Raw genomic sequence first — 471,638 nt, 5'->3', positions numbered from 1 at the left:
ACAGAAGGTCCTGCCAAGATCGGGATGGGCAGGGCCTGGGTAGCAGCTAAGGGATTTGGCAAGGCCTGCCAGCCAGTTGCCAGGCGGGGGGTGGGGTGGGGTGGGGTGGGGGTGCGGTGTGAAATGCTCCTCCCTCCCCCTCCAGGTCTCTAGAATCATGATGGTCTTGCCATTTGTCCGTCTCTCCCCTCTGTGTTCTCCATCTTTCCAAGCCCTGCTGAGCTGCCAGCTGGGCTTCCTGCCACCCACAGCTGTTTCTTTACATCTGGAGCCAGGAGGGAGCGCTCGGACACCCCCCCCCCCCAGCCCCAGGGAATGGGGCTCACAGCTGTGTGCCTGGCTTTCTCGGAAAGAGTTGCAGCCTTGAGGCTTTGAGGCTGGGCTGGGAAAGGACAGATAGAACAGGGCAGAGATTGGGAGGATCAGGGGAAAGTGACACTTCTTGACAGGGTTGGCGTGGCCTGGGGAACACCCACGGAACGGTCCCGAGGACCCTGCAGCGGGTGGAACGTGGCAGAAAGACTTGCTAGCTGCTCTCCCTCCAGGGGAGAGGGGGGAGTTCGGAAAGCAAATAGGGCCCCGCATCTGCAGCCGCACAAGGGCTTTTGCTGGGGGGGGAGGGGGGCGGGGAGTGTGGAGCGTGTGGGGGGTGTCCTCTTGCTGAAGCCTGTGAGCACAGGGGCAGGGATCTCAGCCCTTCTTGTCCCCGATGCTTCCCCAGCTGCTTCTCACAAGGGGATGCAAAGGAGTATCGATTTCCCCATCCAGGGCCATTGAAAGTGTCTGTCAGCACATATGATCCAGCTGTCCTAGCCTGGGGTCACTGTCCGTCACTGAAACGCCTAAACTTCAGCCAGAATCCACTACATGGATGGTCCGACTCCCCAGATGCACCACACGTGTTTGCACGTGCACACACACACACACACACACGCACGCATGCCTATAGTCATGGGAGCATTTCACATTCTTGTTGGGTTATGCCTGTGAGGGCATACACATTCCTTCATGACTGCATACAGACAAGAGTGTGTGCGGGGATGGGGTGCCCACACCCAAAGCGTCCACTCTTCCCTCGGGGTGTGGGCTCAGCTTTCTCCCGGGTGCAGACTGAGGCAGCGCTGGCCACGAGTCGAGTCGGGGCTGAGCGCGGAGCTCTGATGTGGCCTGGTTGGGTGGGGTTCCTTGGTCCTGAGGAAGGGACTAGCCCAGCCATGTGTGATCTGCCTGCCAGCCTGCCTGGGACTGATTAAGCCGAGCGGGCAGGAAGGCAACAGGAGGGGCCAGCAGCCGAGTGCAAGTCCCCAGTCCGGGTTCCACACCCGCTCTCCACTTCGTTCCGTAGGGTCGAGCATTTCCCCGCCTCTAGGCTCCCAATTCCTACGTTTCTTGGACTCGGAGGGTGGGTCCAGCCAACGAGCACCACTTAACAGCAGTCTTATCTGGAGGCGCTTTAAGAATGCAGGTTTTTGGGTCTTCCCCAGGGCGCCGGGGCGCAGGAATCTGGGATTTTAATGAGCACTCAGAACCGCTGCTCTAGCAGTCTAGACTCCAGGATGACCTCATGCGTCTCTCGACTTCACCGTCTGCGAGCAAAGCCCATCCTAATCCCCTGCATCCTGGAGCGGCATTAACCAGGCGCGCGCGCAGGACGAGCAGCCGGCACAGCTGGCCCCGCCCCCAGGCGCGGAGGGGCGGCACGGGGCGGGCGCGCTGCCTGGTGGGCGCGGGCCGGCCAGTGGCCCTGGGAACCTGGCAGCGATGGTCACTGCCGAGCGAGGCCTCTGGGGCTCGGCCGGGGCGGAGCCTGCCCGGCAGCATGTCCGGTGGGGACCCCCCCCTGGGGGCCTGGGGGCCTGGGGACCAGACCTGGACTCGGGGAAGTGACAGAGACCTGCCGTCCAGTGTAGACCCCACAAGCCCTGCCCTGCACAGAGGCCTGGGAGGGGAAGGGACCCCCAGCTCAGCCAGAGCTCGGCGAGGAGCTGGGCTTTGACCCAGGGCACGAACGCATGGGAAGACTTTGTAATCACATCCAATGGTGTGCCTGCCTTTTGGACACTTCGGGTTTTTATTGACACTTTCTTCTTTTCTTTTTTTAAAATATATTTTTATTGATTTTTTTACAGAGAGGAAGAGAGAGGGATAGAGCGTTAGAAACATCGATGAGAGAGAAACCTCGATCAGCTGCCTCCTGCACACCTCCCACCGGGATGTGCCCGCAACCAAGGTACACGCCCTTGACCAGAATCGAGCCTGGGACCTTCCAGTCCGCAGGCTGATGCTGTATCCACTGAGCCAAACCGGTTAGGGCTTATTGACACTTTCTGAGGACATAAGTACACCCCCCCCCCCCCAGGCTGACTAGTCAAGGAAAAGGGTGAGCTTGGAGCAGGTCTGTGAGGCGGGAGAAGGTGGGATGCCCGCAACTGCTGCAGACGGTGGGATGCCACATGGGTGCGACTCCCCGCCGTCCTGTCATCAGCCCAGTGAGCCTCTGCCCCTCCAGCTGCCAGTGATGGCGCATGCGTGAGGTCTCAAGGGTCTAATGGGCACACTATGTAGACTGTGGAGTATGATATCAATAGTAGATTGGAAAGCTGCCTTGCATCATGGAAAATACCAGAAAGGGAACGGATCAGGTGAGGGACAGCTGGAGGGCCAACTAGTTGCCCGGTGCAGAGTAACCTTTTCTGCTGACCGAAAAGCCTTTGTCACCCACAAGCAAAGGAAGGGTAAGACACCCGCGAAATGACTCAAAGGCAGGCTTTGCATACCCAAACAATGAGCAGTGCGAGGTCAGACTGCTCTCTGGGAGTGATTTTCGGTGTTGAAGGCAGACGCCTTTCTTCGGGGTTTGGGGAGACGTCACCCATTTCGATGGCACGCGGCCTACATACCACACACAGGAGGTTCTGAAACGGAGGGTGAGGAGACGATCCCAGTCGGTTGGATGCCTAAACCTTCTGATCTTTTCTGACGTCTTAATCACAGCTTCAGAAAGCTCTGTGCTAGCTTTGAGCATTCCCATGATTCTGTATCAGACATGGTTCCAGGGAACGTCTTCCAACTTTGAAGTTTAAGGGAGGAGGGGCGTGTGTGTGTGTGTGTGTGTGTGTGTGTGTGTGTAGTTACAGCCTGTTTGCCATTCCAGTTCTTTCTCAACGAGTTTACCTCTCTTGTTAGAGGTCCTGGGGATTCTGCACCCAGGAAATGAGGAAATGAGACCCTTGAGTCTCAGATGTCAGATATGGGGGGAGCCCAAATGTATTGGAAGGCTCCGCTCCTTCACGTAAGGGGGTGCACAGGACTAGAATCGGGTGGGGGAGATCACGGTCCTGTCTGAGAGGGTGAGCACAGAGGATGTGACCAAAGTTTCTAGGGAAAAACGAACTTTGGAAGGCAGATTTCAGGTTCCCAGGGAAAATTAACATTTTCAAGGACACCCACCCCTCAACAGAGGCATGGCTTCCTCTCAGGAATCTTGCAAGACTGGGAGGGTGGGGCTGGGTGGAGGGAATGAGAGAAGGCTCAGATGTTGAAATCACACTAGGGGATTGAAGCTGGAATTACTGAACTAAGCTATTCCAGAACCATCTATTATTCCGAGGCTCCCTACAACACTGTTTACATAATCACCAATTTTAACGCTTAGAGGGTATCTTCTCCTGCTTGAAAATGTGTTTCTATCTTGAGGGGAAGAAATCACAAGAGTGGAAATTAGAGGCTAGTAGGGAGACTCTCGCTACGAAGGGTGAGGAGACAAACCCTCTGACCTTTCTGGATGTCTTAGCCGTAACTTCAGAAAGCGATCGTTCTCTGTGGGCTGTGTTCCACTGGTGTCGCCTGCGTGGCAGGAGAGCTAGAGCAACTTTCGGTGAAAAGCCAAATAGGGATTCTTATCTAAAGACTCTTCTATGGAAGCCCTGAATCCGTATGCATCTCACTTTCTGTCTACTGCCTTCTTTCCTCAGAATTTCTCCCAAGTTCATTACTGTCACAAATGTATTTTCTAGTCTGTGGGCATCAAGACCTGGATACTTTTCATTTTCTTACAAGGCAGGCAAAGGCGGTATCTTTAACGTCGTCCACCTGAACTTGACTTTGGAGTGACCTGAACCTGACTTTGAGGTGACCTTCAGGGGGAGACTCCCTGTATTCAGGTCCTATCCCAAGCAGCGCCTCTCGTCTCGCATCACTAGGAGCAGATGTCACAGGAGCTTCACTTTCTAAGACCCCAGTCCTCCCAAGTCCTGTTTCCTGAGACGTTGCCTACCTTGTCTTTGAATCCAGAACTTTAGATTCACCACAAGAAAGACAGCTCTCTAAAGGGCACTCTTGAGTCTTCTCATGGCAATCCGAGACTTTCCCCCGGGCCACGAGGTTAAGAAGCCGCCGAAGGAGATAGATGCCTTTGCATGGCTGACCTCCCCGGTCTGTGGGGGGTGGCCCAGGGGTTGAGGAGGCCCCAGCCCTGTGGGGAGGCTCAGTGGACTGTTCCAGAGGGGAGAGCTGGGAACATGGAGTGGCAGGCGGCTATCGGCACCAGGGATGTAGACCACAGTAAATGCGAACCGTGTGTGTTCACAAAAGGCCTTTGAAAGATGAGGGCTAAGCCCAGCTGGCGTGGCTCAGTGGTTGGTTGAGCGTCAACCTATGAACCCGGAGGTCACGGTTCGATTCCTGGTCAGGGCACATGCCCAGGTTGTGGGCTTGGCCCCTATTGGGGGTTGGGAGGGGGAGTGCAGAAGGCAGCCAATCAATGATTCTCTCTCATCATTGATGTTTCTCTCTCTCTCTCTCTCTCTCTCCCTTTTCCCTTCCTCTCTGAAATCAATAAAAATATATATTTTTTAAAAAAGACGAGGGCTAGGGCGGGAGTAAAATTGCAGGGCCCATGGTAATGAAAGATTTCTGTGAACGTCAGAGACCAGTCCTTAGAGGGGCGGGGAGAGGGAACCAGGAGGAATAGCAGTTAGTGGAAGAATGGACAATCCTCTCCTACAGCAACAATGGATTCACCGGGGAAAACAAGTCCTTATTTTTAGAAAGAAGGGTAGCTTGAAATTTCCTCAGTTCTTCCAGTTGATGACCTAGTTAGGAAGACTGAAGCAGAGCCGGTCAGGGAAAAGGCCTTGGGAGCCTTACTGGACGTGAGAAGCAAAGGTCAGGATGAGAGATCTCTATCAGCGATCGATTTCTCAAAGGTTGCTGGGAGTTTTGACATTTGCATAGCCAACGGCTGGTATGTGGTCACATCTGAAAACAACTTAGGTAAGAGGCTCCTAAAAGACTTTTTTCTCTAAGAGGAAGTCAAATTCAAGATTTGGTTGAGATGTCATAGGTTGACGTCTACGTGGTTTTGTTCCTTCAGGCAGGCACACCAAGTGGTATGTTCAACAAAAACCTATATGCAAATGAGGCTAGTTTTTATTTAAATCCTTATGCTTTTATTTTAATAAAGAGTTTCTCCGATAGGGAAACTTCCTAGAGAAGAAACCAATTGCAGGACGGCCTTGGTCTTCTTTTCTGGTGCCATCACACGCCACACACAGTACCTGGGAAGAGCTCCTTGAACTTGGGGCGTGTACCTTGGGATTTCCGTGCTGATTCCTTGATAGCAGACGCCATACACCAGCGGTTCTCAACCTGTGGGTCGCGACCCCTTTGGCGGTCGAACGACCCTTTCACAGGGGTCGCCTAAGACCATCCTGCATATCATATATTTACATGACGATTCATAACAGTAGCAACATGACAGTGATGAAGTAGCAATGAAAATAATTTTATGGTTGGGTCACAACATGAGGAACTGTATTTAAAGGGCCAGAAGGTTGAGAACCACTGCCATACATGGTGTGTACGCCTCCCCATACCGACAGGAAGAGAGAGAGGCGACCCCTGAGAAATCTTGTTGCCGTGTCCCCGGGTCCCTTCCTCTCCGGAAGCCCCGAGGCCTAGGCCTCCGCAGCACTTGTGTCCATAGGCTGGGCCAGGCCCGGATCCCATGCGGTCCTCAGCTCCTCCAGCGACAGCACTTCCTGTGCCGGGAAAGCTGAAGAGGTGGTGGAAACAACTCTGGCCTTTCCAGACTGATAGCGGGCCTGAGAATTAGAAACCGGGCTCCCGGCCAGGGACACGGAGCCAACAGTGAGTTTAAAAACTATCAGCAAACTGGACACTGGCCTTGGTCGGGGAGGGGGGACTTGATACACTGAATAGCTTTGTTTCCCGGGGAGCCGTGGTTTTTCCAGGTCATTCGGGGACTGGAGGTGGAGGATGCCAGCCCCGCCTTCCGCCCCGGCTCAGCCACCTCAGAGCGGGTGCAAGCAGATGGCCTTTACCACAGGCCGGTTCATCACAGTCTCTAGGATGAAAGTGGCCTTGGGTCAGGACTGTGGGGGTGGACACATTTTACAGAGGAAGTCAAGGGTGTTGAAATCTCCTGTGTGCCACCCACTCGCTCTGGGACCTAGGCCTAGGGCAAGTCTTTTGGGTCTTTCTAAACCTCATTCCCTTGCCGGTAAGATGGTAAGACTTGGTTGAATTGTGAGCATTCAGTAAGGTTACAAATGTAGACTCATTTCAGTTCATTTGAAATCGCCTACAGGGGAATTCAGGGTTACCCATGGCTTTAAAGTTTTCTGGGTTTTTTTTGTTTGTTTGTTTGTTTTTGTTTTGTTTACACCTTCCTTTACCAGCTTTTTTGCACCCTCGCTCCTGTGGGAGAAGTGAGTAGGACTGGAGACAATTGAGGGATGCACACAGTTTAGGCGAGGCTCTTCCGAATGCCTCACCATTCCAGAAGCCGGATGCGGCTAATGTTCCCCTGCTCTCGGACACACACACACACACACACACACACCCACACACACACCCAGCTTTGCTGTGTTTGTGCATTGGAGGAACTCAGGGCCTTGGGCACGGGCTGGCTGAGTCTGGACTGCTCAGCCCCATCAGGACTCCGTTCCCTTCTACGACAGTCCGCATGCTTTCTCGGGGAGTGCCCACAGTAGGACACGAGACCAGCTCCGTCTGTTCTACGGGAGAACAGCTTTCTTCCCTGTGCTTTGGGTGATTCTGAGTCATAACCTGGGGTTTCTGGAAAGAACGGACGCCTTCACCCCATTATGAACGCTGTGTATGGGCGTGTGTGTGTGTGTGTGTGTGTGTGTGGCAGAGGGCAAGGGGCAAGGAAGGCTGTGGTGGGGGTTAGGGGAAAGACTCCCCACCCAGGTCCCGGGCGGGGAAGATCAGACAAATGGGTGGGCAAACCCTCTGAAGTCACCCTTCCTTATTCTAGCACACCAAGGCATTTTGCATCTGGTCTTGGAATCTTGTTCCCTTTTGGCAAAGGCAACACATCCACGGAAAGGAGAAGTCCCGTCAAGATTAACCTAGAGTGCGCAGGGGCCAATACCCTGGCGTCTGGGCGGGGCCAGGATGGTCCGAAGAGCAGGATATGGGACTGGGGTGTATTCTACTTCTCGTCAGTTTCTGCTCCCTCGGGCTTGGGGGCTGCAGCGGAAGCCATCTGGGGCCCTGGGGGCTCTGCAGCGACAGGAAACACGGTGGAAACTGAACACCCTCCTGGGGGGAGGTGCTAAGAAGGCAGCCGGCAAACCTGTGGGTGGGGGCCATCCGAGGACTCAGTGTATGGAAAGAAACACAGACTTCTGTGGTGGAGGTTCCCACGATGGCGAGGACTGTGTGGGGAGCGGGAGAAGAAGGGTCTAAAACGTATGGGGAATGCCAGCCTTAGCGACCCTTTGGGTTCTCCCAAGGTCCATGTGACTCCTGCTCCCAGAACTAGCCCTCTACAACTTGCCTCTGGGTACCCATCCCTTCCCCTCTTCTGTCACGACAGCAAGCTTCCCACCCAAGCGAGGCCACCCTTGGGACGCGGTTCGAGTCCTAGAGGGTTGTGGTTTTTGATGCCATAGATTCTTTGAAGAGGGCCTCCTCCCCTGAACCCCCAAAGAAGGGCGCTTCCCTTGCACAATGTTGCGGAGAGACCTCCAGGGACCCGCCAGGGCCCAGCAGGGCCATGTCGCCTCTAGGCTGGACATGGCATGAGCCAGGTGGCTGGTGAGTCCTGCTGCTGCTCCCCTCCTGGTTGGGCACAGCCACCAGGAGAGCTATGGGCCGCCACCACAACCAGTGATACAGGCTGTCTTCATTGTCTGGGAAATCCAATCAAATGAGGGCAAAGAGCCGTGGGCCCCAGAACACTGGGTTCCTCCAGTGGCTTTGGGGGAACAAAAGGGGAGAACGAATGTGCTGGAGGAACAACCCTAACATTTATTCTCGGGTGCTGAGCAGGAGGGGGGAGGCGGCGACAGGCTTTCTCTCTTGCCCACGGAGTCTCCCTGAAGACAGGGCCACTGCTCCTGGTGTGGATCCAGGGCCCCGGAGTCTCATCAGCTGAGAAAGCCCGTCTTGCTATCTTAAAGCCCTGACCTCTAGTCCCCTCAAACCTACCTCTCGCAGGAAACACCGCCCCCCTGACCAAAGTACCACTCGCACCCCTTGTATTATTAACTCAGATGTGCCAGTGGAGGAGAGGGGACTATGCAAAGCAGGGTGGGTGGGAAGGCGTGAGGCTCACAGCCTGGGAGGGGGGCGTGTCCGGTGAGACGCTCCCCAGGTGAGGTGCTCACACACCCCCTCCTCCTCTCAGGACACCAGTCTCTCATCGGGCCAGTCCCACCTCAGAGTCCAGAAGCATCAGTCCAGAGACAGAACTGCAAGAGTATGGTCACGAGAAACACCGAACAAATTGGGGGCAGGCTGCCAGCCAGTGTGTGAGAGCTGGTCCTGTGGCCAGGCCGTTCCTGGCTCTGAGCAGCAGAGGGCGCTGCGGCGCTGGGGCAGCTCTGTGTGTTGGGGGAAGCCTTCCCCCCTCTTCTCGCTAGAGTTGCACAGGGGCACGGGCGCAGGGGTAGAGCTTTTGGGCAGCAAGGGGCAGAGCTCACGGGGAGACTGGAGAGTGATCGGCAGTTTCATGAAAGCCAAGTTCTAGCTGCCTCTAGTGCCTGTGGGAGGAGCGGTAGGGAGGGGCCTCCAGGAAAGGGCTGGGGACCAGCCAGGGTCCTGCAGGGAGCATGGCGCTCAGCTGCATCCTCCTGCCTCCTCTTCCTCCAGCACCCCCACCTCGCGCCTCTGCCTCGGCCGCTGGGGACCCAGATTTGTGCTTGATCAGGGTTTCGCAGGAGGGTGGTGGCAGGGGCACTCGGGCTGTCCTGGAGGCTGCCGGTTCTGGGGTCCTCTACACAGTCCCCATGCTAACTGGAGAGCCAGGATGTGCGGTGGCCCCCGTCCCCCCCCCCACCCCGCCTGCGCGGGCTGGACCGCGATCCTCAGACGTGAGTCTGCATCCTCCGCTGCAGGGGTCGGCTGGGGTCGGAGTTCTGCGAGGAGGACTGCGAGTGGTGGGAGGAGGAGGCGGAGGCCTTGCTGGCCTTGTCGAACTGCACGTAGCCGTCCTGCTTGCCGCTGCTGCTGACGCTGCTGTCGCACTGCGTGTCCAGGAAGGAGCTGCTGTCGCTGAGGGAGCCCCGCTGGAACTCGCGCTCGCAGAGCTCGATGGACGAGCTGCCCATGCCCAGCACGAACCTCTGGCTGTAGTCATAGAGGCGGGCCTGGCCGCTCAGGGTGCTGTAGATGTTGGTGAAGGACATGCCCGTGGGCACGCGCTGCTTGCCCGCAGGGCGCAGGTCCGGCTGGCAGCTGGACAGCGAGATGGTGGGGGTGGAGTGGTGCTCCTTGAAGGTGTTGACGCTGTAGTAGCCATTGGTGGGGTCCTGGGGATGGGGGGGGGGGTGGGAGGTCAGAGCATAGCAGCGTCAGGGCGGGGCGTGCGGGCTGCGCTGAGCTTCCTAGGCTGAGCGGGCCTTCCTTACAAGGGACGGGAGGTGGACAGACCGGAGGGGGAACAGCAGGGGAGAAAGGGGGGGAGGGGGTCTGGAAGGGTTATCCCGGGGAAGAGAGGGCTGCCAGGTGTTCGGGTGGCAGTGCAGAGGGAGGGCGCTGCAGGGAGGGTGCAGGGTAGCTTTAGTGATGTCAGCACAATGCCAGGTCCTTTGAGAACCAGACTTTCGTTTTTTTTGTTTTTGTCCAGAAGACAGATGCTTAGTATTCAAATGCATCTGTGAAAAGGCTGTGGGGGAGGAGAGCTGGGGACCTCCACCTGAACTCGGTTGCCTCCTTAGTGTGAGGCTGAGACAGCAGGTGCTCACAGCGGGATGGGGGAGGGGGTCCCACCTTAGGGAGAGGAGAGGCACCTGCCCCAAGGTGAGCTCTGGCCTTTCTCTTCTATTTGCTGCCATTGTCTGTCTGGACTGGGGCTTGGGCCCTCGGCGCTGAAGGCCAGGGGACACCCAGTTCTACATCTCGGGGCCACGCCTACCTTCAGGTTCTGAAACTCCTTCTCTTCTTCTTTGAGGACCTCAAGCTGCTTGAGGACGGAGTCTTGCTGGAATTCTCCCCGCTCCATCTGCAACCCAAAGATGGCTGCTCAGCGGGCCGGCGGTGGGCTAACCGTCCGCTTTCCCCAAGGAAGAGATGGAGAGGCCAACGCGAAAGAAGCCTGCATCTCTGCCTCCCACTGCCAGGCCCACAGGAGGGTGAAAGACTCAGGAGTGGGGGTGGGGGTGGGGGTTGGGAGGGGTGAGGGGCAGGTCTCTAAGACTGAGGTGACTTCCCTACAGAGCTCTCACTTGGCTGATTCAATTCAATTCAGATTGAGCATTTCCTCAATTTCAGGGCAAGCACTGTGCTAAGGGCCAGGTACACAGAGATCAAGATACAGCTGTTCTCATCAGGATGATGGATCTGTAGGTAAATAGTCACAGAACCTCGCCTGGCCAGCCAGTGTAGCTCAGCACCAACCCGTGAACCAGGAAGTCACTGGTTCAATTCCCAGTCAGGGCACATGCCCGAGTTGTGAGCTTGATCCCCAGTAGGGGTGTGCCGGAGGCAGCTGATCAATGATTCTCTCTCATCATTAATGTTTCTATCCCTCTATCCCTCTCCCTTCCTCTCTTTCTAAAAACATCAATAAAAACAATCATTACAGAACTTCAACCAGTGGGCCCAGGTTGGGCCCCAGCAGGGCAGTGTGTCATCAGTGCTGGGCTTAGGGAAGGCTTTCGGAAGGCGTCACCATGACTCACGGTGACCTTGGCCACACAGCAATGACGTAGATGTACTAAGTTTTCTTCCTTAACAGATACCACAATGCTGAAGAAAAAGGATCACTTCCTGTTTCTCATTCGGTCCTCAGCACACCTGGTACAGCACCTGCGGTATTGTGGTCATTGACTTAAATGCTTTTGGAATGGAATCAAGTGAATGCTTTTGATTAATTCCTTGATTTACCAGCGCCTAGTGCAGTGCCTGATCTACATAGAGTAGGGCTGTTACCAATGTTAGGTTTGTGTCGGATGAATGAATGCAGTGGCATTGCTTTAAATTTCTGAGAATTAAAATAATACTTACACTCAAGGTGAAAAATAAAGCATAGGCAGCACACAGTGGGTGTGTTAATTAATCTAAATAACCCCAGTAGCTGCTCCCCATGTGGCATTTCTGCACAAGCAGCTGACATCTTGAGAGCTGGCTGTGCTCCACAGGCTCTGGGGGTTTGCCATCTAGCCCTCAGCATGGCCCGTATACTCTTACTGTCATTCCCATTTCCCAGATGAGCAGACTAAGGCACAGCGCAGCCCATGATCTTTCCCCCTCCCGCGTACCACCACGAAGGTTTCCTAGCCGTGTTTCAGGTTTGTTTGCACAGTTGGGAGGAGGAACAGGTGTGGGCTGCTGGAGAAGTTATGATTTGCTTACGGTATGCAAGTCAGTTCCGGAAGAGGAACCTATGCCTCTTGCAGACTTTTTATTTTTATGTGGGGGGGAAGAGGGGGCAATTGAGACATGGGGTATATACTGAATATCTGTGATATCTGTGGGTGTAGGTGTGTAGAATGATAAGTTGTATGGCAACATCCTGTGGTTATTTATGCATGTCTTCTCTCCCTACCGAATGGCCAGGTTCTGTGAAAGCTGGGGCTGCCCTTTAGATGTTGTGGCGTCTCTAGAACCCCCAGCGCAGCAGAGCAGACAGGGTTATTCTCTGTGGGCCGAGAGCAGGCACCTGGCCTGTGATAGGGGGAAGGGCGCGTTGTGACGGATGTGCTGCTTCATGTAGCACCTCAGGCTCCTGGGTGGGGGGGGGGGGCTTGTCGTCCAGGACTTCGGGGCTCAGGGGGTGGGGTGGGGTGGGAGTAGGACAGCATTCTCACCATCAGCTGCTTGATGGTGGGGTGCTCCTCGCCCTCCCTGCCAGAGGCAGGCTCCTTGTGGACGATCTCCACGCGGATATCGTTCTTGGCCGACACAACACCTTTGAGATCTGGACGTAAAATAGGAACGTGGAGATGACAGGTTCCGGCTGCATCCGCAGGCATCAGGGCCCGAGATGGCCAGCCCCTCCCACACCCCCGTGGCCCCCGGAGTTTACCCTCCAGCCCCCGAACCCTGTGGCTTCACCACATCCCCCCTGCCAGCAGAACCCTGTCTAGATGAGCTGAGAGCTCTGGGGCTTAGAGCTCTGCCCCTGTGGGCTCCCGGTTGCATGCACCTCAGCCCATCACTGCAATTTCCGGGGCTTACGAGGCTGTCCTCATCCCTTTGTCCACCACACGGAGCGAGGCCCTTTCATGCTGCTAAAGTCTCCCCACTTCTGGGGGTCTTCTCTGACCCCCTGTAGCAGGCTCTGAGCTCCCCCTTCAGAGCATCACACACCTGACTGTTAGAAAGGACCTACTGGTCAACCTCCCGCCCGAAGCAGAGATATCCCTGCCGTGCAGTGGTCCAGCTCCTCAGTCAGTGCTTTCAGGATGGAGACGGGGCAAACTCTAGAGGAGGCAGCCGGTTTTCAGTTGGCAACTTGTTAGAAAATTCTGGCTAAAATCTGGGGCCCTGGCGTTTCCATGGAGAGAGTGGTGAGGGAGGTCCTGAGGCCACACCACCGAGGGGTCCAGGACTCTTAGCCTGGAGTGGAGGGGGATGTGAGGGGAGCACCCTGCTCTCTCCCATAGCGAAGGCTGCCACGTGGAGGAGGGGGCGAGCTTACTCTGATTATTCACGTCCGCCTTGTGCTCACAGCACCGTGTTAGGGCTGCGTGGGGTCACACAAGTCATGTCCCCCACCCCCCGACTGTTACAGATGGGGAAACTGAGGCTGGGGCAGCTGTGGCCCTGCCCAAGCTCCCATGTAGAAGAAGGGGGACCAGAGGACTGTGCCTGCGTGGTCTCCACCTCTGCGCTGCCGTCGCATTTGACACGTCTGCATGTGTCCGTCATATGGAACGTCAGCGCTGTGTCCGGGATGGGAACTCGAGACCCACACGATCTTCAAGAACGCGCGGACACCGAGATTTTATTGCCCGGGACGGAAGGAAGGCCTTTAAAAGTCTGCACAGCCTTAACCGGTTTGGCTCAGTGGATAGAGCGTCGGCCTGCGGACTGAAGGGCCCCAGGTTCGATTCCGGTCAAGGGCATGTGCCTTGGTTACGGGCACATCCCCAGTAGGAGGTGTGCAGGAGGCAGCTGATCGATGTTTCTCTCTCATCAATGTTTCTAACTCTCTATTTCTCTCCCTTTCTCTCTGTAAAAAAAATCAATAAAATATATTTTTTAAAAAAGTCTGCACAAAGAGATCCCTTGGATGGCTTTTTGTTTCTCGTGTGAGGGTGACCAGCTTTTCCGGTTGGACTTGCTGGCCCTGGAGGGCGGGATTTCCAGCATTCTCTCCGGCTGCACGTGCCCAATCCCCAGTGCTGGCTGACTGCCCTGTTGGGGAGGTTTAGTGCAGCCCAGCTCCCCCTCAGCGGAGTGCCCACTAAGTGCCCGACGCCCGCAAAGCACTGCTCGCACGGAGATGGGCACGGCCCATCCCTGCCCGCAGCTCCCAGCACCACCAGGGCATCTCCTGCTCACTTGCTCTGGGGGCGGCCTAAGCCTGGCTTTCTCTCTGTCCCCCTCCCCGAGATCCTGGGGCCCCTCCCGTACTTCTCTGGGAGCGGGCACAGCAGAAGGCCACGATGGTTGCCATGAGCACGAGGAAGGCCACGCCGGCTCCCACGGCCACCCCGATGATGACGGCCATCGGCACGGACTCTGTGGGAGAGAAGCAGGCACAGCTGACCAGGGATCCAGCAGCCCACGCTCCCCGGGGCCTCACCCAGTTCCCTGGGGAGCAGCCTCTGCCAAGCGGGGCTAGAGCCCTGCGCAGGGCCCTTCCGGGAAGTGCCTGTAGGGGGCGCTGGGCAGGCCCAGGCAGAGTCTAACAAGGGCAGCTCAGGTGGGACATGGGGACGGGGAGAGGGCAGGAGGAAGACAGGGGAGCAGTGGTGGTGGGAGAGGGAGGCAAGCAGACAAAGGAAGGGGCCGGGGAGGGGGCCGGGGAGGTGAGAGGCAAGGCTGGCACGTTAGATCTCCAGGGGGTTCAGCCAGTCCATCACACAGTGGCTGACGAATGTCCCCAAGTCCTGACTTGTCTTTGGAAAATGACTGTGGTCACTGTCCTTGCCCATTCGGGTTGCATTTTCCTTCTCGTCCCTTTCCCAGGTGCAAGAGGCTGGGCACAGACACACAACCTTTAGAATTAGTCCTCAGGTTGGAGCAGCGCCCCCTAGGGGCCTTCTGGGCATCTGCAGTTGTAGGTGTCAGGCCCATCTTCCGGGCCAGGAGAGCAGGATTCCAGCTCTCTCCTCTTTAAGGAGAAGTGCCCCTTTTCCTTGCCCGCTCCCCCCACACCCCCAGTCCTGCTCCTTCCTCTCCTAGGCCAGTCCTCTGGGCATCCTGGCAACCTTTCTCAAGGGGCCCAGGACTGCAGCTAGGCAAAGCCCTGCTCCCGACTGTGGTCTGTGCCTGCCCCAGCCCAGGAGAGATGAGGGTAGGGAGGGTGGTGTTGGGGCTGGGGTTTGGGGGGTGCTCTTCCAGATAGCCCTGGCCTTTCTGTGGCTGCATATGGGGCCTGAGCACATGATGTGGGTCCCGGAATAGTCCATGGGGAATAGAACTGGAGACTGCAGGGGCACCGAGACCTGAGGGCCCACTGAGTCCACATCTCTCACTTACAGATGGAAACACCGAGGCCCAGAGAAGTCAAGTGACTTGGTCAAGGACACTCAGCATCAGTGGGGCCAGGGCAAATCTGGGTCTCCTCTTACCCCTCCCCCCAGCACCCCCTCCGATCCTGCCCCGCTCCGTCCACTGTATCACACAGCAGCCGCCAAATCTCCCATGCTCCGTACAGCCCAGACGCCATTACTTCTGAGCAACTTAACCTCTCTTGTCTGTGAGGTGGGATGGTTACGCTGCCCAGGCAGGGCTGTGCTACGGGGTTTAGGTGAGGGAATGCAGCTAAAGGCCTCGGAACTGAGCCTGGCCCCCAGGCCCATTCAGCCTCCGGCCTGTTTCCATATGGGAAGGAGGACTGTCTCGGATCTAAATCATAAAGAGAGGAAATTTCCTCGTAGCGTTAGTGCTCCCTCCCTCCAGCCCACTCCACATTCTCAAGGTGGATGACTGGGACATCTAGTTGTTTGTCTTGGGCTGTGGGTTAGCCTCTCATTGTTAGTTTATTGAAAGAGAAGAAGAGTCGGGCTGGCGTGGCTCAGTGGTTGAGTGTTTACCTATGAACCAGGAGGTCACGGTTCGGTTCCCGGCCGGGATACATGCCCAGGCTGAGGACTTGATCTCCAGTGGGGGACATGCAGGAGGCAGCTGGTCAGTGATTCTCTCTCATCAGTGATGTTTCTCTCTCTCCTTCTCCCTTCCTCTCTGAAATCAATAAAAATATATTTTTTTTTAAAAAGGAGAAGAAAACTGCAACCCTGGCTGTTGGAGATGCTGCCTGGGGGAGGCGGTTGGTCCCTGCCTGGCCGGAGAAGGTGCGGATGGTTGGCGGCGGTGGTGGTAGTGGTGGTGGTGGTGGTGATTGCCGGTACAGCCTTCCAGCCCAAGACTCACACACCAGCTCCCTGTGACCTGCCTGCCAGTGGCCGGGGCCACTGTGGGAGAGGCCGGGAGGGTGGGGAGGAGGTGGGTGGGGCAAATGCTCAGGGATGGACAAGGCAGGTGCTTGGGGAGTTTCCACAGTCAGGAGCGAAGGACTTGACCTCGGTTGACCTTGCTCTGATACACGGAGGATTCTGTCTCCGGTTTTCATTCCGTCGGGAAAGGGAAACTGCTTGGGAAGCTCGTTTTCTCTGTGCTTTTGCATTTGATTGATTTGGGCTTGACCTGGGTTCTCCTAGGCCACCTAGCGAGTTTCCTTGGAATGACTTGGTCTTGTCTCAGCGGAGCTCAGAGCCCAGGGGTGACCATAGAAGGCTCCCGAACCTTCTGGGCCTCACCTGGGGTCTCGGCTGTGAAACCAGAGAACCAGGGAAGCCCATTCTGCCTCTGGCATCCTGTGAGCCACCTGTCCCTCAGCTGTTTGCAGCTGGACAGCACCATCTTTTCTGGAGAAGGAGGGCAGGGGCAGAGGAGGGCCTGACGGAGGCGAGGGGGTTTGGGCGGCGGGGGGGGGGGGGGGGGGCGGTTGGGTGGCATTCCTCTGTGGCCTTGCCTGGCCTCCTGAGGTCTGGCCTCTGCCCGCTGTGCTGGTGGTCCTTTCCTGGACACAGCACCCGTCCGATGTCCCCCGGAGAGAGAGGGACTGGGGGGAGGAGCTGCCCTCCATTCAGCCCCCTCTTCATCTGAGGAGGTGGAGTCCCAGCCAGGAGGGGGCAGGGACCTCTGGGTGAGGGTGGACAGACACATGTGGCACAGAAGCGGGTTGAAGGAACTGACCGGCCCCAGCTCCTTTCCGGGCCAGCGTGGTGGGGGAAACCAGGGCAGAGGACCCACACCCTCGGCATGTCCTTGGTCAGCCTGGGGGATCAGGTTTGCAAGGCCCTGATCCTCTTTGCTGGGTTTCTGCTTGGATGGGGCGGGGGGGGGGGGGCATTTCCTGTGGGGCCCAAGACAGAGCAGCTCAACCCAGCGATACTGACAGCCACTCTGGGGCCAGGTGCCTTGTGGTGGGACGGCGCCCTGGGGAATGGCAGGCGAATGGCAGGCGTGGGGAGCAGGCAGCCGCGAGCAAGCATGGATTAGCATGGATGGCGCAGGCCACAGCAGGCTGGAGGCCCTGGCCCCTGGAGGCCCCTGCTGAGCTGGTGATGATGTGAGAAGCAGGAAGGGCAGGAAGACCATGGAGATAGAGGGAGGCTGTCCCAGAGGGCAGGAGCCAGGGCTTTGAAGGGAAGGGACGGGAGGAACAGAGCAGGGGGAATAGGAGCCTGGTCCCTGCAGCAAGCAGCTCTGGGGGCGTCTGGGGTTCCTTGACCCGTGTGGCTGGGAACCCCTCTCCCTGCTGCTCTGATTACACTGACCCCTCGAGATGGGGGAGGGCGGAGAAGTTAGCGGCCTGCACAGGCCTCCCTACTCCCTTTGGGGTTCCCTCCCCCACTAGCCCTGAGGTCCGTTTCCCCCAGCCCAGGGAGTTCTCATGTCTCCTTCCATACCTGCTTCCAGCCCGGCTCCCGACTTCATTTCCGAACCTGTTTGGAAATAAAGCAAGCGTCCACCGCCAGGGCCTGTGGGGTGGGACTGGGGGGACCGCCACCTGCAGGGGTCTGGGGTGTGGGGGCTCCCTCCTCAATCATGTCTTCGGGACTCCCCAGTAGACCCAGGCCATCCCAACTGAACTCGGAGAGACTTAGAGACTCAGGGGGAAGGGGCCAGAGAGAGAAGTCAAGGCTGAGGGGGGGAGGGGGGGAGGGTTCTGGCAGGGGAGAGCATGGGGGGTGGGGGCACCAAGGGGAAGACATGGAGGGGAAGCAACAGGCACCGGAGGTTTGGGATGATGTGTGGATGATGTTATGCAAAGTATGTGCAAAGCATTATGCGCAGCAGCACCTATTAGGGGAGAGGGGTGGGGAGACGCTGTGACCCACAGGGTCCTGGAGGCCCGAGGGCCCAGCGGGGACCACCTGCTTGGCCCAGAGCCTTTGCCAGGGCCTGACAGCCTGTGGGGGGGCCTTCATCTTGGAGGGGTCAGAGAGTGCCAGGGCTGAGGCCCCCTGGAGGACCCTGGCAGAGGGGCAAGGTCTGCAGCCCATCTCAGGACCCAGTGTGCAGCGGCTGCCCCGAGCTCCCCTGGATCCCACTCCGTGCACCCCGCCCCATCCCACGTGAGACCTTTGAGCAGAGACTGGAGTTCATGACCAGGAGCTGGGCAGTCTGCACCCAGGGTCACAGTGAACCTACCCCCTCCCTCCTTCTCCTCCTTCTCACCTCCCCTGCCCCTCCCACTGAGCCCTTCTGCCCAGAACAGCTCCCCTGGCTGCCTCTTGCTCAGCCCCTTGGCCCAGGAGTCTCCCATGTCCCAGGGGAACTGCAGAGGGTCTGGGCTCCCCCACCCAGTGGTTAGGGCAGCTCAGTCGCCTCCCTTTAGCTCAGCTTGGGTGCCTCTGGGGGACTTCGGGGTGTCTGGACTGGCTTGTCGTGCTAACTGGCTAGGCCAGGTTCCCCAACACATCCACCCTGGGGTCTCCCTGTGTCCCGCCCAGGGTCGCGGGCTGCCCCTCAGCGGATCACACGGTCCTGAGGGCACCTTGGCGTCAGACCAGGTAAATGCTGAGCACAGGCAAGCGGGGCCTTTCGAAGGTGCTGGCGGCTCAGCATGGCCATGAACTTGGCTCGCTCTGGGGTCCCTTTCTCTGAAACCTCACCCTGACAGGCCACCTCCCTGAGGAGCTTCCTACCCCTCTGGCCTCCTGTGCAGGCTCCTCCCCGGGCTCAAGGCTGCGTGGCGGGTGAGCAGAACACTGCAGCCTGTCCTGGGTCCTGCCCGCTCGCAGCCTCATTAGGCCTCTGGGCACCCAGGGTCCGGGAGGCCTTGCCCGGCCCTGCCCGGGGCGGGAGGGTCCCCGTCCCACCTTGCTCCTTGAGCCGGATGATCTCGGTGTCGGAGCCGAAGCTGTTCCAGGCGGTGCAGTTGTAGATGGTCTGGAAGTCGGCCCGCACGATGTTGCTGATGGTCAGTGTGGAGATGACGCCCTCCTCCGTGCTGACCGTCTCCACCGTGTAGCGTCCCGAGGTCCCTGACTCCAGCACATTCTCCTTCCACGACCAGGCCTGCCCGGGGTGCCAGAGTCAGGAGGAGACCCCACCTGGCCACCCGCATGGGGACCACCGTGTCGCCTCGTGCTGCAGGGCTGGCACTGCCAGGCTCACATGCACGCCCGCTGTCACCAGCCCCGGCACACGTACACACAGGTACACGCACACCCCAACACGCCGCAAGTGTGCATGCACCACACATACATAACACATGCCATGGCACATGCACACAGCACCCCACCCCACACAGTGTCAACCTGTACACACACACACATACACACATACATGCACACATGCACATGCACACACGTATATGTGCACGCAGAGGCTGGGCACCTCGGGGGGCATGTCCTTCAAGGAGGGTCCTCAGGTGCATTGGCACTGGACACCTCTCCAGGCCAGTGAGAGAGTCCGGGCAGTGATGGGAGCCCCCCTGGGCTGGGACCCACTGGGCTGGCCTGTGCCAGTGTCTCCCGGATTCTCCCACCAGCCTGGTGCTGCCCCCTGGCTGCTGGAGGCAGAGGACCGACCCAGAGGGGCTGACTCTAGTTTTGTTACTTTTTTTTTTTAACCCTCACCCGAGGATATTTTTTTCTATTGATTTATTTTTAGAGAGAGTGGAAGGGAGGGAGAGGGAAACATTGATGTGAGAGAGACACATCGATCGGCTGCTTGGGCATGTGCGGGATTCAGCCTGCAACCAAGGTACGTGTCCTTGACTGGGAATCAAACACATGACCCTTCGGAGCGGGGCGGGGGGGGGGGGGGGATGAGATGGGAGGGGGGCCGATGCTCTAACCCAGTGGTTCTCAACCTTCTGGCCCTTTAAATACAGTTCCTCATGTTGTGACCCAACCATAAAATTATTTTCATTGCTACTTCATCACTGTCATGTTGCTACTGTTATGAATCGTCATGTAAATATCAGATATGCAGGATGGTCTTAGGAGACCCCTGTGAAAAGGTCCTTCGACCGCCAAAGGGGTCGCGACCCACAGGTTGAGAAACGCTGCCCTAACCTCTGAGAGGAACTGGCCAGGGCTCGTTTGTTACCTTTGTGTCATCTCTGGACACAACTATGTTCCGAGAGCTGTGATCACCATAATCTAGCTCGGTTTCTAGGGGTGAGCGCTGAATTCCCCCCTGAGCTGCTTCACCCGCACGGGGAGGCCCCTGCACGCCTGTTGGCTCCGGTTCCGAGAATGTGGTCCTGCAGGGGGGACCGCGCTCCGAGGGCCCCGCACTGTTGACCTTCTCGGGCGTGGGCTGTCCTGTGCCAGCAGCGGCCTCCAGTGTGACAACCCACGGGGTCTCCAGGCGACGCCTCGCACCCCCTGGGGCCGAAACCGCCCCGAGAGAACCCACCGCGGCTAGAGTTAGACACTGCGCAGAGGAAGACTGAGGATGTGCGAGAGTGAAGGGGATGGGCGACAATGGGCGTGTGTTGCGCTTATAATTAAAAAAACAATAATAAAAAGAGTGACGGGAACGGGGAGGTGTCGGTGTTCGTTCTCTGTGTGAATTCTTGCAATCTTTGTGCGAGTCTTTCAGTGAGTTAACGGAATGCCCGGGAGAGTGTGTTAGAATAATACCGCCCTAGTAATCCCTCCTGTACAGGATGGCACCTGAGTGGGTGCCGCCTCCACGCCCCAGCCGGGCATGCGCTCCCTGCCCCCCGCCTCCCTGGCACTGCCGGCCCATGAGAAGTAGAACTGCCCCTCGGAGATGGCCCGGAGGACCGACCTCGGCCTTGGGCTTCCTAATCACAACCCCTGCCTCGCTTCCCCCAGGGCTGCCCAGGGTTCACCCTCCTGGGTTTATGCCTGGGCTTCCACCAGCTTCAGGCGGGCTGGGCACAAGGCGCCCTGTCACCAACGCCAGTGCCTGGAGGGCTAGGCGTGGACTGGGGCTGCCCCAGCTGCACTGCGTGGAGATGCGGGTGCTGAGAAAGGGGGTGGTGAGGGGAACAAGGACACTATTAGAGAGAAAACTTGATGAATGAGGCAGCTTTCGTTCTCCATGACGGAGGCCGAGAGGGGGACTCTGGAGGCACGGAGAGGGGTTTGCCACTGTAACTGCACTCTGTGTAGGATTTGGCCAAGAACTTGAACCCAGGAGGGTGAGGAAATCGTGTATCTTTCTTTCCCCCCTGCTCCCCCACTTGCTTCCCTGCTCCCCCCTTTTGCTCTCTGCTCCCCCTACTTGCTCCTCTGCTCCCCCACTTGCTCTCTGCTCCCCCCACTTGCTCCCCTGCCGCCAGGATGCAGAATTCTGTTAGAATGACCAATGCCAGCGCCCAGCTCCAGGGTAGGGAGGCAGGAAACACACCTGCCTACGGACCCGGCAGGACAGCCTGCTCTGAAAGAGGAGACCGCCCGCCCCCGACTTTTGTCCTCAGGACGCCTCTCCCAGAGAGCCAGGGGGAGTGAGGGAGCTCAGGGGTGGCTGGCTCCCCGGGGGCCCACAGCTCTGGGCGGCTGCGATCCCCTCCCCGCCCTGAGCACTCACTATTCGGTCAGGCGGCGGCGTGCTCCGGATGAAGCACTTGATCTGGCCCTTCTCCCCATGGAGGGCGTGCTGGGTCTGGGTGCTGGAGATGATGGGGGGCCCTGTGGGGGAAACAGATCACATCAGCCATTCAGGAAGGGCAGGTCCCTGGCGGGGCCCCTCATGGAGGGGCTCAGTTTATTCATTTTGTCAGTCATTCAGCAGACACGTCCTGAAGGCTTGTGCGTACCAGGTGAAGTGCAAGGCGTCCGTCGCGGACCTTTTAAGGCAGTGATGGCGAACCTATGACACGCGTGTCAGAGGTTGATTTTTCTTTGTTAAGTGGCATTTAAATATATAAAATAAATATCAAAAAGATAAGTCTTTGTTTTACTATGGTTGCAAAGTTCAAAAAATTTCTATATGTGACACGGCCCCAGAGTTGAGTTAGGGTTTTTCAAAATGCTGACACGCCGAGCTCAAAAGGTTCGCCCTCACTGTCGTAAGGGGTCACGAGCGGGTGCCTCTGAGTCAGAAGGCCCAGAAGACATTGCAGGGGTTCAGAATGAGTCACCCCTACATGTGCTGCTGTGGAGTGTGGGCTCCAGAGAAACTCCCATCTCCCCTTAACTTCCTGTAGGAATTTAAACGAGGGGACTCCCCTGTAATGAGAGCGTCCCAGAGAGCATTCCTGACCTGTGTGCACAGCAGGGCAGACTGTGGGTGACTGAGCATCTGCTGCTCTCACCGTTCTGCTCTGGCCTCCCCCTGCAGCCCCAAGGTGCCCGCCTACCTTCTCCTTAGCTCGGGGTGCCATAGTCACCTCCTTTTAACTCCCTGTGCCCCTCTCACGCGTGTGGAGCTCCTGTAGGCACGCGTGTGGAGCTCCCGTAGGCACGCATGTAGTTAAATTAGGTGATTATCTCTTGTTAATCTGGCACAAATCGGTTCGATTACTCCACCAGCCAAAGCCACCAGAGGAGGGAGGGGGTCTCCCTTTCTCCACAGCAGAAATGGCTGTGGGAAAAGGGGGCGAGTGTTGGGACCCCAGGTGCATACGGATGAAGTGCCAGCGGCTCAGAGGAGAGAGGGTAGTTCTACCTGGCGGATAGGGAATGGGACGCTTTGTGAAGGAGGTGGTCCCCCTGAGAGGGGAGTGGGGGGCGGCCAGGGAGGAAGGGTATAGCAGTGCTAAGTGAGCGGGCACCTCCGCCTTAGCCAGCTGTTCCAGTCCAAGCCATTTTCTCAGGTCTCCAGTAGAGGGCGCGCTTGCCTAACAAACGGGGGGTGTCCTGGGCAAGGCTGAGCTTCGAGGGAGGCAGCAGAGAAATGGTGTGTGATGTTGAGGTGGCGCAGGGCGGAAAGAATCACCCCAAGAGGCATAATGCACTGGGCACTTCTTAGCTCTCTTCTCACACAGGTTTCAGGAGATCCCAGATGGCCCAGGTGAGAGCATGGCACCAAAGCTGACCCCTACACCTTCTCATCAAGCTTGTGCATATGTGTGTGTACACGTGGGTGTGCACGTGTGTGCGTATGCATGTATGTGTGCTTGTGTGTGACAAGGCACAGTTTGTGCACATACGTGTGTGCATGTATGTATGCTTGTGCGTATGTGACAAGGCACAGTTTGTGCATATGTATGTGTGCTTGTGCGCGCGTGACAAGGCACAGTTTGTGCATATGCATGTGTGTGCACGTGTGTGCGTGTGCATGCATGTATGTATGTATGTGCACATGTGACAAGGCATGGTCTTGGAGTACCTGTCTCCATGGCGGCATCCGACAGCCTAGCCAGTCTATCTGAATCCAGCAGTGCTTCTTGTCTAGTCTGCCTTTTATCTACCCCCAGTCTCCTGGCTGATGCCCGCCTGGCCTGGCCAATGGGCGAGCGGCTAGTCGGTCATTTCTGCAGCCAACTCCCTGGCTGGATGGGCAGTAGAAGCCAGGGGTAAGAGGGTGGAGGCTCCTGTGCCGTCTTCCCAATCCCTTGGGTAGAGGCCAGGGCTCAGGTGGCAGGAAGCGAGGGAGGCAGAGAAAGGGACCCCAGGACAGGTAATATTATGCTGGGAACAAAACAAAACCCGCTGCCAACGTAATTGCTGTTTATTAGCCGCCTTAATTAAGCCGGATTTGCATTTCTATGAGTAGCTCTCAGCCATGGGGGAAAAAAGCGACTGGGGAGACACACTCAGGTGACTTTTTGAGCTCAGGATGCAAATGGCTTGGAGCTGGGCAGGGCAGATGTGGGGGACCCTCCAGATGAGGGCTTCCACACTCAGCTGGCTTTACAAGTGGGCTGAGCCCTGGGCGCCAGGAAAAGGCAGGAGGGCCAGGCTTTGTTCCACGGCTGGGATGGAAGTGAAGAAACCAGAATTACCCCGCACACCCCCCCCCCCCCCCCAGGAGCTAGGCATCCCGGGGGACTCTCAGGCATCTGTTAAAGGGCTTCATAAAAGAAACCAGAACTCAGAATCGAGGTGGATGGGGCTGAGGGAGTCACCACGCAGCCGTCACACGGCTCATCTCCCCTTCCTGAGATCCGGGTGTGAGCAAAGCAGCCGACATCTGTGCCCGCCGACCCCCGGGGGGCAATGGCTGGAGGTCCCCAGCGGCTCGGATTTGTTCTGAAGAAAACCCCATCACTCTGGATCCCTTCAGAAGGCCAGATCCCCCCGCCCAGTTCAGGCACCGTCCCTCCACCTGGTCTGCAGGAGCCCAGGGGGCTGGCAGGCTCCCCTCCCTGGCCACTTACTCCACCCCTGCCTCAGGGCGAGATGCCCCTCTTCAGCAGCCACAAACAGCTTCCTTGCTGCACTCCCATCCCTGGGGCATTCTCTTCCTGGCCACTCAGGGGGGGCTCGTGCAGGATTGGAGGCAGGAACGGGAAGGGGGAGGGGGAGGGATAGAGAGCCAGACCCTGGAGGAAGCAGATTGACTCCTGGGCAGATGCCCAGGCCCAGCCTGGGGTGTCCGTGTCCCTCCAAGATGTGCGTTACCTCCCCAGGAAACCTCTTCAAACCTCGCTGGGAATCCCCGAATGTCTAAAGGGACAATGGGTTGTCAGTCCCTCCTTAGTCGCCCCGGTTACCCCAGAAACAAGGAGGCTCCTTTCAAAGCTTCAGGCATGGGGGCCCCGGAGGCCTCTGTGAGTCGGAGGGTCCCCAGACTGGCTGGTCCCGGGCGAGTCATGGGCCAGCACTGCCCAGTGCCCTCCCAGGGCTGGCATGGGTGGGGGGGAGCGTGAGATTTCACCAAGGCCTGGCGCCCAAGCTGAGTGTCAGACCCAGAGTGGCAGGAAAAGGCTGCTGCCTGTTGCCATGGATACACGGAGGCACCACCAGATGCTGTTATTTTTAGCCTGTGGTGCCCATTTGCTGGTGGCATCCTAGGGACACAGGAAAGGAAGGAAGGCCCCTGAGGCAGGGCTCTGCCCAGCACAGGTGGCCAGGGAGCACTCAGGGGTCTGGGTGGATAACCCCTCTCTGGGGCTGCCATAGCCCGTGGGGTCATGAAGAGGAAAGGAAACAGATGGAGGGGGGTGGTTAATGGGGACAGCGGGGGTGGGGGGTGGCTAAGGGGGCACTGAGCTGGTTAGTTTTCTAGCAAAGCGGGCACATCCATGCGGCTTCCTGGGTGGAGATGAAGCCACCTGGGACTCGGCTCAGCCCTGTCAGATGGGGGGGGGGGGGAGCAGATGGGGGGGGGCAGGCTTGCAAGGGGCCCGGGCATGACAGACACGAAGCAGGACACCAGGAACCCAGCGGTGGGGGAGTTTGGAGGAGGCAGAGGGACTGGCCTTCGTGTTTCTCACCCTCTCAAACCACTGTGGGTTCCAGACCGTGGCCCAGTCTACCTCACAGTGGGGACCCCGAATCTCTGTCCCAGTGCCAGCCAGGCCCGGTCTCAGCCCCGTCCCCTACACGCTGCATGTAGCAGTCATCCAGTGCCTCTGGCTGTGTCCTCGGGAGGCGTGCAAGCCCTCTCCTGCTGCAGTGGCTTTTATTATATGCAACAAGGCACCTCCCCACCCCTTAGCGGGACCCCCGCCCCCCAGAACTTGGTCTCATCCTGTTGGGTGGCTCTATTGCAATGGGAAGGGGCCAATCCAGAGTCCAGAGACGCGCCGTAAATTCCCGCCAGGGGCGAGGTCAAGTTAAAGGATGGGTATGGCTTTGGCTGCCCAGTGACCCCTGACCCTTCTTTCCTGGCCAGGATAAAACTCGTCGGCTACCACTTTCAGGGCTGAGACCCTTAGGAGATAAAGGAGGACAGAGGTGTCTGGGCTCCAGCCTAGACTCGTGCACCCATAGTCAGAGGTGATGGCCAGGCCCAGAACGGATGACAGTCCCGCGGCTCACTGCCTGCGACCCAGACACGTTGGGTCCCTCTCCTCTCCCTCCCCTCTGCCCCCCGCCCCGGCAGGAGTGGGGGGGTCTTACCATTGACAGTCAGGGTCACCTCTCGCTCCCCGGCCCCCACCCGGGGCACCACGGCTCGGCACACATACTTCCCAGCATCCTCCTGGCGGACAGCTTTGAGGGTCAGGGTCTTCTCATTGCTCAGGACCTAGGAGGATTGGGGAGCATCAGACACAAAGAGTGGGGGCGGGCGCTCTCTGTCTTTCAGGACCAGAGAGTCCTCCTCGGACAGGCCCGGTGAAAGCCCACATGTCCGGCATCTCAGTAAGAACAGGGCCGGGGCAGGGGGTGAGGGGGCAGGGAGGGGAGGGCGGAGATCGATGGTTACTGCATAGCACCTGCGTGTGGGGGAGCCACCACAGAGGGTGGGCTGCAGCCTTGGAGGTGGGGTGCAGAATGAGTGTGGAGAATGGGGACTCCCAGGCTGTGCCCCGAGGCAGTCTCATACCGGGAGGGGCTGCCCACCCACCGGCACCAGGCCGGCCCACGGAGCAATGACCCTACAGCTGACCTTCTTTGAAGGCCCCCAGACCTGCCTCTCCCAGTCATTCCCAGTATCGCCTTGGGATGTGGTTTGGGGGGACGAAAAGAAAGCACTGGCTGGCTCCGAGTGGGACTCCTGGCTTCTGCCTCCCCCAGCTCCCGCCCGGCTCTGGCCGGTCCTCCAGAGACAAGCGCCTTTGCACGCTGCGGCACAGAGAGAGCAACGCGAACCGAAAAGCTAACGGGTGACTTAACTCTGTGCCTCTCACTCCCAGTGTGGGGTGACCCCCAGCTGTTCCTCCCGGGGTCACGGCGGGAAACCCACAGTGGCTGCCGTGTGCAGGGCCGAGGAGGTGCCTGTGGGTCCCTGGGGTGCCCTCTTCTCTTTCTGGAGCCTCTTCCTGTAGCTCACTGGAGGCTGACACCCCGGTATAAGAGTGACGAGGCCCTGGCAGGCAGGGCACCCGGGACCGGGGCCCCCCAACCCAGGCAGAGGCCCCTGGGGTCTGAGCTGCGGACTCACCACACCGGAGCCCCGTTTCATCCAGACGATGGTCAGGGAGGGGTTCCCGGTCCAGGCGCAGCTGAAGACGGCCTCTGAGCCCAGGTCCACGAGCAGGGACTGGGGTTCCGATGTTATCCGGGGCCCGACTGTGACGGGTGAGGGACAGACAGGGCGCGGTGGGCTGGGGGCTCTGGGGGCCGCTTTGCGGCTGCCTCCCTTTCCCTCAGCGGGCGCCAGCCCAGGCCCTCACACTTCAGTCCTCTGCCCTTGGGCCTCGGGTCGGAGAGTAAGGGAAAGGCCCGCCCGCCTGGCCGGACAGCACCAGCCGAGGAAAAAGGCTCCGGCTCCCTTTGTGCCTGGATATGCCCCCAGGGCTCTCCCATCCCCTTCCCTCTGTCCTGGTCCCAGGAAGCCCCCATCCCAAGGTGCGGGCAGAGGGGCCCTCCTCCTTGGGCCTCAAGACCTTCATGTGTCTGCCCTCAAGTCAAGTGGCTGCTCCCGGAGCCTCCGGCCCCCTAGGGGCTCTGAGCTACGGAATGGAGTGGCCAGGCGGCTCCCTGGTGTCCCCACCTCTGCTCTCAGGCTGTCCTCTGTCCCAGCCCCTTCCAGCCTCTTGTTCGAGCCCACATGTTGCTACGTGGTGGGGTTAACGGAGGCTCCTCTCTGCACCCCCTTCCCCGAGCCTCCTGCAGACCAAGCCTGCCCCAGAGTGAGAACGATGGTGAACTCTTAGGCACCGGACAGAGGGTGTGCAGGGAGCGGCTTTCAGGGAGCGAAAGCGAAATCTGGGGTGGGGTCTGGAGCCTGGACGAGCCACCTGGTGTGGGAGGGAGCTGAGGCCGAGGGGGGAGGGGAGGGGCAGGTGTAGAGGAGTGTGGGAAAGGACTTTAATGCTGGAAAGGGCCGCAGAGGAGCAAATGGTTATGGCTGTGATGCACCCAGCTGCCCATTGGCTGGGAGGTCTCTGCCAGGCCCCCGGAGGAGGGGTACCTCGGGGAGCCCTGAACGGGATGGGCAGGCTGGGGGGCAGTGTTTTGCTCGGAGCTTGGTCTCAGGCCTCATCCTGCCGCCTCTGCACGGTGTGACCTTGGGCCTCCGTCCCCTCATCTGCCTCACGGGAACCAGACTGCCTCCCCGTGTTGTCATGAGGCCACCACGCGAGGAGGCTCTTTGCACAGGGCGCAGCTCCGTGAGCTGGCGAGGCCTGGCACGCTGTGTGCAGGGGCCAGCACCGGTCCCCGGGCCCTGAGCAGAGACCACCCGGGGCCCGCGCCCCCAGGGGGGCCCCAGGACGGGGCACTCACAGTAGACGTCCACGGTGCGGCTGATGTTGGTGCTGCCCAGGGCGTTGGTCACCTCGCAGGAGACGGGCTCCGAGAAGTACGTGTAGTCCACGGTGGTTCGGTACACCTCTCCCGACGCCTCCTTGATGATCTGGCCCCGCTTGGCCCACCTGCAACACAGGCCCCGAAGGCTGTGGTGGCCTCGGTGGCCAGGGCGCCCCTCCCGCCCGGGGGATGGATCTCTGGGAGCTGGGCGTGTCCAGTCCACAGAGAAGGAGCCGGGCCTGGGGCAGCCCCTGCGGATCCCTCCAGGGACCTCCAGGCAGGGCGGCTTCCAGGGCTGGGGAGCAGTTGGCAGTGCCGGTGGCCGGCTTCGGTCTGAGGGTCACCAGGCGGGCAGTGGCACTGGACAAGTGGGTTATTCTGGAGGGAGGAGGTCTGGCTGTTCGGTCGGTCAGCCATCTGGCCGGCTAGGCGATGGGTAATACACTGGCAGCCCCCAGACGGCGGGCCACCTGGCTCTGAGCCTGTCAGGGACCCTGTCCTGGCCACGTTGGAAAAGAAGGAGGCGAAGTCCGCAACCTCAGAGGCCAAGGTGTCATGGCATGTGCCCACACCTGCAGGCGTGCCCCCCCCCACCCCCACACACAGGAATGAGGCTCCAGGAAGTCGGGGTCACCGCAAGGTGAGAAGCTGAGGGAGAGGGGTTAGCTGGGCTCCCGACCGCCCCTCTCCTCGGCCAGGTCTCAGCTCTCTTGTCCCGGCTCCTGTCTCCAGAGTAGGTCCCCTCACGGTGCCCCTCTCTCCCTTCCACCCTCCCCCTCCCCCTCCCCAGGGATGACGCTTGCTCTTTTTTCTGTGCCGTTTCCACCCTCCCTCCCTTGTCTCGCTACTCAGAGGCCTGGCTCCATCTGTCCTGGTTTGTCCTGGAGGCAGAAGGCGGGCTGTGCTGACTTCTTTCATCAGCCAGTCGTCCGACCAATCAGAGCCAGCCGACGAGGGAGACTGAGAGCCTCGGGCCTGTCTGGGTGCTGGCCCTGGACCGCAGAGCACTGCGTGGGCCAGGGACCAGGCAGCCCCTGCCCCGGGGGCAGTGCTGGGGTACCCAGGGGGTGTGAGCGCGTGTACGCCGTGGGGCTCTCCTCACAGGTCTCCAAGGTGGACAAAACTCACTTTAAAATCACAAAGCTGCCCTGGCCGGTTTGGCTCAGGGGATAGAGCGCCAGCCCTCAGACTGAAGGGTCCCGGGTTCGATTCCGGTCAAGGGCACGTACCTCGGTTGCAGGCTCAGTCCCTGGCCCTGGTCAGGGTGTGTGTGGGAGGCAACCAATCGAGGTGTCTCTCCCACATCAATGTTTCTCTCTCTCTGTCTCTCCCCCACCCTTCTACTCTCTCTAAAAACCAATGGAAAAATATCCTCGGGTGAGGATGAACAACAACAAAAATAAATAAAAAAATCACAAAACTTCCAGCTCGCTCCTCCTGCAGTTCAAGCCCAGTGCTGATGGGCCCTTTGGCCCCCACCATTGTCACCCTGTGCCCACGGGTCCCTGTGACCACAGCTCCCCTGCCAGGCCTGCCTGCACCCCACTTCCTCTCACTCCCGGCTCCATCCTGGGACCGCGGAGGCCTGTCCCCTGCGCTTCGTTCCCAGCACCGGTCTCTTGCCCAGCCCGTCCCTCCAGCCGGGAGGCGGCCATCCCCCAGGCAGGCACCATGTGGTTCTTATTGCGAATTAATATCGGGTAATTATTAAGAACACGATTAATAAATAACAATTATCGTTTAACAACAGAGCAAACCATGCTCCCTGAGAGCTTAAGGAGCTTCCCAACAAACCATTATGAGTTATTCATGAATCACTTCAATTTCTAACTTTAATTTAATGACCCGACTTAATTGGCACAGCCCCTGCTTGAGGTGGATGCATTCGGGCGATGAATGGGGCGTGTGGTTGGGGATCTGTGTCCAACCCCTTACTCCTCCCACCTGCTGGAGCGGGGGGTCGGGGTGGGACCCAGGCCGCTGTGCGCTGGGGGGAGGCCTGGAGGAAGCCGGATCCACCCTGAAGCGTTCTCAGGGCCTTTGGCTGATCAGAAGTCCACAGGAAGGCGGCAGGCAAGGACAAGTGCCCACCTGCGGGGAGCCCACCGGCCCACCTGACAGCTCCCCCCGACTGTGACCCACAGGGTTGGATGGAGATGGGGCGGGATGCCCAGGGCCCACAGCCCAGGGCAACCTGCATGGTCTCTGCCTATATGCCTGCTTGTTTCTTTGTTAACTTTTTAGTGAAAAAAAAAAAAAAACACCTTTGAAATTATGGGGAAGTTGCAAGAAGAGTGCAATGAACCGCCTTTCCCCTTCACTGGACTCACCAGCGGTCACTCCCTTGCCACGTCCATGTCATGACCCCGTCTCCTGTGCACACTTACACCTGGTCACCATCGTCATCACCGGGGTTCTACTCTTTCCAGAGGGGTGACTGGGCCTCCGGAGTTTGCTCCAGACCTGCCCCTGGACCTCCTGGGCTGCGTGCCTCCAGGGGTCCCCTGCCCAGTGCACAGCTAAGCCAGACAGGACAGTTGGGTTTGCATCCGACTTAAAAATATCCTCGAGCCCTGGCCGGTGTTGCTAAGTGGTTAGAGTGCCAGACCGCGCACCAAAGGGTTGTGGGTTTGATTCCCGGTCAAGGGCATGTACCTGGATCGCAGCTTCTACCCCAGCCCTGGGGAGGGTGCATGTGGGAGGCAACCAATCAATCCATGTGTCTCTCTCATCCAATCAATCAACGATTCTCTCTCACCATTGATGTTTCTATCTCTCTCTCCCTTTCCCTTCCTCTCTGAAATCAATAAAAATATATTTTAAAAATAATAAAAATCGATGGGAAAATAGCCTCGGGTAAGGATTAAAAAAATTTTTTTTTTTTTTTTTTTTAAAATATCCTCAAAGGTACAGACTGTCTCCTGGTTTCTGGTCCCCATGTTGTTTCATTATTTGCACTGCAGGGGGCGCTGCCTCAAGTCCAGCCTGAACCTCCGGCTGCCTCTCCGGCCCATTACCTCGGATGCTGCCTCTGGGGCGGCACTGCCCGGCTGACATCCCTGTCCTCCCCCGACACTGGCCAGTATTTCCTCCTCTGAGGCCATTAGCCTCTCAGGCGCTGGCGGAGGCTGCAGCTTCATGACCCATTTCCACGGCAGAGGCCGCACTCTGGGAGCCTCCCTCAGCTCTGGGCTGGCGGGAAGGGCCGGGTGGGGTCAGGGCCACGGTGAGATCCACTGGGAGGGCAGGCGAGGCTGTCCTTGAGCACCTCTGAGGTCACCGTCTCTTGGCTGCCTCGTGCGGTGATGGTGCGCAGGCAGGCGGGGCCCCGAGGCGCGGCTCTGAGCATTTATCCCGTCCGTCAGCCCACGTTCCTGAGAACAGTACACGCCACACGCTGTGCTCCACGCTGAGCGCCATGTGCGACTCAGATTGCAGGGCTTGCCTCCGAGAAGCTCAGTCAAGGGGGGCAGACGGGCGTGGGAGCAGTAGCGATGCCTCATTGGTGTTGTGAGCCAGGGGTGCTCAGCACCATGGGTGTGAATGGTCCCAGGCGCCCGTGGGACGGGGAGCTGTCCCAGAGACCCCACCCTGCCCAGGTGCCCAGTGTGGGGACTCAAGACTAGAATCCAGATGCTGACCTTACTGGTTCCCCTGATGGTTTTTTTAAAAAAATATATTTTATTAATTTTTTACAGAGAGGAAGGGAGAGAGATAGAGAGTTAGAAACATCGATGAGAGAGAAACATTGATCAGCTGCCTCCTGCACACCCACTACTGGGGATGTGCCCGCAACCCAGGTACATGCCCTTGACCGGAATCGAACCTGGGACCTTTCAGTCCGCAGGCTGATGCTCTATCCACTGAGCCAAACCGGTTATGGCCCCCTGATGGTTTTAATGTTTTTTTCCTGAGCCTCTCTCCCTCTTTTCAGAAATAAGGGTTCAACGAGCTATTCACACAGAAGGGTGACACCTACCGTCTCCATCGGAATGGGAACGCATCTGTGCGTGAAGGAGAGGGACTCCACCGGCCAGGGTGGCGGGGAGAGGCAGGCGGGGAGGGGTCCTCACCTGGCCGGGGTGGGTGGGGTGGTGGGGCATGGAGAAGGAGAAGGGGCACCCACATGGAACCAGCAGGGTGCCGGGTGCCCAGGCCCACAGCGACAGCCCAGGTGACAGGCGAGGGTGGAGGGCCCGTGCCCAGGCCAGCCTGCTCAGCGTGGCCCTCACCTGTACTGCGTGACGGCCGGGTTGGCCTTGGCAGAGCAGTGGAAGGTGACGACATTGTCTTCCAGCACCGGCTGCGGCTCCACCGACAGGTTGACCAGCGGGGGGTCTGCAGGAAGAAGAGAGTCCCTTGTAGACCGGGGAGCTGTGGCCATGGTTTTGGGGAAGAATGAGGCAGGAAGACCCCCTCGGTGACCTGGAGGGTACAGGCCAGAGTTTCCGCCCCCATGATCCTGGGGACCTCAGAGCAGCCACCGCTCCAGGGGTCCCCAGAAAGCTGGGGGCTTCAGCAGGGGTGCCCCACTCCCTGGAGGTGCCTGCTTCAGGCAGTCCTGGGGGTGGCGGTAGGGCTCCCTCTGTAGGTCCAAAGCCTGGTGTTTCAATGAACAGCCAGCTAGGAAGCATGGCTGCCTGGCCTCAGGGTCATGCTGCCCACCGTCCAGCTTTCGGAGAGAACAAAAGGCTTCAGAAAGGAGAAGGGAGGAGGGGGTGCCATGGCACGAGGGGGAGTGTGGACACTGAGGCCATTGAAATCCAAACGGTCTGTCTTTGAAATGCCCCTGTCATATCTCTGTGCAGGGGCTCCGGTGCGTCCGTTCACTGGAACGTGGCTTTCACACCCTTTCATCAGCCTAATCATCTCCCCGGCGTCCTGACGGGCGGCCCCCAGCCCCCGGCTCCCCAGGCTGGGCTGGGCTCCCTCCTTCAACGTGATGAGAAGCTCACAGAGCTGAGTGGGGGGAGGTAGCGGAGAGGGGGAACTGAGAGAGGAGAGAGACAAGGAGGAGAGGGGGACAGAGATCGAGAAGTGCAGAGGAAGAATCAGGAAAAGAAGCAGAGAGCTTAGAGTCGAAAGCGTAGTTCAAATGGTCACAAAGGTATGTGTGTGGCAAGGAGTAGCCATGAGAGCTTGCCTCACAGGAGAGCTACGACCCCCAGGACTCGCAGCTGCACCCGGCTGCTGCCCATCAGATGAGTGCTGGCCCACGCAGCCCAGGACCGCCAGCGCCCAGGCCAGACTACGCAGGAGACCCAGCCCTCTATCCAGGCAGGGCTGGCCGGCTCAGATGGGCCCCCTGAGGCCGGCGGCGCCACCCAGGGACATGGAGACCCAGGGAGGAGCTTGCATCTCATGGGGGTTGGGGAAGCATGCTCTGTGGTATAGGCGTTGGAGAGCTGCCCTCTGGGTCTGAATGTGTGGCTGGCTCCCGTCCGTCCCCCATTCCGACATCAATATTGGGAGGCGAGTGGAGCGCCTCCATCCAACTCTTGCGGAGGAGGTGATGGCGCCCGCGTGACAGAGTCTAGAAACCCAACACAGAAACCGGGGGGCCGTTCCGGGAGGCCCACCCCACCTTGGTCAAATGATGGCTCTCAGGGAGCAGGGGCATGGAGCACATACCTATGGGGACCATTCTTGCTGCGTGGGCCCCTCGTTCATCCCCCACCTGCCATTCTCAGCTCATCCTTGGAACAGTCTCCCGCAGCTTCCCTACCTCTTTGCAACACTCTCAATGCCTGCCTTTCCTGCAGGACCTCGGAGAATGTGCCCCGGGAAGGATTGCACCTCCCCTGTGGCTGCACCTCCACCCTGGCCACAGCCCCTGCACTCCTCCTCCAGGCCCCTCCTCTCCTTGTGCAGGATATGAATTTGCAGGCGTCTACCAGGCTCCAGGGGCAGACATAGTTTATGTCACATCCAACCATTAAACATGATTTTAATCCTACGCGTGATGTCGGCTGCGAAACATGCAGAGGGCAGCTTTGATGTAGCTGGTGGAACCGAGATCACAGGGAACAGATGTTACAGCTGAGCCTGTTAGTGTTTCTATCAGCAACGCGTGCACGTGTGTGTGCGTATGTGTGCGTGTGTGTGCGTGTGTGTGTGTGCATGTGCGCACGCACTCAGGGGAAGTATTACAAGGGGGAGGTGGGAAAAGAGCGAAATTCCATGACTTAGTGGTTTTATAGCACATCCATTTGCAACTTGGCAGCTGGGTGCAGAGTCCAGATGTAGCGAGACTTTGGGGGTGTTCAGCTTTCTCTCCCATTACTCAATCTGGGAGCTTTGTCTTCCGTTGGGTAACATATAAAGACCGAGGGAAACAAACAACAAATGTGCTTTTGCTGAGTGCGGCTGCTTCCTGGTGGCGAGAAAACGAGCAGGCTTGCAAAGGCAGCTCCTCCAGCCCATGGCGTCCACAGCAAACACCTGGGTGCTTATTGAGGGAGCAAATGGAGCGATGGAGGAAGAGGAAGGGGGAGGCTGGGGGTGGAGAGAGCCTGATCTTTGCTGGGCACACACATGCAGACACTTTCGGGAGGGGATACATGGACGGAGACCGCTCCCCTGTCAGGGCTGTGGGGGCCCTGGGCTGTGGGGGGTACTGGGGGAGGGGTGGCCGCACACTGTGCGTGGTAAAAACAGCTGACAGGTGCAAAGTGCTCACCACGTGCCAGGCACTGTGCTAGACACAGCATCCGAATGACTGAATAGAACCTCACAGCAACCCTAAGAGGTAAGCATCGCTACCGCTGTATTTGGATGAGGAAACTGAGGCACCAAGAGGTTAACTAACCAGGTGCACCTTGACAGAACCATATTCAAACCAGGAAGAATGCTGTGGCCTTAACCACGGCCTGCACTTCCTTGGATGGGGCGGAGCCATGAGCAGGCACTTGGGTGCTGAGCCTCCACCTGACCTCTCCCTGAGGCCTCCCTCCTCACGTGGCTGAGATGTCTTTGGGAAGAAAGGCCGCCAGGGCCCAGGGACCTGGCAGGGCTGGCGTCCTCCACCGACGCAGACTGTCATCGCACGCCCTTATGGTGTAAATCGATCATCTCATTAGAGTGCATTTAGGGCAAAGCCTTTTAGGAGCTGGTGGGCCGATGTGTGGGGACAGCTTTCCTGCTGACGGGAGGCTCCCCGGTGTGATGCATGGCCTAGAGCACTGCTTCCCCGGTCTCCCTGACGGGCCCAGGCCGTGGCCCTGGGAGCCAAGCGGTGGAAGGGGGTTTCTTTGGTGCAGGATTTGCAGCTGGCACAGGCCTCCTGCCCGGGTTGAGGATCGGTGGGGAAGGAGGGAGTGGCTGTGCCATGGAGAGGTTAACTAGCCAGGTGAACCTTGACAGAACCATATTCAAACCAGGAAGAATGCTGTGGCAGCTCGGAGCATCGGAGACTTGGATGACTTGTGCCTCCCTCCCTCCTTCCTCCCAGGGGTGGCTTGTGTCTGGAGAGAGCTCTTATTCGTGGTCAATCCTAGGGCAAGAAGGGAGCTTGGGTGTCACTCGGTGCAATCAGACAAGGCACCGGAGTCCCTCCGTGGAGCACCCAGCTCAGACCCGCACTCCTGGGCGTGGAGCCGTCCTGGCCGCCGGACCAGCTGATGCCCACGGCTCCTTGCTTCCTCCCTGCGGCTGGGCCTGCTGCTCTACGCCACAGGTGCTGCGCAGAAGCAGGTGGGCATGGAGAGCCAGGCCCTGGGCGAGGGCCAGGGGCGGGAGGCACCCCTCTGAGGCTGACCCCCAAACTCACACGACCCTTAGAGCGAGCATCTTCCTCCCATCACCCTGCTGTTCTCGGCTCTCCCTGAGTGAGGGGTGAAAGGAAACCTCCCCTGCCTGGCGTGGAGCGGGGGGTCGGGGGATGGGGGTTGGAGGGGGCCAACAGCTGATGCAAACGGTGGAGATAAAGCTCCTCCGGAACTCAGCGCTGTGTCTGCTGTGACAGCCATTTCTTCTGCCCTCTGGAGTGTCACGGTGTCTGCAAGGACTCCAGACACTGAGTGGGAGTGTCTGCTCTTAGGCCCCAAGACGGGTTCGGGAAACCCTAGGCCCAGCCTGGGTGGCTCAGTGGTTGAGCATGGACCTATGAACCTGGAGGTCATGGTTCCATTCCCAGTCAGAGCACACGCTTGAGTTTGCAGGCTTGATCCCCCGGGCGGGGGGGCAGAGGGGGGGCGTGCAGGAGGCAGCCGATCAATGACTCTCTCTCATCGTTGATGTTTCTATCTCCCTCTCCCTCTCCCTTCCTCTCTGAAATCAATAAAATAAAAAAAAACAAAGAAAATCCTAGGACGCAGATCCTTGGAGTGCCACGTGGAACGGAATCCAGAAGCCTTAGACGAGCCAGGGCTGTTGGGAAGTGTTTTGACATGAACTTGAGTTAAAGCAAATAGCATGATGGGGAGGCAGAGAATGCCAGCCCATGACGAGGCACTCAGAGCCCCTGAGTTGATATTCGTTGTAGTAACTGACTCTCGCCGAGGCCCACCGTTCGGAAGCACAGGGAGGGTCACCAGCGCCGGTCTGCAGAGCCAGGCTGCCTGCGTATGAAACCTCTGTGGCCTTGGGCACGCTCATCAGACTTTGGGGGCCTCGGTGTCCCCAGATGGGGGCGATCGTCATACCTGCTCCAGATGAGCGTACAGACGGATGAGACAATACGTGCCAAGTGCAGACGGCCTTTTCTCCCTTCTCTGCCCTTGACCGGCCCTTCCATGACACCCTCTAGAGGGGCTGGTGCTGCTCACCGGGTGTGGGACCCCGAGGGACTGCGTGGGGCCCCCTGGGAGGCCGGCAGGGCCAGGGGTGACCAGGACATTGACTGATGTGGAAGCTCTACCTTAGGCAGGTGTGGAAACGTGGCTTAAACACGTCACTTGCCAAGGACCCTCTTCTGAGATGTTTTGCTTCAGTGACAGTAACGACGAGCGGGCCCTTTGGGTGTCCACACATTCAGACCCGGCCAGGCCACGGAGCTGCCTGACCCACTCCCCCCCCTCCCCCACTGAGGATGTCCCGCAGGGAGGAGCCTGAGGAGCTGGTTGTGCAGGCCGGTTCCTTCCCAAACCCGTGCCCAGGCCGGGTTGTGGGGTTCCTCCGTGCCCAGACCGGGATATGGGGGCTCCTCCTTGCCCAGGCTGGGGTGTGGGGGTTCCTCTGTGCCCAGGCCGGGGTGTGGGGGTTCCTCCATGCCCAGGCTGGGGTGTGGGGGTTCCTCCGTGCCCAGTCTGGGGTGTGGGGGTTCCTCTGTGCCCAGGCTGGGGTGTGGGGGTCCCTCCGTGCCCAGGCTGGGGTGTGGGGGCTCCTCTGTGCCCAGACCGGGATATGGGGGCTCCTCTGTGCCCAGGCTGGAGTGTGGGGGTTCCTCCGTGCCCAGGCCAGGGTGTGGGGGCTCCTCTGTGCCCAGACCGGGATATGGGGGCTCCTCCGTGCCTAGGCCGGGGTGTGGGGTTCCTCCGTGCCCAGGCCGGGGTGTGGGACTCCTCTGTGCCCAGGCCGGGGTGTGGGGCTCCTCTGTGCCCAGACTGGGATATGGGGGCTCCTCCGTGCCTAGGCCGGGGTGTGGGGTCCCTCCGTGCCCAGGCCGGGGTGTGGGACTCCTCCGTGCCCAGGCCGGGGTGTGGGACTCCTCCGTGCCCAGGCCAGGATATGGGGGTTCCTCCGTGCCCAGGCTGGGGTGTGGGACTCCTCCGTGCCCAGGCCGGGGTGTGGGGCTCCTCTGTGCCCAGGCTAGGACATGGGGGTTCCTCCGTGCCCAGGCTGGGGTGTGGAGCTCCTCTGTGCCCAGGCCAGGATATGGGGGTTCCTCCGTGCCCAGGCCAGGGTGTGGGGTTCCTCCGTGCCCAGGCCGGGGTGTGGGGACTCCTCCGTGCCCAGGCCGGGGTGTGGGGTTCCTCCATGCCCAGGCCGGGGTGTGGGACTCCTCTGTGCCCTGGCCGGGGTGTGGGGCTCCTCCGTGCCCAGGCCGGGGTGTGGGGGCTCCTCCGTGCCTAGGCCGGGGTGTGGGGCTCCTCTGTGCCCAGGCCAGGACATGGGGGTTCCTCCGTGCCCAGGCCGGGGTGTGGGGCTCCTCCGTGCCCAGGCCGGGGTGTGGGGCTCCTCTGTGCCCAGGCCAGGATATGGGGGTTCCTCCGTGCCCAGGCCGGGGTGTGGGGCTCCTCCGTGCCCAGGCTGGGGTGTGGAGCTCCTCTGTGCCCAGGCCAGGATATGGGGGTTCCTCCGTGCCCAGGCCAGGGTGTGGGGTTCCTCCGTGCCCAGGCCGGGGTGTGGGGACTCCTCCGTGCCCAGGCCGGGGTGTGGGGTTCCTCCGTGCCCAGGCCGGGGTGTGGGCCTCCTCTGTGCCCAGGCCGGGGTGTGGGGCTCCTCCGTGCCCAGGCCGGGGTGTGGGGGCTCCTCCGTGCCTAGGCCGGGGTGTGGGGCTCCTCAGTGCCCAGGCCAGGACATGGGGGTTCCTCCGTGCCCAGGCCGGGGTGTGGGGCTCCTCCGTGCCCAGGCCGGGGTGTGGGGGCTCCTCCGTGCCTAGGCCGGGGTGTGGGGGCTCCTCTGTGCCCAGGCCAGGACATGGGGGTTCCTCCGTGCCCAGGCTGGGGTGTGGGGACTCCTCTGTGCCCAGACCGGGGTGTGGGGGCTCCTCCGTGCCCAGGCCGGGGTATGGGGCTCCTCTGTGCCCAGACTTGGATATGGGGGCTCCTCCGTGCCTAGGCCGGGATGTGGGACTCCTCTGTGCCCAGACCGGGGTGTGGGGTTCCTCCGTGCCCAGGCTGGGTCAGTACTCACGCTGGATGTCGATGGTGACCGAGGTCTCCTTCCCCGCGGGGATGGCTTTGTTGGTGGCTCGGCACACGATGCTCTGCCCGTTCTCCACGTCTCCGGGGGAGATGAACAGGGTGCTCACGATGCTCTCGCGCTTGCCGTCACGGAGCAGGGTCTGGGGGGAGGGAGAGAAGGCCCATGTCACCCGGCGGGCATGGCCTGGCAGCTACAGGAAGAGGGAGCCCTGTGCTCGGAGGCAGGCAGCTCACGACCCCAGGGCGCCGTCTCTGCACAGAGCTGGGCTCACCTCGGCTCCCCGGCCTGGCTGAGTGCTGGGCTGCAGAAGAAAAAGGAACCAGAAAGCGTCCTATCTCGCGTGAAAATCAGCCTGGCCTGGCAGACCCCGGATGAGGAAGGAAGCCAGGCTGCAGGTCCTGTGCAGGAATTCCCACCGGTCTGCCTTTTGTGTCAGGGGAGGGAGCTCCGGGTCTGCAGGAAGCTCTGAGGCGTGTGCCCCAGGCAGAGCTGTTGTCCCGCCACAGGGACATGGTCTGTCGAAGGGGGTGTAGCTTGGGGCATGGGGGAACGGGCAGGCCTGGGTGGGGGCGTGGCAGAATCCATGGACACTGACTTATCTAAACACTTTCAACTTTTCAAGTCATTTACTTCCTCACCTCATTAGAGCCCTGACCAAGCTATAGGCAGAACGGATGCCATGTCTTCCACGTGACAGGTGAGAAAACAGGCGAGACCGAGAAACGTACACTTCAAGGTGGAGGCGACACAAGTAAGAGGCTCCTGCAGCGGGTTAAGTGGTGTCCCCCCCAGGGTTCATGTCCCCCTGGAACCTCAGAATGTGACCTTAATTGGAAGTAGGGTCTCCACAGATTAGCTAAGTAATTACCAATTAGTTGAGACTCTGGACTTAGAAGGGGCCCTAAATCCAATGACTGGTGTCCTGACAAGATGGAGAGGCAGAGAGGCAGAGAAACAGAGGAGACGGCCGTACGGAGAGGGAGGCAGAGACTGGAGTGATGCTGCCACAAGCCAAGGAGAACCGGCAGCCACCTGGTGCTAGAAGAGTCGAGGGAGGGCTCTCCCTGAAGCAGGGGTGGGGAACCTTCTTTCTCCCAAGGGCCATTTGGATGTTTATGATGTCATTCGAGGGCCACACAACATGATCAGCTTCAGAATTCGCCTGCTATCTGTGGTCAAACATTTAATTAACTCACCCCTCATGCCTTGGCAGGGCCAGACCAAAGGATTTCGCGGGCCTCACATGGCTCGAGGGCTGGGCCAGATGTTCCCCGCCCCTGCCCTAAAGCCTTCGGAGGGAGCGAGGGCCCCACCAGCACCCCGAGTGCCGACTCTGGGCCTCCAGCCTGTGAGACAATGAACGTCATCTGTTTTGAGCATCAGCTGTAGTCCCTTGTTAGGGCAGCCCTAGGAAACCAATACGAGTCCTGAGGCTTTTGGTCTCCCGTCTCCCATTAGCTTCCATGGGACCATGAGGCCATTCTGCAGCTGGGTCCGCCTCGCCCCTCCCCTGCACCCCCTTTCAGGGCCCTCCCCGTCAGTTTGGAGCCCTGGGAGGGGAGCCCACCGGGGACCCGCGAGGCGGTGCGTGCTGGGACGGTATGTGGGCAGGAGGGCCACTCCCAGCGGGACTGGCCAGTCCTCGGACTCTGCTGATTCTGGGCGGGAGCCAACTCCCTCCAGGAAAGGGGTGGCGGTGCAGTCTTGTTTCACCGTGATTAGAGCCAGGGGATAGAACAAGAGTCTCCACTTCCTCAAACCTCCTTTAAACTAACCGCGGCCTGGGCTCTAATCTCCCCAGAACCTGGGAGGAAGCTATCTCTGTTCAGCAGAAGCGAAGTGAGCCAGGAACTGGGTGGGCAGGGCTGGGCTTTGCCCTTGAGAATGACCCTGAGCCACGACCCTCCCTCCACCGCTAGAAGGAGGTGAGTGTGATCTCCACGTGAAGGTGGGAACAGTTAGGACCACTGTGCAGCCTCCGAGGTCACAGGGCCAAGGTCACGCAGGCTGCCGGAGCCGCTCTCTGGGTCTGCCGGTCAGCGTGGTTCCTGCTTAGCCGGGGCAAAGCCTGCGGCCTCCAGCACGGGGCCATGACCCGAGCCTCTGTCTAGGTCAGCTCATCCTGAGTAGACAAGGCCAGACTCTGAGATGCCGGAGAGATCCCTGGGGCGGGGCCGTCATCCGCACTGTCTCCTGGATGCTGGAAAACTGTCTGGGCCTCGGCAGGTGCTGGTGGCCTGAGGCCTTCCCTGGGCCGTCATGGGGTGGTGGCCTTAGCCCTGGGCAGAGGGCTTCCCGGAGAGGGGCTGGGGGACAGGGATGTGGTCAGTCCTAGCTAGCCATGGGGCAGTCCGGGCAGTGGGTGGGGAGCAGGCTGCAGGCCAGGAACTGGATGGGGGCCCACCGAGGCACCTGCACAGAGAAGGCACAGAGGGTTGGCTTCCAGCCCAACCCCAGCGGAGGGCGCTGCACCGCACCACAGCAGCCGGCTGGCTTGGGCTGGGCCGCAGACCTCCTGCGTCTATAAATATCCAAGCGATAATAAGAACAATTTCCTGGGTGGAAATAAGACCTGGGGTGGAGCGTGTCTGTGTACGTGTCTGTGTGCATGTCTGTGTGCGTGTGCACGTGTGCACGTGTGTGTGTGTGTGTGTGTGTGTGTGTATGTGTAGTGAAATGGGGAGGCTGTCCATACTATGCCCCCCCTTTTCTGTACCCCCCCATTGTGCTAACAAGGGGCATGGACATAAGCTGGACTCAGCTGGCCCCTCCACTGATCGGCTCTTTGCGGCTGAGGGGCCGGGCCAGCCGGTGCTGGTGGGAGGGAACCGGCGGCCCTCGCTCCTAATGAGGCCCCAGGACTGCCTCCCGCCGCCTCCCCCCCAGGGTGCTCCTCTGCCTCCGAATGATGATTAATGACATATTTACTGTGTCCGGGCGTGTGCTTTTCTGGGAAATAAAAATTCTGGTTCAAGCTGTTTGTTCCACCTAATTAGAGAAAAGGGAGATGTGTTCATTAAACCAGGGAGAGAGGGGAAGGCAGGCTTGCGGCTCCCATAGGAGGCTCACCCGGCTCCCAGCTCTCGGGGACCCCAGGCCCTGGACCCAGGGAAGGGCCAGGTCTGCAGGGATGTCCTGGGGGAGGAGGCTGAGAAAGGCCAGGGAGGCCTGGGAGCCCACAGGGCGGAAAGGTAGCTTGGGGGAGAGGGGGGATGGCCTGCCTGCTCTTGCCCAGCCTCCATCTCCCTCACCCTCCTTTGTCTCCTTCCCTCATTCCTTCCGAATCTCCTTATTCTCATCTTTCTTTTCCTTCGTTCCCCTCTGACAGCTCTCCCCTTTACTCAGATGCAAACGGACCCTCTGAGCTCTGAGGCCTTGAAGGTCCCAGCCAGGCCGAGCATTCTATCATTGGCTGATTCTTGTCCCAGCCCACGGGGACCTTCCCTCCCAGCTCCTTCTCTTCACTGAACTTGGCTCTGGGGACACGCCGGGGGCCCCAGCCCCCCACCTCCTATTTCAGAAACCTTCGTTAGTGTGCAGATCAGCTCATCCAGTGAATTATTAATGGCAAGTCTTCTGTTTCTGGGCCACCACTTCCAAGGCCTGGGGCAGGCAGCCCTCCCTCAGGCAGGGTGGCACGAGCATGCTGCCCCCCGTGACACTGATGGCAGCTCTTGCAGGTGCACTAGGACCAGCACAGCTGTCCGTGCAGGTGTGTGCTGGGGCGGGCGTGCACCTGACCCATGCACCGGGGTGAGTGCACCGAGCAGTAGCCTTCGTGGACGGGTTTCCAGCCCTCTCTGCCTCCAAGGCTCTGTCAGGTCTGGGGCTCATCTCTAAACCCTGCCTGCCCGGGCGCAGCTTCCTGTCTGTGCCCCATGCCCCACCCCTTGGCCTTCATTGGCAGTGGTCCTGGGGGCCGGGCTGGCCAGGGACAGATGCGCCCTGGGTGCGGGTGTCCAGTGCAGGCGGCAGCCAAAGCCCCCCGGGGCCTCCCCTGGGCAGTGGAGAGCCAGGTTGAGCCCGGCTGAGCCCGAGAGATGGGAGGCCAGGAGATGCCTGGGAGTGGGGGTGGGGGTGGGGGTGGGGGTGGAGGGGACCCCATGTGAGGATGATGGAGGTTTTCAGGGAATGCAGTGGGTGGGGACTCAACACCTGTGCTTAAAGGAGGCCTTGAGTGAGACCTAATTGCCTGGCAACCAGGCCTCCTCTCCTCTGCCTTTTTTTTTTTTTTTTAACATCTCTCTGATTCCCCTCTTTACAGCTGCCTGGGGAATCCACTAGGGCCGCTTGAACGGGGATGGAAGGGAAGGTGGAGGCCTGCACAGTGCATTTGTCCAGACCCTGCCTTCTCAGGGACCTCACGCTGTGCCCTGAGGCCAGGATGAGTGGTGGCTGCTGGGTAGAGACTCTAGGCCCTGATAGGCAGGTGGATGGAGGATGCTGGGGTGACAGGTGGGGAGAGAGTACACAGCGGAGAGGCTGGTGGAGGGAGCGGGGCCCAGTGTGGGGGTTGTTATTCCGCAAGTGCTCTTAGCCCAGTGAGGCCCGGGGTCCCGGCAGCAGGCAGAGGGAGCAGAGGTGGGGCCAGAGGGCGAGGGGCTTCGAGGTAGGGACATGCACGCCCTGCTAAGACCCAGCACCTCTCCAGGGTCCAGGCCTCGTCCCCACACCTGGCAGCAGCTTGTGAAGTAGCAGGTGGAGCAGGGCCCTGGCTCCCCGGGGAGATTTCTCTCTGGACTCAGCCCATAGTGTCTCCCCTCTTCCTCAGCCTGTCCTGCCCACCCCTGGTTTGTGTTGATTCTGGTGCCAGGCCCGAGCCCGGGTGTCCAGGAAGGGGACTCGGGGAGAGGCCTTGTGGTCACTCCAATGTTGCTGCAGCCAGAAGCTCACTGGGAGCCCAGGCGCTCACCCACACACCAGGCCAGGGGCTTGGAGGCAGTGGGGGTACACGAGGCGCCCCAGCCAGTGTGGGGGAGTCTCCTCCAAGAGACAGAACCCTCAGATGAACAGAGCCATAGGGTGAGAGAGAGAGTGATGTGCAGAGAGCAACAGAGACAGCAAGAGCTGCAGAGGTGGGGTGAGCTGGCCCCTCCCCAGGGAGCCCCCATCCCCCTCCCCTGCCCCCACCAGCCCTGCCCCCACCAGCGCCGCCCCCAGGCCTCACCTTGGAGTAGGTGGCCCCGTTGATGACCTCTCCCTTCCGCAGCCAGACGATGGTCGCGGCGGGCTTGGCGTTGTCTGCGTGGCAGGTGAGGTTGAGGGGGTCCCCTGCCCGCAGGCTGATCACGGGTCCCCCCAGGATGACGGGGTCATCGGGTGGCACTGTGGGCAGAGGAGGAGGGAGGTCAGGCTGAGGGCAGCCGCGGAGCTGGCGGGCTTTATGGAGCTGATGACAAACAGTAATTACCACACTTTAATAACCATTAATCCCCGAGTATTGTCACTGTAATAACAGCAGTAATCCCGCACACGCGCACGGCCTGTTTATTGGCAGAGGCTGTTCCCAGCAGCGTCGCATCCTCTGCTCGCGAGGAGCCTGCCAGGGGACAGGGCAGCCCTGAACCTGGTCGCAGAGCGAGGAGCAGAGCTCCGATGCCCAGACAGTATCTGTAGTCGCTTCCTATTTAACAACTTCTCCTCCTCCTTCTCCTCCTCCTCTTCCTCTTCCTCCATCTCCTCTTCCTCCTCCTCCTCCTTCTCTTCCTCCTCCTTCTCCTCCTCCTCCTCCTCCTTCTTCAAAAAAGCTATTTTTTAAATAAGTTTTTTTTTTTTGATTGCAGAGAGAGGAAGGGAGAGATAGAAACATCGATGACAGAGAACCATCATCCCTCCCCACACGCCCCCTACTGGGGACCGAGCCTGCAACCCGGGCATGTGCCCTGACTGGGAACTGGACCGTGACCTCCTGGTTCATGGGTCAACACTCAACCACTGAGCCACACCGGCCTGTCTTCTTTTTCTTTTTTAAACAAAGCACGGTCACATCTGTGGTCTGATTTCATCCGCACAACCATCTTGCTAGTAAACATGATTATGATCCCAACCGCATACGTGTCGAAAGGAGGCTCAGCTCAAGGGGTCAGGCTCAAGGTCACGCTGCCAGGGAGTGGCAGAGCCAGGGCTGGGAGCCGACCCCTGACACCTGGAGTACCGGGCGGCCCCTTCCTCTTGGGGGACAGGTGACAGGCAGCCTTTCAGGACCGAGACAGCGGCTCAGGGGCTGCGAAGCCCTGGCCTCTCCTTAGCGCTTTACCCTTCCAGCTCCCTCGCCTCAGTCAGAACGAACCTCTCCTGCTGGCTCTCCACTGGGGACCGGGGTGCCAGAGGAACCCACATCTCCCTCGGCGCCCTGCGCAGAGCCCTGTGCCTAGTGGGGTCCCATACACACTCGCTAAGGCCCATGGAGCCGCGCCTGTGACCCCATGATGACCTGGGAGGCAGGGCAGGCGCTTACGATGACGCGTGGCCAGCGTTTGGAGAACGGCCCAGAGACGCCAGGTCCACGTCACAGAGCCGCTTCTCACGTCAGCGCAGTGGACACTCCGGAGGGGTGGCCTCCGAGGCGCCTGCCTCTCCCAGGACAGTCCACAGAGGGTAGTTCTCCCCAGAGACGCCCTGGGATCCCTGCTCTTCCTTGCTGGAGGGGCTGGGACCTCTGTTCTGGGGGCTGGGAGGGGCTGACTGCAGTCTGCCAGGAAAAGATCCAGGGGTAGCTGGGGGACAAGCTAGGGCCCTAGAACAAGGACCCAGAGACCGAGAATGTCCATCGCCCCCCTCCGTCCCCCCACCAGGCCCTGTGCAAGCCTCCGCGCTGGGGGCTGGGGCAGGCGGTCTCAGAGCTCCAGGCACCCCCACCTCCCCTACAGGTGCTGCTTTCCCCTCCGCTCTCCCCCAGGGCGCGCCCCGCAACCTGCCTGGCTTCCTTCTCAGTCCCTGGAGCTCCTGCATCGGGGCTCCCCCAGGATCCCGGGCCCCCCGGGTCCCCTCCTGCTGTTCCCGGTTCCCTTCAGCCAGCGCTCTGCCCTCCCTTCCTGCCTCCAGGGCCTGGCTCAGGACCCAGCCCTGTGAGCACCAACCCCCCACCCCCCAGTTTCTATTCCTGAGAAAGAACAGACCCTCAGGGCATCCAGAAGTCCTCATCAGCCCCAGGACTCTGCCCGGATCCTGGCCCAGGGAGGAAGTCGGCCTCATCTAACCCTGCCCAGCCTCCCGGGGGGCCTGGGCACAGGCAGATGGTGGGTGTGGGCTGGACAATCATGACACCCTGTACCCCCTCATTACTGCCGGAGGCCACGTGGATGCGGGTGTGGCCCGGGAGCCCAGGGAGGCTAATGAGGGCTTTGCACAACTGGGGGTGGGCGTTCCCCTCGCCACAGAGGGAGCTTTGTCTCCACGGGCCGGGCCTTCCAGCAGGGAGGGCTGGGCTGGGCTCCTGCTCCCTCCCTGGCTGGGGGCAGCTTTCTCCCCAGGAGGGGTCCAGGGTGCAGGGGCTCCAGCTGAGCTTGCCCAGGGCCAGGAAGACGGAAAAGAACCACCGGCAGCTTTAGGAGTGGAATAAAGCAGCGCGTGGGTGCGGTAGGGTGGAGAGCGCCCTCGGACAGACGGCGAGGCCCGAAGGCAGCCCCTTCTGGTTTTATTTCCTCAGATCTGAAATGGGAGAGGTCGCCTGGCCGGCGTGGCTCAGTGGTTGAGTGTTGACCTATGAACCAGGAGGTCACGGTTCGATTCCCGGTCAGGGCACACGCCTGGGTTTCGGGCTCAGTCCTCAGTGTGGAGTGGGCATGCCGGAGGCAGCTAGCTGATCAGTGATTCTCTCTCATCATTGATGTGTCTCTCTCTCCCTCTCCCTTCCTCTCTGTTTAAAAAATAAATAAACGTGAGAGGTGGTCAGGGGATCTGGAACGTTCTCTCCAGCACGGACATTCGTGGGGTCTGACAGTGGGTTAAGCCAGGCCACAGCTTACAATCTTCCGGCAGAGGTTTTGAAAACCAAGGCCGTACACTGACCAGCTGGGCCGATTTCTGGAGCTGGACCCCAAGCAGTAGGGCTTTCGAGCTCCTGGCGGGTCCCGTGTGGCCAAGTTTAAGAACCGACTGTCTCTGGGCCTTTGTTCCTGCTCGTCATTCCTCTGGTCACAGTGCGGGGACTGAGCAGGCCTTTCCAAAAAATAAAGACCGCGCTGGGCAGAGCCCTCCCTCCCTGCTGTGCAGTGCGGCGCTGGGAATACTGGATGAGGGAGGGAGGGGAGCGGAGAGGGGCGTGGGTTGCAGGGTGGGTACACACGCACCCACACATCCACCCTCAGAATGGGTGCTGATTACATCTTCCCAAATAAGCGGTTATCACGCCGGTTATTCGTGGAGCTACGCATTATTGATTGGCCTTCGCCTGGCTGCACACCAGATGGGGTGTGTGGGGGGGTGCAGATGGGGCTGGGTGTGCGGGGCGGGTGGGGGAGGAGGGAGGAAGTTGGGGGGCCCACAGGCTGAATAGAAATCAACAGTTTCTGGCAGCTGCAGCTCCCCATGTATGGAAGGGAGACTCATTCCCTCTCTCTTCTTCGGAGGGACCAAGAGCTGAAGCGCTAGTGGGGGTGTGAGTGGAGAGAGGGGGGGGGGCCCTGGAGCAGCCTGAGCCTGGACATGCATTATTCATGAAGACCTCACAGGATTGGTTATTATCCTGAACCACTACAGAGTTTGGTCTCCTAATTTTTAATCACAGGGAAGGTGGAAACGTTAGCCTTTTGTGATTAATCTGGAGATAAAAATAGTTGGCTGTTTTGGTGTTGTGCTCCTTTCCCGTCAGGACAAAATGCATTCACTGTGGAGTGACTGAGGCCTGGGGATGACCGGAGCGGGTGCTGGGGCGGGGGGAACTGGCCCCCAGAGCTGGGAGCGGCCTGCGGAGCCCGGCTCTGCGCTGTCCAGAATGCTCTCTCCTGTGTCCTCGTCTTGCTGGCTTCGTCTCGTCTGTGAGGGCACAGCTTTCATTCACATCCTCAGCGAGGCCCATGCCATCGCCCCTCCCATGCTCTCCATCACATCACCTGCCCAATTTCCCCATCAGGGGCGTCATGTTGTCCGTCTCCGTTTACCAGAAAGGAGGCTCCCTAACGACAAAGGAAGACCCCGTCGTCTTGGTCCCCGAGGCACTGCCATGTCTAGATCAGTGCCTGACGCGTAGCAGTTGCTCAATAAACACTTGTTGAATGAATGAGTGAAGGATCCCTGGGCTGGGGTCTCTCCTGGCCTTCCCCTCTGAGGTCGGCACCTTTTATATTGTGCACGTGTGGTGGCTAGCGCTGGGGATGGATGAGTGAGTGGCGGGGAGGAGGGGTGGGCGGACGCGACAAAGAGGAAGAGGCCCCGGCCCTCACTGGGTCAGCTGCATAAGAACGCTCTGTGGTGTGACATTGGGGGATTGGCTGCTTCCTGCCGTTTCTGGCGGGAGAAGCCTGGGCCGGGGAGGCGTGGTGGTAATGGCGGGGTGCTCCTCAGCCTGTTTTCTTGGTAGCACCCATCTTTTTGGTCCAGGAGGGATCCCAGTCTGATTTGCCTGGATCACAGGCGGGGAAGAAGGCTGCAGGCTGAACAAGGTGACAGATGAGACACCCGGCTGCGGGGTAGGAGCAGGTTAGCTGCTGGCACTACTTCCCTTTGCTGTTCAGCATCAGCATTCAGCCCCAGGCCCTGGGGACTCGGGCAGGGGCACAGGGGCGGGGAGTGGGCTGAGTTCGGCTGGGACTGTGCGAGCTGACTGGACCGGAGGGAGGGCACCTGGGCCTCTGGCTCATCCTGATCAGCACCTCACCCTCCAGACTCTCCCTTCACCCTCCGTCTTGGCGGCCGTCCTGATGCCAGCCTTGCTCCCCCCTTCCTCCCTTTCTCCTTTCAGCTCCTCCATTCAGCCCCTTTCATGCCACCGTCTGAGCAGATCACGGCTGAGAAAACCAGACCGGCCTGCCTCCTGCAGACCTTCGCTCCCCGTGCGCCCGGACGGGCCTGCAGTGCCACCCCCCCCCGGAGCTTGTTACAGATGCAGCGGCTGCTGGGCCCCACCTCCGGGTCTCCCGCATCGGCCCCAGCGTGGAAAAGGATGCCGGGGGTTCTGTATTACATCAGTGCTTGAGGAGCCCTGCTCTGGAGGCCTCCGGGGAATGAGGACAGGCCGAAGAACACTTTGAAGGAAAGGCTCACCGGACGATGAGAGCACACACGGGGCCCTTCAGCCTCTCTTGGTGCCCTGCTCCCTCCTCAACTTAAAGAGAGGGCCTGGATGGCTCAGCAGACACTGGGCTTGCAGTTAGCGATCTTGTTTCATAACAGGTGCCTCCACATAGGGCATTTCTTTGCCTGGGATGCTGGAGACCTCTCCCCCCACCCCTTCTCTGGGGTCTCCCTTCCCCAGCCTTCAAGACGTAGCTAACAGGTTGCCCAGTTCCGGAGGTCTTTCTGGAACCTCCCAGGTGGACCACGTGATTTTGGCCCATGTCCCCATGGCATCCTGGGCGTCCTCTGCCTCGATAGCCAACCTGTTCTATGCAGTGACCTGCAGGTGTTTGCCTCTCTTCCTCTATCCCCATCACCTGGCTGGCACCTGCGTACAGGGGACACCCCGGGTGGCGTTTGCTGAGCCCCACCTGGCTGGAGTCCGTGACTTCACAGGCTGTAAGGACTGGGCAGGCTACATAACCTGAATCTGCAGCTCTTTCTGGATTCTCCTCTCCTTCATTTGCCTTGTTAATTAATCAACCTGGTAGATTCTCAAACATGTCTCTCCGTTTCCACCCCCAAAGGTCTCCCTGGCTCAGGCCCTCATCATTTCTTGCTTGGATGATACTGCTTCGCATGCTCTCCCTCATTCCCCGACACGGGCCCCAGTGATCTTCACAAAAGTCAGGCGATCCATCCATCCATCCATCCATCCATCCATCCATCCATCCATCCAAGCATCCATTTGTCCCCATTTGCCGAATGTGTGTAAAATCTTTCTGAGGCATTGCCATCTGGATAGAGTCTGAACTTCTTGGCTCCTGTCGCCCTCTCCAGTGTCATTTTTCATCTTTACCAACAACTCAAATTCTTCCTGCGGATAAGAATCACTTCCTTGGAATAAATCACTGCTCCCCAACTGTCCCTTCCCATTTGTTTAGTTCCCTTGACGGCTGGGCAGCTTGGGGCCAAAGCCTGGGTCCCACCTTGACCAGCGTGTGCCCTTGGGCAAGTTGCTTAGCCTCCCTGTGCCTCAGTTTCCTTGTGTGTAAAATAGGGGATATCATGAAATCAGATTCGCTGTTTAGTTGCTGGAGCCCAGCGGGATGCGATGTGGAGAAACACTGTCCATGGTCCGTATGGTGGGTTGCATGGTGGGTGCTCTGTCTCCTTGGGGAAGTAGAGGTGTCTCTCTCCTTCCCCTGCCCTGTGTTCACCGGGCTGCCCAGGGTGACCCCATGCTGCCCTGCCCAGCTTGGCTTCTCTTCCTCCAGCCCCCTCCCCCCATCCTGTGTCCACGAGAGGGAGGCCACACCACAGAGGCATGAGCCCAGCTGTCTTCCCGTGGAACAGAGATGAGCCTTCTGGGCTGAGCTCAGCCAATCGCTGACTCAGAATCATTCTGTTTGAGGTGGTTTATTATGCAGCAAAAAAAACCCACAAAAACCCAAGCCCCACAAACAAACAAACAAACAAAAAACCGTAAAAAAGAAAAAGCTAATTGGTATGTTCAATAGTACACTACTGTCTGGCGACCACCCACGTGCCTGGGCTCCTGAACTTGTCTCAGAACGGGGGCCACAGCGTGACCTCTCTGTCCATCCCACTTTGCCCCTTTCTCCCTCTAGCGCGGCCAGAGGCCATTCGGAAGCTCAGCCTCTGCTGCTGACAACGTTCACTGGCTCCCGCGGCTCCAGGCAAACTCCATTCCTCAGCTCGGAGGCCTCCCAGCTGGGCCTTCTCCCTCCAGCTCTTTCTCCTGTGTTTGCCAGGAGCTGGCACTGGTCTGCTCGGCTCCCTGCAGGGACAGCCTGCCCTTCTAGAACTACCCGCATGTGCGTGCACAGTTCCCCTGCTGGGGGTGTCCTGACCCGGAGTCCTAACGGGCTAGAGTCCCCTGGTCTCGCCAATCCGTTCAGAGGAAGACCTTCGCCTCGTTAACGCGTGGTCATTCTTTAGGCTCTGCACCTCTGCCAGGAAGCCCTCTCTCCATCTCAGCCCCGCCCCTCCCTTGTCTGGCCTCGGCTCTGCCCGAGCACCCGGTGCCACTTGCATGAGCTCACGCGGCCTTGATGCCAGTGCTGTTGGCTGCCCCGAGAGCAGGAGCGCCGAGGGCTGGTCCTTGCCAGGGTCTCTCTCCACCCCAGCATTTAGGAGGGTGTCTGCCCGCGGTGAGCATCTTCCCTGAACTGCCGAGTCGGAAGCCAAGCTCCCCAAGCTCCCCCAGCACCGCTCTGGGCCTTCTACCCGGCACTCAGCACAGGCCGAGCACATCCCCCTGAGGGCCCGTTTCAGGTTCCCTGCACCCGGAGCAGAGGCTCAGTCCTCTTTGCATTTCCCCCCGACCTGGCATAGGGCCCTGGATGTAATAACAACAACGGCGACACTAGTAGGAATAATAGCTCACACTGATACAGGGCCACCAAGACTTCCGGAACTTATGGCCCTCTAAAAACCACCCTCCAGTCCTCACAGCGACCCCATGGAAGGCAGACACAATGATCGTGCATATTTTGGAGATGAGGAAACTGAGGCACCAAGTGGTGAAGCTACTTGCCCAAATGAGCAGCCGATTGGCCGGGAAATCGCTTGTTTCAGCCCTTGTTCCCCGGCCCCGCCTCAGCCTCCCCGGCCAGCACCGGCCTCCTCGCAGCCCTGACGGAGCCTCCCAGTGATGAGGAGATGTCGCACGCAGGCAGGACGGCAGGGCCCTTCCAGGGCGGAGAGTCCCGGGCGGGACTGTGAGGGCAGGGGCAGCTGCTGTCAGGGGCAATGTCAAACAAAGCCGCTTGTTTCCCCGTCAAATTAGGCGGGGCATCCTGTTTATTCCAGATTCAACAGGGCCTGAGCCATCTTATCAGTGAGGAGCTGTCTGCGGGGAGAAGGACGTTTCATTAATGCTGAGCAGACGAGTAAATCACAGGATGTAGGCAGAGCCGGGGGGAGAGAGCCATGGCAGGGAGGGCCCCAGACTGGGGCTCCACGCACACAGCCGTGTGTGTGTGTGTGTGTGTGTATGTGTGTGTGTGTGTGTTTGTGTGCGGGAGCGCGCGCGCGCCTGTGTGTCCAGAGGAGTCCTGGCTTGGGTGCTGGTGGGTGGGGTGTGGAGGCACAGGTAGCCCCCCCTTTAGTGGGAAGGGGGACCTGTGAGAGCAATGGGGAAAGTGCCTGAGTGGCTGGTGGAGGAGGTGGGTCTGTTGAGTGTTGGGGGGTCAAGCACAGGGTGTGAGTGGCCCCCATGGCCACCTGGGAGGTGGTTGTGCAAACGGCCACAGGACAACATGAGAGCCCTGCTAAGGTGTGTCAGTAGGTGTAACTGGCAGACCCAGCCTTCGCCTCACAAAGCTCTTCAGCTCCTTCCGACCTTGACTTGACCTTGGGGTTCTGATTAGCATGGTTGGGCACAGGCTGCCATTTCCTTGTTTTCTCTTTTCTCTCTTTTAATTGAATTATAATTGACACACAATATTAAATTAGCTTCAGGTGTGCAGCGTAGTGATTCAATATTTTTATACGCTACAAAATGATCACCACGCTGAGCCTGGCTACCATCTGTCACTCCCCAAAGTTATTAAACAGTATTGACTATATTCCCCGGGCTGCACGGTACCTGGGGCGACTTATTTGCTTTTTAACTACACGATTGTACCTCTTAGTCCCCTTCACCTGTTCTGCCCACTTCGCTGGCTTGAACCTCACGGTAAACTCCTGCTGCAGGACCGTGTGGTGTCCTTATTTTACAGATGGGGAAACTGAGGCAGAGAACGGTCAACCCACTGGAGGCAAGCCACACGAGTCGCAGGTAGCGGAACCAGGCCCCTGACGCAGGCCCTGGTGAGCCCAGCAGCCCAAGGTAGCCATGGGAACGAGAACCGGTCCCCACGCCCTGGTGTGGCTCTCCCAGCTCTGAGGCCGCCGTCCTGACCCGGCAGGAGATTGGTGAGACAGGCGTCTGGCTGGGCCCAGGCATAGAAGACAGAACTTGATTTGCTTGGTTTGGCCATGACCTCTGGGGGGCACTGAGTGGCCTTCCCTAAGGAGGGGAAGGAGGCGGGGAAGGAACCTTCCCAACCAGTACCCGGAGCCTCAGCCGTCTGTGCAGAAACTGAGGGGTGTGGGCCAAGGGTCACCTCACTAAGGGGCTTAAAGGCAAACATAGGAAGTTCCAGTGATCGGCTCCTGAAGTGAGGTTGAGAGCACTTCTTTTTGCGTAGTAAACAATATATACCTTTATTGCTATCAGAGAGGAAGGGAGAGGGAGGGAGAAACATCAACGATGAGAGGGAATCATTGATTGGCTGCCCCCTGGATGGGGGACCAAGCCCACAACCTGGGCATGTGCCCTGACCGGGAATCAAACCATGACCTCCTGGTTCGTAGGCTGACGCCCAACCACTAGCCACACCGGGCAGGCTAACTTTTGCATTACAAAATGGTGCATCTGCTCAGGATGGTCGTTGGTGGAAGGAGAGAAGGGGAGAAGGGAGGAGACAGAGGGGTGACTGAGAGAAGTGCAGGGCAGCGGGTGGGCGGCGGGGCGGGGGGGCGCAGAGGGAGAGACAGGCCAAGAGCAGACAGAGCTGAGCGAGGGCCGCGCCACGGAACTCAGGGCGAAGATGCACGTGAGGAGGGACCAGGGTGTCCCCTGAGGGAGGACCAGACGCCGACGGCAGCGCTCCCCGCAGGGAGGGGGGGACGCAGGGCGCTGTCTCGGTCTCTGCCGCAAACATGCATGTCAGGGAATCGCAGGAGGCCACCAAAGGCGCCTTCTACTTGGTGCAAAACGTTCAAGTCTACGTTGTGCCAAATCCTAAGACAAAACATCAAATTCGTTTTCTGGTCTGAGCCATTGGGAAAAAGTACAAGTCTCTGAATTTTAAAAAGGGCAACGTGTTTGGAGTTCGTTATAAAAGGTGTCTGAATGCCCATCTGGAGTTGGGCATTACCGGTGATTCTGGAATCTTCTATCTTGTTTGTCGCCGAGACCACCTTTCTCCTCAGAAATCGGCGAGCACTGCCTTTCGTTTCGTTTTATCCAGACAGGGTACAATCCATGGTCTTCACGGTCTCCCGGGTGCTCTGTGCGACCACAGGGCATCGCTCGGAGAAATCGTGTCATGCCCAGCCCGTGGCAGGCTCAGGTAGGGGCTGTTGAAGGCTGGGGCCGTGCAAGCTGACTCTGAGCTAGAGATCTGAGAAAACTTAGTGTGTGTGTGTGTGTGTGTGGGGGGGGGGCTCTGAAGACACCCCTGATGGGATGAAGGAAGCAGATTGGCAGAGAAGCGAGCAGAGCCCTGGTGGCAGCGTGGGAAGGTCTCAGCAGATCCGCAGGGAGCGGGATCAGCCCAAGTCACGATTCCGGCTCTCGGCTCCGATCTGCATCACTGTCGCTGCGGGAACCGGGAGTGTGAGTGCTGCATAGATGGCTCCGAATGCAGAGGTGTCGCCGGGGCGCAGCCCATCGCTGCTCTGAGGAGCGGCGCGAGGTGCTCAGTGCTGGCTGGAGGGGAAATGTATTGGCTGTGTCTTAAAGTCACGATCAGGTCCCCGTGACAGGCACTCTGAGGCCCAGATAAGCCAAACCTGGTATAGAACTCAAAATATCATTTGCATTTGACTTTGGAGTGCACTGTGTGAGTGTGCGTGTGAGTATGTGTGTGTGTGTCTGTGCGTGTGCCAGCATGTATGTGTGTGTGTCTGTATGTATGTGTGTGACTGTGAGTGTGTGAGTGTGTCTGTGTGTGTGAGTGTGTATGTCTGTGTGTGAGTGTATGTCTGTGTGTGAGTGTGTATTTGTGTGTGAGTGTGTCCGTGTGAGTGTGTATTTGTGTGTGTGAATGTGTATTTGTGTGTGTGAATGTGTGTTTCTCTGTGTGTGAGTGTGTCTGTATGTGTGAGTGTGTATGTCTGTGTGTGAGTGTGTATTTGTGTGTGTGAGTGTGTGTGTGTGTGTCTCTGTGTGTATGAGAGTGTGAGTGTGTGTGTGAATGTGTGAGTGTTTCTCTGTGTGTGAGTGTGTATGTCTCTGTGTGAGTGTGTATTTGTGTGTGAGTGTGTCCGTGTGAGTGTGTATTTGTGTGTGTGAATGTGTATTTGTATGTGTGAATGTGTGAGTGTTTCTCTGTGTGTATGTCTGTGTGTGTGTATTTGTGTGTGTGAGAGTATGAATGTGCGAGTGTGTCTCTGTGAGTATGAGAGTGTTAGTGTGTGTGTGAATGTGTATTTGTATGTGTGAATGTGTGAGTGTTTCTCTGTGTGTATGTCTGTGTGTGTGTATTTGTGTGTGTGAGAGTGTGAATGTGCGAGTGTGTCTCTGTGTGTGAGTATGAGAGTGTTAGTGTGTGTGTGAATGTGAGTGTTTCTCTGTGTGAGTGTGTATGTCTGTGTGTGTGTATTTGTGTGTGAGTGTGCCTGTGTGAGTGTGTATTTGTGTGTGTGTGTGTATGTATTTGTGTGTGAGTGTGCCCGTGTGAGTGTGTATGTGTGAGTGTGTATTTGTGTGTGAGTGTGTATTTGTGTGTGTGTGTGAGTGTGTATTTGTGTGTGTGTATTTGTGTGTGTGTGAGTGTGTGTGAGTATGTATTTGTGTGTGAGTGTGTGAGTGTATATTTGTGTGTGTGTGAGTGTGTATTTGTGTGTGTGTGAGTATGTATTTGTGTGTGAGTGTGTGAGTGTGTGTGTGTGTGTGAGTATGTATTTGTGTGTGAGTGTGTGAGTGTATATTTGTGTGTGTGTGAGTGTGTATTTGTGTGTGTGTGAGTATGTATTTGTGTGTGAGTGTATATTTGTGTGTGTGTGAGTGTGTATTTGTGTGTGTGTGAGTGTGTATTTGTGTGTGAGTGTGTCCGTGTGAGTGTGTATTTGTGTGTGTGAATGTGTATTTGTGTGTGTGAATGTGTGTTTCTCTGTGTGTGAGTGTGTCTGTATGTGTGAGTGTGTATGTCTGTGTGTGAGTGTGTATTTGTGTGTGTGAGTGTGTGTGTGTGTCTCTGTGTGTATGAGAGTGTGAGTGTGTGTGTGAATGTGTGAGTGTTTCTCTGTGTGTGAGTGTGTATGTCTCTGTGTGAGTGTGTATTTGTGTGTGAGTGTGTCCGTGTGAGTGTGTATTTGTGTGTGTGAATGTGTATTTGTATGTGTGAATGTGTGAGTGTTTCTCTGTGTGTATGTCTGTGTGTGTGTATTTGTGTGTGTGAGAGTATGAATGTGCGAGTGTGTCTCTGTGAGTATGAGAGTGTTAGTGTGTGTGTGAATGTGTATTTGTATGTGTGAATGTGTGAGTGTTTCTCTGTGTGTATGTCTGTGTGTGTGTATTTGTGTGTGTGAGAGTGTGAATGTGCGAGTGTGTCTCTGTGTGTGAGTATGAGAGTGTTAGTGTGTGTGTGAATGTGAGTGTTTCTCTGTGTGAGTGTGTATGTCTGTGTGTGTGTATTTGTGTGTGAGTGTGCCTGTGTGAGTGTGTATTTGTGTGTGTGTGTGTATGTATTTGTGTGTGAGTGTGCCCGTGTGAGTGTGTATGTGTGAGTGTGTATTTGTGTGTGAGTGTGTATTTGTGTGTGTGTGTGAGTGTGTATTTGTGTGTGTGTATTTGTGTGTGTGTGAGTGTGTGTGAGTATGTATTTGTGTGTGAGTGTGTGAGTGTATATTGTGTGTGTGTGAGTGTGTATTTGTGTGTGTGTGAGTATGTATTTGTGTGTGAGTGTGTGAGTGTGTGTGTGTGTGTGAGTATGTATTTGTGTGTGAGTGTGTGAGTGTATATTTGTGTGTGTGTGAGTGTGTATTTGTGTGTGTGAGTGTGTATTTGTGTGTGTGTGAGTATGTATTTGTGTGTGAGTGTGTGAGTGTATATTTGTGTGTGTGTGAGTGTGTATTTGTGTGAGTGTGTGAGTGTGTATTTGTGTGTGAGTTGAGTGTGTGTCTGTGTGTGTGGGGAGGAAAGGCAGCGTTAGTTACTCTTCGGCATATTTATCTGAGATCCCGTCAGGTTGATCTGCACTCACTGGCCACAGCCCCCGGGAGAGGCCAGAGCTCGCTCAGCATGAAGCAGCCGGAGCTGGGGCTTGTGCCCGAGGCAGGTCATTGGAAACGTCCAGGCTGCGCCCCTCAGAGCTCCTTGGGGCTGAGGTGCTGCCTCGGGACCAGCCATTGGGCCTCCCAGTTCCCGGCTGCCTGACCCGGTGAGTGTGTCAGCTCTCGGAGCCGGTGTCTTCCTCACCAAGGGCAGGCCAGCAGGCGGATTATGCGAGGTGGCGTATGTAACGTCCCCGGAATTAGTTATTATTAGTCTAGTTATTAATGCCCAGCCCCTCCCTCCTCCCTCCTCCCTCCTTATCCCAGAGAACGGTTCTGCCTCCTGCATCTCTGGCCGGATGGTGGTCTGGGGATCCAGGAGGCCAAGCAAAGCTGGGAATAGTCCTCGGGCCAGATAGGGAAACCCCGCTCCTCCTCCTCCTGGGGCCCGGGGTTGGGCAGAGACGGCCATTCGCCCTTCAAGAAGCAGCGGGTGCACAGGCTGAGCGGGTCACAGCCCACCTGCCCGGGGAGGGACGGGTTTAGAGAGGAGACCATGGTGTCCCCATTGGCGAATAGGAGTGGGCTCTGTCTGTTCTGTGTCCACCCACTGGTGGAGGAGGGTCCTGAGTGGGGAGAAAGGAGGGCTTCAGATACTGCTGTTCCGAAGACAGGACCTGAGTCTGAGGGACACTGCTTTCCAGCTGAGTGAACTAGGGCCAGTCTCAGTGTTCACATCTGCAAAGTGGGCACAGCAGTAAACACTGCCAGCGTGTCATGGCGGCCAGGTGGGACCAGCGAGCGTCTAAGGCCGGAGCGCGGCACAGGTGCCAGCATGGAAGGCGAGGCTGCGGAGGGGGTGCAGGCTGGCGACGGGGGTGCTTTCCCACCCCTCTCATGGCTCCAAGAGGGAAAAGGAAGCACCTCGAGGCTGACCCAGCCCCAGGCACCTCCCTGCGAAGCCGAGCGACCTGCCCGAGGTGACACAGCATAGTTTCATCTTCTCAGGAGGCGTGTTTCAGAACCCGGACCTCCATTTTTCACTTGCCTCCAGTCAGCCACATGCCCCCTTCCTTGCCTGCCTCAGTTTCCCCGGGGCTTATTAAGTGCAAGGATGTATGCCCCTGCAGACATGCATTTGTGTCATTTACACATTCAGGTCTATAGGGGCATACATTTTCCTTCCTGCCCCAGGCTCTCGTGTGAATTGATGATGCTGTTTCTGACCCAGTCTTTATTTAATATTTTGACGTTTTGTACAAAAAATAATATTTTTTTGCATTCATTTTGATTTTAAAAAACACTGCATTAAATATTACGTATCTACATGACTGAGTTTTTGTTTTGTGATCCTCACCCCAGGATATGTTTCTCATTGATTCTAGAGAGAGAGAGGAAGGGAGAGGGAGAGACAGAGAGAGAAACATTGACGTGAGAGAGACATCAGTCGGTTGCCTCCCGTATGTGCCCCAACTGGGGGTCAGACCTGGGTATGTGTTCTGACTTAGGGATTGTACCCACAACCCTTTGGGGCACAGGCGACGTTCCAACCCACTGAGCAACACTGGCCCGGGCTGGATCACTGAGTTCCCTGATGCCCCTTAAATTTCGTGCCTCACCCAACCTCGGCCCTGCTCCAACTGTTTCCCCAGGGATGCTAGCTGCTCCTCTTCCCTGCCCCTGGTGAGGGCGCTTGGACCCCCTCTGGGCATGTTCAGACGTGGAAGATTCCCAGGGGTGGGAGCAGCTGCTGGGGAAGACGGATGAGCTCGGGAGGCTCACAGATTGAGATGTGCAGCGGCTCCCGGGCCATGCATCAAGACCCGGGGTGATGACACGCACCTTAATCAGGCCGGAGCCCCCTGGGTCTCAGGGCGCGGGAGGCAGGGGGAGCCCGGAGAACTGAGCGTCCTGCATGCTCTCAGCTGGTGCCCAGAAGGGCTGAGTAGCAGCCAGGTGGTCAGGCGGTGCGCTGACTGATTCCAGGGGGTGCTGAACTCCTAGCTGGTCCCCTCGGAGCCCCTGTTGTCCACGCAGGCCCCACCCTGCTGCCTGGACCCTGGGCTGGGGGCTGGGAGGGATTGCGGGAGGATAGGGGCGGAATGAAGCAGGTGGAGGGGCAGGTTAGGGGTGAGCCTGCAGACCTGCCCTGCTTTGCCTCCTCAGACAACTCCAGGGGCAAACCTCCCCATCTGCAAAAGGGAGTGTGAACCCTCAGCCTGGCTTCAAGGCCCTCTGTCAGCTGCCACCCTCTCTTGTGCCCTCTGACCTACCCAACGCCCCCCACATGAACCCCCTCTCTGCTCCAGGTCCATGTACCACCTCCTCCCTGAAGCCCTCCCTCCTGCCCCACTTCCCTCGCTGTCTCACTCCTCCTTGCAGCCCAGTTCCCACAGGGAGCCTCCCCTGCGTGCGCAAGCCGCCTCCCCACACAACGGAGTTCTCGGAGGGCCCGGGGGACTTATTCCTGGGGTTTCCTCCTCAGAGCCAGCACCAGGCTGCAGCCACGCCCCAGGAATGAGGCGACCCGAGGTGCTCTCTGGCCTGGGTCTCACTCCCCCAGTGTATGGAGGGCAAAGGTAGGGGGTGTCTGCCCGAGGGAGGGCCCTGTTGATGTCACAGTCAGAACTGCCGGGCAGGAGCGGAGCTCAGAACTCATTCCTCTGTAGTTCTGACATCTCAGCAAGATGCATCTCCATCCTACCAGCAGGTCAGGCCGGGCACCTTGGGGTGCCCTTGGCTTTGCCCTGTCTCTCACACCCCAATGGCCCCACCACTGACATATACACAGAGCTCCTCTCTCCTCCCACCGGCACTGCTGCTGCCCCAGCAGCCACTGCACCGAACACCTGACTCCACAGTGGCCTCCTGACCGGGGTCCTGCATTCCTCCTTGGCCCCCCATGACCTCTTCGCAAAGCAGCCAGGAGATCCTTTTCATAGCATGTCTCTCCTCTGCTCAAAGCCTCTGTGCTCTCCTCTCTCAAGTAGAGTAAGATCTGAAGTTCCTATGGTCTACAGGATCCTGCCAGATCTGCCCTGCCTCCCTCTGACGTCATCTCCGTCACTCTCTCCTTTTTCCTCTGTGCCAGCCACACAGGCCTCTGTGCTGTTCCAGGAAAATGACAAGAAGCCCCCTGCCCCAGGGCCTTTGCACTTGCTGCCCCCCCTCCCCCGAATGCTGTCTCCCAGGGGTTGCTTGGCTCGCTCCCTTTTCTTCTTCTTCTTCAGGGTTTTGGTATATGTTACTTACTCAAAGAGGCCTTCCCTGGAATCCACATAAAATAGCACCTCTGCCCCCCAGCCTCTGCCTCCTCACCCTGCTTCGCTTTGCTTTATGTCATTTGTGACACGACAGTGTTTGTTTGCTTATTGTCTGTCTCCTTCCACGGGTGGAAGTTCTGTGAGAACAGCAACTTTTTTCTGTGTTGTTCACTGTTGTAACTTTAGTGCCTAGAACAACAATGCACACAGTAGGTGCTTAATACGACTGGCTTAGCCCCTACTAGCTGCACGAGGTGGGCGAAGGTCTCCCATGTAAATAGGACTGGATGGACTTCCGCCCCATCCAGGCACGTCCAGCTCTCTGAACCCCAGGGTCCCCACTTGGCATTAATTAGCACCCCACACGTTTCACATACAGTCTCCTTCCTCCCCTTGGTAAGCCCTGGAGGCTCCCCGTGGTCAGTGAGACATCCCAGGCCACCTGCGCCTGAGGGGAGGAGCCTGGGTCGGAGCTCGGACCCCTGGGGCCCGGCCTTGCCGTTCCAGTCCTCCCCGGTGGCCCTGCGGCCTGATTCATCTGTGCTCCCCGGGGGCCCGGCCCAGGTCAGCCCCAGGAGGCTGCTGAGCAGTCCCTGTCTCTCGTCTGGGCACAGTGCCAGGCGTGCGTTGGCGCTCAGTCACTGCTCTTGCGTATTTTACGATGAAGGGTGGTTATAATAAAGGGCATTAATCATGGGACGACGGCTGGCCCGGGGGGTTTCCCAGCCAGTTTTGTTGAATAGAGGGTGCTTCCCTTCATTTCAAACAGCCTCCCAAGCAGCCGGGACAGAGAGGAATCCTTGTTCCTGTGTTAGCGTTAGAAAAGCAGCCCTGGCCGGTGTGGCTCAGTGGATAGAGCGCTGGCCCACGGACTGAAGGGTCTCGGGTTCGATTCCAGTCAAGGGCACATACTTCAGTTGCAGGCTCGATTCCCCAGCCCTGGTCGGGGCGCATGCAGGATGCAGCCAATCGTGTCTCTCTCACATCGATGTTTCTCTCTGTCTCCCCCCCGCTCCCTTCCACTCTCTCTAAAAATCAATGGAAAACAGGCGAGGATTAACCAAAGAAAAGAAAAGAAAAACAGGGCCTCAAAAACAACTACTTGCCTAAGGTCTCAGGGTCAGCAAGGGCAGGGACTGGGGCAACGGTGTGCTCCTCAACAAACTCTTCAGATATAAACAAAGCGCAGTACCAAACGGAACCCCAGCTGTGGTGCTGGGCAGTTTCTATGGGGCAAACCCTCCCATTATAGCTGGTGTCAGACTCCCTGCCCGCTGTCACCGGATACGGAGTGACAGATACGCTCTCCCGGCCGGTACAGCTGCCCCCGGACCCCACGGAGCCTGGCGACAGCGTCTAACTTCTCTCCGAGCTTCGCAGTCCACAGAGCACGCTCACAACACGTGGCGCTCGCCTGATGTTCACGGTGACCCTTTTAGAGAAGCAGCTATTGTGTCCATTTATCAGATGCGAACGCGGGGCTGTGTGGCCTTGCAGGGATGCTGGTCAGACCAGGGCCCGAGAAGTGGGGCAGGGAAGGAGCGGGGAGAACTCGTCGGTTCAGTCCCCACGTCGCTGGTCAGTAGCAGGGCCCGGGACGCAGACACGCTGCATGGCGGCTGCTGAGGGTCAGGCGGCCTCGGCTTGCAGGTGACCTTGGTGGCCATGCACCTGCCCACCAGACTTACTGAGTGCTGCCGTCTGTGGGGTCTGGCGAGGCACTGGGTGTGGAGGGCAAGGAGGCCTGGTCCCTGGCCCTGGGGCACACAGTCCAGGTCGGGGAGACCCCCACAGAGCACAGGACTGCCATGGGGACTTAGAGGGGGTCCTAAGCCAGACTGAGGAGGCCGGGAGACTGAGGCCTTGGGGGCCCGTGCAGCATGCTGGGGTATGTGTGTGTGTGTGTGTGTGGGGGTGGGGAGTGAAGAGAGAGAATCGTGCTCAAACACTTGAGAGATGACGAGCGAGGCGGGAGCGTGCAGGGGAGCTGAGGCTGGGGTGGGTGGGCCCTGAGTCGGACATTTCCTCCCGGGGCCTGTGTCTGCCTTGCCCGGCCCCAGCTCTGACTCCCTCAGCTCCATGACTCTGAGCCTGCTCCGTCCGGGAGTTTGCTACTGAGAATCTAGAGTGACACGAGGCGGGTGGCACAGGCAGGTGCCAGCCCGGCCAGCCAGCCAAAGCCACATTTGAATTCCAGACCTGGAAGACTGACCTCTTGTTTGCCAGGCTGCAGTCCCTGGCTCCCTGGAGCCCAGCAGGGGCAGCAAAGGTGTCTGCTGCCCGGGCCCGGCCCTGTCCTCCCCCAGGGGTGGGGTGGGGTGGGCAGGTGCCCACACATGGCTGCTGGCCATAGGACTCCAGGGCTGGTGGGAGCCAGCAGAGCAGGCTGAGTGTCAGGGAGAGAGGCAGGGCAGGGTTCCCACACACAGATGGCCGACGGAGGTGCCGGTGGCCAAGGACCCTCTCTCCCCCCTCCCCGCTATGGAGGCCCTAAGTGGCCGTGTAAGGCGTTCACTTCCCTGAAGCCCGTGCTAGAGAGATGCCCCCAGAGCCAGCCCAGCCCCTGATGTTCATGTTGTCCCAGCCCAGGCCCCAGACTTGAGAGCAAAGGACCCTGGTCCCTGCTGTACAGATGCCCCTCCCCCGGGCCTGTGGGTACCTGGGGCAGGTGTGGACCCAGAGGCACTTGTTCTCCCAGGTGGCAGACGAGGACTCAAGGCTTGGAGGGACCAGGGAACTTGCTCAGAGTCCGTTTGTCAGGCTCACTGCCTCCCTCGGGGCTGGAATTGGGCTGGGCTGGCAGTGGGGGCTGAATTGGCGGCCAAAACCCCTCAACAACTCCAGGTGGGAAAGGAGGGTCCCCCAAGGGGAGTTCGGCTCCTTCCCCGCAGATGATGCATCAGTTGAGACCAAAAGGAGACTGTTTGGGGGGAAATTCGAGTTCCCCTCATTAGTTACATCTAATTGGATCACAACAGTAAACAGCAGCCTGCCTTCAATAAGCTGGGCTCTGCCGAGACCCCGAGATGGTGTCCCTCACCGGCGGGTGTGCCAGGGAAGACGCTGCTAATTGTCGCGAGGCCACGTCCCATCCTGTGCCAGGTAAGGGATGGCGGCGAGAGATAATTATAATCAGATCTAATTAGCAATTAGAACAGATCCCAACTAGAAGCTGTTTGCAGTTAAATGTTCCCAGGGAGGCGCTCTGTCTCCAGGGCGCGCCGTGTGCCCCAGACAACGGAACGGGGTGGAGAGGAACGGCACCCTCACACCCCGTGACTTTCATCTAGCGCAGTGGTGCTCAACCTCGGCTGCACATTAGAATCACCTGGGAATCTTTTTAAAATCCTGATTTCTGGGCCTCATCCTCCGGAAATTCTGTTTCTTTGCACCCCATAACAAAGAAACAGAATTTCCGGAGGATGAGGCCCAGAAATCAGGATTTTAAAAAGATTCCCAGGTACAGTGGGGCCTTGACTTATGAGTGTCCCGACTAACGAGTTTTTTGAGATACCAGCTGTCTCTCTGCCGATTTCTTGCATTGAGGTGACAGAGTAATTTGAGTTAACGAGCTCCTTAACGAGCTCGGTCTTGGAACGAATTAAACTCGTAAGTCAAGGCCCCACTGTAATTCTAATGTGCAGCCAAGGTTGAGAACCACTGATCTAGCAAGTAAAGGGGACGCACAGAGAACTGGTGTCTCAGGGAGCAGGGGTGGCAGGACCCTGGACAGCTGGGCCCTGGGGCAGCGGGAAGGACATCGGGTTGCCTGGCTCCTATGGGCAGCACCTTCCCCACACGGGTTGAGGTCAAGGTCCCTCCCCGCCAGGGCTGCCTGCAGTGGGCCCCGGGCAAAGGCCACTTATTAAATGGCTCAGGACCCCGAGGCCTGGACACTCCTGGATCGTTCAAGAAACTGCAGGTGGCCTGGGCATCGGGGGACATTTGCTGCTAGAATCATTTGCTGCTAACGACACTGGGGGGTGTGACTCCACCCACTGTCGCCAACCCGCCCATGGGCCTAATGTTGCCAGATGTTTATAAGAGAAGCCAGGCGTCTGAATGTTTAATACTAAGGCTTCCAGAATCTTAAATGCAGGCAACAAATTAATGCCCCCTCCCCCCCAAAAAACCCCCCACAAAACTCTAAAGGAACTCTGGGAGCTGACCAGACCTGTCTGTGTGCCTGGTCTACCTGCCACTTGCCAGCTGCCACTGGAGAACCTGGGCTCAGTGGTTCCTGCGGCCTCTGCCCACTCTGGGGGTCTCTCATTCCTTGGCAGACCCCTGCCCAGCACAGCGCAGGCATTTGGCATGCCATGTGGGTCAACACATGCATTAGGGGAGGACCCAGCTCTAGATACCCCACCCCCATGTGCTCGAGGCCCAGTGGCCCATCCTGGGAGCTCTACCCCCAGGTCCCCAGATCCCCAGCCCCTGGGCACCTGCCTGGGAGGGCAATAAACTCACACAGCCCTGTTCACTGCGAGGGCTGCGGTCCTCCCTCGAGAGTCCCTTCCTGCTATGGATTTTGAAGGCCGGTGGCGGCAGAATCACTCCCTTTTTTTTCTTTCGGTGCCGTGTCTCTAGTCAATAACTAAGTGGAAACTAAAGGATGCGCGAGAAACTAGAATGCAGTCAAAAGGTAAATTGTGGGCTTAAAGGCCCCTGAGAGACGGGCTCAGACTTGGAAATGTTTCCGCGTGTGAAGCCGGTTTCTCCTCTCAGCCAGGCTCTCGGCTCTTCGATTTGCATCTCGGAAAGGCAATCTTGAAAACTGATTTCCCTCGGTTGCGTTTCACGGGTGTAGAGACCAAACAGGCTGTTGTATTACGGTAACGACATCAACATCTCACCTACCTTTGCCTTAATTATTTTTCTGTCTTGCCAGTGGAACCTGTTTAATAAGATTTATAGGTGGCGGGGAGGAGGGGCGAGCGGGTGTGCGGCTTAGATAATGGGCCGGCTGATTTCCCCTCACTGGCTGTCTCCGTAGAAAAACACGAACTAAAAGCTTTGCAGCACTTAAGTGATAATACAGTAATGCCAACATTTCACCTGCCTCCCCCTTAATTATTTTCCTCTCTCACTTTTGCCACCTGAACCTGTTTACTAGTCGATAAGATTCCCTGACAGATAAGAACCAAGGGCTCTCATTCTCTTAGGCAGATAAGCGTCTGCTGCGTGGGTTCTGTGTGAAAAGGGAGCTGTGAATGGCAGCGAGGCTTTCTCTCAGCTCTTCCCGGGGGAGGTTCATAGCCTGTGGGCCTGGGGCAGACCGAAGGCCATGGGAATGGAGGGCAGGTGACTGTGAAGGCAGACTTGGGTCCTGAGAGGGGCACCCTGGCCTGGGAGGCAGATGGGCACCAGAATCTGGACACAGGACAGGGGAAGGCCCTCTCTCTACACCTGCTCTCCCTCTCTCCTAGACAGGGGTGAGGGGATCTCATGGGATTGGGGAGAGGGTCTTGGTCACATGTATTATTAGGCCAGCCCTCAAAGGGAACCATCAAACATCTGAATACATGGGAAGACAGTCCATGTTCATGCATTGGAAGACCCAGTGTTGTTAAAATGGCGATTCTCCTCAACTGGCCTAGAGCTTTAACACAATTCCTATAAAAATTCCAGCACCCGCCGAAACCGGTTTGGCAGAGTGGCTAGAGCGTCGGCCTGTGGACTGAAGGGTCCCAGGTTTGATTCCGGTCAAGGGCATGTGCCTGGGTTGCGGGCACATCCCCCATGGGGGCGTGCAGGAGGCAGCTGATCGATGTTTCTCTCTCATCGATGTTTCTAACTCTCTATCTCTCTCCCTTCCTCTCTGTAAAAAATCAATAAAATATATTTAAAAAAAAAATTCCAGCACCCATTTTGCAGAAATTGACAAGTTGATCCTAAAAGTTATATGGCAATACAAGGGGGCCCCAACTTGCTAAAAGCATTTTGAAAAAGAACAAAATTGGAGGTTTTACTTTTTCTGAATTCAAAATTTGCTATTAAGTTATAGTATTTAAAATAATGCAGTACTAGCAAAAGAATAGACATATAGATCAATGCATCATAATTGAGAAGAGTCGTGTTTTTATTTATTTCTTTTTTTTTTTTTTAATAAATCCTTACCCGAGGATATTTTTTCCATTGATATTTAGATAGAGTGGAAGGGAGGGAGAGGCGGGGGGGGGGGGAGGAGGAGAGAGAGAGAGAGAGAGAGAGAGAGAGAGAGAGAAACATTTGACTGGTGCCTCCCACACTTGCCCTGACCTGGCTGGGGACTGAACCTACAACCCAGGTGTGTGCCCTTGACCGGGAATTGGACCCACCACTTTTCGACATGTGGGTTGAAGCTTCACCCACCTGAGCCACACAGGCCAGGGCAAGGATAGAGTTTTTCCAACACCAATGCTGGGACAGCTGGATGCAAAAATGATGAATTTAGTTTCTTATCTCACAAATTACCCAAACATTAACTTAAAAGGAACTATAGACTAAATGTTAGAGCTAAAACTGTAGAATGTGTGGAAGAAAACATAGGCGCAAACCCCTCTGTGACCTTGGGTTTTAGACACAACTTCAAAAGCTCAATCCATAAAAGAGCAAAAGAACGTCACTGGACTTGGCTAAAAGGAAAATCTTTTGTGCTTTGGAAGAGAGCGTTAAGGAGATACAGAGACAAGCCACAAGCTGAGAGAAGATATTTGCAAATTAAATACCTAAAAAAGACTGGTATCCAGAATATGTAAAGAGCTCTCACAACACAATAAAAAGACAAACGACCCAATTTAAAAGTGGGCAAAGGATTGGAACAGACATTTAACCAAAGGAGATAAAAAATGGATAATTATGACAACAAAAGATGCTCAGTTATCATTAGTCACCAGGGGAATGCAAATTAAGCCTACGGTGGAATATCACGTCCGACCCATTAGAATAGCCGCAACGGAAAAGGCCAACCATGACAAGTATTGATGAGATGGTGGAGACACTGGAACTCTCATTCGTGGCGGGAACGGAATATAATGATACAGCTGCTGTGGAAAGTAGTTTGTGGCACTTTCTTAAAAAGCTAAGCTTAAACTTTCCACAGGACCTCGCTACTCCACTCCTAGAAACCTACCCACGAAAAACGAAAACATATCCATACGCATTCACCTGTATGTGAATGTTCATAGCAGCATTATCCATAACAGCCCCACACCGGAAACATCCCGAGTGTCCACCAAGCGATGGAAGGATGGGCAGGATGTGGTCCGTCCATGCAATGGATGCTACTCGGCAATGAAGATAAAGGAACGATTGACACACACCACACGGATGAATCTCACAAACATTATGCTAAGTGAACAGAGCCCGACCCGAGGGGCCACATGTTGCACGATCCTATTTATAGACGTGTCCGGAAGAGGCAAATCCATAGAGGCAGAAAGCAGATCGTGGCGGCCTGGGACTGGGGTGGAAGTGGAAATTGACAAAGGATCGTCTTAGGGTGATGAAAATGGCCCAATGCTGGATAGTGGTGATGGCTGCACGGCTCTGTAAACTTACTAAAACTCATGGACGAATTGAATGGAATGTAATTCTATCTCCATAAAGTTGGTAAAAAAATACGAGGGGAAGATAAAAAAGGTCACCTCCTCTGTGGGGTCTGTCCTGACAGCTCAACCTGCTCTCTTCTCCGGGAAACTCAGTCCCTTCTATTCTTCTCTGATTTAAAAATATATATATATATATTTTTTATTGATTTTTTACAGAGAGGAAGGGAGAGGGATAGAGAGTTAGAAACATCGATGAGAGAGAAACATCAATCGGCTGCCTCCTGCACACCCCCTACTGGGGATGTGCCCACAACCCAGGTACATGCCCTTGACCGGAATCGAACCCGGGACCCTTCATTCCGTAGGCCGACGCTCTATCCACTGAGCCAAACCGGTTAGGGCTTCTCTGATTTTTTTGATGGCACTTCAACCCTTTTAATAAACGACAACAATTTCTTCATGTGTCTATTGTTATTGTCCAAGGATAGAGGTTCCATGAAGGCAAGCGGGTTCAATCTATTTTGACTATGGATGTGTACTAGCAATGCGTGGACCAGTGTCTGGGGCGTGGAAGGTGCACACATACATGTTGAAAAATGGAATGAATGGGGAATCCTTGACTGGCAGGCTCCTTCCAGCTCAAAAATTCTCTGTCAAGGTGAGATTTGGGGGAACTTTTCCAAGGTTAAGTTTGGGGCGTTAGTAGAACTGCTGCCCAGGCCAAGTTGGCGTTGGGGGCTGGGGCTGGAGGAAAGACTGGGCGGTCCCAAGTGACTGGTACTCAGAGCCCAACATCCTCAGTCTTGAAGAACCTGAGAGGACTGGTTCTCCCTTTCCTATGTGTCCTGCAGCCTCTGGTATCTTTTCGTTTCTTTCTGACCTCAGTTGACCCATCTGTAAAATGGGTTCTCTCCAGCATCCTAGGGACGGCGTGTGAGTGTGTGTCTCTTCGTAGACACAGAGAAAGCGCGTGGAGGGTGGGAGGGAGCAGTGTGTTTGGGGGCAGGGCAGTACCAGCTCTTGTGGGGATGGCTGTGTGGCCACCAGCTGGTCCCCCTTTCTCGCCTCCCACCACTAGGCTGCTGTGTGTTCCTGGCCCTGGCAAGGTGACTTCTCAGCAGCTAACACCTTTCTTGACATATTTACATGTGGGAAATCCTTCCTTTCTACAAACATTTACAAACACCTCGATGGGCGTGTGAACATGCGAACCCTGCTGGAAGCGCGCCTTCTGGGCTGTGGGGCTCAGCTATTTAGTTTTGTGAGCCGGAGGCAGCTGTGTGGGCTTCTCTGAACCTCCCACTAGGAAAACCGCCTCCACAGTGACAGGATAATTTAGTGACGGGGAGAGGACAGCGGGCAGCCCCCTGATAATGAGACTTAATGGGGTGGAAAATGGATGCTGTGGTCCAGGGCCTGGACTGTGCCCTGGGTGCATCTGGGAAGAGGGGTAGAGAAAGGGTTTTCTGAGGCCGGCGGTTCGTTTGGGGTCCCTGGGCCAGGGTGCGGGCTCAGACAGGGCTCCCGGAGTCCCTGGGGCTGGAAAGAGACCACATTGCAGTCCATCAGCAGGGAGGAGTCAGACAGCTGTGGGTCTGAGCAGAATTCTGGAGAAGAGCCGGCTTGGGTGAAAGGGCGAGGGTCTTGGGAGCAGAGAGAACCGAGTTCAGATTCTAACTCTTGGACCCTGGGCGAGCTAGAAGGCCTCTCTGTGCGTCATCTTTCTCATCTGGGAAAGGAGGGAGACGTGGGCCTGCCTGGCAGAGGGGGTGAGAAGTGCATGAGGCCCGTGTGAGGGTTACCCAGGCAGGTGGCACTGGGCCTGCAATGCCTCTCCCTGGCGGCATCTCCAACAGGTCCCAGCCCAGCACAGCGACAACGAACAGAGCTAGGGCCTGGCCCCACCTGAGGGAGCCATGCATCTTTCCTCTGCAGAGAGGTACCCGCTGCCGAGAGCCTGGGGCCTGGCTCTTGCTGTGGGCACTGCCTGCTCTGCCCTGCGGTGTCCTGCACTGGTGATACAGTGGGTGCTCCAGCCTCGGCCTTCTCTCCGGGCCGCCTGTGGTCTGGGCTTGGTGACTTCGGCTCTAAACTCCCCTGTAAGGCGACACCCCTCCCTGTCCATTGGCACTGAGGGAAGGCTTCCGTTTAGCTGCATTTTCCTTTCCCATTTCATGCTGTAATGGAGATTCATTGCGAGTTTTAAATCTGTAATTTGCCATGAAACCCTCGTCTCGGGCCCGGGCTGAGGTCAGAGCAGAGAAGTTGTGAGCCACTTTATCCTGGGAGGTCTCCCTGTGCAGCTGGGCCTCCCGGCCTCCCGGGCTGGCCTCAGCCCGCCAGCCAGAGACCTGGGTGTGACACGCACTGTGCCCAGGGGCCGGAGCCAGGAGAGGGGCGCCTCATCTGCGGGACTGGCCGGCCCTGACCTTCCCTCTCTGGTGGCCGCGACTCTGCCCTCCGCCTCACTGTTCATTAGGGGGATCCATAGAGTGGGGGGCCTGGTGCTGGGGGTAGCATGTGCACCTCCTCCAATCTTCTCTGGGCCTGGCAAGGGGGGAGGGGGTGCAGTGGCCAAAGAGAGGGGAGGAGGGGACCCGGCTTGTGGACCAGGGGACAAAGGGTGTGTGTGGCCAGTGTGGCAGGAGCCGGCAGCAGGGTGGTGTGGGGCGGGGGGAGGGCCCCAGCGCTGGGCACAGCTCCCACCTGGAACCTCAGGAGATAAGCCAGCTTAGCTGGCTCCCATCTCCCACCTCGGCTTGTTTGCTGCCCTATTTGGGGTAATGAATGTGGCAGGGAAAGGCACACAGCACAGGTGAGAAGGGCACCCCAGCCCGGCCGGGCCCAGGCAAAGCAGCCTAACGAGGAGATCGATTCCTCCCGTCTTCCCGGGCGCTGAGCGGGAGGGCTGCCGGGCATGTGCTGGATGGAACAGCTTCCCCAGGACCTGGAGCCTGACCCCAGAGAAGGAGGGGCCGCTCGTGGGTGTCCCTAACTCGGCAGGAATCACAGTGACGCCCACCACAGGTGCGATAACTGTCAACGCCGATATGCTGGCCGCGTGAAACGCGTTATGTATACTATTTCATGACACGCTCTGTAACCCTGAGCGGACAGGGCTATTCCCACTATGCCCCCATTTTATAGATGAGGAAACCGAGGCACAGAGGGGTTGCATAACTTGCCCAAGGTTATTTAATGGCTTCCAGAGTCTGGGCTCTTAACTGTGGCGCCGTGCCCCTCTCTAACCACGACACAACATACAAAGGACTCTCACCGTGTGAACACCCCATAGTGTGCCCCGATCCCTTTGACCACAGGGATCAGATGCACATGTACGCACTGAGCTCCTAGTAGGTGCGCACAGGCTGGGCTCGGCATGAGGATGCATGATGCCCTCCGAGAGACCGGGGAAGCCAGGCATGTGAACAGTTACTTTCCATATAACTGGGTTGAGTGTGGTGATGGAGGTGCGTGCAGAAGACTAAGGGAGCTCAGAGGGGGAGCGGTGAGGCCATGTGAGGTTCAGGAGGGCTTCCTGGAGGAGGTGATGTCTAAGATGAATCCTGACAGCTGAGCATGTTAGCCAAGGGAAGAACGGTGGGAAGGGCATTCTAGGCAAATACATACATTAACGAAGGAGCTAGAGGTGTAGGGGGTCGGGAGAGCCGCAAGCTGGTTGCTGTCCTCGGAGCAAGGGGGTGGCAGGGCGGGGGCTGGACAGGAAGCAGGGGGCAGGTCTCAGAGGGCCTTGTGTGCCCTTAAGACCCACTCAGACTGTCCCCTCCTGCAGGGCGACTGGCTGGGTTTCTCGCCACTGGTTTCTAGAACAGTTTTAGTAGCCAGTGGTCCTGGGTTCTGTGTCAGCCCACCTTCCCTGCTGCCTCTTTCTGCACCCAGCTCCCCAGGTGAGGGGGTTGGCAGTCAGGGGAGCTGCCCCTGTCCCGGACCCAGGAGGTCCCTGCCCACAGCTCCCGGGTGGAGGAGATGCAGAGGGAGCTCGAGGTTTGGGAAAGGCACCAGGTGAGGGCTCGGTTGGACCTTCTCTGCTGCCCTCCCAGGACCCGGGCCGGACATCAGTGTGAAGGCGCCTCTTTATCGGAATGGACTGACTCTCCATGTGAATAATTCATGCTGGTTTAGGAAGCTTTGTTTCTGATGGAGCGATGAGACAGCAGAGTTAATATTAGAACGGGCCAGGAAGGAGAGGGGAGGGGAAGGAAGGCTGGGAAAATACCTTTGTAAATAATTAATCTCACATCCACTACCCTACCCCGCTGCTCCCCGCCCCCCTCACCCTGCTCTCCTTCCCTCTCACTGTGTTTATTCCGGCTGACACACGACATAACGAGGCAGTTTACCTGTTTAACCTGTTTGCTATTTACGACTGCCTGTTTCCCTGCCAGAACGCAGGCCCCCCGCAGGGCAGAGGCTGGCTCTCGCGTGCTTATGGATGAATCTCAAAGCGCCTAGATGGGCGCCTGGCACATCATAGGTGCTCAGTAAATGTTTGCCAATCAAGTCCTGGCCACCCACTTCCTCCCAGCTCTGGGTCCCTCAACCCCTTCCCAAGTTTTCAGGCAAGATCCCCTTTCGGCTCTGGCCCTGGGGGAGTTTATTTTTTATTTATTTATTTTAAAATATATTTTTATTGATTTCAGAGAGGAAGGGAGAGGGATAGAGAGATAGAAACATCAATGATGAGAGAGAATCATTGACCGGCTGCCTCCTGCACGCCCCCTTTTGGGGATCAAGCCCGCAACCCAGGCATGTGCCCTTGGCCAGAATCGAACCTGGGACCCTTCAGTCCTCAGGCCGATGCTCTATCCAGTGAGCCAAACTGGCTGGGGCGCCCTGGGAGAGTTTAGATGTTTTCAACCCTGGGTTCCTGCAGGTGGGAGGAGCAGTCTGCATGTGTGTGTGTGTATACGTGCTTGTGTGTGTTAGTTTGATGTTCACAATAATTCTAGGCCAGTGATGGCGAACCTAGGACACGCGTGTCAGAGGTGACACGCGAACTCATTTTTTTGGTTGATTTTTCTTTGTTAAATGGCATTTAAATATATAAAATAAATATCAAAAATATAAGTCTTTGTTTTACTATGGTTGCAAAGATCAAAAAATTTCTATATGTGACACGGCACCAGAGTTAAGTTAGGGTTTTTCAAAATGCTGACATGCCGAGCTCAAAAGGTTCGCCATCACTGCTCTAGGAGCTTGGTAATTTTATTACCCCTGTTTTATAGTAAAAAGCAGAAACCTCGTTCATTCATGCATCCATTCATTCACTCATGTATGAAAAATCCTCAAATATTATCGAGTACCTATTCTGTACTAAGTGCTGGTTAAAGAGACTTGAACCGGAGGCCCAGTGCCAGCCCTGAGGAACTGCTCGGGGCCACATGGTGAGTGAGCTGCAGGCAGGCCTTCCTCTTCCCAGGCTCTTCCTCCCACACGCCAGCTCCGCACAGGAGTCTGGGGGTCCCCTGATGTTCAACTGAGCCGTGTATCTACAGAGATGGCTCAGGAGGCTGGAGGCTGGATCCAGAGGAGGCCTCTGGGTTCAGGTCTAGAGCCAGTCGCGGATCCCAGGGCTGGGCAGGATTTGCGAGGTCCCGTCTGCAGCCTGGCGGTGGAATGCCGTCCAAAACACCCTGAACAGTCAAGCACCTTCTTTGCCTCCGTCAGGCGTTTGGGGAGCTGGACAGTTCCTGCAGGTCGTCTGATTGATCACTGCCTTCCTTTTACAGATGAGGCAACTGGGACCCCGAGAGTTGAGTAGCAGGGCCGAGATCACACGGCCGCTTAAAGGCAGGACCCGGGCTGTTGCCTGTAAGTCTGCCGCTCTTTCCATGACACCATGATTTTCAGAGGTTCTGGGGGCGGGAAGACGCGTGTCTGGACCTGGCTTGAGTCAGAGCATGGTCCCTGCCTGGCTGGGTCGCAGAGGTAACGGCCTGCCTATTCACCGGGGCTGGCTCCCTGGTCTCTGCTTGGCTCAGCCTTCCCAGCACAGCCTCTGCCCCCATTTTCCTCCTGGTTCCCCAGCTCCCTCCCTCTCCCTGCCTCCCGGGGTAGCAAAGGCTCAGCTCCAAGTTGCTCCTCTCCTGATTGCATCTGAGAGCTGGAAACGCAAGGCTAATGAATCTGTCTGTGACTCTGGGCTTGGCCGCTGGGGCCCGAGTCCCCGAGCCCTCCCCGGAGCCGGGCAGGCTCTGTAGCTGGCCCTCCGACGTCTCCACGGGTGCGGCCGAAGCATATTTCCACCACGCACATCTGCTGGCTCTGTAGCCTCTCGCATTTGCCCTCCTCACTCGGTGCTTTGATGGGAAGACCCTGGGGGACCCCTCTGCTCCAGCCAAAGTGTTTGCTTTACAGCATTGCCAGAGCACCATCTGATTCTGCTCTCACGTCTTCCGCAGGTTCTAATCAGGCCCTTACTTTATTTAATTAAAAATCGATCTCAGGCAAATACAGACTGAATTAGGAAGCTCTCTCATTCCTGGAGCACGGGAAGGGCTGCCACCCCCCTAGCCTCCTTGGGGAGTCGGCTGGGACATTTTCCCAGGCTGAGATGTCACAGCCAAACAGATGGGGTCTTGGTTGGGAAGCTGGCTGGGCAGGGTAGAGACACCCCTCTCCCCCCTGCCGGAGCAGCTGCTCTGTCTGTCCGCCACCGTGAGCAGACCAGGGCTCCCTTTCCAGATAGCTGGCGAGCTTCTGCTTGTAGGGCCTCCCCCCAGGGCAGTAGGTGGGGCTATACACCGCAGAGAAACTCAGCCAGGCGGTAACTCAGGCAGAGCCCAGCAGGCCAGTCAGGGTGGGGCCAGGCAGGACCAGCTTAGGGCTCAGGGGTGGGGCCTGGCGTGGCCCTGAGGAGTCCGGAGGACTGTAGGCAGAGCCTGGGGGAGCTCTCTCATCCCCAGGGTTAGCTTGTTTTGGAGGAATTGTTTCAGTGGAGTGTGCATGAGAGGTCCCTGCTCAGGCCCCTTCCTGGCTCTCAGGAATTTTACCCAGAGCATCCTGCTGGGGCCCCGGCAACTCCCCCTTCTGCCTCTTCAACTGACCCCCATCTCTGTATATAAAAGGATAAGTGACCGTCCATCCATTCATCTGTCTGTCAACCGGCCGACTGGCCGGTACATATGACTCGCACTGGCAATTTAAAAATAAACGTTGACTCACACATGCATGATACATAAACACAGCCAGCTCTCACTGGCTCCAATCACACACGTGTGTTTTGATCTGTCAGGGCCCGAGGAAGCAGAAGGCGGATTCTTCCGAGCATGGGGCTGAGTAGCCTCTGAAGAGGGAGACCCTACAGCTCCACTTAGCACATCTGTCCTGGCATTTTGCAATCCCCTCCCCCCCAAACCAGGAAAGCTATTAGGCACCAAGTCCTCCTCTTCTCTTCTCTCCCCTCAGGCCCCATACCTGTTCCCGTCCCGGGAGAGATGGCGATGGCTGTCCCGCCCTTCCACGTCCCTGATCACATTCCGGAAGGCCCGTCCTGACCACACAGCCCCAGCCTTCTAACCCTGCCCACCCGCTGGCTTCCCTCCCTCCTTTCATGGTGGGCGGAGGAGACCAAAGGCGGCAGGAGGCTCTGGGCTTGGCCCCAGTTCCTCCCCCATCTCCAGCAGCCAGGCTCCGAGCCTGGTAAGCGGTCCTCCGGGGCCTGCCTGCTGGGCTTGGGCTAATCTGCCTGCACGCTGGCCGTGTAGATCTGAAGATAACCTGACACACTCGTAAATATTTCATCTCCGCGTGGCCATGCGCCTCATCTGCCGGGCGAGGAGGCAGCACCCCGGCGCTGACCCCGTTGTCAGAGCATCTCAGCAGCTGCCGAGAGGTGGGAGGGTAGAGCCGGGGTCAACCTCTTCTGGCTGCTGAGCACCAGGCGCCTGGCAGAGGCTCCCCGAGAAGGCAGTGAGGGGGTGCGCAGAGTCCGGCCGGCAGACCCTGGGCTGGGCCCTATGCTTCTTGGAGCCTCGGTTTCTCATTTGGGGCAACAATTCTGTCCCACAGACTTGCATCGAAAGAGTGAGGAAGGAGAAGTGGAAATGCTTTGAGAGTCGCTGTCAAGAGCTGCTATGACTTATGTCCCAGGCGGACGGTCCCCAGTAACATCTCGCAGAGGAAGGAGGTGACTCTTAAGAAAGCGGTTCTCAATCTGTGGGTCGCGACCCCTTTGGGGGTCGAACAACCCTTTCACAGGGGTCGCCTAAGACCATTGGAAAACACATATATAATTACATATTGTTTTTGTGATTCATCACTATGCTTTAATTATGTTCAATTTGTAACAATGAAAATACATCCTGCATATCAGATATTTACATGATGATTCATAATAGTAGCAAAATTACAGTTATGAAGTAGCAACGAAAATAACTTTATGATTGGGGGTCACCACAACATGAGGAACTGTATTAAAGGGTCGCGGCATCAGGAAGGTTGAGAACCACTGCTTAAGAGGTAGTGAGCCCATTCCCTGTCTCTAGGCAGGTCTACCCGAGGGTTGGGGGGGGCACCTGTTCAGGCAGGGTGTCCCAGGGACACTGGGCTCCTGGGAAGCTAGATGAAGAGAGACCCAGAACAAAGGTATGATTGGGACTAAGAGCCTGAAGTGAGTTTCCCAGGCAGCCCAGGGTTCCCAGGAGCAAGGAGGGGGAAGAAACGGGCAGTGGTGGTCCCTATGGATGCTGACATCACGGGGCCCGTCCAGCTCCAGGCGGATTCTGATGGGGAAGTGGCTACCTGGGCTGTTAGCACCCCGAGGGAGGTCAGTCCAGAAGGAAGTGACACAAAGATGTGTCCCAGACTTCTCTGTCGCCATCGCCTAGCCCAGGGCCCAGATGCTGCGGAAAATGTTCTCTGATTGAATATGTGAGCCTCTGGGAGCCCTATTTGCTTCCCGGCCGGATAAACACACTGGGGTTGGACAAAGTCACAGGCAGGTGGCAGTGGCCTTCTGATTTCCAGGGCCTGAGGTTACTGACACACTGCGGCCGAGGCCAGAGCCCTGGGGGACAATGCCTGGGGCTTTGCCCAGCAGGAGGCCCCTGAAGGAACCGTCTGGAACCGAGCGCCAGGTTGCCCATAGTGCCCTTGCCCCGCGCGCGCGCGGCCGGTTCTTACCCAGGACGGTGAGGCGCGCGGGGCGGGACCGGATGGCGGCCTGGATGGCCTGACACTCGTACACTGCATCATCTTGCAGCTCTGCCCGCAGGATCTTCAGGTGATGCTCTCCCGACAGGTGGTTGCCCACCACCAGGTACTGCGGGTAACCTGTGGACACAGCGGGCGTATCACGGGGGCTGGTCCAGGGGCGGAGGCGACATTCGCGATATGGGGGACAGACACAGCGGGCCTATTCCTCGGGAAAGTGGTGCACTCAGCAGCCGGGTTACCAAGCAGACGTGCATTTGGATAAGGACACACAGGGAGACAGCGAGACCCAGGCTGAGACCCACAGACAGACAGAAGGCAGAGTAAGAGAGAGAGAGGGGATAAAGCAGGAAACGATTGGGGAAAGGACTAAGAGTGACTTTGGGGCTCGGCCGGCGTGGCTCAGTAGTTGAGCATCGACCTATGAACCAGGAGGTCATGGTTCGATTCCGGGTCAGGGCACATGCCCCGGGTTGCGGCTCGATCCCCACTGTGGGGTGTGCAGGAGGCAGCCAATCAGTGATTCTCTCTCATCATTGATGTTTCTATCTCTCTCTCCCTCTTGCTTCCTCTTTGAATTCAATAAAATATATATTTTTAAGAAGAGTGACTTTGGGAAGAGCTTGTTTTGGGATGCAGGATCTAGCTCACCCTACCATGCCCAGGAGCCTCTGGTCGCTTTGAACCATTGTGGCCCTTTTCTCGTCACTCCTCCTCCCAACCCTGAACTCCAGGGTCTGACTAAGCACTTAGGAGGTGCTCAGGGCACTTAGGAATTTGGGGCTCCTTGTATCGCTGGAGATGGATAATTCTATATAATAAAAGCCTAATGTGCAAATCGACCGAATGGCAGAACTACCTCCCCCTGCTGCTGCTGCTTTCAGTGCTACCCACGCCGGCCCTCGGCCCAGCCCCTGGATCCCGCTGTCCTGCGATTAGTCCCAGCTCTCCCGCAGGCGGCTTGGCTGAGCTTGTGTTTTTGTTGTCTTGCAAGCAAGCGATCAGCCACGATTTCGCTCTCAGGAGCTGCTGAAAACATCAGTGATGGGTTTGTTTGTATTTGCCTAATTAGCCGGCAGAGCTGTGATGCCGTCCCAGGGCCTGGCAGCATCTTCAGAAAACATCAGCCCAGAAGCTGGGGGTGGGAGGACGTTCTAGGCCCCTACCCCCACCCCTCCAGCATCCTCGCTCTCTCTTGCTACCTCAGGGGAGAAAAATGACTGTGATGCCATAACCGGTGTGGCTCAGTGGATAGAGCATCGGCCTGCGGACTGAAAGGTCCCAGGTTGGATTCCGGTCAAGGGCATGTACCTTGGTTTCGGGCACATCCCCAGTAGGGGGTGTGCAGGAGGCAGCTGATCGACGTTTCTCTCTCATCGATGTTTCTAACTCTATTCCTCTCCCTTCCTCTCTGTAAAAATCAATAAAATATCTATATAAAAAAATGACTGCGAGTCTGGGGTCTGCAGTCAGGTTGCCTGGGTCAAATGTCAGCTCGGCCACTCCCTCCACGTGTTGTCTGTCTTGGGTTAGTTGCTTTTACTTCTTTGTGCTTCTGTTACCAGTAAAGTGGGAAATGCTGGTACCTCACAGAGTTCTGGGCACCATTACACAGGATAATCTATGTAAAGGGCCCGGCACATAGTAAATAGACTATCAATGCTGGTTGAAACGAAAGTGACCGGGAGGTGGGGCAGCAAAGAGGTCCCGTCTTTCTAAGTGAGAACTGACCGGGCGTCTGGGCCTTTTGGGGGTTGGGAGCCAGGCACTGGGCTTTGGTATAGGTTTGAATCAACTGCTTTCTCAGCGGTGACTCTGTTTCCCCGTCACATGAAGGAGAAAATCCTTCCTTTTCTCCCTGTGGATTGTTGGATATTGATGAGACGATATTTGAGCTTCTTAGAAGAAAAATGTTCTATTAACATGAGGGAGTGTATTTATAAATCTCTTCCTTTGACTGTTTTTTTTCCCCCCAGCTGTGGTGACCAGAGAGACAGTGAGGCCCTGCACGGACAGCTGGGGGTGCAGGGGAGGGTAAGGCAGGGGCGGGGTCCAGGCCCTCCTGGGAGGTCTGGGGGTACTCACTCGAGAGGTCCCTGCCCACGCCCAGAGCCAAGCCGTCCTTGATCCACAGAACGAAGCCGTCATATTCCGGGATGGCACAGAGCAGCGTCACCGGCTGCCCCGACACCACGGCCTGGTCCTGGGGCTGCTGGCTGAAGGAGTACACTTGGCCTGGGGAGGAGACAAGCAGAGCGGCCGGTTAGTGCAGGGAGCAGGGCCCAGGCTGGCCCAGGGGGCAGGTCCCCCCACCTCCTGGAGCACTTCCCGTCCTGTCTGGGGCCCAGCAGCGACCTCCTCACTGCTCCCCCCCACCCTGGGCCAATCCCCTGTTTCAGAGCTGAGTCCCCACTGGAGCCCCATCCATCCCTAACTTCCCTACACTCACACCTGGTCCAGCCATCCTCCCCGCCATAGGCAGTGCCTGCCACCCACTGCCCTTGGGACACGCCTCTCCCTTTCCATCTGGCTAACTCTTACGTGACACCCTTTGCTTGTACCCACTTCCACGCAGGACAGAGACCCCCCCGGCAGCATTCTGTGTGGGGTGTGCTTCAGGGCAGCGGGTGTGGGAGTGGTGAGCTGTGGTTAGACCTAAGAATCCAGGAAACAGTATTGTGCTAGTGGCTCAGGATGGGCCTCAGGCCGAGTTCACCAGGGGGAGCGGTGTGCAGTGTGGCGGGGGCTGTGCCACGAGGGAGCAGGCCTCACATCCACACATCAGCCTGTCCCTTTCCTTTCTGCAGCAGACCCTACCCCAGCCTCACTGTCACTGGGAGAAAGCCATGACTGTGACCCCGTACCCCCGCCCCCCCATATATCTCAGTGAGATGGCATTGAGCCATCGAAGCCAGCTAGTCCCTAGTTTATTAAACACAATGGCAGTGCGTACAACACACCAGGCTTGTGCTAGCACTTAAAATATTAGCTCATCAATGTTTTCATTCCCGTACCAACCAGATGAGGCACAAGGAGGTGCGAGGTAGTCACAGGGCCTGCGATTGTTACCGACAGACCAGGTGTCGACTGCACCTTCCCTGGAGTGGGGGCAACCCCCACAAGGGCCCTTATCACCCCATTTCACAGGGTTAAGAACCGGAGCCTCAGAGGCTATCTGAACTGCTCGATGTGTCCAGGGGCAGGACGAGGCTGCAGATACAAGCCTTTTTGGCTCCAAAAGCATGTTCTCATCTGCTGAGGTATGCTGCGTGCAGATCCCTGAGCCTGGTCCTGGAGGGGTTGCTGAAGAAGGGGGTGCTGTGGCCGCGTTCCCAGGAGGCCCCGCTGAATGGACAACAGAGCAATGACAGCTACTGAGCTCGCCCGCAGTCCAACCATGCCTCACCTGCCCGCCCTCCTGTGACTTAAGGAATTACATCACAGGGCGGAAATAGCCCCATGTTCCCGCAAAGACACCAGGATCAGAGAGGCAAAGTAACCTGCCTGAGGTCGCACAGCTGATGAGTGACGGAGCAGGGGTTTGAGCTGGGGTGCTCTGATTCCCAAGCACCCCTTCTTTCCCACACCCTGCTCTGCAGCTACTGACAGCCCAGGAGAGCTGGGCCTGGCTGGGCTGCTGCCCGGCCTCTCCTCCCCCTGGAAGGGTCAGGATAGCCCCGAGGTCTGAGACACAAGGGCTCAGGCTCAGGCCACAGAGAGGGCTAAGGGGCTGCTGGTGTGTCTCTCCAAGGGGAGCAGGCAGGTGGCAGCACGCGTGGCGGCGCCCCCTGGAGGAGACAGAGTCCACATGCTGTGACAGTCCGTGCCGTGGCAGGTAGCGGAGCCCACCACCTGATCAGATCTTGGCTGGTCTCCGAGGAGTCTCATTAGCAATCACATGGGCACTGAATTGTGGGAGAAGCACTTTTTATTCCGAGCCGAGCTTTCCCGATTAGATTTCACAGGACGTTTTAATCAGCGATGTGAGGTGGGGCTGTTTTCTCCCCTCTCTGTCTCTTCTGTTTCTCGGTTGTAATTAGATAGTTTCTGGCACCAAAACAAGAGCGAGAAGGAGGGAAGAGATGAGAGAGGAGGAAGGAGGTGGGAGAAAGAGCAGGAGGGCGAGGGGCCAGGTGAGGAGAGCAGGAGAAAAAGGGGCCTGGAGGGGAGGTAAGAGGAAGAGCAGCGAGAGGAGGAGGAGGGGGGAGCGGAAGGAGGAGAGGAAAGGGGAGGGAAAGGGGTGCAGAAGCCACATAGTGGGAGGGGGTCAGGGGAGGCTCTTCTCTGGGCTCTCATGATGATTCCTCAGCTCATTCTTTTATCCCAAAATCGTTCTCGCAAGAAGGGCAGCGTGCAGACAGCCGCAAGAGCTGCCGAAGAGTGTGCTATCAGAGAGAACGATCAAGCTGCCAGCAGGGAGCTGAGGGGTCAGACTGCGAAGGCCTTAACCAAATGGGGCTCAAGTCCTCAGAAATGTCCATTGATGGGGACCCCTGAAAGGGCAAGCATCCCATTGATCCCGCACCCCAGTCCTGCTTCCTCTTGCGGCTAGTGGGCACACCTAGAGAGCTGGGCGCAGGAAGCACCCCAAAGGGCTGGAGGGGCGGGGCTGGGTGAGTCCTGGATGGAGAGATACCCCAGCGTGACGGTGGTACCCTGAGGGAGAAGAGGACTGTTGCCATGGAAACAGGCTCTAGAGGAAGGCAGGCTGGGAGGAGCGCTGTGAGGAAGCAGGCCTTGGCAGTGAGTCTGAGGAGTCCCTGTTTCACTCTGGAGGGTGTCTCAGGGCCAGGAGTTGGAGCAGGCAGAGGAGCCCCCCCAGATTAGACCTGGGGCCTACAGACCGGAGCCCGAGGGGATGGGAGAACAGGAGTGGCCCGCCTGGGGGGCGGTCTCCAGGCCTCCCATCCCAGCATCTGCTGCTCACTCTCTGTGTGTTCGGGTCCCCCAGCTTTTCTCTTGAAAGGATGTTTCTGGGGGGCAGGGGTGGGGGGAGAAGGACACAAGGACAGTCTCAAAAAACCACCCAAAAGGCAGAATGTGCAAATTATTTTCGGACAGGGAATGGCTAGAGCTTTAACTGACGATTTTTTTAAAGTCTAATTTTAATTTTTACACATCCAATACAAGACACGAAAAGAAAAAAACAACACAAGACGCTAAAAAACCCTGTTTTTCTTTTAAATCAATGGGATGCTTTTTCAAACAGAATTGTGAGCCCGGTGTCACTCCCCAGAGAGAGATAGTTGAGGTGCTGTGGATGGAGAGGCGGGGAGGGGGGGCACTTCTCTTCACCCCGGGACAGACCCTGCGGCCTCTGCTTCCAGCTCAAGACCCCAGATGAGAGCCTTGGGGTAGGTCCTTGCCCAAAGCATGCCCTGACCTCCCCTCACTCCCGTTTCCAATCCCCATGTTTCCTACTCAGAACAAGTAACGTTTAAGTGAGCCTGGGACCATCTTCTATAACCTGCTGGGCATTGTGTTAAGCAGACAGGAAGCCCCTTGAGAACAGCTGTGTCTTTAACACACGTTCATCGAGACCTGCTATGAGGCAGATATTACAACGTCTGAGGCCAAGTGAGTCTGACCTGGCCCTTCCCTCTAGGAGCTTATGCCCGTATCCCCATCGCCTGGACCATCATGACCTGGGAACCGAGTATGTCCTGCTCTCAGCACACCTCGCACCCTCGGTCCCAGGTGTTCTGCCTCAGTTTCCCATTTTGTCCCATGACATTCTCCTGGGTGTGGAGCCTGGCCAGTCAGCGAGGCCTCCCTTTTCCTGCTTTATTTTTAATCAGTCCCATCACCAAGTCCTGCCCAACCTCTTTCTTCAGATCCACCCTTTCTTCTCCATTCCCACTGCCCAACCCCAAGTCCAGACCCTCATGGCCTCAACCTGGCTGCTCAAAACAGACCGTGACTACCTTCAGGTAACACCCTGGATTTTCTTTCAAAATTGCCGCCGTCCTCGTATCTCCCCTTCTTCAAGAGGTGGAACTCTGAGCCTTTCCACATCAGCAAGGCGGCACCTGACCCTCCGTCCTGGACTATGAACTTCTCCGAAATCTGCCCCTTCCTCCTGGTGCTCAGTAGCAACCCTGTGCTGCTGCCCAGAGGTGTGTCCTGGAGTCCTGGCTGTCCCACCATCTGGAGTGAGGGCCCCCCCACCCCAGGCCTCCCTCACCAGCCCGGCGTCCCTGTGGGGCTAGCTCTGCCCTGTCTTGATCTTTGCCTGCACCTCTAGGCACTGTCTGTCCCTGGGAGGGGGTCTCCATCTTCTCTTTTCCTCTCCTCCTCCTCTTTTCCCTCCTTCTCTTCTCCCTCACTGTCTTCAAAACTTTATTGAGCAGCTACTACATATATGTTAGATGCCAAAGAAACAAAAGTAAAGAAAAAATAGAGGGTAGACTCCTTGAGGGCGGAGCCAGGGCTGCTTTTCCATCCTGTTGCCTCAGTGCTGTGCCTGGGGGGGAGGAGCACTGATGGCTCTTTAATGGCCGGTGGTGCTTGTAGCTGACCCGCTCTGGTTTGCCTCCGGAAATCTGGTTACTGTAGGAAATTGTTTTTACACTGTACACGACAGAGTAGATGGACATTGTGCTGAGCACGCCACATGGAAGGCATGAAGTGGGAAGGAAAGGGGAGGGGCCAGAGTCTCACAGAGGGGGTGTTATAAGACAAAAATAGCTGAATTATTCATGAAAGCCTACTGTATGCCAGGCCTTTGAATGTAACTACCGTGCCAGTTAGCTGAGATTACCCAAGTTTACAGATGAACTGAGGCTGATAAATGAAGTGACATGACCAAGGACACACAGTGGGCCCAGGTGTAATTCAGGATCACACTGTTGGTCCAGGTATAATTCAAGGTCACACTGGGTCCAGGTGTAATTCAGGGCCAACAGTAGGTCCAGGTGTAATTCAAGGTCACACTGGGTCCAGGTGTAATTCAGGGTCACACAGTAGGTCCAGGTATAGTCCAAGGTCACACTGGGTCCAGGTGTAATTCAAGGTCACACTGGGTCCAGGTGTAATTCAGGGCCAACAGTAGGTCCAGGTGTAATTCAGGGTCACAGTAGGTCCAGGTATAATTCAAGGTCACACAGTAGGTCCAGGTGTAATTCAAGGTCACACTGGGTCCAGGTATAAGTCAAGGTTATACCGTGGACCCAGGTATAATTTAAGGTCACATAGTAAACGCAGGTATAATTCAAGGTCGCACTGGATCCAGGTGTAATTCAAGGTCACACAGTGGACCTATATGTAACTCAAGATTATGCAGTGGACCCAGCTGTGGCTTAAGGTCACATAGTGGGACCGGGTGCAATTCAAGGTCATGCAGTGGACCCAAGTGCAATTCAAGGTCGCATACTGGGCCTGGGTGTAATTCAAGGTGACAGAGTGGTCTCAGGTGTAGTTCAAGGTCAAACAGTGGACCCAGGTGTAATTCAACATCCTGGATAGGCCCATGTGTAATTCAAACCCAAGTATCTTTGGCTGCAAACCCTGTTTTCTTGCCATTATCCCATGTTAGCTATTGAATTAAGGGCCTGAAATCCAATTTTGCTTCTCAAACAAGTACTCACTCCACAAACCAGGCACCTAAAGAGAGGCAGAGAATCTTTGGAGTGAAAAGCAATTTTTCGGTTCTTCCCTACGTTTACACAGCCTCCTCCCTACAGCTCTGGTCAACACCACCGGTTAGGGCTCAGAGCAGAGCCCTGTACTGGCCACCATGGGGGGAGCATATGAAAGAAAGGAGGTATAATAACTACTGGTACTGTTTATTATATAATAACCATTATTTATATAATTATTACAGTATCATATGCACACTATATAACTAGGTAAATATTATAAATAATATTTTTATTGTTATAGAGCTAAAATTAGCCAACTTTCATTCAATATAAACATGTATTAAGAGCTTTATATGGTTATATGATTGAATTCTCTCCCCAGTCAGTCCTGTGCAATGGGGCCATATCAAACCCATGGGAAGATGAGGCTGTCCAGGGGCCCAGGGCACTGAATGATGGAGCCGGGACCTTTATTACAGTTCTGGGCCCTGGTAACCCACAGAACCTGCCCGAGACCTCCGGGCCAACCTTTGCCCTTGCCCAGAACTGAAAAGTATCGCAGGAGCTGCAAAGGAGCAGGAGGGGGTGGGGGGAGCGGGGATGCACGCGGAGCTCTCCCTCCTGGCGCCTCACCTTGGCCTCCTCCCGGGGACTCGGGGACACATTAGCATAGACAGAACCATCACCATTTGGCTCTGGGAGGTCCCCTCCGTCTTCCAGTAAAATATTTAAAATGTTAAAGACCCCACGATTCTCTGTGAATTCACAGTCTCCTGGCCCCTGATCTGAGGTCACCCCTCTCAATCTCTGTTATTTCCTGGGGAGGAAAGAAGCCTTTTGCTGGGGAAGACCGAGATTATAAGGGGCAGAGCGATTTTACGGCAGTGTTCCAAGGAACTGGCTGCCTGGTGTGTGTGTGTGTGTGTGTGTGTGTGTGTGTGTGTGTGTGTGTACAGTGTGTGTAACAGGTGGGAAGGGGGCTCGGGGTCCCCCATGCCAGGCTCAGAGGAGCCATGGCGCTCACCCAGCCCTGCCACCCATAACTGTCAGCCTCGAAGCTTCTGCGGACGCATTCTGGGACTCCAGTGTCCCGAGTCTCTTGCCGCTCCAATGGGCGTATGTGTTTGTGCCTCTCATGGTCAGGTCCCTGGGAAGCCTCTTCGTCCCCATAGGGACAGTTGTCAGTGCTTGCTGGGTGGCTTGTGAGAACAAAATAGGACGTTTTATGTAAAGTGCACAGCGCTTGTGTGCCCTCCACGGGGCAGCTCTCATGTCACTGTGAGGCTGGTGTAGGGCGTGTGTGGGGCCTGAGCGCATGGGATGCAAATCTAGGCAGTCGCGGTGGGTCTGACAGTGCTGGCCCTCGAATGCGTGCTCAGAAGTTGTCTCTGAATGAGACATCACCAAGGGCTTTGACCCACATGCTCAGATCTGAGTGTCAGAAGGATCGTGGTGGCCACCGTGAGGATGGGTGATGGAGGGCTCTCTGGAGGAGGAGGGCAAAGCGGGAAGGTTTCGCTGTCACAGGGCTCAGGCTCATGCTGCATCGGGGGAAGGAACATGAACTTAGGAGCCATTAGGGGTAGAATTGACAGCACTCGATGGGGGATGAGGAAGATGGAGCATAAAGGCTCCTTCCTCTGGCCCGCAGGACAGTGAGGGGGTGACTCGGGGGGCCCTTTTGTCTCAGGAGAAGTGTGGGGGGCAGTGAGTCTAGTTGTGAATATGTTGATGGAGAGGGGCCTCAGATCATTCCAGAGAAGGCGTCCTGGGTGCCGGCTGGTGGGGAAGGAAGCTGTGCCTTCCGCCTTCTCACATTCCTGGGCACTCGCTGGGGCTCAGGCAGGAGGAGTGTTTCAACAACGTGTCCCTTCATTTGGTGTTGGCTGGGAATTCACCTCCAAATGCCACAAGTTGCGGTCATTGATGACTATCTAAGAGGGACTTGGTTAAGCCAGGCTTGGGAGTATGGGGAGCCGCTGGCTTGGGTGGGGCAGTAACTCCTATCCAGGTTTGCACAGGCTCAGAGCCCTGTGGGACGGCAAGAAGGCATCTAACCTTCTCCTTTGGGCCAGGGCCGGAAATACAAACAGAGAAGCCAGACGGACAAGGCAGGCGTGGAAGAGGGGCCCTCTCTCCGCTGTCAGAGACATTGCGGGGGAGACACTTGGAAATGCTCCAACCCCAACGTGGCCTTCAGTAGCCATCGGCAGCTTGGTTCTGGCGCACAGGTGAGGAGAAGCTCGCCAGCATCAGGAACGTTCTGAAAGTGGCGCTGGCGTTTTGTTCGGCTCACAGAGCAGAGCCCAACTACCTCTCCTGCGTGACAGGCTGGTCGTGGGGCCCTTCTCGCCCACCCGGGTCCCTTGCCTGTGGCTCTCGTGGCCTCACACGTCCCTCCCCAGGACACACCATCCGCCAAGGTTGTCCCGGACAGCGTGGGTCCTTCAGGAAGAGCAATGGGGCTGGCCGAGGCACGGTGACTCCGAAGTCACTATCAATCCTTGGCCGGCTGACTATCAGCCTGTGGCCCCAGCCAGCGCCCGCATTGTGCTCATTAGTGACAGAGGTCGTCCTCCATCCATTCCGCCCGGTTCTGGGTGCCAAGGAGACGCTGATAAGTGCCGGCGGAAACACGGGCGCATCGGGCCTGGGACGGAGCCCATCCATCCTGCCTGCCTGCTGCTGCTGTCCTGGAGTCTGACCGAGACGGGAAGGGCAGAGCCGTGCGGGCTGCTGTGCTGATGTGGGAGGCGAGGGCGCCACATAGCGACTCAGGCCTGCTGCTGGCCAGCCATGGGCCAGGCTCCGTCCTTTCTTTCTTTGAATCTCTGGTTCTGGTGCTTATGATGTGCTCATGGAACCATTGTTGTGGGAGGGGATGGGCCACAGGAGAGAAAGTGGTGCTGAAGACAGCGATAGAACGACGGAACAGAGATGTCCTTAGCCCGAGAGGTGGCTTAGGCATCCGCTGTGGGCAGGCAGGGGCCTCTCAGAGAGCATCAGCTTGGGGATCACTGGGACAGGCTGGAGGTGGGGCTGTGGGCCGCTGGCCCCGTGATGTCTAGCATCTCTTGTTCTCTTTTATAAGAAACTAGAGGCCCAGTGCATGAAATTCATGCACGGGAGGTGGGGGAGGGTCCCTCAACCCGCATGCATCCCTCTCGCAATCCGGGACCACTGGCTCCTCACTGCTCACCTGCCTGCCTGCCTGATCACCCCTAATCACTCTGCCTGTCTGCCTCCTCACCCCTAACCACTCGCCTGCCTGCCTGATTGCCCCTAACTGCTCGCCTGCCTGCCTGGTCACCCCTAACCGCCTCTGCTTCAGCCCTTGCCACCGAGGCTTAGTCTAGAAGGACATCCAGAATGATGTCCGGAAGGTCGTTTGGCTGTCTGGTCTAATTAGCATATTATGCTTTTATTATTATAGATGCTGAAAGGACACAGGAAGCTGTCCTCACAGTGAGCACCAGGCCCAGAAGGTTGGATCTGGTGCTGCCTCTGCCTGTGGTCCTGGCTCATCCCTTCTCCATGACGCAGACTCTTCGTCTGTAAAGACCAGTAGGTAACCTGGCCTCCTTTCCAGCCCTAGCGATCTATGTTCTGATTCATCCAAAATCTTATTTTTTTTGGGGGGGGGGGCGGTGGGGAGCTAGGGCTGAAAGAATAAAAGCGAGGCACAAGGAAGTAAGAACAAATCTCCCACAGACGCCGGTCTGCTTGGGGAAGATCCATGTCCTAAACATCATTAAAAAAATCAACCTTTAAAAATAATCATGTATGCTGGTACAGTCCTTGCCAGTTGGAAACTGTTCTGAAACTTCCATGTGCAGAGAATCACCTGGGGAACTTGCTAAAAATACAGGTTCCTGGGCTCTAAGCTGGAAATTCCCAGACAGCCTCTGAGCCGGGCCAAGGAGTCTGCATTTCACCAGCTTCCAGAGCAGGAAGCACTAATGTTTGCAGCAGAGGGCTGGGGGGGGGGGGGGGCAGGGGGGCTCAGGGTGAGCAGCGAGAGCTCGGGGGGACAGGGGGCTCAGGGGAGCAGCAGAGGGCTCGGGGGGGGGCAGGGGGGCTCAGGGTGAGCAGCGAGAGCTCGAGGGGACAGGGGGCTTAGGGGAGCAGCGAAAACTTGGGGAGAGCAGCGAGAGCTCAGGGGGAGAAATGAGAGCACAGGGGGCAGGGGGCTCAGAGGGTGTAGGGGGGTTCAGGGGGAGCAGGGGGGGGGCTCAGGGGGCTCAAGGGGAGTAGGGGGATTCAGGGGGAGCATGGCGGCTCAGGGAGAGCAGGGGGGTTCAGGGGGAGCAGTGGGGGGCTCAGAGGGAGCAGGGAAGGTTCAGGAGAAGAGGGGGAGCATGGGGCTCAGGGAGAGCAGTGGGGGTTCAGGGGGAGCAGGGGGGGCTCAGGGGGAGCAACGGAGGTCTCAGGGGGCCCGGTTACACTAGTCTTGGCCCTGTCACTTGTCGCATTGGTCGAGCTGCTCTTTCTCTCCGGGTGCCTTGGCTTTCTGAACTGCACAGTGAAGGTGTTGGATGAGGTCCGTAGTTTTCACACTTTCCTTTTTTTTAGTGCATCCAACCCTTTGCCAATGGAACCTCACACGGAACCCCGATGTATAAGGTGGGTGGCGGCAGAGCTGGGGTGGAGTCAGAGGGGCCGAGTCCAGCCTTCTGGCCCCTCTGCAGGGGACGCCATGGTCCTCATGGGAATGCTCTGGAACCAGAAGGTCCCGTGCAGCTCGGACGGTCTCTGGGTGTCCGTGAAGGGCAACGTGGCTTTATCCCACTGATGGGCCCGCGGCAGGCCTGGCCCAGGGTGCCCTGCGCGGCTCAGGCAGGCTGGCCCTGAAGCACGAGGTACTTTTGTGTCACTCACTAACCCGGCCTCGGGACCGCCAGCTAGACCTGGTGCTCACAGAGGAACCTCCTGGCGGCTGGAGTCCCTCCCAATCGGAACTAGATCATCTCATCGCCGGGCCCCAAATTTGTCCCGTCTTGGAGCCCAAATACCATCCACTCAATTATCTCCGTTGATGGAGAGGAGCGAGGGTGTGAATAATCCGAGATGATGGACATTCTAAAATAATGAATAATTCTTAGTAACATTTATTTTCTACTTTGCAATGCATTTTGGCATTCATGCTTGAATATGGACGTGTTGATGTTCTGGGAATTTTTAATACTTACAGAAAAAGTGCCAGCCCGGCCCGCGTGGCTCAGTGGCTGAGTGTTGACCTAGGAACCAGGAAGTAATGGTTCAATTCCTGGTCAGGGCACATGCCCGGTTGTGGGCTCGATCCCCAGTATGATGTTTCTCTCTCTCTCTCTCTCTCTCTCTCTCTCTCTGAAATCAATAAATATATCTATATATATAAAAGAAGAAGTGTCAATGATGGAGCCTCCTTTTACGTCCAGCTCAGCCAGTGGGGACATCGTCGCTGGGACTGGCCCATAGCTGGGGTCAGGCCACCCTCCCCCGTCCCCAGCTCACTGTCTGTGGCTCGCACCTTCCCTAGGAGGGAACTCGGGACATCAGCTGATTTTGCCTTTAAAAGACTTCCATTCCCTTTGGGCCTCATGCAAATAAGAACCGACTAAGAAACTGTGAAATGTTAACAGAGGACTTCATTAAGCAATCTTGGCGATAGCATTTTCCAGGAATGGGGACAATTTGCCAACAGATAATTGAGAGCGGGCTATATATGTACTCTAATTAAAAAAGCGATTCTTCTCCCTGCCCTGGGGTTCTGCGCTCCGCCTTCTGCCTGCTTCGGGGTATTAACCACAACTAACTCTTGCGTGCGCTCTATACGTCACAAAGCAGTTTACACATGTTCTTTCGCTTCCTGCACCCTCACGACACCCAGTGGAAGGGCTGTCATTGGCCCTGACGGAGAGGCCTGAATGCCAAGGTCCTGCCGCAAGCGGGTGCCTTCCATCCCAGCCCCTTCTATGTCACCACCTCACAGGGGCCCTGGCGAGGGCTCAGATTATTTGCGTCAACCCCGAGAATGTGCAGCAAAGAAAGCAGAATAAAACGAACTTGTAAATGCTACCCTGGCCTTTGTTTTCATTTTTATTGATTTCAGAGAGGAAGAAAGAGAGAGAGATAGAAGCATCAATGATGAGAGAGAATCATGGATCATCTGCCTCCTGCATGACCCACACTGGGGATGGAGCCTGTAACCTGGGCATATGCCCTGACCCGAAATCGAACTGTGACCTCCTGGTTCCTAGGTTGATGCTCAACCACTGAGCCATACCTGCCGGGCATACCCCAGTCTTTGTTTTGATAATTAGAATTGGAAATGCTGGTAAAGAGGAGATTTTGTGCTGGAGGTGCCCAGGGAGGAAGGACTGCTGGAGGCCAGGACGGGCTGAGGGGTTTCCCTGATCCCAAGAGGCTGCAGCTGCGTCGCCGAGCCCTGGCACCACAGAGGACGAGGTGGTGGGAAGGAGAGAGCTGGCCGGCCCAGAGCTCCTGGAAGCAGAAGTTGCCCTGACTCTGGCCTAGCTATTTCTACATCGACGACCCCGAGAGGCAGAGAATCACTCCCATTTTATGGATCAGGAAATGCAAGCTCAGGTGGGCCATGTCACCCGTCCAAGGTCACAGTGTGTGCTGGAGGCGGGCGGCGAAGCATCCGTTCCCGGGTCTGGGCCGCCTTACTCGACAGTGCCGGGTAAGACGGAGGCTGGGTAAGCCCTGTGGGTCCCTCTTCAGAAAACAGAGGCTGACAATGCGTCCTCTGGTTGTCCCAGGCTGGGCTCCAGTAACAGAAGCTGACAGAGTAACTGCCCTGCAAACCACACTCAGCCAGAGAAAACGCCGGTCGTCCTGGCACCGGGGCTGAGATCAGCTCCAGGGACAACAATTCAGGGCAAACGTCACCCGGACGCAGTCAGAGGCACGGCCGTGTTCTGAACTCCACCTGCCTGCACCCCTGAATTGTTGACACTGTGGTGATGACACAAGCTCAGGCCCTTGGCAATGTGTCCTCAGCTCAGTCCTGGGCTGGGGAGTGGCTCCCATGGGCCTTTGCAGCAGCCACCTGGTGCTGAGCCTCTTGTCTGTGGTGGGATGACTTAGGGAGGACCTGCTGTGCCTGGCGAGGCCCTTCTGCTGGGCACAGGATCGGGGGCTGCAAATGGGAGTCTTTTTGGGGGGACGAGGCCCACTCCTGCCTGCCCCCAGGACGTGTCTGTTTTCCAGCAAGGACTGCCCCAGGCTGCACGACAGCTCCTCCGATGGGAGAGCTACTCCAGCCTCACCGGAGGGAGCAGAGCAGCTCCCCCCGCCTCCCCGAAAGGCAACAATATTCGGCAACACTCGGCGTCTTGGGGAGAGAATTCATGCCTGTAATTAGTTACTGTATATCACCGTGAGTACCCTGCTCAGGATTTACTGGGCAAATCCCGTTTAACTGCACAATAACTACAGGTCCTCGCTGCTTATTGGGTAATTTACTAAGGCTGGGAGAATGGGGCAGGAGGGACTCCACAGGAGGCATTGTAACCCCTTGAATCAAACTTTATGAGTTGGGGTTTTGGCAGGGAGGCGGCGGCTGGTAGCCAGCTCTCATCGCTTTGTGTTGCAGAGTTGGCGGGAAGACCGCTTCCTTCTCTTTATTTATTGCAGGAGGGGTCTGGGACCGGGGCTGGGGCTGGCCCGTAGCAGCCGGGGGCGACAGGGTCTTCTGGTACCGAGGGCCTTTGGCTGAACACAAAGCAACCTGGCAGGAACTGGCAGCGGGAACCCGGGCTTGGTGTCCTGGGGGCTCCAGCCAAGCCTGCTATTTATTCCCTCCACGGGTCTTCTTTGTTTCTGGGCCAGTGGGCGGAGCGCAGGGAACTGGCCTTGGCTGGCAGCATGGAGATCGTCCTAAACCCTTTCTTTTCTCGCAAGGGCCGCGATGGTTGGGAAGTAGCCATTCCCGGGCACTCGGCCGACATTCCCAGCCTTAATCTGCTTGAGCAAAGTCTGTCTTTGGCCGCGCACGGGCTAAACTCCTCTAACCTAGTTAGTCCAGGGAGGGGGGAAGAGACACAATAATGAAAAACGCAACGTGCAGCACTGCCTGACGCAATCTAATAAATTACTCGGAACCCGGCTGCCAGCTCAGACGAAGCCCAGTATTGCCTGCAGTAATTATTTGGATCAAATGCAGTTTATCTGCTTCATATTTGTGCTTCTGTGCTCAGCGGTAACTTATAAATGTCATTGTGGTGTTTATTTGTTATAATGAAACTTAATGGCACTGGAAAGCCGGGAGCGGAGTTGGTGGGGCGGCAGGTTTAAAACAATCTCTTCATCTCTGGAGAAGGAATGAGCCGAGATAACAGGGAGCTGCCCGTGGGGAAGAGGTCTGCAGAGAGGGCTGCGTGTCGTGCCGTGTGGTGGACGGAGGGTCCTGTCAGGAGGCAGGAAGACACGGCCGGGTTTAACCCCAGCACCGCCCCTGTCCTCTCTCCTCCCTCCAAGGGCGCCCTAAGGATGGGAGCGGTTCAGACTTCACACAACCCGACAGGCGGCCCAGATAACAGGTACGGCTTGTCAGGCTCTTGGGAGGCCACGGCCCTAATGGTTGGGGATGGAAATCCAAACCCCATGGTAACCGTGTCATGGAGAACAGACCATCAAGGAGGGTGGGAGAAGGGAGGGGGGATGGAAAACAAAGGGAGGGTCTCTGGGAGGGCCAAAGAGGGGAGGTGGTCTCCTTTGGTGAGGAAGGCGTGTGGTGTAGGGAGCACCAGGAATGAACAAAATAGGGAAGGGCTGGCGGTGGGAGGAGGCAGGGTGCCCCGCTGGCTCTGTGAGCAACCACGGACGAGCAGGGGCCATTTAGTGCAGAATGAAGGCTGGTGGCTCCAGGCAGCCCTGCACCCTGCCCTTTCCTCGCTGTATGGCTCTGGGCAAGCGATTCATCTTCCCCCAATGTCACGTCCTTATGTGGGACCCGGGAGTGAGAGCAGATACGTTCAGGACCTGTGGTGACGATTAAATGAGGTGACGTGGCCTGGCGGGCGTGGCTCAGTGGTTGAACATCGACCTATGAACCAGGAGGTCATGGTTTGGTTCCCGGTCAGGGCACATGCCTGGGTTGCGGGCTTGATCCCCAGTGGGGGGCGTGTAGGAGGCGGCTGACTGATATTTCTCTCCTATTGATATTTCTATCTCTCTACCCCTCTCCCTTCCTCTGTTTCTAAAATCAATAAAAACATATTTTTAAACCATGAGGTGATGTGTATGAAGGGGTGAATGGTGTTTGACGCACAGTGAATGATAAACAAACGGCTGTGGCAGTGATTGGCATGCAGTAGGTGTTCCATAAACATCTGTTGAGTGAAGAAATGAATACTACTTCCCGCCTGTGTGCATTACCAAGCCCTCTCCCAAACAGCTCAGCTCAGACTGAGACTTCACAGCTGTGCAGGGCTGACCGTCACCCCCACGTACAGTCACCCCAGGGTGGTTATAGGAACTTGCCCAAGGCTGCCCAGCTGGTGGGTGCAGTGGGCACTGGCTCTCCCGTCCCCCAGGGCAGGATTCCCTCCCCCAGTCATGCCGGGCAGCTCCCCATCTCCACTGGAGGCTGACCTCTTCCCTCTGGACCAGCTGCCCTGCTCCCTGGAGTCCAGTCCCAGAGCCGCGCTGACCTTCCAGCTGCGCCGGGAGGCAGAGCATCCAGGGGTCGTCCTGTCCACTCCAACGTAATAACACATTCAGTGTGCACTCATGCAACAGTCATTCTCTCCCTTCAGCGACATGCGCGTGCAAAGCTCCGCACATCATCAATAACAGATGAAAATTCTTGGTCACCGTTACTTCTCCCATAGCCGAGCCCCTCCCTCCACATACCTCCTCCCCAGATGTAGGCTGGACCCACTGCACTTAATATTGAATGAATTATCTGGAATTCACTGCCCTGAGGTTGCAGGAAGAAGAAGAGGCAGCCTGGGGAGGGGGCACGTTAGCCCTGATGGGCCTACAAGCAGGCTTTCTACCCTGTCCTCACCCTTCACGCTCTCCTGCTCCACCTGCTCCAAGCCCACTGCCTCAGGAAATACGCCGGAGGAGGGGCCGCGCACCCACATCTCCCTGGAGCAGCATTGCTGCGGCGTGTTAATAGGTTTTCCGTGAAATACAGGCTCCATGGTTAAATAAGGCGGCGAGAAGCTGGGTTAACCCTAATTAAACAAGTCTCTCCTACACAAATCCTCCGACTTTATATGCCAAGGGCATGCCGAGTCCCCAAAAGGGGGCTATGGTTCGAGGAGCTCCTCAAACTTATTTGACCACAAAACATTTTCCCTAGAGCACGAACTACGACCAGCGTTCCTTGGAGCCCTCTTTGGGAAGTCAAGTGTAAGGCTCACATCAGGCCACTAACTCATTACGTGAGCAGATGGGGGGTTTGTGGGCAGTGCTCACGTAATGAGTTAGTGGCCTGATGTGAGCCTTATCCATCTCCACGTCCCTCACAGCACCAGGCACACACTAAGAGGCCTGACACACCTCCCAGTCAGACAAACACAAGCCACAGAGCCCGGCGGGTGCGGCTCGGTGGCTGAGCGTTGACCTATGAACCAGGAGGTCAGGGTTCGGTTCTCAGTCAGGGCACATGCCTGGGTTGTGGGCTCGATTCCCAGTGTGGGGTGTGCAGCAGGCAGCCGATCCACGAGTCTCTCTCATCATTGAGGTTTCTATCTCTCTCTCCCTTCCTCTCTAAAATCAATAAAAAAAAAATATATTTTTAAAAAGCCATAGGAAGGACCACAAAGAGCGACTGTCCTACAGCAGCTAGCCCAGGGGGTAGGGCCCAAGGCAGCATGGCCGTGCTCCCCCCTCCCCTGGGAGGTCACACCAGCCGGGCTCTGTGGCTTGTTTTTGTCTGACCGGGGGGTGTGTCAGGCATCTTAGTGTGTGCCTGGTGCTGTGAGGGACGTGGAGGTGGATAACATACAAGGGTGCCCCCGTGTTGTCTCGGGTTCCCCCAGAGACCTAAGCAAGGCCTGGCGCGTAATGTCCACACGAGAGGCAGAGAGCTCTAGATGGGTGATAGGGAATTGACAAGGAAAAGGGAAGGCATCCAATGGGGGGGAGGGGTGGTGGTGGGAAGGGGGCAACCAGTGCCGTGGAACTCAGGCCACCCAGGGAGTGGCTCCTGGGAGGTCGCACCTGCCCCCTCTGGCAAACCTTGGCGGGTGCCGAGGGCTGGTGGCCCGGCCGGCGTCCCTCCTCCGCGAGAGGAGAGCAGTGAGAGCCTTGCGTGAGCGATGGTGGGGAAGTGCTGCTCTTTAAGATCAAGACTAGTGGTTACTGCCGGTGCCTTTGACTGGGAGGCGGGAGGATTCCGTCGCTCTATTTATCCCACACTCTGTATGCAGTTACTGAAACTGTCACCGTGTCCCATATTCCAGGGGCTATTATGTGTATTTCCAACCATTACATAAATGCACTTGATTTGGTGCTTCTGAATGTCATTAAACTCCTCCCCTCCCCGTCACAACACGGTTCCCATGGAAACGGACACGTGTGAGAAGGGAAGGCCTAGGGAAGAAAGCAGGTGGAGCAGGGAGAAAAGGTGTCGGCCCGGTGACAGCTTCCAGCCCGTGAGGGCAAGGTGAGGTGACATGGCCACTTTGTAGAGACGGGGCCAGCTCCTTCAGGATTTTATGGACTCTCTCTGATAAAAGCCCCAGATAATTCATCTCAGCCAGAACCTGCTCATTCCAGCGTACAGCTCTAAAAACTTGATGGCGCACAGGCCATTAAACTCCCTCATTTATGCCGACTCTTTCACCCTGGGAGGGGGGTGGAGGGAGGTCTCGGCAGGCAGTGATGGAGCCTCTGAGGCTAGCTGAGCTGGAGCGGTGGGGAGAGAAGAAAGGAGGCTTCCTCGAGGCACCGCTGGCATAGGGCGAGACCCCAGGATTTTGCCCATGGCTGCTCCCTCGGTCACCGGGTCCCACTGTCAGCTGTGCACTTTAGAATTACAAAGCTGTAGACACTTGAGGTGGAAGGGGTGTTCTATGTGAAAACCCTTATGAGGAGCTGCCCAGGGCCTTGGTAGGTAGTGAGCTTCCTGCCTTTGGAGGGATTCAAGCATAGGTTGCAATGGCCTCTTATAATATGACTAGGTGCCCAGTGCACAAAATTCATGCACTCAGGAGAGGGGTCCCTCAGCCCGGCCTTGGAGGATGTCCGACTGATGGCTTAGGCCCGTTCCCCGTGGGACATCCTTAGCACTGCTGCGGAGGTAAGAGAGGCTCCCACCACCATTGCTGCGCTCGACAGCCATGAGCCCGGCTTCTGGCTGAGTGGCACTCCCCCTTTAGGAGCACACTGACCACCATGGGGAAGCTCCTGTGTTGAGCATCTGCCCGCTGGTGCTCAGTGCATGTCATAGTGACCGAGTTTCGCCATTCAGTCGATTTGCATATTACCCTTTTATCATATAGGATTTTCTCTCAGTGCTCAGCTCTGATAGCACATTGTCCAGGAAGCTGTCTGGGCACTGCTCGCTTGGTGCACAGTTTGAATGGATTTCCTTCTCCGCTCCTTTATCTCCTGAACATTCCTAGCTGCAGGTACGATACTATACTGGGATTGCTTTGATGTCCTTGGGGCAGGCTCTGTCTTTACATGCTGAGGGCCCACCAGCCAGTGCAGGGCGCAGAGTAGGCGCTTGGTACGTGGTTGGTGAAGTAATGAGCACACAGCCCCGCAGTATTCAGGGATACTGAGCCATCAGAAGGAGGTGCGGACCAAATGACCATTGGTTCCTTCTGGCCTCAGGAATCTTGAATGATATGGTTCTAAATCCGAGTTGAATCTAGCTTTCCCCCAAGCCACAGTGCTTAATGATTAAGTACATTAACTACAATGCCAAACAGCAAACCAAAATGAAAACAGCTACAAAATCAACTTGGTATGAAATAAATCTGATCTCCCCGGATGGAGGGCAAAGTTGCTGGGGACAGAGCTACGCCCCGCCTTTCTGAAGCTCCTATGCCTGGCACAGTGCTGGGGTCCCAGGGGGCGTGGCTTTCCTTCATGTGTTTCATGTCTATATCAAAGAACCAACTTCCCTTCCTTTCCTCCAGGGGTCCTTGCTTCTGGTCTCTTCCAAACAGGGCTTCAAACCCATTTTCAGCAAGCAGACCTCCCTGACTGATCCTATCTGCCACTCAAGGACTTAGCAGAGTGGAGGACTGGACTTAGGACCGGAAGCCTGGGTTTGAGCCATGGCTCCATCGCTAGCCAGCTGTGTTGCCCTGGGTAAGTCGCTTTACTTTCCCGCGTCTACATTTCCTCTTCTCCAGGTGACTCTGCTAGGAGCCCATGATTCTCAAACCACCCAGTCCCAGCATCTGGGGAGCCACCGGCCAGGGGCAGAGCAGGTCGCTGTCCTTGCTCTTCCTTCAATGTCTACTTCATGCAAATATGCTGGGCTCCTGGGATATAATGGAGACCAAACGGAGCTTACGGACTGGCAGGGGAGACAGGGAGTCCTTAGTAACGGCAATGTGAGCATGCATGTACATATGAGCTAAGAGTTCTGAAGGGAAGGAGTATGGCTCCAGGAGAGCATAGACGGGTGGGGCCTGAGCAGGCTGCACTGGAGAAGGGATCCCTATGCCAAGAGCTGAAGGATGAGCAGGTGACCATGTGAAGGGTTGGGGGTGGTGGTGGTGGTGGTGGGTGTGGCCAGCATCCAAGGGGGACCAGGGCAGGCAAAGATGCGGAGGCGGATGGAGCATCCCCGCATGAGGAGCTGAACAATGGCTGATGTCACCAGAGCACAGTGTTCAGGGGGCAAGTTGAGGCCAAAGAGGTGGGTGGGATCCAGATCCTGTAGAACAGTGGTTCTCAACCCTCCTAATGCCGCGGCCCTTTAATACAGTTCCTCATGTTGTGGTGACCCCCAATTTCATTGTTACAAATTGGACATAATTAAAGCATAGTGGTTAATCCCCAAAACAATATGTCATTATATATGTGTTTTCCAATGGTCTTAGGCGACTCCTGTGAAAGCGTCGTTCGGCCCCAAAGGGGTCGCGACCCACAGGTTGAGAACCGCTGCTGTAGAGTCTTATGAAACACGCCAAGGATTTCCCCTAAAAGCAATAGGAAGCCATTGACATATTTTTAAAGAGCAAAGTGACATCAGATTTGCTTTTTGAAATATCACTCCGGCCCAAGTGTGGAAAGTGAACTGGGAGGGAAGGGGTCGGGCTTGACGGACATGAGGACCAATCAGGAGAGCCCTTCTGTAGTCCAGGTGAGAGAAGGAGTGACGGGGACATGAGCCATTGGTCCTGAGATGGACAGGGGCGGACGGATTCAAGAGATATTTGGGAGGTCATATTCCTAGGTCTTGGCGAGGGTTGAGTGTGGGTATGAGAGAAACGGGTGTTTAAAAAGGAGCTTGGCAGGGTCTGCGGCCTAGGAGCCCCCCAGATCGTCTTAGATAAGCAGGGCTTCCAGTAGGAGTCATGGCCGGGGCAATGAATCTGGGGAAAGTTCTGGAATCCCCCATCAGATTGTGGCAGCGAGTGAAATGGCAGTACCCCTGCTCTAAGACGCTGAGCGAATTAAATAACAATCATGAGGTGTCCTGGAAATCCGAGTCTCGCCATCAATAATAAACAGGGATGTTATACAAATAACCCGCTTTGCAGCCCCAGTGGAAGAAAACACATCAGTAAAGAAAAATGAAATAAGAAAAAAACGCACCCAAGAGCCCCAACTAACAAAATGACAATATTAGCCAACATCGTGGGGGCTGGAGCAGGCAGGGGAGGAATGGTCTTGAGAAAATGATGGGGCCCTTAGCATAAGCCAGACTGTGGTGGCTGCACCGAGAGACGGGAGGGGCTCACGGGCCATCAGACCCTGTCTCACTGGGCCAGGGTTCTGGGTCGAGGTCCAGGCCACCCTTGTAGGCCTGCTCTTCACCCCCCATCCCCCGTCCTCCCCTCTCTTCTCCCCCCTTCCATCCCCCCCCACCTACCCTCCCCCCCCCCTTCCACCACCCAGCAAGTGGCCGAGCTGGCCTGATTTCACGCTCAGAGAACAGACAGGAAAAATCAACAAGATGCCTTCTGAGGCTGCCGAGCAAAGCCGTTCAGTCTGTGTCCTAGTACTGGCTCCTTTGGTGACCAAAGCATTTGCATTTATGGGATCGGTGGTGACAATAGGGTGGGAGCAGGCTGTTGAGAGCCAGGATAGATTTTTGAATCATCACATTTTAAAGGCTTGTAGGTGATCGTAGACTCAGGTTCGAACACAAGAAGGTAGAAATCTGGGTGTGGGGGGACTTGCCGAGGTCACGTAGCTGGTCCCCCCTCTGGGTGCTCCTTCCACTGCTCGAGCCAACCGGGCACCTCCCTTACCACCTCTGTCAGGGGACAGGCAAGAAGCACTGGACGTTTTAGACTCATTTTCACAGACTAGGGAATCGGGATGCAGAAAGATGGGCTAGACTCCAAGCAGTCAGGGCTGCTGCCGCCTGATTCCATCCTCCAGGGCTGAGTCCCCACCTGGCTGAGGGGTAGAGGTGGAGGTGTACTCCCTAAGCCTGGACTAGGAGGGGGTACCACCCAGAGACTGTGTGGGGGCTGCCATCTGTGGAGGCCGCCTTCTCCCAGAGAGGCGGCGTCTCCGGGGACAGAAGCTGCCTTCGCTAGTCACTGCGCTTGTTTCTTCCTGGGAAGACCAAAGTGAGGGCGCTAGGAGGCATGTCTTCCCAGCGCCTGCCAAGCGCTATGATTCTTAAGGTCCGGAATCTGTGATTCTGCCGCCCTCCAGAGGGGGGCGCTGTGGGAGAGGGCGAGCTGGGTGCAGGCTCAGCTTGTGAAAAGGGCCAGGGCTTGGCTGCCTCCTCCCTCTCCCTTTACACCTCCTCATCCCCATTGCTCCTCTCAGGAGCCTTAGGGCCTGATGGCATTGCTAGTTCCTTGGAAATGGGCTTCATGGCCTATGTCCCCCATCTCCAGGCCTTTCCTGACTTGCTCCCACATCAATTGGAAACTCACCTGTGTTTCTCCCCTCTTCCCTGGACCCCTCCCACTTCCTTTGTATTTTCAGCGACCCCGAAACACCAAACCAGCTGCTTGTTTGGGGCTGCCCCTCTATTCATGGTCAGCCTGCTCTCAGAATCCTAGGGGCGCCGGACTGGACATGAGGAGGCCTGGGTTGTGGTCCTGGGTCTCCCAGTAATTTCCTGTTGACCGGGGGCCGGTGCTCCTGCTCCCGGGCCCCCCTCTGAGTTGCTGGGCTGGGCTGTAGGTGCTGGAGTTGGTTATGCTCTCAGGGAGGAACACGGAGGTATTGGAGAGGCAGGCAGAGCCCCGCATCAGATTCAGTGTGAGAGCGTTCCACCTGCCCATGACTAGGATCAGCCCTGGGCAGGCATGTGCATAGAGAAGGTGAGCGGTTATGGGACCTCCAGGAGAAGTGGGTGATGGGAATTGCCAGGAGAGGAAGGGATGGTGGTGGTGGAGGTGGTGTGTGTGCCTGTTGGGGTGTGGGATGAGGGAACCGTGGGAACAGATCTGGTGGGACACACACCTAGAGATGCTCTGGGAACCAGTCCAGCAGAACCTGGGGTGAGGAAGGAAAGCTGGTGTGGAAAGAAGGGGGAGCCTTTCTGGGGGCCACCCCTCCCAGCCCCCTGCTCTGCTGACCTGCCTAGGCCCTGGCCTCCCAGGAGGGGCCTCAGAACTGGACTTGGAGGAGAGGCCGATAGGAAGATGTGTGGACCCACTTTGCGCCTGTGGGTGACTTTGCCCGTCATGGCACTAATTAATGACTTAAATTAAACTTGACCGACTACTTCCTGGTGGGAGACACTGGGCCAGGGGAGGGAGGGAGGGAGAGAGGGATCCTTGCCTACTTGTCTCTTTAGGTGGGGCAGAGGGTCTAGAGCAGGGGTGGGCAAACTTTTTGACTCGAGGGCCACAATGGGTTCTTAAACTGGACCGGAGGGCCGGAACAAAAGCATGGATGGAGTGTTTGTGTGAACTAATATAAATTCAAAGTAAACATCATTACATAAAAGGGTGCGGTCTTTTTTTTTTTTAGTTTTATTCATTTCAAACGGGCCGGATCCAGCCCGCGGGCCGTAGTTTGCCCACGGCTGGTCTAGTGCATTTGTTTAGGGTAAGCGCCACAAAACAAATAGGCTGGTTGCCCTGATGGAGCCCAATGGTGGGGGAAGGGGAGGATCCAATTTAGGGTCTCTCTGTGGAGAGGGCGGTAACACGGAGAAGGCCCTGTGTGTCTTTATCCTGAGCTTATGGAAGGCAGGGGCCATGTCCTGCTGAACTTTAAAAGCTCCAATGCTTAGAACCGCGCCTGGAACTTACTATAAAATTGATATTATTTTTAAAAAATGTATTTTTTTAAAAATATATTTTATTGATTTTTTACAGAGAGAAAGGGAGAGAGATAGAGAGCTAGAAACATCGATGAGAGAGAAACATCGATCAGCCGCCTCCTGCACATCCCCCACTGGGGATGTGCGCGCAACCCAGGTACATGCCCTTGACCGGAATCGAACCCGGGACCTTTCAGTCCGTAGGCCGACGCTCTATCCACTAAGCCAAACCGGTTTCAGCAAAAAATGTATTTTTATTGATTTCAGAGAGGAAGGGAGACGGAGAGAGAGATAGAAACATCAATGATGAGAGAGACTCATTGACTGGCTGCCTCTTGCATGCCCCCTACTGGGGATCGAGCCCGCAACCTGGGCATGTGCCCTTGACTGGAATTGAACCTGGGACCCTTCAGTCCGCAGGCCGACACTCTATCCAGAGCCAAACCGGCTAGATCTCAAATTGATATTATTTTGCTCGTAGGCATTCAAGGACTGTTTTATGAATAAATAAATGATCTCCTTCCAGCAGTTCCCATTTAAAGCACCATGTACTTAATCACATGAAGACTATGAGGTCAAACAAACTTGAGTTCTTATGCCTGGCCTGGTTTTATTTCCTCCTGCCTTGTCTACCCTCCATTAATTTTTGTTCAAATCTCCATTTGATGCCGCAGATGTGTTGAGTCCAAACAGGAAAGAACACACACACACACACATACACACACACACACACACACAGAAACCACATAGTGCTAGCCACCTCCATTCCTGCAGATGTTGCACCTTCTATCCAAGCAGGCTTCTAAGCACCCCCCCCCCCCAATAAAGCAACTCTCATCTACTATCACATGCTTCCTCAAACGATCTTTGAATCGTGTTTTCTCTTTATTGCTTTGTGTAGTTGAATCGCACCAATTGCGATTACTTTAGCTTATGATAAATCCCCAATCTATAAAGCTCCTGTTCATTCATTATTTTTCTCAAGCTGTTATTTTTTTGGGGGCGGGGGGAGTAGTGAGGAGGAGGGAGGAGGAGTGGAGGGAGAAGAAAAGGAAAAGATACCAGATTAACAAGGAGACATAAAATAGGAGACCACTTCTCCCCAGGTGACAGACACCCTACGAAATACTGTTAAACAGAACAAATACACTCTAATACAGTACAAGTAAGGCTTTTATGTCTCTTCTAAATTAGAAATATAATGATCACCACCTTATCTTTAATGGAAGCAGCAGCTAATTGTTCTAATATCTCACTGATTCCAGCGTCCGGGAGAAAAAATAATTATTTTTTACTGTTTTTACCAATGGCTCCATTAATACCAAGGTGTATGGTGCAGCTTGGACAGCGATTTCTATTTCTTGAGCTATGTCATGGCTGCTATTCCAGTTCAATTATTAATATGTGGAAGTTATAATTATTTTCAGTATTGGTACAAGATAATTATAAACTATAAAACAGCTCCCCAGGCTTGCCATGCCTTTTCTTATCTGCAGACGTGTTGGAGTTTGGGCACGTGAGTTTTAGAAAGAGAAAAAAATGTATAATGCGGCAAGACTGTCCAGAATGGGAGCAGGGGAGCCTTGCCCACCCCTCCAGGTCCCTCCTGTTTCTCCGCCGTCCAAAGCCGAGGGTGACCCACCTCATGCATCTCCTCTTCTGCCCACGGTCTCACCCCTTCCTATCCTGTCCCCTGGTTAGTTGAGATTTGTAACCATTCACACGTGATGGTTTAGCTGGTTAGTCCCCCTCCCTCCCATCTCCTTCTTTATCCAGAAATAGCAGCAGCTACGTGTGTGTGGTTGTGTGTGAACATGTGCATAGATGTGTGTGTTGGGGCACTTGGGAGGGGTGAGAGCCGAGAGAGAGAGAGAGAGAGAGAGAGAGAGAGAGAGAGAGAGAGAGGTGAGGTGTTGGCTGCCCAAGCCATTAGTGATGCCTTGCTGCCTCCCTCATTCTGAGTATCTTGCTTGATTCTCAATTAGTCATCTCCGGGGGGGGGGGGTGTAGGTTGGAGTAAGGCGCCTGGGGTCTATCATTGTTAACCAAGCCAACCGTAATCAGTTGAAAGTAATAACACATTTGTGCAGATTGTATGTGTTTAGAGGTGGGCGGCGGGCTCAAAGAGAATAGATATTGTTTTGGCATCTTCCCATTTTAAAAAGAAAAAACTTTAAATATGCTGCACAAAGTAAGACTAACTGTCCTCAGACGTCACCGGTCCTGGTCTTGTCCCTGGGTCCTCGTCCAGTCCTCCCTGACTCCCTCCATTCCTTCTTTACCTTAGCAATTTCTAAAAAGTGCCTCTCTACTGAATGCTGAATTCCTTTTTTTCTGACCATTTTCCAAATTCCTGGGCCAGAGTATTCCCACTGTTCCTTTCTGCTATGACAAAGGCATCCAGACTCCTTGCCATGGATTGGGTCCCCCTTTCTCCCAATTTATGTGCTGAAGTCCCAGCCCCAAATAGGACTATACTTGGAGAGGGGCCTTTACAGAAGTGATTCAGGCTAAATGAGGTCATATGGGGGAGGCCTTGATCCGATGGGATTGTTATCTTCATAAGACGAGACACCTGAGGGCTCTCTCTCTCTCTCTCTCTCTCTCTCTCTCTCTCTCTCTCTCTCTCTCGGACACAGTGGAAAGGTGGCCGCCTGTGGGCCAAGAAAAGGGCTCTCACAAGAACCTGACATGTTGGCACCCTGATCTCGGACTCTGTCTCCAGAATTGTGAGAAAATAATCTTCTGTTGTTTAAGCCACCCAGTCTGTTGTGCTTTGTGATAGCAGCCCATGCAAGGTGCGGGGAGTCAAATCCTGCTTATGAGTCACGTGATAGGATTCTTTGAAGGCCCCAGGATCAAGAGTCACTATCCTTCTCCTTGGTCAGACGCCCAGAGCTTGAGGTTTCAAATCCAGCCCAGCTCGGGCCTTTTTGGCTTCCCCTGTCTCTGTCCCTTCAGCTTCTCTCATGGGCATCGCCAGCAAGAGCCTGTGTCTGTCTATTCAGCACCACGGACAGAGGCACCCCCCTCAGTCCCCACAGATGAGAAGCTACCTCCTAGTGCTCTCATGAAGGCTCTGTTGGGAGGGTAGAGGGTGGGCTGAGCAAGAGAAAGCCAGGAAGGGAGACTGACTAGAGCAGTGGTTCTCAACCTTCCTAATGCCGCAACCCTTTAATACAGTTCCTCGTGTTGTGGTGACCCCCAACCATAAAATTATTTTCGTTGCTACTTCATAACTGTAATTTTGCTACTGTTAGAAATCGTCATGTACGTATCTGATATGCAGGATGTATTTTCATTGTCACAAATTGAACATAATTAAAGCATAGTGATGAATCACAAAAACAATATGTAATTATATATGTGTTTTCCGATGGTCTTAGGCGACCCCTGTGAAAGGGTCGTTTGACCTCCAAAGAGGTCGTGACCCACAGGTTGAGAACCGCTGGACTAGAACCGCAGACAATCCCAGCCCCGGGGGCTCAGCCCTGGGGCTCCCAAAATTGGGAGGTGGCCTCTTGGTGCTGCTGCCCTCTTATACAGTCAGGTAGCAAAATGGGGAGGCCATACCCCTCGTGCTTATTGTGCTGGCCTGCCTCTTGTCACACTGTCACCACGATGGGTGCTGGTGATGAACCTATAGCTGACGAGGCCTTAAGTTTGGGGAGCGTAAGGGGGTGTGGGTGCCATGGACTCTGGGTGGAGGAGAGCCCGCCGAAGAGCACTGAGGAGTGCCCCGGAACTGTGCTATGGATGGCCCAGCTCTGGGAACAGAGACGGTACAGGTGAGTCGCCTCCCCCATGCCTGGAAGGGAGCCCAGGGCGTCGGGAGAGGAGGGGCCCAGCTCACAGCAAGCTGGGCTGGCCGCAGGCCAGGGCTTCATGTGTCTGACGTTAATGAATAAATGGCATCCCCAGCCATTGTTGATCTACTTTTGAATCCGGACAAACAGTCTGTGGCATCTGATGGAAAGGGTTATTAGCTCGCAGAGACAGATGGCCGGGGAGGAGGGGACTGGCTCTTTAAGACAGCAAGCCCATGAGCGACAGCACGCCTTCCACACCCCAGCCTCCACGTCCATGTCAGTGCCTTTCCCAAGCTTCCTGTGGCCCTGTCCAGCCTCCGAGGAAAGATTTGGAGCAAGAGGAAGGCTGATGAGTAAGTGGGAGGCGTAGGGGGGATGGAGCTGGGCAAGCGGGGCAGGCTTGCAAGTGTAAACACTTGGCCTTATTTTCTTTTAGTATCATCCGAAGTGCCCCGTCAGGTGCTGTTCATTCAATCGGCATTTAACAAACGTAAGTGACTGAGGAGAAAGGTCAAGAGGCCTGGAGTAGGAAAGATGATAGAAGCAGATTTAATTGCAACAGGTGGGTGGTTGGGAAATAAAAGGCAGGGAAGCCGGAGGAAGAGAAGCAGGGGACAGTAAGGGAAGAGGAAAAATAGCCTATAAGGAAAAGTGCTGTAGCGTCAGCATACTGTGTTTCAGGCACGAGCGGCTCCTCTCCACGTTACTCTATGAATAGCTTCGTGGAAATTGAACTGATCTGCCCGCTGTCCTTTCTAGATGCCCCAGGTTCCTTTTCTTGGTCCTGTAGCTGTAGGGCATAGTTTCCTCCCCCACATTACCCCTGAGAGGGTAGGCGGGTTCCCACTGACCTTCATTCATTCTCCGAAACTTGTCCTTGGCCATGTAGCCCAGCACGAGACAGCATCCTCTCTTCTGGAGGCCCAGCTCTGGAAGAGAAACAGAGGTGGGTGAGCCGGGAGCAGGGCCGGGATCCGAGAACCCCTTTTGCAGGGGATGTGGCACTTGCAGCTCTTATATACTGAGTTGTTTCACAAGCCTTTACATTGCACCCACTCTGGTCCAAGCATAATTGTAAGCCGTTGAATTCCTTATTTGGTTTTCACAACCCTATGAGGTACATATCATTATTCATTTTATTGTTTTATTATATATATATATTAAATATATAAATATATATAAATATTATATATAGAACAATATATAATATATATTAAATATGTAAATATATATTATATATTGTTCTATTATATATATATATAATATTTATTTCAGAGAGGGAGAGAGAGGGGGAGAGAGATAGAAACATCAATGATGAGCTCTCATTGATCAGCTGCCTCCTGCACACCCCCTACTGGGGATTGAGCTGGCAACCCAGGCACATGCCCTTGACCGGAATCAAACCTGGGACCCTTCATGCCACAGGCTGACACTCTATCCACTGAGACAAACTAGGGCCCCATGATTCTTTTAGACTCGCCACCCCTACCTCTTTGTTCAGAAGTCCTACAAATGCGACAGCCGCCACGAATGGGGGGAATGAATAAGGGGCATGGTTTCTGGAAGGCGGAGTGTGACTGCACCTTCTCCGGGGCCTTGCCAGCCTCTCCTTACCCAGGCGCTCCCTGCCTGTTTCTCAGAGAAGGACCTCCCACAGAGCGGTGTGTGCAGCCACTTCTCCCCAAACACTGGGTGTTTGCAGGCGGCTGGAGCGGAGGCAGGCTGGACTCCTCCTCTCCCCCGTGTCTCCAGCCACCTCTGTGGCCCAGCACCCCCTCCCCCAGCAGATCAGCAGGATGAAAGGGAGCCCAGGGCCCAAGAGAGACAGAGGAGTCAAGCTTGGCGGTTCTTGCCCTGGGGGGAAAACAAAGCGTGGCAGGCGGTGGCTGAATGCCATGGCCCAGGGAGGTCCCCGGCTTTGATCTCCTGATTCTTTAAAGGGGATTATTGACTCTCAGGAAAGAGCCAGAGAGGCAGGCCTGAGCGTGCCTTATCCAAAGGCACTCGCCTCTTTTCCTTTCCTGCCACGGTCCCTCCTCGGAAGGCGCGGCCAATCCGCCCTCACTTCAAACAGCCTCACATCTCAGGCACCCAAATTGACGGTGTTAAGTTCCCTCATCCAAGGCCCTGGCTCTTTCTTCGGGGGCTCCTGCTATATCGAGGGCAGGAGGATCAAAGCCTCTTTGATGTTTACTTACAGTATTTGTGGATCCTTCCTAACCACAGCCTTCAAGAGGCAGGAATGCAGCATGCCAGGAGGGGGACGGCGGAAGTACAAGCTGTGAGGAGGCGCTGAGCCCCCCGGAACAATAAATAGCCTCTTGCCCGAGACGGTATTGAAACCGCAGCACGCTGACGAGAGGCAGCCCGTCCATTGCAAGTGCAATGCGATTGTTCACCATCGAAGCCGTACAATTGCTACAGTTCTTAATCTCGTTGCCGGTGACTTCGTATGTCCACCTCCAGCACATCAGCAGCGGCTGCTAATGAAAGAGGGAGTCTGAGTTTCTGCACTGAGCCCAAAAGGCGACCGGGGGAGCACTGAGGCCTGGGGGCAGAGGTGCTGGATGGATTTAGGCCATTTTTTTGTATGTCTTTTTGGAAAGTCCCTTAAGTTCCCAGGGAAATGGAGCAGGTGTAATTTTCCTAAAAATGTAGAGTGTGGGGCAACCTGTGGAATCCAGATGATCCCTGTGGGCCAAGTATGTCAAACTCAGAGACTAACACGGGCCAAATAAACGAGTCTGACATGCTTGCTGTAGGCTGTCGCTGCCACCCCAGCTCAATCCATCTGATGTCAACATAGTAGGCTGCCCCCAGAGTGGTTGCATGTCCAGTTGTTTGAAGTAAGAGCCTCACTGACCAAGTTTGAGTTTTGCAAATGACCAGGAAAAAAAGTAACACACATACACACACACACACACACACACACACGCACACACACACACGCACACACACACTACCACCACCACCACCACCACTTGATGAAGAAAAGAAATGGAGGGCGAGGCAATTTCTCAATGTATCTGGCTCATTTAATTTGACACGTGTGGGTTAGTCTTAATTACGGAGGAAGCTACACTACAAGGCGCTGATAAGCACACTGCAGGAATTTGTTAAGGGAGAGGGCTCTCTGGCCTCGTCTTTATTGAGAAGTGGGGAGAAGCCACTGGGGTCTTTGCAAAAGCAAGCAGGTTGGAGGCTTAGGGAAGTGGGAAGTAGCTAGCCATCCATTTGGGATTGCTTCCGGGAGGCTTGCCAGAGGAACACTAGAGGCCACTGGGTCCAAGGGAGGAAGCACCAGCAGGGCTGGAATGGGGGAGGGGAGGCGAATCGGGAACCCGGGTGAGAACCCCGGAAGCAGGAACTAACTGCTTTGACTCAGGGAAACTCCGCCAGGCCCGACTAACCAGGCTACGAAGGGAGAGATGCCCAGATGGGACAGGAAGCACAGGGAGCTGCACGGTGTGAGCTCGGCCAGCCTCCAGCCTGCCACCTTCCCTGTCACCCCGCACTGGGACCGAGGGTGGAGCCAGGTCACAGGCGCCCATTTTATTTATTTATGTATTTTAAAAATATATTTATTTGTATTGATTTCAGAGAGGAAGGGAGAGAGAGAGAGAGAGAGATAGCAACATCAGTGATGAGAGAGAATCATTGATCGGCTGCCTCCTGCACACTCCTTACTGGGGATCGAGCCCACAACCGGGGCACGTCCCCTGACTGGGAAGTGAACTCCTGTGACCTCCTGGTTCATAGGTTGATGCTCAACCACGGAGCCACGCTGGCCGGGCACAGATGCCCCTTTTAGAGAGGCAAGATGTTGGAGTCTTCTCCACGTGGACGTGGGGGCTGTGGACTTCGGCCGAGCACTTATCAGTAGCAAATCATCAGAGACACTGAAGGTGGCAAATGATTCACGTGAAGCGAGTTGTCCCGCCTTAAAATAAAAGTCACAGCGAAGAAGTACAGGGCCACCTGCAGACGGGGGTGTGGAGGGCGCTGTGTGAAGAGAACAAAGGTTTGGGAAATACTGCCGAGCAAGGAAACATGGATTAGGAAAGAGTGTGTTTCTAAGGGAGAAGGAGAGATTTCATCCCAGGGCCTCCTGGACTCTAGGCTGTGAGCGACAGAAGGTCTGGGCTGTGCCTTTAAAAAAACATACACACACACACAAACAAAACCAAAAATTACCTCTGAGCCCCCGGTCCCAGGCACAGTCCTGCTGATTTAATGAAAGGGCCAGCGTGAAAATCTTGGGCAGCGATCAGTTTTCTGCCCAGGTTGGAATGGAATCAGGGGGCTGATATGGGGCCCAGTGGATTGGGCGAGGGAGAGAGGGCGGTGAAACGAATGAAGATTGTAATTCATCGGAACAGGAGTCGAAGAGACGCGAGACTTTCCTCCTGAGGGGAATAAAAAGCTTTGAAAATGGAACGGCTTTTCCTTTAGTTTCTGAGGGTGCGGATGGGCCTTTTCTCCTAGCCTCGGGGTTTTAAAGTTCTTATTAGTAATAACGGCGATACTGTGGTATTGCTTCAACTTTTGTGAAATGACTTATTTTCTCCTGATGCTGTCATAGTCACTCTCTCATTAGACACTCACAGTAGCTCTGCGACAGGCAAGGCAGAAATGAGTTCCCTCCTTTTGGTCTCAGAATCGGAGGCACGGAGAAGTAACGTGACCATTCAAGGCCGGAGCACTGGTAGGGAGGCGTGCTCAGGCCCCGATCCAGGTTTGATTTCTGGCTCAGTTCTCAGGGGAGGCCTGGAATCCCGGGGCTGCCAATGCCACGGATCACGACGGGTTTGGCCTTCCTGGCTGTCCTTCCCTCGCTCCCAGGCGGTCGTCCAGCGATGCCTCGCCCAAGGATGCCGGTCTCATGTTTGCCAAGTTCTGACCTGCATGCCGCTAAACTGTGCTGGTTCTGCCTAGTCCTGTTTGCAGCCTAAGTACTCACATCCCAGGCAATGATGCTGCCCACGCATCATGGGAAGACCAGTTTTCTGATGAACCTGTATAGCACAGACCCTGAGAGGGGCGGAACCCAGGTTTAGCAATCCCGACGGGCACTGGTACACAGCCCTGGCCCTTTAGGGCGAGTGGTAAATGTTTAATAGCCCAATAATACCTGTTTCATAATTTTTGACTCTCATTGCTTGCTGGTTGTAAGTTTATTAAAGGACCCATAAACTTTACATTGTTGTAAAGACGTAATTGCTATTTCATTGCTTATTTAATAGGAGTTAATTATATCAGAACTAAGTTTTCCTCCCTGTTCATATTAAGAATCAATTAGTTGTTTTAAACTATTGATTTGTATTTAATTAACTGTGCTATTGCATACCAATTAAATTCTTATAAGAGAAACGTGAAACAGCTGTGATCTTAAATTACGTTTTAAAATTAATGAATTACATGAAAAGCTGATGTGGAGTTATCTTGTGTTAGGAGGAGTTGACAATCATTGGAAGAGTCCCCCGAAGTTTCTGTGGCCACCGGCCCATACTCACAGGCTCCTGCTTCAGATGACACGCACCTGGCAGCTTCCTATGGCAATAGCAAGGGCCACATTGGCATAGCCCTTTGCCAGCCCTGCCTCCCTCAGCTGCTTCAGCCAGGCCATTCCTGGCTGGCATAGCCCTGTCCACAGCGTGCAAGGCAGGCAGCGTATTTGCAGGTCTTCACCAGCAGCTGTGGGGTCCCTGTGGCCCTGGATCCCATGTGCCCGCAGGAAAGCTGGTGCCCATGTGGTCACCAGTCCTCTGGCTTCTCCAAATCTCTGCTCCACTGGCCCAAGTCTGTGAGTCATGGGCACAAAAAAGGCAGCAGGCTGAGCAGCACTGGGCATTATACTCTCCTCACCTTGTCTCACCCGCACACTGACCTTATGTAGGTGGGTATTATTATGCCTGTCTTTAGTAATAAAGAAATGGACATTTCAGAAGTGTAAGGAGTTTGTCCAGCATCCTTCAGCTATGATGACAAAGCGTGGTGCCTGACTCCATGCCTGGCACACTCAGGTGCCCACCCTCAGACCCTGCCTGGGGCCTTTCTCCCCGCTGATGAATGATTTAGCATTCCAACATGGCCACCAGCTGGCTCAGAATGGGACCTGCTTCAGGACCACTTGGGCATCAGTCTGGGCCCCAAGCTTGGCGGAGTCTACACATCCCTCTGCACAATGGAATCTGGACGCTGCCCTCCTCCAACGCGGGGCTGGGAACAGCCCGGCCTCCCCTCCATTGGCTGGTAGCACCACGGGCTCACCTGCCTGGGGCCAGGCTCCCTTAATTCACCATCACAATGAAGTTGCCATTTGCTGATTACTTGTGACTTATTAGTCTCTAGGCTAAGCACTTTGCATATATTATGTTCTTCAATCATAAGATCCTCTGCAGTAATTACTATTATTATTCCTGTTTAATAGGAGAGGAAACTGAGACTCCAAAAGATTAAATAACGCTTAGGGTCACGCAGCTGTAAGCGTGGGGGCCGGTAAAACGGATTTGTAGACGCAGCTCCTTGGGCTTCTAGTATGCTCTCTGCGAGGTGCAGGCCTGGGGAGGGGGATGATGTCAGCTGGACACTTTCCTGGGTAACAGTTCTATCACATGGACACCTGAACCCCGTGGGCCACGGCTCTGTGGGGACTGACCGAGCGGCTGGACCAGGAAGGCTCCCGCCCCGGCCTGTCAGCAGCCTACTTATCCGGTGAGGAGCAGGGGCTGGAAGGCCATTCGCCTGGAAGGCTTTTAGACTTTTCCTGAGAGGTCGTTGGGAATTGGTGATTAATGTTCGAATGGGGCCAGATGTTCAACAGCTGTGTGCCCAGCTCTCGCAGAGGCCCCGCTGGTAGGCCAGGCAGAAAGAGGCCATCTCTTTTCTCTTCTCTAGGGGGGTCAACATCGTCCCCAAAACTAAGACTGAGGGGATAGGAGGCCTGCCAAGTCCCCACTGCCCCGCGCCCACCCCACCCCACCCCTGTAGTTCTCCAGATATTCGGGGAGGGAGACACCCAAGAAGAGGCTATAAATTAGGTTGATCTGGGGGTTTAATTTGCACGCAGTGAAGATGTGGATTATTAGCCATTGCTTCTTTCGCCTTCAAAAAACGAGGATGTGAAGATGTGTCTCTCCCACTTGGTGTGTGGGACAGAGTGGGGAGAAGAGGACTGCAGGGAGCTGTGGTCAGAGACGCCTCTAAGAGAGGGGAGGGAGGGTCATGGTGCGGGCTGGGTCTACCCCGTGTTCTTGCTCAAGATGCCTTAAGGAAGGAAGGTCCACTGGTTCCAGAAAGTGCTATGGAAGCCCTCACTAGACAGGGGGCCTCGTGCTGAGGGGCCGGAACATGGTCAGAGAACACGGGTGTAGCAGCAGCTGACACCCCCGCAGCCTTAGAAGCACCGACAAATACAAGGTCTCTCCGAATCTCACAACACCTGGACGGTGTGGACGCGGGCATAGGGGAGGGGAGAGGCCTTATGCCTTGCCTTGCCCAGCTGAGCATGGCAGGGCTGGGATCTGACCACAAGCTCAGGGTAAGCCCCGCCCCCCCCCAACACGACCACCTCCCAGGAGCCCCAGATCCAAGCTGGCAAGCCCAGCATCAGAAATCAAAGCGCCTTTCTTCCCTTGAATGATAACCTTTCGGGGAGAGAGCGCGGAGGAGAGCCAGAGAGCTTTGATTAAGGAATCAACCTCCAACAGGTCCAGGGGAGTCATTCTGTACCAGCGGCCATCACTTAGTGAGGATACGAAAGTTTACTCACACGAGGCTGGCCCCACGGGGGGCTGATTGCTAACAGGCATGCTCGGAACCCGCACATCCATAGGGAGCCCCGGAGAGGTGACCGCACGGGGGGCCCTCCAACCCGGCAGCCCCGCCGGAGCAGAGGACGGGATGGCTGGGCGGAAGGAGAGGGAGAGAGGCCCATCCTCGCGCACTGTGGTGGGAGAGTGGGAAGGAATTCGAGTCCAGCTGACACCTTAGACAAATCTCCCCTGAAGAGAAAGTGGTCTTTCTCCTCTGCCTCCCCAGCTGACCAAACCGCTTGGCGGGTTGTGTGTGGCTGTTTACAGTACTCTGTTCTGGTGCGTGGCGCTCACAGGGCCTCAGTGCACGTGGAAGATGGGGGTCGCTGTGCTTCTGTGACCTGTTTCCCCATAAGAACCATCAGAGACCTTGGCTCAGACTCTGGCCAGGCCACAGAGGATGTCACAGCGACGCGAAGGAGGCTGGTGGCCTGGCCTGAACTGGAGGAGGATTTTACCTCTTGTTCATTTGGAGACGGGTCTCCAGTGGCAGATACAGGGAGGAGGCCCCGTCTAAGACAGGGAGGGCGCCTCCCCCACGGCTCCCCCTCCCCAGAGCTGGTTTACCGCCGGCTGAGCTCTAACCTTTGAGGCCTTTCACCAATGGGACCGAGGGTCACATCCCTCCAGCCTCATCCTGTTTTGCTGACCACTGGGCGGCAGCTGGCAAGGTCCAGCCAGAGAAGCGCCCTGGTGGGTGGCCATGACAGCTCCTGGGGTTCATGGCAGGGCCTCTTGGCGGAACTGCTTTTTGGAAAGGTCAGGCTCTGACCTGCCTTTCAAACCTCCAGAGGGGCAAACCCACAACCTCGTCTGGGCAGCTAGTATCTTCCCAGCCTTCTCCGAGGCCTCCTGCTGCGCTCTGCAAATACTTGGGATGGAGCGGGAAGGGGGGTTCTTCTACCCATTGTTTACCGGGGTATCAGCAGGTAGCTGGGGATGAGATTCTAAAGGGGAGGATCTATAGCCCTGGGGACCAGCTGGGCAGTGCGACACCAACAGCTAAAATGTATGGCCGCCTCGGTGTTCAGTGTGTTATATATAAACGATCTCATTGAATTCTCCCACGGGTCCTAGGGAGAGGTGATCCTGGGGGGACAGATGAGGACATGGAGGCCTGGAAAGGTGCAGTCCTGGCCCAACTGCAGCTCATCCATGAAGTGGTGGAGCCAGGATTTGCACTTGAGCCTGTCTGACTGCAACCCCCGAGTTCTACTCAATCCTGGACACATACACCCCAACCTTGTGTGCACGCTTGCCCAGGGATGGAGATTCACCCCTCACAGATTCAAACCTCCTGCTCGCTGCGGGGGTGAGGATGCGGGCGGCTCTCAGAGTCCCAGGAAGGAAACCGTTCCTGCAATTTTCCCGAAGAGCATTCTGTGTGTGAGACCAACGGAGCCTGCAGGCTGCCCGGAGGGTGCTGCCTGGGAGCCATCGCCCAGGCCCCTCCTCCTGAGGGGCCACAGGAATGGTGGGCAGCCGTGGACAGAGAGACAGAGAGGCTGAAGGCTCTGGGACCAGCCAGTTCCCATGGCAGAGCCCCTGGCTGCAGGGACCTGTTGTCCCCTCTTCTGAGCGCTCCCTGCCAGAGGTGAGCCATGGCATCTGCCAGGGGCCAAGTTCCTGGTCAGATACCAGTGACCCTGGGCCCTGCTTAGGGCTGACGGTGGCCTGATTTCCTGGCCACTCGGCTTTGCTCTAATTATCTGGGTGACTTTGGGCGAGTTACCTACTCTTTCTGGGCCTTGGTATCCTCATTTGTAAAATAGCGAGTTTGAACGAGGGCCGGCGACGTAACCTGCTGTCTGAGGACCTCAACCAGGGCTTCTTACACTCTTATAAATGTGCACACAAAACCAAGTATGCATGCATTTTTCTAGGGAGAGACTGTGCTCCTCATTATTCTCCAAGGGGCCGATTCCTCCCCTCCCCGAGTTCCCTAAACTGTGAGTTTTCACCAAAAGGATCACTAAGACCCCTCTAGCGTTGGGGTTTGTTGGATCTGAGGGCCCCCCCTCTCCTTGATGTCTGTGGTTTAGAAAGGAAGCCGACTGCAGGGAACTGAGGACCTGGGGAAGGTTCTCAGGTCTTGTGACCACATCACTTTTTTCGAGTGTCGGCAGCTCCATGGGACGAGATGCCATTTCAGCTCCAGCCCCAGGGACAGCACGAAGCCCCCCGGTCTGCTCCTCTCTGGAAGCATCACGGGGGCCACTGAGCTCACACAGGGCGCGGCTTCCCTTCTGCTGAGGAGGACCCATGGTTCTGGGAGCCAGGACGGGCCCCTGGGGGTGACTCCACAGGTTATTAAAGAATTGCCAGTTCTTACACTGTGTGCACTAGATTAACCCACACGTCTGTGTGTATTTTCTTACACCTCTGGTCTTGTGTACATATTGGATTTCGTGCATTAATCAGAAATGTCAGAGAATGTCAGGAGCGGAAGGGAACTTAGAAATCACCCCATTCAACCTCGGGCAGAGGAAGAGACTGGCGTGCAGAGCAGGGAAGTGACCTGCCCAGTGCCACTGGGGGGAAGGCGGGTGCAGAGCTGCGTCTTCCCATTCAGGCAGCCCCCTGAGTGGCAGGGATGATCCCCCGCCTGCCTGCCTGCCTCCCAGGCTTCTTTCCTGACCCCAAGGCCAGACCTGTTGCATCGTTCTGAGCATGTGCCCTGCTGAGCCAGCTCTGTGCCCCGGACTGTGCTGCTCTCTCTACCAGGCATTCCTGCATCCTCTCAGACATCTCATCTGATCTGTTCAGGACCCTCCTCAGAAATGCCTTGTACCTATCCATGCACGGGGCACCCCTCTTCTGGATTCCCCTATACCTTGCACCCACCTTTGCCATGAGACATCCTACGGATGCAACGATGGTTTATTTTCTTTGGTTCCTCCCTGTAGACTGTGAGGTGGGGACCATCTATGTTGATCTTCCCATCTCTACTGCCTCCCATGGAGCCTGGCATAGCGGGCACTCCATAAACACATGGGGTGAGTGGGGCTGGGGCTGTCTACCCTTATGTCTGGCAGATGGGCCAATTCATTTGGCACCTCGGGTCTTTCCCAAGTCTTGGGGCCAAGGTGAGGGCTCAGGTCTGAGAGCCTGTCTGTATCCCTTCTATCGCCACTTGCCCACCTTTTGCAGAGCTGCACCCTGAGTCCAGCCTCAGATGCAACTTTGACTCATTGGTCCTGAATCTGCTCCACACGGAACAAGACCGACCCCAATTCCAACCCCAATTCCGACCCCAATTCTCTCCTCCCAAGAGAAACAGCCCTGGGGAGTTGGGGGCCTGGGACACTTGCAGCCCAGAAACTGCCCTCTGGCGTTCCTGCACGTCTGGGGCCCTGTCTTCATTCACGGTCCTTCCTCAGTGAATCCTGAAACAGGAGATGGGCAAAATGGGAATTCACGGAGGAATCCTCCTCTCACGTGTCTGGGGAAGGAAAGAGGATAGCCCGGGTCTTGGTCTGGACTTCCACGTGGCGTGACCACAGGTGTCTAATAAAACCGGCAGCGTGTGCACATCTGGGAGGATGGAGTGTGCGGCCCCTGTGGGGTGCATACGCCGTGAGCAGTGAGCGTCCGCAGGTGTGAGTGTGTGGGGCGCGTGGGGATGCTGCTCGGTGTGCGGGCCCTGGGGAGGGGCTGCACTGATGCTCACATGGCTGGGAATTGCCTCCCGCACTGGAGGGCTCTCTGAGCATGACTGCAGGTAGCCCCTGAGATTCCCACCGAGAGCTGCTAGGGATTTCCCATGTGGGAGGGTAGTTAGCTCCAAATACAGGGGATTGACACTCACCGACACCTCCCGGCTCCCTAGTCACATAAGGTACCTACTCACAGTCCCATATTACAGACAGGAAAACAGACACTCTTGGGGGTTAAGCAACCTGCCGAGGTCACACAGTCAGCGGCCATGGGGCTGATGGCAAAGCCTGGCCCCTCCTTCATCTGGCCCTGGCCTGCCCGCGTCCCCCTGGGGCCTTCTGGGTGATCTGCCGCACATTCTCGAAGCTCTCTGGGCTTCAAGCTTCTCATCATGCCATCGAGGAGGGGGGCTCTCAAGTGACCCCCCTGCTCAGCTCAGACCAGGGTCCCTCTCACAGGCTGCCCGCTCCGGGGCTAGGCGGCCGCGTTTTGCCAGCAGCCCGCGGGGGCTTGGCCAGCCGCACTGAGCCCAGGTTTGTGTTCTGCCTCCCGTGTCTTATGAGAGTCGGTGTTGACACGCACTCCCCTGATGCCGCCGGAAGCCATAATCCAGACAGGGCGGCAGGGTTTAGCGGAAATCCTCCGCGACAGCAGCAGAAAGCGAACGGGAAGCAAGGATGTCGGCAGCTGCAAAGGCTGCCATTGGCCTCCAAACCCAGGTGCTGGGCAGGGACATCTGAGACGCAGGTGGGTATCTCTGCTCCGGGTCTCCCCGAAGTCACTGGGGGTGTTCACCGGCCTAACGCCCCTGAGGACGGGAGGGGCAGGTCCCAGGTCTCCCCTCCCGACTGGGGTCAGATTCTACTGAGGGCTGATGGTCCAGCAGGCCAGCACTTCCTGCACTCACACCCATTTTCCCACGCAGTCACAGCAGTAGGACTCTTCCTGGTTTTGATACGAAGCTCAGGCAGCCTATGTGACTTGCCTAAAGCTACACAGTCAGTGAATGGTGGAGCAGAGAAGAGCCGCTCATGACAGATAGGGGGATCCTGATACCTTTCTCCATCTCCCCCAGCCCCACATCAGCTAGTGATTGTCACAGAAAACTCCCCTGACCAGTCAGCCTGCTGACCTGCCCTCCACCCACTGTGCACGCCCAGCGCCTCCTCCATCAGACACTCGGTCTGTGGTCACAGACCCTCCTGCTGGCCTCAGCTGGCTGTGGATGCTTCCGGAGCCCAGGGAGTCGTGTGGTCACGGGGAGAACATGCGCCGCTCTAGGCTTGCCAGCAGATCTAAGGCAATAAGTTATCTTTTTACAATGAGGTTTTCTAGTTCTGAGACTCGGAAACCTCCAGCTTTGCCCAACTGCAGGCCTTCTTCCCAGCCCAGGAGAGCCGGGTCATGGCCAAGGCCAAGCTGTTTAGGATCTGCCCGCCCCCCCCCCCCCCCAGCCCATCAGTGATAACAGTCCTGGGCAGAGTCCCAGCGCCTGGGACATGCCTAACCCCTGGGGGCTTCGTTCTCACCTTCCAAACAAACACACAAGCAGCTGCGCATAATGAGCATGTGCCCCTCCGCCGGACAGTCCCTGATTCCAATCCCAGCTCCACACTGAGTAATCGGACAACCCCAGAAGGACATTGAACTTCTCTCTGAGCCGCTTCCTTGTCTGCAAATGGAAATAACCCATCCACCTCAAGGAGCTGCCTTGGGGATGAATGAGATGAAGCACTCAGCACAGTGCCTGGCACGCAGGAGGGCTCCCCGAAGGGAAGTCCCGCCCTCTTCCCATCTCACAATTGGAGCCGGACAGCCTGAGGCTGCCAGGTAGGGAGGCTGCCTGTGAGTGGCCTGCTAAGGAAGCTGCCCATGAGTATAGCCTTAGAGAAGGCATCACGGGCCATTGTTTTAATCAATACTATATTATTTCCTCGGAGGCACCTAGCCCGGTGTTTACTGTGTGTAAATAGGGTTTTTCAATGATGTGAACGTGTTAGCACACGCAATCTGGTGGCTGCCCCTCGGGACCTCCAGGAAAATGAGATGATGTCCTGCCACAAAGCCGTCTGTAGGAGCGACACTGGAGAAATACAACACGGTAGCGGCCGGGGCGCCTGACGCATGCTTGCAGCCGTGGGCTGGGTGCGTGAGTGAGGAGAAGGACTAACACCCGTGGGCCCGGGAGCATGGTCCTTTTCCTGGGGAGAGGGTGTTCGCAGCTGGTGGACCAGACGGAGGGTGTTGAGATTTTCCTCTCTTTGCTCTCCAGGCGTAGGTGCTGCACAAAGCCTCCCCATGGTCTGGCCAACTCCTGGTGATGTCCCCCACGCCTGCGGCACCGGGAACTCGTCAGATCAGATGGTCCCCTTCTCCCCTCCTGACACATGGCCCCCAGGGCTCTGGAAACCCACTCTGCACGTGTTTCTCTGGCTTGGCCCCCAGTCCGGTGGACTCGGTCCTGCCTGTGGACTCGGTTCTGCCCATGGACTGGGTCCTGCCCGGGGTCCAGACAGGCAGCGTAAAGCAAAGGCGGCCTTTCCAAGTCTTCCAGGTGACCTTAATCCTCCTCACATACGAGCATGCTCAGAGTCACAGGTGTCAGCGTGACAGGCCCCTCTCCCTTCATCCCACTGGACCGGAGCTGAACAGGATGGGTTCTGCCCCATGGCCCCATGGTGTGTCTCATAACCAATGGGCCAGACCCCGATGGTGGCCTCTTAGCAACATCAGTGGACAGTGTGGGCTCATTTGCGTAGCTCCCTGCAGTGCACCTTAGAGGAACTAGCCCTGTGGTTGGCAAACTGCGGCTCGCGAGCCACATGTGGCTCTTTGGCCCCTTGAGTGTGGCTCTGCCTAAGCCTTAGGAGTACCCTAATGAAGTTAATAACAATGTACCTACCTATAGAGTTTAAGTTTAAAAAACTTGGCTCTCAAAAGAAATTTCAATCGTTGTACTGTTGACATTTGGCTCTGTTGACTAATGAGTTTGCTGACCACTGAACTAGCCCTTCCCAGAGAGTCCATGGACGTCGACCACTTGGATTTGCTTTCGCCCTTGTTTTAAGGGAGGGCGGGGTAGGAAACTGCTTGGTGTTCGACCCTCATGTCAGAGGGCAGTGCGGGCTCAGGGAGGAGCCCGTCAGGCCTGTGGGGACGGGCCTGTGAGCGGCACTTCCGCCTGTCCGTTCACCTGCCCACGGTGCTCGTCCGATGCTGGGGCGCATCTCACGGGAAGGTTCTATGTAAACGCCAACAGCCGCTCCCCACTGAGCTCCGTCTGTGCGTCTTAAACCTTCTGCACGAAAGGTGACCGGCTCTGGGCGTCTGCTTCCCCTTGCAGCCCGAGAGATGCGAGGGAGGTGGGTCTTTTGGTCAATAAATATGATCTCATCAACCCTGGCCGGATTCCAGTCTGAGTAACGGCCGCCGGCCTTCCCAATTCCCCCAGCAGCCAGCAACAGGAGCATTAGTCTTCACTGCCTCTGTTTAAAAACAAACTCTCGATCTGCGAGCATTACTCAGCCGCGGGACCCCTCCCCGGGGGCCGCATTTGCAGGACGGCACGTGAAGGACGCGCTCAGATGACGGTGCACTTTTGGGGAAACGCAGCCAGGCGTTCGGCCTGGAAAAGGCACCGCGGATCTTGAATTGGGAGGCCACGCAGTTCACGTGTCCTGGTGCACGAGGCATGCAGAGCCCAAATCAATAGGAATCCCATTGCTTAGCGTGGCCGTTTCCCTGGTCGCAGTCACTGCGCAGTAACTAGGTAGCAGCAGTCCAGCTGGACCACGCATTCAGCTCACGTTCAAGGCGTCTTGCTGAGCCCCGTGCTGCGAGTGAGTGGAGGGGTGCCTTCAGGCTTCTCTGCGCACACGGGCACTGCCTCCTTAAAGTGTGTAAACCCCCACTCCTCCTTCGCTTTGGTTGCCATCCAATATTTATACTACACTTTAATTCAAGTAGCCAGTGTCATTACTCTCCGTTTTATAAACCCGAAAACTGACGCTCAAAGAGATGAATTAGGCACGTCGTTCAGGGTCACATACGATACGCAGCAGAAGTGGGAATTGAACTTGAACTCTAGTTCTTACGATGCTACATGAAGCCTCCTCATCTCTCCTGGAGCGTGAGGACGTTGGCGCTATGACCGGGTGGTGGAGGGAGGCCCTAGTACCCGGGTTCACTCACGTGGCCACTGATGCGAGGGGGCTCATGGGTGGCCCCTTAGTCAGCAGGGGCAACACCTGGCTGAGCTCACAGGAAGGTTTGGAGGCGGAACTCCCTCAGCCTTCCGTTGTGCATGAAGCCGGCGGGGGGGGTGGGGGGGCCGGAAAGGCACCCCAACTCGAGCAGATAGCACCAACCCCTGATTCAAAAAAAACCCGGCTGCTTTTGTCTCACTGGAAGACTAGAACCTGGGAGAGGTTCCTTTAACATATTTCTGCCTTCTGAATGGCTTTTACTTTTTACTAAATTGGAACTGCGGCACAATATATGTGAATGATGAGACTGTGTAATACATTCCTGCAAATTCAGATTAGGAGCGATTATGACTTAAGTAAAAATAGTTGAGCACAATTCTCATCGCCATCTATCTCTTCGCTTCTTTTCAGTGTTCCTGGGGGCGCGGAGTGTGGGGAATGAATGACTTGCTGAGAGCCCGGGTCCCGGTGCAGGGAGGGGCTCAGGCCCACCTTGCAGGCTTCAAAGACGGAGGGAGAAGCCGCCATAAGTGGGTGTGGGACCTGCGGTGCAGGGAGACAGCCCTGGGACAGGAGGCTGATCTGGGATCAGGCCCTGGCTCTGCCACTCGTTAGCTGTGTGGCTTTAGGTAAGTTTCTTAAACTCTCTGCGTCTTCCTTCCCCCTCAGCAAAATGGGCTTTATGATTCCTGCCTCATGGGACCGTTTCAGGTGGAATGAGATCAGGGAGAGCTTGAGTGGTTGAGTCCCGTTAAAGCCCCGTGACCTTGGCCTTCCTCACTCAGCCTGTCAGAGCACCAGTGTCCTACCCCCCAGAACGGGAGCAAGTGCTCTTGGCCATGGCTACCTGAGAGGGGATTTTCCATGTGACAAGTGCTTTGCCAAGTGTGAGTCACCCGGGAGTCCAGCACGGGCTGGCAGGGGTGGGAGCAGGAGCATGAGGGAGGCTGGGCCTCCCCTTTGCAGAAACAGCCTACAACCCGGACATGTGCCCTGACGGGGAACCGAAACAGCAACCTTGTGGTACACGGGACGACGCCCACCCAACTGAGCCACACCGGCCAGGGCTCCCGTACTATTAATATTACTTATTAATCATTGTATTATTTCCCATATGAGCCACGGTAAACCCACTTTGCCCGCCCTGTACAAAGAACTCTCACAACAACTCGTCGGTATGTAGTGCGAGCACCGTCTTACCGATGACGCCGCCGGGACTCAGAGACGCTAAGCGCTTTGTCCAAGATCACACAGCCAGGAAGTGGCAGAGGCGGGACTAGAAGGAGGCTCCCCTCTCCAAGGAAGACCCGGTTGACCAGCAGCCCCCCTGTCCCTTGAGCCGGGCCACACTGCCCCCTCGAGAGGGACGGGATCACCAGAGGCGACAAGGCCCCATGGCACATATACCCTTGGTGGGGCAGCCGTGACGGAAGTCGGCCAGACCTCCCTGCCAGACCCTTCCTCGGCTCCCCAGGCACAGTCTGCTTTCCCAAGGCTTTGTGCGTGTGTGTGTGTGTGTGGGGGGGGGGGGGGGCGTGGTCATAAATCATTGTGATGAATATGCGCTAAGAGCTGTGTGATAGGCTGGCGACTTGATGTGACTCTCCCTTTAGGGGCCGAGGGCAATGGCTCAGGTCTCCAAGGGGGACCCTGGCCCCCAGGAAGGCCCCCAGGACGAGTCCCCTGTCCCAGGCTCGGGTGGCCTGCATGGAAAGCCACAGAAGCCGAGGCCGGGGATCCTGCCTCGTGGCTGAGCCGCCGTCTCCAGAGCCGTTTGCCAATCTTAAGGATGACCCGCCAGAAAGTCTCCGTCACCATGACGCCCAGCGTCCGCGCCCAGGGGGCAGTGTAGCAAGAATGTGCCTCATGCTCAGGTCGAAGGCAGTGCCTGGCACAGGGCAGCTGCTCAGCAAACTCTCCAGCAAAGTAATCACGTGTGAGGAGAGCCTAGAACAGTGATGGCGAACCTTCTGAGCTCGGCGTGTCAGCATTTTGAAAAACCCTAACTTAGCTCTGGTGCTGTGTCACATATAGAAATTTTTTGATATTTGCAACCATAGTAAAACAAAGATTTATATTTTTGATATTTATTTTATATATTTATATTTTTGATATTTGTTTTATATATTTATTTTATATATTTAAATTTATTTTATAAATTTAACAAAGAAAAATCAACCAAAAAAATGAGTTCGCGTGTCACCTCTGACACGCGTGTCATAGGTTCGCCATCGCTGGCCTAGAAGGTCATCCCTGAAGAAAGTTATTCATTCCACTCTACAGAGGTGGCACCCGAGGCCCAGAGAGGGCAAGCCACACGCCCAAGGTCACATAGCCAGGTGGTGGTGGGAGAAGTGCCAGGGCCAGGCCTCCTTCACCAGACACTTCTCCTTCCGAAGGGGGGAGGTGAGGAATGTGAGGACCACGGCCCCAGGGTCAGGCGGCTGATCTGGCCTCTGAAAAGCTCTCCCCAGATGTCTTAGCTGCACGGAGTCTGCGTGATTGGACACGGTTCTGTGGAGCGGGGATGGCTTTCACCTGGGAAGGCAGCACTGGCCGTGGGGGCAGCCGCTTCTCTCCAGCGCCCTCCCCGTTGTCTTAGCAACACTCACCTCTTCCCAGCGCACCTGCACCTGCACACCTGCAGTCCCCCCTCCCCGGCCCCCCGCTGTCCTCTCTGGGGAAGGGAGAGTAAAGGCCACTGCTAATAAAGTAGGAAGAACAGAAACAGCCTCCCATCTGGTCTCCCATGTGGGTTTGATGGCTGCTGGTGATGGGGTCTGGGGGGAAGAGAGAGAGAGAGAGAGAGAGAGAGAGAGAGAGAGAGAGGGAGGCAGAGCCTGGCTGCAGGTCCCAGGGCGGAGCGGGTGTGGGGACACACCCATCTGCCAACTACTAACTCTCTAAAGCAGGAGCCCTTGAGTGTGGCTCTTCCTAAGCTTTAGGAGTACCCTAATTAAGTTAATAACAATGTACCTACCTATATAGTTTAAGTTTAAAAAATTTGGCTCTCAAAAGAAATTTCAATCGTTGTACTGTTGATATTTGGCTCTGTTGACTGATGAGTTTGCCGACCACTGCCCTAGACTCACTGTCCCCCCAAAACCCGTGTGTCCTCATTATCTTCAGGGCCCTTCCCTGCACGGCTGCCTCAGTCTCCCTATGGGCTCCTCCTCTCCCCACAGAGTCCCCTCAGCTCTCAGTGGCGGGGCCCCGCTCTCGCCAAGAGCTGCACAGTGGGCCTGGGCCTGGGCCCGGGCCTGCCTGTCGCTCTGCGGCTCTGCACTGCGGGGACGGCAGCCTGCCGCAAGCTGACAAGGCTGAGTTCACTTCGGTGCCGAGGAGGCGACAGGATCCGCTGAATGAAGTGGCCAAGTTTAGTTTTTAATTAAGCCCCCGTGGTCTTTAAGAAAGGTCACCGCCGCCGCCGTCTTCTTTAAGGCCAATATGAAGAGGCGTCCGAAGTCAAAGTTCTGAGATGGCAGCCGTGTAACTGGAAATGCCACAGGAGGGAACTGGGGGAGGGAGGAAGAGGAAGCAGGCGGGAGGCCCCTGTCACACTGCTCTGCCATCAGCCTCACAGTTCCCATTTGGAGCTCCAAGAAGGGCAGGTGGCCCCCTCTACGCTCTCCGGGACCTTCCCCCACAAGTGCCTTTGGGGCTTGTTGCCTGCTGCAGCAGTGAGCAATGGGGCAGTGGGTGTGAACGGGCAGGCTGTGGCAATGCATATGTCACTGACCGCCATTCTTCTGCTCCGACTCCTGCAAGCACTTTTCTACAAATCTGACTAATACTGCGTCACTGGGAAACACAGTTCTTGTCTCAAGTGGTGCACAACAGCCACTTCATTCCCTGGCAACATCCCGGGATGATCCTACAGTGAAAGCAAAGACCTGCGCCTGGTTCTACACAGCCCAAGAGAAGAGGAGGTGGCGGGGGGGGGGGGGGCGGCCAGCACCTTTCTCTTCTTTCTTCCTCTTGCTGGAAAGGTGCAGCCGATGGCTGTAGCTTCAGCAGCTGTTTTATGCCCATGAGGTCTGAGCTGAGCATGGAGGCCAATGTTCAGGACGGGCTGCCTGCCCCCCTCTAGCCTTCATGTTACGTGAGAGGACAGGGGACCCCTTGCTTGTTTGGGCCACTGGTACTCTGGACTCTGAGTGACAGCCTGATGGCCCACTTTGCCCTACACTCCTAGGGCGCTGTGGGCAAGTCACTAGGTGTCTTTGAGCTTCAGTTTCCTCACGTCTGCAGTGGGAATTAGAACTCTTGTTTGGCCTTGGAGGCCTTATCTCTGCCTTCCAGGGTCTGTCACAGGCTTCGGGGGGAATGCCCCACCCCTCAGTCTGAAGGTCACGTGGTTTTACACCCCAGCAGCGGCCTCCCTCCCATTGTCCTGCGGGTAATTGTTCCCGGACAAGGCGCGTGCCTGCCTTCCGTCTTCAATGGCTTGCTCGGCTGTGATCAAGTCCCCTCGCGGGCTCCCATCTTTCTGGGGACACAATGGCTCTTCCCTGTGCGCCCAGGCCTCGCCCTCCTCCTGGGTGCGGAGCCAGCTGCTGTTTCAAGGTGCTGAAAAGGAGGCTTCAAAGCGTCCCACACCGGCCCCTCGTAGGCTCTGACTCACAGAGCCGCTTCTGGAAATCCTCAAAAGCCTCATTAGCCTGCTGAGACGTCCCAGAAGCGGGAGTCCGTGCCCCGTCTCCAGGGCTTTCAGCTGCGTCCATTGTCTCGGCGGCCTTGTGCCTGCTCCGTGCCTGGCCCCCGATGGACTCTCCGAGGCTGTGCCTGCCTTTCTTTCCCTCCCGCTTTTCTTCTTCTCTGTTGCCTTTAACTCTTGACGAGGAAAGGTGGCTGCTTTCTTGGGCTGTGGATTCCCTCACCCCCCCCCCCCCCCCGGTGTGAGTCCCCACACCACCCCTTCCTCTCCTGGCTTTGGGCTGGGTCTGGGGCAGGCACACGGGCCATAGAAACGAGGCCCCAGTGGCTTCTCCTTCACATGAGAACCTCTAAGCCTGTTGTGCCCAGTGAATGTTCCTGGGTCACCTCACTTGAGGATATGTTTATTGGTGAGAGAGAGAGAGAGAGAGAGAGAGAGAGAGAGAGAGAGAGAGAGAGATTGTTGTGAGAAAAATATCGATCGGTTGCCTCCTGCACGTGCCCAGACCTGGGATTGAATCCTAAAGCTACGTATGTGCTCTGACCAGGAACCAAACCTGCAACCCTTTGGTGTACAGGACGACACTCCAACCAACTGAGCCACCCAGCCAGGGTCGGTTCCCATTGTTTTGGTCTATATCCAGGGGTTTGACTTGATAGTCACCGTCTGTGATTGGCAGCATCCCAATGGTCCCCGTGTCCTGGGCCTCAAACCCTTCAAGTGTGGGCTGGACCCAGTGACTTGCTTCTAGTAAACAGGATACAGCCAGCAGGATAAGATGCCACATCTGTTACGAACGACTGTGACTACTGTGTTCTGTCTTGCTGACACACACACGCTTTCTCGTGTTTTCTCGGCTGCTTGCTTTGAAGAAGAAAGCTGTGTGTTGGAAAGGCCTGTGTGGTGAGCACTGAGGGTGGCCACTGGCCAAATCCAGTGAAGGACTGAGGACCTCAATGCCACAGCCTGCAAAGAACTGAGTCTGGCTGACAACTGTGTGTGTGTGTGCGTGGGCTGTAGCCTTGGGGGCAACCTTGAAGCCGAGGAGCCAGTGGAACCGTGCCTAGGTTCCCGACCCATGGAGACTTTGTGATAATACATGTGTACTGTCTTAAGCTGCTACATTTGGGGTCTTTTGTTACGCAGCAGGAGATAACTAATACAGGTCTTTCTTAGCTGTAAAAAAGTGTTTGTTTTGCTCTGCTATAGTTTGACTCAAGTCTATGTTTAAACTTAAAGCTTTCACATCCATGAGCCATTTTGGTGGTGCATTTGTGTGCAGGTGCACACACACTCACACACACATACACACACAAACATTCAGATCTATGAACTGCCCAATTCCCTTCACCTCTATTCCAAACATATATGATCAGAATAAATGGAAGAGAGATATACTATATAATAAAACCCTAATATGCAAATCAACCAAACTGCAGAATGACCGGTTGCTACGACACGCACTGACCACCAGGGGGCAGATGCTCAACTCAGGAGCTGCCCCCTGGTGGTCAGTGTGCTCCCAGAGGGGAAGTGTCACTCAGCCAAAAGCCAGGCTCACAGCTGGTGAGCACAGTGGTGGTGGCAGGAGCCTCTCCCACCTCTGCTGCAGGTGGGCGGTAAGGATGAGGGATCCCAGACTGCGAGGGGTCCTGGGCTGGGAGAGCCCTGGACTGTGATGGGGATGTCTGCCTGTGGGGATTGGGCCTAAGCCGGTAGTCAGACATACACTGAGGGGTCCTGGACTGCGAGAGGGCGCAGCCTGGCCTGAGGGAACTCCCCCTCCCCCAGTGCATGATTTTTGTGCACTGAGCCTCTAGTAGTGAGATATATCTCTAGGGAGGCGATTCATGGTTTCTATTAGTAGCCTCAGTAACACTGGAATTTCTGCTAGAAACCCAAAGATCCAGAAGGGGCTTGACCCAGGAGGCCCCAGGCATCTTCGTGAACCTTGCCTCACACTTTAGTCCTCAGAAAAGTGTTACCTATTTCTCCCGTGAGAATGACTGCTCCCTATCCAAATCCCCCATTCATTTACATCTATATCAGAGCACATGTCACATTATATTTTAATTATTTATATGCTCCCTCCTCACTCTCTCATCTCCCTACTGATCCCTTAACCCAGGAAGCTCAGAATCCAGTGACATCTATGGGAAATCATCCAGGATTTCAAAACCATGGTCAGAAGCAAAATATAAAACCTTTTGTACCCCCCTCACCCATCATGTTCCAGGAAGCCAACACACAGAGCAATTTCTCCAACCTAGGAAGTCATAAAGAGATGTATTTATGAGGCGGCCTCTATCGAAGCGAGGAATTTATGTCTCTTTATGCTCTTGTTGACAATAATCACTGGTTGCTGCATCAATGTGATGTCATATAATTTAAAAGCCCTTCAGAGGACGGATCAGAAAGCGACTGGCAGGGCCTGAGCCGTGGCGCCTTCGGTGGTGGCCGTGCCTGGGTCCGCTAATGGCCGGAGGCGACGGGAAGGCAGCTGGGAGCACCTGCAATCTCATCTCGTTTCTTCCCGGGCACCGGGGAAGAAAAGCAATTTGTTTGCTCTCATGCTCCAAAGATGAACTTCCCGCGCTCAATCACACGTTATTATCCCGATGTAAGTCAATTTACCTTTGAATCTGAAGGCTATTTTCTTCCTAAATGGCTAATTATGGGAGATAGATGGCTGTAAACAGAAGCTTTCTCCTTCGCCACTCAGCAGGCCCTCCTCCCTGTGGCACCGGAGGGAACCTGGGAAGGTGGGCCTGGCTTTGCCCTGCCTTCTCCGCCCCATCCCTGCGCCCCTGTCCACGCTTCTCCATCACCCTGCAGCGCCATTAACCCTCCCACCCACATTCTGACAACGTTCAGAGTTCCACCTCCCTGAACCCTGTCTGCGGCTGAGCCCCAAATCACAGCTCCCTGTTGAGCTCATTTTGGGGGGCGGTGTGCCCCGGAGCCCACCACCCCTCCCAACGTGACCCACCTTCCAAGACAGTAGCTGCTCATGCAGCAGACACAAGGTGTGGAACCCAGAGGAGAGAGTGCGGGGAGCAAGGGCCGCTCCCCCTTCAGCATGCAGCGCCTCCTTCCTGTCTACCCCCTTTATCCCAGCCTACCCTGGTGTAGGTCCCCAATAAAGGCCAGCTCCTTCCCTCCCGGCTCCCCCTCCCCTCCTCGGCATCTGGCCCTCCCGAAGGACACTGTATTGGAAGCGGACGTCAGCCAGAGAGCTGGGCACACGGGACGACGTGGATTTCAGAAGATGAGGGTTCCTCTGAGCATCTGTGATGAAACAGGTCACCAAGGCTGCCTCTGATTCTCTGGCAAAGTCACGAGAGTGACCGCCTGGCCCAGAGGGGCAGCAGCTTTCCCGTTACATGATCCACACCATGCAGCAGCTGATGGCTGTTTACCAAGAGGAGGGATGGCTCCCCTCCTCCTCACAAAGCGGAATTTTTGCCCAGGGCAGCGGCAGAGGGGTCAGCCGGCGGCGTTTCTGTTCGCCCTTTGATGCGTGCTGAACCCGAGGCTCTGGAGAGGGACACTGGGTGTGCAAGCTGCCAGAGGTGCTTCCAGCCAGGGGAGCTTTCAGTGTGCGGGTTACCGAGCCTGTGGGGTGTGGGGTTATTGGAGAGGAAGCACACCTTCTGATCCTCTCCCCCAGGCCTGGCCCTGGGCCCTCTGCATTTCCCACCTGGAACACAGATGCCATAGTAACAGCCTGGAGGACTCGACAGTGTGTCTTCGTACATTGTGTCATGTGATCGTGTCTTCATACACTATGTCATGTGATCGTGTCTTCATACATTATGTCATGTGATCGTGTCTTCATTCATTATGTCATGTGATCATGTCTTCATACATTATGTCATGTGATCATGTCTTCATTCATTATGTCATGTGATCGTGTCTTCATACATTATGTCATGTGATCATATCTTCATTCATTATGTCATGTGATCATGTCTTCATACATTATGCCATGTGATCGTGTCTTCACACAGTATGTCATGTGATCATGTCTTCACACAGTATGTCATGTGATCATGTCTTCATACATTATCTCATGTGATCGTGTCTTCATACATTATGTCATGTGATCGTGTCTTCATACATTATCTCATGTGCTCCTCACCACCATCCTGGGAAACCACCCTCAGCTGACAGCGGAAGGACAGGCTCAGAGAGGCCAGTGCTCGGCCCAAGGGCACACAGCTAGTAAGTGACAGAGTGGGACCTGCATCCAGGTCTCTGCCTTCACAATTCCAGGGCAGAAAGGAGGGAGGAAGCTCCAGGATCTGTGTGGGAGTCTCCCCCTAGATCAGCCGTGGGCAAACTACGGCCCGCTGGCCGGATCCGGCCCGTTTGAAATGAATAAAACTAAAAAAAAAAAAAAAGACCATACCCTTTTATGTAATGATGTTTACTTTGAATTTATATTAGTTCACACAAACACTCCATCCATGCTTTTGTTCCAGCCCTCCGGTCCAGTTTAAGAACCCATTGTGGCCCTTGAGTTAAAAAGTTTGCCCACCCCTGCCCTAGATGAATCCCTTGGGCTGGGGTTCCGACGTCTGACCCTCACTTGGACTTGGAACCGTGGGGCCGCTGTTCGTTGCACATGTGCTACATGCCAGGCCTGCCCTAGGCAATGTGTACACCCATCTCCTCCCGTCTCCACCGCAGGCCTGGGAGCACGCGCTGCACCCCTAGGAGGTGGAGTCGGGGGCAGTTAGGGGCACTGCCCTTATGGACCCGCGGCCACACCTGTGCTCTCTGTGCTGCTTCTGCACCCAGAGGCTTCGGCCCGAGGCTGCGGGGCGGTGGGCAGATGTGCACAGATGCTGCCGGAACCCCTGGTGTGTGGGCCCGCAGCTGCACAGAACGGCACCTCCAAACAACAGCGTCTCCGCTCTGCCAGGCTGCAGCGTTTGGAACGGAAAAGGACTGCGAGGTGAGGTGACGTCGGGCAGCAACGTCGGACACAGGGCCGCAGGCCTAGGCACTTAGCCGGGAGCTGCCCTCGCCAACATGGCAACCTCGCTTGGGTACATAACCTCTCTGAGCCTCCTCCCATCCCGGCATGAAAGGGAGACCAGGCTGACCGCGGGACGCAGGAGGAGCGGTGAGATGGCCTATGCGAAACTGCTTTGTAAACGGCAAAGTAGCAGACGCGATTATTATTACTCTCCCTGTCCCTCAGCAAAGAGCCACAATCACAGGATCACAGACCATGCACACACAGCACAGGGCGTCCTGCCCCACCCCTCAGCCCTGTCTCCCGCCCTCATTGGTCCTGCCCTTTCTATTCAGTTCCTCCCACCCTCTTGCCTCTTCTCCTGCATCCCTGCTCTCCCACCTCCCCACGCCTCCCTGGGGCTCTGTGGGTAACTCTGACTAGTAACTAGTAACTCAGGTGGGCTGGAGAGCTGGGACCCCACGAAACCACATCTCGGGTGCTGCCCCCTGAGCCCCTGCCCGGTTCCGGGTTTAACACAGTGGGTCCAGGGCCCAGCAGGCAGTGGGAGTAACGGAGTGGCCATGGTATCCAGGCCTCAGATCACCTGGGTCTGGATTCCCATCTCAGAAGGTGGTGACTGCCGTCAGGGAGTGATGTGAGGGCTGGGGCCCAGTTCCAGGGAGATGATGGATGCGAGGCAGGTGCCAGGAGGGTGGCCCAGCTCCCACTCCGCGGCCGAGAGCCGCCAACAGGGGCTCTGCTCGGGCCCGTGCCCGGCACTCCATTTCCCAGAGACAACTGGTGCATTTTAATAATGTCTGCTTGGGTTAATGAAAGTTGTCGGTTTCACTTAATAAATACATCACCATGCTTGGCCATACATATCCGTCATGCTGGGCCTGGCGCTGGGTACACTGCCAGGGGGAGCAGAGGGACGCTGGGAGCTGGGGAGAGATGCCGGGGCTGTGAGCACGGGGCAGTCAGTTGGGAGGGCCCGGGGGGGGGGGTCCCCTGGGGGGCTAAGCAGAGAGATTCTGTTTTGGGATAGAAATGTGGACACTCTTAGCTACAGAGGAAGGAGTGGAGGGCCTATCAGGAGGGGCAGGTGAGGAGGCGGGAGCTGACCCCGCACATCGGCCTGTGCTGGGAGGGAGCAGCCTCCGCGAAGGTGGCGTCCGTGGGAGCAGGAACCCTGGCTCCCACTCACCTGGAGATAACCAGCCCTCCCCACTCAGAGAGCCGTGCTGCCATAATCATTTGCTTGCTGTTACTGTCCTAGGGGCTTCCTCTGTCCTCAGGGTAGTAAGGTCAAAGCAAGGCTGCACCGTGGCAGCACCTGGCTCTCCATCCTTCCTGCGCACCTCCTATGGTCCCATTTTACAGATGGAGAAACCGAGTCCCCACTCCTTGCTCACAGGCTGAATCCACCCCGGATGGGCCACCCCTCCCTTCCCCTCTTTGAGACCCAGTCCTGTAAGGTGCACGAATGAATAGAGAGGGGCCATGAGACGGGTTTGGCGGGATCCCCAGGCACCTCGGGGACGCCCTGCCCTGCAGCTGCAAGGCTGGGGAAGAGAGACCAGGGCCACAACCAGCCGACAGCCGACAGCCACTTAGTTCTCTCCAGAGCCTTTCTTGCCCCACCCCGCCAGCCTCTTACTAACCAGAGGTCAGGGTGGTTGCCACGGCCCGACCCACACCCCTTCGACCACCCCCCCTAGGGCTGGGTGACCGGTCCAGGGACAGGGCTGGCGCTGGGTGGGTGCAGACCCGGATGGTCTCAGAGCCCCCACAGGAGCCTCCCACCCACCTGGCAGGTTCAATACCGCAGCGTCTGTGACATCTAATTAGTGCAGCCTTCCTTCTGCTGTCCTGCCTGGACTCCCCCCCTCGCTCCAGGCTACCCGCGGAACTAAGCTGCCTAAGATCACCTCATTAAATCCTCTGACCTTGCTCTTCCGCTGCGTTTAGCCCCTGGTGCCCTCCTGTCTGTGGGAGGTTCACGTCTGGCCCCACCAGAACGGTTCCCAGGCAGGTGTCTCAGGAATGCGCCTCCTCGCCCCCCAAACGAGGCTTCCGTAGCCATAAAGCCCCTTTCTCCTGAGCCAGTGACCATCCTGAACCATCCATCCACACAGATCCTGGCTCCAGTGGGAGCCCCCACGTCTCACCTCTCCCTGCCGAAGGGGATGGTGTCTGGGTGGGGCAGGAGGGAGGTGGTGCAGGGCACCAGCAGAGAGGGCACCCTCAGGCTGGCACCGCACACCGGTAGCCAGCACTGCGATGGCAGTTTCCTGGGGCTACGGCAGTGGCCCAGGGCGCGTGCTCCTGGTGCCCAATGGATGGGCGTTGGGATGCTCGTGGGGAGACCAAGCCTGGGGCAGGAGGGGGGCAGCCAGGCTGAGGACGCCCCCTCTGCCTTCAGACAGTTCACTCGGTGGCCCTGGTAACAAATGAGCACCCTGGGGTGGGCAGCAGAAACACCCAGGCCTGGGGGCAGTTATGCAAAGTGTTATAGGAGACCCGGAAAAATCGTCCAGACACAGAGCGAAAGGGACTTACTGCCAGGCCTCCCTCCTCACTAATCCTGCTACATCAACAACGCCCATCCACCCTGAGTGCACATCATCTCTGCTGAGGCCGGGACCCCAGGAAGGACGAGGGAGGAAGGGAGGGGCAGCTTCTGAAGGACTGAGGTTTAGCAGACACACCTGTGCGGCTCCAGGCAGCTCCCTCAATGTCTCAGTTTAGCCTCTTGCCAAGAGGGCTAATGCCTGTCTCCACCCCCCCCCCGGCCCCCCACCTCCCTGGGGCTGGTGGCTGGGTTAACTACTGATTGTGCAAGTGGCACCTATGACTTACGACTTCCTATTGTCTTTTGCAAGTGTGACCATCATGGCCACCTGCCTTGGGAGGTGTGTGAGAATGGTCTCTCTCTCAACCCACATGACTCGACTTGGAGGCCAAGAGTGGTTTCATGAAAAGCATAGGCCGCCCACGAGAGTCTGGGGGGCCAACTGCCAATGGGGTGTAGGAGCACGGGGACCTGCTGGGAAAACCCTGTGGTCAGGTTCAGGGCGCTGTCTCTCTCGAGCCCACCACACCCCTGGGTCCTTCTCTGGTGCCTTTGGCCACATGGCTCTTCCTCAGTTAACGAGCCGTGTTCTCCGGCTCAGACTCACCTCCTCCAGGAGGCCCCTGGCCCAGGCCCTGTCCAGCCCCGTCCACGCTCTATGGCACAGCTCGCATCGCCACAGCAAGTACATACTAGGGGATGTATTCGGTGGACTGTCAACCCCCCACTAGGATTTCAGTCCCAGAGAGCGTGGGTAAATCTCTCTTCTCGGTATGCTCTTGGCAAGGCCCCGGCGTGCCTGGCATATAATATGTGCTCCAATCAGTATTTCAACGACCGCATCCATATGGCGTCCACGTGGATTAGTTTGTTCTGTCTTATGCTTGTTCTCACATGCTCTCTAATTATCTGGGGAGCTTGTAAGTTACAAGGAATAGTTGTGTGTGTGTGTGTGTTTTTTAAGTACACGCATTTTAAAAATGAGATAGAGCTCGCATAACATAAAATGTGCCCTTTTAAAGTGTACATACAGTCCGGCGGGGTTTAAGCATATTTACCAGCCCTTGCAATGATCACCATTAGCTAATTCTGGAACATTTCCCTCCCAATAAGCCCTGTACCAGCCAGCAGTCACTTCCCATACCTCTCCCCGCTGCCGGCCACCGCGATCTGCCTGCCGCCTCTGTGGATTTGACTATTCTGGACCTTTCGTAGAAATGGATTGTGAACACGTGGCCTTCGTGGCTGCTTCTGCCGGCATACGGTTCCCAGGCTCACTCGTGTTGTGCTGTGTGTAACGGTAGTGCCTTTCTTTTCATGGCGGAATGATGTTCCATTGTATGGATATGCTACATTTTGCTTATCTGTGCATGTAAAGCAGTGGTTCTCAACCTGTGGGTCGCGACCCCTTTGGGGGTCGCCTAAGACCATCGGAAAACACATCTCTAAGTACATATTGTTTTTGTGATTCCTCACTATGCTTTTGTTATGTTCAATGTGTAACAATGAAAATACATCCTGCATATCAGATATTTACATGACGATTCATAACAGTAGCAAAATTACAGTTATGCAGTAGCAACGAAAATAATTTTATGGTTGGGGGTCACCACAACATGAGGAACTGTATTAAAGGGTCGAGGTATTAGGAAGGTTGAGAACCACTGATGTAAAGCTTTTGTGTGACATGTTTTCAGTTCTCCTGGTCAGATACCGAGGAATGGAGTTGCTGGGCTATAGGGTAATTCTACGTCTAACTTTTTGCAGAACTGCTACACTGCTTCTCGAGGGCACTTTATTTACTTATTTATTCACTTATTTATTTATCGATCTAGTTATTTATTTAAAATATACTTTTATTGACTTCAGAGAGGAAAGGAGAGGGAGAGATAGAAACATCAATGATGAGAGGAGAATCACTGACCGGCCACCTCCCACATGCCCCGCACTGGGGATGGAGACTATAACCCTGGCATGTGCCCTGGCTGGGGAATCGAACTGTGACCTCCTGGTTCACAGGTCAATGCTCAACCACTGAGCCATGCCAGCTGGGCTATTTTTATTTATTTTAAATGAAGGAGATGGACCAAGGTAGTGGTTCTTTATTTTTTATTTTCGTTTACTGTTGATAAAGAACTCCTTCAGAAACAGTTTAAAAGCCACGGGATGTCTTTCCAGATAAATGAATCTGTGTGACTACGCATAATTTCAGGGTGTAAGGGCCACGAGAAACCGGCTTCGGATCCCCGTGCTCGGTGACCCAGGCTCACACACGCAGCTCTTCCAGGCTCTCGCATTTTCTCAAACACAAAGCCCCCCCACGTGTTGGGCTTTTCCTCGTGGATATAGGAAATGCATAATCTGACTAATGATTTCTGATCCATGTTCTGATTTCCATCTGGGATCCAAGCATTCAGCAGCCAATCGCTTGCCCTCATTTCCCCACCCGCTCCGTAATCATCTGATTGATGTGCAATTATCTCGCTCAGCTCCACCACACACGTTCCTCCTTCTCGTGTTTGCCATCCGGTGCCAGATAACCTTCATTTTCCCCCATTTATTTTGTGTATTGGCCACTGTTTGATGTGATTATTTTCGCAATCATCTTCCATTAGGTGAGAGAATATTGCAGTGGAAAAAGAAGGAAGAGGAAAATAAATGCATTCCCGACGAGCTCTAATATTTTATGTTCACAAATAATCTCCCAATAGCGGAGCAATAATATTATTTCCTCCATGTGCATTTATTAAAATGTAAAGCGGCTCCATCACACAGGGAACCGAAACCCTTGCGCTACCTTGGCCAGAAAATATCATGTATTTATTTCAAAGCACATTTCTGGAATTTTAATGCTGTTACTTCCCGCCTCCCCACGCCCCCTCACCCCCCAGTCTTTATCTAGCAGGGGCGTGAACCTGAAGGGTTGATTTCCGAAGAGGCATTCATTGCTGAATGCTCAGGACCTTAATTTGGTTTTAAGAATTGCTTTTGGCTCTTGATTTACAATGAGGTTCATTTCTGTGTGATTCACTTGGCTGGAAACTGAATAGAGCTCTCCCCTTGTGGGTGGCTCTTTGACACCACATTTTATGACTGAGACACAGAGGTGAGGGAGGAGCTGAGAAGACTTAGAAAGGAGAGGAGGGATTAATGAGGTGGTTTTTAGGGGTTGGAAGAGTTGGATCCATTAGCTATTTCTGTAAGCATCTAACAGAATACCCCTTGGACTTTAGTTTGAAGTCAGGATGTGAACCTCTGGGCAGCCTATTGAAAAAGACACTAGATCCCTAGCTGGTTTGGCTCAGTGGATAGAGAGTTGGCCTGCGGACTGAAAGGGCGCAGGTTCAAGGGCACGTACCTCGGTTCCAGGCTCGATCCCTGGCCTTGGTCGGGGCATATGTAGGAGGCAAGCAATCGATGTTTCTCTCACATCGATGTTTCTCTCTCTGTCTCTCCCCCTCCTTTCTACTCTCTCTAAAAAATCAATGGAAAATATCCTCAGGTGAGGATTAACAGAAAGAAAGAAAGAAAGGAAGAAAGAAAGAAAAGAAAAAGATACTAGGCTGGAAGTTAGAAGCCAGGACATTTAATCCTGTTTTGCCCTTTAAGTAGCTCTCTGACTTTGGACAGATTACATCTACCCTTTGGACAGATTTCACAAGTGCAGAAGGAACTGGTGAGCAGATGGATGGGTTTTAAATCCTAGCTGTATATTAGAATACTAGAGGCCCGGTGCACAAAATTTGTGTACAGGTAGGGTCCCTAGGCCTGGCCGGTGATCAGGGCTGATTGGGGTCTTCTGGCTGCCTGCTGGGGCCTTCCTGTGTCCCACACCACCCCCTGGTGGTCAGCACATGTCATAGCAAGTGATTGATCTCCCAGTCTCCCCGTTGAACTCCCAAGGGGACACTTTGCATATTAGCCTTTTACATGTATAGATCCTGGGAGCTTGCCGTTAAGACCCATAGGACAATTAAATCAGAATTTCTTATGGGTGGGTGAATGGATCTGGGCTTTTCTGTCTTTAAGAAATACTCCCCAGGTGAGTCTATCATAAAGCCAGGGCTGAGAACCCCTGGTCCGGATGATCTCAAAGTTTCCTTCAGGCTTGTGGTTGCCCGAGGCTCTGAGCTGGGCAGTGATGTGCTACCAGCCGAAGTCGGTGAGACAAGTTGGCAGATGAGTGAGCCACAATCACTAGGTCGTGATGCCGGGCTGGGGTTTGAGGTGTCTCAGCTGAGGGGCTCTGGGGGAGCCTGAATGGAATGGAATTTCTCTCGGAATCAGGCCTTGGCTAGGCAGGTAAATCTTCCTTTCTTTGGGGGCCCTCAGTGCTGAGGAGATGGATGAGCTGGGGCTGGCAAAATAGCTTCTGTTCCTTGGAGAAAGGCATGTAGAAAGATGAGGCAGGCGTGTTGTTTTTAGAGTGGAACAGGGACTGTTTAGCCTAGAAACAAGGGACTTAAGGGGACATGAGTTGCGATCTTCATGAGGCTGAAAGGTTGTCACGGGGAAGAGGGATTGGGGTGGTTCTCGGAGCTCCAGGGGGCTGAACCTGGGCCAACGAGTAGAGTCAGGGAAATGGCCTTTGTTGCATTAGAAGGAAGAATTGTGATGCAGAGCTGTGCTTCCATATTCCCTGTGCGTGCCTCTGTCTTAGCACCGGCTTCTATGACCATCTTTCCACCTCGAGGCCGTATCTTTTCCATCTTTGTATTCCCAGCACAAGTTCCATTCCTGACATCGTCCTCGAGACATGTTTGTCATATCTGTGATTATTAATTACTGCCACGAATGCCCACTGTGCACAGAACACTTTTTTTTGGCTTTATTTCCTTTAGTCTTCTGGTGCTCTGTCGGGGAGGGGTGTTATCACCCCACTCTGCAGCCAAGGAAGCTGGCGCTTAGGGAGGTTAAGGGATGTGCGCAGCCACAGCCAGGATGGGGCAGAGGCTGACTGTGAACTCAAGCTCATCTGACCGAACACCTGTGCTCCCAGCTGCCTGCTGGGACCCTGGGCGGGCTCCCAGCCGAGGGCGTGCAGGTGGAAAGCAGGCAACTATTCACTTGACCTGGTTTCATCATGGCAGTGGGTACGGGCTAAGTTAGAAGGGTCCCAGGTGGTGATGGAGCCAGAGGCTGGGCAGATTTTAAAGTCTGAAGTCACCTGGTTGCTGCTCCCTTGGCCTCCTACCCCAGGCCCCACCAGCAAGGTACTGGCCTGGTCCAGGCAAAGAGCCTCATGACCTTTGGCCTCTCGGCAGCTGTGGCTGCCTCCAGGTAGTGGGTATTGTGGCTTCCTCTGCCATCTGCCTGCGTTCCTCACCAAGCCCCATGGTCACGTGTCTGTGACCACAGGGAGCAGACTCCTTCATAAGGCCCTGGCGACAGGACAGAATGGAGAGAGAGAGAGAGAGAGTGTGTGAGATGCCTGACTGCTCTGGCCAAGAAACATCGTGTTAGCGTCTCTGCATTTCGCGTAGCCTCGGTGAAAGCATTACCGCGCGACTCTGGGTACAAGGCAGAGGGGCGAAGGCAGATGATGAAGGAGGGAGTGCTCCAGGGAAGTCTTTCATCAAAGTGACGGCATAGCTTAAGGCACAGAAGTAACATCCCTGAGATGGCACTGCCAATTAGTGGAAGGCTGCAAGGAGAACGCTGAGATGGAAGCTTGGGGGCATGAACGGGAGAGGGGCTGGCTTGGGGCGAAAGAGACAGGAAAAGGAAGGGGGGGGGCAGGCTGGTGGGACTGGTGATTCCTTTAACAAGGTGTCGCTGCTTGAAAGGCGGCGGCTTTCTTCGACCACAGGCCAACGTCAAGTGTAGAAAGAGGGAATTTACTTAGATGCAGCCAGGGCCCTCCTGTTCGGCGGGTTAGGCAGCGAGGTGTCCCAGAAACCTCCTTCTCCGAAGGGGTTGGGGAGGTCGTGATGAGATTGTAAGGACCAGCAAAGGAGTGAAGATGGGAGAGCCGGGCATGTAAAACACATGGTCCCATTTGTTGCTGAGCACAAACCTAGGGTAGGTGAGACGATTTCCATTTTGCATGGGTCCACACACACCGTACACCGTGGTATGTATATGTATGTGTACATGCACATGGCATGCATTTCTGGGAAGAGAGTCCATCGCTTTCATTCAAGTCTCAAATTTTCATCCACATTAAAAGCATAGAACCACTGGCCTAGAAAGTTTCATCAAGGGATGTTTACACTGAGTGGAAGCTTCCATTAGTCCCCTCTCTGATCCCACATCGTCCTCTCCCTGCCTGCTCCAACGGCCTTTCCAGGTCTCTTGAATCTCTTCTTCCTGGCTCAGCCCCCACATTAAATTTCTTTTCTAGCTCCTTGTATTTCACCCAAACCCAGAGAAGACGACTCCTGCTTTTTCCTTTTTTCTTAAGAGAAGAGCGTAGTGAGGAAGGCTGCGTCCGGCTAACAGGGACGGGGACCTACAGAGAAATGGGCACTGGGCCCCGGGTTTTCTCTTTCTTCTCCGGTACTCATGTGTCTTTGAAACTAACCTGCAAGTGTTTCTGACTTGCAGATTTTTTTTAAAGAGCAGAGCACAGAGTCAGTTAAAGGGCTTGGACGCAAGCCGTTGCAAAGGGCAAAGTCGTCTCCAAAGAATTATTATTCATTTCCCATTGCAGTTAATTTTGGCACCTTCATCAGGATTTAAATTCTAGTACCATATCATATCAAAGGGGAAAAAAGTATTTGATGTACATGTTAATTACTGCTAAGATGTAGCTACTTAAATCAAGAGTTTAATCTTCATTTGACTATTCAGAACAGCTCTGCGTGGGGGTTGGGGAGCGGTGAGCCCCTTTTGATTTGGGTTATTTAAATAGATGATGAGAACTTCAAGTAAAATGGCTTCTTATTTTCAAAACCAACATCTGAAATTAGTACCCAGCTAAAGGAAAAATAGTTAGGAAAATCAAGTTCCTCCAGGAATTCCCAAGTCTGCCTGCTCTAGGAAGTGGGAGAAGGCAGGGGGGTAATATAATATCACTAGAGGCCCCATGCAGGAAATTCGTGCATGGGTAGGGTCCCTAAGCCTGCCTGACGATCAGGGCTGGTCTGCGGGGTGACTTGCAGGGTGATGGGCTGGGGGGCCAGCTGGCACCCGCCTTGGCTGGTCTGGTGTCACCCGCTCACCGGCCCTGCCCCTCGCCGCCACCAGTAGCCTCCCTCTGCGCGGCAACTGGCAGGGTGATTGGGGGGCTCCCCGTTGGCACCTGCCTTAGCTGGCCTGGGGCCTGTGGGCTGGGGGCAGCTCCTGCATTGAGTGTCTGCCCCCTGGAGGTCACTGCACATCATAGCGACTGGTTGTTCCACCGGTCATTCTGCCATTAGGTCAATTTGCGTATTAGGCTTTTATTATATAGGATGAGCTCAAAGACCTGCAAATCTGCAGAGTGATAGCCTAATGGTAAGTGAAATCTTAAAAGCTTGTGAGAGGCATCAAGAGTAGTTCTACACAGAAAAGAATATACTATTCTTTAAAGCCTCAATTGCCTAAACAATGCTCCTCTTGAATACATTCTCTCTAAGAACCATCTCGGATGAATCCCTAATGGGCCTTCTCTTTCCTACCATGAAACTATAAAACCCATTGAAATACCAAGCTATTTACCAAGTGATTAAGTCACCACCATTTGTTATAGTTTTGCTAGAACATTGTTTTCTTGAATTTCCAAGGCTGTATTCTCCTCAGATATAACACGTTGCTTCTAATAATGCCTATTGATTTTACTGTATCACCTTATATTTTTAGATCTGTTTTACTGCCTTGCATTACATTCTAACCTTAATGTGCTATCTGAAATGAGATATAGCCCTGTGTTCCTCAAACCATATGAGGATAATGCTCTTGTCCGGCATGGGCGAAATATGCTTGTTTTTGGCTGCTGACCGAGTTGGGGCCTGAAGGTGAGGGGAGTCCTTGGCAGTCCCCAGGCCTGTCGGTTGTGTTGTTTCTGGAGTGGATGGCCCTGAGGCACTGTCTGTGCACTGGCTGGGCACGGGGGCTGGGGCGGGGGCGGTGTGGGAGTCAGGGACTCAGCACAGATTAGAGGACGTGTCCGGGATGACATTTGTGTCACTATTTTGCTATCGTTGAATCTCTCTTGGGATTCGTGGCTCAGACTGCATCTTCAAGGTGCTCTGCCTACTGTAATTGTTCACACGCTAAACTGGCCAGTGGAGAACTTGGTGTTCTTAGAACAAGTTAGTGCACCTTTGGGTGCTATTTAAAAAAAAATATTTTTATGGATTTCAGAGAAAGGAGGGGAGAGGGATAGAAAGATAGAAACATCAATGATGAGAGAGAATCATTGATCGGCTGCCTCCTGCATGCTCCCTACTGGGATCAAGCTCACAACCTGGGCATGTGTCCTGACTAGGAATTGAGCTGTGACCTCCTGGTTTATAGGTTGATGCTCAACCACTGAGCCATGCTGGCTAGGCCCTCCTGCCTTCTTAAGAGAAAAAGACAGACCAGCCAAAGGAGGTAAGGAGAAAGGCCCCGACACAATATCAGACCAGAAGACAAAAACATATGGTGAAATTCTAGGTCCACGAGAAAAGGAACACACCAACCAGAAAAGCCCTCTTCCATGTACTGGGGCCAGTGTTGAACTCAGCAATAAAAGCTAAGCCTTTTTTCTCCCCAGTTCAGGAGGGGCTGGCGGGTGGATATGTTAGCCCATTGAGAAAGCCATAGTGAGCAGGCCTCTGAATTCAATAAATAATACCTGAACTGCTCAGAACCCAAGAGACAGAAGCTCAGAGGAGGAGAGAGAGGAACTGGTCTCTCCTTCATCTGCTATGATGGTTTTCCCACTTGTGGCCTCAGAAGGACCGTCCTCGCTGGTGAGGGACGTTGATTTAGAGCTTTGAGATGCCTGGGGGACAGACAGGTCAGGCGACTAACAAGGAGAATGGCATTTTGCGTCAAATCAATAGGAATGAAGAACAAGGACAGAGAGAGGAACAGAATGAAAGATGGGGGGGGGCGCGCGGGTCAGAGAAGGGGGATGTTGGTACAGCTGGGCTCATCTCTTATTCTCACGAAACAGATTATTCTTTTCTTCTGCTCTCATTCCCATTAGGAAAAACCAAACCAAACCAAACCCTCGGTCTTTCTTAGACCACGAAGCGTGAATTGCTTACACGAGATAGATGAGGAAAACACCATTAGGCGCTCAAGAAGCAATTATAATGAAAAGATCAAGAACCTGTGGCTCATTTCTAGCAGGTGAACAAGTGCCTATCTGCACTGGGGTGAACCCGGGCTCCCCTTCCTGGCCCGGGTGCCTTCGCAGCGGGCTTGGAGCATGCTCCCGTGTTATCCACCTGACAGATTACCCTCCGCAGAGGCAGGCTGCCGGGGCATGTCATGTAATTCAGCATTAAGTATCCTATCGATTCGCCGAAGTGCTGCCATGGATGTTAATGGAGACAAATACTGTGGCTGTGATTTTTCAAAGGGCTGAGTAATTCCTAAGCATCAATAATACCTGTCATTATGGAATGTGGGTGACCTTAAGATGCCTGACTTGAGGCCAACCATGAGGGCGGGCTGGGGAAGGGGTCCTTGGACACTGGCCCAGGGCTTGAGGAGGCAGTGTGTGCTTTTTCAAGACCTACGATGGAAAGGACGATGGAAATCGGGGTGGGGGGATCGGGCGGAGGTGATAGAAGCAGAGGTGATGGTGACAGTGTTTCCCAGTGACTCGCCACAAGGGTCACTGGTTATCAGAAAGCAGGGCATCCTACACTCTTTTCAAAAATGTTTTTATTGGTTTCAGAGAGAGGAAGGGAGAGGGTGAGAGGGATATGAAACACCAGTGATGAGAGAGAATCATCAATCGGCTGCCTCCTGCACGCCGCCCCTGGGGATCGAGCCCACAACTCAGGTGCATACCCTGACGGGGAATCGAACTGTGACCTCCTGGTTCATGGGTCAACACTCAACCACTGAGCCACACTGGCTGGGCCCTGGGAAGTCTGTTGCAGAGAAGAGGGGGGTGGTCCCCATTCTTCAACCAGAAGCACTCTATGGCCCTGATAATGAGCAGAACCCCGCTAATCCTGCCGTAGCAAGCCCCGCTACAACCCCGACCCTGTGCCCTGCTCCATCTGAGCGGCATCATCCCAGTGACTGCGTTCAGAGAGGTGCAGGTTCTTGCCCAAGGTCACACAGCCAGGTAGGCAGGCACTGGGCTATAATCCAGCTCTCAGGATTTCTTGCCCACGTCTATTCTCAGTCATCGTTAGGTAAGATCTCCAGAAACTCTGAGTAAATGACCTGAAAGAAGTGATATTTCCTTCCAAAAAGGCTCTGTGAAAACCTCAGGGTTAGTAATTGGAAGAGATCAATTACTCACCAGTGCAATTTTAGTCAAATCCTGCAGGCTGCCCAATCTTTCCTACTTTCCAGTCCAGTCTCCACACTGCTGCTCACACGATCCTTCTGTGAGACACATCTGAGCCGGTCACTTCCTGACGCAGAGACCTCCATCAGCCCCTCTCGGAGGACGGGATACACTCCTTGGCACCATCCTCACAATCCCCGCCCCCCCATTCCCAGCCTTCAGTTTGATGTCCTGCGCCTCCTGTTCCCAGCCACTCTGGACATCGCTGACCGTTCTATATCCTCTCAATCTCTGCCTACTTTCTACGTGCAGTTTCCTGGGTCTTCAACACCTTTCCCTCGCCTGCTGCCCAGGAAACTCCTGTCCATCCTGATAAAGGGCCCGTTCTTCTGTGTCCTCTGAGGACCAACTCTGCCCCTCCTGTGCGGGGTTAGGAGCAGACCCCATAGGAGGCTGCCCATCCCTCGATATAGCTTTGTTCTAACAGCTTCCTGGGTACTGTGTTTGTCTTCTTGTCTATTTCTATTGCAATTTGAATTTCTGTAGTGAGGAGACGCGTCTTTTTCTTGTTAGTATCCCACTTCTTGGCACACAGTAGGTGGACTCTATGTGCTGATTCCATGAATGCGGGAAATGAGTTGTGGAATAGAAAGCCTTCGGGTAGGAGTTGCCAGTAGGGTTTAGGGCACATACGTTGGCCCTGTGAGACACACGTTTCTGCAGCCTTGGTCCAGGATGGACCCGCAAGGGATTGAGACCTAGAGGCAGAAAAGCAGGGCCTTAACTGAGTAGTATGTTGGCGATCTGGGAGGGGTGTGCCCTCTGCCACCACGTTCTTTGAACACAGTGTCCCTGAATGTGCAACCATGGGCCCTGGGGAGCAGACGCTGACATTCAAATGGAAGCAAGGAGCACAGCCTACTTGCATAGTCACTAGCCTGATGATGAGCAGGGGTGATATTCAAATATTTGATGGTGGCCCAGCAGGTGCATGGAGCAGTCGGCATGCACACAGGCCACAGGGCTGAGGCGGAGTCAGTCCTTGGTGCCAGGCATGGACTCCTTAGGGCTGGACAGGGGTGGGTGTCTGGAAGGAGGGTCTGGGAATGGTAGGAGTGTGCTGGGTGAGGGGCTGGGGACAGTGGCTTCTTCCTTGTCAGGATTGCAGCATTTTAATACTGGTGCTGATACTGCTGCTGCACCCGTGCACACCAGCCTATTCATAAATCCCATGAAAGAATAGCACAGCATTTTGAACTCATTCTCAAAAGATGTGTGCATATGTGTGTGTGAAAGAACGAGGCGAAGCTTGTATAGGGAGGCAGTATTTAGTTCTATTTCAATATAAAGAGAAGGAAGCGGAAATAAGGGAATTGCAGGTCTAGACTGAGTTCACGGAAGTGGGGATGGGCCTGTTGGGAATGGCGATTGGATGGCGCTTGGAATACCTGGCTCATGGGGAAGGGGAAGTAGGTTGAGGCCCGACTGGAAGGGTCCTGATAGCCCCCACGGAAGTATTACGATCTACTAAGCCCTCCAGCTAAACCTTGCTGCTTGCCAGGCTTCAGGGTGGCCCTTGCTGGGCCCACTAGTGGCACTTGCTTCCCTAAGTCCGGGGCTGTCCCCTGGTGAGGGGGACGAGGGGCTCCTGAATGAGCAATGTCACGCAGCCTCCCTGGCTATATGGTGACTGACACTGTCCTCCCACTGCCCCATGGCCGATGTGTCTATCTCGGTACGTCGTCTCCTAATTAACTCGCCTTGTCGGGTCCAGCAGTTGGCTTCAGTAAACATGCTCCTAGCAGCTGTCGCTGGGACCCTGCGTGGGGCCTGCTGCCTCGTTAGCTTGAGAGAAGGGGGGTGGCCCTGGCACAGGGCACAGGGAGCGGGGTGTTCTTTGTGGGGGTGTTGGCAGGGCTAGAGAGACGTCAGATCTCAGAGAGAACTCATGGGGCCCCGTGGAGGATTCAGCTCAGAGTTTTTGGGCTTCTCTCCTCTCAGTGCAGTGATGGGACAGGGTGGTGCCAGTATGCCCGGGTGGGAAGGACAGGGTGGTACCAGGGTGCCCAGGTGGGAAGGCCTGACTCCTCATGATGACTGCCACCACCCAGGAAGGGCCAGTGTCCCCCTCCAATTCATATGATGAAGCCCTACTACTCACTGTGATGGCATTAAGAGTGGAAGGTAGTTAGGTCTAGATGAGGCATGAGAGGGGAGCCCCCTGTTGGGTTAGTGCCCTCTAGAAAGAGGAGAAGGTCTCTCTCGCACACACCAAGGAAAGGCCACACGAGGACCTACCGGGAAGAGGGCTCCCAGGAGAATCCAACATGCCGAGGTCCCACCAGCCTCCTGAGCCGGGGCTGCGGCCTAAGCCACGCTGCGCTGTCTCTGTAAGTTGTTAGAGCTGTTTGAATGGACTAAGATAGAGGCTCAGCCTCCTCATCTGAAAAATGGGCCTGATCCCAGCCTCACCTACCTCACAGGCCTGTTGGGTGGGTCTAAGGAGAAAATGGAAATTCCAAGGGATTAAAGACACTGTGAATGGTGAAATAACAAGGCCGAAGAAGGCACTGTTCTAACTTGGGGACCAGGGAGCATTCTTGGCTCAGACAAGATGCTGTGGTGTTTCTCTGACCACACTTGGCCCATCATTCCAGGGCTCCCTGCCTGCACTGTCCCATCACTCCTTGCTCTCCCCGGTGGGATCCTGCCTAAGCCCTCTCCCTCCTCGAAGGCCAGCCTGGCCTCCCCTCTCCATGAGGAGGAGCAGGTGAAGATTCCAGAAGGGAATGCTCTTCTGTCTCCGGCTGCCAGTGCATTGCCCAGGGCTCTGGGGACAAGCAGCCTACCTCCCAGGGACATGTAGACAGACATAGGCCTCTGTCCGCCTCTCCCCGGCCCTAGAATGTAAGCACATGTCTACAACCTGTGCCTGAAAGCACATAGTAGGCAGCTGATACACGCCTGTTGCATAGGAAAGCAGTGTCTCTCATTCTCGCAGCCCCCACACAATGGTGGGTGACCTCACAGTTCCTTTCAACAACGTGTTCTGTGTTCTATGGTCAACCTTTCTATGGACCTCCTTCTGAGGTCTAGCCCGCATCTCTGTGCGGGCAGCACATCTGTTTCCTCTTTGTCTGTCCTTCCTGGAAAATAGGAACTTGGTTGCATCCTCTCCGTCTGTCCTGGAGGGGTGATAATGAGCACCCCACCTTCCCTAAGTCACGCCTGCTACCTGGAGCCAGTCCCACCCCTAGAGTCCCCTCCAGCTCCTCGATCCTGTTCAGGGTCCCTTCTGGGTAAAGTCTGAGCAACAGGGGGTGTCGTGCAAATGTCTGACTAGACCAAGGAGCAGACTTTGCCAGCCAGCAGAGGCGTCACACCCACACAAGCTGTAGATCTTCCGTAATGAGCACATTAGGTCTTGTCCTGATGAAGGAGCCAGGAAGGACAGGCCATGGATTCCAGCCTGAAGATTTCCATTAAAATGCTGCTGTCTGTTTAGTTGGCCCCTTTCTTCTTCTTTGCCCTGCTCCCTGCCCATGAGGCATATTCCTTGCTGCTGGACCAGGCCTCTTCAGAGGGTGTGTGTCTCACATTTCCTTTGACGGAGAGGCTCCCCGGGGGGCTCTGAGCCCCTCTTTCAGCATGGGCCAGCGTGTGCTTGGTGTGACGAGGATGTGCCGTGTGAGTGGGGGCGGACCAGGAGTTTGCTGCCTGGAGCCAAGCAGATGTCTGCACCCCAGGAGGCACAGTGGGGATCCAAGCAGGCTCCAAATGAGTGGCAGCTGCCAGCCTCGTGCACTTCCTGGGGTGCAGCTCTAGGGTGATGGCCAGGGCACCAGCTGAGGGACTTCTGGGCCAAAGGGTGTTTCTTGGGCCTCCTGTGGTCCTTTTCTTTCCAGGTGGCTGAATGGAGTGAGAGCAAAGGCAGCTGCGAGGAAAGGGCTTTGCACTGCTTTCTCTGGGGGGCGGGGGGATGTTGTGCTGGCAAGTGCCTTCCATTTGCTTCTCCAGACCTGTCTCCCCCTGCCCCTGCCCTGGGAACCTGCGCTGCCCGGGCTCCATCTGTAGACGCTCTCTCTCGCCAGGGGCTTTGGATTGGATCTGGCCAGTGAGAAGGCCTTGGCAGGAGATCAAAGGGAAGGAGGACAATGCGGCTGGACTATTTATTTCCTGGTCCTTTCTCTGTGAGGCCCTCAGGGCTAGTCTGTCCCTGGAGTCCACAGTTCCTCCTTCAGGCAGCTACTCCATGAGATGCTCTCTCTCCTGGATCTCCCACCTCTTCTGACCACCCCTCCCCTTCACCCTCGGTTCAATCACTCCCCCTGCCCCTGCAGGCATTCCAGCCCTAGGGTCCTGTGTTATCCTTGGTTACTCCCCAAGCACAGCCTTGCAAACAGCCCCTGTATGAAACTCTCCCGGGATGACTCAGTGCAATGTGTCATCTGTTCTCCGCCAGGACCCTGAGGGGCCACCTGTTCTCCTCCTCCTCACCACACGCACAGTCAAAAGGACCCTGTTGGTGTCAGGGTGCTCCTGAGGTGGCAGCTTTGACGTGGGACAGAATGCAGTCTTGTGGGCGATAAAGATCCCCATTGCCAGGTAATGGGTTGGGTTTAGAAAGGTGTCAGTGAGCTTGCTTCCCAGGACCTGGCTATGGCCCTCAGACCTCCCCAGGGTGTGTAGGCGGACTAAACCCTCTGTGTGTGTGTGTGTGTGTGTGTGTGTGTGTGTGTGTGTGTCGGGTAAGGTGTGTTGAGCAACGTTTTCACGCCAGCTATCGTCTGTTCTTACTTATAAAGACGCCACTGCAGTGGAGTGACTTGACTAGGATTCAAGGGCACGCTCTCTGAAACTAACATTTAGCCAAGAACTGAAGCAGGTCTTTTAGCAATTGGCAGGAATCTCTCCCTCTTTCCTTCTTTCCCTCTTTTATTTGCTCCCCGTTGGCCGTGAAGACTGATTTCAGGCATTTTGCTGGGAAGTGAGCAGGGCACTGACCCCGGGCTGGGAAAGACTCCACCGAGATACAGCCTCTGAGCCAGGCTCCCAGCATCCTTCTTACCTCCCCACCTCTCCCTTGAGCAGGGTTGCTGATCTCGGCTCAGCTGACCGCCTGCCCCTTACAGGAGCCTCACTCCAGGGCCCTGCACTTGGAGAAGCAGGCCTGGTCCCCAGCCAAGGGGCTTGTCTTTGATTTATGATTGGCCCTTATGCCCAATGGTTTGGGTTGGCGTTCTCAGCCCCACAGGCCCTGGACTTCCATTAGCACTACCACCCATATGGCCCAACAAGGTGAGCATGCCCTTGACCTGCCTCTGTGGCCAGCCACACTGTAGGTCTGACCATCTCTCAACACACCTCAGTTTCACTCCACTCCACCGGCTGACTGGGAGGCAGAAGCGCGTTCTCCTTGCTGTGTCCTGCCTGAACTGTCAGCGTCCAGCCCTGCCCCGTATTTCCTGTGCCAACATGTGGACCGAGCCTTCCCTCTGGTGCGCAGTGGCATGCAGCTACTGTGTTTTCACTTTTCATTCAGTCGTCTGTGCTCCCGTCAGTATTCACCCATCTGTTCATTCATTCCTTCTTTCTGCTATTTACTGAGCAACCTCTAGGTGCCTGAATTGGCAACATCATCTCATTTAATCCTCACCTCTCTCTATCAGGTGTGGTCTATTCCTACTGATGTTATTCATAGGAGGAAACTGAGGCAGAGAGTAGCTAAATGGCTTGCCGAGGGCCATGAGGCTGGTCGACGTTGGAGCCAGGCTTTGAAGCAGGTGGCATAACACTAGAGCTTGAACCTCAGCAACGTTCCTGTTTGAAACTATTCATATGTTGAATTAGAAGGCGGATTCCTTCTTTCCTTCTTCCCTAACACACGTCCACCGGCTCTGCCCAGAGCAGGTGTAACTGCGTGTGTAGGAAGAGAGAAGGAGAGAGGAGAGGAGGCCTAGAGGGAGAAGTGTGGGAGGTGCCCGCAGAGCCAAGTCACCCTGACATGACGCGCAGGAGGGAGTGCGTGTCACGCTGTCACAGCCTTTTCCTGTGTTGACAGGTTAACAACCCCCTACTTGTGTGTAGCACTTTGTGGTTTTCAAAGCACTCTGAAATCCATTAGCTCATTTTATTCCCACAACAATCTTGCGAAGAGTCAGGAATTGTCAGCCTTATTTTACAGAGGAACCGGCTCAGTGAGGTGATGTAGTTTGTCCCTAGTGGGGGAACCTGGACCACACCCTGGACCCCCCGCTCCTGGGTGCAGGGTCTGTGCCGCATGCCTTCCTTTCTTCCCGTCACTGTCTGAGTCTGAGCATTTGGGGAAGGAAGGGCTGGCTTCCCAGACTCGCCTCACTCCTGGGGGCCAGGCCACCTCGAATGCATAAAGCAGTGGTTCTGTCGGACATCAGCATCACCTGGGAGGCATTCAGGGCTCTCTGGGCTCCGTGCTGAGTTTCTGATTCAGAAGGTCTGGGAGGCCTAAGAACCTGCATTTCTTTCCTTAAAAAATATTTTCATTGATTTCAGAGTGGAAAGGAGAGGGAGAGAGACATAGAAACACCGATGATGAGAGAGAAACATCGATGGGCTGCCTCCTGCACGCCCCCTACTGGGGATGGAGCCCACAACCCAGGCATGTGCCCTGACCTGGAATTGAACCGTGACCTCTTGGTTTATAAATTGATGCACAACCACTGAGCCGCACTGGCCTGGGAGAATCTGTATTTCTAACAAGTTCCCAGGGGATGCTGCTGCTGGTCCAGACGCCCCACACTCTGAGAACCCCTGGTGCCAAGCAAGGTCTTGCAGGCCTTTAGGTGGCTTTCTCTCACCTGGGCTCATCTCTGAGGCTAAGGAAACCCCAGACAGAGCAAGACCTCCCCGTGTGGGTCTCTCCCGGAGGTGAGGAATGTGTGTCAGGTCACCGCCTGCCTGCTGCGTGGCTCAGAGAGTGAGCGCACACCTCAGGCTTTTTGGTTCCCGCACACAAGAGGAATATGTCCACGCGAGATTATTAATTCATTGTTCCATTAAGTTATGATCTCTAAAATTATCACAATATTTGACTGGGAGGAAGGCAGAATTGAATAGCTTGTTCCAAGTAATGTGTGAATAATGTGACTTTATTACTCCTCTCGCTAGTGAGTAATTGTGATGGACACATTGGCAATAACACAGATCACCTTCTTCCCCTTCCCTCTCCCTAGCCTCCACATGGAGCACTTGCTTTCTTGTCTCTGCAGCTTTCTCGTTCAATCCTCTCTGCTACTAGCCCCTTCCCTGAGCAGCCTCACCTCTTTCCTGTTCTGCCTGACACTCAGGGCTGTGAGGGGGTGATGTGCGGAGGGAGCGGGGGTCCCAGGAGACACGGTGAGCTGCACGCCCAGGCCACTCGGCCAGCCTGGCGGGAGCCCCTGTAAGGCCTGCTTGAACCCTTGCTCACATTGTTCCATATACTTTCCCCTCCTCTTCCATTTCCTCCAAGGCCCTTGTATGTCCACTTGGGGGAGTCCACTTCACACAGGTGTGAGCTGACCAGGCACAGACTCCATGCAGGGAGGTGGTCGTTGTTGCGGTGTTGAGCAGGGTCCATACTGACAAGGGTGGGAGTCTCTGTGTTTTCTTATTTTGTATCCCCTTTAATCCTTCTAAATCTGGCTTCTGTCTCCAGCTGGCCAGTTCTGGGGCAACACTGAGCCCCTCATTTCTGCCCCAGGCCCTGACACTCTGATGGCAGAGGGCTGAGGTCAGCACCCGGGACAGCTCCCAGCTGCTAAGAGCCTCCTTCCTCAACAGCACAGTATTGGTTGGCTTGGCTACAGGTGTGAGGAATATATTCAGGATTCCTCATCAAGTCCTTTCCCTGGGCCGCTTGGGTCTAAACGTTATTTTAAAAAATCACTCCTTAGCTGTTAAAATTCAGTTTAAACACCATCTTGCCTTACTGTTTCATCATCCATCAGTGCACATATTTGTACCAGCAAATATATTTATTTAGGCAGAACCCAGATGCTGACAATTTCTCTACAGCATAGGCATGGAAAGGACAGGAGGAATGGATGTATCCAACAGACTTGTTCACATGGATCAGCCAGGCTCCTGCCGCAGTGGCCCAGTTCAGAGCCCATTCCTAGGCCCCTTCCACCTCTTCAGGATGGAGTCTACTCCATGTGAGTCAGACCTGACCACTGGGAACCCTTCCTTCTCGCTCCAGAGGTCCGGTTGGGTGATCTGGTTTGGTGATCTGGCTTAGCTTCCTGCAAAACTCCCATTGGAAGGGAAAACAAGTCTTGCCCGGCTGGTGTGGCCCAGGGGTTGAGAATCGACCCATGAACCAAGAGGTCACTGGTTCAATTCCCAGTCAGGGAATATGCCTGGGTTGCGGGCTTGATCTCCAGTAGGGAGCATGCAGGAGGCAGCCTATCAAAGTTTCTCTCATCAATGTTCTTATCTCTCTATCCCTCTCACTTCCTTTCTTTCTAAAGATCAATCCTATATAATAAATGCCTAATAAGCTAATCAACCGAACAGTGGAACGACCAGTTGCTATGATGCACACTGACCACCAGGGGGCAGACACTCAACACAGGAGTTGTTCCCAGCCTGCAGGCCTCAGGCCAGCCAAGGCAGGTGTGAGTGGAGCCCTCTGATTACCCCACAGATGAGCCCTGATCGCCGGCCAGACCTAGGGACCCTACCTGTGCACGGATTTCATGCACCAGGCCCCTAGTAAAAACATATTAAAAATTATTCTCTGTTTCTGAGGCAACCCATGTAGAAGGCCAACTTGCCTGCAGATGGTGCGTGTTGTTGATTCTGCTCTATCAACAGGGAGGGTGGAATCAGGTCACCCTAACTTTTCCTGACCAGGTGGTCAGAGCTTCCATTTGTCCAGGAACTTTGTGCTATTATTCCATTTAGTCTTCACAATAATTGAATGAGGAAGGCGGCGTTGTTTCTCCCCATTTTACAGCTGGCGGGGGATGGAGCCAGGAATCCACACCCACAGCTGTGCTTGTTACAACATCATAAGTGCCAGCCTCCCTGGCCTCACCACTGATGCCCAGGACACCTCTGGGCCTGCCCAAGGGAACACAGGTGAGGGGCTCAGGTGTGGGGAAATGGTGTGGTAGCAAAGCTCTGAAGAGTTGAGGGGAAGGTCTGGACAGGCTGGGGGCTTCCTGTGAGATGAGGCTTGACTGTTGGGTCACGAGGGTTGAAGCTTTGTCTTTCTTCTCAAGAAAGTACAAAAGGGAACCAGGTGTCCGGTTAGTTTTGCCTTGGGTACACCTGGCAGGAAGTGTGATGTGGGGGGTGGGGTGTCACAGTTCTCCCACACCCAGTCCTCCTCACATTCATTTCCACCAGCTGGGGCCACCTGCTCCCTGGTCAGGAAGGAATCAGGTTTCTAAAAAGAGCCACTCTCAGCCCTGGGCTGGTGTTCTTTTCATTATGCCTCTTGCCTCTTTGGTCGCCAAAAGGGGCTCACTCTCTGTGGGAGCCAAAGGGAGAGCGTCTATGCACCCAGAGAAGAAAGCCAGCACCGCCCCTCACACAGCCCAGAGGTATAGTCCCCACTTAGGTAGGAAGTGGGCGAAATTCCAACTTCTGGGCCCTGCCAGCCCTTACACTTCTCCAAGATCAGGAATAGTGCCAAGCCTGAGAGTGAGCACAAATAACACCTTTTCCTTTAAGGATTGACCTTAAAAGAAGCTCTAAATCTCAAAGACAAGGACATGCACACTCCTGGTCCAGAGCAAACCAACGTCTCCAGGCACCTGCCCTCCCCCCCCTTGTCTCATGGAGGTTGAACTTGACGGTGACATCCGGTTAGGTGGCGGGGGTGGGGTGGGGGGGTGCTCAGAGAACCTTCCTCATTAAAAGACTAGGGTGATTGGACCTTCCCCTCAACTCCGCAGAGCTGCGTGACCTTAGGCAAGCAGCTTAATGTCATTGAGTCTGTGCCATCATCCATACAAAGAGGGACACCTCTTTCATTGCCTTCCTGAGACATAAGAAGGGATGCCATATGGACGCCCCTAGGAGGGTAGGCACTTCGTCACTACTAGGCTCCCTCTCTTCTTCCTTTTCTCATTCCTCCCGCTTGAAATAGGAGTTTTAGCCAAACCTATTTTCAGGGGTGAAGACGGAACTTCCTCACTGGTATGCTGAGGTTCTCTTTCCATTTGGGCTGATTTCGGAGTAACTGGGACATTTCAATAATCAGCAGTGGCAGCATTAGTATTGCAACCGACCGCTTTACCCTTCTCTCTCTGCACACTTCGAATGCCTTTGCTAACACTGCCGTGCCCTCCTCTGGCCCTTGGCCTCGTGTTCCCACTGCAGATGGCATGTTCCCTGCTTGGCACTATGGGTCAGGCTCTGCACAGCCTCCTCCCTCCTCTTCTCAGCTTCCTGCTCAAGTCTCTGCCTACCTGTTTGCCCAGGACCTGGCAGGCACACTTAGCCAGCTTGTCCCCTTGCACAGTCCACCTATGTGTTTATTTCAATTCCCAGTCTTAGAAGAAATGAAAAAAACAAATCATGTCGAAATCCTGATAAAAATATAGCTTAGTGTTGTCTGGGCTGATAAAATCCTACTTGGAGAATGGAGACCTATTCCTTTCCCAAAGACTGGCTACCCCTGAAGGCTGGTCATTAAAAAAAAAAGGATAAAAATGCAGAGAAGACTTTTTATTAGCAAAAACTAATAATCAGTGGTTTCAACATCTACCCACTGTCCGTCCGTCCATCCATCCATCTGTCTGTCCATCCGTCCATCCATCCGTCCGTCTGTCCATCCATCCAATAAATACTTAAGAGTGTCTACACTGTTCCAGGCCTAGTGCTGAGCTTTGAGGACACACAGGTGACTGCTGGGAAGACTGACAAGTAAACTGATCATCACTGTACAGTGTAATAGATGCCGAGAGCACAGTGGGAAGGTGAGGCGAGACATCTGAGTCAGTGAGCAGAAAGGGATGGTTTCTGTGAGCAAGGGGACCCTGGAATTGAAGACTGAGGAATGAAGAGGCATTAGCTTTGCTGAGTCCCTTTCACTGGCTTGTGTGGTACCAGAATCAGTGAACTTCAGAATCTTTATAAAGTCTGCCCAGGACCTCGTGCAGCGTGTGGGAGAACTGTGATGCCCTGGCGAGGGGGAGCTCAGAATGGGAATGATAATGGCCTTGGCTTTGGAGTTTAGCATTGACTTCCCAGAATCAGAGACCTCAGAACACTTAGATTATATCACTTCCTCTCGACAGAATTTCACTAAACCATGCCCAAGGTTGGAAGAGAAGCACCTTTTTTTTTTTTTTTTTTTTTAAATATATTTTATTGATTTTCTACAGAGACGAAGGGAGAGAGACAGAGAGTTAGAAACATCGATGAGAGAGAAACATCGATCAGCTGCCTCCTGCACATCTCCCACTGGGGATGTGCCTGCAACCCAGGTACATGCTCCTGACCGGAATCGAACCCGGGACCCCTCAGTCTGCAGGCCGACGCTCCATCCACTGAGCCAAACCGGCCTCGGCTGTTTGTTTGTTTTTAAAGAAGCCAAAGGCCCAGCACATTCCTCTTTCAGTCCATCACCTCCTATTGGAAAAATGTACTTGTCTGTCCACAGGCTGCAGTTAAAGTCAGTCTTCTCCTGGGAGAACCAAAAACTCTTCATGTTTCACCAACTGTCTTTCTCAGCTCAGCTCAAGACTATAAGTTGTTCTATATTCTCTACCGGGTCTGGCCTGGGCTCACAGAGCCTACACAGACAGGAATAACTACCGTTATGGATGTTCAGCAATAGGATAAAAAAGCAGAAACATTGAGATGAGGGGCAGCCATTTTGCTGTAGACAAAGGGGGAAGGATAGCCCAACAGGACACAGAGAATTCCTTTTCTCCATTCCTCCTACCAGAAGAAATCCTATACCTTCTTTAAAAAAAATTCATCCTCACAAGAGGATAGACTTTTATTGATTTTTAGAGAGAGATGAAAAGAGGAAGAGAGAGAGAGAGAGAAACATCAATGGGAAGGAGAAACATTGATTGGCTGCCCCAGCAAGTGACCCGATCAGGGATTGAACCTGCAACCCAGGTATATGCCCTGGCTGGGAATTGAACCTGCAGCCTTTTGGTGCATGGGATGATGCTCCAACCCACTGAGCTACTGGGCCAGAGCAAAATCCTAAACTTTCTTATCACTGCAGTCATTTGATCACAGGCCAGCCTGCTGAATGGAAGCCCAGACTGAGGGCTTAGAACTCATGAGGTGTCAGAACCTTGGGGAGAAGGCTGCTACTGTGGGGTGACCAGTGTGCAAAAGGACTTAAGTCCTGAAGAACCAGGTGGTGACTGGAGCATCACCGAGTCTCCCACAGCCCATCTCCTTTTCTAGATTATGGAAGCTCGGTTTTTCCCATCCTTGTAGCCGCAGGGCCTGGGACAGTACAGTTCGATTATTTTCTGGTGGATGAGTTCATGTTCTCAAGTCATATGAGAGGAGGCTCCATTGGTCCTGCGGGCATCTCTCGGCCTGGGCTGTGATTTCAAAGTCTGCAGTGTCTTTGCGACTTGGCCAACCTCCCATCCTCCCAAGGCCCAGTCAACGGAAAGAGGTCAGTGCCAATGGGCCTGGAGATTAAGGTCTGGGGCCACCTCTATCCCATCAGATTTGCCTCCAAAGGCCACTGCTTCTGACCTTCTGATGACATTTAAGAAAAGAAACCTTATGTACTGAGTGAATCAGCCCTATCTCCAATGAAGGTCCAGGAAGCTATTTGGTTTTTCTGCTTGAATTTTTTGCTTCTTTTCTTTTTCTGCTTCTGGGTAATCATAAAGAGAAAAAAAAGTTCCTTTGGTTGACCAAACCTCATTTCAAAGTTGTTTGTATTTTTTTTTCTTAATGAAACCCAATCCCTTAAGCTTTGAAAAGTAACCTCCACTGAGCTCAGTCAATCATTTCCAGCTTCTAATCCAGGCGAGTTCAGAAGGCAGATGCTGAACAACCACCCGCGACATCCCCAAACAGTTGCCCACAAGTCTCAGGGCTCCTCAAGCTGGAGATCGGATAATCTAATCCCGACTCTATCCTCCCGTCTGCTCCATGAGCTCGCCTGATTTGTGCAATTAGCATTCTCTCCCGTGTTGATTTTGTTCAGATATATTGGGCCCATCAATCACCCACTTTCCAACTCATCTGTCTGGATCAGTCAATTACAAAGTTATTTTTGAGCCACTAGGATTCTTGTGAAATAGATGCAAGACGGAGCTAAACTCATTTTCAGGTTTGACCTCCGGGGCTGGGATCTGAGAAGGCTTAGTTTGCTTACACTTCATGGCCATCCAATCCAATCTGGCCTGCAGAATAGAAAGGCCACTTGCTTAATTGGGAACACTTTAATATAGATATCCATTAACTTATGCTAAATTACAGTAAAACATCTACGGAGGAACCTGATGTGACAACTGCATGAATACTAAATCGCTTCATTACGACCAGGACTGTGACAATGAGTACGGAATGAACGTGCCCAGAGAAGACAATTAATCTTCCACCTTCTCGAACCATGACTGTGTTATGTTCCCTGCACTGTACTCACAAATAAGGCACAGAAGCTCCAGGGCGACGTCCCTTCAGCACCTGTCATTTGTAGAGTGGCGACTGGCTTGGGCCACCTTGAGAAATGGTCATGGAAGTGGAGAGGTGGGGGCGGGGGGCGGTCCTGGGGTCCCGCTTTGGTTTGGGAACGGAGGCTGTTAGGACCGACTGAACACCACACACACACACACACACACACACACACACACACACACACGGAATTGAAAGGCATCCTCATCTGGAACCAGCAAACAGACTGTCAATTCAGATTAGCAACTTCAAAAGCGTTCCAATCTGCTCCCTGAATACATTACATGCATAGATCTGAGGGGAAAATTTGGCCTCTGAATTCAGTCAGTTTTTCCTTCTGGGCTGCTTATACCTGAAAAGCATGGCTAAGAGGGCCCAGTAGTCAGATAAATGCACCCCTTAGTGCTCAGTCTGAACCACACAACCTGGACTTAAAGGTACACCCTCTCATACCACTGGGTGCCGCTTCATATAGATTCTTCCTGAACCTCCAAGTGAACCATGGGGCCCTTTGTCTTCAGAACCATGTCCACCTCTGTGTGAGGAGCAGCCTGTGAGAGGCAAGCATGGGAACGATTCCTGGGTTCTCCAATCTGATCCTTTCCTTCTAGGTCACAGAACCCCTCTCCTTCCTGCTGGCTTCCCTCCTCTCCTGGACGCCAAAGTCCCCTGGTTCAGTCAGTCCTTGGATCTCTTCTCTTGTCTGCACTCACTCCTAGAGCTTTAAACACCAACGCTCCTCTGAGGTCTCTCAAGGCCTGGACCACTCCTCCTAACCCCAGACTCATCTATCCAACTGCCTCCCCCCATCTCCACGTGGATGTCTCGTGGGCATCTCAAACCGAACTCCTGCTCTGCTCCTAGAGCCCTGTCCCTGCCACAGGCTTCCTCGTCTGTTAAGTGGTGGTTTTATCCTCCCAGTGACTCAGACCAGAAATCTTGGAGTGGCCTTAGACTCTTCTCATTCTTGCATACACACGTCCAATCGGTCAACATAGTTTGTTGTCTCACAATATATACACAGACCAACCGCCTCTCACCACTTCCTCCGCTAGCTCCTGGCCAACCCACCTTCACCAGCCTTGCCCAGAGGGTTGGCATAGTCTCTCTGTGGTTCTGGGTTTCCCGGGGCCTCTACTCCAGGCCGCGTCTCCGAGGCGCCTCAGTGCTCACGAAGCTATTCTCTGTCCTGCTCATCAGCTCAGGGTTCAGGGGCTCATATGGAGTTTCACAAGTTTGACCACAGAGGTCGGAGGTAAAGGAATACCTTTGACACTAGCAACAGCGGGAAAGTAGGACATTGCTATTCCCACCTAGACTGCCAACGAAGAAAGTACCGGCCAGCGGGCCACATCTCACTAGGACAATACAGACCACACTCAACGCGAGCCTCTTGGCTTCTTCTGCGACTGGGACTGCGTGATGTTCCACCGCCCTCACTGCCAGCTCCGCTTCCCTGTTACCCAACAAGGAAGTCTCTCTCACTCATTCTCTCTGTCCTCCCCAGAGTTCCCACCATATTTACATGGTGGAAGCCATGGAGACGTTAATTTATAGAATGTAGGAGAACTCACTGACTCCTCACCACCAGTCCCCTTGTGTGTGCATCGCCCCAACGGCCACCTTCTCAGGGCTGTAAGGTCAGCTCTGCTGCTCCAGGTGAAGGTGGGAAAGGGCCTCTTTCCATCACACACAGGCCAGGCATCCAGTGGGAGTAGCCTCCCTGTGCAAGGTGTCGGTGCCTGCCCCAGTGGAGCCCAGGTCCCAGCTGGGCTGTTCATGGAGAGTCACGGGCCCCTCTTAAAAGGGTAGATCTTCACAACCCATAGAGGAGAGGGGGCGCCAACCATCTTGTTAGTCCATCAAGTAACAGATTTGGACAGACGCTTCCTTGCCTTCTCAGTCCCAGCTTCCAAATGCTCCCTGCACCAGTCTCACCGGGGTTGGTGATTAGTGCTCACTGTTCCATCTTCTGATGCCAGCAAGAGACTCCGTTTGTGCCAAGTCTCCCTGTAACTACTATGGTCCCCACCGGGCAGAGTGTTCCTGGGAGATGACACTGCGCTTGCTGCAGGACTCCCACGGGGAGCAGGAGGGAGCGAGATTGTCTCTGCGAGAGCTCACGACCATGCCACGTGGCCAACTTAGGCAAGGCTCACCGAGATGCAAATTCTGCCTCCTCTCCCCCTCTGTGCCTCCCTCTCCTCTGCCTCTGCCAAGCAAACTCTCCGTTTAAGAACAGGCCTGATCTCCTTGGGTGACCACCGTTTCCAAGCCAACATCCGGGAACAGGCCACAGACAAGTAAGAAGCCTCAGAAAAATCAAGAGCATCTGACCGGACAAAGTGCTTAGGGACACGTTGATGTTTGAAGGAGTGACAGCATGAAAGGGAAAGGGATAGGACCAGGAAGTAGCTCAGGAACAGTCTTTCTGAGGCAGGGGATGGATGGCATAATGTCTGCTGTCCCTTCCAGAGCATGGCTTGTGAAAAATTCTCAACTGTACATCGGTTCAACGAAGTGAAATTATTCAGCATCCAAGTGAAGAATTCAAAAGTAAGATTTCCGAGTTCAAGGATTCTACAGTCAAGTAGGGTGATAAAAGGACATTTGAGCATCTCTCTCTCTCTCTCTCTCTCTCTCTCTACCCCTTTTCCTTTCCATCCAATACAAGGCAGACTGCACTAAAGCAGTCTGATGTGAATGGCTCTGGAATTGGGTTTGCAGACTACCTCTGCCTCTTGCCTCTTGCTAATTCTATGATATTGGGCAGGATATCTAAATGCATTTAAGCTTCAGTCTTCTTATTCACAGAACACGGATAAGAATGATATCTATCTTAGAGGGTTAGTGTGAGGGGCAAATAAGATAATGTATATTAAACTTCTTTGCATGTAGTAGAGGCTTAACGAACATTCGTGGAACGAATGAATTATAAACAGAGAAGATGTCAGGAAAACAGAGGAGAGCGCATTCGTGGCTGGGAGGAACAGTGTTTGAGATGGTCTCGAAAGGCCAAGAGGATCCTGGCAGGTGTGGGTGAAAGCTATTCCAGATTTCCAATAGTCAAAATCCCTCTCTGTCCTCACCCATGTTCTCACTTCCTCTTGAACGTCTACCTCGTTTTCTCTTGGCCTTCATTCTATTTGTCCTTTGCTAGTTTCCCACTTTCCTCTCTGGCTTCATTAGGTCTGAACTCAATGACCACACTTTAAAAATCCTTACCCCAGGATATGGTTTTATTGATTTTTTTAGAAAGGGGGAAAGAGAGAGAGAGAGAGAGAGAGAGAGAGAGAGAGAGAGAGAGAGAGAGAATATGAACCAATCAATCAATTAATGAGCCAATCATGGCATAAAGCAGAGGATAGGCACTTAAACCAGGCTACCGTGTTTGGCCTGAGGCCTCCCACATCTGAGCAGAAGGCATCCTGGCGCAAGGCGAAATCCTAGGTTTCTGAAGAAAAAAAAAAAAAAAGTAGGGAACACTCTCAAAGCCTCAGTTAATTAAAAACACAAATAGCTCTTCAGGGACCATTCCCTGCCTCCCATTCTCTCTCCTGGCACCGAACCCTCGCGCTGAACGGCAGATAAGGTGGCATCTTTGTCTGCACTTCGGACCACAGTTAATTAAATGCCGACGTTGACTGCTTCCTCGCGCACCTTGTTTTATTTCCTTCCCTTCCCTCCATGCTAAAGAGGGCCAGGGCTAATGCTGATGCATATGCCGTTAAACCTTTTTAATTAACTTCAACTTCTCCCCGAGATTTATGTTTAAACAGTAAATTTTTTGTTGATACTCAAATACATAGGCGGCACTCAGAATGATGTACGAGGACTCTTGTCCTCAAAATGATTCTTCCTGAGCTACCACCAGAGACGCTTTCATGAGCCTTTTTTTATTAAAATAATAATACTCCGCCAAGCAATAACGCTTTACAACCTGCAGATAATTAACCCGCCCCACCCCCCACAGGTCGGCCTTGGCGTCGGCAGGTTGGCGATGCCATGGCCCAGTGGGTCTCTCCCTCCTCCACGTCAGCACAGGATGGGCCCGAGTCTGTCCTCCCGCATCCGTGAGTAATGATTTTCATTTAAAACCCATCTTCGTTCTCGGGCCGCAGCTCAATCTATTATCATCGTTATTTATTTTGCGCTTGTGGAGGACACATGGAGAGTCAGTGTGTCGGGTCTGCAGTTGACCTCCCGAAACAGAATTCAAGCACGCCTGGGAAAATCCCAGGGGCTTCAAACTCTTGTTTAATTGCAAAATCCGTTCGTTTTCCTGAGACTGTAAATTTGTGCCCCGAGTGTTTTTAATCATGACCCGGGCTGTCACTTGTAATTGCAACACAACCACGTTCTGCCAACAACACCAATCTACCCACCCAAGCTCTAGTCTCGCTCTCCCCGTGGAAACAACGCGTCCCCCCCGACAGATTCCATCGACGAGCCAATTATTTCAATTTGGGCATCAGATTCAGAAGAGTTTCATGATCCTCAATAGCGTACACTGAATTTGTATTCCTACAGCCATTTAGTAATGATGATGGCATTTAAACACTTAGTATTTCTTGTCTTCCCACCATGACACACAGGAGGACAGATGATCATTTTAGGCACTTTCCTGGGCAGGCTCAATGGAGGCGTCAGCCTCGCATTGTTATTCCTGCAATTTTGCCACAGGCTAGAGAGAGAAAAGCCCTGGGACCCATCTACTGGGAGTTCAGTTGAAAGTCAGAACGAGGTCCCAGGTCTTGCACACCTATTTCAATTCATTCCTTTATTCACTTTTTCAGCAAATATTTAATGAGTTTCTAGTAGGGAAGGAATCTCGGCCCCAGGAGAGAGGCTGAGTTATAGGAGATACGCGCTTTCCTCTCTAATCAAATTCAACACAACCTCTACCTGAGGTCCAAGTTATTTGACGACCGCGTTTACGCACATGTTTGCCATTCATTCCGCAAACATTGATCAGGCACCTTCTGGGAATAGGGACTCGACTCTCTGGGAGCTGAGAAGTTTCCAGAGAAGTCTAATCCGCCAGCGAGTCCTGGTGGCTCTTTCTTCAAAGGAAATTCTGCATCTGGTTGCTTCCCACCCCACCCGCCCTGGGCCCAGGCACAACGATCCCGCACCTAGGTTATTGCCAGGGCCTCCACACTGGTCCCCCTGCTCCTGCCCTCACCTCCCCACACTCTCTTCTCCACAGAGCAGTCTGAGCGATGCTTTTACACACGGAAGCCAGGCGCTGTCATTTCCCCATCCCGAACCATCCCAGAGGAGAAGGCAAAACCCTTGTCATGACTCACACCACCCTGCACGGCCTTGCCTCCTTGTTCCCTCTTTAGCTTCATGCCCTCCTCTTCCTTTTGCTGACTCTCAGCTCCATCTCTTCTGTCTCTTTGCTGTTCCCTAAACTCACCAGGTATGCTTCTGCCTCGGGGCCTTCGCGCTTGCTGTTCCCTCTGCCTGAGATGTTGTGCCTTTGTGCACCCTCGTGGCTCAGTCCTTCACTTCCTCAGGACACCGCTCAGTTGCCAGCTTCTCATGGATTGATCGACTTATTTAAAATCTGCCTCCCACCCCCGTACATATCCCTTCCTCCACAGCCCTCCCCTGCTTTATTCTCCTCTATGGTACCTATCCCCGTCTTACATATTATTTATCTTACTTATTTGTTTCTTTGATGTCTCCCCACTAGAATGTCAACTCCATGAGGGCTTAGATATTTGTCTGTTTTATTTAATGAGTATCAGTGCCTAGCACACAGATATTTAATAAACATCTGTTTTATACATATGTATATACACATATATGATGAATATATATATATATATATATATATATATATATATATATATATCATAGTACTGTCATGGCCTTTAAGAAACATACAATCAAATAGGAGCTATGTCTGAAAATAAATAATGAGCTATGTTTCAAGGAAGTTAGAAATAAAAAGCTACGGTGGGTAGTTCAGAGGGTAGAACATTTCATTTGCCTGCTCAAATGAGCCTGCGATCACCCCAGCCCGTACCAGCCTACAGGCACGGAGTATTGGAAAGGAACCACAGTCCCTGCCGACAGGACACAGCTCCTTGCTGCATGACCCTCACCTCGACCAAGAAGGGCTTCTGGGAACGGGTGAGGACGTAGGATGCGCAGTGTTTCGTGGGCCTTGATGGCTGTTCTGTTGGGGATCCCCCTCTCTCCTCCCCGAATCAGTCCCAAACAAATCCCCCTGAAAACTGGACTCCACGTCTCATGCAGGAAACCTCTGGGGCTCCTGGTGGCCTTCGCTGGTGTCAGTGGCAGGGCGTGCAGAGTTTGGCGTGATTTGCAATGGCTGGTTTTGACAGGCCATGTCAGGTTAGTGCTCCTTCTCCCAGAGCCTAACTGGATCTTGGGGATAAATCTCTTATTTTGATAGCATTTTAAAATAAGTGGCAGCAGTTCATGCATAATTACTTTGGAATTATCTCGGGGATTCATCAGGTTTGATTATGGGTGCATAATGAATTTACCAAATTTGTGGGTATTAGGGAGATATTAATTCCATATGAAAGCTCACAATTCATTCATGTGCCATTTGTTTTCATTCCTTTTTTTTATAGGAAGCTAATTAGTTTAAATTATTTGTACTTGTACGAGGTCCTGAAACACATATAAGGAATGATTATACCAGAGAACCCAATAAATGGGAAGCTCGAGAAAGAGTACTAATTGTGATGAAGGGTTCATAAAGCAAGAGATGTTCAATTTTCCCAAGTGGGGTGGTAATAATGGGTTCCATCCTGACACTTCCATAAAGTCTGGGGAAGACCCTAATGAACACTTCTGAATTCAGGAATCTAAAAGAAGGTGGAGGAAGTGATTGTGCCAAGGGGAGAATGAGACAGATAGAGAAGTTGACCTTGTTCTAACCAGAGAAGAAAAGGTGAGATGGCTGGGGCTTGTTACTTCTGGGCACTGAGCAAGAAGGCAGGTGCGGCCCCTGGCCTGTTTGGAGAATGCCTTAAAGAAGAACCCATGTTTCTGGGCGTCACTGGCAAGTTGGGACATCAGCCCCTCAGAAGGGTGGGTGTCTTTGGATCGGGGCTCTAGTACCGATGGCCCCTTTTGGTTCCCTTTGTTCAATGAGCCTGGGCTGGAGTCTCCATGGGTGGGTGGGGAGTAAACTACCTTCTTTCCTTAGAATATATGGAGGAACCAAGGCAGGATGGAGCCTAGATCACTTCCCCCCTGGCCTCCCCCACCCCCTATGGTAGTAGTAACAATGGCTACCATGCCTTGGGCACATTTCAAGTGTCAGGCACAGTGCTAGGCACATCTCACACACACACACACACACACACACACACACACACACACACACACACACACATTATGCTAGTTCATCCTCATAACAGCGCTATGGTGTAGAAACTATTACTACCTCCACTTCACAGGTCAGGGGACCGTGGACAAGAGGTCGTGCAAGTTTCCCAAAGTCATCCATCATTCAGGAAGTCACAGGGCTGGGACCACCGGGCTGTCTGACCCCGAAGCCCTGCATGTAATCCCTATCAATATGCCGCCTTCCTCCCGCTGTCTCCCAAACATCAGTGCTCTTATTACAGCCCCATCACTCCTCCTCCTATGATTGCCATCCCTCCTCCTATGATTGTGAAATTTTAATCTCCGATTTTCACTCCAAGGGCAAGCAACCAGGTCAGAGGCCTTTAGATTTTCTTCCCGGAGGCCCGCGTCTGTGGAACAGAAACAAAAGGGCCAGCTACCTGCCTGTCCCCCACTGCCACTAGAGAGAGCCGCACAGGGGTTAACACAGAAAGAAGCTCTGCTTTGGATGTGACACCAGCTTAATTTATATCTGATTAAAACAAAGTCATTCATCCATGCGTTCAGCAGCGGTATTTGTTAAATGTCTCCTACACTCTTAATTGGGTTTTGTTGGGAGACGGGGGTGGAGGGGGGGGAGCAGGAATAATAAAGCTTATGCCAGACACCTTGTTTATAATTTTCTTGGGAAGAATATATGTTCACACCTGAAGAATTAAGTAAACAAGAGAGTGATGGAATAACCAGGCGACCGAGAGATACAAACAGTGAGCTTCCTACAGTCAAATGGAGGAGAGAGAGCAAGCACGGGGGCCTGGTGTGGTCCAGGAAGGCTTCTCGGAGGAGGTGGGGTGTGAATTGCTTGTTGAAAGGAGAGCAGCGACAGCAAGGCAGAAGGGGTGCCGGCTGGACACAGCTAGGAAGCCAAGATCCTGGCCTCAGCTGGTCACCAGGTGCTCGACCTTTGGGGGAATCACTCATTAGGGCCTCATTTTCTTTGCTGTAAGATGAAGATGATGATACCTCACAGGGTTGTTATGTAATTCACATAAGTAAATGGATAGGATACTGCCCCTGAAGATGTAACATGAAGCTTAAAGGCTAGATCCTGCATGAGAAAAAGCAGAGGCAAACAAACTTGAGTTCTTTTCAAGGTCACCTGGACACGCAGGCCCCACTCTGGCCTGGCAGCATGCAGGTGACACGCTGCTGGCCAGCAATGAGCAGAGCACATCTGACTGGCAGGAGAAGCTGGGCCAGATGTGGTGAGACCAAGGCCCAATCCTGAAGGTTCACTGACTTTAAAGGGGGGTTCAGGGGGACAGTGACCCAGGGATGAGAAGTAGTAAGGGACAGGGAGGCACTAGAAGTTTCTCTTGTCTCTTGTGTTATCAAATGGGAAATAGCATCTTCTAAATGCCTATATGCTGATCCAGGGGGAGGTCCCACAACTTCTTCCTACAGATGCCTTCAGAATTCTCCTGCAGGCCAGGCAAAGCCTCAGTCACAGCGAGGCCACAGCCCTCAGTTCCACAGTGTAGTGTCTTGATGCTCCCTGGCTTCGGAGAGATGCCCTCCCTCACCCACCTAAGAACACAATGGCCCTAAAATCCCTTCCGCATCAGTCTGAGGGGGCCTTGAGCCCGACCACATTGTCCCAGACTCTCCAACTGGATGGCACACACCCTGACATTGCGGAAGGTCGGACCCCCTTAGAATCATGGACTCTGAACTTCAGTGGAGTCTGCGGAATCTAACCCTGCACTCCAGTTCCTCCTACCACCTCGGTGCTTTTTGGACTTTGTTTCAAACCTTGAGTGTTTTTTTTAAAAAAATATTTTTATTGATTTCCAAGAAGGGAGAGGGTGAGATAGATAGAAACATCAGTGAGGGGAGAGAATCATTGATCGGCTGTCTCCTGCACGCCCCACACTGGGGATGGGGCACACAACCCGGGCATGTGCCCTGACCGGGAATTAAACTGTGACCTCTGGTTCATGGGTGGATGATCAACCACTGAGCCACGCTGGCCAGGCAAACCTTGAGTGTTTTAAGGGTTTGTTTCTTTAAAGCGTTTGCCTACTCTCTCTCAATATTAGTAACCTGTTGGGTAACAGGCCAGGGGGCTGCAGAGGGCTGTTCACTCAGCAGAGGTAACTCCTCCGTCTCTCCTGGCCTCGAAAAGGCAGCTGAAGCCACCCGATGTTAGTTGGATGGAAGGAGACTTTGGGGAGGCTTCCTGGCTCACCCGCTGGCAAAGGCTGCGGAAACCTGGATCTTGCCCGCAGTGGGCAGGTGGCGGGGAGACATCTGTCTGTGTTGATGGCCTTTGACTGGCAGCTCTGCCAAAGATTCGTGGGAGGGAGAGGGACGGGTGCAGGGCTGGGTTAGGGAAAAGGGAATAAGAAGGGGGATTGGTCACGTGAGTCAGGATAACTTTTCCTGATGTCAAAGCCACATCCAGGAGAGCTTTGGCCGACGCTGGCTTTCATCTGGGAACAATATGAGCAGCATCTCTCGAAATTAGGTTGCGCCGGCAAAGGCAGGGGCTCGCCAAGGTGCCAACAGCCTGAATCCTCGTGGGTTCCCACAGCGCGCTGCTCTGACAAACGGCTCCTTTGTTTCCCTGGGAAGTCTGACTCCCTGAAGGCTCACACCTGCCTCTCTTCTCCTTCACCCTCTCACCCCACAAACAACTGCGTTTGGGAGGTTAAATCGCTTCACTGTCCACGCCAACGCTCTCCCTTCTTCCGTGGGGTTCTTTCACCTCCTACCCCGGGAGGGACGCTGCGGGGCCATCCCTCTGTGGCTGGGAGCCACTTTGGGAAGAGAGCGGGTCTGCAGTTTTCCGGACACGCTGCCCTCTCCGGAGCAGGGTGTGCCCGCCTGCCCTGCGAGCTGTATGGATGCCCGTCCCGATGGTTTCAGGATCAGGGGACAGTCCTGGTCTCTAGGCTCCTCTGAGCTGAGGTCTCTATGTGGCAATAACTCAATGGAAACCCTGTCCACCTACTCAGATGGGAGTGGAGGCGGGAGCACCAGGGGCAGCAACAACAGATATGAACTCTTGTTGGATTTTGAGGACAAAAATAACTCATTCATTCATTCATTCATTCACTCACTCACTTTTGTATGGGCACTGTTGCTGACTAAGGTTGCTTCATACCAAATACTGTGACTGTAAAAGGGGGGTGGGGCCGAGGAAAGGGTGAGAGCAGGTGTTGGGAGCTAATTAGAGTCCTCCAGGTGAGGATGGGAATGAGGAGCTGAGCTGGGCACGTCAGGCGGGTTCCCTGGACTCTGAGGCTGTCGAAGAGCCCCGCTCTGCCAGGAGCTGCCTCTGGAACCAGAACCCCAGCCGGGCTCCCGGGAGCCAGGTGTGAAGGTGCGCGAGGTCAGGAGGACCACCGAGCTCGGACCCTGACCTCAGCAAGATGCCTGCTCTTCCGCCCTCTGAACCTATGAGACGCTGGGCTGGTTTCTTCCCACGGTCTCGATGTTCTTCCTTTGCAAAATGAACTTGTTCATTTGCAGAGAAGGCTGAACCAGGGTGATGTATCCAAAACCCTTGGCTTGAAATAAGCCTTCAACAATGGTTGGTCATTCTTATGATTGTCTTGGTACATTTTGGGAAGAAAATATAATATAAGATGCTATCATTGGAGTCCTGAGAAAACCTTGAATAATGGCTTCCAAACTTTTTATCTTCAGTAATAAGTTTTTGTTGTTTTTTTCCCCCAGATGGGATTTCACACGGAATCTCAATATATAAAATCGGTGTCAGCGACGTATAAGGCAGAGGGCTTGGTCCTGGGCCCTGAGGAGCCCAAGTAGAAAACCGCTGGCTGAGAGTCTTAGCGAAACAATAGATTGTTTCCAAAGAGGAAGGATCGATAGGGAACGAAAGGGGACATATGTAATACTTTCAACAATAAAGCTTTAAAAAAAGAAGATGAAACCAAGCCAAACTAAACCAAACCCAAAAAAGGAGAGCCTGGCCTATCCCCAGCTCGTTACCATGTTTTGGTGAACCCAGCAAATCAACCCAGAGAGAGATGGATCAGAAGAAACCCCGGGGGAAGGGTGGGGGTGGTAGGGGTGGGGGCAGGACACAGGTCAGAGGTGGTGTAATTGACAGCCACGATGTGCTTTTTGGAAGAGAAAGGGCCCCATCTTTTTCCTTTTCTCATCCAAGTGGGGCTAGGAATTGTGGAAACACCACGCTTTCAAATGAATTGGGGTGAGGTGGAGTTAAGGGGTGGAGAGAAGGGCACAGAGACAGCCTGCCCCCCCGCAACCCCCCTATCCCCTCCACACCCCAGTGGGCTCTGGGAAGGAGTGGGAATCAGCTGCTTGCTCTGGATGGGGCGGGTGGAGCTGTGGACTCTGCTTGTGTGGATGCAGAATCCTGCGACGTGTTTGCTCATGGGCACGCTTTCCTAATCCTATTGCTTCTTTCCCTTTGTTTCTCCTTAGTTCTCAGCAAAATTCAAGGCTGGCCTTACTTCTATCCACTGGAAAGACACGGTAATAATTTGACAAGATCGAGGCCAGCAAAGCCAGCAAAGCCAGCAGAGAACAGTTCACGATCAGCCCACCAAGCTGGCCCCCGGGTGCCCAGGAGTCTAACTGGGAAGATGGGCCTCGCCCAGCCGGAGGATCCCAGACCCTGTGTGGCTCGGCCACGGCTCTCCCACTCCCAGGAGCCCACAGGCCCCTTCTTCTGGCGGGAGCCCTTCTCAGGGAAGTCTTTTCAGACTCACTGCTTTGATACCCCGATGCTACCACGATGCTACGGCAAAGCACAGAATGAGCAGGCGCTGTCTTACAAGAATGAGGGGACTTCTGAGGGTCCTGGATAATAGGGCTCCTGCCTCGCTGTGCACACCGGCAGGTGCACCCAGCTTCAAGGAGATGGCTATTTTTATACATTCCTGGACTTGGTACCTTTGATTCTCTGGGGAAAATTCTCTTTGATTCTCAGCCCCAGCTTCCTCAGTTACCCCTCAAGGAAAAGAGCAGATGCCACCTCGACCCCACACACGCTTTCTGGCCTCCTGCTCCTCCTCTCAGGGCTGGAGGTGACTCCGGGAAGCACCCCGCAGTTTTCATGATCCACGGACATCTCAGTAATGAGGGTTCACCACACGGGGCCCTCATTTAGCCTGATAACTTCAATAAAGGTAATATTTGATTTGTGCTAAGTATCTGATGAAACAATGTATTTAACCTATTGATCTTTCATCGCTTGCCAGCCCTAGGTTCCTGGATAAACTTTAATCGCTGACTTGGAGAGCTTCCCTGAGTGGGATTTGCATCTCTTTAAGACCCTTTCGTTGTCTTCGGGCTGCAAGTCGAAAGCTTTCTTGTTCTGTTGCCTCTGGGCCTTATCCCACGTCTTGCTCCCCTACCAGACCCTCAAGACGTACACCATTCGGTTAATCTACAAGGAGGAGGATCCTTTCAGTGGCCACAGATCCTACTTCTTATTTTAGAAAGTCAATGACCCCATCAACAACTGGACTTCTGCCTTCGTCTGCTCTGGCATTTGGAGCACCGGGAATTGTCCATAGTGACAACCCGTTTTGTAGGCCGTTGTCATAGCTGTTGCGTTGGCCAGACCCTTCCATCTCAGGAGACGAGGCAGTGGCCACCTGCCGGAAGATCACAGGAAACCATTCCCACTGGCCCATTAGCTAGCTAATTGCTCTAATCTGAACCACCTCTGACACAACCAGAGAAAAGCATACTGTGTTCCTCTTGCCTGCAAGGATATACACATGAATACTAGTATTAATAATAATTAGGTGATTTACATGCTGTCTTTCCTTCAAGAATCCCAAACATGCTGGGTTTGTTTATTTTCCCCCCTCTTATTTTAAAATTAGCTCGACAAAGACTGAGCTGGCTTCTCTGTGGGTCCTCCCAAAATGAGAATAACACCTCAGAGGGTTAGGAGCATTCAGTGAGAAAATGCATGTAGGAACTTTTACAATAATGCCGGCCACTAGTAAGTGCTCATCAAACAGTTGTAGCTGTTATTACGGTACCTTCTGCGACTTGTGGGTCGGCCATGAGCTTCTGGACATGGTCAGGCTGGGGAGAAGGTGCCCACCTGGTAAAGGCTGTCTCTTTAAAGTCCCTACTGGTCCATCACAAGTCAGATGTGCATGAAAACTAGTGGTTGGTGGAGGAAGAGGCTCTGAAACGCCAACGTTCATCTTTGCTCACGCCACGGCCCGGCCCCAAATCAGATGAGAAGCAGAGTCAACATGCTCTCCGAACAGAGGGTCTCAACAGGTGCCTCCCGCAGGGTGTGTGCTCGACAGCAGAGCAAATGAAAGACGCCACTGCCATATGCCCGAACTAGAGTTTCTGTGAGTAGCCCCGGGCGTTTGCCATTCACATGAGCTCCCTGGGTGATTCGTACGTGCAACGAGAGTGACAGCCACTCCCCACCATGTGGGTTCCTTTCCCTCAAGAACCTGCAGTGAACTTCCGAGAAAGGCTGGAGGTGATGAGGCGCTTGCTCTGCAGGTACACCAGATAGCTCCACCTCCCAGGAGGCATTCTGGTCTTGCAGGGGGCACTACAAATCTAGGGTGGCCGCCGGGAAGGGACAACTGGGCCACCTGCAGAGAGAGTGACTTGGGGTACCTCTCCACAGTCCTGTCAGGATCTGGGGCAGATCACGGGCACCTACGGGGCATCAGATCAAAGTGGGAAGGGACAAGCCCTACAGGGTCCACAAAAATCCCAAAACAGAGGTCCATGGCCCTCTTCCTAGCCCAGTGGTTGGCAAACTCATTAGTCAAAAGAGCCAAATATCAACAGTACAAGGACTGAAATTTCTTTTGAGAGCCAAATTTTTTAAACTTAAACTATATAGGTAGGTACATTGTTATTCATTTAATTAGGGTACGCCTAAGGCTTAAGAAGAACCACACTCAAGGGACCAATGAGCCGCATGTGGCTCGTGAGCCACAGTTTGCCAACCAAGGTCCTAGCCTCTTCACACTCTAGGGAGCCTTTGAAACTCCACGCTGGCTTCCCCCTGCTCCTCAGGAGGCAGTGGGATGCTTACTCCCACCTCCAGATGATGCTACCTCAGAGCATGGGACTCCAGTGCATGCAAAACCCGAACAGCCATGGAGAACGAGATGCTGCTGGGACACACTCGTGCACACACTCCCACATGCGCTGCGTTTGCTCCAACGCCACCAAAGGTGACTGCAGACAATCTGCTATTCTGCACCATCTGCACCGCTGCTCACCTCCCTGAGCATGGCTAATTGGGAACTGACTGTGTGTCTTGGCCCATTTCCAGGAACGGAGCCCAGTACCTGGATGATAACAGCTCCCCAGAGAGCCACGTAAATGGCTGGAAACGTGAGGCGCATGCCCATTGGAGGAGGAGCAAATTAAAAAAAATGGCTTGACCATTCCCAGGCCAGAGAAAGCAGTCTTGCCTGGCTGGTGTGGCTCAGTGGTTGATCTTAAACCTATGAACCAGGAGGTCATGGCTCAATTCCTGGTCAGGGCACATGCCTAGGTTGTGGGCTCGATCCCCAGTGTGAGGCGTGCAAGAGTCAGCCGATCAATAATTCTCTCTCATCATTGATGGTTCTCTCTCTCTCTCCCTCTCCCTTCCTCTCTGAAATTAATAAAAGAATATAAAAAATATTTATTGTTTTAAAAAGGGAAAAATTAGAAAGCAGTCTCATTCAGCATTCACCTTGATTGACGAGGCAGCAACCATTAACCTGTCCCACAGCCAGACCGTGCACTGGCTCTAGAAAGATGCGGCTTGGTTAGGAAAGGCTGAAGCCATTCCAGGAACCGGTCAATGATGCCACAGGATTCCCCCTGGGCTGCATATTAACACCATCCGGGAGGCTACGGAGGCTGGAGGTTTGGCAAACGACCTTTTTTTGCTTGGACTTTTGCACAGAAAGGGTGGGAGAGAGGCCGGTGGGGAACCAGCTGAGGGCAGACGGAGGCTGGGGAGGAGGGGCCTCCACAGAAGCCCAGGCACTGAAGATCCCCCCACCCCCCACGTCTGTGTCACAGCCAGGCTCGCTGTCATTTCGCATCTGGCGAAGCGCCCCAAACAGGTCTCCCACCAAAACAGCCCGAGTGAAAGAAGAAAAGAGGAGAAACGCAGCACACAGGGTAACTGCCTTCTGGGTAGCTATGTTTGGATGGTGCCATTTTTCTTATGACACGAGCTCCCAAATGGAGCAGACGCTGTCTCTTAGAATAAATTGGGCCGCACCGGGGGTCAGGCCTCGTGCGGGTTTCTGATAAGTGCTGTTCGGCTGGATGCTGTTTATCACAAGGGGAGCAGGTACGACTGTCAGGCAGTGCTCGCTGCCTGCCTTTTGCAAGAGGAACGTCCCTGACACCTTTTACAATTCTGTGTTCTGGCCCAAACGCTAATGAGACGTGAACCACCTGGGCTGAGAGGTCATTGAAGGAGGTGGCACGTTCCTCGGAGGGGCAGGGAGCCGACGTCGAGGGCTAAGGTGAACCCTGGGGTCTCCGCAGTGGGGCTTCTATCAGCCAGAGACGCTGCGGATGGTTTCTGCTGGTCCCCCCCTGGTCCCCACTCCCTATCGGAATCCGAGGACATGAACCGTGAGGATTAGAGAGACAGGCTTCTGAGGGTTGCTGTCCAGAGTGGGGGTAGACACCGTGTTTCCCCGCTGACTGCCCAGTAGGATCACCTGGGGGAGCAGGAGAAGCACCCAGTGGTTGAGTGTGGACCTGTGAACCGGGAGAGCACGGTTCGATTCCCGGTCATGGCATAGGCCCGGGTTGCGGGCTCGATCCCCAGTGTGGGCTGTGCAGGAGGCAGCCGATCAGTGATTCTCTCTCATCACTGATGTTTCTCTCTCCCTCCCTCTCCCTCCCTCTCTGAAATCAATCAAAATATATTTTAAAAAACGAAAACCAACCAAACAAGAAAACATGGGAACCCAGGCTCTGCCTCCAATGATTCTGATTTTGTGGGTCTGAGGTGGGCCCCCAAGGTCAGTGATTTTTAGAAGCTCCTAGGAGACCCGGTGCAGCCAGGGCTGAGCGAGCTGGAGCAGACACCGCTACTGTGATAAGAGGGAAGCAGGGGGCCCCGGTCTACTTCCCAGAGCTGAGGATCAAACCCGGGGTCTGAAACCGCGTTCCTCATCTTTACCAGGCGTCAGGAGACAGCCAGCACAGGGCTGGAAGCAGGCAGTGTGGGTCGGAAGGAAAGAAAAAGGGGGAGAGAGGAGGAGAGAGAGAGAGCGAGAGAGAGAGCTAAAAGCCTGCTGGGAGGGAAGAAGTAAGATTGATTTCCTCTGAATGGTGATTTTGCAACCAGGTCTCCAAGGTGAAAGCTTTACCAGCACAATGATGTTGGTAAAAAATGCAAATGGCCCCAGTAAATGTATACAGGCTGCCTCTGACCCTCAGAGTGGTAAGAGAGGGTGGAAGGTGCCTTACAGAAGGTGCCCCTGTCTCCCCGCTCCCCCCCCCCCCCGCCCCTGCCCCCGCCAAGTATTGTCACCTCGGAAAATGCAGTGTTTCCATCTCCATCCCAGAATCCCAGAGGAGTCTGGACAGTAAGTAGCACTGGGACTAGTGCACCGCTCTCGCCAAGAGCCCATCCTAACAATTGGCAATGACTTTGGGGACCTGCCCATCGGCCACAAAAGAAACCAGAAAAGGGGCCGGCACCCTGGAGAACATGGTGATGTCAGAAATGGCAAAGCAGAGCCTGAGAGGGGACAAGAAGGGACTTCTGGGCGGGGAGGTGAGAGGCCTGGTGCGTCACCTGCTTCCCAGGCCTTCTCAGCACCAGGTCTGCTTTTCTTTCTTTGGTCTGCGTTCTTCCTGCTCATTTATTGCTACTCAGCACAGGAGCCGGGGATCCATGGCCCTCTCCTGGGCAAGATGCTGTGGAACAGCAGGTGGGGAGGAGCCGTGGGAGGCGTGGGTGTGTCCACGCGCAGGATGGGCGAGGGCCCGGTGTGGAGTGAGGCGGGGCGGGAGGGGCACGGGAGGAAACGCCATACCAGGTGCCCCTTTAACAAGAGGAAGCCACTGCCTGCCCCTCCCTCTCCTAGGACAGGTTCTCCCCAGGGAGGGGCCCGTCTCGGCTCCACAGGGATATGCTGAGCTGCTGTCATCATGAGCCCTTCTGGGAGCAAATGCCTTCGTGTTCCTTGGGAAGCTGGTCCCTAGGGACGTGGGGAGGGCACGGCACTGCCCCTCCGATGGATTTCTGCCTCTGAACTATTGCTCTGATTCCTCTGTGCAGCTGAAGGAGGTGAGAGAGCGTGGACCCTCCGTTTGAAGACCCCTACCATCCGAGCCTGCTCTGATCACAAGCATGGGCGAGCCACCACCATCCTGTAACACTCCAGGCTTAGGCTCGGGGAGAAAACGTGAGGGTCACCGGCCTGGAGGTCGGAGGGAATGTGCCGAGGGTGTGTGTATGTGCATTGGAGCCCGGGCCACCAGCACCAGGTAAATTAACCCAAAGCTGCCAAGTGTGGGAATTCTGCATGGCCACCTAATCAAGGCTTGGTTTTTCATTAAAATTTCCATTAATACTGGAGCTGTTTGGAGCAAGTTGAGTGGGAATATCCATAAGGCACCTCCCACCCTCTCTTACCACTCTGAGGATCAGAGAGCAGGCTGACTACTTTTGCTGGGGCCATTTGCATTTTTCGCCATCATCATTAGCCTCACCCCCAGCACCTCTCATACAGAGCAGGCAAAGTTCAAAGAGAATCACGCGGAACCTCCCGTGGTCCCACGTCACAGGCGGGGAAAGAATAAGAGAAGAGGCATGTGGGGGTGGAGAGTGAGGCTCGGTGCAGCTTCATGCTGCGGATGTCATGTTTTCAGCATCGAGAAGCATCTCCCTCCTCTCACTGCCGACTCCAAAGGAGATTGGACTGGAGCGATCTCAGAGGGAGGCGAGCACAGGTCTTGGGGGGCTGGGGTGCTGAAAGGGATGACCGCCTGCAGGCCTCAACCTCCGGGGTCATTTCTATATTGGAGCTACCTGAGCATCTCCATTCCCTTCTAGCTCTGCTGTGCCCTTTTCTCTTTCTTTTTTTTTTTTAATTTATATTTTTATGGATTTCAGAGAGGAAGGGAAAAGGAGAGAGAGATAGAAACATCAATGATGAGAGAGAATCATTGATCGGCTGCCTCCTGTACGCCCCCTACTGGGGATCAAGCCCGCAACCCAGGCATGTGCCCTTGACTGGAATCAAACCGTGACCTCCTGGGCCGTGCTAGGCCCTTTTCACACCCTCATGGCCAATCATCTCTTGGAGACGCCACTGCTGTTCCCTGGGTTGTGGGGTGCTTTGGAAACTGGTCCCCCAAAGGCTGTTTCCATGACATCTTGCTGAGCTGCATCCCTTCCCATCCTTAGCTGCAGCTGCATGAAACCGCTCCCTAGTCCATGGACACCATGCTCTGAGACAGGAGTGCCCTTCCTGCTTCACCCACAGCCACTGGAGCTCATCCCTCTGTCCAGCCTGGAAGCCGCCGTCCTGGCCCCTCCCCTCAGCGTGAACTGTGGTCTTACTCTAGGCTTCCACAGCCTTCAGTGTTAGCCAATATAATAAAAGCCTAATATGCAAATCGAGCCAATGGCTGAACGACCAGTCACTATGACGCTCACTGACCACCGGGGGCAGATGCTTAGCGCAGGAGCTGCCCCCAGCCTGCAGGCCCCAGGCCATCCGAGGTGGTGCCAGTTGCCGCTCCCCCCCAGCCCCCCTCCCACACACAGAGGGAGGTGACCAGTGGCGGGCAGCGGGGCTGGCGAGCGGGTGGCACCAGACTGGCCAAGGGGGGTGCCAGCAGGCCCCCCCCCCCCGCCCTGATCGCCTGCCGGTTGCCCCACAGATCAGCCCTGATTGCTGGCCAGGCCTAGGGACCCTACCTGTGCATGAATTTCATGCACCGGGCCTCTAGTTAATAATAATACCATGATGTGGGTGTGTTTCTATTTCTCCCTTCACACTGTGAGCAGAGACTGTATTTGTTCAGCTTGTATCCTCTAGGATAAGTGCAGGCTAACTCACTACTAGTTTCTTGTAAAAGTGTGTCGAATTCTTGTACGATTTCCTCCAGTTCTCCGCGGTGAGCCTCCTCACTTTCCAAGCTGGCCAGCGTGCATTCCAAGTTGCCCAGCCCAGCCAGCACCGTCTGCTGACGGTGTTTGCGGCGGATGGCATGAGGCATCCTATTTGTCCCACGCCTGCGGCTGCCAGCTCCGAGGGAACATTCTACCAGGAGAACATGTAAAACAAGCTCTGGTACCGTGGCCCCGAGCCAGGAATGCATTTCAGGGGACATGTACATGGAAACAGCCCTATTGGTGAGGCGCAGGGAGTTTGCAAACACGCTACGCGGGTTTGGGGCCAATTTCCTGCACATGTCAGCTGAGTGGCCCTGGGAAGGTCCCTTAAACTCTGAGTGTGTCCATTTCTTTGTTTGTAAAATGGAGACCATAGTAGAACTTACCACCTAGGGCTGTCGCATAAATTACATGAGGTGATTTCTAGAAGGGTGTAGAATAGTGTACAGTAGTGCTGTGTAAGCATAAGTGATTGTGTGTGTTGGTATCACCTTATTGGGTTCCTGGCTTGGGATGGGCGGGCATTTTTATTTGGAAAGGGAGGCTGACTTGCCCCCTGGGTTGAGAACCATCTGCCTCCTATTTCACAGACGTTGAGGAAAATGAATCAACAGTAAATAAGTTCAGCAGGACGTGGGTGAACCAGGAAGAGAAAAGCACGGATTCCTGGCATCCAGTTCTTACTGGCAAATTATTTCGAGTCATCCTGCTGTTTCCTCCTCGCTGTATCTCTAACACACAGCCCAGGTGCCACCCCCCGTGGGCGCCCGCGCCAGGGGAAGGGAGAAGGAAGGCGTGCGTGCAAGCGCCCCGCATAACCAGCTCCTGAGAAACAGTGGGCCGGCGGCCCTGAGAGGTTTACCAGGATGGGAAAAACCTAACGAGAAGAAAGTTACCACACGGCTTATGGAACAATAACCCGTTTCCCTCACTTAGAAATAGCGAGAGGACATTTGTCTCCGTTCCGCGGCACAGGGAAAACCATCTCAGTGATTTGTGCCGCCTGCGTACCAGTCTCTTTACCGCTTGGCTATTTCCTCGCTGCGCGATGTTAACACTTAGGGCTGAGCGCGGCTCTCTCTTTCTCTCTCCGGTGAGGTTTTTGCTTTCCCCACTTTTATTAGTGTTGACGGTGAGGTCTTTCATCGGGAGAATAAAACAGAGACCATGTTTTGAGGAGCCGTCATGCCGCTTACCGATGAGTGATGCCGGTGTGGCTGTGCGTATTTGGGTTTGGAATAGGACAAATCTGTCGAAAGATTCCTGGAGGGGTGGGAGGGGGCAGAGGTCCTGACCGACAGCCTCAGGGTCAGGGACCCCCAGTCCCAGAAGATTTGGATCCTGACGTCCATCCTAGGAAACGCTGGGGTGACTAGGAAACTTGCCGTCTAACAAGGCAGGTTCACGTGCCAGTAGCTCTGTATCACTGTGTCCAATTCACTTCAGGGAAAACTATGACTTTGGATTAAAAAGCAAAGGGAAGAAAGTGCCAGATGACTCCACGGTGCTGGACAAAGAAATCTCAAGGAAATCACTTTGAAAGTTGAGAGTTACCGGAAATAAAATGGGAAAAAACACACACAAAGCAACCCAAGAGTCTGCCTGTCATGAATTCAATCCCAGCAGAAGTCCATCCCCAAGCCCTTGAGGCCTAGACAGGTTCCAGCGGCAAACATCTCCCGGAAGTGCTTTAGGCACAGGCTGGGTGCTAAGTTGCTCAACAAACATTTTGGATCACAGCCGCCTGACTGGGCGTGCAGGGAGAGCGGGCTGTCTGCACTCGGGCGTCGCTCATGGCTACATGGAGTTCTGAGAAGGAAACTGCCTGGAAAACAGCGGGGTTTTAAAGGAGGGACTTTCCACTCCCCATGTGAGGTGCAGGGGAGATTGGGGAAGAGACAAGTGCAGCCCCTCACACCTGGAGGCTGTGGTGACGAAGACTGCTTTGTCAGGATGGACTCAACGCCCAACCCAGTCCCTGCTTCTGCTCCCAGACCAATCTCAACTCCAGCTGGTCCAGCTGAACCGTCAGCCCGTCTTGGGGAGAAGTGTGTGTGTGTGTGTGTGGTGGTTGGGGGCGGGGGGGCACTGCTTTAGAGAACAGACAAGGCCAACAGTGTTTAGGGAAGCTGCCTCCCTTTGGCAGAGGGACCCCGTGAACACTGACCAGGGGCTGAGGCTCTGGATCGATCTCGTCTGGGGAGGGTGATGTTTCCCATTCTCAGGACATAGGGGTTACACCCGGAACCCCTGCTTCCTGGAGAGAAGCCCCGTAGCTCCTGTTCTCCAGGGGCAGGGGCAGGACTGCTTGCTCACTCTGAGGTGATTGGGGTTACGGGGAACCTTGTCTCTGAATGACCTCAGCACCTCATGAACCCCCCGGCGAGAGGAAGAGGCCGAGATGCCCTCTCCCCTGACTGTGTTCCTGTCTCCCCAGTCCCACTGGCTGCCTAAGCGTGGGGAGCTTCCCCGGGGAAGAGGCGCCCCGTCAACGGGGCCTGGTACTGTGGTGGGCTTTCCTCCTCGTTAGCTTCTTCCCAAGTCCCTGGGATGACAGGGGGCCCTTCTCGGTTTTCACTGTGCCAGTTGCCGTCTCAAATCTATAAAGAGCTGTTGGCAGACCATTCTTTTTTTTAAAAAAATTTAATTCCCCCCGGGGGGCTCACCTGGGCTTTTAATAACTTTCAGCTCCATTTTAAATCCCTTGCCCTGAGTGTGTGGTTAAGACTGTATCCCCGCCCTAACCGGTTTGGCTCAATGGATAGAGCGTCGGCCTGCGGACTCAAGGGTCCCAGGTTCGATTCCGGTCAAGGGCATGTACCTTGGTTGTGGGCACATCCCCAGTGGGAGTGTGCAGGAGGCAGCTGATCGATGTTTCTCTCTCATCGATGTTTCTAACTCTCTATCCTTCTCCCTTCCTCTCTGTAAAAAATCAATAAAATATATTTTTAAAAAAGAATGTATCCCCTACGGGCACTCGGTTACCCCAGAGTTAATGAAAATTTTACCCCCCCTTCCTGCCCGTGGTTGGGGCTGTGTGCACCCCGAGGGAGAGTGTCCTGGGGGAGGGAGGGGTCCAGCGATGTCCTGGAGTTTTATTCACCTGTTAGGTATTGCATCCCAACTCCTGGCAAAGAGCTTTGCAGCGAGGAGTCCACGGAAGATACTCCCATCACCCCACGTGCCTGCTCTTCAGCCTGCATCCATGGATGTGGCTCTTTCTGTTTGTTTGGCAGGAGGCTCCTTTTTTGGCTACGATGGGAGGTGACCAGACCAGCTGCACAGATGACAGTAGATGGGCCTCTGCATCTCTGGTCCCGGCCTGAGGCAACCTTTTCCCCAGGCGATGTCACACGCTTACAAGATCCTTCTCCTTCCTGGCACTTCCTCTCTAGCTTTCAGATTTTATTTTTTAAATATATTTTTATAGATTTCAGAGAGGAACAGAGAGGGAGAGAGAGAGATAGAAACCTCAATGATGAGAGAGGATCATTGATTGGCTGCCTCCTGCACGGCCCCCGATCGAGCCCGCATCCCGGGTATGTGCCCTGACTGGGAATTGAACCTTGACCTCCTGGTTCATAGGTCACCGCTCAACCACTGAGCCACACCGGCCAGGCTAGCTTTCAGATTTTGGACCATCTCTTCCGGGAAACGTCCCCTCTCGAACCTCATCTATTTCTAACCCACTAGCACATTCCCAAACGTGTCGACATCCTTAGTTAATTCTTGTAGTAGCTTCGTGTCTGTAAGGGCTTCGCTGTTACTGCGAGTGGTTTGATTAACTCCGGGTTCGGAATTAATCCACCGTTTCTCCAATCAGCTTCGGGTCTCCGCGCACACGCCGAGTACTTGCGAACTCTGTGGTTCATTCATTCACACCCTCCCCTGAGTCAGGTCACCCCGCCGGCCAGCAAATGCGGAAGCACCCCCAGGCTCTGTGGGTATTTTCCCTTTTCTCCACTGAATGTTTTTGCCCCCAGGTAATCGTATGACATTCCAAGGCCTGAAACACCATTGATATACAAATGGTTTCAAAAAATGATAAACCCAGCCCTGACCTATCCGCTGAACTCCAGATTTGTATACTCAATTGCCTTTTTGAATCTTATTTTGTGGTTCTAATGGCTATTGAAAATGGTAACGTGTCCCAAACAGACTTGTGCCATGCCCCTCACCCCACTCCCCCAGTGGGCTTCTCTTCTAGCTGTTGGCATGTCAGGACCTTGCAATACCATCCACCCACCTGCGCATATCTAAAAGTCTGTCTTGATTTTTCCTGTGCCTTCTCCCACTGCACTCAGCATGCCGCCAAGTCCTCTTGGTTCTTGATCCAAAATACACCCCGAATCTGATCACTCCCCTCCACTGCTGGCATTCTGGTCTAAGCCATTATCAGTCTTTGCTGGGCCTGTGTTATTAGTCTTCCCAACTCGCCCCTCTGCTTCTTTTCTTGCCTCCTAAAAACCCAGGCCCTGCAGAGCAGGCATAGTGATCTTTTGTTGTTATTATTCATCCTCACCCAAGGATACTTTTCCATTGATTTTTAGAGAGAATGGAAGGGAGGGGGAGAGACGGAGAGAGAGAAACATCTATGTGAGAAAGACATATCGACCGTCTGCCTCCGCACTCGCCCAGACCAGGCCCACAGATGGAGCCTGCAACTTACATACATGACTATGACTGGACTCGAACCCAGGACCCATTCGACTGTGGGAGGATGCTCTATCCACTGAGCCAAACTGGCCAGGGCCACAGTGATCTTTTATTTATTTTTTATTTTTTTTAATATATTCTTTATTGATTTTTTACAGAGAGGAGGGGAGAGGGATAGAGAGTTAGAAACATTGATGAGAGAGAAACATCGATCAGCTGCCTCCTGCACACTCCCTACTGAGGATGTGCCCGCAACCAAGGTACATGCCCTTGACCGGAATCAATCCCGGCACCCTTCAGTCCGCAGGCCGACGCTCTATCCACTGAGCTAAACCAGTTAGGGCACACAGTGATCTTTTAAAAATACCTCAGCATTTGACAAAATTCAATGGCCCTTCATAAGAAAATCTATAAACTAACCAGAAGTAGAAGAGATTGTTATAACGTAATAAGAGGAGCATAAGAAAAGTCTGGAGCTACTATTACACCGATTCAGCCCCTCCTCTCACCACTCCTGTTCAACCCCTGCACTGGAAGTCTTAGCTAGTGCAATAAGACAAGTAAAAGTAAAAATGTATACAGCTCAGGAAAGAAGAAATAAAACCGCCTTTACTTACAGATGACATGATTGTCTATGTGTAAAACCCCAAAGAATCTATAAAAAAACGTCTTAGAACTAATAAACAAGTACAGCAAGGCTGAAGAATAGAAATGCCAAGGGCTTTGCAAAGGAAGTCAGAATCATGGAAAGCTGCTTACCTCTTCCCACCCTTGAAGACTACATTTTAGTTTTTGTGGAATGTCATCAACAACTTAATGGAAGGAAATAAAAAATTTATGTCTTTAATGAAAAAGGAAAGAGTTCGCTGCCTTACACTACTCCTGCAAACATTAGAATTTGAAATAAAAAATACACCATCTGCAACACAACACACACACACAAGAGGGACTTGGGTATAAACCTAACAAAATAGGTATCGTATTTCCGTATGTGGAAAACTGCAAAACTCAGATGAAGGAAATCAAATATCTAACTAAAGGGAGAGACATTCCATGTTTGTAGATTGGAAGATTCAATATTCTTAAGATGTCAATTCTCCCAGACTTAATCGTATAGATTCAACACAGTCCAGTAAAAAATTTCAGTGAGCTATTTTGTAGATGGAGACAAATTGAATCTAAAATTTATATGGAAAGGTAAACACCTAGAATAGTCACCACAATACTAAAAAGGAATAACAAAGCTGGAAGACTCAGACTACCCAATATCAAGACTTACCTTAAAGCTACAGTAATCAATTCAGCACAGGACTGGTGAAAGAACAGACGGGTAGATCAATGGACCAGAATAGAGAACTCAGAAATAGAGCCACCCAAATATATTCAACTGATTTTTTTTTTTTACAAAGGTGCAAAGGCAATTTAATGGAGAAAGAACAGTCTTTCTAACAAATGGCCATCTTTAGGTAAAAAGAACTTAGACACATCTCACCTCAAGTTAACAAAAAGTAACCCAAAATGAATTGTAGACCTAAATGTAAAATACAAATCTTAAAATTTCTAGAATAGAAGAAAATCTATGTGATGTTGGGTTTGGTGATGAGATTTTAGACAGAACACCAAAAGCAGGATCCATGAAACTAAAAAAAAAAACAAAAACAAAAAAACCCCCACAAAGATAATTTAGACTTTATTAAAATGAAAAACTTTACTTTGTTAAATATACTCTTAAGAGGTTGAAAAAAAATTCACTGACTGAGAAAATATTCAAGATCACATTATTACATAAAGAACTTGTATCCAAAATATACAAAGCACCCTTAAAGTCAACACTAAGAAAACCAATGGTCCAATAAAAAAAAAGGGGGCAATAGGTCTGAACAGATGCTTCACCAAAGAATATATACAGATGACAAGCAAGCATATGAAAAGCTACTCACTATCACCTGTCCTTAGGGAAATGCAAGTTGAAAATACAATGAGATACTTCTACACACCCATTGGAATGGCTGAAATAAAGAAAAGCTGATCACATAATGCAAAGATGAAGAGCAAGTGGAACTTACTCATTGCTGGTGGGAATGCAAAATGACGCAGCCTCTTTGGAATACTATTTGTGAATTTCTTACAAGCTAAACATACTCTTACCACATCATCCAGTGATTGCACTTCTAGGTATTTACCCAACTGATTTCAAAACGTATGTGCACATGAGACCATGGGAACGCTTATAGCAACTTTACCTCAAAATTGGAAGTAATCAAGATATCCTCCAATGGATGAATAGATGAACAGACATGGGTAAAACCATCTACTGGAATACTATCTATATATATAAAAGCCTAAGCAACCGTCAGACTGTTCAACCATCAGACCAAAAGCTATGATGTGCACTGACTACCAGGGGGCAGACGCTCCACGCAGGGGCTGCTGAGCGACAGCAACTTTGCAGAGTGCCTTCTTGCACTCTGGGGCCCCTCGGGGGATGTCGGACTGCCAGTTATGGCCCGATCCCCGCAGGTCAGGCCGAGGGACCCCCAGCTGCCGGAAAGACCCCACTCACTCTGCAGATGCCCTTTGAGCCCCGGTGCTGCCCCAGGTGTGGCTGGCTGGGAGGGACCGTGGGGGGTTGGCTCCAGGGCATGTCCGGGCCATCTTGCCCAGTCCTGCCCCGCCGGCCACCTTCTAATTAATTTCCTTTCAATGTACACGAATCCATGCACCGGGTCACTAGTTCAGTGATAAGAAGAAATGAGCTATCAGGCCACAACATGCATGAATCTTGGATACATATTACTAAGTGAAAGCAGCCAATATGAAAACACTACAGGAGCATGATTATTTATGTGCCCCTGGAAAAGACACAACTATACGGAATAAGCATCTACTAGTAAGTGGTTACCAGGGGCTTGGTAGGGGAGAGGGTTGAATAGACGAAGCACCAGGATGTTTTTTAAGGCAGTGAAACCATTGTGTATGATTCTGTAATGGCAGCGTCCCTCCGGTCATGGCACAGAGGTTGGAGGATACAGCGATAATAAGAACAGCCCCCAGCGTACTTAGGGAATTGGCTATCTAGTTGGATACCGGACAGAGTATTTCTCTCTTTGCATCTATAGCAATGAGTTCTTCCCTTCCTTGTCACCTAACCCAGCTGACCAACTCACTGGGCCACGAATTCTCTCACTCCTGTTTGAATCGCGGTCTCATGTCCCAGTTGCTTTGTGTTCACTTTTTCTTAAATCACACACTTTTTAAAGCCGAATCTTCAATCTGCCCTTCCTGAGATGATAGAAAGCAGCGTCCTAACAGGCTTGAGTTCCCTCCTCTCTGAGCCCTCCTCATTGTCTGGGGGACATACCCAGACAGGACCGGCTGTCGGTCTGCATCTGGAGCCAGCAACGAGGGGTGCGGCCAGGGGCGTGGAGATGCAGCCAAAGGAGCAGCAGCTCTGCCTCACGGGCACCTGGTTGCATTGAGCTCGCTCAGGCAGCAAAGACCTGCAGCGAAGCAGGTGACCCAGACAAATGAAGTTCAAGGAAAGAAGGCCACACTTGGCTCGGAAGGGCAAGGAGAGACGTTGGTCAGCCAGAGCTGTGCTGCGTGGGCAGAATCTGAGCCGGTCCCATCTGTTATCTGGTCAGGACAGGCGGATTAGAGGCAGGGCTGGGCTCAGGCAGGCGGCACCGAGAGGAAAATTTATGAATAGACCTTTAAGGCTGGTCCGTGTAGCCCGGCAGCTCTGGAAATTAGATCCAGATGGATCGCACTTCGATAGTTTCTCCTGACGAAGGAATTTATGTTAATTCTTGGGACTCAAGGGGGAAGGAGGAAGCATTTACACGCAAGGAATCCATAATTGCTTCTTAATATGTTTTCCAAAATTCATCTGCGTCCTCACTCATTGCCACAGTCGGGGCTGGCACGGGGACTGGGGAGGGGGAAACAAATGGGGGAGCCCAGGGCCTCCCTTCCCCACGAGTGCCTTCTTTGAGATTTCCTGGAGCAGAAATGGAAGCAGGCTTCGACTTCGGGAACGATTCTGGGCTGGGGTCTGCGAGATCTTCCTCCACTGGGAAACGCATTAATCCTTGCTCTGCTAACAGAAGCATTAACAGGTGCTCTAGCCCTGGCCAGTGTTGTTCAGTGGTTAGAGTGTAAGCCTGTGTACCAAAGAGTTGTGGGTTCGATTCCCAGTCAAGGGCATATACCTGCGTTGCAGGTTCCATCTCTGGCCCAGGTCAGGGTGTGTGCGGGAGGCAACCAATTGATGTGTCTCTCTCACACTGATGTTTCTCTCTCTCCCCTTCCCTCTATCCCTCCCTCCCTTCCACTCTCTCTAAAAATCAATGGAAAAAATACACTCGGGTGAGGATTAACAAAATAATAATAGAAGAAGATGCTCTATACATCAGGACAGATGGTCTCCCTCCACCCCCTCAACATTTAGGATTTCTCATGAGTTAACTACTGGAAGGGTTGAGGGAAAACAGAGTTCGGTAAATACCAGTTGTGCTCATCGCTTTGAAGGCTTCTCTGAGAAGAAAGCTATTTTTGGTCATGGCCCTGCCATTAACTCGGACCTTGGGTGAGCTCCTTGACCCTCTCTTGGCCTCACCTGCTAATGGAGAGTTTCGCATGAGAGATCTGTGAGGACCCTCTCAAGCTCCCACTCCCTGCTTGCATGTCGGGCTCTGCTGGATGCTACAGGAAGAAGGGAAGGGATTCTTCTTTTCTGAGCCATGTTCCCAGAATTCTGTAGGCTTGAAAAGGACTTCAAAGACTTCCCCTACTACCTCCATGTGAGATTTATCCCCTGTTCGCATCTCAAGGGGGGGGGGGTGGGACTTCACAGGCATGCTAAGAATTTTTGTCTAGGTTTTCATAGTCTTTACAAGTATATATCTGTTACATACATATATGTGTCAGACACCATGCTTCTAAGTCCTGATTCCATCCTGAGATGCCTGGGAAAAGCAGTGGCACCAAGGAAGGGCTCAGGTAGTCAACAGTGTGAGGAGGCCTGGTCCTCAGTCTACTCGGTGGGGCAGAGCTCCCAAGCCCCTGCCCACTGCCCTCAGAATCCAGACACTGTGGCCACGTGCCCATCTGCTTTCTGAATCATCCCCCAATACTGACATCCACTTGAGCCCTTGTACTGGGGATCCACAAAAAGGATATTATTCCCTTCATTTCTCTTCCAAATTTCATGGCAAAGGTCTTTGAAAGGGCTGGTGGGGAAGGGTGGCAGGGGCTTTGCTTGGGGCTAAGAATTTTAACTTCTACTTAATAGAGAGTCCTAGTTAGCCCTGGCTGGGTAGCCAGTTCATTGGAGCATCATCCAGAAACACCAACGTCATGGGTTCAATCTCTGGTTAGGGCACATACAGAATCAACCAATGAATGCAAAAATAGGTGGAACAAGAAATCCATGTTTCTCTCTCTCTCTCTCTCTCTCTCTCTCTCTCTCTCTCTCTCTCTCTCTCAAATGAATTTTTAAAAAGCTTTTTAAAAAGAGGGAGTTGCAATCACTGGATTCTGAGAGCTTATCCACCTTCTCTGTACAACCCCTCCAGTTCCCCAGCCTGGGCAGCAATGAGATTGTGTGACTCTTGTGAGTACTACTGGGTGGCTTGAGGAGAAGGTCAGATAGTGAGCTACACGTCCACCTGAGAAAAACAGGAGACCAGCGGAAGTGATACAGATGATGTTACCAGTAAACACAGGGAGGGTTCCAGCTCGGGTCAAGAGGAGGAAAGGTCACTTCCAAGTTCAACGTTGGGGAAGGCCCTCACCCCCTGGGGCTGGCTGATTCCGCTCCAGCTGGACTCTTCCATCCTCTGGGGAATGACATCTGCACCTCCCTCTCTCCTGCTGCTTTCTCTCTTATACACACGATCCCAGCTTTGGGACCTTTACCTCCACGGTAGCCTCATATAATCAAGTCCAGCTGAGCCAACGCTCTGACCTTTGACATTGCCAGTGACGGTTCAGGCCTTTAGAAATGGATTTCTGGGATTCCACAGAACTCAGCGTGGTTGACCCCATGGGCTGGGCTTTCCTCGCTTTGCTGTGTGATCATACACTGGGCATATTATTAATTTTGGCTCAATTCTATATTTTAAAACCCCACAATTTTAGACTTCGGCTCCAATGAAAACCAGTTAGCACTGGCTCCCATCTATCTTCCTGGGGGTTAGGAATGGGGTAGGACCGAGGGGAGAGACATTTGCCATCCCAGGATTGAAGCCCGAGGGCAGCAGTATTAGATAAGGCTTCTCTAGTTGGGGTTTTGGAGGTGGTGGGGTCAGAGGGGTCGATCAGCAGCGTGTAATGGGGGGGGCATCCCTGCGCCCAGTCTGTCTTTGTCACTCCTGAGAACAAAAAGCCCGCTTCCTGGCTGACTGGGAGCTGGTCAGGGTGGAGGGAGGGAGGAAGAGGTGAGCTAAGGGGTCAGTTCATGAAAGGTTTGAACTTTTCTGTAGGGAGTTTGAACTTGATTCTATAGGCAACGGGAAACCATTTGAAGCAGGGAACTGGCCCCTTCAGCAGCTGTATTATCATGGACTAATGAGAGATTAGAAGCTTGGAGACCACTCAGGAGCCACAGCGGGAGACCAAGCAAAGGAGAGGATGCTATGTAGCTCGCAGAATAAAGCGACGTGTTCATTGCGAGATAGAAGGAGAGGAGGTGTTGATGCCATGCTTTTGGCTTGAGAAATGGAATGGATGGGGATGTTAACACCAGAACGAGAAGTCCAGTAGGAGAGAGAAGTTTGAGAAAGGAGAGGATGACAGCTCCCGGGTGGAACATCCTGGATTTAAGATGGTTTGGGGACATCCAGGTAGAATTGTGTGAACTATTTGGCCATAGAGGCCTAGAGCTGGGGAGAGTCACCCAACTGGAGATATAAATCGGGGTGTCATCAGCATCAGGTGATAGTGGACCTTGTGGGCACAGGTGAAGTCACCTAGGAGAGGAAGCACAGGCCCCTGGGAGTCCCACATGCAAGGGGAAGGCAGAGGTAGTGAGGCGCCAGAAGGGAGGAGACGGAAGGGAAAATGCTGTTAACACCAGGAGTGGCTTCGGTCCTGTCCATCCCTGTCTCAGTCATGGGAAGATTCCCTCCCATCCGGGGCCTCTCACACCCTCAGGGCTGCGAGCTGGCTCTGAAAAATGGCCTCACTCATGCAGCTCTTAGACAGCATTTCACATGGCAACAGGAGATGTTGTGTTTTTGTTGTTGCCCTCATTGGTCTGTTTGGAGGGGTGAGGAGGTGCAGAAAGTTCTCTAAAGAGCTGCCCCTGACAGTCTAGGGACACGTATTCTGAGGGGCCTGTGAGTTCTCAAGGTCAAGCTACTCTGATGTGGCCCTGACCTCGTGCACCTGGACTTGAGGTGCCCACCGTGGCCTGCTTAGACCAGAGATGAGTCTCAGGCTCCTATGCACCCCACTGCCAGCCATGGCACCGTGTGGTTCCATTTGTGCTACTGTGATGTTTTATTTGGATTAGAACTGATGCTTTTTTTTTTTTTTTTTTAAAGAAACAGCTGCCTTGAGGTCTAGCTCTCACACCATACAATTCACCCACTTAATGTTTACGATTCCATGGTTTTCAGTATTTTCACAGATAGGTATGGTCACCATCCTAGTCAAAGAAACCCTACACCCTTTAGCTCTCACCTTCCTATCCCTTTCAACGTAGCCTCCGCCCGCCTCCCCCAGCCCCAGGTAACCACTCACCTACTTTCTGTCTCTACGAGTTCCCCCTTCTGGGCATTCCATGGGAATGGAACCATAGAGCACGCGATTTGCTGAAACCTTTAAAGACTTCACTACCCTCTCTGGTAACCTGATCTTCACTCTGGGGGAAGGATGTGGGTAGTGAGCACAGCGCCGGGAGCTTTTCCATGATCTCATCTCATTCTCTCCACCCCTGTAGGAAGGCAGCCTCGTTAACCCCATTTTACAGGCGAGAAAGCCAAGGTCAGAGATGAAACGACTCCTCGAGGGCCCGAGACAGGGAGCGGTAGTGCTGGGATGGGCGCCCAGCTCTGTCCGGCTGCCACAGTCCCCGAGTTGCTATGTGCTGAGTGCGGCTGCAGGGCTGGGATGGGCCTGGGAAGGCAAATGCCTGAGCGGCAGCTTTTGAGGGATTTTCCCAGGACAGGACCCGAGCAGGTGGGCTCCTCCCGGAAGCATGGGTGTGTGCCCAGGGGTCGGAGAAGCGAGCCTCTCTCCTTGCTTCTCCACGAGGGGGCAGGGAGTGCAGTGATCTGCGTGGACTGAGTGCCAAGATGTTCTGGACCAGACGATTCAGGCTGTTGCCACCCGGAAGCCCTGCCATCGGTATCGGTGATGGGCCTGGGGGCCCTGGCAGCCCCCCATCCCCGTGCTCCGGCGTCATAGCCAGGGCTCTGCCACCCCCGCGGCGGGGAACTTATCATCTCATTAGAAAGAACGAGGCATATTTTCTCAGTATGGTTATATGTGGTAATGAAGCATGCAGAAAACCGAGCAAGATAGATGGCAGCTTTCAGTCGTGGAGCCGAAAACTTGGTTAACTTAATAGTCTATTTATTACCTTCACTCGGAGCTTACAGGGCTGGATTAATATCACCCATTGTCCCCCTCGCTGTACAATTAAAACTAGTAATTGGGGATGGCACTCGCTGGCTCCAGCACGGATGGGTATGAAATGTGGGATGGGGGAGGGGAGGGAGGGAGAAGCCAGAGAATTTCCCCAGGTCAGGGTGGTGGAGCCATAGCCCTTGCTGCTTGAATGAGAACTCCGTCTAAGGGAGTGACCTTGCAGAAGACATGAACTTGGAAAGAAAAGGACGCCTCTGCTAGCCGTTGCCTGCTCGTACCCACTCCCACTCCTTCAGGCAGGAGAGAGGCAAAGCCGGCACCCTCCCCATCAGCAGAGAGGAAGACGGCTGGGCGCCCCCTTACTTACGGAGACCAGAAGGGTGAGGCTGAATTACAGAACCGTGAGATGCTACTCAAAAGCCACTCCCAGCTTCCTGCTCCCTCCCCCGCCCCCCCCCCCCCCCCCCCCCACTACTAGTGAAGAGCCCAGCAGATGGCCAACTTCTGACCAAGGAGGCACAGGGAGAAATCCGCTAGGGACCTTCTGGGAGAGCTATTTTGCTTTCTAGGGAAACGGAAAGGCCTGCGGTGAGGGCTTGCAGGTGCTGCCCCTTCCTCCTCCTTCTTGCATCGGATGTGGGTGTGATACCTGGACGTTTGGCAGCCGTCTTGTGAGGATGAGGATGACAAGGTGACGTTCGGACGATGATAATGGGGAGGCTGTGCATGGGCAGGGGCTAGGGGCGTATGGGAAACCTCTGTGCCTTCCACTCGATTTTGCGGTGAGCTTAAAACTTTTCTAAAAAATGAAGTCTATTTTTTAAAAAAACAACCCACAATATCTTTTTTAAAAAGGTAAATGGTAGGGACAGTAGAATAGTAACAGAGAGGGAGCCTGGGTTTTTGATTGCTGGCCTCAGCTGGCAGACCACCTCCACCTGGGACTTCTGTTAAGCAAACAATGCATGTCCTTTGGTTTAAGCCACGGTCAAACGGCCATTGTGTTGTAGCTGAAAAAACTCCCCAGGAATATAAACGACTCCCACTTATTGAGCCCCGTGTCCATGCCTTCGGTCAGTGCCTTGTGTCCATTCTGAAGCTTCCTTCAACAACACCCCTGGACGCATGTGCTGTTGTGACTTCCATTTTGTAAACGAGGGCATTTGGGTTTAAGTGTATTAAGGTCACCCAGCTAGGAAATAGCAGCGTCTGGACTTGAACCCAAGTCTTTCTGATTCTAGAGAGTTAGTGCTATTCACCATTCTCCTCTGGGACTTCCTCTGGGTTAACTTGGGCACTGATGCCTGGGACTGAGTGTGGCTTAGTGTGTGGCTGACTTGCTAGTACAGTGGGGCCTTGACTTACGAGTGTCCCAACTAACGAGTTTTTTGAGATACCAGCTGTCTCTCAGCCGATTTTTTGCTTTGAGTTGATAGAGTAATTTGAGTTAACGAGCTCCTTCATGAGCTCGGTCTCGGAACGAATTAAACTCGTAAGTCAAGGCCCCACTGTACTCAGCATAAATCAAGAGCTTTGTCCACAAAACCCACTGAGATAGGGTGACCTTCAGTGTAGCCGGTGACATGGCCTAGCCTACAACCCCCTGCTCCTGCCTACCACAGACATCTGAGCAAGCCTCATTCATTCACAGGTTGAAATTAGTCAAACTAGCCTAACCCGCCTCTGCCCATTGGATGGTCAAAGAGTGCCATGGGTGCAAGGAGAAAAGTGCCCAGAAAGAGCCCTGGGGCGAGAAGACCCCCCGGCCGAGCCCGGGGAACCCCCCTCACGGCTCCATCCACGGCAGTTAAAAACAGAGAGATTGGGATGGCTCTGAAACCCGGCCTGCTTCTCCCAGCACCACGTCTGCTGCCTCTCCCAGATGGAGGCAAACCATGAGGTCATGGTTTGCAACTGTTCTTTCACACAAATTTACCCCAGACATGTGAACTACTCGACACTGTTCCCGATTCCCCGAGGCGTCCACTCGGTGCCGGCTGCATAGCCGATGCTCAGCAAATATCTGTTGCCTTTGTGACCAGTCAGGGGGATACACAAAACAGGATCTCGGCGAATGTGACTCATCCTTCCATTCCCCAGTGAAAAGGCAAAAACAGGCGTTTCCACTGGTAACATGTCAGCCAGTGAAACCTGCCAGGGGAGGGATATTTATTGATTCTTTCCCATTAAGTCAACATTCATCAACCCCTCCCCCCCTTGTGCATATACATAGTATCTATATGTAAATATATAGTGAGTGTCTATATATAAACTCATTATATGTAGCATCTATATATAAATATATAGTGTCTACACTTAAATATATATAGTGTCTCTATATATGTAGTGTCTATAAACATATTAAATGTAGTAGCCATATATAAATATATATTGTCTATACATTAATGTATATAGCATCTATATATAAATATATAATGTCTTTATATAAATATATAATGTCTCTATATAAATATATATAGTATCTATCTATCTATCTATCTATCTATCTATCTATCTATCTATCAATCATCATCTATTATAGCCAGCAGCTGTGCAGGGAGTTGGCCACACAGCTGCTCTCTCTCCCCTTGCAGCCAGCAGCCCACTTATTCGGCAGGAGGTAGGGGAGTTCTTCCCTCTGTCTGGCCACCTCCAGGGCAGAACCTGCTCAGGGAGGGGGGAAAACTGAGAATAAACATATGCAAGAACTGGGGCTTAAACATCCCATGAAGATTAACTCATCTGCAGTAATTGCCTTAACTAGGGGATTTTGAATGCTTTGCAAAGTTTCTTAGAGGAGAAAAAATATGCAGAGTGAGTCTTATAGCAGCCAACAGAGAAGATACTCAGAGAGAGAGAAAAAAAAAGGTATCAACCGTAGGAAGCCCATAGCTAGGAAAATTTCAGGCACTGATTCTAAGGGATTTAATAAGAATGTAATTTGTATAATTAAGCATTCATCAATGTCAATTTCATTAAATGAATGCCAGAAATATTACCTTCAGCAGCACAACCTAACAGGATTGGAATATATTATATGAAAAATGAACACTTAGTGGTTCCCCCCCTTTGCTCCGTCTGTCACAGCAAGATTTGCAAGGCTGAGAAATAATTTAAAGGGTAGCAAAGGAAACTGGCGAAGGCAAATGTGTGCATTTTGGTAACAACCTCCCTCGTGAAGTATGAGCGTGCACGTCAAAACGTTTTCCTGCGGTAATGACTGAAGGGACTTGGGACCACCTCCTAGGTGGTAAAAGGTGCGAAATACCGGCAGGAGCTTGCCAAATGCGCCCCTGGTCTTGCCTGCCTGCGGCTCACTCTTTCCCTAGACAGGCTTTCTAGGATCCAAGCCCAAAGGTCATGGATGTTTGTATCCAGAATTTGCAGACATTCCCTGGCACCTCCAGAGCAGCCTGGCACTGACTCCCGTGCCTATCTGCCCAGGAAAGTGATGATGGATGCCCAACAGAAAGAAATTATCCCGAGTTTTATTCATGCTACTGCCTACAGCCATCCGGGAAGCAGGGGGTTTGAGGTAAGTGGGCTGATGCAATATTTGTAAATAGGACTTATTTCCAAGCTTGCTCATGAGGGAGGCTGTTGATGGGGAGTCAGTCATTTCGGGTTTACTCTGGGAAGAGTGGAGAACTGAGCTGGCAATAACTTTCCCGCATGTGTGCCCATGGGGATGTATGCCAGACACAGACATAAACACACATACACAGACCACCCCCCCCCGCCGCCCCCCGCACCAGATCAGTCACAGAACCTGAAGGCTGATGTTTGAACTTTGCAAATTGTCATCAATGGAGCAAGCTTGGTACCCCACCCATAGTAGGCGCTCAATCGATATTCGTTTAAATCCAATTAATTGGATTTCTCTTAGCATCAGCCCCACTCCCGTTCTCTCTGTCTCAGGGCACCGCAAGGCTAATATATTAGATCAGTATTCCTGAGGAGTCTGCCTTGCAGAACCCCAGGTCCGGAGAGACAAGAAATACATCACAAGCAAACCAAATGTACTTAAAACAATGAAATTATGCAACAGCAAGGCTTTCCAGGATGTTTTCTTATGCATTAGATTTTAAGCATCGCACAGTCTAGGAGGCAGAAAGGAAATATTAGTTTGGCAATCAGGAGACCCGATGCCAAGATTGGACTAAATCTCCACGGTCATTTGCGGATCTAAAGTTCTATGTTATCTATTATTCGATGCGAAGCAATACAATATTCCTCCCCTGTTTAATCGCTGGAAAGGACACCGGTAGGAAGAGTGGCTGTCACAAAACTAGTGTGGTGTGTGCCCCCAATTCTGCGTCCTAGGCCCGGGGCTTCTGCAGGGCTCAACATTGCTGCTTAATTTATTTTGCTTCTGCCTCTGGAGCATCTTTTGAGTGTGCTCCCTGCTACCCATCCCCACGGTCCCTTTCTCTTCTTTCTCGCGTGGATTGGATGGTATTGGCAGGTACGTGTCCTCTCTGAGGCACACCGTTCTCCTCTGTAGAATGGGCTCTCCTCCCAGGGCTTCCGAGAGGATGAAATGCGATGGCGGAATGTGTCTGGCCCAGGCCTGGGGAGGCGGAGCAGGTGTTCAATCAGCCTTTGTTTGTGCTCACTCCGTCCTCTTTCCTCCAAATGAGCAGTCTCTCCGAGTGGTGTTCCTTCCTCAGTCTTCTCCGAGAGAGCAGGAAATCTGGGGAACGGATTCACCCTAAGATTGTGAAGTTACTCGGTCATCTTTCAGGGGAATAGACATTTTAAGGAAACACAGCAGGAGGGGTTCATGTTTAAGATAAAAAGGAGGATTAGGGCTCATGATGGAAATCAGGTATCTTTCCAGGAGGTATCTTTAGAGATGAGAGTCAATCTCAGGCCCTTCGATCAAATGTGCTGACCCTGACATTGGGACAAGGGCTCCTGGAGCGTCTTGGACATGGGCTGACCCTGGGAGGTGGAAATGGGATTCTGAAGGATGGGAATGTCTGGATGGTCTGATGGCCTGTAAGCAGGACACACTATGTGCCATTGGGAAAGTCCCCCAAATGGCTGTGGTCCTCAAGGGGAAACAGCTCGATATTGCTCAGAGCCCTGGGCCTGGGGTGCGGAGGAGGGTCCAGCCTTTTCCTAGACAAGGTCTTCGTGTGACTGTGGGCAGGTGACTGGACCCCTCGAAACCTCTGTGTCTTCTCTGGAGCCTGGGAAGCACATGGCCTTTTTTTTTTTTTTTTTTTTTTTTAATCTATTCTTATTGATTTCAGAGAGGAAGGGAGAGGGAGAGAGAGATATGAAAACATCAATGCTGAGAGAGAATCATTGATCGACTGCCACCTGCAAGCCCCACACTGGGGATGGAGCCTGCAACCTGGCATGTGCCCCGACTGGGAATCGAACCGTGACCTCCTGGTTCATAGGTCGATGCTCAACCACTGAGCCACGCCGGTAGCTGGCCTGTCTTACAGAGGAGCTGGGGGGTCACAGGAGGTGGGCTCCTAGCACAGCATCGGGTGCACAGTGAGCTGCACAGCACAGGGGCTGTGGAGGCCTGGAGTGTGGAGCTGAGAACAAGGGCGCTGAGCTGATGCAGCCCCTTTTCCGCTTTGTCTGCGAGCAGGGAAGCTCCAATCAGGCTCCATTCAGCAGGACTGGCGGCCTCCTTCCTCTCAGGAGGGAGACCTGCTTATGGGGTAGAAAGAAGAGGTATGTCTCAAGCACTGGCCGGACCCCAGCCCGGCGAGGTCCAGCATGGTCCACTGTGGTCATGGGGTGACTCCTGCCTGGCCTCTTTCAGGAACTGTGGAGGGCGATGGCCTCAGGGGTCCTTTGCAAGAGAGTGGAAGCCGGAGTCCAGGGTTTGGATCTGGGCTTTTGGGCCGTTTCCTCTTCACTCTGAAGGTGGCTTAGCATTAGCTGAGCTGAACCTGGTGCTGGCCAGAGGGGATGCCCTCACCTGGGACCCTCCCTGTGCAGTGCTGAGGGGCAGGAACTGGAGGTGATGGGCTGGAAGGAGCCAGGCTGGTGTCAGCTGATGCGGCCTCTGTAGGCCCAGCTCTGCCCCAGCCAGCCGGAGGCCGCCCCCCAGCATGGGGACCTAGCTGTGCTCTGAAAGACGGAATTGTACTAGCTCAGGAGTTTCAAAATGTCTATTATTTTAAACAGCAGAATTCTCTTCCCAAATCAGATCTAAACAAAGAACCGATACACGAAAACATGCAGAGGCAAAACTCCCTGGTTAACCCGGCTGCTCCCACCCCCATGTACTTCATGGAACCTCAGGGCTCTGAGGAATAGGAGAGGGACCATCAGCATAAATCATGCCCATTATTCTGTGACTCCCTCTGACCAGTGGTGTCCCTTCATTATTTTGATGAATGTCCCTGTGAGTTAATAGAAAACATATATTGGTCTCTGTCCCTGGTTCCTGGCGCAGGCTCCTGAAATCCTTGGAGTTTCCTGGGCGACAGGAGGGGACTCCAGGTGGGCACGTGGGCAGGGCTGGTCACGGGGAAGACCAAGGCACGATTAGAAGGAAGAAGGGCAGTTCATGTGTCCTTCCTCGGACCCTTTAACGTTTTCCTGAGTTCTGTGAGTCCCGCTGGCAAATGAACCAAACCTGCAGAGGGGGCATCCTGGGAACCTCCGATGTGTAGCCAAATCAGGGAAGTTGTGGGTCACCTGGGCACCTACTACTTGTGATTGGCGGCTGAAGTGGGGGGCGGTCTCGTGGGACTAAGCCCTTCCCCTGTGGGATCTGAGCCATCTCTGGGCACAGTGTCAGGATGGAGCTGGAGGGTAGGCACCCAGCTGGCCCTGGAGAATGGTTGGTGTCCTCGGAAATCCCCCCCCCCGCCCCCCACACACATGTTGGAATGAGGCCCAGAAGCCTTTAGCTCCCAACCAGGCAAGTCGAACTTTGATGATCAAAAGAGAAAACCATTTAGAAATAAGCTTAGGTCTTTGGGTAGTCTCCTCTGTTTGTTTACATTCTCCAAGAAGGCATTTCTGATGTCAGAGTGACTTATAGTTATCCTCGTAGGTACTGAAGCTTGGAAAGGCCACCTAATCGCTTTGCTTTGATATTCATTAGTCATTTACACCTGTGAAGAATGGAGAGACGGCGCAGGGGGTGTGTGTGTGCGTGCATGTGTCCCTGTGTGCACAGGAGAAGATGGGGCACCTGCTGGCCCAGGCAGCTAAGAATCCTCAGCAGGGATAGGCTCTCTGCCATCATCTCACTCTCCGCCTTCCTCTCCCTCTCCTTCCCTCATTCTTCCCTCCCCCTCCATCCCTTCTTCTAATATCGAAGCATTAGACTCACACTCTTGCAGTCACTAGGATGGGAAAGAAGTGGGAGGTGATGCAAAGATAAAGGACATAGTGAGTCTCTTTAAGGAACTCCTGCCTTCTGGAGAGTGAGCCCTGCAAACAAGCCCAATGCGGGAAGGCCCGGGGAGGGGTCCACAGGGGACCCCCGAGAACAGAGGCAGGAGCTCAGCTCAGCCCTGGGGAGTGGGGACAGGGCAGGGAGTTGGGCACACAACCAAACGCAGAACCTCTCTCTGAAACCCAGCAGGTCCGGCCAGGGGAGCTGCTGGGAGGAGAGCTGGGGGTGGAAGTCCCGTGGGAAGGAGACAGGTAGCTGCCTTGTTAGAGGGAGGGTTTCGCAGGCAGGGCTGTGCCTCCCACCTCCAAGCACGCTGGCGGGACTGGTTCCGGAGAGGGGCTGCCCCCAGCACATAACAACATCAGTGATAATTAATAATCTATACTGAGTGAGATTACATTAATAATTATTTTAATTATGATGTGTCTCCCTCCCCTCTTTCCTTCCTGCCCGAGCAGGCTTGGCACTTCTCAGGATTATAGTCATAATGGTAACAGATAAACCTTAATTAAAACATTCCGAAACACAATGGCTGAATTAAAATGCTGTGACTGTTCCTATCTCATTTTGGTCTCTTGCTTATGTCGATGAATGTTCCCCCCTTGTTGCCAGCGTCTTGGCTGTTCCGAGAGCTGTCCACACCACTCAGGGGTAGCTTTCAGACCCCCTCCCCCCTCACTCCTGGGGGATGGAAAACTCACTGGGGTTGGGGACCACTCGGGCTTTCTCCTTCGTAGCCTCCTCCCACTGTCCGTGCGCCTGATCAAAGCTGGATCTAGTCCCCATGTCCACCTACATTCATGCCATCGTTTGTTCACAGGCCTTGAACTGAAGAGAGGTTCTCTGCTCTGGTCCTGTGGGCATGATGCCGGAGTTTGAGCCAAGCCAGCCTCAGGCAGCCCTCGACCCCTGGTTGGGAGGCGTCTCTGCTCCTGTCTCACTCTGAGCTTCCCCCTGCACCCTCCATCTACCTGCCCATCACACTATGGCTCATGTCTAGAGGCAGGTTGCCCTGCATCGTATGGCTTCTCCGAGATCATCTCTAGACTTTTTTACAGTGTTTAGCATTCTTTCATGAACTCATCCATGTATTTGCTCATCAGGAAGCATGTAGGGGCCATTCTAGGCATTGTGCTTGGTGCTAAACTACAAAGACAAAAGACATCATCTCTTCCTCAGGAACCTTATGAACCGACAGGAAGAAACAGTGCACAGACATGGGGAGTCCTGTATGCCGAGCAGCGTGGGAGGCAGTGCTGGTTGCTGTTGGGGTCATGGTGGGACACTGACTGGGGCAGGGCAGGTGAGGGACGGTGTCCTGGGCTTGTGACCCTAAGCTAAAATTTGAAAGATAAATAAGAGTTATCAAGTACGTGATCATAGGGGGAAGGTCACATTAAGCAGAGAAGCATCTCATTGAAAAGCATATGAACCTAGCCCGGCCAGTGTGGCTCAGTGGTTGAGTGTCGACTTATGAACCAGGAGGTCACGGTTCGATTCCCGGTCAGGGCACATGCCTGGGTTGTGGGCTCGATCCCCAGTGTGGTGTGTGCAAGAAGCAGCCAATCAATGATTCTCTCTCATCAGTGATGTTTCTATCTCTCGCTTCCTTCCTCTCTGAAATCAAGAAAAAAATATTAAAAATAAATAAATAAAGGCAGGTGGGGCCCCCTGGGCATAGCATTCCTGGTGTTGTAAGTAATGAGTGTGGCTGGAGGGGGGATTCAAGGGGATGAGAGGCGAGAGACGAGCTTGCAGAGGTGGTTGGGACATGCCTAACTTCAGGACATGCCTGAGAGGGCTCAGGTTCAGGAATGGAGGCATGAAAGAGCCGTGCCAAAGAAGGAGCTAATGCATTTATACGACGTCATCTCAAACATTTGCTAAGCCCTACTTTGTGCCAGGCAATGAGCTGGTAGTCATTTCTCTCCTGGCTTTCTTGCCAAAGCTAATTTGTACAGTTGCCTTGACTTGGGCCATTTGCATAAAAAAATCTTCTGGATTGGCACAGAGAAGGAATTCACACACACACACACACACACACACACACACACACACACACACATAATATAATTTATCTAGTCCACAGTTATTTAAAAATATGTTTAGTTTTGAACCATTAAACCTTGGAAATAAGGCCACCCCACCCAGTTGGAAGTGCTCGTGTGGGGAATCCACAAGGATACACACCAAAGCCTCTGGGAGTTCCCCCGCCCTTTGGGGCTGCCAGCTCTGGAAACAATATGGGTGGAGGGGAGGTTATAGAATTGTTTATTAGTTCCAAGCAGGATCTACAACTTACCGGGGCATTCTCCTGCGACCATCTCTGACATGCTCACTTCATTGATACATTGATTGATTGGTACATGCCTTAATGCGTTTTTTTTTCTTTTCTTAATTCAGCCTACTTACACTGTTCCTACATGCCAGGCATTGTTTTGGGCATTGGGGATTCAAGGATGAATGCTACAGGGCCTCTATTCCCAAAGTGCTCACAGTCTAGCAAGAGCTGGAAAGTGCGTGGAGAGCGGCAGGCAAGGGGAGCCATGTAGCAATGGTGTGAGTGGTGTGAGCGGGTGTAGAGGTACAGGCAGGCATGCCAGATGCCACTACCACCGGAGAAGCCCCTCCGCCCACCAAACAAGAAAACAATCTAGGGAAAAAAGCAAGGGTTTAATGCCTATAAAAGGTCTCCTGGGCACTATTAAATTGGAGAGAGAAATAATGTTATGTAGGAAAATGTCCAATGGAAGGAGATGCATAACTTCTTTAAAAACCACTCCTGCCTCCGCTAGTCTGTCAATACTGAGACACTGAACTAGTTGGGCTTTGAGGGGGATGCAGCTGGACTTCTCAGCGTCAGCACCAACCATGTAGAGCATCAGTGGGCATTGTCCTCCCACTTGCCCCGTTCTGCTGTCTGGCTGCCTCCTCACCCCGCTCTGGCCATAGCCAGGTTCGCTCAAGCGCGTTCAATAACCTCCCCTTTCCATTCAGAACATGATTGCTGGTGTGCTGTACACGGGAGTATTGATTGGAAATACGTCAATGACTGGAGGACCTACCTCCGTGGAAATGTTAGGGAGGAGGAGGGGAGATAAAACTAAAAAGAGAGTGAGGAAACACCCATGGCCTCCAGTTGGAAACCGCTCAAGTATTTGAAGCTAATGATGTTTTAGTTGCCTTTTTCTTTCCTCCTTTTTTTTTTTTCCTCCCTAGGAGTCCTAAATGTCAATATTGCATTTACCGCTGAACAAGCTAAAATCATAACAAATATAATGAAAAGAGAGAGTAAGCCGCAGCTCTCCTCCGAGAATGATTGGCGTTTTTGAGCCCTCGATTGGTTGGGCCTTTATCTCGGCGGCGTCAGCCCATAATTAAACAATAAAGGAAGGAATTGTCGCTACTTGCTTTGAATATATAGTGCCGGTTTTCTGTGGGAAGGACCGTGTGTGGGTTATAAGCCCTGCTGCTGTCCCAGTTTCCTGTAAGGAAGGAAATGTGTGTATTTTATAAGCTTTGTTCTCGTCTCTGTCAATGCTGAAAGGCTCAGAGGTGACATGACATGGTGGCTGTCAGGAGGAATTTTTGCTTAACATCGAACACTAACTACCCAAATTCTCTAGGCCCCCGAGAGGAGTGGGAGGAAGATGAGGAAGGAGGAGACAGAGCAAGACAATAGTTGACAGGAAGACATTTCTCTACTCCTGATCATGCTCTTGTTGACTGTGTGTAAAGAAGCAGTTAGGGGGGAGGGAGGGAGAGAGAGAGAGAGAGAGAGAATGTATCGAGCGTGAGCTGCCCACCTTCACCAGGTGATACGCTGACCCTCTGTGACCTGCTGGAAATGTCAACAGTCTGTGACTTGCTATTTTAGTGACTGGAAAGAATCTTGGACATAGTGAAGAGAGATGCTTTTCCCATGAGCCAGTAGGTTCTGCCAGTGGCCTCTGAGATTAATACGTGGTATAGGAATTGCTCCATCTAGACTTGGAGGATGAGCTCAACCAGGGCACAGACTCACACATTCCACCTACCATCTCCCCCCAAGGTGAGTGCACACCACAGGCTGGCCCACTCCAGCTCTCCAGGTTCCAGAGACTTTGTCTCTTAGCTTCCGAAGGAGGAGACGCCTCCAGATTGTCTAGCTGCCTGTCTTGTCCCCTAGCTCTGTCCTACCTTGACATTCCCAGGTAGACACGTCTAATTATTCCATCCCAACCCAGCTTGAAGATGGGAAAAGATGTCTTGTTAGCCAGTTCCCCTGGTGGCTTCCATTGCGAGGGTCCAGAGTTTAGTTAGTTTGGCTTCAAGTCTGTGCAAGTAGCTACTAGTCTGCCTGTCATTTTCCTGTGGCTGCCTGGGTCTCAGCAGAGGAAATCCTGGGGCTGACAGGTGAGCACCGAAGGCATAATCTGCGAGTCAGATTTCACCCTGCTGCTCAGGAAACAGGTACCCCTGACAGGCAAGTGAATTAACAGGGGGAGACGCTTGCTGTTAGCAACTGCAAATGGCAAGCAACACCGTAGAAAGCTAGTTAGGGAAACAGGAAGGGGAGCGTGAGCACTGCCTCCTATTTTAGTTTAGATTTAGCTCTCTGCCTCCCTGCTTTTCTCCAGCACGGACCTTCCCTCCCAGAGTCTCTCCTCATCCCTGGAGGAAGCCCGAGAAGGAAGCCTTAGCTGTACTCAACTGGACCTATTTTGGCCTTTTCTGCAGTGCAGACCACATTTAAGATTATCGACGGCCAATGCCTCTATCTATCTATCTATCTATCTATCTATCTATCTATCTATCTATTATTATTTTGTTAATCCTCACCCGAGGATATTTTTTCACTCATTTTTTTTTTGGTGGAGGGAGAGAGTGGAAGAGAGAAGGAAAGACAGAGAGAAACATCAATGTGAGAGATACACATAATTGGCTGCTTCCAGCATGCACCCCCAACCATGGCCCGGGCCGGGGAGGACCCTGCAACCAAGGTACGTGCCCTTGACCGGAATCGAAACTGGGACCCTTTGGTCTGCAGACCAGCACTCTATCCACTGAGCCAAACCGGCCAGGGCTCCATTCATTTATTTGCTGACATCATCTTACACTCCTTCTCTTTACTCTTTACCAGAAACCCACGCCCCAGCAGGGAAGTCTTTCGAAGCCTAAAAACTTAACCATTTCTTTGACGCCAGGGAATGTTTGAGAGACATTGGCTCCATGTAGGTTTTTAATATCGTAAGTCATTGTGTCATGAACAGTTTTAGTGCCATAGACAGGGATGGAAAGATTGCCTACTTCCCCTGCGGATCCTTTGGTGAGGCCCTGATTGGAAACATGTTACCCAGTTCTCATGGGAAGAATGCTCATTTAATGTATTAGGTTTTAGGGTTTCTTAAGGCCTGTGTGTCCTAGGCAACCATCTGTGAGGGTACCTTGGCTTTGAGTTTTTATTCCTGTGAAAACCTTTTCTGGACTCAGATGAATTCTCCAGTTGGCAAGGGAGGAAGGAGCAGGCTTTTCTGACTAATCTCTGAACTGGCGAAGGACAAAGCCTTATAACGTTGTGTCAACACTAAAAGAAGTTTCCATTTGATGTTAAGAAAACCCCACTCTATGACCAGCTGGTGTTGTGAACACAAGCACATCCTCTGGCTAACAGTAATAACAGAGGATTTTCTGGGAAATGCCTGCCCATTTTCTATTAGGTGAGTTTTCCTCCTCTTGTATGTATTCTTCACGCCAATTCTTTGTCAGCTATGTGTGTGGCAAATAACTGGGTTTGTAACTTATTTTTTACTTTCTTTGGGGTGTCTTGATGAAATAAAGTTCCTTACTTGATTAAAGAACACCTATGGTCAGTAAACATAGGAAGGAATGTTCACCCTCTTAAATGAGCAGGGAAAGCATTTCAAGGGCAAATGAGACCCCATGCTCACCCACTGGACTGTTAACATGAAGGTGTTTGACATCATCAAGGAATAGAATGTGCATCGCTGATGGTGTGAGATTGCACAGTCATTTGGAAACAGTTTGGCGTCATCTTGTGAAGGTGAACATTCTGATACCTTATAACCCAGCAATCCCACCCGTAGGAGGGCCACTCATTCACACACACACACACACCAGTAGACATGTATGAGAATGCTCCACCAGCACTATTCATAAGCAGCAACAACCTGGAAGCCATACAAATGTACTCTGATGGAAGAATGGATGAATACATGGTGGTGCGGGCATATAGAGGAATAATAAACTTCAGTCAAAATGAATGAACAATAGCTACATGAAACAATGGATTAGTCTTGGTAATAGAATTTGAGTAAAAAAGGAGGCCCCACTGTAATAAATATTGCATGATACCCTTTGTATAAAGTTAAAATAAATCCAAATCAAAATATTATTTTTTTAAAGAAGCCATGTAGCTATAATAAAACTTTACTTGGAAAAAAGAAAGGAAAAACAAGGCAATGACAAGCATATAATTCAAGAGCATGCTTAGTTACTTTGGGCAGAGAAAGACAGGGATACAACACAAGCTGATGTTAATACTCCAGTTTTTGTTTCTTGGTGATTAAACAGACTCTTATTAGAGTATTAAAAATACTTAAATGTGACCCAAGATGTTTTCAGTGGCATTTCCAAATGAATAGCCGGTCTCTACTCATGCTTCAGACTCTCCTAAAATCTCTCAAACAAGCAGCTTCTGGCCTCAGTGAGCCCTGTACCTCTCACCAAGTGGTCCCAGGCCTGGCATTAACAGCAGCTGGCCTTGGTTAGTACCTTGGCCTTGCCTGGGCACACCCAAGCTCAGCACAAGTAGCAGCCACCTGTCGATAGCTTGTAGCTCATGCCAGATGGCTTCAGGCAGAACACAGGCAGTGGCTGACCTTGGCTTATACCTTCTGGGAAGCTACAGAGCCATTGCACTCAGTGGACAGCTTTAGACCACATCAAAGTACCACCCTACCACTTCCACAAGCAACACACTCAAAAGGCAGGCTCAGCAAGCAACAGAGCCCCACTGAAGTAAGTCCTGTTCTGTGGGGAGGGCCCCTGAACAGGTGATCCTCCATGATGGTTGGTGGTTGTAACCAGTCCTTGCAGCCAATCAGCCTGGGGGGTAAATCCCTCCCATTGACGTGCCAACAGCAATCAAGGCTCAACTCAAACAGGAGGGTGTACACAGCTGACATGAGGGGGAAGAGGGGGCACACATGAAGTGCCCAGCTTGGGTAATTGGGGAAGATGTGCCACTGGACCCTACAGAACATCTACTACATAAGGCCACTCTACAAAGCCCGGGAAATGTAGCAGCTCTACCTAATTCATAGAAACAAACACAAGGAGGTTGCTGAAATGAGCAAAGAAACATGTCCCAAATGAAAGAACAGAACAAAACTCCAGAAAAAGAACTGAACAAAATGGAGACAAGCAATCTATTGGATGCAGAGTTCAAAACACTGATTATAAGGATGCTTAATGAACTCAGTGAGAACTTCAACAGCATAAAAAAGGACATGGAAACCATAAATAAAGAACCACTCTGAAATGAAGGTCATACTAATTTAAATGAAGAATAATTTATAGGGAATCAACAGTAGCGTAGATGAAGCCGAGAATCAAATCAGCCATTTGGAATATATGGAAGAAAAAATATCCAATGAGAACAGCAAAATGAAAACAAATGACAATAGTGTAAGGAGCCTCTGGGACAACTTCAAGCTCACAAACATTCGCATCAGGGGGTGCCAGGAGGAACAGAGAGAGCGCAAGAAATTGAAAACCTATTTGAAAAAATAATGATTGAAAACTTCCCTAATCTAGTGAAGGACATATACATATATGCCCCAGAATTGCAGAGAATCCCAAACAAGAGGAACCCAAATAGTCCCACACCAAGACACATTATAATTAAAATGCAAAAGGTTAAAGACATTGATAATCTTAAAAGCAGCAAGAGAAAAGCATCTAGTTACTTACAAGGAAGCTCCCATAAGACTGTCAGCTGATTTCTCAACAGAAACTGCTGGCCAGAAGGGATGTCAAGAAATATTCAAAATTATGAAAAGCAAGGACTTGCAACCAAGATTACTCTACCAGCAAAGCTATCATTTAGGATCTAAGGACACATAAAGAGCTTCCCAGACAAGAAAAACCAAAGAGTTCATCATTACCTAACCAGTATTATATGAATTGTTGAAGGGTCTTCTATAAGAAGAAGAAAAAAGATAAAAAATATGAATAATAAAATGCTAATAAAACATATCTATCAACAATCGAATCTGAAAAAAAATAAACAAACAGAACAGAAACAGACTCATAAAAACAGAGAACATTTTATTTATTTATTTTATTTTATTTTTATTTTTATTTTTTTAAATATATTTTATTGATTTTTTACAGAGAGGAAGGGAGAGAGATAGAGAGTTGGAAACATCGATGAGAGAGAAACATCGATCACTGCCTCCTGCACATCTCCTACTGGGGATGTGCCCGCAACCCAGGTACATGCCCTTGACCGGAATTGAACCTGGGACCTTTCAGTCCGCAAACCGACGCTCTATCCACTGAGCCAAACCGGTTTCGGCAACAGAGAACATTTTAAAGGTTTCCAGATGGGAGGGGGGTTTGGGGAGACTGGTGAAAAAGATGAAGGGATAAAGAAGTACAAATTGGTTGTTACATAATAGTCATTGGGATGTAAAGTACAGCATAGAGAATATAGTGAGTAATATTTTAATAAGCATGTATCCTGTCAGATGGGTACAAGATTTATTGAGATGATCACTTAGTAAGTTATATAATTTCTAATCACTGGGTTGTAGAGCCAAAAAAAATGTTTAAAAGGGGGAAAAAAACCTCAGAAAAAAACATAAAAATACATAAACACAACAACAAAATCAAAATATCAAATAACCCAATTAAAACAAAAAGTATTAAATAACCCAATTAAAAATTGGCAAAGGACTTTTCTATAAAAATGATATGCAAATGGCTAACAAGCATTTGAACAACATCACTAATTATCAGAGAAATTCAAGTCAAAGCCTCAATGACATATCACATATCACCTCACACTCAATAGGATGGCTACTGCTATCATAGAACCGGAAAATGAAGTATTAGCAAGGATGTGGAGAAATTGGAACCCTGTGCACTGTTGGTGGAAATGTGAAATGGTGCACCCACTATGGAAAACAGTATGGAGGATACTAAAAAAATAAATAAAAAATAGAACTACCACATGATCTAGCAACCCCACTGCTGGGTATATACCCAAAAGATTTAAAAGCAGAGGCTTGAAAAGATATTTGCACACTCATGCCTGTAGCAGCATTATTCACGATAGCCAAGAGGTAGAAGCAACCCAAATGTCCACCAACAGATGACTGGGTAAACTAATCCTATATAATAAAAGGCTAATATGCAAATCGACCAAACTGCAGAACCACCAGTCGCTATGATGTGCACTGACCACCAGGGGGCAGGTGCTCAACACAGGTGCTGCCCTATGGTGGTCATTGTGCTCCCACAGGGGGAGCGCCACTCAGCCAGAAGCCCTGAGTCGGGCTCACAGCTGGTGAGTGCAGCGCTGATGGTGGGAGCCTCTCCTGCCTCTGTGGCAGCACTAAGGATATCTGACTGCCGACTGCAAGAGGATACAGGCCAGGCTGAGGCCCCCCCCCCCCCCAGTGCACGGATTTCATGCACCGGGTCTCCATGTGGTATATGCATACAGTGGGAGCCTGTTCAGCCTTAAAAAGGAAAGGAATTCTGACATGTTATAAATGGATAAACCTGGAGGACATTATGCTAAATGAAATAAGCCAGTCACAAAAGATCAAATACTACATGATTTCACTTATATGAGATACTTAAAGTTGGCAAATTCATAGAAACAGAAAGTAGAATGGTGGTTACCAGGAGTTGCGGGGGTAAGAGAAAGAGGGAGTCATTTAATGAATACGGTTTCAGTTTTGCAAGATGAAAGAGTTCTGGGGACCTGTTTCATGTTTCACAACAATGTGAATGTCCTTAACACGACTGAACTGTGCACTTAGAAATGGTTAAGATGGTAATTTTTATGTTTTTTTAAACTATAATTAAAAAACAACAACAAAATATGTAGAAAGCAAAAATGTGGGAGCCAGACTATAAGTAGTCAGTACATTACTGCCAAATATTCAGGAGGAAAAAAAATCTCTGGTTCAATTTAGCATTTAAAAATAAAAATCACACTGAACTCTCAGAACTCCAACACAACAACCTTCCCTCATCCCCCCGCCTCCCAAAAGATATACATAAATGAAGACACACATAGATTAGGACATAAAATGAAAAGAGCCATTCATGGACAAGAGATGAAAGTGTGTGATGAGCGGTTCTACGCAATTCAATGTGTCTCAGCTCGGGTCACTTATGAAATGGAGTAAGGCCACAGATCAGAACCTCCCAGGGGGCCGTCCTCTGAAGAAAACCTTGGGTCCCCGAGTTATGGAGTCTGGAGAAGGGGACTGGCCAGAGCCTGGAAGCCACTGTCCCTTCTGAGTCTCTCCTTGATCTCTGGGCTGCTCTCTGGGCCATGATTAGGACAGCATTTTTGACTGCAGAAAATGTAAATGCTTGTTGATGGCTTATGAGAGGAGGTACTGAAACTTACTGGGTTTATAGTTGATTTACTACCATCTGATGAATTCACAGGCTGGCTCATCTAAAAGCAGATGACATTCCTCTCTTCATCTTTATTCGACTGGATTGTCTATTTGGCAGTAACAAAGACCTTCTCCCCTGACCTGCATCTGGGTCCTGGGATGACCACGTCATGGCCAGACCTGGAAGAGCTCAGCGCTCGGGACAAGGGAGGACGAGAACCTACACATGGGTATCGTTACAACAGTGCTACCTTTGGGATTCGTGTTTATGTTCTGTTAGGAATCCATCCATCAGTGGGTACGGCAGATGGATGACAAAGATGTCCTCATTTCGCGACCTTTCTCCGGATCCACAGCCTTTGCAATGCGACTTCTGCGTTAGTGTGAATCTAGGTAGGGTTACTTCCTAGTGAGGAAGTCACGTCTGACATGTGAGAGGAAAGAGAAAGAGAGAAAGAAAAAGGAAACAGAGAACTTTCTGACCAGGCGCTGGCCTGGGCTCACCCCTCACTACCATCGAATGCACTTCTGTAAAACCCAGATTCTCCTAGTCCTGCCCCTTCCCTGATCTCACCCCTGTCTGCCCACCTCGTCTCAACTCTTGAAACATGAGGACATCTTTATCTGCCCATCTATGGATGCACAGAGCCGGGGCGGGGCGGGCAGGGAGGAGGCAGCCGGGCAGCCGTGCTCAGGTAGAGCAGAGGGCCGCACTGGGCCAGGTGGGAAGTCGAGGCTGGCAGGCTGCAGCGGCGATGGGAGCTCAGGCGCCATCCCCAAGGAGCTACTTTCGTTTTTCCTTTTCGAAGTTGCCAGGCAGTAAAAGGAAATTGCAGGGATGGGGAAATAATGAGAAAGGCTCTTTGTTTCCCCCCAGTCCGAACTCCTAGCTCATCAAACCTTGGAAACGCGCACTGCAAAGCGCCTGTTCCCATTTTATAGCTTATTTATGGGAATCTATTTAAAGGGAATTGCACTTTTGCGCTGTGTCCCAGCGCGTGTGTCGGAGTTGTGTCTCCCCTGGCTGTGGGGCTGTCTGGACTGGGTGCTCTGGTCTGCCTGTGGCAAGCATCATGCCAACCCTTGCCCTAAGTCATCGGTGTTTCTGGGGTGTCTTTTGTCTGCGTGATTAGACGAATCAGATCTATTATGTTGGAGGTGGGAGGCCTCTCAGGCTCAGAGAGAGGAGGCGTTTCCAAAATCACAAATTAGTGTCGGAGTTAGAGCTACATCAGGCTTCCTGACTTCCGGCCCAGTGTTTTTTTGTTGTTATTTGACTATACCATTGCTCAGAAACCTAAAGGTCATTGGGGTTAGCTTTACCGCCCCCTAAAGTTCTCCCCCAAAGTCTCCAAGTCATGGCAACCCAAATTCTATTGGGCTGGTATAGTTGGCATCAGCCCCTCCATACTTCCCAAGGCTCCATCTATAGGGTGTCCCAAAATTCACACAAGATTTGAATTTTGCGTGAGCATTAACAACAACAACAACAACAAAAAATAAAAGCCTAATTTTACTTGGTTTATTGAATCAGATTCTAATATCTGTTGCCCTTTGATTTCAATCCCTTCAATTTGATAAGCATTATCAAATACCAATTATGGCCCAGGAGCAGGGACAATGAAGACCACGGCTTTGCGTATGTGCCAGCAAAGCCGTGGAGGCCATTTACCCGATGTGCTAGTCTATACATAACCCTATACTATATACTTTATGAATCAATAAAAAATTTACAATTTTTAATTATAAACCTGTGTTTTCTATCAAAATTACTTCTTGCGTGAATTTTGGGACACCCTATACTATGCCCCTTGCCCTACACCATGTCCCTTCGAGCTCAGCAAGCCCCTCTAGAAGCACTGAGGTCCCCTTGCCCCAAGTCCTCTACCAGCCACCCTGAGGGAAGAGCAGGCTGGGGAGTCAGACAGACCAGGGCTCTGGTTGTGGCTCCACTGTGCCAATTCCTCTCTGTAATGGGCATTCCTCCGGATGGCAGGTGTGAAAACAATGGCATAATGTATGACAAAGGGCTGGGCCAAGAAAAAAATGCATTAAAGAAATGTGGGTTCCTTCCTTTCCAGCCCTTCGGTACACACCTGCTGTTCCCTTTACCCAGAATGCCCTTCCCTGCCTTCAGCCCCTGGCACGCTTCTACTCACCCTGCAGGCTGCTGCTCTAGCTCGCCCCCCTCGGGCTCCTTGCAAAGGTCTAGTCACTTCCTCTTCCCGAAGACCCGCATTCCCTGGTGGGTGGCCCTCTGCACTTATTATTGTAATTACAGGCTTGTTTACCCAGAAGATGATGACAGCACTGGAGGGTGGGGCCTTAACCCCATTTCCCTAGGACCGAGGGTATATGGTAGAGAGCACTGGCCTGGGAGCCAGAGAGCCAGGAACTGGCCCCGTGTCTCTGACGTGGGGAAAACTCAACCTCTGGGAACCCGGTTTCTATCTAGAAGGTGAAGACAATGATTCCTCTGGCCAGGGGCCCGCCCACAGTCCCTGACTCAGAGCAGACACTGAATAAACACTGGTTCTCTCCCACCTTTCCTGCGTTCAGTTCCGTGACCGGGACACAGTAGGTGCTCAATGAATGAATGAATACATCCATCGGGATCCTCAATGAGGCCCTGGGTTCTAGAGGTGTGGGCCCATCGGAAGTCAGAAGGTTTGGACCAGGTCAGATTGAATGGAAAACGAACACTGTATTTTTTTTCTCTTTTCCTCCTTCCACTCCAAACCACAGATCCTAAACGTCCCTCCAGCCTTGTTCCCCTGGGGCTCCGCCTCTTCTGTGAGTTCAGAGTGGGTCCCGGGGCAGCAGGCCGTGTGGCTCATGGCTCTGATCACAGTCCTATCGCTTTGTATATTGGACCACGCCCTGCTTGGCCATGATCTTGAGAGGCTCGGGATCTGCTGGGGGCCAGGCAGTGGGGTGGGGGTTGCAGGGAGTGAAGGAAGAAGAGAGTGAAAGAGACAGGAAGGGAGGGCGACGTTGGCTCACAGACAGCGAGCTGGTGCCAAGGAGAGAAGTTGGGGACGCCGGTGAAGTCTGAACAAACGCAGAGTCAAGCACAATAATAATTTGGGCAACATGGCAAATGGCACAGCTGAGGAGGAAATAGCATCGTGAACGTAAAAACTCCTAAATGGAGCGCAGATGGGAGGGAGAAGTGTAATCTTCTGGAAAAGCCTCTAATTGTCTGCCCACACCGATAATTTCAGCGCACGCTCCCTCTCTCCCTCCTGCGCATAATTACACCATCCATCTGTCCATCAGCAGGTTCGTACCGAGCCACGCTGCTGCCACGGTCTCGCCCTCACGGGGAGATGGGGGGCTGGGAAGATTTAAGAAGCCTTCTGACACGTCTCCTGAAGAAAAGACAGGAGAGACAAAGCTCTCTCCCAGGCCTGCGAAGACTCTACTTTCAAAAGTCCTAATCTGTTTAAATGCTATTATGGAGTCAAAAGGAGGCAGGCCACACAGCCCCCGGCCCCCCACCCCCACCCCCACTTTGGCTGTTCTCATCTGCCACGTGTCTTGGTGGGTCAACCCCATGGACATTGGCTGCTGCTGGGAGACACTGGCCATGTGTCCTGCAGGCGGCAGGGGTGAGAACATCTGGTCAGGGCTGCCCCTGGAGTGTGCGTTTCGGTGTCCGATCCAGGGCTCTGCCCCGTGGGGAGAACGAGGGATCCAGGTGGAAGGAGAGAAGGGTCGAAGGCATTGCTCCTACAAGAGCAACATCTTGAATGCAAGGTCTTGTTACCTACCCACGGAAGGTCCCGAACCCACCCCTTAGTGGTTGTAATTAAGGACCACGGGTTATAGTCATGGTCCCTTCAAATCCTCCTCCTCCAGCTGCAGGCCTCATGGGAGCAGTCCACATGGACTTGACGTTTCTAGTCTGGAGAGGGACGCATGCTCCTTGCACTTGTGTCGAGCTGTTCCACGGTCACCAGCCACAGTGGCCTGTATCCCTAACCCTTTCTTGGTAAGAACCAGCGCCGGGCCTCCTGGCAGCAGGGCTGGGCAGCTGTGCGAGGTTCTCACGCTCCCTTGCACGTGCCATGATCTGCCTTCACGAACTTCTCAGCATCCCTGATCCAAGCCGGGGTGCACTAGCCCTCTTGTCAGGATGAGTCCCTCCCCTGGCTGGACCCCGCCCCCGAGGGCACCTGGTGGGTGTCGTTCTCAGAGGGCTGGGACTGGGTCTCAAGAAGCAGCCAGCAGCCCAGAGCCCCGAGGGCCTGCCTGTGAGGTTCACCCCACCATTCAGCACATTAGATTTCTTCTCCTGCAACCCCCTCTCCACCTCACAACGTCCAACATGCCCCAATTTGTGCTGGGCTAAGATCTCCCTGAGATTTTTTTACAGGGACAGCCATTCATCCCAACAATTTCCTCAGCGCTGCTGGGCTAATGAGCTCCATCCCTTTAAACCCATCTCCTGCCTCAGCCCTTCCTAACAGCTCCTTGCTTTGTGTCCCGCCATGGAGACAAAGCCTAGAACGAAGGCCACAGACGCATTTCATTTAGCGAGAACCCACAGCAGCCAGCCCAGCAGCCCATTCATCCCAAAATAGCCCCTGAAAGCCCGGGCATACGTCAGTGTCTGTGCAGAAGCCACGCCGCCTTGTCATGAAAGGGCCATCTGAACGCGGAGCTGCAGTGCAAATATCTCCACGCGTTTCAATCTCTGCCCAACACGGGTCCTGTTCCTCAGAAGCACAGTCCCTTTGCAAGAAAAGGATTGCAGGATGGGACACCCAGCTCCCCCTCCCCATGACAAATTCCTAGATGAGCTGACATCACAGGTGACTTCTCAACATACATCCCGAACTCCACCAAGGCATGCTGAGAGTACGGAGCCCTGGATTCTGGGTCCTGGTGGGAGACCAGTAGGGACTGTGTTTGCTGCTATCGTAGGGCGTCCAGGCGACATGGCAGGGAGGCAGCAGGCATTCGTGCTCTGACCACACGGCTCCCTCTCCTGTGGCTGTGAGCTTGCCACCCACCATCCTGCGGCCCATCGTCCAGAAGTGGAAGACGCTTGCAAAGCCACAGTTTGAGTATTTTTAAAAGTAGCTTCCCTCCTGTCGTGCTTGAGAACTCTGAGCAGCTTAAAGGGGAAGGGAACCAAGGAGCACAGACAACCCCACCCCACCCCACCCCCCATTCACTAGAGGAGAGATGGGAGGGTGGAAGTTGGAGGGGATGCACTGGGGCCCCAGGGGCAGCTCCTGGGAGGAGTCCAGGCCAATCCCAGGCTGGGGAGGAGCCACGCCTTTTCTGGCCTGAACTTCATCTTTTCCACCTATGGGGGAGAGGGAGGCATTTGGTGAAGATGCCGTAGAATAGAGACCCGTGGACTAGCCAGTGGCGGCCAGGCCCTGGGTTCCAGGCCTGCCATCGACTTGTTGTGTGGCCTCGGGCAAGTGCTTTAACATTTGTTAGACTTTAACTTCTTCCTTCATCGCAGGATGATAACATACTTCCCTATTTAACTTAGAAATAAAGCATGGTGGCTGTGAGGGTGGGCTTGGAGCCAAACACACCTAACTCAGGAGCTGGGCTCTGCCTCAAACAAGCTATGCAAACTTAGGGGAAACCTCCAAGGTTTCTATGTCCCATTGCAACCCTCGCCTTTAAAACGGGAGGGCAGTACCTGCCCCAGAGATCTGTTGTGAGAATGAAAAAAGACAATGCGTGTGAAATGCTTAGCATGGGGGCTGTCAGGGGGAAAGTACCGGCTGGTAAGTAGCCACAGGTGTTCTGCAAGCTTGCACCAAAAAACAGACGGAAGAACGCCAAATCTCCTTACAAAGTGCACGGAAATTCGCACACACGACATCATTATGATGATCGCTGCTATCTGTTGCATACGATACACCTTCATGTGAAGTCCCAGTGCGCTGAGCATTACCCATCATTCAGTGCCCAGATGTGCCACCAACAGCTGACATCAGGGGTGCCGGAAAGGAAGATACCCCCCCTGATCCCCCCTCCCACACACACTCTGACCAGCAGCGCCCACAGCTTCCATGGACAACAGCCTCCGTGGATACACTGACTTCTGTTTAGCACAAAGCAGAGCGTAACAACACCCCGTGGCCGCCATGTGGGAAAGACTTGCTCTCTCCAAGGGCTGGCAGCTCCCTGCGCCCTCCTGCCCTGGCACCCACATGGCCCGGCCTGCCCAGCCCCCTCCCGGTGCACACGCTGTGTACACACGCACCCTAGGAAGAGGGTACTCAGCAGAGTGTCCCCATCTCACAGGGAGCACGTCATCCCCTGAGGACGCCTGGAGGGACAGGTGCCACCCGTGCCCCGTGTGTCCCCAGGAGGGAAAAGCCTGCCGCAGGGAACAAGGCCCAGTTCTGTGTTGCTCGTCGAAGGCCGTCCAGCTGCCCTCCTTTATCCCGGCTGGGGCCCCTGGGGGACAGGGGCTGCTTTTCCTCTTGAGAAGCCTCTTTGTGCTCAGGGTGGCAGCAGGATGGTTTATGGTGAGTGAGGACCGAAACGGGGGGGGGGGGGGGGGGCGCTGGGGCGGCACACTCTCCGAGCTGTGAATGCTAGACAGCCAGTGGCGGCCGGTGGGTGGAGGCCCCAGGAGGAGCCGGGAGAGCTGGTCTCATCCCAGCGGTGCCACTTCCTTCCTGTTTACGGGGTCTGGCCTCCTCCACAGGCTGTGCCCTGCACAAGGCCAAGGTTGCTAGTGCATTCTAGAAATCTGCATGTGTGTGTGTGTGTGTGCATGTGTGTGTGTGTAGAGGATAAACATACTGGAGGGTGATAGGTGGCCCCAAAGACATTGCCGCTCTGCCATTGCATGTGGAGGGGCTTCTAGACAAAACCTTAAGGGAGATGCTGCTTTTGCTTTCAGAGGCTTGGAGTGCGCCCTCGTGAGTCCCGCTGCGGTGCTGTGAGACCTGCATCACACAGAGAGGCACATGCTAGTCTCCAGTGCCAGTTGCTGGCCAGAGGGTGAGTCAGCTGGGGCCTCCAGCCCGGGCGAGCCTTCAGCTGACTGCACAGCCCCACGTGAAACCAGACAGAGCAAGTGACCCCCTGGACCGCACCAGCCACGCACACAGAGCCACGAAAGACAGCAAACGGTGGCTTTTGTTTTAGGCTCCTGCATGGTCGGGTGGCTTGTTACCAAGAAAGAGAGAAGAACTAAAACATGTAGATTGATTGTATTCATTTTAATAACTACCTAGTCACTCAGCGATTGTTGTACTGTGATTTTCTAAAACTGTTATTACATTAAAGGGCATTTATGTCATATCTAGTTCCTTGCAGGGACATAGCAAAGGACATCCTGTATATGTCTGTTTGTGCATATGTATGAACATGTAGGTTTAATTCCTAGAAATACAATTCTCATGAAATGGCTCGTGAATTTAAGTTTGCGTAGATATGGCCAAATGGCCCTCCAAAGGGGTCCTACCTCATTTCGCATGCGCGCGCCCAGTGTCTGAACCTGCCTGATTCCCTGTGCCCTTGCCCACAAGGGCATGGGGACATAATCAACTTTTCATCTCTTCTTGTCTGATAGATTAAAAACACGTCAGCCATGTTTGAGTTTGTTTTACTTCAATGATGATTGAAGTGCTTCGTCTTTTGATATGTTTATGAGGTGTTTTTCCTTTTCCCTTTTTCCGTGGGTGTCCTTTGCCCATTTATCTCCTGGCTCATGAGGGCTTTTATTCTTTATTGAATTTTAGGAACTCTTTTCCCTTATTGAATTGTAAGAGCTCTGAGATGACAAATAAAAGAAATTAGCCCTTTATCATTGGTGTTACAAATACCTTTTTCATAGATTATTTTTTAGCATCTGACTTTGTGCATAACTACACACACACACACACACACACACACACACACACACACACTGCATTTTCTCCCTCTCTCTCTCTTTTTAATTTTATTTGCTATCTTCCATTCAGATTTGTTTGGGTATAAGGAGTGAGAAAGAGGTCTTGTTTAATTATTTTCTCCCCAAATATCTAGTCAGTTGCCCAATAGCACTTATTGAATAATTGATCCTTTGAAATAGCCTTTATCAGATACCTCCTCCCCACAGATACATTTGGGTTCATTTCTGTGCTTTCTGCTTTGCTCCCTGATCTCTCTAGTTGAAGCCAACACCTAGGTCTGTTCTCAGGGGTTGAAGCCTGCATCTCCTCTGGGAGGCAGGTGGCTCTTGGAGCCCGGGTCCAGGGTCCTAGCCTCTGTTGCCAGCCCCAGGTGTCATGACTCCACTTCCTTCTACTGTAACCCAATCCGTTCTTCCATAACGTCCTTGCAGGCTTCTGTAGAAAGTCTCCCTCCCCTGCATCATTTCCTCCTGAGAAGAAAGACTCCTTCCAATAACTGCCCTTAAGCCCTTCCTCTTGGTCACAGGGATGAGCTTTTCTGGCTTTCCGAGGGACCCTTCCACCCAGGGCCAACACCTCCCTCTTTTTAAAAAATATGTTTTTATTGATTTCAGAGAGGAAGGGGGAAGGAGAGAGATAGAAACATCAATGATGAGAGAGAATCATTGATTGGCTGCCTCCTGTCTGCCCCACACTGAGGATCAAGCCCGCCACCCGGGCATGTGCCCCAACTGGGAATTGAACTGTGACCTCCTGGTTCATAGGCCTACGCCGGCTGGGCAGCACCTCCCTCTTCTTGCCTCCTCTGGGAAAATAGTTCCCATTTTGTGAGCCATCTGTACTCATTCATTCTTGCCTGTCACTCTCCTGCAATATACACGGGTAGCTGGGTGGAATGAGTGGAGAGTCAACCAGGAGGCTGATGGAACTCCTGCTGATGGGTCAGGGTCAGGGTTAGGGCTAGGAAGTCCATGCCCCTGAATGAGGTGGTGATTTCCATGGGCCCTAGAGGACCCGTGTGCCATTTGATGATCAGGAAACAAGGGTCTCCCTGGTCCACCTCCTTCCACAGGTGAAGAAATGCCTCGCCAAAGAGTCAGGAAATGCCCGCGCTGCCCGGAACTCACCTGCTTGGCAGGTTACGATGTCACAGAGCTAGTAAAGCAGGCACAAGGCGCGCGTGCAGTCAAGCATCGGAGAAGGCCCCGCACGTTTCAGGCCAACAATATTAGAACAACAGCATCTCACTCGCCAAGCGCCTTTAGCCAGAAAAGCACTCCAGCTTAGGAATTCTCTTTGCCTCTTGGAAGACGGGGAAGCAGGTCTGTAATTCCACTGTGAATACACTGTTTTCCTTGTAAAGTGAATGACTGCAGGGAGGACTAGAAACATTGCTTTGTCTCAGGTCTCAGGTCCCGCCCGGGCACAGGAGACCAGGAGTCATCACCAGCCGTAACTACAGCTTCATTAACAAGGCGCAGTCCCCAGGTGGGCTCCCTACGGCCAGGAAGGCGTGTGGATCATGGCCAGGAGGGGCACCAGGAAACTGAAGAGCCTAGAGTGCATGTAGCTGCACACTCCTTGGCTGATGGATCTAGATCCCTGTCCCCCCCCCGCCCACCCCCTTCCTCCAGTGCCTCCCGGGCCCTCAGCTCACCCTCAGCATGACCTCTGCAGAAGTCACCGGCACCTGCTCCCTCTACGATCCAGCCCCCCTTTCTGTCCAGCACACCATTCTCCACTAAGCCAGGCCTAAGACCTTGGGATCAACTACCATCTCTAGCTTTCTTTTTCATTCTCCCCTCCTCATATCCACACTGTCCCTAACTTCACTGTTTCTTCCTTCTCCTTCTTCTTCTTCTTCTTCTTCTTCTTCTTCTTCTTCTTCTTCTTCTTCCTCTTCCTCTTCCTCTTCCTCTTCCTCTTCCTCTTCCTCCTCTCTCTTCTCTTCTTCTTCTTCTTCTTCTCTCTTCTTCTTCTTCTTCTCTGTCCCACTATTACTGCCCTGATCTGTGTTAGCCCCACAGTTTCTGCCTCCGCCCTGGTCCAGCCTGTGTTCTTGTGGCCAGACGGATCTTTCTCAGCGTCTCTCTCCTGATGTAGAGAAGGACAGCGATATTTCAATGCCTCCATTCCATAGGGCACTGTTTTACCATCTGTGCTTATTTCATCTAATACTGTCCACAACCTTAGGAACCGTTTTATTATCCCTAAGCAAAAGGGTCATGAAATTATTGCAAGTCATTTTCTAAGCATCCAAAACTCTCCCCATAATCTGGCTCTGATTTGACTATTAGGCTTATTGCAGACTCTCTCCCAAGATGCACTTGGTTCCAATCAGGCCTTTCTCTTTTCTAGGGATAGTGGGGGTGGCAGGCAGGGCAGGAGGTTTAGTCAGACAGGAAAGCCAGAGTTCACACCCACGTGGCTCAAGTTCACACAAACAGCTGCGGATGAGCGGCTGTGATGGTGGGAGGGAGCTGTTATGGGGTTCATTGCAAACCCTGTTAATTCATGTGGTAAAGTCCTAGCTCCCAATGCCTCCGAATGTGACTGTATTCACAGACAGGGCCTTTAAAGAGGTGATCAAATTAAAATGAGGTCGCTAGGGTGGGTTCTAATCCACTGTGACTGGAGTCCTGGTAAGCAGAGCGCACGGATGCACAGGAGGGAAGACCCTGTGAAGGGACAGGAGAAGGTGGGCATCTTCAAGCCAAGGAGAGAGAGAGAGAGAGGCCTCAGAAGAAACCAAACCTGCCGACACCTTGATTGCAGACTTCTAGCCTCCAGACTGTGAGCAGATAAATTTCTGTTGCGTAAGCCGCCCGGATGTGCCTTGTTGCAGTGGCCTGAGCAGACTCATACAGGGCCCAGTCGGTGCTGGCTGGGGAAGTGGGGGAGCGGGCACCGGGCATGAGGGCGGGGAGAGGGGGGAGCAGTAGGGGCTGCCTTTACTGAGCATCTTCTATACACCAGGCAGCACGCTGCTGTGCGGGCATTTCTCAGGTACCATCTCTAACCCTCACAAGTACCCCTGCAGGTGGCTACGGTCACAGCCTTTTAGAGATGCAGGCACCAAAGCTCCGAGTGGTGGTAAATGTCCCTGGAGACACAGGTAATGAGCGTCAGCTCTGGGATGTGAACCCCAACCTCCACGAAGCCTCTGCTTATTCTGCTGTGTTGGCCCAAGGATGGGCAGAAGCACAGGATTCACGGAGCTGAGGAAGGAGGGGCAACCACCTCCCTTCCTAGTTGTATGCAGCGTGGTCCTGGCAGTGCCCTGACGGAGAGCCACCCCAGACAGTTCAGCATCACTCAGTAACCCTCCACGGCGTGCGGACAGGCCTCAAGGCTCCAGTTAGCCTGTGTGCAGATGGGAGCTGGGGGAACATGTCTCTGCACGGTGGGTGGTCTCCGTCAATAACCACCCCCCTCCTGCCCACCAGGGAGGGTGCCCTCCTTAGAGTGCCTGGTGCCCGAGGGGAAGCTGATTAGTCTCACTTATAATTAGTGTCTCAATGAAGGCTTGGTTTAGTTTAATAGGAAAAGTGATTCCAAGTTAAACAGATCGCAATTGATTGTTAAGAATGGCGTTCCCGAAGTTCAACAACTGCTGCCAACACGAAGTCCTGTTTCAGAGTGGCGAGACCTCCGTGATTTCCATCATTAATTTTAATAATTAATGAAACCCGAATGCATGCACGGCAGCAGTCTCACCCTGATGTGTCTCTTCACATGAGCAGGATGCGATGGGACGGAGGCTTGGGGGAAGGTTCACGTCGGAGAATGGGTAAGGGGCGCCCTGGGTGTCATTGGCCAGAGATAATGCGGTGCCCTGGGTATCACTGCTCCAGAGATAATGGGGTGTCCTGGGTATCACTGCTCAGCTGATAATGGGAGGAATGGGCCAAGTTCACCTGTCCCCCTATTTCACCCCCCAAATCTGTGGTCTATATGATTTGAAAAATATATTTTATTGATTTTCCACAGAGAGGAAGGGAGAGAGATAGAGAGTCAGAAACTTCGATGAGAGAGAAACATCGATCAGCCGCCTCCTGCACCCCCCCCACCGGGGATGTGCCCACAACCCAGGTACATGCCCTTGACCGGAATCGAACCTGGGACCCTTCAGTCTGCAGGCCAATGCTCTATCCACTGAGCCAAACCGGTTTCGGCATATGAGTGGATTCAAATTAACCAGTTAATTGCCAAACACTGAGTGTTCAGGTTTCAAACACTAACTGCTAGAAACTGTCAAGTGCTTTTAGATCCTTAGAGGAAAGACGTCTCCATCCTTTCCTGGACCAGCAGGTGGCAGGGGGTGCGGGGGGGGGAGGTACCACAAAACAATGATCTCCATCCTGTTTGATGCGTGAGTAAGTAACCACAAACTTTAAGAAGAATCCTATATAATAAAAGCTTAATATGCAAATCTACCAAACAGCGGTACAACCAGCGGACTGACTGGTCGCTATGATGTGCACTGACCACCAGGGGGTAGATGCTCAATGCAGGAACTGGCCCAGCCCGCAGGCCAGGAGCAGCAGTAGCAGCAGCAGGGGGGTGGGGGGGAGGGCGTGGTGAGCGGGTAGCGCCAGGCCAGCCCAGGCAGGTGCCAGTGGGGGCCCACTGATTGCCCCGCCGGTCACCCCAAAGATCAGCCCTGATTGCCGGCCAGGCCTAGGGACCTTACCCGTGCACAAATTTTGTGCACTGGGCCTCTAGTTCTTTATACAATTTATTAAATAAACAGTTCCCACATAGCTGGCAGAACTAGTATCATGTTAGCTGTAAGGAAAACAAGACCCCACAGTCCTGCCCGAGCCCCACAGGAACTCAGAGGCAGCGGGAGCGGCTGGGATGTAGCAAGGTGAGGATTCTAACTCAGTCCCCGCTGCCTGGCGTGCGTTGCCAGCTAAGGCCAGGGCCTCAGCAGGCCACAGAGCCACCCTCTCCACCTCGCTGGGCGATTCTGATGCGTGACCAGCTACGGAGTCCTTATTACAGAAGCAGTGACATCCTGGGAACCTGCTATCCCAGGGGCACGGAAGAGCGCCCACTCCACTGGGAGGGCTCCGCTGGGGTCCAGGAAGACCCTTCGGCAGTGGCACCTGCTCTGGCACCGTCGCTGGCCAAACCCTCTCCCAGTGGCCCCCTTTGGACGTGATCGCTGCCGGGGAAGAGCAAAGCAAAGCGGGAGCCTGGCGTTCCCACTCCAGGAGCCTTTTCTTTCTGTGTCGCTGGCGAGTCAGTTTGCTTGAATGTGAATTATCTGCAGTCGTGAGAGTGACAGTCCAGCAGGCTGCGCGAAGCTGGAGGAAGAGCTGCCCGCTGCAGATAAGGGGTGTGTGTGTGTGTGTGTGTGTGTGTGTGTGTGTGCACCCTGCGGGGCAGGAGCTGTCTTCACCCTCAGAGCAGGTCCTAGGGGCCTTTCTGAGTGAGGCAAGGGCTGGGTGGGATGAGCCCCGTGGAAGCCCTGCCTGGATGATGCCATGACAGCAAAAGGCGGGACCTCCCAAGCCAGGGAGCTGCCTCTGTAGCCTGCCCTGCCTCCCCGGCCCTTGGATTTCAGCTCAATCTCAACCCCTCCCCTCTGTTTCCAAGGGATTTCAGAGGGAAAGACAACGTGGAGGCCTAGGATCGCTGCCCGCATTCTCCTGGAGCTGGTGCCTGGGCCTGGGGAGCCCGGATGCAGCTGAGGGCGGGCCTGAGGCCCTGCACTCTGACATCGGGAGCCCTACTTCTGTCCCATTACTGCATGGGGCTCGTGGGTGGAGGAGAAGGGGTAGGAGGTCTGTGAGTTAGGGGCTGTGGCTCTCTGAGGTTGGTGACAACCAAAGAGCTGCCAGCAGGGAAGAGAAGCAGGTGGAGACAGTGCTCCTTTTTGGCCAAGACCCCTCTTTCCATCCTTGGTTCTCCTACAATTTCTGCTCTCTGGCCCTTTGTAGGAAAAGCTGGCTGCCCCTGGAGCTAGAGCAGCAAGAATGGGGGGGCACAGGTACAGGCCAAGCTTGGATGCTATTGGAGCACTGCCATCTCCTCTTAGCACCTACACGCAGAGCACCTGCCCACACACCTGTGCCTCTCTGCAGGGGGCCACCGGGGGCGGGCACATGCGTAGTCTGGGACCAAGGCAAGTGGGAGGTGCTGGGGAGTTCTGTCTGCCCTGGAAGCAACTGATGGGTGGGGGTTTGTGGGCAAATATCCCAACCTCCGTGCACCTCAGTGGGCACAGGCCACGCTCCGGAGATGCCTGGCGGGGCTGAGCGCAGTTGCCATCAGTGGTGTCTGAATGACAACGAACCTTCATTGTCTCTCTTCTCTCCCTTTCCTGCTCCCCTCCCCCACCCTGCCCACCAGCCTGTAGGATCACCCTTCTCAAACCAAACCAACGGCATGCATTTGAATCCTAGTCTTCAGCATTTGCTCTAAGGGGAACTAAACAAGACGGTGGGATGGCCCCAAGTCCCCAAGGCGGGGGACACATGGACCAAGTCCCAGTGTAGAGAAAGGAGGCCTTCTGGACAACTAGCAGAGTTTCATAGATATGATTTTTTTATTTTTTCCCTCTGGGTCTTAAGCCACAGGAAGAAGAATTGGGCTTTAAAAAATTTTTTCTAAACTCACGCAGCACCACCTTTTTTTCTGTGCGACTGCATTGTTGGGGCTCGACACTCCCAACAATCGGTTCCTTGTGCAAACCTACTGCCCCTCCCCCTCCCCCCGCAAAGGAGAAGTGCCCAGACAACTGACTTGTAGTCTCTGTTTTGTCATCTGATAATTCTGTTTCCTTCTTCCTTAAAGGAAACTGTGTAGAGAAAGAATCACTTGAGAAAAGCAGTCTTGGCCGACTCACCCCATCCATTTGTCTTGGGGAGAAAAACACATCTGTTCAGTGCTTTTTAGCTTCCTTCCCGAAGATCTCAGGGCAGAGTTAGGCCGTTTGGGCAGTTGGCGTGCTCCCACCCCGCACCGGGCAGCCCCTGATGGGCCCCCAAATTCAAATGCAAGTTTTAAGCAGTTGCTCTGCTTCAGGGGGGATGGCTGACAGCTAAAGACCACGTGGACCCATCTGTGGGGTCTTACAGAGAGAAATGACCAGGGCCAATGGCTCCAAAGGGGGATGAAAACGCTTTTACAGCGACAGGGAAGAGATATTGCGGGCGGCGTGACGAAATGCACTTCGGGAATCGAGGGGAATATGGGCCACTTTGCAAATCACAAGCAAGCGGAAAGGGATGGGGAGCCCCTGAAACGATGCAGGAGAGAGAAGCCAGGTGAGCTGAGAGAGCCAGAGGGCAGGCAGGCAAAGGGGGCAGAGAAAGAGCAAGCAGAGCGTGCCAACGTTGGACAGCATTCAGATGAGTGCGAGGAAGACAGAGCATCTTCAAACATCATCGAAGATGGAGACTGTGGTGGAGGGACTTGAGTCCCAGGGTGAAGTGGGCGGGAAGGCTCTCGGTGTCCCTCTGGAGAATACAAGAACCATTTGCAGTGTTATTGACTCACAGAGAAATGGCTCCTCTCCGACTTCCTGCAGGATGCAATTTCCCTTTGGAGAGCGCCCGTCACATCCCAGTGTTAGGTTTTAGATGCCTTGGCAAGAGGGTGGACGTGAGAAGGTGAGAGGATAAGGTGCGGAAAAAGAGGCGAGGGAGGTGAGGGGAAATGCTGGAGGTGGTGAGAAAGAAGAGGAAAGAAGAAGGCGGATGGAGAGAGGAAGGAAGACAGGAGGAAGAGGAGGAGGAACAGAGAGGAGAGAGCTAAGAGCAAAGAGAAAGGATAGGATGGGAATTTGAGAAGGAGAGGCAGGGAGAGGAGAAGGGGAGGAGGGAGTTGGAAAGAAAGAATTTGAAAATCTTAAGCTAAGAAGAGCAAAGCAGCTAACATTTATGGGGGGACCTCCTAGGTGTCACACGCTCAGGTAGGTGTCATTTCGTTGTCTTACTCCTGACACCAACACCATGTTGGCGCTATCATACTCGTTTTCACAGATGAAGAAATGGGCCTCTGAGAGTTGAATACCCTTGCCCAAGTCACAACATTGAGAAAGTAAGGAGACTGGGATTCGAACTCAGCAATAAAGGAAGTTTAAGACGATTCAACATTGGCCCCATCCCAGGGGGACAGGCGAGTACAGGTGCTCCAATCTAGAGTGATACCAATTTAGCACAGAAGATTCCTATGTGGTCCAGCGACAGGTACAAAACGTAGGCCTCCAACCACCAGGGGGAGCTATCTCCCCAGCAGAAACAGGAACTAAATTGACCCCAGAACCAATGAAGTTGTTTGGCAGCTTGAGTTTGCCGGGAATGGGTTGGTGATGAGGGATAGCAACTGCAAGAAAACTGACTTAAATCGGCTGATTTTCACCTCACCCTGGACCCCCTACTCTCAATCAGGACCTGTTTTGCCTCTTTTTCTCAGCTTGCGACCTGGAAGGCAGGCGTGTGTCAGTGCTGTTGGCCTAGGGGTGCAGAGCCTGTGAGTGTGGTACCTGCTTGATAAATGCATGAGCAGGAAGGGGCCTGAAGCATGAAAAAGCTTTCAGTCCTACCAAACCCCGCTCCGGTCGGAACCTCGAATCCCGCTGTTCAACCAAGATCACCACACAAAGGGAGCTTCCCGCTTTCCACAGACCCTCATGTTGAATATCACCTTTGTGATTCTCCTTGTGTTGAACCCACTGGGGTCTTTCTGGGGAGTGGGCTGTGGGCAGGAGGAGAATGATGTCTTACTTTGCTCTGGTAATGATAACAATAAGGTCTCCCTTCCCTGGCAGGGAGATATCCAGTGGACACAGATTGCACGCTAAAGCGCCCGAACACGTCACTATCCTCTGTAAATTCTCTACGGGGCTCACACCGCTGTGTGAACCAGCCACGACAGAATGTTCTAGAAGTTGGCTACACCGCACCCTAGACCAGTGGTTCTCAATCTTCCTAATGCCGCGACCCTTTATGTTGTGGTGACCCCCAACCATAAAATTATTTTCGTTGCTACTTCATAACTGTCATTTTGCTACTGTTATGAATCGTCATGTAAATATCTGATATGCAGGATGTACTTTCATTGTTACAAATTGGGCATAATTAAAGCATAGTGATGAATCACAAAAACAATATGTAATTATAGATGTGTTTTCCGATGGTCTTCGGCGACCCCTGTGAAAGGGTCGTTCGACCCCCAAAGGGATCACCACCCACAGGTTGAGAACCGCTGCCCTAGACCTATTGAACCAGAACCTCTGGGAGTTCTCTCTGCAAACTGGTCCTTCTCCCACCTCCCTCAGGCAGGTCTGTGCTGGGCTCACCCTTGGGGACCACCTTTCTTGCTCTCCTCTTCCTCCCTCCCCGCTCATCTCTGTCCTCAGGTTGCCCAGCCTCCCCGCCTAATGGCCCCTTGTCCTTCTTGGTGACTTCGGGGTCATTGCACAACGAAGAAATCAGTCTCCATCAACGCCATCCCTCATTTCGAGCCACAGTAGAAAACACGTCATGGCGATTACAAACAGCCGAGTTATTTTCTGCCGGGCCTCAGCCTCTGAACTAATAGCCTGCCATCATGCCACCCTGGGCTGATGTGTGGCATATTTAATATCCATCTTTCTCAGAAATAACAGCATTCAGGAATTAGAAGGGACTTTAGCAGCAAAATAATTAATGTGGATAACCGTCATAAACGCCACAAATGGAACAAATACAGATGGTAGTGAGCCGTGATTGCTGATGTGCTCACCTGTTTTGACGGACATTTTAAAAATGTTTTCCTGGGAGGTTCATGGATGGAAGTGAAAATGCCCCTTTTCCTCATGATGGGAGCCGGGTCTTTCTGGGTCAGGGGTTGATGGATCTCCTACCTGGGCAAGGGAGAGTCACAGAGCCCAGGCTAACGGGAGGGCTTGCATCCGGGCCTGGGTCTCCCTCCCACCCCAGCTTCAGAGGCTGTGCAGAAGGGAGGCTGCCGTCGCCTGCCACCGGACTTTTGCCTCCATTTCCGGCCACCTGGAACTGCAGCCAGGATGCCCTCTCCTGCCCTGGGCCCTGGGGGATACAGGGTCTCCCTGGCTGGACTCCCCCCAGTGGGAAGTAGCTCTTTGAAGATCCTAGCAGCAAGCAGGTGGAGGTCACAGAACCCAGCTCCAAAAGGCTGCGCAGCAATGAAAAGTCACCGTAGAAAAAGGGACTCATCCAATTCACAGGCAAAAATCTACTGAAACATTCGTGGAGAAGGACATTTGGGGAAGCACAGTGCATGACCGCTCCCACTTTCAGCCCCACAAGCAGCACCAGAGGCAGAGGGCCATCCAGGTTCTGTCCTCCCTGCTAGAACGTCAATGCCTTGGGCAAGAAGACTGTGTTGGCCTTCTAGATTATTGCACCCGCCTTGCCTAGAATAACGTCACAGCTCGTCAGGAAATGTCTGCGGAAGGAGTAGAAGTTGAAAAGTCTACCCCTGGCCAGGCCCTGCTTTACCATCACCTCCTCATCGAGCACTCCTGATCCATCCAGATCTTGTCTCCTTCCTGTTGGCTCCCACAGCACTTTACTGTGTGTCATAGTTACTTTTGCACCAAGTCTCATTTCTTCTACTAGTAAACTCCAGGTGTCACCTTTGTCCCCCCGGACACAATTGGCCCTCTCCCCTCCACCCGTCCTCCAGTCCTCTGTGTGCACACGGAGTACAGTATTTCGTGGGGCACACGTAGGACTCTGCCATTTAACTGAGATCTCCCTGGGCTGGGACTGTGGTTTAGCCATCTCTGTCTCAGCATCTCTCTTCGAGCCGGTGGCCCTGGCGCATGATAGTTACTCGGTGAACAAAGCTGGGCTTCCCCACGGAATCCTCGCAGCCCTTCTCTTTAGCAGGGCTCGGCTGTGTCCCTGGGATAGAATGCAAGGCAACGGGCCCAGGGCTTGTGTGTGTGTGTGTGGGGGGGGGTAGGGGCGGGGGGCGGTGAGGGCCTGTGGAGAGGGAGCTGGAAACCATGAAGCAGAGAAGGAGGGGTCATGTTCTGTTCATCCTCCTCTGATAGGAAGAGGTAACAGTCTTTTAAAACCAGTTCTGCTGGGTCTCCTGATGCACGTGCCCCGTGGTTCATGAAGAGTTGGGCTGACATCACTTTGCACCTCACCTTTAAGGAAAGAAAGCATTTCTTGGGTGCTTCTTCCCACGTTTACTAAAGGGCCTGGGAGAGCCACCAGAGCAAATGTCATATTTTACCTTCTTCTCTGCCCTGAGCTTTTTGAGGGTAGCGACGGTGCCTTGTTTATATTCTTAGTATCTAGGCCAGCGCCTGATTACACAGACGATGCTCAATTATTTTTTGTTGAATCACATAAATGACATGACACGATATGAAAAAGGAGGGGGCAGGGGGAGAAGGAAGAAAGAGGCCGGCACAAATGCTTGCTGGGACTTGGAACTCAGGCAACAACCAACAGGAATACTCCAAATACTGAAAGAGAAGCTACTGTCGTGTCGGCGAGGGGGCATCACTGTTATCTCTCCGCTCGGGGTTCTTGGGGCGTTCCTTCTACTCAGGAACGCAGCTGCAGGAAACCAGGTGGCTGAGCTGAGAGCTTTCAGAAGCTCCAGGGTGACTCGGGAAGGCGTCGGCCACCCAGGACCTCACAGGAGGCGAAGAGAAGGGCCAGGCTGTCTACTCTGAGCCGCTGTGTTTTGTCAGAACCGAGCCTCCCGTGAGGACAGAGATGGAGACCATGCCCTACTCTGACCGGCCTCAGGGATGACCCGGGAGACAGGCGAGGGGAAGAGCGTCAACCCTGTCACCCTTCAGAGGTAGGTTTCTCCTGCCGTCGGCAAGGGGAGGACTGGCTGCTATGTGAGATTTCTTGTTTCTGTCTCCTTGCGGTTGATTCATATTCTCTAGACCTTAAACACCTGTGCTGTGGGCCACTAAACTCATCACAAGACGGGCCCCCCCAGTTCAGTCCACACACACACACACACACACACACACACACACACGACCAAACACATGCACATGCACACAGCAGACTTTCTGTCACAGCGCATTCCTCTTACGGACAAGAGATGGAGTAAGCGAGCTGGCAGATGCACCCCCGAAGGAACTGAGCCCCACTGCTCCCCATCACCTCCTGGAGATGCAGCAGGGTCTGGGAAGGGCTGTGACGCGGTGGGCGGGTGCTATGCACTTCCAGCTGCAGCAAACCGTCCTCGCCCTGCGGGGTGGAGGCGTCCCCACCGCTGTACAGCAGCTCTGTCCCGCCCAGAGTGAATCCAGGTGTGTGTTGGCTGCCTTCCTCCTGGGGGCCTGTCTTCCCCCTGGCGAACTCCAACGCTGAGCGTGGGGGGCAAGGCCAAGACCTGCGTATGTGCCGACTTCCTCCCGGACCTGTGAACAACCTTAAGCCAACGCTCCTGCATTCCTCCCTCTTTATCACCAGCCAAGGAATCGTGCCTTTGAGAAATAGTCACGGCACCTTTGTCGCTTGGTGCCAGGCAGCGTGCTAGGCCAGCAAGCAGGCCTCTGCATTCCTGATTTAAGGCGAAGAGACAGAAGTTCCGAGAGGTGAGGGATTTGTCCAGGTCTTACCGACACAGTGGCTGAGTCAGAGGCCTGCCTGATGGGCTTTTCGCTTTGCCAGGGTTTTAACCTGTGTGGGTCCCGGTGAGGGGAGGTCAGACGGGGAGGATGCAGGGGGTTATTCCCTAAGCCTGTGGGTAACCACCGAGGCAGAAGGCCAGAGGCGCGCATGGCCCGTGTGATGTATGGGAGAGGACAGCGTGGCGCCGCGTGTGCCTCGAAGAATTAATTTCAAGGAGATGCTGTTGAGCCCAGAAATGTAACATCAGTGCCGAGAGATCAAAGATCGGATGCGTCTGGCAGAGTGAGCTATCAGGAGTGATCAAAGCAAACGAGAGGGTTCATTTCGGTGCCCTGTGCATTAGCGGCCTGGCTCTCTGACTCGACTGGAAGCAACTGTGGGAACTGTGCCGACGCCGCCGGACGTTTCCCTGACATACCCTCACATCTCCTTGCTGCCAGTCCGTGAACACGATCACGCCTGTCCCTGTGCCCCCTTGCCATCGGGCGGGCTGGCCCTCGCTGTTTCCTCAGAGGTAGCCTCCTTCGGAGGGTGCCATGGGACAGGCGGGCACGGGCACCTCAGGGCCCACCCTGCCTGCCCTGCCCTTGCAGGAGGACCCCAGGAGTGGAGTTCAGGGCGGGGGTCTCGTCCCCGCGTCCCTGCAGACCACCCTACTGGGTGCCCTTCTTCCCATTCTAACCCCAGCACCTGGATGGGGTCTGAGGCCCTTCTGTGGAGCCCTGGAGCCCCAGGGCACCCACTGTCACAACCACAGATTTGGTGCTTTTTTAAAAAAAGGACATCTTTGCACTGATTTTTAGAGAGAGTGGAAGGGAGGGGGAGAGAGAAGGGAGAGAGAAGAGGAACCCTGACGTGAGAGAGACACATGGATGGGCTGCCTCCTGCACATGCCACACGCCCCAACTGGGGCCCGGGATCGAGCCTGCCACCGAGGTACATGCCCTTGACCAGAATCAGTCCCGGGACCCTTCTGTCTGTGGGGCGGCGCTCTAGCCACTGAGACAAACCGGCCAGGACAGCTTTGATGCTTTTCTATCTGTTTCTTAAAGCTCTGACATTCAGTGATTCTGGAGGAGACACAAAACCTAAATCCCCTCACAAACCTCGAGAAGGCCTCTGACATGTTTTCTACAACATCCTCTCAGAAAGGTCGGGTTTCTTTGCAGCTCTCTCTGGTGATAAACTTGGGGCTCCATGGAGGAGTCCAGATTTCCCACGCTGCCTCCGATGAGGGCTCCAGCCTCCCCCCACTCCCCGTTTTCCCTACTCTCCGGGAACCCCGCATCAGACCGCACCCCATTTCTGAACATGCCATGAGCTAGGAACACCCCTGTCTGCCTGGAGAACTCCTACTCATCCGCCAAGGCCTGGCTCAGATCCCCCCGCCACCCCTCTTGAAGGGCTCATCTCTTTCTCATGCCCTCTGCAAGGAGCCAGCTGCTTCTGGCTGAGGCCTATCTTCTGGGACACACCCCCATCAGAGGTCTGTTACTGTTAATTAGACAAGCCCGTCGCCCCACCCGTCTGGGAATCCTTGGGGCAGGGCCTTAGCTCTGAGTTCCCAGCGCCTGGCACAGAGCTCCACAGCTGGAAACGATTCCATACCTGTGCTCGTGAAATGAGAACCACAGCAAAGGCAGGTGTGCAATGGGGTGTTTCCCTCGGAGGGAAACACCTGCTGGGCTGGCTCTCACGTGACACAGCTGGACGCCCTCGGCACAGCAGGCTGGCTGTCCCTACCACCGTGAGGCCCGGTGGCAGAGGTGCAGGCTGCCCCCTTCCTCCTCCCTCCCACCCCCTGGGAAGGAGTTCTCCACCAGCAATGGGGGCTTGCTCCCACCGGAAAGGTCTTAAAAAGAACGCCCATAAATGGAAGGGGCCCAGGCTCGGGGCTGAGCCTAAACCTGGAGGACTTGGAGGCAAGGAGGCTGAGATGGCTCCACTCCCCGCGAGTGCCTGCCCCTGCCGGCTGGCGCTGCCCCCCGGTTCTGCTCTTCCTCTGCTCCGCAGGGCCTGGCCATGTTCCTGGCTGAGCTGTGTCCTTCTGGTTCTCCCTCTAATCTGTCTGCCTGACAACGTGGAGAATTCAATTTAGCTCCCACAGAAAATCAGATTTGACTGAGCTTGATCCATTTCCAGGATTGCTACTGAAAACCTAACGGTGTCTGCTTGGGGCTCCCGGTGGGTGAGGGACAGGGGTGCACCTGCATCTGAGCACCTCATCGGGTACGTACAGACCTGCTGGAGGCATCTGCAGGCCGCAGGGCGCTGGTCGGCAGCACTGGGTCCGGTGACGAGGAGCCCCGGAGGGTCGCTGTGAGCTCGGAGTGGGGCCCCCCAGGGGTGAGCATTTCTCCTGCAGACCCCACGCCCAACAGCCTTAACATCCGCCTGCAATCATTTAAATGGGGCCAAGGCCATGGCTGCACACCCTTGGCGATGCCCGGAGACCTTGCTGACGGTCAGGACTGAGGGTGCTGCCCGCTCCAGTGGGTGGAGGTCAGGATGCTGCCGGACATCCCACCGTGCGCAGGACGCCTCCCGTCCAGGGGCAGGCAGGCAGCCTGGGAGACTCTGCCACGTCTCCTCACTGTCCTCAGGTCCCCCTTCCAGCCGCTCCCATCACTGCTGCCCGAGAGGATTCTGAACCGACAGACCAATCGCCTGCACGTCTCCATCCCCTGAACTTCTTAGCATCCTTGCAAACTCTCTGCACGCTGGCCCCGCCTCCCACCTCCCCAGCCTCATCTTCCCTTTCTCTCAAACACGCTGCCCAGCAGCAGATAATTTTCACTTCGAAGAAATCATGCTCCGTCATGCCTCCAGGCCTCTGCCCGCGCCTGAGGGACCTGCCCCAGTGCCCATCCTTGAAGACGCAGCCAGATGTCACCTCCCTCATGACTCTCATGTCTGCCCCTCACACGTCTGCCGTCACCTCAAGGTCAGAGGTGTGATTTCATTTCTCTCTGGAGACCCAGCGCCCGCCGGTGCCTGGTGTGTGGACAGGTACAGGAAGCCAGCTTAGCCAGACATCACATGCCTCGCTGCCGGGAGGACCAGGATGGGCACTCGGGTCTTCGGACTCCAAGCTGGACCTGAGGCCACGTGTGGGTCTCTGGCCACTTGACCCCTCTAGCTCCCCATAGAGAAGAGCAAGAGGCTGAGGGGGCCTGGTTGCTGCCTCCCTAAATGCGCCCACTTATTCACCAGCCGAAAGACAAAAGCCAGCCCCCCACCCCCCTCCCGGCCCTGTGCTGGATCAAAAGCAAAGAACAAAAAGGACTCTGAAGGAAGGATGCTGGAAATGGTAGCTACTTTGATGCAGGCAACTCTTTGAGGAAGCAAGGGAGGATTGAGCCCCGGGAGGGAGGAGAGGGAGAGGCTGGCTGGCAGGCCCGGCTGGTTTCCAGGGATCACCAGGAGAGGGGGCCTCATTAATCCCACGGCCTCTGCTCCGCCTCCGGCCTCACAATCTGTCCCATTAGGACACGAAGGGTTCCTACAGGAATGGCAATCGGAGCCAGAGATCTGGGAAGGAGGATTCTGAGGAATGGCTGGCACGATAAAGCCATTACCACGAGACTGTTACTAACAATACAATGATTTCATAGTTTATAATAATGAAATCCCCTCATCAGCTAGTGTCTGAGCCCAGGGATGCAGGCATGCCCACATCCTGTCCTTGAAATAGTCACTTCTCCGGAGGTCGCCCTGAAAAATAGAGGCGCACAGCGGAAAGCAAAGCGATGCTTCATGGTCACTGGGCCTGGGCTAGACCTTCTGGAGCTCGCTGGTCCGCGCCTCATGTGGCCATCCCAGCACACACCAGCGCCAGGCAGGCTGCAGCCAGAGACGTTGTCGTCGGGAAGGTGAGAGAATGGGCACCTCCCGCCAGTGCCCGGTATGCGGTCAGCCTGCGAGGCCTGGCAGGGACCAGGACACCAACGTCTTGGATTGGCTGCCACCTGGGAGAACACCACGGGAGAGGGAGAAGGCACTTTGAGGAAGGTGACCTTGCCTTGCTGGGACGCTGCCCACCAGGCAGAGAGTGCTGGGCAGAGGGCATAGGCAGAAAAGGCAGCAGTGGGAGTCCCTCTCTTGCCAGAAAAGCAGAGAGCAAACCAAAGTCAGCACAGGCTGACCCCTGAGGGGAAAAGCAGTGCCTACGCGTTTCAGTTGGGATCCTGAGCGGCCAGCGTGCCTGTGTAGTCACAGGCAATGGGGGGAAAGCGGCTGGCAGGGGAGGCAGGGTGGCCCCCCGCTGAATGTGAAGCCGTGAGCCCTGGGCTCTCGGGGCTTCTTGATGCGTTGGGAGCATCTCACCTGTGCAGGAGGGGGGCAGCCTGCCGGGCCGGCTCTGCCCTTTCCAGTCCCTTTCCTGAAAAGTCAGACAGGGTGTTTCACAGCCAGGCTTTGGAGTTCGGGCCGTGGAACTTCTCAGCCACGCGAAAGCGAGGTGAGGAAGTATTTTTAGAGGCGGCGAGGACCCCCGGGCCCCGCAGGAGTTCAGCAGGCGTCTTGGCCAAGGAGGAAGCAGACCACAGTCAAGGCCAAGGCTCTGGTCCACATGACCTTTCGGACCTCCCAGGGCAGGACACACGCACGGGGGCTCAGGACAGCTTAGTGGTTTTCCCCGCCTCTGGAGAGACGCGGTGCTGGGAAGAGCAAACCAGTTTGCATCTTTGGGAGTATCTAGATCCTTTCCTTCTCCCTCTGAAAGGTCACTGGCTATAAACACGATCATGGACATTCAGCCATGATACGTCCATAATCATTAATATTCTTAAAAGGCTCTCAGAAACACATTTAGACAAAGCTACGCGACCAGCCCCTACATTTTTACTTTCAATGGAAATGAGGGCTTTGGCCGGAGTTTTGATGTGCTGTTTACTTTAATGACTGCTCTGCCCCTATCTGTGTCTGGACGCTGTGTCATTTAATATTTTATAAATTTCCTTTAGCCCATTCCGCCCCGCCCCCCTCCCCGATCTGTGTGATTCTATGGGGCTGCTGATGCAATTTTATTTTTTAACTTGCACTTTTAACTTTCCCGAGGCTCTCTGTAAGCCAGCTGGGGCATGTCTGTGGAGCCTCTTTCCCTGGCGATAATGGGAGGGAGCGAATAACCCAGCAGACAGCTGAGCACCGAGCTGGCACAGGGCTGCCAGGGCTTCGGGCCCTGCTGGGGGCTCTGAGTGGCAGCCCGGCATCTTCAGGGGAGGCAGGATGCAGCCCCTGGGGAACCAGAGTCGCTTCTCAAAGTGTGGTCTGGGGGCTCGGGGGCACCTGAGCCTCACCCCAGACCTACTGAGTCAGACTGTGGATCTCAGCAAGATCCCCCACAGGATGTGTGTGCACCTTTAAGGCCGAGAAGCACTCCACTAACGGAAATCAATCCGTGGGTGAGAAGAACACAGGCTTTTCCCTGCCTCTGTCTCAGAATTCCCAGGCTTTCATGGGAAAGAAAAAAAAAAAAGCTCAATTTTCAGGATCGATGGTAGATTCTCAGGGCCGTTTCTAAATAACTGCTTTAAATGTTGTTTGGATTTGGCCGCCATGATTGCCCCCATTTTCCCACTCACCCACTTATCCATTTAAGAAATCTTCATTTAGTCCTGCTACGTGCTAGGAACTATGGAAAGTGGCAGGACGTGGAGCGCCACCCGCTAACAGAGATGCGTGTGGTTTGCTAAGGACACACAGAAGTGGAGACCGATGGGGAGGTCAGAGAAGTTTCACTGATGAGGTCAATGTTTGAACTGATTCTTGAAGGATGAATAGAGGTTCTACAGGGGAGAAGTGAGGGGTGGTCTGGGGGAGGATAGTGCTAATTGGGGTCAAGGGAGTGAAGACCAACAGACATGGATGTGGAAATGCTCAGCAGGGGGTTAGGGTGGGTCGATGGCATTGCGTTCCTGCCAATGGCATGGTCCAGTCCATTTCCGGGCTGGGGCTGCATGCACGGCCGGAGCGCCAGCCCCTGCAGCAGGGACGCTCACAGGGGATGCTTTCCCATCCCCGGGAAGAAAGGAGTTCGTATCAGGACTGTGGTTGGCTGTTCCTGGACAGAGGAACAGACATCGAAACTCAGAGTTGGAAGGAACATGCTTCGACCAATTCCTAGTAGTGACCTTTGATGGCACCTCTTTAAAATCTGTGAAACGGGTTCCTGTGAGGGCTAGATGGGAGAGACTATATAGGAGAAATTGGATCTGAGCATGAATCTGAGGTTGATGAGTGAGCAGGGAGGTGAATAACAGTAAAAACAAGGGGAAGAACAGGGCCAGGTAAGCATCGCTGGAACTGAGCCATGGGGACCCAAGGGATGACCCACCAGGAGAAAGAAAGGGGGAGTTTCCACTGGCCCCATTTCCTGCCTCCTCTGTTGGTACTTAATATAGAAACGAGGCCTGTAACCCGCAACAGATCAATACGCACACTGAAGAGTAACCTCTCGCGGGGCCATCACCCCAACCAGGGCCATCACCCCGGTGATATGCCTCAGGGACGGAGGGCTTCCTGCGGAAGGTGGCTCTGCAGATCACAGGCAGCTGTTAGGCCTCAGACATGGGAAAGAGAAGAGAGAAGAGAGAAGAGAGAAGAGAGAAGAGGAAATCGAAGCCAACAACTCAGGTTTAAGGACAAATATCACTTCCCTGTTTCTGTATGAACTGAAGTAAGTTGTTCTTTGGGCAGAACCAAACCAAAGAGAAGACATGGACTCATCACAGGTGAACACATCCAGCTAAGACTCACTTCTCCATCCCCTTCCCTTCTCATACATGGCGTCTACCACGGGCAACAGGCGAATGGATAACTTCCATCTCCTTCCCTTCTCATACATGGCGTCTACCACGGGCCACAAAAGCAAGGGAAACCATTCCTGATACTGAAGGTACAAAATAAATACCCTACTATTTCCAGATCCTGCCCTCCTAGGCATCAGTACTCCAACAGGGATCTGGGTAGGTCCCTTAGATACCATCACATTTATTAGATCTGAGAGCTTTTAAATTCCTGACTTAGCTTGAGAATTTTTTTTATGCTCACTGAGGATATGCTTATTGATTTTTAGAGAGAGAGGAAGGAATAGAGAGAGAGAAACATCGATCTGTTGCCTCCTGTATATACCCTTACTGGGGATTGAACCTGCAACCTAGGTATATGCCCTGGCCAGGCATCGAACCCGTGACCTTTTGATGCACAGGATGATGCTCCAAACAATTGAGCCACCCGGCAAGGGCGAGCTTGGAAATGTTTATGTAATTGCGAGCGTAGTGCCTGTCACAGAGGAGACATTTATACATGTGTTGGTTTCTTTCTTTGCATAACCACTGCAGCCGGCTGGCTATCTGCGTGTGAACTGGTGTGAGTTTGGTCACAAGAGGGGCTGTCTGGAGAAAACAGATGGTCTGGTGTACTTTCAATCCTAACCACCGCAGTGATAGCTCCATTTGGTGGGCAATATACCATGTGTCAGAGGTTTTACATACATTTCCCCATTTCATTCTCCAGTCTACTCTATGAACTAGGTACTATCATGTCCATTTTGCAGATAAGCAAACCGAGGCTCAGAGAAGTGGCCATTTGATCAGTTATAAAAGCTAACCTGTAACTGCTAGAGCCGGGACTTGACAGAGGTCGCCTCCAGCCAACCAACCCAATCCATGCTCTTTTCTGGGTTCCTATCACCTTCTAAACAGAGAACTTGAGAGTTGGGGGGACCGTCTGAGGTCACCGAGGCCAGTGGGTCTCAACTGGGGGTCATTTTGCCCCCAGGGGACATTAGACAACATGTGAAGGTATATCTGGTCGTCACAAATAGGTGGAGGGGTGGGTCTCATGCTACTGGCATCTTAGTGGGTAGAAGCCAGGGATGCTGCTCAACATCCCAGAGGTCGGTTTCCACAGCAAAGGGCTCTCCTACCTGCAATGGCAGTAGTGCTGAGGTTGAGAAAGCCCGGTCAAGACCAAGCTCCTGATTTTACAGATGTGAACATTGAGGTGGGGGGAGGGTTCAAGGCCATGCTTATTGCACTGGCACAGAGGTCCGTGCGGACCCCCATAGCTCCCCACGGTCATAGCATCCTGTGCTACCGGGAGCAAGAACTCAAAGGGTGTGTCCTCTGGCTCTTGGGGAGCCTGGTAAGTGAGGCATCCCCTAGTGATCTGGGGAGCCCACATTTTGTCGCATCAAAAACTATTATCCTCAGGGGCAATGCCCCCATTTAGATTCCAGGGGGGGGGGGAGCTAACATTTTTTCAAGTAGTAAGTTTCCCACTCGGCCCCATCTGGCAGTTTCTGATGCAGACTAAGTGGAATCTGGTGAGTCTGCCGAGTGGCCATGTGCTTGCCAAGGGGAGAAAGAGTGGCTGGGGACAGGCTTAGCGGTGGAGGTGGCTGTCTGTACACTGGGCTGGGGCCCAGGGGCAGGACGAAGGCAGGGCACCTTCAGGGCAGAGCATGTGCCAACTGCTTTCAGCTCTGGCCACAGAAGGTGGGCGAGGGCAGGACAGGGGGTGCGCTGCCCGGTAGCTCCCTCATTCCCCGTCTTGTGCATTACCACCCACGCAGCCCCCAAGCTCCTGGGGGTCCAGAGGAGGGGGTAGGGGCCTCGGGGTCACTTGTGGACCCTGGCGAAGGACCTGGTACGTTTTCAGCATCTTGAAGTCTCGGTTTCCCTCCCGGATAATGAGGGCGGTCATAGGTCATACAGTGGTGGATGCAATGAAATCACATTAGCACATAAGTGTTCCATGTTGCTGCCAAAATGTGACTTCCACCAATGCGAGTTGCCTAACTTCATCATAGGACTTGCCCACATAGCATTAGATGACACTTATGATCACATTAACTTGACCATATATTGGCCTGGTTACAGGCTTCTTCAGAAATCAGTGTCTCTAGCTGCATAAGAACCTCATGCTACAGGCTGAACAGGCATTATTACTGAATAACTCTCATTTCACAGGTGAAGAAACCGGGGCTCCGTCCGAGGCATTGAGGACGTTGAGGACACATGGGACATGCCTGTGCGTGCTAGCTTCTTCACCATCTCAGAGTTCTTGGAGGATGAGGGCACTTGGGGACATATTGGCTAGAGCAGTAGTTCTCAAGCTTCTGGCCCTTTAAATACAGCTCCTCATGTTGTGACCCCAGCCATAAAATTATTTTCATTGCTACTTCATAACTGTAATGTTGCTACTGTTATGAATCGTAATGTAAATATCTGATATGCAGGATGGCGACCCCTGTGAAAGGGTCGTTCGACCGCCAAAGGGGTTGCGACCCACAGGTTGAGAACCGCTGGGCTAGAGGCTGCTCTGTATGCAGAATGTTGGCCGGGGCAGAACATTTAAAATACACCGTATACCTAAGGCTTCCTGTGTGCTAGTTAGGAAGGGTGCCGGGCAACAGCTAAGCCCAGGATCAAAACCAGCATCTTTCAGGCCCAGGTGAGAAGCTTCTAACAGCCGGCCCCACCCCCACCTGACCTGGTCTCCTGCCCCCTCCTTGGGGCAGGAGGCTCACAGTTGCCCTCCTCACCCACAGAGTCCCAGACTCGGCCACAGGTGGCAGTGGGCCTCCCGGAGGAGGCGGGGCCAGAGTCTGCCCGGCGTGCCCATCCTCAGTCCCCCATGAATGAATGCGAGGCAGGATTTATATGGAGCACTCACGGAGCCCGTTAGTATTCAGGCCGAGTTTCCTGGCTTTTCCAGGAGTGCAGCATTTGTGGTTCAATATTTGCTTGCTGGTAATTAATAGCACTTAATCTGTAAATCTTGCGCTTGTTTCTCATTTGTTAAGAAAAGAAGTCAGTGTGGCCACCCATCTCTGGCTCCTTCCCTCCATCCCTTCCCAGAAACATCCTTTCCTGTCTCAGGCCTAGCGGGTCTTAGGAACAGAGGCCAAACTAAACCAAACCCAACCAAATGCTAAAAAATACAACCCAGAAGGAGGTTTACTGAGGCAAATACCCCCCAAAAAGTTTCTGAGCCCAACCAGTGTGGCTCAATGGATAAGTGTCAACCTCTGAACCAGGAGGTCAGGGCACATGCCCGGGTTGTGGGCTCAATCCCCGGTGTGGGGCGTGCAGGAGGCAGCCAATCAATGATTCTCTTCATTGATGTTTCTATCTCTCTCTCCTTCTCTCTTCCTCTCTGAAATCAATAAAAATATATTTTTAAAAAGCTTCTGAAAAAAAGAAAAGCAATAGAACTCTCCCACTCAAACCCAGACATGAGCTAAGAAACTCCTTAAAGCAGAGTGCAGCTCTCATTTCCTCATTCTTCCAGACAATGTCCATGCACACAGCATCCTCCGCGGTAGAGCCACCATTCATCGAGTGCAAGTGTGTTCCAAGTGAGCTTTAATACGTTTCATTTAATTCTCCTAACACCTCTGCCATCTTAAAAGGCAGGTATGCATTATCTCCCTTGTACAAATGAAGGAAGTTGTGTTTCTGAAAGACCAGTAACTTGCTCAAGGACACACAGCTAGAAAGTGGCAGAATAGATCTAAAATTCAGACAAGTCTGGCTCCCAAGTGGAACACTTCCTGCTGTTCCATGTTGCTGCTAAAAATGTGACTTCGCCAGGCTGGTGTGGTTCAGTGGTTGAGCCTTGACCTATGAACCAGGAGGTCACCGTTCGATTCCTGGTCAAGAGCACATGCCCAGGTTGCAGGCTCGATCCCCAGTAGGGGGCATGTAGGAGGCAGCCGATCAATGATTCTCTCTCATCATTGATGTTTCTATCTCTCTTTCCCTCTCCTTTCCTCTCTGAAATCAATAAAAAAAAAATATTTTTTTAAAAAAGAAAAAGAAAATGTGACTTCTAACAACGCGAGTTGCCTAACTTCTGCATAGGACTTGCCCACGTGGCATTAGATGACACTTGTGTTCATACTGATTTGACCTCATATTGGCCTGGTTACGGCTTCTCTGTAAATCAGCCTCCATCTATATAACAGCTCTGTGCCACAGACTGAGCAGACGTTCTTATGAGTTACCCCCATTTCCCAGATGGAGAAACTGAGGCTCCGAGGCATTGAGAATTTTGAAAGGTACAGCTCTTGAGGTAGCATGCCTCTGGCACTAGGGGTTTTGTATGATCAGTGGCCAGTAAGGTCTGGAATTTGGGGGGGCGGGGTTTGGTGGTGAGAAGAAGCTGATGACAGTTAAAGGCGTGTGGGGTGCACCACAAGCGCTGCCCCAGGTTGCGTGGTGGCAAACACTGACAGTAGACACGTAGCCAACACTGCAAACCAGGCAGCTTGTGTCAGATTTTACAAACCTCCGGGAGGTCAGAGCCAGCAAATAAAACGTGCTCCGTCCTGCCAGAGCCGAGGGGACTGGGCAAGAAGGAGCACTTAGAATTTTGACACTGCACTTTGATCAGTTTGACGGGTTTAATATTATAGAAATATTTCACTGTTTCAGCAGAGAGGAGGAAATCTAATCATCCATCCAGCCCAACTCGAGATTTGTCAGGAGTCACCGGAGGGGCGGGGGATGGGGGTGGGGGGTGGGGGTGGGGGGCAGAGAGAGAAAGACAGACAAAGAAAAGGCTGATTGAAAATCCAGCTTAACCTGAGGTAATTTGGCCCATTAGTTCACACTGGGTTCCTCCCTCCTTTTTGTTTTTATTGAAGTCCTTGCTCCATTTTCAAGATATTATTTTTAAGAAGTGGCATCTAATTATGGTTTCTCTCCCCATTCATCTGGAGCAGGTAATGAAGGCTGCAGTGGGGAGTTCTACTGCGATTAATGGGAGGAAATACAGAGGGGCTGGATCGGAGCTGCAGCGTTAAATATGGTTTTATAAATAGGATTGAAAGAAGCAACGCGCTCTTTCGCCGTCTGGCAGTTGTCTGGACCAGAGCCCATCGGGGTGCCCCGGGCCAGCCTTCCATGGGCACAAGGTGCTCAGACTTGGGGGTGACGGGAAAACTCCCACTCATAGATCTCTCTCCTCCCGGGAAGCACTTTGCTTAGATTTGCGATTTATTCCTGTGGGTAAAACATGGCTCTCTCCCAGCGTCCTCTTTTATCTTGGGAGAGAAGATGAATTAAGACCATAATCCTGCAGCTAAACCGAGATTCCCAGATGGAGGGGCTGGTTGGGGGAGCACTAGGGGGCCCGATGGAGCATGGAGGTGAGGAAGGGGCTAGGGCAGTGGTCGGCAAACTGCGGCTCTCGAGCCACATGCGGCTCTTTGGCCCCTTGAGTGTGGCTCTTCCACAAAATACCACGTGTGGGCGCGCATGTACAGTGCGATTGAAACTTCGTGGCCCGTGCGCAGCAGTCGGTATTTTGTGGAAGAGCCACACACAAGGGGCCAAAGAGCCGCATGTGGCTCGAGAGCCGCAGTTTGCCGACCACTGGGCTAGGGGATAGCCATAAAAATGGGCTGAAAGACAACTTTAAATTTTCCTAGCCCGGCTCAGATAACTCCTTTTCTTGTCGGGAGCAGAGGGCTATGCTTACATGAAAATCAGGTCATGCTACCTGGGAAAAGCCAGACGCACTGAGCAGAAGATGCGCATTGCTCCGTGAGAGTCCCCCATGGTATGACAAGTGACAAGGCTCTTGGCAATAGCATCAGACAGTGCTTGCTTTGGGGTGGGGTGAGAATAGGGGACGTGGCAGACGGGGGAGAAGGTTTCGCCACCAGGAGTCTGTTTCTGCAGGCCCCGAATGGAAAACCATCCCCAAGCATTAGGTAACGCGCAGACCCTCTTACAGCACGAGGAAGAGGTGATTCAGGTTAAAGGCAAAGCGTCCTTCCCTATGCACAGGCCTCTTCTCGCTGCCCAGCTTCATTGCTTGCTCTCGGCCAGAATTCTCCTCCCCATCTCCGCTCCCACCAGCGCCTTTGGAGCACAGGTCCAAGCTCTAATGCAATCCCCCCGGTGCCACTCACCCACCACCTGCACATGCACATGGATGTTCCTATGTGTGCAGTTTTACGGAGGCAGTTGTGTTTGTTCACTGATCAGTCTGCCGGCTTCCCCGGGGCAAGCGCAAAGAGGTCTACAGGTGAAGGTCTTACATCTCACCAGGGTTCAATAATTGCATCACAATTCTTCAAGGAAAACGCCTGAGAGTCCACAATAGGGGCCATAAGATGAATGGGACCAGAGTGTAGGAGACAGGGAGGGAAAGAGGAGTTGCAAAGGGATCCTCCTGCAACAAATCATAGAATGTCAGAGGCAGAGGAGAGATCCTTACAGATCATACCAGGACACGCATCAGAATTACGTGGGGAACATGTGAGACATGGAGAGTCTGAGGCTCCCCTGTGGGACACTATAGTTCAGTAGGTCAGGGTGAGAAGTTGAGAATCTGCTTGTCAGGAAATCCCACTCCGCTGACACTAAGGAACCCAAGAGGCCTTGTGTGTCCCCCAAATGGAGAACTGGAAACCTAGGAAGAGTAAGTGACTCATCCCATGCCAGAAGGGTGGTTAGAAGAGGGAGAAGAAGACAGCCGTTCCCCAGCCTTTCCATTACTCCTAATTGCTCTTAATTAGTGCTGTACTGTGGACACCCTCTGTGGGTCTGAGGACACCAGGGGGTTGAATGGAGGACACGTGGGCTGAGAAGGGAGAGCAGTTTGGAACACACGCGGGACTCTGTTTACACCAGGCTTTAAAACGAACTTCCCATTTCCAGCTTCAGCTTCCAGACTGTAACCTTCATCTAGCTCATTTGCATAAGCTTTAAAATAAGTCTTCAGAACAAATGTAAATGGATGTTCAGAGAACAATATTATGATGGGTTCAGTGTAAATGACTCAAAAACATATGGACAGTGTTTCTTGAGGATGTCACAGAGTCCTGCTGTCTGTCGGGATGCAGGGGAGCTTATGATCAAGGCGACGCTGGGAGTTCTGAGGAGGGAGGCATTCATGGGAGGATGGCATCCTAACCTCTCTGCGGTTCTAACTGGTTTTCATGCCTCAGTGGGCTGGACTGATAACTTGGAATGGCCAACGTGAAACCCCTTCTGCCGGCTGAACTTGGATCATAGGAGCAGCTCACACCCCAGACCGTGAAACACAGAACACCGATGCCAGAACCGAAAGGAACCAGAGATTGTCCATTAAACACCCCTCACAATAGGGATGAGGAAACTGAGGATCAGAGAGGGCAAGTGACTTGTCAAGATCACACAGCCACGATGCGGATGAATAGAGACATCCGCCCAGACGTGTCTAACGCCACATCTTATTTACTCTTGAATATATCACCCAGCTGCTAAGGAATCAGTGAGCAGTGGCTTTTAGAACCAGACAGACCAAACACAGTTTCGGGGAGAGGTTAGGAGCAGACCTTTATCGATCAATGGTTTTACCACGTCAATGACACACTGGTTGCCCGGCAACGGGGCTTCTCTATGAAGAGTCGAGGAGATTCCGAAGATGATGGATCTGCCTTAAGCCAAACCCAATAACAAGGCACTTTCAGGTCAAAGACTTGTTTTGCTGTGGTTTGGAGTTTCTAGGTCAGCTGCTCAGAGGCTGTCCCCTGCTCAGCTTATCTGAGATGAGGCCCTCAGTAAGGGCCTCCTCAGAGGGGAGCGTCAGAAAATCCAATTTAAGATTTCCTTAGACAGGGGAGATGGAGATATGGGCTTGTTTTCCACCCAGTGTTAGTATCTTATCCTACGGCAAGGCTCACTATGAGAGGATCTGGATCAGCCAGAGGAGATGGCCTGAGGCTGGGAGATAGGCTGCTAACCTCTAGGAGGTCAATTAACTACTATGGGCATCAGTTTCCCCTTTCATAAAATGGGTGGTGGTGGGCTAGTTTCATGACGTCAGGCCTTGGACAGGTGCTGGCTGGCTGCAAGCTAAGAAAGCACCTGGACTCTGTTAACACAGAGACTGTCAGGCCCCAATTTTAGCCATTTCAACTCAGATATGTCATGGAGCCTAGTAACAATCCCATTCATTCATTCATTCATTCATTCATTCATTCATTCATGCACAGGTATTTCCGGCACATGCAGGAGATGGTCTGGACTCCGTGTTATGCACTGGGGATGTAATTATGCATGCATGCTGCATAGAGAGCGCTATAGAAGGCAACTGGGGCATATAATTGTTTCCAGAAGAATTCTTGTCTGATGAATGGCCGTGTACTATATTTATCACAGAGTTGGGATTTGGTCAAAATTGGGTTTGAATCTTGGCTTTGCCACAGACTAGCTGAGTGGCCTTATTTATGTAATTCGCCTAACCTTTCCGATCTTATTGTCATACGGGGATATAATGATGGCCCATACTTCATGACAGTGTCATGATGATTTCAACAGATAATCTGGCTGAGCCGCTTCCCCAGAGCCTACCTCCTGATCCTGGCGCTCAAGCCCTCCCTCCACCCCCACGGCTCACTAGCAGCAGGTCCACATGTGGTCCCTAGGGTTCCCAGGAGCATGTGTGACGTGTCTGTGAAGGTGGGAGACACACGCAGGCCGGCATGTGCAGTGTCTCTGTACCTTGGAATGCATTCAGCCACAGGAAAGATTTCTGCACTTCTGCTTGGCACATCAGGGAAAGCCTCACGGGGGAGGTGACATTGGACTTGGGCCTTCATAATGGGTAAATTTTGATGGAGAGGGGCAGAGAGCCCGAGAAGACAGGAGTTGTGCTTGGGGAAATGGCCAAGAGCTGTTTGTGGAGAGGACCCGGGAATGGGTTGATGGTGGTGGTGGCGGGAGGGGGGGGTTGGGTGGGGGAGGGGGGATTGAGTGCCAGGCTAAGGAGGTAGGCTTTGTTTTAGGTTAGGGCCACAATTGGCATCGCTTTCTCTTTTGAAACACACAACCTGATTTTGGGGGCGAGGCAAGCCTTTGGATAGATACTTGTTGACTAAGTGATGGCGAGGTTGAACAGGAAGCAGCCTTTCTGGAAAGTTCATCTGGGGGAAATGTGCAGACTAGAGAGGATGGGCGGGAATTGGGGGGGGGTGGTAGAGAGGGAGGTGGAGGCTAGGAGGCCAGGGATGCTGTCATCTTCCAAGTGGGTGTGACAGGCAGCTGGTCAGGAGGAAAGCAGGGCCCACCACAGTGACTTGCTGGAGGGGAAGGCATGGGAAGAAGAGGCAAAGACTTCATTTTCCAAAGTGTGTACCTGGGAGAACAGTGGTGCCAATGGGGCCCCTGGAAGGGGCTGAGGACAAGGACTGGGTCAGGGCTCCCGGTCCCATGGCCCATGGTGCTGGCTATAGTCCGGTAGACAGTAAGGACTCGATAAACACCATTCTCATTACTGTTCTTTATGATATGACAATGTCAGCAGCTCTCCACAGCTGCTTTCCCTGCCAAACCGTGAACTTAAGGAGGCAGGTACCATGTCTGTCTTGTTGCCTGCTGTGACCCTAACACCTAAAATTGTGCCCGCTACACAACAGATGCAAAACAGCCATTGACAAAATAACTGGGAACTGGTGAACTGAGGCATGCAATCGACTCCGTTCAAGACCTATCAGGTCTGAGGGGCGGGCTCTGTCCCAGTGGGAATGTCCACTAGGTAGTTGAATATCCTGGGTTAGAGGTCCAGTGTCAAGCAGGGGCCCCTGGGATCCAGTGGGCATCGCTGCCACCCCAGGCAGTCAAGCTGACTCTAGCCATCCCCTTGGGAGGATGTCATGAAGCGTCCCTCAGTAACACCCTCTCACCTTCCCAGCCCCATATCCTGACCCCTCGACCAGACACTCTGAATTTCAGCTGTGGCGATACTTCTGTGACACAGAATGGCCTCTTTTGCCCAAAGAAAACTGTGGGATCACAGGCTTCCAACAGAAGCTTTGAGATACACCCCCCCTATGGCGACTCAAAAGAAAAGGAAAGAGAAAAGAAAGAGAAAAGAAAAGCCTGAACAATTTCCTAGCCCATTAAAAACAGCACTTGGTTCATTGTTCAACATCTGAAAAAAAGACAAAGTGGAATTTCACAATGTGGTCCCGTGCCCTGAGACCAGTGAGACAGGACCAAGACAGGAAACGAGAAAAGACAAAGAGAGAACACAAAACCCCAACAAAACCCCCAGATAACTGATCATGTGACAGTACATGCTTGGTATATTTTGTCTGGCCATTCCCAGTGGTTTCTGTTTCTCCCACCAAATTCCCAAATACCTGCATGAAAACACACTTGTTAGGCCCAAACCAGGGATCAAAGAGATAAGAAAAAAGTACCCAGGTACCTCAGGCGCTCTAACCACTGAACTCCCTCATCGCTCAACACTATCTGGGTCTTCGTGGCTTCACAACTCACCCCTGTGATGGAAGGGTGCTTGGAATTGCAAGGAAAGAGCCTTCTGAATGTCCCAGAGGCCAGGCCCAGGGTTGGGACTGATCTGGGTGACAGCCCCAGCCTCCCTCCCGAAAGGGACAACGGTGAATGGTCCCCCTGACCAGCCAGAGCTCGCTTGGCCTCTCTGTAGCTGCTGATGCTGTCGGTCACCCTCTCCCTTTCCTCCTTGTCATTGTTGTCTTGTGCTTGTCCTCTTCACGCTCTCACAGTTGGGTTTCTGTATAGTCTTGTTGTTCATGGTCCCGGAGATGAGGCCCAAACAGCATTTCTCATCTTTTCTCCATTCTCTATCCTCTTGCACTTACTGAGCAAAAATGTAAAGAACCTCAGACATGCCAGACACCGTGCTGGGCATTCGGGGATGTGAACAGGAATGGTGGGTCCTCGCCCTTCATGAGCCTGTGGTTTGGTAGGGAAGCAGGTACGTAAGACAAATAGATACAACACAGTGCGATGTGTGTTGCGTGAGGCGTTACGGGAGTGCAGAGGAGAGAGCGAGGGACTGTGCCTGGTGTAGCGGGACCAACTTTATGCAGGAGGTGGCAGTGCACCCAGACTCCAGATTCACACCGCTGCCCTGCGCTGCCTTTGGTCTGAGCTCCACACTGGAGTCTCCAACCACTTGCCAGCCTCCACTGGCATAGCCTGCAGAGACATGGAACTCAAGATTTTCCAAAGTAAACCCCAACCTCCATGCGTCGCCATCACCAGCCACCGGTCTCCCAAGCGGAAATCCTCAAAGTGGTCTCGGAGCTCTCTTTCTTTCCCCGCATCCCACCGCATCCTGATGACTGTGTCTCTACAAGAGTTCAGGCCTGTCCTTCTACATCCCCAAGATCACTGCCTATGATGACCAACCATGACCATGCTCAGGCCCTCGTTATCTCTAACCTGGAGATTGCAAATGTTGCAGTCACTTCCCGGCTCATTGGGAATGACCATGCGCAGAGAGTGGAGAAAGGGCCCATGTCCCTTCTGTGTGTCGCGAGTCATGCTCTGCAGAGAATTCTCTCTGTGGCCCTGCCTCCCAGGGAGCCGTGGTCGGCCTGAAGCCTCCCGGACAGAAGTGTGTTGCCCTCTTTTCCTGTCCCTCTCTGGCCCTCGGTGTGGCCTGCCCTGGTGACTTCCCGCTGTCCTCTTTCTCAGTCTCCATCTGAACCCTGCCTCGCTCTGTGGCCCCTGGAAAGGGCCACTCCCTTCATTATCACCTCTCTGTGACTGATCTAGCTGCTCCTTGATCTGGGGAGGCTGATCTTTTATATCAAAACCAGCAAGTCCCTGCGAAGCTGAATGGTTTTACGCCATTCCAGTCCTGGCGACTCAAGGACTCAAGGGAGGCCTGGGGCCTCTGACCCCAGGGTGACGCGCTCCCTCGGTGCTATTTGGCCTTCTGGGCCTGCCATCTTGCTCTCTCACTATCCACTTTCTTCCCTTTCCCAATGAGCTGCTCAGGCTTCCGTGGCAGCAGACAGTGTTAGCCTGAGGAAGCTGTGAAAGCAATAAAAGAACTAAATGTTTTCTAGGTCACTGCCTGATCAAGTCCCCACTTAAACAATAATCTTGCCATTGCATCTGCAAAACCCCAGACTCAGGCCCCCAAAGGTTATTTCATCAATAACTCTGGAGCTTGCCTCCGGCTAGAATGATTCCCAGCAGCATTTCAGGCCATCTCTAAGCAGGCTCTGTGGAGGGGAGGCCTGGCCCCCGCTCAAGTGCTTAGGCAGGAGCCATTAATATTGTTGAGGGGAGGCGGGGCAGGAGGGCGAGGAAGTGCATGTGGTGGGGAGGGACGGAGAGGATTCTTCTAGAAGGGGGCAGGTAAGCGAGGCCACGGGGATTTAGCCCTCGGTGGGGGCCCTGGCGCCTGACAAGGGAAGCTGCTTTCCGTGTTTATCAATGTGGACGAATCCAGGCCAAGTGTGCCATCCAACCTGATGATAAAGTCTCCCTGACAAAGCCAGCTCTGCACGGGGTCCCTGCAAGCCACAGCCTCCAGTCGCTCTGGGCTCGGGGCTCCCTGCTCCTCTGCTGCTGAAAGTCTTTTCTGATTTACTTCCGTGTTTACCAAGCAATTTGCAAGAGCAAGTAATTACTCCTCAGTTCACTGAATCACAGGTGGGGGACCGCTTAGGTCATCGTATTTGACCTCCATCTAGCCTTCCCGGGCCTCCAAGGACTCGAGTTCCTATTAGCATCTCCTCTCCTCCCGCCTGCAGTCTCTGGTGGTGGTGGTGGTGGAGCGAAGCCACAGCCCCGGAGAGTCCAGCCTTTGCCCGGTTGCCTCTCTCAGCTCTGAACTTTTTACTGTGTTCGTCCATCTCCCTCTCTGCACCCAGGGCTACTGCACCCTGTCCTCCCGGCTTTGGAGCCGGTGAAATTCCCTGACTTGGTTTACACTGTTTTCGTGGAGGTATTTATAGCTCCTGATTGTGTTCCCCCGGAGCCAGACCCGTTCTCAACTCTATCAGTGTGGCTCTCTCCTTGCTCCCTCCTGATACGACTTATCTGCTAATCCCTGGAACATTTGTTGGTATTTATGTTTGGCTTGGGTGTTCTACCCCTGTGTTAAATGGCGCTCACTCTTGTTACTCACATCACCCATCCCTGGATGTTCAATGAAGAAGGCTCACCCTCAACCCCCATTGTTGCCGGTTTTTTCTTGGGAACCCCAGTGGCGGGGACCCAGATCATGGGGAGAGGAGGTTAGCAGATGGCTCATAACGGCATCACACGGGCATCTCCCAAGGAAACAGGGTCCATTTCCAAGTGACTTCTTTACCCTCATACTGTTTCAATACTTCCCCCTCTACCAAAGAGTCTTTCTTAGAAAAGAAGTTTCCAGTAATTTCTCCAAGAGGGAAATAAAGGAGGACATCCAAATAGCCTTTCGGTGGAAAGGAGACACATGGGGGGGGGGAGGGAGAGAGCTGGAACTTGGCTGCTGTGATCATTTCCAAACCCCAGGCTGATGTGTTGAGGCTGATTGCTCAGCCTGGGAGGAAGCCCAGATTCACAGTCAACAACTGGGCCATGAGGTCCCCGGGGAGCTTAGTATAACTTCTCTTTCCACGCGAGGATATCGAGTCAGGGCTGTGAAGTGCAACAAGTCCCCGTTTTGATGTCCACAGGCCTTGGGTTCTACTGTCTGCTCACCTGTTTCCTAGACACAGGTCCTGGATGAAGCTCCCTGACGTTCCTGAACCTCAGTCTCCTTTCCATGAAAAGGAAGGATGTACCATCTACCTCGGGCTTACTGTGGACAGCAAAAAGAATGACTGTAACAAGTAGGTCCCAGACACAGAGCAGGCCCGGGATAAACAATATCTGTTCCCAAGGCACAGAGCAGTGAGGCGACCTGCCCAAAGTCACCCTGGCCACTCTGGAGCCAGACAGTGGGTCCTTCATTGCCTAATTCAGTGCACCTGCCATGGTTGGAAACATGCCCCTGAAGGGGCCATGAATATGTTCTTAGTGATGCCACATTGGCTGTAAAAATGCTCCATGCTCGACCTGCAGGGGATCAAAGCTCACACTAAGCTTTGAGTGAGGGTAGCCAGAGATGGGCACGTCTACCCTATCGAATCCTCCTTGGAAACGAGGGCCCAGACTGGAGGGGTTGGCCGGAGAGAAGCTTAGGAACCTGGTATGAACTTCGCAGTGAATGTAGCAGGCAGGCCTTTCCGGGGCTGTGGGCTGGCGCGGAGTCACCAGCCCAAGTCGGAATGGAAGCGGTTCCATTTTACTGGGAAAGACCCAAGCACGCGGTCAGGTGACTTACCACCGCGATTGAATTAACCTCCCGCTCCCCATTCCAGGAGGGAGGTGTCATTTCATTTTATATTTAAGGAAGCGGACGCTCAGGTACATCACACGAACTGTATAAGAGAGCAAGCGGCAGCGCAAGGGTTTGAACCCAGGTCCTTTGTGACCGATGCACACTCTTTCCATTGTCATGCGTGTGCTTATCAGGCAGGGCGACTCCCACTCTAGAGATGGCTTTCCTTGACATGCACCCGTCTCTGAGGAGCAAAACCCAACGATGGATTGCTAGAAATCCAGTTAAGTTTGTTATCTCAATACGATCGTGTCTCATTTCTCCGTAGGGACGTGGACCCGTGCGAGGTGGACAGGGGAAATCCATTTGGATCCTTTACCAGTGGTCGGCAAACTGCGGCTCGGCAAACTGCGGCTCACCAGCCACATGCGGCTCTTTGGCCCCTTGAGTGTGGCTCTTCCACAAAATACCGACTTCTGCGCATGGGCCACGAAGTTTTAATCGCACCGTACGTGCGCGCCCGCACGTGGTATTTTGTGGAAGAGCCACACTCAAGGGGCCAAAGAGCCGCATGTGGCTCGCGAGCCGTGGTTTGCTGACCACGGCTTTAGACCAAACGCATTTCATCTTAGGTCTGTGCCGTGACATTGACCAGAAAAAAGATGAAACGTCCACTCCCTGGTGACAGGGTAGACAAACGGTGGAGGGAGGGGACTCAGACTGAAGGGCCCGTCTATTCAGCTCATTCAATCCATTCGCCCTCAGCCTCACATGCCCCGGGAAGCAAACTGTCTTATTCAGAAAGGTCTCCAAGGACAGCCTGCCTCAGCATACATTGTCTCCTTGCCTGACAATTCTTCACAGCCAGAAAGTCCTTATACATAATCGGAATGTCTACTGCGCTGAGCAAACCACTTTCCCTTCTGTTCCATTCTCACCCAGCGATGGAGAACAGCTGGGGAGGTTTCGATATCTCTGTTATGAACTTGAAAGAGGCTTTAAAAACACTGTTCAAGTGTTTGTTCCCCCGGCGAAACAAACCGGATTCGTTTAGTATTTGTCACAGAGAGAGATGGTTTTCTATACACCTCGCCCTTTGAGAAGAGAGTTGCAATAATTTTGGAATGTGAGACCGATCGGAGAGGGCAGGAGTAACCAGTGGTTAAAGGCTGTTCCAAGTCATTATTACAATACTAAGTGCCAGCGAATTCTCCCGAAATATTTTTGTTGCGTGAAAAAGAGAAAAGAGTGCGACCCGGTACCAAATTCCAGTGTCTGACCGGATACAGGAAGAAAAAAGCCCGAGAGGAAACAGAATGGAAAGGGAGATGGATGGAAAAAGAGACACAAAAGTCCACGCTCCTCACTTTGTATTATCGGGGAGCAGGGTAGGTGGAGTCTTGCAGCCAGTCAGAGTGTGGGCTTCGGCGCAAGAGACAACTGGTTTGGAACCCCTTCTTCTGTTCGGGTGTGTGACCTTGACCAAGCTGCCTCTCCTTGTGGCTCAGTTTCTTCTTTTATGAAATAGGGGCAGTGGCATTGATCCCCGAGTTGTGAAGATAAAAGAAGAGATTGTATTTAACATTTCCCAGGCCCGTGGTCGGTGCTCAAAACATTGTAGCTCTTGTTCCCTGAGACCTAGGAGCTGGCTCCGGGTCTCGGCTTTTGAAAATCTCCGAGAGCCCCCTCGCCTTTGGATGGTGCGGATTCCTGTCCCAAGCATTGAAAAGACGGCCTTAAAGAACGCTGGGATGAGTGTTGCATTTTTGAGTTGGAGGGGCTGCTGGGGGCTAACTGGTGGGTGAGTTCATTGTGCAGCGGCAGAACAAACATGCTCATCACTTGTGCTGATACTAACGGTTGCATTATAGCCTCATATTACAGCAGAGCAAGCCCAGTGGGTGTTGTCCCTGAAAATGGTCGCAAAACCACAGAACACTCAACCTATTCAAGTTTGGGCACAATTTATCTGTTAGTATATAAAGTATCATGATTGGTCCGGCTGATGTGGCTCAGTGGTTGAGCGTCAACCTATGAACCAGGAGGCCACAGTTCGATTCCTGGTCGAGGGCACATGCCCAGGTTGCAGGCTCAATCCCCAGTAGGGACCTTGCAGGAGGCAGCCCATCCATGATTCTCTCTCATCGTTGATGTTTCTATCTCTCTCTCTCTCTCTCCCTTTCTCTCTGAAATCAATAAAAATGTATTTTGAAAAAGTGTTGTTCTAACGATTATGAATTATTTTTCCTGAATGGTTCACATGACAAAGGGATGCAAATGATGTTCCTCTTGACATAAATCTGAATCCATGATTCTAGCTGTACTCTTGGAGGAGAATATACCCCAAGTGGAGAGTATTAAAACACACACACACACACACACACACACACACACACACACAACCCCAAACCCAAACAATTGGTACTGTGTGTCTCCCTGTGGATTTTAGGAGGGAAGGGAGGTAGGGCGGGTGGTGTTGGAAGGAGCGAGGGGCTATTGGGAGGTAGCCCCCTGCTTTCCCTAAAGGTGTTGAAGGAAGGAGCAGTGGACGCCAGGAAACTGAGCTCCCCCTGCTCTTCCAGAGTCTCTTCTGAAAATACAGAATTCTGTTCCAGCAGCAAAGCTCTGGAGTTCCCTGCAGCCAGTGGGCATGACGCAATCGCAGGGATGTAGGCCTCCGCAGGTGGTTCCGTCCTCCCCTCGCCAACTTGAGAAACAGGAAGTTAGTGAGGAGCACCTCTGTTCAATACATCTGCTCTAGAGCAGAAGGAAGCAAACCAGGCAACAGCGTTCCCGGGATAGATGTTGGTCAATGTTTGCATCCCACTGTCCACACCAGAGGAGGCCACTCAGATCAGGTGACCCGGCATCCCAGCCCCGACGTGTCCCTCTGCGTCCGAGGGGCTTCGGGTCATCCCTCTGACTCATAATAAAGACGTTCAGGCTTTCAGAACCAGATCCGGAGCCACAACCCATCCCACACCGCGAGGACACACCGCGGGGACACAGGGCCTCCACCCAGCTGTCCACACTTGCAAAAGCAAGTTGGCGGCCTAGATTATTCAGGATAGACAACAAACCAAAAAGACTATGACAGAAAAGAGGCCACTATGCTGAATATTTACTTTAGAAAGAAAATGAAATCAAAGGCAACCGTGGGGCATGACTCCTCCCCAGCATCCCAGATGGAATGTCAATGTTGATTCATTTACTTGGTAATGGGTCCACTTCCTCATTTCTTGGGCAGCGTAGAACCCTGGATCAGATGATATTAAGACCTGGTGAGAGGCTACAAACTGGGAGCATTGCCTGATAAGGCAGAGGGCTGAGAACCTGGGCCACAATTGATTGGACCTTCTGCCTCTTCTCATCCGGGTACCCTGAAGGAGGCTGGGTAAGTCCCTTCACCACCTGTCTCCGGGTCTATAGAATGCCAATCATCACATCTGTTCCTCTCACAAGGCACCATGCATCTTCCTTACATGCTTGGGAATGATTAGATAGAAGGGTCCACAGGTAGTATTAGTCTTAACGATAATGATCTTAATAAATATTAATGCTGCCCTACCAGGGAGTGACTGGTGTCGGAAGAATTTGCTTGTGTTCCACTTAAGACTGGAACTGGGAAATGAGGGGAAGCGCCTACCTTGTCACTATTTGTCTTTCTTACTTAACGATGTTAAGATAGATGATGGCTGCTAAACAATTTGGTGGCAGAACGTTATAAATGAAGTTCTGTTTTCCCTGGAAACTGCAGAACCATTTGAATTAATTTAATTTGAAATATCAAATTAAATTAAACTGTAGCATAATCCCCAAGGGAGAGCATATTTCATTTGCAATGTCTTTTGATAGAGTGCTCCTTGCCAAAAGTTTTGCTTTGCATCTGCCTACAGATCTAAATTTATTGCATTAGCTCAGAGAAGACTTTTAATAGAAAGCGAGATTGAAAGAAAACTTGATGGAAAAGTAAAGATGTTCGGCGCTGAAAACAGTATCCCCGGAAACTGCCTCTCTAACTTTATGCTCTCAGGATGTCCCTCAATGGTCTTCACCTTCAACCATGTACCCTGGTGGGTAGGGGGAGAGCCTTCTTTTGATGGTGCTAATCTACATAGAAAAGATCAGAAGGAGATGGGCAAAGTCTATGTGGTTTAAGGGCTGTCAAGTGGATAATGCCTTTCCAGGCACTGGTGAAGGGGCTCAGTGTCATCTGAGAAGCAAAGAATGGGGATAAGAAACAAATGAAAAAGGTCACCTCTAAAGTCAGGGGGAGCCTGCGTGTTTAGGGGTGTCAGGTGACTGCGCTGTTTCCTTCCTGAGTTGTCTCTCTTCCTCAATAATCTCTCCTCTAAGTGCCTTTTCTATGAAGGCTTTGGGTCTACAGGTTGGAAGAGGGGAGATGATGATGATGGTGAATCTAAGTTTCCTAAAATGTAGATCACCGCACATCGCCATTTAGGAAATGACTGTCTGCTACCACGGCAAGCCATCCAAGAAACCGCACTGAGCAGCTGCGGGTAAGCGGTGCAGTGGGAAGAATCTAGTCCTTCCCGGTGAGCAGGTGCGCAGCAGGAGAGGCACCTGGGAAGGGAAATGTTTGCTGAAACAAACACGCCTGGCCCTTTAAGCAAGGTGTGCACCCAGTTTAAACTGGGCCCACAAGAACCCAGATAAAAGTCTCTTAATCAAATTTAAAAAAGCATTAGACTTTAATCTCCAGCACTTTACTAACCTCCTATTTGTTTTAAATCTTGATTGGAAGAATTATCCTGACAGGAAAATTAGTAGCAAGTCAATAAGCCTGTGGCCCAAAGATAGGGTGTTAAGAAGAATGTATCCCCGCCCCAGGCCTAGGATTGCCCTCCTGCAACCGCACACATGTGCCTGCAGGCGGTCCGCTCCTGGCCTGTGTGCTGCCCTGGGTGGCAAAGTTCATTATGATTTTAGCCTGGAAGCCCTGAGGGGCGGGTAATCATGTTTTAAAAAGATAAGCGACACGGCAAGAAAAAACCCTGCTCAAGAAGAAATTGTCATTTTCAGTAGCCATGGTGGGAAATCAATATTACTCTTTGATGCAAAATGAGAACTGGCCTTGACAAAGCCTCCTCCTTGTTCTCTCTTTACAGGTGAAGCATACCAGGGGGGGAGAGAGAGAGAGAGAGAGAGAGAGAGAGAGAGAGAGAGAGAAAGAAAGAGAGAGAGAGAAAGAAAGAAGAAGGAGTAGGAGTAGAAATCCTATATATAAAAGACTAATATGCAAATCAACTGAACTGCAGGACAAGTCAGCAGGGGGCGGGGCTGGCAAGTGGGCAGTGCCAGGTCAGCCAAAGAGGGTGCCAGCGGGCAGAGGGAGGTGATGGCGGTGACTGATTGGCCCGCCGGTTGCCTCTCGCAGAGGGAGGCCAGACTGTGCTTAGGCCTAAGCCATCAGTCGGACATCCCCAGAGGGCTCCTGGACTGTGAGAGGGCGCAGGCCAGGCTGAGGGACCCACCCCCTGAGTGCACGAATTTCATGCATTGGGCCTCTAGTAATAATAATAATAATAAGAAGAAGGCCCATCAGTAGGAAAGGGTCTGCATACTTACATCTTCCCTGAGCACCTACACCCCAGCTGCACACCATTCCTGCTCCAGAGCTTCCTGGGCAGCCCGCTCACTCCGGCTCTCCTTGTCAGAACCTGTCTCCCTGGCAGCTTCAAGTCACTCTTCTCCCTGCCTCTTATTTTTGGAACTTCCTCCCCTCCCACCCACCCCCCCACATGTGTGCTCATTGAGGGAGAGAGAGACAGATACATAGATGGAAGGAGACAGACAGGGAGAGAGCCCCTCACCAGCTTTGATGACCCAGCACCCAAAGATGGCACCTCACTGGAGAATATGAAATCACACGCATCCAGTTATTATCTTGATATAAAGGAAAGTCTTGTGAATCCACTAGCAATAGAATGGGGGCTCCCAGCCTCTGTCGTTAATTTAGGATGGCAGTTTTAGACACATTGGGAGATTGCTGTTTTAATCACCAATTATGTTTTTGGCCAATAAAGCTCATATTGTTCACATTAATATCTACATATTTGTAACTTGATGGAGCTAGACATAATTAAGTGGCATGTTGATAGTTACCATGATCATATAATCATTCAAATTCAGGTCCCCCGATGCCTCCAGTGGTCTGCTTCATTCCCAACCCTGCCGTGAAAGTTGTGTGCTGTGGAGGTGTCCTGCCCACCCCACATTTAAAGGGAACCCCTTTAAAATGATCTGTCAAATGTGACATATGGCCCATAGAATGAGAGTGAATGTCTTAATGTACTACACTGAATGTCAACTGTGTCCCACAAACTCCAGTTTTGGAGAAATTCTTGAAGAGGAAGGGCCTTTCAGGAAAGTATGGCAGGTCCCGAGGGTGCCCTCTGAATGATCCGGCCAACAGCTGGCCAAGACCGGGACAGATGTAGCATCGGCCCAAGCCCACGGAGTGCCGGTGGCATTATCTCACATCCCTGGAAGCGTGTGCGGCCACCTGTCATCCTGGCTGCAACAGGCTCCCCAAGGAGAAGGGGCTGCGGCCCTGCAGGCGGCAGGAGAGGCAAGAAAACAAAAGTTTTGCTTGGGGTCACTCTGACATCTGCCCTCCATTCCGCCTCCATTCCCAGCATGCCTGGCGGCTTTCCCCTTCCTTAGCGCTGAACAGCGCCGTGCTGGGGGAATTCAGTTGGGGATGCATCCACATGTCCCTGCCCACTTCGCTGGCATCCTGGGTTGAATCTCCCTAATCCGCTACGTTTTTCAAGGTGCACGCTTCTCCTTTTTGTCCTCTAATGCCTAAGCAGATCTGGGCAGGTGCTCAGCTAAGGCTTGTTGAGAGAAGGGCTCAGTGAATGACTCTTCCAGAACTTTCTGGCAGGGAACGTTGGTGGGATTGTGGACTGTTTCTCACAGGTGCTGCTGGGGCTCAAGGCCTTGGTTTCTTGAGTGGCTGGCCAGACACAGCTACTGAGAAGTAGGGGTCCGCCTCCCACCCAGTGCGGCGCCGAGTCTCCCATTTTTATATGCCACGTTACACACACCATTTCTGAACCTCTCCGGAGCCCATGCATTTCTGAGCACTGGCAATCAAGCATAAAGTTCTGGGGCAAGCTGTGAAATCTCTGAAATGAAAATCAATTCCGTCTCCATTTCATGGGGACTAATGCGGCATTTACAACATAAACAATCACTTCTGTTAGGGAGGAAAATTAAAAGCTGTGCTACATAGAGGCACAGTGTTTAAAGTTCTGGTGGAAATGAGCACTTGGCTTGAAGATGATTACAAAGGAATTGGGAAAAGGAAGAAAAAAAGAAAAGAAAGAGGCAGCCCCAACAATCCAGAAGTGCACACTGCCTCATAGCACAAATCTGCTGTGACTGAAGCCATTGGCCTCGGCTCAGACCTCCAGGGTTTCAAGGGCTCATGAAAGTCAAGTCCACATCCTTGCCTGATGGAGTCTGAAGACACGGGGATTTTCTCACGGGAAAAGGCTCAAGACCGACACAAGGGCAGGGATCCCAGTGGCTCAGGGTCCTCCCAAGGTCTCCTGAATCTTCCATCTAGTGATACCTCATTATATCACCCTTGGTTTCACTGGTGTTATAACAGGGCCTCATGTGTTTCCGTGTGCAGAATTCCAGCGTTTACAAGATGAAATTAAAATAAAAGGCAGAATAGAAAGAGTCTCTTAGAAGTTGAAAAGCCTGGAGGTAAGCCTGGCTTTCCCGCTAGCTAACTAAGGAACTCTAGGCAAGGCTCCTAACCTTGGAAGACTCCGTTCCTCATCTGTAATTGAGAAATTAGACCATGTGAACCCTAAAGGAGGTCCCTCTAAAGTTTTATTATTCTTTTAGTCTGCATCGGACTCCAACCATTCAGTTGGCCTCATTTGCATGGGTGGCAGGGAAAGATAGAAGCTGTTACCAATCAGGAGGCGCTCATTTGCATAATGGCTGTGATTCACTAATTAGCCAGAAAGACTTCCAGTACATCCTTGCAAGGAGGCACCAGGGTTCCCGCTGTGACATTATTTAACCGGGCTCCTGGCTTTGGCTATTACAACTCTCAAAGTACTAGCCAGTAACGACCTGACTTTTCTAGGAAGCTGCCCAGGCAATTAAGAGGATTAATTAGCATAAAGGGATCTTTCTCAATTAGCTAATTCTAGAGCGGGCTGGAACTGCTGTCTTGCAGTCTGGTGAAGATTTTGATCACTGTTCTCTGCTTGTTGTATTACTCGTGTCACATGTATGTTTTCATTCTATTTTTGTTCTGAATCAAATAATTTGTAGTGATTCTATTTTGAGGGGTAGTTATATTCATGCGATTTGAAGAGAAGTTAGATGAATCTCTGATACAGGCAACCTTCATTAATTCTAATGTGAACATCAACAACCCCAGGTATGGGCCGTACACCTCTGTCAGCCAATCACCCCATCGGACGACTTGATTTGCCTTGATCAGAGAAGCAATTTGTTAGACATTCCCTCCCCCACCCCCAAAGTGCTAATCACCTTTTCCAAGCATAAGATAGACAGGAAATCCCACCCGAATTGCGTGCCATGGCCCCCAGATGCTAATCACTTATGAACATCTCAATGATGACTGGAGACCTTGCGTATGAGGTAAGAAAACAGTGCCTGTGCCTACAGGGTTATTATTTACCAGTGTCAGAAATAACTATCACATTTGCATAACTGTGGGCTAGATGACAATTTCTCCCTCAAAACTGCTTCTGTGGCAGAAAAAGCTTCAACTGCTATGAAGTGTGGCATGCTGTTCTTCTTTAACCCTTATGAGATGGACTGGACTTTCCCCATGGGCCGTTCGAGCGCTGACTTGGAAAATGGGAGCTACCGAAGGAAACAACCGAAAAATGCTTCTTGGACTACATTTACTTGGAGTGCACGGGGTGTCCTCCTGTGTAAGCCACGGGGCTTCTACCCCAGGAAGTCATGTGATCCTTTGGGTGCAGGAAGAAAGCACTTTATCTCTTAATTCTATATTGTCTGCTTCGTGGGTATGGTTGATAATGCCTATCATACATTAGAATTGGAGGGTGTGTATAGAATGTACATAGCACTGCATACACGCATTCCGAGTGTATGCTAAAATTTTTTTAAAGATGGACGCAGGCCATAAAAGAAAAGTCTTTGGCAATGGTTCATAGACAGCATGTCCTGCGGTGCTGGCCAGGAGGGTGGCCAGCTTTGAAAGAGAATTTGCCATAAAGGAAAAGCTCATTAGCTGTATCTGCAAACATACTGTTAGAGAAGGTGCTTCTAGACCATAAAGAAGCCCCACTGTGAGCACTGCACATCGATAGATTTCACATCTCACACAGCTTTCCATTCAGACTATAACGAAACATGCTGTTCTAAAACACTACTGTTTTCAGTGTCGTCTCTCAAAGCGAAGCACGATGTAGGTTCCATTTGCCTTGGGGAAGGAAGACATATCTGGAATACGATAGGAGGTCCTTTCAGAGAAGAGTGGCCACAGTGCAGAAGTAGCAGGAAATAATTGCAGCCAAACAAGCCCTAGCATAAGTCTAGCGTCCCAGGCACCCCACGCCAACACCACCCCTACCTCAGGCCTCCTTGTGCAGACAGACAGACCACTGAGATGTCCCAGGGCACTGCTGTCTATGCAGCACCCTTCTCCAGATCCCCAGTAGCTTTTGCTCTTGTGCCTCATTCATTCAATCGCAAACATTTCCGGGGTATCTCAGAGGTGCCAGGCAGTGTCCCCACAATCCTGAGATTCTCTTTCCCTCTCTGCTCCTGTCTGGGAGGTCAAGTACAGGTCTCCATGCTGGGATTCTGAGAGGCTGCCAACTCGTGGCTCCTGTGTATTGTTCACTGCTCCCCCACGGAGAAGTCCGGCTCATCACACATGCTTCACCCAGAGCTCTAACAGCACAGGAGGGGTGAGGACTCAGAGAGAGTGGGAGCTCCCCCTGCCCAGCCCACCTGCACTGGTCCCACGTCTTCCTGGTCACCGGATCCTTCAGAGTGTCCCCTTCTAGCCTGTTCTTACAGTTTGCATTTCTGTGGACCATCACAACTATCCCATGTGTGTTTGAGACCCTCCTTCAGGTTCATCCTTGAGCTTGATGTGGGAGTGATCCGAAGAGGCACCTAGGGGTCAGTGCCTGCTCTCTAGGAACTTGAGCCACAGTTGGAGGCATTGGCGCCACACAGGGCAGCACGTGGGTAAGTCCTGGGCTCTGTTCAGGACCCGCTAGGACTCAGGAGGCTGTTGAGACACACCAGGGAAGTCTAGGACCATCATGAGTCTAGTCTTGGCTCCATCACTTACCAGTTCTGTGACCCTGGGCAACCACTTGCATCTCTGAGTCTCTGTTTCTTCATCAATAGGATAGGAACCCTAATGCCTACGGATAGGGCTGACTTCAAGAGTAACTGAAGCGATGGGTGTGGAGATGCCTTATACACTGGGAAGTGCTGTGCACATTCTAGGAATTACTGTCAATGGAGGGTGCTCACTCTGGTTTGGGGTGGTTAAGGAAGGCTTTATTCTGTTGTCCATTTACCCCTCTAGGACCAATATTTTTAAACATACACAGAAGTGAGAAGGTGAAGGTCACTTCCTCCACACATTCCTGGATGCTGGACCAGGGAATGGGCACAGAGGTGGCCCTCTTTCTCCAACCCACCCCTTCTTCCGAAGAATCTTCTAAGGCTTGCATCCTTGTCCTGACCAGTTGGAGAAGGATGGAAACTCCGGGCAGAAACAGAGGCTCAGGGCCATGCAAAGCCTAAAGGAAGAGGAATGGTAATCAGCCTGTCAGGCACCCCCACTCTGCCCAGGCAAAGGCTACTGACAGGCCCCCTGGGAGGCCCACTGCCGGGCACGAGGATGGGTTGGCCTCTCCAGGGAGTTTCTTACCCACTAAGGTCTGTGGTGTATGGTGACTCTCTTGCTTGTCACCAGCAGAGGGCAGTGTCCAGAGTTCCCACCTCCTGCTTCCTCCTGGGCTCAAGGCCACCCCAAGGCCCTTCCTCTACTCCTTTCTTCTCCAGTGGGAGGCTTACAGTTGACAATTCAATGTAAGTGTTAAGATTCGTACACAGGAAGAGGATTCAGAAAGCAAGCGCAAGCCTAACCCACAGAGCACATTATATGCTTACACTGTTATTACTCTGGGACTGACTCTTCTTGTAGAAATGTAATTACCATGTAGTTTCTGTATATCACTAGATCTTATGAGGTAGACCAGTGGGCACCCCACTCAGCCCCTGGGGAGGAGAGCAGAGTTACAATCTGTGCTGTTTCTTTTTTTGGTTTTATCTTCTTTCCTATAAAATCTCTTGGGGGATCCTCCTCAGGAGGTAGCTCCCTGCTTTCAATCTCATTTTCTGATATCGAGTTCTGAGTTTCCCGTAATTGAATTTAGTCTGGGTCTCCTGGCTGCTCATCTTGGCTTGCTCGCCCTTCATTCTGTGGATGCCCTGGAGAGGGCTGTGTCCGCAGCAGGACCCCGTGGCTGGGAGCCGAGTTGCGTTCGGTTGCTAAAGCAGATGGGCAATGTTTGTCAGAAATAGTGTTCACTAGGCAAAAACTACTAGCTGTCCTTGACTATCCATTTCCTACTCCTTTGCGATTACTAAAGGACACCCTACCTATTAATGGTAAATAAGGCTGCCTGAAATAAGTCCCACATCCCCCAGCCTCCCTTGCAGCTATGTGATTAAGTCCTGGCCAATGGGATGTGAGCAGAAGGTGTGGGCACAACTCCTGGACTGTGTCCTTAAAAGAAAAAGTGCTTCTAATTGACCAGAATCTGGTCACGTCAGTGGGAGCTGGAGCTGGTGGGGTCCAACCCCAGCAGGTCCAGGGGTCCCCAAGGTGTGGACGGAGTTGGCGAAGAAGGAATGACACGGAGACAGCGTTCAGTTGATCAGCAGCCTTGCCAGGATCTCTAGCCACAATCTCCAGCCAAGTTCTGGTTCGGTTCTCTCACTAGGTTCTCCAGCCAGGTTCTCCAGGTTCTCCAGCCAGGTTCGGTAGCCAGATTCTGTAGCCAGGTTCGGTTGCCAGGTTCTGTCTAGGTTCTATCCAGGTTCTTTTGCCATGTTCTCTCGCTAGGTTCTGTCTCTAGGTTCTGTCTCCAGTTTCTGTCCAGGATCTTTTGCCATGTTCTCTCCAGCGAAGTTCTTCTGTCTCTAGGTTCTGTGTCTAGGTTCTGTGTCTAGGTTCTATTTCCTGTTGTCTTGTTACATCTGTATTTATACCAGTTGATTCCAATCCTATCAATCTCTATTCCAAAGGTTAGGGCGTTTCTTATCTCCATTCCAGGGAGTAAAGATTATGCAGCTTAAGCATGATTTTCATAGTTAAAGTGATTAATTACCTGCCTGGCACTTAGTTAAGGGGTTTTATTCCCTCCCTAACTTCAGGGGGAAATCCCTACCTGGGGAAACAACCTTACTCAGAGAGGTGACCTTGGTTAAAACACATAGTGCCAAGAAGGTGAGCAAACATATTAAGAACAGTATGCCATATATGCCAGGTCCCTTGAAACAGCAAGGATGGACCGGCTCCCGGCATGGAGCAGCCGTGGTGGACCGGATACGGGAGTCATGCTCTGTTGCCCATTCCTGACTGGCCGTGACAGAGAAAGGAGCTCTTTTTCAGTTGGCAACATAGTTAAGTTGGGCCTTTGTCACATAGTCCTAAACGGTGACCTCTGCTCTGGAGGTCTTCCATGGGGGACCCAGGAGTGGGGGTCCCTGCCACATTCTCCTTTATTAACCTGCACTCCAGGACTAAAAGCTAAGTAGGAGCTGGGCTGAAACTCCACTGAGTTTGGGGCCATCTTTGCAACACCCTCTGCCACCCCATGCTTGGCTCTGAGTTCCTCCTGTTTCTGTTTCCCTTTGGTGGTGGCTAAAGGCCCTGGAGACACTCTCTCAGAGCCACCCACACTCAGGGCTTGTGGGAGTCCAGTCTGCAAGCACGACCAAGTCAGAGGGCAAGGGCAGGAGCCCAGGAGAACGATCCCAACTTCCAAGCACATTTTTCTCCTCCTGGCAGATAGGACACAGGGCTGGGCTGAGCTCGCGAGCTGATGCTGGCTCAGCCATGAACCAGCTGTGGATCTTGACAGCTCTCTTCCTCCTGGAGCCAGAGGAGGGACATGGGCCAGAGGATTTCTAGCCTTCCTCCCAGCGTCACCATTCTGTAATGTGACCGTTCTGTGGCCACAGTGTCATCTTCAACACAGGAAGCAGGTGACCTCAGGGAGGTGCACATCTGTGCTGAGGGCTGGGCAGAGCAACTCCTCTCCCCTCCCATCAGTCTTGGCACTGAGCCCTGTTGCTGCAGGGGAGGAGAGGGCCTGAGGGGAGGGCGGAGAGGCATAACCACCAGGGCCTTCTCTTGAGGAGTCTAGTCCCTCTGGAGCCAGGTGTCACACTCACGGAATAGGTGAGAATTGCCTTGTAAGTTACTCAGGAAATGTGCCCTGGCTGAGGGGCCACAGCATGGAGGGATGGGGGTGAGGGGTGGGGGGGGAGGGGCGCGAGGGGAGGGGAAAGACTCTGCAGGAAGCAAGTGGCGCCCTCAGCCCAGGTCTGAAGCCAGCTCCCCCCATTCTTGATGTATGACCTTGAATGAGTTTCCTCACTTGAAAAATCAGGGTGATAGAACCTCCCTCTGCTCCATGTGCGAAGTGGGGCGGGAGTGTGTCTGAAGCACACAGCACACAGTAGGTGCTCAGTGAAGTCCAGGTCCCCACTCTCTCCTCCTCACTCCTCTTCTGCTCTGAACACATCGGACTGATGAAGCATGCTGCTCAGTTTCCAGCTGACATTCTAACTCCCATGCCTTCTGCCCCCTGAGTCGCTCCTCTCTTTTCCTTTATTTTTTTCCCCCTACAACTTTGCACCTCTCCCTTCCCTGGCAGAGTTCTCCCATCCCCCTCCTTCGCAGAGGGCAAGGAAAGGTGGGCTTCCCCGCATGCACAGTGATATTTCAGAATCGCTCATTAAGGGGAAGATCATGCATGCCATTTGAGTTTTAAAAGGGATTCCCAGCATTATGAGTAAAATGCTAACTTTTCGCCGGTCTAACCCACTCACCCACAGACCCTGGGGCAAAATGAAACACAACTCCGTTTCTCTACGAAAAGCTTCAGAGAGCAGGTCATTCTGGTCACTGGGCCCACGGCAGTAGTGCGACGGTCTTGGCAAATATTGCTTCTATCACGTGTCCTGCCCCTCACTGCCTCTCTCTCAGCTGGTTGTAGGTGGGAGAAAATGACAGGGCTGCGCCCTGGTTGGCCTTAAATGGAAGCCGCACATTTCTGTCCTGCAGATAGGTGTGGACAGGGGCCGCGTGACCCCCAATGCTCTCTGCCAATGCACTTTCCCAGAGGTGAGGACCTTCTCTCAGGTCCATCTCTGACGTCCACCTCCTTCTCTGTGGTACTCTCAGTGCTTTATGAGGTTTCTATCAGCCCTTTGGGAGCCAATGACAGCTGATGTCAACCCCTGAAACATTTTCCCACTCAGCCTAGGAGCCTTCGTTTATGTGAATATTTGCTCTCTGGAAATGGAGACCCTACTGCTGGTTTTATAAGTTACTAGAGGCCCGGTGCACGGCATTCATGCACTGAGTGTGTGTGTGTGTGTGTGTGTGTGGGGGGGGGGGTCCCCTCAGCCTGGCCTGCGCCCTTTAGCAATCCAGGAGCCCTCGGGGGATGTCCGACTGACGGCTTAGGCCCGCTCCCTGCAGTCGGACATCCTTAGCACTGCCACAGAGGTGCTCACCAGCCGTCAGCTATAAGCCACAAGTGGTGCTCCCCCTGTGGGAGTGCACTGACCACCAGGGGGCAGCTCCTGCATTGAGCATCTGCTCCCTGGTGGTCAGTGTACATCATAGCGATCGGTTGTTCTGCTGTTCGATCATTTTATATATTACTCTTTTACTAATATTATATAGGATTTCACACACGTGTAGAACATGCTACTTAGCTGCTTTGGGCTCATTCTAGCAGTCTCTGGGGCCCCAGAAACATGGCTATTTCCATGGTCCTATGTCAGGACCCAAAGGGTCACTCCCTGTTAGACTTGGCCTTGGGCCTGGACCTTCTTCAGTGGGTCATCTAAGGGTCATTCCCATCAACACCTAAGTCCTTTTCATCAAGCACAAGAGCTCCCTGTTACAGTAGGAAGAATTCTGAAATGCCAACCAGCAGTACACAGGTGATAAGGTAGGTGGTGTCAGCTAGAGATGGCACATGGGGACAGCCATGGCATCCTCAGTGGCAGAAGGAAACCATCTGGGAGATCAGAGGTTGGTAAAAAGCATCCAGAACCTTTAAGCCTCCTGTGGCCACAGAGTGGTAACTGAGAAGCCGCTGGTGGCCACCAAATACTCTGAACCATGTTCTATGGTTCTGCCAACTCTTTTTACAGACAAGGACCCAGTTTTCCCATCTGTAAAATGGAGACCACGAGGATGGACAACCTCCTAGGTCTGAAATCTTGACACAATGGTTTTGACGCTCATCTACAGATTTACCCGCTTACTAAAATCCCATTGGCTAAGCCCCTGTGCCCTTGCCCACGCCCTCACCAGTGTTTCTCTTTTCCAGGGCTGCTCCCAACAGGAGACAGTGTGCAGCAAAGACAAGAGCCGCACCACTTTGTCAACCTGCCCAAGTCCCCACCCCTCTCCCCTTAGAGGACCAGCGGGAACATCTTAAAGCCAGCAAGCGCGTCACTGGGACCAAGAACCAATCCTCAGAGCCTCGTCCTGTGCTCTGCTCATCCCAGACATGTGTGAAGCTCTATCTCAATTAGTCTGTGGTGCCTGTGGAATAAACATGTTCTGATCATTGCTGCTCACCATGACTTACGTCTACCGTTACTTTCATTTAAGAAAGCCCTTTTCCTTTGGGCTCCAGAGAGAGGGCACTACTGCAACTTTCTTCCCTGTCTCCTTTTAATGAGGTCAAAGGTCAGGCAAAGGGAGTCAGGCAGTTTTAGAAGAAGCAACAGGCGACAAAGTTGGCCTCGATCAGGAGAGTTAAATAGATCACTCCTGGCTCCTGCAGCTTATCTGAGAGGTGAGGATGTGGTTATAGCCAGGTGTCCTACAGCTAGATGCAAGTTCACCATTTCTTTCCCCAGTAAAATCTTTCTTTTTTTTCTTTTTTTAATTTACTACCTGGATGAGGAAGCCCCATAATGCAGTGCTCTGTGACCTCCACTGTAACTTGATGTTACAGAATCCATCTCCAGCGATCGGAACGTGGCCACACTGGAGGGATGCTCTCAGTGGAGTAAATCCACCTCCATGTTTTGCTGTTCACGTCCACTTCCTGTGAACCATTGCATTTGCTGGTTCTCCAAGGGTGGCATCTGGGATAGTTCCATTACTAATGCGAGTGGGTTAAAACGATCATCTCTTAGATGCCTATACTAACTGCAGTCTCTCTCCCACGCCTCACCCCTCTCCTCCTCCCGGCCTTCCTGACTGTTGGTTGGCTGGGAACAGTGGGAGCCCATAATGGACAGTGTGCCATCATCCCTGACAGCCTCGGTGCTCTAGGATGGGCCTGCCAAACCCATTAGGGTAATGACCGCACTGCAGAATTAGAACACTCACTCCTACACAGAGAAGAAAAAACTGGGGGAGAGGGAGCAGGGTTAAAATCTCTCGCTATTTTGCTTTCTTTCTTCCTCCTAGCATGTGGTGTGATTCCTCTTTCATTGTCTTTTATCACATTACAAAGATAAGCAAGTGCAAACCGTGTAACAGGGAAGGCAGAGGCATCATTTGGGGGTTGGGGAATGGTCCAAAAGAGCTTATTGTGCCTCGTGGTGAAGCCAGCAGCTTCATTCCATTGTCATTTCCCCACTGGGGGCATGTTCGGGACGCTGTTTGTGGGGTCTTGCAAGCTCAGCAGGCACTCACAGGATTCACTTTCCGTCTGGGGAAGGGGAGGGGCTGTTGTAGAACTTGATCATCTTTCTGACTGGGGATCGTAAAGTGCTGTTGATAATGATGATAATTAAAGTGATTTGCTAACAGTAATTAGTCCCTAGGACTCCCTTGTGGAGGTAAGAGATTGCTCCATCTGGAGGCCCAAAGAGTTGGGGTCTAAGACAGAGCTAGTTCTGTGTGGCCATGAAGGGCTGGTCCAGGCACAGGGATTGAGGGCTGTACACAGAGGAGAAGGGTGCGGGGGCAGGGCGGGGGGGGGGGGCAGCTCCGTGGGGGGCACGTTCAGCATGAGATAAACAGGATGGTTTCATGCAACAAAGAGATGTGCCCCCGCCCCCAGCCCCTGCTGAGTGTGGCCCTTTAAGACCAAGGCTGGAAGTGCACCAGTGGAAGTGGTGGGTTTTCCAGGGAGCATCAGGTTCCCACAGAGAGACAGAGGGACCAGTCGCTAATGCTATGTGGCTGGCGATTAGATTGGTGAGATAAGGTTCAGGCACAGGAAACTCTCATAAGCCAATGCAAGGCAAGAGATAAATGTTTTCTGGTGAGAACGATAATTTCCAATGCCCCCATTAGCTTTAGAAATAAGTCCAAATCATCTGCATGGCATCCAACGCTCCCTGAACAGCTCCCCATCCTTACAACTTTATGGTTCCTCATATCAGCTTTATTCAGTAACTATCATTCATTCATTCTATCCATCCATCCACTCATCCACTCACCCACCCACCCATTCATCCACCTACCCATCCATCCACCCACCCATCCAACCATCCATCCATCCATCCTCTTAACTCACAGATACTGAGTAGACACTGTGTATCCGATCTCTGGAAATGCAAGTGAATGAGCCAGGTAAGCTGAGGATCTCATGAACTTATGGTTTAGTGTGTTTAGAAGAAACAGACAATATAGTAAAGAAAAAAACCATGATAGGTTCCAACAAAGAAAAAGTGAAAAGGAGAAAGCAAAGCAGGAGAATGAGTCGCTGTGGGAAGGTTGGAAGACCCCTGTGGATGGGATGGTCAGAGTGGTACTCTTGGAAGATGTGACATTTGAGCTGAGACCTGAATATGAGCGTCCTCTCCCCACAGTGGTGGTGGGCGGGGAGAATGGAGCCGAGGCTAAGAATTCCAGGTGGATGCAACAGCAAAAGTGAAAGTCCAGAGGAGGGAACAGGCTGGGTGTCCTTCAGGACTAGAAGGAAGGCTGCCAGGGCTGGAGCTCAAGGAGCCAGGGGAAGGTGGCCTGGTGGTGTCTGAGTAGAAGGTGGGGCCGGAGGGTGGCGGGCAAGGCCAGCTCTGGCCAGGCATCCAGATTGCTTTCTATGTGTGTGGGAGCCAGTGAAAGGTTTTAAGCAGAGAAGTAATGTGATTTGCTTTGCGTTTCAAAATCTTTTAAAAACGATCAGTGCTTGTCGTTTCCAAAATACACATTTCCGTGCCGCTATAGAGGCTGTCCGCTGGGACCTCCCCCTGCACTGTGTTCACCTGCCAGTCTCCTACGCAGCCTTTGAGATCTAGCTCGGGCATCTCGTCCTCGGTGAAGCCTTCCCCGACCTCACCTCAGGCCCTGTCTCCTGCCAACCTCTCCTTTCTCTTGCTCCTTTGCTTCATGCTTCTCACACACTTCTAATTCTCACACACTTCTAACATTGCACAAGTCTAATACACTGCCACTGCGTGCTTACATGTGTCTCTCCTAGTGAAGGGCTGGGAACATGGGAGAGGCTTAGTAGGTTTGACAAGGGCCAGTAGTCAGGGTAGACGCCACAAAAGCCAACCTTGAAAGATGCATAGAATTTTGATAGATTGGCAAAGAGAGGCCAGAGCGACCCAAACCCTGCAGTATCTGCTCAGGTCAACATGAGACACGATGGAGAGATCTGTCATTGAAAAGGGGCGCTCACCGCACTCAACACCCTGCGACCCTTTCCTCTCTCCAGGAGAACGCCAGCAGCCAGTTAATGAGCATGAGAGATGTTGACTTGCATAGGCCACTCATGCATTTTGCATATTTCCATTTAACACCGAAATGCACGGACAGACTTCTCAATCCCCTAGTTCGTCCTTTCCTTCATTTAGCAACTTTTAATTAAACGTCTCCTGCCGATGCTGCTTAGTGCAAGGCCCTGTGAAGGATCAGAAAGCAGGCATTTGTCTTTGGTGAGTTCATAGGCTACAGCTCCCAGGGCAGAGGCAGAGGCAATGCATGGTCTCCAGCTCGGATTCTGGAATCAGAAGAGGTGGGTCTCAGACTGACTCTGACAAGTGGATCGTGGGCAACTGGCTTCGCCTCCTTGAGCCCGGGTTCCTCCTGTATAAAACGAGGATGATGATATATACCTAGGAGGGTTGGGTTGGCAGAGTTGGGCACAGAGCTATGGCCCTGTGAATCGTAGCTGTTGGTTATCAGGGTTTTCCCAGCTCTCCTATGGGAGGATTTGCAGGTCCTATTAACAACTACTGGTTAGACTCTATCTAGGGGTACCCAGCTCTCTTCCTTCCCCAATACTAAGGCTAAGTCCAATTTACTGCACCCCAACTTGGAACAGGGATTGAGCATGTCACTGGGAAGCCTGCATTGGGTGAGGGCAGTGGGACAGAGGAGCCCCCCCCTCTTTTTTCTCCAACTGTGAGCAGAACCCACCCATCTACTTCCTTTCTCTTCTCTTGCCTTAAATAGGCCTTAAAGAGATCATGAATTGATTTCCCCGGACCCACAGATACCAGAGAGTCTTCTGGTCTGCTCCCCAACTCCTGCCCTTCCCTGCCAGCAGTCACTTTCTCATCCTATCACTGCAGCCGCAGAGGCGTCGGGGGTCAGTGAGTGGGTTGAGAAAGCGCAGACAGGAGATTCATTCCTGCCAGGGGATTCTGAATAGATAATAATCGTCTGCAGATGGCAATTAACAGAACCTTTTAAGAAAATGCCTTGATGGCTATAAAATGAAAGGCGCAGCACAACGTCCCTCTTGTTACAAGTCATTACGGAGACGGCTGTTATGCCTGCTACGCGGAGGTTTTGAAGGAGCTGATATTTCCACCAGGTCATGTTGAACGAGAGAGATTCCCTCGACTTTCATCTGCCTCCCTTGGGGCTCGTCCTCCAAGATGGCATTTGAGGAACCGAGTTGGATCTTCTTGGAGCCCTGGCCCTGGCTGTACTGACAATCAGTTCCCCATGCAGATGGAAAGGGGCGGAAAGAGGAACTAACATTTACCCCGCCAAATGTCATACACCAAGTCTGGGTGAGCGGTTTTTATTGTCTTTATCACCATCATCCTTAATACCTGGCAAGCAAGGAAGTTTTTCCCCCTCACTTCATCATTTAATATATATATATATATTTATTTCATCATTTAATATTTATATATATATATATATATATATATATATATATATAAATAATTGATTTCAGAGAGAGGAAGGAAGAGGGAGAGATAGAAATATCAAGGATGAGAGAGAATCATTGATTGGCTGCCTCCTGCACGCCCCCTACTGGGGATCGAGCCTACAACTAGGGCATGTGCCCTTAACTGGAATCGAACCTAGGACCCTTCATTCTGCAGGCAGATCCTTTATCCCCTAAGCCAAACTGGCTAGGGTTCACTTCATCATTTTTTAACAGGTGAGAAAACCGAGGTTTGAGAGGTTAAACGCCTTGAGGCCAGTTAGCAGATATGGCACATGAACTTGGACCTGCCTGAGGGGAGCCCATGCCCTTTGCTACTCCCCAATACTCAGCGCACCCGCACGTCTTCCCCGCAGAGTTTAAACAGTTATTCATTATCCCTGTGTCTAATGATTTGTTTGCCTCTTTTCTTGACTTTGTTGTAGGCTTTTCCCAGGGCAGGGTGTCACTGTCTTTCCTACTCAGCACTGCGTTGCCAGTGCTGTGGGCAGTTAACAAATATTTGCTGAATGAATGATTGGTTTCCTCTGTGGCCCTGAATCATTAGATGTGGCCAAAGGAAGATCATCTGGGGGTCAATCGATATCTTTATTAAAAGACACTTTCACGTGAAGCAATAGATTTGGTACAGGCTAACCCTCTGGCTAGATGTGGCTTTTTATCCCTCGATCAAGGTCCAAGACCCATCTCTACCATTCCTTTGTGGACAGGCCGAGCATGCGTTGATGGAAAACAGCACCCTCTTGCCTTAATTATATCCTAACTAGAGGCCCAGTCCACGAAAGTCGTACATGGGTAGGGTCCCTAGGCCTGGCCGGCAATCTGTGGGGTGACCGGCAGGGCAAACAGGGCCCCCCTCTCTCCCCTGCTCTCATCCGCCTTGGCTGGCCTGGGGCCTGTGGGCTTGAGGCAGCTCCTGCATCGAGTGTCTGCCCCCTGGTGGTCAGTGTGCATCATAGCAACCAGTCCTCCCACTGTTCGGTCGATTTGCATATTAGGCTTTTATTATATAGGATTATATAGGATATCCTCAGATTCGATCCTGCCTGCCTAGGCCTCTCCCTCTCCACCTGCTTCCTGTGCAAGGTGATGGGGAGTGGCAGTCTCAGGGAACCACGGTCTCTCCACCCGCCTGGAGAAGGAGAAGTTCTAGCTGATTCTCTGGGCAGACAGAACAAGGTCAGCTCGCAGGTATGGCTCAGCTCTTAGCTTTTCTAGCCCCGAAAACCTGCCAGAGCGCCTTGATGAAATCTCCAAGTGTCAGCTGGGAGAAAAGATGCATTACACATTTAAAACAAAAAACAGCCCAGCTGAGTGGCTCCATGGTTGAGTATTGACCTATGAACCAGGAGGTCACGGTTCAATTCCTGATCAGGGCATATGCCCTGGTTGCAGGCTCGATCCCCACTGTGGGGACGTGCAGGAGACAGGCGATCAATGATTCTCAACATCGATGTTTCTATCACTCTCTCCCACTCCCTTCCTCTCTGAAATAAATACAAATATGTTAAAACAAACAAACAAACAAACAACAACGATAGGATTTGGGGCAGGAGAGTTCCGGAAAAAGGCTACCTTCCTTCCTGGGCATTTTTTGGAAAAGCGGACCCTCATCCTGGAGGCTGCTAAGACCGTTTCTGGGACAGAGAACAGTAAGCAGCACAGGCAGGTGGGACTGAGCCCAGCAGCTCCCCCCACACAGGGGGCTTAGAACTGGAGGCTGTTTGTGAGAAGCCATCTCCAGCTGCAGGTGGGAGGCGCAGGTGAGCCATCAGGTGGGTAAGAAAGAGCAAAGGGGAGGGGCAAGTTGGTAATTGATGCTTTGGACATGGCACCTGCCTCTTCTGCACTCGCCTCACCACCTCATGCTTCAGTCTGGGAGGCTTTAGAAAGACCAGGCCAGCATTTCTCGAAGTGCGTCCACAGGTACCCCTGATGAAGTCACCTGGGGGTTCCCTAATCAAGCAGCCCCTGGGGCCTTCTCCTCTGTCCGGGGGGTGTTTCTTCCCAGGTCTCAAGTGGCTGCTTGCTTGCCCGTTAGGTGTCAGGGCCATAGCTCCCACGCCCATGTCATGTTGAATGAGCCAGGACTTTCCCAGGGGCTGGGAATCTGCTTGGTTGAAAGCTCCCCAGGTGATTCTCACGGACATTAAAACTGGGCCCCTGAGCTACCTTATGTCCCAAGGTGTATCCTCTGAGTAAGCGGGGCCGGGGGGTACCCTAGGAACCATCTGGTGGCATCGCTGATCTTGGGTACACCGCTAAAGGTATCCTGGCTCTCTAAAAAGTTCCCACGGGGAAAAGACTAAATATCTCATTCACCAGGGCTCTTAGACCCCAAAGTCCTGGAAATGAAGGACTCTTTGAAATCACTGCCACCCAATCTCTTGATTCTACAGGACAGTGATGGTTAATGTCATGTGTCCACTGGGCTGGGCCACGGTGCCCAGGTGCATGGTCAAGTGTATTGAGGATGTTTCTGTGAAGGTGGTTGAGAGGAGAGCAGCAGTGAGTTGGTGGACTTGGGTAGAGCAGGTTGCCTAGCACAGCGGGTGTGTGCAGTGGGCAGAGAGAGGGCGGAGAGTGGATTTGGGCTGCACGCTCCACACCCCAACACTGCACTTGTATGACATGCACCTCCTCCAGGGTGAGGCGGAATGGGGCTCCCGTCAAGTTGTCAAGTCCCTTCAGCGTTTGGAGAAACTGTCCTCTGTACGGCTGAGCCCTTGCGCCGGGTTGGCCTCCAGGGCAGGGCTGTCCCAGGAGGCTGACCCGTGTGTGGAAGAAGCCAGATCTGCTCCTCAATGGAAACCAAGCTGAGAGTCGCACCCGCCACAGCCTCCGAGGCCCCCGGAGGTGCTGCCCCTGCTGCTCGCTGCTCCACAGAAAGCTGAGGGCATGGCCTGTCAGCTGCTCCGCCCCACGGCACCCCAGGAAGCACCCCTTGCTGCACCCCAGGATTCCCAAGTGTGGTTTATCTTAATAAAACAGTAACCCAGTTTTTCACTGTTATTGATAACCAGCTGTCCACTAGGTTTGCATGTTTCTAAGCAATTAGAGCAAACGACAAACACCTCACTCCCCGGGTCTGAACAGCTCCTCATTCTAGAAATCACTGCAGGTGCCTGGTTGTTCTGGAAAGAGTATGCAAGCCGCGGGAGGCAAGCAGAGCTGCTGCCTGCCAGATGCGCTCACTTAAGGAGTCATCGACTGAAAAATTCAGAGGGATGCCTGGGAAGCTGGTCCCTGGCAGCAAAATGGAATTCTCCCCAGTCCCACCGAGCTAAGCACCGGGTTACATGACTCTCCCAACAGCACGGGGGACCCTTCTGGAAGCTGTCCACGTAAGCTCTGTGCAGGGGACATGGATGGTGAGAACTCCTGGTGTCCTGGGCAGTAGAGGGGCCAGACTGGAGCTGACTCCTAACCCAGTGCTCTCTCCAGCCACCACCACCCCGCCAGGCTTCTGTCCCTGCCCCTCTGCAGACAGGAAGAGATGCCAAGGGAGAACTCGAGCATCGCCATGCAAGTCACCTTTTATCACCTGCAGGGGGAAATCGCTTCACCTGTGAGCTCCTGGAATCATGGAAATATTTCTATCACTGCTTTACCGCTCACAGCACGTTACAACCACTTATCTGTTCACCAATTTCCTGTTCGATGGGGAGTTCCTTGAGGAAGAAATGCTTCATGACCTGTGTCCCTGGTACCTTCTAGGACGTCTAGAAATAATGGTACCTCAAGCATGACAGTCAAATAAGCGAAGGAATGGGAGAGGGGAGACTGACCCGCTCTACACTTGTAAAGGCCAGGATGGGTTTCCTTCCCCTTTCTCTCGCTCTCTCTTTTTTAAATCCTCACCCGAGGATATTTTTCCATTGATTTTTAGAGAGACTGGAAGAGAGAGACAGAAAGACAGAGAGAAACATCGATGTGAGAGAAACATCGATGTGAGAGAAACACATCGATTGGTTGCCTCCTGCACGTGCCCCAACCAGGGCCCAGGCTTAGCCTGCAACCGAGGTAAGCGACCTTGCCCAGAATCAAACCCAGGACCCATCAGTACACAGGCCAATGCTCTATCCACTGAGCCAAACTAGCCAAACGAGCTCTCTTTTTTGTTTTAACTATAAGAAATCCATGCTTACTGTACAAAGGAAAAATGAAAAACGAAAAACAAAACTAGAGACGATCCAAAAGAATAAAATAAAAATGATTCAACCCTGATGACTCCCACCAGTGATAAATACATCTAACATTTCAGTAGATAGCCTGCCACCCATTTCTAGGGCTATATATTCATGAAATTCACATGCACATATTTTCCTTTTTAATTAAAAGGGGACCATACTATGTATATTGTCTGCTTCTGGCTCCTTCGCTTCACATGAGATTGGAAACGAGGGCCAGCAGGCCAAGGGGTTTGTCTCGAAGCTGTGTTTGCACAGTGATCGCCCATCTTTACTGAGACGGCATCTCTGATGAGGGGCTCAGTTGGCGTGAACGCCTTTCCACGCAAACACAGACCCGTGGGTGAGCTGGAATGTAGGAGACCAGCCCTCAACAGTTGCCATTTGTATTACTTTTATATTTTTGCTATGACAACAATGCTCCAATGACTATCCTTTTAGCCAAATCTTTGCACAAATCCCTAATTTTTCCTTAATTTCCATTTCTAGAATAGAAGTTTCTGGAACATGGTTGCATATTTTATGGCTTTTGAAAAGTATCGCCATACTGCTCCCCAGAAAGGTCATACAACGTCCAGCCCCATGAGTGGTGCATGGAGAGTCCCATGTCTGTTTGGACGGAAGGTGTCAGGTAGTCCAGGCAAACCCCCAAGATGAGCTACTTCAATTCCATCTGAAGACCCGTGTGTATCACTCCAGGGCAGAAGCAAGGGCATGCTTAGTAGTTCATCGTCTACCAGATGTGTGTGCTCAGTATGATGAGCTATGCAGCTGTTCACCTGCCTCCGGACACACACCTGAGGTCACAGATATGAACGTTCCTAGCCCAGTGCCTGGTCCACAGCAGACACTCAGCAGATGCTCCTGCCATCTGTGCCATCACTGCCGCCGTGGGCACAGCCTTTCTCATCCCGTATCCGGTGGTTGCCTCCAGCCACCTGTCTTGGAAACCTCCCCTATTATCCTCTAAGCCAGAGTATTTATAAAAAGTATAAGGTGGACCATGGCATTTCCTTGCTTCGCTGTCTTTAGCGGTTCCCCACTGTCCATGCACTGAAGTCTGGACTCCTTGGGGAGACTGAGGAGGCTCCCTGAGCCCCGGCAGCTTCATTTCCCATGGGTCTCCCACACTTGCCCACATGTCAGTTATACTCTACTCGGGGTCTCTTAGCAGGATTCAGCCCTTTATTCCTCTGTGACTGGGAAGAGGGCTATTCCCTCTCCCCCAGACACACCTGTTTCCTTTCCAACCTTGTTTGTGTACAGAAGTGGCTACTGGGAAACTGATATCAGGGCTTTTCTGACTACCCCACCCAAGCGAAGCCATCCTCGCCTTTCATAGTCCCAGGGTACTGCGAGCACCCACTATGTGTGACATGTCTCCCATTGTATTGTAATGACCGCTTTCTTGTGTATCTCACAACTAGACCGTTGAGAATCACACCCTTGTTTTACTTTACATTCTCAACATCTGACACCAAGACTAATACACAGTAGGTGCTTAATAAATGCGTCTTGAATGAATGTGTGAGTGAAATGATAATATCCTTCTATCCTTTCTACTTTCTTTTCTCATCACACCCGTTTTACTTTATGTCCACATTCTCAGCATCTGACACCAAGATCAGCACACAGTAGGTGCTTAATAAATGCTCCTTGCATGAATGTGCGAGTGAAATGATAATATTCTCCCATCCTTTCTTCTTTCCCTTATTCCATTTGTCCAGCTACAGGGCTCCATCCACAACAGTCACTAGGCAGCAAATGAGTCATCATAACATTTCCTCTTATTCAGACAGTGCTGCCGGTTTCCCGAGCTCATGACATGCCGTCCTGCTTCCTTCTTAGCAACCAAGCAGGGTCCTGTGAGAACCAAGTGCTCTGCCACCCGCTGTACCTTCGGGAGGAGGCACAGTGCTGGTGGGGGTGGAGAAGACAAGCGCGAGGTCAGTCCTCCCAGTGGAGGGGGGGCCGGGCGGAGTCTGGCTTCATGGCCTCCATGGGAAGACCCGTGTCATATATGGGAGGGAGGGCTGCTGTTTTGGGACCACAGACAGGGCTTACAGCGAAGGGAGGAGATGAAAAGAGATCAGGAGAGGGGAGGAGGCAGGAAGGAGAGAGAGAGAGAGAGAGAGAGAGAGAGAGAGAGAGAGAGAGAGAGAGAGAGAGATTCATAGGGAGAGATTGCAGACAAGAGGAGACAATGAGGAAGGGACAGGAACCCAGGAACCCACACTCGCGTGGGCTACGGTGTGAAGAGCAGCATCTTCCGCTGACACAACCTGAGGGGTGTGCGGGAGAGAGCCTCTGCCTTTTCCTCAATGCCATTAATTACTCTGTGGCTTTAAATAAAACCCGGCGATTGGTGGGGAAGCCTGACAGGGCTTCTTTTAACTTAATGCTTGCTGAACCATCCCTTCTATCTCACTTACCTGATGTGGAACATATGCTGGGATCAGAGTGACAGAGAATAAATCACCAGATTTGCTTGGCTTCTTTGAAAAATGAATCTGGGGCCTGAGATTTCTCATCAGTATATATCTTCCCCGAGCAGCCTCCTGACAGCGAATCAAGCTCGGAGGATGTCCTGTGCATGAGGAAACCGGTACCCAGAAGTGCCCAGATGCCCTCATCTGGCAACACATCCATCACCTCGGGACGCAGGTCTGGCCACCTGTCCAAGGCCTGCAGGTGTTTCCAGGTGAGATCGGAGAGCCTGCTGAGATGGGAGGCCTCGGGTACACTTGCGGTCTGTAGGTGAATTCAACTAGTGTATCCATGATGGAGTTTTCAATCTGCATCTGAAACCCGCACCACAGTGAGGGAGGCTTGCAGGGAGGCGCAGGCGAAGGCTCAGGGCCAGGAAGCCTGGGGGAAGCGGGGTTCATCCCGGCTCTGCGACCTGCAGCATGAGTGCACCTCAGTCTCTTCATCTATAAAATGGGGCAGAAGCAGCCTTCTGGCTTCGTTTGCCTGAGTTCCAATGTCAGTCATCCTCTCCCCATTCTCCCCTCCCCATTCTCACTGCTGGTTCCAGTGAGTTATAAGGTTCCAGCACCACCCCTTGCCTGTGTCAGATGCTAAATAAATGTCACTTTCCCTCCCTGGAGGGTGCAAGAACTCCCAGGCCTCTGGGATGAACCAGAGGGAGAGCTTGGGAATTGTTTTATTTATTATTATTATTATTTAAAAATATTTTTTTTTATTGATTTCAGAGAGGAAGGGAGAGGGAGAGAGAGATAGAAACATCCATGATGAGAGAGAATCATGGATCGGCTGTCTCCTGCATGCCACACACTGGGGATTGAGCCTGTAACCCGGGCATGTGCCCTGACCGGGAATCAAACCATGACCTCCTGGTTCATAGGTCGATGCTCAACCACTGAGCCACGCCAGCCGGGCTGGGAAGCACTTTTAACTGGATATTTGCATCAGGATAAAAGGGGTGTGGCCCTGGGTGTGGTGTGGATGCCAGGCAGTGGCGCTCAGCCCACACATACTGCTCTCTGACGGCACCTGAGTGAGGACACACTCTTGCTGGCACTCTGGTGCCTGATCTTTCCGTTTCACATCTGTGTGATGTTGGACAAGTCACGTATTCAGTGCAACGCAGGGGGTCCTGTGCCCCTCAAAACATAAGAACAACATTGCTGATGAACAAGCCTAGGGAATATGGTTAGACTGAGATTAGACAGCAATTTGGGGTTCATATCAACAGTCAAAAAACTGTTCGAGCCTGGCCGGTGCGACTCAGTGGTTGAGCATCGACCTATGAACCAGGAGGTCACGGTTCAATTCTAGGTCAGGACACGTGCCCGGGGTTTCGGGCTTGATCCTCAGTGTGGGGCCTGCAGGAGGCAGCCAATCAATGAGTCTTTCTCATTCATCATGGATGTTTCTATCTCTCTTTCCCTCTCCCTTCTTCTCTGAAATCAATAAAAAAAAATATTTAAAAACTGTTCAAACCTCTTAACTCAGTCACCCCACTTTTGTGAATCTGTTCTACAAAATAATTCTAAACATCAAGAGATCTTTTAGCGTAATAGCAAAAACAGCCCAAATGTCCAACAAATGGTCCGCAGACTTGATGGACTATCATGAACCCTTGAAATGATTGTTTATAAGAATTATATAATATGAAAATTGCATATGATAGCTATGCTAAATGAAAAAGAAAGGAATGATAAAAAATATAAGTAAAGATAATTACTACTATGTTAAAATATGCATAAGAAAAAGACTCAAAGGAAATTCACCCAAATGCTAATGGTGCTTGTATTAGACTGGTGGGATTTGAGTTGACTCTTTTTCTTTCTCTAGTTTCTACATTTTCTGTGATGCGGTAATATTACATCCTTATGGAAGAAATTATTTTAAAATATGTCAAATCCTATCCCCAATGCATATGGATAGTAGAAAGTGGTTCCGCTGTATTTCTAGAAAACGTCATCATGGTCATCAATAATAAAAGAACCTTAATAAAAATTAACAGCATTAAAACAAACACAGCCTAGGAAAGAACGGTGTAATGACTTCCTCAGCCAGGCACACTGACTTCCTCCAGGATCAATTTGGGGGGTCTATTCTTCTCCAAGTGGTTGAGTTTTGTCCAGCGAGGCTGACCTGGGGAAGCTGGCCAACTCCAGGCTTGCATGCTGCTCAGTGCTGGGCAGCCAGGGAGCTGCCTTGCCAGCCCTGTGCCCACACTCCCCGCCCCAGCGTCTTGGTCTGAAGGATAGAGCGCCAGTGGTGCTGGTCCAGCTTGCAAGGCTCTCAGGATGGAGACCTGGCCGGATCTCCTGATTGGACTGGAGCTCATGGATAGGCAGCCAGGAGTGGGTAGGACAGGGGATGGAGAACAGGAATGATGGAAGGACAGCACTTAAAGGGACAGGAAGAGAGCTGGTCTTTCTGAAGGAGCAATCAGTAGCAATTGTTCCTGCCATAGGGGTCTGAAGGGAGAGGCAGGGACTCTGCAAACCCCTGTTGTAGTTAGAGGACATCTTGACCGATGGAGCATGGCGGGCTTTGGGCTTTTGCCTAAATAATAGCAAAGAAAAGGCCAGCATGGGGCCAGTTATGTTATCAGTAGAAGGATGGGCCAGAGGTAATTTTTTAAAATATATTTTTTTTATTGATTTCAGAGAGGAAGGCAGAGGGAGAGACATAGAAACATCAATGATGAGAGAGAATCATTGATCCGCTGCCTCCTGCACACCCCCCCTACTGGGGACTGAGCCCTCCACCTGGGCATGTGCCCTGACTGGGAATCGAACCATGACCTCCTGGTTCATGGACCAGAGGTAATTTTAGCGGACCCAGGAGCTGCTCACAGGAGAGAACAGCTGACATAATGAAGGTCAGGATGACAAAATGATGGTGCCCATCCACGTCCAGCTGCGTGGGATTGTCACCCCCTGTCCTACCTGTTCTGGGATCCTCTGTGATGGGCAAGGTGTGGACCACAAGGCCACAGCCTGCTTTGTGCAGGGGGAGTTTGCACAACTAATAAAAGCACCAGGGCCCGTGGCCTCATGCTGTCTGCAGTCCCATAACTTAAATCCTTGCCAAATGCTAAGAAGGATAAACTCCACCAACCCCACCCAGATCAACATCAGCACACCCAAACACAGAATAGAACTTTCACCCCACCGTTTGCTTCCCAAAGCTGACGAAGAGAGACCCAACTCTCTGTGCCAGCTTCTGGCATCTTCGTTTCATGTTTTTCACTAGAGGAAAAGACAGCTGGTCCTTTTTGCCTGGAAAGATGCATTTTTAATGAATGTAAATGTTCTTTGAGCTCCTTCATTGGGGGGTGGGGGGGGTGGGAGCACAGCTTGGAGAGCCAGTCTCAGGGAGACAATGACTTGCTTCTTGCCATTTGCTTTCCCTTTCACACCTGGTGGAGGTGGTGAAGCTCAAACTGTCTGCCTGGCCATTGTTCCGGAGCCTGTGCCCGGGGCCAGCGGACACAGCTTGCTCAGAAGAGGCCTGTCCTGATGAGCTGGCCTCCCTGGATTGTTTCCTAACAATGGAAGCTGGTCTACCCAGACACATCTACTCTCCACCCTGCTTCCTCTCGGCATTCACCCAGGTTTTATTTATTAAAAATCTACCACATGCCAAGAACTACTCTATTTCACCCTCTTAACAACCCTACGATACAGCTGCTGGCGCTGTTATCATCACCATCCCCACCTTACAGATGGGAGGGAAGCACTGAGAGGTCAATATGCTACAAACATTTGCTGTCCTTGTAACCATGACAATACTCTGCCTCCCCCAGTACCTGACATCTGCTAGGCAGTGTGAGGGTGTGGGGATGGGGATGGTGCTGGGGTCAGATAGAGGTGAGAAACGCTCAGTAGCCGTCCTCACGATCTGCAGGGAAATGTCTCTAACCATTTCCTCGCCCCGCCTACGGGACTGCACTGCAGGGCCCAGTCCTTCTGCATTCATCTTGGTCTCAGGGGGCCTCCACTTCCACTGGCTGAGACATGATTCTTTTGCACTGACCCAAATGCATCCCACATTTCTTCAGGCTCTGCAGCCCTTGGCCTTGAGACTCAGGTAGGACTGGGCTCCTTTTCTTACCTCTCTGCCCTGCCCCAAACCTAACAATAGCTATGCAGAATGAAAACTCTTGTCAAAGAGACCTGAGGGAACAGCATGGCCGCTTCTTGGAATGCTGGGCTGGAGGGGAACCTGAAGAGGAAAGCTCACCTCGGAGAGGTCTGCTCTAGGGATGTAAGGAGGACCTATGTTCTGCCAGGCCACGCTGCAGTTTCTAGGATGCTCAGGTTAAAAGCCAGCCTCAGACTCACCCAAACCAGCATCACCAGCTCTTCCTGCTATTGGTCACAGGGGCCTGACAATCACTATTAGAAGAATTTATTGCTTTGACCTGGAGACAGAGCTGCTGTGCATTGTATGACTGGCATTGTAGGAAGAGGAGGAAAAAAACAACAGGCTGTTTTATAGATTTCAGTTCCCAAATCATGAGCTCCATTTGTAGAAACGCTGACTTCTAAGTAATCGTCATCGTCCAAGTGGGGTATCTGTTAAGCACCTCTTAGTGCGTGAGGCTGAGCACCTTGTCCAGCAAACCCAAGCCACTGTCTTTGCCCCGGTGATGGGCTGGGTTGTGCCCTGCTCTGCACTCCATGCCCTGTGAATAACGCTGTCTTGTAAAGAGCTTGTAATCCAGGCGTCTGTCTCCCCCATATGACCATGAGCTCTTTGGGGGCAAAGATGACTCTTCATTCCTTTTGCACCCCAGTGCCTCGTAGCCTGGGCACACAGGAGGCACTTCATGTAAGTTTGTTAAATGTTGATGACTCTCATGTTGTATGGAGAAACTAGATATTGCCATCACTAATTCCACAGACCTACCACACCTGCATTCATCCTTTCCTTCTTCCATCCTCTCACGCCGAAAGCCAGTCCTTCACAATGTTCTCTGTGTCCATCTCCTCCTTCAGTCATCTCCTCTCTTTCTTGCATCCGAAGTTCCTTCTCACTTCCTTGGAGCAAGAAGCAAGCAACCCCATACTCAGTTACCTCCTGGTCCTACAATCTCCCCTAGACCCCACACCTTATTCTGGCTGTCACCCCATTTCTCTGTATCCTCCCCAGGCAAACTTCTACAACAAGTTGTCTGTGCATGTGAGTTCCCCTTTGTCTCCTCCCATTCAATCGTGAGCTTACTTTCTCTGCTGTATACCCTATGGTTACACAAACTTGTTTTTGTTAAGACCACTGTCAACCCTTAAGTTGCTAAATCCTGGGGTCCATCTGCCCACCTCCAACTTACTTGAGTTGCGGGAAACATTCCACACAGTCGTCTACTCCCAACCGCTCCAAATACATGTTTATCAGATTCAATGACAGGGCACTCTGTAGTTTCCCACTCATGTCTCTATTTAGCTTCGTCTCCATCTCCGTGGTAGGTTCCTGTTCCCTAAACATAGGACCCTGACCTTGACCTCGCTCTTTAATAATCTCATCAATTGCATCATATCTGGTTGACACTTTCTATGTTTATATCTCCAGCCCAAACTTTCCCATGATCTCCAACTGCCTACTTGACACCCTCCCTTGATTGTCTCCCAAGCACCCGAAACTGACGCCATTTCAAGCCAACCTCTTCCATCTCATTGCTCTCCCCAGACCACATCCTTTCCTTGTCTTCTCACTCCTGGTAACTAAGATCTCTGTGCACCTAGTTGCCCAAACCAGAATTCTGAGTGTTGTCTCTAATTCTCTCACTCACTCTGTTTGAGTGGTCCTCTCACTCCCCTGATTTTTTCATTTCTCTCTGGCCCACTGTGTCTCTTTTCCTCATCTGAGATTGCACTACATCCTAGGAAGATGCTGATTAATTACAAAGACTTGGTGCACATGCGCAGTAAGTGTGTTGTGGATGACGAATGGATAAGAGAATGGGTGGACATAAAAGGAAAAGCCAGACTCCTGGATACCCTGTTACACGTGTAGTCTCCCAGCCCTCCTAGAAAGAGTCTCGCCTCTGATGGGTTTGGTGCCATTGGTCATGGAACTTAATCAGATGAAACTAGCAACACCCAACTCACAGGGTTATTGTCAGGGTCCAATGGCATAGCATACGCATCTAGTTAGTGCTCAATTCATGTTTAATGAACAAAAAATCTGTAATGCCAACAACCTATCCACTTGATCAATGATTTTTTCGTAGTGTTTTGGCACGTTACACCAGCCTGAGGTAAACCTAGACAACATATGAGCGAATGAATAAATAATAAGCACATATCAGAGGAGAGAGTGATTTCAGGCCTGATCCCAGACATAGCGAGATGGGTGTCAGTCGGATGTCAGTCAGGGGCTTCTTGTCTTTTGTCCCCGCCCCTTTCTCCACCACTGCCCAGACTCTACCTCTGTCTTCTGTTCCTGCGCCCGCTCCCAGAGGGGCAAGTGATGGATGGAAACATCATAAACAAGAATAATGCCTATTGTGCTCTGCTTAGAAATGGCCTGTGTTCTCCTGAAAATTATGAATAAAATAATATACTGACTAAATCAGGTATGGAGGATTTACAATTGAGAATGCAAATGAAAATGAGGTCACTTGTAAGGTTTGGGTGGGGGGGTTGGGGGGGGGAATGGTTTCTGAACAGCCTTTTTCAACTGCTAGGACACTAAGGAAAAACCATATTTGTGAACAAAGGATCAGAAATCGCCTCCGAGCACTGCCTGCCTGCTGTAGAGGTAGGGGCTGTGTTTAGAAATCTCTATTGAAGAAAGATTACACTTTTGGGGGGCCTGCACTGACAATTGGGGTGTTACTTGTTAACCTGATGAGATGGGAAACAGTTGATGTATGAAATCCTAAAGGGAGGGCAGAATATCTCTATATATAAAAACCTAAGCGACCATTACAACCAGTCAACCGAACGACCAGTCGACCAGTCAACCAGTTGCTATGATGTGCACTGAACACCAGGGGGAAGACACTCCATGCAGGAGCTGCCCCCTGGTGGTCAGTGCGCTCCCACAGCAAACCTCCCACGGCCAGCCAAACTCCCGTGGTCCCTCCCCCTGGCTGGCTGGCCAACCTCCTGCAGTCCCTCTATCCCGGCTGGCTGGCCCCAATTGGCCCTCATCCCTGGCCAGGCGGAGGAACCCCACTTGTGCACGAATTTGTGCACTGGGCCTCTAGTGTCATAATAAAAACCCCAATATATAGTCCCTGGCCTGGGCACAACCCAGCCAGCTACCAACTCACTGGCTTCTGCCCATGGGGTCGCATCTGAGCCTTGGCACATGGGAAATGGAAACTGGACACTCCTAATGCTTATGGGATTGGCAGAAAATTGTACACATCATGCAGATCTATTTCCTTTTCAAAAGCAATGAGTTCCTAGGGCACTTAAGGAAATGAGCAGCTGAGGAAAGGGGGCCGGAGCCACGCTTTTTGGAGGCAAAGGGATCTGGGAGCAGTTTCTGAGCCAGTGGATGGTTCTGGACCATCAGCCCCAGCCTTCCCTGGTCCTGTCCCCAGACCCCAGGCCAGCTGGGGGAGGGGTGAGTTTACCCTTTCAAACCTACCTTAGTTCCCTTGGACATGAATGCCGAGTTAAGGGTCTGATAAGTTAGCTGGAGGGTGAAGGAAAGAGAGGAGACACAGATGCCAGCAGGAGACACCAGCCCCAGATGTCACCAGGAGCTCAGCAGGAGGCTCATGCAGGCCCAGGTGGACACCACTGCTCACCTATGGGGACCACATAGAAGAGTCAGGGCCAGGCCAGGGTGAGTCCTTCTTGAGGACTAATGGGAGGAGTTGCAGTGAGAGGGCGTACATGTTAGCTGTGCCATGCCTGCCTGGCCTCAGCATGCCGGGCTCAGCATGCCAGATTCGTCGCCAGCCTGGAGCCTGGGCAAAGGCTCACACGGGCATCGGGAAAAGCATGAATCAAAAATGACAGCACATATTTCATGCTGAATCATTACCTCTCCTGGTTATTCTGTTATTCATACAGCCAATAATAAGCCACGGTGCTATCATGTCTTCATTTAATTTGCTACTTAGACTAACCTTTCACTGGGACGCCTTTGTACCCATGGGGGACGTGGGTTTTATTTTATTTTTGCTAATGTAATAAAGTTGGAATTCTGAAGATGCTGCTCAGTCCCTTGAGGTGACCGAGGGAGCGGCGAGGGGAAGGGAAAAAAAAGGTGAGACGCAAAATAAGATCTGACTGATTATGTATTAAAACGGGGAACAAACCTCCAAAGATCTGGCTAAGGGATAGAAGGGAGGGGAGTTAGTTTCCTGCTGCTGGTTGGCAGGGTCCTGCAGTGCCGGGGGCGGGCACTGCTGAATCCAGAGGGAAGGACGGAGCGCAGGGGAGCCAGTTCCGGATGCTGAGGAGGGCCCTGGACAACCTTGGGAGCAGAGCTGGCACGCACCTTAATCGGAGCCAGTGGCCTGAGTGGTGCGATTTGTACCTGACCCTGAAATTCTCCTCCTTTCCATGTGAAGTGGGGGGCAGGCCCCCACGGGGTAACAGGGCCCTAGATGTCAGCACCACGTTCCTTTTGTGCTAAGAACCGCCCTCTCTCCTGCTCCTTTTAATTTTTTATTTATTTTTTAAAATATATTTTTATTGATTTCAGAGAGGAAGGGAGAGGGAGAAAGAAACGTCAATGATGAGAGAGAATCATTGATCCGCTGCCTCCTGCACGCCCCACACCGGGGACTGAGCCTGCAACCCTGGCATGTACCCTGACCAGAATCAAACCGTGACCTTCTGGTCCATAGGTTGATGCTCAACCACTGAGCCACACTGGCCGCCCCCTGACACCTCTTGTAAATGCCCAAAAAAGAAGTGCTAGGATTCAGAAATACCTACAATACGCGTCTCTCCTGCCTTTGCTGTAGGAAACAGGATTGTGGGACTGTGACCTTCAGGATGACCTCAAGAATAATGAGCCCCAGGCGCCTTTCAGCTCCATTAGTGACTCAGATGCAACCCTCCGTCCCCAGCGTACAAACAGGCCACCTCTGAGGCCAGCGGGAACTCTGGGCTCTGCCAGGGAAGAGAACCATTCAACCCAGGACAATGAGGGAGCAAGGGGAAGCCAGGCATCATTACCCAGGGATGCGGCTGGGACAGGGGATAATGGGACGGGAAAGCAGAGTGGCTGGTGTCCGCATCCAGCTCCAGTGATTAGGAGGGTGTTGGGGGCTGGTGAGCGACAGGTATTCAGGGTTGAGGACTGGACATACCGTGTTAGCACCTAATATCGCTGGTACATGCAGGCTCACACACCTGATATTTGCCCAACTTCAATTGCATTGCGCTTTCTGGTTTTTAGTAAAACTTGGATTCATTTGAGTGCTTGAAAAGATGTGGGCTTATGGTTAACTAAGTTTATTCTGCATAACTGAGGATTACTAGAAACTCCACCTTTTTACGTTTCGATCTTTATAGACAATCTTTTATGAAAAATATTTTAATTGATTTCAGAGAGGAAGGGAGAGGGAGAGAGAAATATCAATGATGAGGAAGAATCACTGCTCGGCTGCCTACTGCACACCCCCTACTTGGGAATCCAGCTGGCAACCCAGGCATGTGCCCTCACCTGAAATTGAACTGGAGCCTCCTGGTTTATAGGTCTCCCTCATGTTCCCTGACCAGGCCGCGGATTGAGCCTGCAACTGAGGTATGTGCCCTTGACCAGAATCGAACCTGGGAGTTTCCAGTCCACGGGCCGACACTTTATCCACTGAGCCAAACTGGCTAGGGCTCTGTGTGTGTGTGTGTGTGTGTGTGTGTGTGTGTGGTGTCTGTTTGTGTGCACACGTGTTTGTAAGTAACATACGTTTGCTTGGAGGTATCCATGCATGCATGCATGGTTGTATGTGATTGCCTCTGTGTGACTGTATGCGTGTGTGTGTGTTTCAGACACTGGCTGTGTTTTGATAAAGGCACAGGAGGTACAATAGCCAGCAATATTGTAGGAAGTGAACCTGCTGAAACCAAAAGCTTGTGACCACTGAGGTCTTAATCCACGGAGGAGATGCCAGCTCAGAGCGGGCGATTCCCTGCTTGCTGGGGGGACCTGACTTCTGGGGAGCGCAACAGCCCAGGCTGCCCTTTTCCCGCTGGGGGCAAGCGGAGCAGCTTATCATGGTGTGTGAGCCATTTACTCTGCACATAATCGTGGCGATCTTCTTCCTTAAATACATCAGCGTGGAAGGAAGATGTCTATAAACTGAAATGTGCTCTCTTACGGCAAAGCTCCTCATGCTTATGGAAAGTAGAGGGTAGTGACCCATTTAGGGCCTATGAGCTGATGTCAGAGGAAATCAATCTGAGTTCACCTTGAGAAATAGGGAGGAGGAGGAGGTGACAGATGGGTAAATATCTTTTTTTTAAAGTTATTTTTTAAAATTGATTTTTAGAGAGAAAGGAAGGAAAGAGAGAAACATCGACTGGCTGCCTCCTGCATGCCCACATGGAGGATCAAGCCCGCAACCTGGGCATGTGCCCTGACCAGGAATGGAATGGCAACCTTTTGGTGCAAGGGAGGACACTCAACGGACTAAGCCATACCTGCCATACCAGTCAGGGTGGTAAATATCTTTTGATGAAAGCATGTTAGTAAAGGAGGAAGAAACTGAAATATTCCTCGGCTTTAATTTGTCGCTAGTTTTGTTGAAAAAAGAGATGGTATGTAGAGGCTGAACAAAACTAAAAGTTGTAGACAGATCACATTTACGACAGCATTTACGGACCGAAAACTGGGAAGTCGCTGGTATATAACAGCCTGACCTCCAAGCAGGGGTCCCCACCCTGGGGATGCTCAGAGCCCTGAGTGGACGGACTGCATGAGACCATCTCAAATGTGGGGTGCGTCTTCCTGGGGAGTGGATTCAGGATTTAGTTAGGTTTTCAGAGAGATCGCTGATACAAGACAGGCTGAGGATTACATTCTAGTCATCTAGTGGCTGGTGGACTTTTTGCGACGAGGGGTTAAGATCAGAGGGTGGATGAACTTGGGTGGATGCTTGGTTGTGGCGGGGGTTATAGGATTATACTGGGATTGACATTAGAAAAGTTGGTGTATCATTTAAGGAGCACAGCTCATCAGGTCTAAGGATTTGGTGGATGAGTCTTAACCTGTAATGAAAGAATTACGTATGTGTGTATGTATATAGTAATGTACTAAAACAGCGCCTTATATATGAACACTAGAGGCCTGGTGCATGGAATTCGTGCACGGATGGGGTCCCTCCCTAGGCCTGGCCGGCGATCAGGGCTGATCTGTGGGGCAATCAGCGGAGCGATTGGGGGGTCCCCATTGGCACCTGCCTTGTCCAGCCTGGCACCGCCTGCTCACTGGCCCCACCCCCTGCCACTGGTCGCTTCCCTCTGAGGGGTGACCAGTGGGGTGATCGTGGGAACCCTGCTGGTACCTGCCTTGGCTGGCCTGGGGCCTGCAGAATGGGGGCAGCTCCTGCATTGAGTGCCTGCCCCCTGGTGGTCAGTGCGTGTCATAGTGACTGGTCGTTCTGCTGTTTGGCCGATTTGCATATTAGGCTTTTATTATATAGGATTCCTTTATAGATGAATACATAAAACAAGGCAGCAATAGCAAGTGTTCCAAACACCATAACAGACTTGCTTATAGATTTAGGTCTCGTATTGAAGGTCAGGAGAAGGGCTCCCTCTCTTTAATAAACAGACCTGGAAGGGGAAAGGAGATGAGCCTATGGAAGCCATACATGATGGAGGGATTTGAACCACTCACATGCTCATATTCCTCAACGGTCCAACGGCACTATCAGGACAGTTTCCCCCACCCCAGCTTCATCCCACCTCATCTGGCTTTGCTCCAAACGCCAATGTGTAGTCAGGTGTGGTGTCCCATCAAAAGAAAAGAAACCTTCATCTGATTGTGGCTGTAGTCTCTTAGTTGCCATTCATTAATTAATGAATACATTAAAGAGAAGTTCCCCACCCTGTCATCTTGTCATCTGAAGAACAATTATTTTTAGAAAATGGCTAATCTCATCAGTGAAAAGTATGTAATAGCCGCTAAATATCTATTTACAACATAAATGAAGGAAAGACAGAGCAAAGGGAGACAAAACAAAGAAGAAAAAGGAAGAATGGAAGGAAAGAAAGAAGGAGGAAGGGAGGGAGGAGTCATTGGTGTCTTCAACCTTTCAGTTTTTCAGCTCAGCTTCTCCATCCAAGCCCCCATTCCACCTCCATGGCTCAAACCCAACCTCTGGGGTGGGTGGCACCTACTCCTTAGCTGTCCTCTTAATGTGCCCATGTCCTGAAATCCTCCCTTCAACCTATTCCAACAAATTTTAAAAATCCACACTGAAACTTTCACGTGCCCAATTAAATGCCCAGACAGTTACCAGCTTTCAGTTTTATGAACACCCAGACCTTGAATCCCAATTTGAGTTCAAACAGCAAAAAGACAAAAAGACAGAGGTTGGGGAATGAGTAACATGAAAACCAAGCGAAGGTCTTCAGGGAAAGCTATTGTCTTGATTCTTCAGCTCTGATGAGCCTCATGGAGATAATAAAACCATGAAGAATACTCTCCCTCATGTACTCACAACAACAATACGAGCGCTAATAGGGTTGATCATAAAAAAGAATATATTGCCTTCAAGTAGCGTTGCCCCAAGTAGCCTTGGTCCTGCTGGCAGCCATTTATTCCTGCAGATCTCCACCTGTAAACTGGGGGTGTGGTAAAAGAATAAGTCCTTCCAGTCCTAAGGTAGAATTCCGGGACAGGGAGCTCAGATAGTGTTGGTAACAATAGAAGTCTCTCACTAGGCCAGAGGCAGGGTTTCATGGGCCTTGGAGTGCCGCTCCCCGAATTGAACTTCTAGTTCTATGGCACACTCACTGTGCACAACTTCGGGTAAGTTATAGGACCTCTCTCATGCCTCTGTCTCCTTACCTATAACTTAGGGATGATACTAGCGTCATTGGTATTGTCCTGGTTGTTTTCTGCAGAGAGGGTGTCACTGAGACCCTGAGAGTGTAGTGCCCCTCCCAGTACACAGGCAGGTTTGTGAGCAGGATGTTGGATGGGGAGAAGGAAGTCTGACTGCCCAGGCCCCATCCCTCACCAGAATTCTAGTTCTTCTGACCTCACTGACCCCCATGGATAAAATCCTAAACTTCTCCACTAATGAAAGGTCTTTTCACACTGGAATTTCGAAAGCAGCCCAGGAAACCATCAGGGTGCTAAGGTGAGTTCTGGTTGCAGTTGCATGCAGTGGGGAAGATGCTAGGAGGAAAGGTAGTCCTGGTAAGTGAGACTGCCCTGCCCTTCCTCACCCTCTGGAACACACAGATGTTCTGACAGGCAGGCGGCCCTCAGACCTACCCTCAGCCCCTCATGTATATGTTTAACCATTCAAACACATAGATGACTAGTAAATGTTTAAAGGTGTTTTAGTTAGACTGGAACAGTTATCATCATAATTCGTTAGTTAATATTAATAAAGGAAAGAATGCAAAGGGGAGGCCAGACATAATGAGCATGATCATCTGGGCAGCTGCACCAGGAAGCTGCAATGTCACACTCCCCAGGGAGCCACCGGCCCATTCCTTGCAGATCACTGGGGGAAGGGATCCAACCAAGGGGGACATAGGCGCATGCACAGTGAAGTTGGGGTGATGTAGGGAAGGTGCTTGCCTGTCAGTCTAGCCTGGGGAACAATGGATTGGCAGTGGGTGGATCCCATCATAAGCATGGGAAATCTTAGAGACTTAATTGTTTCGTTTGAAGAAGCGCCTGGTTAAAATCCCTAGACAAAAAAGAGCTCCCTCATTCTTGCTCTTGTTCGTGCCTGCTCTCTCTTGCTTCTGACCCACACTGGCCTGTGCACTCGCCTGTTCTCTCTCCACAGCCTGTGGCCTTCAGAAGCTGCATGGCCCCTGGCCTTGTGGACCCCACATGCAATGGACTGCAGCTGGGAGCACAAGGCTAAGCCAGCCCGATGCTGGGCTGGACGGTGCTTTGATATGGAACAGACATGGGCAGTGGCCTTCATTCTGGCCCTGCTAAAGACAAGACTGGACTTCTTCCATGGCGAGACAGAGGGAGACAGGATCTTGTAGAGGAACCCCCATAATATTCCGTCATCAATCAAGCTTTCCGCAGAACCCCATCCTCCCATGGGTGCCTCAGGAATGATTTTCCTCATGGCCAGCTCTAATCAGGAGCAGCTTCAAGGAGTGACTCTAGCAGCTAAGCCCATCCTGGCCCCAGGGCAGACGGACCCCCAGCTCATGCTGGGGGCGGGAAGCGGGGTGTGCCAAGTTGAAGTAGTTATTAAAACCTTCAAATAAAGGAAGTTTTTCATGGGGTTTGTTTTTTGATCCCCGTTGACCTTTTGAGGCAGAGGCTCCCCAAGTCCACTGCCCCCTACCCAAGGGGGTACTTGATGTTCTTAGAGATATAAATCCATTTTAATTGTCAGGGAAACAAGAGCAGCAGAACAGAGCCAGCGGGCGGGGCCCTTCTCCGCACTCTCTAACTAGCTCAAATTAAATGCTGAATTGGATTTTGGGGTCTGAGTTTTGTCATGCAAACGAAGAAAAACAACCGGCTTTCCAATTTCCACATGCAAATATAGAGCGAATTGTTGAGACAGAGAATATATTTTGCCATCTCAGTGGTTCTGGAAAAGATAAGGGGCTCTTGCAAAAAGTTCCGCAATTTGTCAGCTGGCAGCTTATTAAATACCCCAAACAAATGTTTATACAGCATTAGAGGGACACTGTCAAGGTCAGGAGGCTCGAAAATGGACCAATTTGGCTTTTTTCAGAGCTGTTTACAAAATCTCTTGTTCTTTTTTCCCCTCGAAACAAATGCAACTATGCTGTTTTCAGCTGCCTTGGGAGAAAAACACAGGCCAAGAGCCAGCCGTTGTGTGCAGGCCTCTAATAATAACCCCGAAAGCATGGCTAGTGCTCAGCAGTCACGAGCAACACGACTATAACAGTTTCACAACACCAGCCCCGGCTTCTGCAGAACCTTCAACAAGGGGCAGCAGAGAGACCCGGAAGTTCACCCATCTTGCAAACAAGCCCTGACTCGCATGCCTAGGAGGAAATCAAATTAGGCAGGAGGACGATGGGAAACGAGATCTCCTCTGCTCAAGAGAAGGCACTAGAAAGTCCGGGGGCCTATTATCAGGTGGGACCCTAATTCAATCCATAATCACTTACTTAGGTGCATAGTGCAGTATATGGTGGGTGACACCGAAGCCAACATAAAGGCACTGACCATGCCCTCAACGAGTTTTATAATCTGGCGGCAGGTTGGGGAGACAGACACGAAGTAACTGCAGCGCTGGGTGGAATAGAAGGGTGTGATTGGATGATGAAGGGGGAGGCAGAGGTTAAAAATTAAATTGCTCCACTCCTGGCCTTTAAACGGATGACCCACTAGTAATTGCATTTGAGAGATCTGTTCGTTAATGCATTCATTCATAAACCTCCATCTCTCTTTGCTAACTGGAGAGGTGGTCAACTGCTTAGAGGTCAAGGGGTCAAGGACAAAGTGTGTTGGGTTCTGCCCTGTACAGAGCTTTGCAACCTTGCCCGATCCTGGGGAATAGCCATGCTGTCCCCAAGACTGATCAAGTGGAAGAGAGACAACACATCCTTGAAATCGCCTCCCATCTCATTGCCTGTCCCTCCCTCCCTCCCCTGCCCAGCTTTGCAATCCTTTCTCACATCCAGTTAACTTGAAATGGTCTCAATTCTGGCCAAGGAGGTTCCTGCGGCTCTAGGGACCTGGGTGTGAAAAAGTCTCTTTTTCTGTGATGACATGTCAGTCGCCTCAGCTTGTTCCCCGGCTAGAAATAGATTTCTGTCACTCTGAAGAGTGGCCGTGTTGGCTTTGGGAAGGGCGGCGTGTGAAGGATGATGGGGAGGGGGAGAGCTGTCAGCCCCTCGCTCACGCCGGACTAAAAGCATGTAATTCACAACTTCTGTAAGCCCGGGAAGTTATCATTTGAAAGTTGTTGCTCTAGAGTGCCTTGACAGCCTAACAATACCAACTAAATCTTCCATTCACGCCTCTCCAGCAAGCAAGGATTCCAGAATATGCAGCCGCAGCGGAAAATGGTGCTAAGTTCCTCATATGTTGTTGAAAACTCCCAGCCACAGCATGCTGCTCCGATTACCATAGAATCGTTTTCTGAAGACATGGGAGGCCTCTTCAAAGGCCTTCTTTCTGGATAGCACTGGAAACACGTTGTGTGTGACTCCTGTACGGTCCCTCCAGAATGTCTGATTTCTGTGTTTCCAAGCTATAACAGGACTCGCTGGGTTAAGGGGCTTGCAAACATCCCAGAAGTGGGAGTGGGGAGCCACATGGAAAAACAAGCCCTGAGGTCGCCTGTGGTCAGCCCCACACCTGGGCATCGCTGGCATTTTGGAGGCGGGTTGAAATCGGAGGCATTAACGTGGAGGAGGGGAAATTGGCTCAGGAATGGCTCATAAAACGGACATCTGTCGGAGGAGTAACTGCAAGAGATGAAGACTGCATGGGCTACTGAGTCTGAAATGGCAGATTAATCAGGGAGGCTGGGCAAGAGAGGGCAGTGTCTGCTTTCATGGCAATCCTGGCTTCACCCGGAGAGTATGGAGGCTGTTCTGGAAGTTGCCGTAAGTCCCCCAAGCCCCATGCCCTTTCCCGGACAGCTGCAGAGTTGGTGTGCACAGGAATGAGCCACACAGCCCGTCTGACTAACCCCATCTGCTCCCTTCTACTGGCTACCCAGTCTCCCTGCCTGCACCACTGGGCATGCGCTGGCCCTGCTGAGTGTTTAAATCCTTGGTTCTAAGCTCCTGCTGTGGCCGGGCTCTGAGAAGCCAGCAAGCAGCTCTGTGCCTGGTCCACCGCCAGGGCCCATCTGGCACCTGGGAGTTCTGCTGCTCTGAGAAACCTGCTGTCCTCAGGGAGGTGCTCCTTAGCACGCTCTCCCCCCCTTCCAGCATCCTCTTTCCCCAGGGAGAACTTCCAGCCAGAAACCAAATGCCTTTCTTATGGAGCCACGTGGTCCCTGTCTAAATTGCCCATGTGGTCGCTGTCTTGTAAGCTCTTATAGGGCGGGGGTGGGGTGGGGAGCTGTGTCCGGATTGATCATGGCTGTGTCTCTAGAACCTTGCAAAGTTCCTGGCACAGAGCAAACTCTCCATAGGTAGTGGTTGACTATTTGGGTGGATGGATGGATGGGCAAATGAATGAGTAAGTGAATGGGAACCAGTCAGTGTGTGTTGGACCGGGACAATGCCGGCTACAGCTAAGCCTTCTTTCATAGCCCTCAACATGAGCAACGGACTTCTCCAATCCTGAAGGAAGTCAGAACAAGCCCTCAACATGTTAGTTTACAGTCAAGAGGCTGTTTCTGAAACCAGCCCTTCCCCTGCTTCAGCACCACCCCCGCACTGCTGATGACCCGTTGCAGACCTCTGCTGTCACTGGTAAATACGTGAGGGTTAAGGCACTTACAGGATGGGAGAATTTCCACTCGGTTTCCATGAGAACCATTTATCCTGATGACCAACTCAAATAGATTCCGCCCGTTAAGCAAACATTTTGCCATTTTATGCCATTTAACCTCTTCTTTCTATTGTGATCATAAGAGAAGACCAAAGACCTTTACTCTCCCTCCCATGGAGAATGACTTCCCTTGCTCATTTATATAGAGTTGTGTGTGTGCCAGGCTCTCATTAATATTGTTCTGAAGATGCAGCTGATGTCCATAGTGGCAAGGCATCGGGGGTGAGGTAGGGGGAGCATGCTTCCCGGGCCACTGCTGCTGGTTCAGGAGCAGAGCTCCTCCCAGAATTTCCTGGCACTTTTCTGGAAGGACTTCCTGATACACTCTGACAGCACTCCCTGCTGATGCCGTGAAGTGTCCAGAAGGATGCTCTCTGAGTGTCCTTCCCACCTGGAAGGTAAGCCACCGCGTCTACAAGACTCAATCCTGTATCCCTGGTATTCACTCAGCATACTCGTAACTTCACAAATGCTAGCAACTATCTGATCACTAGATTCCAACCTGTGGGACTGCAGATGAGAAGTGATGGATAGTTTGCTCTGACGTTGGCCTCTGGCTGGAACTTCAAGATCTCCTGGTTGGGATGAGCAGCTATGTCACTGTTTTACTGAGACCCAGGCTCACACATCAGCCAATACTGGTACCGTTCAATCAACCTCCATTGTCATCCAAGTTCTGAGATGGGCGCTGTCTCATGGGGCCTCCACCTCAAGTCTGACGGGAAGCTGGGGTTCTCATTGGGGTCCACAGTCAGGTGGGACCCCACTGCAGAACACAATGGGCAGATCCAGGCAGTCACACCTGGGTCTCCACTTCATTAGTCTCAGCCACTGTGTGTCGGGCCCCGTTTTCCTCACTTTAGACTCATGAACCGACTCCCACCATTGAAATGGGACTTGCCCCTCCTGTAATCATGGCAAGACTTCAGGGAGGCAGGAGAAATTTAGCAAAAATAACTCAGCCCTGGGTCTGAGCAGAAAATAACTGGCCTCGAGGACTGTGCCTGCCGACTTGGGACTCGCGGAGGTGAAGGCATTTTTAGTCCGTTTCCCTTTGTGGCTGGAGCATTCACAAGGCTCTGGGATTCTCTTTGAAATCATTAAAAACACACTCATTAGTCCAAAGGCCCTCTCACCACCTGTGTACCAAGGAAATACAAACATAAAAAAATGGTGGGGCCTTTGATCCCTGTTGCTCTTGCTCCCGGGGTAGTCCCACATTTATTTCCTCATCACACATCACACATTTTCAGTGAGAAAGTGATAAATATTCTAGACCATGGCCTTGAGGTATTGCCCACCTGACTTCCACTGCAGTGAGTAGGGATTCTGACCCCCCTCCCCCCAAATGCCCGAAGAATGAATTTCATTGCTGATTTGGAGCTGAACATCTTCACAACCATCTTGACTAACATTATCCCCTTTGCCAGAAGGACCCCTGACCACAGTCCATCATTATTGAGGTGTACACACATGAGTATGTGAGCTCTTATTCAGAATCTACAAACTGATAAAGCAAAGCCAAGCCAAAACAAACACCAAACAAAGAGCGGGTTCTTTCAGGTTACCTTCCTGCAGCTACACCCTCAATTTAGGGGGTTCATCACTGACCCGGAAGCACGTCCACCTGTTGATCCCTTCCTTGGGCTCTCAAGCCTTACAAACAGGGATGTCTACTTGGTGGTGTTGGCTTACAGGAGACAGATAACAAAAGTCTCTGGCTTCTATTTGGTCAGTCTTCTCTGGGACCGTGAGGAGCAGGGGGCCCTTATGAGTTCATTGCCACAATGACCTGGAGCACACTCTACTTCCCAACCGAGTCCCTTTTGAGGTGCCAAGCTCCAGGCTCGGCCACCGACATGACATGGGTCTAACGCTTGGTTCCGGGTGGAGGGGACAAAGCTATGGAACCAGGCAGACCCTGCTTCTGTTCTTGGCTCCCAGTCCTCTTCCTGTGTGACCACAGCCACATGACCAACTTCTCTGAACCCTCAGTTTACTTCTCTGTAACAGGGGGGAGGGATAGTGCCTATTTTGTGAAGGTATTGAGGGAACGAAGAGGACACTTTTTGAAAGCACAGAATACCTGACACGATACATGGGAGCTATTATTTTTCTTCTCAGATCTATTTCTTGTTCTAGTTTCTTTCCATACAGCTCGTATCAACTCCCGGTAAACAAAAGCCACAGGGTAACAGCGATTTTAACGGGCTTATGTAAGGTTCTTACAAACCCCAAAGCCGAGCTCACCCACCCAGGAGAAGAGTTCGTGCGCGTTCTGAATATTAATGCGGAGACGACCTCCTTCCTTGTTATGTATTTGTATTCAAACTGCCACAGCTAGTTCTAGTGACAATTAAAGAACTTTCAACAATTTATGGAAAAACAGCACGTACAGTGTGGAGATAATTGCTCCATTGGATTCTTATGAAAGGGTGAGTTTTCTATAAATATAGTTTGGTGATTATCACTAGAGCTACTTTGTAAGACGAGAAAGCAGGTAAACCACAAAAAAGAACAGTCTTTATTCATTATCATTCAAACGGATATCAGCTCAATTGCCCCCAAATTGCATGGACAATAGCGAATTGTCTTTCTCCTTTGGGGGAAAGGCTTCTTTTGAGCTTGTTTCCCGAGGTTTGGTGAGGAGTCCATTGTTTGACGAGCCCACAGTATTACAGCAGCCTCTGTCCTCGGGAGGGGCCGGAGGGCAGGGCCTACTCCTCACTGGCTGGATGCTTGCCTCCTTCTGAATGGAGTGTGTTAGAGTGTGTCACAAAGTTAGAGAACCCACAGGAAGTCCTGGCTAAGGTTCCATTCATAATCCCCATTGCCAAATGTTAAGGTCAGACCTGAGTCTGGATCTGCAAACCAGGGGCCTCCTAAGTGCTCACAGGGTTTCAGGGACGCTTGTCAATCTTCTCCTTTCACCCGCCCCCTCGTCCACCCCAGCAGGGAGGTCAGCGCCACAAGAAAGCAAATCTACGCCTCTTCTGGGCTCCAAGGCTGCTCTCCACGTTGTTACAGACTAAAGCCACGCTGGGGGCTGCGAGAGGCCCACCACAATCAATAATCGTCCAGGAAACGAACTCCGAGAGAAATCAGTGATTTATTGAAAAGGCACCCGGGAACGGCATCCCTTCTCATCACAGGCTGGGAGCCTAAGAGGAGGCGCTGAGCAGAGCCTCCTTGAACAAACATAGATAAACTGGGCACAATCAAAAGCAGTTACAGGGAACATGCCAAGTGGCGACAGGGAGAGCCGGCTGCATTCAAAACAGGGCTCAGGTAAAGAGCACGCAACTGCAGGACTGCAGGGAACAAAAGGTACCAACCAGGGAAAAGTCAACGCTGCTCAAATGAACAGGGGAGAGGGGAAAAAGCAAACAGCTGGACCATCGATACAGAGCAAGAACGCCAAGTGCATGAAACAGCTCATCTGAGACCAGAGGAGGCGGGGCAGATGAGCAGCTCACACTGTGTGAAGATGTTTACGTTTGCATCTGTCAACCACAAGGGAAGGAACTGAGGATTTGCCTGGGTCACAAGGGGTTTCCAAGGAGGATGCAGCATGCTAAGGGTGCTAGCACTGGCAGCACCAGGTAGCAAGAGCTGATGGTCATTTAGATGACATTGCTGGCCATGGGGTGCAGGTGACCAAGGGTCTCTGCTTCCTGGCCTCCAGAGGCAGAAGAAGATGAGGTTGCCCTAGCCATTTTGGCTCAGTGGATAGAGCGTCTGCCTGCGGAACGAAGGGTCCCAGGTTCGAGTCCAGTCAAGGGCACATGCCTGGGTTGCAGGCTCAGTCCAACGTGCAGGAGGCAGCCAATCAATGATTCCCTCTCATCATTGATGTTTCTATCTCTCTCTTCCTCTCCCTTCCTCTCTGAAATCAATAAAAATATATTTAAAAAAAAAGATGAGGTAGCAACACTGCTTACTGGTCCTATTCATGGAGGGGCCAGAGGGAGGGATGGGCCAATTCTGCCCACTCCTCTGATGTCCTATCACTAGGACCATTGTATCAGTTACCACCCAACCTCCCCTCCTCCAACCTGGAGGAGACACTCGGCTCTCTCATTCTTCTAGTCGGAAGGGCAGCAAAATGACACTCATGCAGTGACATGCAGAAGAGCAATGAGACCAATGTCAGGTCTCAAAGGGATGGCAAAGTTTCACTGAGCTCCCTGTTCTGAGCTCCCAAACTTGTTCCTGTTGGGACATGTAGAAAATGACCATATTTTCATGGAATAAACAGGTGATAGGCTATGTTTCTGAACTGGACTCTCTGGGATGCTGACTGTGCCACCTCACCCTGTCCTGAGGGCTGAGGGGTCATGATATTGAGCCACCTATAAGGAGAAGCTCTGACTTGCTCACCCCATCAGTCCAAGGATGCAGACTTGGGTCTCGGCGCCCCTTCTGTGTGGCTCTTCCCAGGTGCCTGTAATCATGGCTTCAGCAGGAGGAGACCCTGGAAAGAGCCCGAGCTGCCTCAGGACAGTCACTTGCTCTACACGAGTGTGGGTCCATCTTGCTGAGTATGGGAACCTTCCAAGGATGCTGCGACTCAGCAGACAACTGGCACGGCAGCTCTCAGGTGGGCAGGAGCATCTGCCATGCATCAGCTTGTGAGGCGAGTCTGTGTGGCGAGGGCAGGGACACTGTGCAGCCGGGGAGCCGTCAGCCAAGTGCTGATGCCATGCTTCCATAGCTGGGGATGGAGGACGGCCTCCAGCAGCAAAGAGGCACCGATTGTAGGCGAGCTCTTTGCAACTGCTTTTGGGTCATCATGACTTAGGAAGGGTGAGCAATGAAAAATGTCAGTGCTTTTAGGAAGGCAGTGTGGCCCAGTAGGAAGAGCTCAATTGGCTTTGGAGGAAGGCAGAGGACACTGGAATTCTGCCTCTGCCATCTACTGGCTGTGTGGCTTTGGGCCAGTTAGCTAACGTCTCTGAGCCTCGGTGTTCTCACCTAATTATGATGACATCTCTCTCACAGAGTTGCTGCATCTATTAAATCAGTGGTTTTCAACCTTCCTAATGCCGCGACCTTTAATACAGTTCCTCATGTTGTGGTGACCCCCAATTTCATTGTTACAAATTGAACATAATTAAAGCATAGTGATTAATCACAAAAACAATATGTAATTATATATGTGTTTTCCGATGGTCTTAGGTGACCCCTGTGAGAGGGTCGTTCGACCCCCAAAGGGGTCGCGACCCACAGGTTGAGAACTGCTGTATTAAGTAAAAGCAACTGGGACGCCAGAGGGTTCCAATAAAATGTTACCTACTCCACTTGGCTATGTGAGTTGTATAAAGGAGACACTGGTTTGAAGCGTGTGTGTGTGTGTGTGTGAAGTTCCTTAGACTTACCTGGAGTCTTAAGAAATGCTACAGAGAAATACATCCTTGTTGATTGACAGGACTCCCCCCATGGTGTGAACTCTACTCAGTTATTATAATTGCTGATTCTAGGTCTGCCTCAACCTAGAGTCCCATCACTTCATGTCTGGTTCCCAAATTCTGCAGAGATTTTTATATCCATTCCACCTCCTTAGCTAATAAAACCATTATTTATTAGACTGTGCGCCTCCCAGTGGCAGAGAACGTATCCCGAGACACCAGCCCGGGTCCAAGGCCTGATCCATGGTGAACACTCAATACGCTGTTGAACTGAAATGAAGATGAAAGACGCAGAGCCTGGTGAGGATGTGTGAGCACCTTTAGGGCTCTAGACCCCCACCAGCCCAGTGGGAGGGGGAGAGAGGCGGGGCCTCAAGCCCATGACATCAGCAGAAGAATGGCAAGAAAATCTGAGGGTCTGAGCATGCTGGGAAGCCTGGAGTGCTGGGCAGGTCTGCCAGGCTCAGGCCTGCCCACAGGGCCCCCCTCACTGTGCACTGTTCTCTTCCAGGTCAAGGGCACTCGAGTCCCCTTTCTGAGTCCAGGTCCAGCCCCCTGTGCTGTTCAGGGCAACACAAGGCCAAGGGAAGCAACTGCCTGACATCGCTCCACCCTGCCTGTCACAACAGAACAACAGGAACATGCATTTCGGGCATAATGAGGTGTGGACGCGCAGGGGTGGGCCGGCCTGTTGTGTGGGAGGCTGCTCTTTCCTGCTGCTTGTCTCTGGCAGGATTGATAGATGGGTCTTCCGGGCAGACTCCCAATTAGACACACGCAGCAGCCGCCTGATTCAGAGCCCTACAGCAGGTCTCCTCCTGCACCTACAACAGCACGGGGTCAATGGGCGGGGCTCAGGTCAGAGCCTGGAAGACTGCCTGGAGCATCTGGTCCTCATAACCCTCTCTGAGCGTAGGGTGAGAGGGTCAGTTGTGCCAACCCGAAGGCCTGTCCAAAGGACTCCACCTGCAGACAGTTTAACTAGAGCAGTGGTTCTCAACCTGTGGGTCGCGACCCCTTTGGGTTAGGAGTCGAACGACCCTTTCACAGGGGTCACCTAAGACCATCGGAAAACACATATATAATTATATATTGTTTTTGTGATTAATCACTATGCTTTATGTTCAATTTATAACAATGAAAATACATCCTGCATATCAGATATTTACATTATGATTCATAACAGTAGCAAAATTACAGTTATGAAGTAGCAACGAAAATAATTTTATGGTTGGGAGTCACCACAAATGAGGAACTGTATTAAAGGGTCGTGGCATTAGGAAGGTTGAGAACCACTGAACTAGAGCCTTAGGCCAGTTTCAGAAGCAACGAACAATGCTCCTGTATAGCAGTGGTTCTTGCGCTTTGGCCTGTATCGGATTGATCCAGAAGAGGCCGGAGATGATCCTTATCTGGACCCCACACCAAACATCCAGAGCTGAGCTCTGCACCCGATTGGGGTCTAGAACACCTGGGTTCCATTTGACCAGAGCTGACTAATTAAAGGACTCATTTGAAACTTATATTCAAAATATTTCCAACAACTTTTTATTCTTTCACTAGAGGCCCGATGCATGAAATTCATGCAAGGGGCTCAGCCCTCGCGGCCCCGCCCACTGGTTGGTCCAGAAGGTCGTTCCGCCGTCGGGTCTAATTAGCATATTAGCTCTTTATTATATAGGATTCATTCATGCTATAATTTTAGAAGTTTACTATGTACAGCCTACTTATACAGTCAGAGCCAGGTACTGTTCTGGGGGTACACCAATGCACAATGCCCCATTTTGCTCCCGTGGTAATTTTCTTTAAGACAAAGATGACAGCTAGCCCACTGGGCAGACAGAATGCAGAGTTAGGATGCCAAGTTTCAGGTCTGGACTGGCCGTGGAGGCTAGATGTGCTCCTTAATTTTCTGAATGAAACTGTATAGTAAATTTCTTACACTAAGAACCGAGCCAAACTGAAGGTAAAGCAAGTCACTCTGCAGACCCAGATGTACCTGTCAAACACCTGTGCGGCTAACCCATGGGCTCCCGTGATGTTCCCCAGGGAAACACTGTGGAAGGTGTGGCTTCTGTCCCAGACGAGTTCACGGTCCATCCTGGGAAAAATTAATGAAACCCAGGGGTAGAGACGAATAAGACACATGGTTCCAGGGCCCTGCACTTAAGAAGCATAGGCTTTTGGTAAAAGAAGGGAACACATCTGGAGTAGCTGGGCAGGCATCATGGTGGGCAGGTGCAGGTGGAGGGGCAGGGAGGTTCTGACAGATGGAGATATGGTGAGAGGCCTCTGGGAGGAAAAGTACTGAGCAGAGGCTCAGCAGGCAGAGCAGGCAATGAGGGGCAGAACACCAAGTGGCCAGGGCATGGGGTGGAGCCAAACAGGCCTGGGTTCGAATCCTACCTTTGTCATTTATTGGCTGTTGACAGCTTCCTTATCCCCATGTTTTATTTAGAGGGAAAGGAAGTGTCAGAGTGGTGAGACCTGCCTCAAGGGGTGTCTCTGAGGATTAAAGGTCCCATGTCTCAGGAGCCAGGTCTGCCACCCAGGCTCAGAGAGTGGCCCCCGGGTTGGGTTGAGATGCTGCAGGAGGGGAGGTGGAGCAGCTGGGCCGGCCCTGCTCCGAGGGCTGGGAGGTGCCCTGCGGGATGGGTGCTGAGTTTTCTAGGTCTGAGACACCTCGGGAAATGGTGTTTTTAAAAGAGCTCCAAAACACTCCCTCTTATCTCCCCTGGGACCGAAAGGGTTGATGCATTGAAAGCCTTTGTAGCTTCCCTATGAATGGAGTCCCCTGGTCACAGAGTTGATTATCAGAGACTTTACTGGCTATGAGAAATGTTCTTTCTTCAGTTCTCAGGGACAGATAAGCCAGCAATCCTAGAGGGTTCTCCTACAAAAGCCTCCCCCTCCCCACTTCTGCCAGGGCCACAGAGCTGGCAGGGGGACCCCAGCAATGCGCCCCCCCCCCCACTCTAAGCTGGTAGAAAGTTACATTTACATGTGTGGGTGGAAAGGCATAGTGATCATTCAAGTTCCCTTCCAAACAACACTGCTGCCCTTGGGAAAGGGCTTATCTGGCCATTTTCCAGAATATTCCTGCTTCTTAACCTGAGCCCTACAATTTTCAGACGGAGTAGCATTTGGTGTGTGTGTGTGACCTTGGAAAAACTATATAACTAGCATGACCCTCAGTTCCGTCATTTATAGAGGAGGAGACATGATCAGTCCTATCTTATTGGGTGTGACAGGCACACTAATGCCCACCCTCCCCCCAAAAAAGATGTCCATGCCTTAATTCCTCGAACGTGTGAATGTGTTGTTACATGGAAGGGAGAACTGCTGACCTTGAGATGGGGAGAGATCTGGCTATGAGAAATGTTGTTTTTTCAGTTCTCAGGGACAGCTAAGCGAGCAATCCTAGAGGGTTCTCCTACAAAAGCCCCCCCTCCCCACTTCTGCCAGGGCCACAGAGCTGGCAGGGGGACCCCAGCAATGCCCTCAGGTGGCTCAGGCATCACAAGGGCCCTTGGAAGTGACAGAGGGAGGCAGGGAGTCCAGGTGAGAATGATGCGAGTGAGAAAGACTCGGCTGGTCAACGCTGGCTTTGAAGATGAAGTTAGAAAGCCGCGAGCCAAGGAATGAGGGCAGCTCCCAGCAGCTGGCAAATGCACGGAAACAAATTCTCCCCTGGAGATAGACGAAGAGCTGGGCCCCTGGGCCCAAGTCACTCCAAACGTTCTGGACTCAACTAGCATTTACTGAGTGTCTGACTCGGCGGGACGCATCGTGCCAGCTGCTTTCCTACTCGCGATTTCTTTTGCTCCTTCGAAAACAAGTTATGCTTCAGCAAAGGCAATAACCAGAGCCTGGAGGACGCAGACGGCCGATTGAAAGGGGCTCGGCTAACCTCCAGGGCCTCTGCTTTCCATCTCGGGCTCCTCTAACTTGGGCTGCGTGCCTTTGTTTCCCTGACGCGACGCAGACAAAAAGGCCTCAGCAGCCACGCAGGCTGTCTCAGACATGCGCATCCTGGGAGGATCCTGGGGCGCTTCCAATCCAGGTCAGCATGGGCCCCCAAAGGAGCCCCTGTTTCTAAAGTGCTTTGAGTTCCTCAGAGAACAGAAGCTATTTAACTCCCGAGCCTGGCTGGTCTCTCTGGTGGGTCCCTGGCGTGGGGACATGCTTTGTCACTGTGAGCACCAGGCCGGGGCCTTGGATAAGGAGGGGCAAATCCGTCTCCAGGGTCCTCTGTCTGCTATCTCTTCAGCCACAATAAATTAATTTTCACACACACACACACACACACACACACACACACACACACACACACACACACACAAGAGGAACTTAACCAAAGAAGAGAGTAGGGAAAAAAACCAACCGACCTGATAAGCCTCCAAGGGAAAAAAGCAGAATTTCTGCTGCTCCCAGCTGAGGCATGGGCTGAAGGCTGACATCCGGGTCCAGAGGGGCAAGCAGTCTAGGCGCCCTGGTGCCATGCAGCCTCCAGGAGGCAGGGAGGATGGGCAGGGACCAGGTGCAGAGCAGGGGTGCCAGGCTGCAGCCACCTGTAGACATTCTGGATTCATTAGCATCTCTCAAAATATGATCAACGTGATGCTGATTGAAGCTGAAAAAGCCCACACGCCCAGCATGCGGGCGGCTGACTCCAGGGCGCCCTGAACAAATTGTTTTCCCTTTTCAAGCCCATCCTCCTGCACGCGTCGGCTCCACGGGGTTTGCCGGTGGGGACAGGGCTGGGAAAGGGAGCACAGGTTTCCTCTTGGCACAGAGCTGTTGGAGCCGTCCCTGAGCAAACCAGCCGCCCCGTCCCAGCAGGAGGGAGACATAAAAGCATTCACATCCCACACGCTGACATCTGCATGTGCAAATGGACTGAGGAGCTCACAGCCTTGACCCGATTCACACAACATTTAGGCAGGGCCTCCCTCTGACAGGTGCTTTCACATAAATCATCTCATTCGTACTCTTGGCAGCCCCGTGGGGCAGGTATGATGCCAACTAAGATTTGTTATGAAGCTCATTTGTTCAGAGAGGGTGCATAACTTGCCCAAAGTCACTCGTCTCACCCTGGGAGGTTTCCAGGTATCCATATGGGCCTTCTGACTCTTGTCTAGCTGCTTCCCACAATCCAGCAGACACCTAGACTGTGGCTCTTGGGAGACTTAATCCAAATAGGGCTCTCCGGTATGAATTATCCTCAGAATTATGTTTAGAGTCTGAACAGAATAGGAATTCCTAAACTTGGCAGTCCAGGCATGCTACGGACTTCTCAGAATAGACTTTTCAAATATAAAACAAAGTCTATAGAATTACAAAAGAAAGCAATTACTCTGAAATACAATTGGAAGAATACTAAGAGACAAGTCTGTGTAAGGTAAAGTATGTGCTTCTTTATCAACATACTAGAGGCCCGGTGCATGAAATTCGTGCAAGGGGCTCGGCCGTCGAAGCCTTGGTGGCTGCTGCTGCCTCGACTTCATCCAGAAGGTCATCCAGAAGGTTGTTCGGCCGCCGGGTCTAATTAGCATATTACGATTTTGTTATTATAGATGGATAACGGTATCAAGCAAAGGTCTACTAACTATTGTAACAGTGACGAGCGTGAACCATATTTTGAGATTTCCGCATAAACAGCGATGTGATATGAAAACATCTGAGATTTTAATTGGTGACAAGGTCACGGGTAACTGCTGTTACCACTGCGACGGTTGTCTATATTTATTATTACAGGGAATACTGCAGTCCTGCTAGAAGTCAGTGAAAATAAAATGTGATTTCCCCCCACCTCACGTTCCCCGGGCACCCCGGATTCCCCCAGGTTGAGCACTCTACATCTGCTTACACAATTAATCCCCACAACAACTCTAGGAGGTAGGTACTTCTCCTATCCCCGTTTTACAGATGAAAAAACTGGGCCGCAGAGAAATGAAAGCCAATATCACAGAAGGTCATTGTCCTTGACGTGGGTCATCCGTTTCTCTTCCTCTAAGTGGGGGCTCTGCAGCCTCTTAGGAAATACCCTTTGAAGGAGAATCTTCCTTTTGGGTTTTCCCTGGTTGGGTTCAGCCAGGAGCATTTCGGGATCTGAGTCTGACAGACCTCCTCTGCCCCGGCCCCCAGGACAGGGGCCCAATGGGAGGATGACCCGTGGTCTCCAACGGCCCCGCCCATGCTAGGTGGTGCTGCCTCCTGCTCTTCCTTGTGGGTCTTTCCTGTTCTTCACTTTCTTTACTAGTCACTCCTACAGAGGTTGGAGAGCTCTCCCTCCTCGAGGCTGGTTAACTCCTAGGCACCCTTCAGACCCCCCTTAGAGAAGACTTCCCTGAATAGAGACCTATCCACCCATGACATTCGTCCATAGCTCGAAGGCCTCCTCCTCTCAGTACCTATCACCATGGCACAGGAATATCTGTCTATTTTGTGACCATTAAGTTAACACCATTTCTCTTGCTAGATAGTGAGTGCCATGAGGTGGGACTCTGCTTGGCTGAGATCACCCTTATATCCCCACCCCTAACCGTGCGCCTGGCACGATGCTCAGAAACTGCAGAGCTAATGATTGGAGAATGAATGAGTCACAGTCCTAGAGGCCTCACGTTTCCTCGCTATGATTACTGCCTTACCCGACCCCGTTCCATGTTACCACGTGACCAGTCACTAACTAGATTCCTTTACGGCTGTGCATTAAATGGGTCCCTTTGTCTCCCCGGCCTTTGGGTCCTCATTTCTTCCCTTTCCTCCAAGTTTTTCAAATGTCATTTCTGCTTTGAACTTCCAGGACTCGGATGTTCCGGGGAATATCTGTTTGAGGTGTCTGGAGACATCGCTCAGCGGGTGCTGGCTTCCTTCCAGAGCATGGGGATGGGCTATGAAGAGTGGGAGCCTGCGGGACTTCAGCCTGAAGCCCCCACATCTCCAGGAATGTGGCTGTGAGACAGGAGGGGGCCAATGACATCCATCAGGATGCCTGAGGTGCTCCCCAACCATGTTTTCATGAGGATATGTATATACTTTTGAACATGTTTTTATTGATCTCAGAGAGAGAGAAACATCAATGATGAGAGAATTACTGATTGGTTGCCCCCAACTGGGGATCAAGCCCACAACCCGGGCATGTGTCCTGACCGGGAATGGAACCATGACCTCCTGATTCATGGGTCGATGCTCAACCACTGAGCCACACCGGCCAGGAAGGACATTTCATTGCTGACCTGACGTGTCCCCTGCAGAGGACAGACTTTCTGCTGCAGCTTCTTTGTCCTCAGGTTGAAGATGAAGCAATGGAAGGCAGCAGGGACCACCTTTCCCAGGCTGTTAGGCTATGGTGGGGAGAGGGGCTCGCCTTAGGGTGCTCCCCATCCACACTGTCTTCAGTTTTGTCTGGATTTTCTTGTTTTACTGCTTGGCATTTAGATAAATAAAAGAGATTAACCAAATGCCACCCACCTCTTTGTGCCCCTGAACATTAAGAACGAATCTGAGGAAACAGGTGACTGAGGGCCTTCTGGACTCAGATGCCTTGTTATATCCCTGGTGCCGGGCGACCTGGATTACATTAAAGGGTGAGAGAATTGCTCCTTCTGGGCGCGAGGGAAACAGTGATGCACTTCAGAGGCTATTCGGCGTTTGAATCAGTTTAACAAAATGCTTAGAGATTTCTAAACCATTGAAAAGGTCTGACTGCACCCCTACATAGGAAGGCATACCCCACAGTGACGGCGTTAAAGGAAATGTTTGCTTTTAGGTACATGTCATCCTGGACTTGCACCTGAAGTTAGAGGGGTGCCAGGTGTGGGAAGGTGCCCCTCAATCGCAGGTAACAAGAGGAACAACTGTCGTCCTGCCTTTACCTGAACTACTGCAAACGAAGAGCAGGCGCTGCCTTGCAAAATGGTCTCCACTGGACCAACTTCCAATAAAATACCGGACGGTCAGCGTGTTGGGCTTTAGCATTTGACTGACTTGGGCTCAATCCTAGCTGACTTGCGACCTCGGGGCTGGTATCAGGTACCTTCTCCTATTGAGTTCCCCATCTGTACAACAGGGACAGTCCTAATTACCTTAGGGATCAGTATAGGCATTGGAGGAAATAAAGTGTGCAAAGCACTCAGTACAATGCATGGCCCGAGGTAAACACTCAGGAAAAGGCAGTGATTTTAAAAACGAGTCAGTCACCCAATGCTTCACCATGCATCCTGGTTTATACTGACAGTTCACCGAGTGTTTTACTACACAGGACCCAGGCCATCCTCACAGGCACCCGGAAGAGCAGACATTATTTTTCCCATTTGGCCTTGGGAATAGCCAGGTGACAGGACTCACCTGAGGTTGCACAGGCAGTGCTGGGAGGGCAGTCCCAGCGGGCAGCTATCCCGGCCTCCAGGGGGGCACCCTTCCCCACAGTTGCTCTTCTCTCTCCTATGAAGACATTTTGGAAGTCATTGCCCCAAAAGGCTGGATTTCTTAGACTAGGACAGTTCAGAATGAAATGAGATTCTAAAACTAGGAATGGTCGTCTAATGTGCTTTGTAAACAGCAGGGCTAGAACAAGGGGTTGGCCCGGGAGGCACCCAAGGCAAGCCCCCGCTCCATCCCGCCCTGACATTGGACATCCTGGATGCTTACTGGGTGCTCCAGCTGAACCCCAGGAAAGACCAAGAGTCCAAGTCACAAGACGAGCCATCGGGTGTGAAAATACATCAATTTGTGTGTAAGCTTTTCATGACCTAACAGCCTTTGCTGATCACCCTTAGATGATGGCAGATCTTGATCACTCTTTCTAGTCATCCACTAGACTCCACAGGCAGTAAGAATCCAGGACAGAGGTTAGAGTAAGAGATTTGACTTCAAGGTGTGATCTCAAGAGCCTCAAGGTGCAAACTTTCTTACCTATGCTAGTGTTACCTAAAACTCTTGCCTTGTAAGTCAATTCCTGCATTGGGAAGACTACTCATTCATTTGTTCACTGACATAGTGAATAGTTATTTACTTAAGAAATAGTTGATGAGAAGTACTGGGTGCCAGGATCAAGCATCGGGGGCTAGGATGGAGTCAAGATCCGGGAAAAGAGGTAAGAACAGAGGCCCTTGACGAAAGTGCAGAATACACAGGAAGATAAGGAATGCACAAGTAAAAGGCTTCCCCATGAGAAGGCAAAATATGATTAATGCCAAATGAGTAAAACAGAGTCAGATGCCTGTCATGGGAACTTGGGATGGAGGGTTCCAGAAGGATGATGTTGCCCCAATGGCTTCTGAGAAGAAGTTTGGACATGAGCCTTTTAAGACGTGCATGGGCTTTCCATTGTATTTCACTAAACATGCAGAACCTTCCTTTTTCTAATTTGACGTTTTTTAAGTTGGTTTTTAGAGAGCGGGAGGGAGGGAAAGGGAGAGAGAGAGAAAAACGTCGACGTGAGAGCAGAATGTCAATCAGCTGCCTCCTGCACATCCACTACCAGGGATTGAGCCCACAACCCGGGCATGTGCCCAGCTGGGAATCGAACCAGCAACCCCTCGGTGCATGGGATGATACCCAACTAAGTGAGCCACACCAGCCAGGGCCCTTTATATTCTTCCAAACTAAACATCTCAAGGTACAAAAAAGAAAGCCAAGAGTGTGTCAGTGACAGTCACATCAAGAGCTCAAGCCCCTGGTTGCCCGGCAAAGGGACATCCTGTTAGGGGTGGCAATCAAATTGTGGGTTTGCTTGCAAGCCTTTTATGAATTAACAACCTTTGCTAATCACTCCTGGTTGATATTTATCCTAGGCACATTTTACAAGATGGATTCTGTCATCGATGCTGGCAGCAACTCAGCAAGTCCCACCAGCAGCTGCAAATATTCACTAATAATATTTTGTTTGGGTTCCCACTTGCCATGTTCCACCCTCCTGTTTCACAAGCAGGTACAGCCTCATTACCGAGCGGCACCCACAGAACGGAACACAAAGGCAACTTCGACATTTTAAATGAAAGCAGATGTTGAGAAATGCCATTATCCCAGGCACGCGGCAATCAATGGCATTAACACTTCGAAGTGACGGCTCTCTGAATTGGACTGCAAGGAGCGCCCATTTACAATTAAATGAGGGACTTATCCTTTCGCGTCCCTGGATTCCACAGGTGGCTTGGTGGCAGTCATTACGTAGTGTTTTGATTTTAGTGCAGCTGTTCTGAGCCAGCGAAGCAGGGATTGGACAGGCAGGCATCGAGAAAGGTGTTGGTGCCAGATGCACTCATTGTCTAACTGCCTGGATGCAAAACTAACTTAGCATAGCAGCTGAAGTGAGAGAGCTCTTGAAATGACTTCCGAACAGCGCGTCTCCCAGCACTGGGAGCGGTGTTATTGTTCATGTCACCACTGTCTGGGGCCTCCGTGCATTCTGTCATCCCGGTCCTTCACTACAGCATCAGAAAAAAAGATCACATTATAAACACTGGAATATTACTTTATGGTCAAAGTGCAGAGCCACACACATCTGCACATCTGTGGGTAATACCACCCTGGGCATTATTCCATCAATACTTTACAGATGCTGCCCTAACTGGTTTGGCTCAGTGGATAGAGCGTTGGCCTGTGGATTGAAGTGTCCCAGGTTCGATTCCGGCCAAGGGCATGTACCTAGGTTGCGGGCACATCCCCAGTAGGGAGTGTGCAGGAGGCAGCCGATTGATGATTCTCTCTCATGATGTTTCTAACTCTCTATCCCTCTCCCTTCCTCTCTGTAAAAAATCAATAAAAATATATTTAAAACAGAAAAAAATGACTTTACAGATGCTAATCTCAGCATAGTGACGAGGTACATGGGTCATGGATCAAACAAAATTGGGGTTGAATTTGGGCACTGCCTTGTGCTAGCTCTCTGGTCTTAGGCCAATTGTTTATTCTGTACGGGCCTCACTGTCTGCATCTATAAAATGGGGACAGTGATATTCACTTCGGGCTTGTTGGGTAGGTATCGAATACCTGACATGACACTTACTGATCGCTCTTGGCTTAAGCTCAATTTTGAGATTACCATTTCCCTATCTATTCACCCTCACCCACATAACGCAGGGTGGGCAAAAGTAGGTTTATGAGTATGTGAAACACAGAGCTTATTCTTGTATTCTTATTTATTAATTATTGTATTATCTTCCATAGGAAAACTGTAAACCTACATTTGCCCCAGCCTATATTTTAGGAGCAGAATGATGGCTAGAGAAATGTTGGACTCAATGAAATCAGTCAGGGCACAGTTTTCTGGAGGGTTTGCTCATTACTTGTTACATCAGTCTCCTCATCCATCCATCCATCCTCCTCTATTCTGCATAGCTATCTAGGGCATTAGGTGACCTCATTCCAGCCTGAAAGCACTGTCTTGAACTTCTCCACTGCCAAATAAATAGGGCCACATAATTTGAGGGTCCAAGGCACCTTAGAAGTCACCAATGCAACACTCCTTAACATGCTCAACAATTGCTAAATGTGTCCCTAAATAATTTTTACCCCAGACTTATATGTTGGGGTTATACACCACAGAAAATAGGTATTTTCTAGTTTGTTTATTTGTTTGATGGGTTCTGTGCCTGGAATATTTCCTGAGGGGATCCTTATGCCTTCTTACTAAAGCAACAATCTCATGGTGTAAGTTGAGAGAAACAATTTGAGGTGATTGTTAGATAGAGCAGGTGGTCAAAGGACTAATGACATGTCCATACTATTGGCTGAGAATTTGAAATGTCTTGTTACTTGTAAAACACAGAAATTGCCTCTGTGGCATATAACTGGTTGGCATGAAGATAATAATGTATCTATCTTTCTATCAATCTATCTATCTATCTATCTATCTATCTATCTATCCAAATACTATACTCCTTAAGTGTTTCTATTTAATTTGTCTTATATTGTTTAAACCTTGGAAATGCTAAAATATTAAATGTTATTTCCCCATCAAACATTTCTGCATTTCCTTTTACATAAAGAAAAAGAGCCACATGCCCAGATTCCACCGGAAGTGGGGGGTCAGAACAGGAGGGTGGGGTGGAGTGACTGACATGCTCGCTAGTGTGTTCTGCATCATCGTGGGTACATCCGTTGTGGGATAGATGCCTCTCCGTTGGTTCAGTGCCGCATGAAATGACAGCAAACAGCACCTCCTAATGGAAGGCCCAGGGGTCAATGCGTGTTTGTTTCGAAAGCACAGCTCTTGCGATGATTACGCGCTCAAGAGGTGAATGGGATTGAGAAAACAAATACACAAATAGGTGGAAATGACAGTTGCTTTAACCTAAACCTGTTTCTACAAGGAGATTCCTGGAAGAGCTTGCATGCAAGGGCCGTCCTCCTCCCTCCCCCAGGAGCTGCCATTCTCAGAAGGAGAGCTTGAGGCTAGAGAGATTCCAGAAGAACCGCGTCCCCTGCATGCTCACAGCTCCCACAGCCAGGGCGCATCTCACTGGGGCAAAACCAGATCAGAGTGAAACTCGTGGTGCCAGGACAGGACTCTGGCAAATGCGTGCTCCCGAAGGGTCTCCTAGCACGGGGCTGCACGCTGGGAATGTCTTCGTGAGCAGATGCGACAACGAGGGAAATAGAAAACCTCTCCCTTTTTAGTTGGGATTCTTTCTCACACTCTGACACGTCAAGGACCTAACAGAACTTGCTTGTGTGTGTTGCTGTTTGGTGTACAGACCTCACATTCCTTCCCACCTGGACCTGCTCCAGCGGCTTCACCGTGGTGCACAGATAGGGCTGCGTTAGAATGATGCTGGAGGCCTGCCCTGGAGCCACCCGGAGCCGAGAATTCTCAGTTTCAGGCGGCCACGCACCTTTAAATCACCGGAATGTGCCCACATGCGCTGTGCGAAGACGCTCCTCACTGCTGTTATCCTTTTAATAGGATCGTTCAGGTCCTCTGATCTGGTCTCCAAGATGCTCTGCTCCCGCTATTTCCAACAGAAGTGATTTGTCACGCGGTATCCCTCTTCCAGCTGCAGAGAGCGAGGGATGGCGCCAGCTTGCTCCGACCTGGGGCCCGAGCCTCCCTGTTCTCTGTTCAGTGTTTTACTGACAGAGGCAATGAGCCTTCAAAACCAGGAAATAGGAACACCCTCATATTTCAAAAAGGCACACACAAGTGCAAGCTCAAATACGTTATGGCGGTCCTGAGACAGGCTTCCCCCCTGCAGGTCCACGCAGCCGCTTCCCTGCTGATGGATAACTGCATTGAATGACCTCTACCTGCACAGCCTTTGCTGTGTGAGCTAAATTTGGCCTCATCTACTCTTCTGTGGGCCCCATTTAATAACCACCCTCTTGAATATCAGCAGCATTCCATTCGGAGAGCCATAGAACGTGTCACAAAAGTGCCTCCTTACATGGAAAGATGCAAATTGGAATCCCTTGGGGAAGACAGTTGGTGACACGCTGCTGTGCATGAAGAAGGTGTGCCCTCACACCTTTACTCCCGAGCACGCGTGTCTCCAGGCGGAAGAATGGGGGCTCTCTGCCATGTTCAACAGACCCCTGATTGGAAGTCATATCCACATCGCCCCCTATTCTTGAGTTTCACATTTCTCCTTGCTCCTTGTTTTTATGGGCCTGATTAGATCTTATACTCTTGACAGTGATGTTCAACCTACATCTGACTCTAGACCTGTGAGGAAGCCTTAGCATCCTCTGCTTCCTGGGGTCTCATTCCCTTGGAAATCTCCATTTCCTTTCAGCCTTTAGGGTCCACCCCATATTTTCTTTCCACTTCTATTGTCCTCAGTGTCTATTCCTCCTTAAGCACCCCCTCCCCCCCAAGGTACAAGTGTTTGAGAGACAATCTGTTTTCTGTCTATTTAAGATTTTTTTAATGTTGTGTACCAGGAGAAGCTGCAATGCAACCATTAAATGGATGGTTATAAATAAATAGTTTCAAATTATGGTTTGAGGTTGGATCACCTATAGTCATTGTAGCCACTCGGTAGGGCCTCGGGATCCCATCAAGTGACCGCCTATTATAAGTTGGGTGTTGAGGCTGCCATAGAGCACATGGCCTGGAATTTGGCTGGGATCGCTTTCTTCAAAGAGTTTTTAGCAAGCAGAGGAGGTGAAAAGCTAGGGTGAAACCACTCGTTGGTATAACAGTCAACACCCCACCCAATTTGGGGCTCGGAGGAAAGCCCGAGTCATAGATACAGCGTGGAAATTACTCGGTTTTCGGAAGCCCCATAAATTTGCTCCAGCAGACACTGGCTTTTGGCAGGAGACACAAAAAGCTGATGACACTGTAGATCATCTCAGCAGCTCGCTGCTGAGGAAAAATTAAAAATTAGACCACTCAGGGGCAATTTGAATGCCATTACGAAATATTATTTTGAGATGCTGTCTTGAAACACTGCCATCTAAGAGTCTTGCCCCATCCCAACTGTAAAGAAAAGAGTTTTCAAGACAGGAGACTCAACAACCCCCGACTTGCAACCCTTCCACCAAGGACACCGTGGCTGGCAGCATGGCATGGCCCTGCCAACGGCACCCTCACATGCACAGCTGGCAGAGTGCCCCTAGCTGTGCCATCATGCCAGGCACATTGGGAACACGCCACAGCTGGCACGTAATTAGAAGCTCAGTGCAAGCAAATCATTGATTTTTTTTTTTTTTTTTTGCAAACCATCCTCCTTCCGCTCATGCTCAGAGCATAGCAGCTCCAGCCACATGAACAAACAGGACTGCAGGTCGCAGGGAGAAGTCAACAGATGCCCCCAGCTGTGCGTTTTTCAGAGACTTCACTGCCACTTCTTGACTTGTTATATTTTGTTTGAAGTTTTCTGTTTCTGCCATAGTGGAATTCCCTAACCAAAGTCCTGCGATGGATTCTCAGTAAATCTCCTGCAGACTTACGTTGAATAACATCACCACACGAGAAGCAATATGAAACAAGGAGGAGCTGCTTTGCCGCTGTTCCTCCTGGGGTTTGGAAATCATGTTCTCCTAGAAACATCATTGACAGGCCCAGAAAGGGATGTTCTTTGACCATCAGTGTAAGCTGAGATGTGGCCATGAATTTTAGAGGTTGATAGAAACTTCAAGAACTGTGTGCTGTCTTGCCCTGGGAGGTGAGGGAAGCATTACATTCACAAAAATAAATGTCATCTAGAAAGCCAGAGAAAAGCAGCCTTAGGAAAGGCTCAGCTCCTTACTAATTCAAACATTTTCCCCAATGCAATGGGAAAATTCAAGCCAGCTAGTATTTATTAAACACCTGTTATCTGATTGAACCTGTAGGATATGAGTGTTGGAGGCAGGATGAGAATTCAGTCCTCAAATAACAGTTTCACTATAACGTGGATGAGAAGTAAGAGTGATTCCCGCTGGGAGCCCTGTCTGAGCGGAGTTTGCATGTTTTCCCATGTCTGCGTGGGTTTCCTCTGGGACCTCTGATTTCCTTCCACATCATGAACATGTGCATGTGTGTATGTGAGTAAAGGGGCAGTCTCAGCTGTCCCAGTCTGAGTGAGTGTGGCTGTGGGAGTGCCCAGCGATGGAAGGGCGGCCTGGCCAGGGTGGATCCCACCTTGCACCCTGAGCTGCAGGAAGAGGATCTAGCCACCCTTGACCCTGAACTGGAAGAAGCGGTTTGAAAAGAATAATCTTACTTGTTTTTATTCATTTTTCTTAAATGTATGCATGTCTCACATGTATGTCAATGTTCAATATTAGAAGTGTCTTGGGTCTTAGGAGTTTGGTGATTTTTTTTATGTGACCAGAAATATGCCGTAGGAACTTAACTCTTCTGTATATCAAATAGCCTGTGGGAAAGTTGGTTTTGTTATATGTTACTTTGCGTAAAGCTGCAGTTTCCAAGAACACATCGCTGATGCAAGTGAGGACTTTACTGTACAACACAGTCAATGCAGACAGAGGCAGGGACAGAGCATCGCGGGGCGCAGAGCGGGAAAGTGGGCTCTGCCTGGAGACGTGCCCTTTGCACCAATGAGCTGGGTGCTGAAGGATGGTGCTGGGAAGAATTCAACCTTGCCCCCAACGAGGCCTGGCCTTTGCCAGCGACTGTTTGCTTGGGGACTTCACTTCACCCTGGAGAGTCTAACAGTATGATGTAGGGTGGGGCTCCGGGTGCATGGCTTTCGTGGACCTGGAGGCTGAGGTCCACCAGGTGAGCCATCCGTTCACCAGTGAAGCATCCCTCTGCATTGGAGCCCCATTCAAAGTTTCTACTAAACTCTCAACACCGAGGCTCAGGTGAGCTCCCTGGAAGTACTTAGAGTGTCTTATGACACGGAAGTGACACAGGAGGGTGACACATCCTGACACCACGGGAAGAGAACAGCGGAAGCTCTGCATTGCTCCTTCCCCAGGTTAGCCCTGTGCTGTTCTTTCCACTGCTGATCTTTATCCTTTTTCTGTAATAAACATGAATCCCCCTGGCTGACAGGTTCAGTTGGTTGGAGCATCATCTTGTGCACCAAAAGGTTGTGGGCCTGACTCCTGATCAGGGCACATACCTAGGTTGCAGGTTCAAGCTCCAGTTGGGGAGTGTATGGGGAGGCAACTGACTGATGTTTCTCTCTCACATCAAAGTTTCTCTCTCCCTCTTTCTCTCCATTCCTCTCTCTCAAAAATTAATTCTAAGAATATACCCTCGGGTAAGGATTAAAAAATACACACGTTCATCGCGAACATAATAACTTTCAGCGAGGTCTATAAATCCTTGTAGAAAAGGCTCAGACCTGAGGGCAGTTTGGGGAACCTTCCTGAACTTGCAGCTGATGTCAGAAGTGAGGTGGTCGATTGTGAGGACTGTTGCCTGTAAGTGGACAGTTGGTCTAACTCATACGAGAATGAATGGAAGTTTGGTAGGCAGAGAATAAAGGTGCCACAGACTAACTATTAAATATGATATCTTGAAAGTTCTTGCCTGTTATAAATCCCAACTGCAGCAAAGCCTTGATACATAGCCTGTGTTCTCGCCACCAGGATTCCACAGCACATGATAAAGATCTGAGCCGAGCAGATATAAGGAAGATGAACAGACCGGCTGAACTTAAGTTACACCAAATAGTTCAAAAAGTCTTTACTGCATTGACAATCTGCTTAAAGATGTCTGTGTGCGACTCCTAGTAGATGGAGTTGTTTTTCTTTCTTTTTCTTTCTTTCTTTTTTTTAAACCTCATGAAAGAACATGGTAGCCAGGAACCAACTTCCTATTTGTGCATAGAGACTTGTGTAGGGACGAAAAAATGTTCAGGGATTTTGCCTTGACCTCCTTATTGCAGAATGGGTCACTCGCTCTCCTAACTTTGAGTCATGACTTCCGAGTGCACAATAGGGACATTGTCCAGGGGAAGGACCCTGGCAAGTGTTTCCGGGCAGGACTTGACATAGGCCCCCTCCTCCAGGGGCCATGCAGACCTCAGATATGCTTACAGGACACCCTGTGCTCTTGTAACAGCACAGCTAGCTTATCTGTGTTAATTCCCCCTGGCAGAACTTGAAATCCCTAATAGCAGGGTGGGTGTGTCCTTGCTTTAGTATCTCATGGCCTCAGACGTTAATGGACTTGACACAGAGAGATATTCAGTACATGTTTTTGGTTAAATGAATAAAAACAAAACAACAGCTATACAGTAGTGTAATGGAGAGGAAAGAATGGAAGTTTTGGAGTAAAAAAAGAACAAAAAACCACGGGTTCAAATCCAATCTCTATCTTTAATGGGGTGAATAACTTTGTCTAAAACCCAGTATCTTCAACTGTGAAATGGGTGTTATCTAACCAGCCCCGTGAAACTGGCCATACTTAGTGCAAAAAAAGGTAATTTCCAAATATGGCTCAGATCACCTGTAAAAACCCCGCATGAAAAGCTCTATTCCTCACACAAAGGATGCTCCTAGACTCGGAGTAGGGACCCATTGGTGGGTTGCATTCTCATCGTTGGGTAACTCCATAATGACTACAAGGGAACCAGCTCTCCTCTAGGACGTGGGTCCCTCCCACCTTTTCCCATCCTAACCATCATCAAGGACTCACCCTAGTGTGAAAATATCAAAGAAACACAATGAGTAACGGTCTCACCTCCTCTGAACCGAAGTGCAGGCAGGCTAACGAAAAGTAATTTTATAAAAAGGGTCAGCAGTCTGACAATGGTATCTCAATGGCCAGCCATTGAGATGAAAGGTGATTCTTGTTGAAACGCAGCACCATCGCTCACAGGGGAGCTTTGTTTATTTCGCCCGGGTCAACAACTTGCTATCCATTCTCAACAACTTGCAGTCCCTGGCCAGAATCCCATCCTGTCCCGCTACACTCCTGAAGCCTGAAGAAGTGCCATTTACAGAAATGCCTCTAGGACAGCGATTTTCAACCAGTGTGCCGCAAGAATATTGAAAGCATGCAATACCTGACTCTTTAATCAGGCACACCGACCTCTCTTTCCTTAGATTATCCAATAAAAAAAATGGCAACAGCCAACACAACAATACCTGTCCGGTGGGAATGAATCAAAATTATACCTATTTTTTTTGTCAGGTCGGTAAAACATATAATATATATTTTTTTGGTATGCCGCAGAATTTTTGTAATTAGTTTATGTGTGCCACGAGATGAAAAGGGTTTAAAATCACCCAGCTAGGATGTAATCCACAGCTAAGTGCACAGCTGGCTTATTATTATCTTGCATTATTTGGAATTCACATTATTTATGTTACTAATCCTGTGCCCAGACCTCTAAGTTGTTGCCCACCGCTCCTCTAGCAAAAAAATAACAAAATTGTACTCCACGTTATATTTGGACATCATCTGCCTGAAAGGTAATAAGATACAGCAACTACAATGATTGAAATGAAGGGAAGAGATTGTTAATATAATAGAGGTTTCTACCAGGCATGCTGTAAATCAATGTGCAGAAGCAATTTAAACAACCGATCCTGTCATCGTGTTTAAAACACATTGATTTCTCTCTTTTTCCTCCTTGTGGATTTTATCTCCTCAGTTGTTTTTCCCCTTCCTGTGAATTTGGATAGCAAGCCAAAGGGAAAGAAACTTCAACCGAGGGACCGGCTGAAATAACCTGAGTGACAGACTGCCCCTTTAAGAAGATTTCTAATAAATCAGGGGAAAACGAAATCTCCACCATAGTGCCATGTTTGACAAATTGAAATTAAATTGCACCAACCCTGGGGAAGCCGAGAGGACTTGTTCTGACGTTTCTTCCCCAGGTTAATAGTTAACAGGTAAGAGCGGATGTGGGAAGGTTATGTTTTTAAAAGAATCCCCCTGAACTCTGATCAAAATGTGATTGTGGACCCCAAATCCATCTTCAGTGTGGAATATGAGTCCACGGGCTAAGAATAAATATGGAGATTTTTTTTTCTTGCATATAGATGCCTACGTATATTTTCCCCTTTAATTCTAAATTCATTCTCTTGGAGAGAGTGGTAAGTGGAATTTTTTTGCAAGCAGTGGATTTCCGCAGTTATCAGCTGTCAGGTTGGAAAAATGCATGGCAGTAATAAAGGGGGGAAATATATGATCCATAAATAAAGAAAAACGGGACTTGTTTGGCATTATAAAGCTTTAATGCCTTCAGGTAGCAAAGACTCCAAACAAATTCCCTCGCTGGGGAGACCTGCATACCAAGGAGGAGGTGCCCTCGGCCAGCAGGCTCCGTGTGAGAACCTGGCCTTTCTTTCCTATGGGTCAGGGGGAAGAACATGCCAGGCTCACGGCCAGCACTAAGCCATGGGAAAGTTCTCACGGGAAGTTACTTTACAAACATTTTTTTAAATTGATTTTAGAGAGAAAGGGAGAGGGAGGGAGAGAGAGAAAAAAACATCAATGATGAGAGAGAATCACTGATCGGCTGCCTCCTACACGCCCCACACTGGGGATCGAGCCCACAACCCTGGCATGTGCCCTGACCAGGAATCGAACAGTGACCTTCTGGTTCACAGGTCAACGCTCAGCCACTGAGTCACGCAAGCTGGATGGAAAGCTACTTTTTCATCTCTATTTCTGGGAATGTACATATGCTGCTGAAACGATGATCAATATTGTCAACAGCATGTATGGATCGCCCGCAATATGGCATCAGGGTTGGGCGCTGCAATGCCAGGGTGAGGGAGACGCAGCACCCGTCTGCAGAGTTCCCTCTCTCCTCGGGAGAAGATAAGGAACTCCATCCACAAGGCTGCTGAAATAGTCTAGAATTGTCCTTACATGCAACAAGCGGACGACATGAGCTGAATGAATGAGTAAATGAGTGCTAATGGCACTTTGTCATTAATTAACTAGAAAGGTAGAGGACGTTGATAATTTCTGTGTGTTTTCTTCGGGGGCTGGAGAAGCAGGGGATGTCTGTATACAATGAAGGAATTATCTCCTGACCAGGGAGAAGAGGAGCAAGCCCACAGGGTCCAGAAAGCTGTTCTCCAACCTCCGTTTATAGTACACGCATTTGGCTTTTAATGAGAGGCTTGCCTTGGGTAAAGAGATCATGATGAGTCAGCGTATTTACAGGCACACAGTCCCAGGCTATTGTGTGAAGTCTCTGCTCTGCTGGAAACGCGTTATCGCCCGAAAACACGCAGGCGCTTCCGCGGCTGCCACCGCACAATTTGCACGCTCCGGCGAGGGTTTACGTCGCGTGCGACTTACAAGCTCAAATGTACATGCACGCTCCTGCAAATTTAGGTAAATGATGCATAAATTAAATCTTATCTAAATAAACAAGTGTCTTTCTGAACCAAAATGAAAGCTGCCACGCATATTTAATGGACAGGAATGAGTCCCCTTCCTGCATATGCTTACAGAACGCTTTCAGCGTCTTGATTTCAGGAAGTAAAGTGCGCACGGCGAAAGCAACAAATCGGCTCCACCAGGGACAAGGACACGAAGAACCTGCGTTGGAAGTGGCACACATTAACAAACAAGATCCACTGTGGGGCTTAAATTATATGGGAGTCTACTGACGCTGACAATCGCTTCTTTTCACGCCCTTTTGGAGACGCGGAGTTTGAAGAGTTATGATTTCTATCCTTCCTTAGTGGAAAAAGCCAACTCCTGCAAACTGCGGCTCTAGAATTTATTAAAATCCAGACCAGTTCTGCACGGCGTATGTGTTTTTTTCTGTAGGGACTCTCATGAAGATTGGCGCACTCTAATCAAAGCTTTTAAGACGGGCCCAGGGCCCAGGGCCCAGCCTAAGGATCTCAGTTATATTTTCAGTCTGTGTCTCAGCAACAGCGTTGTCGTTCCCATGACTCAGCATCCGAGGATCTGAGCTGAATGGGCAAACGGAGCTGGGTCCCAGTATAATAAACAGGGACTTTTCCAGACTTCTCCCAATAGGCCGTGTCTCACACCTCTACGCTCTCACACTTTCTGCTCCTTCTGTGTCGAGAGTCGCATCCCCTCCGTCTTTTCTGGCACAACTAGAGCTCTCTCTTCTTCAGGGCTCCGGCTCCCTCTCACAGGGCCCCATTTGAGCTCCCTGGGCAGAGTGAGGTGTGTGCAACTGAGTGTGGGCACCCAAGTGTGGGCACCCAAGTGTGTGCACCTGAGTGTGAGCACCCGAGTGTGTACACCTGAGAGTGGGCACCCATGAGGACAAAGCCTGTACCCCCTTCTTTACCATGTATCCCCAGCACCCAGCACAGTGCCAGGATGTAGAAGGCGTTCAAAATGAATCCCACCGCTGATGTACCAGCTCGTTGCACAGAGCTCCCGATAAAAAGATTGTACTTTATTACTTGCTTACATCTTAGTCTGGCCTCCTAGAGGGCTGGGTCCTCCGAGGCCAAATTCCTGCCTTATTGATCTGTATTCCCAAGACCAAACAGCACAAGTACTTAACAAATGTTTCCTTATTGAAAGAAAGAAAGTTATTCCATTACACCTCAATGAATTGCAACAATAAACCCGAAACTTATTAGCTGCTGTGTACCCTGCAGTGCCATCTTTGTCCTTTAAGCCACACACGGTGTCTAGGCATCCTCCTTTATATTTTTATTTTATTTATTTTTTTAAAAATTTGTATAAATCCATTCTATTTTTTAATATTTATTTATTTATTTATTTCATTGATTTCAGAGAGGAAGGAAGAGGGAGAGAGAGATAGAAACACCAATGATGAGAGAGAATCATGGATCAGCTGCCTCGTACATGCCCCTACTAAGGATCAAGTCTGCAATCGGGGCATATGCCCTGACCAGGAATCAAACCCATGACCTCTTGGTTCAGAGGTTGACGCTCAACCACTGAGCCACGTTGGCTGGGCAGAATCCTATTTTTTTTTTAAAAAGATATTTTTATTGATTTAAGAGAGGAAGAGAGAGGGGGAGAGAGAGAGAGAGAAACATCAATGATGAGAGAGAATCATTGATTGGCTGCCTCCTGAACACCCCATACTGGGGATCAAGCCTACAACCGTGGCATGTGCTCTGACCGGGAATCGAACCATGACGCTCAACCACTGAACCTCACCAGCCAGGCCAGAAATCCTCTTTTTAATTATTATTAATAGTGGTCTTCCTGAGTCTCTCATCTGGCCCAAATGGCTTCTTTTCTTATATGCACCTGCCCAGCAATTATCTTTTTTCTACTTCCTTCCTGCAGGAAAAGACCAAGGCTGTATCTATGGTCACAGCAGGCCTTTGGGTGGAAACAAGGAGGACTAAGAACCAGTCCTATGAGTTTGGACTCAAGCTGACCATGAGTTTGACTCAGTGCAATATCCTTGCAGGCAGACTGAGAGCTGGCCTCTCCATCAGGAGAGAATATGGGTCAAGTTCAGAAGGACCGAGCATCCCAGATTCTCCCTTTTTTCTGCCAAAGCAAGGCCTGTACTCGGTGCTACAAGGAACTTGAGAGCTGAGTTCCCCTGATCCGCGGACTCCCTGCCTAACTGCACACACTCCAGGGACAAACTCAGGGCCGGCCCGCATTTCTGGGAGGCAGCGTCCTCTACCCTTGGGACAGGTGCCCGCATGATCAGAGCCGCAGGAGACAACACTGAGCCGCTCCCGGGGAGGAAGACATGACACGGCCTCTGAGCAAGACACAAACAAGAAAAAAACAAAAACAAAAACACGAATGGAAAAGCCACCGGTGCAGCTTAAGCCTCAGCCTCACCGCATGAACCGTAAGCATAAGCATGCAGGCCTGGAGAGAGGAGCCGGGGAGTCCAAGGGGACTTGGCAGATGTGCACGTGCAAAGGCGCTGGTGACATGCTCCCAGGGACAGGGGTTTCCCGGGAGGTGCTGGGGCATGTGAGCGCATTCACTCCATCGGTTAGCACAACGGGGACCAACTCCAGCCCCCAATTCCTGCATTGGATTTGGATCCGCCCAGGCTCATCCCACAAGGACTTTTCACCCCCCAGCACCCTGTACTCGAGTGAGGCAAACTGATAACTGGAGTGCCGACCGCTGTGAGCCAGACCCCAGAGCTGGAGAAGACATGGGGGTCCCAGACAGCCTGCTCAGATGGGGTCTTCCGAGCCACCCTGTTCCTGACAGGCAGAACCCCTACAATCAGCTAGGGAAGGAGTCAGGCATGGACCCCCCAGACATGCTGTCCAGGGAGATAAATTGGTGAGAGCCACTGTGGTGGGAAAGGAAAGGGGCCACAGGCGAGGGTGATGGAAGCGAGTATTTCCATGCCTTGCTGCTGCCTCTGAGGCTGCCTCTCTGAAGGGCGCGGGGCAGGGGAGCACAGTCGTCTGGTAGTTCAGTGGGGAGGCCCCTCCATTAGTGGGAGCCCCCCTGCACAGCACCAGCCCGTCCAAGAACTTTACAGAATAATCCAAAGCTGACAAAACTCCCACATTGACATGAAAAGGCTCTTCGTTGTCTGTGGCCTGCACACGTTTCATTCATCTCGCTCTCTAAAGTACGATGTGAGCAGTAATCACAAACAGTCTGCTTTTGTGAGGTCAAAACAGCACGCCCTTCCCCAGGAAAGGCGCAGCCCCTGCAATGGGCTGGCTGGGCCCCCCAGGGCTGCAGGCGGAGGAGTTAACAGCTACTGACATAGTTCGGACAGCCTCATTCATAGGGCAATCTGGAGTCTTGGAAGAGATTTCCCTGCGCTATCTATCTCCCTGGAATCCCACTCCCATCCTTATCCCCATTTTTCAGAAGAGGGAGGTGGAGAAAGGGTGCGGCTGGATGCCCCTCTGCAGCTTCAGAAGCCTGCCCTCCCGACTGGAATGAGCCACCAGAGGCCACGCTAACCCAGGCCTGTCCCCATGGTGCCCCCACGCCCTCTCCTGCCCAAGTGGCTACCTTCTCTTGCATCTCGTCACTTTGGGGTGAGGTTCCCTGCGCCTTCGATGGTGACCATGAGCTAACACATACACTAACGAGGATCAAGGGTGAGAACGGTGGCTGCCTGGGGTACCATTGCTGCTGCGGACAGAGAAACGCTTTAGTCAGGAACTTTAGAAGACAGGGTTTCAGCCCATGGTCACCCCCAGAGCCAAAGGAGGAAGGTGGTCAAAAGGTACCAACAACTTCCAGTTATAAGATGAACGAGTCCTGGAGATGACTAAGTTCACACTGCTGTGTGCAATACGTGAAAGCTATTAAGAGAGGTGATTCTACAAGTTCTCATTACAAAGAACAAATCATTTTCTCCCTTTTTCTTTTGTACATGTATGAGAGGACAGATATTAACCAAACTCACTGCGGTAATCATTTCACAATTTATGTAAGTCAGACCATTATGCTGTGCACCTTCAATGTGTCCAGTGCTCTATGTGAATTCCATCTCAATAAAACTGGAGGAAAAAGGAAACAAGCTTGGAAGGAAAACATGGAACGGAAGGACTCGACTCCAGGCGGAAGTGTCAAGCGTGGAGTGTGGCCAATGGGGGGGGGGGGGGTCGGGCCTTGCAGGGAGCTGGACTGACACACCAGGCCCCGGGAGGGCCCCGTGTCCTAAGTCAGGCCACAGAGGCAGAGAGGCGGAACCCCCAATCAGCTGAGGAAAGAGGCAGGAGTGGAACCCTGGACATGTTGTCCAGGGAGAAAAATCGGTGTGTGGGGGGCACTGCGGGAAAGGGAAGGGGCCACAGGGATAAAGAGCCCCGAGCCACAGAAACAGTGTGAAGAAAAGCCTTGAGCCCAGTCCAGTCACATGCAGAGAGGCATTGTGGGACGTTCAGATCATTAACGTGGCCAGCCCTCGGGGGTCCCTGGGGATCCCTATCTGAAGGTGACAAGTCTTGGGCTGTTGCTGGTAGGAGTTCCATGTGTTGGAAAGGAGATGGATTCTGCACAGAAAGACTTTGATCTCAAATGATGCTGTCCATGTCCAAATACATACGCAGGGCCAGACTCTGTGTGTGTGAGAGTGTGAGTGTGAGTGTGAGTGTGCGTGTGCGTGTGCGTGGTGTGTGGTGTCGTGTCTTAAGGTGACTTGTTGAATGAACGGGTTGGGCTTTGGATATCTGAGTGTGTGGGTCCTCGGACTGTGGTGCCCGAGATGACATGCAGGTGGTCCATTGGGAAAAAGTCCTTAACCAGGAGTCAGGGCGTCACCTAAAAATGACTGGAGCTAAGAAGGCTGCTCAAGGCATTTGGGGTGCTGACGTGTTGAGTCCCCGTGGGGGAGGCGCCTCTCTGGGTGGCTGCACGAAAGCTTTTCCAGCAGCATCACACTGATGCTGCACAAATATTTCTGGGTACCTGTGGGGATGTGATGACTTGTTGGAACTTCTAGGGGTGCTATGGGAGTCGCTCTGGGTCATATCTACTCCCTCCCCATTCTCAAGCCACACAGTTTGCTTCAGCCAGAGAGAATGTACCCCACATCCTCTTCCCATGCTGGGAACCAAGTGCACAGCCTCGCCAAACCCAACGCGCTTTTATTCAGCTCGCCACCCAGCCTCCCCAGTCTCTATCCTGGCCTGCAGGATGCGAGCGAATTGTGGACTCAGGCCCCGCGGAGAGCGATGAAGACGTCCCTGGCAGGGAGGCACGCTCTTTATGTGCACATTTTTGATGGGACAGCATAAAGCAGACCTTTCCTCTGAGATCCCTCAGGGCCATCAAAGTCCACGTGGGCAGGCGCTTCAGTAAACTTCTCACGAGCAGCTGTAAAGCAGGCCCCGGCCTCTCCGTGCGGGCAGGGTGGGCTGGCGGAGGCCTTGGCAGCCGCCACCTCCTCGCCGGAACCCACTGGCTTTCTCCATTTGCCTTTCTCTGACGTCGCACACTTTTCAGGGATTTCAGGGGACTAGGGATGGGAGAGAATGGGCGGAGCAACCATGGGGCTTGGTTGGATGCAGAAGATTGCTATTTATTAGCTATCTAGCCCGAAACCTCATCTAAACCCATCTGTAGATTAAGTGACACTCAATTTGCAAGGTAGGAAAGGGGTAAATTGACCAGTGCCAGGTTCCATATGTATGTTTTCTCAGTTCTCATCATAGCTAGGACCCTCGTGTCTGGAAATAAGACGTCATTGGTGTAAGGTCACCCAGCTTTGTGATTTCAGATCTCTCTCTATTAATAAGAGGAGTCAGGAGCATCAGTGATGTGGTGACAGCCGAGAAAGGCCCTTAGTATTCGAACTCCCTATAAAAACTGAAGGCCTTATATCTGAGCTCAAAATATCTGTTGTACTTTTATGACATGAATTGTCACGAAAGGAAATGAAGCATGAGGGTCAAGGCACTGTGCTGAAGGTCCCACAGCAAAGCAACGGCCGGCTCTGCACTCTGTCCCCACGCCTTTCGCTCCTCGTCCAGTTCTGGGAAGCAGATGGCTTCCCTGAGCAAAGGCAGCCAGTCCTGAGGCTGGACTGGAACAAAGACACCCCCAGAGAACGTCCTGGGGACAGAAGCTCTTTCCCTGTCCTTTGCCAAGTGCACCTGTGGACACAGGAGGTAACTGCTGGGGGCGCATTCCTTGGAAGCCTGTGTCATCTCCATCCTAGGAATGTCAGTCAGCGTTCACTGCAGGAAAGACCTTACATAACTCTGGCCAGTTTTTTGCATTGTTGCTGTGTTGTTGTTGTTTTTTAATGGAAAACATTTCCTTTTTCCAAATGCTATCAATTTCAATCAAATTATTGCAGAACCCCCCCAAAGGTTGCTTACATCGCTGCGCTGTAGGTTTTTTTTCCCCTTTGCTTCCTCTCAATCCTTCACTCAGCTTCTTGAAGAATTAAAGTTGGGTCCTTTCAAATGTAAATTAAGCAATTTACAAAATATGTATTTTGGCATGGAGGCAACTTGGCTTTGCAAACAAACAGGAGTTTTATTGATTCTGTGAACTGCCATCTCAGGGAGTTATCTTGTGGCTGTAATTTGAGTCTTAATGTGAGGAGACTGTTTTCATTTATCATAAGCGGTGCATTCTGCTTTTATCTCACCACACTCCCCATCTCTGGGCTTTTAAGTGCGTCAAAGACGTGATGTCAGTCTTAATATGCTTTTCATGCATTTAGATTCTCAAAAGCTTTTTTTTTAAATCATTTTGTCTATTTTGTTTGTTATTAAAACAATATTCAATGCCACAAAAGACATTAAACCATGGAAAACATCCGCCCACAGTTCTGCCAGCCAAGACAGCGTTTCATATTAATCCCTGCTCCTTCCAGGTTCTTGTCACCGGGCATATGCTTCTGACGGAGTTGGAACAATTCTGTAAAAATAATTTTCAAAAACAGTTTCCACATGAACTTAAACACACACACACACACACACACACACACACACACACACACACACTTCCTGGACCTCCTTTCAAGACCTCTGAGCCTATTTTGCAGAAAACACATGATTCAATGGTTCAGTCTAGATATAGGATAGATCCCATGTCCGGGATCAACAATATACTTCTCAGTCTGAGGGATATTCATAGTGGGGCGGAAAATAAATCCATGGCAATGGACCCCCAAGGCCAATTAGTTCAAGCCTCTGTGCCAGTCATGCACAGGAATTGCCTCACCCAAGTCTGCTCTGAGGCCCCCCAAGTCTCAGTGGGGGAGCTTTTCCTACTAAGAAAGACTCATTCCATCACATGGCCTCAACTCCTCATGCAGCCCAGTTGGTTTTTTAGATTCTGTTGCTAATGGTGAACACAAGCAGAAGGCTGGACCCTGGTACAGCCACCTCAGTTTGGCTGAGAAAGAATTCAGAGGCAAGGAACTTAAATACAAGCGAATGTTTACTCAGGAAGTCACAGAGGTAGATGAAGTGAGCTGTGGAAGAAGTGAGGGAAAGTTATAGAGGCAAATTAAAAAAACAAAAAAAAAGAGGTCCTAGGAGCTTAGGACAAGGAAAGACAAAGAAATCACAGCTGGGAGGAGGTGAGAGAGGAGAGGCTGGTTCCAGAGCGAGCGCTCATGCTGGGTCCTTCATCTTAAGGGCTTTTATCTGAGGGTCTCAGGGAAAGATCTCAACTGAATATTCATCAGCTTTCCAGGTGTGTCCCCTAAGGGCTGTGGTCTCCACCGATTGGTCAGCCCCAGGGCAGGGGGTTATTAGCCACTGCAGCTGGTCCTGATGTCAGCCATGCGGTCACTCTGCCTGGTTTTGCTGCTTTTCTGGGCCTGGAGCTGAAACACCACTGAGGCCTACATGTGACCTCTAGTTTTAACAAAACTCTGACTCCGGTCAGCAGACCCGAGGCTTTGCTCCTAAGATTATTTGATTCAGGTCAGAACCTCATTGTCCTGATAGCCCAGCCATGGGCAAACTACGGCCCGCGGGCCGGATCCGGCCCGTTTGAAATGAATAAAACTAAAAAAAAAAAAAAAAAAAGACCGTACCCTTTTATGTAATGATGTTTACTTTGAATTTATATTAGTTCACACAAACACTCCATCCATGCTTTTGTTCCGGCCCTCCGGTCCAGTTTAAGAACCCACTGTGGCCCTCAAGTCAAAAAGTTTGCCCACCCCTGTGATAGCCCAGTGCTTAAGAGAGTGGCTGTGTAGGAGCTTGTATGGGAGTCCAATGAGGCTGTGCTCTGGCCCCTTTTTCCTCCTTTAAGGGGATCTGTCACATGACTGTCATCATGACAGGGGAGGAAAGGTTACCCTGAGGGCAAGGTTCTCGTTTTTCCCCCAGTTTTGCTGGTTGCTAGGCAACCTGGACTTTCCACCCGAGTGACCTCCCATGCCTGGCCTATGGTCCTTGCTCTGCTCATGCCTGTCAAGCTGCCTACTACACTATTTTTCTCTTTAATGTTGATACTTCTCTCTTTTATTGTACAGATACACAATCTACATTTTACCATGTTAATGTACAGTTCAGTGGCATTAAGTACATCCCCATCATTGTGCACATTGTGAAACTGTACACGTTCAACACCGGCTCCCCATTCACCACTCCCCCACCCCCAGCCTCTGGCAGCCACCAATCTACTTTCTGTCTCTATGAATTTGTCTACTCTAGGTACTTCATATAAGTGAAATCAACCAATATTTGTCCTCCTGTGTCTGGCTTATTTCTGTTAGTATAATGTTTTCAAGGTTTACCCATATTGTAGCATGTGTCAGAATTTCCTTTTTTTTTAAAATCCTCACCTGAGGATATGTTTTTGTTGATTTTTTTTTTTTTTTTTTTGAGAGAGAGAGAGAGAGAGAGAGAGAGAGAGAGAGAGAGAGAGAGAGAAGAGAGAACATCGATCAATTGCTTCCTGCACATGCCCTGACTGGGAATCCAACCCACAACCTAGGTATGTGCCCTGACCAAAATCAAAACCACAACCTAGGTATGTGCCCTGACCAAAATCAAAACCACAACCTTTTGGTGTACGGGACGACATTCCAACCAACTGAGCTAGGGGAAAATTTCCTTTCTTTTTAAGGCTGAAGAATATTCCATTGTATAAATATACCATGTATTGCTTATCGATTCATCTGCTGATGGACACTTGGGTTGCTCCCACCTCTTATACACATGGTGTACAACTATCTGTTCAAATCCCGCTTTCAATTCCTTAGGATTTAGACCTAGGAGTGAAATTACTGGGTCATTTGTAATTCTATGTTTAGCATGTTGAGGAGCCCCCATATGTTTTCCACAGTGGGTGGACCATTTTACATTCCCACCAGCAATGCACAAGGGTTCCAATATGTCCTTTGCAGTCATTTCAACCTCTCTTTCTCTCTACATGGAATAACTAGCCACAGCCCTCGTTAAAACAATTCTTCACAGAGGTAGACACATCCTGTCATTAAGTGATGCTTGTGTTACAGGGGAGTCTGAGGCACAGAAGTCAGCCCCAGCCCCGGGGCCTGGATGTGGTGGAGGCAGGGCTCACGCGAGGCAGCCTGGCTGGGAGCTTGGGCACAACAGCCCAAGTTCTACCAGCTCTCAGAGAAACCGATCTTAGCGCACCCCTCTTGCAACTTTATTTTCCAAATTTACTATTTTATGACTCAGAACCGCTTTCTGAAAAGCAGCATTGTGCCCATAGTTTGTAGTTGGCCTCAGTGACAGGCCAGGTTCTGCCCACCCAAAGTGTCACACTCTCCCATTGGCCTGTCACCAGCTTTTCCAGTCCTGGGAGCTCATCTCCCAAGTTCTTCAAGCCCCTGGTGGGTGAGGTCCAGATGTGACCTGATCAGCCCACATCCCTCTGCTGGCATCATATTCATGGACTCTTGGCCCACCTATCGGCTCTTCGGGGGCTGGGCCCTCCTGGACCTGCTCAAAGCTGTGGGCAGGTGCCCACGTGGGGAGATCTGGAGGCACCAAAAGATGACCCTGCCTCCAAACATGTCCCAAAAGGGCACCTGGGGGCCCCACCTTCCCTTTGCCTTAAGCCAGATGCTTCCCAAAGTTGGTGCACCAGCCCTGTCAGGGGTGCGAATGGAAGGACCACAGGTGGCTGTGGTCAGAGGAAGGCTCTGAAGGGAATGCTGTCCCACCCCATCTGGGGAGTGTAACCGCATGGGTGCTCCAGTCCTTCCCTAGACAACCAAAGGGCGCAGAGCTCACGCTGGAGATGAAATAAGCAAGAGACATGCGACTCCGACCTGCTGGCACCCGCTGGAGCCCCACTCACCACACAAACCACCCCTCCCAACAGGCCAGCGGGGTCATGTGTGCAAGGCCAAGAAATATCACTGTGGGCTCACGCTGGGAAGCAACTGGGTCCAGCCATCATGTCAAGGCAGCGAAATACACAAGTGCAGATCAGCCTCGTCCAAAGGAGTATTTCCCTCATTAACCTCGAAGGAAAACGCACGTCCCGGCTAAGTGAGAGGCGGTTGGGCCAGAGTGGATGAGGCAATAGGAATTAAACAGCAGACATTAGTACTGCCAAGTGCACTTTCCCTCCTAATACACCAGAAAGCCATCACAGATGCTGCGGAGGGGGTGGGGGCGGGGGAGAAAGGCCGCCATGTGTGTTAAGGTGTACGCTGCTTACCACTGAGCTCTGCGTGGCCTCAGCAAGAGATTCATCTCTGTTCTTATCTCCTAAGAGGTGTGCCCTCCCCCAGGCTCACTCAGCAAGTGCGAACCTTCCTTCATCCACAAGGCGGACGCATTAGGGCTTTGATCTCCCAGGAGGTCAGGCCGGCCTAGTGGGCACGAGTGAGTGTGTGGACATGTGTGTATAGACATGTGCGTGCTGATCTCTGTCTGGCTGTGTCGGGGACGAGTCAACAGGCCCGCGTACACACAGCCGATCTGCAGGGTCTTCTGCAGAGTGAGGCTGAGGGAACCTCAAACTTCAAAACCCAAACCAGCCTGGCCATGGTTCTGTCTGTGGCTGGAGAAGCAGGGCGTTCATCCGTCAGCTAGCTGTCCGGCAGCTGGAGGAAGGGCCTGGGGTTTCTCCTGGGGAGGAGAACTTAGGAAGGAAGCCAGGTGGAACAAGGCTGCTGAGCGCCTGGAGCTGGCTGGGAAGCCACCATCTCTCAGGACAGCGGTCTCAGCAACAGAGGAGTGGAGCTTGGACAGGGACGCTGGCTTCCCTCACATGCACTTGAAGAGTTGTTGGGGCCCAAACACCCTTTAAAGAAGCCGCGCAAGGACTCCCGTTGGTTTTTGCTGCACTATCCCTGCAGGCGGTGCCATGCGAGGAGACCTTATAAAATACTGACTCTGACAAAGTGAGGAGGAGGAGAGACACACACGCTGTCTGCAGGTGAAAAATAATCTCCATCCCCATGAGCTCATATTCACACCCTGTGCATCCCGTGTTAGGCACTGTTCTCAGCACATGGTATATGTCAGCTCAGTGAATCCGCACACTGGCCCACGAGGAAGCGTCTCTCATCATCCCAGTTTGACTCATGAGACGTAGAAATTTACACGGGGCCACAGAGCTGCATTTAGCGGAGCTGGGACGGGCCCCGCAGTCAGGCGCAGAGTTCATGCTTCCCACCAGCGCTGTATGAACCACTCTGCAATCAAAAGAGCCTGACCACAGGGAACAGGCTCAAGATTGGGAGGGAGCGGTGCCGAGGTGGGTGGGCAGGGACTGTCAGCAAGGGCCTCTCAGCTTGAGGAGGTCACGAGTAATCTAATGGGGGAACCACACACATAAATGCACATGGACATGACTTAAAACTGTGGCTAACACATCCATCAATGGAGCTGCCACTCAAGGTAAAACCACTGCCCAATCCTGAGGAGGAATATCGTTGCGGAAAGAAGGTTCTTCTTAAGGCAACACCCCGGAAGAGGACGGGACTTCCAGCTGAACCAGGAGAGAAGGGAGAATGAACCAAGAGACCATGGGGTGGCGGAGACTGTCTGTCACAGCAGCCGCCTCAACCTGAGTCTTGCTACTTCTTTTTTTATTTTTATTTTTATTTATTTATTTATTTTTATATATTTTTTTTATTGATTTTTTACAGAGAGGAAGGGAGAGAGATAGAGAGTCAGAAACATCGATGAGAGAGAAACATCGATCAGCCGCCTCCTGCACATCCCCCACCAGGGGTGTGCCCGCAACCCAGGTACATGCCCTTGACCGGAATCGAACCTGGGACCTTTCAGTCCGCAGGCCGACGCTCTATCCACTGAGCCAAACCGGTTTTGGCTATTTTTTAAAATATATTTTTATTGCCCTAACCGGTTTGGCTCAGTGGATGGAGCGTCGGCCTGCGGACTGAAGGGTCCCAGGTTCGATTCCGGTCGGGCATGTGCCTTGGTTGTGGGTGCGTCCCCAGTGGGGGGTGTGCAGGAGGCAGCTGATCGATGTTTCTCTCTCATTGATGTTTCTAACTCTCTATCCCTCTCCCTTCCTCTCTATAAAAAAAATCAATAAAAATATTTTTAAAAAACTTTAAAAATATATTTTTTTATTGATTTCAGAGAGGAAGGGAGAGTGAGAGAGAAACAGAAACATCAATGATGAGAGGGAATCATTGATCAGCTGCCTCTTACATGCCCCACACTAGGGATCAAGCCTGTACCCCAGGAATCGAACCGTGATCTCCTGGTTCATAGGTCGACGCTCAACCACTGAGCCAGGGGTGGGCAAACTTTTTGACTCGAGGGCCACTGGACCGGAGGGCCGGAACGAAAGCATGGATGGAGTGTTTGTGTGAACTAATATAAATTCAAAGTAAACATCATTACATAAAAGGGTATGGTCTTTTTTTTTTTTTTAGTTTTATTCATTTCAAACAGGCCAGATCCGGCCCGAGGGCCGTAGTTTGCCCACGGCTGCACTGAGCCATGCCGGCTGGCCAAGTCTTGGTACTTCTATTTCACATGACAGATCACCTCTTCTGGCTTAACCTATCTTACCCCCTTTTTCCTCCATGTAGCTCAGTTGAAAACAAATCTTAATCTTTTAGGCATTTTCTCCTTAATTTCATCCTTCCCTGCTATAATGTAACTGGATAGCCCTGGGTTGAGAGCTGACGATGTGCTATTGTGTGAGAAGCACAGCCCCAAATGGAGTTGTGTTGATGTCATCACCCAGCCCCACAGACACTCTGAGAGAACACGGAAGGGAAGAGACACTGAGCGAGTACGCGGATGAATCCAGGGAAGGAGTGAGGAGATGAGGGGAGGAGGGATGGCACTGGGATTCATTCCAGTGTAACAATCGTTCACGTGCATTTATTATCTGCCAGGCGCTTGGTGCTGGGAAGGCAGAAGACAAGCTCTCACAAGCCAGGCTGGGAGCTCTAAGGTGCAGGAACAGACACGTAAATGCATCATGATATGACAGCTTGATTAAAAATATTAATATGGGTGTGGGCAGTGGGCTCTGGGAACACAGAGGAGGGTGTCTTGATGTGTGTTTCAGGCGGAAGTGCCGGGCAGCATGACAGCGGTGACAGCACCGAGGAGCATCAAATGATGGGAAGGAATTGCTGCAGAGGGAGCAAGGCCATTCCAGGTGAGGAAAGGGCTTGAGCGAAGGAGGAGAAAGGCGTGACCTACTCTAGGCTCACTGCTGGCTCCGGTGTGGCCAGATAGCTTCTGCACGGGGACAGAGGAGCCCGCCTCCCAAGGGCCTTGGGTCAAGGGTTTTGGAGTTGGGGCCAATCCTACAGGCAACAGGAAGTCAGCAAAGGTTTCTAGACGGGAGACTGGCTCAGTGCGCATATATTTTAGAGAGACTCCTCCTAACTGTAGAGGGAGAATGGATAGGCAAACCAGTGAGAAGTCCACTGCCTTTGTCAGAGAGAGAGAGAGAGAGACAGAGAGAGAGACAGAGAGAGAGAGAGAGAGAGTTGTGGAAGCCATGAGGCGGGAGGCACAGTGACAAACACAGGACTGCATCGGGCACAATGTGGAAGAGAGTGGTCCCACACTTGGTCCTTCTCTGCAGTTGGGAAACAGCACCTCCTTCACCCGCCCTCAGCATCGTCTTAGTGTTCCCAGCTCAAATGCCTCCTCTTGCACAAAGCTCCCAGCTGCAAAGACATTCTCCCTGCTCTGCGCGTGTGCTTTCCCCTCTGGGTGTCTTAGGCCCAGATTGCTCTGAATCCCCCTGCCTTCGCTCTCTCGTGGAGTGGGAAGGGCGGGGTCTGGAGTGTGAGGGCTCTTTGGCCCTGAGGACACGGCACTGGGTAGCTGTGCTGCCCTGGGCTCGGTTTCCTCACTTCTGGGAATATATCAGGTCATGCAGAAGCCAGGTGAACGGAGCTTGTGCCCAGTAGTCTGGCAGGAGAGTGAGGGTGCTCAAGGCTGGCATCAGGGCTGACCGGCCAGGGCTGGAGGACAAGGGCCACACCGTGGGAACTGGGACCCCCCCAGGAGACACAGTTGCCATCTTAGAGACCCCCAAAAACTGAGATGGAGGGGTGAAAGGCCCTGGCTCCTCTCCTCCACCCTAGCACCCCTGACAGCCTCGCTGGCTGAACCTACACAGGAGCTAGCTGGAAGAAAGCCTGGGAGGTGCCGTTTGCAGGGAACGGGGAATGGATCTGAACGTGTCCACAGGCAAATGACTAATATAGGAAATTCACAAAAAATTCCCTAGCCCTAAGTACGCACCAGGATATTGGTGAGAATCAAAGGAAATGGCGTATGTAAAAGCCTTTGTAAATTAAATGACAGAAAGCTCTCCCAAGGCCGCTCTGAAATTATTTTTGCCTGCGTACCGGAGTCTAGTGTGGCCGTCAAAGAAAATCCGCCTCTAACTGCTCAGTCATTCACTGTCCCCTGCCTGGATCTGGGCTGACAGTGTCTCCCGGGGCTAGTCCATCCAACAGGCTGTCACTGATGTTGGGGGCACTCGGGTTGTGTCAGACGATAAGACATCTTTCTGCAGAACGTGAGACTCTAATCACCGATTTCTAAACCTTTCGTGTGAGAACTAGTTTAATACGCACGGGCAGGTGGGCATCAGGCTGGGCGAGGGGCCTCGCCAGCTCCTGCCCTTCTTGGCAGCGAGCCCTGCAGAGCAAAGCCACAGCCAGAGGGAGCGCTTTGACGCTATGCAGGTGAAGGAGGGAGGGAGAGGAAGGACTCCCGCGACTGTCCTGAGCAGCAGATGCACCCCGAGCATCATGCTGGGCCCCGAACTACGTCGCTCTCTCCCGATGGGGGAGGAGGTGCCTGGGAAGCAGGGCTGACACGGCTTGTTGAACCCTTGAGTCCTTCAGCCCCATTAACCCACATCCACCCGAATGGATTTTCAGCCAGGCCCATGAAGGCCTCCCGTCAGAACCATCCACGTCATTTGCAGAGTAAAGTGAATATCAATAAAGTCGTAATGAGTAATTTTCCCAGCTTCACCGACTCTTACTGGAAACCCAGCCAGCCCTCCGCTGTGGGTATCGACAAACCCCCAGTCCTCCTGGGAGCTGCTTTTCTTCCACTGGGCGAGTCTGAGCAGACACCAGGTGTGCCAGCTTAATAGGCATGGGCACATGGCAGCAGGCTTGGTGCGGGGACTCCGAGCCTGTCCCCTATTGGCAGAGCAGCCCTGATGGAGCGGTCCCAGGCTCTCCATGCCTGGGCAACAGAAAGACCCAGGTCAGGTTTCTGGAAATGTGAACATGTGGGGGAATGTGTGTGTGTGTGTGTGTGTGTGTGTGTGTGTGTGTGTGTATGCACGCGCTATGGGGAAGCAGGCATCTAACTTCCAGTCTCCAGTTACCCTCAGCTGCTCCTACCAGTTACTCTGACCCCCCTGCACCTCAGTATTTCATCAGCAGCCCTAGGCCTGCATTCCATGAGCCCGAAGGATAGAGAAGGTGCTGAGAAATCCGCCTGCCGGAGGCTGACGCATCTGACGCTGGAGACCCGTGGGGCTGAGTTTACACTGCCAGGCACTCGAGGGACAGACCGGGAGGGAGTTTCCTGGCAGTTTCTCGCCGTGGCTCTGCCCACCAAGTTTGGGCATCACACCTGCTCGGTGGCCATGGCAGCCAGCACTGGGGGACCGGAGCTGTGAGTGACAAGGCGTTAATTCAAGGCGTGGGAAGTGTGATGGTTAGGGACTGGCCCCACTTTCTCCTGTTCGCTCCTTTCTGTCTGAAAGGCTGTCAGCAGCTCCTGCTGATGGCTGTCGGCATGGTCTGCTGCCTCCCCCTCTACACGGAGGTGTCGCGGCAGCGCCTGTGTGTTAACCCATCGATGCTGGTTTGGTTCGGATGATACAGGGGGTGTTGGCTGCTCCCCCCTCCCCCACTTCCTGTGCATCCTGCCTGAGGCTGAGCACTGGCTGCAGAGAGCGGCTGACCAGATCGTGTGTATTTCAAAGTATAGAGCGCGCTGCAGCTTACAACAGCCTTTTCCTTACCTGTTTCTCTGGGGAAGACAAGAAGATGGGGTGATTATTCCCATTTTATGGAATAGGAAACAGAGGGGCAAAGGGGAAATAATGGTCTAAGAGTGTGCCCCTGGGCTGGTGGAGTCACAGCTGGCATCCAGGGGGGGCTCCAGAGTTCGTGGGCAGAGCATTCTGGATCCTCTCTCTCAGGGTACACACACCATTTACTGTTCACCTGCGATTCCATACTCATCTGCCTGTTTCCTACTGGCCTGCGGGCACAGATGAAGGGTGGTCACAACCAGGAGGCCACCCCAGGGCCTAGCCCGGAGCTCCCCCGTCCCTGCAGGGAGTGCATGAGAACCCACTGCGCACCCCCAGGGTCCTTCAGAGGAGGCGGGGAGGGCTGTGACCTGCCTCCAGGCACAGAGTGGGTATGGCCCCCCCAGGTTTCCTGGACCCCGAGGCCTCTCTTCTCCTGCCCCCAGGCCGCACGGCTAAATATATCCCAGGATGAACCCATTTACCATCCTTAGCTAAAACGCCTCTTGACTGCTCCGCGCCAAGATTAGAAGTCTGTCCAAACGTCGATGATCATTCCATCGGCTAAAAGCAAATTGATCCAGCGGTCCTCCCTGCAGACGGAGAAGGCTCTCGGTCTATTTGTAGCTCCGTCTGAGAAGCAGAGGCGACCACTCTGACCCCATGTCTGTCCCGAAGGCACCACAGAGCGCATCACCCTCACAGGGGATCAGCGGATGCTGCTTGAGGTCGAATGGACACCACCAGTACTGGCTTCTGAATGCAGACCCTGGTTGCCACAGCGACAAGTGCCTCTCCACACCAGTCAGGGCCACAGCTCAGGATGCCGGGGGGGGGGGGGGGAGCCCCTGGGGCAGATCCCTCAGGAATATCCCACCCACCTTCACCCTCCCGAACGGCTCACAGGCGCAGGTCCAGCTAAAAATGTCATCAAGGAAGGGGCAGAAATGCTGCCAATGGGACAGGATGCTGACATGTTGGACAAAGTCTTTGCTTCTGTCCTTGGATAAAATTATAAAATGAGAGCAGAACCTTACCCATTTTGGCTCAATGGATAGAGCGTTGGCCTGCAGACTGAAAGGTCCTGGGTTTGATTCTGGTCAAGGGCACATGCCTGGGTTGTGGCCCGACCCCCAGTGTGGGGCGTGCAGGAGGCAGTCAATCAATGATTCATCATTGATGTTTCGGTCTCTCTCCCTTCCTCTCTGAAATCAATATATATATATATATATATATATATATATATATATATATATATATTTAAAATGAAAGCAGAGACCTGGATGGGAGGAAAATGCATAAGGAAGTAGAGAAAACATTTTCTTCTCCACAAAACACCAGCAGAAATTAAAAAACAGCGTCGAAAGCGAGGGACAAAGACTTGCGCATGTTTCCGTAGACACACTTTTCTTTTTAAATGTGAACGTTGTCTTTGGTGATGCTGAGCTTCTCTCTCCGCCGAGTGTCTGGCCGCCCCGAAGTTAAATAATACAGTAGCCGGCCCAGCAGAGACAAGCACTGCTGGGCAGGAGGCTCCCAGTTCACCGGGAAGGGATCTTTCATTTCATACATCATTTAAAGCGCGCTGCAGCGATTTGCCAATGTCAGGCCGGCTTTGGGGCACACAAAGAGAAGAAAGAGAAGCCCTGTGCCTTAGAATCCGTGTGCCTTCCCTACGCCATCTGGATGGGGATCCTAGGGGAGTGATGGGGAGGGTGGTAGACTGAGGCTCTGCCCTGGTCTGTGCAGAAGCCAGAGAGTGCCCAGCGAGCAGGGAAAGAGAATGAGGGACCCTGGTTTGTGTCTTGCATTGAGAATCTGCTCCCCTCCCCACCTGGCCTGGCCCGGCAGGGCAGGGCCCCTCCCCACGGCCTGTGTGGTCTCCTGGCATCCCCAGGTCCAGGCACTCAGACCCATCCCACATCCCCTCAGAATGATCTCGAAACCCTACAGTTATACTAGGCCCCTGCTTAAGTACTTAGCGCCACTTCTCAAGACTAATGGAACCCTCCTTGCCAGGTGTGCCAGGACCTGCACTCCTGACTCTGCCCACACACCTCGCACCCCAGGTGCCTCCAGAGGCCTGCACACCTCACACCAGAGCCACCAGGCTTCCGTCGCTCTGTCCTCCCTGTCTGGAATGTTCTTTCTCTTTTCTCCCACTTAAAGAATACATTTTTAAAAAAATTGATTTCAGAGAGGAAGGGAGAGGGAGAGTTAGAAACATCAATGACGAGAGAGAATCATTGATCAGCTACCTCCAGCATGCCCCCTCCTGGGGATGGAGCCCGCAGCCCAGGCATGTGTCCTGACTGGGAATCACACTGTGACCTCCTGGTTCATATGTCGATGCTCAACCACGGAGCCACACCGGCCGGGCTCCTTTTTCCCATTTAAAAAAACTCTCTCAAGGGCCAACCTAGCACCCACTTCACCCGTTCCTCTTCCGTGACGAAGCCAGCCCTTCCTGCTTACTCACTTTCCCAAGCTCCCCTGGCACTTAGAATCAGCAGGGACCCGAGTCAGGTAATAGATAACACTAATATTAGATAATAATCCTCATAAATTTCGCTGAGTGATCACCGGGTGCCACGTGGTTTCCGTGGAAACACTCTCCACTCTCACAGGAGCCCCATCGGGGTGTTCTGTTCATATTTCCAGGGACGGAAGTGGGGGCTGCAGCTCCGGGAGGCACTTACGTAATGCTGCATCCAGCGAGGTGGCCAGGCTCTGAACCTGGGCTTTCTGCCTTTTTAGGAGCCTTGAGCCACCTCTGCTGCAGCTCATCCCCGTATTTCTTCCGAGGTCTTTGATTTCCAAATTTTAGTTTAGTTCCACCATGAAACTGTGGGCTCCCTAGGAGGCCACGCAGGCCTTATATGTCTGAATCCCCTATAGCACCTGACCCCAGAGCCAGACGTACAATGGTTCTCCACCTTCCTAATGCCTTTAATACAGTTCCTCATGTTGTGGTGACCCCCAACCATAAAATTATTTCCGTTGCTACTTCATAACTGTAATTTTGCTACTGTTATGAATCGTCATGTAAATATCTGATATGCAGGATGTATTTTCATTGTTCGATGTAAACTTGATCATTCACTGATTGGCCGGACAGCTTCCAGCCGTGGGCACCTCCCTCTCTTCTCGTGGGCACCTCCCTCTCTTCTCGTTACGGAAAATTCTGAGCAATAGGGCGCTCGAGGAAGGCGGGTGAGTGCAGGTGGGTGAGCACAGCCAGTTTCTCTTCAGGATAGCCTCCTATTGGGCCATTTCCAACTCATCAGTCACATGCCTACTGGCACGTGCTATGACATGCAGACACATGGAGGCCAGGAGCGCATTCAAACCTTCCGGTCATGAAGGAGGCGCAGCTCAGCCTCTGGGGAGGGCTTGGTGTGAGCAACTAGCATGGGAACCTGGAATGAAAGGACTCCCCCAATCCATGTGGGTCACTGGCGTGGCTGGAGGGGCCTCAGGAGCAGGGGGGCCGGGAGGGGGCCCTTGAGGACGGGCAACCTTGTCTCCGGTGGAGAGAATGGAGCGGCAAGGTCATGAGAAAGAGATCGGCCCTGACCCACACCCCCTTCATTCTTCAGTGACCTCGTTATGGAGGGCTTGGGATTTGTGTGGACTTTGCCACTGGTTACAACAACTACCAAGGGACGGTGCGTGCACCGCCTTTCTTACGAGTTGGGCGTGAGGGTAGGTGGGATAGGGCAGGAGAGCGAGTGTAAGTGGAGGCCCTGTGTTACCAGCAGGGCCGCTCATGACGCTCTGGTGTCCTGGATGCTGCCGCGCCCTGCTCCGTGCTCTGCTCCGTGCTTTTATTTTTTTTTAAAAATATATATATTTTTTTATTGATTTCAGAGAAGAAAGGAGAGGGAGAGAGATATAGAAACATCAGTGATGACAGAGCATCATTGATCAGCTGCTTCCTGCACTCTCCACGCTTGGGATCGAGCCCGCAACCCGGGCGTATGCCCTGACCGGGAATCGAACCATGACCTCTGGTTCATAGGTAGACGCTCAACCACTAAGCCACACTGGCTGGGCCCCTGCCTTGTGCTTTTAGCAGCATCTGGCCCTCCATGCGCCACCCTGCCGGGACCCTCTGCTGCGGGATGTTTCTATAGCAGGACAGACAGAAGCAGCCCTCAACTAAGGACAGATGGGGGGAGGGAGGCAAATACTCTGCTTCCTTGCCCCTTGGCTGGGGGGCTCTGAGGTCTGCTCTGTGCAGAACGAAGCTCTGGCTGCCCCAGTGGAGACCTGCTGGTGGTGGATTCTACCTGCTACCTTCCACTTGCCTGCAGGGCTTCTAGGGATGGCCTCCCAGTGGACTAACGGCACTCAAATTGCAGGGCCTGTTATCGGGAGAGCCCAAAGCAGGGCCCTGCAGTCTTTATTCCCCGCAAGACTATGTGTGTCTGTTAATAGGTAAGCCCCCCATTGTCCAGATGGGTTCCGCTCAAGTTTGGGAACCCAGGCTGACCCATGCACAGTGCGGGCTCTTCCCTCCTAGCATCTCAGACGCCCACAGGGGCTGGCGTTGGCCCTATCATGGAACACTCATCGGGTCCTTGACTCTCAGTCCCCACCTGACCCCACTCCCAAGTAGAATCGTGAGTCTCGAAAGCAGGGGCTGTGTCACGTTGAGACTTCACTGTACGTCCCTTCCCAGAACGAGCGCTGGAAAAATAGTCTTAAAATTGGATCCTGTTAAGCAGAGAAAACACCGCTCTGTCCGAAAGCGAGCTAATCCCTGTGCCTTTCTCTGGCTCCAAGGTGATGAAAGTTCAGCTCCAAAGCCACTTGCAAAGGGTTCATTATTTTATTTATCCTCCTGTACCCACCCCGAGTGGCCTTTCAAATGTCTTACAAGCATCCTTTCAAATGCCCCTAAGCAGACCCCCTCACCTTGGGTAAAGCTTATCGATCCCCGTGCAGACGGGCACCTCCTTTGAAACTGAGGCCCGAGAGCACCGTAATGAATGGACAGGAGTGAGTTTGGCAAGGGTGTGGTCGCTGTCCTAGGGCAGGGATCTGTCCACAGTCCAGAGCTAAGGCCCACATCCTCTCTGCCCCGGCCGCATCTCTGCCAGGGCAGCAGGGTGCATCTCCCGGGCGGCGTGGCCCACACCACACAGCCTCCTTCAGATGCCAGGGCTGCCGCGCCAATCACTTCATATCTGATCCATGAGACGGCTGGCTATGCCACTGACAGAATTATCAAAGGCTGGCTGCTGGCCTGGGCCGGCTGGAGGGCCCATTGGTGAAGGGATGGCCACTCAGAGCCACTGGCCTCTGCCGGTTTAGAGCCATGGGGCTAGATGGGAGTGGAGTGCTCTTCGTGCGTATGCCGCCCGGCCCTGGAGATGCAAGACCCCTGAAAGGTGGCTCCTTCACGAAAAATCAGACACCACCTGTAGGAGTCCAGCAGCTCAGAAGAAAGCGGCCTCCTGGCCCAGCCTGTGTCACCCCTGGGTGGTCTCCCCCACACTCTCTTCAGGCCAGGAATGGTAGCCCCCAACCTGGAGGAACAGGTGATCCCCCACTCTCTCTTTCATTGTGAAGGTGGCACCAATAACGTGTGTAGGAACCACAGGAGGCCTTCTGTGCCCACCTCCACCTGTAACCCCCTGGATGGAAACCTAACCAGCCTGCTCCATCAGGGGTTACACATACCATCCTGTGAACGAACCGATTCCTCCAGAATCCATATCAGATCCATCCTTGTTCAGCCCAAAACCTTTGCTATAAATTGTAGCTTTTTAGGATGGCTCTGCCAAAAGGGTAATATATCACGGAATAGTGGATACAAGTTCAAAAGTACATATAATAATGTAATTAAGATCGCTTGACAAGAATGTATTTTTAAAGTATAAAATACCTGCAGGTATAATAGCTTCATAAAGTCTGTCAGATTTACTTCTGCTGTGAAGAAATTTAAACTGTTTTACTTTAATGGGATGCAAATGAAGGCTGAGGTATGCATATAGCACAGTCCGTAAGAAAGAGGTAGAAGGAGCAGAATAGAAGTTAGATGCAGGCCAACCGGGGCATTCGACTCTGCAGGTAACTGGATAATAGATCAAGCCCTCAGATCGGGTGCGGCGCTGGGCTGTTTGTAGAAAACACCAATTTCACATTTCCCTCCCTTGTTGGCTACAGGAAAGTAAGTGTTTTTATTCAAAATTAATGATTCCCTCCACACATTTTTCTTCTTGCTCAAAAGGTTCAAGCATAATTCTTGTTTAAAGCAAAAGCAATTTTTGTATAATTACCAGCCCATGAAAAATTGTTTTCCGACGCACAAAAAGCTGAGGAGAGGAGCGACTCACGCCCGGAACAAAGGCCTTGGGGACACCTCCAGGTACCCAGGGACGAGCTGCCTCCCAGAGAAAGAGGGACCCAAGAGCCCGCCCAGCCTAATGCTGCTGCTACCTGTGCACGTGGACAGAAACGCTTTGTCAAGCGGAGAAGCAATCATCACATACCTAGTATAAAGCAGCCAAGATATTAAATTATAAGGTTAAATCAATCAGCAAAACCACAGATTAGAACACATACTCTTCCCGCCCTCTCCCCGCCCCCCACCCCCCCCACCCCACTCCTGCCAAAACGCATTCCCCTAAGGAGTCCATCTCTCCAGCCTGGTTAAGATGAACCTAATAATGGCCACAGCTTTGCATCTCCCCAGGTTGTGTATACCTGATGTACCAAGGTGATCAGAGGGTATTTACTCAGCCATCACTTAATGAAACCTCGGACCTGGTAGCATTTCCTGAACCTAAGTTTCATTCTGTGCTTTTAAATATATATATATATATATATATATATATATATATATATATATATATATATATATGATTTAAGAGAGAAAGTGAAGAGAGATAGAAACATCAATGATGACAGAGAATCATTGATCGGCTGCCTCCTGCACGCCCCCCATTTGGAGATCAAGCCCACAACCAGGGCATGTGCTCTGACTGGGAATAGAACCATGACTTCCTGGTTCATAGGTCAATGTTCAACCATTGAGCCACGCTGGTGTTGGAGAGGTAAGACTCTGAGATGAAGCAGCTAAGTGGCCTTCAGAAATTTCCTTCACCTTCCTGGGCCCAGGCCACGGTTGAGTGGGGCAAAGGTCCTGTATTTCAGATCTCTGACTATGCTTCTGAGTAAGGCTAGATGCCTGCCCATGCAGAGAAGTTAACCAGTGGAGTGGGGGAAGCATTCAATTAAAAGGCGCCTCTTACTGGAGGTTAAAATCACATGCTTGGATCGCGAAGCTGCGTCGTTTTTCGAATCCACAGTCCCTGCGCCAGGGACACAGAGGGCTGCGGCCAACAGAATTTCCAAAGCAAATGTACTTTTCACCGTTTTCTTGCTCATTTGCATTCTGCTCCGTTTGGATTCGGAAATGCGACGAGACACCTTATTTTCAGGGTGGATCTGCATGATGGCAAACAAACGGTTCTGGAAGGAATTAGCCATATGGGCCTAGGCATTGTTTTCCGCATGTGGGAATTGGGTCAACCCTACAAAATGTTTCCTCAAACGCTTAACCTGGCACGTTTTCTCTTTGAGAGGGGAGGTGTTCAGAAGTAGGCCTGCCAGGGGGCTGTGCTTTTAGAGTCATAGCTACACAGTCCCAGCCCCGCAGTGGCTCATGAACTGTTAAAGACGAAGACCCTCAGAGAACACCCAGTCCAGCCTCCTTGATATTTTTAAAGACTTAATGAATGAATGAATGAATTTTGAGAGAGAGAAGAAGGGAGAGGGAGAGAGAGCGAACCATTGATGTGAGAGCAAAACATTGATCAGGGGCCTCCTGCATGGCCCCCACCAGGGATTGAGCCCTAAGCCTGCAACCAGGGCATGTGCCCTGAGCAGGAATCGAATCGGCAACCTTTTGGTGCATGGGATGATGCCCAACCAACTGAGCCACACTGGCCGGGGCAAGCCTCCTCGTTTTGTAGCTAAGACACAGAGGTCCGGAGAGGTGACCTGAGCAAGGTCACATGGCTAACGGTCCAGACTACATCATCCTGTTATCCTACTGCCCCCAAACTGGCAGAGGTCCCTGCTGCTCATATGGCTTCCTCCTTATGTCCAGGAGCACCCATTGTCCCCTAGGGCCATGGTCAGCAAACTGTGGCTCGCGAGCCACATGCGGCTCTTTGGCCCCTTGGGTGTGGCTCTTCCACAAAATACCATATTTGGGCGCGCACGTACAGTGCAATTGAAACTTCGTGGCCCATGCGCAGAAGTCGGTATTTTGTGGAAGAGCCACACTCAAGGGGCCAAAGAGCCGCATGTGCCTCGCGAGCCGCAGTTTGCCGACCACTGCCCTAGGGAACCCCATCTCCATTTCTGGCCCCTTTCCACATTCTCCCAACCCTGTGTGGATTCAGCAGTTGTGAATTTATATCAATTATCAGTCAATTCATTGATCAACCAACTAACCCATATGCTCCTCAGCACCACCCCCTCCACTCCTATGTCTGACCCGACTTCAGGGCGCAGGGCCATCGGCTCACTTTTCCCTCAGCCTCTCTCTGTTCTTTAGGATCAGAGGCAAAGTGCAAAAGCACAGACGAGACCCCCGGAAATCACTCTTGTCCCCTAGCGACGAAGGGGAGACGTGATATCGGGAACGGCACAGCCAGGGGTGTCACAAGCGCAGGGTAACAATCTAAGAAACAGACCTTTGAAGGGCAACCCATTATTTTTGTAATTTGTTTAAACAAAACCAAGTGACTCTTTAAACTCGACTTCCTGTCTCAGAAACTCAGCGCGGCTGTCCCTCGCTTCTCTCTCTGAAGTCGTGGCAATGATTTTAATGCCGGCAGAAGGCATTAAGACATCAGAGGTGAGCAGGGCCGAGGGTTCTGGCTTTCATCAGATAATTAAGATGCTACCAAAGTCAAACCTTTATCAACATGCGACTAAAAATAAGCTACTTCCATCTAAGTGCCTTCCCACAGAGCATTCCGAGTGACAGTGCGCTGGGTGAGGGTGAGCTTTTTAAAATGGTTCATTGTTTTTCGACTCCTATTGGCCATCCATTCTCATTAGGCTCAAGGCATTTGTCTTCATAATGTGTGCTTCACAATTACAATATCAAAGACTTGGTATCTCCAGATGAAAACGACCTATGGAATAGGACAGGGAAAACATAACAACGCCGTGTGATCATGAATGGAGTGAATGCTTTGAGAAAACACGGCATCTCGTGGGAGAACCTGTTCCTATATCCTAAGATGTTAGAATCAGGCACAGGCTTGGAGGTGAAATGGAAATGAAATCTCTGACTCCCTAGAGGTGAGGGCACAGCCGGGGGACGGAGGGGGGCGGGCATTGCTGGATTTTGGAGATGGAAGGGGCACGCAGGAGGCATGCTAGGCGACCTCATGTTGGAAAGAGTCAGTCCAAAGTATTTTTGTTATATCCATCCTTCAGAACATTCTGGCCTAACTACTACTGGCTCAGGGACCACAGAGATAAGGCTCTGGTCTCCTCCCAAGAATAAGCATCAGTGAGCAGTCTCCATTGACCAAGATGAGGTATAGCCGGAGAGTGGAGGTGCCATGCAGGCAGGATGTCTGCTGGATGGGGGAGTCACTGGGGCCAGTTTCCAGCCTCAAGACATTCATTACAGAGGGGGTATCAATGTGGTAGAAAGAAGCACCTGGGCCGAAACCGGTTGGCTCAGTGGATAGAGCGTCGGCCTATGGACTGAAAGGTCCCAGGTTCAATTCCAGTCAAGGGCATGTACCTGGGTTGCGGGCACTTCCCCAGTGGGGAATGTGCAGGAGGCGGCTGATCGATGTTTCTCTCTCATCGATGTTTCTAACTCTCTATCTCTCTCCCTTCCTCTCTGTAAAAAATCAATAAAATATATTTTTTTAAAAAAAAGAAGCATCGGGTGTTGGGAAAATTTCCCCAGGTGAACGAGAACCTATCTCCAATGGAGGATGGGGCCGAGAGGCCAGGGAAAGAGGCCGACAACTCCAGAATTAAATGAAGAGTTTATTGAGGGGACTTAGGGGCAGAGGCAGAGTGTTGGGTTGCAGCAAGGGAGTGGGTCCCTGGGCTTGATACGTATTGTTATTGTAAGAAACATTCAAACCCGTAAAGAAAGTTTGTGAGTTCATTTGAGCCAAACCGTCAACAATGGCCGGGAAGCAGAACCTCAATGTATTGAGATCCTGCTCCGGAAAATGGCAGCTTTGCACCTCGCTTTAAACATTACGATCAAAAAAGGAGACGTCAGTGGGCTACATGCACTCCACTGGTGATACATTAGGGAGTCAGGAGAAAGCAACGCAGGGAAACCCCTGGGATTGGGTAAAAAGTAAAGTGATAGACACGTCTTTTACTTAGGTGGGTGCAGGATGGTTAACAGGCAACGATGACCTCAATAACAACGAGGGGATGTGTGGTCTCCGCAGAGTAGCGCCTGTGCTCTGAGGGGTCCGGAAAAAAGGAAAATGATGTTGTCATTTCAACGATACGTTATCGTAGATGCAAAAAGACAATAGACAGGCTCATTTAAGGTAAAGATTGACCTCTATCAGGGAAGATTCCAGGCTAGGACATGACTCCCCACCATCAACTGATTTTTAATCCAAAGCGTTTTCATTTCAGACCATCCCTTGTGGTTACTTTAGGCCTCGGAGTTTGCAAGGCCACCGCACAGGCCTTCCCTGAGCTTGTCAGGTTAGCAGGTGGCCCCTTTTCGTCCACAATACACACAGCCTCCAGGAACACAGGTGGCCTAGAGGCGAGTGACACATGCTTATTAAGAGCTGTCTATTGCACAGCAGTAAACAACTTCATGGGCCAACTTACCTATGTGAGAGCATTTCATGTGATACGGGCCCACCCTTCCTGGGATGAATGCTCACTGACAGCAACTTGCTTAGATGGTGTCAGTCACGTCAAGCACTAGAACCCATTTGTGTTGTGTGTGGATAATTTAATCTCTATTACACTCGGGGAAATACGGTAAGGGCATAGCTCAGGGGTGGGCAAACTTTTTGACTCGAGGGCCACAATGGGTTCTTAAACTGGACCGGAGGGCCGGGACAAAAGCATGGATGGAGTGTTTGTGTGAACTAATATAAATTCAAAGTAAACATCATTACATAAAAGGGTACGGTCTTTTTTTTTCAATAGTTTTATTCATTTCAAACGGGCCGGATCTGTCCCGCGGGCCGTAGTTTGCCCACGGCTGGATAGCTGGTCAGTTTGCACAGGCTACGCTGTGCTGTTCAGCTCTCACAGTGTTTGGCTCACAGTATACACACAGTTAATCGTTTTTAATGAATAAAGAAAAAGAATGGCTTTCTCATTAAGTCACATAGTTCATCATGGATGATCCCTGTAGTAGATCTTGGAAACGCTTAAGACAGACTAGCACCGAAATGACGAAAAAGAGTTGTAGGAGTGAAGACCCTGGGACGGGAGCAACAGATAAGCTGTTTGCATAATCGTAACAATTGATTGTGGTACTTGCTCAAGGCAGGGCTGGGGACCCCTTGCTGGGCACACAGGAGACTTGGCAGATGTGGATGGGAAGGGGGGAGTCAAGCAGATGTGCAGCTGTGTTAAAAGACCATGGATGGAGAAGGAGGGCTGCCTTGCTTCTTAGCGGAGAGCAAAAGGCACGGGTCCACTAAAGGGAAGATACCTCTTCCTGGGACAGCCAGCTAGGAGCTGGTTCACCCAGAGCTGGGCTGGGATATGGACATTGGCTTCCATCTATACATGTGTCCCACATCTTCCTGTAGCTTCTGTAGGTTCTAGTCAAATGTAGGTCTGAACGGACAGGGTTTGGTCAGCAAAGGGGCAGGGGAAGTAGATTGTCTCATGTAGAAAACCCAACAGTCTACACAGCTAAGGTCTGCGATCCTGCAGTGGAAAGTATCTCCTTCCCTCACCCCACCCCACCCCCACCCCCAGACACACGTACATGCACACAGGGTCTACCCCCAAAATGGAGAAAATTACATTGAGAGCTAAAATAATTTCAAAACCAACTGGTTTAGAGAAAAGACTTTTGTGACTTGGTTTATTTGGGAAAATTATTCCAATTTATCTGTTTTATTTGGCTAGCATCACTCGTGTATGTGCAAGTATAACTTTGAACACAGAGCGAGAGCTTGGTCTAATGGTTGCTAAAATATCTCTGGGCGCAAAATGCAGCACAAAAACCACAGGAATGACAGGAACAATATAACACAGAGGCAGTGACATACGGCAATATGGAATAACAGAGAGATCTTGAATTCGCCATTCGCATTTCTTATGCATGAGAAAGCAGTCTATTAACACAGAAGGCGCTGAGCAGTTGCAGCGTCAAGGGTGAAAATCTTCTTAGACATACAGCCCAAGCTTCTCAATTTATAGAGGCTCGGCGAGGTCATAAGGACGGGTCCAAGGTCTCAGAGCTGGGATTAAAGTTGGAAAGCCTTTTTTAAAAAAACATATTTTTATTGATTTTGGAGCGAGAGAGAGAAACATCAATGACAAGAGAGAATCACTGATCAGCTGCCGCACACCAGGGATCGAGCCCGCAACCCCGGGATGTGCCCTCACTGGGAATGGTACCCTGACCTTGTGTTTCACAGGTCGACATCAACCACTGAGCCACACCGGCTGGACAAAGTCAGGATATATTGACTCCTGACCCAGTGCTTTCCCACCCCAGGCATGACCTTTCATTCATAGAGACATAGGTAGGAAAACGTGTGGACAGGAGGTAGTGGATAAACACATACTGTCCAGGTAGTGTTAGGTTTATACAATTATTCTATCTTCAAACTGAACCTCCCGTAGGTAGGTGCATCAAAAACTCCCTGTAGGACACCTCACTGCAGAGTTAAAAACAGTGGAGAGTTAAAAGTCCCCTGTAGCTGTTAAAATAGTGTGTAGTGGGAACAGTCGTGTTACAAGTGACTAATGGGGTTTCACCACCCCCAACCCCATTATATTTGGATATGTATATAGAAATACAATGATACATTTCTTAGCAAGGTGTCCAGTATTTTTACTCCTGGGGGCAGGTGGCGGGGTGGGGGGGGGGCGGGAACAGCTACTGACTACCTTCCCCCCCCCCCCAAAAAAAAAAAGCTGTATTGAAACTTTCTTTTGTAAGAAAAATGAGCGGGGAAAAAAATCAATGGCGCATGAAAGGACATGAAAAATGCATTTTAGCCCATATTTATATATTTTCTAACAGTGCAATTTTTTAAAGTGCTCTTAAAAAAGGGTCAATGTGATTCTCAAGGAAAAAAAAAAAACGCAACACAACCCTGAATTCAGGAGCAAAGTTAAAAAAAAAAAAATACCACCCAAGAATAATGAAGATCTAAAGATCTGACCTAGTAATTTGAGGCGCGGATGAAAAATTGTGTAAGCCTTGGTCCCCTCTGGCATTGGCAGGTGAGAGGGTGCATTGAATGTGAAGGTGAACACGTTTGGTTTGGGGGTAGTTCAGCATATATCCACATGAAAGCCTTAAAGCCTCTCACCTCAGTGAACTCACGTCCAAGGAGCCCAGTATTCCCCGGTGGCCCCCAGGCACTTGTCTTTTCTCTCCCAAAGAGAAGGGGCCAGGCTGAGGATGTGCGATGCCCCTTACAGGGCCCCGGTGCAGGGAAAAGGGGGAGGTTCAATGCAATATTCCAAGGGATTTCTCCTAATCAGTGCATCTTTCTTCCTGCAGCTAAGCGATCTTTGTCAATTGCAGGGCAATCACAATGGCATCTTCCTTCCCGTCACTGACAGTGAGAGAGGAAATACACTGAGTCCTGCCACATGGAAAGAGGGAAGGGAACTCCTCTCAAAGGTAACGCAGAGGGAACCTACACCGGGGACGCAGATGCTGCAAGCAGCTGTTATGCAAAGAGGCGCCTGCTCCGAGAGCTGATGTGTTTATTTAGACGAGTGCTAAAGCCGCGCTAATGCCACTTCCCATAGAGAATTAATACACACTAACGTGAAATGATGGAGCCGCCACACACATCTGGAAATGTGTGTTTTAACTGTGTCTTTTTTTGTGGCTGCCAGCTGCACTGGAGAGGCAGCCCATGACGTTGCCCGTGTTTTGCAGGCCCCGTTCAAGACAGGGCATGCGGGTGGCACAGCAACAAGCCCACCTGATCAAGACCGAGGCCCTTGCCACCTCCTGATCCTTCCACTGCTCCCCCTCATCTGTGTCTAAACATGTTTCCCACCTTCTCTTTCAGGCTCAGAATCGGGCTGCAGTCTCTTCCATTTCCCCCAAGCCTCTGGCTGCCCAACCACTTTCCACGTGGTCACGGGTTCTCCCGAAAGAACAGAGGGGAAAAAAAACACCAGAGAATCAAAAGGCTTTGGCTTTCACCTGGATTTCTGTAATTCAGACATTTAACCTTGGCACAGTACTGAGCGGGTTGGTCATCTGAGAAAATAATCCGTTGGCAACGAGACCATTTAGATAAACAGGAAAGGCCACCTCAAGGACTCTAATTAATCTCACAATCCAGAAGCTCTGTCTCCAGAGACCCCAGCCTCATGGTCCTCGCTGAGCGGCTGGCCCGTTTTTTGTGCTTCCAATTCAGAATAGACCATTCTCCCTCCACTCCCCGACTTGATCTTTTAGGCAGGAAGGCATGGTATTTATTAGGAAGTGTTGCCTGGCTGGTGTGGCTCAGTAGTTGAGCGTTAACCTATGAACCAGGAAGTCACGGTTCGATTTCCTGGTCAAGGGCACATGCCCGGGTTTCAGGCTCGATCCCCAGTGTGGGGTGTGCTCCTGCTGATCAATGATTCTCTCTCATCATCGATGTTTCTATCTCTCTCTCCCTCTCCCTTCCTCTCTGAAATTATATATATATATGAAAAAAAAAGAAGTATTGTGCCCAAGGAGAACCCTTGAGGTGGAAAAGCTAACCCCGCCCACTCTACTCCTCCCAGCCACTCCTCCCTGAAGATGGGTTTTTGGATGGAGGCTAATCCAGATGTGCAAATGACCTTTCAGCATCCTGGAAAGGCTTTGTGGATTTGACCTTGGCAGCTGCTGTAAGGATCTGCTCATCAATAATTACAAAGTGCTCTATCAATATCAGCCATAAAAGCAGCTCATATTCTGTGATTCTGTTGGGGCGTTCCACCACTATTTGCTTGGAACCCTCCAAGCCCACCTTTTGCTCGGTAGACAGGCGACCATTCAGACAGATCCAACTGAGTGCACATCAGTCAAACCACCCCTCCCTCTCGGGTCCCCAAGCGCCCTGTAATTCCTGTGTGCTTCCCCCCAGACGACACCTCTTTCTGTGCCACATCTGAGGAGCCCTTTACACGCTAACAGGAGCCAATATTTTAGATCCGACTGCTTGGCGCTCCAGCTAACTTCACTGTATTGTAAAATTAGATGTCATTGTGAAAAGCATGGAAATAAATATAAGAGCAAAAGGCCCTTTTCCTAATGCGGAAGGCAAGGTAACAATATCCTATTTTACCTTGTTGTCAGAAAGTCCTCTTTTCTTGATAGCTCAGCCAATATAACGCGCTGCGCATTTACACTCAGCATTAAATAACTGTTATGCAAAAGTACTCCACGGCAATATCTGAGGATATTTATGGAAGGCTAAATTATATCGCCAAGTTTATTTTAGACCAAGGGAGCCCCTGAGAAGGGATATTGTGTATTTTAAAAGGGGAAATGCAAACTATTAAAGGGAGAGAGGCTGCGTGGAATGTAACGCCTGCCGCTGAGGTAAATCACAGAGCAATTACACGGCAAACTTTTCTTTGATGAAGCACTGGCGAGATGACACGTAATTACTCTGCCAATGCTGCACCGTGTGTTTATCAAAATGTTAATGCAAGCGTAATAACAGGCTGCATGTTTGCTTGCGAATGTCAGCGCCATCCAGCTGTCAATCACGCCGGGAAATAAAATCGCAACTAAGCAGGCAGCTTGATCCTGGGAGTGACAGCCAGGACTCACTCGGCTGACAAGCACTTTGCTCCCTCCCCCCACCGATTGCAGAGTCCACATAATGGATCTGATAGGAGGAGTCTATCTTTTATTAGCCAAGATGGAAGCAAGAGGCACACATGGGCTGAGCTTCTTTGGGGCTCCCCTCGCCCCACCCCAGGTTCCGCTCACGGGGCCCCTCCCAGGTGTCAACTGACCCCATTCCCTTCTCCTTGCTCCTCGGGGGGGGGGGGGGGGTAGTGCTCTTGTTCAAGGATGCAGACCCCACAGATGGGCTGGCAGGATGAAAACTCTGCTTACACCCGGACAAGGGCCTGGTTCAGCCAGCTAAGAACAAATCCTCTGGCGTTTCCTCGTGCTGGTCGCCGAGACAGGAAGTCCGAGGCTAGGACCTGTCTCAGCAGTTGGCTGAGCTGGTTTAGCTCAAAGCTCTTCATGCAACTAAAAGAGAAAATAATGCCTGGTTTTGGAAAATACGTGCGAAGGAAAAGTCATTGATCGCTTCTAACTCAACGCAGGAGGAGCTAAGCAGTGCTTGAAGAATAGGAGGCGCATTCCAGATCTTTCCTGGGGGGTGAGGGTGGAACCAAGTCCTAAATAGACCCTGATCAGGTCACTTTCCATGTCATTTCCTCCTCCCCTGGGACATCTGGGGAAGGAGCACTTCAGTTCTGGAAGCGTGTGTGCACCCCGACTCACACCCTCTTGACATTCTCTGAGAACCCTTCTCACTGAAGGATGCTTTCAAATGCATCTCAAAATTGCCAGCCACTTGCTAAAGTGTGAGCAGGTGCACCCCTACACTTCCTGGTTCAGGGGAGCAATGCCAGACCTTTCCAGGCGGGGGCACACTATAGAATCTCACTTTGCTTACACACCAGACCGCCCTACTGTGTGTACACACAGTAGGGCGGTCTGGTGTGTAAGCTGTAGCATCCACTTCCCTAGTTCACTGAGTTCACAGTGCCAACCAGACCTACGTGCTTGCATTTTGCTCTCATAAAATGCTGGCTGGCATGTCCCCCCTGCCCTTGGGTGAGCGTGTGACTGTAACCGGTATAGAGAGAACCTGGGAGGTCTCCCAGCAGAAAGCAGGATGTGGGGAGAGGCTGTGCCCCTAACCTTCTGCGCAGAAACAATCCCGTGCCCATTGTTTTTCACGATTTCTGGCGATGCCAGTGGGTGTTGCAAAGGCAGCAGCCAGTCTTGGACATTCTTGGTTCCTGACTGCTTGAAGGGCATAGAGAGCCCACTTCACCCTCTTCTGTGACCACAGTGGCCAGTGGAGAAGTTTCTGTCGCGTCCTTGGACTGACGCATGCATGCATTTTGAGGGCAGAAACTTAAAAAGTCACCCAATCAAAGAAACCTTTGGCGCTTCCAGCGTCAGGGACCGTGGATTCAGAGACCCTGGCCTCCCTGGATGAGAGGTGAGAGCTTAGAAAGACCCCCGGATGTCAGCCCGTGGAGCCCATTTGCTAACCTCCTCACTGCAGTGTTGACAAGCATGCCCCTCCCGTTAGGGCAAATGTCATTATATTGAAGAGTAATAAATCTCCTCTGGTTTAAGGGAACGTGTGTAGAGCCAGTTACTTGAATTTACTCCCGAAAAGGGACTGAGTCTGATTCTGAAGCTGGGCCTAACTCCTCAGAGCAGGAGGCAGGAGAATCATCCCAGGCTGTAGGGTCCTTGAGAAGGCAGCCATAGTCTAGGACAGTGGTTCTCAACCTTGGCTGCACATTAGAATCACCTGGGAATCTTTTTAAAATCCTGATTTCTGGGCCTTATCCTCCGGAAATTCTGTTTCTTTGTTACTAATGTTGTGGCCCCACCCCATAACAAAGAAACAGAATTTCCGGAGGGTGAGGCCCAGAAATCAGGATTTTAAAAAGATTCCCAGGTGATTCCAATGTGCAGCCAAGGTTGAGAACTACTGGTCTAGGGCCATGGTCGGCAAACTGTGGCTCACGAGCCACATGCGGCTCTTTGGCCCCTTGAGTGTGGCTCTTCCTAAGCCTTAGGAGTACCCTAATTAAGTTAATAACAATGTACCTACCTATATAGTTTAAGTTTAAAAAATTTGGCTCTCAAAAGAAATTTCAATCGTTGTACTGTTGATATTTGGCTCTGTTGACTAATGAGTTTGCCGACCATTGGTCTAGGGGAAACTGAGGCAACTGGGAAAGGCAATGCAGGCCAACAGAGCTGGTAAGAGAGCTCTGTTCAAACAGCACAGCATTTTAAGCCTTGTGCCACTTGTTCCTATCAAATGCTTACTCTTCCTGTCACCCCCCTCTCCTGCATCCCTGTCCAGCAGGCACAGGATTGCGCCCTAGTCCCCAAGGGCATAGCCACTGTCACAGTTTCCAGGGCTCTACTTGTGCCGGCACCTCTGCTTGCAATGCCCTTTGCCTGTGTCCTCCAACTGGAAACAAAAGCCAACCTCTCTTCAAGTTTCATGAAGTGTACTTTTTCTGTAGCTAAAAATGCATCGTCCTCACCCAACACTCCCATCACACCTCCCTTTCAGCATTCTCTTCCCTACACACATAGTTTTCCCCTCCCCGCATCACCCGTGAAAATCTCATGGACAAGCATGAGGCCCCAAACTTAGTTTTGGAATTCCGTTCATCCAAGGCCCTCACCAATGCTTGCTGATTTCAATTTACAATTCAATATGAGAAAGCACGTCGTGTTAAAGAGGGGCTGTTATATATTGGTACCCTTTCCCATGTACCTCGGTCCTACAGTAGGAACATGGGGGGGTGGGGGGGCACGGGCACCTCAGCATGGGGACATGTTCTGCAAGGTCCATTTTGGGTTCCTTATCACACAGCCTTCACAGAGAGAGGGCTGAGATGTGAAAACGTGGAGTGTGTTCCTAAAATTCTTAGAAAATTGTCAGGCATATCCTGATCAAATGTGTTGAATTTCTTAGGGAAGACAGCTGAAGGGCAGACCATTCTAGGATCCCAGCATCCCTCAGACCTTTGTAAGTTTCATCTGTATTGTTTCTGAATGCCAATCATCATGTTAAACATTGTCACTGTCATTGCCAACGTCATGGTTGGCATCATCACCAAACATTCTTCTTCCAAAATGAGAAAGAGCCAGAGACACTGAATCTGCCTTGTTACTTTCTGGCAGGTAATCCTTCCATGGTACCCGGGAGTCCCCCCTTTTCTGACTAAGACAGGACGTATGTGAGCTGGAGCCCAGCAGAGGGCAGCCGGCAGCCCCGAGACGCCCCTGGTTGCATGCCTCACGTCGCCCCATTGTGTGGTCTAATTCTAGGGTATTTGGGGCTTTGAAAAGAGGTTTCAATTTTCTATTTGTCAACAAACGTTTCATCGAAAAATGGTGAGTCTCCCAGGGTAAGCATGATTTCACCACTGTCTGAACTCACCGATTGTGGGTTGTTGACGCTAATGAGTAAAAATGAGGAATGGGACGAAGAAAGAGTTTCCTTCCTTCCCATGTCCCAGCTGCTTCTCACCTTAATTCTGTGTTCTCTCTCCTCCCTCAGCCCTTGCTCTCTGCTCTTTTCCAGTTTGAGATCCCGATTCTTTGACATCCTCTTCTCTTCACTGTCCTTTGGCACATCTTGCCCCTTCTCACTCCCACATCTTAATGAAGATGCAAAGTGGGATGACCCATTAGCATTAGGATAGTGGTGCAAACCCAGTTCTGAGGGAGGGAGCCCGATGGGAAGGTTGCAGGGAAGTGGAAATTATGTCCGGCCACGGCGTTCAAATACACAGATCCTAAGCACTGTTCCCTCCATGACACCAATGTACTCATGATATCCATTTTAGTAGCCCCTTTGTTTCCCTTCAGAATCTCTGCTGATGTCTAACTATATGGATATGATATTTACTGGCTTCACTTGGCCTCCGCGCCCACTTTGTCACCTAAAGGGCCAACAGAAAGGTGTGGGTCATCAGACCACAATGGGGCTTCACTTTTCTCACTAAAGACAAACTTTCTTCTTCTCTGGATGGCCTTCTGCCTGAGGACACGGCCATGTTGCATCGCTACATTCCAAAACAGGTGTCGGATAATGCAGCAATTAGCATGCACATCTAACTCTGGGCAGCCTCTGTTGATCGCTCAGTCACAGTTAGCTGGGTCCCTCTGAAGTTTGCAGTCGTTAATTAGAGCCTTATTGAGCAGCTGAGCTGGAGAGCCAAGTCCGCCATCAGTGGACAGCTTGGTCCCATGCGCTGAGCGTGGGCTGGTCCTTGACTGGGCAATGCCAGTCTGCAGGGTGACCAGGGCCAGGAGGGCTTGGGTTGCCTTTTGAAGAACAGGTGGAGGGAGGCCTCTTTTATGAGCAGAGGATAATGGTCCCATTCTTCATTCGGTCCCATCCTTGACAGGAACATGCGCGTTCCAATGGTGATCACTTTCCTAAATGGCTCCTCAGGGGGGAGAAAAACCCTTCAACATTCAGAAAAGAGGACAGCGGACCCGAGTAGGCTCAGGAAAGTCCAAATGTAAGGTTGACACATGAGTTAGAGGTCACTGTCCCTGTCCCACACTACTTCCCCGCGACTACCACCCAGAAGAACTCGGGAAGGGCAGAGGGCGATGGTATAGGGCAGTGGTCGGCAAACTCATTAGTCAACAGAGCCAAATATCAACAGTACAACGACTGAAATTTCTTTTGAGAGCCAAATTTTTTAAACTTAAACTATACGGGTAGGTAAATTGTTATTAACTTAATTAGGGTACTCCTAAGCTGGCCTTTGCTAAAAACATCCTCAATCTGACTGAGGTACGTTCGCTGAGGTCGACCCCTTCCAACTCTCCCATCCACACTCGTCTTGTATACTTGTTTCGTCTATCTCCTTTCGTTCATCCTCTCTGTATGTCCAAACCCTCTCAATATACCTTTCTCCATCCTCGACACTACATCTTCTTTCACTCCACAACGTTCCCTGTACGTGTGCGCCCGCACGTGGTATTTTGTGGAAGAGCCACACTCAAGGGGCCAAAGAGCCGAGCACAAAATTAGAGAAGGCGATTCGGAAACTGTTCGCTGCTGAATAATTGAGGCATCATGTCGTCTGTGACGTCTGAGTCTGACTTCCCCAAACTCCTGATAACTGCCCAGGTTTGGTGTTGAGTGTAGCCTGTGAATATTAGAGTGAGCCTGCATTCATCACTCTGAGACTAACAGACAAGCGTGTCTTGTCAGTGGGATGGTGGGGAGGTACTCTGGGGACTGGAGGCTGAGGAGTCAGAAGCATTACAGATTACGGTCACGGTCAGTGTGCCGTCCATGGAGGATTCTCTGATCTGCCCACATTTAGCTTCTGTGCTGTTCTCATTCCAAGTTCATGAAGTGGAAAGGGTCACTGGTCTTTCCCCAGCAGGGCAGGCTCCGAGGCATGTTTTTCTGCAGCCTGTCCGTCACTGCGTGGAGGGAGTGCAGAGGCAAGGATCTGGGCAGGGCCCCTGAGTGGGTTTTCATTTCCCAGCCCCTCCCCCCCTACCTGGGTCTCCAACCCTAGGCTGGGAATGTAACGGCAACAGAATGACACACACACATGCACAGCTGACACAAAATGAGCCAAATCCTGAAGATGTAGTTGGTACAGTGGGAAGAAGACTGCATTTAGCAGGGCCTAACTCTACAGTGTGACCTTATGTCAGTCACGTTACTGCTCTCAGTTGCATGTGAAAAATGGGAATGGGCAGGGTTGCTTTCAGAATAGTTAACCAGAGGTGGGATCATCTATTTCCCTGGGGATAGCAGGAGGAGACAAAGAAGAGGAACAGATGTTAGACTGTAAAGGCTTCATTCTTTTCTCCACCCTTCGTTTAGTGAGGGATCTTGGGCAAATCTTACGTTGACATGGGTGTCAACTCCTTTCATCAGAATAGGAGTCCTAATAGGACACCCCACAGAACCAAGGGGGACACTACATGTGATAACTACGGGAAAGTGCGTTGGAATCTTCAAGGGGCAGGGGGGACAGAAACACACACACAATATAGACTAGAGTGAGCAGGTGTGTGATCAAGTGGGCTGAACTGATTGCCAGGAAACTAGGGAGAAGATTCCGAGAGTTTGAGATGCTAATCTGGAGAGCAGCCACAATGTCTGGCATCAGACAATTCATAGTCAGAGCTGTCTGGGGCCTGGAGGAGTCTCTGAGGTGAGGGAGCTCAGTTCTCAGTTCAGTTCCCCCGCCTCAGTTCCACTTTGCTGTGCTGAGAATTTAAAGGGCTCTTACCAGATTCTTAGAAGGCTCTCTATAGATCAGTTCCCACGAGGAAGCGTGCAGGAAAGCACACCCAAGACTACAGGCCTATGGTCTCCATCACCTCCTCACCACTCCCTCCTCATTGAGCATCCTCTTCCAAGGCCCGGCCAGAGGCCCTGAGTCCGGTCCCAGGTGTCATTAGGTCTCATCCATCTGGGGCCAGGCAGTGGTCAAGGTTCTCTGATTGCCTCCCATCCTAACAGGTCCCTGACGTTCTTCAAGCACAGCATTTCCACTCTGATCTTATTTCTATGCCTCTTTAGTCAGGGGCACTGACCTCTTTTCCCTGAGATTGTCAAATAAAAAAAAATGACCACAGCCAACACACGATAGCTGTCCAATGTGAATAAATCAAAATTATACCTATATTTTTTTCAGATCAGTAAAAAAATATTATATATTTTTTGGTGGGCCGCAGAATTTTTATAGTTTATTGCTCCATGAGATGAAAAGGGTTGAAAAAATCACTGAACGTTGGGGGTGTGTCTGATTTTAACAGGTTTATTGAGGTGTAATCAGCATAGAATGAACTTCACCCATGAGACCATCACCACAACCAAGACAGTGAATTCTGCATCCCCCGCGACCCCCTCTTCCCCTGAAGTTTTCTCATTCCTTTTGGTATCTCTCCCTTTTGGCCTCCCCCACGCAGGCAACTACGTGATCTGCTTTCTGTTTCTATAAATGACTTTGCTTTCCTAGCACTTTACATAAACGGAACCGCACACTCCTTTTCGGCTGGCCTCTTTCACTTAGCACAACTATTCTGAGGTCCGTTGCCTCGTTGTGTGTCTCAGGGCTTCATTCCCTTCTACTGCCCAGGTGTGTCCCCGCATTTGTCCTCATTTGATGCCCAGTGATTCTTTTTTAAACCGCTCCTCTTGGGAGGAAAAAAAATCAAGGAAAATTTAAAGAAGTGCATTTCCGTTCCTGCCGCCACAACTGTAGATGACGGCAATTCAAGCCTGGCTTCCTGGATGTTTCTGGATTGGATGGAGCCAGCCTAGGTGAGGCCTTGTTAGGGGAACCGCCTGGAGCAGGGTCTGCAGAGAGTCTTCTGTTGAGCCCACGGCTTCCTTGCTTATAGACAAGGAGAACTCACAGAGGCACAGGCAGCCGAGAGCTCCGGAAAATTACGAGAGCAATTTAGGAGCGGATAATTAGATATCTTTTGCAGGGTATTCTGGAAATTAAATTAGCTTTTTGTTTTTAAATGGTTTAGGGTGGGTGTGGGGATCACTTCATAAGAATACGGCTGTGACCGATTACTTTCTAACATTCTTCGCCTTCCTTCATATCCCAGGAAGCAGTACGTTGGGCCCTGGGCTGTGGCAGCCCATCAGGGGCTGTCATTGCATTCGCTGCGTACATTGTGAGCGTCCTGAATAATGCAGGTAGTTCCAGTAAACCCTGAGCAGCTATAGGGTGGGGGATCGTATGCTCACTCATTCTGGAAGGAGGGTCAGTATAATCGCTGTAGCTAAATTCTTGAATTAAAATTAAGGTATAATTTTGCAAGGGGAGGGCAGAGGAGAAAACTGGGTGGGGAGGGGGGAGAGGAAGAGAATGATTGGTAGCGCTTAGCAGGTTCAGGAAAGAGAAGCGGCTTCCTCACAGAGGCCTCGGGGAGAGTCCTGTCCCTGCAATTGTCGGGGAGCAGCCCTGGGAACCCTGTGATGGGCAGGGCCCGGGAAGGGTTCATGCCACTGTCCCAGGGAGCAGGCCTCCTTGTCCAGTGCCCAGGGAAGAGAGTGGCACCCCCAGCACTGAGCATTCCTTCATGCCCCGGCATGAGAGGGCATGTGTCCTAAGGTGGCGTCTCCCTACTTTATCCAGCAGCCCCGACCTCACGCTGGAAACTCCATGCCCAGGCCGGGCAGTGGGATCGTTCCCTGTGCGGGCCAGTTTGCAAGCCCATCTCATGGGGGGGTTTCCCCTTTGGCAGTGACTGGCCCAGACTTTCCTGCTCGCTGGCTGCGGACAGGGGCACCCGAAGGGTGGTCTAGAAGTGCCTGCCCCCCTTCTGTGGGGCAGAGTGGCGGCACATCCTGGCAAAGGGCTTTAGGGAGTTCATTCTGGTGGCCAAGCGGTTTCTATCAGTTCTCTCTCCCTTTGTGTGTCCTGCTCAAGAATCCCACCTTCCTTAGCCATTGACCAAGCTGCTGGGGCCGAGTGAAGAGGAGGCAGCCACCCACGGGTGCCTCTCAGCCACAGCTCCCTCTCCTGCGTGAGGCCACCCCGTCGCCTTCTCTGTGGTGGCCGGCCTGTGCGCTGTGGCCCCCCCCCCCCCCCCCCGTGTCCTCCGGCCACTCGCCTTAGCACGGCTTCCCTTCGGGCCATGCGACTTTTCAAAATGCGATCCTTTCATCCCACCTCAGCCCCCCGACAGCCAGTTCTCAGGCTGAACCCGGTCCCTCTGTCACCCACTTGCCTTCTCCCATCCGGAGCCACTCTGCTGACGCTAATGAGGTTTATGGCTTGTGCTGAATACTTTTCAAAGCCCCATCACCCGCTTTGAGCTCGCCCTTAGATCTCCCGCCTGCCAGAGAGGTGGGCTTTTGAAGCTGCCTTCATTAATGCAGGACCCGGCTTTTGCATTTAACCGCACACGGGTTTGAAGTGAGCAGGAGCCACAGTGGAAACATCTGACAAGCGTCCCAAGGTACGCGGATTACGCGGGGCGACGAGGAGACGGCCCCGAGCTCGCGCTTCTCCTGCCTCGGAACCTCATTCCCATATCAAAACGATCCTGGAAATCAACATGTCACTGTCTGACTCTGATAATGACTTCCCGAGTTCCAGACATCGGTGGAACAAAGATTTAATTTTAATTATCAGCAGCTCCGTTTTTCCTTGTTTAATCTTCAGCCATTGTAAAGGACAGGGGGGCTGGAGGAAGGGCAGAGGCGAAAGAGGAGGGAGGCGAGGCAGATGTGTAGTTAAAGCCCTGCGGAGTGGCTGCCTGTGGCAGGTCGCGCCTCCCTGCGTGGAGGGACTGGTGGACTGCAGGTGTGGCGTGCTCCAGCTGCTAGTCTGACCTGCTGGCACAGACACGGCCAGGCAGCACATGGCAGTGGCCTGTCCCACGGAAGCCAAGTGGTCTAACAAGGCCAATCACAGAGGCCATTGAGCTTCTAAAATGAATCCGCGACCAGCTGAGTCAAAGAAGAATGGCTCCCACGGTCCGCTCCCCCTAGAGCCCTGGTGTGGTGGAGGTCACACTGGGGCAGTGCAGCCGGCACCCCAGGGAAGCGCCTGTTCTCTTTGAAAGGTACAGAGGAGTGTGGTGTGTGGGCATCACCCAGGGAAGGGACCCTCATCTAAGAAACCTAAGAACACCTGCAGGAGGAAGGCTGGGGTTGGATGGCCTTTGGGGGGGGGGGTACCTATTACGGGTTCTAAGCCATTGCTAACTTTGGGAGCATTGGGCACTGCTTACTTTCCTCTACACCCCGTCCCCCCCCCCCCCCCGAACCCAGAGACAGGGCCCTGAACACAGGAGGCCTGGATTCCAGCCCTGTCCCTGCAATTGTCTGGGCACAGCCCCGGGAAGGCACCAAGCCTTCCTGGCCCTCGATGGCCTTTTTGGTGATTTTCCAACTAATTTCAGCAGTGGAAGCCTTTTCTTTTCCAGATGAAATGTGGCATGCAAACTCAATACCGAGAGAAGCTGAGTGGGGCTGCCTGGATGGAAGGAGGTCCCTGACGGCTCTGCTCCTCCTCGCCCCCCCTCCCCCGCCTCCCCTCCTGACGTAGTGCTGACTGAGGGACCTCGGAGGACCCCTATCCCCTCACAGAACCCAACATGGAAATGAAACTCTAAGCGATTTTTCCCAATGTGCTGGCTGGAAATTTCAGGGTCTGATTTTAATCTGCACCGTTTAGGATACACTCAGGAGGGGCCTCGAAAGAGACACTGGTGACACCCTTTTCTTTATAAAACAAAAACCAAAAACCCAGCCATCATTCATCCCTAAGGAGGGGGAAATGGCAACCCTGAGAAATGGATTTGCCTTTTACCACCTCTAGTGGATGCTGAGCACAGCTGGAAGCGGGGCACAGCTGCGCGCGCAACGCGCACACGCCTGTGTGTGTGTGTGTGTGTGTGTGTGTGTGTGTGTGTGTCTAGTGGGTGGGTATGCTCGCTGGTCCAACCTTGTTTTGCTGTTTTTGGTTTTGTTCACAGCACCTGGGAGCTGACTTCGTTTTGGGCCCCTGGAACTATGACCAATGGCCCAAGGTAGTGAAGGGGCCATGTATGTCCTTCCAGCCCCACGTGTATTCCCGTAGCACATGGGGTCTCCGGGAGAGTGAGCTGGAGAGAGAGTCCAGCAGAGCACATCTGGGGGACCACCTACTCCTGGGCCCGAAGCGGGGTCTGTCGTCTGACCTGAGGGACTGCGCTGGGACAGGCTGAGTGTTCTCATGGCCCGCGGGACCCGGTTTCACGGCTGTGAGATAGGATTTCCCTGCAAGCCCACACCACACAGCAGAGTCCATGCTGCGGATGGAGGCTGGTACCATAGCAATTCCCTCCTATTGTTTGGCAACCCTGCATTCCCATTGGAGGAGCCTAGGAGAAGAGCAGTGTTCTCCGGAGAAAATTTCAGTATTTAGGATTCATACAGATACATTCACCCACTGCCCCTGCTCCCCCCACCCACCTCCATCCACTCACAATGATTCAGATAAGCACCTTTTCAAATGGCTCTTCTCCTGTAATTCCACACCCTTTAAACATGGTGCTGGGGTTACAGCAGCTGCCCCGGAACGTCCATCATGCATTTATTTTACCCAGCTCAGTGCTAGGCAGCAATTAGCAGACGTAACACTAATTAGGTTTTACAATGGAATATGTGTCCCTGTAAACTTAAGTCATCGCATTTTAAGCTTCTAATGATTGCAAGGTCATTTTGCTGGTCTACATAAGAGCAGGGATGCTAATGAGAGCATTTGGTATGCACGGGGTGGCCCTGCTTCCTCTTGGGGCTTATTAATACTTATTGGGGACACTTTCCTTAATTCCTTGCTCAACTTGTGCCTTACACGGAACCAGTGAACGAGCCAGCCACCTGAAAGGCTAGAAGTCTAGACTCCAGTGGAATCGGCCCATCTAAGGCCTGGCGATTGGGGTTATCACGAGAGAATCCTTTGCTTTTCCCTGAACTTAGAAACTTCACATCCTCTTTGTCCAATGGTCCCAGTCAGCCAACATGCATCTCCCACCTCGCAATGCACGACAGCCTGCTCCCTCCCGCTAAGAACAACGTTACGCTATTAAAGTATGCCTGTTACAAATACCTTAATATTCCTAGTTCCCTGTCTCAATCATGCTGATAGCATCCTCTGCACATATTTGGGATTCAGCTTCTATTTCTTAGACTGCAAGGGCTCAGGTGGCGAGACACAAACCTGCGAGCTCATCTCTAGAAACGTCTATCCCAGACCACATGGGACTGGCTCAGTGCTCCATGCGGGCGCTGGATCCCGCTGTAGGTAATGAGATGGTGAAAATGACAATGAGGAGAGTCAAGCAGTCGAAAAAGCATTCTTCCCCGGCGCAGTGCAGCTGGGTGACATGACAAAACACATTTCCGGGCCGAACTCATCATCGGGGCGGCCTCCCAGGAAGAGGGTTTGAGAGACACAATGGGGAACCAGGCTTCCCGCCTTCCTTCTGAGGGCGCGAAGGGCAGCGATGAACAGAGATGCAAACTAGAGAAAGCTAGTGTGTCTTCATTTATTTAGTCACTTGGTGGGGGACACAGCGATGGACGGGAAGGAATCTAGCCTCCCAAGCCTACATTGCAAGGTGAGGGACCACAGCAAGCCATGCGTTCCCTAGAGATGCTTTCTTCTTTCTTTCTTTTTTAAAATATTTTTATCAATTTCAGAGAGAGGAAGGGAGAGGGAGGGAGAGATAGAAACATAAATGATGAGAGAGAATCACTGATGCCTCCCGCATGCCCCCTACTGGGGATGGAGCCCACAACCTGGGCATGTGCCCTGAACTGTGGCCTCCTGGTTCATAGGTCGATGCTCAACCACTGAGCTACTCCGGCCGGGCGCAATTTCTTATTTTCAATCATATAAAGTACAATAAAGAGGTGTAGGGACCCACGGAAGAAGAGTCGGCCCGCCTTCTCAGTGGGCTGCAGGGGATCGCTTGAGTGACACTTCAGATGGTCTCTGAAGGATGAGTAGAAATTATTAGACAAACAGGAGGGAAGGGCAATTTAGGTGGAAAGAGTGGCGTGTGTGAGGGATCCAGGGTAGCAAAGAACAATGAGCTAAAAGAACAGGAGGAGGATGGGCGGGGGGGGGGGGGGTGCTGTGCAGGTGGGCTAGGGGTGGGCACAGGGAGCCCCGCAACCCATGCCACAGACCTTCATTGTCACCTGGGCCCAGGGAAGACAGAATATTAAACAGGACAATGACATGGCAATTTACCCCTTCCCCCCCCCCCCCCCCCCCCCGCCCATAGTCTCTTGAGCAGTAATCAGAGAAGAGCTCTTGAACTTTCTAGGTACTGGTGTGGGGGTCACTTCACCCATGGAGAATGGGATCATTCATAACGCGCCCACCCTCTCTGGGACTCCAACGTGCCTTCAAAAGCCAACAGATCGGCACAGGGAAGACTGAGCTTCCAAGAAAGCAACTCCCAGGAGCAGGGACGCTCTTGGTGGTGGCTCGCGGCCATTGCTAGGGCCTCCATGACATCTGCCTCCCAACATGGGGCTTCCTCTTCCTCGGGAGAGAAGTAGGGAGAAGGGGCTGGAGGGGGGAAGATGGGGAAGGAAGGAACAGCCACAGCAATGCTCTCTGATTGGTCCTTGCAATGTCCCTGCCATCCCTTTAAGGAAACTGAATGGAAGATCATAAAAGAGAGAGATGAGTCCCCGGTGGGAGAGGGAGCACGGGACCCAGTGAAGCCTGTTCCGGTAACTGACAGCCCATGTGGATGGAGGGCTGGGTTCTTCAGCCCCCGGACCAGGTGGGGGTTGGACATTCATTCTGCCGCTTCCCTGAGCCTCCCTTTGCGGCTGTCCTGGTCCCGCTGCAGAGCCCATTCTGCCAGAAGTCGCCGTGGCCACAGGACCCAGCCGCCCCCACCGGGCAGGCTGCCTCAGACCCTAGGCAATAGGCACTCCTGGCAACACTCACTCCCCATGACACAAAGAGAAGGAACTGCCGTGGCTTTGTCAGGAGAGCGAGTGGCACATTCTCATAGCCAGATAGTGCGGAAATAAAGTGCATTTGTAATAGACAACAAAAGGATTATCCCCCATTCATTTCAAAGCACCCTTCATCCACTTCGGGATTACATTTCTCTTTACTTATCTTGCAAATAGTTTTTTGATTCTTGTTTCCTCTGGAGAACACATGCACGGCTTATGACAAATAGAAAATGTAGCTGGGCCGCTCCGAGGCCAGGCCTCCATTAATCACAGAGCGGGCGTGCTCGGGCCACGCGGAGCCCCTAATCCACTGCCAGGCGGATGTGCAGCCAAGGCACCAGTCCCACACCGACCCCTGAGGACCTGCCTCCACTCATCTGCAAGGATGCGCAAGGAACAGAGGCAGCTCAGAGCAAACCCGAGCTGGTCAGGGGGGCTTCTCCGCCCTCCCAGCATCAGGGGTTCGTGGTCCCTTCATATCCCTGCCAGGCACCCCGGTCCTTCACAGACCACTGCCAGGCTTACTTCTTAAGGAGTCACCTGATTTTTACTTGGATTGGATAAAAGATTAAAATCTGAGAAGAGGGCAGAGGTGAGGGTGCCCTCTCCCCCCCCCCCCCACCTCTCCCTTCCCCCCTCTACCGCAGGTGGAATAATGGCACAGGTGCCCTGGGAAACTGTGGAAAAGGTGGGGCCAATCCCTGGGCTTCTATTTCTATGCCCACCTGTGGGCTGGCTAAGGCTTCCATGCCAGCAAGAGCCAGGCTCTGCTCAGATCTCAAGTGGGGGGCATGGTCACAGCCTCACTCTGCCAGTGGCTGGCTCTGGATGGTCACTCTCACCTTAGGTTTCATCTCCATAATTATACACCTATTGTTTACTCCCTTGCTCCCTAACATATAATCCTGTGCCCCCCCACACACAATGGATAGTTTAATAAGCATTGCCATGGTTTTTGTTTGATGCTCTGGCTGCTTCCATTGGCATCAAAGAATCTAAGACTCAGTCCCTAGGGAGTGGGGATGGAGTGCTGGTGGGTAATGGCCCCAAGCTCCTTGCTTGTGCTGAACTCCCCCAAGCATGCTGCCTCCACCTCTTTCTTCCCCATTCTTGCAAGGATGCAAGTTATCGACATAGGAACTGTCTCAGGAATATGAACCCGCACACAACTCCGCACCTAACATGGGCCCTCTGGCCACATTAGATCCAATGAGTACAGTGGCCCCAATGGGAAGAGCAGCGATTTGCCCCTGCACACTGGTGGGGGGTGGGAAAAGCAACGATTTGCTCCTGGCCCACCCACGGGTGGGTAAGGATGGGAAGACCAGCGATTTGCCCCCTGGTGGGGGTGGAATCTGTTGAGTGTTCTCCGCTGGAGGGGTCCCGTCCAGGGCCCATCTTGGAATGGAAGGGGAGACTACACAGTTTAGGACACGCTTCCTTGAAGGGGTTCAAACCTTCACAGAAAATTGAAAGCCTTCCCCAAGTGTTGTCTTCTTTCAGAAAAACACAGCAGATGGATGCGTGATTCAACTGGACCTCAGTCCAGTCTATCACGAGTGTTGGACGTCTGTCACTCACCTCTACCCAGCCCCACTCCCGCCCCACTGCCTGGGAAGGAGAGTGAAACCTCCTGGCACAGAGGGTTAAAGTCACGGCCACCCAGTTCGCGCATACGAGGACCATTAGGGTGTTTTTATTTCTCCTCTCTCTGCGCTGCACACCACCACATCAAAACTACATTTGCGGTGCAGCCTATTTTCTGAAGATGGATAATTTGGTGAAATCTCTTCCACTCTGTTTTCATCTCCAGTGTCAGAGGAGCAGCGGTTCAACAAGCAGCAGCAAACGTCCGTTTTATTCTCATGCAAAAGAACGTAATGACCCTGTGATATAAACTTGAACCTCGGAGAAGATGGCACTCCTGGGCTCCTCTGACAGAGACGTTCCCTTAAGCGAGTCTGCGCAGATCCACTGATGAGAGACACTGGACCTGCAGCTGGAATGGGAGGGCCTGTAAGTGCCTCTGCTCTGCCCGGGGAGAGGGAGTGGATGCTTGGGCCGCCCAAGCTGGTCCAACCGTATTGAGTCACTGAGTTCCTACAGCCTCGGAGTGGCCTGCAGCTCTCACAGGCTGGGCATTTGACTAGCTGCCTTAGACAGCCACACTTTTTTTTTTTAAAAAAAACAATTTTACTTTATCATTATTATTATATTATGTATTTTTATTGATTTCAGAGAGGAAGGGAGAGGGAGAGAGAGCTAGAAACATCAATGATGAGAGAGAATCATCGATCAGCTGCCTCCTGCACGCCCCCTACTGGGGATCAAGCCTGCAAACCAGGCATGCACCCTTGACCAGAATCGAACCCAGGACCCTTCAGCCTGAAGGCTGACACTCTATCCACTGAGCCAAACCAGCTAAGGCCACACTTTTTATTTTAGGCATTTCCAGGTCGTGTCTGCCCTGGTTCTAGTATCTGGCACCCCTCCTTCCTATCTTGTGTACTGTTGAGAGTAAAGACTTAGCATTAAAGTTATTAGGAATGAGAAGAAGGAAAATAACATTGAAATACTACTTTATACCAGTTAGGTTAGCAAAAATCAGAAAAGTGGAGAATAAGGGTTAGTGAGCTGTGGTGAACTGGAACCCCCAGGAACTACTGGTGAGAATGTAAGCTGGTCATTTGTTTTAGAACTAGAGGCCCGGTGCATGAAATTCGTGCACAGGTAGGGTCCCTAGGCCTGACAGGTGATCAGGGCCTATCGGGGCTTTCCGGCTGCCAGCCGGGGCCTTCCTTCGCTTGGCACCACCCCCTGGTGGTCAGCACATGTCATAGTGAGTGATCGAATCCCAAGTCTCCCGGTCAAACTCCGGAGGGGACACTTTGACAGAGGCGATATTAGCCTTTTATATACTAGTATATAGATACACCCAGAAATACTTAATAAGTTTATGTCTCCTAAAACCCAGACATCTAGTGTGATGGTATGAATGCCAGAAGTTTGAAACAGGTCTATGGGAGTAAAGAATGAAATTAGAAGCAATCTAGAGATCCATCAAAAGGGAAGAGATAAATAAAGCTTTTAAATGTATCAGTTAAAAACAATAACTGGGTAAATCTCAAACAGCATGAGCAATTTTTAAAGCAGAGTTGGGTGGAAGAAGAAACAGAATTAGACATGTAGCACAATGTCATTTAGTAAATTAAACTTTTTCACATAGAAATTGCTATATATTTTATAAATATATTCAAAGACATATATCAAACATAGATTAGGTACTTAGGGACAGAGAAAGGGCAATAGGAGTGAGGACCAGGGATAGGGGTAGGAAAATATAGACTATACAGAGTTCTTCGTAGATGGATGATAATGTACCATTAGCTGAGAAATATGATCCACCTGAGTCTCTGCAGCTTATGTTCAATTTTAAAAATAACACACGACTTTAGAACACAGAGTCAATGCCAACAGAAATGGTGATTTTGATGGTGACCACCTGGGTTCCCCTTCCCAACTGTTTTCTGAACCTGCTCGTCTGGGATGATCAGAAGGGATGCTGTAAGATGAAAGGGTTCAAAAACAGGTGGACAAACTTTCCCATTCCCGAGTTCCCCGTGACTGTAGGTAATAAAGACTAACAGAGGTGGAAGGTCAATAAAGTCAATTACACACTAACTGACCCACCAGGATGGAACAAAGCCCAAGAGATGCGTTGCCATCTTGTAGAACGGAGATTTCCTATATATAGCGCTCTCATCTGAGAAGGGCATTGACTTTCTGACTTGGCTATAATGACCATCCGGAGATGCTGATCCAAACAGGAGCCTGTCTGAATCCTTTGTAGCCTTTCACTCTTTGTAGGCATGCTAGAAGAAGTGGATGGCGGCCATTAAAGTCGTTTGCACCTGCAAAATGTGACCCAGTAGCCATGAAACACAAAATCTCTGGTAATAGCAGGAAAAAGAAAAAAAACAAGTGCCCCTTATCCTAACTGACAGAGGAGAGGAAGAAGTGGGTAGTCAGATGTTCCTGGAACTATGGAAGGATAATGGTGCCTACTTTTCTCCCTCCATCTAACCAATTTGCAAGAATGTCCTGGAAGACAAAACTTCCTCAAAGCTAGATCACCCCTCAGCCTTTGGAACACCACACATTCTCATCCACTGGCATATCTGACCCGCGAATCCGGGGCTGAGGTCTGGAAGCAGCTGTAGTACATGCTGTACAGGCTTGTAGCCAGGAGCATCAGGCTCTACCATATAGCCTAGGTGTGTAGCAGGCTATACCCCATGCTTGTGTAAGCACAACCTATGATGCGCACACAACAAGGAAATCAACAACACATTTCTCTGTATCCTGTCGTTAAACGACACATGGCTGTAGTCGGTTGATAGATCATTTTCTCTTCTCTCCAAACCAATTGAGGGAGGACACACTGCCAGAGTCAAGGGGCTAAATGGGAGGGTGTCTGTCCCCATGTGTGTCAACACACAGCCCTCAAGTGCCTAAAGTACTATAATGTGCCATGATCTTGCTGAAAGGCCCTACCAGCAAATGGGTTGAGCGGGGAGGCTGGTGAAGCTCAGAGTTGGCAGAGCAGCTGTCTCCCAAGATATGTAATACTTTTGCATCTTCTAGTTCACAAGGGATCCCAAACCTGGCCCGAAGGGTGTCAATGGAGGCCTCGTGGTTGAGTTTTACATATTATAACAGAAAAAAATAAGCAAGTGGAGACCCTGGAAGAGGTCCTACCCGTATGGCATCTCCTTAGAGCAGCGGTTCTCAACCTGTGGGTCGCGACCCCTTTGGGGGTCCAACGACCCTTTCACAGGGGTCGCCTAAGACCATCAGAAAACACGTATATAATTACATATTGTTTTTGTGATTCATCACCATGCTTTAATTATGTTCCATTTGTAACCATGAAAATACATCCTGCGTATCAGATATTTACATGACGATTCATAACAGTAGCAACATTACAGTTATGAAGTAGCAACGAAAATAATTTTATGGTTGGGGGTCACCACAACATGAGGAACTGTATTAAAGGGTCGCGGCGTGAGGAAGGTTGAGAACCGCTGCCTTAGAGACTCCTAGAGCTCAAATCTCCTTCTACAAAGCCAAAACCACTTTTCAGTTAGCAAATTTGCCTGTGGGGGAAAGCCACAAGTAGTCCTATTAATTGCTTGGTGGTTAGTGTTTTGTAAAAGAAAGACGGTCATGCACGGCCTAATGATGTCTGGGTCAACAACAGGTCACATATATGACAGTGGTCCCATCAGATTAGAATGGATGCTGGTGTAAACAAACCTATTGCACTGCCAGTCATATAAAAGTATAGCACATGCAATTATGTACAGTGTGTATTTACCACTGTGTTACAATTGCCTATAGCAGTGGCTGGCAAACTGCGGCTCGCGAGCCACATGCGGCTCTTTGGCCCCTTGCACCTGTAAAATGCTCCTGGAGGGGTCCCATGAAACACAAAATTTCTGATAATAGCAGGAAGAAAAAGAAAAAACCAAGTGACACTTATCCTAACTGACAAAGGAGAGGAAGGAGTGGATGGTCAGATGTTCCTGGAACTATGGAAGGATAATGGTGCCTACTTTTCTCCCTCCATCTAACCAATTTGCAAGAATGTCCTGGAAGACAAAACTTCCTCAAAGCTGGATCACCCCTCAGCCTTTGGAACACCACACATTCTCACCCACTGGCATATCTGACCCGCGAATACCGACTTCTGCGCATGGGCCACGAAGTTTCAATCGCACTGTACGTGCGCACCCTCAGGTGGTATTTTGTGGAAGAGCCACACTCAATGGGGCCAAAGAGCCGCATGTGGCCCGAGAGCCGCAGTTTGCCGACCCCTGGCCTATAGTATTCAGTACAGTGGCGTGCTATACAGACTGGTAGCCTAGGAACAACAGCCTCTATCATATAGCCTAGGTGTGCAGTAGGCTACACACCATGCTTGTGTAAGCACAACCTTTGATGTGCACACAACAAGGAAATCACCTACCAACACATTTCTCAGAATGGATCTGTCATTAAACGACGCATGGCTCTAGTCAATTGATATTTTCTCTTCTCTTCAAACCAATTGAGGACACACTGCCAGAGTCAAGGGGCTAAATGGGAGTGCGTCTGTTCCCATGTGTGTCAACACACAGCCCTCAAGTGCCTAACGTATTGCAAGCAGCCTAACACCAGAACGTCACCTCCTCAGTTACAGATGGCTGGCACTCTTCAATCCAGACCTCTTCATCGCCCATGATCAAGGGCAATGTGAATTTAGTTGAAATTCTGGAACTATTCAAAGCTTTCTTGACTGCAGGGTTTTGGCATGTGAGAAATGCATAGAAGCCCAGAGATATAAATGACAAAGAAAAAAAAGATTGCACGCTTTCTAATGGTAACCCAGTAGGAATCCATAGGCAATGTTCCAACAGTGCACTCCCACTCTCTTTCCTTCTGCAAAGGGTTAAGCCAAAAAGTAATTAAACAATGATTTCTTTATAAGTGCTGGACTTCGGAGGCCTGTTTTCTCTGTTGGGAAAAAAAAATAGATTTAAGATAATGGCTCTATTCTCCTCAGAATAAATTAAGCTCGGAGATAAAGAATTCCATTACTAATGCCTTTCAGCAAAGCCCAGGCATCCTTTAAAGTCAAACTTTAAAGTATAATGTGCCGTGATCTTGCTGAAATCTTTCCTGTAATGATATTTAAGTGATGGGCAAGGGTATCAATGGTTCAGGCAATGTATTGATTGTATATCTTCAGGGCAGTTGCGCTCTTTCAGAGTACTTGTCGGAGGGAATGCATGGCATTTATTTGAAGGCGCTTTCAAAATAGCTGTAAGTTAAGTCAAGTAACTGCTTCTTCTTAGAAATTATAGGGGGAAAGGGCAAGTTAAGAGGGGAGGGGAAAGAAGAAAGAACCTGGAGGAGACTCAAGGTAGGAATCTGTGGTAAAGGTCGGAATATGGAACCAAGAGTCAGGCTCCGGGATATTGGCTGAAACGAATGCATGATACCTGCCTGCTTCAAGTGACAGGTTCCTTTCGGTGTTCAGCTCTCACCATTTTTATTTTCTGTGGGAAGAGCGGACAAAGGCGTCATCCTCATCCTTGCAGCAAGAAGCTGTCTCACTTCCCCTGGGGAGCAGAGGGCCCCCCCAAAGAGGAGATAGCTGGTTGCTAGTCTGAAAAATCCACACAGTCTCAGCACATTGAGGCCTTTCTTTTAGGAAGGCAATGCAAGGGTCAGAGGGAGCCCAGGGGCCATTGGCTTAGCACTGGAATGGGATATTGACTGGAGAAAGAACGGGTGATGGCTTGGGACAATCAGGGCCATGTGGGGAACCTCTTAATGGGGCTAAACGCCCTTTTTGATACTGTGTCTGATCATCTGCATCATGGCCCTATTCAAGCCACAACTTGAGCATCTAAAGTCGTCCTCTGTGATGCTGACCAAATTGATGGCTAGCCCCAAACATGGGTCTGGAATTCTAATGCATCTCCCCTATCATACCTGACGGTAAACTCTTGAGGGTAGAGATTGAAAAGAGTCTGATCTTACATGACAGTCTCACTAAAATACATGCACATGGGTGGCACCTAGTACTCCTCCTATGATAACTGGTTGTCCTCCTTGAAACAGAGAAGCAACCAGTGGGTTTGCCTGGCACCGATGCCACCCTAGAGCTCACGGCTAAAGTGACCCCAGGTGTTTGCCAGGTGGCTTCAGGGACACCTCCACTGCAGGGGGGCAGAGCCTGTGTGGCTCTATCCTGCCCTTCCTCGGGACGATGCGGGTCACCCCAAGGCCCCTACTCTGAGGTCTGCTAAGCACATCCTGGCTCCTGGGTGTTACCTTTCCACCAGAAACACCCAGAGCCTTGCTCCTGTGGTGCTGTCACTATGGAGCATGTTTAGGGCTCTGGGGACACTTGGCCAACCACTGGCCCACCTACAGGTGCTGTGGTTGACACTGGCAAGGACACACCATGTGGAGAGGTCTAGACAATGGACACAAGAAACCCAGGTCCTGGCCAGATGGAACATACACCTGTAGAGCAAGAGACGCTTCCCATTGCTGAAAATTTCCAGCTTCTCTTAGTTTGATTCTTAGCATCGGATGACTCTGACTCTTTGAAATATGTGGATGTACATTATATATGACTATATAATATATATTTGTTCATGACTTTAAAGTATGATATTTCTTATGAAATTAGTTTAAGGCTTTACAATAGGAATGGAAAGAATGTACTCAGACCTATCCCACCCTAATGCAGCAAATTTTAAAAAATATAAATTGACTTCAGAGAGGAAAGGAGGGAGAGAGGGAAGAAGGGAAAGACAGAGAAAGAGAGAGACATCATTGATGAGAGAGAATCCTTAATTGGCTGCCTCCTGCAGGCCCCACACTGGGGATTGAGCCCACAACCCAGGCATGTGCCCTGACTGGGAATCGAACCATGACCTCCTGGTTCATAGGTCAATGCTCATTTTAACAAACATGTGTTGGCTCCTTGCTATGTGTCGGGCAAGGCGCTAATTCGGTGGATGCAGAAATGAAAGGCGCACCCTTTTCCTCAAGAGTCCTCCATCTACTGGGGCACAGGAATGAGAACTGCAGCGCATGGTGTTGGAAGTGGACAGAACGCCGGGCACAGCAACGCCCAGCGCTCACACGGCTGTCGTCATGGAGAGGCACAACGTTCCATCCTATCCTCCCGCCTGGGCCTGAATCCCATTTCCTTCTGAGAGTGTGTGCCTGTGCCTTCCCTCTCACGGAGCCACTTTTCTTTAAATAAACACAAATCTGGTTCCCAAAATGCTCCCGTTCGATGTCTCCGCCTATATTTATTTCATGACATCACCTGGATAATAACTTCTTTAAAAGGGAGCCCAGGGTTCCCTGACCTTGTGAAATAAGCAGAAAGTAGCATCCTCATTCGCCTGGCAGCGCACGGTACCGCCCTCCGCCTATTGTTTCCTTGCTTGTCTAATTATCCCAGAAAGAATAGCTACGGTAAAGCACCCTTTTAGCGGCAAATATGCTTTTGATTTAAGAAATTATTATAGAAAAACGCTGGGAGCCTTGTAGTCATCTTTGCTATATTTAGAAGGAAATATCATCCTTCGGCAATTACCATTTGGTATGGAGTTTAGTCACTCACATTTTTCTTTCATGTTTGGTAAACTTTTTCCCACCTTTTTTTTTTTTCTGGGTTAACAACGCAGGGATCATCGCTGCGCAATTATTAAGAAGAGGCCACTTAAAGTCCACCCTCGGTCGACACGGTGTCTGTGGCACTGTTTAATTAGAGATTGAAATTGAGGAATTGGATAATTGAAGTTGCTAATGAATTTGAAAACTCAGCAAAGCAGGGAGAGTCAAGCATTTTTCTGGCTTGCCTGACTTTCTCGAGGCCTTTTCTCATCCCTCCCTTCCCTCCCACCCCATTATCACATTTCTGGCCTTGATTGCTATTTATTACCACTCATAACCCTGGCCTAAGTGGAAACAAACAAACAAAAAAGCTGTGGCCTCTTTGTTGAGCTCCTGGAGCCATTGGGGGGCATTGGATTTATGATGTTTCCAGAAGGTTGCAATTGCAGGAGGCTGGCCATGGTGGGAATGAGACCTGGTGGGCCACCAACACTTTCTGTAATCACCTTAATGGGTCCACATCACGATGGATGTTGCTGGCTGGAAAAATAAGAAGAGGGTCCTAAATCAAAGAAAACTCGATATATCACAAATCCTACTGCCTGCCCCTCTAGGAGGCTCAGTTATGAGGGCACCTTGCTGGGTAGGCTCTCATCAGCCTCAGGTGCCCAACAATGAATGCAGCCCCTTTGTTCACCCCGGAATAGAACCTGCCTTCTATAAACAGCACATTTCAGACCTGGCCTGCAGGTAATGCCAGAGTAGAGATTTCTGCATTCGGAGGTGCCTGGATTCTAAGACCCTGGGTTGTAAGGTCCTAGGTGACTTTAAAATGCGACGGTTTTCGAAAGATGGCGTCGAGCAAACTGCCTGGCTCCAAGAGGACCACCCCCTTTGAACCCTCCTTTTAATAAAACGGCAGAGCTTTTAGGACTATTTTCATCATTTGGACACTGTACTTCAGATGATACATTTCAAGCTCCATCTGGCACAAAATCGAGGTGGTTTAAGTCAACATTCAAGGTAAACATCTGCATTTTTATGGCCAAAGGCCCCCATACCGGTGATTACTGGCTCTTCTGCTGTTGCTGGTTAAATGGTGCTTTGATATTTATTGCATCTCCGGCTCCAATCAGACTGATCACTCGCAGGGATATTACAGCCGATAAAAAGGACTTGGTCTGAAGCAGCATAAACATAGCAGACTTTCGGCCACAAAATCTTTTATGACTAAGAGGTCATTCCTAATAACATTTCCTTAAAGCATCTCAGCCACACTTCTTCGTTGATGACTTTAAATATACGTTTTTGACAGCAGGGAAAGCAATAGCCTGTTTTATTATAAGACTGTTCTTACGCGGACCAAGAAACTCTGTTTCCTGCTACTGTAGAGCGCATCTATAGCTTGGGGGAGAGGGGTCAAGGGAGGAGGTGGGCATCATATACACGTTTATTCTTGCCTTATCTATTTTTATCCCACGTTCGTTCAATATTTGTAACATTCTCTTTGCGTCTGTAAGCATCGATGCTATTCCTCTGAGACACTAAGACCCCAGAGAACAGAAACCGTGACGATGTTCTTTGGAGGTATCTAGGGCAGCTCCAAGTACAGTTAAATACAGAGGATGATAAATGATGAGGACACAGAACTAGCAGGTAACACAACACACCATCTTCAGATGGGTATCTGTGGCGATGTTTCAGACGGGAAAGCAACCGGGGGGAGTGTGGGTCATTCTCTGGGTTAGCAGAAAGGGCAGGGTTGTGCCTGGTGTCTGTGGGGTGTGGTGAGCTCAATTTGTGTCATCGATGGAGGCATGATGCCCCACGGCTCAGTCTGCAGAGGGGAGCTAAGCCTCATTCAGAGAGTCCTCACGCTGAAGATGGGACTTGGCTTACTCCCAGCATCTGCCATGAACAGGTGTGGGGGATGATGGTGAATACTCTTTAGTGCAGGAGAGGCTCATGAAGGGGTGGCTAGCTGGGGGGCTGGGCCAGGGGCATGGGCTTCCTGTGAGATGAATGGAAAAAACCTCGAAAGATTAAAAACTGATGGGTGACAGATGGGAGAGGGGTCGGAGCGGCGGGGTGAAAAAGGAGAAGGAATTAGGATGTACAACTTGCCAGTTATAAAAACAGTCACAGGGATGGAAAGTACAGCATAGGAAATATAGTCAATAACCTTGTAATAGCTCTGTATGGTGTCAAGATGGGTACTTGACTTATCGGGGTGATCACTTGGTAAGTTATGTACATGTCAAATCGGTTTGTGGTACACCGGAAACTAATACCATATTGTATGTCAATGGCAACGGAAAATAAATTTAGAAAAAGAAAACCTCTACCCTTCAACCTCCTTGTTTTCTCATGTTCAAAATTAATACGGTGGGTAAAGAGGTCTAAGGAATTGAAATTCATCAACTTGGCTGAGGGGCACACAGTAGGCAGGCACGTCCATTACCCCCTTTCTCACTGGGTTGCTAAGCCCAGGGAGAATGGGTGGCATCTACTGTTCATTGCCCAGGAGTGAGTGGGCAGGGGTGGGGGTGGGGGGAGACCAGGGGACCGTATTTCTTTTCAGGCCTCACGGGACCTGTGGCACTTAGGACATTGCAGGTGTCATCCTGCTGGATGGGTATGTGACTCAGGTGCTAAGAGGCATCTCATCCTTGTCCTCCCTGTCTGTCATGTCCTGCCAGCAACACGTGGAATGAAGGTATGTCCACCTCCACGCCTGACAATAGAGCCCTGTCGCTGGCTGTCAATCCATGCTGGGAGGTGCAGGAGTACCCTGGGGCGCGGCTGCAGTGGGGATGTGACACCCCAAAGTGCTCTGGGGTCTCCTCCTCCGCACCCGACAGCACGTGCAGGGTTCCCGGAGCAGCAGAGCGAGGCGGAGAGGACAGGCAGAGCATTCTATTGGAGGTGAGTCCGCAAAGTTGTCAGTTCAGGTCTTTGGGTCAAAAATCATTTTATCTGCTAACCCGGGTGCTTTGTAGAACAAAACGCCAGGCCGGCTTCAAGGCTGGGAGGTGTGCCGAGCCCCAGGCTCCGCTCACTGCTCACTCCGCAGCAGCCTCCAGCCCGCCAGCTGCTCTCCAGACCCACTCATGGCTGACACGGGGCTCTCCCCACGCGCTCCCTTTCCTTTGAAGACCTTTCACCGGCCCTCTTTCTGCTGCTGATCACCGAGAGGCAGGTGGTTCAAAGCCGCGATCTCCGGCTTCAAAGGCCTCCCGCCCGGCATGCCTACAGAGGAGCTCCTTCCGGTGGGGCTGGTGTTGTTAAAGAGAAGCATTAGAACAGCGGTTCTCAACCTTCCTAACGCCGCGACCCTTAAATACAGTTCCTCATGTTGTGGTGACCCCCAACCATAAAATTATTTTCGTGGCTACTTCATAACTGTAATGTTGCTACTGTTATGAATCGTCATATAAATATCTGATATGCAGGATGTATTTTCATTGTTACAAATGGAACATAATTAAAGCATAGGGATGAATCACAAAAACAATACGTAATTATATATGTGTTTTCTGATGGTCTTAGGCGACCCCTGTGAAAGGGTCGTTTGACCCCCAAAGGGGTCGCGACCCACAGGTTGAGAACCGCTGCATTAGAAGGTAGAGAGGCTTAGGGAGGGCTCCAGTTCCTCGGTCTCCCAGCACTAGAGGGAAACTGAGGCTCAGAAAGGGAAGCATTAATGGCAGGATTACTCCCAGGGAGACACGTGACAGACGCTGCCAGAGGGCAAGGGCCTGAGCAATGACCTCCCTGCGCCCCTCCCCAATAACTTGAACCTGCTTCCAGCAGCTCAGTGGGCGGGGACTCTCCTTCCGTGGGAAGAAGCGCTTCGGCTTCAGGTTTCCTCTCCTTGCACCATGTTTGGCACTCACTGGTAAGTAGGAAGAGCGTTGCAAACAGGAGATGTGAATTGCACCCCTTATGAAACAAATGAGATCCTGAAAGTCTGCGGTCTCTCAGACCCCAACGCTTTCCTATGGAGCCCCAAGCGTGCGGTGTCCTTCGAGAATGCCGTGAATTGCTCCGCCTCTCTGAGATCCATGGGGGTGGGTGGGAGTGGGAGGGGTCAGGCTGGTTTGGCTGAACCCCAATTTTCTGCTTCTGAGTTATTCTATTCCACAGAAGAAAAGCAGGAAGAGCCCGACCAGCGTGGCCCAGGGGTTGAGTGTTGACCTATGAACCAGGAGGTCGCAGTACAATTCCCGATGAGGGGACATGACCAGGTTGTGGGCTCAATCCCCAGTGGTGGGACCTGCAGGAGGCAGCTGATCAATGAGTCTCTCCCAACATTGATGTTTCTATCTGTCTCTCTCTCCCTCTCCCTTCCTCTCTAAAGTCAATAAAAATATATTTTAAAAAAAGAAAGGAAAGCAAGAAGAATAGTTCCAAAGAGAAGAGGGAAGCCCGCCTCCCAAGGAAGCCTCAGTTTCCTGATTTCCAAAGGAGGGTCCCTCTGTGATGCGTGCGGTCCCTCCATGTGGGGCCTGGCACACGGTCCCTCTAACTCAGTCAGTAAACGGGGTCGCTCTGACTGCTGCTGCGATGGAGGACCTGAATGCCACACTGAGACTCGGTCTGAACGGAAAGCCACCTCTGTGCCATTTGGAAATGTCCCTTGAACTCTTTCCCCAGACCCCCTCCCCCCCCTCCGCATTGATCAGACACATGAGTGAGCGTGACCTCCCATGCCTCCCACGTCTGCCCTCCTTATGCCCTGAACACTGTGTCGCCTCCTGAGAGGGAGCGGTTTGCATGGTATCAAATCATCCTCCGTGTCAAATGCAGACATGATTATGTTCCCCAGAGAATATCACAATTGCCCCAGCACTTCATGATGGCTGCGATAGGACATTGAAGCAGAGGGTCATTCCCAATGGCACACAACAGAGTGAAAGGCAAGGCTTCTTGCGGATGCCGAAACCTTTCGCTGGAAGGGTAGATTGGAAAGCATAAGAAAACGTTGGCAACAAAGTATTTTTAAAAGTATAAGCCTGGCGCTCTTGGCATTTGCTCAAAAAGTGATTGAGCACCAGCTGTGGGAAGCTGAGAGCTAAACTCTGGGGCCACAAAGATGCACACGCCTTTATCGAGAAAACAGAAATTAGAATAAAGTGACAGAGATGAGCACGAAGCAGGCAGGATCTGCCGGCTGCTCCCCTTCCACCTCAGCTCTTCCCATCCCCCTTGCTCACTCTGTTCCAGCAGTTTCTCTGTCTAGTCCAGGCCCTTCCCTCTGCACTTGCTTGCCCTTGTGCCTGGGAAGCTGTCCCCTCAGGTACCTGCCTGGCTCCTTCATTGTCTTTAGATCCTTACTCATGAGTCACCTTCTCAACAGAGCCTTCCTTAACCACCTTAAATGAAACTAGAGGCCCGGTGCACAAATTCGTGCACGGATGAGGTCCGGTCTGACCTCCCTGATCGGATGATCAGGCTGGGCTGGCCAGGGGGAGGGGATGCGGGAGGTTGGCCTGCTGGCCCCACTCCCTGGTCAAACTCCCGGTCAAGGGGACAATTTGCATATTAGCTTTTATTATATAGGATTATTATATAGGATAATGGGACCATCATGAGACCCCCTTAACCACTTCCCTACCTTATTGTCCTCCATACTTATCATTATCTAACATGACAAACCTGTTCTTTGTTTTGTTTATTGTCCTGATTCCTCCCATCAGAATGTAAGTCTCCTGAAGACAGGGGTCTTTGTTTTATTTTCTACTGTATCTACAGTTGCCAGACACATAATAGACATTTAATAAACATTTATTTTTTTAAATATATTTTCATTGATTTCAGTGAGGAAGGGAGAGGGAGAGAGAGATAGAAACATCAATGATGGGAGAGAATCATTGATCGACTGCCTCCTGCACCCCACCGCCCACTGGGGATTGAGCCTGCAACCCGGGCATGTATCCTGACCTGGAATTAAACAGTAACCTCCCAGATCATAGGGCAATGCTCAACCACTGAGCCATGCCAGCAGGGCTGATAAACATTATAAATGAATCTAGGTGAACATTCCAAGAGATAGCTTCTAAATTCATAGACACTGAGAGCTAAAGAGATCTTTGTGATCATTTTGTCCAAGCAAAGCAGTGGCTCTGGAGCCAGGCTGCCTGGGTTCCATCACTTACTAGCTGTGTGACCTTCAGCAAGTCATTTAACCTCTATGTTTCCGTGTTCTCCAATGTAGTATGGGGGAAAGAATAGTGACCTTCTCAGAGGGTTGTTATGGAGATTAATTACAATTATTATATAGAACTAGAGGCCCGGTCCACAAGATTCATGTACTGGGGAGGAGGGGGGTGTCCCTCAGCTGGGGCTGCACCCTCTCACAGTCTGAAACCTCTCAGGGGATGTCTGCCTGCTGGCTGAGACCCAATCCCCCCAGCCTAAGCCAGCAGTCAGACATCCCTCTTGCAGTCCGGAACCCCTCACTCCTTACTGCCTGCCTGCAGCGGAGGCAGGAGAGGCTTCCCCCACAGCCACTGAACTCGCCAGCCATGAGCCCAGCTTCTGGCTGAGTGGTGCTCCTCCTGTGGGAGTGCACTGACCACCAGGGGACAGCTCCTGCATTGAGTGTCTGCCCCCTGGTGGTCAGTGCACATCATAGTGACCGGTGGTTCTGCCATTTGATTGATTTGCATATTAGCCTTTTATTATATAGGATATTTAGAACAAGCACAGTAGAAGGTAAGCATTATGATAGCATTGGTTATTATTACTAAGAAACCTGAAGGCCAAAGAGATGAGTAATGTTCTCAAAATAACTCATTCATTCATTAAGTCATTCCTCCAGTCATTCCACAAATACGTAAGTGGCTCCCATATACCAGAACCCGGGGATTCTACAACAGACTAAATAAAATGGTTCCTGTTCTTATGGCACCAGTAATGTAAATAGGGAGATGAATGTGGAACAAAGAGTCATGTTAAATACATAATTACAATCTGGGTGAGTGCTATGAAGTCATAGGATCCCATGACCTTGAATGCTGGGAGACCTAATCTGTGTTCTCAAGGGACTGAGGGGAAAAGCAACAGCCTCATCAGAGAAATGACATGCATATTGAGACATGCAGCTGAGCAGAAATGAGCAACGTGGGATTAGGGAAGGGGGGGGGGGTTGTTGAGGAGGAAGGAACTAGCGGGAATTGTGGAACTGAAACCCAGGTCCCAGCCGAGGGCTTCTGCATCCTAAGTATACGGTCATGGGATGGAGGTGAAACTCTTCACTAACCTGGTAGTTCCTCCAGCAAGAGAGCAAAGACTCTCTGTAGTCATGGAAGACTTCATGGCTGTAGAAAAGGCCTGGCCAAGGGCATAGCGCACCCAGGGCGTCCATGGAGTGCGGGCAGTACCTATTCCCCCAGCACCTGCTAAGCACCAACTCACCAACTCGCAGCATATGGCTCTGAGGAGGAGATGGTATTTCACGTTCATTCAGATATATGCACTCCGCCCCCCCCCCCCCCCACACACACACACACGGACCCCCTGGGTCATTCACAACTGAGCAAGGGCTGAGATGACTGGGGTCACAGCAGCCCCTTCTCCGTGGTGTCTTCCACTCTTTCACTAGACAAGGAGTCTCCTGGGAAGCCTGCCAGGGGAGAGGAGTATGCTCTTTGTTCTCCATAAACCCGGGAGAGGCAGCATCCTGACCTCAGAGCTGACCTTCTGCTATTACGGTCTCTGCATGCATGGAGATGGTTGCACATGGGCCGAAGCAATAGCCATTATAAAACACTTGGCTAAAATATGGATTAATCCCTGGGAGGGTGTTATGCAAGATTCAGATATATGGTCTGTGATATGGATAGGATATATTTTTTTATTGCAATAATAAGTTTCTCAACTCCTAATGGACCCTGCATTAACTGAAGATGACAGGGAGTGAGGAATGGAAAGCCGGCAATTTGTTAAGGTTGCATAGCAGCCGTTCCAAAGGTTGTAAAAAATAAAACATTTCAGAGTCATTAAAATCACCCTAAATTGTCCATCTGAACTCGAAGCAACAAACCTAACTCGTCCTGAGTCTCTCACCAGATATCTTTTCTTTACAGTGTTTCCCTGCCCCTGGAGCTGATGGGCTCTTCAATCATCTGCTCCCAGAAGCACCCGGGCTTTGAAAAGGCCAGTCTCACATCTTCCTGGAGGAGGTGGACTTGGCGCGCTCAACAAGGGAAAAGGGCAGCTATGTGAAGGATACAACCCTTAGTATAAAAGCTCCCATTGGGGAGAGAGAGAGAGAGAGAGAGAGAGAGAGAGAGAGAGAGAGAGAGAGAGAGCCCTAGCTGGTGTTGCTAAATGGTTAGAGTGTCAGCCCACACACTGAAGGGTCATGGTTTGATTCCTGATCAAGGTCACATACCTGGGTTGCATGTTTGATCCCTGGCCCACGTTGGGGAACATGCTGGAGGCAAACAATTGATGTGTCTCTCTCACATTAATGTTTCTCTCCCTTTCTCTCTCTCTCTCTCTCTCTCTCTCTCTCTCTCTCTCTCTTTCTTTTTCCTCAAAATCAATGGAAAAAATATCCTGAGGTGAAGATTAACCAAAAATACTAATAACAATTAAAAAATGTTTTTAAAGAGGAAGGAATCAACAAGGGATACTTGCTTAGAGAGAAGGAATTATCTGGGGAACCTTAAGGTCTTTGGGAGTTGGTGGCTAGAAAGTAGAAAAGGCCTCCAAATCCTTGAGTGGGACTTAGCTGTCTCTATGGTGTCAAGGGCGATAATGAGGAATTAAGAAGGATTATGGTCAGACTCATGAGTCACTGGGTAGTTTTAATAATAAATCCCACTACTATGTACCAAAAGCATATTAAGGCCCAGTGGTCATTTTGAGGATTTTTCATAAACTAACCCATTCAATTCTTGTAACAATCCCATGTGGTAATAGTATCCACATTTTGTGGATGAGGAAATGGGCAAGTTTCTCAGCCTCTCTGAGACTTGAAATCACACAGCTATTAGGGAGCTGGGCTAGGGTCTGAACCCTAAAGACCCAATCTCCATGAACGCATCAGCCATCACATGTCCCTCTTCCCGGGAAACAGGCTGTGTATTCCAAAGGGGTGCAGGAAATCCTCAACATTCAGGCCGCACTCAGCTGATGGAGCAGCACCTCTGATGGAGCATCCTTACTACCCGATGATGTCAACCTAGCCATCACATGTCCCTCTTCCCGGGAAACAGGCTGTGTATTCCAATGGGATGCTGAAAATTCCCAATACTGAGGCCCCACTCAGCTGGCGGAGCAGCACCTCTGATGGAGTATCCTTACTACCCAATGATGTCAACCTAGCCATCACATGTCCCTCTTCCTGGAAAACAGGCTGTGTATTCCAATGGGATGCAGGAAATTCCCAATACGCAGGCCCCACTCAGCTGGCGGAGCAGCACCTCGGATAGTGTATCCTTACTACCAGGTGATGTCAACTGCAGAATCCAGCAGTGACTCTGCACGGGACCCGTGGGCTTAGCAGTGAACAAGACAGAGAGATACACGTTCCAACTGCCAAGCAGGAGGAGGGGTGGGCTTCATAAGACCCCTCTGCAACTGCCCTGGCCACAGTGACCCTTCCTGTATTTCATGCTCTATGGGGGGGACGTGGAGAGTCACTATGATCAGGAAGAGGCAGGACAAAAGAGCGTGGGAGGCAGGGAATGAGAAACACGAAGTTCTGAGGGATGGAGGAGGGAGAGGGTGGTGCTGGTGGTGACAGTAATGATCCCACATTTCCAGGTCCACCCTTGCTTTCCAAGGAGGAGCCACGAGGTGGGAGGAGGCCACCAAAGAAAAGGCAGTCACCATGCTGAGATTCTTCTTTGAAAATGGCACTGCTGTCAAGCTCAAAAGGAGTTCCTCACCTCAAATAAAACACTGACATTTGCCTAATTAAAAAAAAAAATATTTAATGGCGATTTGGCGGACAGAGGGAGGCGGCCGGTGCATCCGCTGGGAAAGTCTGGCCAGCCCAGTGTGTCCTCTGAGGCAGAGACAGAGCAGGGCCCTCCAGAGTTACAGCCTCTAAATGGCCCCCATGGCCATCCCACTGGGGACCTGGGAAGGGATTTCTGTTTGGCCCCATTCCTCTCCCCATGGAAGTGGTAGGGTAGGAGGTGGGGTGGGGCAGAGGGACTCTTGGGAAGGAATTCCCTTTTCTGGCCCCCAGCACATAGTGGGATGCTTAATAAGAAGAGCAGGTGGGACCAATTGCAGAGACTGGAGAGAAGCCACGGGAGCTAGGTCCAGCCGCAGGCACCTGTGCGGAAGCCCACACATTATTCAGACACCTGGCAAGAGCGAGGCTAAGTCGGGAAGCCTGGTTGGCGTGAGTCAGGCTTCCAGAAGGTCTGTCTGGAGCCCAGCAATCCTCTCAGAAGGACAAGGTAGGACAAAAGCACCAAGTCAGCAGCACAACCACCGTCCCTGGAGATGCGCTCACCATCTGCCTCCAAGAAGCAAGCTCACCTTGGCCCGGAGTGGCCCTGTGGGCCTAACGGTGCTGCCCACGTTTCTGGGCTCATCTTCCCTCCCCCCACTCCCCGTCTCTTTAGCTCCCTGGACCATGTCTTTCCTCCTCTGCATACTAGCTACCCCTGTCCATCCACACACCTCCAGCGAGTCTGTGTAAAGGTCCCAGCATCGCACTAGGCATCATCCGTGGGCATCACACATGCTCACACAACCCACCATGAGCTGTGAAAGAAATAGCATATCCTGTCTATTCGTTTGGAATACGATCCTGATGAGCAGAAAAAGGGAGGAGAACTTCGCCCTCCTCCCGGAGTCCTTGCTGTGTAGCTACGGGGCTCCTGCCTCTGCCGTTCATTATGTTTCCAGGGCCTTTGCTTCAAACTGGAGGCACCACACAGCCTCCTGCTGTAGCAGCCTCATTACCAGCCTCCCCCTCTTCGTTCCTGCCAGCAGGGCAGGTGAAGTGCAGCCAAGAGAGACTTGATGGGATAATGGAACCCAGTGAGGCACTGCATTCATCATCACAACGACCAATATTGTTTTATCGTGATAACACACTAGGGGGTGCTGAGTCGTGACATCTGGGGTGCACAGATCAGTCAAGGCAGGCAAGAGAGGCAGCACCTTAGGGAAACACCAGCTCCCTTGAAAAGGCTCCCAGCCAAGCCGATCTAGTTAACAGGAGTTGCCTGGCAGGCAAGTGGCCTTTAGAAGGTACCTCTGGCTTCACCACCCAGAGACTAGAAGTTGCTGTTCTCCGGTCCCTGGGGCAAGGCCAGGGCCAGGGCCAGGGGCAGGAGAGGCTGGGCTCATCTCTTCCGTCTTTCGATATCCTTTCTCCATGAGGTCTCTCGGATCAACAGTGACTGCAGGTGCCACCAATTTTCCAAATGTGGTTGGGAAGGCAGCTCACTGCCCCAAGTCCAGTCTATGTTTCCACTGAACAGCAACAGCTCTATTTAGGGAAATGCCCAGCTCCCCGGATGAGCCTGACTGGCCTAAGGGCTAACTATCCCCCCGTCAGTCATCAGTTCAGAGCTGGACTAGACCCTATTTAGGCCAATGAGATGCCGAGAGGATGCTGAAGGGTGTGTGGGAACTTATCTCGCTCTCTGAGCACTGGAAAGACACACACTCTCCCACGGGATGCAAGGCCAGAAGCGTGTGGCCTTGGTTGCTGTTGGCAGTGACCTCACAGCCAGGAAGGAGGCTGGCATGGACAAAAGGTAACCCATGAAGGAAGAAGGGACTAAGACCAGGATAGAGAAAGAGACCCCGGTGGCTTCATTCACTAGTGCCTCATGTCACTCTGGTGACATTCACCAACAAAATTTGCTATGGCTTTCGTCAACTGGAGTCATTTCTGCTATTTGAAGTCCGAAGAATGCTTTCTGTAAGAAAAACTGCTGTCCTAGTCGGTTTGGCTCAGTGGATAGAGCATCAGCCTGCGGACTGAAGGGTCCCAGGTTCGATTCCGGCCAAGGGCACATGACTGGGTTGCAGGCTCGATCCCCAGTAGGGGGTGTGCAGGAGGCAGCCAATCAATGATTCTCTGTCATCACTGATGTTTCTATCTCTCTCTCTCTCCCTCTCCCTTCCTCTCTGAAATCAATAAAGAAATATATTTAAAAAAAAGAAAAAGTGCCTTCCTGAAAGCTGCTTGGAAAGAGACCATCACCTGAGAACGGACTGAGACATGAGAAATGACCTGGCGGAACAGTGTGCACGGTGGCCATGACAGTGGCAGAGCCGAGGAGGGGTCTCTGTGCTCGGAACCAGCACAAAGGCCTCAGGGGAGCTCAGTACCAGGCAGTGCATGAAGTCATGCTCACAAAGGCCGGGTTCTCCCTCCCCACCTGGAGTGCGCGGGACAGCGGGGGGCAGGAGAGCCTCGCTCTGCCACCCCCACCATTGCCATGCAGCCTGTAGTGTTCCTTCAGATGGAGTTCACTTCCCCGCCCTGTGCAGTGCCCTTGGCGAGGGCTCATGGAATGCGAGAGAAAGGGATGCCTGCCATGTGTGAGCAGACGCTTTGCATGCAGGGTCTGGTGGGGTTGGCCAGTTTCTGCCTTCTATCGTGAGAAAGGGATATCCCAGGTAGGTGCTACTCCCTTTACCAGGGCCCCCAAAAGAAAAGTCATGGGAGCAGAGCCACAGATGACCCACAGCCCACTGGTGACACGAATGGGAGGTATGTCTGTTGCAGGCCACTGAGATTCCGGACTTGTTTGTTACAGCAGCCAAGTTAATACGAGTGTCTATCAAGCAGGACTATATATACTCTTAGGACTCTGAGCGTGATTCGGAGGAGCAGAATTATGAGGCATGGTTTTTTTCCCCCCAGGAGTTTACAAACAGAGTGAGCGCCAGGAAGCATCGTAGAGTGTGCTAAATGCAAGGATGCCTTGTGTACAGACTACGAGCCACTGGAATTCAGAGGGAGGGAGACCGGAGAGACGACACTACTTGGGACCACCTTTGTGAATGGATGAGACTTGGAAAGCAGTGGACAGGGTTAACCACAGGGAGGGGCCAAGGTCTGAACAGTGGCAGCGTCTCCATTGACCTTGACAGCTGGCTTCGGGGATAGGAGGGCATTGCAGATGCCTGGGAAGCACATACCACTTCCCTTTCCCTCTGCCCGCCAGAGGCAAAGATGCTGAGACTTTTATTTCCACGTTGGAACAAAAATATCTTGGTGTACAAATTATCACTTTACAATTAATTATGTAGAGCGAGCAATACACAAGAGGCCTCAATATTGTGACAGCTTGAAGAGTCACTGTTTTCGAATTTACCATGCAACAAGTCTTGCCGAGGGTATGTCGAAAAGTAGCACAAGATTAGACAATTAGCATTTTAATCTTGTATGTTCACGGCACATCTGTGGGTCAGCGTAAGCATCGCAAACAACACCCCCCTAAGACTCCGACCTTAGAAACCAATGTTTCTTAATTAGGCCTTTCCTTCCCCTTCTGCCTGTGGGGAGAAGAGGCTGTTATGAGGAAGATATGATTAGACAATATTGGAGTTCGCCACGCATCTCAGATGGTTTGGGTTTGATAAATAAGAGCAGATTTCATAGCTGGAATCTTCCCTCCAGAATCTGTACGCACCATGTGGATATCAAGGGGAATTTCATCAGGATGTTTCTGGTTCCTTTACACTTAAGTCATTAAAAGGTTTTTGAGGGTTTTTGAAGTCCAAAATCTCTCTTGAGCCACTCTTCCCACCCCAGGATATTTTTTTATTTCTTTTCATACTATTTGGGAAATTGAATTTTAGCTCTGGATTTAAAATAAAGCTGCTTGTCCATGATAGTAGCTAAAGACTAAAATCCCAATTCTAACAATTTGTCCTATAATCCACCCATCTGATGAACATTGGTCTATTCTCATTGGTCCAAAATCTCAGGTGGTAGAGATATGGCCAATTATGGTCCTAGAAGGGATCCCGGAAGTGATGTTCTTTGTAGTGTACAGTTTTGTGGAAGACAAACCAGGATAGTTGACTCGGATGAAGAGGGCAGACGTCTACTGTGATAAGGTGGATGAGACCTGGAGTCCCATCAGCCCACATCTCCTGCCCCATCAAGGCAAGACCCAGCAGAACAAGTGTTAAATCTCTTCCTATGTTCTCACCTGGTGGTTCATATCGCATACTCAGGTTGTGGTCAACTCATTCTTTGTTATACCTGTTATAACTTGACTAACTCTTCTTAGAGAGTTTCACATTTTTCCATTCTTTTGAGAGATCTGACCCTAATCTTGAAATTAACTGTTTCATATAACTGTTTGCAAATATCAAAATGTTTCATAAAGGATCCAATAAGGAGTTTGGCTCCATGACAGCGAGGGCCTCGTCTGTCTTGCTATGTGTCATTTTCCAGATCTAGAGCTGCATCTGTCACATATGGATGACAAATGATGTTTGTGAAATGAATGAATGAATGAATAAAAGTCTAGTCACATGTAAACTATATTCAACCACTTCCAGCACTTCTACACCCACTGATGAATTGCATTTTATTGACACTCTGAGTGGGTAGTGAAGATAAAGTCATCCTTGAGGGGTTGGATACCAGAATCTGCATTTCTAGTAAGTTCCTAGGTGATGTTGATATTGCTGGTCCTAGGACCAAACTTGAAGAACCACTCACGAAGACCGTAGCTTATCCAGAGCAAAACAGGCACATGAGAGAGACAGAGACTTCTAAGCATTTTCTGAGACTGTGATTAGATTAAACTTAACCGGTCAGTTTAGAAAGCCAGGCTGCAAGGTTTAATTGCAGAAGACTTTTTCCTTCTTCATCAAAATAAAAATAAACAAACACAGTTACTAACATAAATCCTGGGGTAGGAGATTCCAGCTTAGGGATGAATGCTAGTTGGAATTTTACTGAATATCAATTTAGGTCTTGAATAGGAATTTTGGAGCTGGAAAGAACATTCGCGATCACCTGGCCCAACCTTCTCGTTTTTACTCCTGTTAAAAGAAAATGAAGGTTCAGACAGGTAACCATGCCTGGCCCAGCATCCCAGGGTCTCCTTATGCCAGATGTTTTAGCTGTAGGCCATGGTCAGAGGGAGGCAGGCTTCTCCCATAGCTGCTCCTACAGGAACAGCAGGTCACCCTACAGATATAAGTTTTATGGGTAATGAGTAATGATGCATGGAGCAATGTAGGTCCCAGGAGGAGATGTGGGGTGGTTGCCGCAATTTCTGATGGAAATAGATACTCAGTTTTGTGCCCTCTGCTAGTCTCCTGTGCGTTGGGATGGACTTTGGAGTCAGGGTGAAGTTTCTGGAGAACGGGATGACAGAGAGTGGGTGTTTAGACCTCCCTCCAACCAAGCTGTGGCACTGGTATGCAGTCCTGGCTGTGTCTCTTGCAACTGCTGAATGCTATTGTACTTGGTACGTGATTACACAGCTCATGGGGACAGGGTAGAACTTAGATTCTGTGGCTCATCTCCTTGGGCTGAGCTTCTGTAAGACTCCACCGATCTCTGGCACATTTATTGCTGTCTGAGAAACTAGTTTTCTGGGTTCTCAGAAACATGAGGTTAGTACATAATGATATACATGCCTCTCTGAGGGAAGACACAGACCCACAGTATAGCCACTGAAGGGCACATGACTTGAGTGAGATGAATGTTACCAGGGAAAATCGAATGTATCTCATTCATTTGCTCATAATACTGTCCCCTCTCCCGTGTGTGTGTCCAGCTGAGCCTGCAACACACAGCTGGATGCTGGGGACATCCAGTGAATTGCGAGAAGAAAAAAAAATTATTTAATAGAAGAAGAAGAGCAGAATTTGCCACACCACAAAACTATTCCCTTGTTTTGACAATTTGGTGTCTAATATTTATGACAGCGTCCCAACTGTCCAAGTAGTCCCAGTGTAGGGAATGAAGTCTTTGTAAACAGAGTTGCTTGATCTCTGACACGTGATGAGAAAGCTCAGGGGATAGAGGGCAATCACCAGATTTTGGCTAACTAGTTAAATTATTATATTTCTGCATAAACATTCTTCACCATCGTCATCAATAACTCATGAGCTATGTTAGGTACGTTTGCACAGAGAACTATAATGATACATTCCCTGCCTCCCAGAAATGTGTGATCTAAGACGGGGATTGCAAACACTGAGCCAAGACACGTCCATTCTCCCTTCTTGTGCCCATGGCAGACAGTACTAATCAAGCACAGAGTATCCTTCCAGCATCTTCTACTAGTGGCCAGGCAGCCACTACCAACCAAGTGCAGTGGGAGGCCTACCTTGCCTGTTTCATTAGAGAGAGTGGGGACTCAGACCTATAAGACATTCCTATGACACCGAAGAGCAGGGAGGGGGGATTATCACAGACAGAAGGACATATAATTTTATAGCATTAACTTAGGTTTCCACACCCTCCAAGCAATAAATAAACATGCCACTTGTGGAACTGAGGCAAAGGGGTCTGTAGGTTTCAGTAAGTCTGGTCCCTTCAGTGTGGATGCTCCCGGGCTGGGTGAGAGAGAACATGGTACCGGGTGATAGCGAGCACAGTACTGGGCGTTGCCACCATTAGCGTCTTTGCCCTAAGACTGGAGAGAGTGCCAGGCCCTTTGGTTAAACGTTGATCACAGCAACATGCTCTCCTCACTTCTTTCTCTCGGTAGTTCCAGCGGAGTAATTAAAGTCACGGCTGTTAAGCTGGTGTGGTTGGCTCAATAAGCCAAGGGCAAGTTTAAGGATGGGAGGAGGAAACCAACTGAAACCTGGGCAGTTCTGGCTGTGGTGAGGAATGACAATGAGAATAATGGATAACCAGGTCCTGGACGGCCAGCCACCACCCAAGGCCTGGACCGCTGAGCGGCGAGCCTAGGTCTCTGGCTGGAACAGATAATGGAGCTGAGCCCAGGCTGTTCTGGGGGCTCGAGCTGCATGCAATGGCTGGGGACCTGCTGCAGTTCAGTGAGGCCAGTTGTGCAGAAGGTCTTTGAACTTACACGGTCAGCTGTGGTCCGGCAGAGAAACACGTCCCCTGATAGGGGCCAAATAGCAACACATGCCGATTAGGTGTGAGGACTTTCCAGTTAAGGGCTCCTAAGGGGATGTGTGGGGCGAGCTGAGCTGGCCAAGGCCGGGCAGGCGTGATGCTGATACTAGAGAGGTGTGTGGAGTGGAACTTGTCCTTCCGCTGTAAGTAGCATCAATAAATACCAGTAGTATCATCGATCATCATTTATTGAACAATGCTACCTTTGACATGATGCTAACTATGTTTATAATTAGATCATTAAACTTCATCATTTAATGATATCATTGAATCTTCACATCAATCCCATGAAGTACTTTCATTCTCCCTACTGTACAGATGAAGGCTCTGCAAGATAAAATAATTTGCCTAAAGTCAAACTGACAATAAGGGGCGAGGTTAGGAATTTGACCCCCAACAAGCATGCTTTATTGCCTTTGCAGATATACGGTCCCACCCTGACTCTACCTGCAAAATGCCCTTTCTGTCACTATAAGATGCATCTGGAGATCCCGAGAGACCCATCGATTAGACAGAGATAAACGCCCGCAGTGTAATGATGTTACGAAAGCATCGCACTGATGAACGGAAGGCAGAGCTACATCCCTCCTCACGCAACGATCTTCACCTCTTGTGGAACGAATGTATTCGAGCTGGGCTTGGGATGCCAGGTAAAGAAGTCCTCACGGGAATGGACACTCCTGGCATTCAGTGTTTTTCTTATGGGGCAGTGGGTGCCATGGCCCTTTTCTTTCGGAAAAAAAATAAATGTAGATTCTCTATTTCCTGCTCAGAGTTTCCTAATTTTCCTGATCTGACTTGGCCATTCCTCAGAACATGTTTTGAGACACATACGTCCTCGGACATCATTGAAACTACCCCTCTCTCACCCCTTTACTTCCTCTCCATCCTGCAGACCCTGCACATTCACTTTATTCCTCTCCAGCTCACACCCCAAGGGCCATCATTTTCCCAGGGCCTCACCCCTCACCCTTACATCTGACCTTCCCGGAAAACCCAACCCCAGATCCCTTCAAGACCTGCCTTCCCTGTGCCTAAGTCTGGGATGCCTGGAGTTGCTGGATAGACCCAACACTCAGATGGGGCCCATTTTTATATGAATCTGCGACCTCCACTGGCCCCTCCTCCCCACCTACGCTGCCTCCGTGCTTCTGTGCTTGGATCTGCCTACCATTTTCCACAGACCTCCCCACCCTTCTTAGCATTACCACTGCCTTCCCTCACTCCACGCCAGCTGATAATCTCTCCCTGCTTCTCAGAGAAAACAGAAGCCAACTACCACGTGTTTTCTCAATGTCTTGTCTCCGAACCATCAACTTGACTTCATCGGGCCTCACACTCCACCTCCCCTCCTGGTGCATGAGAGGAGTGTACCAAGGCCGTACAAGGCGAGTCCCTTCACCTGTGCTGTGGGTTCTCTTCCCTCCCACTTCCAGGGACCTTGTCCAACCAGTTTTACCCGCTCTCCTTCTTCCTCCTAGGATCAAAACGTGGTCCATTCTCTTCCATCTTAGCAGCCAATAAAACACAGCAACACCACCTCCCTACCTCCGTCCCCAATTCCTCTGCGGCTACTTCCCCACTTTCTCCTCTCTATTTACTACCCGACTTCTTGAAAGAGCTGTCAACATTGACTGTCCTCATTTCTCACCCCCAACCCTTTCTCAACCCACAGCATCTGGTGGCCAGGTCTCCCCTTCCTCCTACATGTCTTTCCCTGAGATTGAATGGCCTCGCTGCTCTGGATTCCAGCGGCCCCTGGTCAGTGTCTGTTGCTCCTCTCTTAGTGGGATGCCTGGTGGGCTGTGAGAATGAAAGTGAACACGAACCTAGCACCCAACACTGCCCTTGAAGCCAGTTATGCTCATTGGGGTGTCTCCTTGCACAGCTGGCCTCCCAGTCCTGCCCAGGAGGAGCCTTGGAGCTCAGGGGCTGCTGAGGGACTCCCCCGAGGAGCTGCACGGTCAGGGGTGACTCCGCACTTATAAATGCATATCTCTGCACATCCCCTTGGTCCCCGCAGAAAGCCCTCCACTATGGCCATGGCTGCCCCAGTGACTCGTTGAGGGAATCATGCCTGTGAGTGTGACGGAAGCCACCTGGCCCGGGCCTGAAAGGAGCTGCAATGTCTCCAGCGAGCATCTCTCCCCACACTCGTTGCCATGCTGTGCACAGCAAGCATCATGGGAAACTCCAATATCTGGGTGGCTTCTGAATACTAAAGAGGGCAGGAAAACAGAAGAGAAAGGAAAGAGAGATGTCTCGGCCAGAAATTTTCTAAGTGCTATGGATCTTCCCCCGTTTTAGTGGATTTGAGAGAGGGGGGAGGACAGCCAGGGAAAAATCAACAGCAGATTACTACCCTGAGCTGCTCTTCCCTTTCATCGGAGCTGCGACGGCGGCTCTCTGCCTGCCCATCTGCGCGGGGAAGGCGGAGGGACGTCCAGGCAAAATATCGACAACTGAGCTGACATCACAGGTTACTTGAAAGATACAATCAATTAAAACGGAGCATTGCACTCACCAGGTAAATTAGCTTCTGAGGAAGAAAGTCTGCTTTCCTCTCCAGAGTCCAGAATGAACTAAAGACAGATGAGATGGGGTCATAAATCTCTCTAAGGAAAAGCTCCCCACTGCACGTACACACACATGCACGTACACGCACATGCCCACATGCATGCATACACATGCATAGTTGAACACACATGCATGTGCACTCACATGCATGCATGCACACACACATGCACATACACTCTGCCTGGGGGCCTTGCAGATGAGTAGGAGTTTGCTAGGCAGAGAGGAGATGGAATGGATTCCTTCAGAGGGAAGATCGGGCGCAAAGGCTGAGACGGGGGTGCACAGAGCATGTGGGGAAGAGTGGATGTGTGTCTGTCTACAACACGGGGTGAGAAGGGGGCCCAGAAATGAGGATGGAACCAGACTTCACTGGCCTCGAAATGCTTCCTACTCCATGCTTTGGGCAACGGGAAACTAGTTGGGTCCACAGGCAGGCAATGCCCTTACTGGGTGCACGTTTTAGAAAGACAACTCTGAAATCAGTGTAGAACAGGGGTGGGGAACCTTTTTTCTGCCAAGGGCCATGTGGACATTTATAACATTATTGATGGGCCAGATGAGAGACTCAGGAAGACCACTATTAATGATCATTAAAAAGAGGATTCCTGGCCTGGCTAGCGTGGCTCAGTGGTTAAGTGCTGACCTATGAACCAGGAGGTCATGGTTCCATTCCTGGTCAGGGCACATGCCCGGGTTTCAAGCTCGATCCCCAGTGCGGGGCGTGCAGGAGCGGGCTGATCAATGATTCCCTCTCATCACTGATGTTTCTATCTCTCTCCACTTCTCTCTCCCCTCTCTCTAAAATCAACACAAATATTTTTTTAAAATTAGCCTGCTATATTTGGTCAAACGTTTAAGTAACTCAACCCTAATGCCTTGGCAGGGACAGACCAAATGATTTCCAGGGCCTTATACAGCCCCTGGGCTGGACCCCACCCCTGGTGTAGATGATGGAGTAGGGAGGGGAGACCCTCAGACCGAAGCTGTTTCTGGAACCACAGCAGTGACGGTGGCAGCGGGAGGAGAGAGCGGACTGTGAGCTCTTTCAGGAGGATTATCCGCCTGCAAACTCAGGTGCCTTCACTGCATGCCTGGCTGGAAGGCGCTACTTCTTAATGGCAATATGGAATAGGAGAGAAGTAGGATTATTTTTATATTGCTTTGTTTTGTTTTGTTCATTTGTTGGCTTGGGGAGGGGGGGAGTAAGAGAAGAGGCCACGAAGGAGAGGAGGAAATTGAGTTTTGTTTGAAAACAAATGGATTTGCAGCAGTTATGAGCTACATGGATGGTGACACCGGGCTGGCTCCTCCGAGCTTCGGTAAAAAGTTAAAGCCAAATTTTGGTTTGGGGAGTCAGGAGCAAATCCCTGATTGGTACATTAACGAGAAAGAACGAACGAAGTCAGCCACAGACAACAGGGAGAGGGAAGAGGAGGGTCAAGTTCAGATGTATGGACCCCTTATCTTTTCAAAATGTAGGTAGGGAGCAGGGTTCAGAGACTGGGGTGGATGCACAGCACAGTCAGAGAGGAGAAAAGGCCCATGAGAGAAAAGTACCTGACAGGCCAAAGGAGAAGACTTATCAGGAGAACAGGGGGTTCGGTCCCCATGGAGTCGGGTGAGGTGACGCAGCCACCATGGAGAACTGAGTCCTAGCTTCTCCTGCCAACTCTGAAATGTACTAAAGGACCTGATGCCACCTGGATAGCGTGTGAAGGGAGGAGAGGTGTGGGCACATGGACAAGGGAGGGAGGGTGAGGGGAGACCTTTTGTAGGTAGAATAAAGGAGTGCAGCTCCATACACGACGCCAACTGGAATGCAGACTTCCTGACTTGCCTCCAAAAAAAGCCAAAGCAAAACCAGATAGAGAACAAACACATTTAAAAAGCAACAACAGCCCTAGCTGGTTTGGCTCAGTGGATAGAGTGCCGGCCTTTGGACTGAAAGGTCCCAGGTTCGATTCTGGCCAAGGGCACATGCCCAGGTTACAGGCTTAATCCCCAGGAGGGAGTGTGCAGGAGGCAGCCGATCCATGAGTCTCTCTCATCATTGATGTATCTCTCTCTCCCCCTCTCCCTTCCCCTCAGAAATTAATTTTATATTATTATAATATATATATATATATATATATACTAGAGGCCTGGTGCACAAATTTGTGCACGGGTGGGGTCCCTTGGCCTGGCCAGCAATAGAGGCCAATCAGGGCCATCTTGCCTAGTCCCAATCGGCCAGGGGAAGGGACCATAGGAGGTTAGCCAGCTGCGGGAGTTTGGCTGTGGAAGTGCACTGACCACCAGGGGGAAGCTCCTGCATTGAGCATCTGCCCCCTGGTGGTCAGTGCATGTCATAGCGACTGGTCGACCGGTTGTTCAGTCGACAGGTCATAATGGTTGTTTAGGCATATATATATGCCTAAACGACAACAGAAAAGGAAGTCAAATAAAACAGATCGTAAGCACAAAGCCTCTGGAAGCTGGGGCAACAGATGACCCAGTTCCAGGCAGGAGACTCAGTGCTCCGTAGGCTGCCAGACTGAGGCAGCCAGGCCCAGAAACCAGAGACCCAGCCTGCCCGGAGTCCCCCGGGCACCCAAGCTCCGGGAGAATCTATTCATGGCTTCCAATTTCCCCTCCTCAGATTGCACATTTGCCTAAGAGCAACTCCACTCTAAACATAACTCAGCCCAGAAAAATGCCCCTCTGTGCTTTCTTTTCAGAGCTGAATTTCAGCGAGGCTTAAGTAACACCACTCCACACACACAAATGCGAGCTCCTAATTGCATCAGAGGGCTGTGGGGGAGCCGCCCGCCCCTCTCCCCCACTCCTAACCACACTTGAGGGAGGAGGCAGGAGGGGCGTGTAATTTGTTCATTTCTTACATTTTATGGAACACTTCACTTTGCTTTCAGCGTAATTATTATTGTACTTTTTGCTGTTTCCCATTTACTGTTTTTTTTAAAACCCTTCACTCCCCCCTGCACACTTTCCTTAATGCATTAAAATTAATAACTCGTAACAGTGACCTAATTTGCTTTGAGTACTGTAACTCGGGGTTTTTTTCTTTCTTTTTTTTTTTTCTCTTTTCTCCCAGATCTGCAAACCCTGGAGATGTTACTGTGGTAACAGGAGCAAGTTGGAAAGTTCATGAATGAACCCCATTGTGCTCTCTGAAGTCTTGTCCCGTCCCTCCTCCCCCTTTGCAATATTTGGACCTCCCCATGCCCATTGAGCCCTGGGTCCAATGCATGGGATTTGGGCTGCTCCCAGCTGTCTCCATAGCCACGCCTGATGCTCGTCACCTCAATGCCCAACTGCAGAGGTTGATGCAGGTCTTTCCAGAATTTTCCAAGCTCTCCAACACTCCATGGCAGGATTTCCCTTTCCTTCCTCAAAGTTTCTGCAGACTTAAAACTTTCTCTATTATAGAGCCACTTTCTGGTTTAAATATTCTGCCCTTCCCTACAGAGCTCTACATGAAGAAGGCCTGCTATCCAACCGGCGTGCTCAGTGGTTAAGCATTGACCTATGAACCAGGAGGTCACGGTTCGATTCTAGGTCAGGGCACATGCCTAGATTGTGGGTTTGATCCCAGTGGGGGGCATGCAGGGGGCAGCTGATCAATGATTCTCTATCACTGATGTTTCTATCTTTCTCTCCCTCTTTCTTATTCTCTGAAATCAATTAAAATATATTTTTTTTTTTAATTTTTTTTTTTTAAGAAGGCCTGCTGAGGACAAGGGGCAGTCACTGGATTCTCCTCATTCCCAGGCCACCTCCTGGGCCAGGCCATGATCTTCCTTCACCTCAGCCTCCTAACATCTCCCTGCATCAAGCCTTGCTCCCGTGCCCCATCCCAGGCCCAGGGCAGTCAGAGGGTCTTAGCTAAGTGTCCTATCTATCTGGTCACGTCTCTCTCCTGCCTAAAAGCCCCGATGGCCCGCATGTCCCAGGATCATGTCCTAGATCCTTCCCGCAGCTTCTCCCAGACCTTCATGATGTAGAGACTATGAACCACGCTGGCCTCCAGGCCCGCACCCTGCTCTACACCGAACACTCGGAATCGCTGGACTCTGCGGTCATTTCTCTCCAGACTTTGTACATTGTGTTCCCTCTGCCCAACTTCCCCCACCCATCTCCCCTCTCACACACAAGTAAGAGGTATCACCTTCTCGCAGAAAAACTTTGGGGAGTTGTGCACCCTACCTTTGAGCTCCCAGCCTGCTGAGTTGATGATCCCAGCGCAGAACACATGTGCCTGCACCACCTACTTTTGTCTGGTTTCATTGCTCGTCCACTCCCCAGCTCACCAATCAACTCTTGAGGGCAGGCCCTGTTTCTTGGGTATTGCTGTACCATGGCAGTGCCCGGCACATGGCATGTGCTGAAATCAAGACTGAATGATGAGTGGACAGACTAGAATCTATTACCCATTTCCCTCCCCCGCTCTTGCCTCCCTTCTTCACTTTCTCCCTCCTTTCCTGCCAGTCACCCTGTTGGTTATATGAAAGAGAAGGGCATACAATGCAGACCCCCTTGTCCTCCGGGAGCCCAAGGGGATGCGGGTCCAGGCTTGGGACAGTGTTACCAGGCATTCATTTTGAACACTCCCTACATAAACGCTCTAGGATGGCCACAGTTAGCAGGTGTAAGAATGAGGATTCCGAATAGTACGAGCTGTCTAACTACACAATTCAAAGGCAGCATGGAAGCCGTCACATGCCTGCATCCATGCTGGCTTACGGCATCCTGGGGAAGACGGTCTCCAGCTTCTAGATGACAGCAACGAAGCGGAAAAGGTGCTTTTGATCCCCTTCCAGCAAAGAGAAGAGACGGTGATGCTCGCACCGTGCAGAGCCGAGGCGTGCCGCCAAAGCACGCGTGGTCTCAGCTGGGTGGGTGTGGACAAGGCGCACTCGTGCCCAGGACAGTACAAGGAGGTCGTTGCCACAGCTATCTAGGGAAGGAAATTCATCATCACCCTCAGCAGACTGCAAGCAAAGAAGAAGGAAGAAAAAGGATGCATCGAGGAGGCTTGGTATGGATTTTAAAATCCTGGTGACAAGACAATGATTTGAGTCCATTTCCGTTTTGCGGCCGAAGCCTGGGGGCTCTCCCTGCCCCTGTCTGACCTCCCAGAGCCGAGTCCACAGGATCCCCGGGGTTGACGCTCTAATTTTCCAAGAGCCTCTTTGCCCGTTTGTCTAGAATAAGCAAGGACGTGCCTGTGGGGTGCAGTGTGGCTTCCTGGATCTCATCTGTGAAACAGCCACGCAGGCCAGTTTTGGGGGCCCCACTTCAGGGCTGACTGAGAAGAATCCATTTAAAAAGCCCTGTTAGTCTCTCGCAGGCAGGCGTGACCATGGCTGTCAGCATCCCTTCCTAATGGCGGTTCTGAGCCCACACCGCAGGGCAAGGCTCAATGCATCCGACCCACCAAGCACCAGGCGCTGGCGCTGGGCAGTCCCTGCGAAGGCCTGCTCCCCGCCGTTCCTCCCCCCAGGAGCTGTGCATCTGCTGTGAGCTCCGCCCCTGTGCATGGCCAGCATCCTAAGCAAGGACAACAGCCCGTGTATTTAATTTACTTGTAAGTGAACAGCTTCGGTGTTGGAAAAAATTAACTCAACCTACGGATTGGTAATTGCCTGGGATTTCACCTCCTGGCCACGGTTCTTCTCTTCCTATGGAGTTATTACAATCAAGACAATATGGTCTAATAATTTATTAATAGTCAACATAAATAGATAACAGCTCACAGAGCCATAATAGTCAGTGCATGGGAAACAATGAGGGATTATTTAAAAGGCATTTCGTTGGCGAGGAGGAGGGCCGGTTGTTAAAGTCTGGAATGACTGCTGTGGGGCCACGTAAGCTCACGTACACCAGGTCTTCTTGGCCGTTAAACTGGCTGTCTTTTGTCACTATTTCCCCATCTTTTTTTGGAAGGGGGTGGGGTACAGCTAGTCCCTGCTTAGCAGAAATGGACATCCATCCAAATTAATGGGAAGGGAACCAACCACTTCTTCATGGAACAAAGTAAAACTACTAGAGAGCAGTGCGATTTCTCTGAAAGGGGGCTCAGCAATAATACAGCTTCTGTCTCATCATCAAAGCCCCCAGCCTCCACCCTGAGCATGCCTTTCTCATGGCAGAGCCTTCATCCCAGCACCCCGAAAATGAGGAAGTGAGCCTAACTCACTGCAGGGGCTCCCTGGTCCCTTCTGCTACCCCAGCCCCAATTTGCAAGCCCTGCTTCCTCCATTTTCACATTATCTTCCCTGGGACCCTCCCCTAAACGATTTTTGAATATTTTATAAAATTTCAAATTCAATAACAGATACTTGGCAAAAAGATTGAAAGAAAGAAGGAAAACTGTCTTTATTTGTAGATGGTCCTATGTATAAAAAATCCTAAGGCATCTACAACAACAAAAATTACTGGAATTAATATCTGAGTTCAACAAGTTCTCAGCATACAAGATCAATATGTAAAAATTAATGTTGTTTCTATATACTGGCAATAATGCAAATATGAAATTCAGAGAGCAATTCCATTTATAAAAGCATGGAAAATAATAAATCAGGGGTCAAAGTCCTTCTGATCAAGGCTCCCTACCAAAAATAATAAAACATTTTGGAATAAATTTAACAAGAGAAGTGAAAAAAGTTATTCACTGCCAACTAAAAAACATTATTGAAAGGAATTAATAAAGTTCTAAATAAATGGAGAGACATTCTATGATCGTGGATAGGAAACCTCAAACTTGTTAAATGTCAATTCTTCCAAAATTATTTTTAGATTCAATAAACTTCCTATCAAAATATCAGCAAGGTGGTTGTTGTTGTTTACAGAAATTGGCAATCTAATCCCAATATTTATATAGAAATGTAAGAAACCCAGACTAGCTAAAACAATTTTGAGAAAGAATAAAATTGAAGGACTAGCATTTCCTAATTTATTTATTTATTAAATATGTTTTTATTAATTTCAGAGAGGAAGGGAGAGGGAGAGAGAGGTAGAAACATCAATGATGAGAGAGAATCATGATTGGCTGCCTCCTGCATGCCCCACACTGGGGATCGAGCCCGAAATTCTATCATGTGCTCTGACCGGGAATCAAACAATGACCTCCTGCTTCATGGGTTGATGCTCAACCACTGAGCCACACCATCGGGCACATTTTTAAATTTTAAAACATGCTATAGGTAACCGACACAACGTGGTGCTGGCATTGGATAGGCGATAGATCAATGGAACAGAATTGAGAGTCCAGAACTAAATCCTCACATTATGGTCAACTAATTTTTTAAAAAGGTGTTAAGACCATTCAATGGAAGAAGAATAGTTTTCTCAACAACTGGTGCTAGATTAGTTGGACAGTCACATGAAAAAAATGTAAATTCAGACCCTGTCTCACACTACACACACACACACATTAATCCAACATTTATAAAGACCTAAATTTAAGAGCCAAAACTACAAAACTTTTATAAGGAAACATAGTTGAAAACCACTGTGACCTTGGCTTAGGCAAAGAATTCTTCAATACACATCAAAAATGTAATTCATAGAGGAACACTTTAAAGATCTGGACTTCATCAAAATTAAAAACTTTTACACTTCAAAAGACACCATTAAGAAAACAAAAAGACAAGCTACATAGTGGGAGAAATTTTGCAAATCATATACTTGACAAATACCTTATAATCAGAACACATAAAGAACTCTTTTAAAAATACAATAATAAGCCCTAGCTGGTTTGGCTCAGAGGATAGAGTGTTGGCCTGTGGACTGAAAGGTCCCAGGTTAGATTTTGGTCAAGGGCACATGCCCAGGTTGTGGGCTCGATCCCCAATAGGGGGTGTGCAGGAGACAGCCAATCAATGATTCTCTCATCATTGATGTTTCTATCTCTCTCTCCTTCTCCCTTCCTCTATGAAAAAAATATATATATTAAAAAAAATTCAATAATAAGAAAGCAAAGACTGAAATAAAAACATGGGCAGAAGACAACTCACAGAGTAGGAGGAAGTATTTGCAAAAGACATCCTATATAATAAAAGGCTAATATGCAAATTGTTCCCTGGACCGAGAGTTTGACCAGGGGGCAGGGCTGGCCGGCCAACCTCCCATGTCCCCTCCCCACAGCCAGCCCGGCCCAAACTGGCCACATTCGGGGCAGGCCGGCTGGACCCCACCCATGCACAAATTCGTGCACTGGGCCTCTAGTATTTAATAAAGTACTGTTATCTAAAACATACAAAGAACTCTTAAAACTCAACAATAAGGCAATGAACAATCTAATTTAAAAATGAACAACAGAACTAACCTCGCCTAAGAAGATATATCCATGTGGAATGCCATATAAAAATGCCCAACATCATAGGTGATTATGGAATTAAAATATTAAAACAAGACTAAATACCACCACACAGTGATGAGAAAATGGCCATAATCCCAAACACCAAACCCGGTGAGGATGTGGAGCAACAGGAACCCTCATTCATTGCCCCTGGGAATGCAAATGCTGCACCATTTTGGAAGACTGTTAGCTTTTTAGAAAACTAAACATGTTCTTCCTCTTGCTATGATCCAGCAATCCTACTCCTTGGCATTCACCTAAATGTGATGAAAACTTAAGCCTACACAAAAACCTGTACACAGAAGTTCATAGGAGCAACTTTATTCATAACTGGAAACAATTTTTGGAAACAACCAAGACATCCTTCAGTAGGCATGTATAAATAAATCATGGTACATCAGACAATGAAATGATATTCTGGGCTAAAGAAAAATGAGCCACGAAGCCATTACAAAGTATACTGACATTCATATTACTAAGTGAAAGAAGCCAATCTGAAAAGCCTATATACTTTATGATAAACTGTGTGACATTATGGAAAAGGCAAAACTATGGAGACAGTAAAAAGATCAGTGGTTGCCAGGGGTTGGGGGGAGGGAGGGAGGGTGGGATGGATGAGTAGGTGAAACAAATCATTCAGATGATTTTCAGGGCAGAGAAATGGTGTGTGGTATTTTAATAATGGATACCTGTCACTATACATTTATCAAAACTTACAGGATGTACATCACCAAGAATGAACCCTAATGTAAACTGTGGACTTAGGGTGATAATGATGTGTCGATGCAGGTTCATAGATTGTAACATATGCCCCAGAGGTAAAATGTAAAAAAACAGTTGGGCAGTTTCTTAAAATGTTAAACATAAATTTATCAGGTGACCTTGGATATCTAAGGAAGAGACATAAAAATATAAGTCCACAGAAAAACAGGCGCATGAATGTTCACTGCAGCATGATTCATAATAAGCAAAAAAAGTGGAAGGAATTTAAATGTTCACCATCAACTCACTATCCGTATGATGAAACACTATTCAGCAATCAAAACCAAATAACTACGGATAATGCCACAACATGGATGGATGTCACCAACATGCTAAGAAGCCAGATGCAAAAGACCACAACTTGTACAAACAATTCCACTGCATGACATGTCCAGAAGAGGCAAATCAATCGAGTGAGAGGAAGCTGATAACTAATTCCTGGGGCAGGTGGTGGGCATGGAGATTGTCTGCAAATGGGCATGAGCACCTTTAGAGGAGATGGAATTATTCTAAAACTAGGCTGTAGAAATGGCTGCATAACTGCGTACATTTACTAAAAACCGTTCAGTTGTATACCGAGAGAATTGGATGGTATGTAAATTATCCCTCAATAAAGCTGTTAAAAAATAGCAGATGCTGATTAAGAATGTCAGGAGGGCACCTGAATGGGAGGGCACACATTATGGAGACTACCTATGATTAATGCACTATTACAGGGTTCCTGGTGGATGACTCTGTCAGGCAGACCTCCTGCTGGTTTTAGAAATTCACTGCATTTATCTAGGACAGAGCCTCCTATTTATTTTAAGCAGAGACAACGGAAGCTACCAAGCCCGACTCAAACATCATCTCCCCTGCAGAATGAAACCGGGTAACCCCCAGCTCAGTCAGCAAGGGGCTCGTGTTGAAACAACCATCACTCGTAGATGCTCCATTCATCTCCATGTGCGCAGTATAGTTATCACTTCAGCCCAGTGGCCCCTGCTTTGAACAAGGGCTAGGGTAAGGGTAATGGCATAGGCCGCTCATCCATTCTCACAGCAACTCCGTTAGCAGGCGTAGCAAACACTGCTAGTTGACTGGCCCAACCTGCATCCCAGTTGCGGTCAAGGAGATGTGAGCCCAAATTTGCAGGGTGGATTTTGGGGGTGGCTTTTGCTTTCACAGAGGCAGATGTTCTACCCCTGCCTGTCCCCTTCTCCATGCCTAGAACAAGGGTCAGCAGTCACAGGGGGGCCACGAGGGAGGGGCAGGGAGAGCGGTGGAGCTGCTGGTCCTGCCACGATGAGCTGCTGGACCATCGCCCGCATCCCCCCGGGAGGCTTTGAAGTGAGACCAGCGCGTCCCCACTCGTTTAGATGATGGTGGTTGGTTTTCTGTTTCTTGTTGTGAAAATGACTGCTGTCTGGTGAGGTACAAGTTATCAGTCACACTTCACAGATGTCAAAACTAAGCCCTTGGAAACCTACACAACTTATGCAAGCTCAACCTGCCAGCACGTGGAGAGCAGGGCCCTGTACCCAGTGTGGGAGTCATACAATAGTAGTGACAGCGACAACAAAAAACCATACGGTGAGCCCCCAAAAGGCGCCAGGTCCCTGACTCCACTGGGCACTTGACTTTGGTATTTTCTCTAATTCTTGCAACTCTGCAAGTGAGGCATTATGACCCCCAGGTCAAGGAGGAGCACAGTGAGGTTAAGAAAGGTCAAGTCAATCGGTCAAGGTCACATAGCTAGTAAGTGGTCAGGCCAGGATTGCAGTCTGGCATGCGTGTTGTCTGCCGTGTGAGAAGTTTAAAGAAATAACACATGCTCCCTGGGATTCAGTGACCACCTGGTCTACGTCTCCACTGACTCAGAACATTCTAGAGTTCCAGGACATGGGTCTGGATGAGCCCTCGTAGGATTCAGGTTCGCTAGCAAAACTCGTTAATGCTTTGGTGTGTACATTGTTTATGCTTTAAACCAGTGGTTCTCAACCTTCTGGCCCTTTAAATACAGTTCCTCATGTTGTGACCCAACCATAAAATTATTTTCGTTGCTTCTTCATAGCTGTAATGTTGCTACTGTTATGAATCGTCATGTAAATATCTGACATGCAGGATGGTCTTAGGCGATCCCCGTGAAAGGGTCGTTCGACCGCCAAAGGGGTCGCGACCCACAGGTTGAGAACCGCTGCTTTAAACCATAACATAAAGGCAATTTGTGGACACGACTATCTTTTCACTGTTTACAACCACGTTTGTACCATGCATGCACCTCTGCCCGGACACCCACCCTGGTTACAGCAAGCAGAGGGCATGAGGGGAGATCTCCATGTGCATTCTGCTTCTTCCTAGAGAGGGGGCAATCGTGGAAACACTGCTTTTCAGCAGCTCCAGGCACAGGTCAAGCGGGGCCTAGCATAAGCTGCAGAGCGGGGTCTCCATGTGGAGGGTGGAGAGCAGCCTGGGGCTGTGGGAACACGGGTCTCGGTGAGAGAAGCTTCATTGCTGACTGCGGTCCAGGTGCGCTCTGCACTGTTGCTGCTCTAGGCATGGCGTCAGCAGTTCGCAGCCAACGTGAGCAGGCCCGGGGGGGCTGTGCAGGTTGGATTGCTGGTTGGATTGGGAGAGGGTGCAAAACTAGTTGAGGATTAAGAGCTACGAATGGCTGACTGCCCCGTCTCTTCACAGGAAGCACCCCTTTCAGAGATGCCCTGTGACATCGCCCATCTCTACAGGCCCACGTGGCGGCTCAACCTTGAAGAGCTTAAATCATTTTTCTTCCTGGGTCCCCTGTCTCCCCAACAATGAATGAATGATCGCTTCACATAAACACGGGGCAGACTCCATGGACGCCTTTTCAAAGGGTCCTGGGATCCGGGCCCAAGGAGAAGGCCGGCCCTCGGCACAGCTCAGCACCGGCTTGGCTGGGCCACCAGGAGCCACCTCACCATCCCAGGCTCCAGGGCCTCTGCTGGCCGCCCCGACCGCCCCTCCACCCGATGGGCCCTGGGACAGGCTGCCAGCAGCTCTGGCCTCGGGCTGGTGAGCTGAGACACAGTGGAGAGCTGCACTGGAGACACCTGCCTTCGTGAGCGCCTCCCCTCCCCTCTGACACCAAGGTGAAGGCCCAAACTTGGCCTCGCTCCTCCCGGATGGTGCTGTTTCCCTGAGTCGGCATTTCCACTTTTCCAAAACCGAGATTACAGCAACTCTTATCTCCATGGAAGCAATGAATCTTCCTGCTATCAGCCCGTCCTTCAGTGGCGTGTCTTCTTCTTTCCCACGGTCACTCCGAGAGAGACCCCGCCCCCTTCCAGGGCCTGGGAAAGTCATCAGGAGAAACCCAGTAAAGGAAAAATCTGATAAAAAAAATTCTCCACCTCCACTGCCCTCCCACCACCCCCTTCATTGTCCCCACCCCTAACATCCTATCCCCTTGATCTCGAAGATTTTCCCAGAATCCATCTTTAGGGATAAAAATGGACTTTTTAAGCTTATTTTAACAGATCACCGAATGCCCACCCCCAGGACAGGAAGCAGTTTGAACCACAGGCGAGTCCCAATGCCCAGGCACTTCAAGGGCAAACAGCCCTCCCCAAAAGGCGCATCGAAAGTGACACAAACCAGCGCGCTCACATCAAAAAGCATCGTAACTCATTGAACATCGAGGGTCTTGTTTAAATCCTTCTTTTTTTGAGATTAGAAAAACAATAGTTGTTTCTCTCTCCTTTCATTTCAGCGGGGTTCCAGATAATAAAAAGATTTATAATGAAGCCAGTAGACTTACTCTTGCTATGCTGCCCTAGATTATGAAAAAGTATAATGATATGCAATTAAAAAATGAACGGTATTTCTTACCCGAGTGAAGCTTTAAAAGTCATTATGAAGCCATTAGCTCAGCAGACCTTACAAATGGCCTTCACTACTCTGGACTTCACTTAGATTTACAACGGAGACAAGTCACTTTCCTCCCTTTCTATGGTGTGTGCCTGCCTGTGCGTGTGCGTGTGTAGTGTGTGTGCATACATGCATGTGCACACGCACCCTCCTCTGTGGCACCAGAGAGTGGCCAGAACACGAGTTCATGTCCAAGGCCATGTTCTTGCTATTGAAACTGCCACATCCTTCCAGTCATGTGGTATTAATCCTTCACTTTGCCAGCTGGAAAACTGGGAATGGCCTCAGAATTCTTCTCACTCATCCTGTCCCCACCTCTTTGCTGCTACTGGCGGAACTTTCGTGCCTTAATGCCCACAGCCCCGATGTGGTCATGAAGCTGTTTGGACTGAGCTCTGGTTGCCCCACCCCCCAGCTGCACCAGCTGAGTCGGCCCAATGGATTCGCTCAGGGCTGGATGACATGGGTGGGTTTTTGTTGTTAGTTGCCTCACTTATCCCGATCATGACTGAGCATGATGGAAGCTTTATCGATTAGTCAATAGCTCACACGTACAGCAGAATTGATCTAGGGGATTCAGACACCATTTGTGATTTTATTTCCATTGAGCCTTCGTCTTTGACAAGAGGTTCTAATTACTGAAAATTCCATCTGCATTAAAATAATGGATCGTACCCATAAGACCCTTTTCTTTTGTTCCTCAGTGTCAGAATCATCCTCACTGTCATGCTTGGCAGGGGCCCAGGAGTTGTAGTAAAATAACAAAAACAAAAAAACAACTACAACCGCCCCCCCGCCCACAACACACACACACACACACACACACACACACACACACACACACACACACACACACATTCTATACCACCTTCTAACACTGAATGGGCCATCGCTGTCATTTGCTCTCTCCAGCCTCTCCTGTGTTTGCCCAGCGACTGAGAGCTTTCCTTAGTGGCGTCAGGTCTGGCCAATAATCAGTCACCTGGAAAGCACTTAAAAATACATAGATTCATCGTAACCTCACTTATGAGCCAGCAGTTCTAGGACGAGGGCTCAGGACTCTGACTTTAGGTTGTTCTTCTGGTGATTCTTAGGCAGTCAGCCCTGCATGCTGTGTGAACTGGCATGTACATCACAGCCTCCCAGCGCATGAGCTGGGCACACAGGTGGACTAGGGAGAAGCCCTCATCTCTAGTCATTGTGCTACTCCCTCCTCATCCATTTTCAGTCTTCAGGTACAAGCCTGGATGAACAAGAATCCCAGGACCAGAATTAGATACCTGCAACTCTCCCAGCCTTCCCTGAGGGGGGCAGAGGGAGCTGGCTGCACCTGGGCAGGCTGCACTCCCTGGGGAAGGGGGGCAGCTACCCAGGGAGCTATCCTGTGCGACTCTACCTGCTGGATGTTTTCATTCTACCATGCACTTCATTCACCACCAACCATCAACAAGTTACTTAAAAATAAAAATAAAACACCCAACATTCCCTCCTGAAACACAAAGAGACACTCAGTGTGCCAAGTGGAAAGAACAAAGGCCATGAACTCAGAAGAACCAGCCTTGATGCCAGCGTTGCCACTGCCAGCGGGTTCACCTTGCGGACGTCACTCCAGTGCCCTAGGCTGCAGCTTCCTCACCTGCGTAAAGGGAACGGTTGGGCCAGATGGTTCCGAGATCCCCTTCCGGTTCCAGTATCTGTAACACCAGTTCACGCCCCAGGGAATTCTGCGCCTGTTCTTCCAACGACTCATGGTTTCGCACTCGACGGCACTGAGGAGCTTTGATAACTGTGATCAAGTTATTCCTCCCTTTGAGCCTGGGTTTACTCATTTATGCAAATGCGATGCACAGTTTTGTCAAGCACACAGTTGAGTAAGGACTAAATGATGCATGCATCCCAACCCCTAGTGCCATTCCTGGTACATGGTAAACACTGAGTCCATGTAACATAGTGTCATCACCATCATGATCATCATTGTCGTCGTACAAAATACACAATCCCCCTGTCCCAAAGGACTCAATTCACACTAGCCACGGTGTCACCTGGTCCAGGGAGAACAAAGTGACATCAAGAACCTGGCAACAAAGAACCAGGGCACAACCCTAACCCTGAAATCAGGAAACGGGAGGTGACCCGTCCTGTGAGCACCCAGGTCCCATCCCTCCTCGGTTCTCCCCACTGCAGAGGGTCATTCAAGCTCCACAGGGTGGCAGCCGATGGGGACAGTGACCTGCATTCATCCTGGGAGTCCCATGGCATGTGCTGGAGGGGGCTCTGCATAGTTTTAATGAATGGAATCCTGAAGTGGAATGCAACCTCAGAGACCCCTGGCTCTCTGCGTGGCCACCCTTGGGGCCTCTCCTTGTCCCCAGGCCCCCTGGCGTGCAGGCAGGCAGCCTCGTCCCAGGGCTTGCTGCTCTCCAGGCAACCTCCTCCTTCTTGGGCTGAGCATCTCAAAGCCGAGTTGTTTGTAAACTCCCCTCACCGAATGGCTGTGTTACACGGGGCTCGGCTCATTAGCATGCAGGCAGTAAAGTACACGGGTGCTCCCGATTTGTCATATTAAGGAGGCTCTATTGCTGTGGAGAGGAACATTAAAAGATTTTATTCGAAGAAATTCCCTCCAACCTCCACCCTCGGCAGACAAAGTGTCCTGGGACCCGCATCTGCTCCAGCCACGCTCGTTTGCACAGCTTTCTGATAAATGTCCTCATCAGTCCCCGGTGCCGCTCCACTGGGCTGCTCCCTGGGGGGTCTCGGGTTGGCTTTTCAGATGCCTCTGGACCGTGAGCCGCCTCAGTGGCACAACCTTCATCTCCATCCTTTCTCTCGTCTCCCCTGCTCACTTAGAGAGAAAGCCTTGTCCCATCTCTGCCGCTGGCTGCCCCAGTCTGGAACTAGAATTGATCACAGCTTTGCTCAGCCTTTCTCAGTGCAATCTAATAGCATTATCACCAACATCATCAAAAGAAAGTCCCTCTACAGACTGTGTTGTACACACAGAACTGCCCAGACATGATTGAGGTGGCCTCTTAGGAGAGCGCAGCACATTTCCACGGTGCCCTGGGGCGCGGGTGAAGGACATGCCCAGGACCAGAGTAAATCAGCCACCGAGAGATAAATGAAGAGCCATGCATGCGTACTGCCGACATCTCTGAGAGTTAAGTGCCACAGGGGGCAGAAGGCTGGGAGGAGGATGGGACTGCAGGGTCAGCACAACCAGAATGACTGATGGGAGGGGTCAAGGGCAGGCACTTCCTCCAAGAGAAGCATTAAAGAGCAATCTCCCTAAGTGAGGAGAAGGCCAGCCATGCCTCCATCTCCTCCGAGATTCATTAACATCCTGTTCCAAGGAGGGGAAAAAGTGGGGAACCAGCCACTTTCAAGGTCTGGGTGGGCACAGGGCCATTGAATTCAGGCTGGGTGGGGCCGTACTCATTTACATATCAAGCAACAGGGCAGGAACTTGGCCCAGAGCTCACTGTGATGGAAGAAGCATGTTCAGAGAAAGAAATGAAAGCTTCTCTCAGAAAGGGTGGGGGCCCTCTGCTGCTGAAATATTCCAGGAATGCTTAGGACTCAATGTGGGACCCAGGAGCTGGCCAGGCCTTCTTTTAATGCTCACCTGAGAATATGTTTTTATTGATTTTATATGTTTTTATAGATTTTAGAGAGAGAGAGAGACAGAGAGAAACATCAATGTCATCAATGTGAGAGAGAACTATCAATGGTTGCTTTCCATATGTGCCCCGACTGGGGATCAAACCCACAACTTAGGTATGGGCCATGACAAAACCTTGAACCCAGACCTTTTGGTGTACAGGCTGATGTGCCAACTAACTGAGCCACCTGGCCAGGGCGCACTGGCTAAGCTCTGACAAGGCAGGACTGGGGTCCACACCCTGAGACTTGAGGGGGCACCCTGCACCTGCCACCCCTCCCAACACCTGTGCGCCGGAGAGAACCTCCTGGGCCTCCGTGTGGGGTGTGGGCTGGAGCTGAGCGGAGAGAACTGCTTCCCTCTTCCATTGCTCCTGGGGCTGCTAATTCATAGTTGCATTAGCTTTCATTTGGATAACAGCATGGGGGATTGTCAGATATTGGCTCCGACCAAGTTTAATCTACAGGCTGAGCTCTGCCCTCTTTCCACTTGCCTTTTATGCAAGACCCTGATGAAGAGATGTACCTGATCGGTTCACCGGAGTCCTATCTGGAATGAATAGCGCCAGCCCTCCACGCGGCCCGCTATGCTGTCCACTCCAATCAGGAAGGGGGCCCTTGCAACTCTCTTGGTTCTGAAACAAATTTCAACTCACTGACAGACTCTATCTGCCTCGAGTTCTCCATTAGGCTTCACTTTTGGTTTGCGTCCCGGTGACAAAACTGCTTTGACACGTCGTCCGCAGACTCTCAGGGCCCTGTTCTCTGCAGGCTCCCCCTCCAGCCCTGCCTCGCTGCTGCCCAGCGTGATTTTCGTAATGACTAAACCATCTTGATTTTTCTCAGGCATCCCGGCGCCTATAGCCTTTCAGGTACGTGTCAGCAGCGTTCAGCCACAAGTGCAGATCTGATGGGGCTGCGCGGGGTGGGAGAAGGCCTCCACTTGCTCCCTGAAGGCACCTGGACCAATTTTTTCCCCTTCCTTCCAGCTGCACATCCAGGCCTTTTGAAAGCAGTGATTCTCCCCTCCAGTCTCCACAAGTCCCTCGAAGAATGTGGCCTGGGGCCATTCAGTAGCATTTTAATCTAGACTTGCAATTTAGCAAATCTTCACATATGTTCCCCCAGGCTGTGGGGAAAGAGCTCTCAGGGTTCCCCAGGTGCCTTCGGGGGAAGTTGCTGGCCTATCTCCACCCTACTAGCCTCATTAGAATTCCAAAAGCTGCACCCCCTCCTCCCCTCGTGCCTGTGCTAAAGCCTTCCCCAGTGGGTAGGACAGCTGGAAAGAGGGAGAGCAATCCCAGGCAAGCCACCATCCTGATGGTGACAACAGTCAGCATGTGGATGCTGGTAAATTCTGCATTTTCAAGTTTCTGTTAGGGCTTTCCGAGTTGCTTTATTGGAATTAATAATTGCAACAATATTGGTTATATTCATCACTTGAAGTCCATTAAGGTTCCTTTTCACTCTAAAATTATTTTCTTTCTATGGGTTCATTCATTCGTTCTTCAAACACACATTGAGTACCTGGCGTGTGTCAGGGCTTTTGCTAAGAGTTCCTTGAAGTCCCGAGGGACTGGGACCCAGGCTGTAAGGGGAGAGGAGACCAACGCTTCCTGAACGCAGGTCCTTACACACCCTCTCACTTCTTGTTTGGTGTCCCCCGTGGTCACCATTGCCTCTCCTCTCAGGTCCCTGTTTCTATACAAATTCCCTGTGATCCACCCAGCACATCAGCCATAAAAAGTAGGAAAGGGCTCTATCCTGGGAGAACCACTACTCCCTCCAGATATGGCACCCACCTCTTCCATCTCATTCCTGGCACCTTTCATGTGCCCTTCCACAGCCTAGGGTAGCTGCTGCAGAGTGGGGCCCAAATCTCAGATCCTGAGCCGGGTGTTTTAGAAATCCAGAGAGAGCTTAGAATCCTAACCCAAAACTGCCAAGAATTCTGAACTGGAACCCAGTGCCCTAGAGTTAGGGCTCAGCCCCTTGTGCAAACAAGAACCCTCAAGCTTAGATGCCAGGACACAAGTTGTGATTCTTTCCCTGAAATGACAGTGAAGCCAAGCCCCTGAAACTGCAGAATGAGAAGTCACACCTCAGACAGTAGCCTCCAGGATCTGCAACTGGCCAGCTCCCCCCACCTCCCACCCCTTCTTGGATCCCCGGAAGGGAAGGTTTGGTTGCTATGACATCATGCCACCATACTAAGAATTGTAAGGCCTGGGCTATAATTCTGCTTTGATCCCCATGCAATGGGTCACCTAGCCCAAACCCCTTATCCTCTCTGGGCCTCACCTTCCTCATTAATATGATGCTGTTTTACTTTATTTATTCATACACGGTCAGAAAAGAATGTATAGGCTATCCCTATAAACCTACAGGGTAGACTAGATGTCCAGGAAGCTGACTTTCCACTCAAATTCTACACATTAATTAGTTCATTGATTTAATATATCTTGAGAACATGTTTTATATTAGTCACTATGATAACAGCTCATAAAATATGTCCCAATATGCATAGCAGGAAAGACATCTCTTAGATAACAAGATTCAATGGCCACAGAAAATCAAAGGCTTGGATATTCTAAAAGCAGGTACAATAATAATTACTGCTATTATGAATGTTATAGTTATTATGTACCAGGCAATGCATTAAATGTTCTACATGATTTTTAGCTATTTATCTGCACAGAACAGCCATATAAAAGTAGATGCCATTGTACAGACACTGTTTAACCAACAATTACTACATGAGTAGGATGTGGCAGGCCTTGTGCTAGGCACCTGGTATAACCACCACACAGACATCACATCTCCAGGTATAAAAGGGTTAAATAACTCTGCGGCCACACAGCTAGCAAGTGATAGAAAGAACCAGAAATCTGGTCTACCAGGTTCTGGAGCCCAAACTCCTGCCTACATCAGCCTGGTTTACCTTCCCCCCAGCGGTCCTCTCCCCGTGAAAGAGCCATTTTTGTATTCTCCCTGCTTCACTGGTGCTCATTTTCAATTGCCACCTGAACATTGCTATTTTCTTCTTATCTTCCACTCTTCGCTCTCTCCTTCATCGCTCCTACTACCCTGTAAAATACCTGTGAATTGGCTGAACTGAACGACTGCACCGTGGTATGATCCCAGAGGCGCAAGCTGTGAACTCCTTGGAAAATACTAGCCCCACACTGAAGAACCCGGAGCAAAAGCAGAGACGAGGAGTTCCAGAACCACGGCCAGTGAGGCCGGAAATGGGGGTGTCCTGGGAGGTTTTGAAACTGATGGCCCAACCACATTTGATTGGACAGCATACTGAGAAGGAACCCCACAGTAACAACTGAGCTGAGTTTCACATACACATTCCATACAAATACCATTTAAGACAGGGGTGGGGAACCTTTTTCCTGCCGAGTGCCATTCGGGTATTTATCAGATCACTCGCAGGCCTTACAAAATTAGCAACTTAAAATTACGTTGCTATGAAAACGAGCTCCTAGATTTACTGAATTTCCAGGCCTGCCTGTGGTTGCCTTGGCAGGGCCAGACCAAATGATTCGGCTGCGGGCCGGGTGTTCCCCACCCCTGATTTAAGAGAAAGAGCTCACCTGAGTCAGGGTCTCACATATGGGAGATGATGTGGCAGATAATAGAGAGACAGGTCTCCAAAGAGTGGGATGGGAGTAAGCAAGGGTCCCACAGCTCTTCACATTACCTAAAGAAATCTAGAAATGCTAATTTTATTTAGTTAGTTATTTTTAAAGATTTTTCTATTGCTTTCAAGAGAGAGAGAAAGGAAGGAGAGAGAGAGAGAGAGAGAGAGAGAGAAAGAGAGAGAGAGAGAAACATCGATGTGAGAGTGAAACACCCATCAGCTGTTTTCCACACACCCACTAACCCACTACCAGGGATGGAGCCCCCACCTTGGGCACGTGCCCTGACCAGGAATCGAACCAGCAACCTTTTGGTGTGCAGGACGATGCTCAACCCACTGATCCACACCGGCCAGGGCTAGAAATGCTCATTTGACAATGGATAGCATCACCTTGAGTTTGTCAAAATAATGAGTTTTTCAAACGAATGACTTGCTCTTCAGACCAATAGGATGTCAATCCAGTCTTTGATCCCAGACCAGAAGGGGCACGGGTGCTAAGGAGCTGGATGCTAAGCTGTCAGGAAGCATGACGCTAGAATGGGAAGCAACCCAGCCTCACACATCATCAAGCTGTGAGATGCTATTTGGTAAAACATGGCGTCAGGCTCCTCAAGCATTAACTCAGACATTCCAACTGCTGCTTGGCTACCCCAAGACTCCAACACAGCTCATTATTTCATAACAGGTGTTAAATATAAACTGTTCATTAAAACACATATTACTGGATGTTTAACTACCGTGTAATTGATTTTCTATCCATTGCCTAGTGGTTAACCCTCAATAAATGCTTTTTGTAATCAACTTAAAGTACAATACCTACCACGCTTGATATCTTTCTCCTTTGATTTAATAAGAAATCCATTCTATATTATTAAAATTGCACTTGATCATAAAAAAAAAAACCTGGTCATATTTCAAGAGCAGCATAAGAAAAACTCTGGCATGAATCTGCTGCCTTTTGTAGTAGGATCTCAGTGAAACAAGATCTCAGGGGTCCTAGATCCTGTTCTACCCATTGTGATATCAGCTAAGATCCAGGACAGTCGCAGGCTAAGCTCATAGCAGACGAGTGCCAGAACTACCACGCAGGAACCCTGACTCCCAGTCCATGTCCTGAAGGGGTACAGTTCCTCCCAAGAAAAGACCTAGAAGCAATCTAGAAGGGGTTTCAGGCTTCCCCAAAACCTCAACATAACCTTCAATATGCATGTAAAAGACCCATGGGATTGAGTTTCCCAGCTTTGCCCAAGGCTGCTCCCCCTTTTTTCAAATCCCTCCTAACCACCCCCCTCCTCAGGGGGCCTGCCTTGCCTAGATAGAAGTAAATGGTGACTGACGATGAGGGTAAGCCTAGTGGAGAAATGGTTGTTCAAGTCCAGGGAGGCACATGGCTGGGGGTGGGGACAGCCATGTAGACACCAGCTTAGAGGACGTGAAGGAGGAGGTACCACTAGCTGGTCCTCCAAAACTCAGAAGTGTTCACAGACTCCCCAACCCTCCCAGCTTCCAAAACACCCTCATGTACACACACAGAGCACAAAACACATAGGCTGAGTGAATGTTAAATGAAATAACATATATAATGCTCTCATAAAAGGCACCGATGAAAATATCACCTACTACTGTGTTCTATTGAATATTTATTATTCTACAACATGGTTCTTAACTCACTTAATCTGCTTACTACTAGACACTGAGAGGAATATCACACATTTACTGAGTGATTCATTCATTCATTTCCTTAAATTCCTGGATGTGAATTTACCAGGTGCTCCAGATATAATTTTGGGGGGCTTTTAAGACATATGACTCAATGTCTCCAGAAGTGTATGTAGGCAGTGTCTGAGCTTCCCGGGTACCATGGATTAGAAACCTTTGTGAGGGTGAGTCTCCTACCAGAAAAAGCTAGGGAGGAGCAGCGTGACTCCTAATTGGACTTGCTGGTGGGGAGTTTAGTAATATACTAATAATATAGTAATAACTAACACCTAGGTAGCTGGACTCTCGGATCCCGCTCAGTTCTGGTTTTCTGATTCTGATTCTTCTGCCACCCTGAAACGGTGATCCAGGCGCACCTTCATGTGGAGTGACAGAGTGTATTTCAGACTCAAACCCTCGCCGGCTGCTTAGCATCTTCCCTGGATGCTCTCGCCCTTGGAGATCAAAGGCTGAGCATCTCCCCGTTCAGCCTGCGACAAAAGACAGAGCCCGCCTGAGCAGCGTGCTGTCGCTGGACAAATCGGATTCCTCTTCTCCAAGGGCATTCTCTTCTGCAATGTGAGTGGGAAGCCCACACTATTTGGGACACACTCCTAAAATAAAACTCAGTGGCCACCAAATGACTCGGTGTGGGAGCCTTTATTCTCCTAGAGAGAGCGGGGGGGCTGCTCAGAATGGCAGGAACCACCCGCAGATGGTCTGGGTACCAGTTGCATCCACAGATGCACACACAACACAGCCCTTTCCTCTGAAGCACCCAGCCAAGCTCACATCGAGTTCTCCACTGTGTACATTAAAACCAAAATAAATAATCCAAGAAAAGCTGCACATGTCTGTGTGTGGAGGGTCCAAGATAAATCAGGCAACAGGCCCAAGAGGAATTGAAGACATTTGGCAAGTCTCGGCTTCTCCGTTTCGCTTTGTTATTTATGGAAACCTAAGCATTAGCTCACTTTCCAGCTTAAAAATATACAAGGATGCCCAATGTCCCTCACACCAAGGGTGAGCTCTATTGGCTGGTGTTGAAGATCCTTCAGAATCCGGCCTTATTTATTTAACAAATTTCATGTCTCCTAAATGCCCCAGCTAGACCAGCCTGCTCTCTCTGTGACCACCTTCCTCCAATTACTCATGCTCATTTCTACCGTCAGGTCTACTCACGCTTAATGCGTTACGAAAGAAGCTTGCCCTGCTCTCCACGCAGGAAGATGTATCTTTCTCTAAGGGCTGATCTGGGCCGATCCCCCTCTTCTCCCATCTCACATTTCATAGCTGAGGGGAGGGAGGAGGTGGAGAACCACCCGCTTGCATGCTGATCTTTGGAATTCTGGGGTACCAGGAGGACCATTTGCACAGAGCACCTCAACTCCTTGGTAGAAAAAGCCCTGAAGCAGATCTGCACTGAAAGGCCTCTTGGGGAACAAAGAGTGACCCCCCCCAAAATAAAGGGGAGTTTCTAAGAGCAGTCCAGGTCAGAGAGACGGTTCCTGCTCCATCAGGGCAGAGAACTTAGATGTAGAAGAAAGTTCAAAGCGATGTGTTCTGTCCAGAAAAACAAACAAACAAACAAACAAACAAACCCCCAAATAGTTTCTGGAAGGCTTGAATCCACCCAGAAATGTCCCCAAGTTCAAATACAGTGTGTCATCATTCAAATCATTTTTTTTTTTTTTTTGGCAAAGCTTTAGAATCATGATCCCAAGTATCTAAGGTTGGGAAGGGTGCGAGAAAAATGTCTAACTCTAACTATACAGTTAGTGTCTAAAAAACCCCAGTTCAAAAAAAGGCCATTTCTTCGGTGTGAACATGGCTAGGAGGACCTCGTGGGCATAGAGAGGTTTCATTTGAGCACTGACGGAAGGGTAAGTTTTAAAGATACGGAAAAATGGGGCGGACCTCGCTCTGAGAAACGCTGGTATCTTCTCTTGGACAGCTCATCTTTGAGATGCACATACTTAATATAGTCACTCTGTGCTTTAATAACAAACGTAGGGATGGTAATGAATGTAAGCCCTTAGAACTACCCCCTCCTCCCCCCCCCCCAAAAAAAAAAGAAGCTCCGGATGTGGATAGATTCTAAAAACTTGTCAAAAGGAGAATTGAAAATTCTGGGGGAAGTTGAGGGTACATTTTGAATCTGCTTCACAGGGTTGGCCAAAATGCTCCCTGGACGTCCTTTCACCTTACTGAAGTCGGCAGCAATGAACTCAAATTGAGGAAAGAGGCAACTAACCAAAGAGAAAGGGAAAGAAGAGCTGAAGCCATGCTTTAAAAGAGGCCCGTCATGAGCCTGAGGCTCAGAATCAGCTGGGGCAAATGCACATCCATCTATCCTATATATCTGTCCTGGAAAAAAATTGGAAAAGGCAGGAGATAGAGGAACAATGAGAATTAAAGAAAAAGCCAGAATTCTGTTGATTGGTTTATGACTTGAGCATGTTGATCGTCCAAAGAGAAGAAAATAAGATCAGAGATGCAAATGGGAGTTAAACACAAACAAACGAGAGAGAGAGAGAGAGAGAGAGAGAGAGAGAGAGAGAGAGAGAGCGCCACACGTCCACTAAGTATGATGATAAGAAAAAAAAGGCTGATGGCGGACAGCAAATAATCACATTGGTCATCAATTTTTCACAAGAAAAGTAATTCTTATACATTTTAACCACAGGCTACCAAGAAAGAGTGTTCGTGATTTCTGCCTCTCAGAGCTCTCAAACAGCTTCTCTAATAGACTGTTTTTTATATAAATTCTGCAGTGACTTTTCCCTGGTGTGATTAGTTGTTAGGGTTTTTCTCTGCCTGCCACCGGCTTATTTATGTGATCCTGATTTAGATCTTTCCTCATCCCCTTTCTTTCTTTGCTGAGACTGGGTTTCACAGCACAATCCGCTGAGTGGCACACACCCAGGGTGCTGGTCTGCCAGATGTCTGTGTGTGTGTCCATGTATTTGTGCATGTCCGTGTGCATGTCTGTGTGTACATGCCATGTGTGCATGCCCATGTGCATTAGGTGCCCGTGTGCATGGGCATGCCTGTGTGCATGTCTATGTGTATGCATGTGTGTATGTGCATGCCCATGTGCAGGTTCCTGTGTGTGCCGTGTGCATGTACATGCCTGTGTGCATGTGCACACAGAGTCTGAACTCTCACCTGTGAACAACTCTTGTATCTTATGTCACCCCTCGAGGTTTCCCCATGAGGGACCTGAGGTGTGGAAGTCAGCACCGTGGGTTCCAGAGGATGTAGAGTCAGCCATTGCCTGCAGCCACTTGATTAGAGAGGGATTTGGGAAGTGGATACCAGGTCTCTCTTTCTCTCTCTCTCACTACAATAAAAAAAGGCTGCCCCAGCTTTGGCATTTTATTTTATAGTCACAATAGAGTTGAGTTCAGACATATTTTGTGCTACTATAGCTGATTATTTGTCACTTCCATGGAGACTTTATTAATTTACTTACTATTCACTGTTGATAACATGAAAGATCTCCAAATTACAAATTGTCTGGGGCTCCGGAATGCTTCATTCTGCCTTGCCTTTCGGGTGCTCTCCTATCTCTCTCCAACCCCTTTCCCACAGCCCACTCTGGCTCTTTATACAGACGGGGCAGAGCAGATAGCCCAGAAAGTGCATGCCCTTGACCGTCAGTGGAGAAGGGGAGAGAGTCTCAGTTCAGCTCTGACCTCATAAGACAGCTGGATCACCGCATTGTATTTCAACTGAGCAAGGGCCCTTAGAGGTCACCTAGTTGAGCTGCACAGGCAGCTCATTGGCACAGGCCTATGCTGAGCTCCTCCATGGCAGGCTGCATCACTACAGATGGCCTGGTCCTTCCTCCCTCCCCCCACCCCCAAACAGCTGTAACACAAAGTCCTTCCTCCTATGACGCAGGAAGGCTCTCAGGTGTTCCAGTCACAGAGTAAGGGATGCTTATGTGATGGATGCCAGAAAGAGGAGGTGACTGAGACTTTATGTAGGAAACAATGCTTTGTCCTCAGCATATTCTGAGCATGGTTGACATCAATATGTGACAGGTGCCTTAACTCAGCCAGAGAAGGGAGGCTGCTAAGAGCCGGGCAATTGACCACTGACGACGCTGGCCTTGCTCTCCTTCCATCAGCACCCAGAGAACCACGTTGTCTGCGGGCTGCTCCAGGCGGCCCGTGGTGATCACTGCGGTCGTCCTGTTGCACTTGGTTTAAACCATGAATTAGAGGAAGCCGGGCCATGAGGTAATGGAGGAGAAGGAAAAGTGAACAGCAAGTTGCTTGAACCCCCCTAAAGCGAGCATTTCTCCAGCAAGGAGCAATCGCTTTGAAAGCAGTTGACAGAAAGCTGGCTTAATCCTTGTCCTGAAAATGCTTAGAGCTGCCCGCAGTTTTTAATTAATACACAGAGGGGAGGGGGCTGGAGCGCCAGGGGAAATGCTGCAGAGGAAATACCCTGGCTGTCCGCGGGCCAGGGTCTGCCTTTGCCTTCCCTGCCCTGTGTGCCCAGGCCCCAGGATGGTCCTATGTGGACCCCAGAGGGAGGGCAACTTGTCCTGCAGTTTGGGGACATTTCATTCCAACCCATTCATTTCCTACATAACGCATTCACCCATTCCACAAATATTAATTGAGTAGTTACTATAAACAGAGCAGGCACCGAGTCTAAACTGACCAACTATATTTACATCAGATGCTTGAGTTAAGTGCTGAGGCCTTAATGCGGCATAAAAGCAAGCGTGGTGCTCATCCTCACAAAGCTTAGGTCTAGCGACAGAGGAACGTTTGGCGCTCATATTCGGGAAGGCTGTGGGGGGTTTTAGCTGGGATTCCATTCTGACTGTCTCTGCTCTGGTTGGTTGGTGCCATCGATACCAGTTCTTAAGTATAAGTTGACTTCAATTCATGGAAACATGAATTGAATAATTGCACAGATAAATGCAAAATGTAAGAAGTCCTATGAAGAAGGGAGCATGGAACATGGGTCCATATCATTACCAGGGACACATGCCGAAGCCTCCATGCTGTGGCTGAGTCCAACCTACGCCCACCTGCTTGCAAGTCCTACTAGTACATCCCACAGCGACCAACTTCCCAGCTCCCGTCTGCCTCCTGCTTCGGTTGCTCATCTGTCTTGTTTTCTTCCTTTGTTCTTTTATTGATTCATTCACTTACCCATTCACTCATTCATTCACTCACTCATTCACTCACTCATTCATTCACTCATTCACTCACTCGTGTGGGCCTTGAGTGATGCCTGGGAATGAGATGCCTTCTGGAACCTTGCAGAGACTGGGCATAGCTCTCCTCCTCCCCTTCTGGGGCAGGATCTTTCTCTTTTGGTTAGGAAATCTGATGTCAGCCTCATTCCATCTGACAAAGTCTCTCCTCGTCTGAAACTCCCTGTCTCCTCGTATCTTCTTCAGTCCATTTCCACATGTCTAAGCATTTTAATGGCATATGGTTCCGGGGGGTGAGGGGTGGAGATCTCCAAAGGAGAGAAAATTAGCAACTGTGCTTATTGGGCTAAAGAAAATGACAGGAGGGGAAGATTTCTTTAAAAATACCCACAAGAAGCAGCAGCCCCAGGAGATGCGACTGCAATAAAAATGATGATTTTTGTTAGGGGGGGTCCTGGGGGCGGATTATCAACTGCATTTTCTTTCCCCTGGAATGCGTCACAGTCATTAATTTGTTTAATTTATTTTTTTGCCTCTTCCCTAGCGAAGCAGCCCAATTCACTGTCGGCCCACCCATCAGAACAAATTACACTTTGGAAATATCCGAGTGCTTCCACTTTCCATTAAATATAATAAGGAATCACAATGCACTGTTCTGGCCTGATGACTCCTCGCCAAGGATCTACAAGCACTTTTTACAATTGCTGCCAGGCAATTCCAGTTGTCACCCTTGGCAACACAAAGGCAGGAAAACAGTCCCAGGACCACCAGGCCCTGTATTGATTGGCGCACGCATGTGTGTGTGTGTGTTTCTCTTGGGTGGTGTTCTTAACCCACTTCACATGCACACCATCTGATTCTGCAACACAATTTCAAAGTCTTCCCAGCAGACTCATTCATGCACTCATTCATTCATTCATTCATTCATTCAGCTTCTTTGGTGCCTCCCTACTGTGCCCGAGTCAAGCCCGTTGTGACTAAGCCAATGGGCTGCCGTGGCTGATGCGTTCACAGAGGTAGGCCGGGTGAGGATGAGCTAGCCCGTGTTCATGGACGCCGGGCTTCTACCTCCCGGCCTCAGCGATGTATCTCAGGGCTCCCAGGCTCATCTCTCTTCTTCCTCTCACGCTCCTGCTCTCACCTACAGCCCTGGCTGAGACGGTGAGAACTGCTCACGCCTGCAGATCGGTCTGTCCTGGGGAACTGCTAATTGACGATTCCATTTCATTTTCAGGATGTTATCTTACTGGCGCAGAATGGAAATTAAAATGTCTAGGGGTTACACATATGGTATATACGGCTCTTTCAAGTCGGAGATTAATTGTCAAGTATTAATATTTAATTTTTTTATTGTGAAAGCTTGTCAAAGGCTGCCGGGGAAGGCAAGAGCTCTGGCCCATCTTACCTGGTGTTGAGCCTGCTCGAGAATAGAGCCAGGCCAAGCTGGCGTGGCTCAGTGGTTGAGTGTCGACCTATGAGCCAGGCGGTCATGGTTCAATTCCCAGTCAGGGCACATGCCCGGGTTGCGGGCTCAATCCCCAGTGTGAGGCATGCAGGAGGCAGCTGATCAATGATGCTCTCTCATCATTGATGTTTCTATCTCTCTCTCTCCCTCTCTGAAATCAATAAAAATATATTTTAAAAAAAAAAGAATGGAGCCACTACTCTGCCAATCCTGCCACATCCAAGTAGAAGAGAGAGCGTGGGTTTTGGCGAAAAGTTGGGTCATGGCAGCCTAGTGAGTTCTGCACGGGAGAGGTTTTTAAGACATAAGAGGCATGGCTGGCCCGGATACAGGCTGCCTGCCGAGTCAGTGCTGACTTCCGCCTGGCCAGGAGAGAGAGCTCCAAGGCCAGCCTTTACCTCTTCCTGTGTGGGCAATCTGAGGGACCACAGGGTGACCCAAAGGACCAGATACGTGTCAATACACCAAATGTCTGAAGACCTGGGTTCGGGGCCAGCTTTACCACTTACTAGCGAGTCAGTCCCCAGAAGCTTTTGTTTCCTCCTCTGTGAGAGGGGCAGGGCGCCCTCCATCTCAAGGGCCGCGTGTCCCCCAATAGGAAGACTGTTCGATTGTGTTCTACCTGGCAGTTTGCAGAGCACAGTGAAGAACAGAGGTCCTCTACTGTCTCTCAGCCTTGCAGCGTCTTATGATATCGAATGGAGTGAAGCTTTAGGTCTGTCGGACCTTCTCAAAGAACCGCTGGAGGAGTTCAAGGAGATGGTGTATACTGAGCACGGTGCCTGGCACTTAGCAAATGTTAACTTGCCGTTTCTAATAGATGCAGTTTAGAATTTAAAAAGATGAAATTAAAAAGGATCTGACAGTGCATATGAAAGAATAATTGTGTGATCGTGACCACTCATCTAGCACAAAGACAGAATGTTGGGCTCAGAATGTTGGGGCGTCCCCAGAGGAGCCCAATCCTAAATGAAGTTTACGTGGGCAGGTGTTGCATGCAAATAGCCTCTTTCTGACATTGGACAAGCCTCTGTAAGAAGCTCCGCCATGTGAGCTCACCCCCCATCTTCTGGCCCAGGATACGCCCCCCCACCGCTGCCATGGGTAAGTGATGAGATGAGGGGCCCACATTCAGGACACCGAGGCTGGCCGGCCTGGTACTCAGCCTCACTCAGCATTTTCATCAGCTCCACCCCAACCCCATGGGTGTCTTCATTCACGCCTCCCTGTTAGCCACAGGTACCCACCTGTTTCACTAAATTTGATGGCATAGAATCATCATCATCTGTGAATTCTCCTACAGTCCCTAGCACTATGCCTTTCACATACAACTGTTAGTGTGTTCACACAGATGCAGACACTTGTGCAAAACCTCCCTCGCAAAGGTGGTTAAGGTGGGAGATTGGTCATACAAATGAGAGCATTTGTCTTCTCTCTCTTACCTTCTCTGTCTCCAGTGCCCCTTCTCGCTCCTCTGCAGGCCCCTCATGATTTTAGTTTTATGTGTCAATTTCACTGGTCCACAGGGTGCCCAGAAATTTGGTCAATTAGTATTCTGGGCGTGCCTATGAGGATGCTGCGAGATGAGGTTAGTGGTTAGTGTTTAAATCAGTGGACTGGGTGAAGCAGATTGCCCTCCCTGATGTGGTGAGCCTCGTGTAATCAGTTGAAGGCCTGACTAGAATATAGTAAGAGGGAACTCCTCCTGCCTTACTGTTTGTTAGATTAGAAGATTAATTTTTCCTGCCTTTGGACCCAAACTGAAACGTTGATTCTCCCTGGGTCTCACCCTGCAGGCGTTTAGATAAGAATTCACACCATCGGCTCTTCTGGTCTCTGGCTTATCAATGGCAGACCATGGGACTTCTCAGCCTCTGTAATCACATGAGCAAATTCCTTATAATAAAGCTTTCTTTCTCTTTATAAACATCCTATTTGTTTTGTTTTTCTGGAGAACCCTGACTAATACACCCCTAAATGCTGGTTTGTACTAGGGTTTTGTCCTGTTGTTTTTCTCCTCATTCCACATGCGGTAGCCATTTATCTAATCTCACCCACTTTCAAGGCTCCAATCACTACCCATATGTTTAAAAAAATCACAGTCCTTTCTCTTTAGTCCAGATGCCTCCCAAGTTCAAGCTTCAATATCATCTATTCACTTGTCAACTTGCTATCACTCTTTGGACATCTCCAAGGTCCCCCACAGTCAACCACCCCACGATGATGACAGCACTTTCTACACAAACCTGCCTGCCCTCCACTGGCCCCTAGTTCAGAGAATGCCCTGCCTTCCACTCTGTTACCAACCTTGGGGCCATTTGTATGACACTCCCTAAGTGTGACTAATGCTCAAGGACAGCAGACATGAACCCTTGACTCCCCGCATGTCTAAACCCTCCCCTCCGTGTCCATTAGCACTGCTTTAGGTCATTCTTCATCATCTCGTCTAACTGTTTATTGCACATGTTTGTTTAGACCTGTCTTTCTATTCCCCTAGGTTCTGTCTTCCTTCTGGGCAGCAATACTGATTGATCCACTTTTTTTTTATCCTTCAGTTCCCAGCAAAGTACTTGGCAAATACCAGATACTTAATAAATGGTTGTTGCCTGAGTGAACATATGAATGAATGACTTTGCTTGTATGTCCATGAAAAGTAGAGAAGAAGGCAGAGCACCTGCTAAGACCTTGGCCTGACTCAGGAAACAAGAAACAGAAAGAGAAGTTCATTTGCTTGTCAGAAATAAACAAAAGGCAAATTCTCCTTGATTAAATCTGCAATGAGGAGAACAGCATCCAGCTGTTCTCTTAAGAGCAAGGTAGCTAATTCCCAACTATTCCCATGGAATAGGACAGACTCTGCCATGAGACGTTATGTTGGTTTGTTTTTGTTTCTGTTTGCCATTTTCAGAAATAGCGTTTAGGACACTGAGGCAAACCCAATCTTTCTAAAGAGGCCCTAGAGTATATTTAAAGTTCTCCTAACACACGCTGCCTGGGGCCTGAAGACTTTGAATCAAAGGATCAGCCCAGAACAAACTCCTCAAGCTCAATTAATCAAACTCATCAAGATGGATTTGATTTGAATTGTGGTTCCAGGAAGCTGCTAACAGTCCAGAGACCAGGCTGAGTTAGCTCCTGGATGGAGACCAGGTCGCCTGGGATTCCCAGCAAGATCTAGGATGGAAAGCTGACAATTAAGCTAAAAATTTAAACGACATAAACCCTACTTGTGAGTAACTCCAAAGGCTCTTTCCCTTCCACCTATCACCAATCTATGTTCCTCAATTATTTGAAAATATTTAGGCAAATAAAAACAGGCTTGTGCAGCTTGAATTACTGATAGGACTGAGAAAATAATGGAGAAGAGAGGAACGGTTGTGGGAGAGATTTAGCCTCCCAACAGTTAGCTTTCTGAAATGAATGAATTCCTACTTTTCTCCCTGACCACCCTCCACCACGCACACACACACACACACACACACACACACACACACCTTTGATAATTTGGAAGCACTGCTCCTTGCAAATGGGCCCATTAAAAGCACATAAATCAATGGGAAATGCATAAAAAAGTCTCATTTATCATAAGATGTGTTGGACAGAGTTTTGAGTCTTACACACATTCATTCTAGAAATCTGTTTATCTGTGCAACATTTTTGAACAAAGTACTTTGTGATGAACCACTCTCTCTACTAGAATCTATATGGAAAGCAATTAAATTCAACCCCCCAAGACAAAGCGTGATGAATGCAGCAGCCATGCTATTGATCTGGCTTTCGCAACTGCCCTTTTCCCTCTTGTAAACCATCTTCTCCAGGGGCCTTGAAAGGCAGACCCTCCTCCTCTTATGAAACACATGGTCCATGTCTTCAACCAAGGTTAATTCCTCGACTGTCCCCTGAAGACCACAGATGATGAGATCCTGGTGAAGTGTCAGAAGGTGGTTAGAGGCGCTGTCCCTTCAGCCCATGACCCCAGTGCTAAAGACTTACTCACGCACCATCTCCCCCATCCGTACTTGTACACAGTGGGAGAGGCCTGGATGTAAGCATTTGAGTGAGATGCGATAGAGGAGAAATGAAGAAGCCGTTTAACTCTTTCTATGCTATAGAGAACGCTCCCTTGGAGTGAGGGTCCTGTCTGTTGCATTTTTATATTCTCAGCCCCCATCTGGCCTGTACTGTGGGGCCTGAGCAAGAACTTTGTCTGTGCAAAGGACATGGTATAGTGGCTCCTTTAAAAATATTCAATGAACACAACCACTGAATGACGAAATCTGCACGTATAAATCAATAGGTCCCAGCCCCTCAGCTAATGGACTGTTCCAAGCATGTTCATGGTTTGGAGTGAAAGTTACGTGGCCTCTTTGGTCAAGGAGAGCGTTATTGATTACAGTCAGCATGTCCAGATTAATGTCCGTGGTACAATGTTTGCAGACAAAAGGCCGGGCTACATGTACACCGTGCCTCCTTCTTCCAAATCGATAGACAAGCCTTCAGACATTCAGTGACTGCCATTGACCAGCTTGACAGACTGTGTTAAGAGTTTGCCTATTCTGTACTTTATTCCCTGTTGGGTGGACTCCCCTGGGAAACCTCCCCTCACCCTCATTCCCACAAGAAGGAAGTATGAAGATAAGGTCAAGAATTCTCTTAGCTCTTAGAAGCTCTCTAATAACTCCACTTCAGGATTTCCACACAAATGCCCAGGGATGCACCAGCGACTTTACCCCTGAGGGCATGCCCACAGCTTGTGTTATAAACTCCTGCAAACAAGGATTCATTAGAACAGAATCAATGACAGACTTGGAACTAAGGCCGCACAGACGAAGAAGACCCGGAGGTTCTGTGGAGATGTTGACTTTTATCAAGGTCAACACTGAGATTTATTGACCCAAGAGGTAAATATTGATGGAGGCTCAGGAGGTCAATATTTGCCCCAAGGAAAAAGGAATTGTCTCAGTGACCCCCAGGCTGAAATCTGTATTCAGTAGACTCACTTCCAAAATAAATTAGCTGCAACAGAGATTAAGATACCATTTCATTAGACTGTCTAGGGCATTGGAAAGCAATATTAATACTGAGCACTTCATGTTCAAAATACTTTCCAAAAACATTCATTAAAGGGTGCTATCCCCTGCCAGATGCATAAGAGTGCTATACTCCCAACCAAGCAGATGGGTCATTAGGGCCAAGAAAAGGTCAAATAATATTATCTCGGGCCCAGAAAAAGTAGCGCAAGAATGGGAGGATGAATTGGAGACAAGGATGGGTTGGAAGCTCTGGGAGACAGTCTATGGGACAGGGACTAAATTAAAGTTCCTGGTAAAATCTGAAGTCTGCTTGATTTAATTATTTTGATTTAGTTAATTTATTTTCTTTTGGTGATAAACCTACTTGGGCTAATTAAGGGTGTTGCTTATTTACAGGGATGGTTTTGGATGTTTATATATGATTAGCTCTATCTTTTAAACACTGGTACTCCATCAGCACTTAGGAAGTGAGGAGCAGGTTCATGGTCACCCAGAGGGAGCTGAGTCAAGGGCTGCTCTTCTACTTGCACAATAGTTATCGTCAGATGTCAGTTCTCAGGACTTCCTTGGCTTTCGCAGTGGGTCCTGGGATGCCGGTACTGAGAAGTGCCACGAAATACCAACATACAAGACACTGGCATTTAAATGTACGTGTCCAAGTATCCTTCCTTTTGTATTATCTCCAAATGAAGTTTTAGATATTACAAAGTTTTGATGATCTTTGTGAATGGAAAGACAGCGACATGGGTGATCCAAAATATCAGCCAATCCAACAACCTTCCTTCCTTCTGACTTTGGAAATGCATTATTTTCCCATAGCATGACGGCCTCATTAGGGGTTTCTTTGGATATTTAACCTTGGGAAATAATGAGCAATTCCAGAGCACCAGCGAGTGACAGCCAGAGAAGTGACAGAAAGTGACAAGTTCTGGGGCTCAAGACGGTAAAGTGATCCACAGCCTGGTACTTGAGTTGACGGGGCTCAACTCTTAAAATTTTGAATTTTCACAATCAATCAACTTTCCATCTGTTGGAGGGAAGAGGCGGGGCCTTTCTAGCCTGCCCATTCCCATCACTTGGAAAAGGAACATGTGACTTGAATAGATGCACATGCTTAGCCGCAAACAGAACGTGGGAGCCCTGCCCCCCACCCCGCAGTTAGGGTACAGCATTGCTTTACCCTGGGATAGGATTTTGGAATTGCCCAGGGAAGTACGTGACACTAATATAATTTGATGCTGTTCTGAAAGGGTAATTTGACTGACAAGATCGTACAGACAAATGAAAAATGTTTACTGGATTTAATATTTAATCATGTAAAATGAAAAAGTCGGCGAGAGCAGGCGGGAGCGAGGCGGATTCCTGCCAGTTGTCAGCGCGGCACACGTCTCCCAGGGTCTGGACAAGCGAGGCGCTGCTCTGCTGAAGTTGTCCTCTTGGGGGTATGACTTGCATGTGTTCCAGTCAAGCTGTCAGCTCCTCCCTCCCGCCTTTATTTTATTTTTTACGTTACCATTCTTAGGCATCCACCCAAGCCCTCGCATACCACTTGGCCTTCAAAGAGGGCCATGGAGTGCCCCGCGCAGGAGACCTGGGCTGGTCCTGGGCATGAGTGGCAGGCAGCTCAGTGGCCCTCCCCTGGAGCACACGGATGAGTCCTCCCCAGGTGTCCCTGTGCGTGGAGTCAGAGACGCTGCTCTCCCTGAGTTTAGATGAGAAACTGACACACTTGCTCTTGCAAACGGCACCCACTTGTTCTGTGGCAAGTTACTGCTCCTGTAACCTTGCTCATTTGCAAAATGGGGATGAGACCTCCCTTACAGAACTCTCTGGAAGATTAAATGAAAGAATACAACAAATGCTCGGCCCAGTTTCCAGCACAGAGCAGTGAGTCCGCAGTGAGTGGCAGCTGCTGCCAGGATCGCCCTGCTCGGAACTCTGGGGTTTCCACAGGCAGTGTCTGGACCTAGAATACCCGGATGTTAACCTGGGGTCTTAGAATTCTTGAGCTAGAAGGGCCTGTAAGAGGTTAGTCCATCCATCCACCTGCCTCCCCATCAACCCAGACTGCTGACAACCTCTTTCTTTTCAAAACACCATCAGGAAAGATTCTGAAACTTTCTCTGAACTGGAGCCAGCCCTGGCTTTACACAAGCGAACAGCAGCTGGTGTGGTCCAAACACATTCTGACCAGTTCTGAAAGCAGAGGGGGGACGAATGGGAGTCCGAGCCCTGGTCCAGCACTTCCCCTTGTGTGTGTGAGATTGTCCCGTCTCTACTAGCCATTGCTCAGCAGGCGTACCTTCCCCAGATCGCTCTCCTCAGCCCAGAGATGCCGCAAAGGACACTGCAATTCTACCTGCCCCGCCAGCCTGGGATGTGGGACAGCCCAGTGCGAATGTAGTCAAAGCCCTCACGGGGAGTGGCTTCCCGCTGGGCAAATCTTTTGTGTGGCCTCGCTCCAAACTGCACTTCAGGAGCCTTCTTGAAATAGTAACAACAATAGTAAAATGTTCATGCCGTAGCCGGTTTGGCTCAGTGGATAGAGAGTCAGCCTGCGGACTGAAGGGTCCCGGGTTCGATTCTGGCCAAGGGCACATGCCTGGATTTCGGGCTCGATCCCCAGTAGGGAGTGTGCAGGAGGCAGCCGATCAACGATTCTCTCTCATCGTTGATGTTTCTATCTCTCTCTCCTTCTCTCTTACTCTCTGAAATCAATAAAGAAATATATAAAAAAATAGTAAAACGTTCATAATGCCCTTTTTCTATATTCGAAAGCTTCCACATCTCATGATCTTCACAGCAACCTGTCTCAGAGATGAGGATGCAGGTGTGGAGAAGAGCCAGGTGCCTTGACCAGAGTCATATCATTAGAATGAGGACATGCCCGCCTCCATTCCGGTCTCCCAAGCCCCATGCTCTTGTCTTCATGTTGCACAGCAAATGAGAAAAACTGTGGTTCTCAACAGGGGCCCATTTCTCCCCACCCTTTCCTCAGGGGCATTTGTTAATGTCTGCAGACAGTTTTGTTTGGCACAATTGGGGAGGGGTAAGTAGTGAGTAGAAGCCAACGACGCTGCTAGACATCACATCCTACCATGCACAAGACAGCCCCTCACAGCAGAGAACTACCCAGCCCAAGACACCAGCAATGTCAAGGTTGAAAAGCCCTGCCCAGACTTTACATCGGGGGGCAAATAACAGAACCCAGTGGCCTGTCTGCCCATTCCTGCCTCCCTGACTATCTTCTTGGGCCCGCCTGCTCACCCCAAAGAAACTTCATAGGTGTTTGCAAAGGATGTTGAGAGACGCAGGAGAAAGTGAACGGCTAGTAAATGTCGAGTTGTTGCGTTTTGCGAAGCTGCTGGTAAAAGTTATTTTCATTTCGCTTTTTAAATTAGTTTGGGAGCTGGAGTTCTTCTTTACATAATTACCAGCTGACAAACATGCGTCTGTATTTTTTTAATTAACGGATATTTGTATTCAAGTTCTCCAAATGACATACCGCGGCGTGCATATCGCAGGGCAGCTGCCACGCTCCAGATGTGGGCAATAACCCGAACACGGTAATGGCAGAATGCAGAGGAACAGAGGGGGGGAAAAGAGGAGAAAAAGTTAATGTATCTGGGTGGAGAAGAGCAATTTTAGTGTGTTTGGATTTTTTTTTTTTTTTTTTACGGAGATGAATACCTTAGACTCTCCCTAATTTTCGGCTCGGTTTGAACATTTGGGATGAAGCCGTCTGGGTCATTCATTGCCGCCATCAAAACCTCACCAGTGCCTTTTAAAAGCGGATTACCGAGGAAATGGGGCACATGTAACTGGTAGCAGTGCTGGAGATCCCATTCCAATGGCTCCTGCTCACGAGCACCCTATTAAATGCACTGAGCTCATCCTGAAGAAAGGGGCTTTAGGACGGGGAAGCTACCATATTCATTTATTTAGCCCAGTCGTCGGCAAACTGCGGCTCGGCAAACCACGGCTCACGAGCCACATGCGGCTCTTTGGCCCCTTGAGTGTGGCTCTTCCACAAAATACCAACTTCTGCGCATGGGCCACGAAGTTTCAATAGCACTGTACGTGCGCGCCCGCATGTGGTATTTCATGGAAGATCCACACTCAAGGGGCCAAAGAGCCGCATGTGGCTCGCGAGCCACGGTTTGCCGACCACGGATTTAGCCCAAGACTGCTCCCCGTTAGCTCACTGCATCCCAGGAGTGGGCTCTCAGGAGCCCGAGAATCAGGGAGTGAACACAGTAGGACTCCGAAGTAGAAGACAACCATCCCCGCCTCGGGCCTGCCCACAGCTTGCTGTGTAAGTAGAGAGGGTGTGACTGCATGATCTCTGAGGTCCCTCGAGCTCTAACAGGTTACAGTTAGATGCGTTTTTGACAATCTTATCAGATACAGGAAAATTCTGACCTTCACCTTGACTCGATGTCTGAAGGGAGGGAGTGCCTTCAGGCTGGGTCTGAGAACCAAGGTTCGGAGACCCGCCTGTCAGAGAACCAGGCTCATGCACTGCAAATGGCAAATTCTGCTCAGACCGAAGAGGGTGCTCAGGTGCCCATTAAGCCACCTCTAAACTGTGAAAAACAGGTTGGGGGCCAGAGGGTCAGAGAGAGTAATTTTATTCACTTGTTCCGTAGGCGCCTGCTCAGTGCCTGCCCTGGCACAAGGAATGAGGAGATAGGATGGATTTTCTATTTGCAGGAACACCAGTCTTCCAGTGAGACAGGGTTGACTAGCAGGGGAAATGCATTGGCAATTCAGTACCAGTTCGGTGTGGCAAGTACCCGGCTGGAGTGAAGCGTGGAGGGCAATGGGAACTCACAGAAAGAGTGAAAGAGAGCTTTCCAGGAGGTGACACCCAAGCAGACACCCTAGAGCAGTGGTTCTCAACCTTCCTAATGCCGCGACCCTTTGATACAGTTCCTCATGTTGTGGTGACCCCCAACCATAACATTATTTTCGTTGCTACTTCATAACTGTAATGTTGCTACTGTTATGAATCATAAATATCTGATATGCAGGATGTATTTTCATCGTTACAAATGGAACATAATTAAAGCATAGTGATGAATCACAAAAACAATATGTAATTATATATGTGTTTTCCGATGGTCTTAGGCGACCCCTGTGAAAGGGTCATTCGACCCCCAAAGGGGTCGCGACCCACAGGTTGAGAACCGCTGCTCTAGAAGAAGGAGCAGGTGTGAACCAGGGCAGAGGGAGTGAGAACACCTCGTCAGGGTTGCGGGGCTCTGGGTGGGGGGATAATGGAGCATGATGTATCCAGGGCAGTGTAAGCAAACCCATATCAGGATACAAGCGAGGCCCACACAGGTTAATTCTACTCAAGTGAACGAAGGGGAGAAAGCATGGTCATGCAAGAGCCCACGATGACCTGTGCTGGTGGGTTGATGCTCTTCTGTCCCACTGATGGTACCAAGGCCGACTTACTAATGACATGTCATCCCTGAGTGTGGCTCGCCTTGTGGATCTACCAGAGCTGGAGATGGGTTCCTTCCAGGATTCTCTTGTTGGGTGGAGGAAAGAGGCAGCTGGAGAGCCTTTTCCTGACTTCTTCTACTCTCTCTCCCTACTATCGACTGCCTACAAACTGCAAATGCCAGAGTCCAAGGATTTTTGAAGGTTTGGGGTTTAGTTCCAGCAAAACCAATGAGGACAAACAAAACAAGTTTTGTGTTGATGTGATTAATGGGAGACTACCTGAGTTAAGACAAGATAATACGAAAGAAAACTTGGCTGAAATTAGCCTTCGTTTACAAACCCAACCCACAGCATCCAAGCTGCCCTCGGTTGACACTGCCACCTAGAGGTGGAGCAGGGAAATGCAGTCTCCTCTACCATCCCCCTCTTCCCCTGGGGGCTACTATGCTGTTTTTCACTGTTCACAGGTCAGTTGATCCCATTCTGTTTTCTATATCTATACGCATTTCTCTTTGGCTCTTTTTTTTTTTTTTAATAAAGTTAGTTATGTTTTTCAGGGAGTTCTCTCCTTTCTCTGCGATCCTGCTAGTCCCTCTCTTCATTAAGCAGCATTTTAATTATTACTGATGGATAAGTATAAACTTAAGTAATAGAGCTGTACTAGTTAAATGAAAAGTCATAGGTTTGGAGCAAAAAATAGACATAAAGAAACCAGAACCACCAATCGTTAAAACTCTTTAAAATGCCCCGTCAACCTTTCAGAGGGTCCAGGAAAGCCATGTGTGGCACCAATCGATTGCCATCCTAAGAAATCTGATTTTTATGAAATACCCAATTACAGAATAGTTTTGATTTGACCTTCACGTATTCAATTGTTAAGTTGCTAAGACATTTACTGATATTGCGACAGGAGTGGTTTTCTAATCCATGTACATTTATAAACAAACGGCATTTCCGCGACGTTCCTGGTTAAGGAAAATTTCATGGATGGGCTAAGACGTTCTGTTTCATTGAGAACATTGCTTCCAGGAAAACAATGTTTGCTGAGTTTCAAATAAGTGGTGTCCAAGGAACTGTAGAAAGACTTGCGAGTTAGCATCTGATGAGGCCCACTCGCTAGTGGGAGTGTGCACAGCAGTAGGGGACAGACGGGCCCAGGGCGATGCCGTGGCCCCTGCCTCGGCTTTGACTCTCCCTTACCTCCCTCACCCTGGCTGCCAAGGGCTGCCGTAGCTTTAAGCTTCGAAATATTAAACAATATTGCTTTCCAACGTTCCTTTCATCTACTGTTTCTTCCTTCTTATCTCTTTATTGTCATTTTCCTCTAAGAAGCAGATAGTTATTTAGGTGGTTTTTGACTATTTATGAATAGAATGTATTATCTACATTTCTGGGGACATCAATTCCAGGGACAGAACTGTATAAACATCATGACAAGTGCGATGCTTCAGAGGTTAAACCATTAGTGAGAAATAACCAGGGTCTGTTTCTGACTTCTGAATGAATAGGGGTTGCAGAGGCGACTCATTCAGCACCCCGGTTCCCCCCGCTGTAACCTGAGAATAATAGTCTCCGTCTACAAGACCGTAATCATTACGAATGGCTTGGAAATGCTCACGATCACAGCTGGAGGTGACAATGAGAGTTAGAAGCCACTGAGAGCTGGTCTGGCTCTTTATGCTGTCTCCCCACACTGTCATCTGACCTTTGGCTTGTCACGGAGACTCCTTTTTGCACCCATTAAAACAGGATCACATTACCTTAACCCAGCAATTCTAAGAGGGGTGAGAGCCTGAAAGGAACCATGGGAGTGGAAAGACATCAGTCTGCGTCTCTGCTTTGAGCTCAACCTCAGTTACAGAGGGAGGCCCTCAAAGCCAGTAGCCATGGGCACGGAGACAGCCCTTCTGTCGCCTATGCATCCTCCATCCTTTAAGGTGCGCGGGTGAGAGGCAGGGAAATGTTGTTTAGTTTAAAAGCCTCCAACGATCGACTTGCAGTGGTTTTCTAAATAGGCCTGTCCCACGTGCCCCCGGCTCACTGCATTGTACAGACAGGATGGCCAGCCACTGAACACAGCCAGGTCAGAAGTTCAGCCAGTCTAGGACGGACAGATTCGCAATAGAGAACTGACACGGCCCTGCTCTGGGTTTATGACCACAAGCTCACTGCTGTGGAAGTGACACGGGAGCTCATCTGGTTCTCTTGTTCGAAACTGGAGAACCCCAGATGAATTCGTGGGATGACACTTCAGCCCCTTTTTCGCGAGAAAATATCCCATGGTGTGATCTATTTGTACACATACCCTTGACCTGGGGATTGGACAGAGAAGGCCTGGTAGTGATAGAGGATATGCACGCACATGACTTTACACTCTGTCCCGTCCCCACCCCGTGTCCCTGTCGGAGTGAGAACCACACCAGGTGCGCTTGTGGTGGATACCTGTTAGCCTTTTTGGCTGCCCAGCTGTAGTAGTAACCTTTTCTATTCAGGATGGGGCAAAAGTAGGTTTACAGTTGTGAGTGTGTGAAACAAGAGTTTATTCTTGTACTATTATCTTCCAGACAAACCACTGTAAGCCTACTTCTGCCCCACCCTGCATTTGGGGGAAATCCATTACTCTTGGTGGGAAACAGTGGTTCCTTCCTGCTCCAGGTAGAACTTGCAGAATTCCAGATCCTGGTTTGTCCAGCCTCCCTTGCAGCTAAGCAGGCCCAGCACCCAGCCATGGCCAACCTGACCCACTTCCCAGACCCAGCCTCCAGAGTTAGTGAGATGCTGAGAAGAGGTTGAGCAGAACATCCCTTCCAGTGGGGCTGGCAGCTGTGGCAAGGTCATGCAGAGGTCAGCGGCATCTGCTGACAGCAGCAGGTCTACATAAGCCACCTCAGAGCCTGGTTCATCAGCCTTTCTGGCAATTCCACGACCTGCCCAGTACTTATCAGCTGGATGCTCCTGTGGCTTGCCACGAAGGCCTCTGCTCGAAACAGTGGTCGCACATATATGCATGCATGCCACATGTATGCACACACCATGACGCACAACACTCTCCTTCTCCTTCCCTACATATTCTTCTTTTCTTGGCTTGAAAATGTTATTGCACAGCTAGCTGAGAACAACTGCAGAGGAGTGATAAGTCCCCCCACCCCCCGCCTCATCTACATAGAAAGTAACGGAGGAGAAGGAACAATATATGGCTCTGATTGAGTTGATAGTCTCACCTCTGCCCTCCCTCTCACTCAAGCACGGCGCCATACAAAGTCAATGGGAATTATATTTGTATAACTAAGAGCAGAGCTGAACCCATAGAGACTGGAGAATAATTTAGCATATAACTTATTCCACCGCCAACTCTAAGTTTTGCAAAAAAAAAAAAAAGAGGCAGAAATTGAGTCCCGAGGCCAATCTGCATGAGCACGTTAGTCACGGGCCTCTGAATAACAGGTCGGGTGTCCTCTGGCATAAAACTCAGCTCATTTTTATGGTGGGAGAGTCTTCTCAGGACTTCCGCATCGCCATAATTAGCAGCATCGCATTGCCAAGTTCAAACGGGCCCAACCAAGGCTGAGGGAGCCTCGGGGGTCCCTACTCAATTGCAAATGGGGAGCTGGCTAAGGCACAGCGCCTTCCTCTGTGTGAAGGCTGGGGGTCTTGGAGGGTCAGTGGGGGCGGGGGGGAGCGAGGTCAGCTGCTGCCCTGCTGAAGTCACTTAGGTTTTAGGTTTGGACCCAGTTCTACTACTGTCAGGGTGGTGCTGAGAAAGTTATTTCATGTCTTCGGATCTGAAAATAGAGTTACCTAGATTAATTCGATAGGGTAGAAATGGCATGAATTTAAGAGGCAAATCACTCTGTCACTGATGAACTTCATGACCTGGGGCAAGTAACTTCACAGCGTGTCCGTTTTGACATCCGTAAGACAAGGATAATAATACTTCTTACAAAGTTTGGAAGAATTAAGGGTAATGATATATAGAAAGCAGGCAACACATGGGCAAGAAGGAACTCAGTAAGTGCCAGTTTCATTCATTCATTGATTCATTCACTGGTAATTTGATTCATTCAACAAATATTTATGGACGCTTCCAATGTGTCAAGCTTGTAAGTGCTGGGGATATAGTGATTTATATGACGGTAATGTCCTTCCCTGGGCTACTCACATTTTCTCTCTGTACTAGAGAGTTAGAGTCATGGGACTCTGGGGGCAGACCTGGGGCTCATCTCTGCGAGCACTATCCCGCAAGTTCCTGAGGACAGAGACCAACTCTACCTCTGCTTCCTCTATGCACACAGTAGGTACTCAACGGAAATCTGGGAGTGAATGAAGTTACATAATCTATAAAGCACTGCAGGGGCCGTCTCCACAACTGGACATTCTGTGCTGTGTGTTAAGTGCTTCTTCAGACTTGGTCACCTCCTCCTGTTCCAATTGTTTGCCTCTTACCCTTTTCCGTGGTGCTCATCCCACCTCTCCTTCCTGTCTATGCTCCTCTGGCTCCCTAACCTCTGTACTGCAGTCAAACCATTGTTTCAATCTAATTCTTCAATTGAGTTTTAAGAGCATGGAAAGTGCCAAGTCGCTTTAGTTGAACCTCTCCTCTGATACAGCAATATCCTTTATGCCTTCTCTCACACATTTATTATCCCATCTCCCATAAAGATGGTTATGGGTGGCAGGCTGGCTGCCTAACAAGACCACTTGCTTCATATTAAGAAGCTTTCACTGTTTTTTAATATATATATTTTTATTGATTTCAGAGAGGAAGGGAGAGAGAGATAGAAACATCAATAATGAGAGAGAATCATTGATCGTCTGCTTCCTGCACATCTCCCATTGGGGATCAAGCCTGCAACCTGGGAATATGCCCTGACCAGGAATCGAATTGGTGACTTCCTGGTTCATAGGCTGATGCTCAACCACTGAGCCATGCCGGCTGGGTGAGAAGCTTTCATTCTTGAAGGTTCTTCCTCCAACCGCTGGTCATCTTAGTAAACAAGTATTTGCTGATACCCTATTGGGTGTTGGATACCATATCCGGAACTGGGGACACAGAAGTGAGCCCACCAGCTTTGCCACCCTCCTGGGGCTGACAATGGGGTTGAGGATTTGTTGATTAGGCGTCTGTCCTCTAACTTTTGTATCTGAGGGTGGTTATTTTGTTCCTTCTCAGTCCTGTTTCTTAAAATATGGCCCTTGGATCACTGGAAGGAGAATTGCCTAGAATGTCTGTTTGATTGTAATTTCCTGTGCTCCTCCTGGGATTAATGAATCGGAATCTCTATGAATCTAGGAATTGGAGTCACTGGCATCTGCAATTTAAACAAACACCCCAGGTAATTCTCATGCCCAATAAAGCTGAAGAATCCCTGTGTCTTGCCTTTCCTGCCCAAACTGTGCTAAGTCCCTTCTTCCCCTCCTCCACATCCCATAATCCCCAGGGTTCCTCACCCTCCCAGGGCTTCTGCACAGGCTATGTTTGTCTGTGGCTCTCTCAGCTGGGGCTGTCAAGGTGGAGCATCACCCAGCTGTGGTCCCATCAGCAGAGAGGGCCCTGGGCTTGCTCGCAACCCTAACACAATGCTTTCCGCCGAGGAAGCCAGAGCCCATTATTTGTAACCAAGTCACACCATTAGCTCATATTGAGATTTTAATAAATAAAACTCTTTCAATTAAGACTCTCAGAATACACCTGTTAGAGGGAGATTTGTTTATCAAATTTGTGAATTACACACAGGAGAGACAGATGATGCAACTGTAATGCCAATTTTTTTTCTTAAATGCAATGTGAGCATGACTTGGATGCTGCAAGCCCAAGCTGGCTTCTGGTGACCATGACAACGTTCTGGGTGTGGACAAATTATCAAATTATTCTCTTGCAGGTGTATTTTTTCCCCCTGGAGTTCTATATGAGGTCTACCTGTCCACTGTTTCTAGAAGTTACTGACATCTGCTCCCCTACTTTTAAAAAGCATGGTATTTTTCCAGACTCTTATTTTACAATATTTCTTGACTATTGTTCACCCAGAAGAGTCCTAGGATCAGATCTTTCAAATTATTTGAGTATCCTGTGAGGTTAATTTGGTTGGGCCTAGTAACCAGAATTGTTTTAAGCACCTGATTGTCATCATCATCATGACAGCTAACATTTATTGCATTTTTTAAAAAGTTTCAGACATTGAGTGTTTTACTTGCATCAAATTTACTCACATCAACTTAGTCAACATATATATGACTTGTTAGGTCTCTTTTACCAAAGGGTAAACTGAGCCAGGAGTATTCCTACTGGCACAGGTGTGTTAAGTGGCAGAGAGGGCGTTTAATCCTTGATCTCCGTGGCTCTAAACCACTACCTTATGCAGCCTCTTACCATCACACCATCTATCTCAGGTGTCAATTCTTTCTCGATCAAGTTTATTCTCCCTCAGACACGAAAGCATTGTAGAGGAGACAATGCCAAAAGAGAAGTCTAGAAGTTGTCTGTACCTGATTCATGTGCTTATTTCTCAAGGAGTACTGTCCCATTTCCTGGAGCTTAAAAATCTCTTTTTGTTCCCCGTGGCTCTCTTTTTCCCTTTTCTGCGAGCGTGGTTCATTCTGGGACTTTAGGTCACCTGGTGCCTTTCCTCCAGGCCCCTTCTCCTCTCCTGTCCCCATCCTGTGCCAGGCCTGCCTCCGGTCCTTCCTGCATGTCTGTTTGCAACCTGAGCTCCTGGGAGAGCTGTCTGCCTGGCCACGCTGGCTGCTTTAGATGCTGTCCCCTTGCCCTCTTCATCAGGGTGGTATGTACTGTACAGTCAGAGTCTTGGTTCTGAAGCCCCCATCTCTCTGCAGCCACCTTTCCTTTCGATTGACCCTCTTTTTATATCTTTCCTTTCTGAGGATTTCAGCGATAGTCCTGAAGCCCAGGCCAGGTGTCTGACCATGCCCAGTGCCCTGATGACAATTCCCAAGGTGAGTCATTGTTCTCCTTCAAGGCTGCCCTCCTTCCTTCCTGCATTCCCGCATCCCCTCAGTGAACATGTACTGAATGCCCATTATGCGCCTGTCTGCGTCTTCACGCGGTGTAGGTCTCTTTGGCACTGTGCCTGGCACATATCGGGTGTTCGATAAGTATTCGTTGGAAAACTAAAAATTAGTTAGACTTGAGCCTCGAGTGGCAGAGCTCCCCATTGATTTTCCCAGCTCTCTGTGTGATCGAGCTGGACGATAAGGCAATTAAAAATGTCAGGATTCTGCTTGGAGCAGGACCAGCCTTCCAGCCAACACCTGGAAGGCCGGGGTTCCCTCCGAGGCTGCGCTTAGTCCCGTGCCAGCTCATACGTGGCATCAGGAAAGAGCTTTCCTGTCCTGTACACCGCGCAGGCAGAGGGATCGCCTCAGTTTCTCTTTTCTTCGCATCCTCACTGGGATTCTGCCCACCAGGCTTCCCGACCCCCATACATCCTGATACCCAGGCTACTGACGGCCCTCTTCCCCTCACACTCACCCACTCCTACCACACCTGTGCCTCCTACCACATCTGTGGCCTCAAGCCCAGGGGACAATTATTAACACGTGGGGGTATTGGATCTGAATGCCACCTTAGTTTATTATTATGCACTGTGTGCGGGCAATAAATCATGGGTTCTTTCAGTATTGCTGCGTCCCTCTTCCCAGTATTTTCTTTGAAGGGTTACCATGTACTTCCTCTTCCATGAACATTCTTCCTGTGACGTATGTGTCGTCCTCCCAGATGTGTAGGTTCCTCCCCCTCCCCTTCAAACTTGAGTTAAAACTGCTGGTCATTTGGTTTTCTCCACGCCTCTGTGTGGAACCTCTGTCACCAGCCCGATTCTTTCTCTTCCCTGTCCCTGCAGCTCTTACATCCTACAGGGAAGGCCCCCGGCCACCCGCTCCCCGCGATTGCTTCTCCCGTCCAACATAATATGTACAGTCGTTGGCCCGGAAGCTGCCGACTTCCGGTTCTGTGCACAGTGCCTTCAGCCACTGGACGCAGCAGGATACATAGGGGTTTACTTGCCTTTCTGAGAGTGTGGCCCCCTTTCTGATCAGTGCTGAGCAAGCAGCAGGGGGTTTACCAGAGGTGCGGGGGGAGGGCACAATTTCAGGGAGAGCATGACGCATGCACAGCTCTCGCACAAAGAAGAAAAATATCTCCCATGATACTTTTGGTACAACTTATGGAAGGATTCATATGCAGAAGCAAGACCTAAGCAAACTACAAACCAGAAAAATGAAGGGGCTGAAGAAGCGACCTGTAGAAAGGATAACAGAAGACCAGGAGAGAAAGTCAAAGAGAATTAAAAAAAAAATTGATGGAACTTGGCAAAAAACTTGTTTCATTGTAGTCTGTTGACATAAAGAGAATTATCAAGCATCCAAAAAAAAAAAAAACTGAACTTCCCCAAGCGCAGTGAAGAGCAAACTCTCAGGAAGCTGCTCTTGACAACACAGACTCCAGATTCACCGGGAACAGAAGACCAGACTATCGCCGTTGCGTATCATCCAGAAAACACTCTTTGTGGCCCCTTGTCCACGCCCCACAGACCACATCTGCTTTGGGACCGTGGGGGAGGAGGAGGAGAGGGAAACGAATAGAAACGAGAGCATGCACTCCATTTATTTATTTCTTTCGCACATACATCAGCTAATCTGTTTAACATTCATATTAAAGTTGTAATCACCTCTGCACACATTAAAATGCGAACCAGCACAAGTAATAGGCCTTAAGAACAGCATTACAATAGCTATTAACACCTAACAGCTACCTTATCAACTTACAACATCCCTATAAAATAATAACTGCACCCGGGATTGAGTTGGAGGGAGCTCATTCTCCCGGAGCACTGAAGCCTGACAGAGCCAGGGAAGCCGGGAGGCTGGCTGGCTCCGAGGCCGCTGGGAACTGGGAAGCGCACCAATGCCTAAGGCTGTGTTTGGCTCCAGTAGCCACTGGAGAGAGGATCTGGGGCACCTTTCTTAAGCTCCCTGAGACTCAGTTTCCCCATCTGCAAAACGGAAATAAGGATCTTTTGCTCATGGTGCTTTTATGGAGAATGAATTGAGATCGTGGGAAAGCACCTGGTATATGTAGTTGGTGCCTAATGCATGTTGGTGTCTTTTTAAGCGGGGGGGGGGGGGGGGGTGCGGGGGCCAAGAGCTGCACAATGCTGCACGACCGGCTGTAACCACGGTGTGTTGTCTCCGCACATGCATTTCACTGACTTATGAAATGTTTGTTGAGCGCCACCAGAGATGATCAGATGGTATTAAAGATTCTGGAACGAGAGGTTCCCTCTGTATGGGGCTCACAATGGAGCTGGTAAGACATCGTGTAAACAGCAAGCTGGACAGGAGTGAATACGTGACATAACAGAATATATGCACCGTGTCCAGGGAGGACAAAGAAATAGAAAGTGACTTCATGAAAGATGGGACGTTTGATCAAGCCTTGAAGTAGAAATAATGAGGAAAGAATATTTAGGCTGAGGAAATAGCATAAGCATAGACATGAAGGCATGGTGCATCCAGAGAATAAAGAAATATCTATAATAATAAAAGCATAATATGCTAATTAGACCAGACAACCTTCTGGACGAAGCCAGAGCTGCAAGGAAAGCCCGGGTCCTAGGTGCCAGAGGGAAGCCGGTGCCAGCAGCCAGGGGAAGAAAGGCCTATTCTTGCACAAATTTCGTGCATGGGGCCTCTAGTATATATATATTGGGCTTGGAGAGCAAGGAGGAATGGAGAGAAGATGATATGGAAAAGACAGTTGATATCAGATTTCAAAGGTCTTTAAATGCGGGGTGGCGGTATTTACCTTAACCAGGCGGAGATAGTTGGCCTCTGTTTTGTAGGCAAAGGGTAGCCATGGACTTGGCTGAGACGGGGAGAGCCAATCTGCCTTGTATTCTAGGAAGATACAAGTGACTGAATAACGGTGATGACAAAGGACGACTTTGGGAGGAACTTAATAGGATGCTCTAATAGTTTGGGAGAAAACGATAAGAATAAGTAGAGCAATAAGCAGACGAACTACAGAGACAGTACAGATACGATCTGTCCTGACAAGAAAACCGATCGGATACGGGAGGTGGGAGAGAGGCTGGTGCTGACTCAGGTTTCAGAGCCGGCACTGGGAACACAAGGGACCTTTCCACGACAGGAAATGAAAATATTTGGTTTTCAGATTGTTGACTAAGAAGCAATGGTGAGGTACACACGAGAGCCTCCGGGAGTAGGACGCATAAGGATAAAATAATGTGGGGATCACTAAGAAATGTGCATTCCTAGTACTTCAGGTGTATTTAGAGCTCTATGCAGTTAACTACCATTAACCCAATTTAAATTGCTACAAGGTGCTATTCTTATGTGATGAATCTGCACATTTTGATATCCATTTTTCGATATTAGGAGCTAGCAAGCTGTTACCCAGGTCTCTAGACAAAGAGAGGGAAGATGACCAGTTGAACCCCAGTGTTTACAAGTCATCCTATCTTCATTATTTATTTATTTATTTAAAATATATTTTTATTGATTTGAAAGAGGAAGGGAAAGGGAGAGAAAGATAGAAACATCAATGATGAGAATGAATCATTGATCGGCTGCCTCCAGCGCGGCCCCTATCGGGGATTGAGTGCGACACTCGGACATGTGTCCTTGACTGGAATCTAACCCGGGACCCTTCAGTCCACAGGCCGATGGCTCTATCCACTGAGCCAAACCGGCTAGGGCTATCCACTGAGCCAAACCGGCTAGGGCCATCCTATCTTATTTATTCTCAGAGCTCAGCCCAGGGCCTGGGCAGGCTGCCGAAGTGAATGCTGACAGTGACCAGCAGCAAGGAATTTCCTACCAGAGCCTCGAGAAGGACTGGGGGCCTTCGGGTCCACTGGACTCACACGAACTGCCACTGTCCCGCGGGAAAATAACCAGGAGGTGTCACACGGCTGTGGGACTCACGAAGAGGGTAGTCAGCACCTTCCTTGACCAGTGGGGAAGCACCACACACACCTCGACCCGTGGGTTGAATGGTGACTCTGCCCCCTGCCACCCACTCGATGAAGGGAAGGTGGCTGGGCTTTCTCCATATGGGACACTGCTTGTCCTTATGGCATTGCTGAAGCTGAGTGTCTGGATGTCCGAGGAGACCACAAGCCACGCTTGGGGGGCTGTTTTCAATGCACCCCTCAGTGAAGTAGGCTCCAGGCCTGGTGTCCTGGAGCTGGGGGTGGGGGGAGGCCCCTATCTCCACCGCAGAGGGCGTCCAGCCTCCTGGCTCCGGGGGTGCCCAGTGGTGCCTGGCAGTGCTGGTGCCCCCGGAGATGTGTGACCTTCTGCACCACACATGCCTTCGCCAGGGGACTCGGCCACGGGTGGCAGCCATTAACCGCCTCATTAATATACAAATCTATGCAAGTCATTTCCATTTGAATTCTATGCATATTATCAGACAGAACAAAATGCAAATATATACAAATCCATCCATATGAAGAAACAAATAGGGGAGCTCTGCATAATGGGGTTGTAATCACGCTGGGGCTTGTCTCTGCTTGAATTCTCCAGACCCCCAGGCCTGGAGTCGGTGGTGATGCCCCCTCGGGACAGTTTAGCAGCCACATAACCTTCCTGATACCACCTCTTCCAGGGTGGAACGTTTGATTTTAGAAACCTATTGAGAGATGCTGGCTGATTGTCTCTCTCATCGGGCTTCCACGGCAGAGTTGCAGTGGGTTTCTGGAGTGAGTGTGGGGTGGGGGCAGAATCAGAGGCCCATCTGGGGGCCTCACATGTTGCCACTGCTGGAGGCCAGGGAGGGGCCGGAACATGTTATGTCACTCTGGCCCTCACTGTGCACCCAACAGCCACGCCCTCTTTGGAGTCTTGGTGCATCTGGTGGCAGGGTGGGCAGAGAGGGGCTCAGCTTCCTAATTTTTTAAAATATATTTTTATTGATCTCAGAGAGGAAGGCAGAGGGAGGGAGAGACAGAAACATCAACGAGAGAGAATCACTGATTGGCTGCCACCCACGCATCCCACACTGGAGATCGAGCCGGCAACCCAGGCATGTGCCCTGACCGGGAATCGAACCGCGACCTCCTGGTTCATAGGTCGACACTCAACCGCTGCTCTACCCTGAGGGGGGCTGCACAAAGCCTTTACAGTACATCACCTGAATCTCCAGGCCCAAATGGTCCAGAGTGGGGTCCGACAGTCTCATCGTAGACCCTCTCCTTTGCTCTGGCGCGTGGCAAGACACACAAACTCATCCTTGAGTCTGCAACCCTCCTTCACTTCCAGGTGCTGTTTATACCCACGCCCTGGTGCCTCCTTCCTAGCCGGATCCTCAGTCAAAGGCCAGAAACTCAACCAGGCTCCGAGGCAATGAGAGCGAAATCAAAGTGCAAGCAGTGAACGTCTCACCCTGCAGCAAATCACACAGAAAAAAGCACGGTGCCCGTTTGTCCTTTGTTTTACTCAACTGTTGTTTTCTCTGTTTCCTTTCAATTACACCCAGGACAGGAGGAGTCTGGCCTTCAGGGTGTTTTAAAGGAGAGTTCCCACACTCCATGCTAATGAAGCCCAAACAAATCACTACCAGGAATCATTTAGCGAGGTTTAACTACAAACTCCGATGGATGTTCCTTTCATTTCTCCCTCACGGGACCCAATGGCTGTTGCATCTAGTAGGAGCGCCACTGGTTAGTGTAAGCATAATGGATACCAAGTCACAGGAAACTATTATCATAACCATTCCATACACAGCACCTTTTACTTGATAACCGTTAAGCACTTTATAAATAGAAAAGGGAGGAAGCTCATTCTAATTTGTAGATAGAGACACTGAGGCACAGATTGTCCCACATGGAGGGAGACAGCAATGCCTACATTTCACCATGCGGGGGGGGGGGGGGGGGGGCGCCAGCTCCCTTCTGTCTCTGGTCCCCGAGGCAGTCAGAACAATGAGCCCCAAAGATGATCCTTGAGTATCTGCCTTAGAAGACAAAAGGACTCTGCAAGTGTAATGAAGTTAAAGGCTCCTGAAATGCAAGATGATGATGAGTTATCAGGGTGGGCCTAATGTCATCATAGGAACTCTTAGGAGGGACAGGCAGGGGGAGGCTCAGTTTTAGGAGCAGTAGATGTGATGGCAGAGCAAGAGGCTGGAGCGATGCCAGGAGGACTCACAAACCAAGGAGAGCAGGTGGCCTGCCTCTGGGGGCCCAGAGAGCAAGGATGCAAATTGTCCCCTAGAGCCCCCGAAAGAACCAGCCTGCCACACCTTGACCTCAGCCTAGGGAAGCTCATTTTAGACTTCTGGCCTCCAGGACTGTCCTGTAATACATTTGTGTGATGTGAAGCCGCTAAAATTGGTGAGGATTTGTGCACCAGCCAGCGGAAGCTAATACAGTGCCCAGATAGCCTTTCTCAACTGAGGTTTCTCTTCTGCACCAGGGAACCGGAAAAGAATAGGAGTAACGATGTTTTCCCTCCTCCCCAGGACAGCACATAACTAGCATCATTTTGGATGCACAGGGACCGATTCAATTCATTAGGACAACGGAAGCTTTTTAGGGCATTTGAGTTGGCTTCTCCTGATGAATTCTGCTAGGAAGGCTGCCCGGCTTCAGCTGCTCCTACAGAAACTACGCAGCATCTGGCCTTGAGAAGAGACCGAGGATGCTAAGCAAGTCTACTATGACCTTGGGCACCAGGCACCAGCTCAACACATCTGGCAACACTGAAATGGATGGCTGCAGACACCTTCCCTCTGCCTGACACCCTCATAATGATTCAGAACACTCTTCAGTAGTAAAGCATTGTGAGGCAGCTGGGAGAGGGAGTCTGAGTCCCTTTTGCATATAAGGGCCATGCCCCGTACCAAGCCACAGGCAGGGGATGGAGCACGTGGCCTCCTGGCCTCTAGTCTACGCCTGTGTCACAGGCTTGGAGGGTGCTCTGGACTCTCAGCAAATTCTAAACTAACATTTTGTGGCAAATGCACAGTAGGGAGGATCAAGGCCAACACAGCCATGAAGGACAGGCTGGGAGGAGCTTCCAGGTGAAGTCCTTGGGATAATGTAGCTACTATGTTCTCTTGATTAGGCCCCATTGGCAAGAGAGAGCCCAAGTCCAGAGGAGTTTCACCGCAGCCTCTGTACAGAGACCCTTGTTCCTTAGTTGGAACCAGTCGTCACGACTTTTCCAGAAGCCTTGCCCATGCTCCCCTCACAAGCTGCTATCCTGCCTCTGAGGATGCACTTATCCCATCCTGCTCCCTGTGATGCACCCTCTAAGTTCATCTCCTTGGGGGCAGAAAGCCAGCAGGAGACATGGAGGAGGGGGAGGGGAGGAGCCACTGAGCTTGCAGTTGGGACTCCTGGGTTTTCATCTTAACTTTCGCGCTTCCTATCTGGGACCTCAGGAAGGCCATTTAACATAACCTGGTCTCATTTCCCTAATCCTTCCAAGTGAGAATGAGACTTATCATCACAGAGGTGCAAGAGCCCTGGAAAACCACTAAATACTAGATAGGTGCAAGGAGGGATTATATTATTCTCACCTCCCCCCAGGAGCACTCAGCTGCAGAAGCAGTGACAGTGACAAGCAGAGCATGCTCCCTAATGGCGCACTTTCATGGGTTAGAAAGTGAAATAACGGCACTAAGGACAGAGCCACTGAATCACTGACATGGTACAGCCTTTCCTGGATAAGACACACTGGTTGGGGGTCAAACCAGCCTTGCCTTCTAGAAGCTCATGATCTAGAAGGGAAGGCAGGGAGGGAAAGTCACTTCAATAGATTGTGACAAGCACCACAAGGGTTGCCACAGACAGACGGGAGCAGGGGGAAAGGGCACTGAGATTTGCTTGTGAGGAGGGCGGTCAGGGCAACTTCTTCCAGGAGGCAAAGTGCGCTGGTCCTTAGGGTAGAAATTGGCCTGACCCACGTGGTGGGGAGAGAGAAGTTAGGTGAAAAGCCGAGAGGCCAGCAGCAGAGCTCACTTAGAGGCCAGCAGCTCCGTTGGGCTGCAGTGAAGGGTGTGTCTGAGTGTGGGGAGGGGCGAGGCCGGACCTCCACCCTGAGGGTCTTTGTCCTGTAGATGTTGGAACACCTGCATCAGAGGAACACACAGTCCTCTAATGCCAGAGACCTCTGCCTGGGCCTGGCACATCTCACTACCCTCATGAATGGAAACTTTAAAACCTTGTATGGAAGGAGTGTGCCTTCTAACCCCCATCTGGGTCATGGAGGGTTAAAGCTGCCCTCACCCCTCCAGTCTTATCTCTGGAGACTAAAATGTCTCTTACTCTCATCTTAGCTCCTTCAGTCTCTCTGTCTGTCCCTCTGTCTCTCCAGGTTAGCCTGACAGCCACACACACCTGTACCTCCCTCTCCCTTCCTCTCTGTTGTCACCCAGACATCTGGGAGTGAGCACCTTGCCTGCACAGCAGCCCTGGGGGTTAGGGTGCCTTTAAATCTGGCACCGGCTCCGCCTCCATCTCTCTACCTCCTCTGTATGCATTGGGTTTCCCATTGGTGGCTTGGGTTGAAGAAAGAGGCCCAGAGGCCTACTGAGGAGAAAATCATTTTTTTATGAATTGAAAAATAAAATGACAGTAAGCAGCCAGTAGATTCCAGTTCACAATGAAGTGGATGTCAATATCTGTGCTTGTATTGACCTTGGAGATTTTTTACAACCAGAACAAGAATTCTTGGGTTGCATTATGCTATACATTCTGACTCACTTCTCTGTGCAACGCCGAAGAGCCATCAGCGTGGGCACTGGCATCTCTGGTAGGCAGCTGACTCTAAATTAAACATCTAAAGTGCCGGTGGGAGTGAATCGTGGCCTCTCTTAGCCACAGTCTTCCCTGTGAGTGAGGTGGCCCCGCAGCTCTCCTGGGCTTTCCTGGGGGGACAGGTCGAGAGGCACGTGGGAAGGAATGGCTGGGAGCTCTTCTTGGCTGTGAGGAAGGCCACGATGCCAGAGACAGACTGGCAAAGCCACCATGTTCCTAGCTGTATGTTCTTGACCTTGTCACCTTTGGTTTCCTAGGCTCATGACCCTGGGGGTTCCTGAGTTCATTGTCAGTGCGAGTTGCCCTAGGACTATATGACATGAAACGCTAGGGGCAGCTCCCATGAGCCACGCTAACTCCTCTGGTTAAATTGCTCTTGGACCCCTTGTACAGCCCTAGCTCATATAAACAGTGCAGTTACCCTTGAACCACATAGGCTAGAACTATGGGAGTCCACTTATTCGTGGATTAGTTTTCAATAAATTCCTGTACTGGGGATCCACAGTTGGGAGACCATGGATGCAGAGGGCTGATGTATGTATTGTTCTGGGCCATTTTATACAAGGGACTGGAGCATCCATGGATTTTGGGGTCTTGGGGCCAATCTCCCGTTTAAACCTAGAACCAGCTAGGTTTTGGGGGAGTCAAAAGTTACACTCTGATTTTTGACTTTGTGTGTGTGTGTGTGTGGGGGGGTGACCCAACGCCCACATTATCCAAAGGTCAACTATTCACATGGAAATGAGGCCATGGTGAGATGTGGAGGGGTAGAGTGAAGGGCAATTCTCTTGCCAGTAAATGCACCCTCCAAATGCTGTCTTCTTTATCGGGACAAGTCTCCACTAAGGAGTTGTTCTTATTTTCTTTAAGCCCCTCGATATTTCCTGAGAAGGAAATTGTGAGCTCCAGACCCCACGCACTGCTGCCCAGTGGACATTCAAATGCTCCGAATGCTACGCCATAAAAGGAGCAACACGGCTGGGTGTGAAGGATGCTCAGATTTGCGGTAGAAAATACCTTTTTTCCAGCTCATCTAGTTGCAACAGCCCTCAAAAAGGATATAAACATTCAGGCCCTGGCTATGTAAATGTTTAAGGGAGATAGCGCAACGTAAGAAAACTAGGACATCTGAACTTAGAGAACACGGTCGTCTGTATATTCTTATTCTCCTGGGAAGAGTTCAATGGTGTGAATCTTAGAAAATAAATATCAGTTGACACTGAGAGGGGAATGTAGATGCCCCATTATTATCAGCAAAACAGGGGAGGTAAGGAATAGATATTTCTGGAAGGTCTTTCCTGTGATCAGCTCAGCATCGCCTATTATGTATGGATGATATTGGTGAACGCCATTGCCCTGGTTGGATGAGAACCCAAAGCAAGGCTCATGCCCAGAGAAACAGCCTCGCGTGGATCTGGAGCCCTGGCAACGGCGGCCGACGCGCCGCTGATGTGGGCGTGCGTTCCACTCAGGGGTTGCGGCTGTGGAATGAAAGAAAGGAGTGTTATGTCTTCCACGCCGTGATCTATCTGCCTTTCATTCTCCCGCTGCATCCCTCCGATTCCATCTAAAGGAGCTTTGAAAACTTCAAAGAACTTTTACGCTTTGCTAGTTTATTGTAAGTGTCCATTTTAAAGCAATATTGTGATTTAAGCAGGGCCCAGGTAGGCGCGGGCCATCTTCAGAAATGATTTCTCACGCGAGTTAAGACAGAGCAGCTGGAGCTCAGGCGAGGCGTGTCGGAGGTTGAATGGCGTTCCGACGCCTCTCTGTTCCAAGCGTCCTTTTATTTCTCCCTAACGACCATTATTAATCATTCCAGAGCCGGGTGGTCTCCGACATTTCTCCTATTCTAGACTTGACAAAAGCAGGGTTTGATGTCCTGGGAATGCCTCTCTGTGTCCGGCAGCCCTGTTCTTACGGCAGGCAGCTCACACCAGGCTAACCTCTCTCCAAGCCCCATGGGGTTTCCCTTGTTTTATTAAGCCGGGAAATTTAGGTGGTAATGGATTCTTCTTAGGAAATCAGCATTTGGCTTTGGAGACGTGAAGCTACACTGGAGCTGGGGTGTGGAGGAACAGAGCAGCCATTAGCCTGTATCAGCTGCTCATTCATGCTTTTGTATTAGAAGAAATGGCTTTTAAATTTGGTTTATTTCTAGCAACTCTTCTTCCCAGGCCCTACAGTCATGAAGGAGGAGGACTATAGGCCAGGAGAGGGGTTTCTGTGGCTTCCTAAAAGGTACTCAGTGACCAAATCCTCCTGAAGGGATGGGCAGCCAGGGATATGGCGTCTGCATAGGAGTGTTTGAGTGGCGGTTCTGTCACTTACCTGTGCTGTGACATTCAGGCAAAGCATGAAACCTGAGCCTCAGTAGTTCTCATCTGCAAATGGGTATGACAGGGCCTGCTTTATGTATCGGGTCGCTATGGGGATTAACCACTGTCCTACCCGCAGAGCCCATCAGAGGACTTGGCCCTGGGCCCCAGCCCTGCTTCACCGTGATTGGCTCCAGGTCAGCAACCACAAGGCACAGTAGTAGAGAGAGAAACACAGTGAGGCCATTCAAGGTTTTGATCCTTTTCTAGTCTCACATATTCCCTCTTCCCCGTCACCTTTCTTTTTAAAAAAATGCCTTTACTGTTTTTTAGAGAGAGGAAAGGAGAGGGAGAGAGAGATAGAAGAAACATCAATGATGAGAGAGAATCATGGATGGGCTGCCTCCTGCATGCCCCACACTGGGCATTGAGCCCACAACCTGGGCATGTGCCCTGACTGAGAATCAAACCATTACCTTCTGGTTCCTGGGTCAACGCTCAACCATTGAGCCACACCAGCCGAGCCCATCAACTCTCTATGGCAGGATCCCCAAGCACCAAGGAAGTCGTGTTTGTGAAAGGAGAAAGGGAAACAGGTGGCCAAATCAAGGGACTAGTGGGGTCAAGTTCACATACCACGTTGGTCTAACATCTCTATGCGGGGAGCGGCCCAGCTCTCTTATTTCCAGCTAATCCTCAGACTGCGCAGTTGGAGCTTTCTTCTCTGATCTGTGGAGCAGCAAGTCTGAGTTTCAGATGAGGTGTTTCTAGCTCTAATGCAAAACGGTCTCTTCTCTGGCAGGGGCTGCTCAAGATGTCACCTGGCATTTGCCAGCAGGACTACGAGTAAAACGGACACAACCATCCTCCCTCTCCCACTGCCACTGCATCCACCCTCTGCCCAGGGAGACAGACAGTGGCAGCGGGAGCCACCCGGGTCCAAAGAGGCAGCAGGACCCTGCGATGCTGAGTCAGACGCTGGAGGCTGCTCCATTGGTTTGAGCAAACCTTATCTAAACACCAGGCTGGCGACCAGAACTAAGGGACAGTTGAACAATATCTGATGACATCAGCCCACATAAACGGCCAGGCCTCCCGGCCACTCAGGCCACACAGAGGAAGTGGGCGGCCCCAGCGGTGGCCTCGGCTTCCTTTCTTCCAGGCCCCACTGTGTATGTTTTATGCTGCACATGGATGGAGCCTGGGGCTTCCCACCCACCTGCCCTCGGGCAGAGCACAGGGCGAGGGCTGCCGCTGCGGCTTCGGGATCCAGGCCACCTTGCCTGCAAGACGCACTTCCAAACACACAGCCACGGCTCATGGAGACGTGCTCACGGCGCCTGTCCCTGTCCAGAGGTGCAAACGGGAGCACCTCTTCAGCCCGCCCAGGGGATAGGGGAGAATGAGGAGACGTGTTAGCATCAGTTGGTTTGCTTTTTCAGCATGAGAGGGGAGCAGCCAGAAATGTTGGTTCCAGAATCCTGAACGGGGCAAACACTTTGCTTGGGGCAGTGGGCCCAGGCCTAGGAGTGGGCTTGCTGGGGAAGTGGGGGCACTCGTGGATTCAGGCAGGGCTCTCCTGGGGAGGACACCCACTCATCACCCACAGGAGGGCATCACACAGGGGACTGCCTCGCCGCAGGGAACCCATTCTGCTAACTGAGGTTTCTCACGCTCTCTTTCTAGCTCTCCCAGCCCCCTAAGTATTTCTAATCATGCCTCCCTACCCCACAGGCACCCTGAACACTCTGCCCTCACCCCCATCAGAAAGAGGAGAAAGGAACCCAGCCTCCCAGGGGAGCTGCTGCCATCCAAAAGGCCTGCACCCCTTTTCCTTGTCCCCTGCCTCATGCTCAGCTGCCCCAGCCGGGCTGCCCCAGGCAGAGAAGGGCCCAGGCACCCACTAGGGAGCCCAGCTCCCTTCCTGGGCCTCTAGCTTGGCAGCTCACTCCCGGGCTTTGCAAGCGCTGCTGCTGCCACCATCAGGCAGATGTAGGAATCGCAGTCTTCCCCTGGCTTCATCTCTGAAAACCTTTGGGCAGCTCCTGCCTGATGTGGTCCCTAGAGACAACTAGGTGCTCCCTCCCCATCATCCCTGAGATGGTGCAGGGTCCTGGAGTTCAGCTCCCCGATGTCATGGGGCTCCCTGTGTAGCTGGGTTGGACCCAGCCTCCTTAAGTGAGGGCCCCAGGACACGGAGAACAAAGCCACCTGGACATCAAATGGCAGTTTCCCTGTCTTTGTCACCAGGGCAGCGAGGCAGCGAGGCAGGGGAGGCTGGGAGTTGCCTCCTGTGCGGTGTGCTTTGCATGAGTCTCCAGGAGCGAGCTCTACCTTTTCTGCCTCCCGAATGCCTGCACGGTGCGCCACCAGGCCGGGTGTCGCTCGGAAACTGTCATAGCTCCCAGCATTGCCAAGGGTGACAGGTGGACTGACACCCAGCACCGGAGCCGAGTCACCTGTGACATGTGCAGGTGACTGACGGGTATCGGAGCTGACAGGCATTGAAGAGCAGAAGGCTGTGATTGTTTCTTGCTGAAACCGAGGAGTGGGTGGCTCGCCAGAGGCTGTTGCTCTTGGCAGCGTTCCTGGTGACCCAAAGGTCACCCAAGGCCTTTCTCAGAGCGAAGCAACTCCCTACAGGGCGAGGCCACACCTCTCTTCTTTGGTTCCCTTCCCCTGCCCTCCTGTGGGGGCCCTCTGAGCATGTGCCTGCGGTGATGTCAGATGAACGCCCCCTTCTTTCATGATCCCTTATGTTTCATTCCATCGCTTCAATATTTATTCACAGCCTCCTGTGTGCTGAATTGTGTGCTAGGCACCAGGGGGCACAAAAGAAATGGATATTTCATCAGCCAATTAAGAGAAGAAAAGTCCCTGCCTTTGCTTTTTTTTTCTTTTCTTTCTTTTCTCGTTTCTTCAGAACAACCACAAAAGAAGCTGCCAAAGCCACGTCTGTCTCCTGGTTGCTATTCTGCCCAAAAGGCTGGTCTGTCATTTCCCCAGGCAGGAGCGGCCCAGAGTCCGGTGGCCTCCAGGTACAGCCGAAACCAGGAAGATGCAGGAGCCCATCCAGAAGGAGTCTGGGATCAAGAGGGGATGGAGCTACAGTGCGGGGCCACTTTCCAAAGGCCGGCTCCCCTATTGCATCCGGGACCCCTAACCCCTTCTTCCCTGCCTACACAGGGAGGATCCCCACAGGTTACAGGCACACAGCTCAGGGTCTGCTCATGCATGGCTCACGGTTGATGATTCGGAGCACCTGGATCTCCCACATCTGGAGACACACCAGGCACACAGAGAGCGACCCAGATGGGGCTGGCTCTGGTCAGGTAACATCACCTTCTCATTGCTGTCACGGTGACGCCCATTCTCATGAATTCTAAAAGTCACCTGCAACCCGCGAGGCTTCATACGTGGCTAATTAGCATCATGACAAGAACATACTAGCGCCACCACTGCTGCCAACAACAAGCAAAGGCAGCTGCCTGGCACCTGCAAGGAAATGTGCCGGACAAAGACCTATCATGACGTGTCATTTACTTTCTAGGCACTTATTACCCGAAACAAGCAGCCGTGGCTGATAGGCACAATCAGGAAGTCTCGGAACTGGAGAGGATTGGCATATGGTCTCGCCTACTCTCCGATCCAGTTCTCAGCGACGGGCCTCCTGTTCTCAATGGCCCGAATTCCACCCTTAACGTTTCAGCAACAGGAGGTCAGTGGGCCAGCCTCCCACACTAGGGTTAGACAGTGACCGTCTTGGGAATGTCGCTGGGTATTTCTTGCAGAACAGTGGAGGTTTTTGCTTCACTACTGAGCTTGTCCTCCTGGGAAATGGAAGCAGGCCAAAGGGTGGGGCCCCCGGGTAGGTCTGGTGACATCCTTTACTCTAGAATGAGAAGCTTGTTGGTGCTGGAGACCTATAACATGTCCAGCATCTGGGGAGAAGAGCCACTAAGCTTGGGACCTTGTTTTCCCCAAAGCCAGTGGATCTTAGCTGCCTCTGGAGAACAGGAAAATCACCAGCAAAGTGTCCCTAGGCACCTCCGGCTTGTCTCATCCTTGCCCGGGTCTCTTGTTTACAGTTTACCATCATCTTCAATGCCAGGCTGCCTCCATTTCTGCTAGTCATCCCTAGAAACAGGCAAATCTCGTTTCTCCGCGATTCCACTTGACTAAGAGTCCAGTGTGGACTCAGCCACGCCTGCTTCCGTGTGCCGCGTGGTCTCTTCCACATTCTTTACCCAGCACAGCGCTCTAATGTACTGCCTACCGCCCTCTCTGCCTTCCCCTGGAATCAGTGCGGCCGGCTTCCCCACTTACTCTACTGCTCACCATTCCGTCCTTTACCTGGAAGGTGAGCTGGAGAGAGCGAGTTTATTTCCATTCTAGTCTAGATGTGAAACTCAGGGAATACCAAGAAGAGTAAATGACATGTTGATCCTTCTTTTTGGGGGGTAGGGGGGCGTCCCATGGAACTCATGGTATAGGGAGGACTAGATCCATAAACTACTAATAATGTTTCTAAAGAGCAGACCTAATTCTGACAATCCATCCTCAGAATGTTTAGCATGGCACCCACCACCATTCACCAGCTGGCCCTTCCCTCCCCAAGCTTCCTCTCACACCCCCTTCAACGCACTAACATTCCAGCCACACGGGACCCATTCTTCTGAGCCTGTCACCTTCCGCCCTGTCTTCTCGCCGTTCCGCGTGGTAAAGTCCAGCCTGAAACACTGCACATGCTCCATGGGGAAGCCTCCTAGACATCTTTCCAAACCAAGTCATCTCCTCTGTGCGGCTTCCCCGATGCCCTTGCCTGTTCCGGCTGCTCTCCGAACACTGACCGCTCTGAGCCCATCACTGTAACCACGAGTCACAGTGTCTGTTCCCTCACCAGACTGAGCCCCCCGACACAGTGCCTCCTACACATAGGCCCTCAAGGGATGCTGGCCAACAGGCCCAGGGCTGAGCTTTGGTGTCGTCACAGGCCACTGGATCACAAAGGAAGGGGTAAGAAATGTGCCCTTTGAAATGTCCCCTAAGAAACCCTGGGGGAGAGGGCAAAATGGGGAAAATGACGGCCCATGTCCACTGCTGCAGCTCTCAGGGGCCCATTTCAAGTGCCCGTCTTCCCGGCCTGAGTGAGAAAGGCTGTGAACTTGTAACAGCTGTGCAGTGAACACAGGCCAAGTGGGCAGCCGTCTAGATAATTCAACGTTAGGTGCACACACCCTTTCAATACGACACACGCATGCCATTGCTGTGTTAGCTTCAAGGACCACAAAACCGCCTCGGGTAAACCTACTTCACTGCTCCTATGAGGAAAATGCCAGGGGGAGATTAGCATGAGAGCTCACCGCCCACGGGAGCAAAAGGGCTGATCTGTTCCAAGTTCTGGACATCACTACATGGCGGCAATAAGTGGTGTGTGTACGCCTGCGTATGTGTGAGAGTGTATGTGTAAGTGTGTGTATGTGAGAGCATGTCAATGTGTGTGTGCGCGCGCGTGATTGTGTATTTATGTGTGTGTCAGTGTGCATGTGTGAATGTGTGTGCGCGTGTGTGTGTGTCAGTGCGAGTGTGTGTGAGTGTGTGGAATGGGGTCACCGATGGAAGGAGGTGTGGCGTAGCCATGACAGGCTCTTAGACCAGAAAAACCTCGAGATGGTGTGTGGGCAGGTGCCCACATTGGGCTACATCCTTGCCTTTATTTCCAGGAAGGAGCTGGGGGAGTGCCCACCTCCCGGCCTCCATGCCCAGCCAGGGCTGCCACGGGATAACTCCGCACGGAGCAGGAGTCGCGGATGTTGGCCACTATTTCCACGGCTCAACTTGCTGCCCATGTGCCCAGGGAAGCTGGCATTTACGCGATCCTCACGGTGGTGATGACTGTGCTGGGGAAGCACTGGGCTGATGGAAGACCTTGTTTCCAAACAGCGGATGCTGAGCTGCAGTGCTAGAAGGAAACACTTCTCCAATATTGACATTTACGAACTTCCAGGGGAAGTTGTGCAGCCAGAATACTCATTTTCCCCATTTGGAGGAGAGGAAACGAAGAACATTTAACGTTTGATCCCGAGCTCCTTCGGTGGGTGAGAAGCAGAAAGGCAGCGAACGTTCCTGTTAAATGTGGTGGAGATGGGTCCGCTACAGTGTGGGTCGTGAGAGAGCGAGACCATGGAAGGCTCCCCCCCACATCCCCCCGACACACACACACATGCCTAATCCCCAAGCTCCGGCATGAATCCCCTAGGCCAGTGGTCGGCAAACTCATTAGTCAACAGAGCCAAATATCAACAGTACAACGATTGAAATCGCTTTTGAGAGCCAAATTTTTTAAACTTAAACTATATAGGTAGGTACGTTGTTATTAACTTAATTAGGGTACTCCTAAGGCTTAGGAAGAGCCACACTCAAGGGGCCAAAGAGCCGCATGTGGCTCGCGAGCCGCAGTTTGCCGACCACGGCCCTAGGCCTCTTTGCATGGATGTGACAGAAGTGCTCTAATGACCTATAGGGGACCTACCTTCTCACCTGACGGGCACACCTACCCGGGTGGGTCCCAGCCTTCCCCTGGGAGAAGCAACGGAGCAATGACACATGGAGCAGCACTGTCCCTGTAACGGGAGGTAACACCCACTCTATTTGGAACACAGGGCCCAGCTATGACAATCCGGGCACCGGGCACTGGCTGGCCCTGTGTCTTGATCCCTCGTGGAGGGCAGTGACTGGCTGTGAAACCTGAAGGAAGAGACCCCCAGAGGAGCTGCCCCAGCCGGGCCCTGCTCTGTGAACGCCGGGTGTCCACTGCTCTTGAGGGAAGGCTGGGCCCCGATCACTCTGCTGCAAGATCCCCCATTAAAGTCAGGGTCCCTGCGGAGGCGGGGGGTTGGGGGGGAGGCGGAGGTGGTTCCAGCAGCTCCCCAGCCCACTGACCCTCCGCACTGCACTGCACGACTGAATTAGAGAAGCCCCGGGCACATGAGGAGGGAATTCAGTGCCTCCCTGCTTTGGGGTTGAACCTGATTAAAACGCCTGTGCTGGCTTTTCATCCAAAAGTCACCTCAGCATCTGACAAGGAGAAGGACTGTGGCTGAAAAATGACGCCCAGAACCATGGGACACCCCCCTCTCCACCCCCACGTACATGGAGACCCTAAAATGAATGCTCTTGGCCCTTCTCCCCACTCCTTTATCACAAGCAATTTTCTTTCCCTCCTTCATGTTTCCAAAACAGTTTATCTTTTTATCTCCTTGGAAGAAAAGTACTCTGCGAATCAAAGGTATCATTAGTATTGTTATTATTTTGCTATTGAAATCTCTTGAATTCACTCCGGATTAGTCATGTGCTTTTTGGGGTCCGCAATATAACGCCTCCTAAGTCACCCCCACTGGGCTGAACAAAAAAGAAAAATTGCATCTTCAGGCCTAATCCCCTGTTCCACCCCGTCTCCTGCTGGCCCCAGCTCCTATCAACCAACACAGGGCACCAAGCCGAGCAGCTCTCTGGTCCTGTGCCGAGCTCACCCCGTCCCCAGCAGACCCTCCTCTGTGACCAGCAGGGAGGCCCTGCAGTGTCCCCCGTGCCCTGTGAAGGTGCTGACCCCACCCCACGTGCCTCCATCCCTCTGCAATTGGTCGGCTGGCAACTGAGAGCTCCCCCCGGGCAGCAGACACTGTGAGCACCTCCATACCCATCAGACACGTCCCAGTTTCCCTCACCCAGCAAATCTGTGAAAGAAGGGGTCCCACACCCCTGGCAGCTGGGCACTGCCTTCTGGCCCAAAAGGAGGGGGTTCTTTCTTCTCTAGACAAGACCTCACACCACTTGGGGTGCTGGGTGGGAGTATCACACTGACTATTCGCCTCTTCTTTTGTTATATGACGTTTCTGGGTAAGGATCCATGTTTCTAAAGTCGCTGCTCACTTCCAATACCCTTTTCTAATGCCTCCTCAGCGCGTGCCCCCTGGGATCCCCTCTGTTCTTTGGGCTGCCTCTGAGGAGCTCGCTACCTTCTCAGCCCCCCTTCCCATGCTTCCCGTCACCCCCTTAGCTCCCCCCGACCCTGGCCAACTCCCTCCACTCTCTATTTTTCCTCCTGTCTGCTCTCTGCTCTTCTCTTCCCTGGGAGACTCAGGCCCCCATGAACCTCTCCCCTTCACATGGACATCTGATAGCCCCTTTGGGGGATTCCTGCCAGCAAGTCCCGAGACTAAGTTGCTTAGATGCTTCCCAACATGTAGATGATTCCCCAGAGGAATCCTCAACTCAGGGATGTCATTGACACGGAAATGCAAGTTGTCACTATCTCCCCAACATGCCCAGAGCGGTACGATGACGCACAGGTCAACCCAACACGAGATGGGGACTCACCAGACCTAGAACTTTCAGACCCACAAAGTTCTAGGCAGGACAGGAGCCTGGGGACCCTAGAGCACAACGCCAGAAAGTGGGGAGACACCTTCCCTACCGCTGCTCAAGGAAAGGCACCGAGCCTGTGCCTTCGCCCTCTCCCCAAACTCTCAGGACCGCAAGGCGTGGGCAGCGGGGAGCCAGTCCATTACTCCTCCGCAGCCACTTAATGGGCATGGCAGGCTGGATGCAATGGTCTCGGAGATGAAGGAGGGCACGGGCGGAAATGGTTGTGGGCAAACTGAAATGGTAAAGGGAAAAAACAGAGCAAGTTCTAAGTTTATGGATGACAAGAGAATCGATTCCTTTTCACCCCGGGGCAGAACATGCCTCTTCTCCGCAGGAGGCAAATTGTGCTGTGACATTATCCCTCTCTGTACAAGGCGTGCGGCCCTGACAGCCGAGGGAGGAGGCATCCCCAGCCAGAGGAAACCCACACAGCGCACACACTGGCAGCCCTCCATCTCCTCCTGGGGAGCCAGGCCCGCCCTGCGCGTGGGCAGGGGCGAGGTGGAGGGATGCCACCTGCTCTTTCTCCTGCCACCTCGGGAAAGATAAATACACACTCAATCTCCATCTATGTGAAAACCCCAAACCTTGAAAGACTAAGGGCACCGCATAGCACTGAAGTGAATTATACCTTAATGCCTTAATTTCATTGCCTAAAGGGTTAGGAAAAACAGGGAAGGTGAATACATATTTGGCACAGCCGGCAAGAAAGGATGATGGAAATGGGCCTGAAGAGTTGACCTAAATGATCTGCTGTCCAAGTCATCGGAACTCTCTGTCTGGCCACCCCTCTGTACGAGACCTGAGGCGACCCGGCGCAGGAGGCGTGGGCATTGGTTCCAGAAACTTCGAGATGACACGCAGGTTCCAGCGGGAGAGGTGCTGGGCGGCAGATGGCTGTATCCCTGAGTGCCAGCTATGGCCCTAAATAGAACCCTGGACATTTGCTTTCTCCGAGTGGAGGGCCATCCCCGGGTCTCTGCACATTTCCTTGGAAAGCGTCCGAGGAAGAAGAGTACCGGGAAGGTGGGGGTCAGAGGGATGACAGCCGGAGCCATCTAGAGCCTGCGGGCTAGCCTGCTCCTGACTCCTTGAGAGAGGGTAACCTCTATCCAATAGTGAGAAACACATGGCACTAGGTAGGGGTTGGCACCGTCAATGAGGGTCAAAGAGATCCCTCGGGGGAATTCACAATACTCATAACAACATCCACATTAAAATAAAGGTCCTCAGAGCCAGTCAAAAGATACTCGATTGCAATGAAATCCATAAAGCATCTTCCCACTTGACCTTTAAGTCCTCTAGGCAGATGCTGTCTATTTGAGGGACCTGGGACAGACAGTGCCCAGTGATGTGGGCTATTCTGACCGGCTGGGTGCACTTTGGTCTCAGCAACCTTCATGAGACCTGTTTCGGAGCCCTGTGCATCCACCATCGGACACTCAGGAATAACAAGGAACCTATGGATCATCGCCTGATGCCGTGGTTTCTTCCCAGTGCCCTCCGGGCTAGGGGTAGAGGAAACGGCGCCTTTAATCTCCACAGGTAAATATTTAAAGATTCAAATGAGGCTGTCCAGCAATAGCTCTGCACTGAGACAGGAATAAGCAAAGTGGAAGATGCACCCCGATGACTCAGTCGGAGAGGCACTTAGACACCTCCAGACTCCGCGCGCCAATCTGGAGAAGAACTGTTTTGGTGTGCCGCCAAGGAAAACAAACCGTGTGCCGGGGGGCGGGGGGGGGGGGGGCCGGATCCTCCTTTGGGGGATCCCACATGCAACTTCCCGAGTGAACTGGGGAGAGGCACAGCAGAACGACAGCGAGCCGCTGTATGTTTGTGTAGACGCGTGCCCATAAGCAAGTGCACACACATCCAAGAAGGAGGGCAGTCTCGCCAATGGTAACATAACCAAGCTGTTTATACCAGGGCTTGGAGGTACTTATTCATTCAGCCTGAAAACTCTGGGGAAGGCAATTTATCTTCCTGCTGCTGTAGGAGCCCTGGTGAGGGGCACACAGCCCCAGAATGTGTGTGTGTGTGTGTGTGTGTGTGTGTGCACATTATTATTACACACAGGCATGGGGAAGCGCCCCTCGGGTTTAATCAGGATGGTCATTAGCAACATTTGATGAGGGGAAATCTGCAGGGACCACAGTACCAGTGAAGAGGTGAGGAAGGCGGCTGGGATTCGGCTCACACTGGCTTCTCCCTGACCGGGGATGGAAGAGAGAGGTGCTGTTTGCTTGCAAAGCCAGCCCCCCCAGAGTAGTGCTCTGCTTCCCCCAAAACTTTTACCCTTCATTGCACCAACAGATGGACCTGCTCTGCTGTGGATTTTTTTCTGAGCGAGTCCCGTCCCTCTCAGAAGCGTGCTGGCTGGCACCAACGCTGCCTTGGAGGGCAGAGCGGCCCTGGCATTCTGAAATGGGAAGGAGTCCATTGACTCATCCCCTTTGAACTCAGTTCCACAGGTGACTGGATGCCTTAGGCTAAGTTGGCACTCTCCAACCCTCTCCCCGATTCTCCTGCCACCCTCCGACATTCCCAGCCCCACGCCGCCCAGTGGCGGGGAGCCCAGAGGTGGCAAAGTTCTTTTCTGAATGTCCACCCAGCTCCTCCGCTCCTGCTAGGCTGCAGAAACGAAACAATCAGCACCAGGAGCGAAATTCCATTCTACACCCTGAATCCAGGGCTGTGCAGAGCTCAGAATGCAATCTGGCTCAGGGAACGCGATTACATTCAGGGAAACTCTTCGCATGCTTTTTTCCCCACGCCCTGCAAATTACCCCCACGGTGCATTCGGTAATTGCAGCCCCTTTTGCAAACGTGCGACGCACACACTCGCTTCTGCATACGCTCCCGCAAGTCAGACCTTTTTTGAGCTAAAAAAAATCCACGGAAACAAAGCTCTCCTCCCCACCGCTCCCTCTCCAGCCAGGGTCTGAAGGGAGAGGAGGTGCCCAGAAGTTCAGGGCGGCTCATCCAGAGACACTGTCTCATTAACATACCGGGGCATAAAGGACTCATTTGCATTGGAGAGTAGGAGCTGGATGTTGACAAGTGAGAGGAAAAAGTCGGCCCTCCTCCCCCCTCCCCCCGACCCCCATACCCCTTCCCTCCAAAGGAAAATAAACAGTAGCATTTTGTTGCATTTTCCAAGGCAAAGGAGCAAAGCCGGCGCACCGCGACCTGGCCGGAGAGGCGCATCCATCAGCCGAGTTTCCCAAGCCTCCCGCCTTCCGCCCTGTGCCTCCCGCGCCCCGGCAGCTCCGCCACTTGCCCCGCAACTCCGGCGGCCTGGGTCCTACCTTGGCCGAAGAGGAAGGAGCAGACGAGGAGCAGGTGGAGCTGGGAAGGTTTCATTCCTCGGGCGCGGCGAGGGCGAGCCGGGCGGGCAACTTGGGCTCGCGATGAGTTTCTCCTCCGCGGCTCGCGGGGCTCAGCCTGCGCCGGGGTCCTCGCCGGGGTCGCCCAGCAGCCGTCCGTCCGGCGGTCCCCGGGGCCTCCGGCTCCAGCGCCTCCGGTCTCCGCAGCCGGTCGGCACGAGTGGCCTGTGTCTAGCCGCCTCGAGCAGCCGGGGTCTTCAGCAGCGTCCCCTCTCGGAGCAGATCCATCTCCGCTGCCGGCCTCCCGGGCGCACAGCTTCCTCCGGCTCCTCCCACCGCCAGCCAGCGAGCGAGCGGGGGACCAGTGACAGAAGGGCTCCTTTCACTGGAGCTGGGGAGGGGCGAGGGAGGGGAAACGGGCCGTAATTAAAGAGGAAACACTTGGAAAAGGAGATCTAGGCGCCACGGAGGAGGGGGGTGTGCTCTGCTCCTTCTTTTTCCTCTCCCCCTACATAGGAGGAAATTCAGCTTCTCACCAGTAATGGCCAAAAGGCATCTTGAACAGCGAACGGAGCTGTGACTTTTTCGTCCACACGCTATCATGTTGTCTAATGGGCGTGAAGTTAAGAATGACTGTATGCACGTGCCCGCGTGGATATATGCATGCCTCCCCTTGCTCAAAGCCTGCAAACCGCGCTGAAAGGGGGTGGGGAGGTGGGGAGCAGAGGCAGGAAAAGAAGCTGTATTTCCCCCCAGAAAGGAGCTGGCCAGTGTGTGCAGGGAGGTCGCAGAGTTGGGGAAGAGACAAGCATGCTTTGCATTTTTGAGACTTGGGGGGGGGGGGGGGTATAGGTGATAAATTCTAAGGGTGGACCGAAGTGTGCTTTGTGCTACTCCCAGAGAACAGAGTGAAGGAACTAGAGGGAAACCAGGTAGGTTTGTGACACGTGCCTAGTATTTAGTATTATCTTGGTTTGTGTATCTCCTACCAAGGATAAGGGAGCCGCCTGCCTTTGCATGTGCAGCCTCCCCTCTAACCAGCACTCAGAGTGTGTCTTTTCTCCTCCCTTCACTGGCCTGTATGGAAGGAGAGGCCAAGGTCAGGCAGCTGCCTCTTTAGGGCTTTCTTACCTGTCGTGAAACCCACATTCAAATCAAACTCGATTTTCTTCCAGGGCATCAACTGAAATGTATCTAGGTCTAGCTACTTGATTGATATTTACATAGACCCGGGGCACTGGGGGAAATAAAATCATAGGCACAGACCATGCCTTCAGGTGCTCCTATTTTAGTGTGAACGTAGGGGATGCACAGAAGAGGCAAACTGTAAGGATAGTTACAGTGTATAAAACAGGCAGCTTTCTCCAGAAGGGGAGGTAATGAGTAAGAAGAGGAAGATGAAGGATGCGTTTTGGAGTGGTACCAGTCGCCTCTAACATCAGTCCTTACTCTCTTCAGTCACCGGACCTCGGAGAGAGGTCTTCAGGGAAACCTTAGCCTCTCTTGAGTCACTATTCCATCCTTTGGTGAGTTTGCCGACTGCAAGGCAACATTCCTACTCCCCATCTCCACGTGGATGTATCCCCTGGCATTTAGGAGCAAGAAAGCGGGAAGGGGGAAGCGGGGGGGGGGGGGGGGGGGGGGGGGGGGGGGGGGGGGGCCTGGGGAAGGGTGTGCTGGTAGGAACTGACATCTACTGGGCTCACATCGGAAACCTACAAATGAGTAGGCGTCAGCGGTGTTGACTTTTCTATTCTTAACTTCATAGTTTATTTAACCTGGTCCTTAGAGGCTGTTAAACATACCAAAAGGCCATTTGTAAGCAAACTTTTGGGGGGGGGAGGGGGCAAAAGAAATACAGAGCAACAGAAAGTAAGAGGATCCCAAAGAGGCACCTGACCAACAAAATAGCAAACAGCATCCGCCCAGCTTCAGTCCATTGGCTCCTTGTAGCAGACAAGGCAATGAAACAGAAGAGGCAAAGCAGAAACACGTGCAAAAGATGAATACGAATTCTCCACCGCACGTGCCAAATAGCATATTAGGAGTAATGCTGTGGCCCCTACAGTTGCTTTCATTAATTCTATGGGGGTGGGAGAAACGGAAGATCTGGGTACGAATCCTAAGGCCAGGCGTCACAGAGAATAAGCCGAATAATAGAGAATGTGAATTGCACCCTCCAAAGCACCATTTGATGTTTTAACTAACATTTATCCTTTAAGCTGTTGTTTAATTCTGGTTGCTAATTCCTAAGTGGCCTGAGGCCCAGATTGGCTTAATTCGGCCCCCAGGGGAAATATTTCAAACCAGAGTCAGGAGGCCAGCGAGCTGTGCAGCACACGAAGATCAGGCCCACGGGCAGCGTGGGCGCACCCCACACACTCACGCGTGGACAGGAGATGCTTGGTGGGAGTCGAGGGTGGGAACGACCTTGTCTGGCTCTCTGGCTCTCCCGCTGGTCCCTGAATGTGGCCTCCTGACCCGCAGCCACCTGGGCCAGCTCTCCGCTCCACTCTCTCCACCCCTCACCCCTCCCCGCCGCCTCAGTCTCCGCGGAAAGGTAAAAGCCTGGGGGAAGTAATGAGCTGCCTGGCTCAGAAAGGACCGGAAAAACCACGGCAATCTTCAGCAGCCACCACGTGGGGCAGCGAGGACACAGCGGTACCTGCAGGACCCGCAGCGGGCCGGGCCCTGGCGCCAGCCCGAAGGTGGCCTCGCCATCTCCACCCAGCGGGTCCAGTCCTCGCCTCCTCTTAGGGGGGTGGGAGGGAGGTGGCGGGGTGTCGGTGAACCACTGGGCGCTGCGAGGTGCCTGCGCGCAGTTCCCAGGGAGGCGGGAGATGCGAGGCGCCAGGAGGGGACAGCTCCACCTGATGGAGAAGAGTGGAGAGTCTCAGACCCTGGAGCGCAAGGGGAGGGGACGGTGGGGGAGTGAGTGGTGGGGGCCTGGAGGGGATGGGGAGGAGGGGAAGGAAGACGGAGGAGGGGAGGGGCAGAAGGGAAAGGGAGGGGAATAGGAGGCAGGAAGGGGCGGGGAGACCCATGTTCTGAGCACGGGGCAGGGCACGGGGTCTCTGGGCACCTCTGTCTGTCTGTCCGTGAAGGTGGCAGCCCTAAAGAGACAGCAGAAAACCAGCAACTTGGAAAACCGCCCGGGGTTCTTGTTCTCTGTCCATCCAGGCTCCAGCTCTCCGTTGTGCCCACCAGGCAAGCCAGGGTCCCTCGCCAGCAGGTGGCATTCTCCCAGCGCTGCTCCTGGAATGCAGCCCAGGCCGAGTTCATCAGCCCCAGAGCCCTCTCCAGGCCTCTGTGCTAAGTGCTGTGTCCTTTGACCCCCCCCCCCACCCCGTCCTCGCCCCCCCCCTCCCCCAGCCTGGAGCGCCATCGCCAAGAGGGCTGGCTCCAGAATCCTCTGCTCGCTGGCCAAGAAGTTTCAGATGGGCCAGCCTCCAGCCCACAGCTTCCCAGCCCTGCTGTGCTGGCCCCACGCTTGCCCTAGAGCAGTGGTTCTCAACCTTCCTAATGCCGCGACCCTTTAATACAGTTCCTCATGTTGTGGTGACCCCCGATTTCATTGTTACAAATTGAACATAATTAAAGCATAGTGATTAATCACAAAAATAATATGTAATTACATATGTTTTCTGATGGTCTTAAGCGACCCCTGTGAAAGGGTCTTTCGACCCCCAAAGGGCTCTCGACCCACAGGTTGAGAACTGCTGCCCTAGAGGTTTCTGAGGTCTGGGACAGCGAGTGAGGCTTGGGGTTCCTCCGGGTGCAGGTGTAGGGGTGGGGGTACTGCTGCTCAGAGGCCTGAGTTCAGACAGACCATGCACCCGCTCATCATTACTCTCGGGTGACCTTCCTTTTGGCCGTTTGTCCTCCGTCGGTAACATTTATTATTCCCTTGATTTGTGGAAAGGCCTGTTTGGGGCACTTAATAAGGACATGTGGAATGAATACGTACATTCCTCTTCTTGGAGACTTTGTCCTGGGGCTGGGGAGGTGTATACATGGAAAACATTATGAAACATTTCATGAGCTTTTTAATAAGACAGAAATTGCCCTGGAGGTCATCTGTGATGTTGAACCCCCCCGCCCCCCACCCCTACCCCCTTGCAGGAAGGTCCTGAGATGCACACAGGCCCCAGCCTCCCTCCAGGACTTCTGCTGGCCTGGGCTCCTCACTCTCCTGCCCGGCTCACAGGGCCGTGCCCCCCCCCGCCCCCCACCCCACTGTCTTCCTGTGCTCGCGGTACCGTTCCCACAGACAGGGAGAGAGGAGGCTGTTTCATGCCATGCGAAGTCATCAGGCGCTGAGAACTTCCTGTTTAATTTCTCTTCACAGTGTCTGCTGCACAGATACATTATAAACCACATTTCCTTTCTTTCTTTCCCCCCCATATATCCTGCCAGGGCTGGCTCAGACCTCCGTGCCCAGGGATTTAAACACATTTTGACCAGGCCCCTCCTGGGAGTGCAGGGCAACTGGATAAGTTAATAAGGGCTTGAGGCTACATACACATCCCGAGACCAAATGGTCTTCAGAGGTCGTGCTTGGGTGGCAGCCCGCCTGAGCTGGGCGGTCGCAATCTTCTGGCCTATTTCTTTTTCGTTTACCTGAACCACATTTCTTGCTCACATCTGTGCACGTGGATTATACGGCTTTCACCCGTGTTCATTGCGGTCCGTTGTGGAAGGATTCAGAACCAAGGATCCAGCTTTCAGAAACATCCCCCTAAAGGGCAGGGCTAGCCTGCAGCACCCATCAACCCCGGGCCAGGCCTCAGTTAGGGCTTAGGGCTCTGGCCTGGACACTGCCAACTTCTATTGACACTGAATGAGCCCAGGTACATCTTTCTTCACCTATAAAAATGACTGGTGGAGCCCTAGCTGGTTTTGCTCAGTGGTTAGAGTGCTGGACTGTGGACTGGAGGGTCCTGGGTTCGATTCCTGGTCAAAGGCATGTACTTAGGTTCCAGGTTCAATCCGTAGCCTGGGTCAGGCCATGTGTGAGAGGCAACCAATTGATGTGTTTCTTTCACATTGATGTTTCTCTCTCTCTCCCCCTCCTCCCTCCCTTCCATTCTCTCTAAAAACCAATGGAAAAATATCCTTGGGTGAGGATTTAAAAAAAAAAAAAGACTGGAAATGACTGGTTGCAGACAGTGGCTCTCTGGAATCCCTCCCAATCTGAAAAACCCTACCATCTCCTTCCCAGAGGGCACCTCTCAGCCTAGAGAGATTGGGAAGCTCTTTCCCAGTGCCCTCAGCATCAGGGCCCATCAGGGTCAGGGTCAGGGTCAGGGTCAGGGTCAGGGTCAGGGTTGGAGTCCTGGAATCTGCTCTCACTGATGGTGACATTTTCCGAAACCGACTCCTGTTTATCAGACGTGGAGTGCCCTCAGTCTTTCCCCAACTTGTTTGCCTTGTAATCTCTCTTCTCTCCTTACTTTCCCCAGAACCACACCCCACAACCAGCTTGGATTCCGGGTTCCAGAGCAGCTTTTCCTCCCTGGACACGCCTAACAGCGGTGGATGCAAGCCTTTTGTTAAAGGACCCCCTTCAGAGCTGGGAGGACCACGGCACCTTGTATTTTAACTGGATCTTCACACGAATCACACTTGACTTTCAGACTTGCCCGATTGTGCGTCTTTCCCAAGGCCTCTCCTGCTCCCAGCTGTGCCCCCTCTCTTGCCCTCCTAGGCAGTAGGCACTCCATGCATAATGCTGAACGAATGGTAAGGTTTTACCTAGTGCCCCACATCTCATTTCCTGTTTTCAGAATCCAATTTAACTTCTTCTTCACTCGGTTATGAAACCATTGTCAAACATCTGGCATGTGCCCGCCACTGCTCCGGCTGTATTTTATGGGGATGGGTAATGAAGTGAGCCTATATATAGGCTGCGGAATGTGGAACACACTTTAAGATGCGCAGCACTATAGAAATGAAAGGTATTTTTATCTCCTCGGCATCACTCTGCACAGGAGACAATGCTCCCGCAGCCCCCCGTTGAAGAACAATAGGCCTGTTTAGCCGTCACCAGGTCCTGCCTGCAGGGCACGGGGCATTCAGTTCCTGTGGGAGCAGCGATATTTCTCTCAGTGAGGACTGAAAAGTGCATCATTCAAGGGAAGAAAAGGCGTGAGAAATGTTCTGAAGGGCTGTGGCCGTGACCCCAGGCCTTGTCCTGTCGCTGGCTGAGGGCGCAGGCCAGCACCTTCATCGGGCTCTGGGGAAGGCATGGAAGGCAGCCTCACCCCCCTGCCCAGTGCACAGAACCAGGCCTGGGTCCGTGGGGAATGTGCCATGTGCTTCTGCTGTGTATATGACTAGGCTGATTGTGTGGCAAATATTGAAAGACAGAGTGAAATTCCAGTTTATGACTCATTTGTGGTATTCAAAGTCTTAGAAATTAGCCTGCATTTATTCCTTTTCTCTGTTATGCTTTCTCATAGCCTCCGCTCCATGCAAACATACACACCCCCTAGCCTTCGTTATAAATCAGTGAGCCTCTGCCGCAGCCCTGAGCAGCTGCGTCTCACTTGAGGGCCCTGTAAGTTTTCTTCCCGGATGACAAACTTGACTTTCTCTTGTTGTTTTT

General features: G+C 51.9%; 1 protein-coding gene across 2 annotated transcripts; it reads right to left on the bottom strand.

Annotated features, from left to right (window-relative positions):
* Nucleotides 1-9,346: 9,346 nt before the first annotated feature.
* Nucleotides 9,347-465,361, bottom strand: KIRREL3 (kirre like nephrin family adhesion molecule 3). Of its 2 annotated transcripts, XM_036354300.1 has the most exons (17): nucleotides 465,014-465,361; nucleotides 107,030-107,107; nucleotides 79,489-79,638; nucleotides 77,374-77,523; nucleotides 44,377-44,534; nucleotides 39,198-39,348; nucleotides 32,636-32,741; nucleotides 28,380-28,528; nucleotides 27,094-27,221; nucleotides 26,109-26,235; nucleotides 21,688-21,788; nucleotides 18,996-19,194; nucleotides 17,580-17,615; nucleotides 14,074-14,181; nucleotides 12,303-12,412; nucleotides 10,409-10,495; nucleotides 9,347-9,803 (listed from the first exon to the last, which is right to left on the bottom strand). In XM_036354300.1, exons 1-17 carry the CDS (start codon nucleotides 465,066-465,068, stop codon nucleotides 9,360-9,362), a joined length of 2,337 nt encoding a protein of 778 aa, XP_036210193.1. In that variant the 5' UTR covers nucleotides 465,069-465,361; the 3' UTR covers nucleotides 9,347-9,359. The 2 variants fall into 2 exon arrangements, with proteins under 2 accessions (XP_036210193.1, XP_036210194.1); XM_036354301.1 differs by lacking the exon at nucleotides 17,580-17,615.
* Between the last annotated feature and the right edge of the window lie 6,277 nt (nucleotides 465,362-471,638).

Source organism: Myotis myotis, unplaced genomic scaffold (genome assembly GCF_014108235.1).
Source record: "Myotis myotis isolate mMyoMyo1 unplaced genomic scaffold, mMyoMyo1.p scaffold_m19_p_20, whole genome shotgun sequence".
NCBI classification, from domain to species: domain Eukaryota; kingdom Metazoa; phylum Chordata; class Mammalia; order Chiroptera; family Vespertilionidae; genus Myotis; species Myotis myotis.
This window is presented reverse-complemented; position numbering and strand designations above follow the sequence as displayed.

Coding starts and splice junctions, on each gene's coding strand:
- KIRREL3 (XM_036354300.1), bottom strand. CDS start 465,068: ATGAAACCTTCCCAGCTCCACCTGCTCCTCGTCTGCTCCTTCCTCTTC. Junction 77,524..79,488: donor CGTGGGCAGGGACCTCTCGA/GTGAGTACCCCC, acceptor CTGTGTCCACAG/GTTACCCGCAGTACCTGGTG. Junction 14,182..17,579: donor GGGAGCCGGGCTGGAAGCAG/GTATGGAAGGAG, acceptor TCTCTCCCACAG/AGTCCGTGCCGATGGCCGTC.